We start from the raw sequence: 547,497 nt of genomic DNA, 5'->3' as shown, positions 1-547,497 counted from the left end.
AAAAAGCAAAGCATCCGCACATGGAAAAAAATCTCAAAAAAATATTATAACATAAATCAGAAAACTGAAAGCAAACTTAGCTCAAAATAAAAATTCAATAGAAAAGTCATGAGCCAAAGATGAGATATACGAATAAATAATCAAAAATCAAAATCAAATTACTAATAATCCCCATATCAAATAACCAAATAAATGGGAAACGAAAAAACACAAAAAAAAAAAATCACACCAAAGCATAAATCAAATGAAAAGCAAATTTAGCACAAAACAAAAAATTCAATAAAAGAGACATGAGGGAAAGATCACAAATCAAAATAAATTATCAAAAATCAAAGTCAAATTATGACTATTTCCCAAACTAGAAAACCGGATAAAAGCACAAACCAAAAAAAAATCCTTCCACATGAAAATAATTTAGACCAAAAAAATGAAAACATATATCAATAAATAAAAACAAAACATGAAAATTGGAAATCAAAATTAAACTCCAAATAAATGACTATAAATCAAATACACAAACATAAATGATCCCAAAAAAAACCATAAAATAATAATAAATCCTGCCCATGTGGAAAAAACATCCCACCAAAAAACAGAAAACAGAAATCAATTAAAATATATATTTATATATGAAAATCGTAAAGCAAAATTAGCTCCAATAAAAATTCAATAGATAAGCCATCAAAGAAAGATAAAAAAAATCCAAATAATGATCAAAAATAAAATAAAAAAATAAAGGGCAAAAGAAAACCCGCAAACAGAAAACAAAAAGGAAAAAAAAAAAAACCCTTTCACACATGATAACATAAATCAATAGACATTAAAAACATGAAAGCAGAAAGCAAAATTAGCACAATATTTTTCAATAGAAAAGCCTTGAGGGGGAAGATCAGATATCCAAATCAATAATCAAAAATCAAAGTCCAATTATAAATAATCCCCAAATAAAAAAAATCAAATAAAAGGGTAAAAAGCAAAACCAGAGAACATAAATGAATGAATAAAAAAACATGAAAACCGAAAAGCAAAAAGAAAAATTAGTTCAAAATAAAATTTTAACAGAAATCTGAAAACTGAAAAAAAACAAAAAAAAAAAAAAATCAATAAAAAGACATGGGGGAAAGATCATAAATCCAAATAAATTATCAAAAATCAAAGACAAATTATCAATATCTCCCAAACCAGAAAACCAAATAAAAGGTGCAAGTGTGAAACTAAAACCCAGAAACAAAAAAAAAATTCCTTCCCCTATGGAAATTATTCAAACCAAAAACTGAAAACATAAATCAATAAATAAAAACAAAACATGAAAAACCGAAAAGCAGAATTTGCTCAAAATAAAATTCCAACAGAAAAGGCCATAAACAAATACCACAAATCCAAACAAATGACTAAAAATAAAATTCACAAACATTAAAATGATGGGGAAAAGAAAATCCCACAAACGAAAAAACCATTAAATAATAATAATAAATCATGCGCACATGGAAAAATATCCCACCAAAACACATGAGAACAGAAATCAATAAAAAAAATAAAATATGAAAATCGTAAAGCAAAATTAGCTCAAATAAAAAGGGAAAGATCCAAAAATCCAAATTAATGATCAAAAATCAAATTCAAAATTATGAATGATCCCAAAAACAAAAAAAACAAATAAAGGGGAAAAGAAAATCAGCAAACCAAAAACAAAGGAAAAAAATCCCACCACAACATGAAAACATAAATCAATAAATAAAAAGGAAACAAAAACTGAAAATCCAAATTAGCTCAACATAAAAATACAAGAGAAAAGCCAAGAAAAAAATCACATCAAAACAGAGAAACATAAATCACTAAATTGATTAAAAAAAATGAAAAGCAAAATTAGCTCAATATTGTTCAATGGAAAAGCCATGAGGGGAAAGAACAGAAATCCAAATAAATTATCAAAAATAAAGTTGAAATTACAAATAATCCCCAAATCAAAAATCAAATAAAGGGGAAAAAGCAAAACCAGACAGTCCTTCCCGCATGGAAAAATTCAAACCAAAACATGAAAACATAAATGAATGAATAAAAAAAACATGAAAACCGAAAAGCAAAAAAAGAAAAATTAGCTCAAAATAAAAGTTCAACAGAAATCTGAAAACTGAAAAAAAAAATTAGCTCAAAATAAATTTTAACAAAACTCAATAAAAAAGACATGAGGTAAAGAACAGAAATCCAAATAAATTTTCAAAAATCAACGTCAAATTATGAATATCTCCCAACTCAGAAAACCAAATAAAAGGTGAAACTAAAACCCATAAACCAAAAAAAAATTCCTTTCCCTATGGAATTAATTCACAACAAAAACTGAAAACAAAAAATCAATAAATAAAAACAAAACACGAAAAACCAAAAAGCAGACTAAAAATCCCACAAACAAATGACTAAAAATCCAAATTTACAAACATTAATGATGGGGAAAAGAAAATCCCACAAACGAAAAAACCATAAAATAATAATAAAAAATCCAGCCCACATGAAAAAAAATCCCACCAAAAAACATGAAAACAGAAATCAATAAAAAAATAAAATATGAAAATCGTAAAGCAAAATTAGCTCAAATAAAAAGGGAAAGATCAAAAATCCAAATTAATGATCAAAATCAAATTCAAAATTATGAATACAAAATCAAAAAACCAAATAAAGGGGAAAAGACAATCAGCAAACCAAAAACAAAGGAGAAAACAAAAAATCCTTCACACATGAAAACATAAATCAATAAATTAATGAAAACATGAAAACAAAAAGCAAAATTAGCAATTAGCACAATATTTTTCAATAGAAAAGCCATGAGGGGAAATATCAGAAATCCCAATAAATAATCAAAAATCAAAGTCCAATTATGAATAATCCCCAAATCAAAAACTCCAACAAAAAACTTCCCACATGGAAAAAATTGACACAAAAACATGAAAACATAAATCAATGAATAAGAGAAATGAAAATCGAAAAGCAAAATTAGCTAAAATAAAAACTTAATAGAAAAGCAATAAAGGAAAGATCAGAAATCAAAATAAATGAACAAAAATCAAAGTCAAATTAAGAATTATCCCCAAATCAAAAAACCAAATAAAGGGGGGGAACTCACAAACCAAAACAAAAAAAAAATCCACACGGAAAAAAATCAAAACATAAATGAAAAAATAAAAAATTGAAAAGCAAAATTAGCTCAAAATAAAAAAAATCAATAGAAAAGCCATGAGGGAAAGATATATATATCCAAATAAACAATCAAAAATCAAAGTCAAGTTACGAATAATTCCCAAACCAAAAAACCAAATAAAAGGGGAAAGCTAAAACCCCAGAAACCAAACACCAAACAAAGAAATCATTCCCATATGGAAAAAATTCACATCAAAACATGAAAACATAAATTAATGAATAAAAAGGCTGAAAACCGAAAAGCAAAATTAGCTCAAAATAAAAATTCAATAAAAAGCCACAAGGGAATGATCTAAAATCCAAATAACCAATCAAAAATCAAAGTCAAATTATGAATAATCCTCAAATCAGAAGACCAAATAAAGTGAGCAAGAAAAAAAATCACACCAAAATATGAAAACATAAATCAATAAATAAAAACCAAACATGAAGAAATGCAAAATTAGCCCGAAATAAAATTCAATAGAAAGTGCATGAGGGAATTAATCCCAAATTAGAAAATCAAATAAAGGGGAAAAAGTATATCTCTCCAAGCAAAAAATATAATTTTAAAAAAAAAAAAAATCTTCCCACTGTGGAAAAAATCACTTTTTTGTATAAGTAATGGAAAAAATTCCTACCAAAACATGAAAACATAAATCAATAAATAAAAAGGAAACATGAAAACTGAAAAATCAAAGTTAGCTCAACATAAAAATCCAAAAGAAAAGCCAATGAGGGAAAGGTCATAAATCTAAAAAAAAGATCAAAAATCAAAGTAAAATTATGAATAAAGCCAAATGAAAAAAAGCCAAATAAAGGGGGAAAAGGAAAATCCACAGTACAAAATCCTACCCACTGAGAAAGAAATCATACCCGGACATGAATACACTGATTAGTATTTAGTAATATAAAAAGTCTGAAAAGCAAAATTATCTCAGAATAAGATATACTCAAGAATGCATGAAGAAGAAATCCACAATACCAGAAATCTTTTGCTCGGCCATTTGAAATTAACACAAAAATGAAGTATGCATCTCACTTGTGCTCTTCCAAGTTAAATCAACACAAAAATCCAAAGCCACATGACAAACTTTACACATTATATGATCGTACATGTTGCAGTCAGCTTCAAGTATAGCATATGTTAAGACTTCTGAGGAGTTTTATGCATTAATGCAAAACAAAGACTTACCTAGAAGTGAATAGAGAAAGAGTCTAGATTACAGCGTAAACAGATAAATCAAAAAGTATGGGTACTTAGAATTTAGAAACCATTCATACAGACCACACTAGTAATGTTATACAAATATATATGAAAAAAAAATCCAATATGTTGAGACCATCTATTAGATTCAATATTTGTAACAAAGCACTAAATAAAAATTTCTACCTACATATTGTGAAAGGAGACAAGTGACGACTACTGACCAGATTTCATCGAACATACTTTGTCATTGAAAAAGATGCACAAGAAAATAACAAATTCCCGTTTAGTGATTTTACTCAAGAATAAACCCTGATAAATTGATAGAGGTAAATAGAAAACAAATTAAACAATAAATCATCATTGATGACCATTCAAAATTCATTGGCTACAAAACTGTAAACTTGTTCAGCTATAGACAACCAATATGGAAAATTTCTGTACCTCGTGCTTTTTCCCCCTTCTTAGCTAGTCTTTACACAAAATTTAGGATGATTAAAAGGTTTTGCATAAATTTTTTCAGTAATTTAACATCGAGACAAGTTCACATAATCAGAAAATATTTGCACTTTATATGTTGTTGTCCATGGCCCCATAACACAAGATGGAAATCTTAATCAAAATTGATAGATAATGCTGAAAGTCTTCCTACCCTAAAATGGCCAACTAAATGCACTAAAAAAGTTATTTCAGAAAAAGGACGTCAAAACTCAAATTTAAAAACTTCTCTCATTTAAATTTTATCCTCGAGTGCTTCAGAAAACAACCTAATATCCACTCTTGCTCTTGAAACTAATTTGGTAATCAATTGGATAGGCCTCAAAATCCAAATAATGAAACTTTTAGCATTAAAGACCAATAGCAATGCCTGAATCGAGCAAAACCTATGGCAATTTGTACAAACCGCAAAATCAGTTCAATTCATTCACATAAGCCAATCAACCATCACAATTATCACGATCAAACAGAGAAAACATCATCAGCTAACGGATTAGACTCCAGGATGAACTCAATGAAGCTCACTAAACCCCAAAATTCCATTCAATTGGCACACAAGAACCTCAGGAAAAAGAAGCATCTCAACAAAACAGGGCATAAACACCCCCCAAGCAACAGAAAAGGCAAAAGCTCAGAAACGGTGGGAAAATACGACAGTAATTTATGATTCCTCAAAATATCAATCATCCAAAGCAATTCGATTAAATCAAAGAGCGTCCGAAAAATCTCTTCGGTTCCAAGAAAGGCAGAAAAAGCAGTGAATCCAAAAATCATTCTCGATTTCGAACATGCAAACATCCTTATATATCGATTATTTTCAAAATAGAGTCCTTGAATTTGAAAGAGAAGGCATAAAGTAGGATTAAAGAAATAATTGAAGAGAGAGCCGTTAGAATAATTTTGAAAATAGAGCCGTTGATTTTGAAAGAGGAAACACATAGTCAGATTAGAGATACTTTTTGTATTACTTTAAAAACAGATTGGATAGAGAAAAAAAAAGTGAACTGTGGATTTTCTTAGAAATTACCGCCGCTTGTGGAGGGCAACAACAACAATGGCTGTTTGGATTTCAAAATTCAGTAGAAGCAGTAAGTACGTACCTCCCAAACACCACCGACGTAAAACGAGAATCGTGCCCTAAAAGTTGAAGAAAATCATGAGGAATTCCATGAATTCTAATCTTCAGACCTTCGATTTCTCTTCATCGTGTCCTTTTCCCAACTGGAATGGAAGAAGAGGAACGAGAAATTGAGAAATATAAAATCCCGAAGAGAAGAATCACGAACTCCATAGCAGTATTGTGGCACCGTGAAAAGATCTCCAATTTCAGAGCTTTTCAATCCATCTGACCCCTACTCTCCTATTTGGGTTTTGTAGGTTTGGAATTTTCTGGAGTCTCGTGGTCATCGAGTCGGAATAAATAGGTAGGGACCACAGAGTGTGGCATTCAAAATTCAAATCCTTACGCGTGAGTGTTACGATTGAGGCCAACGGAAATTTCTGACCCACTTCTATTGTTCCGTTAAGATTACACGTGGAGATCTTTTTGCTTATTTCGGTGATTTTAAGGTCAATTAAACCCACTTGTATTTTGTACCGTTAAGATTACAAATGGAAATCTTTTTGCTTATTTCAGTGATTTTAAGGTCAATTAAATAAATTAATCATTTTACTTTTTTTGAAAAAATATGTCTGCTACCGTCAAAAAAATTAGACAATCTGTCATTGTAAATTAATCTTTTTGGCATATTGCGACTTGTGAACTCAAATAAAAAATATATATATTTAAGACAAACCAACCTTGAAACAAGCAATTGAATAAAAGTACAGTTCTAATACATTAAGAATTTCATCAATCACCAATTGAATGCCATAATTTAATCAAGAAAGCACAATCACCAATCAATAGACTGCAACATGCCACTGCTTGTTCTTTTTCAGTTGTGAAAGCTTTTGTTCCCAGGTCTCTCCTCTCTCTTCTGCAACTCTCTTCAATGTTTCTTGGATTCCAAGCATCATACCCTTGAGTTCACAGGAATATATAAATATGAGCCCCATTGTCCAAAAGTCTAAAGATTTCATCACTGTATTCCTCAATTTTGTCTTGAACGTAGATCTTGCCTTCGCTCTTGTTCTTTTCTTCTCTGTTGAGTGCTCTGTCGTATCGGAAGTGATCTGGATAGTCCTTAAGATACTGGGTCAACTCATCGTCATAGAGGCGACTATCCGTATTGGCTACCCCGAGGAAAAGTCATGCAAGGCCACTGAACTTGAATGGGGGTACAGACTCCATGAACATACGTCAAAGATAACCTCTATAAGGAGCAACGCCGGTGCCAGTCGCAATCATAATGTGTGTGGCATTTGGGTTATCTTCAGGTAGAAACATTATCTTGCCAGAGGGGCCCGCCAATGAAATTCTAGTTTAGTTAGTTAGACAGCAAAGAACCATCCTTGACCAAGAATCAGAATGCTAAGTCTAGAGCTTAAGATGCTAACAAGAACGATTGAACAACCCAAAATAAAATAGCATAATAATAATGACTAAACCAAGCATTTGAGTAAACATGTAAAATGTCATAACGAAGAATCAAGGGCAACAAAATCACCTTGTAGCCATAACAGTAACAAGTAAAATTATCCATCAATGACTGAAACACCATCCCTAAAAAGGTATTTCCCGTGTACAAGAAAGCTGGAGGGCTTCGAATCGAAGAACCCATGGAACCATAATTAACCTTCCAGACAGAAAAAAGGACAAACATGTAATGAATTGGACAAGAGAACAATGGTCATTCCAGAAATTTACCTTTTGAGAATGTTTCGGTTCTCATCCTCCTCTGTCCATAACGGTCAAAGTTGACTTTTTAGTGTGTAAGACTTTACCCTTCCGACTAGAGACTACAGATAATACAGATAATGAATTGGACAGTAAAACTTTACCCTTCTATCCAATTTTCATTCCTCCTTACATCATAATCTTCAAAGGTTGTAGTTTCCTAGCGACTAGCATGCAATTAGAAAATTTAGCAGGTTTCACTTTCTACCAACCAAACTATCCTCGTCAATTAACTTCAATTGCCTTAAGGCTTTAAGAATAAAAACTTCAACATGCAAATACCAAATATAAACCTGTCAAACTAGCCAAATTTATATGGACTTCCACATCTTCTTGTCAGACTACACTTATAAAATTTCTTCCATTAAGCAATTTCCAATTCAATAATGTCCTTGTCTATATGGTGCTGAATACATACGACGCAAACAAGTGAATATCTCAATAAGCATCAACAGGTTTTACACATTTTGGTCAATTGTACTAGAACCTAACATGAAGAAAACAGAAAAAAGATGCACACTCTAACAAATCAGTAGGACTATACCTGTGGTCTTAACTTTATCTCCAGGCCTCGAGTTGCAAAGGAAATTGCTGCATATACCACCCTTTGAGGAATCCTCTTTTCCAGTCTCAGGGTCATACTAGACAGCACGGCAAACACACAAACTAGCAGTCTTGCTATCAAAATTGTCTCCATATCTGGTTGACGCAATTGAATAAAAGTGAACGTTGTCCGGAGCCCCTGGCTTTTTCAGGTTCTCACCCTGCAATACAAGTGAAAATTGATTGGACAACTCTTCTTGAGAATTCAGTAGACTTTAATCACCAATAGCACATAAAACTTCAAGAAAAGACCAAAGAATTCATGCAACATTAGGCTAGTCATTGGAGCTCTTGTTTGATGGGGCTGGGCACCAAGTAGATTACAATGAATTCAATCACCATCATGCATACATTAAGCAACACACTACGCCAATACAGCAAGGGACAAAAGGCCCTGCTTACTTAAGAGCATAGCCTGCTCTGCATATAAGCCTCATCCATCAAAAGGAGGCAGAAATTAAGAGACAAGCAAAATAGAAAAATTGAAATCGCGAGATTTAGTGTCTCTAGGCAAATGATGACTTACAGGAGGAATTACACCATAGCTTTGTCCTTCCCAGTAGGGAACATTCCCACCATGATCAATCACAATGTGCAAGTCTCTCCAAGAGCTTTTGGCCTTACAAGTCTCTCAACAGAAACAATGGTTGCAGTGTACGGTTCCTTAGGCTTGTATGTGTTCAAAGGGGCTCTTTTGCATCTACCAATTCTAAAGGTGAGACCAAAAACTTAGATCTGCCGAATTGTTGAACTGACATGCAGACTACATGCCATTTTTTCAAGGAAACATTCCTTAGTTTCATGTCTAAAGTAAAAGTCAAGGCCCATGATTTGTCTATGAAGCCTAAACTATATGTCTGCAACAAAATTAAGAGCAACAGTTTGTAGAACACAAGTAGCACATGCGAGCATGTAAGGAAGATCAAATGAAAATGCAAATGCACCGAGCAAGTTTCACTAGCATAATGTTTTTGGTTCTGAATGTAATAAAAGAAATCTTGAACAAAAACAGTTAACAACCAACAACAATACATGTGAAGCTGGAAATAAATATGTATCTGAAAGTTGTGAACATGAGTGTTACAAGTGAAATACTCAATCAGATACTTTTACCTTCATAACGTATACTACTTAAACAATGTACCACATTGGTTTGACTGCTACAAAAACTCCCTCTACTACCATAGCGGGGTGATAAGCCCGTATGAGGGAAGAGAGTTGGGCTTGGTTGGCAAAACCTACAACATAAATCCTAAGAAGAGAAGAGAGAGGCTGAAAAATAATTGGATAAATAATAATAATAGGGACGCTATAAGAATTATGGAGAGGGTAGGTGCCAGACTACATTGAATGGCGAAAGATAACCTACTTATCAGACTTGATTCATGTAGCAGACAACAAATATTTGGGAGAAAGACTTGATGACCAAGATGAGTTAACCAGTACAACAAGATGAAATTAAGTAATCAAGCAGCAAGCTAGCAAAGAAATTAAAAGAGCATGAACTATTGATCATTTTATTTGCCATTCGAGAGTTTTGATTAATATCTACATTTACCAACATTTGTACACGGGTAGCAACCAACAAAGTAACATGGCTTGAAATGCAAAGGAAATGGAAATTCTAAGTGCAAAAATACATGTGGGAAGAAGGGTTAAGAAATACAAAAACTGGAAATGCACAATATCCAATTCACAAAGCATATTAAATTATTAAAGTATTCCAACATATATTGGAGGAAAAGAAAATGCCAGTAGATGAAAAGAACACTAGCAATAACACTTCACCTCTCCAAACACAAACACAAACACATGGAGAAGAGGCGACGGTGGAGGATAGGAGGATCAAAGGTCCTTTAAGAGAAAACACGAAGAGGTACATATTCACATAAAACTACAAGGACTATCATTAAAGAATCACTGCTCAATATAAATTAGACTCCAACATAATGGACATTTCTGCAGAAAATGTATGAAACATTTGTCCCCACAATGTGTGTGACCCAATCAACTTTCAAACTAGAATATCAACAGTTGAAAAGCCATAAAAACTGGCCAGTCCAAGAGCCTATCACTAAAGGCAAACCAAAATAGTAGAAACCAATGATTCGCAAAACCTTTCACAACTAAAAGTGGCTAATAATTTTTGAGACAAATTAGCATTAGAGTATCAGACCTATGCAATCTTTCCGTGGTCCCTTCAAAGCATTGGTCCACATACGGACATACCTACAAACATCAGTCCTTTAAGAAGTAAAATTGGAAGATAATGGGTCGTACAACCAAAGGCATAGCAACTCTCACTCAATCTCATCATAAATTGGTATAAATATGGCGATCCCAAGTATCATTCATGGAGCAACGGGGATCTTCTTAGGGAAGAAGAATCGCTCCCAACAGGAACAGCCATAGAAGCCTGCCCAATAAAGAAAATGTCAAAAAATCGATCTTTTAATAAAAAATGGGCTGAAAGTTGAAATTCCCCACTGGGTTTTGGTTGGATGATACAAATAAATAAATAAAAAATTGCAAGAACAGAAATTTCCAACATTAAATTGGATTTTTTTGTCGAAAACCAAACAAATGGTTAATCAGCGATTGGGAATAACCTGAGAGACGGAGAGAGGAATGGAGTGATGAAAGCCAATTTGGGTTTCCCCTCCTCCTCCGAAGAGAGTGATTCTTATAGGGAGGTAATTGGATCCCTTGGAGACTGGCAAAGGCCGAGTTGGCTTCTCAGTACCCCTATCGTCTGGTTTTCTCATACCGATACATGATTTCTTCTTCTTTCTTAACGCCTTCTGAGCAACTCCAATGGCAAACTTGTTTTAAGCACTCCAAAAATTTTGAAATTTGTGCACCATGGAAGTATTATGTGTGGACTCTATAATGATAACCATATTTGAAACTTCAAAAATTATTCATTTTCCTTCCTCTTCTCTCTATCTCTCTCATGATTCATAAATGAATTTGAATTATTCTATCATGTGAATAGCACATTACAAGTATTTATTGGATGTGTGGCTTACTATTCATTTACTAAAAGTCTCTCCAAAACTCAAGTAGAACTAAATATACTTGTTAATATCTAAGTGTGAAAAATGCTCCATTTAACTATGTAAAACTTGAAACATAAGTTTCAAATACTTGAAAAATGAATTTCAATTGTAGCATTGAAGATGCTTTTTACGTTGTTGGGATTTTTGGAGGTCGGTATATTAGATTGTAATTAATTGTAAAAATATGCAATCACTAAAACATCATTTTAAAAAAGTACACTAGACACCAGCTTTTACCAAAATAACCTCAAACTTGATTTTCTCTCTTTACGAACTGCGATACAATAGTGATACTTTTAAACAAAAGATCAAATTTAGTGTTCAATTTATATCTTTTGCACATAAAATGATGATACAAATATTGGAATGTAAATTTGATTGCATTACATGTCTTTCTTGTTAAATTGTATCATTTTAGTGGATTTTTGCTGTTTGTGACACTATAGTGATACATCTCTGCAGCTATAAATGTTTTTCCAGAACCAGCAAAAGAGGTACAAACCAAGAAAAGAAAACCAAGAAAAAAAAAGTAACTAGGAAGAGGAAGTATGCATACTGGTTCAATTGTATCATTTTAGTGGATTTTTGATGTTAATGATACTATAGTGATACATATCTGCAACTGTAAATGTTTTTATAGAACGAGCAACAGAGGTACAAACTAGGCAGAGCCAGGAAGGAGAGAAGAGAGAACGAAGCACAACTCATATTGAGCAACGAAGCATGGTCCAGATCTGCCAAAAACGGAGACAAGAGCAACTCGACGCAGTTCAGATCGAGCAACGAAGAATAAGCCGAAGAAGAGAGGAGAAGTTCGACAAAAAACAGAGAAGAAGGCAACGAAGAACAATTTAGATCGGGAACCAGAAGAAGAAGAAGAAGAAGGAGAAGGAGAGAAAGAAGGAGATAACTTTTAGTAGAGAAGAACAAAAGAAAAAGGGGACACACTGGAGTTGGATAGTTGGAGGGAGAAGAAGGGTACTGTAGGTATAAACAAAAAAATGTTTTAAACCAGATGACCAAATTACCCTTAAATTACACTTTTTTACAATTTTAAAAAAACACATGACCTTTTTACTATTAAGTTATCCAAAGTGTTCTTAGTGTTAATTGTCTGTAACTTTTAAACAAGTTAATGGCTATTTACTCTCCACATATAAAAAGCCATGTAAGGCAAAACGATGTCGTCAACAGAAACAAAAGCGGGCAGCCCATCACCTTCAATCTAGGCCACTCATCTTGTGGACCCAAAATTTTTCTGGCCTAGATTTTTTGCCCTCACTCACACTTCACAGGTCAGCTGCCCGGGCCCCGTCTCACTTCTATTATTAAGGTGTTACTTTAATGTGTTACCGTTCTCATGGTTAAGGCCTTGAGCTCTTCGTAGATTTTAGTTACAAGAGTTGCAACGAATAAATGCGAAAGACACGTGGTCGACAAAAAGAGCTCACGTCAGCTTTAATGGACACGCACACAGGGTGTCATACTCTAACTACAAGTCGTTCGCAACAGAAGGGGCAAAACAGAGAAAAAAAAACATTGACGGAAGAATGTGACGGGAAAGTGCGGATAGTTTGTCTGGTTACACATTTCCGTCCAAATGGAAACAGAGTTTTAAACAGAGGATTTTGAAGAGGACGACGAGAGAATCGGAGGCAGTGATTAAATTGACACATCTTTCTGTTTCAGGTAATTTTCGGAGCTCGAAATTCGAAACCCAAGTTAATTCCCTCCCAGTTTTCCCAATTTGTTTGTTAGTGCTGGATTTGTAGGGGAAGTATCAGATATATAACGATGTTTGCAATGTTCGAAATCGAAAATGATTTTTGCATTTTCTGTTGCTTCGACGGCATTGATGCCCTGTTTTGTTGGGATGCCCCTTTTTCCCGTGGTTCTTGTGTGCCAATTGAATGGAATTTTCTGGTTTAGTTAGCTTCATTGAGTTCATCCTGGAGTCTAATTCAGTCAGCTGATGGCCTGTTCTCTGTTTGATCGTGATAATTGTGCTGGTTTATTGGTTTATGTGAATGAATTGAATTGATTTCAAGGGTTTGTATAAATTGCCGCATTTTTAGTATGGTTTTGCTCGATTCAGGCATTGCTATTGGTCTTTAATGCTAAAAGTTTCATTATTTGGATTTTGAGGCCTATCCAATTGATTACCAAATTAGTTTCAAGAGCAAGAGCGGATATAATAGGTTGTGTTCTAAAGCACTCGGAGGATAAAATTTAATTGAGAGTAAAGTTTATAAATATGAGTTTTGACTCTTCTTTTCCTTTTTTTTTTTTAAATAACTTTTATAGTGCATTGCCTTTTTAGGGTAGGAAGACTTTTAACATTATCTATCAATATTGATTAAGATTTCGATGTTGTGTAGTTGTGCCATGGGCAATGATGAGTTTGTGTCAAAAATGTTTCGTCATTGCTTCCTGTAGTTGTAAAAACTGTATTGTTTATGGAAGCTTATAATTTCACGATTCTAATTTATTCGCAGTGTTTGTCATTTACTTTGGTGTCTTATTGCTTGAAGTTGTATTCTTTGTCTCTTAAAAAAAAGTTTTCTGTCAAATTTAATATGTTCTGTACTGTTTTTGGTACTTATGCCTGTCATGGTAAGAATAATCTTTGTTCTATTGGTATGTTGAACTTGATTTTGTTCGTTGCTGACAGATTGAGTTCGTGGTTCTATGTGCATAACGTCCTTATGACTTCGTCTGTGGATGATCTTTCTGGTATATTTCTTCAAAAAATCTAGGTCAATTTTTTTGACACATCTCAATCATGTGCTTTTGGTCCTAATGAATACTCAATATTGTATTTGCTGTTACTAGTCATGTTGGCATCACATATTCATATGTGGCATCATCTTATTATCTGTATGTTCCAGTTTCAATCGGGTTGTATATGTAGATTAAAACGCAGTGGAGATGGTTTCATGCAGTTTAGGATGTATTTTGTTCTTCCAGGATTTCAATAATTTAGTAGGTTAAATTATTTTGAGTTACCCTGCTTCATTTCTATCTATCATCTTAACAATTCCTACTTCTGCTCCTTATATTAGGATATGGTTTCTGTTGGAGTGCTAAATCAAACTCTTTGAGCCCACCATTGATTTCTTACATTTGTGTTTTAGGTGGCATTTGGGTCATGATGGGAATGGGAATGGGAGTGGGAGTGGGAGTGGGAGTGGGAGTGGTTATGTTTGGTTAGCAAAATGAATATGAACATGAATGGAATGGGAATGGGAGTGCTGACAATGAATTTTGTTTTTTTTTTTTACCTAACGCTTGGTGTTTTGTGTTAACTATTCTTATTAGTTTATACATAATAATGGTTTTGCAGAGAATAGTGAAACTGACGAGCAACAAAAACACTCAGAAACTCAGATTGAGTCTTCATCCCCGACAAATGGACTAGTGCACCCTGAAATCGCAAACACAAATGTTCAGTATGCAACAATTCCACAACTTGGAGCAGAACAGCCTATGGTACTGTTTCTTGCTGAAATGTTTTCATTCGATACAATACTTTTCTTAGATTTTTTTTCTTGCTTCTGTGTGGTCTTCTGCATCGTACTCTAGTAGTTTCATTCTTAGGTGGTTTAAGTTAGGACAATGCTAGAGACCCCCAAAATATCACCCCCAAAAGTCCCCCAAATCTATGTGTCATCAAAATAGCCATTGATTAAAAACACACATGTAGGGCCCACTTCACATCCAACATTTCACATTAAATGGGGGTCTTTTGGGGGTAACTTTTTGGGGGTCTCAAGCATTATTCTTTAAGTTATCTTCTGCCTAGACCCCCTGTTCTAATGAACTTTTAATTATCAAATGTAAGTGGTTAGCGTAAGTAGTTGTTTGTTGATCGGATGCTGTATGGAGATTTAATTAGCAAACAGTAATAGTACTGTTCGGAGTGCAACCCTTTAGGATGAGAATTAAGTCTACACCTTTTGTTCTGAGTGGAGTTGTATGTTTGCGCACTTGGAGGAATTGCTGTATCTTTTGTATTGTGCAAACATTTTTTTCTTCTGAAGTTCAATTTAATGGTGACCTTTGACTGCTATTAGACAACAAGATATAAAGCATTACTTGATGCATCAAGTTATGAACTATTAACATATCATAAAACTAAGCCAACTTCATTTAATATCAAGGTATCATAATTCAAAATTTCAAAATGGCAATTAAAATGACCATTAGTGAATAAGTTGAAACTTACATAGTTTTGAAAATAATCTCTGCATTTGTTGACTAAGAAATTAGAGAACTACCTTGACATGATGAGAGTGGATTTCGAAAGGAACAGAAACATTTGCTAATTACCCCCATATTTAGTGCAGTGTTCTCTGTTATTGATTATACCAGTACCAAATGGTAACAATGGACATGATAGGCATGGACATATGGATAAGGTGAATAGATTAAATAGAGTTGTATGAATAGAATGAGGTTAACGAAATAGAGGCGAGTTTAGGCTATGTATTGGCATTGGTTTTTGAGGTTGGGACTTCAATTTAGAGCAATAATTCCTTGAATGGCTCATTGTGGTTTATCTTAATGGATCGAGAATTAATTGTGGAGCACGAAGGTTTAATAGACGAGAGGCCAGCCACTGAATGGCTTGTTGTTAAAGTATCGCTGTTGCCAATATGTGGTGGCAATGGCATTTTAACTGTCAATAAAGCAGTGGCCATCATGCCACTTGGTCAAGTAATTGGGATGGTTATGTGCTGAAAATGGACTGGACCTGTTGTTGGTGGTTGTAGCGGTTACAGAGTGCTGAAGATGGTGTAGGGTGTTCATTTGTATTATCACCCATAGTTTTGGCTGTCTCGTCTGACATAAGCGGTAATTCCTTTATGTCAAATTAACTGTAAACTGAGTTAATATAAATTTTGAATTTTTTTCTTTTGTTTTTGTTGTTTATCAGATTTGATGAAAAACTCTGTGTGATCACACCCCATAAAAGATTTAGGATACGCCCAAAATTGAAAGGCGAATGAAAAATAAAGACAGCTTATTATAATATCATTCCTCTCTTCTGTGTTTTTGTGCCATGTTGATTTGAACGTGGATATTTGATATAATGAAATGGATTAAATGATGTGAATGCGAGTTGGGAGTTGGAACCAGCAATTTCTTCTTTACATTTTTTCCCTGAGCTGAGTTTCCAATTTTTCTACTTTGTTTTGTCAACTACTATACTCAGCAAATAAAGATTAGTAATTTTTATATGCCCTCTAACTCTGGTGCTTTGCTTATGCATTCAAAGGCACCAACCACTTATCCGTATCCAGATCCCTACTACAGAAGCATATTTGCACCCTATGATTCGCAGCCATCATATCCTCTGCAGTCTTATGGTGTACAACCAATGGTATGTCGCTATTATTTTTTATTCCATACACTGATAGCATGTTTTATTGAAATTGATAGTGGTTCCTTTTCTCTTTCTCTTTTGAAGATGTAATTTATCCTTTTATATCAAGGTTCCTGATTATTTCGTTGTTAAATTAGTTATTTGTTATAAAGAAAACAAGTGTATTTGTTAAAAATATTTCAGGTTCACTTTCAGTTAATGGGAATTCAGCAGGCCGGAGTTCCGTTGCCGTCAGATGCTGTTGAGGAGCCTGTATTTGTAAATGCAAAGCAATATCATGGTATCTTGAGGCGTCGACAATCACGCGCAAAAGCTGAGTCAGAAAATAAAGTTATCAAGTCTCGTAAGGTAAGTTAACGTGATTGTTTAGAGTCAGAAAATAAAACCTGGTTAGCTTGTATATGGCTTTGATTTTTTAATGTCCTTGCTCTTCTACTGATTGAACCTTATTGTGTTATGTTCCATTTCCTTCCTATTGTACACCCTAAAAAAGAAATGAATGGAAAGCATTCATTCTGTTCTCATAGCTACTGTGCATTCGTTGTATACACTATTTTGTAGATATAGCGGTAGAATTGATGAAATAATACATTTAATAGTGCGGTAGGTGTTCAAAAGCTTGTGCAGTTATATTGGGTTTTTTTTTTCAGTTATCCCTTCAATTTTTAAAATCCTCGCCTAAATCGCTCGACATTATCTTTGACCCTCTTGCAATTTCACTTTAGCAACTCGTTTCTGTTACATTAGCCTTTTCAACTCAACAATCTTGCAGCGGTACTTGCATGAATCTCGACATTTGCATGCTCTAAAAAGAGCTAGAGGATGTGGTGGTCGGTTCCTCAATTCAAAGAAGTCTGACGACCAACAAACGGAGACAGTGTCAGGTGACAATATCAACCTCAACTCCGAGAAAAGTGCTCTTGCTTCTTCAGATGCCACATCTTGATAGATCGTGACACGGTAAAGCAAAATCAAAGCAGTGGTCTGCAAAATAGTTATTAAAAGTTGCTACCGAGGAAGCCAAGTTCTTTATATCAACTTCAGTAGTCTTAGTCTGCTTCTCGATGGCTAGAGCTTACAGTTCAGTCTTGTGCATATTTATTGATTAGGTGGTCTGGATGAAAATTGCTAAAGATGAAATAGGCAATGACATTACAGCCCAGTCACATCATGTTCGTCTTGGTGGGCCGTTGTAGCAATGTCCTCATTTCGATATTGCGGCTGAGCTGTTGAGGTTAAAGAATTTTTAGGGCTATATTGTAGTCAAATTTGTAACCTTATAAATTGGTGGAGGGTGTCACTTTTCTTTAGCCATAGACTAGATATGTTGTTGCTATGTAGCATAAGTTCCTTTATTACCTATTACTCTCCGAGTCTCGACTTATCCAATAAATTTTTTTTTAGTTATATAGGTGTAAAGTGTAATAGTAACTTGTGCTTTGATGAAATGGTATCCTGAAGATGAATGGGAATTGGGAACAACCACGATGTATCAGAATTAACATTTATGTGCATTTGCCTGGGGTTTTAACTAGTATGAGACACTGAAGGAAACAACAGGTTGTGAGTAGCAAATCTCTTGGCAATATATGTTAGAAGCCAGCGAGTAGGAGTTACTATAGTAAGCTTTTTTGCTCTATTTTTATTGTTTTTGTTGGAGCAAGAATAGCATATGAAGCGATTCCTTCCTCGTCGAATTTGTACTCGGTATTCATATATCACAAGTTTTCTTTTGGGTGTAATCAGAGAACCATGCTCGACTTTTGACAAAAGGAAGGATTGCGATCGATCGGATGAGCTAAACCTGAAAAACCCACGGCTTCCCTAAAACAGAGACCAACTTATTTTCCAGCTTCTTTGGTGGCAAGAAGACTTGTAGTCCCACATTGAATTGATATAATTCAATCGATCGAGTGATGTATAATCAAAGTTTCAACTCACCTCACACTAATGATAGGTATAAAAAGCTTAAGGTCCAAGAGTCAAAAGTAGCCAAGTGACCAAAGATGATAGTATCACTCGTTGGGCCTAGCGCAACCGTTGTGCCATTCCGATTCCCCCAGGTGGGTCTAGTGCAGCCGCTGTGCTAATTGACGTTTTTTGAGTCTAAGTACTTGGATACCTCTTATGAGAATAAATTCGTAGTCTTTGGCTTAAAGCGGACAATATCAACTAGACGTGTTTGGACTAGATTTTCTATCTATTTTTGATTACTTTACACTTCACAGATCAATATTTGCTGATTATACACACGTTGTAGACCATGTCTGCATGAGTTGCCTTTGCTTCCATTAATTCATTAAAGACTCAATTTGACGTGAACACGAATGATGATTACCCAGAACCAATCAAATACTGATTTTTGCAACTCAGCTGTGTTCACATTTGGATCTAAGTTTATGAAAACGTGCTTAGTTTGAACAACTAGACAAAAGAATCACAACTCTTTTTTTTTACAAAAAGAATTATTAGAATTCAAATTCCAATCTGATGCTGATTCAAAAGGTTCGATTTCATCATATGTTGGTTCGACTTTTAGGATATACTGGCCTGTATTAAATTCAATCTCACGTTGCATGTTGTGCTAATTAAACATTATATATATAGTGCTGGACACACCATGCATGAAAAGAAAGAATTTGATATATACTTATACATATATATACTCACGAGATTTATCTAAAAAATATATATATACTCACGAGTCAAACACATGCATGCAACAGAATAATTGGAATAATCGAAAGAATCGTTAAAGACTTGTCTTGAGATTTGATCTCACAAATCACAATTATATATATATATATATATATATATATATATATATATATGTATGTATGTATATACCCACATTTTTCAACTTTTTTTGGTTTTCTTCGTGGTCATTATTATTAGTGTTATTATTTAAAAATTGCATGGATACCAGCACACACAATAATGCAACTTTTTATTTACGTAGTAGAAAGTATTCCCTCTTTAAATCTACTTTATCTAAAAGTATATATTTTGTATGTATTTTGGAGTATGTGATCGATGGGACTTTCTCATGTTTGATTCTTATGGTCTCACACGTGAAAAATCCTGAATCAAAATCAAACCCAAATCCACCTAGCGATCGAATTCCAACATTGATAACATAGTCAGAGATGAATCTATCATGAATCTCTCCACATATTAAAAAAATTCACATTTTAATGTTACTATACGTAAGCATTAATAGTTTTATCGAGTATATCTATATATGCATACATTTCAACTTTCTTTTCTTTCTCTAGTTTATTCTAATATATACATATACTATATCTGGTTCTATTTAGTGATGTATATATATATATATATACACACACACATACACACACATATATTTCTCCCACTATTATGCTATATATGTTTTCTAATTAGTGTGAAAGGAAATTAAAATTGATTTATCTAAAAAAAAAGGAGGAGAATTATGAGTTTCATGAAAGTAATTGTTGACCAGTGTCAATTATTTGTATATAGTAATTAATCGGTCACTGAAACAAATAAGAATAATTGGTGGAATCAAAAAATTCAACATGCATGTATGTTTATTACCTTATCTTCTTATAATATATATATATGAATCCCAATTTTTGTAACAGTTAATCATTCTGATTTTGGTTGGATTTAACTTTAATTGTCGCTAATTAATCATTGTAGGACATATATAGCAATTGCTGTTCTTGCTTTTGTAATTTTATTCACGTTATTCAAAACCCCACATAATCATAATATCTCACTTTGAAGTTTGAACTCAGAACTTTATTTTACATATTATTCAGCCTATTATTGAAGGAGCGCCTTGTGATCCTCTTAGCTAGTTAGTTATGGTCATTTTCGACAAAACTATGTGTGTGTGATGCTGATGAACAAGATTATAGGAAATTAATAAGCACCACAATGTTGTATTCATGCATCCAAATTAATTATTAAACACATATTATAATTGTACTCACATATGGATATTTAGAGAGTAGCGGTCGCGTCCAAACGGATCGAGTCTTTACTTTGATACCATGTTGAAAAATCCAGCTTAATATTTATAAACCAATATTGTTTACTTTGGACCAAAGACTCGCAAGATATTATTTTTTTTGGCCGTCTCCATTGATTTTTAGGTCTAGAAAACACATTGATTGTGTGAGAGAGACTTAACTTTTACTTTTATATATATATATATCACTCGGTTGGACTATGCCAACCCAATGTGAGATAAAGTCTTAACAAAGTTTGTGAATTATCATATATATAAGCCACAATCCTACAAAACATAAAAATGCTGTCAAATTCCTTGCAATAAGGTCACTTTCTTTTTTGTTGAAAAAACCAAGTCAAGTATTGCATTATGATATCTTTCTCTAACCAATTAAAGTAACTCGATGATCCATCGACACAAATTAACGAGGATATCCTAATTTGGTAACTTGTTAATTCTGGTTGTTTTCAAGGTTGCTGGAACAACTTGAGACACAGAAATTAATAACACCAACAAGTACCATCCATAACTAGAAGTCTAGAAACAAAAAAAGAGAAGAGAATTAATTAACCAGTAATGAACATCAAGTACATTGAGTGGCAAGCTATTAATTAATTAATACATGTATAGTAAAAGGCTAATCATAAACCTTATAAAAGCACATGAAAACATGTCCATTAACGTATGCTTTGGAAAAAAGTATACATTATATATATATATGCATGAGAATAAGAGAAATGCATGGCTTGAATACACATACATCTATCTATCTTGTCATGAAAGATCTTCTCTTGCTTTATTGATGATAATCTATTCTTCTGTTCTTAGTGTTTCGGCAAATCTTATTCATATATACTTTAATGCCACTCCTAATTAATCATAACACGCATTATATATTAGTACAAATATTAGATAATCAAAAAGAATTTTCAGCCTATCAAAATTGGAACCTTTCCCCTCCATCCATGTCTGCCTTTACACCTCTTAATTATCATGCATTTTCATGGATCCACCTCACACACACTCTACCCACAAGTGAGAAATGTAAGATTGAAGCAAAGCAAATTAAAGGCACACAATGATATAGCTATATATATATATATATATATACACACACACATATTCTCTCTCGAGATGTTGTAGTGCATTATAGTGCAGACACACCCTTTTGGTGCATGAAAAAAGATGGGGTCACCCCCAAATTAAGCCCTTTGTGGCCTCTAGAAAATGACTCCCACCTTTGTTAATTTTTGCAAAATCACGCAATGTGAAGAGGAGAAAAAAAAATTAAACATACATGCCTCCTAAAAGAAAGAGTTAGAAAGATAAAAAGATAAGAAAAAGAAAAAGAAAAGAGAAGGCATGATAACTATAGTGTATATTCAAGGAGACAAGAAAACATCAAAACACCAAGTGAGTTTGTGTAGTTGTGGTAGTACCCATTGACTCCTCCCCATCATAAGCCATTAATTCCAAAACATATGCACAGAGAGAGATAGAGAGAGGGAGGAAAGTAATTGACTTTTTGGGTTCACAAGGTTGACATTTGTTCACAAAGTGTCCAAATTTTCATATCTTTCAAAGCATCCAAAGCCCTATATGCAAAACAAACAATGCACTTTCCCTCTCCCTCTCCCCCTCCCTCCCTCCCTCCCTCCCTCCCTCTCTCTCTCTCCCCCAAAGGTCTCTCTCTTCCAAAGTTGTGTTGGATTCTTGTGACCGAAGGGATGGACAGACACATTCTCCATTGTCACAATAAAAGGTGGATGGTTGGTACATGTCTCCACCTTATCATACAACCCACAAAAGTGTACGTTAGATGGATATGGTATTTCTAATGACCGGCAAATCTTTAGGGTTTGAATTTTTGTACATATAACTTGGTTTTGGAGGATTTAGATTAGATTATATTTTATCGGATCGTAATCACGTTTTTGATTTCGCATAAACTTTTCCTAATTCCTAATGTAATTAACCGTCGAAAAGTTTTCAATTGGGAGAATTCATACCTAACGTCGATACTAATACCATTCCGTATTCTTTATCACTTAGATTATCATAAAACTAGGTATTAGTAATAAATTTTAATGTATATAACTCTTCAACAATGTAGAATGTACTATATTTTTTGTTTGGGAGTGAAATGATCATGAGATCGATGAGAACACTTATCATTAAAAAAGAAAATTAGACATAAAACCTCAAGGTTTTGCAAACTAATGGTGACTATGTAACAATTTAGCTCAAAATGAGTTGGCAAAAATCAAAATTCATATGAAAGGACAAAGCAACCAGGCAAACTTAAGAATATTTGTCAACTTCAAAATTTAATTACATAAAAAAGATTTAAAAAGGTCAAAGAGAAATACATAATGGGCCTATACACATGAGCCTAGGCCCATCCCCAAATAACAAAATAACAAGGCAACTTCCCTCTCTCTTCACGCCCTTCATGCGCATCCATGGCTGCTCACGGACTCCTGCATATTCACATACATAGATAGATACATAATACATAAAGTACCCATACATACATCATCCAATACAAAAAATGCTGTAGAGAGAGAAAGTGATGCAGCTGCTGCACACTACTACAGTGCTGCTTTTCATAATTCACAGACCCTACATGGCTACATAGAAAGTAAATCCTCTTCCCATGCGTCCAAAATTTTGAGAAACGTCTCTGCTTTTGTCAGTTTCCACGCATTCAAAGCTCTCCCCCCTCTGCACTATTCTGCATCTGCTGCTGCTTCTCATTCATTCTTCTTTTATTATTTTTTTTAAATTTTTTTTTTCAAATTATGATTATGGGCCTCTAAGCAGCAATACCCACCTGTCCTTTTTTACTGTTGTGTTGTGCTTTCCTCCATACCCAACATGAAGTAAAAAACTCTCTCCAAATTCATCTCTTTCTGTTGGTGGTTTTCTTTTGTTTTTGTTTTTGTTTTTTGTTTTTTTTTTTCTGTTTCTCTCTCTATTTGTCTTGAAATCTCGAGAGTAAGATAAAAGACCACAATAGAACCCAATCTCTAGTTCTTTCTAAATTGGGTCCTCGAGAAAAAGAGAAGCGAAACTCACTATCAATCTAATGAAAGAGAGAGTAGGCTCTCTTGGTGGAGAGAGCCTGCCAGAGACCAACTCCATCAAAATTCTAAACCATTTCTAATAAGGAAGAAGATCAAGAGCCTACACCTAATCGACAACCCTTCTAATCCCAAATAGTTATTCTGGTCCCTTTGATTTCTGTAGTCGTTTTTTTGGGTTGTTCTGTCCTTCTTTTGTTGCTTTGGTGCATTTTGTGACCCAAAAACACTATCTTGGCACTTTCATTGTTTTTGTTTAATCTTTGTCATGTCTATGGCGCTTGTTATGCACAACAAAGAGGCATTGAATAAGCAACAGATGGATTCAAGCAAGTATGTGAGATATACACCCGAGCAAGTAGAGGCTTTGGAGAGGGTGTACGCAGAATGTCCAAAGCCTAGTTCTTTGAGAAGGCAGCAGCTCATCAGGGAATGCCCTATCCTCTCTAACATTGAGCCCAAGCAGATCAAAGTCTGGTTTCAAAACCGCAGGTAAATACATTTTAATAATTTTGCGAGTTTGTCTGCTTGTGCAAGTAAATTTAAAATAGATTACAAGTTTGGGTTTGTTTTTCTTTAATGCTCAGATTGGGAGCTTTTGCTTCTCTTCTCCAACTGTAATTTCTATTTGGTTTGCTTTTCCTGCGTCAGAATCAATGTCTTAACTTCATTCTTGTATTTACTGCCTGATCTATACAAGAAAAACGAGTGATGGGACAAAATTGTTTCAGTTCTTAATTTTGTGTATGTAAGGGAAGAATGGAGCTTGTCAAAACACTGTATGGTTGATTCCTTTGCCATTTTGTCTGTGTTTACCTGATTTTGTTATGGCTTTTTCACTTTGGGAGTCATTTCTTTCGAAGATCACCTGAACTACTAAGAAAATTATTTCCTCATATCATTATTGATTGTTTAATTATTATCTCTTGCAATTCATTTGATTAGGGGTTTCTTGTCAGTTCCTTGACAAACTGTTTATGGCACCTTTATCTGTCTGAGAAGGTCTATTCCATTTTGGTATTGTAGAAATGCAACGGAAAGACAGAACAGCTAGTCAATTAGCTTTTAATGGCTGCCTCTTTTGTTTTGTTCTGCAGTTTATTTACTTGTTTCGTTTTGGGGGGTTTTGTCTTTTTGATATTTATGTTTTTTAAGGAAAATTTTGGAAGCTAAACATACATCTTCTTCTTCTTTTTTTCTGTAAAGCAATTATTGCGACTCAATCGTGAAGAGCATTTGAGACTTCTTGTTGTTTATTTGTTTGTTTGCTTTTTTGCTAATTATTCTCTGTTGATGCAGTTTGTTTCTGTACCTTCTGAGAAACAAGAGATTAATCATATGCGCATTTATATAGTAGATAAAAAAGATAAACAACTTCTGCGCACAAATCTCTGTAGTGTGGGAGGTCGGGGACATGCATGTTCTACACCAAAGTTAGCTCACATAATATGTGGAGATATTTTGACTTCTAGGTTGCATCCCTGTATAATAGGTCATGTATATTAGTAGGCTGCATATTTAAATCAGAACTCATAGCAGGCAACGTCTTGCTGTATTTCGACTTAGATTGACGTTCTGGCCAAATGGGTATTGATGTCCTTGAAGGTGAAAACGTCTCTTTAGTGCCATGTATGATGTATGTTGTATGTTACGCTGTCTAGCAATTCTTATGATACATTTGAGTAGTTCGGGGTTTTTTAAGAGATTTGGTTTTTACAAGGGAGAGAATGATGCGGCAGATTGCCCAATGCTTGGTGTTTTTTTTTAAAAAAAAAAAATCTTTTATGTTATTTGGAGGCTTAGAGCATTGTGTTTGACAGGATTTTAGGATGGGATTGTTGCTTTATGGCCATCCATAACGAGTTCATTTTTTCCTAATCACCTGAAGAAATATTTTCCCTTAAGTTGTTGCATTCTCTCTTGTTGCCATGATGAGTATCCGCCTGGTGTGGTGGTCCCTCTAAAAGTAATAAAAACATACTCAAATTCTGCCCTAAATTATCACTGAGATTTGCTGTTAAGGGCTTCTTAATCACAAGACTGCGTTGGTAAGCGCTCTTGTACATGGCATAATCTTGTCAAGATCTGATATTTTCACAAAAATGATAATGTCCTTGATTTTGTGAGATCTCAACTTCGGAGGACTCTAGTTCTTAAGATTTCCCTTTCTTGTGTTTACTTGGGTTTTTACCTAGTGCCGGGATGTCTTTCTTTGTTGTTTTGTTTGAGGGTAGTGAGGTATTGCCCCGATAAAGTGTTTTAAGCTTGTATTTCACACCTTGACTATTTCTCTCAGATGCCGTGAAAAGCAGAGGAAGGAAGCTTCCCGTCTTCAGACTGTTAACAGAAAGCTGACTGCAATGAACAAGCTGTTGATGGAGGAGAATGATCGATTGCAGAAGCAGGTGTCACATCTGGTTTATGAGAATGGATACATGCAACAACAGCTGCACACTGTAACTCCCTCCATCTTGCCGAGCATTTTTTTTTTTTGGGTTTTATGCATTCTGAGATCAATTCTTAAGTTTCAAGAACAGACTATCTCACATTCTTCCCCATAGTTACTGTATTTATGCTCCATCTAGTGTTTTTTTTTTCCTTTGAAGCATATTATTCTATAATATATTAATATGGGTTGATCCTTGAGCTTCGTTAGACTTATTTTGTTTTAAGGTTGAAACCCAGTACCTATTATGTTATTCTCAAGGATATATTACTGATGAACTCCTCAGTCTGGAATTTTACATTATTTCATGGGCTTCCTTCAGACTTTTCCAAACATGTATTCATATATTTATGGTAATATATTCTAGTTTAATTCTGATTTGTGAACAGGCTTCTGCAACGACCACAGACAATAGCTGTGAGTCTGTGGTCATGAGTGGTCAACAACAGCAAAACCCAACACCTCGGTGTCCTCAAAAGGATGCTAACAACCCAGCTGGGTAAGTAAATCAGTCAGCTCACCCAGCTCAATTGGGATGCTTGGATTCTTTAATGTAATCTTACTAGCTCATGAACATTGGATTGCTTTGTAGTCTTCTCGCGATCGCTGAGGAGACCCTGGCAGAGTTCCTTTCCAAGGCTACTGGAACCGCTGTCGACTGGGTCCAGATGATTGGGATGAAGGTATGACTTTTTAAGGAATTATTTATGCTCGTGTCTACTAATATGAAAATATTCATGTGTTGTCTTTGAATATTTTGTCATTGCATGGCTTTGATTTTTGTAATTAAATCTGAATCGCATCTCTCCTATTGATAATGATGGTAGCCTGGTCCGGATTCTATGGGAATCGTTGCTGTTTCCCGCAACTGTAGCGGTGTAGCAGCACGAGCCTGCGGCCTTGTGAGTCTAGAGCCCACAAAGGTACTTGCTTCCTCATTTTGTTTCTTACTTTTTAGCTCAATTTATTGTTTGTTTCAGCTATAAAAGATATTGAGAATTTCATTAGGTTGCTGAAATCCTCAAAGATCGTCCATCTTGGTTCCGTGATTGCCGATGCGTGGATGTGTTGAGTTCAATTCCTACGGGAAATGGTGGGACAATTGAGCTCATGTACATGCAGGTCTGTAATTTTTGAAAACCAAAGATTAACTGTTATCAGATACTCTGAACATATATGCACTTGCCTAGCAAGAGGAAAATTCTTTTGGACCTTTTCTCCCCTTTCTTTGGCACATTGCTTTTTCCAATTTCTAATTGAGTCTTCTATCCAGACTTATGCACCGACAACATTGGCTGCTGCACGTGACTTTTGGACACTGAGATATACTACTAGTTTAGAAGATGGGAGTCTTGTGGTAAGCTATGTCGGTTTTTATTTTATTTATTCATTCTAGCTATTCAATGGTCTCTCATTTGGATATTCGTAATCTATTCAAGCCACTGCTCATCTTGAATTTATCGTTTAAAATTAGGCCTGTCATTTTGTTTTTTTCCTGGATTGCGTGCTGCTCTTATTTGCTTGAGGAATTGTGATTTCTAGAGAGAATGAATTTTATGCAGATATGCGAGAGGTCATTAACTAATTCTACTGGTGGGCCAACTGGGCCTCCCACCTCGGGGTTTGTTAGAGCTGAAATGCTTCCTAGTGGCTATCTGGTCCGACCTTGTGAGGGTGGAGGCTCCATCATTCACATTGTTGATCATGTTGATTTAAATGTAAGGATGGTTAATTAATATTCTATGTTTTGTAAATTTAGACATATGCATTTTTTTGGTATTATTTCTTAATATCTGCTTGTGTCAGGTTTGGAGTGTTCCCGAGGTTCTCAGGCCCCTCTATGAGTCATCAAAGATGATTGCCCAGAAAATGACAATGGCTGTAAGAACCATTTCTCAAGTGAGATATATCCTCTTATTTAGTCATAACTGTTCTGCAGGTTCAAGTTGGACTTTGTTGTGCAGGCCTTGAGGCACATTCGACAAATTGCTCAGGAGACCAGTGGAGAAATTCAGTATGGTGGGGGTCGACAGCCTGCTGTTTTGAGGACATTTAGTCAGAGGCTCTGCAGGTAGGGCTTTCAACTTAGCATAATCGTTCAGTACATAATTTTTTAATGTCAAGCCAACACAACTCCCACTGCAAAAATATTTGTAAATTTTCCATCTTATTAAAAGCTTATGCTGCTCTAGTGATTTGTAAGTTCGTCTATCCATTCTTCTTTCTTTGGCAAACTAGCTGTTAAATCACCTCATTTTTCATAGGGGCTTCAATGATGCTATCAATGGCTTCCTGGATGATGGTTGGTCACTTATGGGTAGTGATGGTGTGGAAGACGTGACCATTATGATAAATTCAACACCAAACAAATTTCTTGGGTCTCAGTATAATGCATCAATGTTCTCATTTGGAGGGGGTGTGCTCTGTGCCAAGGCATCAATGCTGCTGCAGGTACTTACCTAGAAGCCAAAATGGCTAGTGTTGATTGTCTTTGACTAGCTTGTTGTAAATGTCAGTTTTAATTTTTTGTTACATGCTATGTTACCCTGATAAAGATCGTTCTACGGTGTACAGGATGTTCCTCCTGCTTTGCTTGTTCGTTTTCTAAGGGAACATCGTTCAGAGTGGGCTGACTATGGGGTTGATGCCTTTGCTGCAGCATGTCTTAAGTCTAGTCCTTATGCAGTTCCATGTGCAAGGCTGGGTGGCTTCCCCAGTAGCCAGGTCATTTTACCTCTTGCCCATACCGTGGAGCACGAGGAGGTAACTACTTTTCACCTTAATTTGTTGGGTCTTATTTTTTTTTTAACTGCTATGATCATATAAAGTTAATTCCCTATGCTAACTTCTGCATAAATTTCTCCCTCATGAAGTTCCTGGAGGTAGTTCGGCTAGAGGGTCATGCTTTCTCCCCTGAAGATGTAGCATTGGCACGTGATATGTACTTATTGCAGGTGTGTTAATCTTATTAGTATTTGCTTACCTCACTGCGTTCATACATGCACGAATCCTTCAATTGGTTATGGAGATTTTTGTAAATGACATTTATTTTCCTTTAATCCTACTTTGGCAGCTGTGCAGTGGAGTTGATGAGAATGCTGTTGGTGCCAGTGCTCAGCTTGTTTTCGCTCCCATTGATGAATCTTTTGCTGATGATGCTCCTTTGCTGCCATCTGGCTTCCGTGTCATTCCGCTGGACCCGAAAACAGTTGGGTGACATCTTCTCTCTTACTGAGCTAATTATTATCTAAAATTTTCCATTCATTGGAATGTCATGAGAAATCTCGTGACGGCTGTTACTTGTAGTGCACTTAATTGTGGATGGACCGATTCTTAATTTTTATTTATCAATATTTCTTAATTGGTAGGGCTTAATTGGTTTGTCCGTACAATAAACTTAATTGTTGTATCCTAGATGTGGATGCAATGGAAAAACTTGCGGTTTAACACCACCCAAGAAATGAAGAAATGAACTGAACATATTTCACTTTTGATACCAAAATTTTTGGACATGATTATAAACAGTTTGTACTCATTTTCTAATATTAACTATTCCTTGAATATGTTATTGTTTTATTTGAAACATAGGACGGGCCTGCTGCATCTCGGACATTGGATTTGGCATCTACGCTTGAAGTTGGACCTGGGGGTGTCCGTCCAGCGGGCGAAGCTGATCTGAGCAATTACAACCTTAGGTCGGTCCTCACTATTGCATTCCAATTTACTTTTGAGAGCCACTTGAGAGACAATGTTGCTGCTATGGCTCGTCACTACGTACGAAGTGTGGTGGGGTCTGTCCAGAGGGTTGCAATAGCTATTGCTCCTTCCCGGCTGGACTCAAATATTGGGACCAAGTCTCTTCCTGGTCCTCCTGAGGCTGTTACATTGGCACAGTGGGTTTGCGGAAGTTACAGGTTGGCTTTTCGTGTCTTTCTCACCTTATGCTTTTGGTACATATGCATAAAAGAACCGAGAACAGATTTATTCGTTTTTTTTCAAATGAAAAGCATTTGTATAATTTATAGCATATACTAGCTAGGATTTTGGCATCTTCCAGTTAATGATTCTGATTGGCATAATTTAATTAGTAACGTGTTATGTTTCAGGATTCACACTGGGGGAGAACTGTTTCGTGTCGACTGCGAAGCTGATGATGCATTGTTGAAGCAACTCTGGAATCATTCGGATGCGATCATGTGCTGCTCCCTAAAGACAAATGTAAATCTACTAATCTAATTCTTCTGATTATGCATTTTAAGTGAAATTCTCAACATTATGGTTCATGGAAAAAGTAAACTGTTATTTTGAACAATAAATGCAGGCATCTCCCGTTTTTACCTTCGCGAACCAGGCTGGTCTTGATATGTTAGAGACTACTATGGTTGCACTTCAAGATATTATGCTCGACAAGATTCTCGATGAAGCTGGTCGGAAGATCCTCTGTTCCGAGTTCTCTAAAATCATGCAGCAGGTAATATTTGCAATAAGTGACTGAACAATTCAAGATCTCTCTTTGTAACACCAATTCACATGAGACTATATATTCCTTGACAAAACGTTGACAAGAATGCCTAAATTTGCAGGGTTTTGCGTATCTGCCAGCAGGGATCTGTGTGTCGAGCATGGGGAGGCCGGTGTCGTATGAGCAGGCGGTTGCTTGGAAAGTTCTGAACGACGAGGATTCAAACCATTGCCTTGCCTTCATGTTCATCAACTGGTCCTTTGCTGATGATGAACAAAGATAATTTGAAACCGACTTTCCTATCTATTTAAGTTATATTTGCTTTACCTTAGACCCTTAAAAATGCCATGGCATTTCGTTGATGTTATCGTGGGAGGATATAATGTATTATGTGTATGGCTACACTCTGGTTTCTGTGGTCTTGGAAGACATGTTGAAACTTGAAACTCCAACGCATATTCATAGTGTGCAACGCTCGGTGGACATGCATTAGTTAGCTGTTAGAACCTGCATTGCATTTGGGGCTTATAAATAATAACAGTATAACCGACTGAAAATAATTATCAATCGATTGGTTAAATTTATGTAAAAAAAAGATGGTTTACGCCATTGCTGATGGGCTGGTAATTTCACATATGCACACTCTGCAACGCAACGCAGGAAGGACATGCATTTAGTTGCTGTTATACCTAGAAGCTGCATTGCATTTAGGGCTCAAATAATGACCGTAACGAATCGATGATGGAATTGATTTGTCGGTTATACTTTACAGCATGGCTGTTGGGTTTGAATAATTGGTTGGGATGAGAAGTGTTGGATTCGTTTATAATTCTGATCAGCGGTTGTAGGCCGCGTATCACTAGCAGTTTAAGCCATGCATAGTTTTTTGATGATAAGAAATTATATGGTGTAGGCATATCTATCTATATTTTAAGCAGTACCCTACTTGACAGCTTTGACATAGATTATAGATTAGATGCAGTCATACAGATGACTTACATATTCATTAATGTATCAACGGCGCAAAGCCATTATCACAAATCACATCATGATCCGATCTGTATTTTGTAGTTAGTGTAGGGGACCGTCAAAAAACCCCCCATTCAAGGGTCAAATCGGACGGTTGCAGACACAGACATGCACAGTTCATCTCCAGAGGTGCAGTACTGGATTATGATTAACCATGAGTTGACCCACACGGGTGCTAGTTCCGCTGGTTATCATTCGTGTATATTTGTCCGGTGTGTAGGATTTCACCTCTACGGATAGTTTGTTCCGTGTATTTGTGTGAGTGTGAGTGTGTGTGGTGAGGCTACATGAGTGTTGTAAGTGTGTGATATCATTTATTATTATTTTATCTTTAATTATGGAATGATCTCATTTTTAAAAAGAATATATATATATATATATATATATATATATATAAATTTTGCTCTTAAATATAATTTGATAAAACGCTTCATTTATGTATTTTGATTCATTTTTGTTGAGTCTTTTTGTCCAAAAGTCAGCAAAAGAGTTGAAGGAAAGCCCAATCAGCCACACAGTTCCAACTAGGACCAAAGAGATGGAGGGGAAATCGGTTATTTCAGTTGTCAGAGATACAGAGTGGGCCCAAATGAACCACGTCATTCCACGTTAGCAATATATTCAGTCAATGGAGAGTGATGGCATGCCCATGTCACCATCATTCATCCATTCCCTTCCCCAAAATATAGAAACATGCATCAAAAGCCGTGCCTTTTTCCTACTATCTCTCGTGTTTAATTGGTCCCCCTTGTAGCTGCACGTCGTCGTTTTAAATGCATTTAGAGCATCCAAAATGGGATATTTTGGAGTACTTGAGATGATACTTTCTTGATAAGTTAAGTGCTAGATGTTCACAATGGGTATAATGGAGTGTATTTCAAGTACTTGAAATGTTATTTTTTTAATAAGTATAGCGCTACATACACACAATAGATGAAAAATGACACTTGAAAATTTAGTTGTGGAAAAATGATACTTGAGAGTTTGAGTATATATATAGTTGATGAAAAGGAAGAGAGATGTGATGAAAAGGAAGAGAGAGAATATTAAAAGGAAGAGAGAGGTGATGGAAAGAAAGAGAAAATAGAGAAAATGAATGTAGAGTGTTGGAATGTATGAGTGTTGATGAATAGTATTCATTGTGGGATCCACTCACCCAATTAAATTGTGCCACATAGGAAAGAGGAGAAGAAAGAAAATGATTTTAAAGTGCTGGATATTTAGTTTACTACTGTGGATGCTCTTACCATGCACTATGCAGACAGACGCATATACTAGGGATGACAACGGGTCGGATATCCTTTCAATTAGTGAATACTTAAACCGTTTCCATTTAAGATACCTAATAGCAAAACCGTTTAAAAAGCTATTTAAAATTTCAAAATCGGAACCATTCCATAACCTTTTACCATTGGGTACTTGTTTACCATTTAACTTTTAACTTTTTTATTTTTCTATAAATGTATAATTCAATTTCTTAAAAAATAATTTGACTTATCATGTTGTTATAGTTTACATGTAAATCTATAATTCTATTATATTATTTTATTTAATATGCCTCATCATATTAAAATTTAGCATCCAAATAATATACCTTTATATAGATTATTTATAATGTTATTACTATAACTCACTTTTTTAATTAAACAGTTAGGGTACGCTAAACCCGACGTCAAAAACCAAACCCAACCCTAAATCATAATGGGTTCGAAAATCAAAACCAAAACCATTTTCAAATCCTATAGGATCTGTTTTTGGGTTTTAAAATGGATCGGGTATCCTATGGATAGTGTTCGGATCGGTTTTTTTTACCATTTCTAACAGATACAGACCAATTCCTTGAGAGAGAAGGAAAGTACGAAATTACCCTTGGAGACAATATCCATAATCTATGGCCATGGGTGCAGTACATGTCACGGAAGGTAGAGAACATATACACGTATCTCAAGGGCCTCACTATTCCAGTTGGTTTAGAGCAAATCACAATAGTGATTTTTTTTTTGGAGACAACAAAATATATTAGAAAAAGTATTTTATTGATGTGATTGGGCTAACAAGATATATTGTTATAATGATGTAAATTTATTGAGTTTACTTTTTATGTAATAGAGATGTGACCCAATATTGATTTTTATGTAAAAATGTCAGGGTGTTTAGTGGTGGAATCTACATGAAGAGCAAACATATGGACAAACCAATGTCATTTCCTCTCCCCATGCCACAACAAGAATAAACCAACAAAATCTTATTGTTATATCCACCAATTCATTCATACCCCATCAAATGTGACTTTTTAAGCATATATGCCCCTTAAAATACTATCATTACGTACAAGACAGAGTAAGACAAACAACTAACCAAATAACACCAAAAAGCCAACCGTACTTGTATGCATGTACATATTTCTATGTGTATGTCGGTATGTAATACAACATGCATGCATACATACATACATACATGTGAAATATATGTCTGCGTCAGCAGGGGTTGAAAATCGAGGCAATCTATGCCACAATTTCGAGCCTCGTGCCGTGCATGCTCTTGTAATTCTTTTTGGGTAAAAATCAGTATATATATATATATATATATGTAACATGTGGCACGTCGTTGATCTTTTTGGGTAAAAATTAAAAATAACTGTTACCCGCGTGGAGGGGACCTAACCTTCCTCACTATAGCTTTCCAGTTTTGTCGATGGTGCAGAGGACTTTCTTTTTTATTGTCTTTTTAGATCCTTTTCATGGCTTTGTGTTTACTTCTGTAGCTGCTGTTGCTTACAATTTGTGCAGAACCTATTAATTAAAGCAATCGATTAACTAAAGTGTTCAAGGATCTGTGTGTGACTTGTCAGAAACCAAGAAACAGTAAAGACCACAGGATTACTTAATTAAAGTGTTTTGTTTTTTGTTAGTGTGTCTGCTGCACTATAAGCAGAAAGAAGCGAAGCAATCTTTTTAGGGTCTCAGATGGGAGATTTAGTAGACTATCATGGTCTGAGACACTTATTAGTACTACTACTACTATTTAATAGCTGACAAAATTAGGGTCTGATTAATTAGGGTTTGACTGGGGCTTGGAGTTTGCTTGTTTTGTGAATGCAAATGCCTGTTGTACTTGCTAACACGCTACTAATGAAGTCTGTTTTTGTGCATGGAAGAGTGATGATGTGTTTTTGTATTATTTAATGCATTTGTTCGGCCATGTAAGTAAGTAGGAGGCCCATCGTACTACTGACGATTGACGAAGAAAGAAGTTTGCGACTTTGTCTCAGTTGGGTTTATGGGCTTCTATTATGGGCCTGGTCCACCGTGTTTCTATTTGCAGGCCTTCCTTGAAATATCCAACAAACACAGCCCATTTTTGGGCCCAGGGAAGTAGGCCCATTCTGAACCAGTAATGAACTAATGATTAATGGAGGAGTATTTGAACTGAATTATGGCGTGAAAAGCCATGCTTTATCTTCTCTGTGATCGAAGATGGAGCAGAAGGAGACAGAGTTGATCAATGCGGCGTCGCGAGAAGTGTCTGGCGAGTTCAAAACACTAATTAACGACAACGATTTGGACTCCCTCAAGCAATCGCAGAACCTCATGTAATCCTCCCTTGCCCTTTTTGCTAGTGCTTAATTTTCCGTTTGTGTTTGAAATTTTGGATTGTTCAATTGCTCTATGTGGTTATATGATCTCGAATTGAAGCTTAAAATCTCGTCTTGGAACAAATCATGCTGTGTTTTTGGATTACGTGTGTCCATGTTGGAGTAATTCAATAAGATTTCGTGTATAATAAATGCTCTAAGTTGAAAATTACTCTTAGTCGAAGTAATTCAATAGGGATTTACAATTTAAGTTGGTACACAGTATAAGAATGTGGGCCAATGCTAAAGTTATAGGGGGTGCAAGATAGAGATCACAGCGCTGCCTACATTCTGCCTATATCCGACTCCTCCCACTGCACAATGGAGTTGTTTACCTTTTCTACAGAACCTTAAATTTCCAGTTGTTGTGTTTGAGATGAAATTTGGCTGTGTGACACTTAGATGTGCCTTTTTTTTTAAAACTAAGTTTCCCCATTTCAGTATTTTGGCTTCTCACATATTTTGAATCTCGGGGAAATGACAAGTCTGCATTTCACTGCTCTTATCTACCTTAGGATCAGAGCTGATGTTAAATGAGGGATATCTCTAGATTTCGGTTGGCATGGAACTAATCAGCTCGTCTGGATAATTAAGAAAGGTTTACTCATGGTACAATCTATACCGTTCAATCACATGCTTGCTACTGCGTATGTAGCAGCAAGTGAGCTAAGCAAATACGGATAGATACAAGGGATTATGGTTTTACACTTTTACTGGAATCTCTGCAGACGTGTTCTTAATCCCTTGTTGCAGTTTCAGATTCTGCGTCACTGATGCTATGGTTGGGTGAGATAAATCTGGCACTGTAGTGGAAAAAGAAAGAAAGAGTCATATTGTGTTGAATTCACAATATTTTATTGTCATTGCTGCTCATTTGTGTTCGAAATGGTATCAAACACCCAAATATAGAAGAATCAGATCAGTTTTGTTGATGAGCATTGGCCATTCTGTGGAATATTTCAGTGTTTTTGCTAGGGAATCTAAAATTCGTTGACTTCTCTGGAGATTAAAATCTCAAGCATCTGTTAAATTTTCAATTGAATTTTGCAGCTCTTTACATAATTTTTCCATGTCAAATTTTATGAGATCATTAGGATTTAGCAGAACCTTTTTTTATGAAGTTGTGTCATTCTTAATCTGTAGACGTGACCCTGATCATATGGTGTCTGTCCTGTTAAACACCTTGTACTGAAAAAGAACCTGCCTTGCTAACCCCTTTGCTACCATAAGTTGATGCAGACGTGATGCCAGTGTTAAGGGCCATATATTTTCACCTTGGTGGGCTTTTTTCCCCTTTGCTGATTCCTTGATTGATGGCAAAAATATTCTTGATGCCCATGCTCTATTCTTGCCTCAGACTTACTTTACCCAGTTGGACTAACTTGTGTAAGTTATTTGCAACTGCTTATGCCGAATGTGATTGGGGTGCATGTGGTGTGGGTTTCTGAAGGTTCACCACACAAATGTTTTATATTCTTCTCCATGTCTTTTTTTTGCTCAAGTCAGTATGGCAGCTGGTGATTACATCTATTCTCTGCTTCTTTGTTTTCTCCAAACCAAACTACAGATTGGGAAGATTACAAGACAGTAATGCTGTCCTATCTCATTTCAACGAGTATTCAGAGCATTGCTTTGCTGAGGTTTCTGGCGATTTTTTAAGAAATACGCGTATATTAAAGTCTATGAAGTCAGACCTTGATTATATTTTTCAGAAGCTAAGGTACAGTCAAACTATGCTTTGGTCCTTGAATAGCAAACTCTAAATTTACGTTTTTAGTATCTGACTTTATTTTCCTTGTTCTTTTTCTCTCTTTCGCCTTTCATTCCCCCATTTATAAGGTTCCCTTAGCTTTTCATCTAAATTATTTCGTTTACATAGAAAAAGGAGGATAAAAAAGAATGTTGTTTCCTTCCTGAAAGTAAGAGAAAAGTTGTTCTCACCTTTTGTCTCAAAGCTGCTTAATCATATCTTTGCTTATCAGGATATTTGGATTGTGAATTATTTAAGGGTTTTAGACTTTTAGTACAAGAATTGTAGAAGTTCAATGCACCTATATGCTCAGTTCATAATTTCATTTTGAGCCAACTCATGTCTTTCTCCTCACTCTCTTTATTTTCTCTTTGAACTCATAGAAAGCTCATCTTTAAGTTTCTTACGTACACATCGAGTGATAGAGTTTTGTGGTCAACTTATGATTAGGTGTTAGGACTCTTTATTGTTGTTTCCCAAGTTGTTAATTGATGAGAGCAATTTTGTATTGCAGTTCTTTATTTTGTGTTTTTCTGCGGGTACTGTAATATATATATACCTACATCTTCTTGAGACGCAGAAACTCTTCATGCCTTGTTTGCTGTGGCATGCGGTTGTGTTGTGTCTATACTTTCTAATTCAGCTGACCTCACATCTATTGGGATTTATGATTTTGACTTGAATCCCCCCCTCCTTTGCAGGAGCATGAAGGCTAAAATTCTGGCGACCTATCCAGATGCATTGCCTGATGAATCAACAATAGAAGTACTCGACGGAAGACCAGATCTTGAAATGCCTCAATAGAATTATTACAACATGTCAACATGTTTTCATGCTTATATCATTCGGTGTTGTGGAATACAAATGCGTGATAAACATGTTGTGGAATTGTTTTGCTTCTTTTTATTGTTGAACAATTTCTTACCGATATGGAATGAGGTTTTTGTAGATGTACTGTACAAAGCATCTGCATTTAACCTGATTACATCTATAGAGAACCGGGAAATGAAAACTGGAAAATGGAAAAACTGACAGCAGAAGCTTGAAATATCTCTATGTTGGAGCTTGTTTTCTGAAGTAGTAATTGGAATTAGCTTGATGCTACATAAATGAAAGCCAAAAGAAATGACGCTTGGCATTAATCCTATGCAGATTCTTGATCCTATTAGATAGAGCTTGTTTTGGACTGAATGTGCAACCTTCTCACCTTGCCACTAGAAAGTCGTCTTCTCCGCTGTAAGATGATCCAGATGCTTAGCAGGATTTTGGGAGCTAAGCTTGTTCCTTGCTCGTCTTTGTTGACTCTGGAGGATCAAAATTTTTAATTTACCAGTTCTGCTGCCAACATAATTTGCACCTCAATAGAAATCTTTTAAAGATAATTTTCTCTCCTTTTAACTTTGCATTTAAAGAAGACAAAGTGCAACAAAAAAAAAGGGATGGAAAGTGAAGATTAAAGAACCATGTTATTGCAGCTTATTGATCTATGAATTCTCTGCCATAGCTTGTACTTGCTAGTTCTGCTATGATTTTTTTACAATTTTGTTTACGGCTTAGTGTTTAATCATTAACGTTGATTTAGTTACCAACTTGAAAGGAAGAGAACTGGAACTCTGAAGAAAAAACAGAAAGAACCCTGTGTAGATTTATGTTAATTTACATGGTTTCAAAATTAAATATCCAAATTGAAATGATTCATCTTTATTCAACACCATAAGTGGACACAGGAATGGCCTGGCGAGTATGTTACTGGCATATGTATGATCTTCCATTTACTGCTGTGGGCGGGTGGTAACTTCATTCAGTAAGCTAGAAAATGTTTAATACTAGTACCTGACAATAAAATAACCGAGTGTTTATGATTATTATTATAGGCCAAGAAACATAAAACTATAGAAAATGGGTCCATAGAGATTTTTCCATAAACTTATATAATCTATGTGGCTTGATAACTAAGAATGTCATGTTGAAAAAAAATCCCCTCTCAACTCTATTTTATTGGGACACAAATAACCGCCATCTTTTCTCTCAATCTCTCCTCATCCGGCTCACCACTAACCACATGATATATTTGTCGTCCAACCACCATTCGTGATGCAGTTGGTACCGAAAGAACCACAAAGAGATGATGAACAAAACCCAACAAACCCTATTGAGTTTCGTACCATAGTTGTCAAAATCATGCTTGGAAGTCCATGGCCATCACGAGAAAAATCGTTCGATTTGAACAATCCGACCACCTTGAAGGAAACCGACACCATAAATGGACTCATCTCGATGAGGAGTATCTAACCCACCCTTTGTCTGGCCGAAAATGTCACTGGAATCCGACGACCCATGTAGAACCTGAATGTGTCAATTTGGGACAGTGTAATTAGGCACTATGTCCAATTTGGGATAGTGCACCACTGTTGGGAATAATCAGCTTAAAATCTCATAAAATAAGTATATGGAAAACAAGTATTTATGCTGTTTTGAAATTTGAATTTAGTGTAAAGGTGGTAGATAGTGTAATAAGATACTGTGTCCATTAGTGAGATAAAAAATGTTAGGGATCCTAGTCATCACAGTAATCAATCTTGACCATTAATTGATGTAAGTGTAGGGGTCTGCAAAACTTGATATACATCAATCAAAGGACATGATTGATTACTGGGATGATTGAGATCCTATTTACTGGGATCTCTATCACTTCTGGAGTGAGATTACAACCCATGAAACCCTTGGGCCCAATTAATTAAATCGAATCCCAAAACGGATGGCAAAGAAGTAAGAAAGGCCCAACCCATAACTTGAAAGGAAGCAAAGGCATAATCGCAGGGAAGTGCAAGTATTAATCGGTAGCATTTAAGTGCAACCCATAAACTTGCTTTTTTGAAGGGTTAATATCACTTTTGCACATCGAAAGATAGTTAGTGTTTCAATTTACACACCTTTGTTTAAAATGTTTTAATTTTGTCACCCAATGATAAAATTTTTTCTCGGACATATTTTTTCACTTTTGGACAGTCAAACTGCATATATGGCAATCAATATTTGGACAGTCAACGTACTACATGTGTAGTTTGACTGTCCTAAAGTGAGAAAATCTGTCCGAGAGACTAAGTTGAAACAATTTTATCATTGGTTAATCAAATTGAAATATTTTAAACAACAGTGTGTAAATTGAAACACGACTATTTTTCGATGTATAAAATGATAGTAACACCTTTGTGGGGTAAACTTGATTGTGGGTATTTATTGTTGTCTAAACCATGGGCCAATTCATAGCTCTTGGTATATGAGAGAGTAGCCGCTATTGACCCCGAGTCAGTCAACACCAACCACTATAAATTTTCTTTGTCTGGAGTGATTGACGGTTTAAGGTCTTCATTGGTTAGGAATATTGAATATTGAATATTGAATATTGAATATTGAAGCCATTATTGTGCTTACCTTGCCTTGACCTTGCTATTCTTTTATATATATATATAGTTATCACCTCAGTTTATCTACATATATTCTGCTTGACATATATAATTTTTATTCATGGAGAGTATTCTTTTCCATTTGGTTGCAGTATTGCTGTTGGTTCAGTTCATGGTGATTAGTACAGCGACAAACATCACCACTGATCAATATGCTCTTCTTGATTTCAAAGCTCATATAACCTCTGACATCTTATCACAAAACTGGTCCAGCTCCACTCCCATGTGTCGATGGGTTGGCATCTCTTGTGGTGCACGCCATGGAAGGGTCACTGCCTTAAATCTCCCAAACATGAAACTCCAAGGAACCATCTCTCCACACCTTGGAAATCTCTCATTCCTAATCTCTCTAAGCATCTCATTCAACAATTTCCATGGCCCTCTACCAAAGGAGCTAGGAAAGCTGCCCCGACTTAAGCGACTTCTTGTTTATAATAATAGCTTCTCTGGTGTCATCCCTCATACCCTGTTCAACATGTCAAAGCTGAAGATTATGGATTTAGGAGATAACCTTATTGAAGGGAGCATCCCATTTGAGAAAGGCCAGCTTCCCAGCCTGAAAGCACTATCTGTGGAAAACAACCTGCTTTCCGGTGCTTTATCAGATGATATGGGTGAATGTCTTCCAAAAGTTGAGGTTTTGTCATTTGCAAATAACACGTTTGTTGGAATCATACCACGGAGTATTGGAAACTTGACTAAACTCAAGGAGTTATATCTAAGTTTCAACAATTTCGAAGGTATGACTTCTGACTTGGTCATCCCAAAGCTTATTATTTTAATTTGTTGTAAGATAACCCCCCACTCTCCCAAAAAATAATTTTTACTATATTCATGTTCATAAAAATTAAAGGTCACATTCCGCAAGAATTGGGTAATCTTATTGAATTGGAGATACTTCGCATGAGGAATGTTGGAGTTGAAGTCGGAGGTCCAATTCCATTTTCGCTCTTCAACATCTCTTCTCTAAAAGGGATCCATTTGCATGGAAATCAGTTGGTTGGGAGTCTTCCAGTGGATATATGCCACCATCTTCCTCTACTTAAGCGGCTTGATCTTAGTGGCAATAAGTTCACAGGAGGGATATCCAAAAATATTGGAAATTGTACTCTACTTGAGGAGTTATGGCTCGATCATAATTACTTGAGAGGTAACCTCGTACTTTTTTTTATCAAGTTCTATAACAGTTTTAATACTTCCCTGCACTATCCATACATGTCAATAGGGTAAATTTTTTTGTCTATGGTAAACTTGATAGAACGATGGCTCTACCTTGTGAAACATTATTAGGTTTATAAATTTGTTAATTAGAGTCTCCAAGATCAAATCATATATACTTTTTCAAGAATCATGTGTTAAAATTTTGTGTATGAATGGGCAAGGATTAATTCACATCGATCTGTGACAGGTACAATCCCCCTAGAGGTTGGGCACCTACAAAATCTAGAGAAACTAAGTGTGGGTTCCAACAACCTCACCAGCAATATTCCATCTAGTATTTTCAACATTTCAACACTAAAAATCTTTTCACTGTCGGACAACCAACTCACAGGAAATCTTCCATCAAGCATAGGCCACACTCTTCCAAATCTTGAGGAAATTTATCTATGGCACAATCAACTTAGCGGTCCAATCCCAAGCTCTATCTCAAATGCTTCCAAACTCACTATACTAGCATTGTCAAATAACTCCTTTACTGGAAATATTTCCACCAATCTCGGTAACTTGAGATCCCTTCAGTGGCTTAGCCTTGCATTCAATGACTTGACTAGTGAATCATCTCCTAACGAACTAACATTTCTCTCTTCTTTGACGAATTGCTTGAATTTAAGACTTCTTGACTTATCATACAATCCATTGCATGGTGTTCTTCCAAGTTTTATTGGCAATTTCTCTTCGGCACTTGAGAGCATACTTCTAGCACATTGTGGACTTACGGGAAACATTCCCATGGAAATTGGTAACTTGAGCAACATATTTCTTATGGACCTTCAACAAAATAAACTAACTGGGTTAGTTCCAATTGCAATCGACAGATTACAGAATCTCCAGGGGTTGTATTTGAATAGTAATAAATTACAAGGACATATTCCAACAGAGCTTTGTCGATTACAGAAGTCTGACACATGGACGTTTCGTGACAATATGCTAAATGGATCAATACCTGCATGTATTGGCAATCTATCCAGTCTGAGTTTTCTCGACTTGAGCTCCAATAGGCTCAGTTCTGCAATCCCAGCAACCTTTTGGAGCCTTACTTATATCTTGGAGGTTCACCTATATTCAAACTCTTTGAGTGGCACACTCTCTTCAGAAATTGAAAGTTTAAAGGTCCTCCTCGCAATTGATTTGTCGGAAAATCAGTTGTCAGGTAATATCCCCAGTAGCATTGGAGTCCTAAAAGATCTAATGTATCTCTTACTTGCAGAAAATGGTTTTGAAGGTCCAATTCCAGAATCGTTTGGTGGCTTGACAAGCTTGGAGATTTTGGTTCTCTCAAGTAATAATCTCTCTGGAGTGATTCCAAAGTCATTGGAAAAACTTTCATATCTTAACGATTTTAATGTCTCTTTCAATAAGTTACAAGGAGAAATTCCAAAGTCTGGACCGTTTGCAAACTTCTCGGCTCAATCGTTTTTATCCAACAATGGACTTTGTGGCTTACCTCGATTTCAAGTTCCACCATGCCAAGCCATCAGAATAGAAAGATCCAAGTCATTTTTATTGAAATACATTTTACCTGCAATTTTTGCATTTGCAATATTGGTGGTTATTGTTATTATAATTCCTGTAAGACGCGGAAAGAGGAAACCAAATTTGCCAACACAAGACAACCTAATACCTCGTGCAACATGGAGAAGAATTTCATATCTGGAACTTCAACGGGCAACAAATGGATTTAGTGATGACAACTTGCTTGGAATTGGAAGTTTTGGTTCTGTATACAAGGGAATACTTTCGGATGAAAAGGAAATTGCGATAAAGGTGTTCAATTTGCAATTAGCTGGAGGTTTTAGAAACTTTGAAGCCGAGTGTGAAGTGGTGCGTAACGTTCGACATCGAAATCTTGTAAAGATTATTAGCAGTTGCACAAACAACATGGATTTCAAAGCTTTGGTATTGGAGCTCATGCCTAATGGAAGCTTGGAAAAATGGTTGTATTCTCACAACTATTTCTTGGATGTAGTTCAAAGGCTAAACATAATGGAAGATGTTGCCTCTGCATTGGAATATCTACACCAAGGCTATTCAACACCAATCGTTCATTGTGATCTAAAACCCAGCAACATACTACTGGATGAAGATATGGTGGCACATGTAGGTGACTTCGGCATTTCCAAACTCTTGGGTGAAGGAGAGACTATGAGACAAACAATGACATTGGCAACAATTGGATATATGGCTCCAGGTGATAATACTCAACAAATTCATCATTTAGGTGGAGTTTAGCATGGCTTATTTTTAGTTTCATCTAAATTTATGTAACTTGATTCCTTCCTTATAGAGTATTGTGGTATAATCTTGAGATGACTAACAATTTCAATATTTTCAGAATATGGATCGGAGGGAATTGTTTCTACAAGATGTGATGTCTATGCTTTTGGTATCCTACTGATGGAGACCTTCACGAGAAAGAAGCCTACTGATGAAATGTTTGTGGCGGAAATGAATTTGAAAAGTTGGGTGAGAGTATCATTAGCACATGCACTAACTGAAGTTGTTGATGCCAATTTGTTGAAGAGAGAGGATATACATTTTGTTGCTAAATCGAATTGTATTTCATCTATTATGGAATTGGCTTTGGCTTGCACAGAAGATTCACCAAAAGATCGGATAAACATGAGCGATGCTTTGGTTATGCTCAAAAAGATCAAGAAAAAGATGTTGAAGGATATCGGATCAAAACATAACATAAGATGTGAGGTTCATTTTCTTTAATTTTCTTCTTCTTAGATATGCAACTTCTAATTACAATCATATATGATGACACGATAATTATATTGCTTTTCCATGATTCCACTGTCATGGAATGACTGCATCTTTAGTTTTTGTGGGAGAAGGGATATTCTAACCGTGATTCCGCCGTTGCATGCAGCTAGAATGAGGAGGCAATCATATTAGCATCTTCACATTGCGTAGTGAAGATGTAAGAGAAGGAAGGAGAGTACGGATCCAGGACTGTCCAACGCCTGGTGTAGTAACTATGCATCCGTGTTATTAGTCGTAATTTGAGTTCAATTTTTGAATCTCATAGTTATTAAGATTTTCAAATCAATATTAGTACTTTTACTATGGTCTTAAATTTTTAGGATTAACAAGTCTGGGACACGGTCTTGAAAACTATGACACTGAGAGTAATGGTTGCTCGAGTAAAAGGCATAAATAACTATGTCAAGCTATTATGCAAGACCTATGGAGTTCATAAATACACAATTCCCTTTGATATACACAATTCCGCCAAAAACATTACAAGAGTCAAAAAGAAACAGAGTATTGAGTTGGATCATATGTTCCTATACAAAAAAAAAGGAGTTGGACCAAATTTGTGATCTTTCTTTTAAATGACTTATGTTCCTTTCTTCATTCACCGCGATACATAGCAGCCCTGTTCAGCCCATGATGAGGTTAGAAACCCATAACTGGGAGTGGGAAGGATGCATAACAGTGCGATATATGCAGAGAATCACTGAATAGCATTAGTTTTAAATTTAGTAACTCATATTTTGATGAAATGCCTTTGTAACTTGGTTGTGGCTATTTATTGTTCTTCACATGTTTGATTAAATGCCTCTAAAACGAAAGAAATGACAAAGTAATGATGAGGCCATTGAAGCGCTGCCTGAGAAGTTGAAAGAAGCGGCCTTTAGTTCTAGATCTGTTGCCGTTCTTCGCCAATAGGTTTATGGCAACGTTGATGCCACCGATTGAAGGGTATATTGAGAAGGTGATGGAAGCGGCTAGGAAGAGCATTGGGAAGGAGAAGCTCAGATGACTGAGGGTTAGTAGTCATTGAGCTTTTCCTCTTGTTTGTTGATCTTCCTTAGTTCCATAAAACTGGTTGTGTTAATTTTGTAGATTAAGGTAGTCGAATTGAACATTATATGATAGATGATTGTTTTTTTAATTTCAGTCTGCTGAAATAAAAACTGGATAGGTTTCTGTATGAGTTGTTTGTCTATTTTCCTTGCTACTAGCATGAAATATACCCGAAGGCAGGAGACACCTCTTCGGCTCTTCTAATTTGGCTTCTCGTTGGAGCAATATAAATCTTTTCTTTTTGGTAAGTAAAATATAAATATCTAATGTGCACTTTGAAGTAGGTTTGACTTGGACATTTTGCTTGTAATATTACTTTTCCTTTTCACGACTGATGGCATTGAAACTTTTCTGAGGGTGAGTTCTATATATACATTGCATTACAGTAAATTATCAATCTCATAAATCTGGCGTAATGCTTCACAAAGTTATGCTTGGAGCCCTATACGATACTAAGTACTGCTGAATCTTGCCTCTTGTTTGTCTTCCTGTAATCTACAATTAAATGCCATATAGTTCCATCGTTTTGGTCGTCTCAGACATCGAGTCGTACTGATGGGTACATCACTTATGGTCATCAATTCTTGTGAAAATAATACAAGACGATGATTGTCTTTTGACAGAGTAGTAAATTCCTGGGGCATGCTTTTCTATGGTATCTGGAGGCATGCCAAAACTAGTTCAAATGTCCAAGGAATTATGTGCTGCGCATTCAGTGGTGGTGGTGACCTAAGTTGGGACATTTACCATGTACTTCCACTTCCCTTCATTTAGGGAAATTTATGATGTAATTCTTACATTATTTTAAAATCAAACTTCCATTTCCCTTCATTTAGTTGGGAAATTTACGATGTAATTCTTATGTTATTTTAAAATCAAAGAACAATTATATAAAATCTGCAACTACAACCGAAAGAGAGAAAAAAAAATCTTTGCTCCTCCTTATGTTCTGCATCTTTGACATACTGATTGCACATATTTACTTACGGTTTTTTTGCTTTTCTGCCATTTTTCTTGTGTCCTTGCTTGTTCTTGTGATGTTTCTGGTTGCTTTAATGGCTTTCCTCCTGCAGTTGTCTTCTTCTTCTCATTTTTGGCTCTATCTTTCACACGTAATATGCTGCCTGTAACATTGACTTGCTGTAATGATGGTTCAGCATATTCTTCTCCTTTGGCCTTCTGTACTGGATCTTGGACATACTGATTGCACAAATTTACCTCTAGCTTTTGGCTTTTCTGCCATTTTTCTTGTTTACTTGCTTGTAGTCGTGATGTTTCTAGTTGCTTCAATAGCTTTTCCTCCTGCAGTTGTCCTTTTCTTCTCATTTTCGGCTCCTATTTCTCTTACACATAAGCAGGTGTAGCTCCCTACAAATGTTTATAACATGCATTATATTTTCCAAAATCTCTTATTCTCTTCCTTTTTCTTTGACTGGCAAGCAAATTTTACTGCACAAATGAAGGAGACGATGGAAGGGGAGGTTTGCTAACCTTGGGATCCTGTCGACTGTTGTTAGCGGCATGTGTTCAGCCAACAGTGGTAAGTCACAGCCACAGCTTCTCTTCAGTATCCCTGATATGTATAACACCAGTACACTTTCTTTCAGGTAGAGCATTCCTTTCTATTTGATTTATTTGGTTGCGCTTTTGTTGGATCAGTGCATGGTGGTTAGTCCAGTAAAGTTTCTGACCAACTTCAGCACATATGAATCTGCTCTCCTTGATTCATAATCTTATGATGTAATGTTCCTTTCTTGATTCACTTGGATATATGGTATCTCTGTTACTGCCCATGATAACCTCAGGCCCAACTAATTAAATTCAAGCCCAAAGTGGATGGCAAAGAAGTAAGAAACCCAACCCATAACTTCAAAGGAAGCAAAGACAGCATCACAGGGAAGTGTATGTAACTGTGTAAGTATTAATCGGTAGCATTTAAGTGCAAAGCTATAATTAATTGGTTTTGTTGACAAGTAGAGTTGCGAGGGTGACGGTTCTTTGTCTGGAGTGATTGACGGTTTAAGGTCTTCATTGTTTAGGATTAAGCCAAATATCAATATACAATGACTATAAAGTTTCCATTGATGGTTTAAGGTCTTCATGGGTTAGGATTAAGTAAAATATATATATATAAACATCAGATGGAAAGGAAAACTCACAAAGTACGATAACCTTTAGTGAGTACCGCCTGGACGTGTCTACCACTGCAAATATTGGAGGCATTATTATGCTTACCTTGGCTTTACCCAACATAATTTGCACCTCAATAGAAATCTTTTAAAGAGAATTTTCTCTCCTTTTAACTTTGCATTTAAAGAAGACAAAGTGCAACCAAAAAAAAAGAAGGGATGGCATGTGAAGATTAAAGAACCATGTTATTGCAGATTATTGATCTATGAATTCTCTGCCATAGCTTGTACTCTCTAGTTCTGCTACGATTTTTTACAATTTTGTTTAGGGCCTAGTGTTTAATCATTAACGTTGATTTAGTTGCCAACTTGAAAGGAAGAGAACTGGAACTCTGAAGAAAAAAAAAAAAAAAGAACCCTGTGTAGATTTATGTTAATTTACATGATTTCAAAATTAAATATCCAAATTGAAATGATTCATCTTTATTCAACACCATAAGTGGACACAGGAATGGCCTGGCAAGTATGTTACTGCCATATGTATGATCTTCCATTTACAGCTGTAGGCGGGTGGTAACTTCATTAGCAACACAGAAAATGTTCACTTCCAGTACCTGACAATAAAATAACCGTGTTTATGATTATTATTGTAGGCCAAGAAACATAAAACTATAGAAAACGCGTCCATAGAGATTTCTTCCATAAGCTTACATAATCTATGTGGTTTGGTGACTAAGAATGTCATGTTGAAAAAAATCTTCTTTCAACTCTATTTTATTGGGACACAAATAACCTCCATCTTTTCTCTCAATCTCTCTTCTCATCCGAGCTCACCACTAAACACATGACATATTTGTCGTCCAGTCACCATTCGTCCGATTCGAACAATCCGATCACCTTTGAAGGAAACCGACACCACCAATGGACTCATTTCGACGAGGAGTATGTAACTCGCCTTTTGTCTAGCTGAAAATGTTGCTGGAATCCGACGACCCATGTAGAACCTGAATGTGTCCATTTGGGACAGTGTAATTAGGCACTGTGTCCAATTTGAGATAGTGCACGACTGTTGGGAATAATCAGCATAAAATCTCATAAGTATATGGAAAACAAATATTTATGTTATTTTGAAATTTGAATTTAGTGTGAAGGTGACAGACAATGTAATAAGACATTGGGTAATTTTATCTACAAAAAAGACATGTAGCCCATCAATTTGGTAACCCATGGGAGCCCACCAAGTTTATTCCATTGATTTAATCAATGAAATAGTTTTATTTCCACTATTTTATCCCATAATTCATTGTCCAAAATTTATTGTTTTAACATAGATTCTATTGTTTTTAAAGCACAATTATAATTCATTGTTTTAGTTATGAATTCATTATTTTTGAAAATTTCATTGAAAAAAAGAATGGAATTAAGAAATTTCATTGGAAAAAACAATGAAATTAAGATTTATCCGATAAAACTCATTGACAATGGATTTTTTTAGAAAGAGCTTTATGCGTCGATTTTGAATATGTAATTTTTTTTAAAAATTTAACATGTATTTTGAGAGTTAAAACGTTTTAAAATACTTGGACTTCCATGGGCCATAGGCTACCTAACATTACTTTTTTTATCTATACACCACTAATCTACTATCTTTTACACCATTTTTTAATTTTGTATAGTTTACATAAATATCATTGTATACAATAACATATTAACCCATAATCAAAAAATTTAAAATAAATAAATTTTACATATTTTATTAGAGATTACTAAGTTTATTCCCAGAATTCTAAAAAAAATGGGGTTAGTTTACTTTGTATGACGAATCACCACCACGCACCTTCGACTTTTGATGCACATACACTTTTAGCCCTTCTGAAGCCTCAAAATTGAAAGAGAACATGGGGGAAAAGCACGTCGCAAAGAAATAACGATTAACGAAGGTGTCATGTCTGCTTCCAATCATCACCAGCATAAACTGCTTGATCCCCAAGCTCTTCTTCAATTCGAAGTAACTGCAAGAAACTTTGAACCATTAGCTTCGTATCTTCCACTGAACTTTAACACAAATAGCCTTGCTCTTGAGTTTGTGATAACTTATGCAGTAAATGTGGTTGGATTCAATTCCTAGAATGACCACCCTTGAATAAAAATCTTTCTATGTCGGAAATCGACGTCGAATCCGGAATGTATTATCGGTAGGGGCAAACGTGAGGATGTGAAGAAACGGTAAGGGCCACCGTCTAATTGTAATGAGAATGGTAAGAGAGGAGAGATTGAATTGTGGGTTAAATGTGTGTGAACTTAACATTAATATTCTTAATATTTTATAAAAATAAGAGTAATTTGGTCTTTTCATTACAATTTTGTGTGTAGACTTATAACTATTTGGTGTAAACTTATCGTGTTGAAAAAGTGGTGTAAAATTTCTCCAAAATACTGTGTCCATTAGTGAGATTACAACCCATGAAACCCTTGGGCCCAATTAATTAAATCGAAGCCCAAAACGGATGGCAAAGAAGTAAGAAAGGCCCAACCCATAACTTGAAAGGAAGCAAAGGCAGAATCGCATGGAAGTGCAAGTATTAGGTGCAACCTATAAGCTCCAAGAGCGATAAGGTTGGTTTTGTTGACAACTAGTGTTGCTTTGTGGGGTAAACTTGATTGTGGGTATTTGTTGTTGTCCACATATTTGTTGCCTAAACCATGGGGCAATTCATAGCTCTTGGTATATGAGAGAGTAGATGCATTTAGCCGCTATTGACCCCGAGTCAGTCAACACTGTACTATAAATTTTCTTTGTCTGGAGTGATTGACGGTTTAAGGTCTTCATTGGTTAGGATTAGGTCAAATATCACTATATTTCATTAATTTGTGTAAACGTGTGATGGATAACACACACAGAGTACGATAACCTTTAGTGAGTATATCACGTGGATGTGTCTATCACTGCAAATATTGAAGCCATTATTGTGCTTACCTTGCCTTGACCTTGCTATTCTTTTATATATATAGTTATCACCTCAGCATGTCTACATGTATTGTGGTTGACATATATAATTTTCATTCATGGAGAGTATTCTTTTCCATGTGGTTGCAGTACTGCTGTTGGTTCAGTTCATGGTGATTAGTACAACTAAGGTTGTGACTAACATCACCACTGATCAATATGCTCTTCTTGATTTCAAAGCTCATATTACCTCTGATATCTTAGCTCAAAATTGGTCTACCTCCACTCCCATATGTCAATGGGTTGGTGTCTCTTGCAGTGCACGCCATGGAAGGGTCACTGCCTTGAATCTTTCAAACATGACACTCCAAGGAACCATCTCTCCACATCTTGGAAATCTCTCATTCCTAATCTCTCTAAACCTCTCGATCAACAATTTCGATGGATCTCTACCAAATGAGCTGGGAAAGCTTCCCCAACTTAAGTGGATTGATGTTTCTCATAATAGCTTCTCTGGCATCATCCCTCATTCCATGTTCAACATGTCAAAGCTGGAAATTATGAATTTAAGCTACAACCTTATTGAAGGGAGCATCCCAATTGAGGAAGGCCAGCTTCCCAGTCTGAAAGTATTATACGCGCATAACAATAGGCTTTCAGGCTCTTTACCAGATGATATGTGTAAATGTTTTCCAAAAGTTGAGAAGTTAGCATTATCAAATAACACGTTTGTTGGAACCATACCAAGGAGTATCGGAAACCTGACTAAGCTCAAGAAGTTATATCTAAGTGTCAACAATTTAAGAGGTGTGTATGACTCCTGACTTGGTCACCTCAAAGCATATTTATTTTTATTTAAAATAAAATAGCATGAGCAATAGCCTCACTCTTCTAAAAAATAAAACTTACATTCATGTTCATAAATATTAAAGGTGACATTCCGCAAGAACTGGGAAATCTTGTTGAATTGGAGATACTTAGCATGGCGAATATGGGACTCGGAGGTTCAATTCCATTTTTCATCTTCAACATGTCTTCTTTAAAAATGATCTATTTGTATGGCAATCGGTTTGTTGGGAGTCTTCCAGTGGATATATGCCACCATCTTCCTCTACTTAAGGAGCTTCATCTAGGTGAAAATAAGCTTATAGGAAGGATACCCAAAAGTATTGGAAATTGTACTCTACTTGAACGGTTATGGCTCGATTATAATTACTTGGGAGGTAACCACGTTCTTTTTTTATCAAGTTCTATAACAATTTTAATACTTCCCTGCACTATCTATACATGTCAATAGAGTAAATATTTTGTATGTGGTAAACTTGATAGGACGATGGCTCTACCTTGTGAAACATTATTAGGTTTACAAGTTTGTTAATTAGAGTCTCCAAGATCTAATCATATATACTTTTTAAAGAATCATGTGTTAAAATTTTGTGTATGAATGGGCAAGGATTGATTCATATTTGTGACAGGTACAATCCCCCTCGAGGTTGGGCACCTACAAAATCTGGAGACACTAGATGTGGGTTCCAACAACCTCACCAGCAATATTCCATCTAGTATTTTCAACATTTCAACACTAAAAATCCTCTCATTGTGGAACAACCAACTCACAGGAAATCTTCCATCAAGCATAGGCGACACTCTTCCAAATCTTGAGGAAATTTATCTGTGGAACAATCAACTTAGCGGACCAATCCCAAGCTCTATCTCGAATGCTTCTAAACTAGTAACGCTATCGTTGCAAAAAAACTCATTCACTGGAAATATATTCCCCAGTCTCGGTAACTTGAGATCCCTCCAGTGGCTTAGCCTTGGGGAAAATGACTTCGCTGGTGAATCATCTTCCCAAGAGCTCACATATCTCTCTTCTCTAACAAATTGCCTGAATTTAAGATTTCTTGATTTATGGGACAATCCATTGAATGGTATTCTTCCGAGTTCTATTGGCAATTTCTCTTCGGCACTTGAAAATGTTTATCTAGAATATTGTGGACTTAAAGGGGGCATTCCCATGGAAATTGGTAACTGGAGCAACGTAATACTTATAAACCTTTCTGCGAATGAACTAACTGGATTAGTTCCAATTGCAATTGGCAGATTACATAATCTCCAAGGGTTGTTTCTTTATGATAATAAATTACAAGGACAGATTCCAACAGAGCTTTGTCAACTACATAGGTCTGACACTTTATCATTGGGTGACAATATGCTAAATGGATCAATACCTGCATGTATTGGCAATCTGTCTAGTCTGAGATATCTCGACTTGAGCTCTAACAGGCTCAGTTCTGCTATTCCAACAACCTTGTGGAGCCTTACCTATATCTTGAAGGTTTACCTAACTTCAAACTCTTTAACTGGTTCCCTTTCTTCAGAAATTGGAAGTTTGAAGGTCATAATCGAAGTTGATTTGTCAGGAAATAAACTATCAGGTAATATCCCCAGTAGCATTGGGGAACTAAAAGATCTCACTTTCCTCTCACTTGCGGATAATGCTTTTGATGGCCAAATTCCAAAATCATTTGATGGCTTGATAAGCTTGGAGAGGTTGGACCTCTCTAACAATGAAGTCTCTGGAGTGATACCAAAGTCGTTGGAGAAACTTTCATACCTCAGATATTTCAATGTCTCTTTCAATAGGTTACAAGGAGAAATTCCAAATGGAGGACCATTTGTTAACTTCTCAGCTCAATTATTTTTGTCCAATGAGGGACTCTGTGGCTCGCCTCGATTGCAAGTCCCGCCATGCAAAACTACCAAGGCAAGACGATCCAATCCAACTTTTGTGCTTCTATTGAAATACGTTTTGCCTGCAATTGCATCTACAATATTGTTGGTGTCTCTTATCATTATTCATACAAGAGCCCGCAAAAGAAAAGCCAACTTGCCGGTACAAGACATTCTGACACCCCTTTCCATGTTGAAAAGAATTTCATATCAAGAGCTTCAACGGGCAACGAATGGATTTAGTGAAGGCAACTTGCTTGGCACTGGAAGTTTTGGTTCTGTATACAGAGGAACACTTTCGGATTCAGATAAAACCCAAATTGCAGTAAAGGTATTCGACTTGCAGTTAGAGGGTGCATTTACAAACTTTGAGGTTGAATGTGAGGTATTGCGTTGCATTCGACATCGGAATCTTGTCAAGATTATCAGCAGTTGCAATAACAACACTGATTTTAAAGCCTTGGTATTGAAGCTCATGCCTAATGGGAGCCTAGAAAGATGGTTGTACTCTCACAACTACTTTTTGGATGTATTCCAAAGGTTGAACATAATGGAAGATGTTGCCATGGCATTGGAATATCTGCATCAGGGCCTTTCAACACCAATCGTCCATTGTGATCTGAAACCTGGTAACATCTTGCTAGATGAGGATATGGTGGCACATGTTAGTGACTTTGGAATCGCCAAACTCTTGGGTGAAGGAGAAGCTATGAGACGAACAATGACACTGGCCACTATTGGATACATGGCTCCAGGTGATGTTCAACAAACTCATCTTTTTAGTTCTATTGATTTTTATCCCTAATTTTTCTGAAACATGTTTCCTTCTATATAGAGTACTACTAGATTCTTTTATAATCGCTTAACAATTTTATTTTCAGAGCATGGATTGGCAGGAATTGTTTCTACAAAATGCGATGTCTATGCTTTTGGTATCCTAGTGTTGGAAACTTTCACAAGAAAGAAGCCTACAGATGCAATGTTTGTGGGGGAAATGAACTTGAAAAGTTGGGTGAAAGAGTCGTTAACATATGCACTAAGTGAAGTTGTTGATGACAATTTGTTGAACAAAGAAGAGAGACATCTTGATGATAAAATGAATTGTATTTCATCAATTATGCAATTGGCTTTGTCTTGCACAGAAGACTCACCAGTAGATCGAATAAACATGAGTGATGCCTTGGTTGCACTCAAAAAGATCAAGAAAAAGCTGTTGAAGGATATCGAATCCGAGTGTAAAACAAGATGTGAGTTTCCTTTTCTTCTTTTCTTAGATGTCAAACTTTCAGTTACAATCACAAGGCATGATCACTAGAATAACATGTTTTCCCTTAACTGCCGTGGAATGGTTGCATCTTTCTTTTTCTTTTAAAGAGAAAATAAATGTATTCTAACCTTTGATTCTTCGCTTGACAGTGCTTGCGAAGGTGTAAGAGAAGGTGGAGTATGGATCCAAGATTCTGCAAAGCTTGGTGAGTTCACCGTAGCCAATTTAATTAGTTTGGCAGTTTCTTTATGTTTGATTAAATGCCTCAATGAACTCCATCAGCTCAGCTCTGAAATTAGTTATGTTTTGAGTATAATATATACGGTGTGTGAACTATGGCATCAGCCTTCTTCCGTCGACAAGAATGAATAATATTGTTTTCCTCTTTAACTGTCATGGAATGGCTGCATCTTTACTTTTTTTTTTGTAGGAAAAAATGATATTCTAACCATGATTCTACTGTTGCATGCAGCTAGAATGAGGACTGAGGAGGCAATCATATTAGTGTCTTTGCAGTTCCTAGTGAAGAAGGAGAAGAAGAGTACATATCCAAGATTGTCCAAGGCCTGTGTATAAAGTTTTAAGCTATTAATAAAAGTCTTGAGAACCATGACCCTGTGAATAATGGTTTCTCGAGTAAAAAAACCGTTATGCAACTTCTGATACAAATAATTACACATGGAATGGCAATGCCTATGTAGAGTTCATAAACACACAATCCCCCTTTGATACACACATGACTCCCCTAGTATTTCGTTGGATCACAGGGTGTAGACCAAATTTGTAGTCTTTCTTTTCAATCACACATGTTCCTTTCTTCATTCACCGTGATACATACTAGCCCTGTTCAGTCCATGATGAGGTATTGAGGTTAGAAACCCATATCTGGGAAGGAAGCATAGCAGCGCAACATATGACGTATAATTTGGTTGTGGCTATTTATTGTTCTTCACATGTTTGATTAAATGCCTCTAAAAGGAGAGAACCACCTCATTGACAAAGGAATGATGAAAACCATCTACAGCAGAGAGAGGGGGAAACAAGGTTTTTAGCAAACCTATTTAAGAAATTTGGATACCAAAAAAATCATTGCCAGGAGTGATTACGAAGAAAGATGGCAAGGCGGCCATGGCTGTCCCCGAGGAGCCCATGATTATCGGGACTCCTGAATTGGACCTCATTAGTCATTACGGTGGGCCGGTTTATGCGGAGAAGATACCTAACTGCGAGCTAACTGTGGAGGACGGCAGAAGGTTCGCTAAGGAGTATACTCGAGTGCTTAACTAGGCAGGCGGCAGAGACCGAATTTCTGAATTTGAAGGAGGCCATTGAAACGCCGCCCGAGAAGTTGAATGCAACTGCTTTGGTTCCAGATCTGTCGCCGTTCCCCGCCAATAGGTTTATGGCAACGTTCTTTACACCGCCGATTGAAGGGTATATTGAGAAATTGATGGAAGCGGGCAGGAGAGCGTTGGGAAGGAGAATCTCAGATGATTGAGGGTTAGTAGTCATTGAGCTTTTCCTCTTGTTCGTTACTCTTCTTTACTTCCATAAAGACTGCTGTTAAGTTAATTTTTTAGATAAAGGTTGTTGAATTGAACATCATTTGATAGATTATTGTTTTTGAATTTTAGTCTATTGAAATAAGAGAGGCCATTCCAGAATCTGGAGAGGCTTTCTGTATGATTTGTTTGTCTATTTTCCTGCTACTAGAATGAAATAAACCCCAAGGCAGGAGGCAGCTCCTCTAGTTTGCCTTCTCGTTGGAGGAATATTATAAATCTTCTATATTGTGCACTCTGAAGTAGGTTTGCCTTAGACATTTTGCTTGTAATATTGCTTTTCCTTCTCGCAACTGATGGCATTGAAACTTTTCTGAGGGTTAGATCTAGATGTACATACCATTGCAGTAAATTATCAATCTCATAAATCTGGCTTAATGCTTGACACACTTATGCTTGGAGCCCTGTACGATACTAACGGCTGAATCTTTCCTTTTGTTTGTCTTCCTGTGATCTACGATTCAATGCCATCAAGTTCCATTGTTTTGGTCAGATACAGATTCATACTGATGGGTATATCACTTATGGTCATCAATTCTTGCTAAAATAATACAAGACAATGATTTTCTTTTGACAGAGTAGTAAATTCCTGGGGCATGCTTTTCTATAGTATCTGGAGGCATGCCAAGACTAGTTCAAATGTCCAAGAATTATGTGCTGCACATTCAGTGGTGGTGGTGGCCTTAGTTGGGAAATTTACCATGTACTTCCACTTCCCTTCATTTAGTTGGGAAATATATGATGTAATTCTTATATTATTTTAAAATCAAACTTCCATTTCCCTTCACTTAGGGCATCTCCAACAAGAATATGTAAAATGGGGATGCATAATTGTACTTTGCATACTCTAAAAGCCATTTACATACCCTTTTACATATTTTAACAAATACTCACTCCAACAACAAAGTATAAAATGAGTTCCTATATAATTTATCTATATATTTTAATGCGTGGCATATGACTATATTAATCTGGCCCATTACTATAACCCTTGGCCCATAACATTTGTAGTTTAATAATTTGATTAATCTCAGCATACCCTAGCAATTCCACTTCAGAGTTCAGACAGCAGCCGCCAGAGTGAAGATGGGTTTGAGTCTTTGGCGTGTCTCTCTGCCGTTGTCAAATATTGACACCGAAGCTGATGATGAAGATGCTAACTGATATGAAGGAGATGGGTTTGTTTAGACAAAAAATTATTGGGTTCGTGAAGATCTTTGTTGTATATATAATCTGTGATTTTCAGAAAATGGTGGAGACGAAGATCTGGATTTGTGACGGTCTCCAACAACCGACTCCCTCCATAACCTCAACGGTTATGAACTCCCGCTGTTTTTTGCGACTCCATCCTCTCTCCTCTCCGAGTTCGTAATTTTGGGAACCAAAACTGAGTTCGTAAATTTCCGACCCCACTTGCGAACTCTGTTGGCTTGCCAAAATCTCTGAAATAGATATGCATATCAACGGTTATAGAAATGCATACCCATTTACGACCTCTGTTGGAGTTGCCCTTAGTTGGGAAATTTACGATGTAATTCTTATGTTATTTTAAAATCAAAGACCAATTATATAAAATCTGCAACTACAACCGAAAGAGAGACAAAAATCTTGACTTTTCTCCTTATGTTCTGCATCTTTGACATACTGATTGCACATATTTACTTATAGTTTTTTGCTTTTCTGCCATTTTTCTTGTGTCCTTGCTTGTTCTTGTGATGTTTCTGGTTGCTTCAATGGCTTTTCCTCCTGCAGTTGTCTTCTTCTTCTTCTTCTCATTTTTGGCTCTATCTTTCACAAGTAATATGCTGCCTGTAACATTGACTTGCTGTAATGATGGTTCAGCATATTCTTCTCCCTTGGCCTTCTGTACTGGATCTTGGACATACTGATTGCACAAATTTACCTCTAGCTTTTGGCTTTTCTCCCATTTTTCTTGTTTACTTGCTTGTAGTCGTCATGTTTCTGGTTGCTTCAATAGCTTTTCCTCCTGCAGTTGTCTTTTTCTTCTCATTTTCGGCTCTTATTTGTCTTACACATAAGCAGGTGTAGCTCCCTACAAATGTTTATAACATGCATTATATTTTCCAAAATCTCTTATTCTCTTCCTTTTCTTTGACTGGCAAGCAAATTTTACTGCACAAATGAAGGACACGATGAAAGGGGAGATTTGCTAAGCTTGGGATCCTGTCGACTGTCGTTAGTGATGGATCGTACTTAACACAAGGGGATGAATTGTGTCCCCAAATTCCGATAGGAATATCTTTTTATAATTTAAAAGGAAATCAATGTCAATTAACAATTAGCACACAAATTTGAACTCTAATAATTATCCTAATCAATATTCATTTCAATGCAAGATGTGATACAATATGGTGAATGATCAATTATCAAATAATCAAGGAATTGCAAAAACAGATTTTTTCAAACAACACACTGCGCACAGATTTTACAACTCAAATTTCACCTAGCAAATCAAGTCAGAATTCAATGAAATTTGGTATGCAGTATCACAACACCCTAATGAATACTATATCAAAAATTCAGATTAAAATTCAAAGTTTAGCTATGTGAACAGTGCACGGACAGACTAGTGGTTCAGAAAATTCTGCAATCAAAACACTTAATCAATCAACAAGCAAGCAATGCAATCAAGAAAGTCCACACAGCAATTTATAGTAGGACTCTTCTCCTACATCTACTACCTAGGTTCACCAACCTAGGATTTTCCAACCTCCACTAAGGATGTGGTTTTCTCAAGAGCTCTACAAAATTCACAAGGGTTTTTAGGTCACCCTTAAAACTGAAGATTTCAAGACAATCTTCAAACTTTACAACCAAGGGTTTCAAGCACTCCCTTAAACTCAACCTCAACAAGGTTTTTGCCCAACGAAGGGACTTTTACAAGTGTTCGGTATAAATGGTTCACTCAAGGTTTCCACTAAGCAAATGGGGTTGAGGAACACTCAAGAATCACAATATCACCTCACGGGTTGGATAGAAAATAAAGAATAATGAGGATTTTCGAATCTGAAAATAAGAAGCCAAATGAGAAGCACTCCCTCTTTGCAAAAGCAAAACAGTGAGGAAGCCTTTAGAGTGGCTTGGGTAGAAGCTTGGATTCAATGGCACAAACTAGCTTGGAAGCTTTGAGAACAAGAATTTCTTCAATGTAATTTTGGCTTCTCCAAGTTGGAATGAGGAAGAACCCCTCTTTATAATTTACCAAGCTCTTGTGATTTCCACCATTGGATCTTTTTCCATCTTCAAATCTCGACCTTCAATTACATGTGCAAATCTTGGCCATTTAATGAATAGATCATTAAATCTTGACCTTACAATATGTAGCCGTTGCACTTGCATTATTTTCCAAGTCTAGCTTTCCAAGATTTGAGTTGTCATGTGCACTTGCCGCCATCTTTGACAATTTGATCAAACTTGCACCAAATCTTGACCTTGGTATCTCCAACAATTTTGTCAACTTTGACCATTTGATCAAACTTACACCAAATCTTGGCCTTGGGATATGCAATGATTTCCTACAAAATGTGTAGCAACATGCAACCATCTTTGACTCCAAAAATCAAGTAAGATCTTCTTTTAAGTCAAAAATTGCAAGCAAGAATATGGTCTTATGCACAACCATTGGATTCACCTTTTAAATGGTCATCTTAACCCTTCAAGTCTTGTTGTAATCTGATCCATTCATAATTCAAAACAATTCAATCTCAGCCATAGATTAGTGTACCATTGGAGCTTGTAGTCTTCAAGAATATCTTCATAATCTAAGTCTTGTCTAGTTGCAAAATATACTTTCTCATCTCTTACAAATTTCAACCATTGCATTTGTCCTTTAGCTTCATCAATTGTCTTCTCACAAAAATATGATCATTGACCTCAATAAAGGAAGCATGTGCAAGATCTTGTTTGATGAAGATAAGAGATCCTTCACGTGACCAAACATGTCCCTCCAATCTTGACTTTAAACTCTGAATTTGGCAGCACCAATATATCCATATTATACAGCCCTAAGGTTAATTCCAATCATCAATCAAAATGTCTTAGTGGAAGGTTGATGAATATAGGTTTTTCTTGGTTTTCTAGAGATCCAAGCTCATACTTGAAAACCGGACTTCAATTCACTTGAGCAAACTGAATTCTGAGTGATATAACATCCTCATGATGATTAACCTACAAAGAAATATGAGGTAGAACTCCCCAATTGCATGTAAGCTCAAAGAGCTTCATATAGAGCGCATAGGTTAATTACATTAGAAAAACAACCCAGAAAATTCATATTACTGCATGATAAATCATTTTATATATATTAGAATGTCCATATAAAATTTCATAACAATCGGAAATCGTTTGGTCACTCAACCAAGCAATTAGATCACTAATAGTGAAACCGATAAATTCTAAGTGTAAATTCAAAGTCATTTTGCAAACTCAGTGTAAATGACCTTTTCTCTTGAACTTTACTAAATAAAATATGTTCATAGTGATGAAACTAAGATGCACACGAAATTTCATTTAAATCGGAGTTCATTTGGTTCACCACGTTCACAAAGAACACATATGCACAAAATTAGGTAAAACCTAGTTTTGGCGGAATTTAAGCATATGACCAAATATATATGTGATGCACTTAATTTATCATGATTATAGTCCTAGAACATATATTAGACCTTCATGTGCATGTGGTTCAAGTTTCAAGTCATTTGGACCTAAGTAAGATAAATTATGATCATTAGAAGATTAATGCCCTAACTTAGTCCATGTATGTTTGTTTCCAAAACTTAATTTCCAGCACTATCTCAAAAATATATAGATACCAAATTCACATAGAGATATACATAAGCCTTCATTTGTATATGCACAATTAAGATATTAAACAATTAACCAAGTAACCATTTAAGAATGTTTTCTAGCATTTTGAGATATGTTCAAGTCAAGCATACTCACACACATTTTAGTATACAATCATACACAATCATCAAAAACACAATGTTGACCTAGACACTAAGTCTTGGTCCAACACTTCCTTCATATTCCATTCGTATAAATATTCAAAAGTAAGAATCAGCATAAACCAATATCTTCCTCAAGAAATCTTCAAGGATGGATACTCCTAACTCTCCACCTGCAAAAAGGTCTAGAACTGATGAAGGTTCTACTTCTAAAGAAGAAGAAGGTGGAGATGATCCCAGATTCAACCTCTCCCCTATAAGGGAAGACGTATACGAGGACGATCCCCAGAAAACCATCGAATCTCTACAAGAAGCTTTGATGGAAACCAAAAGGAGACTTAAAAAAGCAACCGACAAAGTTCAAGACTACAAAAGGCAACTTATGGTTTCAAGGTATGCCATACAAGGTGTTCGATATATGTCATGGGGCAGACAAGCAAGTACTCATGACCCAGATAAATTGCACGAAACAATCACTGAGATCACAGTACAACTTGGATCTGTTGCAGATGGAATAGACAGTGTTCTTTATACCCTAGAATAAAATTCCTGTCCAACAATGGTCAAAGATGACAAAATTGTTGGAGATACCAAGGTCAAGATTTGGTGCAAGTTTGATCAAATTTACACCAAATCTTGGCCTTGGTATCTCCAATGATTTCCTACAAAATGTGTAGCAACTTGCAACCATCTTTGACTCCAAAAATCAAGTAAGATATTCTTTTAAGTCAAAAATTGCAAGCAAGAATATGGTCTTATGCACAACCATTGGATTCACCTTTTAAATGGTCATCTTAACCCTTCAAGTCTTGTTGTAATCTGATCCATTCATTATTCTAAATTGATATACTTTCATGCGATATTTAGTATTCGAGCTTTTATTGACGAAACATATTTATCTTGTATCAAGCATGGTGCATCCTTAAACTAGTACTTGAACTGACATATGAAATGGTTTATAGACCAAAGTTTAAGGGGGAGTGCATTTGCCATGTTTTGGTGAGAAGTATGTATGCTACTATGCTTGAAGTGAGGGGGAGCTAATATGAACATTACTTTGTACTCGATATATAGCTCACTTCATTTGCATGATTGGAAACAATTAAGAATTTGAGTATAAAATGAGAATTTCAATTAAACCTTAAGATCTTTTTGATAATTACAAAAAGGGGGAGAAAGAATATAGTTTTTGGATAAAGATTATAGTTCTTGGAAAAAATGGTACATCTTTAGAAAACTACATTGCACATTTTGGAATCATCAAAAAGGGGGAGATTGTTGGACAGGAATTTTATTCTAGGGTATAAAGAACACTGTCTATTCCATCTGCAACAGATCCAAGTTGTACTGTGATCTCAGTGATTGCTTCGTGCAATTTATCTGGGTCATGAGTACTTGCTTGTCTGCCCCATGACATATATCGAACACCTTGTATGGCATACCTTGAAACCATAAGTTACCTTTTGTAGTCTTGAACTTTGTCGGTTGCTTTTTTAAGTCTCCTTTTGGTTTCCATCAAAGCTTCTTGTAGAGATTCGATGGTTTTCTGGGGATCGTCCTCGTATACGTCTTCCCTTATAGGGGAGAGGTTGAATCTGGGATCATCTCCACCTTCTTCTTCTTTAGAAGTAGAACCTTCATCAGTTCTAGACCTTTTTGCAGGTGGAGAGTTAGGAGTATCCATCCTTGAAGATTTCTTGAGGAAGATATTGGTTTATGCTGATTCTTACTTTTGAATATTTATACGAATGGAATATGAAGGAAGTGTTGGACCAAGACTTAGTGTCTAGGTCAACATTGTGTTTTTGATGATTGTGTATGATTGTATACTAAAATGTGTGTGAGCATGCTTGACTTGAACATATCCTAAAATGCTAGAAAACATGCTTAAATGGTTACTTGGTTAATCTCTTTCATATCTCTCTTAGTAGGTGTGGACTTGACCATATTTCCGGATGTACAAATGCAAAGCAAGTTTGGGAAATGATGGAAAGAAAGTATGAAAGGTCAAATGGCGATGTGTGCCTAGTGACCAAAGTGGAGGAGACCTCTAGTGATAAAGAGGAAGAAATCAAGGCCAACCTTTGCTTGGTGGCAAAGGAAGAAGAGTTATCATCCATTCCGGATGATATGGTAAATGATTCTACACTACCCACTTATGATGAATTGAGTAATGTGTATGATGAATTATGTGATGCTCATGGTGACTTAATTTCTAAATACAAGCATGCTACAAAAGAAATATCTAGGCTTGTGAAAATTGAGAAATCACATGTGGATGAGATTAATGACTTGAATGATAAGTATGTTGATCTAAATGCAAAAGGTACTGTGATCTAAAGAACACTGTCTATTCCATCTGCAACAGATCCAAGTTGTACTGTGATCTCAGTGATTGCTTCGTGCAATTTATCTGGGTCATGAGTACTTGGATCTGTTGCAGAAGGAATAGACAGTGTTCTTTATACCCTAGAATAAAATTCCTGTCCAACAGTTAGCTGCGTGTGTTCAGCCAACAGTGGTAAGTCACAGCCTCAGCTTCTCTTCATTATCCCTGATATGCATAACACCAGTACACTTTCTTTCTTTCAGGTAGAGCATTCCTTTCTATCTGATTTATTTGGTTGGGCTTTTGTTGGATCAGTGCATGGTGGTTGGTTCAGTAAAGTTTCTGACCAACTTCAACACAGATGAATCTGCTCTCCTTGATTTATGATCTTATTATGTAATGTTCCTTCTTCATTCAATTGGATATATGGTAGGGAACCAATATTTACACACGAGGTTGATCTCAATGCGCACATGTTTTCTTTAAATATTTTAATTTATTAAATTATTCTTAAATGAAATTACTATAAAACCTTTTTACCTTTTGCATACATAATTTTTACTCAATATAATCAAATAAAATTTAACTTTCTAACTCAAATATTTTAATTAAATTTTTATGCAAAACATCATTCCCTTTTCACCTCCGATCTCCTCTTAATTTTCCATCTATTCTCAATATTGGATATTCATGGATTACAAAAACAATATTATGACAGAATTCAATGTTTTTGCCAAGAAATAATTTTTTTTTAAAAAAGCTGAAAATCATGAAAAAACAACACTACAAATCAACAATCAGCAAGGATTTCTTGCTGTATTAACTTCCACTCTTGGTCTTCGACAAAATTAGGGCGGATTTGGACTTTGGAGAACATGATTCGGTTTGTGAAGTCATCAATGGAGGTTTTTTTTTTTTTTTTTTTGATCTTTTTTGTCCTCTATTGCTAACTTCACGAACTGGAGCTATTCGAATCAATTGTGGTCTATATAATAGAAAAATGGAGGACAAGAAATCTTGCCTCTGCAATAGAAAAATGGCTGCATCAATTGTGCTAAGAAGAGCCAACCCCTTGAGCTTTTTGTCCAAGCTTAGCAACATTGTTTGTTCTGTTTCTCCCTATACCTGTCCTTCAATGTCAACTTTCAGAGGACCACTTCGACGATGGTGACCGCCTCTGCTCATCCTCATCCTCTGTCTGTTTCTATTTTTAAATTTTTATTTTTAACAAAGTATTTATATACCAGACAAATGCAGTCAATTTATTTATGATATAGATTTTCTCAAAAAAATTGCTTCTAATCAAGAGGAATTGATTTTGAAATAAATATTAAATATCTTTTAGTGGTTATCAAAGGAAGTTGAGATATATATAGATGGGGAAGGGTAGTTTAGAATCTTAAATGTTATATAATTAATATGTATGAAAGGGTTTTTTAGGAAATTCTATGTGTGTATCAAAAAATAAGTATGAGTGTATTAAGTAATTGTGTGTATTGAGTCGAAGCTCGTGTGCAAATATCGGCTCCCTATATGGTATCTCTGTTACTTCCCATGATAACCTCAGGCCCAATTAATTAAATTCAAGCCCAAAGTGGATGGCAAAGAAGTAAGAAACCCAACCCCTAACTTGAAAGGAAGCAAAGGCAGCATCGCTGGGAAGTGTATGTAACTGTGTAAGTATTAATCGGTAGCATTTAAGTGCATGCTATAATTAATTGGTTTTGTTGACAAGTAGTGTTGCGTGGGTGACGGTTCATCTATTGGACTATAAAGTTTCTTTGTCTGGAGTGATTGACGGTTTAAGGTCTTCATTGTTTAGGATTAAGCCAAATATCAATATACAATGACTATAAAGTTTCCATTGATGGTTTAAGGTCTTCATTGTTTAGGATTAAGCCAACTATCAATATACAATGACGATAAAGTTTCCATTGATGGTTTAAGGTCTTCATTGTTTAGGACTAAGCCAAATATCAATATACAATGACTATAAAGTTTCCATTGATCGTTTAAGGTCTTCATGGGTTAGGATTAAGTAAAATATATATATATATAAACATCAGATGGAATGGAAAACTCACAAAGTACGATAACCTTTAGTGAGTGCCGCCTGGACGTGTCTACCACTGCAAATATTGGAGGCATTATTATGCTTACCTTGGCTTTACCCATGGAGAGTATTCTTTTCTATTTGGTTGCAGTTGCACTGCTGTTGGCTCAGTTCATGGTGATTAGTACAGCTAAGGTTGTGACTAACATCACCACTGATCAATATGCTCTTCTTGATTTCAAAGCTCATATAACCTCTAACATCTTATCACAAAACTGGTCCAGCTCCACTCCCATGTGTCGATGGGTTGGCATCTCTTGTGGTGCACGCCATGGAAGGGTCACTGCCTTAAATCTCCCAAACATGAAACTCCAAGGAACCATCTCTCCACACCTTGGAAATCTCTCATTCCTAATCTCTCTAAGCATCTCATTCAACAATTTCCATGGCCCTCTACCAAAGGAGCTAGGAAAGCTGCCCCGACTTAAGCGACTTCTTGTTTATAATAATAGCTTCTCTGGTGTCATCCCTCATACCCTGTTCAACATGTCAAAGCTGAAGATTATGGATTTAGGGGATAACCTTATTGAAGGGAGCATCCCATTTGAGAAAGGCCAGCTTCCCAGCCTGAAAGCACTATCTGTGGAAAACAACCTGCTTTCCGGTGCTTTATCAGATGATATGGGTGAATGTCTTCCAAAAGTTGAGGTTTTGTCATTATTTAATAACACGTTTGTCATACCTAGGAGTATTGGGAACCTGACTAAGCTCAAGGAGTTATATATAGGTCTCAACAATTTCACTGGTATGACTCCTTAACTTGGACATCTCAAAGCATATTTATTTGTTGTTATGTGGCAATTTAAAATAAAATAGCCACTCTCCCAAAAAATAATACCTATTATATTGATATTCATATAAAAAAAATTAAAGGTGACATTCCGCAAGAATTGGAGAATCTTGTTGAATTGGAGATACTTGACATGTGGAGCATGGGAGTCGGAGGTCCAATTCCATTTTTTATCTTCAACATGTCTTCTCTAAAAAAAGATTGATTTGCGTGGCAATGGCTTAGTTGGGAGTCTTCCAGTGGATATATGCCACCATCTTCCTCTACTTCAGTTGCTTTTTCTTAAAGACAATAAGCTTACAGGAGGAATACCCAAAAGTATCGGAAATTGTACTCTACTTGAGGAGTTATGGTTCGAGGATAATGACTTGAAAGGTAACCTTGTACTTTTTTTTAATCAAGTTCTATATTTTTCTAAAAGTTTTAATATATCCTTGCACTATATAGACATGTCAATAGAGTAAATTTTTTCCTTTGTGGCAAAGTTTATAGAAGAAGGAAGGTTCTACCTTGTGAAAAGTTACTAGGTTTATAAGTTTGTTATTTAGAGTCTCCAAGATCTAATCATATAAACTTTTTCAAGAACCATGTGTTAAAATTTTGTGGATTAATGGAGAAGTATCGATTCACATATGTGGCAGGTACAATTCCCTTTGAGGTTGGGCACCTACGAAACCCGAAGGTACTAAGTGTGGCATCCAACAACCTCACGGGCAACATTCCATCTATTATTTTCAACATTTCAACACTAAAAATCTTTTCACTGTCGGACAACCAACTCACAGGAAATCTTCCATCAAGCATAGGCCACACTCTTCCAAATCTTGAGGAAATTTATCTATCGCACAATCAACTTACCGGACCAATCCCAAGCTCTATCTCAAATGCTTCTAAGCTCGCAATAGTAGAGTTGTCAAATAACGCCTTCACTGGAAATATTCCCAGCAGTCTCGGCAACTTGAGATCTCTCCAGTGGCTTAACATTGCATACAATGACTTGGATGGTGAATCATCTTCCCAAGAATTGACGTTTCTCTCATCCTTGACGAATTGCCTGAATTTAGGAGTTATTGAGTTATCAAACAATCCATTAAATGGTATTCTTCCTAGTTCTATTGGCAATTTCTCTTTGACACTTGAAAGCATTAGTCTAAAACATTGTGGACTTAAAGGGGGCATTCCCATGACAATTGGTAACTTGAGCAACGTATTTCTTATAGACCTTTCGCACAATGAACTAATTGGGTCAGTTCCAATTGCAATCGACAGATTACAGAATCTTCAGGGGTTGTTTTTGCATAATAATAAATTACAAGGACAAATTCCAACAGAGCTTTGTCAATTACAGAGGTCCGACACTTTGTCATTTCATGACAATATGCTAAATGGATCAATACCTGCATGTATTGGCAATCTGTCTAGTCTGAGATATCTCGACTTGAGCTCTAACAGGCTTAGTTTCGCTATACCAACAACCTTGTGGAGTCTTAGTTATATCTTGAAGCTTTACCTAAATTCGAACTCTTTGACTGGTTCCGTTTCTTCAGAAATCGGAAGTTTGAAGGTCATCATCGAAGTTGGCTTGTCGAAAAATCAACTGTCAGGTAATATCCCCAGTAGCATTGGGGGACTAAAAGATCTCACTTCCCTCTCACTTGCAGATAATGCTTTGGATGGTCAAATTCCAAAATCATTTGATGGCTTGATAAGCTTGGAGACTTTGGACCTCTCTAATAATAAAGTCTCTGAAGCGATACCAAAGTCGTTGGAGAAACTTTCACACCTCAGATATTTCAATGTCTCTTTCAATAGGTTACAAGGAGAAATTCCAAATGGAGGACCATTTGTGAACTTCTCAGCTCAATCATTTTTGTCCAATGAGGGACTCTGTGGCTCGCCTCGATTGCAGGTCCCGCCATGCAAAACTATCAGAGCAGGACGATCCAAGCCAACTTTTGCGCTTCTATTGAAATATGTTTTGCCTGCAATTGCATCTACAATATTGTTGGTCTCTCTTATCATTATTCTTGTAACGAGCCGCAAAAGAAAAGCAAACTTGCCAGTACAAGACAATCTGACACCCCTTTCCATGTTGAAAAGAATTTCATATCAGGAGCTTCAACGGGCAACGAATGGATTTAGTGAGGGAAACTTGCTTGGCACTGGAAGTTTTGGCTCTGTATACAAAGGAACACTTTCAGATTCAGACAGAACCCAAATTGCAGTAAAGGTATTCGATTTGCAGTTAGAGCGTGCATTTACAAACTTTGAGGTTGAATGTGAGGTATTACGTTGCATCCGACATCGGAATCTTATCAAGGTTATCAGCAGTTGCAGTAACAACATTGATTTTAAAGCCTTGGTATTGAAATTCATGCCTAATGGGAGCCTAGAAAGATGGTTGTACTCTCACAACTATTTTTTGGATATATTCCATAGGCTAAACATAATGGAAGATGTTGCCATGGCATTGGAATATCTACATCAGGGCAATTCAACACCAGTCGTCCATTGTGATCTGAAACCTGGTAACATCCTGCTAGATGAGGATATGGTGGCACATGTAAGTGACTTTGGAATCGCCAAACTCTTGGGTGAAGGAGAAGCTATGAGACGAACAATGACACTGGCCACTATTGGATACATGGCTCCAGGTGATGTTCAACAAACTCATCTTTTTAGTTTTATTGATTTTTATGCTTAATATTTTTGAAACATGTTTCCTTCTATATAGAGTACTGTTAGATTCTTTTATAATCGCTTAACAATTTTATTTTCAGAGTATGGAATGGCAGGAATTGTTTCTACAAGATGCGATGTCTATGCTTTTGGTATCCTACTGTTGGAAACTTTCACAAGAAAGAAGCCTACAGATGCAATGTTTGTGGGGGAAATGAACTTGAAGAGTTGGGTGAAAGAGTCGTTAGCATATGCACTAAGTGAAGTTGTTGATGACAATTTGTTGAAGAAAGAAGACAGACATTTTGTTGATAAAATGAATTGTATTTCATCAATTATGGAATTGGCTTTGGCTTGCACAGAAGACTCACCAGAAGATCGAATAAACATGAGTGATGCCTTAGTTGCACTCAAAAAGATCAAGAAAAAGCTGTTGAAGGATACCAGAGCAGAGCGTAATGCAAGATGTAAGTTTTTTCCATTTTATCTTTTTTTAATTAAGGGAAGATTAATGTATTCTAACCTTTGATTCTACTATTCCATGCAGCTAGAATGAGGAGGCAGTGATATTAACATCTTCACAGTGCCTTGTAATGGTGTAGGAGAAGGTGAAGTATGGATCCAAGATTCTGCAAATCCTGGTGAATTCACCATAGCCAATTTTATTAGCTTGACAGTTTCTTTATGCTGGAAGTGTTATGGTATGGTATTCTCTCAGGTCCTAGTTCAGTCGTGCATGCCATGGCCTGCATTAGCTTTAAGTTGCTTGTTGTTTATTAGTTTTTGTTTTTGGATTGTGATTTCAGTTGTGGAGTATGGATTTTGAAGTTTAAGTATAACTTGTTGGTTCTGTGTAGTGGGGTTTTATTGGAATTGACCAAGTAAACTCGATTGTGGTCCTTTTTGTTTTTGTTCATAGCATGTTTGATTAAATGCCTCAATGAACTCCGTCAGCTCTGAAATTCTGAAATTAGTTGTGTTTGAGACTATAATATTATTGTGTTTGAACGATGGCATCAAGCTTCTTCCGTCGACAAGTAAGAAAACTAAATTGCGAGAATAGAATCTAATTCATTAAGAACCATACAAAATTCAGATTTTGTCCTGTTTCTGAGTTTAAGGCATTGATCTGCCGAATGTGCGTCATGTTGAAATATAGGAATACAACAAAAAATTCAATCGTGGAGATGAGGCATCTAGCCACTATTGACCCTGGTCATGACTCATGAATGATTATACAAGTCACTCTCCCACCAATGTTATAGTGAAAGGGATTTATTAGACTTTAGAAGATTTCAACAACTAAGTGCTAAAATACAATGTCCAACGTTGGAAAGTTGTGAGAAACTAAAGTGTTTTATAAGTTAGGATTCAATTCCTCTCCAATTCCTTTCAATTGCAGATAGCTCTTTTACGGACAGAACCGTGCGAGTCATTGTAGATGACCCTTTTAAGAATAAAATTGTGCGGGCCTTGAGGCTAAAATCGAACAATATTTCTACAAGTTGTTTGGGTTGAACTTTCTTTCATGGTATCGGAACATGATTCAACTATGACATCGGATTCAGTTATTTTCTTGTTTGACCCTCAGATTGACCAACCCACATGTTCATTATTTGATGGGTCCACGGGTTGATCAACCCAAAAACATGATTCCACTTAATGGGCTTTCAAATTGTCCAGCACATAAACAAGGGGTGTTAAGAAATTTAAGATGAAATGTCCTACATCAAAAAGGAGGGAGAAAAATATATTTTCCTATTTTAGAAAACAAGTTTTCGAAACTTCAAGCCAAACATGAAACAGAGGGATTGGATTGAGTTTCCACGGCATTGGGAGTTCCAATTTTGTGTTCTTCCTTTAATGGCTTATCAATTATGCAAGAAGCTTTGTTGAAGGCCATGACAATATGAGGGCCAAACCCAATAAATTAAATTGAAGCCCAAAGAGGCCCAACCCATAAACGGGAAGGAAGCAAAACAATATGACATGTATGCAAAGCATTGTAGAGAGATTAGGGGGCTCCGTAATTAATTTCAAATTATAGAGTCTACAATTGAAATCCAATGGCTTGAGAAATGTGCCACATCACATCACATTTTTGTTTTTTCATTTTTAAAATTTGTATGACTTTTTCTTCACCATTGAATATGAATTATAGACTCTAAGGAATTGCGGAGCCCCCAAATCCATCGTGGAGAAGGGCTACCTCTATGTTTGATTAAATGCCTCTATGAAGTATAATTTGGAATTTTTTCTGAACTAAGATACATGTGAAGTTTGATTAATGTAAATGGTGAAGTATTGAAGCACCGGTGCAAGTTTTCTTCTCTATTCCTCCCCTCCACTCCCCCCAACCCCAAATATATATATATATATATATATATATATATTAGAACTACTTTTCTGATTCAACTGGTTTAGAAAGTTACTAGTTTCTGCAAAGACGTCATTAAGTACGTAGTTTCCAACCTCTCTTGGAGAATAAGACTCGTCATGAACGTCATTTAGTATGTAATTTAGTGGACTTATGTGAAAAAGGTAATTTAATAGTAATTTGTTTACCAAAAATTCAAAAGCAAGCCTTGTCTTTTTTTTTAAAAATAATTATAATTATGTTATAAATAATAAAAATAATGATAATAAAACATGACATTTCAAAAAGAATAAGACATTGTCAAGTTATTAAATACAACTTTGAATTCATCAACGACTTCTAATATCAACAGCTTATTGTGATACAGTTTCGTGCTATAGGAGTCCAAAATGGTTCGTAATAATTTTGACTTGTCGAGCAGTTTTGTTTGGTTAAACTTGATTGGCTATTTCCTGTCCATCACCTTAGCTTGTCTATATATAGTGTGCTTGACATATATAATTTTCACTCATGGAGAGTATTGTTTTCCCTTTAGTTGCTCTGCTGTTTGTTCGGTTCATGGTGATTAGTACAGCATCGGTTGTGACTAACATCACCACCGATCAATATGCTCTTCTTGATTTCAAAGCTCATATAACCTCTGACATCTTAGCTCAAAATTGGTCGACCACCACTCCCATATGTCAATGGGTTGGCATCTCTTGTGATGCACGTCATGGAAGGGTCATTGTCTTGAATCTCCCAAACATGACACTCCAAGGAACCATCTCTCCGCACCTTGGAAATCTCTCATTCCTAATCTCTCTAAACATCTCATTCAACAATTTCCATGGGCCTTTACCAAAAGAGTTGGGAAAGCTACCTCGACTCAAGCGAATTGATGTTTATAATAATAGCTTTTCTGGTATCATCCCTCATTCCTTGTTCAACATGTCAAAGCTGGAGATTCTGAATTTAGGCTACAATCTTATTGAAGGGAGCATCCCATTTGAGGAAGGCCAACTTCCCAGTCTGAAAGTATTATATGTGCATAACAACAGGCTTTCAGGCTCTTTGCCAAATGGTATGAGTAAATGTCTCCCAAAACTAGAGAAGTTAGCATTATCAAATAACACGTTTGTTGGAAACATACCAAGGAGTATCGGGAATCTAACTAAGCTCAAGGAGTTATATCTAAGTTTCAACAGCTTAACAGGTATGACCACTGATCACTTGGTCTTCTCAAAGCATATTTAAGCCCCACACACCCAAAAAATAATACCTACTATGTACATTCATGTTCATAAAAATTAAAGGTGACATTCCGCAAGAACTGGGTAATCTTGTTGAATTGGAGACACTTTTCATGGGGAGGATAGGAGTCGCATGTCCAGTTCCGTTTTTCATCTTCAACATGTCTTCTCTAAAAAAGATTGATATGCGTGAAAATGGCTTAGTTGGGAGTCTTCCGGTGGATATATGCTACCATCTTCCTCTACTTCAGTGGCTTTTTCTTAATGAAAATAAGCTTATAGGATGGATACCCAAAAGTATTGGAAATTGTACTCTACTTGAGGAGTTATGGCTCGGGGATAATTATTTGAAAGGTAACCACATACTGTACTTTTTTTTATCAAGTTCTATATTTTTCTCAAAGTTTTAATACATCCCTGCACTATATATATATATACATGTCAATATAGTAATTTTTATTTTTTTGTTTGTGGTAAAGTTGATCCAAGGATGGCTCTGCCATGTGAAACATTATTAGATTTATAAGTTTGTTAATCATAGGGACTTTTTCAAGAATCATGTATCATATCGATTAACATTTGTGACAGGTACAATCCCCCTTGAGGTTGGGCACCTGCAACACCTGGAGAAACTAGATATGATGTCCAACAACCTTGCCAGCATCATTCCATCTAGTATTTTCAACATTTCAATTCTAAAAATTCTCTCATTGTCAGACAACCAACTCACAGGAAATCTTCCATCAAGCATAGGCCATACACTTCCAAATATTGAGGAAATTTATCTATCGGACAATCAACTTAGCGGACCAATCCCAAGTTCTATCTCCAATGCTTCCAAACTCACAACGATAGACTTGTCAAATAACTCCTTCACTGAAATTATTCCCACCAATCTTGGTAACTTGAGATCCCTTCAGTGGATTAGCCTTGCATTCAATCTCTTGGATGGTGCATCATCTTCCCAAGAATTGATGTTTCTCTCTTCCTTGACAAATTGCCAGAATTTAAGATTTCTTGACTTACAAGACAATCCATTGAATGGCATTCTTCCAAGTTCTATTGGAAATTTCTCTTCGGCACTTGAAAACGTTTATCTAGGACATTGCAGACTTAAAGGGGGCATTCCCATAGAAATTGGTAACTTAAGCTCCATAATACTTATAACCCTTTCAGAAAATGAACTAACTGGATTAGTTCCACTGGCAATCGGTAGATTACAAAAGCTCCAAATATTGAATCTTTATGGTAATAAGTTACAAGGATGGATTCCATCAGAGCTTTGTCAATTACAAAATGCTTACTCTTTGGCACTTCATGACAATATGCTAAATGGATCAATACCTGCATGTATTGGCAATCTATCTAGTATGAGATATCTTAACTTGAGCTCCAACAGGCTCAGTTCTGCAATCCCAGCAACCTTGTGGAGCCTTACTGATATCTTGCAAGTTTACCTAAATTCAAACTCTTTGAGTGGCTCCCTTTCTCTAGAAATTAAAAGTTTGAAGGTCCTCTTCGAACTTGATTTGTCGAGAAATCAACTGTCGGGTAATATTCCCAATGGCATTGGGGAACTAAAAGATCTAAAGAAACTATTACTTGCAGAAAATAGTTTTGAAGGTAATATTCCAGAATCAATTGATGGATTGATAAGCTTGGAGAGTTTGGATCTCTCTAGTAATAACCTCTTCGGAGTGATTCCAAAGTCCTTGGAGAAACTATCATATCTTAACTATTTCAATGTCTCTTTCAACAAGTTACAAGGAGAAATTCCAAAATCTGGACCGTTTGTAAACTTTTTGGCTCAATCATTTGTGTCCAACAATGGGCTTTGTGGCTTACCCCGATTTCAAGTCTCACCATGCAAAGCTATCAGAACAGTAAGATCCAAGCCAATTTTATTGAAATACATTTTGCCTGCGGTATTTGCATTTGCAATATTGGTGGTGCTTGTTATAATTATTTTTCTAAGATGCCGAAAAATGAAACAAAATTTGCCAGTAAAAGACAATCTAATACCTCTGGCAACTTGGAGAAGACTTTCATATCTGGAACTTCAACAGGCAACAAATGGATTTAGTGAGGCCAATTTGCTTGGCAATGGAAGTTTTGGCTCTGTGTACATGGGAATAAAGGATGGAAAGAAAATTGCAATAAAGGTGTTCAATTTGCAATTAGAGGGAATTTTTAAGAACTTTGAAACCGAGTGTGAAGTGATGCGTAACATTCGACATCGAAATCTTGTGAAGATTATTAGCACTTGTACGAACAACATGGATTTCAAAGCCTTGATATTGGAACTCATGCCTAATGGAAGCCTACAAAGATGGTTGTATTCTCACAACTATTTCTTGGATGTAGTCCAAAGACTAAACATAATGGAAGATGTTGCCTCCGCATTGGAATATCTTCACGAAGGCTATTCAACACCAATCATTCATTGTGATCTAAAACCCAGCAACATCCTACTGGATGAAGATATGGTGGCACATGTAGGTGACTTAGGCATTGCCAAACTCTTGGGTGAAGGAGAAGCTATGAGACAAACAATGACATTGGCAACCATTGGATACATGGCTCCAGGTGACAATATTGAACAAATTTCATCATTTAGGTTCAATTTGGCATAGATTATTCTTAATTTATTTTATTTTATGTAACTTGATTCCTTCCTTTTAGAGTAATATTGTGGTATAATCTTGAGATGACTTACAATTTCAATATTTTCAGAGTATGGATCGGAGGGAATTGTTTCTACAAGATGCGATGTTTATGCTTTTGGTATCCTATTGATGGAGACTTTAACGAGAAAGAAGCCTACTGATGAAATGTTTGATGGGGAAATGAATATGAAAAGTTGGGTGAAACAGTCATTAGCACATGGTCTAACTGAAGTTGTTGATGCCAATTTGTTGAAGAGAGAGGATAGACATTTTGTTGCTAAATTTAATTGTATTTACTCTGTTATGGAATTGGCTTTGGCTTGCACAGAAAATTCGCCAGAAGATCGGATAAACATGAGCAATGCTTTGGTTATGCTAAAAAAGATCAACAAAAAGATGTTGCAGGATATTGGAGCGGAACGTAACACAAGATGTGAGGTTCTTTTTCTTAAATTTTCTTCTTCTTAGATATCCATCTTTTAGTTACGGTCATCTTTTACTTTTTGGGGAAAAGGGATATTCTAACCATTATTCTACTATTTTATGCAGTTAGAATGAGGAGGCAGTCATAGCTTCTGAGAAATAGGCATTGGGTGGACTTAGACTCTTTAAGTTAATAAGTCATAGTTTCTGAGAAATGGGCTCTCCTTCAACTAGTGTAGAGATGTACGTTCTTTTCGGGAGTTGTTTCTTCGGCCAAAGTACTGTTGATGTTATGTAAACTGAACTTGATTGTGGGCTTTTTTGTTTTGTTTTGTTCATGGCATGTTTGATTAAAGCAAATTAACCCTTCTCATGTAATTGATTAGTAATAACAATTGCAATTTGTTATTACTAATCAAATTCTTAACTAAAATTAGAATTGTTGACTGTTAGACTTAACGTTTGACCTTGACAGAAGGGGGTGTTTGTTACACTCCCGCTAATTTGGAGCTGTCAATGTCATTAGGGGGCACTTGCCACCCAAGCATAACTTGACGGGCCTCTTAACACTAACCATGTTTCTCTCGATCTATTTTTCAAATCCACAACTACAATTACGTGTATATTGTCGCAACCGGGGTCACGACGCGGACCGGCGTTTGAGGATGAAAAATGTTTAGAGTCGCCACCAATTGATTTAAGGTGCAATTGGACACCGAAAAGACCTGCGAACCAGAGAAAAGGGTACGGGGATCGATTGAGTGTGGGGAAGGTGTTAGGCACCCCACAACTCCCATTTGAAAACGGTTACCCGGATTAATCTAATGGCTATCTTATGGAAACTTGCTCTTTGCAAGGTGTAATTGTTAAAGTTTGAATTATTACTTTCAACACACTTATCAACTTATGATAGTGTTTGAAAAAAAGCTTGGAATATTACTATCAATTTATGATGATTTTTATTTGGAAATAGGTTTGAAATAACACTATCAACTTATGATAGTTTTGGGAAAAGATTTGTAAGAATACTATCAACTTATGATAGCATTAAAAAAAAAATTGTAATATTACTAAAACTTATGATAGTTTTTATTTGGAGCCACACTACCAACTTTTGGTAGATTTAATTTTAAACACCAACTTATGGTGTTAATTATAAAATGTCCTACCAACTTTTGGTAGGTTTAATTTTAAACACCAACTTATGGTGTAAATGATAAAATGTCCTACCAACTTTTGGTAGGTTTAATTTTAAACACCAACTTATGGTGTTAATGATAAAATGTCCTACCAACTTTTGGTAGGTTTTTTTTAGATACCAACTTATGGTTTATTTAATAAAATGTCCTACCAACTTTTGGTAGGTTTAATTTTAAACACCAACTTATAGTATAAATGATTATTTGGAAAAGTGTCATCTATCAACTTAATCTATTATTGCCAACTTATGGCAAATTAATAAATGAAATCAAATAAGGTCCATAATTCGAATAAAGGGAATCAATTCATGATTTTCTTAATTGAAATGACCTATATTAAACTCATATACTTATAATAAATAAATAAAAATCCAAATAATTAATGTCCAAGTTATACATGTTAATGGGGGTGATATACTCAACATAAGGGCCAAATATACATACTTAAACAAAGAATAAAGAATATCTTAAGCAAAATCCTAAAATTATTCAAGTTCTCCTTGATCCCGGCCCAAATAATGTTCAACTCAATCCAAACCCAACAAATAAACACAAAAATGGGGGTCAATATGGGTATTCAAATATAATATCAAACCAAACACATACTTAAAGATTTACATATACATATAAACATATATACAATATATGCATATACACACATCCAAACCATGTATAAATACACACATACCGTACACATATAAACATAAATCTCTAAAAAAACCTATACAACTTATTCCTAATGTTGCCGGGTTTTGAACAAAAAAACATATATACAAAACATCAATTATACTCAAACCGGACATCAAAATATACTCAAACAAACAACAAATATATTCAGTATATTAGCATGCCATATTGACTGATTATGAATGAGTCAAATCCAAATCCAGTATTGCAAAACCAAGTCCAAATCCCGTACCAATACCACCGATTATCATTCTATATAGAACTTGAAAATTACAAGACCAAATCCGGCACAAAAACCAGCAAATCTATTACAACTAGCAGGGTAAAAACAAGGAATAACCTTAGTCAATCATCATCAATATCGAACAAAACAAAAACCCACATCATGAACCAGATCTATGAGCAAAAGGTTTGAACAATGACGTAAACATATTGGCAACGAGTCCGAACAAACACATAGAATAAAACCAAATTTGAATCAAGGAATTTGAGTCATTACCTTCTCAAGGAGACAAAGAAAACCAAACTTCTTCTCTTCTTTTGCTCGGTTGCTTCTCCAAATCTCCTCCTTTCTTCTTTCTCTTCTTTTTTGTTTTTGCTTCACCAAAAAACCAAAGTCTCCTCCTTTCTTCCTCTCTCTCACGCCTCCTCTCTTCCTCTCTTCTTTTTTTGTTTTTTCTCCCCTCCCCAAAGTCTCTTCTCCCCTCTTCTTATTCTTTTTCTTTCCCCAATTTGTGCCACATTTCTCTCTTTGTCTCCTTCTTTTTATTCTTTTTCTTTCCCCAATTTGTGCCACATTTCTCTCTTTGTCTCTTTCTTTTTATTCTTTTTCTTTCCCTAATTTGTGCCACATTTCTCTCTTTGTCTCTTTCTTTTTATTCTTTCCCCAATTTGTGCCACATTTCTCTCTTTGTCTCCTTCTTTTTATTCTTGGCTTTTTCTTTCTTATTTTTTACTTTTCCATTCTTCTAGCAAAAACAATAAAAAGATTAAAACAATTCTCTTATTTTTAGATATTTTCTAAGATTTGATCTTATTGGGTCAAGATTTGAGTATTTAAGGATCCAAGAAAGGGATTATGAATATCTATGTGCTTATAGGTCAAAGAAATGAGCTTTTGCATTTTTTGTGTTCTTTTCCTATTTTTTTCTTTTTCGGATCGGACGAAATCCGGTTACTACAGCTGCCCCCCTTTGTATGTCCTTTATGAAATAAAAGGCAAACAAAGGCGTAGTCAACCGAGTTTCGTACGAGAATTGAAATACACGGGATCACTATGGCCATTCCTGGTTTGGCCAAATGTTTGTTCAAGAAAATAAAGGGGCACGGGATCACAAGGCCATTCCCGGCTTGGCCAACTGTTTGTGCAAGAAAATAAAGGGGCACGGGATCACGAGGCCATTCCCGGCTTGGCCAAATGTTGGTGCAGAAAAATAAAGGGCACGGGATCACGAGGCCATTCCCGGCTTGGCCAAATGTTTGTGCAGAAAAATAAAGGGCACGGGATCACGAGGCCATTCCCGGCTTGGCCAAATGTTGGTGCAGAAAAATAAAGGGCACGGGATCACGAGGCCATTCCCGGCTTGGCCAAATGTTTGTGCAGAAAAATAAAGGGCACGGGATCACGAGGCCATTCCCGGCTTGGCCAAATGTTGGTGCAGAAAAATAAAGGGCACGGGATCACGAGGCCATTCCCGGCTTGGCCAAATGTTTGTGCAGAAAAATAAAGGGCACGGGATCACGAGGCCATTCCCGGCTTGGCCAAATGTTGGTGCAGAAAAATAAAGGGCACGGGATCACGAGGCCATTCCCGGCTTGGCCAAATGTTGGTGGTAGAAAAATAAAGGGCACGGGATCACGAGGCCATTCCCGGCTTGGCCAAATGTTGGAGCAGAAAAATAAAGGGCACGGGATCATGAGGCCATTCCCGGCTTGGCCAAATGTTTGTGTGAACTTTATGCAAGAAAATATCCATGAGTGTATGAATGTATGAAGAGAAATTGTATTTTATTTTTTTCATTTTGAAAATTCGACTTCGGTTAATTGTCGTCAGCACCATCACCCCTATCATCCTGCCATTATCCCTCATGAGAAGACTGCATCTTTTGATTCCATCCTATCTTCAATCTGCCATGTTACCCTTATTCTTGTATCTTTCATTCTCTTTTGTCTGATCTTCCCATCGATTTACTGTTTACATCTGATTTCCATCAAATCCGACGTATCTTTAATGCTAAACAAAATCTCCCTGGCCTCCACTAATGCCTTTTAACGCCATTTAATTTCTTTTAGCCCTCCTAGAGTTAAGAACACCACAATCTCTCCGACTCCCCCATGCCTTTTAGCGTCATTTAATTTCCTTTAGCTCCGTCATAGCCAAGAACACCAAAATCTTTCAAGTCCCTGTGAAGAACAATATCCTAATGCACTTGTCATAATTCTTTTATTACTTTACTCAATTTCAAATAAATTCAATAGCATGGCGATGCTTGTACTATATGAGAATTTTGCGCAAGCAATCAAAATTTTGATGAAAACAATCAATGAATTAGGAACTCAGAAATGAATGACCTCAGAGCATTTTATTAAAATGGATAGATAACAAGAGAAACTGACGAGGTACGTATATGATTCCAGAAGGTTAGAAACAAAGGAAATAGCAGAAATCTTTGCAAGATATGAATGAAATAATTCCGATTCCGCACAAAACTGCCCCAGTTTTGTGTGCCCCCATTTTGCAATTATTGAATCTGACTACTTCCATATCACTCGTCTCCTTCGCAGCCTCATCATGCATACCCCTGAACATAGCCAATTCACCTGTGTACAGCCTCGCCATCTGTCATTCATTGTATTTCCTTATATTCATCTCAAATCCTCGAAAGGCCTCTGCCTCATTCCCCTTAGTTGCTTTCACCACACCCTTCTGATCTCAATATTATTTGAAGCTCCCATGAAGGGTTTTCACTATAGTAGAGACTTTTCTTCTTTCCCTAATTTTTGCCTGAAGCGTCCACGGGGGATTTTCACTCCAGCGGAATTTTTATTGCTCTAATTTTTGCCTAGACCGCCCTTTCGGGTTTTCAATCTAGCGAGCTTTTTACTCTAATTTTTGCCTAGATCGCCCTTTCGGGTTTTCAATCTAGCGAGTTTTTTTTTTTTTTTTTTTTTTTTTTTTTTTTTTTTTTTTTGCTAGGGGTAATACTTTTTGATGGCGTCTGCATTCACCGGATTAGGCAATTCTTCTCCATCCATTCTTGTCAATATTAATGCTCCTCCTTCAAAAGCTTTTTTCACCACATATGGTCCCTCATAATTCGGTGTCCACTTCCCTCGGTGATCCTTTTGAGGTGGCAAAATCATCTTCAACACTAACTCTCCCCCCCTGAAGCTGCGAGGCCGAACTTTCTTATTATGTGCTTTCATCAATCTTCTTTGATACAATTGCCCTTTGCAAATTGCTCTTAATCTTCGTTCTTCTATCAAATTCAACTGCTCATATCTCGTTCGAGTCCATTCTGATTCTTCCAAACCTGCCTCCAGAACTACTCGAAGGGATGGAATCTCCACTTCGATAGGCAAAACTGCTTCCATACCATACACCAAAGAGAAAGGAGTCTCCCCGGTAGATGTGCGTATTGATGTCCGATAACCATATAGAGCAAAAGGGAGCTTCTCATGCCAATCTTTGTAATTCTCTGTCATCTTCCTGATGATCTTCTTGATATTCTTATTCGCCGCCTCAACAGCCCCATTCATCTTTGGTCGGTATGGCGTCGAATTATGATGACGAATTTTGAACTGGTCACAAAAACCTTTCACCATTTTGCTATTGAAATTCGTGCCATTATCAGTAATAATTCTTTCCGGGACTCCATATCGACAAACAATCTCTTTCCTCAAAAACCGAACAACCACGCTACTCGTCACATTAGAATATGAAGCAGCCTCCACCCATTTGGTAAAATAATCAATGGCAACCAAAATGAAACGATGCCCATTAGAAGCCTTTGGCTCAATTGAACCGATGACATCTAATCCCCACATAGAGAAAGGCCATGGTGACGTCAACACATGTAATGGATTAACGGGAACATGTGTCCTGTCTGCATTAATCTGACACTTGTGGCATCTATTTGCATAACTTATACAATCCCTCTCCATGGTTAACCAATAATACCCTGCACGTATAATCTTCCTTGCCATTGCATATCCACTAGAATGAGTCCCACATATCCCTTCATGAATTTCCTCCATGATTTGCTTAGCCTCAGCAATATCAACACATCGTAAGAAAACTATCCCATCATTCCTTTTATAAAGAACATTTCCACTCAAGAAGAAAGATCCCGCCAATCTCCTGATGGTACGCTTATCATTTTCTGATGCTCCTGATGGATATTCCTTCTTCTCAATGTACTGTTGAATATCATGATACCACGGTTTACCATCAGGCTCTCCCTCCAAATTTAAACAGTAACCTCGAACTTCTCGTTTCTCGATTTTAATCACCTGCACTTCCCCTTTTGGGTCTACATCAAACATTGCTGCCAGAGTTGCCAGAGCATCTGCTATTTGATTTTCTCCCCTTGGGATATAATCCAGCTCCACCCAATCAAAAAACTTGATTAATTTTTTGATATGCTGGTAGTATGGAATAAGCTTGTCATCTTTGGTTTCCCATTCGTCATTCAATTGCCTAATCACCAACTGTGAATCACCATAGACCTGTAGCCTCCTAATCCCCATATCAATGGCAGCTTGAATTCCCATCGTACATGCTTCATACTCAGCCACATTGTTGGTACATTCGAAATACAACTTAGCTGTAAACGGTATAACCTTCTCTTCAGGTGATATTAACACTGCACCAATTCCGCATCCTATAATATTAGAAGCGCCATCAAACAACATAGTCCATTTTGCCAAATTCTTTTGATTCTCTTCTTCTATCGACACAGTCATGACATCAATATCTGGAAATTTCAAATCCATAGTTTGAGTATCATCAATCGCTCCCTCTGCCAAATAATCTGCTATTGCACTCCCCTTGGTTGCCTTCTGTGTGACATATAAAATATCATATTCTGATAATAACATTTGCCATTTAGCTATCCTCCCTGAAAGAGAAGGTTTCTCAAAAATGTACTTGATAGGATCCATCCTGGAAATCAACCATGTAGTGTGATAAAGCATGTATTGTCTAAGTCGATGCGCAGCCCAAACCAACGAGCAACAAGTCTTCTCTAACATCGAATAATTTGCTTCACAACTGGTAAACTTTTTGCTTAAGTAATAAATGGCATGCTCTATCCTTCCTGATGAGTCATGTTGTCCGAGCACACATCCCATCGAACTATCTGAGACAGTCAAATAGAGAATAAGCGGCCTGCCAGCCACAGGAGGCATCAACACTGGAGGACTTTTCAAGTATTGCTTGATCTTTTCGAAGGCTACCTGACAATCTTTATTCCACTCAGTAGAGTTACTTTTACGCAACAATTTAAAGATAGGTTCACAAGTAGCCGTCAACTGTGAAATGAATCTGGCAATGTAATTCAATCTTCCCAAGAAACCCCTAACCTCCTTTTCTGTCCGAGGGGGTGACATCTCCAAGATCGCCTTCACTTTATCAGGATCTACTTCGATTCCTTTCCTGCTTACAATGAAACCTAACAACTTCCCCGAGGTTGCCCCAAATGTGCACTTAGCTGGATTCAACTTCAATTGATGCTTCCTTAATCGATCAAACAACTTCTGGAGATTCACAATATGATCTTCACCTTCTTTGGATTTTGCTATCATATCATCGACATATACTTCAACTTCTTTATGCATCATATCATGAAACAAAGTGACCATGGCCCTTTGATAAGTGGCACCGGCATTCTTCAAACCAAAAGGCATGACTTTATAACAGAAGGTTCCCCATAGAGTAATAAAAGTTGTTTTCTCGCGATCTTCTGGTGCCATCTTGATCTGATTGTAACCCGAAAATCCATCCATGAAAGAGAAGGTAGAATGTCTGGCTGTATTATCCACTAAAACATCAATGTGAGGAAGAGGGAAGTTATCCTTTGGGCTTGCACGATTAAGGTCTCTATAGTCGACACACATCCGAACTTTGCCATCTTTTTTGGGGACAGGTACAATATTCGCCACCCATTTTGGATATCGAGCCACTGCCAAGAAACCAGCATCAAACTGCTTCTTCACTTCATCTCTTATCTTCAACAACATGTCTACTTTCATTCTCCTCAATTTTTGTTTCACAGGGGTACATTCTGGAATTAATGGCAACTTATGAACAACAATGTTTGTATCAAGACCCGGCATGTCCTGATAAGACCATGCAAAGACATCCTGGTAACTATGCAATAAATCTATCAACTTCTTTTTGCTTTCTCCTTCAAAGGCAGCTCCTATCTTGACTTCCTTTTTCTCCGTTTCAGTTCCCAAATTCACGACTTCAGTTAACTCTTGATGCGGCTGTATTATTTTCTCTTCTTGATTGACTTGTCTTAATATCTCAGGAAAAATCTCCATTTCTTCGTCTATTTCATAGTCAGATTCAACATTGCTAATGGGTGCATCAAAATCTGGGTCATTAAGTTCGTCCTCTTTATTATCATCATTTTCAATCCTGTTAAAGAAATGAATGAAAGTGGTTTTGAGAATGGAGAATAACACTTGAATGGAAATGAAGAAACATGAATATGGATGACTATCAAGAGATTTTCATTTCATGGAAAAGGAAATGTGAACAAAGATAGAACATGCAATCGCCATACTATAAAATCTATTGAAAGCAAAGTAAAGCATGCTCATTACAAAAGATCCAAACGAAAGCCGTGAGCTAGGCCCACGATGGTAGTGCACTCGGGATTACTCTTGCAGGTTCTTGAGAGATACTGGGAGCTCCAAACTGGTCCAGTTGCTAAGTTTGAAATTTGAAGGACGCGAGATGACAAAGCAAGGTCTAGCAGCTGAACTCTGTTCCCCTTCCACCACAGCAACTTGGAATTTTTCAAAATGATCACATATATTTGCCAAAATCGCCCTAGTTACACCAGTCGAGCTTTGAAATGACAGTTTTCCAAAAACTGCCCCAGTGTCAGTCAAACTTATCTTGTTTTGCATCCCTCCATACACAAAACTGTCATAAAGCCAGGGAATCGGTTTCTTTTCAACTTCCAATTCCTTTCCTTCCAAACGGGCAAGCCTCTTCGCCTGTTTTTCTGCTTGCACACGATTTCTGTCAACCCTAGTTGGCTTATAACCCAAACCCCAGCGTTCTGGATGTTTCACCATTTCTACTGGCTTCTTAATTCCCTGTCGATTCTTACCGAGTCCTTCTCCTGGGCGAAACCCCTTTTTCAACATAAATTTTGCTACATTCTTCGTAACCTTTGATATTTGTGGCTTTAGGGGAGAAAGTCCTTCCTTCCCGTAGCTAGCACTAGCAATTTCAAAAGATTGGAATGAACTCTGAATCCCCTCTGTCGGAGCATCAATAGGAGAACTATTAGACAAGCTGGCAACCATCCATTCTGACTGACCCTTTACTATGTAAACCCTTTCATCATAAACAAATTTGAGCATTTGGTGCAACGATGATGGAACAGCTCCCGCAGAGTGAATCCAAGGGCGTCCCAACAGGCAACTATAGGTTGGTGAGATATCCATTACCACAAACGGCACATTGAACATTACACTTGCAACCTGTAAAGGTATTTCAATTTCTCCCATAATCTCTCTACGTGTTCCGTCGAATGCTCTCACTACCATTGGTACTTGTCTTAGATAAGATCTGTCAATTGGTAGCTTCTCAAAAGTCTCCTTTGGTAAAATATTGAGGGATGACCCATTGTCCACCAGGATACTTACTAATTCCTTTCCACGGCACATGGCTGAAATATGCAAAGCTTTGTTGTGCCCCATCCCTTCAGGCGGAATATCATCTTCAGTAAAGGACAGCAAATGGGAGGCCAACACATTTCCTACAATGCCATTGAAAGAGTCTGTAGGAATCTTGTCTGATACATATGCCTGGTTTAACATTCTCATCAAGACTTGTCGATGTGGTTCAGAGCTCATTATCAACTCCAAGATCGAAATTTTTGCAGGGGTTTTCTTCAATTGATCCACCACCATGTACTCACTCTGCCGAATAATTTTCAGGAACTCCTGAACTTCCACGTCAGTTACCACTTTCTTTTTCTCTTCTGGGCGTACAAAAAGACCTTCTTCTGGAATAAAACCTGACTTTTCAACTTCAGGTATTGCTTTCCCTTTCCTTTTACGCTCTGCTTCAAGGTCCACCATTAGATTCCCTTCTGTCTCATTTCTCGTGTAACATCTTCCACTCCGGGTAACTCCACCGACGCCAGAAATATTATCTACCACTTCTCCTTGCTTTCCACTAGCTCCTGCTTCATAATTCCATGGCACAGCCTTGTCATTCTTGTACAAAGGATCTATTTTTGGAGTCACAGTCATTGGCTTGTCCTCTGTAGAGTATTGTAGAACAAAAGGTTTCACACAATTCGGCCTTGGTCCTTGGTAGTAACCCCCTAAGACATTGATATGGCCCTCTCGACTTTCTCCTTCTTCAAAAATAATTCTCCTCAAATCCATCAACTCTTGTACGTTCTCTCGAAAATCATTGCATTCTTCAATAGTATGACCTTCCATTCCACTGTGAAATTTGCAAGTCTTAATTGTGTCAAGTTGATTACTTTGGCGGAAAGAACTCATCATTTCAATCATCCCTTGCTCCTTTAAGATGTCAAATAACTGGCTCAATGGCATCGTAATCTCTGACACCCATCTCTTGATAACACGAGACTCACCAACACAATTCACATCCTCATTTCCATGGTTTGGCAGCGGATTGTTGTTAACATTTGGTTTGTCCACAGCATCCAAGTTGAGCCATTTTGCTTCAATCATCCCCTGAATTAACCTCTTGAAAGTCAAACATGCTTCAGTTGAATGTCCGGGTGCGCCCCCATGGTAAAGACATGTAGAATTTGGATCATACCAGGTAGGATATGGAGGCTGGTGAACTCTTCCAGGTATTGGTACTACCGCCCCTTGGGCTTGTAGCTTAGTGAAACACTCCGTATATGTCATAGGTATAGGGTCAAAACGTTCCACCGGCCTTCTGGGTCTTGGATTTTGGAAATTTGGACGAGGGTTTTGGTAGGTATTTGGGTTCTGAAAGTTTGGGTAAGTGTTTGGGTTTTGCGAGTACTGATTGGGTAGCGGTGTATTGAATCGGGGTGGGTAAGGATTTCGGATGTGGTGTTGGTTATAGTAGACTTCTGGGTTTGACATCCTTGGGGCATTGCTTCTAGGGCGATAGTCTGAAGTAAGCGCACCATAAACAGCGGGATCAAAATTTACAGAATGCACTTCAGTCTTTTTGCCTTTACTTCCTTTAGCTGGGTCCGGTTTATCAAGGGTGGGATAATGCAGAGTACCTCTCTTCATACATCGTTCAACTCGCTCTCCTGCCTGTATCATATCAGCTAGGTTATTGTGGCCACCTCCTGCCAAATTGGAAGTATAAGGTTCCTGGAGAGCATCAATAAAAGCATTCAACAAATCCTTCTCTGACAGTGGTGGAATTATCTGGGCTGCCAAATCCCTCCATCGATGAGCAAACTCCCTGAAGCTTTCCCCACTCTTCATTGTTGTATTCTGCAGATCATAAATGGTAGGGATCTTCTCTTCATTGTGCTTATATTGCTTCATAAACACTTCAGCCAAATCCTCCCACGAAGCTACTGATGAGGGATTAAGGGTATTGAACCACCTTTGAGCTGCCCCAATCAGACTATCTTGGAAATAATGCATCAACACTTTCTCATTGCTTGCATATGGCTGCATACGTCGACAATACATCGTTAGATGATCCAATGGAACTCCAGTGCCATCAAACAAACTAAATTTTGGTAGTACAAAATCATGCGGAATATTCAGATTCTTCACAAGGCACAAATTGGCCGGATTCAACATCCCTGAAACATTAAAACCCTCCATGGCTCTTAATCTCTTTTCCAACTTCTTAATGGCAACTATTGAGTTATTTTCTTCATTCTGAACTTCCTCATTCACTACTCTGGCGGTTACAGCTTCCGCAATATTAGCGTTGACTGGGAAGGGATTATCATGCACATGGGTCTCAGCTGAATGAATATATGTCGGGTTCTGAGTGGTTGCCTGTTGGGAAACATACTGATGCTGATGCAAACCAGGCAAAGGCTGATTACGAATAGGAGTAAACCCGGGTGGGTAAGTTGGTATTTCCTGGTGCAGATGATTCTCAGGAATCTCTAGTATTTCAGAATTTTCAGCTACTCTCTTTCCTTTCATCAGCAACGCCATATTCTTCATCAATAAGGCCATCTGTTCTTTGATTTCAACTATATCCTGATTCTGATTATGCTCACCCATTTCCTGCTCCATATTCTCAATAATTCTTGATTGTAGGCGAGTCTGATAGGGGTGACGATGTTGCTTCTTGAAAGCTATGATTAATGATGCACTAAAATCCCAATTAAGAATGTGTACAACAAAACATCAGCCGCAAATGAATAAATCACACAAAATAAAACATGGCATTACATGGGGTAACCTAAATTTCTAGAGGTTTCGGCCATGGATCTAGGGCTTTATAAAGTGCATGGGTAAGTTTATCTAACTACTCCGCGAGGTCCCAGATCATGTTACTTTTAAAATCCCAACTATTGGGACAAAAGCTCCTCCCTTAACTTTTAAGAGAAGTCGATCCGGTGAGGATATCTTCCACTATCCATGCGGAGACGGAATCTCACGAGAATAGTGGTCAACCCTCTCTAATACTAAAGGTAGAGCCGGGTGGTAGGCTACAGTGAGTGTAAATGTATGAGATGACAAATACTTTACCACAACAAAATAAATCAACATCTCTAACATATAAAGGAAACAAACAATTAATCATACAAAAAGAAGTAACCGTAGCCAATCAATTTAATCATATGGGCTTGACCCTTTTAGGTTTAAAAAACCTGGTGTCCCCAGCAGAGTCGCCAGTTGTCGCAACCGGGGTCACGACGCGGACCGGCGTTTGAGGATGAAAAATGTTTAGAGTCGCCACCAATTGATTTAAGGTGCAATTGGACACCGAAAAGACCTGCGAACCAGAGAAAAGGGTACGGGGATCGATTGAGTGTGGGGAAGGTGTTAGGCACCCCACAACTCCCATTTGAAAACGGTTACCCGGATTAATCTAATGGCTATCTTATGGAAACTTGCTCTTTGCAAGGTGTAATTGTTAAAGTTTGAATTATTACTTTCAACACACTTATCAACTTATGATAGTGTTTGAAAAAAAGCTTGGAATATTACTATCAATTTATGATGATTTTTATTTGGAAATAGGTTTGAAATAACACTATCAACTTATGATAGTTTTGGGAAAAGATTTGTAAGAATACTATCAACTTATGATAGCATTAAAAAAAAAATTGTAATATTACTAAAACTTATGATAGTTTTTATTTGGAGCCACACTACCAACTTTTGGTAGATTTAATTTTAAACACCAACTTATGGTGTTAATTATAAAATGTCCTACCAACTTTTGGTAGGTTTAATTTTAAACACCAACTTATGGTGTAAATGATAAAATGTCCTACCAACTTTTGGTAGGTTTAATTTTAAACACCAACTTATGGTGTTAATGATAAAATGTCCTACCAACTTTTGGTAGGTTTTTTTTAGATACCAACTTATGGTTTATTTAATAAAATGTCCTACCAACTTTTGGTAGGTTTAATTTTAAACACCAACTTATAGTATAAATGATTATTTGGAAAAGTGTCATCTATCAACTTAATCTATTATTGCCAACTTATGGCAAATTAATAAATGAAATCAAATAAGGTCCATAATTCGAATAAAGGGAATCAATTCATGATTTTCTTAATTGAAATGACCTATATTAAACTCATATACTTATAATAAATAAATAAAAATCCAAATAATTAATGTCCAAGTTATACATGTTAATGGGGGTGATATACTCAACATAAGGGCCAAATATACATACTTAAACAAAGAATAAAGAATATCTTAAGCAAAATCCTAAAATTATTCAAGTTCTCCTTGATCCCGGCCCAAATAATGTTCAACTCAATCCAAACCCAACAAATAAACACAAAAATGGGGGTCAATATGGGTATTCAAATATAATATCAAACCAAACACATACTTAAAGATTTACATATACATATAAACATATATACAATATATGCATATACACACATCCAAACCATGTATAAATACACACATACCGTACACATATAAACATAAATCTCTAAAAAAACCTATACAACTTATTCCTAATGTTGCCGGGTTTTGAACAAAAAAACATATATACAAAACATCAATTATACTCAAACCGGACATCAAAATATACTCAAACAAACAACAAATATATTCAGTATATTAGCATGCCATATTGACTGATTATGAATGAGTCAAATCCAAATCCAGTATTGCAAAACCAAGTCCAAATCCCGTACCAATACCACCGATTATCATTCTATATAGAACTTGAAAATTACAAGACCAAATCCGGCACAAAAACCAGCAAATCTATTACAACTAGCAGGGTAAAAACAAGGAATAACCTTAGTCAATCATCATCAATATCGAACAAAACAAAAACCCACATCATGAACCAGATCTATGAGCAAAAGGTTTGAACAATGACGTAAACATATTGGCAACGAGTCCGAACAAACACATAGAATAAAACCAAATTTGAATCAAGGAATTTGAGTCATTACCTTCTCAAGGAGACAAAGAAAACCAAACTTCTTCTCTTCTTTTGCTCGGTTGCTTCTCCAAATCTCCTCCTTTCTTCTTTCTCTTCTTTTTTGTTTTTGCTTCACCAAAAAACCAAAGTCTCCTCCTTTCTTCCTCTCTCTCACGCCTCCTCTCTTCCTCTCTTCTTTTTTTGTTTTTTCTCCCCTCCCCAAAGTCTCTTCTCCCCTCTTCTTATTCTTTTTCTTTCCCCAATTTGTGCCACATTTCTCTCTTTGTCTCCTTCTTTTTATTCTTTTTCTTTCCCCAATTTGTGCCACATTTCTCTCTTTGTCTCTTTCTTTTTATTCTTTTTCTTTCCCTAATTTGTGCCACATTTCTCTCTTTGTCTCTTTCTTTTTATTCTTTCCCCAATTTGTGCCACATTTCTCTCTTTGTCTCCTTCTTTTTATTCTTGGCTTTTTCTTTCTTATTTTTTACTTTTCCATTCTTCTAGCAAAAACAATAAAAAGATTAAAACAATTCTCTTATTTTTAGATATTTTCTAAGATTTGATCTTATTGGGTCAAGATTTGAGTATTTAAGGATCCAAGAAAGGGATTAGGAATATCTATGTGCTTATAGGTCAAAGAAATGAGCTTTTGCATTTTTTGTGTTCTTTTCCTATTTTTTTCTTTTTCGGATCGGACGAAATCCGGTTACTACATATATATATATATATATATTTTCCATTTGTAATATAATAGTGATATGAAATGGTTTTAAACTTTTACTAGAACTAATAATGTAATTAAATCGAATATATATTAAAAATAAATAAATATCAATATTTAGCCCATTGAAATCAAATTTGACACAAAAATATTTTTGTAGTTTTGTACACTTTGTTGTTATGGCTTCTTACGTTTTATTTCAATAACGTGTTTGATTGCGTTTATTTAGTGAGTACCACGCGGATGTGTCTACCACTGCAAATATTGGAGCCACTATTGTGCTTGGCCGGCTTGACCTTGCTATTCTTTTATATATATATACACACACACAGTTATCATCTCAGCTTATCTACACATACATATTGTGGTTGATATATATAATTTTCATTCATGGAGAGTACTATTTTCCATTTGGTTTCACTGGTGTTGGTTCAGTTCATGGTGGTTAGTACATCTAAGGTTGTGACTAACATCATCACTGATCAATATGCTCTTCTTGATTTCAAAGCTCATAGAACAATTCTGACATCATAGCACAAAATTGGTCGACCTCCACCCCAATGTGTCAATGGGTTGGTGTCTCTTGCAGTGCGCGCCATGGAAGGGTCACTGCCTTGAATCTTTCGAACATGAGACTCCAAGGAATCATATCTCCACACCTCGAAAATCTCTCATTCCTAATTTCTCTAAACATCTCATTCAACAATTTTCATGGCCCTCTACCAAAGGAGTTGGGAAAGCTGCCCCGACTTAAGCGAATTACTGTTTATCATAATAGCTTCTCTGGTATCATCCCTCATTCCTTGTTCAACATGTCAAAGCTGGAGATTATGGATTTAGGAGATAACCTTATTGAAGGGAGCGTCCCATTTGAGGGAGGCCAGCTTCCCAGCTTGAAACAACTATCTGTTGAATACAACAGGCTTTCAGGCTCTTTACCAAATGTTATGTGCAAATGTCTTCAAAAGGTTGAGACATTATCATTTGTAAATAACACGTTTGTTGGAACCATACCTAGGTGTATCGGGAGCTTGACTAAGCTTAAGGACTTATATCTAAGTTCCAACAATTTAACAGGTATGACTACTGACTTGGTCATCTCAAAGCATATTTATTTTTATTTAAAATAAATTAGCATGAGCAATAGCCCCACTCTTCCAAAAAATAATACCAACTACATTCATGTTCATAAAAATTAAAGGTGATCACATTCCGCAAGAACTGGGTAATCTTGTTGAATTGGAGATACTCGTCATGATGAAAATGGGAGTCGGAGGTCCAATTCCGTTTTCGATCTTCAACATCTCTTCTCTAAAAATTATCAAATTGCATGGAAATAACTTAGTTGGGAGTCTTCCAGTGGATATATGCTACCATCTTCCTCTACTTCAGGGGATTTATCTTGGTGAAAATAAGCTTACAGGAGGGATACCTAAAAGTATTGAAAATTGTACTATGCTCGAGGACTTAGATCTCCATGACAATTAGTTGAAAGGTAACCACGTACTTTCTTTTTTTATTTTATCAAGTTCTATATATTTCTAACAGTTTTAATACATCCTTGCTCTATATATACATGTTAATAGAGTAAAAAGTTTTTTTTCCTAAAGTTGACAGAAAAGGAATGATCTACCTTGTGAAAAGTTACTTACGTTTATAAGTTTGACTTTTTCAAGAATCATGTGTCAAATTTTTTTGGAAGAACAGAGAAGTAACGATTCACTTCTTTGACAGGTAAAATCCCCTCGGAAGTTGGGCACCTGCAAAACATGGAGGCACTAGTATTGGTGTCAAACAACCTCACCAACAACATTCCATCTAGTATTTTCAACATTTCAACACTAAAAGCCCTCTCACTATCGGAAAACCAACTTACAGGAAATCTTCCATCAAGCATAGGTCATACTCTTTCAAATCTTGAGGAAATTTATCTATCGAATAATCAACTTAGCGGCCCAATCCCAGGCTCCATCTCCAATGCTTTCAAACTCAGCTTGATAGACTTTGGAGAAAACTCCTTCACTGGAATTATTCCCACCAATCTCGGCAACTTGAGATCCCTTGAGTGGCTTAGCCTTGGATCCAATGACTTGGCTGGTGAATCATCTTCCCAAGAATTGACGTTTCTCTCTTCCTTGACGAATTGCTGGAATTTAAGACTTCTTCAGTTAGCATACAATCCATTGAATGGTACTCTTCCTAGTTCTATTGGCAATTTCTCTTCGGCACTTGAAATCATTAATCTAATACATTGATAACTTAAAGGGAGCATTCCCACGGAAATTGGTAACTTAAGCAACGTAATATTTATAAGCCTTGAAGATAATGAACTAACTGGACTAGTTCCACCTGCAATCGGTAGATCACAGAAGCTCCAGGAGTTGCTTTTGTCTAAAAATAAATTACAAGGAAAGATTCCGACAGAACTTTGTCAATTACAGAAGTCTTACACTTTGGCATTTGATGACAATATGTTAAATGGATCAATACCTGCATGTATTGGCAATCTATCAAGTTTGAGATATCTCAATTTGAGCTCAAATAGGCTCAATTCCGCTATTCCAACAACCTTATGGAGCCTTACTTATATCTTGGGGATTTACCTAAATTCAAACTCTTTGAGTGGCTCCCTTTCTTCAGAAATTGGAAGTTTAAAGGTACTCATCGAAGTTGATTTGTCGAGAAATCAACTGTCAGGAAATATTCCCAATGGCATTGGGGCCGGGACTAAAAGATCTAAAGCAACTCTTGCTTGCAAAAAATACTTTTGAAGGTACTATTTCAGAATCATTTGATGGTTTGGTAAGTTTGGAGAGTTTGGATCTCTCTAATAATAACCTCTCAGGAGTGATTCTGAAGTCATTGGAGAAACTTTCATATCTGAAGTATTTTAATGTCTCTTTCAACAAGTTACAAGGAGAAATTCCAAAGTCTGGACCGTTTGCAAACTTCTCAACTCAATCATTTGTGTCCAACAATGGGCTTTGTGGCCTACCCCGATTTCAACTCCCACCATGCAAAGATACTAGAACAGAAAGATCCAAACTAGTTTTATTGAAATACATTTTGCCTCCAATATTTGCATTTGCAATATTGGTGGTGCTTGTTATAGTTATTCTTTTAAGATGCCAAACAAGTAAACCAAATTTGGCAACACAAGATAATCTAATACCTCTTGCAACGTGGAGAAGAATTTCCTATCTGGAACTTGAACAGGCAACAAAAGGATTTAGTGAAGACAACTTGCTTGGGAGTGGAAGTTTTGGTTATGTATAGAAGGGAATACTTTTGGATGGAAAGAAAATTGCGATAAAGGTCTTCAATTTGCAATTAGTGGGAGCTTTTAGAAATTTTGAAGCCGAGTGTGAAGTGATGCGCAACGTTCGACATCGTAATCTTGTGAAGATTATTAGCAGTTGCACAAACAACATGGATTTCAAAGGCTTGGTATTGGAGCTCATCCTAATGGAAGCCTACAAAAATGATTGTATTCTCACAACTATTTCTTGGATGTAGTCCAAAGGCTAAACATAATGGAAGATGTTGCCTCTACATTGGAATATCTACACTAAGGCTATTCAACACCAGTTGTTCATTGTGATCTAAAACCTAGCAACATCCTCCTGGATGAAGATATGGTTGCACGTGTTGGTGACTTTGGCATTGCCAAACTCTTGGGTGAAGGAAAAGTTATGAGACAAACAATGACATTGGCAACCATTGGATACATGGCTCTAGGTGACAATATTCAACAAGTTTCATCATTTATTCTTAGTGCATTTAATTTTATGTGACTTGATTCATTCCTTATTTTATAGAGTATTGTGGTATAATCTTTTGATGACTACCAATTTGAATATTTTTAGAGTATGGATCGGAGGACATTGTTTCTACAAGATGCGATGTCTATGATTTTGGTATCCTACCGATGGAAACCTTCACAAGAAAGAAACCTACTGATGAAATGTTTGTTGGAGAACTGAATTTGAAACTTTGGGTGAAAGAGTCATTAGCACATGCGCTAATTGGAGTGGTGGATGCCAATTTGCTGAAGAGAGAAGACAAACACTTTGATGCTAAATTGACTTGTATGTCCTCTCTTATGGAATTGGCTTTGGCTTGCACAGAAGATTCACCAGAAGATCGGATAAACATGAGCGATGTCTTGACCATGCTCAAAAAGATCAAGAAAAAGTTGTTGTAGGATATTAGAGTATATCGTAACAAAAGATATGAGGTTCGCTTTCTTTCTTTTATTGTCTTCTAAATTAACTATGCCACTTTCAATTACAGTCATACATGGTGACACTCGAATAATATATTATATTCCCTTTAACTGCCATGGAAATTGGATTAATGGCTGCATATATTAATTAACATGATTCTACTATTGCATGCAGATGCAGGTAGAATGAGGAGGCAATCGTATTAGCGTTTCACATTGCGTACGTAGTGAAGATGAAAGAGAAGGCCTGGTGTAGTAACTATATATGCATCTGTGTTATATATAATAGTTGTCATTTATTTGACTTGAGTTTCGATCTCATATTTACTAAGATTTTTGAATTGATATTACTACTTTTACTGTGGCTTGATTTCCGTTTTCAGGATTAGTAAGTCTTGAAAACTCTGATACTGAGAATAATGCTTAATCTCCTTCTCTCTCTGTCTCCTTTCTTATCTTCTACTATCTTGATCTTCATGCTCTAACCTGCAAATCCAAGACACATAAATTATTTCACTTATGCAGAGTTGCAGTAGCAGGAGAGTATTAACGTTGCTATAGTGCATATTCAATGTTGCTTGCAATTACCTTGGTCCGTCAAAGTGGAAATCTTTTTCTCTTTTGTAGTTCCTTGAATTCCCTTATCTCCGTCGTCCCTCTCTCCTTTTCTTTGCAGGCAGCAGTTTGTGTTGCAATTACCTTGTTATGTATTTTAACAATAAAATAAAGAGGGAGCAAATGAAGGTTTGAGACTGATATATTTGCAAAGGCTGCATGTCCCACATCGTGAAAACATAGAAAAACACAAAGAAACAAAGTCATAAAACCATGAAGAAGCCCATTGTTACTCATTTATTTAATTTTAGTGTGTATTTTAACCGGGTTATCGGTTCCTGGGATACGACCCCGAAAATTACCATATTCCACACAAAAAGCCTAACAGATTCCATTCAAAAGTTTGGATTTTAATCACACTATTACATTGTAGTTCCAAAGTTGTGAATTCAGCCCAATCATGTACACTAAATTATTCCTTTCCAAGTTCCGATGAAGATTCTAAAAAAAAGTTGCCACATGCTCCCAGAAAAAACTTGATAAAGCCTATCAACGAGTTAGGTTTCCCATCATCCAATTCCATATCATTTGGAAAGCCACTTTTGGTCTATCCATTGGAACCATGTGACCAGCTTTATAAACCTGTAATATAAAAAGAGTTATTGAGTTAACTTGGATTGAATACTAGATTAAGACATTTCCATATTCAGATACAAAATGACAAACCTTGATAAAAGTGAGAGGTCCATAGTTTCTCAGAAGTCCTGCGTCTACATCATCAACAACGAATGAAACATTTGAAACTTTTTCAAATTCTTCTTTTCCATACCATTTCATTTCAGACACCCACTTGAGATTTCCTATTCAAACAAAAACACCCTAAGAATATACATGTGGTGCAAGAGTACACTCATAAATACTATATATATATATATATATATAATTTTTTTTTTATTGAAATATGCACGAGGCATACCAACCCAGTTGCATATTAGATCCTGATCTCCGGCGTAGATAAGCACCTTGATTCCATCCAATAGTAGAGTAGGAATTCCAACATCATAATTCTTCGCCAAATCTCCAATCAATGCGTCATATATCGCTTTGTTACATAAGATAAATGGTTTGTTCCAAACACGTAGAGCATCCTTTACTGATTGATTATTCAAAAATTTCTCAACGTTCGAGAAGTCATAGTTTAGAGCACCCTTACTCTTCTTTCTAATATCATAGTACTGTATATCAAAAAGACATTAAAGTTAGCGACATGTGATTTTCTAAAATATACATATACAATCATTATTACTTACATTTATATCCCACCCGACAACGTCAAGGATCTCTTTAATTATCAGATCACAGTCTTTATGCGCCGTAATACAAGCACTTTCGTTACCCGCGACTGAGGAGAAACCAAAATAGATCAAGTACATTTTGAGATTTGGCAACTCTTAATTGTTTCAGTAAATCATAAAAATCCTTCCACAAATTGTATACAATATAACACGATCTAACGATATTTTAAAATAAAGAAAAATATTGTTAATTATAAGGAAAAAAAATACCACTCACCGCAATCTTCTATAGATGATTCACATTGTGGAACCAATTTCATTATACGTGAGTAATTTGATTCTTCAATTAGACTTTCTTGCAAAGCATAACCCGGTAATTCTTTGTATTGAATTTTAAGATTTGTCATTCCATTACCAATAGCAAGTCCCTGTAAAAATATTGAGTTAACGAAACTAACTAAAACAATGACATTCCAAGTTGTAGATTAAGAAAAGAAAATACCTTAAGATTTATATGAATTCCTTGTCTTTCTTTATTTCCTTGGCAGATTCGAGAAGCTAGAGCTGGAGCATAATGTCCAGCATAAGATTGTCCAGTTATAAAGAAATCATTTTGAACAAACTGAGGATGTGCCATAAAAAATTCCTAGCATTGCAGAAAAAAAAATATACAACATCAAGTATAAACTTTAACTCAAGCATTAGGGAATGGGTTTAGAAAAGGAATAAACCTGTAAGAAGTTATACAGATCATTAGTGACATCAATTAGATTATGACGTATATCATTATGATCATCAATTGTGTAGCTAAAACCTGTTCCTGTAGGCTGGTCAACATAAATAATATTTGATGTCTGCAAAACAAAAAATTGATATGTTTACAAAAAAGACTATGTAAGAAAATTCTGCCTAAACAACTTGTAAAGGTGTTGTCTGCTTTAGGACTTAAGCCATCAACTTGTGGGCTTAGTTATATGAGGCCAATAAATACACTATACGGGTTAGGGTTCTTGTGGTACCCTTCACCTTGTGGATGGTCTATCCAGAAGGATATCCGAAAGGTCCAACAAGTGACCCAGACAAGGGAGGTAAGTGAATCCGATATCGTAGTTTGGTCATGCTCCAATACCATGCAAGAAAATTTTGACCCAAACAACTTGTAGATGTATTGTTTGTTTTGACACTTAGGCCCTCATAGTTTTGTTCTTTAAATGGCCATTTACCATTGAGAGATGTTAGATCTTAACTTATAAAACAATTTGATTTAACTCAACTTTTCAATTTGTGACATTTTATCTTAACACTATAGTCTAATCAACATGAATTCAACAATGCATAATGATGTTGGTAAAAACAAGAACTGTGTCAAAGTTTACTAAGTCAGTTCATAACACAGTGAGACAATATCAAAAGATGCATACAAATAGTACCTTATCCCAACCATAATCATTCCATTTTAGAGAAAGGTCGTCTTTGATATGAAAAGGACCATTTTCGTAAAATAATGCAATGGCACAACTGGATCCAGGTCCTCCGCTTAACCATATCACAACTGGGTCACCCTCGCTATTTCGTGATTCAAAGAAATAGTAGAACATCCTACAAAATCAACAAGTGATGAAGTAGCAAATTTAGGGTTAAGTAGATTTTTGGTAGCTGAAAGATACTCAAAATTTCATTTTGGTCATCCAAAGATCAAACGTTTCAAGTTGGTCACCGAAAGATTTTTTTTTGCTACCCTTTCATCACTTGGATAGGTTTTAACCCTTTTCGGACAGTCAAAGAACCATGTGGCATCTAAAATTCAAAAAATTAATTTCTTCTAAAAAAATGTGATTATGTGTAATTCTTTTAGAAAAATTACATTTAATAAATAATTCAAAACTCCACCTCATCTTCTCCTCCATCTAAAAAAAACCCTAAATTCACCACATCACCCACCACCTACCTCTGCAGGCTGCAGCCACCGCCTCTGCACTCAGAGTTTATCTTTCTTCCCATTAATCCTAACTCCTAAGCAACAGTCAGAGCTCACCTTCAACTTCTTTTATTCATTCTCCTCCTGCCCCTCTCCCACCAACGCCGCCGCTCCCTCTCCATAACCAGTAACCACCACGACGCCATGTCCGATCTTGCAGCCAAACACCCCCCAAATCTCCAAGGACACCACACTCACTTTTCTCGACTCCTATGACCCAATGAAGCTCCATATCTACGAGGACACCACCAAGATCTCCAATGAAGCTCCAGATTTAACAATAACCATATTTGGATTTTTGGATTTAACAAGAGTAGATAAAGGTGTTGGCATCTCCTCTTGCATAGTCGGGTCAGTTTTGATATGTAGATATGGTGAACCTATTTTGCCATTTGGATAATATATATTTATTTTTCATTTTCATTTCCAACTTGGCAAGCTACATAAGCAAAAAAGAGTTGGATTTAATGGTCAATGTGACGCCTCAACAGGTTTGACTGCCCATAACCCCCATTATCTACCCGAATGGCTAAATTGTAGCAAAAAAAATTTTTTGGTAACTGACTTGGAACGTTTTATCTTTAAGTGACTAAAATGAAATCTTTAGTATCTTTCATTGATCAAAAAATTTACTTAACCCAGCAAATTTATATTACTTGTCACAATTGAAGAACAAACACATTTGACATTTATTTGAGAAACAAGAATAAAAAAAAAAATAATATATATATATATGGTCATTCAATTACCTTGCGCCCATCGTATGTGGAAGTGAGTAATAACCAGCATAATGACCAAGATCCTCAACAGAAGGGTCAAGAGTAAAAAGAAGAGGAAAATCTAATTTCTTCTCAACTAATCTTGGAACATCATGAACTAAAGAGTTATCCTTGACAATGCTACCATTATCCTTAGAAAAAAAGTCGGGTGATGTTTTGAGCATTTCTGCTTTTTGAGTGGGTGAAATGGTAGTTGTCGATGAAAGAAAGAGGCGCTTACTGAATGAGGTAAAGAAGAAATTAAAAAGAAGAAGAGAAAGAAGAATGCTAATAAAAGTTGTAGTCATTATAGTTAATTTTTCTACTCATGAATGAATATAATTGCCCAAATTTTGGGTATTTATAGGGTTCTCATTGATGACAACTAATTAATGTGATAAGAGTCGGATTAATTAGTATGTTAAATTGTAACAATTTATTTACATAATCCATGTAGCTTTTTATTTTTTTCCTCTTATCTTATTAATCTTGCGACCCTAGTTAACGGCTCCAATAGACGGCAAAAAGCGTCTTCTATCTTATAATTGCAATGTGTAGGGTAGGACGGACGAATCGAAAATTCATATATATAGTTTTTAGAGACAATTATGGAATTTATGTTAGTAGACAATATATACTCCCTCCTTCCCATTTTAATTGTCCTCTATTCCTTTTTGGAATATCCCAAAATGCATGCCCATTTCAATTAAATTTCATCCATTTTTTTCGTCTTACCCTTATTTACCCTTAAAATGAAAAGCTAATGGAGTGAATTCATTGTCCTCTATAAATGAAAGCATAAATGTCAAATTGAAGGGGAATAATGTAATTTCTTAAACTGTGTGTAAAATTGAAGGGAACAATTAAAATGAGACGAAGGGAGTACTTTATCATGTGTTAATAGTTTCCATTTACGGCTTCTATTTTGTTTTTTATAATCTCCATTGGTGGCTTAACACACTCTATACACATGCTTAAGGGCTTTTGTTCATTATTTCCATGTGTTATTACCTCCATTGGCGGCTTTCATTTTGTTTTTTTTTAATCTCCATTGGTGGCTTAATTAACACTCCAATACACATGATTAAGTGCTTTTATTTATTGATTCCAAATATGCTTTATTATATCCATTAGCGGCTTTTATTTTTTATTTTTTATCTCCATTGGTGGCTTCACACTCCAATACACATAATTAAGGGCTTTTTCTTATTTAAATTGGTGGCTTAACACTCCAATACACATGATTATGGCCCTTAATTTGTTCATTATTTCCATGTATTATTATATCCATTGGCGGCTTTTATTATTATTACTTTTTTTATCTCCATTGGTGGCTTAACATGTACGCTAAGGTTGAAATTAAACTACGTGGTCATATCCTAGCCCTCGATTTAATACTCAAGTTATAGACTAGCCAGAAATTAATTGGTTTCTCCAAAAGTGATGCACGAAAAATAGTTCAGTAACACTGCGAGAGGAGAGGAAAGGATGGTGGGTGGTGTTCTATTGGCAAAGTAATTATATGCTGAAATGATTTGAAAATATTCATAAATTTTAAATCCTAATCTCTAAATTATTTTTTTGGTGTTGAGGGTACCCAGTTTCCCACCAAAAACACAGTACATTGGACTCCACCCCAATGGTAAACTCTAAACACTAATTTTTATTTTTTTTTGGATAAGTCCGTAAACACTAATTCCTAACTTCTAAACTCTAATATATTATTTTCAAAAAAAAAAATGATTTTGGGAGGAGAATAGTAACTACAATTGTAGCAAAAAATTGGAGTCCCTCCAAACTCATGTCATGCTTGATGTACAATGGAGTGAAAACACGAATTACAAGATGATTCTATTCCAACTTTTAATTCGCATTATTACATTCTAGTTCTAATGTTGTCAAGAAAGCCCAAGCAATCATGTTTAGTAATTTATTCCCTTCACATTTAAATTGATAAAACAAAGATGTGAAAAAAAAACCAAAAAACTTAATAGAGGTTGTTAATGAATAAGGTTTCCTGTCATCCAATTTTGGATCATTTGAAGCGCAATTTTTGGTTGATCCATTGGAACCAAATGACCAGCTTTATAAACCTATAGTATAAAAAGAGTCATCAAATTCATATTGAATACTGGATCAAAAACATTTACAAATTCACATAGAGAACGATTGTCAAACCTTGATGAAAGTGAGAGGTCCGTAGTTTCTCAATAGTCCTGCTTCCTCACCATCAACAACAAATGAAACACGTGAAACTTTCTCAAACTCTTCTCTTCCATGCCATTTCATTTTAGATACCCACCTAAGATTCCCTATTCAAACAAAAACACCCTAAGAATATATATAGATGTGGTGCAAGTAGAATTGTTTGTATTGAAACATGCATGAGGGCATGCATACCAACCCAGTTGCACATTAGATCCTGATCTCCTGCGTAGATAAGGACCTTGATTCCACCCGAAAGTAGCTTAGGAATTCCAACGGCAATGATCTCATTTAGTATCCTATCACAAGCAACATACGCAGCAATACAAGGATCTTCTCTACCCGTGATGACTGACAAGAAACCAAAATATATAAACTAAGAACAAAGTACATTTGAAATTTGACAACTCTCAATTATTTCAGTAAATCATGAAAATCGTTCCGTGAATTGTATACGATATTAACGACATGATTTAACAAAATTTTAAAATAAAGAAAAAGATTTTTAGTTAGAAGGTAAAAAATACTACTACACACCACAAGCATCGATAGATGATTCACATTCTGGAACCAATTCCTTTATACGTATGTAATCTGATTCTTCAATTAAACTTTCTTGTTTATAAGCATATTCCGGTAATTCTTGGTATTGAATTTTAAGATTTGTCAATCCATTGCCGATAGCAAGTCCCTGTAAAAATATTGAGTCAATGAAATTAACTAAAACAATAACATTCCAAATTGTAGATTGAGATAAAGAAATACCTTAAGATTTATGAATATCTTGTCCTTTTTTATTTCCTTGGCAGATTCGAGAAGCTAGAGCTGGAGCATAATATTCAGCATAAGATTGTTCTGTTATAAAGAAATCATTTTGAACAAACTGAGGACGTGCCTTAAAAAATTCCTATCGTTTGTGGAAAAAATTATACAACATCAAGTATAAACTTTAAATCAAGCATTAAGGAATAGGATTAGAGAAGGAATAGACCTGTAAGAAGTAATACAAATCATTACTGACATCAATTAGATTGTGACGTATATCTTTCTGATAATTAGTTGTGTAGCTGAAACCTGTTCCAGTAGGCTGGTCAACATATATAATATTTGATGCCTGTAACAAAAAAAATAATTAAATTTTGATTGCTTTAAAGAAAAACACCAATGGAATTGGAAGACTGCTCATGTTGATGACCAAAGAATATTTGCTCTGTGTTTGGCCATTAATTTATAACAACAAATTTGGTTAATTAGAATCTAGAAAAACAATAATCTTCTCAAAGTTCTAGCTACTAGAGTCCAAAAGACTATGAGATAATATCAAAACATATATACGAATAATACCTTTTCCCAACCATAATCATTCCATTTGAGAGAAAGGTCGTCTTTGATATGAAAAGGACTGTTTTCATAAAATAATGCAATAGCACAAATGACTCCAGGTCCTCCGCTTAACCATATCACAACTGGGTCATTCTTGCTATTTCGTGATTGAAAGAAGAAGTAGAACATTCTGCGAAAGCAACAATTGATGAAGTTGCAAATTGATATTATACATCACACTTGAAGAACCAATTGACATTTATTTTAGAAACAAGAATATATGGATCAGTCAAATTACCTTGCACCTACCGTATGCGGAAGCGAGTAATAACCAGCATAATCACCAAGATCTTCAATACAATGGTCGTCATAAAGAAGAGGAAATTTTAATTTCTTCTCAACTAGTCTTGGAACGTCATGGACTAAAGGGTTATCCTTGATAATGTTACTATTATCCTTAGAGAACAAGTTGGGTGATGTTATGAGCATTTCTGCTTTTTGGGTGGGTGAAATGGTAGTTGTCGATGAAAGAAAGTGGCGGTTACCATATGCAAATGATGAGGTAAAGAAGAAATCAAAAAGAAAAAGAGAAAGAAGAATGTTTACAAAAGTAGTACTCATTATAGTTTTTCTATTGAATGAGTACTACTTTTTGGGGTATTTATGGGGTTTAATTGAGGACAACTAATGTTATAATTATAAGCGTCAGATTAATTAGTTTATAAAAAAAAATTTTGACAATTAATTGGTCTACATGATAGCTTCTTTATGGGATAATGCAACTTTTAGTCTTTAAAAGAATTGATGGTCAGGTTCAACTCGTCACCGAATGTTTAAACTTTTCAACTTGAGAACCTAAAGTCGAATATTGTTTTAATATGCACACTCGGATAAATTTTCAACTATTCGGCCAGTCAATCTGTTGATATGACATAAAAATCAATATAAAGAATTTGATCGAATAATGAGAAATCAACCCAAGTGTGCATATTGAAACAGTTTTCAATTTTGGGTTCTCAAGTTAAACGTGTGAATATCCGGTGATTGGGTTGGAAATTAGCAACTCTTTTGGGGACCAAAAATTGCATTGCCCCGTTTTTTTTTTTTTTTTTAATAAATATTTTCTTCTATTATCTTATAAGCCTAGTAACCCTAGTTTAGGGCTCCAATATATGCCATAATTAACACACCTTCCATTTTATAATTTAAATGTGTAGGACAGACCTTCTATTTAGTTTTTAGAGACACTTGGTAGCATATATAGCTGTATCACATTTAAATGTTAGCATAGCTGTATAAATATACCAATACCATAACATAGTGACATTAGCTGTAACGTCTTAGCTTTAATTAAACCTTTAACTTCCTTTGTTCTGTATGTATCTTAGCTGTGGACACAACTTTAAAGTCTTATCGTTGTTGGGATCCCATTTCCAACCATCTTCGTATTTCTCGTCATATATAAAGTGGCGTTTACTGAAGAATTTGGCATATGCAAATGATAAGGTAAAGACCATCGTCGTATTTCTCGTCATGTATAAAATGGCGCTTACTGAATTTGGCATATGCAAATGATGAGGTAAAGAAGAAATCAAAAAGAAGAAGAGAAAGAAGAATGTTGAGAAAAGTTGTAGTCATTATATATAGTTTTTCTATGAATCAATATAAATATTGGGTATTTATAGGGTTCTCATTGAGGACAACTAATATTTTGTTTTTCTTTTTTTGTAATTCCATTGGTGGCTTAACACTCAATACAAAATGATTAAGGGCTTTTATTTATTATTCCCATGTATTATTATATCCATTGCCGGCTTTTATTTTGTTTTTCTAATCTCCATTGGTGGCTTAGCAATAATAAACTTTGGACAATATCCTGTAGTGACACTAGATACACATGATCATTTAACAGCTTTTATTTATCATCTTCATTGCCGGCTTTGTTGTTGGGATCCCCTTTCCAACCGTCTTCTCGTATTTCTCGTCATGTTGTCTTCTGGAAGATCAAATATTTACGATTTTTTTTTATCGGATATAAAATAGAACACAATGGTTATCATTGTTGGGATATCATTTTCAAAAATGTTAGGGATCTTAATAAAAACATCTTAGTTATCCTAATAATAGATATTGTCCCTTGATTGATATAAGGGTAGGGGTCCACAAAATCTGATAATTGAATTAGAGAATGACACATCCACTACTGGGATGACTGAAATGCTTTTTACTGGGATCCCTATCGCTTCTGTATCATTTTCAACCGTCTTCGTATTTCTCGTCACTTTCTCTTTTGGAAGACGCAATGTTTATGTTGTTTTCTCAGTTATGAAATAAAACACAAGGTTAACATTGTTGGGATTCTATTTCTAACCGTCTTCATATTTCTCGTCACGTTGACTCCTGGAAGACTATGTTTTGTCTCCAAAGTTCTGTATGACCTCCTCTTCCCCTCCTTTTTTTTTACTAATCCATCTTGTGAATGTTTACCATCCACCATAGATTCTGATCATCCTATCTCTCCCTCACGGACTTTCTCTACACTGCCTATTTCTGTCAAGTTTTAAGATTTACCGACTTCGCCTGACGTGCCTATCCTTATTTGTCCCGCTCTTGTCACTGATCCTGCTTCTAACCCTGCCTCCTAGCTACCTCTTCTGAGGATGATCCTATTAGTTGCACCACTCGGATAAGGACTATTCCTTCTCACTTGCATGATTTTCAATATTTTTCTGCTATTGTGTCTCTTCATGAACCCCAATTTTACTGTGAGGCAAGGTGTAATGGCTTCTTAAGTTGTTGGAGATCCTTAATTATATGCTATAGTTCTTAAGAAATATTTGAAGTATATCATGCTTGGATCATTGTAACGTGAATGAATTCTATGATAAAGATTACATCTAGGTAACAAGAATATATATGAGATGATTCCATTTAAGCTTTTGCACAAATTTGTCAATAAAGGCTCGATCTTGTCATACATTTATTCACATCCTACTTTAACTAAGATTAAAAAAAAAACAACAACAACTAATAAAATTCTATGAAGATTTTTTTAAAAAAAAGAAAAATTGTGAAGGCTATCATTTGAAGTGATGGCCAGTCATATATAAAGTAGTTTTTGGTTGATCCATCGAAATCATGTGACCAGTTTGAAAAACCTGACATATAATAAAAGTCATCGAATGAAGGTTAAATTATAAGTTCTCTGCATATACACATAAAGTTAATATAACAAACCTTAATGAAAGTGAGGGGCCCATATTTGGTCAATAATTCTACTAGTTCATCATCAACGATAAATTGAATAACTGAATTTCTTGTAAATCCTTCCTTGCCAGACCAATTCAACTCTAAAACCCACCTAAAATTTCCTGTTCAAATAGGAACAACCAAAAATGCAGATTAAGAGCTTAATTGAGATTTCTTCATGCATTGGAGTATTCTGACACTAACCGATCCAGTCGCACATTAGATCTTCATCTCCCACATAGATTAAGAGTTTGATTCCCTTATCAAGTAAAGCAGGAATTCCTTCATCAGAATTCTTCGCACAGTCCCCTTTCAATGCCTCGTATACCGGGTGGCTGAAAGATGCAAATGACTTCTCCACGCCCAGAGCATCCTTTACTGATTGCATATTTAGAAATGTCTCAATATTTGAGAAGTCATAGGTAAGGACTCCCTCTCGTTCTTTTCTAATATCATCATAAACAATAATAACCATTAGATTCAATTCCTTATCACAGACAAACATAAAAATTGTCTGGCAATTTCTTACATTTATATTCTCATCAATGTCAAGGATCTCTGTAAGTATGCTATTACAATCATCATGCGCATCGACACAAGCATCTTCACCATCCCTTACTAGCAAGAAATATTACATTATTTGATCTAAGCTAGTACGTTTTATAAGTTAACTGTATGTCATGAAAAGGAAAAGCACAATTAGAAAGACAAAAATAGTATGTCCCACAAGCATCTACAGACGATTCACATTCTGCAACCGTTTCCATTATGCGCAAGAGATTCGATTTGTTTATTAAATTGTTGAACAGAGCATAGTCTGGTAATGCTCGAAATTGAATTCTAGGATTTGTAAATCCATTACCTATAGTGACACCGTAAAATTTCAAAAAAAAAATCAAATGAGGCAATAGCATAAAAAGTTATGAATGGGAGAATGATATACCTTAAGATTTATATGAAAGCCCTCTCCTTTTTCGTTTCCTTGCTTAATTCGAGAAGCTAGATTAGGAGCATAATGTCCAGCATAAGATTGACCGGTAATGAAGAAATCGTTTTTAGCAAGCCGGGGAGATGCCGTAAAAAATTCCTGCTGTTGCAGAGAAAGTCAGACAACGCATCAAAGCACCTGCAAATTGAATTCACTCATTAACTCATTAACTCGAATAATATATTATATTCCCTTTAACTGCCATGGAAATTGGATTAATGACTGCATATATTAATTAACATGATTCTACTATTGCATGCAGATGCAGGTAGAATGAGGAGGCAATCGTATTAGCGTTTCACATTGCGTACGTAGTGAAGATGTAAGAGAAGGCCTGGTGTAGTAACTATATATGCATCTGTGTTATATATAATAGTTGTCGTTTATTTGACTTGAGTTTCGATCTCATATTTACTAAGATTTTTGAATTGATGTTATTACTTTTACTGTGGCTTGATTTCCGTTTTCAGGATTAGTAAGTCTTGAAAACTCTGACACTGAGAATAATGGTTGCTCAAGTAGAAAGCCTTGAATAACATTGTCAAGCTATTAGTCTAATACATACAACTTTTAAGTTCACCAAGAAGCAAAACTTTTGATCCAAATAAACATATATGCACACATGAAATGGGGCGAGGCTAGAGGCCTATGATGATGAGAGAATAATAATAGAGGGATTGAATTGAGTTTTGAGTTTTGAGATGTTTGTGGTTTCCACAGCACTAGGATTAGGAGGAGTTCCAATTTTGTGTGCTTGTATATCATCAGCTCGTGATGTGCATTCAGTGATGCTGACCTTAGTTCGGAACTTTTCTAGGTAGGTTAGCCATGAAAATACCAATTACATTTCTACCCTTACTATATACCAATTCATGTTACTGTTTCAAATTGTAATATGAAAGACTAAGTCTCAAATTCAAACGATTTCGATGACGGTTCGCTACACCACCATCGTCGTTGGACTCCCCTCACTGAGGTGCATGACACCCAGCCAAATTCCTTCCAAGACAGTCATTGGAAAGAAATACTCGAAGTTGGACGCATTTTTTCGCGTAATGTAATGGAGGAGAGATTTCTTAGACCTAGGTATTCTTACGTCTATGCTTATTGAAGAAGAATGACAAATATGAGAATATGAATGACCCGCCCAGTAATTCTATTAAGGAGTTTCTGGGTTTCGGGTCGCCGGGTTACCAGGTAAGAGATGCATCAGAGAAATCAGTTGTTTCGTACACGGATTCAATAGTAGTACAGATTGTTACATTTGAATCTTTTATTTATTTCTTTTATGAGGTCATCAAGTTATGACCGTTAAGATCATCTCTGTACATATATAAGCCAAGTAGGCCGTTGTGCCTGAATGAATTAATTCGATTTAGCTCTCTCCTTCTCTCTCTGTCTCCTTTCTTATCTTCTTCTTCTCTTCTACTATCTTGATCTTCACGCTCTAACCTGCAAATCCAAGACACGTAAATTATTTCACTTATGCAGAGTTGCAGTAGCAGGAGAGTATTAACTTTGCCATAGTGCATATTCAATGTTGCTTGCAATTACCTTGGTCCGTCAAAGTGGAAATCTTTCTCTTCTGTAGTTCCTTGAATTCCCTCATCTCTGTCGTCCCTCTCTCCTTTTCTTTGCAGGCAGCAGTTTGTGTTGCAATTACCTTGTTATGTGTTTTAACAATAAAAATAAAGAGGGAGCCAATGCAGGTTTGAGACGGATATATTTGCTAAGGCTTCATGTCCCACGTCGTGAAAACATAGAAAAACACAAAGAAACAAAGTTATAAAAACATGAAGAAGCCCATTGTCACTCGTATATTTAATTTAATTTTAATGTGTTTTTTAACCGGGTTAACGGGTCCCGGGACCCGACCCCGGAAAAAGTTACCATATTCCACACAAAAACCCCAACAGATTCCATTCAAAAGTTTGGATTTTAATCACACTATTACATTGTAGTTCCAAAGTTGTCAATTAAGCCCAATCATGTACACTAAATTATTCCTTTCCAATTTCAAACGAAGATTCTAAAAAAAAGTTGCCACATGCTTTTAGAAAAAACTTAATAAAGCCTATCAACGAGTTAGGTTTCCCATCATCCAATTCCGTATCATTTGGAAAGCCACTTTTGGTTTATCCATAGGAACCATGTGACCAGCTTTATAAACCTACAGTGTAGAAAAAGTTATCGAATTAACTCGGATTGAATACTAGATTAAGACATTTGCAATTCATATTCAGATAAAGAATGACAAACCTTGATGAAAGTGAGAGGTCCATAATTTCTCAACAGTCCTGCGTCTACATCATCGACAACAAATGAAACATTTGAAACTTTTTCAAACTCTTCTTTTCCATACCATTTCATTTCAGACACCCACTTGAGATTTCCTATTCAAACAAAAACACCCTAAGAATATACATGTGGTACAAGAGTACACAAATAAATACAATATATATTTTCATTGAAATATGCACGAGACATACCAACCCAGTTGCATATTAGATCTTGATCTCCGGCATAGATAAGCACCTTGATTCCATCCAAGAGTAGAGTAGGAATTCCAACATCATAATTCTTCACCCACTCTCCAATCAATGCGTCATATATCACGATGTTCCATAAGATAAATGGTTTGTTCCAAACACCTAGAGCATCCTTTACTGATTGATTATTCAAAAATTTCTCGACGTTCGAGAAGTCATAGTTTAGAGCACCCTTCCTCTTCTTTCTAATATCATAATACTGTATATCAAAAAGACATTAAAGTTAGCGAAATGTGATTTTCTAAACTATACATATACAATCATTATTACTTACATTTATATCCCTGACAACGTCAAGGATCTCATTAATTATCATTTCACAATCTTTATATGCCGTAATACAAGCATTTTCATTACCCGCGACTGAGAAGAAACCAAAATAGATCAAGTACATTTTGAGATTTAACAGCTCTTAATTATTTCAATAAATCATAAAAATAGTTCCAAGAATTGTATACACAATATAACATGATCTAACATTATTTTAAAATAAAGAAAAATATTGTTAATTATAAGGAAAAAAATACCACACACCGCAATCTTCTATAGATGATTCACATTGTGGGACCAATTTCATTATACGTGAGTAATTTGATTCTTCAATTAGACTTTCTTGCAAAGCATAACCCGGTAATTCTTTGTATTGAATTTTAAGATTTGTCATTCCATTACCAATAGCAAGTCCCTGTAAAAATATTGAGTTAACCAAATTAACTAAAACAATAACATTCCAAATTGTAGATTGAGGAAAGAAAATACCTTAAGATTTATATGAATTCCTTGTCTTTCTTTATTTCCTTGGCAGATTCGAGAAGCTAGAGCTGGAGCATAATGTCCAGCATAAGATTGTCCGGTAATAAAGAAATCATTTTGAACAAACTGAGGATGTGCCATAAAAAATTCCTAGCGTTGTAGAAAAAAAAAATAGACAACATCAAGTATAAACTTTAACTCAAGCATTAAGGAATAGGTTTAGAAAAGGAATAAACCTGCAAGAAGTTATACAGATCATTGGTGACATCAATTAGATTATGACGTATATCATTATGATCATCGATTGTGTAGCTAAAACCTGTTCCTATAGGCTGATCAACGTAAATAATATTTGATGTCTGCAAAAAAAAAATTGATATGTTTAAAAAAAAAAAGACTACATGTAAGAAAATTCTGCCCAAACAACTTGTAAATGTGTTGTCTGCTTTGGGACTTAAGCCATCAACTTATGGGATTGGGCCAATAAATGTATTATACGGGTTAGGATCCTTGTGGTACCCTTTACCTTGTGGATGGTCTATCCAAAAGGATATCCGAAAGGCCCAATAGGTGACCCAGACAAGAGAGGTAAGTGAATCCGATATCGTAGTTGGGTCCTGCTCCAATACCATGCAAGAAAATTTGATCCAAACAACTTGTAGAGGTATTGTTTGTTTTGATACTTAGGCCCTCACAGTTTTGTTATTTAAATGGCCATTTACTGTTGAGAGATGTTAGATCTTAACTTATAAAATAATTTGCTTTAACTCAACCTTTTGATTTGTGACATTTTATCTTAACACTATAGTCTAATCAACATGAATTCAACAATGCATAATGGTGTTGGTAAAAACAAGAACTGTCTCAAAGTTTACTAAGTCGTTCATAACACAGTGAGACAATATCAAAACATGCATACAAATAGTACCTTATCCCAACCATAATTATTCCATTTTAGAGAAAGGTTGTCTTTGATATGAAAAGGACCATTTTCGTAAAATAATGCAATGGCACAACTAGATCCAGGTCCTCCGCTTAACCATATCACAACTGGGTCACCCTCGCTATTTCGTGATTCAAAGAAATAGTAGAACATCCTACAAAATCAACAAATGATGAAGTAGCAAATTTATATTATTTGTCACAATTGAAGAACAAACACATTTGACATTTATTTGAGAAACAAGAAAATACATATATATATATATATATATATATATATACACACACACACATATACATATACATATATATATATATATATATATATATATATATATATATATATGGTCATTCAATTACCTTGCACCCATCGTATGCGGAAGTGAGTAATAACCAACATAATGACCAAGGTCTTTAACAGAAGGGTCAGGAGTAAAAAGAAGAGGAAAATCTAATTTCTTCTCAACTAGTCTTGGAACATCGTGAACTAAAGAGTTATCCTTGACAATGCTACTATTATCCTTAGAGAAAAAGTTGGGTGATGTTTTGAGCATTTCTGCTTTTTGAGTGGGTGAAATGGTAGTTGTCGATGAAAGAAAGAGCCGCTTACTGAATGAGGTAAAGAAGAAATTAAAAAGAAGAAGCGAAAGAAGAATGCTAATAAAAGTTGTAGTCATTATAGTTTTTCTACTCATGAATGAATATAATTGCCCAAATTTTGGGTATTTATAGGGTTCTCATTGATGACAACTAATTAATGTGATAAGAGTCGGATTAATTATTATGTTAAATTGTAACAATTTATTTACATGATCTATGTAGCTTTTTATTTTTTCTCTCTTATCTTATTAATCTTGCGACCCTAGTTAACGGCTCCAATTGACGGCAAAAAGCGTTTTCTATCTTATAATTTCAATGTGTAGGACAGACGAATTAGCTTTTTATTTTTTTCCTCTTATCTTATTAATCTTGCGATCCTAGTTAACGGCTCCAATAGACGGCAAAAAGCGTCTTCTATCTTATAATTTCAATGTGTAGGACGGACGAATTGAAAATTCACATTCATATATATAGTTTTTAGAGACAATTATTGAATTTATGTTAGTAGACAACATATACCGCATCATGTGTTAATAGTTTGCATACATATTTTCATTTCAATGCCAAATTAATTACGTCAAAACCAATGACCTAAATAGGGATTAAAAAAAACCCTTAAGACACGATAAATTTTTAACCAACATTAATGTACAAAGCCCCTGCAGTGAGCAGAGTTGGCAAGATGTATGCACATCTTACCTCTATTTTATCACCAAATATAAACAACATCCTATGGTTACACCCAATACTCATGATCAATTAAGGGCTTTTATTTATTCTCTCCATTGACGGCCTTTATTTTGTTTTTTTTAATCTCCATTGGTGGCTTAACACACTCTATACACATGCTTAAGGGCTCTTGTTCATTATTTCCATGTATTATTATCTCCATTGGCGGCTTTTATTTTGTTTTTTTTAATCTCCATTGGTGGCTTAACACTCCAATACACATGATTAAGTGCTTTTATTTATTGATTCCAAATATGTTTTATTATATCCATTGGCGGCTTTTATTTTTTATTTTTATCTCCATTGGTGGCTTAACACTCCAATACACATAATTAAGGGCTTTTTCTTATTTACATGGGATTTTTGTAGGCCGGTACACTACATGGGATTTTTGTAAGCCAGTACACTAGATTGTACTTAATTGTAAAAAGGTGCAATCACTAAAACATCATTTTAAAAAAGTACACTGGAACCAGTTTTTACCAAAATAACCTCAAATTTGATTTTCTCTTTCCACGAATTGCGATACAATAGTGATACTTTTAGACAGAAAGTCCAATATAGTGTTCAGTTTATATCTTTTCCTCATAAAATGATGATACAAATGTTGGAATGTAAATTTGATTGCATTACATGTCTTTCTGGTTCAATTATATCATTTTAATGGATTTTTAATAACCTCAAATTTGATTTTCTCTCTCCACGAACTGCGATACAATAGTGATACTTTTAATCAGAAAATCCAATTTAGTGTTCAATTTATATCTTTTCCCCACAAAATGATGATACAAACGTTGGAATGTAAATTTGATTGCATTACATGTCTTTCTGGATCAATTGTATCATTTTAGTGGATTTTTAATAACCTCAAATTTGATTTTCTCTCTCCACGAACTGCGATACAATAGTGATACTTTTAATCAGAAGATACAATTTAGTGTTCAATTTATATTTTTTCCTCATAAAATGATGATACAAATGTTGGAATGTAAATTTGATTGCATTACATGTCTTTCTAGTTCAATTGTATTATTTTAGTGGATTTTTGGTGTTAGTGATACTATAGTGATACATCTCTGCAGCTGTAAATGTTTTTCCAGAACAAGTAAGAGAGGTACAAACCAAGAATTTCTATGAATCATACCGCAATATTTATCGACGTGCTCTTCATACTTGTTGTACAAAGCAGGAATTGTGATGGATAAGATGGTTCCTGTGACAGTATCAATGACAAAGCTTCATAAAAAGCTAAATGGAATTTGAGAGGAGAGAAAAAGAAGAGAGGAGAAAAGAAGAAGAAGAAGATAGGAGAAAAGAAGAAGAAGAATAAGAGAGGAGAGAAGAAGAAGAGTATTGTAGGTATAAATCAAAAATTGTCTTAAGCCAGATGACCAAATTACTCTTAAATAACATTTTTTTATAATTTTAAAAAAGCTCACGACATTTTTACAATTAAGTTGTCCAAAGTGCCCCTAGTGTCAATTGTCTGTACTTAACATTGGTGGCTTAAAACTCCAATACACATGATTAAGGGCTTTAATTTGTTCATTATTTCCATGTATTATTATATCCATTGGCGGCTTTTATTATTATTATTATTTTTTATCTCCGTTGGTGGCTTAACATTTACGCTAAGGTTGAAATTAAACTACGTGGTCATATCCTAGCCCTCAATTTAATATTCGAGTTATAGACTAGCCAGAAATTAATTGGTTTCTCCAAAAGTGATACACGAGAAATAGTTCAGTAACACTGCGAGAGGAAAGGATGTTGGGTGGTGTTCTATCGGCGAAGTAATTATATGCTGAAATGATTTGAAAATATTCATAAACTCTAAATCCTAAACTCTAAATTTTTTTTTTGGTGTCGAGGGTACCCACCAAAAACACATCCCTCTGGACTCCACCCCAATGGTAAACTCTAAACATTAATTTTAATTTTTTTTGGATAAGTCCCTAAACACTAATTCCTAACTTCTAAACTTTAATATGTTATTTTCAAACCAAAAAAAAAAATGATTTTGGGAGAAGAATAGTAACTACACTTGTAGCAAAAAATTGGAGCACCTCCAAACTCATATCATGCTTGATGTATAATGGAGTGAAAACACGAATTACAAGATGATTCTATTCCAACTTTTAATTCACATTATTACATTCTAGTTCCAATGTTGTCAAGAAAGCCCAAGCAATTAATCATGTTTAGTAATTTATTCCCTTCACATTTAAATTGATAAAACAAAGATGTGAAAAAAAAGGAAGAACTTAATAGAGGTTATTAATGAATAAGGTTTCCTGTCATCCAATTTTGGATCATTCGGAGCGCAATTTTTGGTTGATCCATTGGAACCAAGTGACCAGCTTTATAAACCTATAGTATAAGAAGAGTCATCAAATTCTTATTGAATACTGAACTAAAAACATTTGTAAATTCACATAGAGAACGATTGTCAAACCTTGATGAAAGTGAGAGGTCCGTAGTTTCTCACTAGTCCTGCTTCCTCACCATCAACAACAAATGAAACACGTGAAACTTTCTCAAACTCTTCTCTTCCATACCATTTCATTTTAGATACCCACCGAAGATTTCCTATTCAAACAAAAACACCCTAAGAATATATATAGATGTGGTGCAAGTAGAATTGTTTGTATTGAAACATGCATGAGGGCATACCAACCCAATTGCACATTAGATCCTGATCTCCTGCGTAGATAAGGACCTTGATTCCATCCGAAAGTAGCTTAGGAATTCCAACGGCAAAATTCTTTGCCCACTCTCTAATCAATGCGTCAAATACCATGGTGTTCGATAAGACAAATGATATATCTCCAACTCCTAAAGCTTCCTTTACTGATTGCATATTCAAAAAATTCTCCAGGTTTGAGAAGTCATAGTTAAGAGAACCCACACTCTTCTTTCTAATATCATAATACTACATAAGTATATATATATATAAAGACATAGAAGTTAGTAACTTGTGATTTTATGAAAATATATATAAACAAATATTGCGTACATTTATATTCCCAGCAGCGGCAATGATCTCATTTAGTATCCTATCACAAGCAACATACGCAGCAATACAAGGATCTTCTCTACCCGTGATGACTGACAAGAAACCAAAATATATAAACTAAGAACAAGTACATTTGAGATTTGACAACTCTCAATTATTTCAGTAAATCATGAAAATCGTTCCGTGAATTGTATACGATATTAACGGATTCGGGAGCTCTAAAATTCGATAGGAATTTTAGAGTCTCAAATTTCATCCAATGGTCCAGCCAAATGCCACATAGTTGTTTATTATTCAGAGTTCTAAGCCATGGAAAGTAGATCCCTGGCTTGGACGGAAATTCTATACTATCAAGAAAACGATTCCTTCCATCAATGAGTGTGCTTGCTAAATTAAAAGCACTCCAATAAGCCTAACATAAAAAAAATCTTCCAATCCCTAACAGATCTTTCACAGATTTAAGAAATAATCTCTGAAATTTGAAATCCAAAAATACCCAAATTCTAAATCTTTCGAGTCTTCAAGGGAGAGGGCGGACTGTTCCGGCAGGCAGCTAGGAGATGTCCAGCGGTGATAGAGAGTGGCTGAGGACTACAGTGGTGGGGTGGTGATCGGTGATATATAGGTGGTGGCATACTTAGAGGAATTGTAAAATTGATGGCCATATGGACAAGAGGGAGAGAGAAAAAGCATGAGTTTATGGCCCTTGGATGAAAATTGGTGATGGATGATGTGTAATGTGGTTTCACCCTTGGATGTCAAATTTGAGACTCTAGAATTCCTAGCCAATTTGAGAGCCCCAAATCCCAATATGACATGATTTAACAAAATTTTAAAATAAAGAAAAAGATTTTTAGTTAGAAGGTAAAAAATACTACTACACACCACAAGCATCGATAGATGATTCACATTTTGGAACCAATTCCTTTATACGTATGTAATCTGATTCTTCAATTAAACTTTCTTGTTTATAAGCATATTCCGGTAATTCTTGGTATTGAATTTTAAGATTTGTCAATCCATTGCCGATAGCAAGTCCCTGTAAAAATATTGAGTCAATGAAATTAACTAAAACAATAACATTCCAAATTGTAGATTGAGATAAAGAAATACCTTAAGATTTATATGAATATCTTGTCCTTTTTTATTTCCTTGGCAGATTCGAGAAGCCAGTGCTGGAGCATAATGTCCAGCGTAAGATTGTCCGGTTATAAAGAAATCATTTTGAACAAACTGAGGATGTGCCATAAAAAATTCCTATCGTTTGTGGAAAAAAATTATACAACATCAGGTATAAACTTTAAATCAAGCATTAAGGAATAGGATTGGAGAAGGAATAGACCTGTAAGAAGTAATACAAATCATTACTGACACCAATTAGATTGTGACGTATATCTTTCTGATAATCAGTTGTGTAGCTGAAACCTGTTCCAGTAGGTTGATCAACATATATAATATTTGATGCCTGTAACAAAAAAAAAATTAAATTTTGATTGCTTTAAAGAAAAACACCAATGGAATTGGAAGACTGCTCATGTTGATGACCAAAGAATATTTGCTCTGTGTTTGGCCATTAATTTATAACAACAAATTTGGTTAATTAGAATCTAGAAAAACAATAATCTTCTCAAAGTTCTAGCTACTAGAGTCCAAAAGACTATGAGATAATATCAAAACATATATACAAATAATACCTTTTCCCAACCATAATCATTCCATTTGAGAGAAATGTTGTCTTTGATATGAAAAGGACCATTTTCATAAAATAATGCAATAGCACAACTGGCTCCAGGTCCTCCACTTAACCATATCACAACTGGGTCATTCTCGCTATTTCGTGATTCAAAGAAGAAGTAGAACATTCTGCGAAAGCAACAATTGATGAAGTTGCAAATTGATATTATACATCACACTTGAAGAACCATTTGACATTTATTTTAGAAACAAGAATGTATGGATCAGTCAAATTACCTCGCACCTACCGTATGCGGAAGCGAGTAATAACCAGCATAATCACCAAGATCTTCAATAGAAGGGTCGTCATAAAGAAGAGGAAATTTTAATTTCTTCTCAACTAGTCTTGGAACATCATGGACTAAAGGGTTATCCTTGATAATGCTACTATTATCCTTAGAGAACAAGTTGGGTGATGTTATGAGCATTTCTGCTTTTTGGGTGGGTGAAATGGTGGTTGTCGATGAAAGAAAGTGGCGGTTACTATATGCAAATGATGAGGTAAAGAAGAAATCAAAGAGAGAGAGAGAGAGAAGAATGTTAACAAAAGTAGTACTCATTATAGTTTTTCTACTGAATGAATTTATATATTGTGCAATTTTTTGGGTATTTATAGGGTTTTAATTGAGGACAACTGATGTGATTATTATAAGCGTCAGATTAATTAGTTTATAAAAAAAAATTTGACAATTAATTGGTTTACATGATAGCTTCTTTATGGGGTAATGCAACATTTAGTCATTGAAAGAATTGATGGTCAGGTTCAACTCGTCACCGAATGTTTAAACTTTTCAACTTAAAAACCTAAAGTTGAATATTGTTTTAATATGCACACTCGGATAAATTTTTCAACTATTCGGCCAGTCAATCTGTTGATATGACATAAAAATCAATATAAAGAATTTCCTCCAATAGTGAAAAATCAGCCCATATGTGCATATTGAAACAGTTTTCAACTTTGGGTTTTCAAATTGAACGTGTGAACATCCAATGACTGGGTTGAAAATTAGCAACTTTTTTGGGACCAAAAATTGCATTGTTTTTTTTATTTTATTTTATATTTTCTTCTATTATCTTATAAGCCTTGTAACCCTAGTGAGGGGCTCCAATATATGCCATAATTAACACACCTTCAATTTTATAATTTAAATGTGTAGGACAGACCTTCTATCTATTTTTTAGACACACTTGTTAGCATATAGAGCTGTATCACATTTAAATGTTAGCATAGCTGGATAGATACCATAGCATAGTAACATTCATTAGCTGTGACGTCTTAGCTTTAATTAAGCCTTCAACTTCCTTTGTTCTGTATGTATCTTAGCTGTGGACACAACTTTAGTCTTATCGTTGTTGGGATCCCATTTCCAACCATCTTCGTATTTCTCGTCATATATAAAGTGGCGCTTACTGAAGAATTTGGCATATGCAAATGATGAGGTAAAGACCATCTTCGTATTTCTCGTCATGAGGTAAAGACCATCTTCGTATTTCTCGTCATGTATAAATTGACGCTTATTGAATTTGGCATATGCAAATGATGAGGTAAAGAAGAAATCAAAAGGGACAAGTAACGATAAAGCCCCTATATTTTTAAAAATGGGTCAATTAAGCCCCTCAATTTTCTTTCGTGTCAAAGAAGCCCTTCAACTTTGGATAGTGGACCACGTTAGCCCTTTCGTCTCATTTTCCATCAAAACATGCTGACATTGTAGTTAGTGAATGCCATGCAAATTTTTTTTTATTTTTTTTTATTTTTTGATATTCCACGTGTATTCCAGCATGTCATTGGAGCCCTTATACTTTCATAAATGGGGCAAATAAGCCCTTATAGTTTTTATATTTTTCTATTTTAAGAAAAAGAAAACAATTTAGAAGAAATTGTTTAGAAAAAACCAAAGAAGATAATAGATTTAGAGAGAGAAAGTTGTGAGCTCCAAAGAGAGATACTGGATATATGTATTGTAGACATACATTTTTGTGTTTATTTGTTTGTTTCTAATTTTTGTAAAAAATGTTCAATTTTACACCTATTTTCGATTTTTACTTAAACTAAAGTCATGTTAGCAAATTAGATCCATATCAGCATGTTTTGACGGAAAATGGGATGAAAGGGCTAACGTGATCTACTATCCAAAGTTGAAGGGCTTATTTGACATAAAAAAAAGTTGAGAGGCTTAGTTAACCGATTTTTTAAAGTACAGAGACTTTATTGTTAAAAAGAAGAAGAGAAAGAAGAATGTTGAGAAAAGTCGTAGTCATTATGTATGGTTTTTCTGTGAATCAATATAAATATTTGGTATTTATAGGGTTCTCATTGAGGACAACTAATATTTTGTTTTTCTTTTTTTGTAATTCCATTGGTGGCTTAACACTCAATACAAAATGATTAACACTCAATACAAAATGATTAAGGGCTTTTATTTATTATTTCCATGTATTATTATATCCATTGCCGGCTTTTATTTTGTTTTTTTAATCTCCATTGGTGGCTTAGCAATAATAAACTTTGGACAATATCCTGTAGTGACACTAGATACACATGATCATTTAACAGCTTTTATTTATCATCTCTTTGTTTTATCATCTTCATTGCCGGCTTTTGTTGTTGGGATCCCATTTCCAACCGTCTTCTCGTATTTCTCGTCATGTTGTCTTCTGGAAGACAAAATGTTTATGATTTTTTTTTATCGGATATACAATATAACACAATGGTTATCATTGTTGGGATATCATTTTCAAAAATGTTAACCCAATCAAGAACGGAGCTACTAAGGGTCTCAGGGGGGCACATGCCCCCTGGATTTTGATAAAAAATTTACTATATATACATATAAGTTTATAAGTATGCGAAAGAATGTTGTGTGGCGTAGTGGTTATGCACTTGATCTTATTGTTCAAGACCCGAATTCCATTCTCAAGGGTTGACCATATTTTTCTAACTTATTTTGTCTCATTTTGTTTTTGTTTCTTCATTTACTGTTTTTATTTTGTCTCTTCATTTACGTTCTTCAATTTTGTGTTTTTTTTTAATTTAATTTAATTTATTTTTATTTTGCCTATTTTGTCTCTTCATTTATGTTACTCAAGAATTAGTGTTGTCCCTACTTCTTTCTCTCCCTTTTTTTTTTCATTTTGCTTATTTTAATCTTTGAGTCACTCATTAAAAACTAATGATTATAAAATATATTTTATTTTTCTTGTTATTTGTTAATTTCTAGTAATATAAAATAATATATATAATTCTATAATCTTACCGTTCAAGTTAATTTATTGGACTGAATATTAACAAACGACATATAAATAGTCTAAAAAAATTTCTGGGGCACTATCCCCCTCTCTCTGCCAATCCTGGTTATGTTCATGATCCCAATTTTACAGTGAGGCAAGGTGTAATGGCTTATTAAGTTGTTGGAGATCCTTAATTATATGATATATTTCTTAAATATTTGAAGTATATCATGCTTGCATCGTAGTAACGTCAATGAATTCTATGACAAAGATTACATGTAGGTAACAAGAAAATATATGAGATGATTCCATTTAAGCTTTTGCACAAATTTGTCAATAAAGGCTCGATCTTGTCGTACATTTATTTACATCCTACTTTAACTAAGATCAACAAAAAAAATAAATCTATGAAGCTTTTTATAAAATAAAATAAAAAATTCTATGAAGCTTTTTATAAAAAAAAATTGAGAAATTATGAAGGCCATCATTTGAAGTGATGGTCAGTCAAAGTCCCTAACAATCCAACTTTGTATCATATGTAAAGCAGCTTTTGGTTGATCCATCGGAGCCATGTGATCAGCTCGAAAAACCTACCGTATAATAAAAGTCATTGAATGAAGGTTAAATTATAAATTCGCTGCATATACTGATATACACATAAATTTAATTTAATATAACAAACCTTCATGAAAGTGAGGGGTCCATATTTGGTCAATAATCCTACTAGTTCATCATCAACGATAAATTGAATAACTAAACTTCTTGCAAATCCTTCCTTGCCAGACCAATTCAACTCTAAAACCCACCTAAAATTTCCTGTTCAAATAGGAACAAGCAAAAATGCAGATTAAGAGCTTAATTGAGATTTGTTCATGCATTGGAGTATTGTGACGCTAACCGATCCAGTCGCACATTAGATCTTCATCTCCCACATAGATTAAGAGTTTGATTCCCGCATCAAGTAAAGCAGGATTTCCTTCATCAGAATTCTTCACACAGTCCCCTTTCAATGCCTCGTATACCGGGTGGCTGAAAGATGCAAATGACTTCTCCGCGCCCAGAACATCCTTTACTGATTGCATATTTAGAAATGTCTCAATATTTGACAAGTCATAGGTAAGGACTCCCTCTTGTTCTTTTCTAATAGCATCATAAACAATAATAACCATTAGATTCAATTCCTTATCAGAGACAAACATACAAATTGTCTAGCAATTTCTTACATTTATATCCTCATCAATGTCAAGGATCTCTGTAAGTATGCTATTACAATCATCATGTGCATTGACACAAGCATCTTCACCATCCCTTACTAGCAAGAAATATTACATTATTTGATCTAAGCTAGTACGTTTTATAAGTTAAACTGTATGTCATGAAAAGGAAAAGCACAATTAGAAAGACAAAAATAGTATGTACCACAAGCATCTATAGACGATTCACATTCTGCAACCGTTTCCATTATGCTCAAGTGATCCGATTTGTTTATTAAATTGTTGAACAGAACATAGTCTGGTAATGCTCGAAATTGAATTCTAGGATTTGTAAATCCATTACCTATAGCGAAGCCCTGTGGCACCGTAAAATTAAAAAAAAAAAATCAAATGAGGCAATAGCATAAAAAGTTATGAATGGGAGAATGATATACCTTAAGATTTATATGAAAGCCCTCTCCTTTTTCGTTTCCTTGCTTAATTCGAGAAGCTAGATTAGGAGCATAATGCCCAGCATAAGATTGACCGGTAATGAAGAAATCGTTTTTAGCAAGCCAGGGACGTGCCATAAAAAATTCCTACTGTTGCAGAGAAAGTCAGACAACGCATCAAAGCACCAAATTGAATTCACTCATTAAGTAATAGGATGAGAGAAGAATAAACCTGCAAGAAGTTATGCAAATCATTGCTAATGTCAATTTGATTATCTCTTAAATCAGTACCATCCGTTGCATAGCTGAAACCTGTACCAATAGGTTGGTCAACATATAGAATGTTTAACACCTACATCAACAAATAATTCTAATTATGACATATTTTAAGAAAAATACCACCAGGAGGATTGAAAGAATGCACTACAGATAGGAATATTTAGGGGCCAACAAATATCGTACGAAATATAATATATTTTAAGTATGTTATTATGTTAACTTCTAATTAAGAAAAAATTACAAATCATGGACATAGATTATTACATAAATAAAAATATAACAAAAAAATAAAGGAAAATATATGAAGACACTGAGAAAAATTATAAAGATAAATCATGTGAAGAAATAACTTGATTCAAGGTTGTCAACTTTCAAAAGAGGAAAAATAAGAAGTCTCAAAATTTTATTTTATGGCCTCTATTACCTGTGATTGAAAATTGACATCCCATTCTGCTATCCATGTAAATGATTATCCTATGTAGTTCAATTGCTATAAACACATAAGAATATGTATAACGATCAAATTTAATTTAATTTTGCATCTCTCTTTCTCATTAAACTACTTATAATCTATGATCAATTATTTTGCTTGAAGTTTTTATTTTTTATGGTGCGCTTGGTACAGGGGTAATGGGGTGTAATGGTTACAAGGGTAATTAAATTTTAAGTTTACTTGTGTTTGTTATGTCAGTATAACTTTTACTCCTGTAATAAATTTAGTAATTGAGCTTATTTTTTACACATAAAGTTTACTAATGGGGGGACCTGGGTAATAAAAAGTAATGAGAAGTTTTACTCCAACCTATTACCCCTTTAAATAAAAAATTCTAAAAGCCCATAAGTTATATATACATATATATATACATATACACACACACACACACACATATATATATATGCACTGTCTGTGTGTATATATATATATATATATATATATATACACACACATATATACACACACACATGCATTGTCTGTGTATATATATACATATATATATATGTATGTGTATTATATATATATATATATACACACACACACAGATAGTGCGACACTGCATGTCTGCATATTTTATATATATACACACACTGTCTGTGTATATGTATATATATATGCATTGTCTGTGTATATATATACATATATATATATATGTATGTATATTATATATATATATATATATAAAAATAAATATTATATATATTATATATATATATAGTATACATATATACATATACACAGATAGTGCATGCATTGTCTGTGTATGTGTGTGTATTATATATATATATATATATAAATAAATAATGTCGGGCATGGGTCGGGCTCGGGCATGGCCAAAATTGGCCCGAGGTGTCGGGCTTCGGGTCTGGCTGACCCAAAAAATGGAGTCCATGCCCGCCCAAGTGGTCGGGCAGGGTCGGGCTCGGTCCTAGGCCCGCGAGCCAAATGGTGACCCCTACTCTTGTGTTACGTCTTTGTCATGAATTTGAATGTTATCAGATTATTTTGTTGAAATTGTTAACAATTGTTGTTATATATATATATATATATGTCTGGCTGTGTGTGTGTGTATATATATGCATATGTATCTATATTTTTAAAATTTTGGTACATGATAGTCGTAACAATAAAAAACACAATCTCACTTTTTTCTAGTTTGGTTCATTACAATAATAACAAACAAAGGTAATGGTATTACACCAGTAATGTATAGTCGTAACAAACAAGAGTAATGAATACTTGGGTAAATTTTACCCTTCTTTACCAAACAAGGGTAACACTTATTCTCCATAATTGTTATTACCCTTGTAACATTTACATGGGTAACAAATTATACCCCTAAATTCTTACCCCCATACCAAACGCACCCTATGTAATAATCTATGTCCTATGTAATTCATATTTTCATGTATGAAGAACATATTTTCCTCAAAATTCCAAATTAACCATATCGAAAGTTCAGTCACCACAATATCAATGAAAACTTTATTTGTAGATAAAAAAAAATTTTGTGAACTAGCCGTAGCTAGATGTAATATTCGATTCTTTCTCTCTCATTAAAATGAAGAACATATTTCTATTACTTTTATGCCAATATAATGAGCTATCTAGCCGCCACTAAACTCCAAGAACTCATTATAAATAGTCAATAATAGTAATACAGCATGATACAAAACTTACAGGTTGGTTGGGGAGTTTCTAGACGTATATTAAGATGGATTGGTACAAATGCATTCCTTTGGCAAGGGATATTTGGCCTTTTGTTCACAAATCCCCTTTCCTTGCCAATCTCTTTCACAGTTTTCTTTGCAAGCTTTAGAAATCCACATCTGAAATTTGGATGTTTTCTGAGTAAAATTAATTGACAGGTGCTTTTTCCTATCTGATTATAAAAAAATAAAAAAAAATCTTATAAAAAAAGTGAGAGTGAAACTGAAGACTGAAGAGTAGCTAGTCACTCACCACGTCGTCGAGCTCAATCCCAGAACGAAAACACAGATCCTCCAACTCTGCTTGAGCTGCAAGCCTACAATTTAACATGAAATACTCAATTGACACTGAAAATGCGTTCTCTTTACACAATAATCGACTGAAATAAAATGTAAGAGATAGGAAGAGAGGATATTACCATAAGTTTTTCCAAGCGCAGTGAAGATTCGATCCCTGCCCTCACTCACTGTAGGCATGGTGGCGTTTCTCGAGCAACGAAGAGTGGTTCTTCGTAGGCTCGTAAATTTGGACTCTCCAGGTTGTTCGACTCAGGATTTGGTAACTTTTCTCGCTGCGACGAGCGCAGAGCAGGTGTTGCGGTCGTTCTGTCATCTATGCCGTGTTTTTTTAATACCCTAAGCCAGAAGAGGCCCAACCAATTGCACCTGCGGCCCATTTATCCATTAAGTGGGCTAGTCCTTTATGCTCGACAGGCTAGACAGGGCCACTTTGTTGGGGTCAAAGAGACCATATCGTAATTGCAACATTCGATTACAAATTTACAATAAAGTCACAAATAATCTCAAATTTGCAAATACCGTTTGAATAAGTTGGCATGATAGTTATTTATCATAATAAGTTAAGGACACAATTGTGCCTAGTTGTCAAATGTACCCATTTACAACTACAAAACACCAAGTCTCATGCTTAGTCATGACCCACATAGTAAAGGTTACATGATCATTCTACAAAAGTATTTTGTCTCAACAAATCATTTTCAAAATCAAATTATTATATTTTTTTAATTTCCATTCAGTATTTTGAGAAAATTTATTAGAAGGATGGAATTCTTTTTATACATTGGACGGAGGAGGGGATTGAACCCTAGACTTAATGTCTAGGTGTGAGAATGAGAATGCATTACCAGTTAAGTTGGGGGTCGTTACCCTCACACCCTATTGTTGAAATTCTTTTTTAATTTTAATGATGATAGATTTTTGGTCAGACTTAAAATTTGTAGGATTTTTTTATAATGTTTATTATAAATAAAAATATTAACATAATTGGTAATTCTGCAAAGGCAAAAAAGACACATTTAATGTCTCAGCCTGCAGCAATCCTCCTCCCAACTTTATTGGAAGAGAACTTTAGATTATATAAAATCGATCACACAAATCCCAATTTATAAATTATAGTAATATAATAAATAAAATTTAAAAAATACAGAAAACAGAACTTTCCAATTGTGATATGAATCAAAAACTTAATTTTAATTTTAATATTTTTCGTATATACTATTTTCTTCTTTTGTTCGCATCTCTAAATTGGCAAATCATCTATGAACTGGCAAATTCTCTCGCTGCCGCGATTACAGGTGCTCTTGCTCTCTCTCTCTAAACTCTCTTGCGCTCGATGCTACCGAAATCAATCTTTGTGCTTCTATGGTTTTTGTGATTCTTTGATTGGTCTCTTTGTAGTGTTTTGGCTTGGTGTTGTTCTTGGCGAATCGGCGATTGTTTGGGCGCTAGGGTTCCTAGGCTGATAGATCTGATTCGGGGGTTCGTTGTTGGAGGCTAAATTTGCAGCGGAATTCAAGATGTTTTGGCGTATGGCAGGATTGTCCACTGCGTCACCGGTGAGTTATCTTACTTGAATTGCTGGCAATAAATTATATCACACTACATAATATGTATATACGCAAGCACGTACGCGTGTATGTTATGGATTGTTGCCATTACCTTTTACGGCTTTGAATTTTCGGTTCTCTTTCATTTTCTGCCTCCTGTTGGGGAATGATTGGAGTAAATATTTTGAATTTCAAGACTTGCACAAAATTGGATCAGGATTCTTATTTGGATTTTTATCTGGTTCAGTTAATGCATAGTTGATTAATGGTTGATCCACTTTGTAAATTCATGTAGTTCTATAAGTTTTGAACAAACGTGAATCTCATTATCTCATCTTATTGAAATTCTTAATCTCACATTTCATCTTACTTGAAGTGAAATTAAAATGTAAATGTGATTGGGAATGATATTGAGCCGCATCTCTTCTCTGTTTCTTGTAGTTAATTTTTTTTTTGGTGGCTTTTCGTGAAAGAAAAATTAGTTTCAATTTAATTAAAGTACCACGAGGTTAGCAGCTAAATTTTTTTTGGATAACTCATGGGGTTTTGTTATTAACTTTTTGATAGAGGGCAAATCGAACTTTGCACCCCATGCAAGTGATATTGAGTTTACTCGCTAATTGCAAATGCAAGGCTTTCAATTTTGACCCTTTAATGGAGTGGAGAAAATATTTTAATAATTATTTATATACATCCTGTATATGATCACAATCTTTAGCTTGGGTTGAATATCTGAAGTTATTCTCTAGCTAATTCTAGTATGTAACCATCCATTCCAAGAAGCTTTAGCACCTTGTTCAATCAAGATCCTTGTAGGTTCTAGAATATAGCTTTTGGAATGCCCATTTTGGCAATCAACTGTCTGAGCCTTGAACTACACAGTTTTTTTAGCCCTTTAATAAGTGTATTTTGGTTGTCTCCTGTACTGAGTTTTAGATTGTTAGACACCATATTCCAGTAAAAGTCACATTATAAAACTACTAAATAATTAATACCTTCAAAATTAACATCGGCAGGGGCTTGATCTTACTATTGTAGGAATGTTGTTTTATATAAATCATGGAGCGGGTATGCAGCTTGATTGCCTTTCATACTATTCGGTGCCGTGTTGCAAGTGTAATACTTGTTGTTAAGATTAGTTACTTTGTCATTTAACCCAGTAAGTTAACTTGTTGAGTTGGGGCATTTCACATTAGTTATACATATTCTAACACTTCCCCTCACGTGCGGGCTAGGCAATCCAAGGAACACATGCACAAAAAACGAGGCCCAACCTAGGGATACTCTCACAGAGGGCCCTCACTTGGGCAACAATAAACACACACAAAGGCCTACATTTGGGGCAACAACAAATGGGGGTTTAAATTGTGAAGGCTAAGGTTTGAACCTTAGACCTTAGCTCTGATACCATGTTAAGATTAGTTACTTAGTCATTGAACCCAATAAGTTAACTTGTTGGGTTGGGGTATTTCGCATCAATTATACATATTCTATCACTTGTGCATACATTTATGTTTATACACTACAGTCTGTATGGGCATAGGTATATACTGGTAAGATTAGAATGTCTTATTCCAATTTGTTTGTGCTTTAGTGAACGATAAACAGTTGCAGCTTCAGCGCTCCTGTTGGTTACCTATCAAATGGCATTTGTTTCTCTGTGTTTTTTATCTGCAACTTGATAAAGTTTATGTTTGTGTTATGATATGGGATGCATTTGTATTGGAAATTCATTTTTTTCCCTATGCATATATTTGATTGTTGGAAACATCTTTTGAAAATTTATGTTTCTTCTACTCTTCTCTTCCCCCCCCCCCCTTTTCTTCTTCTTCCTCTTCTTTTATTTTTTTTCTTTTATATGTTTTCTTTTTGTTTCATAGCTCTGGCCTCCTCTGGGTGACTCTTTGTTTAGTGCTTCATATGGGTTTGTTCCAATTCTCATTCATATTTCAACTGCAGGTGGAGACGATTTTAGATAAGGACAATTTTACATTGGACGAGCTTTTGGATGAGGATGAAATAATTCAAGAATGCAAAGCTCTTAATGGACGCCTTATCAATTTGTAATGCTCTTCTATTTTGTTATTTGATCACCTACTTGTCAACGTATATGTGATGTTTTCATCTGTTCTTCAAGGGTCAAATATTGATTCTTTCATGGTAATTTAATGCTAATTGGACTTGAAGGTGTTAGTTAAACGGAATCTGTTAATATTAGGTGTGACTATTCATTAGGGAGTGGAGACGTAAGGGATAAGCAAAGACATAAAGGTTACTTTTGTTACACAGGATTTCATCATTAATCTTTTTGCATTTGAAGAGGAGTGGACCCTCATTTAATTTAGTTGGTTCCTTTTTTACTATAATTGTATTTTGCAGCTGAGTTAATATTTCTCCCTAAATTCATTATTTTTCGTGGTGATAATGTTTTATTTTCTCAGTTTACGAGAAAAGCCTCAGGTTGAACAACTTATCCGATATATTGTGGAAGAAGCTCCTGAGGATGCTGAAAAGAGGCGAACTTTCAAGTAGGCTTCTCTGTGTGAATCCATGTGAATCATTCAGTGCCCTGTCTACCGTAGTTAATATTGCCGTGTTATTGTTTATCTAGGTTTCCTTTTATTGCTTGTGAGATATTTACTTGTGAAGTTGATGTCATACTCAAAGCCTTGGTAGAGGATGAGGAGGTAGGAATTTTTCGCCTCTTTATACAATTGAAGCCTTTGCAAATGTTAGTTGCTGAATTGTTTGATTGTGGCCTGTTTGCAGTTGATGGATATGCTATTTTCCTTTTTGCAACCAAAAAACTCCCATAGTACACTGCTGGCTGGGTACTTCAGCAAGGTATTGCAAATTGGAGTTCCAAGGTTTTGCATTTTAATGGAAGAAAAATCACAGTTATGCCTTTTATGTCTTATATTTTCCTTTCGATAGGAATTATGTAATTGGTATTGATACTTCCTACTTTTTTCTTGCTAGGTGGTTGTATGCCTATTGTTGCGGAAGACAGTTCTTTTTATGAATTATATTAAAGTAAGTGAATAATAATATTCTTTTTTCTTTTATTGCATAAGGTTTTTTCTGTGCATATTATTTTCTTATATTGGTTCTGTATTTGTGGGAAGGCAGTTAGATTCGAATTAAAGGCTGGTCCTTTAGGTTTTGTTTTGGTCTATGCTTTTCCTTTCATTAGATTCGAGAACTCTTCCTCTATTAATGGAATTAATGCAGATTTTTGTTAAACTCCCACTTTTGGTATGATGTGAGACAAATTTAGAATTATTTTCGTATGAGTGTTTTCGGATTATCTAGGGTTTGAAAATTGAGGACATAAGGTTCAATGTCGAAATAGTGGCGGCAATCCATGTTTAAGATTGCTGGAAAACAAATCCCCCACCATTTAAATAAAGCCTGGCAGCTTGAAATTGGATGTTGAAGGCCTGGGAGGAATAGGGATGTCCAAGCAAATATAAGGAAATTCTATCAAAAGAAAGTTCAGATGTGAACAGTAACCAGAGGTTACTCTAGCAGAAAGAAAGAAAATAGGAGAAAAGGGGAGAGAAAAAATGAAGAAGCTTGTTGCAGCAACGATATCAGTATCGAATAATGCATTAAAGAACAAAGTACCAAATAATACACGCGAGGTAAATGTAACTGGATTTTCTTGCTGAAATCTGATATCAAGTGGTTTTTAAAATTTGCCTTACTTTGCGGTTTTTCGCTCACATAATCATTTGTCACAGTTCTTGATTAAATATTCATGACTTTATGAAATGCCAACATTCTTGGCATGCATTTACGTGGGAATTACCTTATGAGGCGAGACTGTTTTAAGGTGGTTGATGATTAGGTGTCCGAAGATAACCTGTTTAATGACTAATGGCAGAGGAAATTGTAAAATATGGTGATACCGACAGCAATATAGTTCCTTCTGGAATGATGATATTCCCTGAAAGCTTAATCATTTTACCTTTTATTAATTTGATGGAGACCTTTTTTGCTAGATTTTATGTGTTTTTCACTATCCTAATGTTCATTATGGTATAAAGTTGTTTTTTTCTCCCATAATAAACGCCCAAATGCTTCAGGTTGTTTTATTACTGATTGTTTCTGTGTGGTTTCCAGGCACATCAGGAAATTCTTACGCAACTAGTTGGCCTGATTGGTATAACATCCATTATGGAGGCAAGTTTCTGGTCGTGCTTGTTTCTCGTTCTTGGCAATTGAATTTCTTGCTAAAGTTGTGCCTTGGGTTAGAATCTGTTTGTAATTGGCACCACCATCTGTCACTGCATATCATTTTGTGGTGTTGTTGCTCTTTAAATATCTGTTACCATCAAACTAGTTATTCTTGATTGCCAATCTACTATTAAGCACATAGAAATCCTTGTTTTGCAGGTCCTAATACGGTTGATTGGTGCTGATGAACATATTTATACAAATCATATGGAAGCAATGCAGTGGATAGAGGATACGGATCTGCTGGATATGATTGTGGACAAATTTAGCTCTTCGGTAAGCTTTATTGATTGTGGGACTACTAATGGCTTCCACTTTTGAGCACTTTGTCATTATGTGATTGTTGCTTTATCGTTTCTTGTGCTTGTGGGTGATCTAGAATTTGTTCTCTCATGCAGTGCATACATGATGTATGTTTGCTTATCTGACCTTTGATTACCATATTCTTTTTTGGACTCTCTGTTGGACCTTTTAATTTAGCAGTAAAAGAATGTCAAAAACAATCTCTGATGGTTCTCTGTCTTTTGGATTTGAGCTTCTTATGTTGAATTCGCATTGCAGTCCATTACTGAAGTCTTGACCTGCGTAGCCAAGTTCGTCAGATTTTTGCTTCCTAGGCTTTTATGCATATGTGAATATCAATGTTTTATGCTTTGATTAAGCCTGGGATCTCTAGATTACTGGACTATGTAAGTGTCAGATTGATTTATACTGTTCAAGCCTTCAGATAGAATTGTCCTTTCAGGGGAACTCCTTTAATATAGTAGTCCAGTTAGAAATGCCACCTTATTCCCCCGAAAGGGAATAATCCTGTGGGTGCTCAACAATTAAATAAAGTATCAAATGCTGTTCCATTTGGGATTTCCAAACACTATATTCCCATGCCACCCTCTTATGCAAATTAGTTATAATAATTCGAACTACTCATAGAGTCCAACTCGAAGTCCTGCAATCTCTGGCAAACTAAGGGGTTCCAACACAATTTCCTCCTGCGAATGCTAGACGATTTGCTGCCAGAGCGACCTTGACTTCTGTAGAGGAAAGACTTGGAATCATCTCCTTTAGAGGCCATTTATAACGTGGAGCACCATATTGTAATTCCCCCTTCACAGCATGGTAATATTGATATCTTGTATGAGTCTTCCACTGGCTTTGCACTCTCACAGTCCAATCTTATGGGATCCTTTAACCTTATTCGATGCTTTTGTGTTCTCTTACCTTCACACTTTGCCCCTATGAGAAGTTACCGCTTTTTCTTTCCAAAGCAAATTATTGTAACCACTCCTCTAAGGCTCTAACATAGCCTGGTTAAACATTAGACTTTATCATACCTTAGCACCTGAGCTGTTTAGGACGGTATGAATAATTAAGTATCTACTCTATCTTGCACATTATTCAAATCTTGTGTAAGGAATTTCACATGGAAATTACATTTGCTGTAGGACAAGATTTAGTATTTTCTTTAATTATTAGGATTTATTCATATTTACGTAATAGGAACTTTATTTTTGGTGGGTATTTGGAATTCTAGCAAATTAGGTTGGTATTAGCATTTTTATTTTTGTTATTAGTATTTTTGGAAGTCTATGTTTTCTAGGGATTTATAGTTTTAGTATTTATAGGATTGTAAGATCTTTGGCAAAAAAAACTTTTGATGACAAATTAATAATATTTTTGAGGTTTCTCTCAATTTTCTTGGTGGATTTCAAGTTTTATTGGCTTAGTCGTGAACTTTCCCATCGATACACTTCCGCTTTTCGTAAACATTGCTGAATAATGCTCTATGTAATAACATTGCATTTCTTTCTCCTTTTGCTATTGGATCTAATTATGCCAAAATGTTGACCATTGTCATTTAATTGCAGTTTTTCGTGTAGTATGGGTGTTAACAATTTATCGATTTGGTTTCCAATCAAAAACAATTTATCTATTTGGTGTTTCAGATAATTGATATTCAGTATATGCTTGTTGAAAACTTTGCAGGATTGCCCCGAGGTTCATTCTAATGCGGCTGAAATACTCTGTGCTATAACACGATTTGCTCCCCCTGGTCTTGGTGCTAAGATCTCCAGCCCAAGGTAATGTTTGTTGTCTCCTTCCTTCGTGTAGCTGGACATCTGCTTATGTTCAGTCTAACATTGTACCTGAATCATCGGGGCTTTTTTTTTTTTTTTTTTGTGTTTTTGTGCAGCTTTATTGGAAGATTATTTCGTCATGCTTTGGAAGACTCACGCCCAAAGTCTGTTCTGGTTAACTCATTGTCTGTATGCATATCTCTGTTAGACCCTAAAAGGCACTCGTTGGGTGCATTTCATGCACACAACCGCCAGTTTGCTCATGGATCCACAATAACTGCTAGCCCTGAGACAGTTGAAGGCATGCTGGAGGGCGTAGGTATTTTTATTCCCTCAAAATAATGACACCTACTTTTTTACTTTTTGGCATAATGGTGTCTTTCCTAGATATATTTATGTCAAAAAAATTCCCCTACACAGACAAATGGGCATTAGATTGCCTTAGAGAAATGCTCAAAAGGCATAATTAGCAGAAGCTTCATAAAAGATATGTCTGTTGGGCAGGAATTGAAAATTGGAAATTGAAAAGTAATCCTACATATTAAGACAAAGATCTAATGAAACATATTAAGACAAAGATCTAATGAATTTGAAATGATAAGGAATATTTTCTAGAAGGAGATATCCAACAAGAAAGTGAAGGAACAAAGTGGGCTTTCTTTTGGATGGATTTATCACTTATCTGAAATTAAATGGAAAGGATACTCTGGATTTTTTTATGATTTGTCCCAAGTGTTTTTTTTTTCTTGTTTTGATGACTTGAGAAAGAGTGTGGGAGTAGTATTCAATGCCACTGCTCTTTCAGTGAGTTTTTCATTTATATTAAATGTCATTTCATATCCCTGCAGTTGTTTGCATTTAGCATTCTTCCGTATGTTGGAGAGGACAAATCTTCTGATTCAAAACAGACAAGTTCAGTGCATAGACTCGTGGAAACCTGGAGTGTCTTTTATACTGAACTTTGTTCCTTAAGAATTAAACTATTTGTCGGATGATTGATTATCAGTTTTTTCATTGTTTTTGTTTGCGTCTTTCTTCACACTTAATAGTTAATTTAATGAGTTGCTGCATACTAAATGCGGTTGTCACCCAAAAGTAGGGTGAGAAACATGCTTTCTTGGATGATGTAACTTCTTTTTTTATCAAAGAGATTTTCTTATCATTTTATTTTTTGGTTTGTTTTTTTTTTTTTTGCAGACGGTTTATTAAAGCTTTTCGATGTTTCATCTGCAAATTATGTCCTGCTAACTACATATGGCAAATTGCAGCCACCTCTTGGAAAGCATCGTTTAAAGGTATCTTCCTTGTGATCTTTATTCCTTTCCAATGTATTGGTAGGACTGAATTCTTCATACTAAATCTTCAATTCATCTTATGAAATTGTGAAGATTGATGTTTGAGTGAAACTTTGAAGAAAATTCATGGGAATTTTATGTTGATTATCACCTAACTTTTTTTTTTTTTTTTCAGATTGTAGAATTTATTTCCGTACTACTGACAGTGAGTAGCGAAGCTGCAGAGAATGTATTGATTCGTCTTGGAGCAGTACGGAGGATTTTGGACTTATTCTTTGAGTGAGTATACAGTTTTTGGTTATGCCAGCTAGACTTGTTAGGTTGTAGGCTTCATTTATCTGTTTATTTGTGACTGTAGGTACCCATACAATAATTTTATGCATCATCATGTAGAGAATATAATTTCAACATGTTTGGAGAGCAAGAATGCTTCACTTATTGAACATCTTCTTCAAGAGTGTAATCTTATTGGAAAAATACTTGAAGCAGAGAAGAATTTCACATTAGTGGCTCATCCGAGTAAGGTAAGATTTAGTCATGTATAGAGGCAATCGTCGGATTTTTTGATAATTTGTTCTTGGTGATAACTTTGTTGGATTTTTCTTTTTATAATCAATGTTTCTTTGGACTATTCTGATGTCAAAGTGGCGCTTTGTGGTAGAACTTGACTGACACTTGTTTTCTATTCTTGTTGCAGCCCACGGTTCCTGCTGAGGGTAGGTCGCCACCCAGGATAGGGAATATTGGACACTTGACACATATATCTAACAAACTTGCTCAGGTTGGGAGTAACAATTCTGAAATTCAAGCCTATCTGCAGGTTGGTATAAACTCTAAACATTTGTTTATGTTGACATTATTGATCTGAATGTGGGACGTAATGTTCAGACGTTTGTCTAGCATGTGGATTTGTTAGTTAAGAGTTTTGACTACTAAGAGGCTTCAATAGAGGAATTGGACAAGTAATAATGTAACATATCATTTCCATTCAAAAAAATATGGATCATGCACAAAGTCTTACACACAGGGCAACTTACTACTGATATCCAGGTCTTTCTTGTCTTGATGTTTTGGTTCTCTTTTTTTTTATTTGTACCTTTTCCTTTGTTGTTTTGTGCTAGCTGTACACGCCTCAAGGTGCTTATGAATCCCAAATTTCTGGAATAATTTCACCTCTTTATTGTCTTTTATCGACAAATTACTTATTTGTGTGGTTTCTTTTCCTGGCAGGAAAGTAGTGAATGGAATGATTGGCAGACAAATGTCTTATCTAAGCGTAATGCAGTAGAAAATGTCTACCAGTGGGCCTGCGGGTATGTAATATTCCTGGAAAATGCTGTTACCATCTATCTGAATCTGATATCCAGACTGATTTGCATTTACATGTTGTACATGAAGCTCTACAGAACGAAATAATTTGCTTGTAAATTAAATAGTTCTTGTACCTATTGGGTCAGAAAAGGTTTAAAGCTTTGTTAATGATTTCATGTAATAGGGAGAAACAGGTGTTTTTCCTCATTTATTGCATCCTGTGGAATTTCAAGAAGTTGTTCTTGTTGGTAAGAAAACAGTATCTTCTGCTGTTCTGAATAACGTATCATTTAGAATGGGATTACAAATTCTTTGAGAAAGAGCTGTTGTATCTACCTGATAGCTGGTTAAGGTTGATGAAAATATTTCACAAATAAAAAAAGAAATGCTTAAGAGTTGTTGTTGGGCTAACCAAGAATCAATGAGAAAATAACCAATGAACTTTTTTACTATTATTCTATATGGGCATCGCAAGATAATCTGATTCTGGGGATCATTACATTTTGTTTTGAAGGATTTGAATGGGCTTGATTTCGTAACATGTGCTTAGTTGAGAAAGAAATGGTAAGAAACCTTAAATTTTACTGCGACTGTCAGACTGTCAAGTTGATGCCGCTTGTTACTTTAATGAGGCTTCTTTATCAGCTTTTCTTACCCTTGGCAGGAGCCATGGCCTGCAAATTTTATGATCCTGTCTGCATTAACAGTGGAGATAAAATATCCTCTACTATTTGAGTGACACCTCTCTTTATTTTTTTTTTTTTGTCATTCACAATATATTTGGAGAATTCATGATAAAATGGGTTATCACCAGCTTTATATAAAAATATATGTTGTCTTTTTAAGCTCTATGACTCTTATCATGTTGTAACAGGAGGCCAACAGGATTACAAGACAGGACTCGAGATAGTGACGAGGATGATTACCGAGATAGAGACTATGATGTTGCAGCTTTAGCAAATAACTTAAGCCAGGCTTTCCGATATGGTATCTACAATAATGATGATACTGACGAGGTACATTTTACTGCTTTTTGTGTTTTCCACTTTCAGCTTATTATTATGTATTGTTCATATAATCATATGAAAGATACATATGGAAGAAGAGTTGATGTTAGTATTATGTCGGAGTTTAAATGCTAACGTTAGGTTTAGACCAGATGTCTTGGATACCACAATCAGTGATCTTTTTCTTTCTCTGCCTTTGTCGCTCCTGTCACCCAGCCAAATTAAATTGCACTAGATTTTTTGGAAGTTGGGACACTTTAATGGATGCAATTTTAGATCTACAACCATTGTTTCTTAGAGTTTTTCTTCTGTCTTGACTGAATTTTATAATCTTTGGTTTTCTCTCGACCTAAATATCACTTTTTAGCCAGTGTATTTTCATGCAATAAGATACAAAGATATAAGCACACAGTTCATAGTTATCAAGTATTCTGACTCTTTTTTCCTTATGTGCTGCAGGCCCATGGTTCACTTGAACGAGACGATGAGGTATGGATGCGCAGTACATGGATCCATTTAAAAATAAAATGAATGGACAGATACAAAGAGATGTGACCACCTCATACATATTTTATACTCTCTCCAATAAAAAACTTAGGAAGATTACTTGCTTGAACCACTCGGAAGATTTTGTTTTCCTTTTTGTTTTTTTCCCTTGCTTTCTCCTTTTTCCTTTTCCATGTTCTGAAAATCTTTTTTGAGTTGGACAGCTGCCTTCTGAGTTTTTTACCTGCCATCCAGCCACCACAACCAGTATATGTTTCCTTTGGTTCTAATCGAAAGTTATTGGTTTTTTTTCAAGAGACCCTTTCTAGATGGTCCATGCATTAATCTCCCATTCCTATATATTGAGTTCATCATCTGTGCTCTTTCATTTGCCTTGTATTTTTATTTCATAAAAATAATGCGAACTATTGGCAAAGATTCTTACGTAGGGAATTGCAGGATGTTTACTTTGATGATGAATCTGCTGAAGTAGTTATATCTTCTTTGCGTTTGGGGGATGACCAGGAAAGGTAGAGGAAATCCTTTCTTGATATTCCTTTGTGTATACTTATTTGGAAGTTGATTTTTCTAATTATATACACTCGGACTAAAGCATCCCTCTCTATGTTTTCCATGCAATGGGTGGAATAATCTCTCTTTTCTTATGGTACATAGAAAGAAAGAAAAGATCCATCTCTGATCGTCCCCTTTTTTTGGATTCAAATAGAGAGTTTGTCATGGTCTTCAACACGCCAGTCTTTCTAGGGAAAAATGAATTTTAATTTGAAATTAATGAGTGCCTGTTAGCTTGCGAAATGGAAGTTATGAATTTAGAAAATCTTCATATAGTGAGACTAAATCTTTTGGAATTCATTTTGGCTGGTCAAAACTGGTCTGCTGATGGTAGTGTTGGTTTAAATTGGTTTGAGAATTTACTGGCATCAATGATTTGTGGCCTGTTTTCAGGGAGACCATGAGCTCTGAAATTACCTATTGTGCCTTCAAAGTGCTCTTTATTTTATTATTATTGTCTTTTGAAGTTCTGTTCCCAATTTCGTGGCCTAACTACTGTGCATTTGCTCTGGTGTTTGCAGTGGCTCTCTTTTTACAAATTCCAATTGGTTTGCTTTTGAGGATGACAGAATTGCTAATGAGCGTTCATCTGGTGCACTTGTGTCATCGTCACCTAATACTGAGGCTGCTGGTGTTATTAATGGTGTTGGCAATGAGGAGGTTACTGTTGGTGAGGATGAGGAGTTAGATGATGCGGCAACATCCTCTTTGGTTGATGAAGCAAAAGTAGAAGATTTGGAGGAAGTAGGACCCGGTGGGGCTGATAAACCATCTGTTTGGGTTGAATGGAGAGAGACTCCAGACTCCAGCGGTTCAATTAATGTAGATGAAAATCATCCCAGCCGAAATGGTGAGCTGCAAGTGGAATCAGAAGATCAGCGTGTTGATCAGCATCCAGACGCTACTGAATCATGTCCATCATCCTCTGATGCATTAGTAAATGAAAATAATGCTGGCGATGGAGTGGTACCCCAGTTAGCAGAGGACAGCCCTCCTCCGAGATCTTCTAAGGCTTCAGAAACAAGTGATGGAATTAATGATTCGAACTCCATTCCCTTAGCAGATGTGAAGATAGCAGGAGGCACTAACGATGCTCCCGAGCAAAAGGATCAGAGAGATGCAACAAAAGCGGAGCAGTGAATTTACATTGGGAGAACCTGGCTAACTCGTTACCAGATTATTGATCAGGTGGAAAGATGATTACCGGCACTTGCATTTGATTGACTACTGGTCATACAGATGGTTACCCTTAGTTGGTGGTACGTCTAGAGCCTAATGTACATCATATAAACCGGGGGATCTGATAAAATGGTGGTTTGTTGTTTAGTAGGGTTGATCATTCTTTCCAACACCTTTCAAGAAGCCTGTTCTCTCTCTCTCTCTCTCTCTCTCTCTCTCTCTCTCTCTAAGTTGAGGAAGTGGGAGAAGGGTTCTAATTTATTATTGCGAGCCAAACGGTTGAAATTATTTAATCTGCAGTCGAGCTAGGCTATTGTTTTCCAAAATTGACATGAATATTTTGCACAAGAACTTTGTATATTACAGTTGCTTTGTTCCTATCCTCCAATGTGAACCTTTTGGTTACAAAATTTTTATCATGGGATTTCTTTATGCTGTGCCTCCCAATCAGAATATCAAGCTCTCCAATGTTCTATTAAGTGTTGATTTGGAAGAATGTTTTCTAAACGTTAAGGTTCTAAGCAGAGATTTTAACAGTAAACTGTAAATTCAACAGGAGTGACCAAACCTACAAATGAGTGAGGATTCTATAATAACAGCCAAACACCATGTCAAAGCGTAAAGAAAAGATCTAACCATGGCGGATTCAAATATCATCATTGAAGATTGTTACACTTATGGACGGGCTCCATAGGACATCCGGGCAAAAATGAACCAGTCTTAGCGACAGTGAACTCAGATATACCAGCTGAATATCAGCACATCCTAACCACAAAAGGAGCAGCTTTAGAGTACATCACAGTCCATGGGTCAAACTCGCCTTTTTCTCATCTCTTTGGACTTACAACCCCAGTATCCTTTTTGTAACACAAAGAACCCTATGTTTCCCTTCTACCACAAATCTTCACTCCTAATCCAATGTCATAATCACTGACCAATATCAACCAAAGGAGAGGTCAATTACTAAATCAATCATTATGTAAAAGTGGCGTTGTATTGAAGTGTTTCCTTTAGGACATATGATCTCATATTACTGACGAACTTGACCACATCAGGTTATATAACATCAATAATATGCACAAGGAAAATCATGTAAATCATACACTTCTGATAAAGAAAAAGGAACAACAAAAGGTGTACACCTGAAATTTTACAATCTCGTATTTATCTATCACATAGGGCAAAAAAGGGAAGAGTTATGAGGCATAAAAGATCACTCATGATTCCCAGGACCAAATTCGACTCCTAACTAATAGCAGTGTTGTCGAGTTTGTTTTAGATTATAAGATGGCATCTGCTAATAATCAGTAGCGTGGCTAGCATCCCCTTCTAAGCCTCCCTCTTCTTCTTTCCTTCCCCATGCCTAGACCGCCTTGGTGCCTCATCTTCACTGTCACTTTCATCATTTCTAAAGCTATTTCCAGCACCAAATTGATCATCCTGGGAAGCCCGTGATCCTTCTCGCTGATACTGTGTCTCATCGTCTAGCCCTCCAGTTGGAGCCCTGCCTTGATCTGACCCTCCGCTATATCTGTCACTCCTATCATTAACGGGTACCCTTTGATCCCTTCTAATGCCTCGGCCGGCATTTTGTGTAGGTGGTAGCTGCGGTGGGAACACTGGTGGCATACCCACAGGCCTGCCTCCTCGAATCGCATTCGGAGCCACAGGGCCCATCCCTCCCATAAAGGGTGGACGTCCGGGACCCATCATCATCCCAAGTCCTCCAGCTGGGAATACAGCTCCAGGTTGGGAAGGTCGCCCATGGAACATGGGGCCTGTAAAATCGCCAGGAAACCTTGGACCATATGGAGCAAAAGGGCGAGCACCAACACCAAACAAGTCAGGTATCGCAAAACCATCTGGTGTAACAGGTCCATAAGGAAACGCATCAGCACCCATCATTGGAGGGGGAAAACCTCGCATACCAGGGAAAGGTCTGGCCCCACGTGCAAGGGGCATGTGAGGAGGCCACATGATTCCTCTGCCCCTACCCCTCCCTTGAGCTCCTGCTCCAAGAGCCTGACGATAGTTTTCCTCCTCCTCTTCACTTTCTTCCTCTTCCTCTTCCTCCTCCTCGTTATCTTCAAACGGAACAATGTCTGGGTTTTCACCTCCATTGTCAGTGGTGACTCCCTTTGCTTTTTCTTCTTCTCGTTTAGACTCTGCTGCAAGTGAGATTGCCTGTAAACAAGAAAAAAGAACACACGTTCAGAACCAAGAATTAAAATCACCCAAGCAGCAAAGTTTATTGAATTTGTTATTGGACAGGGAGAATCAACAAGACCTAGAAGTTACTAACGGATGCATCACATACCAATTGCAAAGGAAGTTTATGTGTTCAAGAAAGGTCATCGAAAAGCTTCGAGGATGTCATAGGATGAACAAAACATAGCTCATTTCTCAACTTTTAACTGACAAAACAAGTAAATAGGCTACCAAATAAATGTATCAATTTTTAGGGTGCCAAGAAGCAGCCCAGTTGTTCCAATCGTTACCACTGCTAGTCCCCCTTATGAAATGTTTATCTGTGTATTCACATTGGTAAGCGTTGTATGAAAAAAACCAATTCTGAAAATTCCATAACATGAATAGCACATTGACTGAGGCACAACTTAAGTATCACAAATGCACTTTTGTACATGAGCTCTGAAAATAATAAAACAGAATATCAAAACTTAAACTGCCACTCATAAAGAAGAGGGGGGGGGGGGGGGGGCCACATACCATCAGTTCACTATCTGGCTCGAGATAAAGCAAGGAAGCTAACTGCTCACCAACTGAGGGTTCTAGCTCTTGACAATCTCTACTTATCTGCAATTATACAAGGTCCGACAACAGACAGAAGCTAGTGTTTGCAAATTGATATAACGCACTAATGCCAATGGAAAGAAAGAAAGGAAAAAAAAAAAATTTGTTACAAAAGACATCAAACGCGTCATCATGCTCATAGAACCCACCGAATATGAAAGAAACCAACAATATGGCCCACCCCACCCACACAAAATACACACAAACAACCCAAAAAAATAATGGAGGCCCCTCCTGAAGAGAGAAAGAGGAAGGGGAAGAGAAGTGTGTGTAATTCTGTTGTATTTTCATTGACATTGTTTTTGTTAATCTGGATGGTTTTCAAATTATTTAGATTAAAGCCTTTATCTTTCACCTCCATGCTATTATGCGAATATTTAGTTTAGTTGAATCTAAAAAGTGACATTTCTTTATTTCTTATTTGTCCAACAGGGGGATCCGGATGACGAGCTTCACCGCTTGAACTAACAGCACTCCTCGACTCTTACAAGCAACTTAAAATTTACCATAACTCATCTGTGTCCTCGTTCTTTCTAACAGTAGATCTAATTCTCTGTATAACGTCTGTAAATATTCGCAGAACTTAGATACAAAACAATCTCGGGCTAAGCAATCCATCTAATTGAGTTTTATAATAAATATCCATATTCTCATACCGTTACATATAGATAAATTTGTTTCTTCTTTTTCTTAATGGCCGAGAAAATGAAATTTATTAGAGAGGTAACAGAATTGAGATGGACTGAGATTCCCTCCTCTTCAAACCCCTCTAACTTTTCATCCTACTTCAAACTAGTGGTCTTAAAATACCACGAGTGAATATCAAACTGAAATAAAGGAGGGAAAATGAAGATTTAAAAAGTTATAGTTACTAGTTTGGGCCATGGTAATTGGTTGCCCAACAGATCAGTCATATCCAACAGACAAATTGAGGCCAACCAATTGTGCTTGAGATTGGCTCAGTCTAAAGCTGTCACCATAACCATCCTCCCTCACGTCTATGACTCCACAAAATAGAAAGAAATTACAGCTTTCAAGATAACCTAACCAGCCCTTGGAAAATCCTAAAACTATTATACACAGCCTTCTAAACTTGAACAGTCTCATGCAAACAAACATCTTCACTGCAGAATCTGTCAAAGAAAATTTTAAATGACACTTCTGGCCCTAAACTTAACATGGATCACATTTCTGATGCCCTTTAGAAAACATTCAGATGTATTCTTGCAGACTAGCAAACTAATCCTGGCATACATAGGATGAGTGGAAAATTCCGTAAGCTCGCCTCAAGGTGATATTGCATTTATCAGGACAAAGAAGAATAGGATAAGGATATTCCTGGAAAAGGGGGCAAAAACACTAAGACAGCAAGAAGTAATAATGGCCCAAGCTATTACCTTCACTGGTAAGTTCTCATTGTATGGGTTCCTCAGATGACGAGTTTTATTAAAGGATAGTTCACATAACTGCAAAGACAAAAAGTGCAATAAGCCACAAAGAAATAAATATATGACAAACAAATTTTTCATAACCATGTTTACACGTAGCTTGTTCTCTGTCTTGTTTATTATCTATTTAAAGTCTTAAATGGTACCATGTATATACATATGACATCCGACATCAGATACACTGAGCACCAAAAAAGTAAAGCCAGTGTCCTTTCAAGATTCAATCATTCAACAAGGATTAACAAAACAAGGACAAATTTTTAGAGAATCGGAACAATTGTACCTTTAACCATTTAACAGAAAAATTCCGCCCATAATGTGCAGTTCCATGCGCGTATTTCCAGTTTCCCCCACCAACAAAACCGCCAATTTTCGTTGTCATCTTTGCACATCCCTAATTGAACCAAAGTCAGTTCCAAGTTAGATTTTTTGAAAGGAAAAGAATTTTATTCAGAGGCACCAAGAAAGTGCACCAAATTACAAGGAGGCAATACAAATAGCCTCAAGAAGGCTGTTGCAGGAAAACCAAAGCTTTAAGTAGAAGAAATAGATTCAGTAATAACATTAACAGAAGATTCCATATTGTCAAAGGTCCTCCTATTCCTTTCATTCCATAAGCACCAAAGAATGGCCATAGGAACCAGCTGCAAATTCTTCTTCTTTGTAATAAGGGTGGACAGATTGCTCCAAGCTAGATGCCCAGAAAAACAGATAAATCACACTTGACGGAATTTAAAAGGCCATGAGGAATGATCACATTCCTAATATACCAAAGTCTTTGCAAGTTTGATGGCCCAAGGAAAGCAGATAATTTTAATTAGTTGATGGAATTTTAAAAACACAGCAGAATGGCAGGAACCCAAAATTTTCTTTTTAGCTGAGGTAATATATTGGAACTGCAAATTGAACAGCTTGCAGAGCATTACCTCCCGAACTCACCTGAAAGTTTCGAGTTCTGTTGACTGAGAAGATCAAAATCACATTTTCTGCTGAGTCAAAAGCTTCATTCAGTTTAGATTCATTGCTCCTTTGAGTAGCCCAGACTCCTTGCTGCACAGACAATTCCAGATTCTCACGGTTGCAACTCTTAACAATAAAGTACCTATGTTCCACATTTCAAAATAACATGACATGAGTACATCCAAACTCATAAAAACAACTTCTAACCTAGTGGGAGTAATAGATAATTTTATCATATACATACATATATATATATACCAAAAATTATTTGTACACAATTATGGATAGATCGCTATAAAGAGTTCAGAATTTAACAACTTGACGTGGCATTCATTTTTCAAATCCATATGCATCCCACACCACATGACTATAATCATGAACTCTGGCACAGGCAGTCCATGGTCATTTGGCCATGTAGCATAGAGAAATTAATTACCCTAGCAAGGCACAAACCCTCCCAGCTAAAACCAGATGAATCCAACATACTACAAAACTAAAACCAACAATATGCCTTAATATCATATACTTTAAGTGGGCTACACAAATCCTACTCAAAAGTAATTGACATCCAACAGGTATTCTCTCTAGCTACTCCATTCTATCTAGGCTACTCTCTCCACTAATCTTTCCACATTCATCTGTTGGAGTTCGGCTGTTTCCTTTATGTTATAGTTTCCTAGTTCCTTTATGTTATAGTTTCATAGTTTCCTTTTATGTCTTAAGTGATGGGTTATATGTGTATGGGTTTTAGACCTAAGGGTTTTAAGCTGAAGAGAATAAAACTTCTAGTTCTGTCTTCTTCTCTACGCCTCTTTCTCCTTTACGTCTCACTGTTTGGACTCAACCATAACTCTTCATATCACTTCCATCAATGTCTTTTTCAACGTTTTGGCCTTGTAAATCTTAAAATTTTCAGTTTTTCAGAATAGAGCACTTGCATCCTTATATTGTACATGTCCAAACCATGTTAGACAATGTCGTTTAGATTTAATAAGAGTGACCTCTACCTTTATTTAAATACCTTCCATTCATATTTTATGTATTCTTCTGTTGCCACACATCCAGATCAACATCCTCAACTGTGCTGCTTTCATTTTTTTAACATGTAGCCACTTCTCAACCCAGCATTCTACAACACAGATCATAGCAGGACAAAGAAAGGCCTATCTATTTACCTTCAACGGGGTGAAATAAATCAAACAACCTTTAATTCTACAACATCATATTCAATGTCACCATCAGTTTGAATTATGTACCTAAGAAAACTTAAATCCCCATTACCATATCTCTTGACTCTTGCCCCTCCATTTTCCTTTAGTATCATTAGGAATGTGAACATTAATTAGCAAAACGAAGATATATGGTATTGGTTATTAACTCAGATTAAAATTCTCTTTTTTTATACAATATTACTAACAAGAAAAAGAAAGGAAAACAGTAATGAATAATGATATTATTGATTAGTATATGAATGTACATAAGAACCTAAGTGGTTGACATGTAATCATTTAGAAACATGCTCAATTACATGGTCGGAAAATCCAGTTCTACATAGTGCCTGCCAGCTCTATACTTCAATTTGTTCTTCTGAAACTTTTGACTCATATCATAACATTACTTCTTACTGACACAACCACTGTTTCTATTAGAGTTGGACTACAGCCACCAAAATGTAGAGATAAATCTGGCTAGCAAGTGACCTCTGCCCCCAAAGTCAAGACAACAACAGCCTAGTAATCCTCAATACAAGCCCTTTTTTCGAAGAGCAACCATACTCATTGTTTTTAGCTTAGCACTCATGAAAAGATGAAATATCCATCAGTAAGAAGAAATTAATAACACTTTTGATATACATGCCTGTCAAGCTACATTATAAATTTAGGTGAACTATTCAACTCTTATTCCAAACAATGTTGGAGTCGGCAACATGGTTGCATTTAACTGCTTCGTCATTGTCTGGTATGTTGCCTTGAACCTAATGGGAATCAGCTGGATTTCATGTTCCAGCATTGCAAGTGGCTTCAGGCTTGATGGAGTCTCAGTAAGGACAAGACTAAGAGGAAAATCATCCAACTTCTTCCCATGCCTATCATCTGGATGATATGGAAAGAGAGGAGCAATAGAATTTTCAATTCGAAGGATACTAATTTTGACGCTTTTATTGATAGATGGTTTAGCAACTTTAAACTGTGGTGTACCTTTCTATGTAACAACGTATTAGATGCTCTAATATTGGAATCCTCGTAGCCTCTGTTTGCACCTCCTTGGTGCATCTTAATAAAACATTTCCATTCAAAAAAACATCATATTCTATATGAAGAATATATGAGAATCCATCACAAGAACTCTCTTTTGCTGTTCAATCCTATCAAAAGCTAAACTCACAATCCTTTCTCACTTCTAGTTCAATCTTTACAATGGTTTTGAATCAACTAGCAACCAAACTTTTGCTATTTATCAAAAAGGTTCTTAAATGAGAAGGCAATGAAACATTTCATCATCTAAAAAACATCACAGTAGAAATTTGAGATCCAAAATGAGTTTTGAATCTAGGAACATAGGATAGATTTTTTTATTTGAACGCAAAAAAAAAAACACATAAGATGGATTTAAAAGAACGAAAAAACTAAGATGAACATTATTTGCACCCCATTTTTTACAAATTGCACCCCATTCTAGTGTGTTTTTAAATGGTTAATGGGGTGTACTTAGTAAAAAATGAGGTGTAAATAATGTTCTTCAAAACTAACGGTCTAATGGATGATGCATGGGTTGGCGAAAGAGTGAGTGAGAAATGAAGCATATCATGTAGGTGATCTATGACAAATATAATGCATATTTTGTACCACAATCTATGAAAAATGTATTTAGATTATTCGTCCTTTGAAAGCCACACCTGGACACATATTGTCAGGCACGAATAAGACCAAGAGTCAAGGCATACTCCTTAAAGTTTGTAAGCCTAAAGCTCTCTAGAACCTAACTACTAAACACGATATAACCAACCAGTGAAGACTGTCAGATTTCAAAGACTATAAAAGAGGAATAGCATAAGAACAGGGTAAGAAAGTGAAAGGGGAAGAGCAAAAGGATCACCATTTAGAACCCCATTTGCCATGCCTATAAATTCAAATGGCATCAAACACCTGTTATAGTGTTATATTTTTTAAAAAGGACCAAACAAAGAAACAGAAGCATTTGTTATGTTCTTTTAAAATGAGTAAACAAAGAAACAGAAGGAGACACTTTTCCTTTTCAAGCCCATGATAGCAAGATTCAGATTGGAAGCCTAACAGGAGATGGAAAACTTGAATTCCACTTTAAAAGCAAAGAACAATTAGCGTGGCGTTGGGGCAACAGGAATCTCAAAATGAAAAAAAAAATCCATATATCAAAATATTTTAAAAAATATATAATAATAATAATAACAGCAGCAGAACATAAGCAAGCAACAAATTAGAGAGTTTTTTCTTTCTCTATATATAAACTTTGAGCATGCTAATTACAGCTGATTGACGAATATGGGAATGATCATCAGTTTAATAATATAATCCTTATCACAACTCCAAAGATTATACAAAACATTATTTACATAGCCCAATTAAAGACTACGGGACTCTGAACACACCTAGATATTCCTTGAGGCAGAGGCAATGCAGTTCTGCTCAATTGATTAGGTTGACCACTGGTTAGATTTTGCATCTGGGTCTGATTGCTCTGCTGTTGGGACAGTTGAACAAGCTGCTGCTGCTGTTGCTGCTGCTGCACATTGGCAGGTTCAGTTGGTGAAGGTTTTACAACTTGACCTTGATTGATGATATTAAGGCCTTGTGAAAATTGAGATTTGTCAGACTGTTGGGCATTACCAGCATTCCTCTGATGGAAAAACCTGTTTGAGGTTCCATAACTGTAAGAATTTAATTGCTGAATCTTCTGAAGGACTTCTTCCACAGAGGGTGGAGGCCCAGGCAGCTTTGCATGCCTATACCGGCAGTCAGGACCATTCGGACAAAAACCCAGCTTGTACCTACAACCATAGCATTTCCTTGAATAAAAATCTCAAATTTGACGACTTAAATGAAGTAAAAACAAGTCAGCACATTCATCCCGGAAAAGAAGACAAAAGAGGAGTGGGGAAGAAAGACACTGTAAGCATTTAAAGAAGATGGTGTGGGTGGGGAGGATATCATCTTAACATATTTAAACCAGAAAGACAAAGGTGAAAAATGAAGGTGCATTGGAACCAAGCCTGTCTTTCATGACTAGCATGACCACAAATTTTCTTGTACTTCTCCTTGCACCTTCTCCATGCTTCAATAAATTTACATTCTCCAAAAACATTTTAAATTAATACTCCAAGCATTGATAATTGCTAATATCCATCAAAAACTACCTAGTATTCTGCCAGGAAAAAAAACTTGCAAAAAACCACACAACAGTCGGGTACCACCATCACTGCCAACTTTATCAAGCAGACATCCAAACCAATGGACCAACCAGTTACTGATTCAATAAGTGGTGAAATTCTAAAGAAAATTCTTTCGACATCCAGCAATTCCAAAGTATCAAATCATCCGTAAACAAAAAGAAAAGGGCAAAAGAGAAAACAGAACAACATACATGTTGCATTCTTTGATATCCTCGTTGGTGTGCTTGTACACGCAGTCCTGCTCGCGACACTCTCCATAGAGGCGGAAGAACCTACAGACAGGCATGCGGGACTTGTCGTACTGGTGGAGGAAACCGCAGGCGTCACCTTTCATACAGAGGCTGCGGAGCCAGTGCCGGCACACCGTCTGCCGAAAGCTCCGTCGGGGTCCGTAGTTGGCTCCGACTGCCGCCGCCCCTGGCTCCACTCCCCCGGCAGAGTGGGCCACGTAGTTGTTGTTGTTGGCAGCAGCAGCTGCAGCGGGATTATCGGGCTGGACGACGGGCATTGAGGAGGTAGGATTAGTGGGACCCGTGTCGAGCCCGCCCTCGAAGTCGAAACTGAGGACTCCCTCTGCGTCCTCCATTGCCGGTAGTATTCTCAATTCTGTTTTTGATTAGTCCCGAATTAGGGTTTTTCAGAGAAGACGAGTCAGTATCGTAAATTTGGACCGCGGCGTAACCAGACACTGTTTCAAGAATTGGATCAGTCAAAGTCAAACCCTTTTTATTTGCCATTGTGTTTCTCTTTTTACCGACAATATCCAAAACTTTAAAAAAAAAAAAAAAAAAAAAACAAGATTTTATGTTTCCATCCAATGGTCTGCGTTTGGCTGAGTCATCTAACGGCTCCAAAAGTGACTGCACAAGAACTCGATAAGAAGGACGGTACCGGAGTCCAACCCAAATTTTGTCATTTAACTTTTGTTTACCACGTCAAGCCACGGGATCAAACACGATTGGTAGTCAAATGGACGTACGATAACCGTCAACCGTGAATTTAAATCGAATTTCGACTTTATTCAGTCATCGTTGCGTGATCCCCCAGCTATTATCGAACATTGCTCTCAGCATCAAAATAGATTAGAGCAGATCATCCATTACCAGATCAGACATCCTCGAGGCTTGTGATCCTTAATGGCCGGCGGAGTGAGTGAAAGGCATCTCATGAAGATCGCGGAGGCTTTCAAGGAGCTCGCGGCGGCTGTTAATTCACAGACTGCCGACATAGAAGTGGCACCCTTCTCTAAGGCATGCTCTCTGGTTTCGCCTCTCTTTGGCTGTTTGGGGATTGCCTTCAAGTTCGCCGAGATGGACTACGTCGCCAAGGTATGTACTTTATTCTCTTGTTCTGTTTCCGGAGACAATTGAAGGTAAGAAGATGACTCTTTTCTTAGTTTGAAGCCATTAATCGATTGGTTAGACCACTTAACACGAGAGAGAAATGGAGTTCAATTTATCTGTGCGTGTTATTTCATTGTTGTAGAATTTGGAGAGCATAGAGCAAAAAAATAAATAAATGAGATTGCGATTATGTGCATGTATATGTTTCCTTTTAGATGAAAATTTTGTTTGGGTGATTGAACATTGCAGGTTGATGATATTGGAAGAGCGTCGAGTTCAATTTTTACATTACCAGCTATGCTTGATAAAGATATAAAAGAGAACAATTTGAGGAAAGCTGGTAGTCATTCAAGAAACTTGTTAAGAGTGAAGCGTGGGCTTGACATGGTCAGGGTGCTGTTTGAGAAAATTCTAGCTACAGAGTGAGTATATTGACTAACAACATTAACTTGTTCATTTTTGTAAAGGTGTAAGCTTATGCCCCAGTAGTTTTACAAGGTAACAGGAATTTTTGTTCAGCTCTTTAGAGGGATTGATGATCTGTTACTACAGTATGATTGTGTTTCTTGCAAATTGAATTGCCTTTAGTATTCTCCTATATTTGATGATGTGTTGCTGTTGGATGTTGGGAATATTTTTGCTAAATGCTGCCTTTAGCAATTGGTGTTGCTAGATGTGTTATTGAATCTTATTCAGGTTATGTTGATTTGATTTTAAAGAAAAGCAATTTGGGTAGAATCCAAAGGATGTATCCAGTTGCTTTGAGCCTTCCCTACTTTTGCCAAGTAAACACTGATTTTGCTGGGTCAAGTAATGTGCTTCAGTGCAATGTTTTGTTTGACATTTACTTTGCCTTGATTATGGTTGACAATGTAAAGATTTCCTGATCTTAGTATGACGCAGGATTTAACCGATGGTTAGGATATTGATTGAATCCATGGTTTTTGGATGTCCTTTTAGTTTTTTTTTTTTTTTCCATATCAATTTACACCCTGCTTGACAAACAAATTGTTGAATTCAGATGCCTTTTTCATACTCATTCTTTTGAGCAACATAGCCTTTCATACCCATAGCTGTTTCATTCTTTAGTAACTATATGATATTGCACCTGCAACTGACTCCACTTCTGCTTAATTTCTTGGATCCACATTGTCTTCACGAATAGTGACTCATTCAACATTTAATCCATGCTATCAGGTCCCATGTTTTCTATAATATTGCATGTGGGTTTTCAGAGCCCTATCTTAATTTCTTTTATGATTTCCTTGAATTCTGGTTGTCCTCATGAATAGTGAATCGTTCAACTCTTTAAAACCTATTATAGTCCCTGGGAACAGTTAGGTCCATTGATTTGAAAAGGAATTGATACCTTATTCATTTTAAAAGGGAAACAACACGTGGTGCATAGCGCTCCCAAATTGGGATTAGGTCCTAAAAGAGAAGATGTTCATAGTCTTTCGCAGGCATCACAGGGAGGTGATTTCTGTGGACAATATAAGTGAAATTATTTGTTATTTTGTTGCCTTATGTAATTTTTTGCAGAACCAGCATGTTGCGAATCATAGCCTAAATGTCGATGGCATTGTCTTCTGATTTTGCTTGCAATTAATTCTATTGGTGAAATAATCATCAGAATTAGCATGAACGTGACTGACTTGCTGTACTACAGATCGTCAAAAATTAATGCATTTTAAGGAAACTGATTTCTTGGTAGTGATGTACTCCTTTTGTTAACATCAAGTCAAGTGTGCAGATGGCTATTGTCGATAGAGTTGATAGAATTTTGATGTTACCTGATTGAATAGGTACTCTCAGTTTCATGGTTTGCATGTTTCTCTATACTTTTACAGATGGGCTGTCATAACACCCCCTTTTTTAAAAATATTGCGGCTGTCAATGTATTGAACCCCACACCTAAAAGAATAAACAAATAGGATCAGAGAAAACAGAGGACCCTTTTAAGGATTTCATTTCTGGTTTAATCAGATATATTTTGATATCTAAATTGACACTATGCTTGGTATAGCTAACAGTCTTGATGTCTTTGTGGCAGGGGAACTTCCCTGAAGGATCCAGCTTCCACGGCTTATGCCCAGGTCTTTGCGCCCCACCATGGATGGGTCATCAGGAAAGCGGTTGCTGCAGGAATGTATGCCCTTCCTACGAGAGCTCAACTAATGAAGGAGCTCAATGAAGATGGTGAGTGTTTACAACATGGTAACACTTGTTTTCATGTGTATATTGTTATTTGTCACTACCCGCTCATTGGACAAAATGTGGTAATTGTGTGGATCTCCCAATAAATTTAGTTGTAATGTGTGACAGTCGATGTAGTTGGTGAGGTATTCGAATCTCTATCTTAATTGGGTAATTATTGTACTTCATGTAGGCTGTAGCTGTAAGTTAGTGTCAGATATTTGGTATGAAATAAATCTGCTACCTCTGCTGTGTTGGAGAATTTATTCAACGACGTTCTCATTTAGCTGAATAATATGCATCATTAGGGCCCAAGCTTATAAAACTTATAATTGGGATAGGTTTACTCATTGAACAGCTTCGACTTTTGGATTTCGGGTTTGCTTTTTCGCTGGTGTTGTGTAACCTTATTATGAATTAAAATATGACATATTTGATTTTTTACTCGTATTAATGGTTGATTCTGCCACTGTTTTCCAGAGGACTCCGCCAGGATTGAAATGGAAACTTACATCATTACTTCTGCTCCGGTCATCACATACATTGACAAACTCTTCCTCGCAAGAGAATTGGGTATAGATTGGTGATTCATGAACCACCTTGTAGTCATAAGTATTTATCGCCTCTAAGAATGCTTACACCATAGATTTTGTTTTGTAATCAGTGTTTTGAATGTGACTGTCCTGAGCATGATCAATAGGCACAAGAAATGATTGTGGAAAAAGCTCTTTGACAATCAATATGCTGTTTGAAAAAGCTTTTGCATTTCCACAGAATTTGTTCATAGAGACATTTAATCAATCATAACTAATAATTGTTACTACCTTTAGTCCATATGTATAAATGTATCAATTGCTGGTGCCGTGATTTTTGAGTATTGAAGCAAACGATAATCAAGTATTCTTCTGTGATATTGGTACAAACCTAATTGTCGTAATGACAATATAGCCCTTGTCTTGTATTGCTGCCATTCTCTGGCTGCCATTTGCATTCTGGCTAATTTCGTAATAACACTTATCAAATGCCCGTTAACCTTCTTGTCATAATGTCATTACATCCCAACGGTCGAAATTTTCAAAATCACACCAGTTCTTGCACTCCCTCCTCATGTTTAGTGGCTGACGCCTGACGAGAGAAAGAGAGAAGTCCCCAACAAGAGTGTTGCGGCAATTCAAGTGAAGAAACCATCTGCCGTTGATTCCTAGGCCTCCGGATACGTCACGGCCACCGAAATTGCTCCAAATACAGACGAAGAAATCTTGATCGTGAGTCAACAGGTCCCAACATCAGCAGATTGCGCCTTCAAATCCACTCAAGACGTTCCTCGGGTAAGCTCTCTGTCTTAGATCTAGCGTTCGATAGCATCGTTTTTCTTTATCGTGCGGATGGGCTATTAATTAATTGATTTTTCCTGAAAAATTTCTGATGTATTTGATGTTAATTTTAGATTTTATATGTACCTAGTATTGGTTCTTGATTCCAACAAGAAGTCGCTCTGTGCGACCCTTTTTGGTTAAAATTGCCGCATAGACTGTAGGGATTTGGGGATCTTTGATGGTTCTTGTTATGTTATTTCACGTCAACAAACAGTATCTCGCTTGGTGGTTGAGATTGTCTACGAGATACCTAAAGATACGTGACTTTATTAATATGTTACAATTTGGCTTCTTGCACACAGTTGCTTGCATATTTGCACTATGGTTTGTTAGCCTGACAAGCATAGATCTAAGAGCTTTCTTAACATTGCAAATCCATGATTATGGTGTTGCCTGTAATGGTGACCTTACATAGTCATATTTCTGTACACTATTCAAGGTCAGAAAATAAAAACTTCATATTTTTTTGAAGAAGGCTTGCTGTTGTGTTGGCACAAATTTTAACATGCAAGAGTACCAATCTTTTGCCTGTAACATGCTTGCTCCTGTAGTTCTGGAGATGATCATCTTTGTCCTTTATGAATATAGAAGTCAAATAGTTTTATTGAATGATGTTTTGATATTTCTCTCTTTCCCCCTTCCATTCCATGTGTTGTGTTCCGTGAGGAACCGTTTATCTGTGGCTCGCAAAGGGTGCATTGTTGCCAAAATATGAATGCCTTTATAAGGTTCATGAACCCCAGTTCTCTTCCTAATATGAAGGATTGTTTCAACCTTTTATTGCTCTGGCATCAATTTTGACATCGTATGATATCTTTGTTCCTCAAAAATTTGTTAATGATGACTAGGTAGGTAACTGTTTCGTACTGAACTTCTTGGGAGAGAGAGAGAGAGAATGTCGTGTGGGCTCTGTTGGATCAGAGTCTAGTGGGTGCAGAGTCTAGTGGGTGCAGAGTCTAGAGAAGGAGAAAGGTGTCTTTGGATTTAGAAGATGTGACCGTTGGGTTAATATGGGTGTTATTTTGAAATGGGAGAAGTATAAAAATGGCCCATGTACTTTATTTTTTGGTTCAAAAAAGCCCTTCAACTTTCTTTTGGATCAAAAAAACCCTTGTACTTACAAGAAACAAAAACGTTAGCCCTTCTATTAAGATTTTGTTAAAATATGCTGATTTGGCATTTAAATGATTTTTTCTTTATTTTTCAACAAATGAAATAGCACTAATTGTAAATTTTTATTTCTGACGTGGTATATATGTGGACATCACCAATCAAAATGTGACACATGGCAATTGTGATTAAAACTAAAAACTAAAATTGATTATTAAAAAAAATCTGATCAAATAAAACCCTCCATCTCCGGTGACCCACGACCATCTCCGTCGATAATACTCCTCCTCCGGCGAAACCCCATGAGAAACCAAACCCAAAAATCAAATCAAAATCCCAAAAGCAAATACTCCTTCCCTCACAAAGCCTCACCGTTTCATGATATGGTCCTCACCACAGGCTCTCGATCTTGCGACACCCACGAGCCTATTAGGATTCGACTAGCTGGAGACGTTAACATAGAGATCGAAACCCATAATCGGCACAGCTACGTGAGGCCATGAGACAGTAATAAATGGGTCCACTGTTCAAACCCATCACCCCATGAGCACCATTAAATCTCAGAGAGCTCATTTCTAGAATTGAAGGCATACAAGGCGCAAGGGGATATTGAATTGCAGGATAATGGAGATTTTTTGTACTTAAAGAGAGAGAGTTTCGGAGATCAGTTTGGAAAGGGAACCAATAGAGCTTATGGTGTCACAACTGAACCTTGAAATTGGTAGGTGAACACAGAAGACGGAGGGGGGAGGAGGAGAGAGAGGGGGAAGAAAATATTTAGGTTTTTACGTTTTAATTTAAGATTTTTTAATTTGACATGATTTTTTTATTTTAAATTTTTTTGCCATGTCATAATTACTATTTGTATTTTAACATGCCATGCCAGATAATTTGCGCCACATCAACGATTTTTAACGGATTCTTGACAGAAGGATTAACGTTTATCATTTTTGTAAGTACGAGGGCTTTTTTGATCCAAAACAAAGTTAAGGGGCTTTTTTGAACCAAAGAGCAAAGTACAGGGGCCGTTTTCATACTTATCCCTTTTGAAATTAAACTGGAAAATAACGCCAACGGTCAAAATATTATGGACGGCCGATTTCTCTCGTGGTCAAGGTATTGACAATCCGCTCCTTGTCAAACGAGTTTTGAAAGATGGTTTTATAAATTCTTCTTTGATATTAATATAATATTTACATAAAATGAGTTTTGAAAGAGTGTTTTTAAACGGGGAAGGGGATTCGAATCCTGATCACCAAGGTGATAATACACACCATCCTTACCATTCTAACTAGTAATTTGGGTGTGAAAGAGTATAGATATGCACTCAATTTGAACTATCATATTATATATTTTCTTTTTATGACACATATTGTGTGTGCCTGAATATATGTTGGGCGATAGGGATGACTGACTATGAATGGTTTTGTGATGATTGTCGATGAACAAGTGGTTTGATGATCTGAATATTAGGTTTTTGTATTAAACGATGTTACTGACCAAAAAAGAAAAGTAATAAACGATGGAATCTTTGATTAAGAAGAAAGATAAAAGAAAGAAGAACCAACGGGCCAACCCACTTCCATACTGATTAGGCCTAAATCTGGGCCACGCCCATCAGCATCCTTAGAGGGGCCCATACACTAAATTTTTATTTATGGGCTTTATCCCTCTTTCTGCCACTAACGATGGCTTCAGAGCTGCTTTCCGCGACAATAATATTTTCTTGTTAAAATCGCGATATCCTTCTCTACTTCTTCTCCTCCTTCTCCTTCTTCGGTTCAAAGATCGTTCCGCTTTGCGTCCTGAAGCTTCCATTACCCGTCCTACAAAAGAGTACTTCTCTTCCATAAGGCTCTAACTGGCTAAAGGTCTAAACGAGCGTAAGGAGCATGCCGGGACTTAGAGTACTATCTTGGATAGCTTTTCTCCTAGCGAACAGCAGAGATTGTGATTCCATTTAAGGAGTTAACTATTTCAAGGTTTGTTGCTACCCTCTATCTATTCCTTTTTATTGTCCCCGTGTGAGTAGTATGCCGCATGAGTAGTCCCTTCCCCATTGTAGGAGGGGAGGAGGATTCATTCACAGATTAGAGCGTCTAGGGTTGGGCCAGTTTGCTCAAAACCCTAATCTCTTTTCTTCCAGAAACTTCTACTCTGAAGGCCCTTTTTAACTCGACAAACTAAAACGTCCAATTTTCACTTCTTGAAAATCTGAAATTCTCTCAAGAACCTAACGGAATCGGAGTGGCAGAGGATTTGCTTATCGAAGTTGAAAGAGGAGCCGTTTGTGCTAAAGGAAAGAAATTTAACTCTAACTGCTCATATGGTTGAAACTTCGACTCCGATTTCTCATAAACGGAATACTCTCACAGGGAACTCCTTTGCAGAATCTTCTCTTACGCCTTTGTACCAACAAGCACACCAGCCTTTGAACTCGTACAATAACCCATCTTTTGTTATTTTTTTCCATTGTGTTTATGGCCTCAAAACTTATTAATGTTGAATCCTACCAAGCTGAGAATAAAATTGAAAGCTCCCTCAGGCGAGCTTTTGAGCTTTTGGAACCCAAACTAAGACCCCCATTCCCCTTATCGATCCCAAACCTGGAAGAGTATGCCGAGCTCAATCGAGCCATTCTTTATGGGGTTTTGTGTGAACCTAATTTTACCAAGACCCATCTCAAGCATTTACACGCCATTGTCACTGATGGGTATAGCTTTTTCGTGAGTTTGCTTGTCAATATTGTTCGGGAAGTTTATAACAAACTTGTAGATTCAGCGAAAAAACAGTTGGTCTGGGTTGCCAGAGAGATGGTTGATGTGTTAGGTGTGGGATTTGATGAATTGTTGGTGTGCTTGTTGAGGCAAATTGTGGGCGGAGATTTTACGAAGGGGAATTTGTGGTTATGTTTTGAAGTGGTGAAGATTTTTTTGGACAAATGGGATTGCTTACTTGAAGAAGAACCATTAGTTTTGACTAGTGCCTTGTATACATTTCTTCGATTATTAGCGGATCATTGTAGGTTATCAAGTAATGGAGAGGTAGAGATGTTGAAGCAGTTGGAGATTCAGTTTTGTGTTAAGATGTTGAGGGAACAATTTTCTTTGTGTATGAGGATTGGCAGGGATCTTATTAGATTGCTACTAGATTTGGTTCACTTACCTGAGTTCCGAGTCATCTGGAGGGATTTAGCATTGAACCCAGGGGAGTTTACAACTCCACAATTTTCGGATATTTCTGAATTGTACCGCTTAAGGACTTCAAGTCGGTACTCCTTGCTTCGGATCACACCGGAAATGGAAACTCAATTGCGGTTCTTGCTCACACATGTTAAATTGGGGAGTCAGAGGCGTTATCAGGAGTGGTTTGCTAAGAAATTTCTATTTGCACCTGAGAGAGAGACTCTGATAGTAGACATTGTGCGGTTCATTTGCTGTGCGCACCACCCATCTAATGACATCATACAGTCTGATGTCCTTCCGAGATGGGCTGCTATGGGTTGGCTGCTAAAATCCTGTACAAAATCTTATGTTGAAGCCAATGTGAAGTTGGCTATGTTTTATGATTGGCTTTTTTTCAATGAGAGAGCTGACAATATTATGAATATAGAGCCTGCAATGCTGTTGATGGTGTATTCAATACCGAAGTATATTGATGTGACCCACTCTCTTCTTGAATTTTTGTTCCTTCTTGTGGATAACTTTGACATGAATCACAATGATCTAATGAGAACTGGTGTGCTATCGGCTTTCACTGTGCTAGTCCAGAAAGGAGTGGTTCGCTCACTGGATGTTTTAACCTCATGCGATTCACTTTCTCCCATTCTGAAAGAGAGGCTTAGGAGGTTATTTTCAGCTTCAGAAGCAATTGTCCATAAGGATTTGCAACCTGCTCATCTTCCTCATCAATCTATACCATCCTTGGTTGGCCCAGAAACTCCAACAATGATTACAGCTGGTGTGTCTTCCTTGTCTTTTCCATACAAAAGGAAGTCGTCACTTGCTAATATGCAGGAAGTTTGAATCAACTTCGGGGACATGCTTCATTTGACCCTTATGTGAAGGTACTAAATTACTAGTTCCACCCCCCCCCCCTTCTATTTCTTTCTGGGGTTTTGTATTATTCTCTTTTATTTTTATTCTTTTTGATAAAACTTGTCCGTTGCTAATATGCAGGAAGTTTGATGCAAATCCGAGATACGCTTGCCATATGATCCTTACTTAAAGGTACTGTTTTCAGCTGTACAATCTTTTGTTTATTTTTATTTTCCCCCTAATTTTTGTTTGTTTTCCCAGCTTGTTTCAACCTTGCTGGATTGCTGCATGCATGTAAATATCAAATAGATTCCCAATTGCATGCGGTCATCTTTTGGATTCTGTCACTTGTGTGTAGACTGTCTAGACTCTAGAGCATCCTGCGATTCTATTTATTGGTTGACATAAGGAAGTTCAGCTAAAGGTCTAATGTGATTTTTTCCGTAGTAGTTTATGTCATTTGGTTCTAAAAGATGAATGCATAAATTTGTCTTACTTTTTTTCAGTGTGTCGCAAATGAACTGGTGAAAGGACACCGTGAAGATGTCAAAGAGAGAGAGATACAAGTCTACAACTGTAAACTGAAAACAAAACAGCACAGAGCCCGAATGTCTCGAAGATTGGCAGGAAAACCCAGTTGTATATGAAATAATTCAAACCATTTTCATTGTTTTGAAGATTCTGCTATTCCTTTCTGACCAAACTAGCCAAAAAGTTGTTGGTGGAAGACTCTGATTAACCTTCCTTCTGGTTATATCTTTGCAAAGTGAGTCCTAGACGTTTCAACCCAGAAGTCAGAAGGCGAAGCTACTACCCCCGTCATGATGAAAATAAATTCCAAATGCTAGCCAAAATATGCCGGGTCCTACTACCATGAAGAAATATGTCAGTTTCTTCTTCAGCTTTGCATAGTGCAGACCTAATTGTTAGATACAGACCCCTTCTTTGTAAATTGTCAATGGTGATAATTTAATTCCAAACGGCTGCCCACATGAACAAAGAGTTCCAGGGACTAGGCAGGAATCTTTGCCTCTCTTCTCTGCTTCTGGGGGAAGAATTTTTCCACTCCATTCTGCTCAAGTCTTTGTAGCTCACCGTGGTAAGATCTAGTACCGTAGACAATATTTCTTTCTTAGACATAGAGCAACAACTCTATCATCCTGATCAGATTTGATGTTCTGTTTATAAACCAGATTCCAGAATTCAAGCTAGGACTCTACTTACCAATCATGAGCATCTGTAAGTTACATTGACATTGCTTTTTTTTTTGTATGGGATTCACTTTATAATTTTGAAAGGGGAAATGATTATTTTCAGGAACTTTTTGGTGTTAATCGTACGTCTCCCCAATATGAAGTTTGTTCTATGTATGTTTTGCAATTGTCATTACTCCTTGACTATTTAGGGAACCAAATAAATTGATGACTTAAAAGCTCAAAATTAACGTACTGATAATGACAGGATAATACCTGTAAATGCGTCAAACATTCAAAACTAATCACACAAGAACATACAAGTAAACGAACAAATAGGAATAGATGGCATGCATGGTAATGGAGGCAATGTGACCTTTGGGAGAGTGGGCATGTTGGGCAAGCTAGGAAGCGTAGCGAGGGTTGAGTTGGCAAGGTTGGTAATGTGGGTTGTGGTAAATTTGATATTGTGGATAATGGTGGCAGTGTTGCCAATTGGGACATCTGTAGAAGATGACAAGCTGCAAGACTGATATCTATGCTTGGAAATTCAAAGCGACAGGGAGCCAGCAGTTGCTGCAGGCCATTGATGAACAAAGTGCAAAAGCTGACGGGATTTTTACTCCAACGAATTCTTTGGGGGTTTGGATGGTTAAACTTGGACTTGTATGGGAGGTTTATATGGGAAAACAAACATGAGAAAGAAAAAAAAATGAACCGTCAAGGTAAACATAAAAATTACTTTCCCCCGCTTAAAGTTTTAAAGAACAATAGAACCTTCACAATCAACAAGCACAACTTATTTTCATTATATAAACAAACGCCAACAACACAACAACTGATGGAGGCAACTAATTTGTACCATGATTGCCATTGTTCACTCCTGTTGTGGCAGATTGAGAAGACACAGCTCCCTCTTCTATCTTCTTCCACCCATTCCCATCTTTGGTTGCTTCTTTGAACTCCATGGCCGTGTCATAAGATGCGTGTAATCCGAATAGGAAATAGTATACCAACAATACAACAGTCCACACAGCAAACCTCCCGAACGATGCCCCATCGATGGACCCTAAAAGGAAAATGTTGATAAAAATTGAAACAGATGGTAGCCAAGGCACCAGAGGCACACCCCATAGTTTAGGATTTCTTGCTTGTGGAACAAAGATACAGAGTCCTGCAGTTCCCGAGAACCAAATTGGTACGGTAATCACATACCCTATCCAACCCTTTTCACTGAGACCCCAATAAGCAGCAGTGGCAATTGAAGATCCAAGGATTAGCACAACGCACCCAATTAGCTTGTTCCGATTTGCTACTGTTGTCTCACCGCTGACATAGTAGCGACGAACCAGAAGTGCAACTGCTACCATCATGAAGATGAACAATGTAGCTATGGACAACAGATTTGAGAGAATACCAAGCTTGGTGAAGAATGCAATGATTCCTGTGGCGGACATCATGACAATCGTAGCATTAATAGGCGTTCCGGTTCTTGAATTCACATGAGCTAACCACGGTGGCATCATGTGAGTACGCGCAATGTGAGTGAGGTAACGGGCTTGTCCAACTGCGCCAACGAGCAGTACTGTGGTCATACCTTTCAATGCACCGGCAGCGACGATGTATTTAGCCCAGTTCCAGCCTACAGCCTCAAACGCGACTGAAAATGGTGCGTCTTCGTTGATCTGTTTATAAGGCTGCATTAAGGTTAGTGTTATTGCTAGCAAACAATAACACACTGTTGTTATAACCATTGAGCCCACTAATCCAATTGGTATATCTCGTGCAGGATTCTTGGTTTCTTCAGCCATTGTTGAAACTGCATCAAAGCCAACATAAGCAAAGAAAAGTACTGCTGATGCTTTGAAGATACCGCGGGTGCCATAGGGAGTAAAGTCCCTGTAATTCTTGGTGTCGGCTTTGGTGAGGCCAGCGATAATGATGAATAGAATGACTGCAATGTGGAAAATTGAGGCAATGTAGTTGAATCTAGAAGAGCCTTTTGTGCTAAGCACTGCAAGGACGGCAATGATGCTGGCGACACCAACTGCGATAGGGTCGAGATGACCGTAGTCTTCAGGGAGGCTGTGTGCTATAATGCGGAAATCGTCAGGTTGGTGGTTGCATAGTGTGGCGAAGTAGGATGTCCAGGAGCGTGCCACGGCTGCACCGCCAATGACGTATTCTAGGAGGATGTTTCCGGCGGCAATGAATGCCACAAAGTCCCCCATTTCCACCCTCAAATAGGCAAATGAGCCACCTACATTCAATGATTATTAATCATGATTTCCTTGAAATATAGCATGTAAATACAAGGCAAAGTAATCAGTTACATCTCCCATAGAGCTGACAAATTCATATATCTTGAAATAACAGAGAACAGGAAGGAAAAAAAAAAGGATCTTAATCTGAAAATTACAAGATAAATTAAATGAAATTTTCAAGAATTATGATTCCAGTCGACAGAAAACAAAGCATTTGAAAATTCAAATTTGTACGAAGTCATAAATTACAACTGCATATTCATCATGAGACAAAAGATTCCCTGGAACACTCTTTGACTTCAACTATCTTTATCTTCCGCTGAAATTCAAAACCACAACCACCCAACCAAACAATTTCGACAAGACCAATTGTTTTGACTTACACTACATATATTAAGTACCAAGACCAATAATACATCAAATAAATAAACAAATCAACTATAAATATATATTATATCCGAGTCATTAGTTGGAGTGGTAAAAATGACATACATCTTGGTGATTATGGTTTGAAACCCTCTTCTCGTTTCAAAAAATATATATATATATAAAAGTATATATTTATAATCCAGTGCATGCGAATGTACCTGCAACCGGAATCTCGACTGCGAACTCTGTGTAACAGAAGACAGAAAGCATGGCGGAGACACCAGAAACCACGTAGGACAACACGACGGCGGGGCCGGCATCATCTCTGGCTTCGAGTCCGGTGAGTACGAAGATTCCGGCTCCAATGACGGCTCCGATGCCAAACCACATGAGGTCCCACCAATTGAGTGTCTTCTTCATCTCGTGCTCGCTGCGAGCCTTCATCTCGTGGAGCTCCGTATTGTCCATGGATCGGGTCAGGACCCGGTTCTTGAACCTCTTCGGAGTCTCCTTAATGGCGTTTACGTAATTTCCCCAGCTCTTGAAGGACTCTTCTGGAAGAAAATCGTTTTTGCTGCAGGCACATCCTCTTCTCCTGATGGTTCCTCCATCATCTCCACTTCCCTCACTAACCCCTCCCATTCTGAGAAACAAAAATAAATTCCATCAAATTTTCTCCGTAACCAAACAGAAAGTTGCGAGAGAAAAATCTACAACTTTATACCTTTCTAAGATGGACACTGATTTTAAAATCCTCTATATATCGCCAAAAAAACAGAGCATCCAATGCTAAATATAGACTTTTTACATACATTAAATCAAATTTTCTCAGCAACCAAACAGAAAGTTATGAGAGAAAACCAAGAACTTCATAACTTTTTAATGAACACTGCTTTGTGAACTCCTCTGTCACACACATAAAAACAGAGAATGCGATGAAAACTATAAATGGTCGCACAGACTTATATTCTTCACGAGGAACATACAAATAAGATTAAAATATTGTTCAGGCCAAACCGAAGTAGATCAGCAAAAGCTGTCATGATTTATTGATGTTTAAATAAAAACATAAAGAAAGATGAAATCGGAACCAATACGAAAATTTGTTAGTGACAGAAAGCGATTGATTCAACTATTAACAGCCAACATATATGTGGATTTAAGCCACCGATTGTTCAGATATGGATCTTGCTTCAATTTTTTAAAGAAAAAAAGAACATTAATATTGGTCGGCAGATTATGTAGAAGACAAACAAGAAGCCAAAAAAAAAATACCTTATATAAGTTAGAGGATTTACAGTGGCCGGAACTATATTTTCCGGTGAGTGACAGCAGAGTTTAGAGAAGAAGAAGAAGAGTGGATGAGAAGCGACAGGGCAGAGACTATAGACTTATAGAGAGTGCCAAGGCGCGGGAAACGCATGATACGGTGGGAGGAATTAACGTGGAAAAGGAATCTATTAGAATCTGCGACCGGCTATTACCAGTTCAGTCAACGGCTTTACATCATTGTCAGAATAAATGGATTCCAGGGAAATGACAGATGGCGGTGGAATTTTTCCCTGTACATGAACAGTACTGCTGGCAGTATCTTTTTATATTTGTTTATAATTTAATAATTTTCGATTTCTGTTAAAATTAAGACTTTTGGACATTTTAGTATGAGGAACGGCAATTAAGGGGGATGATATGATATTCCTGTGATCCTGAATGTTTCCATAAAAATGGAGATGCAGTTCCATCCACACGTCACTTTAAGACAAAAAGAGTAAAGTTGATGACGTGGCCTTTGAGGGAAAAAAATCTCTCCAACAAAATTTTGATGGAACATATATATTTGTTTTTATTATTAAAATTTTGTAAATTTTGAACTTGCTCTAAGATGCACATACAAAATAATGTATATTTAATATATTTTTTTTTAAAATACCACAAAGAATTATTTTTACGGTTGGAATCGAACATTAGGCACACACATATTTAACTCAATCAATTGTCAACCAAGCTATATGTATTTTTTTTTTTGACAAGTCGTATATGTAATATGTTGACTTGGAAGAGTATGGATATAGGTATAAAACATGGTACAATCAATGTAGGAAAGTCAAATCCGAGTATTATTAATACATAATAGTCAATACATTAATCGATATTATTTATGAAGAAAAAATAATAGTGTGAATGTGTGATGTACGTGTGATAGATCGCTCTATTAAGGTATATCTATATATTTGCTAATCATCAAGGAATACTTATAGCTCATAAATTTGTTTTATATTTTTTGATACCTACTACAAATAGTTTAATATGGTTTTGGAAGGTGACGTTACGTAGTATGCATTTTCGCCACACATAAAAGACTTCTTGTTATGATATTTATATTCTTTTTTTTTTGGAACAAGAGAGGGGATACGAATTCTGGTCAACAGAATGATACACATCATTCTTATCACTCCGATTAGTGGCTCAGGTGTTATGATATATATCTTGATTTCAGTTTAATACCATAGATAACATTGCATGAGTCATTTGTGTTATAGGAACGTGTCGTTTTCTTTCAAAATGTTAAAACCCATATTGATTAAAATTAAAGACAATACCCTAAACAGAAAGGAAGTAAACAGTAAACAAGTTAATATGGGTCTCTGTCAAACATATTAATATATATAGATAGGAGGGGGAGATGGGAGAGAAGGATAAAAGGTCAAGTAGAAAAATAATTATCGATGGCAATAATATTAGGGAAATGCTATCTTCAATGCCCTTGATGTTAAGTTGTTAAGTTTAATATGTTTTCAATAAGCCCTATTTGTTAGGGATCTGTTAGTTTGTATTAATAGGGTTTGACTTAGTCATTAAGTTGAACTCGTCTTAGTATTATCCCATGTACTTAGGGTTGTTAAGTCATGGGGGTATAGAAGTTAAGGTTTTCTGTTAAGATCATGGGATTGATGTAAGGCTATATATAGCCAAAATTTTATTTCAATAATACGTGAATCATTCCCACAATTTCCAAAATCTGTTTTATCAATACTTAATGTATTAAATAATGACATGAGGTGCTTCTGAGTATAAAAAACTCTATTTAGATATGTATTTTAATTTGAGAGTGTCCACGCATGGTATGATATGATGAATCTTTATTAATCATTGTCATTAGGACACTAGTTATCAAAATTTGTAATATTATGCGTCACGGAAACCAATGAGTATGTAGTAGATTGATTATGTAACATTAACGGTACTGGACCATGTTCATCAACTTATTAAAAAAAAAAAAAAGGTTTCTTAACTATCTATGTACACAGTGGGACAAAAAAAAAACAACCCTATCTATACAATGTAGTATAAAGTATTGTATATGTACATCGACTTCTTTTAAAATAAAATATGTATATATATACATATATGGATAGGATACGATTCAGAATACATTTATTGGCTGGCTGAGCTGGATAGGGTAGAATGAAAGCTGCTGGCACATGATGGAACGGTAAAGCTGCTTTAGAGCTAAGTAATGAAATGACTAATTGAATTGGAAGGATTTGTTTGTGTGACGACTTTACTTAAACGACTGGCAAAAGTCTTTGCATGCACAAGTCGTTGCTTTTGGATGGTACCATAGTTTCCACACTCCCGAACGAAAATAATTATTAAGTAATAAAATATTATATTTTTTCAGAGTTTTCTTTTAAAAAATCTCTCCATAAATTTATCTAGCCAAAATAAATCATATACATAATTATTGTTTCAACGATGAGCATGATTTTTTACAAGAAAAGCCGAGGTCTAAATTGAAAATTCAAAAAAAAAATTATATAAATTACCATATAGTTAGGGTCATTAAAAAAATTTGAGAGGTATAACGCAAGTTCGTCCATGTTCCCTGACAAATCCTCTAAGAATGGGCTCGAATACCACCATAGACAGGGGCAGATGCAGCTAAGGCCTCAAGCCCACCTCAAATTTTGAGAAAAAATTACCATATATGCTTCTAAATACCCAAATCTTAAATTAAATTCACTTATTTAGATTTATTTAATAACCATATATATGTATGGTTAATTTAATAATTATTGATTGATACATGCACACTCATATAAGAGAACAAATATTGATTGCTACACATCGTACATGATAGAAGATTTCCACTCATTGAAAAATCATCTAGCACAATTTAAACGATACTTTATTCCCAATCATTGTTCAATATATAGATTTTGATGTGTAATTTGATGACTATATAAATATTTACTTAATGTAATAACTACATAGATATTTGCTTATCTCCAGTCACTTTTCAGTAAATGTTCTATAATTTTTTTGGGGAAATGGGGTTAATTACAATATGCTCATCGAAAGATAGGGATGTTTTCATTTCACTCACCCAAAGATGTTCGCTTACAATTCACTCATGCAAAGATTCAAACGTTTACGATTTCCTCACTCCATCAACGGAACTGTTAGTAAATTGACGGTCAACGCTGACTTGGCCACGCTGACTTGGCCGTTAAATGTATATATGGACTATTATTTGATGACGTGGCACTTCTTTGCAAAGAAATTTTAAAAACTGATGTGGAATTTCTATTTCATTAATCACTTTAACACTGCAAATCAACCATATCCAAGATTTCTAGCATATTTTCTAGCACATTGTAACATTATTCGTCATTAAAAAATTTCAAGTATATTGTATTAAACCTAATAAATACAAATAAAAAATAGACTTACACAGATTCATCATTAAATGATTAGAAAATTAAGAAGTTTGATACAGCCACCAAACCCATGACTAAGATAGACTTAGAAACTAAAATAGAGTAGCCCGAAAAACATATCACCCATGACAGCCATCAAACATCTCTTTAACCATTAACAGACTCTTGTGTCTGAAACTATGGAAGAAGACCTTGAACTTCCTCTCCCTCTTCCCCGACCACTTCCCCTTCCCCTTACCCTTCCTCAATTGTTTATAGTGCCTCTGTTTCTAGCAGCATTGGCTTGAGCCTAAAAAAAAGAATTAGAACAACATCATTACATACTTGAAAGATTCCCATATTGAACACTATATCAAAAATAAAAAAGGATGTGAATAGTTACCATAGATTGATGCCTCTCACAAGTCCTAGCATTATGCCCAACCTGTTTGCATTTGCTGCACCTTACAATAGGCCAGGGTATGTTCTTCTAATTTTACCATTCGTGGGAGGCTCATTTTCCTCCCTTCTTCTTTTTTGCTTAGGTCTCCCCCTAGCTTTCCTTGGAGGTGGTGGCAATATTGCTTCAGCCCCAGTGTTGACCCACAGCTTTAGACCATTGATTGGATGTATAATCTGTGCATATGCCTTAAGATATCTCTCTCTCTGGTAGTAAGGACTAACAAATGACTCCACTGGTAAACCATTCCAATTTATTGATGCCAGTGCATGGACACAAGGAATTCCTGTGAGATCCCAAACTCTGCATGAACAACTTCCCTCCTTCAAGTTGACAATGAACTTGATGGTTGTTTGAAAACTTCAAAAAGGGAATGATTATCATCTCTGGCCCATGTAGCATTCCACATTCCACATTCTTCCCTTTCTTTCTCCAACTTGTCTCTCACAATAGGCACAAGAAATCCTTGTTTCATATCCATTTCCAATCTACATTTCGCAAGCCTTTTCATCGACTTTGTTCGAAGTTCTTCCAATAGAGTGATGATTGGCTTAGCCCTGTGTCTTAGTATCTTAGAGTTGTAGCTCTCACAGAGATTATTTAATGCACAATCATTCTTTGACAATGTGTTGAACTTCGCCTTGCTCCATTTCTTGTCTGCCCGCTCATCTAACCACTTCCAGCCACCTGCATCCAAAGTTTTCATATTCAACATCTCTCCCTGAAATTCTTGCACTGTAGTGGCCTTAACAATCTTGTAGAATTGATGCTCAAGCTGAACACCCTTGAATTTTTTGCTGAAATTTGCATACAAGTGTCTTGAACATAACCTATGCTCATATTCACTCAGATCATGCTCAAACACATGTACCAAACCCTACCATTGAAAAACAAAACTTGGGTTTATGAACAGATATGTATTTATATAATAATACTAAGAGAGATGAATATATTTATATCTTACCTTCTGCTGATCTGATATAAAGGTCCAAGGACCAACTCCAATATCTTGAAGCAACCTAAACAAAAACCAATCCCAATTTTCTGTATTCTCTACATTCACCACTGCCCATGCAATTGGAAATATTCCCTGGTTACCATCATGGGCCACAGCTATAAGAAGCTGGCCCCCATAAACCCCCTTTAAAAAACAGCCATCCAACCCAATAAATGGCCTACAACCCTCCAAAAATCCTCTCTTTAATGCATCCAAACATATATACAACCTCCAAAAAACAGGCTTATCATTAGCATCCCTATTTACCTGCACCTGACATGTACTGCCAACATTTGTCTTCCTAACTTCTGCCATGTACTCCCTCAATCTTGCATACTGAACCTTTGCATTTCCATTAATCCTTTCCACTGCTAACTTCTTTGCCCTATATGCACGCATATAAGGAATATCTAGCACAACATGCTCCCTTATCCAGGGAATAAGATCAGTAACCTTAATCTCCATATCTTCTCTGATCTTGTTTTCAATTTTTTTAGATAACCACTTTGCAGTGGCTAGGCAATTGTGGAAGTCTTCCACATTCATGCTCAGCTTCTAATGTCTTTATTTGAAATGTTATTTCTCCACAAGTCTTCGAGCACCAACACTTCCACTTGCACTGTCCAATATGGTTTTTCCCAATGCATACCCCATGACACCTCATCCTATCATGCACCTTGAATTGCAATTGATAACCTCCATAAACAGCATAATCCCTCACTGCTCTTTTAAACTGTTTAATACTACAAAATTGCATTCCAACATGTAATTTCACATCTTTCATTGAGATTTTAGGATCATTTATAGGCCCTCTATGTACCCTTGACCTATTCCTTCCATTTTCTTCATAGTCATCATCTTCACCATAATCTGGTCTATGCAAGTCTGCTATATCATCTTCCTGATAATGTTCATGGATTTCAACATTATCAACATCATCCACCCCAATTTCACCCAACTCTATCTCTGAAACTTCACTATCACTACTATCATCATCACCAATTACACCCCCTGCAGCATTCTCTGCCTCAACTTCATTGTCACTAAATTCTGGCTCATCAACATTAGGATTAGGAGTAGCATGATTGCTCATTGACCTATAATAAAGACTAACATACCAATAAAGTCATGACAAGTTGAAGTAGGACCTAGCTAGTTTCATATTATATTCAACAGGTTGAATTAATTCACGACATGTTCAAATAAAGAAGAAAAAAAAGAATAAACAACTCACAAATATCCCAATAAAGTAGGACCTCTGTCAATGTTTTACAGGTTGAAATAGAGCCTAGTTTCGTATTTTATTCAACAATTCTTGATTGCCATGTAGTACAATCAACAAACAAAAATTTGCGTTGAGAACAGAAACATCAACACAAGTTCAACCCACAAATATGCCAATAATCTAGTCTATGCCAATAAAAGACTCTGAAACATGTAAATAAAAGGAATAAACAACTCTTTATGGGACCACATGTCGACCATTAACACAACACAATCAGTTCATTGAAAATCACATATCGATAAACAAACTCACCCGACACCAGTAGGTTGATCTTGAGGACATGACATCTCCAAGTATTGAATCACAAAGTCTGAACAACAAATTTGGATGGGTCGAGCAAAATCGAAGGATAAAATAGGCTAGTGAGATTTGGTTATCAATTTGGTGTAGTAGTGCCTAGTGAAAAGGATAATGAAGGCTAGGGTAATCACAAATGTTGTCTTCCTCTTTTAGTCTTAGATGTTTTTTTAGGGTTTTAGATTTTATAATATAATAAAATATTTTAATATAAGTAATATCAAATACGTATATAATTTAAAAAGAAGTGTCACTTCAACAAATAATAGTCCATATATACATTTAACGGCCATATCAGCGTTGACCGTCAATTGACTAACGGTTCCGTTGACGGAGTGAGGAAATCGCAAACGTTTGAATCTTTGCACGAGTGAATTGTAAACGAACATCTTTGTGTGAGTGAAATGAAAACACCCCTATCTTTCGATAAGCATATTGTAATTAACCCCATAGAAATGGATGAGAGGATGCTGGAAGTTATAGAGAGCTATTCTATAGATTAAAACATACTATCTAGAAGCCTTTTATAACATCATTTAGGAGAAGCCTTTTATATGCTTCTCTAGAAGACTATATATATAGGCACAACAATAAAATACACATAGACAGTATGCCCAAACCTTACAACACAACAGTTGATAGAAGCTTACTGATTTGTACCATGATTGCCCTTATTCACACTTATTGTAGATTGAGAAGACATAGCTCCCTCTTCTATCTTCTTCCACCCATGACCAACCTTATTTGCTTCTTCCGACTCCATGGCCGTGTCATAAGATGCGTGCAATCCAAGTAGGAAATAGTATACCAGCAATACAACAGTCCACACAGCAAACCTCACAAACGATGCCCCGTCGATCGACCCTAAAAGGAAAATATTGATCAAAATCGAAACAGATGGTAGCCATGGCACCAGAGGCACACCCCATAGTTTAGGACTTCTTGCTTGTGGAACAAAGAAACTGAGTGCTGCAGTTGCCAAGAACCAAAGTGGTATGGTAATCACATACCCTATCCAACCCTTTTCACTTAGACCCCAATAAGCAGCAGTAGCAATTGAAGATCCAATGATTAGCACAATGCACCCAATTAGCTTGTTACGATTTGCTGCTGTCGTCTCACCACTAACATAGTAGCGACGAACCAGGAGTGCAACTGCTACCATGGTGAAGATGAACAATGTAGATATGGACAACAAGTTTGAGAGAATATGAAGCTTGGTGAAGAATGCAATGATTCCAGTGCCGGCCATCATGACAATCGTAGCATTAATAGGCGTTCCGGTTCTTGAATTCACATGAGCTAACCACGGTGGCATCATGTGAGTACGCGCAATGTGAGTGAGGTAACGGGCTTGTCCAACTGCGCCAACGAGCAGTACTGTGGTCATACCTTTCAATGCACCGGCAGCGACGATGTATTTAGCCCAGTTCCAGCCTACAGCCTCAAACGCGACTGAAAATGGAGCGTCTGTGTTGATTTCCGTATAAGGCTGCATTAAGCATAGTGTTATTGCTAGCAAACAATAACACACTGTGGTTATAACCATTGAGCCAACTAATCCAATCGGTATATCTCGTCCAGGATTCTTGGTTTCTTCAGCCATTGTTGAAACCCCATCGAAGCCAAGATAAGCAAAGAAAAGTACTGCTGATGCGTGGAAGATGCCACGGGCTCCAAAGGGAGTGAAAGAGCTGTAATTCTTGATGTCGGCCTTGGTGAGACCTGCGATGATTATGAAGAGAATGATTGCAACGTGGACAATTGAGGCAATGTAGTTGAATCTAGAGGAGCCTTTTGTGCTAAGCACGGCAACGACAGTAATGATGCCGATGACACCAACTGCAATGGGGTCGAGATGGCCGTAGTCATCAGGAAGGCTGTGTGCTATGATGCGGAAATCATCAGGCCGGTGGTCACACAGTGTGGCGAAGTAGGATGTCCAGGAGCGTGCCACGGCTGCACCGCCGATGAAGCTCTCTAGGAGGATGTTTCCGGCAGCAATGAAGGCCACAAAGTCCCCCATTTCCACCCTCAAGTAGGCAAATGAGCCACCTACAATCAGTGAACATGAATAGTGATTTCCTTGGATTATAGTATGTAAATTCAAATTCATATACCTTGAAATAACAGGAAGAAAAACACAAGGATCTTAATCTGAAAATGGCACGGACTTTACAATTCTAGAATCTAAATCAGAAATATTTAATTTGTAGTCATTTAAATCACATATACATATTGAAGGCCTATGCCACCGCACCCACATTCCTTGCAAATTTGCATCCATTGTGCATTGATTGATACATAACATTATAAAATATATATGTATCAAATATCAATCAATATTAATTACAAGATAAATACCATAAATGTTTTAATTAGAAATTTAATTAATATTCAAGTGGAATAATGCTTGATTGAGACCTTCAAAATATGATCCTAATTTTACCCCTAATCAATGTGAAGTATTAGATGTTAAATAAGCCCTACATATGTTTATAATCAACGTCTATTTCACATTTATTTTTTTCACATACCATATGGATAAAATGAATGTCATATTTTGGGGTCGGTAGCTTCTTTTGAAGGAATATTCGAATCTTAATCACTAAGATGATACACATTATTTACTTCAACTAGTGACTCAGGTGTGGGGCCGATAACATTACTCAAACAAGTATTAAATTATGATTCCAGTCCACAAAAAACAAAGCAGTTGAAAATTCAATTTTGTAGACGCAAGATTCCAGGAACACTCTGTAACTTGTACCACAACTACCTTATCTTTCCTTAAAAGTCAAAACCACAACCACACCTGTTTCAACAATTTCAACCAAGAGCTATAGTAAATAATCCAAATGTCATGGACACCTCCATGATTGCGTAGATTTTGGGAAATTTCAACCAAGAGCTATAGTAAATAATCCAAAGTCATGGACACCTCTAAGATTGCGTAGATTTTGGGAAATTGCGAAAATTTTGGGTATTTTAGTAAATAAAAGTTTTTTTCAATTTTATTAAGTTGAAATGACACCAATTATCATTCACCATTGGTCAAATGACTCTCAAAACGACCCGTTGGTCAAATGACTCTCAAAACAATGGGTGCATATAAAAATGACTCTAACTACGTGAGTGTCCATGATATTTGGCTTATTAAATACCCAACTCAATAATACATCGAATAAACAAACAAATCAACTATCAGTACAATGGTTTTTTTTTAAAAAAAATCAATCAACTATAAGTATATATTTTTAATCCAGTGCATGCGAGTGTACCTGCAACCGGAATCTCGACTGCGAACTCTGTGTAACAAAAGACAGCAAGCATGGCGGAGACACCAGAAACCACGTAGGACAACACGACGGCGGGGCCGGCGTGCTCTCTGGCTTCGAGTCCGGTGAGCACGAAGATTCCGGCTCCAATGACGGCTCCGATGCCAAACCACATGAGGTCCCACCAATTGAGTGTCTTCTTCATCTCGTGCTCGCTGCGAGCCTTCACCTCGTGGAGCTCCGTATTGTCCATGGATCGGTTTAGGACACGGTTCTTGAGCCTCATCGGAGTCTCCTTAAGAGCGTTTACGTAATTTCCCCAGCTCCTGAAGGACTGTTCTGGAAGAAAATCGTTTTTGCTGCAGGCACATCCTCTTCTCCTGATGATCCCTCCATCATCTCCACTTCCTTCACTAACCCCTCCCATTCTGAAAAACAAGAAGTAAATTCTATCAAATTTTCTCGGTAACCAAACAGAAAGTTACGAGAGGAAAATCTACAACTTAATACCTGTCATAAAAAAACAGAGCATCCAATGCTAAATATATAATTTTAACATTAATTAAATCAAATTTTCTCTGCAACCAAACAGAAAGGTATGAGAGAAACAGAAAGCTATTGTATCCCAAAATGGAGTACCTAAACCCAAAGCACCATTAGAGGAGTGAGGAACGGATTTCGAAGGTGGATCCGAGAGAAAATCGAACCCAGAGCAAAGAGAAAATCAAAGCAAGGAGGATAGGCCACACAATGGCAATACTAGGAGACTAGGAGTATGATTTTGATGAAACCTTGCAGGAAGCAGCAGGGACGGACAACGACCCACCAAGCATGTGGCCCCATGACTGCTATCCAATGTTGACAAATTGTAAAATATAAGTGATAGGGATCTCAGTTAAAAAACATCTCAGTTATCCTAGTAGTAGATGTGTCTCTCTAGTTCAATTACAAGATGTTGTAGGTTTCTAGACTTACATTAATTAAAGGACAAGATCCATTACTGAGATAACTGATGAAATACTTTTTACTAAAATCCCTACCATTTTTTATTGCAAAGTTAGAGTGACGACCGAATAATACCTTATCTTCCATTTCAAGTCCTCTTTCAGGTTTCAAAGCCTGAGTCTGTATTTCCTCTAGCCTTTGCAACTTATTTTTCTCCCCGCCGCTATCTCTACTCCCGCCCGACTGTGCTGCTACCTTTGTTTTTTTATGGGGACGAGTTGCACCCCATAATAATTAGTTAAGGACACCTTACAAAATAAAAAAATAAAAAACTAAAAAACTTTAATCTAATAACATCCCAACGGATCCTACCACTTTTCATTTCGTTCCTTTTTCCTTCTTTCTTTCACTCTCCAGTCTCCATCATCCCTTACAATGCTAGGTCCATTACTCATCAAGACGACGAAGTGTTAGACAGAGCGTTCAACGGAGTAATGCGGATGTCATAAGGAGATGGTTCTCGAGGTCGTGATCTGACAAGCCATTGAAGCTGTGGAGGCGGCCGAATTCGAAGAAATATATGTGTGTATATATGTTCTACATGTATATACATATCACACATAAATCTTTTCTCCATGTAATTGGAAATGGTCTAACTTATGCGTGCAACTCTGAAATTTAACAGTACCCTTAAACATCATGTAATTGGAAATGGTCTAACTTATGCATGCAACTCTGAAATTTAACAGTACCCTTAAACATCAAATACAATTTCGATTTGGCTCTTGAATGTCCCATTTGACATCTCTATATATCTACATATATATACATATAGTTCATGACATTTGTAATGCATTAACATTATATTTAAAACAATTAAAAAAAGTGAAAGAGTATATCCAAAAAAAAATAAAAAAAAATAGTCAAGGCCCAATGCCGGGGCCGGACCCTAAGGCATGGGTCTGGGCTGGGCATGGGCTGCATTTTCTCAATCAGACCAGGCCCAAAGCCCGATGATCAATATCGAGATTGGGCCCAGGTCGGGCTTGGGACTGAAAAAGTCGGGCTGACCCGGCTTGATGTCGAACTCTTTATGCATATATGATCCTCGATTCTTGCTATCACAACGTTCTTAATCTGACAAGCCAGTGAAGCAACCAAACGCCCAGACAAGTGAAGCAACCAAACTGCCTTGACAAGCCCAAGCAAGTGGGTTCTCCTTCTTGTCCTCTATCATTCCTCTCTCCCAAACACCCACTTGAGAATTTAGGGTTTAGATGAAGAAGATGAATTGTGTAATTTTATTTTGTTTTATTTTAATTTTCTTTAATCTCAGCCGTTGGTGAGGTCCAACGGTTGAAATTATGGGGTGTAAATTGTTAAATTTGAAAAAAGATTGAAATTGAGGTGTACTCATAAATGTTATGTTTTGTTTTTGATTGGAGTTTATTTAAAATAGGATGTGGTTAATTAAGTAAGGTGTGCAAATAGTCCTCATCTTGTTTTTTTGCCCTTGGTAGTGATATTTTTTTATTTTGATATTGTGTTTTTCCAACTACTGCCTTTGCCAATGATGGTGTTGATGTAACTGGATCTGTCACCTCAATTGGTTTTGAACAAGGGGTGAAACCGATGTCCCTAAGCTCTAAACTTTGACACACATATGCCTAGCTTGTTCGATTGTCAATCGAATCACTCGTTGGTGCACCCGTCCTACTTAATGATACAAGGATTTGGCAGAAATATGTAAAATTAAATCCTTCCAAAAACACTGGAAAAAAAAAAAAAAAACTATTTACATGTGCCCATAAATTAAATGCACCCATATTTTTACTCTTAATACCGCATAGGTGAAAAGCGGGGTAAAAAAAAAAGAATGTAAATTAAGTTACCAAAAAGAAGGGAGGGGAGGGGTGAAGCTAAAGATTAAAGAATATGAACAATGTGCGAATGCTGACACCTAGGTGAAGAGAATTACAACCTCTCTTCGATATCCTCTCACAATCAACAGCCTTTGTACATTTTCTACCAAGAGATCCATGTACTCCATGTAAAAAGTATGATGGATGATTCACGGGTGGCGGTGGTAGGCTCACAAGCACAACTGCAGCCATTCTTGAATATTTAAGTACTGTTGAATTCAGCTTTAAAGTTGTATAAAGAAACTTCTCCACCTGTTGCTCATTCACCACCAGAGGCTCCCATCAGCCATCAATGGAGTGCCATCTCTCTTTGCTGCCTCCTTCATGTCAGCTAAGTAATCAGCAATCCGTTATGAGCAGCGCTGAATCATCCGGTAGAGATCCACCCTCAGCTTGAACTTGAACATCCCATGATTTCATTGTTACAACAATTACTTCAGCCTGCATCCTAAGGTTGTACAGAAACTTCTTCACGTCAGCCTTGAGCCCCTCCACATCTGAATCCTCCTCTGCAATGCATAACACTTGAATCTTACTACTCTTAAAACTCTCCTTGGTAAGAAGGAGCTGTGAAAGGAGAAGCATAAGACCACCGTCTCTCACAATCCAGTACAAATCAATGGTCCCATACTGTCTTTGATACTCATTGGGCCATTCGTCAAGTCCCTTGACGATCACAACAGCCTTGTTTGCAATTATATTGACAAAGGAGGCTGGAATTTCAGTTAAATTTTCACGCCGCCATATTTCTGGATAACGCATCACCACAATGTTAGGCTTGAGATTGCCCAGGCACATGGTCTGAACAATACCACAGAAGCCTTCAGACATATTAGGGGCTACTACCTACTATTTCTGCTACACCTTCACAACGCTTATAGTCAATGTAGGTGCTGAGCTGCTTGTAGGCTGTCTTGGCATCTTCAGCAAGTTCGTGGTAGTCTCCATCAAGTATAGAGACAATTATGGACATTCCACGACCTTTTTTCTTCATACAGTTAGCAAAATCGGCAAGTTTTGGGTGGCATGGAACATTTTCTGGCAGCTTTCCCCATGGCCGACAGAATACAAGGGGGATCGGATACCAATTCTTTGGGTTTACTTGATTTGCTGCACATAAGATGAGAGGTCAACTACAAGTACGACTTACATAAAACCGTACTTCATCCAGTTAAGACATATATATATACTTCATAGCATACACAGTAGGAACACAACTTAAACAGGCAAAAGAAAAAAAAAAAACTAGAAAACGTATAGAGCCATTAGGTGAATCAAAGAGACACTACAATAGCACACGCATGAAAACACAGTCTCAAACTTACACAGATAAAGAAGAAGCAGTGTAGAATGCTTTTCTTCACGTGAAAGAATTTTCAGAGAGAGAGCATTAAAAAAAGCAAATGGTCATTCAATGTGGTCTCTTTATGACAAGTACATACCTCCCAAGGATCAAAGACTGCGAAGGGCTAGTTGAAAGTATGCACTCTTGAACCTATCGCCCCAGTCCCCAGCCTTTCCTTTGATGCTCACATAATAGTAGATTAGGCTTGCAAGGGCCAGAGACACAACAGTGAATGACCACGAGATCAAGAACATGATCACTGCAGGCAAACAGCAGCAGGTAAAAATACGATCCTCAAAAGAATGTCCCACCCAGAACCGGAAGCATGGGCGTCCACATGTACTAGGGCAAAAATCATATGGGACATCCCACCAACATGCCTCAATTACGTTGCCCGAAATATATGGGTATTTATGATTCATTCTTCATAGCAATATGTATCATTGGCCCTGCAAATAAATTTATCAACATGTTGCACTTTGATGTGTGCCACCTAGGCTAACGGTCTTGTGGATCAGTTAGTAAGAAATTTCAAGGCATAAAAAGCAGCCTTTTTTTCCCTTGTGCATGCAACTTGACTGAATAAAAAATTGAAACAAACTGATTTTATATACATGTTCAAGGTACATGTTTCATTAAAAACTTCCCCTAAGGACATTCTCTAACAGCACCCAAAAAATAAAAAATTAAATTTTCAACATGCATTATCTCAATCATGTGTGGTTAACAAAATTGTATCAGATGATTTTACTAGCACTACAAGGATGTATGTTTCATAGTGACTGTAAATGAATTCCCTTTTTGTTGTGTATTTGATTCTATAATGCACCTGAATTTAGAAGAAAACAAAGAGCACAACCCAGTGATATCTCAAATTATAGAGCTGCTCTCCAATTTAATTGATAAGTTAACTATACAACATTGATAGAAAAAACGTGACACAGGTTTCCGCCTTAAGTTGCACCATTAGGGGGAATTTCACCAGATATAGAGGAGAGATTAGCACACACTCTTTCTGCCACATGGACAAAAACCTTGAAAGAACTACTTTGAACACATTTAGTACAGGAATCTATTCTACAACTTGTAGTTTTCCTAGTTGGAAAAGTGGTACAATGTAAAGAAATTATACCTATACAAAGTGATGCTCCAAGAAGAGAGAGGCTCCAGTGGTGAAACTTCCAGCGAGGACGCCAACTGGGAGCATTGAGAAGATCCAGAAGGAAGCAAGACAAGTTCACACTCGCATAACATAAAAGGATGAACATTGTTATAGTTGGTGTGATGAGATCTAGATTTTCCCAATAATGACACACCCAATACAGATCAACGAAGTAAACATGGTAGCAATATATGGCTCATTCCCATCTGCAACTTTGAAAAAAGATTGAGTGTAAGGCTTGTATGGAACAATATCTCTCAATCATCTACCAAGTATGATTCGAGCCAAACCCCATTCTTACATCACCACAATAGCTAAGCTCCCGTGTATTTACCAAACTTCCCCATTTGATTAAATCATCAAAACAATCCCAAAAGGTCCAAATTAAATGGATGCAGTTCCAGAAAGCTTTCTACTGATATAAATAATATTAGCGTTCAACACATAACCAAGTAGCTCCCATCTCATTATTAGGCAGTAGCCCTAAAAGTCACCTACCCAACTTATAACTTTTTATGAAAAGAAAAAATAATTTTATTCAAGCACCAAGGGGGTACAAACTTATAAACAAGAAAAGTAAACATCAGGCATATCAGGAGTTACCAAGAAAATCATATATAATATATGATTCTCATTAGTTCTGCAAGCATGGGACAAATACACCCATCATTGTTCCCAGTTTGAGATGATTACCCTGCATGATATATTCACACGGAACGAATAGAAAAGCATCAGAAAGGTAGAGTACCAGGAATTTTCAATATTTACATATGCTATAGCTATGTCCATTATGGATAAGAAACTGAGTCTTAAAAACTCTGGTCAGTCGCTTTGAATCTGGTGGGTATCACAACTACGAGTCATGCCCAACTATGGAGAAGGAATTTGTAGCCTGAAGCAACCTGAGCAGTAAGAGCTAACGAGAATGGAGAAGAATCTTTCAGATGATTTGTATGTTCAATTGTTCATTATTTGGATGATCTGGAGGGAGAATGCACTTTGTGTGATAATACTGTCATTTTGAAAAAGCGTTGTACCTTCATGTCTTCATCACTATTTGACATTTTGATGTAAAAAAAAATCTTATAGGACATCCTTATTACTTATGGATTATTATGAATTTTAAAACAATTGTATATCTCAAGTTTATGTGATAATAAATGAAAATATTTGTTACGTATCTCAATTTGTGGAGAATTTTTTTTCCAAGATTTTCTTCAAAATCAGTTTTTTGAATGTAGCAAACACACTGGAAGTACATATTGCAAGACATAATCAAGTTCGGATTATATTATGTGTTTCACAAATGACAAATACATATTTTATTATAAAATCGGTCCTTAAAACACATTATAGGATTTGAAATTCATATTAAAAACACTATTTAGTCCTTGAACATTAGTATTATTCAATGAATTCCAATGAAGCACATACCTCTTGAGACCAAGAATGTTGACAAGAGAATCGAAGCCAAATAGCTCCAACTTGGACTCTCTATGCGGGCCATTAGCTCCTGCATTAGGAGGAGCAGAGCCTTCTCTTGCATCAGGATCAATGTTTGCTGGCCCACTTACTTTTATTTTCCTGCCATGATAACATAGCATTTCATTACAATAACAATCTCTCCATTAGACTGACTCTGATTTGAAGTATCTAACCCCTGTTCCCCACAAATGTGTATGATTCAAAATTCCAACAGGGAAATGGGATGTCCGATGTCATATGAACATTAATGTTATTCCTATTGCATCCCATTAAGATTGGCATAGTTTTTGCTATAAGCTTCCATCTAGAAGCATATACTCACGTAAAAACATCCAATACAGCAGACTAACAGTAAAATCAGCGATAGCATGTATATACACAACAACTACCTGCAACTGAAATCATTTTTTGAAGTGAACTAGTTTCATAAGTCCATTCTTTCATGCAGTTCATAACTCATAAGGACAGATTTTTATTACGTATTTCTTCATCCTCTATTTGCAGAAAAATATATATATCTCAACAGTATTCATTCATCCGCATTACAACTTTTTCCCACATTCGCAGAGAAACTTCCACCTTCATTGCACTTTCTCGACATTTAAACTCCACAACGGCAAACTGCTAAAAAAACACTACCCACGCCAGAAGAAAGTACCACCCTCCAAAATCAAAGGCAATAGAGAGGAGGATGAGAAAGAGATGGTTACTTGATAGAAGTTTGATGAATCTCTGAGGAGGATGATCCAGGATCGATCGAGGACATCTCAAGGACGGCGCGGTCATTGGCCACCACTGGCCGGTATTTGAGACCACCTGGCACCCTCGACTGGAATTCGTCATCTCCGCCTTCAATATCCCCATTGTCCATTCTCGGATTTCAAGAGCACAAACTAACAGTTCCAATCTCTCACAAAAGCGTTCCGTAGATTTAGATAAGTATCTATATATGTGTTAAATCTAAAGATCACACCAAGATTTTGTTTGCTATGAAATGCAAAAATTGAATTGATAAAGAGGAGAGAAACGTCTTTGAAGATGAAAACCATGTTCCGGAGAAAATTTTGAGTTTGCAGAGGCGATGCGCGTCTGTTTCACATGTTTACACGCGCGTCTTAAACGCGCGCAAAGAGGTTACACTATTTTTTTTAATTTATTTATATATCTGAAATGATTTGCTCTTTATTGAAAAGAAATATTAAATACATATTCACATATTGAATTATAAATTTACACATTAATTCTTTCAAAAATTAGAGATTGTGACAGAATAAAACAATGGAGATTTGTACTCGGAGTAAAAAAAAGAAACTTCTTTTGAGGGGAATTCAAATCGAACGTGATGTCGATTTGATAAGTGAGTTCAATAGTGAACATATTAGAAAATGTATAAATTTAACACTTTGTTAATCACAATTTTATAAGTGAAGGGTAATTTAGGATAAATTTATAGAGTTAAAATAGATATATAAACTTGGTCATTTATGTGGTGTAACTAAAATATTTCCTTCGAGTAAATGTAATGTAAGTTTTGGATTTTTTTAATTTATGGAAAATATATAAATTTTAGAGTTGTTAAATTAGTATTATTCTGATAATGTATTGAATTTGTTAACAAATTAAATTGATTCAATATATCCATTGAGCCACCAATTTTGAGAAATTAACTTACCATGAGAAAATTGTATTAAATTGAATCCTACTTATTTGTTATTTAAAAGATGCAGCACTAGCAATATTTTTGTAATTCTGAAAAATATAATTGACAATTACCCGATTTTCTTTTTCTCAATTTCAACATCTTCATCTTAAACCCTCCTGCAATAACACAATCAACATGCCATGAATCCCATTTAATTTGTAATAAAGCAATTGCAGTTCCTTTTAAATCAGATCAGACCAGAAAATAAAAGAAATGTTTGCCTCAAAACTAGAAGAATGAAGGAGAGTCCTTTAACAGTTTAACCTTTTACAAGAGAACACCAATTACACTTTCTTGTTCTTCCATCTACAGTTTACAAGATTGATACAATGAAAACAATGAAAAAAAAAAAAAAAGTCTTCTGAGACACAGAAACAGTGGAATCTGAAAACTAGAAGTTGGAACTATAGATAAATGAAGCAAAGAGGAGGAGAAATAATAAGATGTTAGCCATCTACAGATCAGTTTCTCTTCTGCTTGGCCTTTTCAATCTTACCACTGTTACTATTCTGGTTGCTGACAGACCCCTCTTGAGCACTGCACATTTGAGACTTTAACTTGAACCCGAATTTTTTCGCCCAGGTGTTAGAACCCTTTGTTTGACCCAACTTCTCGATTTCCTGCCTCATGTCTGAGCACTCTTTCTCGAGCTCAGAGACCCGCATCCTCATGTTATCCATTCCCACCTTCAGAACCTGATTCTCCCTTACTGCTGTCGCCCAGCCTCCCTCAGAAGATGCAGCAATACCACTTCTCAACGGTCTTGATCCGTCCAGATTGTCGGATACAAGGAAGCAGCCAGCAATTGAAGTCCTAAGCTGAAGCTGCTCAAAGAAGAGGACTTGGACTATTATTCGTAATGGTAGTCTCTCGTTCTGTGCAGCATGAGTGCAGGCTTCCAAAGAGAGCTTCTGGCAGTCCATCAGCCTACAGAGTTGTTCTCTGTCGGACTCCGCCAACCATGGGTGTGACTGCAGATTTGAATATCACAAGAAATTGATAAGATCGATCAAACAAGGAATATTATGCCTAATCAGAGAGTTTCAATCTTCTTGGCTATATTTAAATCCTCCACTCAAAGCTCTACAATGAAGTTTGAGAATATTGCAGTACTTGTACCAACATGGTACAGAAAAAGCCCAAGTTTGTCCATGCAGAGAAAATGATCAAAACTGGGGATTGCCAAGTAGGATACAGGTCTGGATTGGCGCATTGTTCAGAATAAAACCAATACCATGAGCTGGTGATATTCAGCGGGTTTTAAACAACAGCAGTTGCTTAGGCTTATGCACATGGGGTGAAGTCCCGAAAGCAAAAACACAAAACAAACCTAGACATGGCCATCTAAACTGTATCGTTAACCGACTAATGTTTGTGGGCAGGTGGGGGTTAGGCACATCCTTACAAGGGCATGTGTCCATAATGGCACGAAACTAATTTCAGCCCATAACCACAAAATGACACAAGTTGGAAACAAGAGCATTGTCTTTAGCATTGGGCGAGAATAGCTTAACAAACATAAACTTAAAGTTTTACCAAGACATAAAAAGTACGAAAAAGGTCAAATGCGACTGAATTTAGAAGCGCACAGAATTTTCTCTCGAGTATGAGGTGGCTACTACCTTTAAGTATATGTCTATTGCACGATAAAGACCGTCATCCAGGGGTCTGGCGTACTCAGGAACAGCAGCAGCAAGAGCCTGGAATTTCGGGAGCTTCAGATTTACATCAGGGGCAACTTCTGCTAAGTACCCATCAATTAACTTGGCTACCATTGTGACAGGTGTTAACGAAGGGGACCCGATGATCTGGTGGCTATCATCAACTAAACATGGCGAGGCCCCACCTGTAATCTGGTCCATGGCAAGGAAATGCTCGAGGATCCGCTGCACACAGTCAACATTGTAAAGTGTTTTCATGGAGTATGAAAAGTTGGGCATTAGGAGATCCTCCAAAGTTGCTTGATCAAGCTGCATTCCAATTCTTTTTTCCAAGTTCGACATGCATGAGTTGCTGGCTTTCAGAATCATGGCTGTGCGCAGCAGACCAAATAAAAAATTTGTTGGAACTAGTCCCTTTTGAAATGGAAGAAACCGGTCAATATCTTCCAGTAATAGCTTCTGATCTTCTTCCGATGGTGGAGACCCCAAGACTGCGGTAGTCAGACGGGTGGAAGACTCACTAGTGCTCTTGCGTCGGTTCAGCCCAGGTAGGTACTTCTTTGCATAATAAGTAAGAGATCCAGCAACAATATCCTGTCTGATACCCCGAGATTCCATGACCGAAATCAACATCTTGTATAAAGGTAAACTCAAAGCTGATACATCATCAAACCACCAATCTGAATTTACATTTTTGGGTCTGGCACCTGTGCTTATCCCATTCCACAAGACACTCCCACCTGGGCTCTGCATGGGGCCACCATGATCCATGACGGGCCACCCAAACAGATTTGGGTCAGTTGATGCCTTCATGGCTAGCGACTCGATGCATCTCTTTGTGATATTGAGTTCTTCAGCATAGTTAAGAATATCCTCACATGTTTGAAGTGCCCTTAGGGAGTCTTTCCAGTTTCGGAGGACTACTTGATTGAAAAAGGTTTCAGTCTGTGTAATAAGATTACCCTCCCCATATTCTTCAGTCATTTCAAGATGCTCAGCAGCACACCGCAGGTACACAACATTTGAGGCAGTAAGTTCAATTTTTACACCATAGCAAAACTTGGCAACAAGTTCGAATGTTTTGGCACCACCTGGTATATCTGGAAGATTTATTGCACATTTTTCCTCTCCTTCATCTGATGCTTCTGCAATCAACCTTTCCATAACTCCACTTCTAGATAGCAGCGGAAACTGCATCATGATACAATGAGTATGAAATTACAAATGCCGCAGACTCTGGTAACAAAAATTCTAAAAAAACTGAATAATTCCATTCATCGGCATTACAAGTAAAACTACTAACTTGTGCTCATAAGCAGATATAAAAATTTTCAATGCGTATTTTCTCCAACAAACCTGCCTTCCACCATCACACGTCAATAGTTCACCACAACTTATAAGAAGCAGAAAACAAATTATTTGGCATCAATTTGTTACATTTTGCACAAAAAAGATAGACAAGCCAGAAGGTTCAGGGATCTAAATTTACTCCAAATACCATGACAAGGAAAAGAGTACATTAATAAGCAGGCCCACATTTACTTTATCCATTTAACTACAGAAAATCATGAAAGTTAAATATTTTTTGAGGGACGAGAAAAAGATTAGCATGATACTACTATATTCTCAGGCTCAGCCAGAACTACCCTCTCATGCACAAAGGACGTAAAGAAATTAAAAGAGATAAACATATCCATAGAGAAAGGTTACCTTGTGGAGATGAAAGGACATTTCCCCAACTTCAACAACGATATCACTAGGAAGCCCGGTCGTGCAGAACCTACATGTGTTAAAGAAATTAAAAGTCAAATACAGGAAGAGGTATGATATTGTTGTTATTATTATTAACAATAATGCTTAAGATTATTCCCTTATCCCAACTCTTACACCAATGCTTGAGTAGCAGTAACTTTGAATCAAACCTATGTTACCTATCGTAGTAATCTATCCACGTTACTTTAACGATAAACGTTTCCACAGGCTGATAGAAAATTTATTATCCCAGAAGAGTAACTTTCCGATCATATATGATCACAGACCAACAAAATAAATTTGTAACGTGAAGGAACCGTGCATTATATTAGTTTTGTTTCAAGAGTTTAATGAAATAGTTTGGAAGGCCATCGACCATGAGCAAACAGTCGTGGAGCAACCACAGACATCAATTAGCTTCAGGAACAACAAAATCATGCACAACCATGAGCAAAAACACTGCCAGGAGGGCCATCATCCTCAATTAGTTGAAATACTTCCCGAGCCATGACATTTTAACACCTCACGGACAAAATAATTGCATTACCATCCACAATAATTTAGTATATAAAGCCATACCTCCTCGGTATGCATACGCTATCAAGAGTAAATTCATGGATAACAGTGAAGCTTAGGTGTCAACTAAAAGTTATTACTCCATTTGGATCACTGTAAGAGCATGCAGATAACACTCTTGAGTGGATAGACTATAAGAACCACACGCATAGGTAGATCTCCAACTTTCACTAAAAACTTAATGGCCGTGTACTACAGTTTTAAATTTTAATTACAATAGCGAAAAGAAAGTTGAAGAAAAAAATTAGAACAAACTGTTATATATCAATTGAAACAATTCTAAGAAACTATAAATCTAGACTGAAGAGAACTCAAATACAAACAACAGAGCACGTACCAGGCCTGTCCTTGTCGTTGGAATGCATCAGTCTTAGATCCCAGTTTCACGCAAGCCATCTTTCTCGCAAAAACCGTCAAGAACCGAGCTTCACACACAGAACTTATTCAAAGACAAGTACCACAAACCCTCCTGGAAGCCCACCAAAAACCCTAATCCACTTCAAAGTAAACCTAGTAAACAGTACTACAACACAAAACGCCCAAAAACAGTTACATTCAAAGCAAAAACCCAGTTGATTTTTTGCCGTCGAGAGCCTAAATCGAAAATCCAGAGTGCACCTCCGCAACTAAGATTTTTTGCCAATTGAGGCAAAACTTCTATCAGCAGATTCAATAATTCTAACCCTGTTCTAAACCCATCACAAGTAACGCTAAATCTACTCCAATACAAAATACCCACTTCTGCCTAAACCCACAAAATTCCCTGATCAACAACCAAGTTTTTAGGTCAACTCCCCCAATACTCTACAAAAGAAAACCACTATTACTATCTTTTGCTCAACCACCAAGTAGATTCCAAAACTAAAACTAGTGTGGCAATTGGGGATGGTACTCCAAAGGGACGAAAACCACTCATACCCTGTAGAGAAAAAGAGCAGAGGGAGCACTGTGCGTGCTCTTACAAACTTTTGATTCTATACCCACGAAAACCAATGTCTCCAAGGCCATGATAAAAAATGCCAAAAAGAATTGAAAAGCTCAACATGTGTATTAATGGCAGCCGAGAAGACAGGCCATCCATGTGGGGTCTCTTGTCTTAGAACATACTCATTGCAGTTTAAGAAATTTTATGCAGAGAGAGAATCTCACTCGAATTCTTTAAATAAAAATTGACACCATTGTTATTGCTAACCCCTTGAAGTTTACAGCTATCACTTTTGTCCAGCTATGCCATGTGAGGGATGCGTTCTTATGCATTAATGGAAATTAAATCATTATAAATAATTATATTAAATAGAGACAATAAGCTTCTAGTAAACATTTTAATTGGAAAATAAAATGTTATTTGTGAGTATATTAATTATTAAGAGAGTGTATGCTGCCATAGGGGACCAATAAGGGTGGCAAAACTTTGCCTCATTCATATGACTAAATTTGTCCGACTAGGATTAAATCAAGTTTGGATATAAGTTATATGTCCGAAATTTGGGTCCAAACGTAAAATGTTTGACCTGTTTAAAATTGGGTATGCGTTCAAACACATCAATTTTATCTGATTTACTTATCCAGACCCTAACTCGGATTAGATTATTGTCTGATTTATTTATCTGAATAAACCAATCCGGGTTTGATCAATTAAGTACGTTGAAAATCCAATCTGGGTTAGAGTCCAAACATGTAAATATTTCGTAAATACATGAGAACCAATTTTTTGCCACCCCTAGGGACTAGGGTTGTTATGGATGGTAACGATAATCGTTACCAATCACGGAATACCGCTACCATACCAATCCCTTCTGTAACTCAAAAAATGTTACTGTTATCGGTGGACTCGATATACTGATCGATCGATAACAGTAGAATGATAATTGATAAATTTACCAATTCTCAAAACCTTTTACAATATACATAATATACCATCTAAACTTCATACAATCCATCATTATTAAACTCAATATTTGTAATCTCTGATATATCCATCAAAACTTGCTGATAATCATTGCAAGCAATGTTGAATGCCCACAATAATCACTCCCCAAAAACACAATTGATCATTCCCTTTCTGTAGATCACATCATTAAAAAATAACTCATCACCTCTTGGAATCTCTAAGTTAAACTTGATCATCGGCTCGACAAGTGTACAACATAAACTTATGATGATCCAGAAACCATTCCTCTATCATCACACATAACACGCAACCTGAACAAGTTGGAGTGATAGTGAAAGTACCCTAGGTACCGTATAAATTGGCCTTCATAGCAGGTAGATCAATGATTTTCATGCTAAAAGCATGGTATAAATAACATTTATAACCAGCCCTAGAAGATGGTTCAACTTCAACACCATTATGGAAATTTATAATCAAATAAACTTAAAACTAAAAATAATATTAATATATATATTTAGTATATATCACTATATATCGGTAATTCAAAATTTTATCGATTTTGAACTTTGTTTACCGTTACCGGTATCGAATTCAACAATAAATTTATTATATCGAAGTATTGGTAATGATATACCAGTATTATGTGATTTTCAATAATCAATGTATCGGTAACGGTATATTAATGAATAGTTTACCGCTATTATAACAGCCTAGAAGGAACCAGTCCCTCCTATAAGGGTCAGTTATGAGAATATGGAGGAAATGTAAGGGTACATTTAGAATTTCCTGTTTTATGAAAGAGCAATTGTACAACTAATTGATCGCTTTTTGTCTGAAGGATGAGTGTGTGGGAGGGTAAATGATTCGACTTGTGGAATTACTTTTACTTTTTTGATCCTTCCCACTTACGTCAATAAAAGATGTCCAATGAAGACAAAATTATACTTAAAAGAAATTTTGGGACGTGATTATTAATTTAGAATCAATAGTGTAGTGGTTTTTTTTTTTTATATAAACACTATATAAATATGTCCAGTGGAGGACCCAAGAATTTTGATCACTGGAGCCACACAAAAGTGGTGTAGGGCGAAATTTTTTTTGGGTTATTTAATGGATTTATGAATATAGATTATAAACAAAAAAACATATGTAATAATTAAAAATAATAAGAAAATACATTGTAATTTATCATAATTGTTCTTCACGAGTTTTCATATTTTGAAAACGTTATATTACAATATCAACAATGGTTCAAAGCAACTCTTTTTCTATATAATATACAACCAATCACTCAAAAATTGATAATCACTCATTCGGTTGTAAGGTAAAGGGCAGTTGGGCTTGACAATGTAAAAGGCACACAATAGAGTTTGGTTAGAGATTGAGGGGCTTGAGTAATTGGGCTTGGCAAGGTAAAGGGAACATAACACAATTGATTGGGGCCTATATATCAAATCGTCAAGAACATATGTATATTGTATACTTAGTGCAAATCTCCGGAAGTCACTAGGGGCACGTGCCCCCTATGCACAAAGCATAAGTCCACCTCTGAATATGTCCTTTCAACATTGATATGGGACAAAACTCGGGCTTAAGGACAAAATTATCCACTTAACTACATTATAAGTTCTGAAGTGCTAGTCGTCCTAGCAATTGGGATCCCAATGATCTCAGTTGTTAAGATGTATATATGGACAACATTTAAAGTGTATGTGGAGCTCATTATATGTATTTTAATTTTGGTCCATACACTTCAACAATTAGGATTACTGGGAAGAATATCTTTTTCATTATAAGTTGGGTTAAAATTTAACACGTGTCAATAGTATTGCTCTCATTGGAATATTAGCCTTATTTTATTCTATGTAGAACTCAGAAGAGTAGTACAAATAAATTAGTTGGTATTTTTTGGTCACATTTGTTTAGAACAGTGGAGTATCCAATTGAAATAATTTTGTGGGTTTTCTTAATTGGTTTTTTGGTCCTTTCTTAGAGATGCAAACATAAGTATTAGAAGCATATTCTTCTGCATTCTCAATCAATAAAAAGACAATATCTCATTGTTTCCAGTGATGCAGACATTTTAGTTTCTTTATTTGTATGTATATATATATAGACACACACGTATGAATGAAAGCATAAATACAAAAAATCGGTGTCTGCTTTCTTCTTGTAATTTTATGACCCTTTGTTTTTTCTGTTTCTCATGGAAGACTCGTTCATACGTACGCTAGTCCCACGGATGGCCTCAACGGCAAAGGTCCTCGCACAAGTTTCTGAATTCGATTAAGCTAGAAATGTAGATCTTGGGGAGCCCACGTTATGACTTAATATATCATATCGGTAGGGAAAATCCCAACCAATGGGTTAATAAGTCAAGTTCACCCTTTTAACACAATAACAAGGCTCCATAATAAGGATAAATCTGTGAGGGTAATCATCTAATGTATCCATAGTGAATCAGAATCTTAGAGCGGACAATATTATTGTGTGATGTGGCCCAATCTCCAATCTCGAGTTGGGCTTTGACCTATAGTATTTGGGCTTAGTCGGTGAATTGGGTTTCGGCCTATAATAAGTGGGTTTCGACATGTAGTAGTGGGGATAAAGTGAAACAAAGTTATGCGAACTTGATGTATCAATGAGAAAAAGATAGCCCATGTTGCTAGGCCTAAACTTGGGTTGTAAACCATGGCTTATAAACTTGGGTACAAGCACTACTTGTTTTATAAGTCACTTAACTTCTTTGTATCTTTTCAACGTGAGATTCTTGTGTGGGTCTCCAACACTCATTATTTAGTTAATAACAGTGTATTCGTTACATATGACATATTGTAATATATATGCTACATATAGTCAATCCTTGATAATATAGATGGAACAATATTGCGTAGATATTAAAAAAATATTAAAAGAAGTGTGGGGGAAACAAAGAGGATTAAAATAAAATAAAAAAAAAAAGTTTGGAGAGTCATAAGTATGAAGTACTTACTGTCTTTGCTTGGATTTTAAGGAAGAACTGCCTCACGTTGGAAGTGAATAGGAATAAACAACGCCTCCAATCATGATGGCCTGTTTGGTGTGTTCACGCATGTCAGCCGATAAAGTTATTATTGTCAGCTTGAGCCGCCTGGTTGTGATTACTTAATGTTCAACAAGAGTTTTTGATAACCACCTCGTATAAGAGTAGTTTAGACCATATTTGGGTGTGAAGTTTGCAGGAGTTGGGAGGGAGAGGTTCGAGAACGTTTCAATAGAGTATAACCATAAACTAGTTTAGTGGTGAATTTTTTTGGGATCAAACCGTATGATCTCTGGTGATTTTAAGTTCAATTCTCATACAAAGCAATATTTTTGTGACATGCATTCGGTCTTGACCCAACTTACTCTATTGTTAGATGAAAAATTTATGCGCACGTGAATCTGATGACCCTAGTTTAAGCCCATATCAAAAGTTTAAAGTGCAAATTTGTATGGTGGTAAAAAAAGAGAGATTACAGCAATACCCAACAAGTATACTAATAGCTTGCACCAAAAAAAAGTAAATCAAATGATTATTTGTTGTAAACCCTTTGAGGACTTGATTTGAGGATTGAGTTTCTCAAAACTACTTCTTTTTTTGTATTTTTCAAAGGAACATGAAGAAATCAACAAAACACAGGCCGGTCATTATGAAGAAAGAGGGGGGGGGGGGGGAGCCCACATGCTAAGGCCCAAACACAGAGTGGGGGCACTGGGGGTCAAAAGGCCAAAACCCGACCCAACTCGTATGATTTAATATTGCAAATTTGCTAGTAATTTGACATTTAAACCTTACTCCTTAAGGTGTAAGATTTATGCTGCTAGAAAGATTAAAAGGAGAGTGATATGACCAAGTGTCTGAAAATACAAAGACCAAATCCATTAAGAAAGAAAAAGAGCCTTTTGTTTAAAGTGCTTTTTTATAAAGTTAAAAAGACTTTAAAAGGCCCTGTGGGAAGCTGCTTTGGGCATTGAAGTTCCACTATTTTATCTCTGTTTAAGACCCATCACGTCTCTTCTTTTGCTAATGCAGCAGGAATGGAATACGCATGACAATTTTTTACAGAATTTTTGTTAATTTGAATATTCTGCTTCTGAATTAAGTAACGTACTGGAGGGATCATACATAGTTGATTGCCCAAATAGGAGTAGTTTATGATCTTGTGATCCATATAAAATTGCTTAATGTCATGCCTCTTTTTGTATAAAAATCATTTGGTGCTCCACCCTTCGTTCTAAAAGAACACCCAAATGGGTCTAGCAATTAATATGAGGAGTCCAATTTAAATTCTTTAATGGGAACAATTGGACCATAAGCTGATTGGTTATCTCTCAGAACTTAAAGATTAAAGATGCTTAAAATCGAGAATTCAGGGTTTACTGGTTCCGTGAGCCTTGTAGCCCACTTATAGAGGTTTCGGCCCATTTATCCGCGAGGGTTTTGACCCGATCCAAAACACATGTCATCATGGTGTTGAATGTGACCCATGATTATTGGGCTCATTTTGGTATTCATTTTATTTTTCAAATGAAAAAAGATTCATTTTTTTACCCAATTTGAGTTGCCAGTGATCAAAATTTGTCCTTTTTCTTGCATAGAAAATGCTCAGAACTGAAGGATTTATTCAAAAAATGACAAAGCTCATGCCAACATGCACAACCTTAATTCATCACAGTTATTAATGAACAGTATAGGTAGTAGCTCTTGTGACGTGGTAGTATAAATATAATATAATCATGTTATCCATTGTTTTAGCAGGCTTTGTCGCTTTGAAACAAAAAAGCTTCATTCGACTCAACACAGTACACAGGTGTACGCTAGAATGCGCCTTTCTGCCTTGGATGCTTCTCATCATGTCTTGGGTATCGTGCCGACCCCCAATCACTGGTCACTGAGGCTCTCTATTGATGTTATCTCTTAACAAAGCAAAGCAAGAGCACACCTTTAACTTGAGAGACCCGGATTGTTGATTTCTTGAAGACATTTAGATTGGTAAATATTTTTACTTCATATGCTGGCATTTGTCTAAAGACGAAATCTTTTGCTGTTAATGTTCTTTTCTTTCTTTCTTTTTTCTTTTTTTTTTCCAGCCAAAGAACACTTGGTATACTCTCTGTCTCTTTCAGTTTCCATGTCAGTGCCATTGTTTTCCTGTCGTCTTCTCCTTTCTTTTTCAGTTTCTTTTTCTTTGAGGATTTAGTTTAAACCCATTTGGATTTCTTTTTATTCAGTTTAATTAATTTTCTTCCCTTTCATTATTTTATGTTTCGTGCAGGTTTTTTTTTTTTTTTTAATTGTTGAGCTTTGGAGGGTTTTTTGCTTGGGTGGATGTTCAATGCAATTTTTTGTCTTTTTTGAAGCTCAACATATAGAAATAAAAGTAACACGAGAATGGAGGAAAAGTCACGATTCCAGGATGTGGGTTTCGTCCATGATACTGTGAAGCACTCTTCTTGGTCTATGGAGAACTAGTAAACTAACCACAGAGGTCCTGAATCATCTTTTGCTGCTTAGCAGGTATGTATTAGGCAAAAAAGGTTGCGGGAGTTTTGTTACTTATTTCTTTGCCTTGACCTTCTTTTTGAAGCTTTTGGACTGACGAGCAAGGTAATAGAGATTTACATTGATTTGGGGTTTCGCTTGTCTATTTGGCTGGTTGAACTTGAAGGTTGCCAAAAGAAAGCATACATTGGGAATTTCTGTTAAAATTTTCTTTTTTCCTGAGATGGGGAGAACCAGATGTTTGTCAAGAAAAAGGATATGTTGGGAATTTCTGTTAGAATTTTGTTTGTTCCTGAGACGTGGAGAATCTGATGCCGGGCGTTGTTTTTAGTCCTCCCTAGGGTCGTTGAGTGGCAGGACCAGAAAGTCGTTAGTCTAAGAGCTGCAAACTTCGGATGTAAAATGTGTTGGTTTTTTTTTTGTCTATAATCACCAGTGGTTGAGGGAAAAAACCACCAAAATTAATCTGCTCGAGGAATTTGCAAGGATGCACTTCCTTTACTGCTGATCTTGTTGACCTTTCTTGTATGGTTTTTCATCCTATTGGTTCTGAATTGGGGTGTTCGGTTTTCAAGTTAGGATATACACGAAACTGCCGTTACTGGCTCCTATACATATTTTGGAGAAATGGGCTGTGTAGCATCAAGTATTGATAAAGAAGAGAGAGTGCAGATTTGCAAGGAGAGAAAGAGACTGATGAAACAACTTCTAGTTTTAAGAGGAGAATTCGCAATTTCCCAATTGGCTTATTTGAGATCACTGAAGAATACCGGTGTAACCCTTCGCCAATTTACAGAATCAGAATCACTAGAGCTTGAACTTACCACATGTAACAGGGTCTTACCACCCTCACCACCCCCTCTTTTGCCTCCTTCCCCTCCTCCGCCACCTTCTTTCAGCCCTGAATTAAGGAAGACTAATATCAATCCCCATGAAGTGGCTGAGGAAGAAAGCATATCGATTGATGATGACAATGAAAGTTCAACCCCACCACCTCCCCCAATTCTAAGGTCTTCTTTTGATTATTGGGACCCTTTTCGAAGTTATTCTCCCCCTCATCAGAAGAGTGAGACTGTGGAACCAGCTGAGGAGGAGAACTGGGCAGAAGCTAAGACAGAATTTGAAGAAGAAGATCGAGAAGAGGAGGTTGTCAGTAATGCAGCTTCTAGTCCACGTCCTGGAAAGCATCAGGCCGTTGAACTGGCTGACGATAACTCATCAATGATGAGCTGGCACACAAAAGATACCACAGATATGGAGATGGTAGTTTGGAGGAACAAGAAGTCACTAGAGGGTATTGTGAAGGAGTTGGATGATTATTTTCTGAAAGCATCAGCCGGTGGAAATCAAATAGCAATTCTTTTGGGCATCACCCGAGGGGATATTTCTCTTCCACTGAGCTTCAAAGAAAACAAAAGTAATTACTACTGCAGCAATTCACCTTCTTTTTTTTTTTATGTTCTTTGTTTATGGATCCAAATACACACCTCCCCGATAATTTAGTGTGATCATTGCTACTTACAAATAATTTGCATTCATGACATTGCTTTCTTTTTTTTATCAAAAATTTTCATGGACATTTTTATCATATCTTCTGCATAATGGCTTTGTTTTGATCTTATCGCTGTCGGTTTGGTTAATTTAACTGTGCTAGAATGAATGGATTTTCATCTGCAAGGATATTGTACCTTATGCTGCCTATGATACCTAATTTTGTTGGAGGATTATTTTTGCAAAAACAACCTACTTACTGTTGTATTATTCTAGTACTTCGTTTGTGGACAGCTAAAGGTTAAATGTATTAAAATGACTATTCCGTCGTTGCAGTGAATTCACCTTTTAGTGCTTCACTTGTTTTTTACTAGGAATTTTCCTGAGGCTTCCTGGAAATTTGAGTTTGAGTTTAATTAGTGTGATATATGAAATATTGCGGATTTATTTTTTGTTGAGGCATTGCACTTGTGCTGCACCTTCTCTACTGACACTTGGATGCTTCCTTAAATCTAGGGATGGCAAAAAAAACCGATCCGAGCACTATCCGTAGGTATCCGATCCGTTTAAAATCCGAAAACCGATCCTATAGGTTTTGGAAACGGTTTTGGTTTTGGTTTTCAAACCCGTCATGGTTTAGGGTCGGGTTTGGTTTTTGATGCAGGGTTTAGGGTACCCGAACCGTTTAATAAAAATATTCATTATAGTAATAATATTATAAATCATGTATAAAGGTATACTATTAGGATACTAAATTATAACGTGATAAAGCATATTAAAACGTATATATTTATAGAAGCATACTAATAAAACTATAAATTAGACTAATTTGAATTATAAAATCATAATTAATATAAATCACACTCAATATTAATTTATATTAATATAATCATCAAAGAAAAAATAAAAATATTAAAAGTTAAATGGTAAATGGGTACCCGATGGTAAACGGTTATGGAACGATTTCGGGTTTGGAAATTTAAATGGTTTTTTAAATGGTTTTGGAACGGTTTTGGTATAGAGTATCTTAAATGGAAACGGTTTTGGTATTTCCTAATTGGAAGGGTACCCGACCCGTTGCCATCCCTACTTAAATCCCATCGTTCCAACTTCTGTATTATGAAACAAAACTGAGCCAATTTTTGAGCCCTTATGGTTAGGATCCCTTCTGGGTTCAAGGAAATCTCCAAGCATGAATGCTGGAAACTTTGATTGGCTTGAGTTTCGTCCATATTGCACTTACATCTTTTTCCAAGATGTGCGGTTTGATTAACAGGTTCATAGATGTTAACTGAATCCATTACTGTAAAGATCTTTTTCCAATTTTTAATTTGAATATATACTTATGGCTTTGGATGTGTGGTTCAATTTCTAGCCTTCATGTTTTCCTTAGGTCTACACGTTAGTAGCTGAGTGCTTGCAAGAGGAGGCAACTAAAATTTGTTCTTAATTCAATCATATAAGAGGTGTGTGTAACTGTGTATGCTGTGTAGTTATATCAATTATTGGACACACAGGACCGTGATATCTGCCACAGTTGGGTGAAACCAGGAGTGTTTAAATTTTATTATAATTGGCACGTGGTCATCTTGTACCATCTTCAACTTTGCATATGCCGGCATTAGCTGATTAGATGTGCATGGTCTCTGAAACCAGTAGATGCTCCCTCACATCCTGGGATCCACCCACCTGTCATCTTCCCCACCTTTTCCTATATTAATGTTTTATTGACCAAGAATGTATGGTTGATATAATGATAATTACATCGTATAGTTGACATCTAATGCATAAATCCTGAATGATTTGCTGTAGCCTATAGTCTCTTTATTGTATATGTATATATCAGGTTTATCCCCTTCTTGTACATAGATGATAAAGCTGCTGATTCATTTCACTACCATTGACATAATAGTATCTTCGAAAATTACAACTGCTGTAGTTTACAGGGAAGAGGTATAATTCTGCAAAAGTCTTCAGTGCATTGTCATGGAGCTGGTCTTCTAGGTCACTTCAGTATACCAGACATGCTGCCGAGTTTTGTGGATCCACTGAACCTTGTAGGCCAGGAGCTCATTGGATGACACTCGACAAACTCTACACAGCAGAGCAGAAACTTTACAAGGAAGTAAAGGTAAGATTGTTGACATGAATTTTATCTAGCCGTAGATATAGTAATAAATAACATGTGGTATAACATTTATGTGTCATTGGATGACCTTTAGTGAAATCCCAACATTCTTTGTAGAAATCCAATTAGCCAAGGGCCCAAGGCAAAACCGTTTATAAAGCAAGAGATGCAGATAATAGCGATGAGAAGGATAGCTTCTAATCATCATCATCATCATAATCTGAGTCTTTATCCTAAAAGTTGGGGGTCAATTACATGAGTTCATGAGGAAATCGACTGGAATCCACTATGTGTATTCGTTATTGTAATTCATTTCTATCTAGGATCATACTTTCTTCAACTCCTATTGAATCATACCCTTTCTTACCATTTTAAGCCATGTCTTTTTAGGTCCCTCTTGGCGTCCTACTCTCTCCTATACAAATTCTTTCGTTTCCTACTTCAAGAGAAGGATAACTTTTGATGGAAACATAAAAAGGGCTTGGGGATTCAAAGGCCAGGAGCTATTTTAAGAGCTTAAAAAGGAAATATTAGGATTTTGGTGATGAAAACCTTAGCTCCAACTAAGGTTACCTGCTGGACCACAGCCTGGAATGGAATCATAGGGTATTGAGTTTGCTGTGTAGTATTGAAAAAAACTAAATTCTATAACTCACTTTTCTGGTTCCGTGGGGGGTACTGGAGACTGAAAGTAACGTAAGGGAGGTAGTGCTTGGTTTGTTAGAAAGTTTGTGTTCTGAGTGCCACCTTCTTGGTGCTGAAGCAATAAAATTCTCTCTTCCATTCAAAAGAAAATATGGAATCATCTAAGCTTGCTGGAAACTTAACCTCTAAATTGTATGGACTTGTTCAGATAACTCATTGTTTGTCACAAGTTGTTTCAAATTTGGATGTGGACTTGAAAAGCAACATAGCATGATATACAACTCTGACCAGCATTATCCAATACCCTGTTAAATGTCATAATGAAATCATATCTAAAATTAATGGCTCTTTTGGTTCACGAGTTCCAGGTGATGAAAAATGTTACTGTATTATCAATTTCCTTGAATAGTAATTTGTATTTGATGATTCACTGATTTCCTTTAGGATTAGTATTGTTTCCATAGCTACTTTTGGCTTTTTTTTCCTTTTATTGTATACTTTATTTGTCGAAGATATGACTATTGTTATATTGTAGGAGGAAGAAATTACCAAGTTAGAGCACGAGAGGAAATCGATATTATTGCTTAAACAAGAAGAAGAAAATCATGACTGGATGAGGATTGAGAAAACTCGATCGATCGTTGAGAGTTTGGAGACTGACAAAAACCGTTTACAAGATTCAATAAACAATACTTGCTCGACTATTTTGACACTCATTGATGAGGAGCTGTATCCTCAGCTGGATACATTAATTTCTGGGTAAATTTTGTTGAAACTCATGTCGGATAATGAACTCTTTCTTTCTATCATCACTTATTTTTTTCCTGGGTACTGCATTCACGTGGGATGGGAACTCCATAACACCTGCCACAACCTCAGTATGCATAGAATTAACTTCATTATGATGCTTATTAGCCTATTCTCTACAATGAGGAAAGTTGATCTTTTTTCTCGATGGTAAAAATGCATTCATATTTAATGATGTCATATTTTCTAATGAATATGATCATATTCCTCTCATTAAGTGTCATGAACTCTTTCGTTGTGATCAATTTTGTAAGGTAAAGTGTCCTAAGCGTTCACAGTGATTTCATTACCCTTATTTCCAAACCAGGCGGTGAAACTTCGAAAAAAATTCTCTTTCCCTTTTGATTTCTTTCTTGTGACCCCGAAAGAGAAGAAAATAGGTTGTGGAAGAGAGAGATCAACTCTCAGATTTTCGTTCCTTTTTCTGAGCTGTCGTGAAATGAAGATTTTAACAGTCCCTAGGTTGCCAGTTGCATTTCTTTGTCACTCAGTGAACGCCTTTAACATTTTCTGCATCTTTGAGTGGATATGGGGCGGAAATTATAGCTGTGTTTGTTTTTTGAATCTTCATAGGCTTATGCATATGTGGAGAACAATGTACGAATGTCATCAAGTTCAGAACCATATCTCCCAGCAATTAAATCATCTTAGCGATAATCAGCATACAGACATGACTTCTGAACATCATCGCCAGGCAACAGCTCAGCTTGAAACTGAGGTCTTTTCCTGGTACAACAGCTTCATCAAACTTATAACATCTCAACGAGGATATGTGAAGACCCTTTCCAAGTGGATTCAGCTTACTGACTACTGCATTGTGGATGGCCCTCAACAGAGCAGTTGCTCATCAGTGGTTCATCGGATCAGTGAAGAATGGCAGCGCATATTTGACAGATTACCTGATAAGGTCATTTTTATTACACTTGCTTGCAGTTACCTTGGGTTTTTTTTTTTCCCTGATCAGCTCTAGCTTTGAGTAGTTCTGTAGGGTATTTGGGTCACTATCTAATCCCTTCAGCTACTTTGATCCTAAACATTAAAAAAAGGTTCAATCTTGTCTTTCTCTAACACTTGAGCTGTTCATGTTGTCGTTAAAAAATGGTTTCGTTAAAGAAATTCGTCTACTTCAATATTTTAAGCAGGGGGAAGTAATCCTCCTTTATGTTGTTGAATTAACAGATAGCCTCAGAAGCCATTAAGAGCCTTTTATCAGCAATCCAAGCGATCATCCAGCAGCAGGCAGAGGAACGCTCGTTGCATAAAAAATCTGATAAACTTGAGAAAAGGTTGCAAAAGGAGCTAGTCTCACTAAATGAGATGGAAAGAAGGCTGGAGGGGAGCTTTGCAGCTGTAGATGCTCCCCCCAATTTGAGCCTCCAACATCCATTATCTGTTAAACTTGCCAAAACTGAAGCATTGAAGCAGCGAGCGGAAACTGAGAAGGCAAAGTATTTAAACTCGGTCCAGGTTACTCGGGGCATGATTTTGAACAACCTGAAAACAAGCCTCCCCAATGTATTTCAGGCATTAATGAGCTTCTCAAATGCTTCTTTCCAAGCCTTTGAGGCTATCCACAGCCATACCAAACTGACCATTGCTTGTGATCCATCAGATAATTCAGCAAGCTGAACTCACTAATCTATTGGGTCAACAACACAAAGGCTCATGATGGATAGTTTTGTTTGTGGTAGGGGATATACTGCCTTGATCACACTTTGTTATTTGACAGTAATGTCAATATAGGGATATTTGTGTTTGAGATTAAATATGAGCTGAAGTTAATGAAATTCTCTTTATTTATTTATTTTTTTTAAATTTCAGTTTATACTGTAAGTCTTGTTTATTTCTATGTCAGTCAGATACAATTGTTCTCACAGCACCTCCTATCATCTTTCTCCTTACTGTATATCTAAATTGTTGAAGTTTTACTAAATTTATTTTTATTGCTAGTAGGCGTTTGGATAAATTGCATATCCTTTGCTTTTTTTTTTTTGGATGAGCAATATTTCCATTTCTTCACCTACACTTCAAGGCACATTAATAATCCACAAGAGATTAGGAAATTAGTTCCTTAAAAATAGTTACATGGCAAATCCCATATTTTTTCTGTTTCCTAATTGTTCGGGTTAAATACTAAAAATCTACCTAATTCTAATAACATTCGTACTCAAGGGGCTAGCACTATATATATGGCCAACCCATGGTTCTAATGAGCCATAACATAAACAAATTAAAGCAAAAGTTGAAGAAGATGAAGACAAGCTTGGTGAAGGTTCAACAGTGCGCAGAGGCAGACGCAAAGTTTTTGTTGAGAAGGATGAACACTGATAATAGTAATATTAGTGTCGATGAGAGTGGAAGGAAGAGCATGTTTTGTGATCCTGAGTCCTTCAATAAGGAAAAAGACCCTAGTTGTTGTTTACATGAAGAAGAGTCTTTTGCATGGAGTAGGCAGAGGTACCTGAGAAGCTACCCTTTCTGCAAGAAGGAGACACTCATTGACAAGACCAAAAAATTGTTCAAGAAGAAATAACGCAGAAAAAAGACGCACAATTGGACTGGTTCTTTTGTTAATTCTTCTGTAAAGAATTGAATATTAATTAGATATTCATGTGTTCAGATCAATTTAGGGTTTGATATTGTAAAAAGCAATGCATGTATTTGCATAAATAATGTAAGAGGTTTTCTTGTATAATTTTGTCACAAGCTTTGATTTACTTACAGTCACAAGCTTTATATTACATGCATCTCTAAATTAGTTATTTTGAGATTGATGGTTGTAGTACATAATAGCCAGTATATGTTATTAAATAGGTTATTACATACAAACTTTTGTAAAAGCAGAACTGTGCATGATAACTGTAGCAGAATCTCAATAGCTGTACAATTGGGAAATACCTGGGTGGAAGAATACCACCACCAGTTTTGCAATCTTTTTCAATTTTCAACATTGTCCCAGTCCAGGACACTCTCCTCAAAATCATGTTCTGACTGTTGATCTCTGTTTTGAGCTAACCTGCTCATTACAGCTAGACCTGAAAAGAAAATTGAAGTTTCTTGTTCAGAAAGTGCAAATAGAAAATGACTAATGTTGTGACATAACTAAGCTAATGCTATGAGGGCAATAAGGATGTATCAAAACCCGAGAAGAAATGCATAAAGTATGTTTGATTACATTGATGGATGTGGTGAGAATAGATTTCAATGAATGCAGAAGCATCACTGTATCACATCTGTACCTTCAATTATTCGGTAGACAGCTGACCACCATCCCTCTCTTGGAACTTGATGCTCATGTAATGTATCGTCTATGGCTTTGTCATGCTTCCCCTCAAGGACTCCCTGAAGAGTTATAACTGCATCTTTTGTTTTCTGGAGGATATTGTTTTCGTCTTCCACGTTTTGAAGGTCATTCTGCAACGAAGTGAGGCTAACAGCTAGTGCAAACTGGGCAGCAGTAGCCCATCGGGAAGACGCCAGCCACCTCCTTTGGGTGTCCTGCCTCTCGGTTTCTTTGCTGTGTTTGTTCTCTTTGCATCCAAATACTAGGCTACAGAGGTACTGAGCATTTGCTTGCCCCGTACTTTGCACCATCCTAGAGAATGCACTGCCTTCATTTAATAACAGTTTCTCTGGGGTATCGTATTCTAGAACCTGGAAGAAAGTATGAACCACCTTATGAGCTCGTGAACTTAACTACACAGAGAAGTACGGGATGTATCATATGTGTAGGCTATACTATTCGGTGCCTGACAAACCACGCCTTTTAGTAAACTTTGTTTATGGACAATATCAGTGAGTCCTAAAATGTTTCTAGATGCAGTGAAGGACATAAAGAAAGGGTAAAAACAGACAAGTTTCCAAGACAGATAGAACTTGAGAACGTACCTGACCAGCATCAACCAAAAGAATTCGGTCGCAATCAATGATGGTATTTAGTCTGTGAGCAATAATTAGCATTGTACATGATCTGAATTCTTCTCTTATGGTTTTCTGGATAAGAGCATCAGTTCTAACATCAACAGCTGCAGTTGCTTCATCTAGAACAAGAATCTTTGATCTTCGTAGCAATGCGCGAGCAAGACTCAATAGTTGCCTCTGTCCAACACTAAAATTCTCACCTCCCTCCCATACCTTCGCAGATGTTGAAAAATGATTTGTTTGTTATTTTCATGTTAGTCTAAATCATAACTAAGTACACATTTGAGCATGTTAAGTGTCTTTCAATGAAAAAACTATTTAATTTCACATGATAATCAAAGCAAAAAAGCCTACAAATCTTCAGTACAGTGTAAAATTGATAAATCCACTGTTAATGTTTGACAATCACAGTAAATTAGATCCCATATTGGAAGAACTTGGAAAGCATATCAAATTTAGAGAAACTATTATAGTAGCTTCAATATAACTTGGGTGCTTAAACAATGGATCTGAGCCAATGTTACTCCTAATCGAAGAATCTACAAGTACTGGCAAACATCCCAGAAGATTCCAAAAGAAGGCTTGCATGTTGGTAGAACTATTAAAGCGTTTCCTAAAACTATTACTAGTATTTCCAAAAGATCTTAAATGATGAAGGGTGAGATATAGAACCACAATTTCACTTATCAGAAAGGCAAAAATTACGGTGGAATTCTTTCATGATAATTTGTATGTATTTTAACAGCAATAAGTCCAAATATCTCCAATAATAACGGCTAAATGAAAATATTCAAGGCAAATACCTCAGCATCCAGGCCAAAAGGATTCTTACTGATGACATCTTTCAGATGTGCCCGCTCCAGAGCCTCCCAAAGGTCAGCGTCATTGTGCTCACCAAAAGGGTCTATATTAAATCGCACGGTTCCTGTGAAAATAATAATTATCATTAGAATGAAAATTTCAGAACCTAGGCAAGAACCATTCTGCCAAGAACATGTAGATAGAAAAGTATATGACAATGGTTTTCTGATTATTATGAGAGGGTTTTAAAATCTGCAGCATACAAACAAATTACTTTCACTTCGCAAAAAGTACTTTTGGGAAGTTCATGATATAATGAACATAAAATCCAAATGCACATTTAGTTAATAATAGGAAATCATAGATAGAAAGTAGAAGTGATAGCTCAACGAGAGTCTTCAACAATAACTATTATGTGAAGGGTAAGCAACTTTTTTATACTAAAAAACAAATAAAAAACAAAAATAGGAAATGAATGGACTGCTAATTATACTCCAGACTGTCTAACAAAATCTATCTTCTGGGTTACTACCTGAAAAAAGTACTGGTGACTGGGGTATAATACTTAGAACTTTTCGTAAATCCCTCAGCCCAAGCTTCGCAGTGTCACAGTTGTCAATCAGGATTTTTCCATTTTCCAGCTCTACAATTCGAAACAATGCATTGAGCATGCTTGACTTTCCAGCACCAGTCCTTCCGACTATCCCAACCTTGTCACCAGGGAATATTGTAAATGAAATTCGATGTAGGACAGGAGGAAGTTCCCTCCTATAACGTAGGACCACGTCTTCAAATTGAATTGATCCTGATGAGGGCCAACCAGGCGGCGGCCGATTGCTTTCAATAATAGCTGGAGCTTCAGAATTCAAATCTATGTATGTGCCAACACGCTCTACAGCATTTAAACTATTCTCAGCCCTGCTTGCTTGTCTTAAAACACCACTCAAAAGAGAGGTGATATTTAAGGTATAACTGAGAAGTAGACCCATTGTGGATGCAAATGCCACTTGGTTTTCGGCACTTCCATTCTGCAAGACCGCAAATGTTGCTGTCAACCAAATCATTAGTCCTCCTAACATTTCTAACCTAATGACGAGCCAACGATTGGAACTAATATTGACGAGAGTGAATCTGATATTATTATCCATGGACTTCCCATTAACATTAGCCATCCGATCATATGCTTTGTATGCACGAATGGTTGACAAGCCGTTTAGTGCTTCTCCAAATTGTGCATAGACCGGAGATCTGGTAATAGAATCCAAACGTTTTACTTCACGGGATGTACTCTGTAAATTGCACATAAAAGTTGTTATCGTAACTTGAACAAAATGGACCACGGAATTGAAGGCTAAAATAACCAAGATAAAAAATGTTCATATTAACATTTATAATTTTATATTTATACAAAAAGAAAACAACGAGAGAGAAAATTTTCAGAAGCAAACATGCATATGAAGAACATATGAAATCATCCCCTCCCCACTGAACACCACAGAATATTCAAGTTTATGCAGAGTTACCACAAGAGTTGATAACTTAATATCCCTTCTGCTTGGGAATTCTTAACATGAACTACAGTGAATAGAATAAAGAAAATATCTTAAGGGCTGGCATTACACTGGACACAGATCATGCTTAGTGACTAATATCATCCAAACTTCGCATATATGAAATATGAGGATATAATTCAAGGTCTCTCAAGAAGAGTCCCATTAATGCCATTAGGGAGCAATGGTTACTCTGCTAAATATTTTTTCAGAAATATTTAAATATATATATATAGAAGACAGGAAATACAATTTATGACGTGAAAACTGAAAAGTGAAAAGATGAGCCATATATATATCAAAACCTACCTGATAATATAAATAGGCAGAGTAAAATAAGATGAGGAGTGGCATTATTGCCCATAATGATATCGTGCTGACAATTCCTATCAGCACAAAAGTTGAAAGAAGCTGCCACACTTGGCTCAGAAACATACTCATCATGTTAGCAATGCTGCGGTCTATATCACCTAGGTCCTTTGCAAACCTATTGATTATTCTTCCTGTTGGGTTTGTGTGGAAGAATAGCATTGGAGCCCTCAGTATTGAATTCAGCATCGCATCGTGCAGTGTTTTGGAAGCACGAAGACTTGAAATGATCAAACAGTAAGAGTTTGCTAGTGTTACAGTTACCTGAATACAGTGAAGACAGAAACATTCAGATTAGACTGATTAGTGGACAGTGACATATATTTCGATTTTTCTTGCTATGTTTTTCTTTTAATATAATTTCTCTTGTGCATAAAGTATAGCTTTGATAGAAAAGAATTCATAGCATTTAGTTTATATCATTCTGTTTTACTACATTTAAACTACACTATAAAGATATAATTTCCCGTTTTACAAAGAGGAATTTTTTATTTCCAGGACCACTGAAAGGTTAATGAATACGTTCCCAAGGGGATAAGTAGACTTTGTTACCCCTTTTCTGATGCTAACTATATATTGGCTGCAAACAAACCTGACCAAGTGCCAGAACTGCGTAAATGAGAATGTAGAATCCGGGCTTATAATTCTCAGAAGTGCTTTGGTCTGTCCAAAAACTTAACCAAGTACTGCTTGAAACTCGAAGAACTTCAATTAATAAATAGCATATAAAGAGTATTGTGACCACCCAAAAGCCACCTAATGCATTTTTGTACCTGCAAGTTGAAGCAATATAAAAAGACCAATAAATCCTCACATGCGTTTATGTATGATTATCAAAAGCAGCGTAGCTGCATGCTCTGCCAAAAGGAGTTGATTTTTCTTTAGTCATAGATCAGCATATTCACAAGATATTGCATTCTCAAACATTCTAATTTATCATTTCCGACCAATTCAACAATGGAAAAAAGAAAAGAACATAAAAAAACATCAATAACTCAACAAATAAGAGAGAGAGAATCGTTAATATTTCAATTCAAGGTAATCTAGTAAATTTTCATTGTGCTCACTTAGTTTGAATGGCAAATGCCCTAAATTTACAGACACTCACTAGCATGCATCGTACTACAACATATAAGAGAGTAATACATGAAGCAATATCCTGACAATAGTTATCTCCTAAGATTTCATGTTTGACCCATAACTTTGCTAGTAAGGAACTAAGAATCAGTACAATAACTACATAAAAGATCTAAAAATCACAGCAGTTATCAGTTACAAAATTACTAACAATGGCCAACTGTGACGCAAAATGTGAAAACAGTTCTTCAGCATACACTTGGGAATTCAATGCATGTTGTAAAGGTTCTAAAATGATCAGCAAATTTGTAGAGGTATACCCAAGTCCAAAGGAATCAGAGAAGTTTCCAACAGATTGGGAGCCATGGAATTTTCCTAATCTGGTATGCCAATCTAGTATCAACTACAGTTCCTTTATGCAAAACAAATGGTGCGACATTTTTTTTTCTATAATATATCTTCGATATAAACACAGCTCTTGTCAAAGTATATACTACTAATTGAACAGTGAAATGAAAGAATGTTCTCTAGAAAATTTAAAACTCATCTTTGCGCGCAAAAATTACTGATATTAACAAGAAGGTACGTGAAGCACTGGTTCATATGCCAATTTTCATCCTTAGCTGTGTTTTACCAAACAAACATCCTGGAATGCAGGTTCACTTTATGGAGCATGACACTCGAAAGAATACGTACACTTACCTCATCAGTACATTCCAACTGACAACACCTGTTTCTCGTTCTTCTGCTTTGATAAGTACAGATTTCCGTCCTTTCACTTTCTTTATGTTTGTTGCATCTTGGGGGAACTCGTTAACCACGACCTTTCCATTGGCAGCTGGCAAAGAAAGTTTCTGGTCAAGCTTTCCGTTCCCTTCCTTTCCTTCCATCTGTTCTTCTGTTTCTTCCATTTTCCCCGCGTTTTCCATCAATTTCTGGAATAGCTTGCCATTTTTGGAGAGCTCATCAAAGGTGCCTTCTTCTTTAATCATGCCTTCAGAAACTAGAATAATTCTATCCACCTGGGGAAGAAAATGCAGCTGATTTGTGACAAGCACCCTGGTTTTTCCACGCAACTCTTCCTTGATGCAGGTGTTAAAAACCTGTGATTGATTTCACTGACATCAATTAAAAAAAAAAACGACAAGCATAAATAGTTCAACTAGAATTCTATTACAATAAATATAGTAAGGGAATATACTTAATAATGTTTAAATATAATCAGCACTTAAAAATATTTTAAAAGGAATAGTTCCATTAGAGTTATATTACTCAAAATAACACAACATATATAATTATGATCTTTGACACTTAATAAAAAGGAAATAATAATAATAATTCAATTAGAATTATTTTACTAGAACTATAATGATAGACTGTTTTAATAATAATTCAATTCAAACTCTAACCATTACTAATAATAAAGGAAAAAACCTCTATTTTACAACGAGCTATAAAAAAACTTTAAAATTAATAGTAGGATTTGAAAAAAAAGAAGCTAAAACTCATCATGAAAACTATAGGGTTAATTATACTTTTCATCACCGAAAGATAGAGATTGTTCATTTTTAACACCGGAAGATTTTTTGTTACAAAGTCGTCACCCATTGTTCTAAAATGAGACAAACAACTCATCCGGGCAGATTTCACACTACCCGGTCAAACTTTTTGCTTATGTGGCACTTAGTCAACAAATTTTGCTTATTTGGCATTTTGACATATGATGTGAAAATTCCATCTAAGTTTTCTATAAAAACAAATTAATGACATGTGACTAAAAAATTTTTTTTAAAAAAAACCTGATATTCTATCTTCCTCTCTGCCATCAATTCTCTCTCCCTAAAAGGCTAAAACTTCATTTTCTCTTTCTTACCTCTCCTCTCTCTAACCGTCGACATGGCCATAACTTAGACCAACCTCCAATAATTACGCCGCCGACTTCCTCCCCACACCAAAATCCACGCCTCCAACGACTACTTCGTCACCGTCATATTCGAGGGGGAAGATTGGGTTCATTGTCCGCATCTTACCCTCCATTGCCAAAGCTTCAAAGCTTGAAGACTAAAAGTCATAAAATTGAACTGCTTTATCAATGATTTCTATACAAAATCACACCCATTATTAAAAAAGAAATAGAGAAGGAAGCTAATTCTGGATCCGGAGAATAGGACGAATGAAGCTAATTTTCGACCTTGAAAATCCTTTGCTAATTCGTAGATTTGTATGTGAGGCTTTGCGTCGAGCTTTTATGGTCTTCATTATTAGAGAGAGAAAGGAGAGATTGAGAGTTGCAGAGAAGTAGAGAGTTACTGATAAGAGAGAGAAAAGTATTAGAGAGAGAAAGAAGAGAGAAGGGAGGTGGAGAGTTGCAGAGAAGAGTTTTTTTTAATGTTGCAATAGTTGACCATATGCCAAATCAGCTTTGACCCTGCCCAGTACTGTAGCAATTCTGACCGAATCCCTTAAATGTCTCATTTTGAATTAATGAGTGACGACTTTGTAACAAAAAGTCTTTCGGTGTTAAAAGTGAACGACGCTTATCTTTCAATGACGAAAAATATAATTAACCCAAAACTATATTTGTTGAAATTCCCACGTGTTGTGTGGGTATCGACTAGAGAAATTTTCCAATACGATTAATTTCTTGGGTTGTTCAATAAAAATATTATTTGGTATAATAATCCCATGCATTGCACGGGGACAGGCCTAATTAGATAAAATTTATTGTTGGATATTTGCACATGCCATCAGCAGAAAAAGATTTTTTCAGAAAACTCAATGCCTGTTAATCTGTTATAATATTGACATCTAGCAGGCTGTAAAGTGTAATGAACATAGCAAAAGAAATCAGAGTAACTTTGATGAGGCCTTCTCCTGGTAGCATAAACGATACATCGATACCTGTCGAGCAACATGAGCGTCCAGAGCACTTAGGGGGTCATCAAATATGTATACATCTGAATCGGAGTACACAGCCCTGGCCATTGAAACTCTCTGCTTCTGTCCACCACTAATATTTACCCCTCTTTCACCAATCTCTGTGAGATCACAACCCTACAAAATAGGTGTTGGGGTTCAGCATAAGCATTTATAAATAAAGCATGGTCGATAGAGAAATCTGCAGCAAAAAAGCATCTAAATTACAAGAAAACTACAGAACAGGCCACCTAAAATCCAAGTTCCAAACTATAGCTGCTTTAGCAATCCTGTTGTCCTACCCATGGAGTACAGCCCTAACCTATTGAACACAGCCTTACTACTTTGATAATCCTAAATCTAGGAATATGACATATTCAACGAGTTTCTAAGCCAAAAATTTTTTGGACAAGACAATTTTTTTTATTTCTATCATGAGTATATACAAACATACAATATACAATCCATAGAATTACCTAAAACACAACCTTTCTAATGATTATCAAGTAAACATAAATTAGAGACATATTAGAACAATTCTTGAGAGAGAATGGCATGGACATTCCAGATCTACAGAAGTAAGTGTAAAAGAATAAGTTTGCCAGTCCACTTAACAGGAAGAGAGTCAAGATCATGCAGTAATGCGGTCACATCAATTGCCCTCCAATAACGTGCAGATTCATAATCCGATCCAAACAATATGTTGTCACGCACCTGTAAGAATTAATTTTGAAGGTCAGAATTGTATATTGCGGGAGAATGTGACTGTCAGCCTCACTGAAAGTCAAAGAAGATTGGCAGTAGCAGATTACAAATGCAACTCACAGAAGCATTGTAAATCCAGGAAACTTGAGGAACATATGCAACAGTTCCTCTAACGACAACACTTGCATCTGCTACAGGAGGCAGCTCCCCAAGCATTGCAGATATGAGTGATGTCTTTCCTTCACCAGTTCCGCCAACAACTGCTACAAGGCTGCCCACAGGTATATCTAAGTTGATATCTGCTAATGTGGGCTTCTCCGCCTGCAAAAGAGATTAATGTTTAGGTTTACATGTATTAGGAATTAATGTAGCTAGAAGGATACTTTAGACCTGTGAAACACCATTTGTTCCCAAACTTAAGGTTATCTAAAACTGAAAGTGTGAATCTTATTATTTACCTATTACCCTAACACTCCCCTTATGCGTGGGTTGTACTTGAGTATTCTTTTTTCATGTAAGGGGTTGAACTCAAGTACTCAATCTTTAATTTGGAAGGCCCAACACATGGAACTTTTAGAAAGCTTAAGGCTATGATACCATGTGTTCCATTTCATCCCTTGAAACTTTCTTTGACTATTTTGGTCCTTACAAAGGTATATATTTAGGTATCACTGACTTTAAAAAAAAAGAGCTGTTTAACATAAAATGGCATCAAAATCAAACTTAAGTTGGAAAGAATATGAGCCAATGACCAAAAGTAATATACAACTCAGTAATGGAAAATAAACATCAAAATATGACCTTTGAATCCCATGAGAAGTAACCATCCTTAATTGAGATGGCTGGAAGCCTCTGTTCAAGAGGAGGATTTGGTGTGAGAATTCTCTCTTCTGCTAAGAACAGTTCCTCCAAACGCTGCAATGATACATTTGCATTTACAACCTGCAAAACTAGTCTAGTGTTAGATACTTAATGAAACAACCCAATGACAGCATTACTACTGATATCGGCCAACTTTATTTTTAAGTGCCTATCAACATGAAACATAACTTCTATTTTAAGTGCCTAGTAAAACAAAGTACACAAAGAAATAAGGCCTACGTAAATCATGAGCGCAACTCAAATTTTTTTGCTCTTACTAGTCTTTTTAACATATAGACCATTTTAAATAAGTATCCCATTCCATATGTGAGGTTCTACTGAACCGGTCATGCAAATTTATTTATCAGTTGTGATTAGTATTTCGCATTCTTTAGGTTCCCAAAAATATAACTTTGGGTCTAATTGGTGTCAAAGATCTCCATTTGGGGAGTTCCGAAACACAGAAAAATCCTCAACTAAATATCGTACCAAAGGCCATAAAAGCATTGAAGCAGACTTGGGTGTATATTTTTCAAAATCATTGGTAGCGCAATCAAAATTCATAAATCCAGTGCCGCACTTGTGCATAAAATTTCTTTGAGAAAAAAAGGTACTAGTTGAAGGCTTATTTTTCTTTGCCAGAAAATGAATGTATATTTAATCTTCTAAGCACAAGTAAGAAAATAAACGTGATAGAGTTGAAAAATGGTCTAACCTGGCTCAACAAATTTGGGAGCATGTTCAAAGGAAATCGTAACACCGCAAACAGGGAAAGTGATGTAAATGCCTTGGCAGGTGTCAGATCACCACCAAGCAAAGTGAACATCCCAAATGAAACCACTGTCACAACAACTGGGATGCTGTTCAGGATAAAACCGTTTAACTGCAAGATAAAGGCTGTTTCTTAAACTGCTAAGCAGATGATGAGACACTGAGTCTTAAATATTTCCAAAATAACAGTATGTGAGACTTCTAATACTTAATATTTTTTATGATTTTCCAAAGCAAACACTTGATACTAGCAATTGATATCCAACACTTATACACAACAGGATAATTAAAACAGATTATAAAGTGTACACAAATAATGCTATAAATTTTACGAATTTTGATCAATAACTAGGCACTAGATGAATGTAACAGGATCATAGATAAGAATGCAAATTGGAGGGGACTTGTATAGAAGATGATAAGTGCTTATCTGCTAAAATGTTTATATGCACAAACTACTGTATTCTCAAGCACTGAGGTAGTAGAACAAAGGCCAATAAAAATAATGTTAGGAATGGATGCTATCAAAGGTGGTCTTCTGATTCAACCTTCTAATGAAGCCTGAAGTGGAATGAAGGGTGACCACAATTTCATCACAATAACTATATTGATGTCTAAGCATTTTCAGTAGGAACACATTTCAACTTACAGTGAAACACTCCTCTTTTTTTTTTTGTCATGCAATCACACACATCTATAAAATACACAACTCATTTCAATCACAGAAATACAGTTCCTTAAATAAATAATAGAACATCAAATACCGATGAGTATATCACCAGGCTTAAGGAATTGCTAAATTAAACTGAATCAAATAAATAATTTTCAAAATTGTCTCCATACATACAGTAAATAGTAATAGTGCTCTGCGAAACCAGGATAGCTCATCATTCCGTATACTTTGAATTCTAGATTGGAAACTCTCCTCCCATGCATAACATCTGAAAAATTCATTTGAACACTGTCAGACCAATCACTTGAGCAGTGCAAGATTTCCAAAAATATAAGGCAGATTCTTTGGAAAGCATACTTCACGGTGTCCATGGCTGCCAAAACTTCATTCACAAGGCCGACTCTCTTGTCAGTCCTTTGCAGTGCTTCCTTGGTCAATTTCCGCATCTTGCTAATGACAAAAGTCTGTTCTTGCAAAGCAATTCAAAATAAATGAGAAATACTGTACTGGAGAAAATCAATCAAATATGATACAAGTTAATTTATTTCACCAAAGACTTAGAAATATAAGATAAATGAGAAATAAATGTTCGCACAACTACTACGTATTAAACAATGAATAGAATAGAAGATTATAAAACACCTGTGTTGAGATGCAGAAATTTCTTACCTGTATGGGAACCATGAGAACTAGTATTAATGATCCAAGAAGTGAAGCAACACCTAACTGCTGGTAAAGAAGAACCATAGATATGACAATACGAAACGGAGCTGACCATAGCACGTGAAGTTGTTGGCATATTTGCTGAAAAGGTGATGATGACATACTAACAAGTTAGTTTCAACCATCAACCTCCCTAAAACCCAAAATAATGGAAGAAAAAAAAAGACTCCAATGCCTCAATGGAGATAAGATCAAAATGCTTGATAATCAAGATGCTAGAATAACAAAAATATTAGATATTACACTTCATATCAAAACTCAGACTGCAAGGATTACATGAAATATTTAATTCAGATTCTGGATTAAGTTGACAGAATAAACAGTTCAAACTAAACTCATACTATTATATCCTGTAAAGTGCTGTTGATTCTAGTCCGCTCATTTCATTTAAGACACCAAATTGGAATTCTTTTCATTTTGTTTCTTCAATCATTCACAAGAATTAAGAAGTCAAGTTTCATTCAAATCTATCAATTCGACTTAGACTGATTTTTTTTATGTATATTATAATTTATAAGTAAAAGGCAGTAGTAACTAGAATGAAACCAATAACAAAAAAATGCAAGAATATATACTTCCATAATCGTCTCACCATTTATTTGATTTTTTCTTCACTTGGCAATAACTTGGAAATGGAATTTAGTCCCAGAATTATAATAAATCTTCCAGCTTAAAGTCAATATTATGAATAACAATATCTGAACATTCAAATCGATTCATTGCCAATTATAAAATATGATTTTTTATCCATACCACATCAAAAATTTATTTGCTTTAATTTTTTCTTTTTTATTGATCACTTTTTCCATTCTTTCTTTTCTCTAAACGACTGCTTTCTCATCTGATGAAGTCTCATCAGACTGCACGGCTTCTTGTACCAATTTCACTTGAAAAATTACTGATTTGCGTGGCGTAGATTGACTTCTTGTTCATAGACCAGCAAGAGTATTGCGTTGATAGATCTCATTAATTTACCCTTGATGTATAGAATACCTGAAGCGAATTTGCATCTGTAGTTATCATATTTGTTATTTTCCCAGATGGGAAATTCTGGCGACTCTCGTGAGTTAGCCTCAATGATTTACGAAATATAGCAGCCACCTACATTAGAAACATTCAAACATGGAAATGATATACATTTAAGATTTTCTCTGATTCAAGAATCTCAAAATTGGAATCCAATTAAGCAACTCGGCCAAATAGGGAAAAAAAACTGAGGCAAATGAGGAAAAAAAGTAGAGCATAAGCTTTACCAAAGTTGACCTCAGCCTGAAACCGACCCGCATAACATTCTGAAAATACTGGGATTCACATAGCACGCCAAATGACTGAGCAAAGAGAGTTCCAAGAGTCAATAAAAGAATCAACAAGCTATCATGTTTGCTAAATTATCAGCTTATTAGACTAAATTCATAAGATTTTAAAATGAAAGTGATTGAGGAAGCAACAACTTATATTCTACGGATAAACAAAAAAATTCAGCAAATTCATTGTGTTAGATGACTAGATCTTTTTTTTTTGGTATAAATTATACCAGTTCAAAAGATGTGAACTTCAGCTATACTTCTTTAGGCAGGAAATCAAATTGAATCTAACTAAGAACCATGCTTGTAAAGGAAGGGATATCAACCATATACAACAGCACATGGAACCTATCAAAATATACAATTCCTCCATTTTTATGTATCCATGGAAGAGCTGTAAGAACTGAGTAGAGGAAGAGAATATGGATAAAAGGAATTAACGTGAATCAAAGGCCACAAATTGTTTTTTAGGATATGTTATTTTTTTCTTTTTTCCTTTCCCTTTTGATACGCAGGTTATATAGTAACTAATAAAAAAAAGTAGGTTATATAGTATTCCACAGATGAAGAAGCATCAGACAGGATTCATACCACCCCAAGAAAAATTGAGAAGGCATAGATGTAGCCAGTCCAAGCTGGATCACCTCGTTGCATCGACTGCAAGCAGTTTAAAAATTTTTACGATCTTGACAAAATGCATAAACTCTATCGAGCTAGTTCATGCTATACCTAAAGCATAGTTGAATGTTGATATGTTAAATAAGTTTCAAGCTATGCTTCATAAAACAGTTTTCAATTAAGATTTTGATCAACCAACAAAAATTTGAATTCATTGTCGTTGCAATTGCCACTTGAAGGTATCAACGTAAGCAGGTAGGGTTAAAAACCACTGCATCAATTCATCATATGAATCCTTCTAGGGCTTAGCTTCCAGAGCTAGTAATGGACCATGTTAAGGTTGTAAGTGAGGCTACTTATTTACATGATTTAAACTACTTAGAATATTTTATTATTCTTGCTTGACCATTTTCCTGAAATCTTAAATTCAAAAAGATTAGGCAATGATCCCAGTCAAATACATATTCATAGAAAATGTTCTTAGGCATATCAACCCATAAAGAACTTCATAAGAAAGATGATAAACAGATAATCTTTTTAAGGGCATGTCATGTTTGGTATGAGATTTAATTGGATGCAGAAAACATAGTGAAGACAGAAACTTGGATCCTAGGCCCTAAAAAAAATCAGAGCCATTTCACATACCTATTGAGGTTTTGCAGTAACGAAACTGACCTGTAAGAGATGGCTCAAAATAACAGGGCCCACAAACTGAGAAAGATCAGTCCCAACCTACAAGTATTAGAACCAGAATCATTAACTCACCAAATAGGGAAGAACAATAAATCATAACCCGCATTTAAGAACTTTCTTTTCCAGATATAATATGATGAGAAACAGCAGCAGCGCGCATAAACTAATTTCAAATAATAGAAATAGCCCATTCTAGTTGAAATCAAGTTCACCCAACTTAGGAGAATGAATAATTAAGACAGAACATAGGAAATACTTCACTACCTTAAAAAGACCTCCTAACCAAAACCTGCAAAATACATTCAGATGGAAGTCAAGGGAATAATAAGAATTTGGCCACAAAAAATGACCCCAAAAGTATCTGTTTGTAGTCCAAACTCCAGATGAAACTTCTTTTTATAGATATGAATTGTAAATGAAATTGATAGGATGCAAAAGTAGTGAAAAACGCTGGTCAACCGATACCTTCCTCCAAAGCTATTATTCAATGCTCTTAATAGCCAAGGCTTGGGCCTTTCCAATTCCTCATCCCAACATCGTTTGAACCTGAAAAATTTAAATGTAAACACGTAATATGAAGTTTTTTCAGCTCACATGAAAGAAAAAGAAAGACATTTGCACAATACAGACTTCTTAATCAGTGTCTCAGTCTGATCCCATGAGTCTAATTTCCAGACATCCTTTTCAGTGATAGGTTTCCTATACCCTTGTTGCATAAGAGGAGTTATCCATCCAAAAGAAAATCCTACAAAAGGGCAATAGTTGCATGAAAATATCAGGTTGGAACATAAGAGTCCTTTTAAATACTTTTACAGAAAAACTTTACAGTTACGGAAGGTCATCATGAAAATCTACTGGACACTGCCCCAGTGCCCCTCCTATACATCATCAACCCCAGTTTCAGGCCCTATTGGCCAGCTGTTCCTACCATAGCTAGTATGCAGTTTCTACTTCAACTGTTCACCACATACTCAGCAAATGAAGTCACAAAAAAATTACTCAACAAGTGATTTCATTTACTTAGCCTGGAATCCAATGCCCAAAGGCCTCAGAAATTACGTACTGGAAAAGATATCAGCATGTCTCTCAGGGCATATTTGCTCTCCTCCAGGAAGGGCTTCATATTCTCCATTGTCTGAAGATTCAACTTGTATCATTGTGTAACCCGGATGAGGATCCAAATTAGGAACAAAAACAAGAAGTAGAATCCCAAATGAAACCTACAAGAAGAGAAGTAGCCAAATTGACAATGTGATTGCTTGACCGACAACAACATTAATAAAATCCTGACAAGGGTTTATGACTTTTCTCTAGAATTTGCCATCACATATTAGCCTTAAAAGTAAAATTGGCATTGCTGCCAGGCACCTATCTGGCACTGAGACCACAATCTTGTACCAAGTAATTTTTAATGCACAGGTGGCAGTGGCATATTAGAACTAATGTAGGACTTCTCCAAACTAGGAGATCCTCCAGCCAAGACAATTTCCAGCCTTAACAGAAATTATCTAAAAGTATAACGTTACAACTTAGATAATGGATAACAAATATGTCAATAGCTAATAGATCCCATGATGTCACACAAAAAGACGAGAATGAAATGGAACCTGGCAGAAAATGTTGCTGAGGAACAAATAGAGTGCAGATCTGCATAAGCAAAAATTTTCTATGAATAGGTCTATCCCTTCAGCAAAGAAAAATGAAAGAAAAGCTGTCAAAGGTGTACGTCTTTGTTTTCAAAAACCTATGCAGATCATATGAAAAGAAGTCCATCTACTCTCACAACAAAGAACATGCATAACACACTTCTCTAGCCTGACCACAAAGGAGTTCAAATGGTTCATCATTACTAATATAAAAAAAAATAAAAAAATAAAAACCTTCACTGTTGCTAATGGAGGTCTTAGATTTCAAGAACTAGTCCACCAAATGCATAGTCAGCAAGTTCAATGAAATTGAATATCAATCATAGAGTAGCCATGCCATGCAATGGTCCTCCCAAGTCCAAATTTTCCATCCAAGCACAAAAGATTTAGCCATCATAGTGCTTACGCAGGGTAACACAGGTTAATCTGGCAATTTCAGAAGCCATCACTCTTTAGAAATGTCTAGACTTAGTAATCAACACCACTTTTAGTCAAAATTCTTGAAGATCAACCAAAATGGAACAAGAGTAGGCACTTTCTTCTCAACATCATTGCCTAGTGATACCAATTTCTGTTAATATTTCAAGAGAAAGGATATTATCAGAACAATATTTAGCTGACAAGTACTTTCTGGATCTCTCTCTTATATTGGCGGGCTCAAGGTTACAAGCATTAGTTCTTCAAAGAAGATTAAGGATACAAATCCTGTAGTCCTGCCCAGAAATCGCTAATTTATATGGGAGAATTTGCGCCTACTCTAATTTCCAGGGGCATGCAAAAGATGATAATAAATCTCATCGTTAATAAATAAATATCAATAATAACAATAATAAATAAATAAATGTGTGAATAACGGGAATTGAACCCGCGCATGGTGTATCCACCAGGAAAATACCTACATTGTGGTCTGAAAATTTAGATTGCATTATCCAACAAATATATGACAGGCTTCCGAAATCTGAGCACTATTGGCATTGCATTGGGTTGTAGGTGTATCAGTTTCAGCATGTGTTCAACCTACTACTTTTGATTCTTAAAAAATTTCTTCATCTATTTTGTCAATCCTTGATCAATTTTTTTCATTTGACACTGTGAGATGGGGGAGGGAGGGAGTAAACAGCTCTATGGTCATGGATAGTTTTTTTTTTACACTGTCATAATAAAATAAGTAAATGACCTAGAATTTACATAATAATAAGTATAGAGAATGCAAACTAACCTACTGCAGTGTTCCCTCATCGGAAGAATGAGATTGAAAATGACAGCATTGCCTATCAAAACATAGATAACTCCAAATCGAACATACCATCGGAACTCTCTGATATAAACTTTAGTTTCCAAACCAATCATGATAAGCATGAAGAACCAAGCAAGAGCCTCGATGATCAAAGAAACAATCTGCAATACAAGTAGTAAGTAACTTGGAGCATAGACTTCAACATAAAGTGCTTCTAGAAAAATAACATAGTTACACTAGATGTAAATGACTACCTCAAAGGGAGGGAGGCCTGTCTGCCCATCCAGATTAAAGATTGAAATGCCCATAATCAACCTCAGCAGAGGTTCAGCAATACAGTAAGCAGTGATTAGCCCCAACATGTAGTTGTAGTAATTTGTCCTCAAGCGAAACCTCTTCGCTTTATGATTCCTCTTAATCAACCACATACGGTTCAAGCACAATAGAAGAAGGACCAAATATGAAATGGAGATCACTAGGGAGTCAATTGCACAAGGAGTGTATGTGCCCAAAAAACTATCTACGTCTTTCGCCCAAAACCTCATTGCTACTGGTCGACAATACCAATCCAATGGCTGAAAAGCCATCTTTGGTCTACAGCCTACCAAGCAATCACAACTAAGCTCATATTACTGGCTCACATCATACTATTATTTACATTGTTCAAAAAACTTCGCCTTGCAATACTTACTTTATGAATCACCTCTCAAGTGCTTCAATGATGATTGAGGAAAATAAACTGTCTGCAATAAACCAAAAAAGAGGAGGAAAATCCTTTCACCAATCTAATCTCTGCCAAAACAAAATAATAATCAGTTTAAACGATTGATAGAATACAAATGACGAAAAATTCACATCTGATAGAATGAAAAATCTCCAAACAATTGTATTAGTCACATCTGATAAGGAAATCACGTTATTTTCCAGAAATTAACTGGGTTCCCTTAGAATTTAGGTGAGCTATTTAAATTTTTTTTTCTGACTAGAAATGTATTTCTTATAGAATTATTAGGAGATTTAGTGTTAATAGGAATTCTATAGTGTTTTAGATTTGGTGAGTTTCTTTGCGATTGTTCCTCGTTTACTCCGAATTCTATTTCCTATTTATTAAGGATTATAGTCTCCCATCAAATTCATTCAACAATTAATAAAAATAGTTTTGAGAGTGATTTTCTCCCCCCGGTTGATTCCGTAATTTGTTTTCTTGGCTTGAACGTTGGTTTACTCTCAATTTTTCGTTTTTCGACTGCGTCATTAAATCAATCAGAAATCTAAGACCCTTAGAAACACCAATCGCTCCTCCTTGCTTCCCAACATTGTCTACGCAACCAAAGCGGAACAAGACCAAGAAAAAAGAAGGGAGAAACAAGAGAGAGAGCGAGAAGAGTACCTCCAAGAAATTTGAGTTCAGTCAGTCTGTCGCAGGGGGTTTTTGTCTTTTGAGTAGAAGTAGAAGCATTGGTTTAGGTAGTTATTAATTTTGCAAAAAATAGAGTGAATGAGTAGGATTGCAAGCAAGCGTCATGGCTTACGACGAACCCCTGCCCTCCTCTCACTTCAAAACAAAACTCTTTTTGGCTGCTTCTGCGCACACGCCATTATCAGCCCTTTTCTTCTCTCCAATTGTTGAATGATCAACACTCTTTTCCAAGAAAAGTACACGTTTCAGTTATGTTGGACTCGGAGCCACACATTTGACTTTTCTTTGACCTTTTTAGTCACATGTCGAATGAATGACATGAGTCATGACGTTAGGCCACTGGCCCACAGTAAACTTTTTCCCGTGACACGTAAAACCGAGCTCTTGGCTGAAGTATCCTGCATCACCGACCAAGGTGAAACTGAAGACACCAGTCGAGGAGAAGACACCCGAAGAGTTAATATAAAGCGGAGCATCTCGGCGAGATTGAGACACCGACTAAGCATGATACTAAGCATCTCTACTCGGTAACCCTTTGGTGACCACAAACCACAAGAATCAAGAGTCTAAAGACCGACCGACAAGATTTGGGAAAGGAATCAACCTTTCTATAAATCCGCCTAATATCATATAGAGAGATTTATTCCTATCAAAACTTGGAACTCAACCAATTCATACAACAAGGCCCCCGCCACAGATAAAACTAATTTTGAACGTCATCAAATCAATTAAATCTATTTACTTAGATCAGACATCACAAGGTTCCTCTTTCATCCGGAAGTGGTAATTATGGGTTAAAATTTAAGTTTCCTATAGTAGATACAGTAGGACTTTTAATTTACAGATTAAGATTTCATATATCAATTGTTTCGCAAAACATTTTAATGATGTAAAAAATCCATTACAATAACGGGGATAACAAACACAATCTTGTAAAGTTTCGACAACAAACTGGATAGTCTACAAAAAAAAGGTTTCTTTCCAAAATCAATCCTGCTCAAAACTATTAAAATCCCCCTTCGTTTTAAGTAAAATCCAACTCTTGAAAGATTCATGAGAAAATAGTTAGTTTTTCAACACGTCTTATGAACAATACGTGAAGGAAAACCTCTTGAATCAAATAAAGAAAAATGGCGAGTTTTTCTCAAAATCAAAACAAACAGAGCATTAGTAGTACTTGTATTCATGAGACATGAAATTCCAGCAACCAACACCACGAGGAAAGCTGGCAAATGATGGAAAGGAGGGCACAAAATTACGTAGTTGTTACTATCACATCCTATCTACATAGAAAATTGATTGAAACAATGAGATATCTCTTCAAAAGAAGAAACAGAGGGGCAAGGGGGAATCATGTCTTACGTAAGAGCCTAAAAATACAAAGCAGTACATGGAAAACTGACATTGTCGCGTGCATGGGAAAAAAAAAATTCTTAATCAGTCTCTTGAGCTTCTTTTAGGCTCCCCTCCATTAGGAGCTTTTATTTTTGACTAATTATAATCACTTAAATTATTCAATTCTATTGAAATGCACAAACTTTAAGGGCATGTTTCTAATTGGGGGGGGGGGGGGGGGGGTGTGGTTCAAAACTCATGCAAGTCAGATGTAAAAAAATCCTGCCACTAAAATCACCCCAACCGTCTGGAGCTTTTAGTACAAACTCCAGAACTTACTTTGCAATTACATAGCAGCCGCTGCTACTATGAAGTATGAAACAAATTTCAGTCAGGTGGTGCTCCCTATGTGTCAATATGATCCCAGTCAATTGATTTGTCTTCAAAACCAAAGCCTGATGGGCGAGGCCTGTTACCGGCTAATCTGCTCATCATTGCAAGACCTGGATGCATCCCAAAAAAAAAAATTCATATAAGCAAGATAATCAAAAAAAAGCTTGAAGGACAAAATATTTTCACACTTCTCTGGCAGTTTAAAAACACATCTAATCATTATCATTCCAAGCCTTTTTGCAGAGGAAATCAGAAACACCATTAACCTGATGGTTTTTCCTAAACCTTGATGTAAAAACAAATGCATAGATATTAAGGTGTCATATGTTGAGGAACTCTAACACGACACGTAAAAGGCGATACAAACCAAGAGATGAAAAAAAAGCAAAAAATATTTAGTCATAAATATATTGATACATGCAAGCCGAAAATAAAAACAGGGTATGTAGTAATGGATGTTATGCATCTGGGTAATCAATTTGTACCTTCGACCATTCTGTAAAGAGAAGACCACCATCCATCTCTAGAAATTTGGTATTGGTTTAGTGACTCGTCAATTACTTTGTCATGTTTCCCTTCAAGAACTCCTTGTAGAGTTATGACTGCATCCTTTGTTTTCTTGAGGATACTGTACTCATCTTCAATTTCCAAGCGTTGAAGGTCATTCTGTGACGACGTGAGGCTAACAGCAAGTGCATACTGGGTAGCAGCAGCCCATCGAGAAGAGGCCAACCATTTACGCTTTCTATCTAACTGCTTATTTTCTTCCCTGTCAAATTTGTTCTCTCCTTCTCCACCTTGTACCAAACTGCGCAAGTACTGAGCATTTGCAGCCCCAGTGCTCTGAACCATCTTAGAGAAGGCACTATCTTCATTTGAAAGAAGTTCCTCTGGAGTATCATATTCTAGAACCTGAAGGAACAGAAATTGACACTTTAATAAAAGGAACAAGAAAGTACATTGAATGTAAAGATTAAGCATATGGCTTTTATGTAGTCAGAAAATTTTGGTCATGGATGCCCTAGTTTTGACACCTTAAAACCACTTCAGCTACCATCTTTACTGACATAATTGAGCTCTCCCTACATATTCCTCCCCAATACAGAAATAATGATGACATTAGATCTGGAATAACATTAAAAAGCATAAAATTGAAGTGATACCCGGCCAGAATCGAGCAGAAGGATCCTGTCACAGTCAATAATGGTATTGAGCCGGTGAGCAATAATTAGCATTGTACAAGATCTGAATTCTTCTCGGATAGTTTTCTGGATAAGAGCATCAGTTCTGACATCAACGGCTGCAGTGGCCTCATCCAGAACAAGTATCTTTGATCTACGCAATAATGCACGAGCAAGACTTAGGAGTTGCCTCTGTCCAACACTGAAGTTTTCACCAGCCTCTGAAACCTGCGACAAAACAAAATTAGTTTACCTTACAGTTCTCAATTAATACAACTTTAAGGAAACTCCAAGAGAACAGCTTTAAGGAAAATCCAAGAGAAAAACTCCCATACGTTAGGCAATACCTGCACATAGAGATATGCCACATATTTGCACAGAGTTTGGCATGCAAAAAATGAAATTTCAATTCAGTTTATGTTTCTTATGACACATAACTCAATCAAAATATTTTGTCGTTCAGTCAGCGGTACTGATTTGGATTTTGGAGGAAAGAAATGTTCCTTACAACACAGGGTTCGTCTCTTGTGCACTATATTTTCCTGAACCTAATCAAACTCCAATGCTACATTTGAGAAGCACCAGAAATAGAAACGTGAATGAAATGATCATATTTGGTAGGGCTAGTAATGGGAGTGGGAATGACAGTTGAAAAATCATTTAAGTTGACATACAGATTATTGAGCCAATTCTCATACGTCTTAAACATTTGAATAATATTTGGAAAATTAGAAGTCGCTAATTCTTATATCCTATGGTTACTTTTGAAATATCATTTAATTAATTCTTCCTTCTTCTTAGAGACCAAATGCACTAGTCCAGTACATATAAAGAATGCATACCAAACAAAAGAATCAAAATGCCAAAAAGGAATACCGCAATTGTTCCCTCTACGGAATGGCTTCCAAATGTAGCATAAGAAGTCAAAAGTATTTTTATTTTTATTTTTTTGAAAAAAGTCGCTATTAGTTTGAGGAATCAGCAAGCACTAATTAGTTTTTCCAAAACAACAATTAGGACACAAATACCAAGCATAAACTAAGAGATAAGATAACGCAGAACAGGAAACACAGGTACGCTGTCCTTTACCAACCATGAGACTCATTCTAAAAGAAAATTTTTCAATTTACCTCAGCATCTAGACCCAAAGAATTCCTCCTAATGACATCCTTCAAATGTGCCCTTTCTAAGGCCTCCCAAAGGTCAGCGTCATTATGTTCATTAAAAGGATCAAGATTAAACCGCACAGTTCCTGTACAAATGAAGGGAGTTGGTAAGCTAGTATCAGATAGAACAGCAGCAGTTTACATGCATAAACCACAAAGGAACAAACATCTAGCTAGAAAGACATACAGAATCTTTATTTAGTTTTCAAACTAAAGAACTCATGGAATCTTACCCTTTTTTCTGATTATTTACTAATGGAATCTTACCTTTTTTTCACCTTTTTATCATCCATCCAATCCATCATTCCAATCGTCACTTGAGATGTTTTTCAACTTTAATTACAGAAATGATCAAGAAAAAATTTCAACCTCAAATGCCAAAAAACTGCTCAGCTTGTCAATGGATAGAGAACAAAGCTAACAGACAGAAAATTGCTTTCTGCGAAAGTTAGCAAGCCAGAAAATGATCGGTCTACCTAAAGAAAAAAAAATCTCTAATCAAGTTGATGATCTCAACTGATTTAAGAGTTTCATTTTCACCAAACATTTGCTCATTTCACTGTTAAATAAATATCAAACCACTAAACAATACATCCATTCAACCCTTCATAATCGAAGTAGTCAAATTCATTTCACAAGGATTGACACTACGAAGACCAGCACAAATATATGTACACTTACCATGCATGTGCACGTCATTTTTGTGATATGAACATGGCACCAATGGACCAACCTGACTCTTGCCAGGCTCACCCTAAATCATAAAAGAGTAATGCTATAGACCCCCAAAATATGACCCCTATTGTACCCCCAAATCTATGTGGCATGTGAAAGAGCTATTGATTAGAAACATACATGTAGGGCCCACTTAACATCCAACACTTCACATTGATAGGGGGTGAAATGGGGGTCATATTTTGGGGGTCTCAAAAATTATTCATTATCAAATTAGTGAATTGGAAAACTTATCAATATCTGGACACAACTCTCTAAGCATTGAAAACACATTCACAAATAAAGAGTTCCAAGACTCAACTAACTAAGCAATTGTGTAAGAAATCTAAAATAAAATTGTAAGGTAGGGATTGGCTCACCTAAATCTTTAACAAAAATTAACAATTTTAATAGATTAGAAAATATAAAAGTAATAAGACTTAATGATGTTGAATCCTGTCAGATGGTACCAGCAAGAAATGCCAATCCAAGGTATTCGAATATGCCACCGCATATTTCATTAGAGAACCAATAAATAAAGAGTTGGAATGGTTTTAGAATAATCATCGCATTTAAAAACGACAAAAGAATTTTGAAATGTTGATCGACTTTACCCATATGGTTCCAAGAGATTACAAGAATTAATAAAATAAAAAACCCAAAGGTCCCAAAAAAAAACATCAAATCTGTCAAGTAACATATCATATGTTTTATGCCAATATGTCACACTGCAGAATGCCTTGTCATCCATAGAGCCTAATCATACTTCACTGCGTACCGATTTTCCATAAATTTGAAATATGTACACAGTTCAGATTAGTTACTTTGTCATTCAATCCAATAAGTTAACTTGTCGGGTTGGGACATTTCACATCTTTTATATATATATATATATTCGAATACTCTCTTTCACGTGTGGGCTGGACAATCCGATGGGCCAACACATGCACAAAAACGTGACCCAACACTAGAGCTACTCACACAAGGCCCTCACTTGGGGCAACAACGAATATACACAAAGGCCCACACTTTGAGCAACAACAAATAGGGGTTTCAATTGTGAAAGTTGAGATTTGACCTCAAGACATCTTGCTCTGATACCATGTTAAGACTAGTTACTTTGTCATTCAACCCAATAAGTTAACTTGTTGGGTTGAGGCATTTCACATCTATTATATATATTCTAACAACAAAAAATCGCTCCTTGCGGTGTGAATTATCATCAACTCGCTTAGGAACGAGGTTGCTTATGTACATGTGATGCAATCCATTTCCGAGGCACTAGTTCAAATGGTTTCCATAGATGACATGAAGGAGAAAATAGGATAATAAGTAAAATAGAGCCATATACTAAGATGTGGAGGGTGAAATCACTAAACAAGTTAATTTGAGCAGGGCACAGCATTACCAGAGATATATTGTCATCAGTATATTCTTTAAATTAAATGGAGGAGAGAACACAGCACCATAAACCTTCTAAATTACATGATACCTGATTGTCTTATAGATGTAATCATGACTACCCAGAATCTCTAGTAAAATTCCCACAGATTAATGTTTAATAAAAAAAATTAAGGAAAAAAAGAAACCAGTTTCGGCTCAGTGGCACCATAGAAGCCACAAGGATCTCTGGATGCTAAAAACATGGGTATGAAATTAGAAACTCAGAACCTAGAATTGACTGCAACATCAAATTGGTCAGTCTGAATGTCAGTCTGAATAGTAACCTAAAGACGAGTATTCAATATGAGTAGAAAATTATGTATCTTGATTAGTTTCCCGACAAAGCACAGAGAGAAAATATGTTACATCTCCAATGGAAATGTGCATGCAAATTCAATGCACAGCCGCAAACAACAAGAAATCTATAGCTTCAGGGACAAATAGAGATAAGGTCAACAACAGCTAGATCGCAGAATGTAATAACTTCCAAGAAAATGTTTTAAGCATTAAAGCACATGATTCCCAAATTCCCATAATAAACATTCAGATATAGATGTATAAGTATTAGCACTGACAAACTTGGATCCAGGATAACCTTCATGCAGGAATTACAAGTCACTGATTCTGGCAGGCTGTCTAGAGATGCGAAGGTGACAAATTTGACTCAAAACCTTTAGATAAAAATCGTAGTGTAACAATGGAAGACAAATAGAACTGGAAGGATGAATAGGTTAAATTCACTCGGGACCTAAGAATTAACTATATACACTAAGCTATTATACCGACTACATAAGGATTGTTGAGAGAGGGTACCTGAGAAAAGAACCGGTGACTGTGGTATGATACCAAGTACTTTGCGGAGATCCATTAGACCAAACTTCGCAATATCGCACCCGTCGATCAAGATCCTTCCTCTTTCTAGCTCTACAATTCGAAATAAAGCATTGAGCATGCTAGACTTTCCAGCTCCAGTCCTACCAACTATGCCGACCTTGTCACTGGGAGATATTGTGAAAGACAGTCCATGCAGGACTGGAGGAAGTTCTGGCCGGTAACGTAGGACAACATCCTCGAACTTGATGGATCCTGAAGATGGCCACCCAGGAGGAGGTCGGTTGCTCTCAATAATTGCTGGACCCTCTGAAGGTAGATCTATGTATGTCCCAATTCGCTCAACAGCATTGAAACTATTTTCAGCAAGGCTTGCCAGTCTAAGTACGCCAGTCAATAAGCCAGTAATGTTTAAAGCATAGCTGAGAAGCAAACCCATTGTAGATGCGAAAGCTTGCTGGTTTTCTGCACTTCCATTCTGCATGACAGCAAAGGTAGCTGTAAACCAAATCATGAGGCCTCCCAGCGTTTCCAAACGAATTCCAAGCCAGCGGTTGGAACTCATGTTCACAAGAGTGAATCTTATATTATTGTCCATAGACCTCCCATTGATGTCAGCCATCCGATCATAAGCTTTGTATGCACGGATAGTGGAGAGGCCATTTAATGCTTCCCCAAATTGTGCATAGACTGGTGATCTCGTTATGGAATCCAAACGCTTCACTTCACGAGCAGTGCTCTATGGGACAGCAAGGACAAGTTTATCAGTAGAAAGGGGATCCACAGCCCACAAATATGCATGTAATGCTGATGATAAATCCAAAATCCCACAGATAACATAGAAACTTATTAATATAAATTAATTTAAATAAAACTCCAAATGAATAATACACAAGTGCATGTCAATAAAAGCATAAAAAGCCCATCATATGATATTTTACAGTCTTTTCCATATTATGTAAAAATATTTCATGTAAACAATAGTTGGTGAATTTCAAAGTACAACATACATATAAATAAGATAGTGAATTTAAATGATGGCGGTAATCAGGACACTGAGAGAAGAAAATAAAAGAGAGTAACAGATACCACTACCAAAAGTGGTGAGGTGGCAACCGTTCTTGCTCCTCTTGCATAATGATGGGTCCAAAATCCGACATCCACACTATTGAGGTTGGAAATTAGCATCAAGTTGTATTAAAAAAAAAAGCAAGAAAGAAAGGGATAGACGAGAATACATGCATTTTTCCATTATTCGATACACCACTGCTGAACGACAAGAAGAGAGAGTGTTGCTAAGTTCAGTCAGCAATTCACACAGAAGAATTTGCTTAGCTTGAAGCCTTGTAGGAAAAAGGCAGACCAGAAGGATGTGACCGGAGGTAGGAGCACAATTATAAAATCCATCCATACAGCCTCTAACATAAAATGAAAAAGATTTTTCAATTCCTATAATCACTATGTGCCTACCAAGTTCATGTCCAAAGTCTTTCTGCATAGTCTTAAAAGGTAACATCTTAAATGGGGGACTCTACAAAAGTCCTTCTGTAGTGTAGAAGGAACAAATCAATGCACTGCAGTATGGCGTCCCTAGAGTTAAACCATCCTGCCATTCAATTGAAGACAGTGATGACATATCACACAGTATCTCCATTATAAATCTCTTTGCATAAATGTTTCAAACTATTTGAAAACTCATATAAAAGATTCACACAGTATCTTAAAGACTGCAAATCATCCCAACAAATTTCAGCTATTAATACAGCAACTGAAAAAAATTTGTGACGGTCACCAGGAAGTAGCAACTAGATTAGAAGATGAAGAATATCAGGAGATATATCAGTCAAATTCCAAGAATTAATGAAAGTTGTTTACTTCTCACAATAGAGCATGACACATACCTGATAATAAAGATAGGCTCCATAAAACAGAACCAATAGTGGCATTATAGCCCACAAGGACATCGTGCTCACAATCCCTATCAGAACAAAAGTAGAAAGAAGCTGCGACACTTGGCCCAGAAACATGTTCATAAACACGGCAACATTCCTATCGATGTCACCAAGATCCTTTGCAAACCTATTGATAATACGTCCAAGTGGACTTGTGTGGAAGAAGACCATTGGAGCTCTTAACATGGAAGTCAGCATAAGATCATGCAACGTTTTGGCCGCATATAGACTTGAAATGATCAACCAATATGAATTAAGTAGTGTTACCAAAACCTGAAAAAGCGTTATAAAGTAGAAAGAATTAGGAAACTTAGAATTTAAATTGGGAAAAAGAAAAACTAAAAATTATCTACTTCAATACACTCTAATTGATTACAAAATATTCAAAAGACTGAATACATAGAAAAATCTACAGTGACGCCTGAAGCCAATTATAACAAAGCCGAATATACCTGACCAAAGGACAAAAGTGCATAGACCAAATTGTAGTAACCTGGTCCATGTCTCACTGAAGCACCTTGATCTGTCCAATTACTCAACCATGTGCTACTAGAAACTCGTAAAACTTCCGTTAAGAAGTAGCACATAAATAGTATCATCACCACCCATAGCCCTCCCAATGCATTCTTGTACCTGAGCAAGAAATACCAATCTTTAAATATGCCGTAGTTGGAATAAAATTTCATCAGAATTAACAGCTAAGGTGAATTTAGAAACCCGAGACAGGTAAAAGGTAAACAAATCCCGTGTACAAGGCTCCCGCACTGGGCAAGTTGGGGACAAACAGGATATATGTAGACCTTACCCTCACATAGTATGTGTAGAGGCTGTTTTCAAGAACTGAACTTGTGACCTCTAGGCAACTCCAGAAGTCGAGATAGAGGGGTAGAGTGGGGTCAAGTGACCCCACTCAATTTTTTTTTAAAAAAAATTAATATATGTAATACTGTAATTTCTTTGTTATTTGTCAAATTGTAATATGTTTGTTTTTATGATTATTTGGGTTACTTTAACTAATATTATTTTGTCCGCTTAGTATATTATTTTGGTATGTAATTGTTTATCATTATAGAAAATGTGACCCCGGTGACAATGCATCCCAACTCCGCCACTAGGCAACTCTACCACTGGGCAAGAAAGATATATGAACTAAGGAGGATATTCCGCCAACTGCGATATATCTCCTGTTTGCTTTGTGTGCTTGACAGCCATATAATAAAGCATGTTGCATACATTGCAATCAATAAACAAGTTGGAAGTTCTGCAATGGGAAGTTTTCCAACATCCATGGTTGATGGAAGAAATTGTTAAATCAACAGTGTAGCATGGATACCATGTTAAGTACAGTAATTACAGCAAGACAAGTTTCCCAGTCACTGCCAAATAGCAAGACGACTATAATATAAAGAGGCAAAATTCCAATCTAGTTAATCAGAAACTGAAAGAGACACGGGCACCTTAAGGATGTTTGAATGGCTACATAAATCGTAAGTTTATGAAGTTCACTAAGTACGAGCTAAAAGGGTGCAGAGTAACTCATCAGCATCATCATGAAAGCTTTTGAGAATAAAACATAACTTTTATCAATTTAACATCCAGTCAAGCCGCCTAGGGCTCAAGCAAGAGGTCCAACACAGACTGGTGTATAAAATATCCTATCAGACCTGGCCAAACATCAAAATAAAAACAAAAAATGCTCGTCTTTCTGAACTAAGACATGGGAATAAATTCAAAAAGTATTACCTCTCCAAGACTTTCCAACTGACAACACCTGTCTCTCGTTCTTCCTGCTTGATAAGAATAGATTTGTTTTCTTTCTTTTTGATTGTTTGCCTGGAATTCATTTCCAAATCATTTGCAACCCCATTAGAAACAACAGTTGAAGAGGTTTTATTATCAAAGGCTTCACCAACTTCCTTCTCTTCAACATATTCTTCCACTTTTCCTGCGTTTTCCATTAGCTTTTGGAACAGCACACCATTATCAGAGAGATATTCAAAGGTTCCCTCCTCTTTCACCATACCCTCATGGACAAGAATGATTCTATCAACTTGTGATAGGAAATGAAGCTGGTTTGTGACAAGAACTCGAGTTTTCCCACTCAATTCTCCTTTGATACATTTATCAAAAACCTGAAGATTGTAAAAATCAGATTGCATAACGTGGAAAAATGCACATGTGAATCAGAAATAACAGGAGAGCCTTACCAATGGACATGAGAAAAACTATTGCTAAAACAAATGAGTCGCAAGATAACAAGAGAACAGAATGAGTATAAGATTCAGCACAGCATATTTCCGAATAGAAAATGGAGAGAAGAAAAGGAGAAGAAATTAATTTTTCTTCAAAACATGTTTTTCAAAGTGTTGAGCTCTTAATAAGATTAAGACTGTAAAAGACCAGACAAATAACTTTACTTGTAAAGTTGCTTCAATACATGTGTGCCAAGCATCACACAGGCACGAACTCACACAAAAAACACAGAAACATAAACACAATCTGGTGCGTGCCAAACTACATTTATTTCAAATCATCTTGTTTCCATCAAGTCAATTACACAATTTGATCCTGATGACATAATTGGAAGTTGACTTAGAATATGCATTCAATAATAATAACATTGGTAGAATACAAACAAGAGGCCTTATGATTATACCGGCTGTCATTCTTTGCGCTGGTGGTAATTAGCAGAAACCACCGTAGCCTCAACATAGAAATGTTTACACAGCTTAAAGGAAAGTTATTTACCTGTCGACCTACATGAGCATCAAGAGCACTTAGGGGATCATCAAAAATGTATACATCGGAACTAGAATACACTGCCCTAGCCATGGAAACTCTTTGCTTTTGTCCACCACTAATATTCACTCCTCTTTCACCAATCTCAGTAAGATCGCCACCCTGATAATCAACATGTGTGAAGTCACTCAAGATACTCATGACCATGAGACATTTAACCGTAATTAATTCTAGAACATTTCTATAATCTGCGAGTAAAAGATTTCTGGAAATAACTTACAGGCAGCAAGTCAAGGTCATGCTGCAATGCAGTCACATCTATTGCCCTCTCATATCTTGCTGATTGAAAGGAGGATCCAAATAAAATGTTATCACGAACCTGCAATGAATTTTTTGGGAGGTTACCAACTAGCAATGAGAACAAAGAAGTTTTTCCAATAGTGGAATGCATGTAACAATCAATCATCAAGACAAGCTGAATTAAAGAGTGTCTACTATAAGCAAAATAGCAAATTACGGCAGATTTTTTAATCACATTGAATAGTTTGTAGCATTAAAAAAGGTTATCAAAGGAGAATCTCCAAATAAAGAGCATAATGCTTTGGACTTAAGATATGAACGTGGTTCATTCTTGCAATCCTTCCATGGCCTTCTAATATTGTTGCCTAATGCTATACTCTTCCATTGGCAGCCTTCCAGAGTCAAGAGTTTTGTTTTATCTATAGTCCATAAGATCGATATTGTTGAGATTAGTTACTTTGTCATTCAATCCAATAAGTTAACTTGTTGGGTTGGGCAATTTCACATCATTTACACATATTCTAATACTATCTCTCACGTATGGGTTGGGCAATCCGACGGCTCAACACGAGCACAACTCACACAAGATCCTCATTTGGGACAACAAAAAACATATACAAAGGCCCATACTTGGGGGCAAAATGGGGGTTTAAATTGCAAAATTCAAGGTTTGAATGTGAGACTTACTGCTCCGATATATTGTTAAGATTAGTTACTTTTGTCATTCAATCCAATAAGTTAACTTGTTGAGTGGGGGCATTTCACATCGTTTTTAGATATTCTAACATATACCATCAACTAAAACAGGGAAGGGGTATAAAGAGACCAATGGGGTTGTATCCTAATTCCTATGGTATCAGAGATGTAAGCCTTATAATTACCTCTTTATCGCTTCATATCCTGGGCAAAGGAATATACCCTTCTAAGGCTTCACTGAGTAATGGGTTTCCCCAAAAAAAATTGGAAGGTATTTCACTTATTTATTTTAAGAGCTTTTGAAAGGAATAGAAAGGTAAAGCCGTTGCAGCGGTGAAGAAGATATAGACTGATTTAGTGAATTTTATTAAAATGCTTGAGGAGCATTAAAGCTTATTCTTAGCTAAAATCTCGTGGATCGGAAAGAAATTCTGAATCAAATTTGTCCCTTTTCTTTTATATATGCAAGTTTTAGGACATAATGCCTTATCCTTCCAACTTTTAGGACACTATGCTTTATCATTTTGTCAAGGAAATGAAGAAAGAACATAAGAATTTTTTAACTTACAGTTGCATTGAAAATCCATGAAACTTGAGGAACGTAAGCAACAGTTCCTCTAACAGTTACACTTGCATCTGACCTAGCAGGAAGCTCTCCAAGCATAGCAGAAATAAGAGACGTTTTTCCTTCCCCGGTACTGCCAACAATTGCAATTAGGCTACCGACTGGTACATCCAAATTGATGTTTGATAAAGTCATCCTCTCAGCCTGCAAAAATATACAAAAGTTCAACATGCAATGATTGGAAATCAAGCTCGAAAAGTTTCCAAGGCAACAAAAAAGAATTAAAGCGGAATGCACTGAGAACAGCAGATTGTAACACCAATCAAGAGTTAGAGACAACTCCTGGTATGATGTCTGCGATACAGTATAAGAAAAAACTATCAACGTCAACCTCCAGAAACAAGATTGCCGAATCATCTCAAAGATGATATGCCACAAATTCAAGAACCCTAGTAGTAACAAACAATACCATTTCAGCAAAACAGATATCAATATTCAACATATAACATGGATCAAACAGAAATGAAAATCTTAGGCCTCTCCCATTGCTCTGCATGAGAAACATACATTTCAAAGCAATACTTAAGCGTAGAGTACATTTTCCTTCTCAGTAATTTGACTATAAATCTATGTTGAATAAATCTTAACAATACACCAATCCTCAGCACCCCTTAAAAACAGAATCCCAAGAAAAATTCCGAAGAATGAACTCAAAAGCAAGTAGTTCTTACAATTAATCCAATATGTATAACGACTTCTCATCAAATTGCATTAAAGATCATTTATTACTTGAATGCAGAAGCCTTTACTCTTCATTCTGCTTTCGCTTCCATGTTAACCGTTACACCTCACAAGAAATTCGTGATAAAGGTGAAGTCAAGTTAGGCAACCAAATATGGCTTTGCCCAATGGGAAAGGAATTTCACACTGGCTTACTCTATCCAAGTAAAGATTTCTTAGTTAGCAAAGAAAAACCCACCTTCCAGACAGTCATGAAACTACAATTAAGCATTTTCATTAACCAGTTCCTTATTAGGATAACAACTTGATAACAAATGAATATCTCGATGCACATTGCTCAAAATATATTATTGATAACCAAATACTTTCTCCAAACAATAGGAAACATTAAAAGTTGAGAATTATCTCCTTTGCCCAGGCCCTGATAGGTTGACTTATCAACTTTATAGAAGATTTCAGAAGCAAATATTAGGCAGCAAGGAATGAATTGTGCAGAGGAATCTCCTTGAAGATTTCTATTTCTGCAACATACTCCATTCAGGCTCATTTGAATTAATTTCGCAGAGGAAACTGCTCCAAGCTTGCTAGAGCTTCAAATAGTAGATATAATGGATGCAAGGATTTTCAAGAGCGAACTCATGATGCATAGGATGACGTGTTAATTAGTTACTTTGTCATTCAACCCAATAAGTTAGCTTGTTGGGTTGAGGCTTTTCACGTCATTTATATATATATTCTAACACTCCTACTCACGTGTGGGCTGGACAAATATGATGGCCCAACAAGTGCACAACAAATGAGGCCCAACACTAGGGCAACAACAAATACACAAAGGCCCACACTTGGGGCAATAATAAATGAAGGTTTATATTGCGGAGGCAAAGATTTTATTACTTTGTCATTCAACCCAATAAGTTAAGTAGTTAACTTGTTGGGTTGAGGCTTTTCACATCATTTATATATATTCTAACGGGACGCAACCACCATGATGACCTATTGTACTGATCTATGAAGCATAATAATGTATCCAAATGTAAACAATTGGTGCATAACCTAAGGAGCTTATTAAATAACATCGGCAGCATGCAAGTGGTTATTTGTTATTTATTTGAGATGTTATGAGTTTCCAATAGCAATGAAACCGGTCACGAAACCAGCATGGGTAAGCATAAATTGCATAGGTTCTAGTGATTATTTGTTATTGATGTTCAGGCAATACAAGTTCCTACTACTGCTACTACCTATGAAAGAGGTAAGAATGTAAGATACTAAGACCATTAAACTTGCATTATCTAAAATATCTAGATTACTAGAACTGTAACCATTATGAGTGTGTAAAAACTGTATAGAACCTCACATTCCATACAGACCAAGTTCACACTCCTAAACAATTTTTCGAACAAGAAGAAATCATGACAAAACTGAGAAACTTCATTCCGGCTAGTTTCTTCATCCTACCAGGAACTTGTATCTAAAATAGTAAAATCTTCAAACAACCCACGTTGATTAAAAAATATTAAAAAATGAATTTATGGCACACAAATGACATATGAGAAGGTATTTCGGATACTAGTAACCAACTTGGACACAGTGCACATGGAAGCGGTGCTAGATCTGAAGTGTAACAAAGATGATCAAATTTGACTGGTGTATTTTCTAGCAGGCAATTTGTCTCAACTCTTAAGTGGAAAAAATCAATGAACTAGATATTAGATAAGAGCCCCATTGATCTGGACTCTCATGTTAGTGTAACAGTGATCATAACAGAAATTTGAAAAAATCCAGAAAAAAAAGTTTGACCATCAAGAAGTTTCATTAAAAGCATACATGTGTGTGCATCCACATTTCTCTGAAAGTTAATTGTACTCTTGAAACTCGCACACAACAAGCATATGTCTAGACAACAATCAACGAATGGAAGCTCACAAGCACAAGCAGCCAAACCCACACTCCCATGCACACAAGCATAAAATTCAAATGCTCTAGTAGATTATACCTTCGAATCCCAAGAGAAGTATCCATTTCTAATTGAGATGGCAGGTAGCTGAGGATCAAGAGGAGGGTTTGGTAGAAGGATTCTCTCTTCAGCTAAAAATAGATCCTCCAAACGCTTCAAGGACACATTTGCATTTACCACCTGTCAGATCACAACAATATTATAAACCAGGAAAAGAGAACTCCTTTCAGGGTACCCCAATGCAAAAGCCCAGGCACAAACAATTGTGATTAAAACATACTGAAGGAGCTGAAAAGATGCTTTGGTCTGAGAAAAAAAAATAACATTCTCAGTAAAATTAGGCAATACACACACAGCAAACCAAATTATTTTACAGCTGCTATCTTGGTACCTAAATTCATTGCTACAAGGTAAAGATATAAGAAAAGGGGGGGAGGGGAGAGATCGTAGGAAAGAACAATGGCCATTTTATCCCTTCAAGCAGTATTGTTACAAAGAATATCTAAACAAAAAGTGGGACCACAGGAGATATTAAAAAAGGCAAAGAATACAAAACCTGAGTAATTATATTAGGAAGCATGAACAGTGGAAAGCGGAGCACAGCAAACAAGGAAAGAGATGTGAATGCCCTTGCAGGTGTCAGGTTTCCTCCAAGCAATGTGAAGAGACCAAATGAAACAACCGTTACAACCACCGGAATGCTGTTCAATATAAAACTATTACCCTGCAAAAATATGCAATCAATCAGAAACAAAGAAAACCAAAACAGTTATACTGTTACCATAGTGAATTTCTATATCAAAATGGATGGCTACACATAAATATAAATGATGTGATCTAGCCAATAGGCAACATACAAAATATGGACGCCATAACTAAATCCTGTAAACGTATTACAGCCGGTTTATACAAGATAAAATCAATCCTTTAGCATAAAAAATGACCAGCCTATGTATATGTCTGGAGTCACCATATCTGAAGTTCTGAAAGATCAATTCATCACTGCCAGCATGTGGAGTAACAACGATACTCTTATTTAGCATTCCTTGCCTTCTAATTGTCATAAATACTTGTAAATATCTTAGGCACCTACCCAATACCCATATATTCCCTGTGGCCCTAAAGCATTATCTAATATGTCCATGTCATTGCTGGAAAGAAATATATATGCATGTTTCCAGGATGAATTTAATTGATGTGTGCAAACAGCAAAGGAGCTTAACGCAATGACAAAATTACCAACAAGCATTCATTCCATATTTTTCCACAGGAAACATGTTTTCCAATGTACTGATAGATAAACGTTTATATCCAAAAAGGAATTCCACATCCTTAAAATAGAATATGCAAAATCATAAAGCATGCGTTAAAAGCCATACCGCTCCTAGAAGTGATGCTTTCCGGAACCACGACAATTCATCATTCCGCACATTTTGAACTTTAGACTGAAAACTATTCTCCCATGCATAACATCTGAACCATTTAACATAGAATCAAAAAAAAATGTTCAACAGAAAACCCCTTACAAAAAAACAAAAAACAAAAAAAAAAACACTATTATTCAACGTGTCATACTTCACAGTGTCCATTGCAGCCAAAATTTCATTCATAAGGCCAATTCTTTTATCTGTACGCTGCAAACCCTCCTTGGAATACTTTTGCATCCTGCTAATAATAAGTGTCTGTTTTCCCCGAGTCAGTTACAAAGATTAAATACTATCCAGAAAGGGATTAACACAAAGTAACGAGCCACAACATTGAACAAGACCTCGAAAATTTCAAAGAAATAGAATACTACATTACATTTTAGAAGAATATATTTTCCAGAAAGTAAATTCAGATTAAAAGTATTGTTCATACAAGATGCACAAAGTTCCCGTTACCACTAAAAGGTCTAGCAGGGGCATACGGCCATAATCTGCAGTGCGAAGCGGTTATTTGTGTGGTTTGAACCTAACAACTAATTTGCAGCAAAGTAACTTTATTGATATGCCAAGGTTCCCTCTCAAGAATATGATAATAGATATTCACTAAAAACATACAAGAAAATAATCTTTCCTCCAGTTGCTCTATGGCTTCAAATTGAAAAAGCACCTCATCGATGAGCCAAAAAGACGTCCTCTGTTTCCGTGAAATGCATATTTAACATACTAAATGACAGCATTGACTTGTAACAGAATATATCTGCAATGGAAATTATTGTTTCTTTTTCTTCTAGGAGGTTACACATTGTGTCAAAGAGTTTGCATACATAGAGGATAATATCCACTTAATCTGCTAGAAAATGTAGCAAGTTTTAAGAAAACAACTTTACACACCAACTTCTCTTAAAGTCAACTTCCTAGAGTAAGGCTATAATCTAGGGTAAAACTGTAAAAGTATTTAACACCCCCTGCCAAGAAAATAAAGAAATAAGATATGAACCATATTCAACTTGAAAATGAAACTCTTCAAAGTAATACAGTGAGCAAAGTTGTTGTTGATGATGATGATGATAACTCGCGAACCTGAATGGGAAACAGAAAAAGCAGCATCAATGCACCAAGAAGGGAAGCAACACCAAGTTCCTGATAAAGAAGGACTAATGCAACAGTGATCCGGAATGGAGCTGACCAAAGAGCGTGAAGTGATTGGCATATTTGCTGTCAAACCAAATGAAGAGATGGTCATGATACTGAATTTTCTATCGACTAAACCCTTAATGCAACAGTAGGAAAGCTACTGTTATCTCCTTCAAAGTAAACATCACATTTGTTTTCGCTTTTCGGTGACATTTTAGGACAGCCCAATGTCTCTTAAACAGGTCCACCATATGGAAGTGAACCCTCCAAAAATAGGCGTATGCTGCTGTTTGCGGCATGCACACAATATTCTTTAATAACCATCTATTACTCCTTAAGCAATCATCTTTCAAATCAATACAGAAACACTCCTCTCCAAACCCAACTGCAACAATAGTGTGTTTGTCTGAGTGTCTATGTTGAGAGACACAGACAAACATATAAGCATATGCCCGCCACTTTATACATATGTATGTGATAGAAAGATAAGTAGATGGCTGTATTAACATTATACATAGAGCAGCAGAGCACTACATATTATTTTGAGGAAGAAAACAGCCAAGGTCCCTGAATTTGGTTACAGGGTCTTGTATCATCATAATCCTTTATCCTAACAGTTTGGAATCGACTTCACAAATCCATAAGAGAAATCAATTGAGTGGATTCTCTTTCGTAATTTGTTCTATCTAACGTTTCACTATTTAATAATCCTATAAAGCCCATATCCTTTCCTACTACTTCCATCCGTATCTTTTCTGCTCTCCCTCTACTATTTTCAATATCTCCTACTTGAAATTTTATTAGTTCTTCTCACAGCCACGCCACTATGTCTACGTTGTACAAACACAAACCATCTTAAATAGTTTTCTTGAATCTTATCTCCAAGAGCCACTGCCGCTACCCTACAACGGATACTATAATTGAGTGATGTATATTACTGCAAATTCATACATTCTACATTTCAGCAGAAAACAAAGATATCATTTCCTACAGCCTAAAATCAAGTACCATGTGAAGTCAAACCTCTAGTACTGGCAGAGAAGTGACAGAAAAGCATGTGTAAGGCAAAGAGCTATGTGATATATCGTGTATCAATATTTAAATGGTGATGAAAGAACATGCCTGAAGTGCTTCAGCATCAGTAGTCATCAAATTGGTGATTTTTCCAGATGCAAACTTCTGACGACCCTCATGGGTTAGCTTCAGACTTTTGCGGAATACAGCAGCAATCTACAAAATACAAGTCTCCTAGAATTATATCATAACAAACCTACTTAAACTGCTTCTCTCAACTCAAAAACATATATATTTAACAAGAATTAGATACAGTTTTTTTTCTTCTTTATTTTGGTTAACATTTCAACCTTTGCAAAAACAAAAAAAATGAGAAACAGAGGCATACAACAATGAGCATACATTTTTGAAAATTACATACGGCTCTTAAGTTGATCAATCCAGGGAAAAAAATTAAAAGAGATGGTAACATCTGAAAAATGCAAAATTAAAGGGTTTTTTTTAAAAAAATTTAAGATTTAAGTTTTCCATGCACATAAAAAATTCTAAACTGGTGAATGCTTCAAAACAGGATAAATATGACTGGAGCTATCAGAGCCACATTTTTAACAAGTGAAACTTTTTGGAAACACATTCCGTTCTTTGTATATGTTCAAAAATCATGCTACTCTCTATTCCTGTTCATTGACAAGGAACACAGCTAGCCCAGTGTAAGCTACCCAAACCAAGTTTACTAAATATTATGTGAGCCAAATGCAAAGGAAGGCATAGCAAAAATAGATATAACATTCATGTACCCCCCCCCCCCCCTCCTCAAGCAACTTCCTCACCCTGGCGCCAGGGCATAAGTTGACAACAGGACTGTCTGTTTTTATGTTAACAATATCTGAATATAATAAATAAATATATTGAGATAAATAATAAGCAGCAACTTCATGAAATAAAAAAATGGTGAGTTAAGATAACAGTACCAAAGTTGATCTCAGACGAAAACCGACACGCATCACATTCTGAAAATATTGAGCTTCACATAGAACCCCAAATACCTGGATCAAGTTACAGTGAATCAGAAATTCTGAGCTTAAATTATTAACTATACTAATTTCCCAATTATAAACCTAGTAATCAAATGAACTATTCCACCGTAAAGAAAACACTAGGAAGTTAGCCCATGACTTAATATTGGTGTTGGAATTGTTATATAAAGAGATTTTCCTTTCCTTTTCTGTCTAAGTGAGGCTGTATGTATAGGCAATATATGTATGGGTGAGACTTAGGTTTTGACTAAGCGAGTGAATATCGTTAGAATATATATATATATATATATATATATATGATGTGAAATGCTCCAAACCACCAAGTTAACTTAAGCTGTTTACATTCTTGTGGTATGATAATAAGATCCACAAGAATATCAACAGCTCTCTCAGGTTCATGTAATTCTGATTTCTGAGTACTTAAGGTGGGGATGAAAGAAAGATAGAGGAGGGGATTTTATTATCATACCACTCCAAGAAAAATTGAGAAGGCATAGACGTAACCAATCCAAGCTGGATCCCCTCGTTGCATGGACTGCAGAATTCATTTGAAATGCATCAGTCATACTTAAGGAAAACAAGAACTAAACACTACTTCCCATTTAGAATTACTCAAAGACTTGAGTCTGTTAACGGAAGCATCTTTTTATGAAAGAACTGAAGATAAAATAAACATGACAGCCCAGCATTTGTTATGCATGCATCCTTGATCCCCATGCAAAGATAGCAATGGTCCTCCCATTCAATGAATGAACAACTTTCTTTTAATATGTTTTGGTAGCCATAAGATCTTGTACAACAACAAAAAACACCATCTATGGAAATATAAAATCCTGATAATGCCACAAACAAAAAGAAAAAGAAGGGGCATGCACTAAACTCTTTTTTTTTTTTAATGGCGAAAAATTTAGTCTGCGGGACACCAAATGGGTGCCGCTAAAGGGTATGCAGAAATTTTAATTCTGATGATAAAAGAAGCAAAATCTAATAGTATAAAACCAAATATCTAGAACAAGCCCCAAAATAGACCACTTGAACGGATTAAAGCTTGTACAAAACCAGAGAGCATGAAAGAGCTACTCGAACTAAAGATCAATCAACCAGTTCTGAAGCGCACAAAACAATAGACCTCAAATTGGCTATCTATTCGCCATCTATGGAATTTTTTGCGTATCTCCATCCAAGCAGATTATTTTGGCTTGTCCATCTAGTCGGTCACCATTCAGCCAGTCTACCGAAAAATCATACAAAGTTGTTGCAAGACAGTTACAAAAACCAAGAAAGCTAGGGCTTTGGAGAATTGTTGCTTACCATTTTTAGTCTGCAAAGCTTGTTGTCAGTGGAGAAACACGTTAAAAGCATGGATGCTTTGAGCTATAGACGGTGATTAAGTTTTTCTATCAATTTCTTGTTGCTCCTTTGTCGATCCGTCCACAAAGTTGAAAAGTTTGGTGGAAGACGAAGAGTCTACTAAGGAGGTTGTGAATGAGTGAATCGCAGTTGACAAAAAAGATGAAGGTCGGTCTTGCAACTATAATGTGGGGATCGATGATCAAGATCGTTTCACGTGGTGGGCAAAGGGGGAAGGGAGGCTAGTGGCATGGAGATGGATGATCAAGTTGGTGTGACTTTGGCAATGGTTGGAGGTAGTGGTGAGGATTCCAGTGAGAAGTTGGTGCGGTCATGATACCTCCAACACTTTGTTATTATATCGAACATTAAGACATACATTCAAAATTGATGATTGGTTTATCAAGTTTCATCGGGAAAAAGATGATTATATGATAGAAGTAGCCTTTTGTACATTTAAAAAAAGTGACTCATAAGAACAACAATAATAAGGAACATCAATTAAGTAAACTGACATAAAAAAAGACAACTAACCTGCAACAGCTGGTTCAGTATAAGTGGCCCTACAAATTGGGAAACATCATTGCCAATCTACAAATAGGTTCAAACAATACAGGTACATCAATTGAGAGAAATGTGAAACTTATTACCGGTAATTAGTATGCTTATATTAAAAACCCACCCAAATCTTCAAGCAGTGAAAGAAATTCATAGAAAGCAAAAGAAGTATCAGACTTCATAAAGTACCATGCAAAGTAGAAAATATGATTATCAAATTCCTATCAAGGTAAAAGAAATATCTAAGAAGACCTATTTCAAGCTATCAAAAGCTTAAGCGCCATGAGAACACAAGGTCAACCAGATGATTAGACAGAGCATAGTGCATGTAAGACTTCCGTGCCTCCAATTCAAAGGAGGATCATGGAAAGAAACAACAAAACTTAAGAATAGCAAGATGAGAACTATATTCATGCAGCATAGAACATAAGAAGCATAAAAGCATTACTTTGTAATGCTTCTTTGTAAAACTCCTTTATATTCAATCTGCGGGTACAGCATTATACAAAATGCTTCAATGTTTAGACATGACATTTGCCATATCAAAATTCACATCTACTGGAAACCCTAATCATGCATAAGGCCCAAATAAAAGGTGATAATTCAGCACAGAAACCAATACCACGATGCCATTATAGTTAACAAACAGTACATATTTTCTGATAATAGAGTGATAATGGGGAATGCCCAAACAACTAGCCATGAGATCACATGCAGGTTGACATCAAACTTCTGAGTTTTAAAACCAAATATTTAAATAACAGAAAATGAGATTATCACCTTCCAGAAGCCTCCCCACCAAAACCTACAAGCAGAAGGAGGAAATGAGTTAGACGCACATACATGCAATAAGACAGTAACTATTAGTATAAAGGAGTTTTAGACTTTTTCCCGCCTATAGTTAACAAGGATTCCTACAGCTTTTCATGACAGTATTACTACTTCTATTTCCTTTTTATAACTCACATAATTGCCACACTTGATGATCTTTCTCAATATTCCTTGACCGCTCCTGATGTTCTTTTCCATTACCCCTCATCCTCTCTCTTTTTTTTGACTTGTTAGGAATGGGAATTAAAGCATATCTAACCTAGTTTTCAATCAAATTTAAAATTATATTTAGATTTGAAGTTCTTCAAGCAATAGTTTACTTTCACTGTTAGAAGTATTCAGAAATCAAGTAATACACATTGAACGACACTTCATGCTTCTCTCCATTTACAGAACAATGGGAAAACGGAAGTTTTCAGTAACAAACAGCGCAAACAATCGTGAATCATATACCAAAAGAACGCACAAATAAGCTGGCTTTACCTTCCTCCAAGGCTATTATTCAATGCTCTTAAAAGCCAAGGTTTTGGCTTTTGTGATTCCTTAGACCAACATTTCTGAAACCTATAGATTCAACATCATTCATCAAAAACTTTACCACAAGTCGATTATTGTAAGAATCAGTATAATTTAGACATTCACGCACATGCTGTTTAGGGTTTCAGTCCGGTCCCAAGTGTCTAGTTTCCAGATATCCTTGTCCGTAAGGGGTCTTTTATAGCCTAGTTTCATGAGAGGATTCACCCATGCAAAAGTAATTTCTAGCAAAGAACACGAACAAAGAAGAATGTTAGAAAGCCAACCGTCATTACAGATATGACTACCTGCATGCATAACAATAGTTAGCACAGAACTATGCCAGGATAAATGAGTGGGGAAGAAAGGTGAGGGAAAGAAAGATACGATGATTTTTAAAAATCCAGAACCTAACGGATAAGGAAAAAAAAAAGTAAAATATTTACAAAGAAAATTTTATTTTATTTATTCATGCACAAACCTTTAGTGTTGAAATAACCTCTTTGTGACATAAGGATAAATGCAACTTATAATATGTAATGTATGAACCCCAGAAGGGGGGCGTATCAAATTTGCCACAAGCAAACTTATAATAGTCCAGCTGATGTATTCTATGAACTCTTTATTATCATAAAAAACCTAGGAACAACAACATTCAAGGCCTCCTTAAAGAATTAAATTCTAGACATTGAGGAGGCATGATGAGAATATACATACTCGAAAATATGTTGACATGTCTCTCAGGACATATCTGCTCTTCTCCTGGAAGTTCTTCATATTCAGAACCATCAACGGATTCAGTGCGTAATGGAGTGTAACCGGGATAAGGTTCCAAATCAGGAAGATACACAAGGAGAAGGATTCCAAACAAACCCTAAATTAAAATCAGCAACACATATTAAGATTGAGGTTGAGTGCCTTATGATGCAGTAAATAAACGGGAGGAGAAGCATCTTAGACATGGAGGCCCATCAAACTGTCCTTGAGTTGGCAGTCCCACTTGCACTGTAAGGGCCAAAGGGGCCAGATAAGCCTTGATCAAACAAACTAATTACACAACTAAAACCTTCCTAATACTAGACAATATAACAGTACTATTGGGAAGCTATATTTGCCTGGAAGCTCAAAAAGAGCCGCACTTGTAGGGCATGGCTCACTTGCTTAGTAAGCAGAGCTTGAGCCCCACTAAGAGACTGTTTACAAAACTAGTCCAAGCTAGCTTATTAAAGTTCGCCTCACGAGATGACAAACATACATTGGCTAAACACATTAATTAATAAAGTTCAAACTCGAGCTCGAAAGAGGCTTCAGCTCATGTCGGTCTCAAGCATCAATTATTACCTAAACAGATCTCCAAGAGTCCTTTACGTTCATCTCGAGCTTAAGCCAGAAGAAATATTGTGTGGCATGAGTGAAGCTAAAAACCCCAAGATTTGGCCCGTTGACTCCCCAAAATCTAGTCTGATTTTTAATAAATATGTAGCTTTAAGAGCAAAGAGACAGCTTCATGAAAGCATAGTAAACTTTGGGGCTAGGAAAATGAATAAAAGAGCAACAAACCTGAAAGAAGACCTCACTAACGTACAAATACCATACATTGCTGCAGAAAAGACATATAAACATGAGTTTTGCTTTGTCCACAACTTGTTTTGTAAAAGAAATATGAAACAAAATGCAACCAGGAAAGAAAGAGGGAAATATAAATTTAAAAAAAAGAAGAGATAAACAGAAGCCATATCACATTGAATGAAGCACCACAATACCACATCAAAGTAAGGGTCAGGAAAAACAGAAGGACCTGTTGTAAAACTTCTTCACCGAAAGAATGACATTGAGCAACACGGCATCTCCAATCAAAGTGTAAAATACTCCAAATCTAACAAACCATCGGAACTCACGGATGTAAACTTTGGTTTCCATGCCAATCATGACCAGCATTGAGCACCAAGTAAAAGACTCAATAATTAGAGAAACCATCTGCAACCGCATAGAGCATCAACAAAACATCACAAAAAGGAAATGTGAATAAAGAAAGCCAATGTTACATGTGAATTCCGTGAACTCTTTAAGCCTTCAGAAAATCAAAAGCAGATAATTACAGGTTGATTAACAAAAGTCAAGTATATTTATTCACTGCTAATTCATCAAAACATAAAATAAAATACTTCTTCTCTCGGGCATAGATACACATGCAAAAGCAGCGACTTATCACATGCAACTTAAATTAGCAGTGGTCAAATTGATTGGATTAAGCGTGGCTTATTTTGGCACGTTGTAGCCCTTGCTAGAATTAATCATGCAAAATGAATGTCAAGATAAAGAAGCGTGCACAGTGTCATTACAACAGGAAACTTTTAGAAAGATGCATACATTCGACCTGTAAGAGAAAAAGAAATCAATAGCCAACCTCATAGGGAGCAAGACTCGTCTGTCCGTCCAAATTCAGCACTGAATAGCCCATAATCAATCGAAATAAAGGCTCCGCAGTACAATAGATAGCCAATAAACCCAGCATATAGTTATACAACTTTGACTTCAAGCAAAACCGCTGAACTTTGAAATCCTTCTTGAGTAGCCAAATTCGGTACAAGCACAGAGCCAAGAGAACCAAATGAGTAAGGGTAAGCACCAGAGAGTCAGTAGCACAGGGAGTGTACGAGCCAAAGGCATTTTCCACTGCTCGGGTCCACACCCCATTAGCCACCGGCCGACAATACCAAACCAAAGGCTGAAAAGCCATTTTATCACAACTTAATAAGCCACTCCAGACTCCTCTTCACTTAAAGATTCATCCTGTACTGTTTCTTTTCTTAGATTCCTGCCATGGGCAATAAGATTATATTCACCAACTGCATAACACTAAAAAAATTTAGGGGGAAAAAAATCTATCCCAACTTCCACACATACTCTTTAGCTGACAAACTTTCCCCAGAAAAATTTACTAATTGCACACACATGAATTACTCAGATCAGACAAAACCAATGCAATAACCAATAAAGTTAATCTTGCTTCATTTGCACACTTGAACAGAGGTATGTATATTCTTATGAAGGTGAATAAAAAAGAAAATTAATCATTTATTTACCCAATTTTCCTAGAGCAAGACCTTGAAGAAACAATCCTAAAAGGAGCAAAACGGACACCTGGTACAGAGCTACAAACTTCAATTTCCTTCAAGAAACAAAATCAATCATACTAGTTTACAAACCACAAAAGGTGAAATAAAAAGTAGCGATGTCTGGTACCGAAAAGAAGAACCAGGAAAAGTCCGTCCAGAAAAGATGGAAAAACAAAAGGTCAAAAGGAGTTTTTTTTTTTTAACAAAAAAAAGAGAGAGAGAGAGAGAGAATCGTTTCACCTCTTCCTCCAGAGCTGGTGCCTGCGAATATGGCTAACGAGGATTTGATTATTCCGATTCTGCTGAAACAAAGACCAGATGAACTTTTGTGTTTAAAACCAAAACATTATGCGTCACCGCTGACGATCTGACGCTATAATTTAAGAGGGCGATCGATGCCGATGGTGGGGTATTATTGTACCGCCGTTTGATTTTTGTGCACTGAAAGTAGACTCCTTCACCACAGCTTTGGGATTTTGCAATGGTAAAAAACCAGCTGCCTTTTTGGACGCAATCGTGCTGAAGGCCAGTATTGTCTTTTCAGGTGTGGAATATTCCCATTGACAAATATGGTACAAAAGGGACAATAACCCCTGAAGTTTGAAGAATTAGCGAGGATACCCCTATTCCTTTCAAATCCGAATCGTTGTCCTTCAATGATTCTGCTGCACATCTACAAGCACAACCCTCGTCCCCAAAATGCGATTGCCAAAAAAAATACATGATAAGAGACTGGGGAGTAGAGTCTTTCTCTCCCGAGGCCAACAATGGCTACGCAAACGAACTCATCCAAGAGCCCAGAAGATATAATCTTTGCTACAAAGTTTCTCTACCCTCATCAATTTCGTTTTTTTTTTTTTTTTGTTTGAAAGATTGAGAGGAAATAGTTGAGCCGAATCTCAAAATCGTATACGCAGCAGTTGAATTTTCATTATAAGTTTTCTAAAAAATAAACGAAATGAAGAAACATCCATTGATGTCGTCCTCTATGCTTATTCGCTCTATGCGATTGTCAACTCTGGAACCTGACGACCTAAACCCCAATTAGGGAAGCCCTAGAAGACACAACCCTAACACGATTAGGATTAGGGTTTTGGTATCATGGAATGGAATGGATATGTTTTGAATTAAATGAGAGAGATGTTTTATTTTTGGGAACCCAACGGCTAGTTTTAGCGGGTAAGCTAACGGAAGAAATTCACTTGCACAAGAATGCGGATTTTTTGGGGACTCCAAGGGACAAAGGGGTTTACACGTAAAGTCCTCAAACTTCAGTGGTCTCTTTGCTATTTACTTCAAATATTGATATAAAACTCCAAATAGTTTTTTGTGGTTGTTGAGAATCGGTCCTAAAATTCGTGGGGGACCTACCCACAGTCTTAAATTTGAACCACCGATTTAACGGTAATAACACTAATACCCATTCATAACAATTATATTTTACTTTTTTGGATTTGTTATTCTACAATTGTCAGAAAGTCAAAAATATGCAATTATATGTTATATTTATATCGTATCAAAAAGAAACATTATTTTCGGATTATCAACTTTTTTCTTAATACAGAGGAAATTAATGGGGAGATTCGAATTCGAATTCGATTTCGAAATCTTTATGAGATATTAATACCACACACATAAGTGTTATCTGAGTTATTTGTGGTTCTCTTTTCGATTATCAACTTAATACATAAATGGTACATAATTTTATAAACATTATTATCATTCCATGATAACAAAATATTTTTTAAAAAAAACTATGAATATGACTTGTAAAATTAAAAAGGAAAATATAATCGCAAGTCAAAATATAAAAATACAATTTGATTTGATGTGATAGATACTTTTGACCTTAACACTTTTGATTGGTTGTTCATTATTGTGATTGATTCGCTGGATTATGTTTTTTTATATAAGGTAGATTTGCTCGATTTAGTTTTTTCCTACACCTACTCCATTCTTTATTTATATATATATATATATTGGTGTGGTTTAACAATGTGTTTGTGTTGCGTCTAGGTGCATCTCACGTCACAGCATCACAATTTTTTGTGACTCGTCAAAGGCTTTTTATCAGCAGAACTCACCTCACAGCACCACAGCTTTTTACCTCGTAGCACCTCACCTCACAGCACTCCCAAACAGACACATTTATGTTGAATTGTCCCACATAATTAACTTAAGTCAATTATTTTATTTTTGATTAATGTACAATGTAAACGTTATGTGATTTTATATTAATATTATTAGTCATCTAATATAATTGTAATTTAGATATGTCAAACGCACCTCACAGCATCACACCACAGTTTTAAAAATGATGCGCCAAAGAGCTTGGGGTTTGAACTAACCTCATAGCACCACAGTTTTAGACCTCACAGCACCGCATAGCAATTCATAGCACTTCCAAACAACACCATTAAAACAAAAACAAAACTCTGTCTGATTGTGAATTTGATTCCTATCGAGATTGTACATTAAATCATCACGTATTTATCTAGCATGCGTGATTATCGATTATTAGACGGGACCATGAATTTACCAAGTGCACGCCACTTTTGAGTATTCTAAAGAAATTAGCAAATTCTTGCAATGTCATGCCCAATGCAAGAGCTCATGGCGAGAAAAGGTTTATTATTCAAGAAGCACTGTTGGAAGAGATAATACTTATGCAATTCATCAAAACAAACATTTGATTGATATTTATGTGTGTGATCACATTCTGTTGTAAATTCACACTCCCATACACGCCAATAATATTATGCGTTTTGGGTTGTCCGGTTCCCGTAGATACATTGGGCTGACACGACTTTGTTTCTCTTTAAGCCCAAACAAGTGGGTTCGACCCAACTCACTCAAACCTAGGAAAAGGCATTGGTATAGTGTTAGGGGTGGGCTTGTCCTTATAAATAAGGAATCAATCCCTACATCTTTCGATGTGGGATACTTACACAGTCAAAACTTGTTTGATCTTGATGACGTATTAGTCGATATAATTAATGTCAGAAGTTATTTTCAGGTGCTGATGAGGATGGCCTGTATAGGATAACACGTGAGCTAAGGGGGCCCAACGGTGTGCTCAGGAGATCAATCTAGCACTCAAGTCAGTCACTATCAAACAAGACTGCCCGATGTTCGGAGCTCTCTCTCAAGTAGCCAATAAAATACAAGAGTGCAAAAGTCGTAGATTGTTTACCTGTAGTAGAGAGTCCCCTTTCATATGAGTCAGAACTATATAATAGGAGATTTCCTCTTCCTAATCTTAGACGGATTTACAGGAAGATGAATCTTATGGAGTTGGTGTCCTTTTGGACTCTTGGTTTCTTTATGGGGTATTGTCACCATTGGTTACCGATAAGTTATGCTTGGAATTGTACTGACGGGGGCCTCTCGGCATCGCTTGAGATGCTATCTCCTCAGATACTGCGCCTTATGTGACCTCTTCAAATGTCTCTTCTTCGGTCGATGTCATCGGTTCTACCTTCATCGATAGCCAAAGAGGCAACTTGTTAGACTTAGCGGGAATCTGGCTTTGCATGCCACATGTCAAAACTCATAGTGGAGGTCAATAGATCATTTTGATATTATCAATGTGTTTTTATCCTAGGATTCGTGAAGCTCTAACTTGCTCAAGATGAGATAGCCAATATCATATCATATTTTGACTAGACTTCTCGGGGTTGGTAGTTGGTAGTTGGTACAGTATCCCTCGTCAACTTTTCTTAAATGATCAAATTTTTATATAGTCTCGGCTAAATTTTATCGATTAATCAATTAACTTTGAATTGAACAAGAAATAGTAAAGGAAATAAACTAATCACAGAAGAGAGGAGTTTTTTTTTTTGCAAATTTGTGGATTCTGCCCTCGCTGACAAAGACACCAAAAACAAATGTTTAGCTTATCACGATGGGTAAGTGATAAAAATATATTATATACTCTATTATTGCACAAGTGGTTCTTAGTTTTCCACAGAAAAATGGCATATATAAAGAACATTTTGAGTTTTTTACCGTACGGGTGTTCTGCACAATTTTAAATACCACAATAAGTATTCCAAACAAATATTTACCAATAAACCATTTGACTCTATTGAGGATAGCGTTATTAACGATGACGTTGTTAGTAATAACGTCGTTATCTTTAAAGTTTTATAAAACACAATGACGTTGTTTCACACAACGTCATTCAATATTTTTAAAATAATAATTATTTTTCTTTAGAAAAATAATGTTCTTCACCCAATTTCCTAACAAGACGAACCCTGCATCAACTCGAACCGAAATTAGATCGTAGCGTGCATCAACTTGAAGCAAAATCCGGAGTAACTTAGTTTGAGTAAAATGATTGTAGACTCTCTCTCACTTTCCCCATATCTATGAATTTAAATCATTTCTCTACAAGGAAACCCAGATTTCATATTCTCTATACTTTCAATGAAGAACAACGAAGAAGGTTTGGATTTGGGACCATCTCCCCCACAATTGGTCCTCCTTCATCGAAAACTTATGGGCTACTGTGGTCCTTCTCTCCCACAATTGGTCCTCCTCCATCGGAAACTTGTGGGCTGTCGTGGTCCACAATGGCCAAGACAACGGAACACCATACAAGTCATCGTTTTCGAGTCTACAGAGACACTCCATTAAGATCAAAGGGTAGGCGGAGATCCACCAAGTGATGGGTGAAACGTGGCGCAAGAAGAGTTCGTCAGATTCGAGGTGATTTAGATTCACTAGTGTTGAAAGGGTCGATCAATAGATTCAATGAATTATTTCTATGATTTTTTTGATAAAAATCCAAAATATGAATGATGCAGTCTGAGATAGTGTTATTAGGCAAAACAATTTTCAATTCGCAATGACACTGTGCGCAACAGCGTGATTAGTGATGTTAAAAATATGAGTCAGTAACATTGTTTTATATATTTTTTTTTTGAAAGGCCCACAAGCCACCCACTAAGCTATACCCGAGGGGTATGAAGGTCATCACAACGGATGAAAAACTACACAAATCCCAAAACTCCCTGATGAGAATGAAACCTTGGACCTCAAGGTCCTGGGCAGGCAACCTGACCAATCAGGCTACCTCCTATTCTCATAATGACGTTGTTTCAAACTGCGTCAAATGCCATATTGGTAAATATTTCTTAGGGAGGCTTATTGTGGTATTTAAAATTGTGCAAAAGACCCGGACAATAAAAAACTCGAACATTTTTTTAGTATTAGGGTTTTGGATTCTACATATAGGTGTACATGGGGACAAGGCTAGATTCTCTCCTCTTTCAAAACATTGATAATATAAATCTATGTGTTATTTAAACAGAGAGGTCGGGCTTTTGGAATATTAGACTATTTTTTGGAGTTTGGAATAGGATGTGTTTGTTGCAGTTTATCACGTTGTTATTCAGGTAGACCAATATCTAAAAATAAGTAAATGATCTGAAGTCACCTTGTAATATATATATGTTTTTATTAGCACATTCTAGTGCGTAATGATCTTCTTCGTTATAAATGTAATACTTATATTTATTTTCTTTTTATTAGGTTGAAAGTTTTTCTTTCTCCTAACATATTTTCTTAATTTGTTCATTTTTTTTTTTAATTTTCCTCTAAGATTTCCATTTAAATCGTTTCTTAAATTCCTTTCTAGACTTTTCTCGTCTAGATCCAACTTTCCGGTTTTCTTAAATATCAAGTGATGGTGCTCTAGTGATCAGTCTCGTTATATTTCTAAAGCCATAATAATTTTGAAAGGATAATGCTTGAGACCCTAAAAAATATTTCCAGAAGACCCCTATTTAATGTAGAGTATTAGATGTAAAGTGCGTCCTATATGTATGTTTTTAATCAATGGGTCCATTTTGAAAGGTGCATAAGTTCATGATATAAACCCTCAACCACTCTTTTTTTCATTTGAGGAGGTGAGACTAGGGATGAGTGATTAATTAATATAAGGCATAATTTGATTAAATATCTTATTATTCTTTCATCAAGATCTCACTACTAGTTAGAGTAATAAAAAGAGTAATAAAAATGGTGTGTTGAGCGCCCTAGTGATCATGGTTCGAATCACTCCTCCTCAATTCAATATTTTTAAGCAAAAGAAGGATGCTTGTTAACTTAGATTGGCAATGCAAACTACAAGAGTATTATGAGAAATATATAAACACAAGAGATGGATGGATGGATGGATAACTTGGTAGAAAAATGAGATATTTAGAGAACACCAGTGTTTTTAAGGCCAAGAACAACCCCAACACCAATAATGTGACCAACAGAACCACAAGCCAAAGTATCTGCAAGTGTGAAACCAGCAGGGTCTCCAGTCTGTAATCCAGAGTCCCTCACTTCAAGCTTCAGTCCTGCTGTGGATTTCTTGTTTGCAGATGGTGCCAACCCAAACCTTCCAGCAAACAACATCAATGTTGTGCTTGTCACCATAATCTATATACCTCAAAATTAAAAACCCATAATTAATATTTTCTATCACTAGCTATAATTGTATCTGAGACAAGAAATAAGAAGGAATGAAGGTGAAATTGTGACCAGATTAGTTGGCGAACCAATGAAGTCACAGCGAGTAACCAATCCTCCATTTCTTCTATGCCTTATTGGTTTCACAGCAGCCTGTGTAATACAAATATTCCACTTGAGCATATAGAGAATAACACTAACAAGTGCAAAATTGAAGGGGAAGGGAAAACCAACCATGGTCTGCACTGGTGCTGCTGTTGTTGGGAATTTGGGTCTGAGACCGTTGAATTGTGGGAGAGTGGTCATCACATTGGCTGCCATTGTTTTCTCAAAGACAACGATGCAGAGATGTTGCCAAGTCTATAGATAATTTGGAAGAGAGAGAGAGAGATGAGATAGAAGGAGGCAGAAGGGTGCAATGCATCAGAGCCACATGAGAAGTTTGTGGCTTTGGGTGATAGATTTGGATACATGTTAGATACTTGTTGCAGAGGTGGAAACATGTTATTGGTCATACTTATTTGGATAAGGTTTTGGGTGTTCTCGAGTCTTTTCTTCTTTCATTTGAATAGCTCAGCCTGGACCTTGACAAGCTGTCTATGGAGTATGGACAGCATGAGCAGTTCGGCCCATTTACGCCACCTTTTTGGTCAGAAGGCGTGCCTTAAGGCTTAAACGAGAGACTCTGGGCTCAAATGTCATTCTCTAAAGCAAAGGCAGGGCTGGACTTAAAAGGTCCCATTCTTACTATGCAGAAAGCTGAAAATAACACACTGCCCCAAAAGGGGCAAAACCAATACCAAATGAAAAAGATACAGTTATGAGTCTTATGACTCTTATTCGATTATTCCTACTATTGAGTTATATGCACGAGATTATAAGTACATAATGTGAGACATGCGTAGCCCACGAATTCACTTAAATCTTTTATATCCGACTCAATTGTTGGGATAACTTGGATATCCCTTATGCGTTTTTTGATTAATTATTTTAACTCCCATTTCAAAATCCTAAGCAAGGTTTCCACCAAAAATTAATTAAGTTTCAATTGAAACACTATTTTGGGTGATAAAGATACTGTTAAATTACACAAGATATGAAAACAAAATAAGCAGCACGAAAATTTCAAGTAGATAAATTACATGCCAGATTCCTAACTGAGCAACAAAGCTAGGAATAACTTGGCAATTACAAAATGCTAATGATGATTAAAGCAGCAGCAGGGCAGCATCTAGAGATGTCTTACTACCCTAACCATGTATAAATCTTCTTTCTTTTCATTCCCATATCACCAAGTAATCTAGTGTAGCCAATTTAGCTTCAAACTCAATTCTAACACACATTCATAAGCTTCTCCAGTACAAAAGCAGTAACACTGCAGCAAATTTCCACCAAATGAAGCTCCGCGAAATCGGCGCTGCTGAAGAGGCCACAGATCTGAACAAAATTCAGGGAAGAGTGTCTGTTAATTAAGATACATGGTTGCATAATAAGCACACAAACAAATATTAAGTTAATGCAGGCACAAATGGAAACATACCCAGATGCTGCTGAGTAGAGACATTTTCCATAACCTGCACACCATTATACCAATTTTTTTAAGTCATCAGTACATGTTTTGCACATTCAAAGTAAAGCAAGATTATGCTCTTAACTGCCACATGAAATGCTTACTAGGATCGTTTTGAACTAGAGTCGCGGTTCCTCCAAAATTGCAAGCGATATCAGAATTGCCATTCTGTTGGTAGTAATTGTTGAAAGCATAAGAAGCATGAGACACAAGGGTGTCCGGATCATAGCAGTGTCCTCCCTTTTGAATGGGAGTGCAGTCTGCCATTCCCAATCCACAAGCCCAGTCTAAAGCATTCTGCAAATCAATTTGAGAGACACCTGCAAGTGCCACACACCATGTTGTGCCATCCAAGAAACTAGTGTTGCCTTCCGGAGGTGATAGCGTTGTGACTGGAATTGCTGCATCTGCCTTCTCTTGCACCACTATTCCACTTCCTGCAACTCAGCACCAAGAAATCAAACTTTACAAGACCACAAACAAGAAACCAAAAACGAAATACAAAAGAGAAAGAATAGTTGCAACAATAAAAAAATAACATACCCAGATAACATTCCAGCAATAATAGGCAGAAGAGAACCAACATATGCGTTTTCATGGTGATCACCCTTCACTCCCAACCAAAGCTTATATTATTTGGCTTAAAAGATTCACTAACTAAATGCCAGTGCCATTTAACTACTTCTTTCTCTTCCTTACAAAAACATACACATTACACAGACAAACCTCTCTCTCTCTCTCTCTCTCTGATACCAAAACACAATCACAGGGTCCGCAGACCACAGCACACTGGAGTAATTGAGTTAAATCTTGGAAGTAGTTAAAGGGGGGGTGTGGGATATATGATGAGAGTGATGGGTCTCATTAATGCAAAAGAATAGAGTTTTGAGGAATCATCAGTTTTCTTCAAGGGTAATTATCTACTTTCGTTCTCTTTTTTATGGCTTTTCATAGATTGACAGAGGAACAACAGTTGAGATTAGAAGTAGCTTGTAGTACCACTTGCTTTTACTGGTAAAGAAACGGTGCCTTCTTACTTGATTTCTTTTGAAATTAAAAAACAACACAGGCAATATATATCATATATGTACTTCCTGATGGTACTAGATACTACCCCAAATCTCATATAGCAATTTATCGTGAAATATTGTCCCCATATTCTCTTAACTTTCCAAACTGAATCCATCAAAATTTGCAACAAGATCCCCTAAAATTTGGTCCCCTTTATGGGTTAACTTTTAAGAATGTAAACGGTTTGTTTTGAAGGTACTCGATCTACAATTGTTGAAAAGTCAAAGTGGGCCACCAATAGCCATACTTGAGACAGATAGTGGGCATGCTTTCGTATAGTCTATGGGTGGTCATATTGGACTAGTAACATGTTCATAAAGAGCGAGCCTTGGGCCCAATAAGTTAAAAGAGTTGATTGGGCTTTTTTGGCCGATAAAGGTTTTTTGACAAGAAATTAATCAACCGATCGATCAATCAGTTATTTCGGTTATTCGATCGATTTTTGGTCGGTTTTCATTAAATTTTTTTAAAAGTAACCAACATTTGGTCGGTTAACCGTTTGGTTCAGTTTTTCTTTTTGGTGCCCTATTAATTTTATCTGTTGCAATGGTGTAAATGCAACAAGATAAAATTTCAAGAGGTCTAAAATTCATTCTTTTGCCTCCTCGTAAAATTTCACAATTCATTTACTCTCCACTACTCTATTTTTTGAGTCCACAAGAACCGAAGAACCACTACAAACAGCACAAGAACCAACGTATGTAGGAAATTACAAACTTTTTGCAATATGAAGTTTGATTTGTATTGTTAAAATCACAAACCGGTCTGGGCTTTGTTCTTCTTCGAATACGTTATGGTATGGGCTAGGGCTCGTATTCTAGGCCCATGAACACAAGTGTAGAAAATTGAAGCCCAAAATATGAGTCCAACATACTTTTTTTAATGGGCCCAGTTTTCTGAGACCCACATTAGATTGGAGCAGGTCTCAAATTTCTCTCAGTAAGATTTGAAGTAGCCTACCGCCAACTTATAGTGCCCACTTTTTTATGTTGCTTTAATTAACTCTTTATGTCAAAAAATCGTATCAAATCGAATCGATCGTTTGGTCGATTATTGTCTAGTGACTAATTGAAAAATCAAAAAAATCAATCAAACCGTCAATGACCAACTGAAAGGTCGGCCAATTTTATGTCAAAAAAACAGATAAAAACTTATCAAAATCGACCAAAGACACCCCTATCTTTAATTAAATCTTCGAGAATTGGCTGGGATAGCATGCTCAAATTCAACTCTTCACGTACACACCTTACAAGTTAATAAGAATATTTGGGAAACTTTGGAGAGAGATGTTGGGCATCATTTGACAAATATATGTAGCCTAAGTTAAGCTACTAAGTACATTTTAAAATTGAAATAAGTGCCTAAATAATATATAATATAGTAGTTAAGTTCTAGACTACATCTTTAAATGCAAATTAACCCATAATAATACAGTATTAATCTGCTGTTTTTTCTGACATTGTGTATGTTATATGTCCCAAAACTGCCTATAGATCCAGGTAATCTGTTCATAAATAATTGACTGACTGGATTTTCACCACACTACAGTGACTACAAAACCCTACAGATTCTCTTACGTACATACAACAAATAATTAAGAATGTATTTGATAATTTTGATGTTGGGGGATCTAGAACTTAGATATGCAATCCACAAATTAATTTATTCGTCTTAAGACAAGATCAAGCAGACAGAGAAAACAATCGCAACAGCTTCACCAACATAGTTTATTGTACCAAGAAACATAGACTTTGATTCCTAACTTGGATATGCCACCTTTTTCTTAAATTTTCTTTATTTGTACTTGACGTAATCATTTCATTAGTCTTAATCTTTGTTTAATACACCCATTAATATTATATTACTGTGTGTAGGGTACATGATATTTTCAACTAACCCAATATATATATATTGTTTGATATATATATATTGACATATATGCATGAATATAAGTTGAAGTGAAAGTTTTGTGACATATTTTGTCCGTTTGTCGGCCTATCAAAACAGCGGGAATATTGGTTGGGTGTTTTCACTGTCTTTTCTGATCTTATTTAAACTTTAAATATATTTTAAATCATTTTTCTTGTGCCCTAATTGTTTAAATTCAATACTTCAAAATTTTAAGGAAAAAAAAAAAAGATAATACTTAATTAGGATCATTTGATGGAGTGGTTACTGTTGACTGAGACTCATAATTAATAATTTGGTGTGATTACCGAAAACTATCGAATTAAAATTTTATTGACAATTGTGTGACGGTGTAATTAACTGATCACAACATCAAGTAGTTTTTAGTTTCTGCTATTTTTTTTTTAAGTGTTATTATAACTGATTTGTGTATCGATCCATGAGCATGTATTTTAAAAGGGGTCATGTTTTTGAAACGTTCAACAGATTGATTCGAAGGATAAAAAAATTCAATCAATTGGCCCGAATGGTTCAATTGAGTTAGTTGAGTGATTATGTGCAAATGCTTAAAGGGTGAATATCAAAACCGGCCCGACGTTACTGGAAAATGTCGATTGAACCAGTCTGACCAGTCGGTTATTATAACACTTGTGAAAATATTTTATATTCCCCAAGACATTAAGCAAATCACAAGATGTCATTATCGATTGGCCAATTCCATCAAACGAGATTGCGTTTAATAAGATGATGGTGTGAATAGTAGTTAAACCAGATTCTGTTTAAGATCATAGTGTGAATATTAATTAATTAACAAATCTAATCCTACATCAAATGTCAAAAAAATTTCACTGATTACCATGCCCCTACATAGCTGTCTTGTACTTTTCTAGTAAACCAAGATTATTGGCTTTAATTATACTATCTTTTAAGGAGATCAATAATTCAACTTATATATATATATATATATATATATATATATATATATATGTATATACTGATGATGTCCCCATGAGATATGTGAAGGAAGCATCATAGAAATTAAAGCATATCTTATAAAGATTCTGTAATTAATCTCAACTGTTTACTTAGGATTTAAGGGTTAGTGTTTGATTTCTGTCTCTAATTATTTTTCATCCAACACATACAAAGAAAGAATCAGAAAACATGACGTGATGCCAAACATATACCAAAAGAAGCAAATAATGGACAAAACAAATTAAAGCTGGTAATCTTTTTGGCCCACGAAATCTGCTAATAATTAAGATTAGTAGGTGTTTTGATTTAACATAACATGCTTTATTGTTACTTTATCACCCGTATTAGTGGGTATAGGATTCCGAGCCCCCTAAACATCATTTAAATTTATTTTTGAGACATTCGATATGGATCTAAACTCTGATAGTCATACACACGCTCACAACAACCTAACCATACGTTAAGTTGGGTCAAATCTTGATGCATTATAACAAAAATAATGATATCTCAAGACATTCCGAGTAAATACGATTTGACTGAAATTCAGTAACAAATAATTCCATTGAATGCCACTCTAGCTGGATCATCTTGTCTACCCCACATAGTACGATGAGAGCAGAATAATTGGTTTCTTTTCCTCTCTCTTTTTTTAATCATGAATATCACATGTGACATGATTGGCCCTTGTAATTGGGTCACTTGCTATATGAGCTGGCTTATAATTTATTCTACATTCCTTTATGTTTTTTTTTTGAATGATTTTGCTCTCAATATTGATTGTATTTCTTGCTTCTTCATTTAAGTGTGATCAACTTTACATGTCTATGGAACTTCTCTCCAAGCCATGATAAATTTTAAACTTAATTAAAATGTCATATCTAAATTTTCAATAAATTGTGATATATTCCGCGTAATACCAAAAAAAAATTAGAATGATTATCACTCGTAAATTTTTTTTAACTAACCGATAATGATATATTATAAATTTGTCTTTTAGATATATGATATAGGCCTAAATTCAGACAGTCATTGTCCTTGCAAAGAAAACATATATATTCACCTGACGGTAAGATAAATTGAACCAAAACCCAATGTCATCCATGTCCAACTACCTCAATAAACATATGTGATTTAATACTAGACAATTTGGTACAACTAAAATGCAACGAATTGAACTTCTTCACTTACCCTCAATGGCTTCCTATAAATACTGATCATGTCTCTAAATAGTAAAGCTAATCCTTCAATGACTGTTTGACACCACACAACAAACAAAGTCTCTTAAAAATGGGTGTATGGCTTCTCTTTTTGGAGGAAATATCATGATTCTATTGATTGCACAACACAAATTGGCAAATTGCCGCTTGTTGCACTTTTTGTTCGACTTTTCCAAAACACCCATTCTCATCAGAACCCCTCATGGGTCCCTTTGGGCATACACACACCCTCTCTCTCTCTCTCTCTCTCTCTATATATATATATATATACACACTCCCTTCCAAAAGTGTGAAAATTGAGTACACAATAATACAAAACCCTATTTAATTAGTCACTTGAAGACTTGTTGTCTTCATGGGTTGCATGGGTCCCTCCCCCCCTCCATCTCCTCTCTCTAACTACTTCACCATAGTCGTTGTGTTTCCTATCTTTCTGACATGCCATGCATGCATTGTTTTTTTAAAAAATTTAATTTGGTTATGTTGATTTAAATTGAAATCCATCTGAACTGTCCCATTTTCTTGCTCAATTCCAGCAAATTAAGTTCACGTCATGGTAGCTAAAGTTATACACTAACTAGCTAGTTCTGTGTGAAGATGGCATATGACATGGAAATTCGATGATGGGTCGAATGTGATTAACATTGTACATACATTATATGCTTTTATTGTGTTGATTTTGTATAATATAGAACAACCATCTAATCAACTACTTTAATGGACTGTGTCTAGGAGATCAATTATATGGTGAATAGGGCCCCTCTTGTATTATAGCCATTGTCTTTTTCTGAATATCCTTAGCTTCTATATGCCTTTTACGATCTTACGGTGTGGATAGGTAAAAGTTCTATGCTTAGTCGACACGATAGGTGACAAGGGAATAGGAAGAAATCAAGAAACTTCCTTGCCTTAATCCAGGAGGACTCAAATTTAAAGGGATTCAAAATCAAAGGATTCAAACCAGCCTTCAGATGAGTACAAATCATCATAGTGCAACAACCTCAACCATCTCAATGTCGAGATCAAATCACAACTCATTTCAACATACCTAACAATTAGGGATATGAAAATCCCAACAGGCGACTTAGAGCGCATATAGAAGGGACGATGAAACTCATATTGAGGTATGCATGCAATATGAATTACAACATATATAAGATACTTTAATTGATTTTTGAGAAAGACACTAACTTAAGCGTTAGAGTATTCTCGAACCACGAAGAACTGCCTATTCTTGTTCTTGCAAGTATCGAGAGGTTCGCCATCGACGTCACCCCTTGCCTTCAAGAATAGATGTTTAAGGTCGTGCATATTTTTCCATCGACAGTATAAATCAACCATCAAATTTAACTACTGTAATGTACCGTGTCTAGGAGATAAATTATGGTGAATAGGGCCCCTGTTGTATTGTAGCTCATGTCTTCTAATTTTCTGAATATTCCTAGCTTCTATATGCCTATTACGATCTCGCAGCTAAACTTATGTTTTAAAGACAAGCTACTTTTAAAGTAACCAAATTTATACTCTAAAATCAAGTTATCCTCTAACTTTAGGAGAGAGCCTGTCTTCTAAAGAAATTTACATTACATACACTGGATTTTCTTTTCGAAACCATGTAATTATACGTTAGTAAACTGCCTGATTTTCATTAAGTTGAGTTCAATTAGAGATGACTGATCAAACCTGAATTTCCTTCCAAAAATGTTATGGAACTCAGTAATCCCAATAATTCATCTTGTTCCTTAATTGATGTAAGTGTAGGGGCTTATAAAACTTGATGATTGAATCAGAGAGTGATATGTTAATCACTGAGATGACTGAGATCCCATTTACTGGGATCATTTCCTTCTTCCAACTTGACCAATAGTTGACATTGGTAAGTTTTTTTAACTTTGAAGAACTTTTTTACTGCCAAATAAAAAAGTGTGTGAAATGGCAATTTCATCAAGCAAAAGATACTGCAAAAAGCAAATTCCAAAGCTTGGCTTCAAAAATGAAAAGCAACCCATGCCACGTGATACCCAACCAAACGACCATTCAATCACGTGCCGCAACCCCACGTCATCAAACGGTAAAAAGAGAGTTAACCAGGGTTAAACCCAAAACCTCACTGTATAATCTCCCCTCCGTACAATCCCAGCATAAATACCCCCAACCACCCCCCACTTTTCAACCGTCTCAGTATCTCACTCTCCCTCTCCCTCTCCCTCTCCCTCTCCCTCTCTAACCAGTCCCCCTCTCTCCGTCTTTTTGAGTTTTTTTTTGTTTCTTCTGGGTACGGACTGATCAAACCCTTTTTTTTGTTCCCAGAAAAGCCTGCTAAATCCGAAGAGTGCATTCAAAGCTTCTCCTTCTGATTTATGAATCTCTTTCTCTCTTTATATTGAAGCAGCAAATCAAAGCTAGTTTCACTACTTTTTCCCTTGATGTCTGCACCTTTTTTCACCAGATTCTGATTCCATCACCAAAACCCACCTTCTACAAAAAGTGTTTCAAATTCAGACTCTCTAACCATATTTGCTAACGAATTCTTCGGCACCTGAACTTTTGTTTTTTTATCAGATTTTGATTCTGATTCCTTTACCTTTTGGCCTAATTTTAGGCCTCCGCGTATAGATACAGTTCTCTCTAGCAAGAGAGATGTTAAATTGTGGCCGTCGCGACTCCGACGGTGATACGAGTTTGGAGACCGCAAATTCCGGAAGTAGCCATAGTTCAATGAGCAGTGAGAGCTGTAGCAGTTTCAGCCGCATCTCCTTCGACCTCCCGACTTGCCGGTCCTCGCCGGAGAATCTCACGATCAAGCCTCACCGCTCCTCCGACTTCGCATACTCCGCCATCCGCTCCGCCACTTTCGGCCGGAAGTCTGGCCTCAGCTTCCGTGACTTCCGTCTTCTCCGCCGCATCGGGTCCGGCGACATTGGAACGGTCTACCTCTGCCGGTTGTCAAATGATCATGGATGTGACGGAGGAAGAGTGGATGACCGGTGTTCCTACGCGATGAAGGTTGTGGATAAAGAGGTTCTGGCGGTGAAAAAGAAGGTGCATAGAGCGGAGATGGAGAGGAAGATTTTGAAAATGTTGGATCATCCATTTTTGCCTACTTTGTACGCGGAGTTCGAGGCTTCACATTTCTCGTGTATTGTCATGGAATACTGTTGCGGCGGCGATTTGCATTCTTTGAGACATCGACAGCCTCGCAAACGCTTCTCTTTGTACTCTGCAAGGTACATTCATTTTGGCCGATTTTTCGTCACTGATTTTTTTTTCCAATTTCTAGATAATGTGAAAATATTTTTTAAAAATTAAAATGTCAAAAAAGCTCCAAACTTTTTTTTGAAGTTTTCAATAATTACCAGAAAAACTCAATGAAAAACGACCTTCAATTCTGTTTTTTCTTCTGCAAGTATATTTGATTTATCTGGTGTTTTGTTTTCTAGTCTTAACAAGGTAGGATGATGAGTTCTTATCTTGTCTGCTTTAGCAGTTCTGTCAAGTCTTATTCAATCAGGGGCAGTGGTAATTTTTTATGGATATATGTTTACGACAATTAATCGAAAAATCACTTTCAATTTGGCCGCAAAATTTTAATCTTTTCAAATCTCCCATTATTTGGGTAACGGAATAAACTTATTTTGGTTACTTTCTGCGATCAAATTTCCAGATCAGGCATTGTTCTTTACCTTGTCATGCACGAAAAAAATCACATCACATCTTTGCTTTTAAAAGTTTTCTTTTTCTTCCTTACTCTACTTTTGTCTGTTTGGTTTCTGGGAAACTTTAGAAGTTTGAAGAGTCTGTCTGTACAGTTTTTGGTTAAAGAGAAACTAAAAATGGTATGAACATTTTGGCCAGGTTTTACGCTGCAGAGGTTCTTGTAGCGTTAGAGTACCTTCACATGCTGGGAATCATCTACAGAGATTTAAAGCCGGAAAACGTGTTAGTAAGATCAGACGGCCACATCATGCTCTCTGATTTTGATCTGTCGCTCTGCTCAGACGCAATCCCAGCCGTAGAATCATCCGCGTCGTCACCGGATCCAGCCTCCCCTTCGAACTTAACCTACAACCGACCGCACGGTACCGCAAGCAGGTTTTCTCGCCTCCGTAACAGGCTGTTCCCGTCTAAGAAAGTCCAGAACGTGACCCCCAACAGACTCTTCGTGGCCGAGCCGGTTGCAGCGAAGTCTTCCTCCTTCGTTGGGACCCACGAGTATGTGTCCCCAGAAGTCGCCTCCGGTGGGTCCCACGGAAATGCCGTTGACTGGTGGTCTCTGGGGATTTTCATGTATGAATTGATCTACGGCGGGACACCGTTTGCGGCTGCATCGAACGAGATGACGCTGCGTAACATCGTGAAGAAACCCTTGACTTTTCCTACTCACGCACCGTCGTCAGCGCTCGAGTCCCACGCGCGAGACTTGATATCGGGATTGTTGAACAAGGATCCGAATATCCGACTCGGGTCGAAGCGCGGATCCGCTGAGGTTAAAACCCACCCGTTTTTTAAAGGGCTTAACTTTGCTCTAATACGGATGGTTACTCCCCCAGAAATCCCAGGTTTGAGTTTAAAAAAGCAAACGACGAGTTTTTACCACGGTAACGGTAAGGGACAATCAACAGCGTTCGATTACTTTTAGGAGTTGACCTACGCCTGGGTTGACGCCACGTGTCGGTCGTTACAGACGTGAATATTCGAGATGTCCTTAGGGTTTTTTTTTTTTTCACTGTTTTATGTTTAGGTAACATATGGTGGTTAAATATCTTGAATATAATATCTTAATGTGAAACATATGATACAATATTCTTTGATCACATATGTTAGCACCAAAAAAAAAAAGAAAAAAAAAGAGAAATATTAATCACATATTCACTTAGGAATCACAAATATCAGAGTTCATAATCTACGAACATGTTTTTTACTGGTGCTCATTTTAAATATTGTCTATACATCTCATCAATTGAAATTATTGGGATGTTTAGCACTTCTGTGATTTTTATATTCAGAGTCATGTAATATAAACTAAGCTTGTATACAAACAATGAGTAATTTCCATGTATATACGTGGTGGGTGGAATGCTACGTGTCTCTTTCTAGATTCACCATATCAGGTGTTCTAGAAGACTAGCAACTTAATTAGTCAAATACTTTGTTTATTTAATCACCTAAAAAAAAAAATCAAGAGAAGACAATAATGATATGTACCATGTGGGGGGGGGGGGGGGGGGGGGGGGGGGGGGGCCAACACAAGACGAAGCCTTGACATCCACGGTTTAGATTCTGTTTTTTCAACTTTTTTTTTGGTAGGGTGTCATGATTAGTTTTTAAATCATTGGATGATAATAATTTGGTTGAAAGTTGAAACCGGAAAAGACGTAAAAAAAATTGGGTTCTTTTTTCCATAGATCGAGGTTGTAACAATAATGATAAAAGATGTAAAGAAAATTGGTATTCAAGTTCTCTTGAGTTAGACGCACATAAAATTCAAGTAAAGAAAATCATTAGATGATAATAATTTGGTTGAAAGTTGAAACTAGAAAAGAAATAAACAAACTTTGGTTCTTTTGGATAGATCGAGGTTGAAACGATAAAGATAAAGATATTGGCGTTGCATTCCAATTTTTTTAATTATTGAATTAGACGTACATAATCCAAATAAATTTACAAACTCCATTAGTCTCACGTGATACATATAAATCATGTGTAACTAATTTAATCGTTAGGATAATTAGGATACCAATTGTTTATGATCTTTGTTATCACCGAGGTTGTAAAGACTGGAGCAGATTGATTAGATAATTGACGCGCCTATGCAAGCTGTGTAAACACCCAATATAATTCCACTCCCAGCGGTGGCGCGTAACCACACACGTCACCGGCTGGTCAGATATTATATGAAAAAGACCAGTGAGAAGCTTTGGTTTGACAACACATGAGAATTTGTCCATGTGACCCCCTGCCAACCAGGCAGCCCCACCAGGTCTCTTAAAGGCAATGTCTCCTCCTCCCTACCCCACACACCAATACATATCTGTTCCACCAACGACCAATATAATTCTTCCACGTGGCTTGTAGGTTATCTTCCACGTGGCTCTCCCTCCACGCACCCATGAACCTCTCTCCCAATGGGGGCAATGACTTCATGTGTTCCGATCATGGACATGTTGGTTTGCGCCCAAAAGATTGAAATGAAATGAAAGGAAATCAATGATTTACAAAAAGAGACATGAAAAGATTGGATAATCATAGTGGTCGTTATGAGTATATGAAACCATAGATGATGGGTAGTAGGGTTGGATGCCAAATTATAAATCATACTAATAAAAGACAAAAATATTTATTGAGATTCATCTAATTAATTGAGATTTTTCCTTGATTGGGAATGAGAATTGAGGGTATTAAAATTTTATTATTTATGGGAATTAAAGAGAGAGTTGGAGATGACTTTGTTAGGGTTAGGCAGATATAAATATGTGTTGTTCGGGATGTCCTCAGTCGATTTCGATCTTGTTTTTGACATAAAAATAACCGATCAATCAGTCGGTTATTGATAGTTCTTACGATTTTTTTTTAATTTTCCCGTCAGTTTTCTCTAACATATCTTTGATAGTTTTCTTTATTTTGTCAATAATCGACCAATTGATTTGGTTCAATCGAGCGGTTAATTTGGACAATCCTATATATTGCTTTGAAGAGAGAGAGAATACAATGGAAATGGAGAAATGGAGGATGAGATATGATTGTCCATTATAATAAAGTTATGTACTTCCTCAACTCTTAAATGGCATTTGGGCTCATTTATTAAAGTGCATAAAATAAAAGTAAAGTTCCTCACTTTAGACATGGAGCATACTCACCTAACATTCATTGAATTGAGGTGCACTAATGTTGGTCCTTGGATAATCAAGTTGGTGATAGTGACTACTATTGTCTATGAATTGGTTCGGACGATCTTTTGCAATTAATTAGGATATTCAAGATCATCTTTTAGCGATGAATCAATTCCTACTCTAATTGCCAAACTCATACATAGATATATAAATATAATTTTGATCCAAAAGTCCCTAATCTCAATTTTATGATGAGTCAACAAAAAAATGAGAATTTGACGTATTTTACTGTTGGAAAAATCATTAATTTTCATGTGTGATCGGTAAAATTAGGGGTGGCTAAAAATCAATTATGGGTCGGACAACAGCACGCGTTTACGAAATATTTACATGTTCGGACTTTAATCCAAATTATATTTTAAACGTATTTAATTGACTAAACCTAGATTGATTTAAATATGGATAAATAAATAAGATAATAACCTAATCTGATTATTATTTTGTATTTAGACCCGAAATCTTGGACATATAAATTTTATTCAAATTTGATTTATTCCTGACAAAAAAAATTCTATTATCCGAACCGAATATTCGATTTTCCGAATCGAACCGAGTTTTACTACCCCTAAATAAAACTACAGTTGTGAATTTTCCTTTGCGGAGGAGCAAGAATCAGCGACTGTGATAAAAACAAGCGTCACCGGCCAGTGCGGCTCTAAATGTCAATGTAGTAGTGTTGCAGTATAATGATGAGTCAAGTCAACAATAGCATAGCCCGGTCAGATGTCGGTCTTCTTTTACAATTAGCATCACCCATTATTGCATGTGTCAGTCAACACAAGTTACACTCCTATTGGATGCTCTGATTCCACCAAAACGACGTCGCATGCCAGCCAATAATAATTTATCGCTTAACTATGGTTAACAGTAGAGAGTAGTATATTTAACCAGAAAGGTGTGGGTCACGTGAGATGTGCATGCTGCATGCACCGTAACTTGTGCCTGTAGGAGTCTAAATGGGCTTAGCCCTGACGTGGCCTGTGTTTGAAAAAGATCGAAATGTACGTATAGGCCTGCCAAAACAACAGGCTACGTTCGTGGGGTCTTGAAGAACCACTTACTTTGCAGTCAATAAGGCTGCACGGCAGGGAGCAGACCCATAATATATTGCTATTTACAATTAAATACCTGGAGGGCAATTTGGTCATTTAAGTTCATCCATGATCGCTCGCTTCCTTGTGTTTCGAATGTGCGGAATGTGAATGATAAAAGGGTTTTTGTGGTCGCCGATGAATGATAATGCCGAGATTGGGCTTCTGGGCCGATTTTGATATGGGATTTTGGGTTTCATTGGTTTCGTTGAATATCCAAGAAAATAAAATCATATGGCCCACCCATAGGTAAAACTCTCGTTCTCTGACCTCCTTCGAGAAATCAAAGACGCCAATGATGACGTTGGCCAAATGATAGAGATCATGGCACTCATATTTTTCTATCAGGTTTCAATCCTCTCTCCGGAGGCATGATCCCACACTTAAATTTTTCATGGATTTGTCTTACATTCGTAATTTGTACGCATTGTTTGATAAACTTAGTCAATGCACACCAAACTCCAAAAGACAATAAAATTTATTAGAATATTATGGCACCATCGACATGACTAGCACGTGACAACTATATATATGTAGTCATAATAACCCATAATGTCATTAACTTTTGGTCTAACAACTATATATATATATATATATATATATGTCTTAATGTCTAAGTTTTTTTTTTTTTTTTTTTTTGAGAAAAAAACAACTTCATTAAGAAGAAACAGAAATACAATCAATAGCCAAAACCGACCCTATGAAGTGCGGAGGATCTCCGACCCATTGTCTAGTCCCGAAACTCAAGGCCTGTTTGGCTAAAATATCAGCTGCGCGATTTGCATCACGCTTGACATGATGAGGGAGCACATTACAGAATAAAGGAAACAATTCCTTGGCCCTACTAATACATAAACCAGATTCAGATAGATCACTAACTTGGCTATTTAAGCCTGAAATGGCTAGCAAAGAGTCACCCTCCAGGATGATAGACTGGTAGTTGAAGTCCTGCGCAAGAATGAGAGCTTCCTTGGCAGCTAGACATTCCGCGAAAAGGGGGTTTGAAGGACCTGCTATACACTTGGAACGAGAGACAATATGAGATCCAGACTCATCCCTTGCTATTAGGCCCACGCCTATCTTGGAATCCTTAAGAGCTGCGTCAAAATTAATTTTTATAAATGAATGAGGGGGTGAACTCCAATGAGTTGGGCTGGCAGTCCTTCCAGGATCTGGGTCTAGCTCAACACCCTGAGCTTCTTTGTATTCAGCTAAGATCGCGTCCGCTCTCTTGGTCACTTCCCGCGGGTCCCCTTGAGAATTATGATGAAGGATTTGGTTCCTCATTCGCCACACCTGCCATAAACAAACTAGGAGCCTTGAGCTGTCATCTTTGTTGGGATGATGGACAATATAATCCATCCACTGCAAAATAGATTGCCCCTGGAAAAGTTTAGGCAAATGGCCTAACCCAGCTTCTCTAAGAGCCCGATGCACCCACCTGCAATTTAACAAAAAATGATGTACTGATTCAACCTCCTTTCCACATAGAAGGCAGTCAGCAAAAACATTAATGGTCCGCTTTTGGAGGTTGAGAAAAGTGGGGATATAATTGTTGCATAGCCTCCAGATGAATGTCTTAATTTTGGGTGGGACCTCTAGCTTCCACAGATGATGCCATAAAGCACAATTAGAAGAATCACTTGATCCAGCGTGATCTTTAGAAGATATGAGCCAATTTTCAAAGTTGTTGTATCCACTCTTCACCGAATACTGGCCTTTGGGATCAAAGAACCATCGTCGTTCATCCACAGCTCTAACATCACCCAATGGAATTTCCAAAATAGCCTCAACATCAATTGGGAAAAAAATCTCCCTAATTAAGGCCTCATTCCAGCAACCTTTGGTGGCATCTATAAGTTGATTAACTCTCCAGTGCCCGATGTTGGGTTTAAAAGGAGTACACAGATTGAATTTCCAAGGTCTAGGAATCCACTTGTCAAACCAAATAGAGATATCACATCCGTTCCCCACCCTCCACAACAGCCCCTTATCCAACAACTCCCTGCCTGCACAAATACTCCTCCAGGACCAAGAAGGGTTGGACCCAAGGCAGGCTCGAAGGAAATCACAGTTAGGGAAATACTTAGCTTTAAGAACCCTAAAACAAAGGGAATGCTCATTCTTTAACAATCGCCAACCCTGTTTAGCAAGCAAAGCAAGATTGAAAGAATCAAAGCTTCGGAAACCAAGACCACCCATAGCTTTGGGCTTGCACATAGACTTCCATTGGGTCCAGCAGATTCCTTTATCACCCTTGTTCTTCCACCAAAACTTGTTTAGAGCAACCATGATCTCTTCAAAAAAAGATTTTGGAAGCCGAAAAACACTCATTGCATAGGTGGGAATAGATTGAGCAATGGCTTTGATGAGAATTTCTTTCCCCGCCTGAGATAGTAGCTTTTCCTTCCACCCACGGATGCAAGACATGATTCTTTCTTTGAGATGGTTAAAAGATCGTTTCTTCGCCCTTCCAATAATCGCTGGCAGCCCTAGATATCTTTCAGGGGAAGTAATATGTCTCACCCCTAACCGATCCAGGATAGTATGTTTATCATCTTCTCGCGTATTGGCACTAAAGTAGGCCCCTGATTTATCAAAATTAATTTTTTGGCCAGCCTCTTGTTCATAAATATCCAGAATAGATTGGATGGTATTGCATTCTTGAGATGAAGTTTTGCAGAACAATAAGCTATCATCCGCAAAAAAGAGATGTGTAACCCGCGGACCAAATCTACTAGCAGCAACTCCACTTAACAGTTTATTTCTTTCCGCATCTAGAATGAGAGCCGAGAGGCCTTCTGCACAAATGAGGAACAAGAATGGGGATAAGGGATCTCCCTGGCGGAGACCTCTACCCGGTCTGAACAACCCATGAGCCTGGCCATTGATCATAACCGAAAACCGCACAGATGAAATACATTTCATAACCAAAGACACCCAGTTTTGATGGAAGCCCAGTTTAATCATCATACCCTTCAAGAAACTCCAATCAACTCTGTCATAGGCCTTACTCATGTCTAGCTTTAGAGCACAAAAACCATTAGCTCCGGATCTTCTATTTTTCAAGGAATGAAGAAGCTCATAGGCCACCAGAATGTTGTCAGAGATAAGGCGATTAGGCACAAAGGCACTTTGGGTCTCCGAGATGATTAGAGGAAAAATGCACCGCAAACGATTAGATATAGCCTTAGCTATGATCTTATAGACAACATTACAGAGACTTATAGGCCTAAATTTTGTCATGTCATCTGAATTCTTCACCTTCGGAATAAGGACTAAGTTAGTGAAGTTGACAGCATTTAAATCTCGGTCTCCATTAAGAACTTCTAGACAGAATTCAGTAACATCCTGCTTCACAATGTCCCAGTGCTTTTGGTAAAACAAGGCATTAAGACCATCAGGACCTGGAGCCTTTAAAGGATGCATCTGGAACAGGCTCTTCTCAACTTCAGCTCCAGAAAAAGGCTTTAACAGATCTGTATTCATAGAATCAGTCACCCGAGTGGAAACTAGGTTAGTGATTCGACTCCCCACTAGCCCCTCCGTACAAGAAAAAAGCCCCTGAAAATAATCTATGGCAACCTTAGCAATATCCCCTTCCTCTTTAATCCACTCGCCTCTGCAATTTTTGATTTGCTTGATATGATTCTTTTTACGGCGTTCACTGGCTGACTTGTGGAAATAAGAAGTATTCTTGTCCCCCAACTTTAACCACTCCACTCTAGATCTTTGCCTCCAAGCCATTTCCTCGCGTAAACTAATATCATTAATCATCTTTTTAAGCTCACGCTCTTTGGAACTAGCCTCAACAGCGTTGGTGTCCGTCTGAACATGCATTAACTCTGAGTGCAGATCATTAACCTTGCGCTTAATGTCTAAGTTAGTTCAACTGAAAACCAATCAAAATTGAAGGAGGTAATCTTAAATACTAGCATGCACTGGTTTCCTTGGACTCCAATGGAACTAACTCTTTTTATATATAGTGTGTGTAAGGAAGTCAAAAGGCCAAAAACAACCAATGAAAAATTCTCAAGTCTCGCCAACAATTACGCATTACTAATACAACCATGTCCAACCATTCTCACACTAATTGACAACAACAACATATACAATTAAACAAACCAAACCCAGACAAAAAATTCCAGATTGAGAGGAGGAGGAGGAGGAGGAGAAGAGAGTGTTGGACAAAGCAATATTCTCTCTCTCTTTGGATCTCTCAATACAATCAATCATATCTTAATTTGATGAAATCAAGGACACCCAGCTAGTCCTTGATTTCATTGTATACTAATCTTGTGCAAATCAATTGTCACAGATGGCTGAGGAGGGTATGAGCAGGGTTCGCGCATTTTCGTCCCCAGAATTAGTTCGTTCTTCTACAACTGCATCGGATCATCAAAGGCCTGAAGATTATAGCTTAGAAGGTAGTTCAGATGCCCCTATTTGTTTTTGTTTTCTTTCTTCAATTTATATGTTTTTGGTGCTTAGGACACATATATGTATGTATAGATCCATGATACATTGCTGCGTACATTCCATGATTGATTGATTTATTGGATCAGGAATTGCTACAAATATTAAGTTGCTGTTAAAACTAGTCCAAGATCATTCTGACGCCTCTACCAGAAGCAATGACGATCGAAAACTGCAAAGGGTAGCTGGAATGATGACCATTCTAGATGATGTGAAATCGCGAGTCGAGAAATATCAGACGTTTAACACCAGAAGAAGGGCTGCATTTCGACGATGCAACACAGAGCTTAGGCCTAACCATCCCATGAATGACAAAAAGCCAACTGACTTGATTACAGATGAGAAGGAAAAATTGAGGAAACATCTCAGTGCAAGCTTAGCCGCACGAAAGAGCCTAGAAATGATGATTTCAGGCTTGGGGAAGGAGAAAAAGATTATGGCATCGGAGCTCGCCAGGAAAGTAAGCGAACTGAATGAGATGGAGGAACTTATCAGCGACCTTAAATCGCAAAACGAGAACTTGTTGGGAAAGTTGCAATCTTGTGTTAAACAGCACAAGGAGAAGAAGTCGTCTGGCGGTGGCGATGTTCAAGGGAATGCAGCTCTCCAGGAACGTAACAAGGCACTCTCGGAGCAACTTATGAGGTCTCTTGACGGGTATCGATATTTAAAGAGGAAATACAAAGATCTGAAAGAGGAAAATGTAGCACTTCACGCGACGATGGAGGAAATGGGGGCGGAAGTAATGTCTGGACTTGACCGAGTGCATAGATTGAAGCAAAGGGTGGGGAAGGGGAATGATCAAGCTGTTGATATTGATGGGGAGATTTCAGAATTAGTGCATATGTTCAAAGGCTTCAGCATGAAGATCTCGAAAGATGTGTAGAAGAAGACAACTGAATGAGCTATCCAAAATAGAAACGATATAGAGGTTTTTTGCACCAGCAATTCATATGTGATTAACTAGTTCTTCAGTTTTCTAGCTCAAGTCTGCTGAATCCAAACAGTTATATGTATTGTATCCTCACTACCTAATATTGCTAAGTTACAGCCTGTTTTCACTCAGTTTTTCGACGCAGAGACCCTATGTAATTGTTGATCTTTGCTTCCCAGTTCCCACTTGAGATTACATGCTCTGTTCACTGGACTTTTACAAAGAAACAACTGCATCTCTGCTTGCACTTCCAGAGCTTTAAATATGCCTGAGCTTATTATAGATGTCAAGTGTTTCTTTACACCCTCTTTGATCATTGTGCTCCTCACTTCTTGCACCTCTTCTTTCCATCGCGGCTCAGATGCATAGAGATTGGAGAGTAGCACATAATCTCCACTATATTTTGGCTCCAATTGTAGAAGTTGCCCTCTCGCGGATTTAGTAGTGCATTAATAGCATGCAAGTTCTCGCTTAAACCTACCTTTAACATATACACATGGACCTTCCTGTCCAAGGCCAATGCACCTAGCTCAGCGCAAGCAGACAACAAACTGACCATAGATAATCCATCAGGTTCAAGTGTTCAACACCTTAATTCCAAAGCCATGTAATATGAGTCAGAGCCTCCGTGGGCCTAAACTAAGAACAAACCCATTAATTACAGAATTCCAAGCCACGAGATCTCTAACAATCATTAAATCAAACACCTTGTATGCACTCTTTACATACCCACAAGCAGAAGAAAAAAAGGTACCAAGCTGTTTTGAACAAATAACAATGAATCAAACCCATTTCTACTAACAGTAGTGCCATGTACATTTTCACAAGTCTAACATCAGCCAACTTAGCTATGGCCTCCAAAAGAAAAGTGTCAGGGCCAATGGATTCCACATGTATTTTGCGATACAAATCAACAGCACTATCCAAGTTTTGGGAGTTGGGAAGAAGATGTGAACCCACAACCTCTTGGTTATGGAGGATGGGGTGCTGATAAGGACCCCTCCATACCAAACCCCACCCTAACAGTCCAATAGGCTCAGCCCGCATCCATGGGTGCACTCATCCATGGACCGACTGTAATCCAATAGGACTCCACAATATTAATGTTTCATGGGCTCTTATGAAAACCTATTAGACATGTTAAGGACTGGCATTTGCCCTCCTTATAAACAGGACTTAACTCCCCTATTTTTCCGATGTGGGAGTTTCTATCAGGTGCATAACATCGATCTTAACTGGGTTAGTACTATCCATCCATGTGTCAATAGAGTTCAGTGTTTGAAAATAAAACAAAAACAACGAAGATTAACAAAGATAAGAGGAACTACAATCCGTTGATGTTTTTCAAATGAGATTTATGTTGAAGAACAATGAAAAAAGAAGAAGGGTGAAACTTATGCTAAAGAAACTACAATTGGACTTCTCACATCATGGTCACCATTAATCCAAGTGTACCACCCAAAGGCATAATTTTCTCTGTGATGCTCCTTCGCAATGTCACTTGGAGTCACTCGAATGGTGAAATTCTTGTTTTGGCCAATGTGATCAAAGTACAAAACATCAGGAAAGGTCCACAGAGATTCCATATGGCGGTTCAACCGTGAAGTAATAAACACAACGTGGATTTCCAACATTAGTGCATTCCTTGAAACTGTTACCTTGCCTTTAATATTGGGAAGTGCCAGTGATGGGTAATTGAGATTGTATTGATAGTCACAGAACACGATTGTGATGAACATTCTATAAAAGATTAAAATCTTTCTACAACATTGTTTAGTATATGATGTAACAACAAAACAAGAAAACACATATGAAAGCTAGAAACCTGGTTCTTTAGACATAAGGCGAAGAGAGGAATATTAAGAATGAGAGAGAAAATAAAAATCAACTTCATAGTTAGTATTGACACAATATACGATAATATTCCTGAATTTATTACATCAGAGGCAGCATTAGGTAGATCTTGAAAATATCAATAACATTGTTCTTTGTATTTTGGAGCTTTTCAAAATAGCATCTTTTGTAATTCTATTTTACTTTATGTTTATCGCCATCAACGTTTTGCTTAAATACAAATTAATCTTAAAATTAATAAACATCAAATAATAAAAAGGATAATGCTTGAGACCCCCAAAAAGTGATCCCAAAATATCTCCATTTAATGTGGAGTGTTCGATGTGAAATGAACCCTACATATTTATTTTTAATCAATGGCTATATATTTTAATGTCACATAGATTTGTTTGGGGTCATATTTTGGGGTCTCTAGCATTATCCTAATAAAAAGTGTAATTAATCTATTTTATTTTCTACGTAACAAGGCTATTTTTATTTTCAAAATAATGACGTTATTGCGACCAGCTTCATTATAAAAAAATCCTCTCAAAATGCTCTTAGTAACAATGTCAAGTGCTATTGCTTTGATATTTAAATATGAAGATGATGTTATTTTGAAAAAAAAGTATTTTTTTGGGATCTTGAAAACATCAATGCCGTTGTTCTTGTATTTTAGTTTTTTTAAATCAGAAGATGACAAATTATTGTAAAAAAAAAATTGCGCACAAATAAACTAAAAAAAAAAATGAGATCCCCTCTCTATTTTGATGGGATGTGAAACAAAAGAAATAACAAGATGACAAATTATTGTATAAAAATTTCCGCACAATTAAACTATATATATATATAAAAGCATCCCCTCTCTATTTTGATGGGATGTGAGACAAAAGAAATAACAAGAACAAGAAAAAACAATGTAACCCACTAACACCGGAAGAACCAAACAAGACTAAAAATCATGATTAAATGTTTACGTCTGTGAGAAATTCAGAGCCTTAATAGCCTTAGGCCCACAACAAATTATAACACTTACGAGACAATCTTAGCCATTCATGCTTTGAATAAACTGGGCCTCTTGGGCTGGGCCGTTACAACTTTTTAATATGTAGAGTCCGTTTCTATAGCCTTTTGGGCACGTCAATTGCATAAACATACTATTGTTTTATTAGTGAATTTGTAGGTAATTGGACAAACAAGATTATTTTGAGTTTAAATTCCAGATTTGACGTACTCCTATTCAAATGACCATGACCATTGCTACAGAGGCCCGATTGCAGTGATTCCAGTGGCGTTAGAAACTAGACTTCTCAAGCTTTACGGTGACGACAAGTTTGCTAAATTCGAACCACAGATGAAGAAATTACAGGCATACAAAGTGTACTGTGAAATCTGTTCCAGTGCAAATTTCCAGCTTCTTATTTGATTTCGGCTTTAATTTAAGGCCCTTTCAGAGTCGACTTAATCCAGCCCATGTTAGGGCCATTCTTGAAATATAGCAGATTTATTGGTGACCTAAAAGAAGTCAAACAAGGGGAGACAAGGACACAGCAGCCGAAGAAGTGCACAAGGAAGATAAAATTAAAAAGGAAAGAAAAGATTTGAAAGAAATTAGGAAACATAGTTTGAATAGGAGAGAGGGCAGCACCGTGGAGAAGAAGTGAAGAAATTTACTTGTTTCCATCTCAACTCCTTCAAAAGATCATAACTATGTCTTCTATCCTTAGTTTGCTGTATTTAATTACTATGTCTAGCTAAACTTTTTGTCAAAAGTTAGGAGGATGCCTTAATCTTGTTTTGTCATGTATGGATTCTAAATTTATAAGTGTTTGAGATTGATTACAAATTCTCGGTTTCTATATACTTATTGAATTCTTGTGTTTATTCTTGTGATTGACAACCACTAGGATTGCATATGAATTATTTGATGGAGTCATGTAGACAATAAGATGTTGTATGATTCAATGCGTCTTGAAATCTTGAATTGTAAATTTACATGATTCTTTGATTAGGTTGTGTGTTTGTATGATTCCTATTTCAACAAAACTTAATGAATTCCTAATGTTTAATTTATGCCAATAAGATGGAGAAAGGACATCTAGGAACATCCGACCTATACCAATAAAATGGTAGTAATCGAGTTTAGGGAAATTCGACTTAAGTGCACTAAAACCGATTTAGGTACGAGATCTTTATAATTTACTTGACACTTATTCGTTCGATTTATATTATATGGTTAAACAGATTAATGATTGAATCCGAAACCTTGGTATTTTTCTCCATGCTTTCAAAATATCTTTTAATTGCTTTTCATTGTCCTAGTTGCTCAGTAACAAGTTTCTTTGAAGCATATAACTAGATTACGTCAAATAGATATCTAGACATATTCCTGAAGAGTTCCAAGTGTTTTCTTGCCAAGCAAAGCATTAGTAGCATGCAAGTTCTCGTTTAAACGTACCTTCAACATATACACAAGGACCGTCCTGTCAAAGGCCAATGCACCCTGCCCAGCGCAGGCGGACGACAAACTGACCATAGTGAACCCATCAGGCTCAACACCTTCCAAAGTCATGTCCCTAATAAGAGTCAGAGTCTCCATTGACCTTCCGTTAAGGACAACCCCATTAATTACAGAAGTCCAAGCCACGTGATCTCTTTCAATCATTAAATCAAACACCTTGTATGCACTCTTTACATACACACAGGCAGAGAAAAAAAAGGTTATTTTGAACAAGCAACAATGATTTGCCTATGTAGGGTGGTTGTGAAGCTGAGGTTGACGAGAAAGAAATGTGCAAAAGAGGTGGACAAGACTAACAAATTTCAAGATCTCTAACAACATAATCTATACATAAAAAGTTTGGACAAACCTCAAAACACCTAATAATCTCCCGGCACTTATTAAGTACACTTGTGGAGGGTTTGTCACAAGTACACGAGCATTGTACCCCACTTATGCTGAGCTATAGCTACAGTGGAATGAATATGAAGAACAAGAAATGAAGGATTGATCTGATCAATCAAAAAACTCCCACTGGGGTACTGTGGTTGGTGAAGGATCAAAGGTCTCCCACTTGGTGGTGACAACAACTGCCTTTACTCTCGCATTCGATATCTTCAACACATCAAGAGTTTCTACACACTTCTGCACTCTCTTACCCTGCAAAGCAAGCAACCATGCATATAAATATCAATTCAAGACTGTTGGGTTCTAAAAATTCAACGTATATAGATACTTGATCCAATTAAGGTTGTATGTACCTGCAAAGTTTTCAGAGAAGAAGCTTCTCCTTCCGCAGAAATGGAGTCCAGCTTGATTGCTTGTCTCATTAACATCTCAATTAATGTGGTGATTTGAACTTCTGGTACCTTAACTCCATTTGAGATTGATTTTTCAATAGCAGAAACCTGTGAAAAAAAATTGAAAATGATTGCCATTCAATAAATAAACATAAGAGGACGAGCGAAAAAACCACCCTGAATTCGGAGTTTACATTGGCCAAAGGTTCATGTCATAAAAAAAAAACCCTAATATTGAATCAACGAGTTTACTGAATGATTTATTCGGCATAAGACAGTACCCAAAAATGCTACAACTAATCAAATCATGGTTTAGCGTAACATAAACACCGAAACGTTATGGAGTAGGAAGGTCCCGGTTCAATTTGAGCTATATTTTTGTGGCAACGCGCTAGGCTTTGACATAATTTATAAATTTTTGTGGGCACGAGCTGATGGCTCGAGTTTAGTCGCATATCGGGTGTTCAAAGGATAAATTTTTATGGGGTGATTCTAGTTAAAAAAAAAAAGTCACATAAGTGCAACAAGAACCAGCATTTCCCATAACTCATGTAATTGTTGAGTAGGTTGAAAATGAATACTTGTAATTAGAATCCAATTTTGACTAAAATTAAACTTTACAGACTAATATTCTATGATTAATGAACATGAAAATGAATTAATTAACAGAGCTCGTTCGAATGAGATACTAACCTGCTCTATGAGCTTATCGATGTCAATGGTCAAGTCTGAGATGGCACGATGGGCGCTCTGAATCTTGGAGTTCCTACGCATCTCGATACATCTCCTCTCGATGCTTGCTGGGTCCTCAATTAGTGTCAGCTTCGTTCGGTCCTTGACCCCACACATGTCCAGGTACTCCCCATTTTCCCTCTCTTTCCCTCGGTACACAATCCGTTGATCACCGGCCTGCAAGCCTGTCTCCGCCGTCAGAAGCTTCTTCACCTCCCCTGCAAAGTCAACAACCAACCCGGAAATTACCACCCTACCCTCCAAATAAATTATAAAAATGCAGTAGAAATTCAGATCTAACTAAAAGTCGTCGCTTACCAAAAGTTGCTTGAGAGTTCACGAAGATCTCGTACCGGAGCGCGCCGTACGCGACCCGAATCCGAAACTTCGGACCCGGAATTTCTGTTTTATTATCGCTTCTTTTCTGAACAAGCATTCCTCCAGGTCTCATCTCCCACTCTACATCTTCTTCAATTGACGCTGACGACGTGGTATTAGTTGCGGCCTCGCTCATTCTGCCGCGTGCATTGGACCTCTTCTTCATCATTTTCGCCCAACTAATTAACCAAACTTCATCGAAGCCTAGATTTTCTCGAGAAAGTGAGGGAAAATATCTCGAAACACCACCGGCTACACAGACAGGGCTGTGTATTTGTAATGTTGGGGAGCAGAGAGTGATTGGACGAATAGAAAGCTGCCACGTGTCGGGGCTGCCAGGTTGTGTACTTGTGTGCAGTGACAGCTAAGCTGGGAAATATCGTTGTTGCCGACAGTTCTAAGGAAGCATCCAAGTAGAGTGGAAATTAAATTAAAGTGTTAATTAAAGTTGGTTTGCTACTTTATTTAGTGATGGAGAATTGGACACGTGGAGATATGTGATTGCCTGATGTGTGATTTCTCTAGTGAAGACTCGTTTTCTATTGTTGGTTGGATTGTTTGGGTGAATCTTGAGCTGTAATTAATTAATAATCCAATAAATGAAAATAATTAGGTTATCCAAATGAAGTAAGAAAGGGGCCCAATGGCCAATGTGGGGTTTATGTAATACAAACATATTGTCATATCGACATTCATTACAATTCAAAAGTCGGTGATATCTCGCAACCTGATTATTGCTTAAAGACAGTTAAGGATTAACCACTTACAGTAAGTTTAACGGTAATTAACGAGAGGGGTTGGGGGTTGTGGGTAGGAGATGGAATTCACCAATAATAAATACATATAGAGGAAGTACGCAGGCAGGTAAAACAACTCCAATGGGAGTAATTTGGAGTGCTTTAAATGGTGCTTTCTTGATACATCAAGCGTACGTAATAAATTTAGCTCATACTTCATATTTGAAGTAACTCTCAGAAAGAGAAAAGTGGATTTTACGAGATCCACATAATTAAAATTAATAGGGGAAGAGAGAAGATGGAGAAAATGAGTAAGTTTACGTGTATTCACTATGAGAGTATCGAATGCAACACTTGTTAAATGAATAATTATACAAGAATTGAGGTGTTTGAAGTGTGTGCATAAATGTAGGCTGATTGCTCCACCGTCCATTTTGACAGTAAAAAGAGCTACCAGACTCGTATCTATCGAGTATTAATGGCTTTGCCTCATAAGAACCATACGAACCATGACCCATGAGTAGGCCATGATACTACATGGATTTTGGTCATGGAGCCCAATGATTAGATGCCAGGGCCCAGGGCCCGTGCCAAGCAAAAGAACCGACACATCATAACAATCCACCAACCATGACACCATGTAGTGATCGACAATCATGCATTATCACAAACAAAAGCCTGGCTCGGGACTAAATCACATGTGAGGAGAGGAGGCCCAACAGCATGTTCTTGCGCTTAAAAGTTGGGCCGGGTAGAGGGCGACTGCCTGTCTGGTTTGTCTCCAAAAATGCCCATATCATGCGCTTAATTTACATGACCGCCCCTTCGTCTTCTCCCAGGCTCCCAGCTCCCGTTACTCCTCTTCCACGCCGTATTTTGCGATTTGGCAGAATCAATCCGTGCGATTCTCTTTTTCAACTCTCGCTTACCAGGTACTCTCTATATCTCCCCGTGTGGCTATATGTGTATAACTATTATACGCTTACTGGTTTTGTTGATTTTGGTTTTCATGGTGTTGGGGGTTTCGGGAAAATTATTTCTTTAACTTTGAGAGTTTTGGACCCAAAAAGCTAATTGGAAGCGATGCAATATCAAGTCTTCTTTTGATTTGACGAATTTTGAAGTATGTAATCACACAAATTGAGCTGGGAAGGTTGGGGCTATGTGTTTTGTAGGGTTTAAAGACATAGCTCCAATCTCTCCCAAATTAAAGCTTGAATTTTGTTCTTTGAAAATTTTGGTTTGTGTGTCTGGCTTATAGAGACGCCTTGCATACTATGGTTTAGATGCTTCGGCTTCACTGTTTATATCAGAGCTTCACTTGGGAAGAATATCTCGTGGAGTTTAAATGCAGTGGAATAGAAAATGGAGCATACTGTACCTTTGATCATGAAATGATCACTTGGAAGTGTCTTTTGCAAGGCAAATGCTCAAACACGTATACTTTTGTTCTAATTTGAATGCCTGGCTTTCTTTTACTTGCAAGTAGCACCTGAAGCATTGGTTTTTTGGATTTACTTATGTGTTAGTGAATTACCATTAAGAGGTTCTAATGTACCTGCTACCTAATATTGTGGAAAAGGTCAAAATGACAATGCAGTTTGTATTTGCTATTGTTTATCAGATTTCATGATGTTGTTGAAACTAAATCAACAATACAGTGTTTAGGACTTGATATGGAAACTGGAAAGGAGATTGGCTAATGGGCTGAAGTGGTGGTCAACGCCAACGGTGAAACACTTACCAAAAGAACTTCTATTTATCTACTTAATTTTGGTCTGTACTTTATAAAAATGTGTATTTGAGAGATGTTGATGGGAGGAGCTTCATTTGGTGAATTTTGAAGAGAGGGGGGGGGGGGGGGTGGGCATTTTCTGTTTAGAGGAGTGGACAACGGACATGATGTTATAAAATTTGAGAGTTAGGAGTGGACGAGACCTTAAGAAAATTGGGAATCTAATTTAGCCACCTTGTGTTTGGACCTATTTGGAGTTTGGACCAGTATGACCACTTGGTTTGTATACTGAATCTTTGTCTAATTTCTAACGACTGGGAGCTAGATTTTGCGGCAAATCAGCTAGCACATATTTATGAGATTTTCCTAGATTCATGGAGCTATTTAGTTAAACAGTTACACTGGACAACGGGAATATTGTTCCCCTGCTGACCCTTTCTCTTCTTTTTACCATGAGGTGTTTGGAAGCAAGCAATTAAGATATGAACCTCGGATGCCACCTGATAGCAAATGGATTTATGGGAGTGAAGAGGGAACATATCTTTCCTTTCTATTGCACAGCAATTACATGTTAGTTGTGCAGTACTTGTTTTCTGCTAGAATGCTGAGAGGCCAATGTTGTCGTTTAAATAGCACAGGAATTCTCCGTCCTTAAATGAGACACTATCAGGATGATACTTCATTTGTTTTTGTATTAACCAGCCGCTGCAGGCAGTGGAAATTTCACTTTTATGTAATATGATCGTGTCGATTTTATATGCATTGTATACCTGTATATCCTACTTATTTTAGTTTCTCATTCGATTGCTCTTGGTTTTTAGGCGATCGAGAACGGTTATTTGAATTTAAAAGCGCAGGCGAGGTCCCAAGTTGTATTGCTCGCTCAAGTTCGAGCAACAGTGAATGCAGATGCAAAATTTCGGGCCAGCATTGAGAATTGCGCTGTAGGTACCCTTTCTACTTGGGACGCCTGCGCTGCAGGTACGCTCTCTATGGAGTCTTGTAGAGAGCCTTGAAACAAAAACATAAACGAAGTCAAGTCTCTGAATAGAGTAAAAGGCATGCTCCATGGCAACTGTCCATTTTATTTCCCATAAGTGATTTTATTGCTCATCAGCAAGAAAGTCTTTGATCATGTAGCCTTTCCTTCTGAATTCATTAGGGTGTAATGGATTCAGTTGTTCCATAACTGATGATAAAGTAGCCTTGTTGGGTTTGTAATCAAATTCAAGTGAACCCATTTTGGTAAAGAGATATTGAGAAAATGTTCAAGGGAGAGTGGTTAGAGAAGAGACTGAAGGGAAAGTGTGCAAGTAAAACAAACCATGTAGAACTATTTATTGTTGAACTAGGATTCATGTTGAAGAATAATGAAAAAAAAAAGAAAAAGGGTCAAACTTGTGCCAAAGAAACTACAATTGGACTTCTTACATCATGATCAACATTAATCCAAGCGTACCATCCAAAGGCATAATTGTGTTTGTGATGCTTCTTAGCAATCTCATTTGGAGTGATTCGAATAGTGAATTTCTTTGTTTGGCCAATTTGATCAAAGTCCAAAATATCAGGAAAGGCTTCCACAGATATTCCATATGGCTGTTCGACCTTGAAGTAATAAACACAAGGTGGATTTCCAACATTAGTGACACTTCTAGAAATTGTTACCATGCCTTTAATATTGGGAAGTGCCAGTGATGGGTAATTGAGATTGTATGGTGGGATATCGTCTTTGGGACATTTGAATGTTGGGTCAAAACTACTCAACCCGTTGATATGTTTGAACCCTCCACTACAAAGATAGCTAAGATAATCTGTGTAGGAACAGTCGTATATTAAACCTGGATCTACAGCTTTTATTGGTGAGACGTGGCCAGAGCCAAGTGCAAAGGGAGTCGCAGCAACACCATTAGAATCAAGTATGAAAGAATCCTCGTTGTTTTTCATTGACGCTGCAATTGTGAAACAACAACAGACATGCATTAGAACATACAAGACAAGTGTTTTTTGATTAGCTAGGCCAAGACATAAATCAAAGAAACATGCACTCATCTATTACATGTAGTCATGATAGCAGATTTTATAGCCGCATTACTCCATTTAGGATGAATTGCTTTCAAAAGAGAAGCAATGGCAGCCACATGAGGAGCGGCCATAGAAGTACCATAAAAAATATTATACTTGACTCTTCGATGATCGTTTAGTAACCTGGTAGGAGATGATTTCTCACTCCATGCTGCCAATATATTCAAACCTGGAGCCACTAAGTCAGGCTATAGAAAGAAGCAAACTTTAGACATAATTATTACAGTAGCTAGCAAATTGAAGAAAATTAAATAGAAAAAAAAAAAAAGGAATACAATCACCTTAAGAATATGAGGATCAACCATACTTGGACCCCTACTACTGAAGCCCGCAATTGTTGGTGCTGGCTTATTGTGTAACACCGTCTTTGCTACTCCAATGGTTGCCGTTGCATTCTCAATGAACTTGCTGTACTTGCGGACTATCATCGCATCAGAAACCGTTAATGCAATGGTCGGAAGAAGATGAGTTTCAACCACTAACTCTGAACCCATTGTTGGATTATTCTCATAGATGAAACCAACACCCCCAGCTCTTTTCACTTCAGCGCATTTTTCCACTGTCGAACCTCGTAATCCTGATCGATTACCACACAATACTATTTTTCCTGTAACTTTTTCTGGTAAAAGAGTACCATCAAGGCATTGTCTGCAATGGAAATTAAAATAATGTATCTTATTGTAATTAAATTATTTGAACAGAAGTAAAACCTCTACATCAATATGAGTATATGAAAATATATTACCCCTTTTCATGCTGGGCAACACCGATATCTTCAGCATCTCCTGCGTATACTAATGGATACATTTCTTCTAACGTGTATGGTGTTACTGTTTGCCCCTAATATATATAATATTAAATGAGTCATTGCCTAATGTATATAGATATATATATATATATATATTAATGAAGGACTATATTTCACTGAGTAAATCCAATCTCACCATTAATTTCAATCCATTTCCTAACGTAAGAGGACCTAGGAATTTTCGATCTATGCTACTAGCACCTACAGTGATAATCCAAGGTGCCATATTCACCACTGATCCTGGGATAGGGCCTGAGTTCCCAGCAGCAGACACCACTAGAATGTTATTTTGTATGGCGTGAAGTGCACCAATTGCAATACCATCTTCATCATAATGATCATGTACAGGCATGCCAATAGAAATGCTCAACACGTGGACACCATTTGCAATGGCATCATCAATGCCTGCTAGTATGTCGGCTGAAAAACATGTGAACTTCCGAGCTTTTGGTTGATTAGGCATAGTCCAACATACTTTGTATACTGCAAGACGCGCCTTTGGAGCTCCACCAGATGCAGTCCCAAGACCAAATCCACCCAATGCCGCTGCACCTCTAACACTTCGCCCAACTGCGATTGAGGCTGTATGAGTTCCATGCAAGGTAGTTAAAATCGCGATTTTGATCGTAAAATCGTACGATTTTACGATCATACCTATAGAAACCTAGTTAAATAGCAATGGAATCGTAAGGGTTGTAAAATCGCACAAAATCACATAAAATCGCGAGTAAAATCGTTAAAATCGGTAAAATCGCGAGTAAAATCGTTAAAATCTGTTGCAATTGTTTGTATTTCTTTTTTCCTTTTTTTAATTTTAATATAGTTTTAGATACATATTTGGGTGTAAAAGGAGTGTAAAGGGACCCTGTCGGACCAAAATAAAACAAAAATATGGTTCAGAAATATATCCAATAAATTTTATGTTATTTTTGGAACATTATTGAGAATTATTCTTAATGTTACAAGGTATGTAAAATCTTACGATTTTACGATTCGAGTTTACGATTCCGATTTTACACCCCTTCTCCGATTCCGATTCGATTTTACGATTTAACTACCTTGGTTCCATGCCCATCCAAGTCACGCGGTGACCGACTGTCCTCTGAGTCATTTAGTTGGCCGTGATATCGTTCGAAGTTTTCAATGTAGTACCTTGCTCCAATGATTTTCCTAATAATGTGTCATATATATATATATATATGTATATGTATGTATGTATGTATGTATGTATGTATATTAATTACGAATTTCAAAAACTAGATGCCAAACTCACCTATTACAATGTGAGGAGTTAAAATCTTCTCCAACCATCGAACAATCTCCCTTCCATGATTCTGGAATAGGTCTCATCCCCTTATCACTAAAACTCTTTGATTCTGGCCATACACCTTTTTCGTTAAAGTTGAAAGTATCATTTGATAATTGGTTTACTCATCACCATTGCTACTAAATTTTAAAGAGAAGACTAGTAGAATCACATGGAAACATAAGACAATCTACATTACCGCTATCTATGATCCCAACAATAACATCCTCGCCGTATTTAGCTTTTGATAGCAATTCTCTTGCAGAGGTAATTAGTTTATTCCAATCATACATATTTTCATCTTCCAATCCATCTAACCCTAAGAAACTCCATGATCTTGTTGTCTGCAGCGAGTACTTGTTTGCGCGACTTTGAAAAACGGACACAACTTCATCTAACTCTGTAGTAAAACATCGATCAATATCCAATAATATTGTTAGAAAAGTGAGAGAGAAAACTCAATGGAACCTTGTGCGTTGTGTTTACAAACCAGATAGTTTTGAGGCTTCATCTGGTGTAAGTAATGCAGCAAAGCCATTGATGCTATGCTTATAGCTATAAACAAGAGAAATTCTTGCTTCTTCTTCTGTTTCCTTCACGGACGAAAGATATAAGAGATGTGTCTCTTCTATTTCATGCAATGTTTTGTCTCCTGATCTGTGTGCACCAAAGTACACTATGTATACCTGCATTAATGATATATATATAGTCACAAAACAAGATTGTGATCAGCATTCTATGAAACCTTTCTACAGCTAGCTAGCGTTGTTAAGTATGTGATGTAACAACAAAACCTGGTTCTTTACTGATGAGGCTAAGAGAGGAAGGAGAATGAGGAAGAAGATAAAAACTAACGTCATAGTTTAATGTTGATGCAATATATGATAATATTCCTGAATTTATTACATAAGAGAGAGCATCAGATGGACCGTCATTGTTTGGATTCTCATGAAAAAAGAAAAGAAAGTTAATATGCCCTGTAAATCTTGCAATCATCAGTGAAATTGTTGTTGTATTTTGATTTTTATATCATAACATTACAAATTATTGTTAATTTTTTTAGAAGTTTAGTGTCATTTATTGAATTTTTCTATATATTTTATTAAAAGCATGATTAAACCTCAAAAAAACATGGCATCCTTTTTTTTTGACGGCTCGTTCAACAAAATAAACAACAAGAACAAGAAAAAAACAACATAACACACTACCCACCAGGTGCTACCAAACAGACAAGACCATCAGGATTAAATGTTAGTATACAAAAATGAAAATGACATGTACTCCAACAGTTTGGTAGTTCAAGAGAGTCCAACAGATTTATTCAATTGATTAAATCAATGAAATATATCTTTATTTCACTCTTTTATCCCGGAATTCATTGTCCAAAATTTATTGTTTTAATATAAATTCTATTATTTTTTAAAGTACAGTTTAAAATTCATTGTTTTAGTTATGAATCCGTTATTTTTAAAATTCTATTGAAAAAAAACAATGGAATTAAGATCCAACTGATAAAACTCATAGATAATGGATATTGTTTGAAAGAATTTTATGCGTTGATTCCGAATATGTAATTTTTTTTTAAAAAATCTAACATGTATTTTGAGAATTAAAACGTTTTAAAATTTTGTTTAAAAGATTGTGCTATCACTATATGAATTACCTAATACTACCGAGAAAATTGAAAACTTTAGAGAATCTTTTATAGTCGTAGGCCCATAACAAATTATAGACAGTTACGCCACAATCTTTATAGCCTTAGCCATTCATGTTTGCACTAAATTGGGTCATCTGGGTTGGGCCTCTACAACTATTATAGCCTTAAACTATTTGGGCACGTCATAAAGATACATAGTGACCAACATATATTAGTGTCTTGTTTTTTTTTTGTTAATACCAATTTTTAGTAGTTTATTTTGTTAAATTTTTATAAATTAGGCAAAGAATATTACGTGGTATATTGCTATGATGATTCTATCGGAATGTGTTTTTTTTTTCTTTCCATTTCTTCTCGAACAATCACACACTTTTTTTTTTATTATGAATCTATAACCACAAATTCACTGCATAATATTAACATTCAATGTGTATTCCTGAATAATTTCATTTTTCAACTCTTCAACCATTTAAATATTACATGGTATATTGCTATCATGATTCTATAAGAATGTTTTCTTTTTCTTTTCTTTTTTTAAATAACATTCAAAATCAATATATATCTCAAAGAAAACTCTCATGCCTCAAGCTATAAATCTCCACCAATTACACCAACGAGAGGTGGCTTGGTTGACAATTGACTGGGTTAGGCATATGTGTCTCCAGAGTTCAATTTCAACTGCAAACATAATTCTCTACGGTATTTCAAAAAAAAAATCTCCACAAATGACATCTATTTACTTCTAGCTATTATAACTATGTAATTATCATTGCATAGTTATTTTATTTTATTTTATTTGGGTGGCAAGTTTCCTCTTATAGTTACAATTAGTCACAAATCTAAAAGCTCAGAGATTCAAATCCAACATTTAATTATCTTTTAACATTCTAGAAAATGGTATGCTACAAAAAAAAATTTAATTCGATGAAAATATGAAAAATAAAATAATTGTTTCATTTGGTACCATTCTTATCCAAAAAAAAAATTTGAAAATTATTCTTCACAAATATTGAAAAACTATTGTCGTGTATACTTCAACAATTAAGGCAACCCCCTTAATTAGCACTGTATCTAGACAGATATCCTTATTCAGACATTTCAGATTCTCTTTACAATAAATCCACCAACATATCTCTCTGTATCTTTAATATCACATCCTTACCATCAACATATACCCTCCTCTATTGCATATAAATGTATGTGTGTATATATATATATACACACACACACATACTCCCTCACCTTCTACCATCACAATACTCAAAAATGGAGATCATTTCTTCTCAAGTCTCAGCAAACTTACCAAGTGAGCTAATTTTTGAGATTTTCGTTAGACTTCCTGTGAAGTCTATTGCAAAATTCAAGTGCGTCTCCAAGCCAATGTACGCGTTCCTGAGCGATCTGAGATTTATTAAGAAACATCTGAGTATTACAGTCCTTAAGAATCCAAATCTCTGTCTCAAGCTTGATTTTAGGCTTTTCCTTGTCAATGAAGGAGAGGGATGGCGTAGAGCAAGAAGACTCGTCGTACCATTTGCGTATTCACTCGAAAGGATGGAAATTTCGGGCTCATGTAACGGCTTGCTTTGTCTGTCTGATCATATCCGCGACGAGGATATCTATCTCTATAACCCCAGCACTGGCGTTTACCGGCTTCTTCCATCGCCACAATTCGACATTCCTACAAACGAAAACTCATGTTTCACTTCATTAGGATTTGGCTACAATCCTTCTGATGATGATTATAAGGTGGTAAGGTGCCTATATCACTATGACAAGCCTTTCATTGACATTGACTCCTATCAATGTGAATCTCACATCTACTCACTAAACACTAATCGATGGAAAAAGATTGGTGGGATTCCATTGCATATTAGTTCTAGATCCGCGGTGTGGCTTGAGAATGACATACTTGTTTGGAAAGCTACTCGAGGGATCGGAAGAACGAAGCAAGTGTTGATAGTTTCTTTCGGTATGGACAGAGAAGAGTTCCTGGAGATTCCACAGCCGGATTGTATTTACCCTGATAATATTCACTACGATATTGGTGTGCTTAATGGGTTTTTCTGTATGTTCTATCAGGCAAGAGATGATTATTGTGAAATTTGGATGATGATGGAGTTTGGGAAGAGAGATTCATGGACAAGAACATTTGCGATAAGGCGGCCTGAGATAGTGAAAGACTATTACATGTATTTAAGGCCTTTGAAGATGTTGACAACAGGGGAGATCTTGATTGAGGTTGGAGGTCAAGCAATTGTTGTTTATAGTCCTAAAGATGGAGGGTTTAGAGGTGTAAATCTTCATGGAGCTCCAAATCAGTTCATTGTGATTCCTTATGTGGAAAGCTTCATTTCCCCATTCACAGGCTAACAATGGAAGAAGAGCTAGGAGCCATAGCATGTAATGTAATTTTAATGATGGTTGATAGTAAGAAATAATTACCTACACTCTCATTCAGTCACTAACTTGATGCCCAGGTCGTCGTCCCCAGCTACCAGAGTAGGCTGATTCTGGTCTTGGACGATTCCCAACACTGCCAACCTGCGCAAGAAAATCCTAGTAAGATAGACTAGTAGTGATTATGGAGGTATCGACAAGCGCGTACGCTGATATGAACAAAGTCATGAAATTTATGATCAGAAAGCAGGATTGGTATTATCATGGATTTTGATTAATATCATAAAATCGATCCCGAATATTGGAGCAAAACAGAGCAGGAAAAATTCTTCCATCTTCATTCAACATTCATGCACAATCATAATGTACCATAAAAACATTCACAAGCTTCGTTACAGACTGTTCACAAAAATCTAAGATATGAAATACTATACAGCCCACTACAAACCAACAACGTGATTGCTAAGAACTATGAACAAAAACAACCTAGAATCAAAGGAGAGCAGTTGAATTACAGCAAACAACAGAGGTTTAGTGAATATAAACTCATGCCATCGATCCAGTTCTCGAAACTTGGGATAACGCGTCTTCGAACTGGTCATCGTCGATCTTATCAGAGCTCAAGCTTGCTGGGATGAAAGATCTGAAGATATTTTCCATATTTGGAGTTTCCTTCAATTCGCGGGAAGCAACTTCAAGAGCTGTGGTAGCGAAAGATCTGTAGAATTTCTTGGAACACACATAGGCATAGAGCAAGGACAGTATGGGGAGTGGAATAAGGATTGGAGCATAGAAGAATTTCTTCGCGCCAAAGAAACCAAACATGGTGACTTGATACAACAACAAAGCAGTGACAACGCGGGCATGCATGTGAGGCCACATCTTTCCATAGCTCTCAAATGATGGGAGGTAAACATTAAGTGCCTGTAAAATGAGATTATTTAGGCATGCTGCTAATTGACATAGACATTCCATGTACACGACGTATACAACTTGGAAAATTCAACAAGAGCAAATTAGGTTACCTGGTTTCGTAGAAGAAGCCATCCTAAGCCAAAGTACACTACTCCAAATGGGATGATCAGAGGAGCTATGACAGAGTAGCAAATAACTATTGTGAAAATAAGCATGTCACCAGGAAATCTAGTTGCATATCCCAAATCTCCAGGCAACCAAGCTGCTTTCAAATCCGCTTCTGTTTTGCAAAGATACTTTCTCTTCAGATGAAATATGATTAGAGGAACAATTCGAGAAAGCTCGAGTCCATAGCCAACAAAGAACCTGGGAGCCACCAATAGTATCGTCAGATCAAAAGCTTATATTACAGGTTTAAAAATGAATAAATGCAAAAGAAAGAAGAAAGAAGAAATAGTATGATTTAAATGAATCTTACTTCAGGGCAACAAAGGTCACGAAAAATGTTGCATTTCCAGGGAGACTGTTTGCTAGTAAGGTAAAGATTGAATTAGGATGCTTCTCAAGAGTCTTGAATGTAGCAAATAAGGTTCCACCAACTGTAACTCCAATGAAAACATTCAAAACCGTGAAGTAAAAGTATTTCCCAGCAGCAGCCCTTACTATATGGCTCTGAGAAGGAATCCCCTCAATCGTGGAGAGAAACAAAAGGAATTTGGGCAACAAAGCCAAAAACAAAATAAGTGCAATTTGTGGGAGGTAAGCTTCCAACACGGTCTTGATCGCATCTATATTGACAACTGGCTTTAAGAAGGGTAGATATTTTTTAAGATTGTCCAGGGTAGTGAAAGCAGAAATCAGCCCAATTGGAATCATGAAAAATGTTATGGTCAGAGCCACAATAATATAAACAAGATATTGTCGTGTTACTCTCTCAAAAAACTTGATTTTGAGATTAGACCATATTAATTGACGAGGTTCAGGTGCATCTGTGACTGTCCATGTATCAACCATTTGCGCATGCAAACTCTGAGCTGCATTAGCTGCAGTTACCCTGCTGGTGAAGAAGACGATAGCGGAAGGTAGCTGCTTCTCTCGCAGAGTGGCCTTTTGTTCAGCTTCCAATTTAGGGATTAGCTCCTTAATTTTCTCATTGCAGTAATCTATGGTATCTACTTTCTTACCAACAAGACCAAGGAAGCCAATTTTGTTGGTTGGTCTTGTTCCTTCAGTGCTGCCTGATTTTTTGGAATCTGCATATATTGCTTCTGCACGTGCAAGCTTCTTCTTATACCCTTCCAACTCTTCCCAAATTTTGTTAACCTGGTAAAATGAAAAATATGAAGCTTCAAGTTAGCAAAAGAAAAGCAAACCGCGTGCGGTCCAAAAGTAAAAACGGTTCTGCTAAAAAATTTTAAGAAGTATTACAGGAAGTAAATTATTGCCATACCTCTTTGATGTCTGTGACCACCATTGATCTGTAAAATGTATCAGGATAAATACTTCTAAAATATGAATCAACCTGTTCCTTTATGGTTTGGCCATCAGAGACCGGCGGCAAATCTCTAACAACAACAGCAAATTGCTCCGGTTTAACATCCGGAGACATCAGAGCCTCGGCTCTCAAAGCTGAAACATGGTTATATGCCTTCCATAACAAGTAATAAGCAACAAATGAAACCCAGTAGGTGGCTATCAGAAATGCCCACAACCTTGGGCTCTTCTCCTGTACATACAATAAGAAGCAGACTTATAAACATTGCTCCACACAGAGGGTTCCGACAAAACAATATAATTAATCAGCACAACAGAAGCTAATAAATTTTGGCAAGTTCTATGAAACTTACATTAATGTTGCCCATAGATAACTTGTCAAGGTCACTGAAAGTCTCATTCTTGGCCTTTGCTGTTTTTGCCAAGCTATCGTCAGTTATAGCAACTGGCAGAAGAGCCGGTAGCAGCATAACGCCAGATAAAACCAGGATTCCCATCACTGGCACAATAATGAGAACGTTAGAATGTTTGAAAACTTTGATTCCACATGTTAGTATAAGATTATCTATAAGCTACAAACATTTAACAGAAAAGAAAAGGAAATACAAGAAAGGTTTGTCTTAATGCCAGAGAATCATGCCAATAAACTTCTGGGAGTTATGTTTCAACATCGCAAATTTCTAGTTCAGGCTGGAACTATAGAAAAGCTTTCCAAATACTCTTTGTAATGCAATGCTTCCCTCCTTATATCTATTAGTGAAGAATCATATTCTAATGCTACTTTCTCATAAATCATAATGAAGTTGCCTTACAATCAATAGACTTTAGACTAATGCCATTTATAAATCAATCATTGTAATCTTCTCCTTTTCTCCACAGTGAAAACTGGCCACCTCTATCTATCCCAGTAGATTAGCAATTAAAGTCACCACCAACATACAACAAATGTCTCTTCCTTGAGCACCTAAAACTGCCACAACTTTTGAGTTTATTTTTCATTGGCTATTTACGTAATCAAAGTTTTGACGCCCCTTCTCCTTTGTGAAATTCCATAAAATCCTTCTACTTAAGTTTTAATGATTTCCGTTTATAAGAAGGAAATATAATCTCTCATACTTTGTTCGCTAGAATAGGACACTAGCTACAAATGCTTTGATTAGCTTAAGTTTCCATTGAAATCATTAAATTAATATAAACACGACATACTTGCAGTGGCAAGAAATACTAATAATTGTCATCATCACATCCATTAGAGACAAGCTCTGTATAATATTACACACACTTGTCTATTGAACAATAATAATTTATTAAGTAAGGAAGTAGACCCACCCAACCACCCCTCCATCACACAGGTCAAAAAAAGATTTGAGTTAAGCCTAAGTAAAGGCAAATTGATACTTCAAATCATCATACCACTGACCCAGAAAAAGGTTTGACAACTAATTACAAATTATTGCATACCATTCACCCCCCAAAAAAAAATCCCAGAAACATATTCAAAGAAAAATTAGAAAATTCAAAGAATACCCCAAATCTCCAGTGGAAATTATTAACTTTTATCCAAATAATAATAGTAATGGTCTCCAATTGAACAAATCATCAGAATCACAGTAAAATTAGAAGGGAAAGTGCGAGAGAGAGGAAGCAGACCAGTAGCCAAGAACACAAAGTAGACAGCAGTGTCAATCCCAGACATGGAGATAACGTCCCGCTCAGTAGAAGCCATGGCCTCCCGGATCCAGGCCAACGGGTTCCGGGTCCTGGACCCACCACCCTCCCATGGCTCCAAACCCTTGAGGATCCGATTCGGATAATAAACCACAGTATTCCCAGGCTTCCTGGAAAGCCAAGTGAAGAGCAGCATCAACACAAGGAAAATAAGGAACGACGTCCCTAGAGACGTCACGAACGAAGAGAAATCCATCTTGGTGGAGAACTCTGTCTCTCTCTCGCTCTAAAAGCTCAGGTTCTTCAGCGTCTCTCTAGGGATGCGAAATAATGTGGGATTGTATTGAAAGAGAGAAATAGCCGTTAATAAGAGAGAAAGAGGAAAGTAACGGTTGGTTTGGGTGGGGCAGGTCACATTAAAGAGGAAACGTCAGTGTTGAATGGTGAAGAGAAAGAAAAAGACATCATCTTTGTGTTTCCAGGGCAACTGGGCAAGTCTGGATCGAATCAGAGAAGAGAGATGGATATATAAATATCTGATTCGAGTCCTGTGGATCCTTGCGTTTGTGATTCGTGTTGTTTTCGCGTATTGATTCTTTTAATACACGGACAGAGAGAGACAGAGGCAGAGAGAAAAGTTGGTTTGCGGATTTTGTGGCCAGTGGCAAATGCAGGGGAGTTAAGAGTGGAGCTGAATTGCAAAAATGGACATGTAACTAACTGCTTTTATCTCTGACCAAAGAAATTACCTTTGACTTGCTTACTTTACTTAATTGTATTTGCCTTACAAAATTGTAATAGTTCATATTAGATTTAGAACAATGTGGCTATAATTTCAATATCTAATATATATATATATAGTTAGTGAATCTCACATGCAGACTTCACTGCTTCACACAAATCAATGGCAACGTAAAAATTAAGAATTAGATCCCATTTCGAGACTCATTGTGTTTCAATCATTGATTGGGAACGTTCGTAACTATCGTAGTATAAATTCACAATCACTATCTTTTAATGTGCATCAGATTAATCTATTGGTTGTAATTATAATATCTGGCAAACTATCCTTGTCAAATAAGTATATGAAAATTATATACATACACACTCATGTGGAAATCCAACGTATAACCTAAGAGATGGGTAGATAGGAACTGAATTTACAATCTATAAAGAGGGTTGACTTTCTCGTACGAGTTAGATTACAAATCTGACTGATTTCATTGGGGGCCTTCACAAAAGTCAAATGTTCCCATATTTACATGGTGTCTGTCAAAATGATATTGTGTTGTATATACAAATATATATACAGATATGTAAAAATCCAAAAATTATTCTTTGTGATGCAAATATATGAAATATTTATGTACGATTACGAAATTTTTTTTTTTAAATATGACTGAGAAATATGTTTCATATTAGAATTAAATTTTGAATATATATATGTCTAATCCAATTGATTGTCAATCGAGTCTCCTCTCGTTGGTGGTAAGATAACGAACGTGATAGAAATAAAATTCATAAATTTTATGAAAATATATGGAGAAATGGGCACCTTATCCAATAATATATGGGATTGCAATGAACACCAACCTCACTCCCCTCAAATCCATTGTTGTCGGTAACGGACAAACAATCATTTCTCCATCACACGGCTTACACGTATCACGAGACAAAAATAAGTAGTGTCGTGTCATCAAATCAGTGAATCACCCTTCCTTACTCACAGAGGAAACCATCGTTCGTCTCCCCTCATCAGTGGGCCACAACAACGATTGGACTCCAAATCTTTATCCGCATATGACACGTGGCGCTCCCTTAGGCTGCCGACAGAGAACAAAAGATATTTGACGGCTTTGCTTCTGCCGTGTAGATGGCCGGTATGCGCTGTACGAGTGGGCTCCTCCATCTTCTTTTCTTTTGTTTGATTTCTATGTCACATGAGTGCCACATGGGAGGGGGTCTCTAATTTTGTGTTCTCATATGTGTGCGTCACTGTGTGTACAGCAATGAATTAAAAGTATGAATTTATTTTTCAATTATAGATATGATAAGTCTCACTGTAAATATGTAACCCCACTTTTATTATGATTTATTACGATCATTTAATTTCGTATTCACGTTTCTAATTTACATGAAAGTGAAAGGTGTGAAGGCTACTAGGACCCAATTGAATATAATTATTATCCAAGTAATCCAATGTGTGATGGCGCCACATCTCATTATTATATCCCAACTTGGTCCCTCTCAATCATGTTTTTGCTGAAATTTATCCAAGTTTGGCCGAGTGAGGATCATTGGTGAACAAGTGCCCAAGCTATTATGGGCCTATATAACCTAAGACAAGTGATCTGTATTGGGCTTGGGCTTAGAATGATTTTGGAATCAGTAGAACTTAATACTCATCAAAAGGGCCTAAAACATGCACAAAAGCACAGGATGTAGATTATTGCTAATGGGCCTAACTATGTGAGCCCATCATCGACCGCATTCCCTTCTTCTTTCTTGATATATATACCACGTGTGAGCGAATCTCAACTACCCATTGACAGAAATAACTGTTCCTTCTAAAAACCCTTTTAATTGGCGCCTGAGCGCCTCTCCTCTCTCTCTCTCTCTCTGATTCTCTGTCAGTCTCTCTCTCTGTTCACTTCACTCTGATCTTGGATTATCTTGCTCTTCCCCAATTTTTGAATCAAAATGGATCGGAAGCACCAGACTGGAATCAAGGAATTGAAACAGAAGATACTCCAATTGAGGAAGCTTCAATGCAGTTTTGAAAAAACCCGGGAACAATTTGACTTCACTCAGAAGAAAATCGAAATTCTTCAGAAAGAATTGGAGAACTTGAAGAGAAGACTCAATGAGGCCACGATCATCAGATTGTCTACACTTCTTGATGAACCTCAGTTTTTCACTGGAGATTCTGGATTTGCAAGAAAAGGCAGAATCTTGAAGAAGAAGAAGAAGGATGATCAAGAATTCAACAAATTGAAGCTCGGGAATGAAGAAATCGATGATTCCAGAACTGGGTTTTACGAATTCAATGATCCTGATCTTGGAATGTGGACAAACATCGAGGGTTTGGGAGAAAAGATGCATGAATTGATGAATGAAAATCAAGAAGAGATGCAGAGCGATCATCCCATTGTACGGGAGCGTTTGATAAAATGGATTCAAGCTTCTGATGATTCTGATGAAGAATTGGAGGCTTTGCAATCAATTAAGTCTAAAGCAATCGATCTTGGGACCAAGCTCTCTCACATGCTGGTTGATTTTGTTTTTTCAATCTCAATGACCGCAAAACAACTAGTACAAAAGATTCAATCTTGTCTCGGGTGTTGCGAAGGTAACGATTATTCTCTGGTTATCAGCAGGATTTCAATGCTCCTGGAAATGACAGTTGGAGAAATATCACAAGCGACTACTAATAAATCAGTTGAAGAGAACTTTTTGGAGATTGAAGAGAACGAAATCGATCGAATCATTCATGAATTGGTCCACCAAATTATTCGTCTGCGGTATATTATTATCGAGCTTGAAGGTCTGTCAGAATCCTGGTTTTCAAAGAGAGAAGTGTTGGCATTACTAGAGGCTGTTATCAAGCAATGCAAGGAAAAATTGGAGGAGATGGAGTTGGAAGGTATCGGCTTCGTTCATGTTAGTTTGAATGATTCTGATCATAGACAGTCACAGACACAGGTGGTTGATTCTTCAAGCTCTGATGCAGTTAAGTCAGAGATATATCAATTGTGGAAACGATTCTGGTTGTCTGAGGATGCAAATCATTCAAGCTGAGTTTGGTGGGAAACTAGTGATGTTAAGTGAGCCAAACTGTGATAAATTTGTCTGACTTCATGATAATTTTCACAGCTGAATCTGTAATGTATGATACTATTCTTAGGATACTGTTTCCCTTGTAATGTGTAATTTCTCTCTTTGGGCCTGGAGAATAAAGGGATAGCGTATGATGGGCCTAGATGACTTAGAGCAAGTAATTGGGCTGTCAATGATATCAAGTTGAAGCACTCTAAACTAGGGCTAGGCATCGGCCCGGCCCGGCCCGACTTTTATAGGCCCAGACCTTGTTTTGATCTTCGGGCCTCGGGCTGGGCCGGATTGAGAATATGAGGCCCAGGCCCTACCCGGTCCCATAAAACTCGGGCTTGGGCCTCGGGCCGGGCTACCGGCTTCTGCCCTCGGGCCTTGACTTTTTTTTAAAAAATACATATTACTTACAATTGATTAATGTCATAATTGTACTTTAATTTTTATACAATTGAACAATATTTTATAGAGGGTGAAATATGTACATATTATATATATATATACACATACATTGCAATAATATATATACACACACATATATATTATATATTATATATACATATACACAGACAGTGCACACTGCACTGTCTGTGTGTGTATATGTGTGTATATATATATATATAATATGTAAATATATACATATTATATATATATATAAATAAATAATATCGGGCTTGGGTCGGGTCAAAATTGACCCGAGATGTCAGGTTTCTGGTCGGGCCCGGTCCCAAAAATGGAGTCCAAGCCCGATCTACTTTTGAGCCGGGCCTAGGCCAGTGGGCCAAATGGTGACCCCTACTCTAAAGGACCTCAAAGAAAGGCCCAACTTAAATAACGGCACATACCGACATACGGACATACAGCTTCCATTAGTATTAATGGGCCTAACCATTTTAGCCTATAAACTTGTAAGCCCATTTAACAACCAATTACCAGAATTAATGTTGTTCCTAAAACGGATTAATATCACATTTAGTCACCAAAAGATAATCGGTGTCAATTTAGTAACTTAGGCTCCGTTTGGTACGCCGGATAAGGCTCCGTATAGTATTAAATTATCCTTTAATAAAGTTATCGGGTGTTTGGATATTTTTTAAAAATCTCTGGATAGTATAATTTTATACAAAAGTGGCTCTTATACGATGCAGGCCGTATAATATTAAAACGCCTCCAACTCATTTTTATTTTATACGGAGCGCTTAATATAAGAGATAACATGTCAAATGACAAAAAAGACTTTCACCCTCACTATACATACCAACGTTGGTGAAGAGCTATCATAGCCGATCAGCAAAGAGAGGTAATTTCTTGACTTGTCAAAGAGCTTACAACTTTTCAAACCACTAGAGATAATGATTGTGGTCTCTTAATATTGACTTGTTCTTGTTTCCCAATCTTTTACTACTGGATGCACAAACACATGCTACAAGTTGTTGAAAGACTCAAGATATTGCAAGGCCAGTTTCCTCATCCGGGAGAGGTATGGACTTGTGTAGCACATGTATGCTTTTTAACATTTTTTAATACTCAAATTAATTAGTCTTTGTTTGTTCATTTTGTTGTAGTCTCAATTTTATACAATATTGTGTATTATTTCCAAGTTAGTGTATACTAAAAGCATTTCATCGATGTTTGGCAAAATCTCTTAATAAAAAATTATTATTTTAATTGGGGGTAATGTAGACAAAATAGCATAAATCTTATACTATCATTTTGTCTAACAACAGATCAAACACCATATTGTATAATAATTATACTATACAGGGTTAATATCAGATTTTTTCCAAACATTGGATATGATTAAATTATACATCAACTTATCCAAGGATTAAATTATAAATTGAATAGTAATATTATACTATCTTATACGGCCTACCAAACGAAGCCTTAAAGTTCAAATTTATTCTAAATAAATAACTCGAGAAGATTTTCACTATTTTGGGCAGTCAACCCGCCTATGTCGAGTAATAGCCGGACGATATCATTCATGAATTCTTTGAAGAGATTATTCGTATGCAGCTCATTCCGGATCAAAAAGATCTCCCAGAATCCAGGTTTCTTTAAGGGGAAAGTAATAGCCGGACTAGAGGCTGGTATCAAGCAATGTGATGGAAAATTGGTGGAGATAGAAATGGAAGCCGTCGGATTCGTTCATGTTGATTTCTGGGAATCAGAGATGGTTCATTCTCAAAGCGAAGAAGTTTAGTCAGAGATAGATAAGTGTGGAAAGGATTTTGCCTGTCAGAGGATGAAGCTGATTTTGTAGGTTTGATACATGTTTTTCCTTTTTTGCCTATTTTTCTTTAAATAAATACATGGCAAGTTAGCTGTATATGTTTCTTGCTTTCTGCTGATGTCAGAAGTATGGAGTTTTTTGAGTTTTTTGTCAATCAGTGATTGTATATGCTGACAGCCTTATCAATGCAGATGATTCAAGAAACAGTCTTTATTTCAAACATCTAAGCTTGCTAGAAAAACTCAAGTTTTCTTGATGAACTCCATGACATCAAATCCTTGATTATGAGTTGGGAATGCTCTTGTTTGAGCAAACCCTGCAGCTTTAGCGAGCACATCGAATTCAGATGTCGTTCGCTCTTTACCCCCGAGAGTTAGAACCATCATCGCAAGATCCATAAATGTTTTGTGTCTTGATACAGTAAAGTCTTCAGAGACTAAAAATTTCCACAACTATGACCATGCCATTTTCTGGTAATGCCTTCCAACAATTTCTCAATATCTTAATGGCCCGATCGTCTTCCCAATCATGGAGTACCCACTGCATCATTCAAAAACATAATCGTATTGATCATTGATTCGTAATGTTTTTATAGAACACATTAGTCCTAACCTTTAAGAAGATTGTTTCTGCATTAGGCAATGAATCAAACATATCTCCAGCAATATGCTCCACACCTACATTTGCATCAATAAAACATCAAAAGCAAAGCTATATACGTATAACGTATTTTTGCTCAACGAAAATTGCTAATTTGCATTAATACCTACAATGTTGGGAGCATCAGCAATGACATGAGGCAAATCCATGTTAATGCCATGAATATGTGGATGAGCAGAGATGATCATCTCCAGTGAAGTCCCGATTCCGCCTCAACTCCTTCACCTCTTCAAATCCTCTATAAACGTTCAACACTTGCCCCAACATTACTTTTGTGCTAACTGACATATAGTCATTGAACAGTTTGTTTAGTCCAGGTTTCTTTTCCAAAGACTCAAAGAAGTTCTCACCATTAGCTTTGTTATAACCCTTGTAGGATGCTTCAAGCACAGCATCCTTCAATGTGAAGAATGAGTCCACAATCTCTCTTTCAGACCCGAAAAGCAAAGCTGAGGCCAAAGAAACTCCTCCATCGTTAGCTGCTAAGCACCGGCTCTTCTTAGTCAGGCCATACACCTTTTCCGGCCTTTTTCCAATCGATAAAAAGGAATGAGAAGCAAGTACATTGAGTATTTTCTCCAGAGCTAAAGCTGCATTAGGATTTGTTGTGGGGATTTTAGAGACGATTTCTTCCACAGTTGTGCTTCTGGGCCAGAATTAGCGATGATAGTGAAGACATTGAGCTCAACTGCAGCTCTAAGAGCCAGCTGAACTGCGATCATTCTTGTCATCCCGAATCCAGATAGAAAATCATCCTCCTCTGGGCTCCCCATGTCTCTGATAAGAGGTTTTAGAAGGTTATACTGGAAGAATTAATAGATAGTGATGAAGGTTAGGACAAATTTGTGGTATTGGACTTTTATGTGATTGTGCTGCTGATTGGAGTTTTTGTTGCAACTAATTTTAGTTTGTTAGTGTAAACGTGATTATCACGTGCTAGTCAGATAAGGTAAAATAATTCCAAAGGAACTAATAAACTACTTCTTGGGAAGAAAAATTACCAGGACAAAAACTTTTTTTAGGGATGAGGGAACCATTGAAAACACAATCCACCTAACTTCATCCAATGATAAATTTACGGGTCACATGCAATACCTGTAAATCACATGAGCCGACGGTTAAGTTTTAAGTTGAAACTCAAAACGAAAATAACGTCAAATCGCACCAGAGTGGATGTTAAAACCCGCGACTCCCACGCATATTGTTAAGAGGTTCAAACAATTAACTTAACCATTTCAACCAACGCTTTTTATTTAGTACGACAAAGAAGCAAAAATTGAAAACCAGACTACATAAGTATGTGGCCAAATGGAACATGTACTGCTTCTCTGCTGCCGCTGCTTTTTTTTTTCTTTTTTTTTTTTCTACCCTGCAATTTATCTTAGTTGGATTAAGCCCATTAGTTGAACTCTCAGTCTTCAAGAAGACCCAAGTCAACTTAAGCTTTTAGAGGAAAGATAAAGCCCAAATTGAGGTTGCAGCCCATTTAACATTGGCCCACCACAACTCCTTCCTTCCTACTCGCCTCCTCCTCCCACTCTCTCTCTCAATAGAAAATTGTTGTTTAATTAGTGCATATAGCACACACCCATGATGGCCCACATAATTATTAGTGCTGTTTTTGATTGCTCAGATTATGGAAGGTGGTAGGAAAAAAAGGTCCTTAATTTAAGATTCCCATGCAAAGTGGAATACTAAACGGAGCTTAAAATTTCTATTATCTTATGTAAGCAGATTAGTGATTACCCTTTTTATTATTCTTTTTTAGAATTTAGGCATGGAATTGCCTTTTTGAGCTAGTGACTTCCAGAATCCGGGTTCATAATTATTAATTTATTGTGTTAATTTTTGTATGCATTCAAACTTGACACCCATAATTGTCCCATACCCCCCCCCCATCTAGCTTAATTTATTCATCTCTACCCTACACTATCTATCTCATAAATCTGCCAGATCTTCAAAGCTCTCTCTCTTTCTCTCTCTATACATGTATTTTAAACTGTTTAGTGGCTGCAAATCCTTCTCTTTTTCTCTCCTTAACTTCCAAGTGATGGAAGATTTTAGACCCCACAGAATCACCCTAAGTGCTTATCTTTGACAAATACAATTAATCCAACCCAATTAAAAAAGTTGGGAAAAAAGAAACAAGAATTGTCAGCAATGTAACAAATTCATTAAATTAAGTTGGTACATATATATACACATATATTATGCTAATTGAGTGTTTGGTTCATGTTAGAGACTATTTTGTCACCCAAAACAAACATGAATCAAAAAACAGCTGCTGCCTTTGCTTTATTGCTTTGCCCCTCCAAAGCAAAAAAAAAAAAAAAAAGAGACATGGTCAACCATGTTTGATTATGTGATTTTTGTGTCTAACAAACATTGTTATGTCCTTCTTGGATGTGTTCAATTCAATTAAGAAAGTGTGATCCTTTTAATCATCATTAATTAGCGACAATGTGGTTCCTTTCTTTGTCATCCAATTTAGCTATTGTTATCACTAGACACTAACATAATCAACAAACATGGGCTCCACCCTTAAACCTTGTATTAGTATCCTGTCCCATTTTTCATAAACTTGACTTCAAAAAAAATATAAAGAAGATCATGATTTGTTGCACAATTAGGGTACCGTACCTAAAACAGAACTTCCAAGTGTGGCTTTCAATGTTGGGATTAAGGATGTCTGATAATTAATTATTAATCATCACTACTATTAATAATCATGCTTGCCTCAATATTAGTAACAAAATCTAATTAATCAGAAGTGTCTACGCATTCGCATGCATGTTGATTTGCTTGGTACGTAATCAGAGCACACCAACAATATTTTTTGGAAATCATTAATTTAGTTTAATTAAATTTTAGGTACAACCTTTTGCCTATGTTTTCAAATATAAACCCCAATACTCATTGAAAAATGGAAAAAAAAAATTGAATAAATTATTAAAAGAAAAACACACAGACACACACACAGAGCTAACTAGCTAGGACTATATAGCTAGATAAGTAGCTTGGCCGGTGCCTCCTAGGTTTCCACGAAAAAATCTTTGTCATAATCACTTGTGTCTGCACTATGCATTTCTTGTTCATTAGCGTAAGAGTCCAACACATATTTGCTTTAAAATTTGGAAATTAATAATAACAAAAAAGATAGCCGCAAATATTGATATACACACACCTATATATACCAAACTAAAATGTAAAAGTTTAAAAAAAAGAGAATCTTTGAAAGAAAACAAAATGTACACACACGTCGCACTTCTGCTCGAAAAAAGACTGGTGAAAGTGCAAAGCTGAAAAAGAAGACAAGATATCTTATATTTATATATGCACATTTTACACACGCAAGCATACTTTTCTGAATTTTTTTGCCCCTTGTTTTGATATTCAACGTTAACCCACTCCAATTAATAGCATGTTGCCCGAATACAAAAAGATGAGCTAATCTGCTTTGATTGAATGATAAACAATTTAGTGATCGAGTCGTTCAAGATTGAGGAGCTCTTTAACCCTCTTGATACACAAACAAGTGATATATAGTTGGTTTAAAATAAGTTGATTCAATCATATATGTCTATGGATGACTCTATGAACAGGCATGCACGTACGATATGAGTAGCATACATATTTTCGATAAAGATTATATATATACACATCGAGTTAGGGACAATTTATTTTTCCTTGTTTTCCTCAAGAGCCACTCTCCTTTAAGTTTAGCTAGAATACATATTTGAAAAAGTAATAATAGGGGTGGTTATGGAGCAAGCACGTACATATGATCTACGGGTGTAAATGATCAGTTACGATCGTTTTTTTACATGAATTTAATGACAAATCGATCAGTTATCGACAATTATTCAATTATTTCGGTTGGTTTTAAGGTTTTTTTTTCAAAAATTACCGACCAATTGGTTGGTTCAGTTTTCTGGGATTTTTTAACATCCCTAATGTGACATTTAAAAAAAATCAATTCTTTAACTTTTTAATATCATTTTGGCTCGTTGACGGACTGGAAAAGGATCAAAATATGCATGAATTGCTAAAATGAAATAAAGCTTTAATTTTAGATTATTAACTTGAAACGTTTCAACATTCGTTACAAAAATGATGAATGCGCACGGTGATTTTTCATTGAGATATAAATATTAACCTTTAGGTTATTAGTAGAATTAATATTTTCTTTTTGGGTTCAATTTGATAAGTTTAATTAAGGTTGGTTTTTTTCAAGCACTCCAAATGCAATAATTGTTTAGGGTTTTGAATGCTAGCCACAATGGTAAAACTTAAAAGTATGCAAGAGTGGGGCATAGGCAGCTAATGTGTGAGTGGAGAATGTGTTGACGTCGGTATCAAAAAAAAAAAAGGAGGAGGGGACGACCAAATCCAAGAGGAGGAATTGCGTAGGCCCCATAAATCTTAGAGGTGAGCTGTTGCTTTTGTGACATCTTAACACTTTTTCTCCACTCCCTCCTCTCTCTCTCTCCTCTCTTTCTCTCTCTATATAATATGTATAGTTTTATGTATGTATTTATTCATATCACAGTCACTCATGCACAGATAGATATATAAAGAATGAGACACAAAACCAATGTTATATTCATAGAACTGGATACATCTGGAATAAGGATTCAGGTAATTGCTGTATGAGATAAGACTTTGCTGTCAACTCAAAAATTCAGTGTTTGGTAAGATGCCAAGTATTGGGACAACATTATTGCTTCACTTGCATGAATCTTATGTTCATGCCAGCTTCACATTAATATATATATATATTATCTATCATCTTTTTATGCGTTTCCTCTCGATTAATACAGAGATCCTAGCCTTTTTCCCTTTAGGTAACATATATAAATTCCTCAATTTGACTATGAATTATATGGAATTAAAAAGATACATAAATTAATTAACAATTCAGTCAGTCACAATTAATGAAGTAGAAACAACTTAAAGAGGTTGATTGAGGGAGAGTTTTAATTAATTAATTCATATATGTATGATTTAAAATAACTTGTAAATGACGTTATTTAGATGCATGGATTGATTAATACAGGAGAATGGGAACCCCACTCCACATAGAGTTAATGAAGATATTTTTTTTCTTTCCAGGATTGATAGATACCTTGAAGATTGAAATATATGTGTCACCTGATGAACTATACATGGTGGACCTTTCTTGTTTCCCTTATCTTTAGAACACTTGCATATGATCTTCCACAGAAGAAATCAATAATTAATATTAGAAAGGAATGTTTATATCTGAAGATTCCAAACAGTAAACACCATGTTAACATTGTCTGCTTGTGTCGGCAAACGCTATTGTTTTTACTTTTTATTGTTCAAAAGTTTAATGAAAATCTTTCCAACATATTTTACTATTACAAAAATTTGTGGATACTATGTGTTTGTTGAAATATGTGAATTGGAGACAAAGCTACAGATCCCAACCTCAATGGCTGAATCTATTCACTATATATATATATATATTTTGTATTTTCAATTTTTTTAGAGTAATATTGGCCAATTATTTTTGAGATATGAATATTTTTTAAAAAAAAATTATAAAAATAATAATAGAAAGTATGTAAGATTTTGACCATTAGATCATATTCAACTATAGGATCTTAAGAAAATGATAACTTATTGCACACTTTGCAACAAACGGTTTAGAACCGCTCAAGTTTTTCACACATATTCTTTAATTAATTTGAATTTTTATTCAACAAAAATACGATATTAGACCCAAAATCATCGATATTTATCATTTTTTTTGAAAATTTTTTAAAAAATTATTGATATCAAAAGTAAAGAAGATGAGTGTTATTATTATTATTATTATTTACAATAGCACTATAGCAGCGTATACCACAATTCCAATATTATATGGTCAACAATTAATGAATTTCGATCATGGCTTTTTCTATATTTAAGATACTTCCACGTATACTTTATATATATATATATGCTAAAGAAGATTTGTGGCACCATGAATATTTAGGAACTTTAGAATCTTGAAACTTTGGATTTTGTTCTTCTCTAGGTCATATATACGTGTATGTATATATATAACTAAACATATATATGCACTCAAATAGTCAATATTATCGAAGATATTGTGTATCTATGAGAATATTACACAATCTCTTTGTAATATTAGAATGTAAACCAAAATCTTTCACTGCCCGAAAGCTCCACGACCTTTCGCATCTCACAATGATTTTTTTTAATACAACCACGACAATTTAGTAGGGTAATCTACCAAAAAAATAAAATAAATAAAAGGTTAGGTTGAAGTTTATGCTTGAAATTAAGTTACATTTTTAAAAAAAAAAAACTTATTTGTCACTTGAAACCAAATCAATGGAGCAGTTGAATGTCGTATAAGTAATCAAACAAACAAACTAGCCAATTGAGAGACATGTTTATTGGAGATTGGAGAAGATGCATGTACATGTTGTTTTTGGATTCATAAATTCTCCCCCACTATTACCATATTTACATGAGACAATAGCTTATGTTTTTAACCAAAGTACTTGGCATGATGTGATGTAGATTTAAAAGGCATCTCTTATATATATATATATATCCCTCCATGAAGAAACTACTCACATGAATGACACATTGTGTTTTGATTCAATTCTTATGTGTACTTCATGCATGCACGAGTGTACTAGACTTTGCTTTAATCCGTATCACAAATAGTTATGATGAGTTGACTCTTTTTATCGTTATTATTTTGTCTTAATGTGTTATATTCGCCATAGAATTATATATATATATATATATTCTACACCCAATACATATGTTTTATGGTACTAAATTGAACATGGGAGGGACCATTTTCCGTTCTTTGTCAAATGTTTGGTGACATGCGCATACTCCGCGGATGAATATTAGGGTTCTAAAGTTTAACTTGGATAAAGTAAAGTTGCTGTATAATAATTATTTTGTTAAAGCCGCTTAACTAGTAATATTTCTTGATATTTTTCAACTAAATCAAGTTTTCTAATGAGCAGTTTTAATTTATTGTTCATTATTATAATTAACAAGAGTTTAAAGTAATGCCGCTACCATTTGGTGTGCAACTAGATAAACCATCGAGCTTACATAATGACCCACAAACCACACAAATAAGACACGCACATAGAAAATTCATATGTGAGTTAACGCCTCTAGTGGAATTTGAATCCGGGTAGAAGGGAGCCTTACCAAAAACAATGATTTTCTATTTTAATTTTGGATTGAACTTGGGAAAACAAAAAATCTCAATAACAAGTAGAAGTCGGTAGCATTTGACAAAAAAAAAACTAGCGTCATTGTCAATAAAGCAATGCAACCAAATGCAATAAAATTCAAAATCCTGAGATATTACCCACATGTTCAATTTGTTGTTCAAGGATAATATGTGAACATGCATATGGTTAAAATGGAAAATAATTAGCCATTGTAATACATGCAACCAATGGAAAATAAAGGCGCACCCAATTGAGAACTATGAATAATTCAGATGACGTTAATATGTGTTAATATATGTGATATTTCATAAAGATTTCGAGTTTGAGACTGCATCACCAACTTACCGGCTTGCCATATATTTAAAAAAAAATGCGCACCCGGCTCAAGATAGCGTTGATTAATGACTCTTTCACAATTTAGTTTTCCTATTTACGTATCTGCCACTCCCACAGTAGAGTACTGAAAGGGGATTGATTTTATTTGCGTGTACCGTCTCTGTCCACCGTACGTTCTGACAACAACCAATGAAAAGCGAGTGGAGCAGTTCAATTTCGTGTCCCATCACAGGGAAGGGACCCACCTACGTTGAAGACCAAGTTCATTACTTTGTTTTATTTTTACCTTCTCCTGCAGTCGGTTGTACGTTAGCATATCTGCCCACCGTCCGTCCGTGTGATCTCCAGAATCAATGAGACACGTCATAGAATTTTATCTCGAACTGCAGAAGCGTCCCTCAAGAAGTGCGTAATGACAAGATTGCACCAATTGAGTTTGTGATTTTCCGATTCACACCCACCCACATCTTCAAAGAATCAAAGTTCAGAGTTTAGACCTCTAGCAAAATTTATGCCCTCCTAGTCCATCACCATTAGATATAATTTTTTTGTGTGTGTGTTTTTGTTGTCTAGGTTTAGGTAAATTAAAAAAAAAGAAAAAAGAAGAAGAATATTTCCTTTCAATTGAATGATAGATTTCCTCTCTCTCTAAATGATAGATTTGATCTTTGAAAGCTCACAATATTTTAGAGAGACTCATGATAATACCATGTACGGATTTGATGGAAATCAAAACCACGACGTCGAACGAGAGAATGCCCCCTCGTAACTATTAGGTTAGGAGTTGATTATTGTTTACTTAGACAGTAGACTATACTTATTTTGATTGTAACAACGGTACTTAGTAACTCGTATTGATGTGTTTGAAGATATACATGCGATCGATCTAAATATCTAATGAATTATTTGAAGTCAATCAATCACTTACATTATTACAAAGCACAGTTCTAAAATTGATTATTTTTTGAAAAACTCGAATATTATTTAGGCATGCGACCTGAATCAATTGTGTTTGTTTCCTTGATAGAAGGAAAATCCACTAATTATTCCAAACTCCTCGTATTTAAATTAATGTCATGCTTTAATCATAGCTAATTATAAAAAAAAACTTCCTGAAATAAAACCTTAATTACCAATAATGATCATTCAAGTCTTTAAGAAAACGTTAAATCTTAATACTTTAGCATACTTGAATGCAAAATCCACACAAATCTGTGGATCATAAAATAAAGATTGTGTATTTCATTAAAAAGTTTCACCAAAAATGTTCAGAGATGCATGCCTTTGATTGAAGGGCTGTGAATCATCATCTATCTACATCAATCTTCGTTGCGCCCATGAGTTGGATCGATATCCAAGTCCATATCATTTACCCCTTGGTCTGATATCTCTTATTAAGTGGTGATTACTCTCTTAATTTTTCAACGTGGGACTTTATGTTTCTCATTGTACTGGAGAGGTTACAAGTAAACAAGTTAAATAAAGTAACAAATAAAATGATTGAATATTACATTAACAAATATATTTTTTTACTACGGATGAAGGGGATGAGAATGCTCGAACTCGAGATTTTTATGAGATATCACACACTCGAGTGTTATATGAGCTACTCGTGGTTATCAATTAAATTAACATATTTGTTTTATTCTTAATTATTATTTAAGATACATCAGCATAAAGTGAAATTGGGATTGCTAAGGATTAGAGGTACTTGTTATGATTGATTAACCACATCACTCGGATTGAAATAGGTTTGTTGGTTTCGATATTGAAAGTGAGTCTATTCATCAACATTTTCTTAACTAAATTCCTTTGAATTATTGGAAATAGTTCATTCAAGGATGGGGATGCACAGCATCAATAGCTAGCCCTAACCCAACTAGGCTCCTCAAGCTAAATAGCTAAGAAGCTATGTTCTTTTTGTTTTGTAAGACTATAAGTATTATGGCTAAAAGTAAAATTACAATACACCAACATAACCATCAAAATAAAAACTTTCGAATATAAATCAGAATTTTAAATCTAACAAAAATTCAAAAACAAAAACAAATTGAAAATACATCTCACAAGGAATGCGACCTTTTACCCTACTAAGAGACTGGTTGGATCCGGCTGAGAACCAATATAGAGGATTAGATGGACTTAGGTTGGCTTGGAGAACATCGTTTCGCAAAAAGAACGACCAGACACATGCTAAGATGTACATGTACAGACCAAACAAAATCAAAAGCTCTAGTTAAATCCCAACTCCATAAACCAGCAACACAAACAATAACAACATATCTCAACAATAAAAGATAATCCATAGAGAAAGCCCTACAAAACAACATATATAAAGAAGAACAAAACCAAATCGTAAGACGTCCGCAAAAACAGGTTGGCAATCAACCAAGATCCATGCATAATAGTCATAGTGACGGTCTATTATTTAAAGAAAAGTACTCATATGCTCTTGATTACATTTATGTACGACCTATTCATCATAACTAAATAAAGAAATGATGCCAAAGTAAGGTTTTGATCAATTCTCAAGTTTTAAATGAGATGGACCCTTCCTCTAGTCCTCTATTACAACTCTTAACAAGCTCATTTTCAATAACAGTACTCTACACAAACACCCAACAGTAAGATTGGTGGACCTAACTATAGAAAAATTTTGGAATGCTAGATCCATCAATAATCGACCACCCTATCATATTATTTATTATTATAAAGTTTTTGCATCCACAAATTCCTCTCTCTCTCTCTGGTTTGTTCTTTTAATTCTTAATTGTTTTTCTTTATTTATCTTTATCAAGTCCATAATAACAGTTTCAAAGTCAATATCATAATGTAATGTAAGGTACTCCCACTCTCTCATTCTTCAATGGGATCAATATCCCGGTCCATAATAGTATCTTTCTGTTTTATAATATGGCAATCAAACCATCCAAAGTAACATAAATTTAAGGAGGAGTTGGGTTTCAAGTGGGTTTGTGATGGAAAACAATTGGACCATATCAGGATGCCTGGTACAGTGCCGTCTAATCATTCCTTCCATCAATGTTTTTGTAAATTTTGCAAAAGCTTGATGCTTTGTCCTTTTAATCAATGGAGGTCACCTGTGTCAATTTCTCACTTAAAAAACAGTGTTTGAGAATTGAGATGAACAAAAGTCACAATTTTTGAAGAAAGGGAAACAAGGAATGAAAACTCTCTCCCACTCTCTCTCTAATCTACTGCCATAAAAATCTCACTCTCTCTTATGCAGATAGAGTGATAGACACTCTCTTTCCTCCAGTCTTTGCTTCACTTTTTTCACTGTTGATATAAAAAAAGGCAACCAATAATAATGGCGGTTGTGTGTTTATTTCTTTCATTCAGCGAATAGAGAGAGACGGAGAGGGGAAAAAGGTAAAAGTTGCAGTAGTTGTAGTTGTACGAGTAGCAGGTCCGCCACCACAACCACCAGTATTTCTTCCTCCACTGAAAACAATAGCCCAAACCCATAAATACCCACCTCAATTTTATGTGTATAAACATGCAATGATTCTGTGTCAGAGGTTTAAAATCCCTTAGAGCAGTTATCGATTCCATGCCCATTTAGCTTCAATATAGTTTTCAAAGTAATTAATACGCGAGTCTCCAAATCTAAGTACTTGTACGTTTGCACTGTTTAGTGGTGGTGTTGGGTTTCTAGCTTGCGATCTACTCCTCTGTTTTTTTTTGTTTGGCAGTCTCTGCTACTTCCGAGCTGAGATCTACTACTCTTCTACAGTTCTACCCGATTTTGGCTTGATTGCGTTATTGGGTTTCTCCTTTTGCTGCTTAATTTGTTGACTGTGAAACCCCCAGTTACAAGTAATTTGGGTCTGTAGAACTAAATGTGGAGGTCCACTTGGTGAGGGTTTTGTGGAACAAAGATTTCTGGTTGTAGATTGGTATACTGCAGGTGCTTGGGTGGGGGTCATGATAATTGGGCGCTCATGAGATTAAAACCAATCGTCTTTTGTAGCAAAACCGGATTCGGTTGAGGATTTGCCCCGGGTTTCATACTTCTCTTTGTTGTTTGTACCTGAATCTCCGTGACGTATCTATCACATGCTAAAGTTGGTTTCCTTTCTATTTTCCCTTTGATGGGTATGTGAGAGAAATTCTCAATTGGGTTTGGTTGTCGAAGGGGAGTGGTGGAGTCATGGTCTTCTGGGGAGTAGAAGAAACAAAAATAGGGGTTGCCAAGGGGTAAGTTCGTTGTATTATGGTGCCTGCTTGAAAAAGTGGGTTTTGGGATTTATTCATTTGTGGGTTTCCACTTAGGATTTGGAAGTAATCTTGTACTAATCTCTTCAAAATGAGGCTGTCATCAGCAGGTTTTAACCCACAACCCGAGGAAGGTATGCTAATGTTAATTGCAGCTTTTTGTTTCAGTCTGGCTCTCTCTGAGATATAGAATTTAGTAACCTCTCCTTGATTATTGAAATGATGAGCAAAAACAAAATTTTCCTTATTAGTTTGCCTTTTTGATTAAAGTTTTTAAAATTGCAAAAAATACTATGAACTTTAAAAGTTTCGCCTAAATTATGAAATTTCTATTCTTGCTTTTACTTGTCCATAATTGGTGATCCTAATAACTTTTGAAACCTGAAATATGGAAATTTTCGCTTCTTGGCGCAATTAAATTTTGCAGGGGAGAAAAGGGTTTTGAACTCTGAACTATGGCATGCTTGTGCTGGTCCTCTTGTTTCTCTTCCTGCTCTTGGTGGCCGTGTTGTTTACTTCCCACAAGGTCACAGTGAGCAGGTCAGTTTATCTTTTTTATTTGGAATATAAGTACACAGTTTACCAATTAAGTGCGATAACTGATAACTGCTTCTACTTTCCAATCAGTTATCAGCATCATCTAGCTTTGCACCCATGTGAAGGCCTTATGTGTTCGGAAAATTGAACTTATTTGCCTTTTTTTCGCCAGTAGAGCTTAATAAGATCTTGTTGCTTTTCTGGCGATAGATTGTATTGCTATTTAGTATATTGATTGTGCAACTTTGCATTTGAATAATTAAGAATTGCTGTATGTCAAGAATGTTGCTTGTCGATTGTTTTTGGAGCTTCAAGTATATCTCTGGTGGCTTTGCTTCATTCTTCAAGATCTTCCATTGTTGGCTTGAAACACACTTATGCATTATGTTAAGATACGATCATTTGCAACCTTCATTCCCTTTCTTAAGAACAACTTATTACTCTGTTTAGGTTGCTGCCACGACCAACAAGGAAGTGGATGCTCACATCCCTAACTACCCAAGCTTACCTCCACAACTTATATGCCAGCTTCATGATATTACAATGCATGTAAGGGTGGTTTTAATAATTTTATATTATTGAATTCTGGTTTTGAACCTTTTTATTTTCTTGAGAACTTATTTAAAAGCTAAAAAGATACCAACTTCAGGCCGATGTTGAAACAGACGAAGTATATGCACAGATGACGTTGCAACCACTGAGTCAGGTATGGCACATATTGTCGACTCACATTTGGTATCTGTCTCTTTAACCTTGTGTGGTAGCTTGTTAAAGATTCTTAAATTGACCTGCTGCAGCAAGAGCAGAAGGAAGCCTACCTTCCAGCAGAGTTGGGTATTCCCAGCAAACAGCCAACAAATTATTTTTGTAAAACTTTGACTGCCAGTGATACCAGTACTCATGGAGGATTCTCTGTCCCTCGTCGGGCAGCTGAAAAAGTTTTTCCTCCTTTGGTTAGTGTGCACCGTGGTTTGGGAATTCGATCATTAGTTTTGTTCAGTGTTTACAGGAAAATCTCTAACATCATAATTCTTGACATACAGGATTTCTCTCAGCAGCCTCCAGCTCAAGAATTGATTGCCAGGGATCTTCATGATAATGAGTGGAAATTCCGGCACATTTTCCGTGGTGAGTTTTTAAAGGAAATAGTTCTGAAATGCAAGCTCTTTCTAGGTATCCGTTGGAAAATTTTGACTTTAACTTTCATGATCTTTGCTGTTATGAACTACAACTGCGAAAGTATTGGTTCTCTTTTGACTTGATTAATGAGAATTATTCATCATTGTCACATTAGCCCTATCCTTGATGGCATCGTTGATGCTATCGAGACATGCATTCAATTGACTGTTATTCTCGGATATGGTTGTATGCAGAATGGAGTTTTTAAGTGATTCGGTTTAGGATATATGAGATTAATTTTAAAAGCTTTGTATTTGTTTCTATAACTATCAAAGCTACCATGTGCAGAATGTGTAGTTAATTTCTATTGTTTACTATAAGAAATTTTAAGCTACTTAGATCTGCTATTGTTTCATTACTTCTCTATATTGCTCTTTTTCAACAGGAAAATTAAACTAAGATTACTCCTTTGTTGCTTCTATTCTATTAATTGAGGAATCGTATATATCTGTGCTTTAAGTCTGCTCTAAAAATAACTTATTGATCATTGAACTTCAGATTAAAACTTTCCATGCAGTAAAATCCATGTTATTATCTTACAAATGTTTGAAGGAGTATGCAGTTCATTACAGCAACCATTAGTTATTTATCTTTCGTTCTTTATGTAGGCCAACCCAAAAGGCACCTTCTCACAACAGGTTGGAGTGTGTTTGTAAGTGCCAAAAGACTTGTTACTGGTGATTCCGTGATCTTTATCTGGTGGGTATTCACTAGTCCTTTGTACGTTCCTTCACATTGTATCTTGTGTAGTCTTTATTTGAGCTTTGATCAGTTTAAGACATCTTACTTTCTGTGCGTAATCTTTTTGAGAAATTGTATTTCCGTGGTCTAAAAATTTTATAGTTCCAACTATCCCATGTTATGGGACTTGAATCCTAGATACTTTGGGAAAGATATGCCAATGGATTTTTGATGAATTTTGTAATGTTGAGTGTGTTTGTTTTGGCTGCATACTTTATCGTAAGTTTCAGGAAAGAACACTTTGATTTGTCCTTTCTTGACTCATTTGCTTTATGTTATTGTAGTGACACTCTCATAGTTTTCCCATTTGAACATCTTGGTTCTCTGACGTATTTGAATATGTCTCTAAGTTATGCGTTTCTTCACAAATATTTTGGCGGAAAGTCTGATACTTATTTCTTTTGTTAGGAATGAAAAGAATCAATTACTTCTTGGCATTCGACGTGCTAATCGTCCACAAACTGTAATGCCTTCGTCAGTCTTATCAAGCGATAGTATGCACTTAGGGCTTCTTGCTGCTGCAGCTCATGCAGCTACAACAAATAGCCGCTTCACCATATTTTTTAACCCAAGGTATAATTTTGTTCATTTGGGCAAATATTAGAAATATACACCGTCTTACTCTTTCAGACTGACATTATTTCTTATTCAGGGCTAGCCCATCAGAATTTGTCATACCGTTGGCAAAGTATGTTAAAGCGGTCTATCATACCCGTGTCTCCGTTGGCATGCGCTTTAGGATGCTTTTTGAAACAGAAGAATCGAGTGTTCGTCGGTGGGTTTGCTACCCTTCATTTTACTCGTCACTGACTATAATTGCTGTGACTACCATGTACAGAATTTTTGGAATTCATCATTATGAGGTAGTATAGAGAGGAAATTTGATCTCTCAGGCATGCTGTAATGTAGCGGTAAGGGGAAAGTTATCCCTGGTAACTGGTATATGGGGCAAAGAAATTGTAAGAAAATTATGTGACCATCTCGTGGGTGTTTCGTCATGATGGTAGGCTGTTACAGTGATGTCCCATCTGATCACCGTGAGATTATCTAAATGCCTCAATTATATATCTATTGCTTCCTTCTGTTCATATAATTTTTTGGTAATCTGTATGACATATTCATCTGACAAGTGTGTATTTTTCAGCTACATGGGCACTGTAACTGGTATAGGTGACTTGGATCCTACTCGCTGGCCAAGCTCACACTGGCGTTCAGTCAAGGTTCGTCAAGAACAACTTGATTAAGTTGTGTTGTTTTGAAATATTGCTCCATGTATTCTTGCTTTGTCAAGATTAACTTCCATAAAATTCCGTTGCTTGGTGTTTTGCGTTGCGTCTGTGTGTGTCTGCCATTTGTGCAAGTTTTGATGGATTTTTTACTAATAAATGAAGGTTGGCTGGGATGAGTCCACGGCAGGGGAAAGGCAGCCAAGAGTTTCACTATGGGAGATTGAACCACTAACAACTTTCCCGATGTATCCATCTCCATTTTCTGTTAGGTTTAAACGTCCATGGCCACCAGGACTACCCTCATTTAGTGGTATGTTTGAATGCTGATACTTCTGCCTGTTTTAATTCTATGCATACTTTTGTCTTCTATCATCTTAAATTCTGAATGTGGGAGTAAGTCTTAAGTAATATATCAGGATAACCTTTCACGTGTTACATTCTCTCTTAATTTGGTTACTTTTCTTTGTTAGGCATCAAGGATGATGATCTAGGAATGAATTCTCCACTTATGTGGGTCAGAGGAGATGGAGATCTTGGAATCCCATCTATGAGCTTCCAGGGAATCGGAATGTCACCATGGATGCAGCCTAGGCTTGATGCTTCCATGCTTGGTCTGCAACCTGACATGTACCAAGCTATGGCTGCCGCTGCACTACAAGAGATGAGGTCTGTAGATCATGCAAAACTGACACCTGCATCCCTTCTGCAATTCCAGCAGCCACATAATCTTTCTGGGAGGAATGCGGCTTTGATTCAGCCCCAAGTGCAGCAGCCTCAGCCTCAGCCTCAACAAGTCTACCTTCAACATGTACCGGAGAATCAGCAGCCTTTCTCTCAGTCTGAAGTTCAAATTCAGTCACAAATCCTCCATCAACAAGCACAGCATCAGCGTGTGCTGAGTAGTCGGCAGCAACAGCAACTGCCTCTATCACTACCCCAGCAACAGCAACTGCCTCTATCACTACCCCAGCAACAGCAACTGCCTCTGTCACTACCCCAGCAACAGCAACTGGCTGACCATTCACAGATTTCGAATACTGTCTCTGCAATTTCTCAGTTTCCTTCTCAATCCCAGTCACCAGCATTGCAAGTTATCTCTTCACTTTCTCAACAGCGGAGTTTCTCTGGTTCAACAGGGAACCTTGTGACTAGCTCTAATGTTTCTCCGCTGCAAAGTCTATTGGGTTCATTTCCGCAGGATGTATCATCTCACATGCTCAACATGCCTAGAACAAACCCACTGATAGCTTCTGGTACCTGGCCATCAAAGAGAGCTGCGATTGAACCTATTATTTCTTCTGGAGCTTCTTCATGTAATATGCCCCGGGTGGAAGAGTTGGGGCCACTCCAGACGAATGTCTCTCAGAACTCTGTTACACTGCCTCCTTTTCCTGACAGGGAGTGTTTGATAGACCAAAATGGGAGCACTGATCCACAGAGCCATCTTTTATTTGGTGTCAATATTGAGCATTCATCTCTCTTGATGCAGAATGAATTGGCAAGCCTTCGTGGAGCTGGCAACGATAATGACGCCGCAACTATACCCTTTGCTTCTAATTATATGAGTAATGCAGGCCTTGATTTTTCTCTCAACGCAGCAATGACTCCTTCAAGTTGCATTGTTGAATCAGGTGCCCTGCAGTCCCCAGACAATGTTGGTCAAGAGAATTCACAAAGTAATACCTTTGTCAAGGTGAGTTTTTCCTTGTTGGCATTCTAATACTAATTTATGTTGACTGGGGCCCTAGAAGTTTTCTCTTGTGATTGTGGTGCAATAGTGATGCATGCAATTTCTTCACTACTGACATGGCTATATTTTTATTTACAGGTTTATATGTCGGGGTCCTTTGGAAGGTCACTGGATATCACCAAATTCAGCAGCTACCATGAGCTGCGTGGTGAGCTTGCGCGTATGTTTGGCCTTGAAGGCCTGTTGGAGGACCCCCTGAGATCAGGCTGGCAGCTTGTATTTGTTGACCGGGAGAATGATGTTCTTCTCCTTGGTGATGACCCTTGGCAGTGAGTGCTCATCTTTTACTGTTTATTCTCGAATGATTTGGTTAAATTTACTACCTCGGATAGTGCAGAAGAAATGATACTAAAGTAAATGAGGGATTGTCTTGGTCATTTAATATTCCAAACGTAATGATTTTCACATATATAAATTCCTAGAATCAAAGTGACTATGGTCAAAGAAGATTTAGAATTTTTTTTTTTCTTGTTTTGGATGGTCTTCAGAGTCATATTCCCTTACCTCTCTGCACCCTTGTTGGGTGTTCTACATTTTAAGAAACTACTAGCCATTCTCAGTTCGTTCCCAAGCCTGTTATTACATATTATTCTATGGTTAGTGTTTATTTGAATCCATGATTCTCTTCTGTCCATCATTTGCTTCGAATACTTGTATTGATATGAATGCAAAAAACTGCTCTTGATATTTCCTCTGGACTTGGTGATTTGCTCACTCTTGTTCCGTTAATGGTACAGGGAGTTTGTGAACAGTGTGTGGTGTATCAAGATACTTTCACCGCAAGAAGTGCAGCAAATGGGCAAGCATGGCTTAGAGTTTCTGAAATCTGCCCCAATGCAACGGCTCTCTAATGGCATATGCGATAATTACATGAGCAGTCAAGATTCTAGAAATCTAAACTCTGGTATAACTTCTGTGGGGTCTGTAGAATACTGAAAAAACTTGAGCAGTTTAGCAACCCATATGCTCTCTTTTGTAATATTGGTGGCTCTTCTTCAAACTGCTTTATAGGTAAGAAGGGCTACTCAGTTGGTACTTATTATAATGTATACTCGCCTACAGTAATTACATAATCTCTCTTTGTTATATCTACGCTACTGAAACACATGTCACCCCTATTTTGTTAGGATTCCAAGTTTTCTAGACATAGTCGCTCGTTTTCACTTATTGTTCTGTCAAATTAATGATGAACTGAAACCCAAAAATCAACTTGGTTTTATGCCGAGACGATCCTGCATGGAGGGGGTATTTTATTAAGGGGATCTGTGGATAAAACATCTTCATTTAATATTTAATACTTGAAGAAGGCATATGATGGGGTGCTTAAGGAAAGTTATATAGATCATTTATATGAGATATGTATGGTTTAGAGTGTTGCCTATTAAGAGATCAAGATATCCAAAATACGCATGTAGTATACATGTGAATGTTTCATTGGATGCATGGTCACGCTTAGATCTAAGGTTGGAGTAACACTATTCAAGATAAGTTGCGAGAAAATCTCTTAAAATGATATGTGTTGTAGCTTACCCCAAATTTATCCCAAACTTTGGGGACAAAGATTTGGATGATGATTGATAATCTTGATAGATTTTATTGAAATGAATAGTAAAATGGTTTCAAGAGATGGTATGGATATATTAAGACATTTTGGAGATCCAATCGCAGTTGATGGGTTTTTATTGGAGCTAGGAATGGAAAACTTCTTCACACTCTTTAGATTAGACAGATTTTTTCTCTTTTTCTCAAAGTTTCCTTTTGTTTTTTTCCCTTCTTATTTTCAAGAATCAACAAGGGCTCTTCTTTGTGGAGTCTGGGGTGTCAATTAGCACCCAATAAGTGTGGGGGTGCCCTGATTAATCAGCAGAACCATTGTTGTGGACAAATATGGTCCTTACAACACTCTGAAGACAGTTCTACATGAGAGAGAGAGACCATGGAAGAGAGTGAGTTGTTCAGGTGAGACAGGCTTCCCACTGTATAAAGTTGGAATTGAAAGCTAATGTTTTCTGGGTGCTAAGTTGTGGATCCTGTGACTTGGTGAGTACAAAGAACTACCCTTTTTTCTTTTTTACTTTTGAGATGGATATGGAATAGTGACAAGGTAGGGCCCTATCAAATATCAATTATTAAAAGGGTGGGGTTCCCTATTCAACAACCACCCAAAAATGCCCCTCAAAAAATCCAAATTTGATTGAGAGGACCACCACAACTCCAAATGGAGGGATGGGATAAGACAAAAGGATGGAAACGAGTTGGCTAGGTGATAAGTTGTCGGGATTCACTCTTGCGAAAGATAAGAGAGTCTCGGTTCAACTCTCAAGTCCAGAAAATTTTTTTGGAGTCCTTCCCACGAATCAAAGGCCCTGTAATTGATTTGGTGCACGTGGAATGGGAGATCTTACGTGCTTGAGGTTTTTCATATAGGACGAAGATCAATATGACCATGTGAACCTTTGAACGTGTTCCCTCTTGCATTTTTTTTCTTCACTCTTTAACAACCAGTGGTAGTCTTCTTTCCTTTCTCCAGTCCAGTGTCTACTCTTTTCCCCTTTCTCGGGCCCCAATCCCAATTTCAACCAGGCCTGGCTTTTTTAGACCGATCTGGCCCACATCATAAACCCACGGGCCAATTAAAGTGGTAAGACCCACACATTTAACCGGGCTAGCCCATTAAGCTTTTAGTACCCGTCCAATTCAGATCCTTCAGGATACGAATGGGCCTATTAAGAATGAAGGGCCCATTAAATACAAATGCTTCTTTTGTAGTGCAAATATTCTATCAGATGGCAAAATCATCTTCTAAAAAAACCATCAAATCTTGTTACAAAAAATCTTATCGTGGTAATTAATATGTAGAATAACCAAAAAATTAAATGATTATTAATTATTAGTTTATATTCTGCACCGCACTAATGTGAGGGGTTCCATTGACAATCGATTAGGTTAGGCATATTTGTGTCCAATGTTCAATTCCAATGAGAATCTTATTTCTCAACAGTATTTTAAAAAAAAATAATTTCTGCACTGCATGTTCCGTCATAATAAAGATCAACATTCCACACGGAATACAGCTATTATATTATGTAGACATGGTAATCTTTTATTAATACAAGCATGTATCATGAAGATCCATGCTTGAGAATTAAAACCAAGAAAAGAAAGAAATGAAATTTATTCAGAATTATTTCACATCAACCTTACAATCAATCCTGCGTTGAACTACCTCTAATATGCAAACCAATCTGTGTCTCACAATCATCTGCTAAGATTGAATGGGAGCAGAAACTGTAAAGCCAAAAACAGGAGGCACATCATCTGGTAGCAGATCATCGGATGATGAGAAGACAAAACTCCATAGATTCGTGGAGGTACTGCGCAGGGATCTTGGGTTTAACGCCATGATAGAAATGGTATATGGTTATGTGCTAAACAGTGAAAACTGCGATAAAAGCTGCCCCATTTGCATGGTAAACTATGTGAAAGGGATATCCTGCAGAGTACTTCCAGAATGCAGGCATGTCTTCCACCTCCCTTGTATTAACAATTGGTTGATACACAATCCAATCTGTCCTTTGTGTCGCAAACCCATTTAAGAACGACGTTCTTAACCCAACTCCCGTGCCGCTTTAATGGGCGAACAACCCAACACTTGAAACATACTACAACCCTAATCCCTAGGTGGCGAAGAGTCGACATCGAGGTGCCAAACGTCCTCCATGTGTGTTTGTGTGTATATGTAGTCTAGCTTAACATGTAAATATTAGTATTTAGGTGATGAAGCAAGAAAAGGGTCATTGACCTGATAGGATGTGATCACTTATGCCAATGATGATTACAGGTAAATCACTCCAAAAATTATACGCCAAACAAAGTCTATGTAATGATACGCTTTGGTTCAATGAGTTTATGAGTTCTTTTCTTTAAATTCAAGGCTTCTGGGTTCTCAAGATAGCCAACCACAGCACAAGTAAGGGGTTGATGGAATCCTGCCTGTTTGGCGGATATATTCGGCTTGTGCTACAGTTTTTTCTGCCTCTTGGTTTTTCCTGACTTCTGCGGTAGCTCGTTTTTCTTCTGATCTTTGCCTTGCCATTGCAATCTTCTTCACCATTTTCGCGCTAGCTTGGGCTCTCATTTGCTCTACCTGTGCCTGTATGAAGTTTACATTTTCATTACAACCAGCAAAAATTCTATGTACGGAAAATCTAATATAGTATAACTGCATGTTCAAGGAGAAGTTTTTGGAGATAATGATGAGGTTCATATGCATTTAACTGGCTTAATTAAGAAGAACGGTAACCAATGACTTTTTAAGTGCACTAACGAGTGACCAGAAACATCATGCAGGCAGGCACTCCACATAGTTTGCAAGTCCAATTTCCAAAGCCAAATGCTACGTAAACAGTGATTCAAACTTGATATATTATTACAGAATAAAAATTTCTGGTCGATATACTCTTTAGTTTTTTCCTCTCACAGTTCAGACCCCTTCAAGATGTCAATCTCAAAGCTATTCAAAAGAAATACAAGCAGCATTTTCAACCAGTATCTTTTGATGTTAAAAATTGAGAAAAAAATATCAAACAATTACCTCTATCCTCCTCATTTCCGCTTCCAGCTTTGCATTCTGCTGGCTTTCCCATGCTTGGATTTTGATTTCTTCACGCTTATATCTAAAAATATCAAACACTGTTAGTCAAGTTGGAACAATCAAACACAGATCATGATAGGCTAAAATGCTATGAGACGAGTAGATAAAAACCTCGCCAAGTGTCTAGATTTTTCAGCTTCCTCCCATGCAGCTGCACGTTTTTCAAATTCAACCCGTCCAAGCTCTTCCATATGAGCTGCGTCAACAGAAGACGCATTCTTCTCCAGCTCATTTTTACTTGCCCAATTAGCAATATTCGTCTTGCCAAGCTGGACACCAAGGGCTACAATCTCTCTTCTTGTCTTTATCTTCAATTCTTGCTCTGACAATTCTTTTTTGCTAGGTTCAATTGGATGCTGTGTTTCCTCATCAGTGGTTGGAGTGGGTGCTGGTGCCCCTCTTCGAGGAGTAGATGGGATAGAAGAAGTTGGGCTACGAAATGGAGTGGTTGCCTCAACAGGGGTAGCAGTTCTTGAAGGCTCTTGACTGGGAAGAGGGGTCATCTCTGTACCCATGTCTCTCATACAAACTGCCCTTATAGGAGGAACAGCTGCATTGTAAATTCATCAAATCATTCAACCATTAAATCAGATATTGGAAATAAAAGGCCATTACTTGGTCACATATTCTGACTAGAGCAGAAATTCTTCTAGAATATAATATGGTACACAAAGCCTATCCTTCCCCAGTCTCCCACCCCAACGAAGAAATAGAGCGGCAACAGAACTCGGCAGATTGTGACCATGTAATGGTCTTGGTAATGCATGTTAACATTTCACAACCATAGGTTATTTAAAGCTGTAAAAGGCTAGTGAACCTCGCCAGGACTGATTAATAAGTACAAGAACTTCTAGGAAACTGAATCAGTTAATACGCATATCGTTTTGCTTCATTTTCCATATAAACAACTTCACACCATCCGTTTGCATTTCTACAAAAATAAAGCCATTACATGAGTCCATTGCTAAAAGGTGGCAATCTAGGTGCAGTCCCAACTCCAAGATTGTGTGAACTTACGGAAATTTATTAACACGACCATAGATTATTTAAAGCAAGTCACGTCACAAGAGACTTCCATCAATCAGGATTTTATTTTGCCTCAGTAAAAATGCAGAAAGCTGAAATGATAAGAGAAGAAACATATGCTGCTCAGCATACAACTATAAATTGTAATTACCTAACTGCTGAAATATTTTCATTCAAATATAGTGAAGATACAGTTAAAGAGAGCATATTCTCCAAATGGTCCAAATTAGATGTCATGTCTTCCTACATTGATTCCACACTAGATTTGCAACAGAAAATCTACTAAGCCACAACATTTTCAGAAGACAGCACTGGGAATGAGAAGATTTACCTGTTGCATCTTCTGCTGAGCTTTTTGTACAAGGTAACTCCATGTGACCCACTTCCTTCAAGTCCTTATTCAGAGGACCCAAATCACCACATGCACTTCCCCCAGATGCTTGGCCCGAAATGGGATGACTTCCAGGAGGAACAAAAGAGAACTTCTCCAATGGCATTTGAGTCACAGGTTGGCAAAAATCTACCCGCTTAGTATCTGCTACCCTGCTATTTGCTGACTTATGATCACAGTACGCCCCCTCCGGAGCAACTCTGACCATATTTGATACTGGTAACCGATTTGTTTGGTTGTATAGAGCATTCCTCTTAGGATAATTAGGTTGTACAATATGCCTGTTTATGATCCATTTTTCGGCATCATTCCATTTAGATGGCACCGGTCTAGAGAACTTTCTTGAAAACTGATTGTGAGATGATCTTTCCCCTTTATCAAATTCAAAGCTGGAAGAACTAGCATTGCTGTCATAATCAAGACTTTCATCTTCTAGTATTCTCAACGGATGAACTGCACTCGAGCTAGCTGTATCACCCTTCGAGTATTGCTGCATCTTAACATGGCCAGCATTGACATTTTCTCTTGGCAATGTCTCCTTTGGCTGGCAAGAAATTGGATCAGCTGGAGCGGTCTCTGATGCCGCCTCACCGGATACTTGCACGGAGGAGACTTCCAAGCTAGTAGCTGCAACTGTAAGACATATGTCTAATTCAGTACAGAGCCTTAGATTTAAATGCTATGCTTAGTGCATAAAACTACCCAAATTAGTATCAAAAGACGACTGAAAATGTTCTAGTTGAATCAAATCAGGTCTAGTTTCTTGATGGAAAACACCACCAACATATGGTTTATTATCAAAATCAAGATGAAGGTAAGTTACTGGCCTTCCTCGTCAAAATCTCCACTGTTGGAAGCTAACAAGCTGTTTTTGACAAACTCAGCATCCTCAAGCTTGGTAGGCGAGGTCCTTGAAGAGTTGGAGTTTGATCCATCCTTTTTTCTATGATGGTTTGGCCCCATAAGCATCATCCTGAGCTTACTTGGAGATATTATACCAGTCTGCAATTATTCAGTCGAAGGAAAAACAATTAGCTTATATCAGACTTTGAATCCACAACCTTTCTTCTATCAAATGACAAAGTAAATTCAACACTAAACACAGAATTTCAAGTTATTTAATCCCAAATCAAATATTTTAGTATATTTTCTTTGGCAAATATACAGTAAAAAGTGACCATATTGGCCAACCCAAATACATCTGCAGTCATGATTGATGAGAGTTAATAGTTAATCAATCATCAGAAAAGAGAAAAACAGATACTAAAATCAATGATCAAGTTTTCACTCACAATGAACCAAGTAAGACAAAGAGCACAATCATTCAGAAGAAATCACTGAAATGAGCCCAAAAAAAACACCCAAAAACTCCATTAACCAGAAAACATCGCTTAAGAAAAAAAAAACACCTGAAACCTTCAAAACCAACAAAAACTAAGAAATGGGTGTCCTTTGAAATTTCTGTTCAAATCTTCGACTGGGTCAAACCCAAAACTACATATGGAGAATTGAAAACCGTACCTGTGGTTTGTGTATCCTCCCGTAATCCATTAGATCTCTCTCTGTCTCTCTCACTAGTCTCTACTTCCTCTCTAACTGCTGCAAAATTCCAGCACCAACAGCAGAGGAAAATTCAAGCACCCCTGTCTCTCTCTCTCTCTCTCTGCGTGTCTCTGTTGTTCATAACCCGTCTCTCTGCTTGTCTCAGAGAGCTTTGTAGGCACGGAAATGTGATGTGGACCACAGCAGTCGACGAAGACCCACTTTGAATCAATCGGGAGTGCTGAACATCATTAATAAACCCCTGAAAAACTCCCCATTTAGCCACTTCACCATGTGGGGCCCACAAATGACAAAACAACGGTCCCACCAAGATTTGGTCGGCGATGTTAATTAACACCGATTAATTTAATTATAAGACCAACTGAGAGAGATGATCAAACCACATAGATATATATATATATATATATATAAGAGTATTAAGACTGTTGAAGCCATCCATCAATCAAAAAAGTGAAAAAGAGATTTTATTTGCCATAATAAAATGTTTGATTTTCTCCAGTTCTGTGTCGGTTCTGGGTTTTAATTCGGTCAAATTGGTTGGGCTTTCACTATTAGTAATTACTATACCATTGATCTTTTGACTGATTGCTTTGACTGTGACTGGGTCTGGGTCCCCCCCTGTTTTGACCGCTTTGTTATAAAATCTAAAAAAAAATGCTCTGTTCTGATGAAAATTCAACATGATCATTTTTACAATATAATTACCAAATGTGAAGAGACTACAATTCTGTTTAGAGGATCAAAGTTGTTAACATGAAGTCACGGGTGTGGCTGGATTTGGAGATAAATCCATTAATTCACAAAAATATATGACCAATTTTAGTGAGAGAGAGAGAGAGAGTGGTGAGGTCATATGTCCATTAGTCAAAGATGGTCAAGTAGCAGAACAGAGGAGGGGGGTGTTTCTTTCTTTTGTATTTAGTGTAAGAATAGGCGTACAGGTCCAGAATTTTATAATCTCCCCCTCCTCTCTTTTAAATTCTCCCTTTTTTTTTTTCTCTTTCTTTTATATGGTTATGTTCCAGGATGAATGAATCTTTGTCATCCAAGAATTATAAGTTCCACACTGTGCTGGAATCCTAGGTCATTTGTTCTTTTGTTCTTTTGTGAGATGTGCTTTTATGGTTATACATACATACATATATAACCCTCAAATGCTTTTAGGGTGACAATTGACAAACCCCAATGCTCTCTTAGCATTTTTTTTTCTTTTATAGGTATAATGCTCTCCTAGTCTCTGCACATTAACAATATAATAGGCAAATCAATAATATTAACCTTATCTATTAATATAATCCTATTCAAGTAACTCAAAGTCCTAGGAAAGTTAAAGCATAAAGGGGTCTCAATTACCATGTTTTACTTGTTGGTATAGTTTGTAAAACTAATATCTAAGGGTCACAATCATGTTCTGATAAAGTTAAAGCATTGTACTACCATTAATTTTGTTACTACTCTGAAGTATTTACACTAACGAATAGTTTAAGTTGAAAGATATTATTCTCTATGCATAATTCTATCAATTGGAGAGGTTACTTAGTTTTTTACAAACTAAGTGGGGGATTGTTGGTATAGTTTGTAAAACTAATATCTAAGGGTCACAATCATGTTCTGATAAAAGTAGGAAGGCAGTTGAATAACTGTCATCTGAAAACTCACGTTGTTTTGAAACATCATATTGCTTCAGAGAAGTCACGTTACTTCAGAAGAGTCATATTGGTTCTTAAATTCTTCTTATAAAAGAGTTTGACTCTGATCAGAATATGGATATATGAAATACTCTACTCTTTCACAAAAAATAACAAACCTCTCTGTATTCTTCTGAAACGTTCTTGAGGAGAGATTTTCCGGAACTGCTGCCGGTAAATTTCTGGGTGCTTGGAATTAATCCTGGGGACGATTTGCCAATTACCGTGCAGCAAAATAGTGGGGGCAAATTTCGTTTTGTAGAATATCTACATGTTTCTGGGCATATTTTTTCTTTTCTCAAATATCATCTATTTCTCTCAACATTACTTAGCATAAACATTCTTTCTAAAAAGAAATGTTATGTAATGATTCATTAAACAAAGGTGGCGGGCACTGTGGATGATGGGCATTATAAGCCCATCCTCACGTGAAGTGTTTGTTCCCTTTGTCACTACACTACATAGACATTCTTCTTAATTAAGACGTGACATATATATACATACACACATGTATATCAGTATATCAATTGGTCAAGGTTTGACCACTTGGACTGTTTATATGTACGTGTGCGTATAACGTGTATGAACCAATTCACACAAAGCCTCAATATTTGACCGTTCACATTTTCTACGTGGCACTACAGCGGGGCTCCACCTGCAAAACGCAAACCGACCCAAGTATTCAAAATTTTCGCAAACCCAAAATGCAAGAGTAGTTGTATTGGGGGAAATATTGAGTTTACACAAGTCTTTCATGCGCACTCGTGTGCATATGAGCTAACATACATGTTTAGAATTAGGGATGTAAACGGTTGATTTCGATATGTTATTTTATATGTTTTTTGACAATCATTCGGTTTTCATTAAATATTTTTTAAAAATAACCGATCATTTGGTTCGGTTCGATTGTCAAGTAATTTATTACAATCACTTGTGAATTCTCAAGCCTGTTGTGTTTTTTTGACAAGTAATACCTGTTGTTAATTTGACGGCAGAATTTATTATTTTTTTTAAAAAAACCATCTAGAAAAAACTAGAAAGCAGGTCTCGAGAAAAAAAGAAAAAAGAAAAGAAGCTGGAGCAACTCATCAACCACTCCTCTCTTTTCTGTCTTGATGTCGATTCTCCCGCGCGAAAGAAACATTTAAAAATGAAAACCCTTCTCAAGTTTCTTAGAATTAATTATGTTTCATAGACCCAAAGAACAAAAACTCGAGCTTGATATATAAGTATATCTAACAGAACATGATATATATATATATATATATATATATATATTATAACTAGCTTTTGGGTTTGATCATGCAGTACTGCAGTGTAATCACGCATGAATCATGCCTTGTTTGCCTTTTCTTTTTTTTCCCTCCTAATCCATGCACTAGAAAATTCAAAGATTTCAACTTTATGCAACTACTTCCCAGTGTTGCAAAACAGCTACTTTCAATCTGCTATGATTACTGAAAATAAAGCTAATCAAAGTGTGGACCATCTCGAAAGGAAAAGAAGAATATATATATATATATATCAGGTAGTTGGGACTCAAATATTCAACAAAAATGGGGTTTGACTATTGATGATATTGTAATATTTAGGCTTTTCTTGTACATGGGGGGTCCCTTGGCCTATCAAGTTCCCTTCCAATTTTTGGATTCACTTCGTTCAAAGTTTCAAACAATAGTGGAGGCCGGCCGGATGCAATTGAATTTGTTTCATATATGGTCAATGATGGTTACCAAACCTTTGATCATCCCCAACATGAGGTAAGAGATTGCATTAAATTTAATTAGGTGCATGATACCTTCAAAGAGGGGGCGATTCATGTTGATCGTATGGCATATACATATCAATGAATGTGGGACGTATGATTGAGAAAGTTAATTGGCAAGATGTGTTGAGAAATTGGACAAAAGGCCAAGAGCAAAAGATACACAATCCATTTATAATTTGGATTTTATGCGGTTGCCTTCTTATCTACCTGTAATCATAAATTGCCCATTCAATATGGTTTGTGCATTCTCTAATTGGGTTTTTATGCATCTCCTTTTCTTTTAGGAGGACCCAATTATGTGATATGTCCATGTCTAATTTTCCACTCAAAAAAAGTTCCAAATTTTATTTGCCAAAAAAAGGGGCCAAAGCCAAACCTTCCCACAGCTCGTCTCAGGCTGTAGCTGAACCAGTCATGTGATCAATGGGAGCAATCAATACTGGGTTTGTTTAGCTTAAAACAGGAATACTTCCAAACACTCATAGCATTGATAAAAAAAATACAATCATAAAATGACACCAAGATATCATACTGTCAGGTCAATATCAGAAGACTAAAAGATACTAACGCAATTGCAACAATCATTGAAACCCAAGTTGCTATCTCCATGTAAAAAATGTATGAACCGTCCAATCAGAGTCGCTACTGTGATAAATTCCTCCCGCAAATGTGAATGACAACTGCGTGTGGTTCTCGCGATTGATTCAGGGTTTAAACATTGCCTGCATACACATATCACAGATAGAAGAACAAGACAACAGCTAATTACGCCACGATCCAACGCTAGTTACACTACAATCTCGCACTCATAAACTCAAGTTTAACATGATCCGTGAGGACATAGCTGTATTATTGTAGCTTGGCCTGGTTACGCGGGCTTCATGTGTGATGACTTCGAATTGATAAGAAATTGAGATATGCCTAAATTGGAGTTTCTACGTTATCTCAGGATAACAAGCAAGTTTCAAGGATGCCAACTTACCTCATCACAAGTCTATACTGATCCTCAAACCATCACGAGCAAGCTGCACTGGGATTCCTTCCCTAAGAAAAACAACAGAAACAACATCAAATTTTGGCTATTAATAGCATTGACAGGTCAACAATAAGAAATAAACTTCAAATCAACAGCTGAATCATGTGAATTGTGGCTTTCATGCAACAGTAACACCATGATCATCTATATAAAGGAAGTTGGACTTAACACCTTTTAGACCATTCAGTCAGAAAATCATTGTCCTTGTGGTGATCAAACTCATGAGTCATCCCAATTAACAGAGCTCGCTTTGGACATAGCTTCTTCACTGCTTCTAGAGTTTGTGGTAAGCAAAAGTGGACATTATGAGATCTACTCTTGTATAGTGTGTCCAGGATAAGAAGATCCAGCTGTCCAGCCCCGGTTTTAGATAACACTGAAATCCAGAAAGTCTTATGAAACTACAGTCTAGAAAGACATTCTCAGGAATCTTCAATGAAAAGGTAAACATTCTCCATGGTTGAAAAATACTAAATAGATGAAAAAAAGATTGCTGTCATATGGACATGTGCACTTACAAGCAAACGAGGAACGTAATCAGTCTAGAAAAAAAATATGTGCAGACATACTTTTACAAGCGAGATCAACCCAATTAAGACTCACCATATTCTGTAGTAGAAGGAATACGCGAGACATCAGATATATAAGCTACTCTGCTTTTTTCACCAAAAAGAAAACCCAAACAGATATAGTCTTTGCCATGCATAACCTGGATTGAACTAACAAGCATAAAAAACACTGACAGAAGGAACAAAAAATACATAAAAAGATTTTAGAGAGATTTTTAGAGAAAGTAACTGGTAACGGAACGAAGTGTAGGCCTGAAGCAACAAACGGTTTATCACAGTGTTCTTCAATTATCTTCCAGTCAAGCTGTGCCACCCGTCTAACTTCTTGGCCTTCCTTTAGTTTTTTCTGTACCAAGTATGGAAATTTTGTTGAAATGCTGCAGCAAGGAACAACACAAGAAAATCAAGGAACTGTAGAAATGGAGTCCCAATTGATTTAGATAAAGATCAACAGAAAAAAAATAAAGGAAGAAGAAGAGAGAGAACACTTCCATTACATGATCAGGGATTTTATGCAGATGTATCTCCCCTCCTCCCAACCCCTTCTATTACCTATAAATTTATTTTGTTTATTAACTAACAGTTAATATTTATGATAACGTTTGTTGAGTAACTTGATATCAGAGGCAAATCATGGATTTGAATTCTGACACAATCATGATTTGACTTTAAAAGAAAAAGGTAGTTTGTATGAGTTCAGTTATCAGATTATTTTTCTGTGTTCACTTTCATGTTCAATTTCAAATCTACATGAAAAGCCCACTTTGGTGTCTGTGGAGAGTATGTGGCGGCGAGCGTGTTACAATGTCCGTGGTGTTTGTGTGTGCAAATTGCATGCATGCATATAAAAATAACATTGCACACAGAAACACACACAAGCAAAAGAATTGAACTAACAAAAACACTAAAACAACCATCAACCTATACTTGCAATATTCTATTATCCATTAAACTGTCAACCCCAAGATTATAACTTCAGGTGCCATTATAAACTCCATTAACTTCAATATATGCGTATCATGGTAATAAAGTAGTACTTTAGATAGTACCTATTCATTGCATGCTGAGAAAGGTAAATAGGAGTTGGATCAATATCATTTATAGGACTATATGGTTGCACGGCTCGTATATCATCCAGACCAAGAACTGCATCAGCATGTTCGTGGGTCAAAAGAATCTGCAGGCCATGTAACATTAGTTCTAAAACCCCCAAAAATGTGGAGTTCAGGTATCAAAAACAGAGACATATGACTAGTTCTAACTTCTAAGCAGAGGCATGCATTACAAATGCAGAACTACATTAAAGATCAATTGAAGTGCTGGCACTTTAAATTGTAAATATTTCCAAACTATAAATAAATATATGCAGCTTATTTTATTCTTCAAGTAGAAGCATGCATCATAAATGCAGAACTACATTAGAGATAAAATGAAGTGCTAGTGCCCTAAGCTATAAAAGTTTCACAAGTACATAGAAATACATGCAGCTTGTTTTATGTAAGTTTTCATAATCCTCCCCTGAACTTATGTTCAAAATTTTGAAAGACTTGAGCATGCCCAACAAACTACAGCACCGGCAAAATGACTCCAGCACTTTATAATTCTTCCGACACCCAAGTCAGATATTGTTGTCAAATAATTACTGTTGCAAGCTACAACATTCTATCTATGAATAACAGTTGACCAGATATCTGGAAATTGGGAGCTCATTCAGTTATTTCTTTAATGATCATGCAGTGAATGAACCAAGTGAACTCATCAATCACCTCACATCCAACCCACCCCTGCAGAAGGAAATGCCATTTGGCTCCAAGGATTTTAGCTGAATATTTCAAGCCTTCTCGTTAGAGCTGTTACTTTGTTCCACCTATCTGCTCAATGTACTCATTTATGGTTGCTGTATGACCACCAATGGTTGCAAGCTCTTTAATACTTACATACGCGCGCACACACAAGATATACACATGAGCCACTGCAAAACTTTTTATAGTGTACTATCTCAATTCTGAGATTTGGTTCAATCACAGCTACCAAAAACAGGCTACATGGATCCTCTTCTTACATAGGCGCGAACACACAAGATATACACATGGGCCGGTGCACAATTTGCACACACAATCTAGTAAACTTTTTAAAGTGTACTATCTCAATTCTGAGATTTGGTTCAATCCCAGCTACCAAAAACAGGCTACATGGATCCTCTTCTTACATAGGCGCGAACACACAAGATATACATATGGGCCAGTGCACGATTGCACACACAATCTAGTAAACTTTTTAAAGCATACTATCTCAATTCTGAGATTTGGTTCAATCCCAGCTACCAAAAACAGGCTACATGGATCCTCTTCTTACATAGGCGTGAACACACAAGATATACACATGGGCTAGTGCACGATTACACACACAATCTAGTATACTTTTTAAAGTGTACTATCTCAATTCTGAGATTTGGTTCAATCCCAGCTACCAAAAACAGGCTACATGGATCCTCTTCTTACATAGGCGCGAACACGCAAGATATACACATGGGCCAGTGCACGATTGCACACACAATCTAGTAAACTTTTTAAAGTGTACTATCTCAATTCTGAGATTTGGTTCAATCACAGCTACCAAAAACAGGCTACATGGATCCTCTTGCAACTATCTACAGCATCAGTGGCATATACATGATAAATTATGACCCCTCCTGTTCGCTTTCTTGGATCAACCACGCTCTTGTTGACCTTCTCTCGTTTATGTATTCACTTGGATCATCAAATTTATGAGACTATTAACAATGTAAAAGAAAGATAATTACATAACCTTCTGAAGTCACCACTAAGTGGCAATGAGTGGCTTTGTCTGCCGCATTGCAGGGTACGCCATTTGTAAAGGGTTTTAAAGTTATAAAAGGGAAGGACTCTTTTGCCTTTCCCCGATCTCTTCAAACTATTAAGAGACACTGAGACAGTACTGACACACGTGCAAGATTTATCTCATGTCTTAGAAGGATATATAAGGCAAGGATTAAGATGCCTATGAAGTACACAAGATCGATTGAAGACATACAGTATTCATTAAAAGAACCAACAGTTACTTGAATCTGGAAAAGTAGTTACACTTTCTAAATGGTAAAAACCATAAGATCTAAAAAGGATATAAAGGATTCTAACTTGAGAAAAGTAAATGCCAAGAAAACTCACAGAATCTACTTGAGGGATCTTATGGAACGTAAACCACCGAAGCACCTGTTCCCTAAATGTCTTCCCAGCATCAATCAATAAATAGCTGTGTTTACCATCACTCTGACAATAATCAATCAGAAGAGATGTGTTGCACCTGTATATCCACAATTCAAAAGTATCGAAACTCATAAATTTAAGGCCATTGCAGAAAGCATCTTACAAACCTTTGTTGTTATGCAAATTCCTTTGATGTCAATTTAGGTAAGCAACACATTAACATGCAAGTAGTGCCCAACAAGAAGCAAGGACCCTTGAAGCCCCAAGATTACGTCATACATATGTGCTAAGTATATATATAATTCAGCTATGCTTAAGTTCCATCAGATTATCTACTAAGTATGAGCAATGCTATAGACCCCAAAAATTGTCCCCCATTTTAACCCCCAATCCATGTGGCACGTGAGATATCCATTGATTATAAACACATATGTAGGATCCCCTAATCATCTAACATTCTATATGGATAGAGTCAGATGTAGAGCCCCTAAACATCGAACTGGCCAGCTGAATGGGGTTTAAAATGAAGGTAAGAAATTGGGGGACAAAACATTTCCATAATATTAAATGAAGCATCCAAAGCCGTAGCAACATGATTTACTCAACAAACTAGGTTTCACTCAGATAAGACTATAATGAATTACGTCAACGGTATTGTTAAAATTCAAGCCAACTTTACTGCTTCAGCTAATATGATATTCGAAATTTTCATAGCAAGAACAGAATGAACAAAAACTAATTGGACAAGAACATATACCTATACGCTCCAAAATCAATCCAGAAATACCAGAACACATTGAAACATAAGATCACAACCCTGAAGGATTTGAGACACGAAAGTAGACCTGTAGTTAGGGTTAAGCTCGGGCGGAACAGAGAGCGCCTGATGGCAGACGGCACAGGGAGGATCGGAGGGTCGGAGAAGGCACAATGCGTTAGGGACGGAGCCCGAACACCCGGTCCCCAGGAAGATGAGAGCAGATCCATCGTTCCGGTGATGATCGGGAATTGACAGAGCGCAATCGGACACGCTGCCGTTTCGGAGGGGAATCTGGGCCTCCATTCTTCTCTGCTTACTTTTCTCGATTCCCTGTTTTTAAAGAGGCGTACTAAACGTGGAAGCGGAGGGAATTCTGCAGAGATATCACGCCCCGCGAAGGGCAACGGTTTTGGCGGTTGGCGCCTAATCACTGGTGCGTGTAGAACACGTGAACGACCATTGTCGAGAGAGAATCTTCCATTGGCCGACCAAAGAAACGTGTATTTTGTGCGTGAAGATTCCGCAATCTCACTTTTCCCCATACTAGTAACAAATTACTTTTCCCAAACGCTTGGCAACGTGAGCACCTTTGCCAAAAAAGCCCAAAGTTTTGGGTTGGGTTTAGAACATTAAAATTGGTGCAGGTACGGCCCAACCGGCCCGTCATAATCATATTGGATCAAATTGTTTTCGTTACAAGCCCGCCGTAGATTCGGTCTAAAATATTTGGAGAGCTCGAAGCCGAAAGGTTAATAAGTTAATTTGATCTGCTGAACTCCCTCCAGCGGTTGAAGAAAGTCAAGAAACCCTCCTCCTCCGATACACTAGCGACAAAGAAGTACTAATTACTATCCACTACAGTCCTTCCCGGAGTAGGCGGTGATAGCAAGAGACTACTGTATGAGCTTATAATTCCCTTTTCTGAATCTCTTAGGACTTGCTTGAGTTACAATGCTGTTTATTTCAAATTGCTATTCTACAGTAAACCTCTTGAGTTCTCGATTCCTTTCTCTTGGTACTTTTATTCAGGTAGGTTGATGTAGTACTAGCCTACTAGGAAAGACATTTTTTTTCCTTACACCCGTTTTAGGATTAACGCACATTCTCCTCATCATCAATAAATCTTAACTTTGATTGTCAATTAAGCCCTAATTGTCGAACCCATTCTACGGTAAATGTTGAATTTGATTACGACGACAATGGGTCTGGTAGAGTTGGACAAACTAGCTTAAGTGCTTCTGGTGCTTCTGGTTCCTTTGGTAATGATAAAGGTGAATGTCAGGAGGCTCAGAGTCATAGTTTTGATAGTTCTGAATGGCAAGGTCTTTAAAACATATATAAGTGGACGTGTGCAAGACGGACAAGTTTTTTATGGCGATGAGAGGCAATACTGGTGAGTGAGAACTAAATGAGGGTAAGGCTGTAATTCTGAAAATGCCATCTACTACAACTATGGGAAAGTTGATTAGTTGGGAGGTAAATGTTTTTGAAATCCTTGTATATCCATTGATCCAGTAGACAATTTATCTACTGCTTTTCTCATTATTTGGCTTAGAGGATGCAACCTGGGTTCCTTAGTTCTGTACGCTGAGTATTTAACCCTGTAGGATGGAACCATTTTTTAAAGGGAAAAAAAGTGGAAAATATTTCGCAAACTTATCTGTTCTTTTTAATGCACTGATACACTGCATAGTAGAATCGAGGTAACATAAGCTACATGATAATCAATTTTAATACCTTTGGCGTTGAACAGAACATAGACATTGGACTCATTTTGATCACATGTGAAGTGGTTTTTGCTTCAAAGCAACTCAGTTGTCAACATTATATTTATGCTACTTGAAAGAATTTTTAGATGTGCCTCATGTCATTCAAAGCTTTTTTTGTCAAAGCTACTTGTTATTTTGTCAAATCTTAACTATATGTTGGTGTTTGGATAAGACAATCTGTGTGCTTAATCATAATTGAGAATATATTTTGATGCTTGAACACTGTAGACCTGATACTGATAGTGAGCTAATTGGGAATAATATATAGCCTTAGAGGTTTATAGAACATGTATTTGCAGGATATGGTCTTTCTAATTTTTACTGTTCACTGACATTGAAATTTATCAAATAGCTAAAGTTGAAATTCATTATCCTGCAAATATACAAATATGCTATCTCGTCTGGTGAAAACATTTTCCAATTTCTAATGGCTGCTTCCATTTCAAAGTGCAAGCTGCTTTATTATTGTTGGACATGATCACTAAGTTTCTCTCGACTCTTGAGTGAATATTTTTGTGAAACTGTGGAATGAGTGTGAGTTATGGGTCTAGTACGACAGAACTAATCTGGATTTTGCAGTTGGAGTATCAATGTCATCGTTCTTTGTGACAATGTAAAGGTATTGCTGATAGTTGCAAGAGCAGGTTGTGTGAGCGCATGATACAACTTATCAGATTTACCTCCATTGTCATGTTTCTGTAAATTATTGTCAGTTAAGCATTCCAGTTATATTATGGTTTGTGATACCTTTTTTTTTTTTGTGAAGTGGTTCCTTGGAAAAGTAGATGGATGCCGTCTTTTCTGGTGGCTAAGCTTGACGCGAAGACACCATATAGAACATCCTTACTTGTATGCAACAGAGCAGCGAATCCACTGGCCAAAAAAAATGCAGTTATGTTCTGTACTTCTTCTCTCTTCAATATTGCTGGTTAGTTTATACCTTTAAGCCCATTGTCTCGGACAAAGCTTCGACGATGATGAAGAAAAAGACTATTCCTACTCAAACTGTGAAAAATGCAAGGAAGACAATTCTTTTTCTTTTTGTTCTACTGTATACAGAATGTTCTCCTCATTGTAACAGTAAGTACGGATAAAACACAAAGACATTCATTGTGCAGATCTCCATTATTGGAAGAATTTATTACAGACAAATCTCTTTCATCCACTTAAGTGATTCTTCCTCAAATAATGCAGTTATGACATGATATGTTGTGCATGAGACTTGTATGTTTGTATTTTATTCAATCATGCCGCATGACATTCTATAGAACTCACTCCCCCGCCATACCCAGTCAATCTTGGCCCCTGTGCTTTGGTTTATCAGGGTTGTCGATTTTGAGTCTGATTATCATGACATGCCCCACAGTCCTTGATTGAATGAACCTTGATAAGGTTCTTGCAGGATGCACCATTCCCCACCAACTTATCCCTACTTTCTATCGTCAAGTTTTTCTTTTAACACTTGTGCGTTGTTTCTAACAAACGTCGAAAAATTATGAATTTCTTCATGGTATGATTTCTCTTCATGGTGTGTGTTCGGGTTTAGCGATAAATCAAAGAACGGGTCGTTGGCTAGGATGATGAACTTGAGTGGGAATTTTTAATGTAAGTGGGAGGTCTAGAGTTCAAGTATCATGAGTGTTTTCATTAATCACAATTTGCGAGATGAGTTGTTGCTTAACCCAACGTGTGCGAATGTGATCTTGCGTTATCTTTCCATAGTGAGTCTCAGCCCAGGTCTCAACTGGTCCATAGGGATTGCGGGGCCTTCCATGTGACCCGGGATTTACCATCAATGATCCTATGGACAGCTAGTGGATTCCACGTTACCAAAAAAAACAAGAAACACACATATCCAAACCAATTGTATATGTTTTGAATAAAATTTCCATACAATCCCAAAACAAAAGCTACGTATATCTTTCTTTTTTTTGATGGAAAAGCTACGTATCTTTCTATTCATCAATAATGCGTTGCATGTGATGAATTTTCAGCAACGACAGTCCATAAATGTTGGATGCAATGCACATAGAGTAGAAGTCGTTCAATAATTTACATGTAGGCGCGCAATTTTAATTTTGTCAGATTGTCTTTGGCTTCCTATGCAAGTATTTGATACTCAATTATATATATATATATATATAATATCATGCATTCATGAATCCTTTTCAAAATAATTCAATTCAAGGAATCTATCATATTGTCCATATTCAGCACAAAACGAAGGAATCTATCAAATTATCACTTACCGGCCTATATATAGATATATAGATATTGCTATGATAGTGCTATTGTAACTAGCTAGTTGTTACATATATATATATATAGCTTTCATTGGATGAAAATATCATAATTTCATCGAACACCTTGTCACTGTATTGTAGCTAGTGTGTGGTGCTTTGTTTAGCTGTCCAAGGCATGAGAGGATATTTCTATCAATCAATCATATCAACATAAAGTTCAGTACTATAATAAACTGTACCTAGAAACCTAGCTAGCTAGCTAGTCATAGATACAGTGGCATCGACATATATTCAATTATTACCGACATTTGATGCATATGATCCCTAGCGTTTGGTACGAGGAATTAATGTTGTCACCTACTTTAAGTCACTGATAGAATCATGCAAATGAGTGCTTTGATTGGTCAAAATGTTTAGGAACAATAATGTCTGTTCCTATAGTGTATCTACATTTACTAATCGACGATGACTATCAAATATAAGTTGTTGGTTTAGTATTGCAAGTTCTTGGTTGTCTGGGAGGAAAAGTGATTGTCCTGATATTGTCGTTAAACTCAGGCAAGGCATGTAAATAAGCAAGTAAGATGCCAAGTGTGAGATGAAATGCAGAGAAAGTTGAAGGCTAGGTTAGGGAAAGTGAAGGCTGAAAGTGTATAGGCTGTTTGAGTGAGTGAAAATTGGTCATGACACCCCTTCTAGGAAAGGAATGAGTATTTATATATAGTAAGGTTGTGGGCGATAATGAGGTGACGTGAGCCACGTCAACTCTAATCGCACAGTGTGTCTGAACAAGCAGTGTAGTGTCAGATAGTGATTGCAGGTTCTACCCGTTTTGGCGTGCGAGGTACACAGATTGTGTTTGGTTGATCGTGGGATCAGACAAACGATTGGAGGGGGAAGATCACTTGCATGCACGAATATGATCAACAATAGTAAAATTAAGTTGAGCGTTTATACTTGAAGCATGTATAGTTCATACCCGTTAGTCGCCTCTGAACTATACTTGAAGTGTGTATAGTTTAGACCCTGACCAATAAAAATTCATTCGGGTCAGCCCGATAATCACTAGGTCGGGCCGAGTTTCACCATTCAGTGGACACCCCTAATTTTGACTAGATGTGCTAACTGGATTTCATATTGATTACAAAAATGGAACAGGCCAGTTTTTTGCCACTGCACTAAATAACTTACAAATGTAGGATTATAAATGGGGTTTGTCGTTTAAAACTCTCTTTCACGCTAGTTGTTAACTTGTAATGACAATCTTACAAGGAATTGTTGGCTTTAGATTATCACATTTGGGGGATTAAATGTGATTTGACTACACATGTGATAGAGTCCTGAATCCTGATACTTAGTTGTTATCACAGTGGCCCCCTCAAACGCCACTCATACATATAAATCATATGCACAAAATAATCTACAAAGCGGAATTTAAGGGTGTTTAGAATAGGTGGAGAAATTCGGCAATTCGATACTTTTAAATTCATATCTAACGGTTCAGAAATAATCTAACAGAATGATGTGGAGCAGACAAAAGCTGATAAAGCAATGTGACACACCTCTTAAACCGTTGGATGTGAATTCCACTTTTGGGAATTGCATACCCAACTCTACCAGGCTGCACTTTACCATGCATCCCTCTACTTCTCTCTCTCTCCAGGTGAGGCAGTTGATGAGCGGGAGAGTACATGCATGGTTGCCTAGTTAGCTCCGGAGACCATATGAGCGAGGTTGTTGGCTTGTTGCTGCAAATCCAATACCATCTCGTTTGTAATGATGTGGCCCAACTTTACAAAATAATATTGTATGTATATGTTTCCGACGTATTGAATATTACAATTTTGTACTCAAAATTTAAGGTCAAATCAAGCCGTGTATCTTGGAACTTGTCTAGGGTTTAACGTTTTAGGCAGCTCAAAATATGACAATGCATATATATATATATATATATATATATATATATATATACACTGTAGATATTGATATTGTAAGAGTCGTCCTTGTCCCTTGTCATTATTATAATAAGTACTTTTGCAAAACACATGTGATTAGAGTCCTAAATCGATTAAGTATGAGAATATTAAATGGTTAAAGTAGATCGCTAGTCTCAAATTTTATACATTTTGGATTAGTAATTAGTATATATATGTACCTCGCGTACACGTTGCGACCGACATGATCAGTTACCCAGTAGGTAGGGGACTGCTTCAAACATTTTATATCCTGACTTCCTCATTTAGGCAGCCTGAGAAACAAAGTGTAGTGTTTTTAATGATGATGTAGGACTAGCCGCACATTATTATCAAGAAAATCGGCTAGTAGAATTGAAATGTCACATTGTCATAATTGCGTGAAATTTGACCGGGAAATTTGTTTCGATGTGGTGATCAAGTCTAGTCGTTATGCCACTAGCTCCACCTTATTTTGGGGGCAAATTCCACTGTTTAGGATTTCAAATGAGCCTTTTAATATTTTAGGGATTTTTTTCCCTCGTAATTTCGTATTTTTTGTGTTGTTATCTATTTTAGGGTTGTAATCAGTCCTAGTGTTGATTAACTTTTGATTTTGAAGAAATATATTGAAAAACTACTAGTTTCTCTCAAATTTGGTGGATAGTGTTTATATTATGTTTTGGAGTTTGGACCACTTAGGTGCTAAATGAGGCAATCCAAAATTTTAATCTTTATCTAGTGTGTTTTGATTAGTGTTATTGTCAATTAATAATCATCTTTTGGCATAACTCACAATATCCTTTTTCTCTTACTTGGGATAATTAGTGTTGTATTAATATTCTTTGCTTAATTGAAAGAGGAATAATGATGATGATTGATGGGTTTTTGGGGTTGAAAAGTAAAAGGAGGAGTGTGTGTGTGTGGGTGTATGTGTATGTGTTTGTGTGGTGGCATAAAAAAGTTTTGGTGACAATCAAGTTAGGGCATGCATTGTCCCCTTTTGAGGTATCAACCTTCCTTTCCCTCACCTGGCCTATTGCTCATCTTTATCATCCCATTACAGCTATTACTTAAAAAAAATCCCTTCCTCTCTTTCTTCCACTTGTTATTCACAAAAATATCTACAATAATTGGCAACTCATCATGTTTATTTTCCTTTAGTTTCTTTCTCAATAATACCAACACATTATGAGCTTGGCCTTAATTATGCTGTATTTATAGATCAAACCCTATTCCCTTCTTAAATCATATGAAAAGAGAAGTAAAAAGCAAAGTCAAGATTATCAACCACACTAAAACAACCATTTTGAATTTATCCCATCTCATTTCCCCTTTTATTTTTAGCTAATTGTTAGTATTGACCTATTACAAAGCATGAGTCGATCGAACTTCAATCATTCGATATTGGAATAATTCATTCTCAACCAATTCGACCATCTCAATTGTTGTGCTCTTCATCTTGACCAAAACAATAGAAAAAAGAACCCACAAATCCAATAAACATTTTAGAAATGAAGAAAGTCATATTAAACCAAAAGAAAGAAAGATAGCAAAGTGACACTAAAGAGTGGGGACTAAGAAATCAGCATCCATTAAATTATAAGGAAAACAAGAATGCATCAAAATTTACAGGTAAGCATATGTGTATGCCATCTCACTCACCCCATCATCATTTCTTTGTATTCACTCATCATTATCATATTCACAATTTCATTATTAATTTTTTTCTTTATAAAAAAAAAAAAAAAACCAAACAACTTTTAAAAGTGGTGGAAAGTAAATAAAGAACACAAAGTTGATTTTTATCAATGTTCATAACCCCCAATTTATACCCCATTTTACCTCAATTATATGTCATAGATATGATAGTTATTAATTATACATATACGTATAAATGTATAAGATCTATTTAAAATCTAACACTTCGTGTGAGAGAAAAAATAGGGATCATAAATTGGATCTCAATAATTTTCTTCTATTTTTTTTAAAATATCATAGAGAAATATATTTACAGTTAAAATCCAATTTTAAATATTCATATATCTAACTCAATCCATAATGAACGGAGTTACATTTCCTTTTCTTTCATTTTTTCTTCTTTCTTCAAATCTCTTTTAACACATATATAAGGAGCCAAACCCACACAGTCACACTACATACAGAAGTGTCTCTAGCAAGTAATAGAGTGTGAATTGTATCCTGTACGACGTAGTTTTAGGGGAAATTGTGTTTGATGGACGAGTCCTGGCGAATGAGAATGGGAATGGCGGACCTCCCTCGCAGGCGCTCAACGGAGGAGGCTTCAAGCAGATCTGTCACCGAAACATTTCTCGACGCAGACGAATTCTCCGACGTGTTCGGCGGGCCGCCCCGGAGCGTGCTCACCCGCAAGTTCTCCGTAGATTTTTGCGCGAGATCAACATCGTCGTCGTCCGGGAAATCGTTCTACGAGGATGTTTTCCGGCATCCGGAGTCTGACTCCAAGAGCGGACGGAGGTTGCCTGCGTTCAGAATCCCGTCGAGGAACGAGGGGTTCTACAGAGACGTTTTTCGGTGGGACGATGACCAGAAAAGGTCCAGGGAGCGGTACCGGTCGGATTCGAAGCCGAAGTCGAAGTCGAATTCGTCGTCGGTATTGAGCTCGGAGGAGCTTAGCCCTCTCCGGCCTGTGCTTGGAGACGACGTGGCATTGAACTCTTTTGCTTCAAAGCTCAGGTACAGTGTGGATCCGGATTTTACTGTCCGACTGAGAAACAGTTTCAGATTTCTTGTTGTGATGCTTTTACCTCTATGCCCTTGCCGTCCATTAATTTTGCTTAATGTCTACTGTCCATTGTGAATTGTGTAGGGGTAGTGAAGGAAAATGAATCTTTTTTATTTATTTTTGTTGAAAATTCAACATTATACAGTAAGATATATGATCTAAACTAGATTTTTTAAAAGGAAATCCTTTAGAATTTGTGGTTTTTTTTGTGGAAATTGAAGAATCGAATTGACCTAATTGAACCAAATTATGCCCTATCTTTCGCTACCCTGTCAAAATATACTTCAGTTTCTTTGTTAGTTTTCTTCTCAGTTGAATTGTTACTGAATTTTTAATTAGTAATAATAGAAATCCCAGCAGTTGGAATCCCAGTTCTCAGCCGCTAAGTTGTAAGCACAAGATTTCAAGTGTATCATGTAGGACATGTGAAGCTCGCAAATTCACTTAATTCACTTAGATCTTATGCGTCCAATTCAACAATTGACATAACTGGGATATTAACTGCTTGGATTTTTATCATTTTCGTTTCCCAATTGTGAAACTTAGTTGATGTCTTTTTTTCTGCGGCACAGGCCAATTAATGTCCCAGGTAGATGGAACACAGCAACAAAGATGCCAGAGGATAGACCAAACAAACAAGCAATGCCAGTTTATCAATGCAATCCTCTTTCAACCATGGAAAACCAATACATGGAGAGTGAAGCCAACTTCTTTAGGAGTTCCTATTATGGGTTTTCGCGAAGAAATTCTTCCCCCGAAACCATTAGTATTGAACCCAATTCATATCGAAGCTTCAAAGTATCTGGGGATGATGTAGAACTCAACTCCCCTGCATCACCTGTCTCTTCACTCTGTCAAGAAACAGAGGCTACAGGAGTGTGTTATGATAATTGTGCAATGCCAGCACAGGAAATGGACCAAGAGGAAGATGAAGTTATGAGTTCTTATGTGATTGAGATTAATTCCGACCATAGAGAGACAACCAGTGAGGCAGTATCTGTGGACGAAGCGATTGCATGGGCCAAGGAAAGATTTCAGAGACATTGTACTGAAAGACAAGAAGGAAAAGATCAATCAACTGAACTAGGAGGTAATGCATTAACTTTCTTATCATTTGATGTCAAAAGTTTCCTAATCATAGATTATGAAAATGATATTTTTTAAAATATTGCAGAAAAGCTTGGTGCAAATGGATGTTTAGACCAAGAAATGAATGGACATGAAATGGTGCATTCTTTGGTGGTAATTTACTATTTCCAGATAGCTGTTTATGGTGACTTACTGCTTCAATTTCAGATTAGGCATTAGGCTTACTATTTCTCTTGAATTTTTTGCAGGAAGAACAAAAGAAATGGACAACCAATGAAGAAAAAGAACAATCAGATAAAGATGTAAGATCCTCGTTTGAGTTCAAATGTTTCAAGTATCTGTTTGAATCATGGATGTGTTGCTATGCACATATAGGAAGTTTTAGTATATAGCCAACTCATGTAGTAGGACAACCGTACATCCCAGCAATATACATCATGTCACCTAAAGCAGTCTCAATTAGCAGAAATGATGAAATTTTTTCCAAATTATCACGTTGATGGTTAGTTTCACTTTATACATATAGAATCGAACATATATAAAAAGACAACTAGATACTAGATTGATTGATTACTATACTTCACCTATGTTGTTTTTTTTTTCCTTTCTGTTTGCCCCTATTTTTAAGGTTAATCATTTGAACTTTTGTATATATCATTTACAGCAACTACAGATGGAAATGGATCTACTTGATGAAGATGTAAGGTTGTGGTCAGCTGGCAAGGAAACCAATATACAGTCGCTACTTTCAACACTACATCATGTAAGAAATCTGATAGAACTAATGTATGTGTTTGATGGCTTTGCTATGACAGTATCAATGGCTTGCTAATGAATGCTCTTATATTTGGTTTGCAATAATGGCAGATTCTATGGCCGAACAGCGGATGGTATCCGATAAATTTTACAAGCCTTACAGAAAGCACACATGTGAAGAAGGCATATCAAAGAGCAAGGCTGTGTCTTCACCCAGACAAACTGCAACAAAGAGGAGCAACACTCCAACAAAAATATGTTGCCGAGAAGGCCTTCTCCATCCTTCAGGTATATATCCCCTCTTGCCTTCTTGCGGATTGGTTAAACGCAGATTAACAAAGCAAAAAACTACAAGCTTTGTCAAATTTCATTGTTTACTTTCAAGGGGATCAATAAATTATGGTGTGATTGAAGCCAAGGCTAATTCTGGTTCATGATGCGATGTGGTTTAGGATGCATGGGCTACATTCATCTCCCAAGATGTCTTCTTTAAACCACACGCAGAGGCTTGGGGTTTATCTGGAGTTCAGTTTTGACTAGCAACAGCAGTCTGGATACTCAGGACGATATCTAGAGGTGTTTTGTTGAAGAATTAAGGAAATGCGCCTATGCAGTAACTGGAATGCAGAGCTGGGTAATTTTCACTTGGGTGTTTACAGGATATGCTTACATCTCCTTCCCTCTGTATAATTAGACCAAAGTATATTCAACGCAAGATGGGTATCTTAGTGTAGCATTCTCCACATCCTGTATAAATGAGCAAGCATTTGTTGGCACAACTTCCCATCCTAAGCTTCCACAGAAGTGACGGGTTTCAATGTTTTGTACAAATTTTAACATCTTGTAAAGAATAAATCAGTTGCACAGACTTCATCTTTGTAAGAGTTCAAGAAAACCATACGCAGCTTCGCAGATAATTGAATTATTATGGTGCGTCCCTAACCGCCTGTAACTGTGCTATACAAAGATAGAATATGGTAAACAGTATAGGTCAAAAAAATAGAACTAGTGTAACAAAAATTAATGAACCACGAGGGAGCTTGACCCTCACCTTGCAGGACTAATGATAAAAGGGAAAAAAAATTTAACAGGTTAAAATGTGTTGATGCGAATTTAGGCCTCTGTTATTTGTTCCTTGAGATAACTCTTTCTGTGAGATCAACAAGTGCCCTCCTCGACTTTCTAACGTCGTCATCATCTGTTACTGGTAGAGATTCAATCGCTTCAGCAGCAAGGTTAGCATGCTTCATTGCTAGCTCCCTTGTCCTATGGATTCCCCGACTTTTTCCAAGATACTCCAGAGCCTGTATTTTACAGATATAGATAAACTCAATACAGAAAAACAGGGGCAACTGTGAAAGTCACAAGATTACAATTCTAACAGATTTAAAAACTTCAAAAAAAAAAATGGTCACAAGTCGAAAACCTAAACTTGGTTACCTGCACATTAAGCATCAACTATAACATAAGCACACAAAATATGTACAAATCACATTCACATCCCAGTATCCCCCATTAAAACAATTTGGATACGTCGTCAATAAACCTCAAGGAGAAACAGTTTGGACAACACTAAACTGAAAGTGGTTTTAAAAGGGGTAAAAGGCAAAACTAAACTTGTAAAAGCAGAGTTCCAGAAGGATAAGTTATCTGCAGTAATCCAGTAATATGACTTTGCAGCCAATTGAAAAAACACACGCAATAACTTTAATATGAAAACTTACTATATCAACATTCTCAGGGTTGTCAAAGCCGCGGTCCACGACTGCACGCAATTGAGGAAACTCTTCCATGGCAAACAATATGGGGGCCGTTATGATACCCTAAAAGAAAACAAGGGAGCAAAATAATTCTATGTGCATGGTTATGACAAACAACTGATTGTGTCATCGCTATATGGCAGTTCAAGTAGATTACAACAGAAGTACGTTCAGCCATGTCCCATATAGACTAGTCATCTGGTTATCTTTTGAATGCAGATATAGTAGCCATCAGGTGAACTATTATCTTATGAATGCGGAGCAATGGCCATCTGATGAACAATCATCACACAGCTAAGAAACTAGCAAAACAAGAAGAATGGTGACAAGTTGGCTTTGACACCCAAAATTGAACAGACAAGCCTTAAAAACTATCAACAATCCTTTCAAACATCATCTGTTTATAATAATCAACTAGGGACATAAGCTGTCTTCCCAAGAATCCATTTAGAAGATCCACCACAATAGTAATAGGAACCAAGGAAGGTGTCTCCATTACCAACATTCTCATTGAGGAACATTGGAATTTTTAAGAGCAAGCCAGAGAAAAGAAGTGTTGAAATAATATATCTTTCATCCTAATATCATCTACTGAAAAGGGGGCACTCTTGATCAGTTGTGGCTTTTGCGTCTGATGATGTGTATGCTTGTGCTTGTGCATGTGTATATGTAAATACATGGCCATTGGGGGTGGTTGAGCACAACTCTTGTGGATTAGACAACAATTGCATGATTTTGGACTTGTCTTAAATGAAGTTCCTATATAGCAAGTTAGACATCTAAGAATAATAAATGGAGTACAACAATCCCCTTTGATGGAATTGCTCAAGTCAACTCTCTCCTTCGACGAACTTTTATTTTATTTGTCCAATTTTGAACAGAACTAGGTCTTTGGGAGTTATTTTGATATGAAACGTTATATGGAGACTAAACTAGCAAGTTAGACATCTAAGAATAATACAAGTGTCATTAACCATTCTAAGAATCTGGTACATCATTCTAAGACTAAACACATTGACATTAGGAATCATTTATTAGGGATCCTGTAACTCAAGGAACTATTAAGATTGGGTACGTGGACACAATGTATCAATTAGCAAATGTACTCACTAAACTCCTAAACCAAGATAGGTTTGAGTTTCTTAGAGGGAATCTTGGCATAAGAGTTACTCCATGATGTCTGCAAATATCTCATGGATTGTTTTATTGAGTGCTCTATATGCATTGTTCTACTTAAAAATTCTTTTAGATGCATTTACAAAATAAAGGGAGAGAGAATGTTACGCAACTTGAATATAAATGGGGAGAGGATGTTAACGGGGAGGGAATGGTATGCAAAGAAAAAAAGAAGAAGTCTTCTAAAAAAGACGTCGTTGTGGTGGCATAACATAATAATGAGACAAGAAAAAGGGGGACATAGCAAAATTGGTAAAGGCTATAGACTTCATTGGATTGAGCCTATGTTGTTTTGAAGGGAATCTATATGATCCGATCTATTGCGTAAAGCACGCAAAAGATAGTTATTCAACAAACTAGAGAATAGAGATTCAGGCAACTAATATATCTGAGTTGCACCCTCCTATGGTCGGGTAAGAGAGAATACGGTAATTTAAAAACTGAGCCTTAGGCTATCATGTAAAAAACCATAAAATTATTAATCTTTCTTGTAAAAATACAAAGCAGAGATTTACTATCCCAATGAAACAACAAAAAACACAACCAAAAGATTTCTTCTAAAGTGAAATCTCTGTGGCCCAATACATGTTGTATAAAAATTAAGTAAAAGTAAATAAATATAAACAAAAATCCCAGTCTTGGCCAGGTTATGAGTAGTTTTGACAGAGGCAAGGAAATTTTTTTTTGGAAAGGTGTGCAGTTTTTCGTTACCATCTGCTTAAAGCAGTAGACTTGAGTAAATGAAACCATTAAAATATATTGAAGCTTTTAGCATTCTGAATCTGAAGATATGTACCAAATTCATTTTTGCTAAACTAGAAATAATCTTCATAAACGAAAAAAAAAAATAACGCACTTGTTAATTTATATTATCCAAGTCATATGATTACTACATTTATATTTTCTTAACAAATTAGAAGAAAATTGCTCAAAAATTTTCACTTGTAATAAAGATAATGCACTTGTTCAGACCATCTAATATGGTCATGAATCTTTATTACATGTGAAAATTTTTGAGCAATTTTCTTCTAATTTATTAAGAAAAAGAACCTTTTCCAAGAGAAAGATAATGCACTAAGGATGGAGGTATTACATGGCGAATGTCAGACAAAGAACCTTTTCCAAGAGAAGTTGATGTGCCAGTGAAATCAAGTACATCATCAATCAACTGAAATGCCAATCCCTGGAAAAGAGACAGGTGGGGAAGGAAAAGAAAATAAGAAAGTTGGCGAAGCAAAACACACATATGCATTCAAAAAAACCTTGTATTCAAAACATAAATATTTACAACTTTACAGAAACCAAGATTTTAACACTTCAAAACACCCTGTGAGGGAGAAAATTCAGCTAGGCTCATTATACTTCAAAACAAGGTCTATAAGAACTCATTTAATCTGCCATATAATTGCTTAATAAATATAATTAGCGGAGATTTTTTAAAATAAGAATATGATTGCACATCTTGATGCACTGCAAATAGAGCAAAACCCATCTAGTCATCCGCTACAGACTTTTTGAACATGAAGAAAAGTAGGTTAAGCAGGACAGAATAACATCCCACAAAAACAACTTATTTTCACAAATCACAATCACCCTTTTACAGAGGGCCCCCATAATTTCCTATTACATGCTTGGTTCTAAAGATTTTTTTCAGACAGCTCATTCCACATTCCTCTTCCACTCTAGAAATTTCCAACTGGGTCAAATGGACTATAAACATAAAATGAGGTAGCATTTTGATGCTTATTATTAATGAAAAAATAACTATCAAGTAAAAAGTTACAAACCAGATTTTTTCCATACTCAAAAGCCGTTGTTGCAACTTCTGCTGTGTGCCCAGCAAGAAGGGCAATCGCCTTGCAGCTATTTGAAATCAGTGATGCAGTCTTGTAGTATGTCTTTTGCATATAATAATCCATGCTGCCATTACAAACAGGGATTTTCGCATCATTAACCACAGAAAAGATAACTAGAGCTGTGAATCAGGACATCAGAATAGGACTACTGTGAAATCACATGTGCTTGCACAATCATTGACTAAAATCAAGGTGCAAAAAGATGCACAAAATGTCCACCTACATATGTGATCTACTCTAGGGCATGCCCTCTTCAGTGTTACCATACCCACTTCAATGCACCTATCTGATATATTAACTGACAGACGGCCAGTTGGATGTCAAAGAAGGCAGTAATGGGATTTAAGAATGCCAATACCGCACTTTAAGGGAGAACAAAGTACAACAATATATAACTTAACTGCGTACATTGCGTACGCTGCAAGAAACAAACAAATCATCCATACATACAAACATGTTATAGCAGCACACCTATAACGTTGCTCAGATGTTGTCGTCATTTGCATAGTCTCCCCTGTCACGAGATGTTCTACAACTGTTGCTAGTAATGTTACAACCTACAGACACACAAGACAGCACGGTACATGAGCTATGCGGACATTGTCAAGTTTAATCAATCAATGACGATTCCCATAGAGAAACTATATAAACCATCAGATATCAAGATAAAGTTACAAGGAACTTCAAGTGCTTAAGAGAAGTAGATTCATCGCTCCCTTTCTGTCAAGGCCCAGTTTATGGGGCATAACCTTAAAGTAGACTTAAGCTAGCAGATTATCAGGCAGTGAAAACAAAGCAAGTGGTTAATCCAAATTTCAAAAGTGGATAATTGTCAATGGTGACAAGAAAAGTGGCCAATTCAGCTTCAGGCTAAAATTAAACAATCCACCACATGGAAAAATTAAAACCTTAAAGAAATTACAGAAAGCACTGCTACCATGCAATAATGCCTATTATTGCGCAATCAAGAATTACACTGTTAAAAGTATGTATAATATATCCATGCCTCAAAATTTTCACATTGAAACATACCTCTGTGTTTTTCAAAGAAGCAAGTGCCACGCAAGCTCGGGAAAGAAGAAAATCCCCTGCTAATACTGCTAACTGCATAATTAAGTGAAGAAAAACAAATCAACCACAAGAATCCTTCAAGAACTTGTCAGAAAACTTAAAATAAATATCAGGCAAAAAGAAATATGCAACCTTCATATTTCTTCTGAATATGACTAAAGGATCCTTTAACAACTTGTCAGACAACTTCAAATAGATATCAGGCAAAAAAGAAATATGCCACCTTCATGTAGGCCACATTTCAGCCACCAAACAAGAGCAAATGAAGTTTAAATGTCACGAAAGAGATGTCTAAAACGAACTTTCATAAGTATCAAGTTCAACAAATAAAACATCATTGTACCATTTCCTTTTCTAGTTTTTACCATGAGATAATGAAGAACTGCACCCAATAACTATTCCTCCTAACCAAAAAAACCAAAAAATTGTTAACAACATAAAACTGAGCGTGGAAGGCTATAGGCAACAGGCTAAAGGCTGTGTAAATGGACCAGAAACTAGAAAGCCCATACATACAGATATGTGTTCCATTTGCAACACACTTCCTATCAATTGCAGTTATGATACCAATATATTGCCAGAACTTTACCATGGATCAAGATAGGTTTATCAGAAAGAATCGAAGTAAATGTAGAGTTTGAGTAAAATAGGATGATTTTATCATCCTTATTCAAGAGTTCAAGAATGACAGAAGATAAATACCTTATTACCCATTACACAATTCAATGAAGAAATACCACGCCTTGTATCTGCATCATCCAACACATCGTCGTGAAGGAGGCTCGCCACCTAAGACAATGAGATAGTTGCATCAGTGTAGATTGTAGTTAAGGGAAAAAAAAAAAAGGGGGTGTCTTAGGCATTAATCAAACAACAATTGACTCACAAAAGAAAGTATGGAATAAAAAATCTCAAATATGTGAGAATACTTACGTGAATCATTTCCGTGATCTCAGCTATACACTGCTGTCTTGTACGTAATTCTGTAGTCGGTGCATTTCCTACCCCATTAAATGGTGGTTCAGGTAACCGTACATTCAAAGCTGTTGCCATCAACAGTAAGACCTGTGCAGAACATGGCTATAATTCCGCATTATAAATAAAAAATGCGGGAACACAAAATTAAGCGGTTTCCCTGAAAATGTGACATATAGTCCCCTTATTTTAAAAATAATAGCTGGGACAGTGAATTTTACCTCTCATAAGATGGAGTGAGCTACCAAATTTTACAGACTTCATGGATTTGAATGGAACTAAAGTAAAAGGGCATACACAATTTCAAACCGAAAATTATGCACAAGTTTGGGTACACTAAGGTCCTAAACTTTTCATAACGCATATATTTCACCGATTAAAATTTTAAAATTACGAAGACATAAGGATAACATTAAGCCAAATGGGGTTTTTGATTCAGACTGGGAGGAATATATACTTCAAATACATGGGAAATACTTAAGAAACTTGGACTCAAGGCAAGTAGGCAACTAGCCTCAGGTCACTGAACATTATGCATTCAAATGAGTTCCAGCATAAGAACTATTAGAAAATCATCCTTTCACATCAAGGAGCACACATGCTGAGCAGTCAATTTGTTTTCCATGATCAAAATACCGAAATAAATAGCTTCCAGGAAAGAGTAAACAAAATAGAATACAGCAGTCATTGTTACTACCGTGGGACGAAACCGCTTTCCTTCCACCCCCAGCTTGAAGAAGTACTCAGCAGCTGAGGCAAGCTTAGGTACCTGAAAGAAATTATAATCCAGCTGTGATCACTTCACATCATGGTTAACCTTTTTGTCAAGACAGTAAAGCATATTTACTATTCGCTCAAGCGCACATATATCCCACAACACAGCCAAAACATAATAAAATGAACAATTAGATACCTCAGCGATTACCATCGACCGCAACCTGTTAGCGAGAAGCGATAATTCATCAGCAACAAGTGAAAACGGGTCAAGTTGTTCCTGAAAACAATAATCAACTACCTCAATATAAAAACAATAGACTGGACATTTAAAAATATTAAGTTATGTGAAATGAGAGTGTAACTGTTCTCCACAAAAACACTTTCCTGTCACTGCAAATTGTCATGAAAAATATCAATAAGCAGCCAAAAACACCACACAAGACAATAGCTCAATTTTTTCAGCTTGCCCCAAATACCCCACACCCAAAGATTTTGATTACTGATAAGCTATGTTGCAGAGACTCCAAACAACTCCAAACAATGGGAAAATCAGCAATGCATAACAGCCGCCTATACACATTTCCAAGTCCAAGCAACAGAATATCAACTCTCAAGTTCGTATTTCTCTTACAAGGTGCAACGTGGAAGGAAAGTATGTATTATATAGACTGAGTAATGAATTCTCAAACTTTTTCTGGAACCTTATTGCCACACAGAAAAACCGATTCATACCAATCATAGTCACATTTAGAGAAGCACGGAACATAAAATGAAATGTAAACCTGACCTCAACTAAGGGGCTGCTTTGATGATGAATTCCACGTCTAATGCCATGCAAGACAGGCGAATTCCAGGAATAAGTTTCTTTGTAATTGAAGACCTACTAATCACCAGAAAAAATAACAAGCACGGGCATAAGTGGTCACTGAAAAATAACAAGCACAGGCAAACAGAAATCCAAAAGGTATTTAGTCCACCACTCCGGCAAACAGGAAAGGCGCCTCCAATCTCTCACAATATCAGCCCAATACTCGAAACTAATTCCAGTACCCAACTATAAAATCGATAACCTCCGTTGTCCTTAAACCAATACCAGAAAAATCGATCACTGACTTAAACCTTAATTCCAAATAACACTTAAAGCCTAATAAATCAACTAACCACAGAAAATGAGATAACGAAGAAGAAAAATAGAACACTCGCGGTATTGAAATTTCAATTTCTTCCAAATCTTATTTCTATTACCTTTGTAGAGTAGTCGGCGGCTGAATGAGAGTCATTGGAAGGTAATAATTTATGGATAGGGTCCTGCCGATGAGAAAGAGACCAAACGCATCGTACGAAGCTGTGGCTTCTTTGAGTCCTGGAAATCCGAGAAAATCCCCGAGAAATCAACATCCTCCTCTTCCTCCTCCTGAAGCTCAAGCGAGACACAGAGAGTTTCAAGAGGACGCTTGTTTGCGAGTGGAGGCGGTCAAACAGAACAAACGCAGCCACCAATTTTTCTGGTTTTGTGAATATACATACCGTCGATCCACGTAGCTGTTTAAAGTTAAACCCATTCAAAAACTATAAAACCCTCTTCATTTTTACCTTTTATGAATAAACCCTCCTTTGATTTAACGTCGCATTATCTGTCTGACATTGCGTTACTTACTGTTCTCCAAAAAGTTGAAAAATAAAAAGCTATAATTAATTATATTAATTTCAATTCATAATTTATATTGTCACATCATTACTATTGTTAAAATATTTAAAATTATGCAAATTATTCCTCTCGCCACTCAATAACTCGTCTAGCACTATCTACCACTACCTAAGATGAGACTAATTAGATTTGTCGCTCCGTCATCTCGAGCCGGATAGTCATATATAAGTAATGAAAATTGTTTAACATATTTGGTTGTAGATCGCACATTTGCAGTCCAAAGTGAACTTACGATTTGAGGCAGATCTGATTAGCAAATAAATAAAAGGTTAGCAAATAAACTCTGCACATTGTGTTTACAGGTTTAAAACAGCCACCATAATCATCCACACTCTTGCCTTATCAGATCCATAAACTCTTCATCACTGCTTCTAAGCATCAATGGCAGAGGAACCTTAACTCCTCTCTGCACAACCTCTATGTGCCTAGGCTTAATCCTCTTCTCCAAACTGAGAGAAAAAATATTGTGGAAACTCCATGAGCTCTTCCAGATCTCCCTTCATGTTCTTGACAAAGTACTCAAATTTGGGATTCAAATTGTTCTCAACACTGAAAGTAAACAGAGCTGGACACCACAACACCATATGCACAACATCTTTTGAAAGCCCAATACTCTTCAGATCCACAAGCTCAGGGACATGATAAGCCAATGCTTCCAAATCCCAAAACCTGATATTAGCAATCTTGGGCACTTGTTGATGACCCTCCTAAAGTTATGGTCTGGGACTTTTAGGTCCAGTGACAGAAAGTAGAAAACTGGGTGAAGATCAGTTCTGATGTTAAGAGGTTTAAGATTTGGGGGCACACGCCAACAATTCTAGGCATGTCCTTTTGGAGAATTCCTTTGGATTGGAGGACGAAGAAGATGCATTGAATTGAGTAAAGTGAGGCAGAGTGCAGAGATGGGTTTTGGGAGAGTGTTTTTGCCTGAGTCAATACCCTTCATTTACCTGTAAGAAGAGGTTTGTTTGTGGGGTTGTGTGGTGTGGGTGCTGATGGAGGCTGCTGCTGCTGGGTTTGGCTGTCAAATGAATGGTTCATTGGTGGGTTGGGGTTGGTTTCTGGGAAGAGATACAGAGGGAAGATTGAAGTGCTGCAGCTGCCATTCTCATGGCTATGGTGGTCTACTGGTTGATCAGTTTGTGCCTGTATGTAGGATACGTTTATTCCAAAAAGATGATGACACTTTGCATTTCTCTTGATGAAATATCATGCTCATAATTAATCCTAAATGAAGTTCTGGTGGTCAATGACTCAACTGAGAAAGGATAGGGCGTAGGACTCTCCAGTGGTCAATGGCATGCATATAAGCAACTAAAATGGATATGTATGTACAGAAAACACAGAGAAAGACCAGAATTTCCAACGATGTTTCTCTTGGAAAAAGTACCGACGTTTTTTTGCGTCTACAGGCATTATTATCTGTCTACTATCAGCTTCTGATTGCTAGAGAGAGAGCAACAAAATTACTAAACCACAAGTTCGGAATCTTACAATGAATATGTAACACTATAAGTTAATCAGTACAATAGTTCTAGTTCTATTAGGAAAAGCAAACTAGAGCTGCAGCAAGGATAAAATTTATCCGTCCTTGGCAATTTCTGTACTCTCATCACTGAGTGAAAAGTATTACTTGTAATTTTATGTTACTAAACAAGAAGTCCCTCAAAAAACATTAAAAAAATCAAGTATGTTGATGCTGAAGGGTAGCACGTCTAAATTTCAATGATGACATAATTTACCTCGACATTAAATAGTTAAAAAGCGGACAGGAGTTTAAAAGGCGAAAAGTGAGCCACAACTTCCACCAAGAGCAGTTCTCATAACAAAGAAGAACCATCTCGCAATGTGCTCTAAAGATTGATTTCCTTTTGATCCTGCACAATGTTGGCGTAAACCCCAATTATAATTACTCGCAAGTACAACATTTGGAGCATAGGCACCATCAAGGGAACAAGTTGGCAAGCCACATGGAAGTAAACTCTTGTACATTGGAAAAGAAAAATAAAAAATTCTTCTATGTACTAAGAAGAAGACAAATTCAAAGCCGTGATTTACTTGGACCAATGATGAAAGAACTAGGGCCAGTGACACTAGTCTGCGTCAGAAATTTGTCAGGATAGAAATGAAGAACTCAAAACTACTAGAAAAAACTAAAAAGAAATTTGAAAATACAAGAAAAAAGAGTAAAAAAGAACTCCCTGAACCACATCCCAAATTCCTGACTGCACAGGAACCCACAAGATTCTGTTACCGCAACAAAATTGTTAAAAAATGTTGCTATAATATTGTATTTTATGTAGACTCTTCATAAACCTTCTATGGAGTATGCACTATGACAACCATATAGAAAAAAGGGTTTCATACCATGTTGAGCAGGCAATATCCTAAATATTTTGAAGCAAACACATTTGACACATGTATCTAAGTGAGACTCAAGTATCACACACCAACTCTGTAGTGGACAGCACCCAGAAGAATAAAGGGCCTAAAACTACCTAAACATGTCAAAAAAATGATTGGGTTACACACTAAACCTAGTAAGCTGTGAACCCTAACTTAAGAACCAGCACCATTTCTTTTCGTGGGCAAGTTATTGGGGGAGGCAGGAGGTTTGAACTTTGAACCCGTGACCTCACGTCACGGGGGTTGGGTGGCTGCCAATTACCTAGGGTGGAAACCCTAACTTAAGGACCAGCACATACCATAGTAAATCAATGTGAATATGTGATTGTAATAAAGAGTTAAAAGCACTTGCATGGAGAAATCACATTCGCATGATGATGACTTGCAGAAGAGGAAGACAGAAACCTTTTTTAAAAAGCAGCATGCGCTTTCCTTTTACTATGGCAGAAGAATATCTTGAAAAAATATGCATATCCTCCCTTTGCAAAGTTAATAAAGTCATTTTGCCAATTATTGCAAGTACCTTCTATTGAGCTTGAATATTAATTATGTCCGTCGCTTTTTCTCATGGAGTGCTGTCATCAACTGTGTTTCTGATGAGGAGGCCTGTGGTCATCCTGCAAAAGGAAATCATGCAGATAAAAATAAAATGAGGAAATTAAAAGGACCTAAGGTGAACATCCTGTAAAAAGAAACTCATGCTGATCTACATAAAACGAAGAAAAGAAGGGGACATCATAACTTTGGATGATTGCAACAAAAAATTATGGATGGTAATAACTTTTTAAACATATAATCCATCATTCAAAAGCTGGGCAGGAAGGATGGCACTTTTTGTTTCAGCATTGGTACGTGTTAAGCATTGATCTAGACATATCAAACGAGATCCAAAATGTAAGAAACTAGCCACATGATTCCATCGAAACTACCATGATATAGGCTTGTTTGGCAGTGTGTGTGTATGTGTGTGTGTTTTTTTTTTTTGGGTACGAGGCAAGAATTTTTATTAAAAAGAAGCCATAACTGGTTGGATAATACCATGAGTCATGACAAAGCAATGACCTCTAAAATCATACAATATTAATAAACATAGACCTATCACCAAAAGCTTCGATATGTACCCTGAACAACTACAACGATAATGTTCAAGGATTAACAAAGACAACAATCCGAATAATTCACACTGTCATCAGAAATCAATCACGAGATTAGTAGCCAATACCTGATAAGGATCATCAGTTGTACAAATTTAGTAACTGCCATCAAGTTGTGATTTCTCAACTTAATAATGAATCAAGATATGCATACAAAATGCTACAATGATTTAACAGATGATATTCATTTGATATCCAACAAAAGAGAACTAGACAAGGAAAGAGCTGCTCAGAAAGCAAGACGAGGAAAACCAAGGTTACTATACAGGACATTAATAGAAGATATCTGGTTAATAGGGACAACAAACCTTGTACAAGGATGCAGCTGACTCAGATAGTACTGTCATAACTGGGATATGCCCTAGGGATCTCAAGGAATCCAGTGCATCCAAGGTCAGTTGCCATCCACAAAGTGCAACAGCATCAGTGCTGGGAACAGAGTTGCTGCAGCCAGCAGCAGCAACATTTCCATTCACCCAGGGGCAGAACTGGTTGTGATGGACAATTGGATCAAATTCTACAGGTTCTTCATAATTGCTTTCCCCTTTTGGTGGCCCTGTTTCATCCAATAATGTTTATAACATGTCAAAATAATGTATCAGAAGTAGGATATATAGATAACACTCATTTATAGTGCTTAGAATATTACGTGCCAATGGTTAAAAATGAAAACTACATGGAAGATGTTTTTCGTTTTCTTTTTTATGCCATTGGGAGAAGCAGAGATATGGGTCAAGAGGGCATGCAGATCTCTTCACTCTTCATGAGAGAGACTTAAACAAAAAATGGGGCAATGTCCTGCATAAACGCAAGGAACACAATGCACGATTATTTCATGCAGACCACCACTAAGCTGAACTGGTTCACCATCAGGCTAATATTACAGACATATTGAAATTCACAGAACACAATGTGTGATGCAAAGTTGATATGCATGCATACTAAAATTAAATGAATTACTGAATAGGAGAATCTTGTTACCCATTAAGAGGGAAGCATCAAAAAAGTGAAAATTTGAATGGGCAAAGTAATCAGTAAACTATGTCTTGAAGACTCCAATACCATATAAACACCATTTTTTTTTTCTGAAGCTTAAGCTAAAAAGAAGGTGAATCTTTCACCATTTTTTATGAGGCTTAAGCTTACTAGAGGTGAAACTTTCATTATTGGATTAATACTCCAACAATCATAACATTAGAGCAGCCAAACGGGTAAAATAAACTACCTCCATTTGCAGCTGCGTATTCTGATTGTAGGTATCCACAGTTATTGGTGGATGATGATTTTCCAGCTTTTGTAACCTCTTTGTTGGTTGTTTCATAACCAGAGTCAACCATGGCATTGCAGGAAAGAGAAGGATGAGCACTATTATCAAGGCCTAGCTTGCAGCTTTGACTTATCTTTTCACCACTCTCAACAGACTCTGCCTTGGCAAAACCATCAATATTAGAGCCACTATCAGCCCTTCTAACAGAACGAGACAACATTTCCTGGCTGTCGCCATGGGGATCTTCTTGGTTTGTTTCATCGGGAACAATTTCATCTATTAACCAAGGATCTGTCTGACCCTGATTTTCAGCATCATCCACTCTGGGTTCCAGATCACCAACAACACTATGTGCTCTATGCACAGAAGCATCAGCCCCATGAATTTCAGCTTCATGGCTAGCGCACATTCCAACACTTCCTCCACTGATTCCAAAACTAATCCCTTCTCTTCCTTGAGCCATCACAGTTCCAGCATTGAAAACTTCTTCACCGTCATTTGTACTACTAACACCCATTTCCCCAGGAACTAATTCAACAGGTGATCGAAAATCAGTGCTCTGCATAGCTTGGTTACTATAATTCAATTCTGATGTCTCATACACGTCCAGATTCCTATATGTACTGGAGGAAGGAAATTGAACATCAGCAACATCCCCAGGATAATTTTCAACACTATCCAAAGAGTCATCATTTTCACCATGATAGACTGTATCCATTGCAATAACAGAAGATGCCCGTGTAGAATCTCTTGCTGATGGGACTCCTATCAGATGGTCATTTCCCTGTCGGCTTGAACCAGCTTTGTTTCCATCTATATAAGTTCCAATACCCACCGAATGGCTAGGACCCGCGACAGAAGAGTCTCTTGCATATGCCGAACAGTAGGTATCAAAAATGTCAGATTCACGAGCACGTTTTGATGGCCCCGCTGGATACTGTCTGCCATCTGTAACTTCATCTCCATCACGATCAATTACAGTTCCTTCAACACTATCAGCCTGTTGCATCCTCAAATGTGGCCTATCATCCGAGCTGCCACCAATTTCAAGGCTTCGCTTACGGGAGCTGGGACCCCGAGACTCGTAGGAAGCTGCACGATTACCAACCCCACTGCCGGCAGGCTGGCCAATAATTAGGTACCTTCCCATGTGCACATCATCAGCATTCATGTCTGTTGCGGTCCTGTCAACCTGAGTAAAAGGTAGACACCCAGCCATTGTAAGATTTAAATCGACTGAGTTCTGCAACAATCTGCCCTCATATGTTGTTGCAACTTCATCACGGTCTTCAGTCTGTTCTTTGTCTGTAGTATCAGCATCAACCCAACCACTAATCCCACTGGCTGCACTTGCTCCACGTGTCAATCCCATTTTTTTGCTCGTCTCAGGAATATCAATATTGCTCGGAGCACAACGAGCGGGCCGAGGAACAGTTAAGAAATCCAATATTCTCACAGTAGCCCCACATAAACTACAGTCTAAAAGAGGCGATCTCTGTTCACATCTAGACTCCACAGCTAGTATTTTATTCTTTCCAGTGTCCTTTTTGGCTGAAGCAGACAGTGCATTCTTGCTTGATCCAGGATCCTGTGAAATACCAACCCGGACCAGGGTGGGGCCAACAGAACATCCATTTCTAGCAGACTGAGCAGAATGCTCTTCACAGTCTTGAACATTTGGAAGCCATCTTGGTTCCCATCCACACAGACTTATAAGTTTCTGGGCCTGCCAAAATGAATATATAAATGGCAAAATCCATTATCAGAAAGCACCTAAGCAGAATGATGAACCAATATGGCAATTAACAGATAGAACAAGCAAATAAATATATCTTACACATAAATAAATATAGAATGGGCCATCTCGACAGGTCTCCAGTTCTGACATGCCATTGGTTTTAAAATCAACTTCTCCAGTCTGAGACAGAAAGCGCTCCATCTGAGAGTCCTGTAAAACTCGCATCTGCTCAATTGCAGATGCAGCTATAATAGGAAGACATGGAAACTGTAGAAGTCCATCACATCTATCCTTATATCCCCCAATCAGTGCAGACTGAGGTGTTGGTGGGAATTGCACCAAGCTTTCAGGACAACTATTTCCTCTCCAAGGGCAGGTGACTTTATGCCCACAATCCAGCTGCTTGGCAAAGGCTTCACTGGCATTTTCAACTTTAACCAAGGACACAATTAATAAACTAAAGTAGTACGAGAAGGAAAAAAATGCTGAACCTTCACAGAAAGATTATGAACATATATCATCAAGACAAGCACAAATTTGGGGCAAATTAGCAATGATTTAAAACCAAACCAGAAGGGTCTGTTGAAAAGGGTAATAGGAAACTGAGTAGCTCCATTGGCCTGGCTCTTGATTGATCTAGGACTTGTTAAAATCATTGACACGGGAAAAAAAAGTAACTCAACTCTACATACTAGCTTATCAACTTGATATTGTTTCATTAATTTGAAATAATTGCCAAAATGGAGCAAATAACCTATTATTTTGACACTTTTCCTATTTTCTCTAATTTGTCATTGAATACCGTGATCATGATGTCATGAGGAAATCAATGGCTTAATCACTGTCGACTAAAATGTAAAAAACTAACAAGCTCCCAGTTTGCAGACTGCTCCAATCCTCCAAACATCACAAAATGGTAATAACACATGCATATCACGACCAGTGGTAGAATCAGTATCGGCATCCAGAAGATAAGCCTAAGTGCCTTCAATGCAACCAATGCTTGTTACATCACGCTCAATCTAGGTATTTTATTCAATTGAAAGCTTGATTGCGCTCTGTAACTCAAAGATGCAATGCAATGCAATGAACTCTAAACGTATGACATCTAGTGTTAGCCAATGGTACAACTAAACAATAAACAAATCTTCAAGCGAAAAAGACAATCAAGAAGTATTTGACAAGATGGTAACACACTAACACACTGAAACGGTTCTCAAAGAAAACAAATCACTTCATATTTTAGGCAACAACTGTGTCATAAAATTAAAGAACTGTTTAAACCAGATATACAAAGTTGACACCCCTCTCCCCCCTTCCAACTCATATACAATTATTTAATAACCAATCCAATATAATTAAGTCTATATTGCAAAGACCTGATTCTAAGATGCAAAATTAATAATTCTCATATTCGATACGTAGTACTCTCCTAAACATCATACTTCAGTTACCATCGAAACCAAAGATAGAACTACATCGATGTATATTCAACAAAAGTTTACTATTATAGTGTTCAATTACTTCTGTCAATTAAACTAACAGTTTTTTTTCTTAATTTAAATAACTACGAATAGGCGAGATTTGAAAATTTTAGAATTTAATAATTTTACGCTTCTTACCCATACCAAAAGAAAATTTCAGATGTTAACCTCTTTGCTACATGCAAAAGACAATAGACATGTAACAGAGGCACAATCTGAAGTTGCTATTCACATACACACACAAATAGTTTCCCTTATTTTACATTCCCTCCTCCCACGTATTTTATTGTTCTTTCATTTCTTTCATGTAGTATTGTAGTGTACTTAACAACAAATCCCAACAGTACCAATTCCTTTTTTCCAGGGTACACATCCTCATAGGCCATAGCTTTAGTCTACAGGTCTTTCATCACTTCCCTTAATCAAAATCACTTCACTGCTAGCTATGGAGTCAACAGTACAAAATTCTAGAAGCTCTCAGAGAGAGGGGTGAGATTAATGGACTCTGGTTAAAATTGCTAACCTTCAGCAAGGGTCCAGGATGGCAACAGAACAAAACTCAAATGTGCACCACATGATTCACAAGCAATTTTATCAGCATCCACATTCACCCAACCTATCTGAGCACAAGCCAATGAGCTGACAACCTGAAACAAAAAATAGCAATTACATGACTTCAACTAACTTGAGCTTATTGTGTTGGTATAAGTACAAGGTAAAACATTATGATAACACCATAACAGCATCAATCTAGTTCAAACTGGAACTGTTTGCTTAAAGGATACCAGTTATTTACCAATTCCTTGCTGGAGCATATTCCTACTAAACATGTTCGAGAGCATCACACTATGAAAGAACATGAGAAAACTTGCATCACCAAAACAACAAATTGCTTAATCTGCATCTTTTTATTTACTTTAATCCCCGCATTACACAATTCACTGAATTCAGCATTGTTTTTGGGATAGGAGGATATGGAACTAAAAGAATAGAGAATTGGCGAGTTGAAAATTTTCTTCTTGCTCATGACAATGTAGCAAAAGAAACAGCAACTTTCATGCCCTGACCAACAGCTGAAGCAGAATCCAAAGCAACGTAGCATGTGTTTGGGGATTCAGACTTGCCCAAGTGGAAAGCTCGCCAGATTGCCCTTACTCTCTCATCTATGACCAATATATCTAATATTACTTAATAAATGGATGTTCTCATGTCCGTGTCTTTGTTTTCTTTGCAGCTCATTTATTACTATTTGTTTTTCTTTCCAACAAACTAGTATTTCATTTACTTTCTGGAAAATTAGTAATTACTAATTTGACATATACTTTTTAGCATTTTTAGTTAATTCTTGTCAAATTTTGGAAATTTTGTTTTTAATATTATTTAGCTGTCATGGTCTCACCAGTCTTAACAGATGATCCCAACCAACATTGAATTGGTGACCCTGGGTCCAATCAGCCTTTTGGTTCACAGAGCAGTGCCAGATTCAGACAGTTCAGAAGAGGCTGGTTAAGGCTTCAGCATCTAGACAAGAACAACAAATGTGCAAAATACACCACAAACATCTACGGTCACGGACATAGTTCATTTCACAACAGAAAAGAATCCCTGATAAATTTAGCAAGCAAATAAAATTCTGTACCTGATCAATTTAGCTATGTATTACGACTCAATGAGTAAAATCATTTGATTTGAAACTGTATTATTTATAATTCCCAAAAGGAAAGAGAATCTCACACAATGAAGATGTATATTTTTTTCCACAGCAATCACAATATATAAATTACCAACACATAGTACACGGAAAGCAAATAAAATTCCGTACCTTTGGCTTTCCAAACCAATTCAAAGGCTTGAAGGTGGACAAACGCCTCAACAGATCCCCTCTTTCCCAGGGCCTGCAGGAAGGTCTTGATGATCCAAGTGCAGAACCACCAACGCTTGTGCTCCTGGAAGTCCATGGTGGTTGAGAACCAACACAAGAGAAAGAGGTTGCCTTAGAGGTATGTCCATGACCAGACCAATCTATACTGCCAATATTTGTAGGGAGAGCAGGTGAGGATGCCCCAGCAGAACTGATAATAAACAACACATGCAAAAGATTACTTCTTTTTTTCTTTTTTTTTTTGCAATGAAAGTATGAAACACAGGCAAAGCATTACAATCCAAAATTACTCTTGAAGTAGAAGAAAAATATTTCTTTGAGAATTCAGATATTTCCATCGAGTATATCAATTAACCAAAGTTCCTAAGACAATGTACTTATTTGCTTAGCATAAAGCTTCTATTATGTTTTCAAATACATACATAACATTGCCCGTCCTCAAGCTCAAATAAAGAGGAGGGTCATGGTCAGCAACCAAGGTAAATCTTTGACAAAACTTATCAAATGAATACATTAGAAAACATATTTTTCTTATGGATTCATGTCTAATGAATTCATGTAACTAGTCCAAACAGTTCGAGACAAAATCTTACGTGACGATGATGATTTTCAAGTAGGTACACAACATAAAACCTTCTAAATGCAATTGAATTCACCCATTTCAAATCTAATGGATTTACACCAATTTAATCTCAAGGATCACTTCTCCTGTTTCACAAGATTCAATTGGAAATAGTTTTCAATTGTCAATTACAATTCAGCACTCGTGAATTGATTGTCAATGCAAGCATTTCAACTTGAAGCTCAAAACATCAGTGTGAACAGCTAATAATATGAAAGAAAGCTAAAGCAAAGACAACATGAGACTTCAAACAGTTGCAAATTATCTTTTTGTGCCGCCTAGGGATCACATGTTCAATTGCTGAAACATTCTTTCCCCATATTTAACAGATGGGACTAAAATAAAGCTCTAATGTATGTTACAGGTCCTTCATAATCAAAAAATTGATACTTCCAAATCCAGACCCTCTTAAAGAAACATGTCTGACCACCAAAACTAAACTGAACTAGAAAGATCCAAATTCATCCCATTAACCAAAGAACCCGAGTCTGCTATGAATAAATTATGATCGAAAAAAGAAAAGAGGGAAGCAAAAACTCTTTGCCACAATTTTAGCAACCAAATACTTTGTGCATGCAAGTTTGAAAATACAAAAGTAGCGGCTCAACTAAGTCCTTCAAAGAAATAAAAGTCAAATTCAATTTTAATATCTATAGTGAATTTTGCCTATGATATCCCAGAAAGAAATATCCTACTACGTGAGGTACTAGTACACAGAGCTGACTCCCAGCTCTCTCCCTCCACAATTTAAAAAGCTATCAAAAGCACATCAATGTCATATACCAAACACCCAAAACCCCACCTTAACACCCAAAATTCCAAACGACCCGACAAAATACTAATGTAAAACCCTAGTTTCAACACATCCACGATAAGCGACCATTACAATCCTAAATTGAGATCAATAACGATAATAGGTGTGAGAAACAAGGGTGGTTTGGTACCTCGCAGCCGGGGTAGGATCCAAGGTCCCGCCAGAGCTGATGACTTCTTCTCTCATGTTCTTCAATGAGTGAAGATTTCGAGGAGGAAAAGAAACGGGCGTGTGTACCACGTAGTTTTGATTTTATTGCGAGTGCGCATAACATTGGGTAAAAAACACGCTTGTTTTTAATTTTCTTGTCTGGTGCGGTTGACAACTTGACATAATTGGATATGGGATTCTGGGTCAAGGACCCGGTTCGCTAGATGCTGGAATATCCGATCCGATCCGACAAGGGTTTGAAATTATTAAGTTTAGAGTATTGAAAAAGTGTGTCTTAAAAGCACTTCTTAAAGATTCACTATAGCGAATCATAGTATGTCATATGAGATTAACGTTATTTGACTTAATTTTTTAAACTTAAGATACATATCCTTTTTAGATTTCAATACACTTTTTTCATCCTTATCTAGTGTCCTAAGGGCATACATTATCAAAATTTCTGAGATTGATAAAAACTTGAGAAGGGATCTCACTTTTGTACAATATAAATATACTCATGGTAGTTAAGAGATTGACATATTGTCACATTGAATCCCATTCCACATGGTAAACCTCAAATACGCGATATAATCTGCCACGACATGTAAAACACAGCTTCCCTTGACTTAGTTTGGCCCTAACAAAGGCCTAATTTGGTGTGATACTTGTTTTTATCAAAACACTTGGGGTAATTATTAGAAGGAGAAAAAAAAAGGCATTCGGGTAATTGTTAAGAGGACTAGAGGAGAAAGAAAAAGAAGAAACTTGGAATTAAAACAGCACAGAGACAGAGGGGGAAAGAGAGCTAGCCGTCACAAATGACTTCCAAACTGGAGAACAAATCAATGAAATGTAAATGTAAATCTTTGTTGTCAAATGGTATTAAGTTATAAACCTTTTTCACAAGAAAATGTAACCAATGAAAACAAACCCAAGTCACCTCCCATGAAAAAGGAAAACAAAATAAAATCCAAGCTACATATGAAGAAGATGAAAAAGCAACTAAGAACCTTTATCCAATATGTTACATAACAATCAAGATACAACACGCGGGCTCGATAACAATCTTTTGGATATGTGAATGTGATCATGTTTGAGGATGCTCCAAAAAGCCCCAATGCGAATTATGCAGCTGTACCTGTCAACCAAAAGGACAACGAATAATGTTCTGATGCCCCCTATTACAACGCCCACAAACGTAAAAAGGGTAAACCCCCATAAGGCCCTACAGTGGGTAGGATCGGGGACATGATGTACCTAATGATCAATCCCAATCGTTCTGCAAATTAGTAAAATGATCAATCCCAAAAGTCAGATTGATTTAAAACACTCCATGGAAAAGAAATCTAGAAGCCATTAATTGTATAACTAGCAAAGATACATAAATGTAAGTGCCACTATAATGACGAGATATATTTTTCTCATCAGATCAAAAATGACGAAAGAACAAAACTATTACAATATCCCTAACGGCAAAGTCATGATATGGTTTGAAAATTCATTTGCTGGTCTACTACCGCATATTAAGGTATTTGTTTGAATAAAAAAGTTTTTCATTGAAAGGAAACCATTAAACAAATAGCATTTACTACTAAAAAAATATAGATGTACTTGGTAATGAACACTAACCATCCTTGCCACATTATTCTTTTGTTTCATCGGCTGATTTCCAAACAATATCCTTCAGCCCCGTTGAGAGGTTACTGTAGAACTGTAATCCAACAGTTCAAATCTTAGAGGACCATACAGGGAAAAAAAAAAAACTAATAAAAAACAAAACATTCGGTTACGGGAAATAATTCAAGGATCATCCATGATTGCTAGACCGAAAGCATATAAAGTACTTTGGTCAAACTCCTGAGCCCCTAAGCTGAATCCAGAAAGCAGAACAAACTAGGCTTCACCCAACCCCCAAGTCGTTTATTTACCAAACCCCAAAACACCAAGTATATAAATTGTCTCTTTGAAGAAGAAAATTCATTAGGGAGCACCAAAATGGTGCAGCCCGAGCAAAGAGACCAAATTTTTTTTTTTTAAAAAGACCACAACAAGTCAGCTAGGCTGAAAATTAGAATACCCCTTGTCTCGTATACGAGCATCTATCCAATGAAGGACAGGGAGATGGAGACTTAGTCGCACAGGAAAGAATTTCATACCTTAAAAAACTTAAATGCCACTTACCTTGTGAAATTCCAGTGTATCTCCTGCAGACTTGCGAAGCTCAACCATGTAAAGGGAAGGGGCCACCTGAAAAATCTGCAAGGAAAGGAATTATGTTGAAACATAGTTCAATTCTTCAAAATAACCCACATCCACTTTCTTTTACATTGTTTATGGATTTCATAAGACAAAGGTGAAGAGAACATACTTCTGTTGCAACTGATAAATGACCTTTACGTCCAGTTTTCTCCCCCTGAAGCTTCATCTAATAAGATTGACAAGACAGGCAGTTTTATTATACATGGAAGAGTAACTTGAGATTTGATTACTAGCCATATACTTGGGATTACTCGTATATGCATACGCAATCAGGAACCATTTCAATTATGAGAGCAATAAACGAAAATAGGTTATCCCAGAAATCTTTTCATTTCAGTAGGTAAGCAACAAGAGGAAAGAAATAAAAATATCAAAAGTTGTGAGCACAAAAAGACTAAATTCTTCGCATAGCATCATTCCTTTTGGTCTTAAATTAAGTTTCTAACAACTAACAAGAATATATTCCTTTAATCCATCAACAAGGTACTAGAAGAAAAAAGGCCAAAAAACAGTGAATCTAAGATGGATAGAGAGAGAGATTGTGGTGAACCTTGAAGTTGTTTTTCTTTACATCAAAGCCCAAAGGCACTGCAGCTTCCTCAATTTTTGAGATTATTTCATTTGCAGGACGTTTGGATGTGAATCTTGTCTCCCGTTTAACAAGTCCCTATTTAGAAATGCAAATGTCAACCATAAGTTTCATGCCAATAAAAGTGTCGTATATAGAGAAGTGGGTGCTAAAACTATAAAATTTGTAAGTTTAAAGAGAATATCTCAAACACTGTGATTCAAAAAAATATCAGGTTCTAAGGTTAAAGTTCAAAACTCCTTTTCATCAATGAGTAGAATTAACATAGCATGCAATACCAACAATGCAACTTGAATGTATTGTGCGCTAGAGCTGAATGGCTAAAAATATTCATGGAGCCAATTGACCAGATTCTGACAAAATAACGATATTTGCTTGGCAGAGATAATGAGAACAATACACACCATTTGCTTCTCAAATAGACTACTGAGGTTGAGGCCCTGAGATGTGGAGATGAGCTCAAAGGCATTCATAGTCACAGGGGCAATGGGGCCTATAGGCCCTTCTTCTCGCCTTTCTACAACAAGGTTTCCAGAGTCCTGTTAACCAAGATGGACATCAGATATAAACCCACAACTTGGTGTACAACCACAAGTATCAAAATTGGGTTGCAATCATAATAAAAATCAGACACAATAATCTTACTCCTGATTCATTGAAGATAGCATTCACATCATCGAGACTAACATCTGCTTGTTCAAAAGTAGGTGGTTTATATCCTTTCTTAAACCACTCATTCTCTATAACCTCCGCAATTGTAATCCGCTATTTCATACATCAGTAAATATGGTAAATTCACAAGAAATAGAAGTACTCAAAAAAAATACTCATCATCTTTTCAGTGAAGGAAAATGCATACTGTCACTGGATTAGGGTCCAAAATTCTTTTGATTAGTTTCTTTGCGCTTGATGAGAGCCAAGGAGGACATGTGAAGTCGGCCTTATTTATCTGCAAGGGTGCAACCACATAATATATATTGCAGATGTGAGCACTTTATCTTTCAGAATGGTATCTTAACCAACATCTTTAGACGGGAAAAGAAAAGAAACAATCAGTTGATTGCTTTTCTTTTCTTTACTGTTATTTAGTGAACGAATAAATTAATAAACAAAAATGCAAAAACACGGTGAAGCCTTAAAGAGGGGAGACTTCAGGATGGCCACTCAATTCTGTCAACAAAAAATATGTTGACCAAGTAGGCAAGTCCTTATTGTAAAAAATATACTGACCAACTAGGCATGTTCTTATTTGAAAAAAATATATTCGTTTCATTTTTCTAAGGATAATTATTTTTGGCAGAGAAAAAAACAACGGTAACAGTAAATAAATCATGCGTGCATAAAGAAGTTGCAAATTACTTGGCAAAATTAAAATACCGACAGAAGGAAAGATACTATTACCTTTTTATATAACGCCATGAGATTATTGTCTTCAAAAGGCAAGTAACCTGCCATTAGGACATAAAGAATCACCCCGCATGACCACAGATCTGCCTTGGCTCCATCATAGCCTTTATTGTTTATCACCTTGAAAGTTATAAACATTGTAAGAGAAGGACAGGTAAAGAATTTACTGGTAAAGGAACAGTTTTCTTAATCAAAAGTTAATATACCTCAGGAGCAACATAATTTGGCGTTCCACATGTTGTATGAAGTAGTCCATCTTCCTAGATATGAAGATAATAAATCATGAAGCCTTAATAACCAAGTTATGTGTATCAGCCTGGTAATTCACCAAAGCAGTGCAGTAGGTGAAGAGCAAAACAGAAGTGGGTGATAGGCATTTAAAGTTTTATCTATTTTCACTAGATTATTTAATATTATAACATAACTAAATCTTGGCTTGTTGGAGTATACTCACTCGAACTTGCTGAGGTAGTGCACTCAACCCAAAATCTGAGACTTTAAGAACTTCGTTAGCATCCAGTAGCAAATTTTCTGGCTGTAATTCATAAACCAATCCACAACAATACTTCACTTTAACAAACGGATAAGAAGTATTCCATCAGCTTTACTGGTATCATTCATTATAAGCAAAGGAATTAGAAGAAAAGTAGTAAATGTTACACCTTCAAGTCCCTATGGAATACACCTCTGCTATGGCAATAATCAACAGCACAAATAAGCTGCTGAAAATACTTTCTTGCTTCATCTTCTTTCAACCTCCCTTTACTTGCCTAGCCCCAGAAACACAGTACAAAACTCAGCAGAAGATATGGCTCCATTAAGTGATCAAGCACAATAATTTAGACATAGGAATTCCCATTTAGATATAGCAATTCCAGACAATAACTTGATTCAACTTACAATTTTGTCAAAAAGTTCCCCACCAGTCACAAATTCAAGAACAATGTATATTTTTGTCTTGCTGGCCATCACCTGCACCAAGAAAGCTGCTGGAAGTCACTGAAAATGTAGAAGTAACCCCAAAAGTGTTTATTGATATTTATTCTTTCGGGCCACGCAAAAGAAATGAAATTTAGAGCCACCACAATGCAAAGAAATAGCAGCAATCAACAATGGCCTTCTAACCTCATACATGCGAATGACATTTGGATGCCTAATCAGTTTCATGGTTGAAATCTCACGTTTAATCTGCAAAGGGCCAAAGAAAATAACAATAGGACATTCAGTGAAGTGAAAATGCTAAGCCTTTTAATGTCGATCACGAATGAAGTAAATTTTATAAAAATTTAAATATAAACAGTAAAATAAAGATGATCCAAATACAAAGAAAACAAAATCAAGTAAACTAAATATTATGTGATTCCAGTTGACCGAAACAAATAATAGTGTGCAAATAAATTCAGTCAAGTCCTTAAATTATTTAACCTACCTTTCCTTGAAAGACAAACCACACCCTATTTTCCCAAAGCAACCAAACAGCATGACATCAATTACATAGAACTTTAACTTCAAATAGAATCATTGTACACTTAGTGGAAAAGCATCTAGTTCAAAAACACTAATCACAAAACATATTGATCAGTATATTCTTAGTTCCAATAAAAGGCGAATTACAAGGAAAATCACAATTCAAATTTGTTTTTATTCTTATTCCCTCGACGAAATTAAAAGCTCTCCTGATCATTCAAAATTTTCTGAATCGCTAATAAAGCGATTAGAGTCATCAAACAGCGAATTACCTGAGCGATCATCTTGTGCTTGAGGAGTTTCTCTTTATCGAGAATCTTAATTGCGACATGCTCTCCGGTATTGCAGTTGCGAGCGAATTTGACCTTAGCGAAGGTCCCTTCTCCCAGTGTCTTTCCCAGCTCGTACTTCCCCACCCTTGTCCTGCTCCCTGTGTTATTGCTCGAACGAGACGCCATTACTGATCAATTCCTCTCAAATCTTCGCTTTATTATATCTGTTATTTGCAATCCCTATCTATCAAGACCTCTTCTTCTTGCACGGCTGCCATACCTGTGACTTGGTTACCCTCATCTTCACAACCAAAATTCCGTTCCAACTTCCAAACTTATACAAATCAAGAGCTTCTACCAAAAATTAGGAAACAAAATCAAGATTGGTCGATTAAAGGACACTCCGCGTGCGACGACCGAGCGATCTTGACCGTCGACTCACAAAAGCACCCCATAAAGTCGGAGAAACCAATGGACGCGAAATCTGCGATGAAAATGGAAAGTTTTTTGTCGTATAAATATTAGTAATTGACTTTAGGGTTTCCTTTTTCTTTCTTTCTTTCTTAAAGTGCAGAGATCTCGATTGAGATTAGATTCGTTCGAGAGAAGCAGAAGCAGAAGGAGATCTGGAGATTTGTGTTCCTTATGATTAAATTTTGAAGAGTTTTATAACCCTGAGGACTCCAATCACATGGGACATGATTAGTTGGTAACACATTTTTTAAATGATTTTCTGTTATTTACACTCTCTTTTTTGTTTTGGACGGCGAAAACATGAATAGTCTCCAAATACGATGCATGTGGTGACGTGTTGTGCACGTGTTTTATAATTTTATTACTTTGAGGTTTGTAACCTGAAAAGTTTGAAAATAGAAATTTCAATGGTTTGGACCCAGCTATGATTTTGTGGTTTGGATTTAATTAGGTTCATAGTGCACCGGACCAACGATATTTTTCTTTTATGCCCGTGTTAATCCTTGTTCATGTATCGTAACACCCGAGTTTCAATGCAACGCTTTGCACGTAATGAGAATGGGAGGTAGCCTCAATGAATTTATCATTTTAATTCATATTCATAGGTTTGGTAAGATTTTAAACTACTTGTCGACCTAGCACAATTATCTTCTTTTTATCTGAATTTTGGATTGAGTTACATGTATTTCTATCTATGTTTGCTTGTTGAAATTAAAATCACATGATTATCTCATCAAAAATACCCTTTTTGTATTAAAAAAAACCTCTATATGAGCTAGGTCTTCATTTATTTGCAATTTGTCCAATCACTTGGGTGAAACCTATGGCAATGTTTTTTGTTTAGGATGGTTAAGATAAATAATTAGTATACATAATTTATATGTGCAATAGTGTATTGACAAAGTAGGTAGTTGATATCAAGAAAGGCAATATAACCTAAAAATGGTGTTAGCCCTTTAAAATATTTATTGAGCAAAGACTAAGAGAAATGACTTTTGAATGTGTGATATTATTATATATCCCTAAACAATAAAAAAATTTCAATTATTGGCACTTGAAAAACAAGTAGGTTGTTAAATTATGCCAAATAAATAATTGCAATAAAACAATTTAACAGATGAATTTTAATTAACATATAAGTTCGCAATTCTTTGCCTTCTCGTGTATCATTCTCTAAGGAACGGTTGGGAAAGATTTGTCTTGATTTGAATTTGATTTGACTCGATTTGGATTCGAAATCAATTTAACTTGAATCAAATTTAATGCTACTTTGATTCGAAGTGTATTTGATCTCTGTTTAAAGACGTTAACTTGAACTTTATATCGAAGAGGCATCAATCTGATTTGATGCCTTAGAAGCGTTGATTTGATTTAGCGTTTTAAAAGTGTTAGCTTTGTCTTTTTGCTTTTGATTTGACCTAGCACCTTGAAGATTTTGATTTGATCTGTATGTTTTTTATTTGATCTAGACACCGCCAACTTAATTTGAAAGGCTGATTGAGACTTCATACAGATTTGACTTAGGAGGCTACAGAGACTTTATGCCTATTTGATTTGGGAAGCTACAAAGACTTCCTTTTATATTTGATTTGGAGACTGCGGGACTTCACTGACCATATGGAATAAACTTATTCGAAGATAGTTTATTACTTCTTGACCAAATGGAAGGAACTTGCTTCAATAGAATTTATTACTTGACGACGGCTACTCTTTGGGGCGACTTCTTGGCGGAAGCCTCCCACTTAGCTACAACTCCTCCTTCTTGGTGGCCTCCTCGGAGGCGGTTATTCATTGGCGATGACTCCTGCTGGGCAGCAGCTCCTTCTGCTTGGTGGCGGCATCTGCTCTTTGGCAGCTCTAAGAACTTGAGAGAAAACTTGAGGCCATTTAGAGAAATTTACTGGAGTTCATTGTTTGTGGCTACAAAATAACTGCAGAACCTGATAAATTTACAGCATGCGGGCTTGGCCTCATATTAGAAGCCCGAGGTCCTGGATCGAATGAAAGATTTAGCCCAATATGAAAATTGGTTCAAAACCAAAGTGAAGGCCCAAGGAATCTTGGGTTTCCAGCTCGGCCCACTTTCTTTCTCCCTCTCCGAATTCAAAACCCTGGCTTAGGAGAGAGCAGCACTGAAGCATACAGTGAGAGGAGAGAAGAAGGAGAAAGCCATTTTTGCCATGGATGAGCAGCCCTGCCGACGTAGACCAACTCGAGGAACGCCCTCTTCATATCATCCCTTACCTTGATCCCAGGTACCGGACTCGATCCCTCTGAAACGTATGCTAAGTCTTCTTCTGTGTGTACACATTTTTGTGGAGCATTCCAGTATGCTATTTTGAATTGAATTTCTTCGTTCTACGTGAATTTAGGGATTGTGTGATAAATTTTACCGCTGTAATGTTCGGAATATTGTAATGAGAGAGTGGAGGACTAGTCCAGGTTCAGTATGGAATTGGATTAGAGATTTAGGGGTATGTATGAACTCGGATTGCTGAAATTCAGCTAAATTTCGATATGTATGCTCTAAGGTTAATGGAACTTTAATCAAACCAGGAACAAAAAGGGAAACTTTAAAGGAAAAAAGGTTGTTCTGTGGGGGATCGGGGTTCGCTGCTATTTTATAAAAACCCCCAAAAATACAAATTTATGAGCCTACAATCTGAACAATTCAAATGTATGCTTGTGCCATGCCTTCTTTTTCAGAATACTAACATTCACTCTGAAGAACGGATTTTCTTTTTCAGAATGGTTCATCATCCTTTTGAAATCTAGGTTTAATGTACGCCTTTCAATATACTACACGAATGTTAGAAGAAATTTTCTTTTTGTATAGTGAACTTATCTATAATAGAAGAAAACAGCTAGAGCTTAAAAACATGTTGGCTGCTAAAAGAACTCACTGCTCAGAATTATCTCCGCATTGGATTCTTCAGAATCACCCAATCCTCCATAGTGCTCATTTCAGTTGTTTAATATACAAGACAGACTTAATGGTGAAATATGGCAATGCTAAATAGCCAACTTTCAATTTATTGGTTTAGTACATATTTTTTTTGAAGGATTATTGGCTTAGTACATATGCATGAGATAACATCATACTCTCTCCTTCCATCTCTCAGTTTCCTGCACAAAAACCTTTTACAGACTCGCTGAAAAACTGGAAAAAAAAAAGAGAGAGGAGAAAGTACAACAAAAAACAGAACTGCTGCATCTTAGATATATATGCTGGTCTGGAGGAGGCTACTCAATTTCCTGAGTTGGAATTCGCAACTCAAGGGCAGGGCTTTTAGCTTGCAAAGATGAAGAAGGAAGTTTGAACGTCTTTGAAGAAGTGCCTGGAGTGGCTTGCATCAGCAGCAGCATCATCTACAATGGAAGTAATAGTAGGAGTACTAGCACTGACAGATGAGGAAGGAGAAAGGGAAGAAGGTGATTTAGGAGATGAAGCCAGGCTATCATTTCCGTAAGTACCAACATCTCTGTCCTCCTCATTGATTGTATCTAACACCTTAGAGGCCCTGCTCCTCATCACAGTAACATATTGTGGTGGTGCGACCTCTGTAATGAACCTTGCTATGCGCGAAGTCGCCATTTTACTCTTTCCTTGTTAATTTTTTAGAAAAAATGTTAAAAAACAGAAGGAACCCCAAGAAGTAGAAAGGCTTTGTAAAGTTCCGAGTAGAGACTGATGGATTATGGATGAACACAAGCTACGAGCACTATTTATAAGGGGACGGTTCGGTGTAGATTGAGTGATTAGTGGTAATCAAAGTCAAATACTCGCTTTTGGTATTAATTGCGCAGGCTTGATGGGTCCAATATGATTTTGGCATGTGTCATAGCTTCTGTGGAAAAAATAAGATCTTTATCTCGATTTGGTTTTTGTCTCGTTCCATCTATAGCTTCCATTTTTGCACTTTTGGTAGCCTAATACGGCCTAACCAGGAGAAGCCCATGTAGATGTTGGATGCAAATGCTGTTGTCTGACTTGCTAGTTACCTTGTTTACAGGGTACTCTTAAAAGTGTTTGGTCTGAAGCAACAGTGATGCTTAGCTAATGAGAAATTTCTTCACAGCAAAAGATAACTAAAGTTTGGGAGTAGTCGTAATGTAAAGTTGTCTGTGTGCAAACTTGTAGCCTCTTATCCAAGGCATGAACAGTTGCAGTAGACGTAGTCATAATGTAAACAAGGTCCACACTGATCAGTTCGTTGCAAGTTCTAGTATTTCAAATCAATTTGAAATCTTCTTTTCACAGAAAATGGGAATTTTCTTTGTTGTTAATGGCTTTATGCTTTAATTTTCCACATGGGGAGCCATCAGCCGACGATACGTCGTGGGTTTTCTGTATTTGGATAAATATTGTGAGCATTCACATAACATGTTCCGTGTCAATTAGGACGCAGAAGCAGAACAGGTTGCCTAAATTAGGTTTGAGACCTTTTTTTTTCACAAGTCAAGTCACCTTTAATTAGCAAATAGAGTTGACAGTCCAAGAAATGACAAAGCAAAAAGGAAAAAGCATCATCTGTCACTGCCGTGGGGATGGATTGTAGGAATATTGAGACATGAGAGTAGAGCAGGGGCATTATAGTGGCTCCAAATCCTGCATTTAATTCATAAAGGGCACTACAGCTCATCTCATGTAATGTCATCATTTTCATTTTCTACCACCCTATCAACTTTCAATACTAATCTTACACCCAAGCATTTGCTAACCAAGTTTTTGCTATTCAAGGGACGTCTCTCATTTAGGCCCAGTAACTTTGTTAATGTGAGAGTGTAGGTTTTGATTATAAGTCACATAATCCCAATCCACAGATCGGTGTGGGATTATAATGATGAGATGCCATATCGATTAAGAAATGAAAGAGAGGTTAGTAAATAAAGAGTTTCAACAACTTAATCTAATAAGATTGATTTTTTTTGAATTAAGCGAGGACGTTGGGCCTAAAGGAATAAATTTGTGCGGGTCTTGATCCATAGCGGACAATATCTTAATGTGTTTGGCTTGTGGATGCTGCAAATCTATCCAGAGTCTAACCCAACTTCTCCAAAGGTGAAAGGTCTTTATCATACCGTCTTCACACACCCCCGTACTTGTAGGTTGGGTTATGTCAGATCCAATAAGTAGAGTAGAGGGCATGTCCAAGTGGATCAAGAGTTAACTCCTTGAAATCCGAGCCCAACACACCAATGATATTGTACTCTTTGGGTTGATCGGATCACTATGGATACATCGAGCCAGCAAGATTTTGATCTTCATGGGTAGTCTCTCCACGGTACTTAGGCCCAAAAACGCTTTTCTTAATGTGAGAGAGTCCAAACTTTGCTTATAAGGCACTCGATTGAGTTATACCATATTGATGTGAGATTATAGGCTTGAGATATACCATATTGATGTGAGATTATAGGCTTGAGAAAGTTATTGACATGTTTGGGAGAAGGTTGAATTAGTTAGCGAGTGTTTAGGTTGCCAAATTAGCAAATACTAGCACACAATCAATCTAAATGACACATTCTTAAATGGGCCGCATTAGTAGTTATATTGGGCTATCATGTACTGTAGAGTCCATACTCCTATTGGGCCACAATCATGTGTGATGCTTCAGTAACACCTTCCTGATCGGCCCATTCAGGATAAAGATTGTTCCGTTTTTCTTGTATGCCGTTCCATGCCATTTGCCCATTTTCAGTGAATCATACGGTTTAGGTGTTTACTTGTATGCCGTTGGAGTCAAACAACAAGATTGTTAGCTGTTTTTTGCTTTTTCTAATCTTTAGACTAGACTAATTCAAATGTCTCATGTTGGCCTATTTGTCTGCCTTTGATTGTTCAGCAGGTGCCAACCCATTCCTTACCATTTTTTTTCTATTCATAACTATTTGTCCATGTATAAAACTCTCTGCATCTTGTCATTCTCAAGAACCCAAATCAGCTACCAAATTAAACACCAAGCTCATACTCTTCCTCTTCTGCTACATTTCTTCTTCAATCACAGGGACCCTAATTGTGAACAGTGGAGAATATATATATATATATACATATATCATGAGATACATGACAATTTGTGCAGAAGTTGCACCTCCACAAGTCATATCCTACAAGAGATGCTCAAGCTCACCCAAGTTGGAGACCATTGTTGAAGAAGCAGCACCTGATCAAAACCTTAATCATCAGCTTGTTCTGACTTCTAAGAGGGCGGTGTTCTTGTTTCCTGTTTTGTTTTCTTTCGTCTCTTATCTTCTATTGTGTAGATTTGCTCCTTGATGCATTCCTACACTACTTTATTTCCTCCATAACAATTCTCTTGTATTTATCTCCCATGAAATCAAATTTCTTTTCAGATTTGTAAATTAACCTTCAATGCCACATTCTTTCTTAAATTATAAATAATATGACCCTTTGAATTATGGAAGAATTAGTTTTTGATGACTTGATTATTCTAACTAAAGAATTGAAATCATAACTAGTAGCAATGGTGTTTCATGGAGTTATCTAGTCAAATTGAGCATGTATATAAAGATTTCTAATAACACCTTCCCCTGAAAGAAAATAAACCACAACCTTGCAACAAATGAGGGATAAGGTATCTTCCTATTTTCAACTTTTGACCAATAATTGTTTATGATTCTTCAAAACAATTAAGAGCTTAAAAACTATGGCAGGAGATAAGAAATTTGGCAATTCACTTTCATCTTCAACAATGATTGTTCCATAAAGAAGAAAGAAAGACAGAAATATTTGATTGTAGTATATAATGTACAAAAATCAATGTGTCTCAAAAGATGTATAATCAAAATCCTCTTGCATGTTGACATGTACTCCTCCTCCCATAAATATTAAATACAAGGGCTGAACCAATTTTGGTATTATCTTGAGCAGGTCCATTCAAATCTTCTGATATGAACAAAAGCTTCTGATATTGCAATATATACAAATCTCAGGCCAAATCTTTGAATGTCAAGAAATACAATAACAAAGACAAGACACAAGGCAGAAGATACAACACCCTCTTTGGCACAACAACTTCATCATTGCTTTCACATCCTTCCTCAAAAATGGTCTCCAACTTCGGAAATCTTGAAGATCTTTGGTGAGATATGAGAAGGGTTGGTGCAAATGAATTCATCATGTGATCACTTGATGAAACTACTCTTTGCGTTTGCCTTGGCCTTACAGGTCTCTCCATAATAAAGCTCCCCTGAAAAAAATGGGTTTTAGGAGAGGAAGATATCTATGCAAGAAGATTGGGGAATGGGAGAGGCTTAATGGGTTGGAGAGAAACAAAAGGTAAACATGTATATATATATAGAGTTGGTTTGAGATAGGTTTGACTGCAGCAAATATGGGGAAAAAAAAGAAAAGAAAAGAAAAGAAAGTTCTTGGAAGTTAGTTGGTAATCTCATACAAGTTGAATTCCAAGATTAGTCCAATTGATGGAAGGTTCTATGAAAACTTATTTTAAGACAGAAATGTTAGGGATCTAGATGGCTACAGCCGCCATGCCCCTGTCATTCTTTGAAATTTCTCATCTTATAGTTTAGATATATTGTTGCCATGTCAGCCGTAAAATTTCAAAGAATAACAGAGGATCCTGATCCGTAGTGCAAGGTCGCACGAGCATATCAAATACAAGAACAGCAAAATTACACCTCTTGAGCTGATCTGTTTCACAATAAGAATCGACCATGCAATCTTTGGAGAAGACAGATTCTCTCCTAAGAGTTGATGGGTACTACATAAAATTTCACTAGGAAAAAATGGATATGGTTTAATAATAATTTATTAGGCTACCAAATGGGCCAAGCTATGGATATGTAACATCTAATTTGCCTAAGTAGGAGGTAACATAGGTGCTTCTATGCCACAAAGGTCAGTGGTCTATCCATGATCTTGAATTGGGACTCAGAACTCTGGATAGTATTAGGAAAGCAAAAGTGGGGCAGAAATATGATTCCGCTTTAGAGGTTTCAAAGTGGGTGTAAAGAAAATGCAAAGAAAGTCCAGCTCAAATGGAGTCTAGTCGTTCTTCAGAGGAGGACCCTCAGTCAACCACTACATGATGGCTATAGTCATACACCAGGCTTTTATGGTTTGTTTTTTCTAATCTACAAGTAACAAGAACAACAAATTACACTATATCTGGTGGAGCTGCATTCAATGTCAGTATCACATTCTCTTCCTAACTAACAATGTCAGTAAGGAACGGTTCCACCACCCACCTCTTTATCTCTTCCATAACATGGAAATTCTACAGAGTAAGGTCACCTTTTCAACTAGGAAAGCTTTTCATGTTCCAGGATAAATAGCTTGTATCCCCATAAGGACTGCAAACTTATTCCCAAATTTTTTCTTAGAGTAACAATTTTTTTTCCCAGTAATGAGAGGGTGAAAATTTCCATCTCGAAGAAAGCATACAGTCAAAGCTAGTGAGTTAACTAAACTGTCAAAATTTTCCGTTCCTCAGATTTAAATTTCAAGACTTTTTCTCTTGAAGCATCATGTCTCTGCAAGAAAGCAGATTACAGAGCCTTAAACCGAAGTAAAACACAATGCTAGTGTTCATGCTTTTAACATCTTTTGTCGCATTTCCTCGAGTACCAAACGGACAATTCAAATCACAAAGAGAAGAAAATAAAAATACCAGCAACAGCACTGAATTCGCATCCAGAATTACAAAGAAAGCAAAATACAGTCATCGAAGATCGAAGCTACAACAAGCGAGAGGGGTAATTCATGTATATAATTACCTTGATATCGAAGAAAGGATCGATCGGCAAAAGAATGGAACTGTTAGGGCTTTAGAAGCTTCTGAAATTGCAATCGAAACTGTAGAATTTAAGTCGGCCTGATTCAAGTCAGTTGGGCCGAACAAGGCCTGGATATTCTGGCAAGCCGTTTTATTAATTGGGCTTGATTTCTTTCCCTGGCTCGGATCCATTCCTAATCTTCGTCTGAAAACCTGTTGTGCAAAGGTGTTGGATTTAGTCGTCGTCTCGAGTGTTCAACAGTGCGGAATGTTTTAATGGCAGTTTGATTTTCTTTTCCTAACTGTGGATGGATATGGATTCGATGTTAGTTTAACAAACAATAAACCTCGAATTGAGGAGATCGTCCAGTCAAACACTCCATGCCAGAAAGCGAGAATCCCAAGATGGAGCAAGAAGAAGAAGAGAAACAACCTAATTCTTCTTCTCCTCCTCCTCCTACTTCCGCTGATGATCCTCCATCTGAGCAACCATCAACACAAACCAATGCTCCTCCTTTTGATCCCAGTCGAAGTAACTCTCTGAATTATATATTTTTTTTAATTATTTCTAAAGAATTTCATTCTTTATGCCTGTGTAGTGGTCGATGCTGCCTAGTTAGGTCTAGCAATTTGAGAATATATGACTAGTTTCTGTGCCTATTGTGTTCTTAGACCATCACTCTCAGGAATTTAGAGCTGTTAATTGATATGATGATATGTGGGTTTGCGTTATTTGAGGGGATTTCTATATGATTATGGATTTGCTGGAGTGGTTGTGTTGTTGTAGATGGTTCAATAATTGAACTCTTCAATGGTTAAAACTGGATTAGCCCAATTAACTGTTATACCTTAGGTGTTGGTTACTTTCAATATCTATGTTAATGGAACAATTAGAAGAATCCATGTTTGCTTTTCAAGGTTTAGGTGAATAGATTTCTTTATGAATGGCTACTGGAACTTGGCGATGCTTATTGTTTTTGAGACATGCATTGAGGTCTGTAACTTGAATATTTTGTATCCTACATGTGTCATTTTCCTCACACTTTAAACTATTAGCAATTTATATGGCTTGTGGCCTTGTGGGACTGGTGTGCATAGTTGAAGACACTAATAATTTCAAAATTCTTTCATCTTAATACTATACTAATATTATGCGTTGATGAGATGTTTGGTTGAGGTCGTGCTGTGAATATTTGAGGATTATTGTGTTTTCTTTGACACAAAAACTTTGTTCTATGTTCATGTTTCCCATATTTTGCTCTGAAGTGATCGGTATCATCAAGAGGAAGGCATTGATAAAAGAGTTAGCTGCTGTCTATCATGCACAGTGCCTCTCGTACTGTCAGGAACTTTTGGAACTTCAAAAGAAATGGGAAGAGGTTAGTCGCCACACTCATATTGCATGGGCATTTATTTGAAAAGAAGGAAAATGCATGTGCGTTTGTTTATTGTCATATTTTCTCCAATCTCATGTAACTTTACAACATTTAGAGTTCAATGTTCAGAATTTCAGTCATGAAGTTGGTTTTTTAACTGCCACGCAAATTTTAGGCCTTGCTTGGCGGATCATATATGGACTTTGATATGATATGACAGAATAAAGTGAGGAACAGAAAAGGATTCTGGGTTCATGACAGGTTTAAAAGGAAGACAGAAACTGACAATATACTGAAGTTGTGTTCATATTGTCATCCAACTTTTGTCTGCTGCACCTAAAGTCCCATCCTTTAGGATTAGATATGCAATATTTAGTTGCGCATCCTAGCCATAGGGTGCGCTAAATAAGGGGTAGTATAACTTTTATCCAATCTTGTCTCTTAATGGCATCACAGTCGAGGCCTAAATGCAACATGGTTTAGAACATAATTTTCATTGGTGTCATCCGAATGAAGTTAGAAGTAACTAAGCTAGAAGTATATTTAACTGAAGATAAGATGAAGTAAGATTGTCCAAGTGTATGGCCATATACACTTATGTGGAAAGTTAAGTAGGCAGAGACGCTGGTAATGATAGTAAGGGTATGGATGAGGGAGTTTTAGCTGAGAGTATAGCATTGAATAAGATTGAGGGGTGAAACGTGAATCCATGCAGTTGACAGCAAGTGGTTTCAAAATCAAGGATTCATGTACTTGATCCCTGATATTTGGGGCTTGTTGTACGCTTGTAGCAGGATGAGATCAGTGAAGCCCAAGATTTGTATTTTTCCTGGACCAAGGTTGAAGAGAAAGATATGGTGGATGAAGCAAGAGCATTAGGAGAAGAATGATCGTGGAGACATTGAAAATATGTCCAAGAGATAAAGAATCATTAGGCAATTTAAGCTCCAGTGTTCAAAAGAATCATTCAGGCTATTCAGCAGTTTAAGCTCATTAAGCTCAAGTGTTCATCTATAATGTGCATGTGTATTTCTGCATCCATCCATCGTTATAGGTATCGAATAGGATCTGTAGAGCATAACATATGCTTTAGTCCCTTCCCCTCCACCCTCAAACCTGAGCACACGTAGTTATGCAATTATTTTCGTGCTTTATTTTGCAGTTTTGAATTCTTGTGCAACCAACTTTTGTCTTTCTATTGTTAAAATGTCCTTGAATGTGCTTGTAAAGGCTTTTCTTTTTTCCTTTTTTTTTTAATGAAATTAGAAATTGGTGGTCATAACGATGAAGTCATTTGAAAGCTTTACCTATTTGAAGCAAAACATAGCATTATTTCTGCACTTGTAATGATGTTTTTTATTTTCAGTTTCTTACTTCAGACAACTTGGTACTTTCTTGCAGCCATTTGTGGATACCAAAACTCCTGATGATTCCAGAAAAGAGACGACGAGGCGCTCAAAACGTGTAAAGAAGTCGCGCTAAGCCCATCTTAATATATTTGCATCCTGCTTTAGCTCACAGTAATTATTGTAGGTTCCTTGCACTGGTCTGACTATATTGAATTTTTAGTTTGTGGGGGTCACAACTCATACGTGTGTATTGCCCCTTTTTTCCATGACATCAGAATTCGCAAATTCCCTTCAATCAAATATGAAATCCTGCAATATTTTGATAATTTCCTGCAATATTAAAATTTCCCCCAATATATGTTTATTTTCCTGCAATATTTCTCAAATTTACATTTGCAAATACATTTATTTTCGGCATACATTTTGATTCCCTGCAATACATTTATTTTGCAGGCAATATGTTCATTATTCCCTGCAATTCATTTTGTCTCTTACTTTCCTGGCAATTCCCTCCAATACATTTTGCAATTCATTTTGATTCGCTGCAATAAATTTATTTTGCCTGCAATATGTTGTTCATTATTTCCTGCAATTCCCTGCAAATATATTCAGGGTTTCGTCCTATATATATGCAATTTCCTGTGATACATTTGATTATTTCCTGCAATTCATTTTGATCCCGTGCTATATATAAGTTGTAAAAGGGTCCTCTTCGAGTCTTGACAATCAAACATCCAACAAAAGAAAAGAACTCACAAATGATTTTTCTATGCAACAAAACATACAGAAGAAATAAACTCAAATGAAAGTTAAAACTAAATACCCGTCCTCTTGAACGAAGGGTTTGAGATGAACTCTTACATCCATAAAAGAAAATTTGGTTCAACTTTCATGGAGAACTTTCAATACACGATTCTGTCAAATCCCCATCTCCCAAGTTTTTCCAAAACAAAACGTAGGCGACATTGAAAACATGAGGCAATGAATTCCATGCATATTAATATTGTACAATATCTGAGCAATATTTATTTATTTTTTGTTTTGCTCTTATTTATTGATAATACAAACTGCAGTTTCCTGTACTATTTCTTCAGACTTCTTCAGAGTATTGTATGGCTACTTAAAAGTCGAAGCTCCTCATAAGTCGGTCAATGTTATCTGCATAAATAAAAACAGTGGATGAGCAACATAAAAGACTAAGATGTTATAGAGCCGGCAATTACCAACCTTGTGACAATAGATGCCCATATTCTCTTCCAAAGGCTAATTTGAGATATAGGTGACGGAGTCTGGTCTTCCGCGATTGCTTCAGCTGTAGGTCCCATTTCATGTGCAATTTTGATTGATTCCGAAAGCCGATTGAGTAGATTTGTCAGGGCAATTACTTCATTCCGATGCAACTGCAGATGAAGGCCAGAGCCACTTCAAAGCAGAACATAATGTATACCAATAACAAGTAAATCGTCATCAATGGCTTCCCAAAACTGGGAAAGAAAAATCAAACAGAACCGATTTCAGAATTGACATCATTCACGTGCTTGTCCAAATAGCTACAAATGGTGGACCAAAACAGATCAGCTACGCTGGCATCTCAGTAGAAGAAAAGGGTTTCTAGTTCTACCTAGAAGCCTTCAACTATCTATGTTTCCAAATTGCCCCCAAATTCTTGTGTGCATCAACGTGACAATAGGAACTCATTCAACCAACACGAACACAAGTTCACAGCATTACTGAACTTGTCTATGGAAATTCTATGAATTTTTCTCCATAATTATGTTCTATCAGCCACTAAGGTTGAGGTAAATAACTCTCATGCACAAGGCTCTTTGTTTATATGCAATACACTAAGAAGAAAATTGAAATTGAGAAGTAAACCAACTTCAGGAATGATACTTACAGTCTGACCCGGCTGTCCACCATTATCAGAGAATAGGATTTCCAATGCAGTTCCAAGACCAAGAACCTGAAGCTTTCCCCATAGTCGACACTTCTCACAGCCCACACAGTCCATCAATGCACTGTAATGACAATACGTAGTTATTCTATTGACACAGATAGTCCAGTTGAAGAATTTGTCATAGGAAAGCAATAAGTTAATATTTTAACAGTTTCTCAAGCAATGTATGCCACAGTAAAGACTAAAAAAAACTGTAAATGCCAAAGTCAATATCTTTTACATATGATGCCAAAAACAATTGAACTTTTGAATCTGTTTTGTCCTTTTAGGAGGATAAATTTATTTTTCCTTTCCCCCTCATAAAAGTTAAAACTTCAATGTAAATCAAGAGCAAGCAACTGCATGAGGAATCCCATGATTGTGGGGTTTGGGAGCGCAAATGTGCGCCCTCTGATTTTCACGTTACTAGAGTGCTGTTTACTAAGTTTGAGGCCATCATGCCAAGGTTGCAATACAGCACCAGGATTGATGCACAAGATAAAGAACAAAGGCTAAACTCAAAATGAGTCAAGAGGATTTCAAGAAAAAACCTAATGTTTCTGAATTGTCCTTGAATTTTTTGTTTGAGTTCAGGACCACTTTGGCCTTTCCACAACTTAGCTTCATCAAATGGGAGGGGGCATGCTGCTTGCAGCTTTGGATTATAGAGAAGCTGTCTTATCAACGAGTGTGTCTTCAGATCCTCAATAGGGTTACCAGTCTCATATTCAGCTTGTTCCAAGTAATTTGCTGCCTGAAAATATCATCAGAGAAAAGGTTTCTTTAAACCCCTTTCATTATGGCCTATATGAGCATATATTTGGTTTTAGATCAATGTAAAATGCTTACCTTTGTCACAGCTCGAAGAACAAAAAGGAATGTAAAATACATGTTTCTGACACGATCGGGGTATCTCAGGACTCGATCATACATCAATGATAGATTTTGGCCCCACTGAAATTGAAACAACAAGAAGAGAAAAGGGTTATATCTTCCTATTCATCTCTTTTTTAAGTTTATGTTGGCTGATTCTGACATCCATTAATTTATCACATACATGTCATAAATTCTATAAAGTTGAAAAGGTCTCATGCCAGAAATGAAGGAAGTCGCAAGCTCAATCATGCACGTCTGGTAACCGAATCCAACTATATGACATTTGGTGGCTAAAAGTTTGAATAAAAACTAACAAAGTTTTCGCTGCTATTGGCCGAATATGGCCAAGTCCACAAGTTCATAACATATATGAGCAATACAGACAAAGGAAGCAGCATATGAAGTAATGACTTACTGATGTCATAACATCAAGCAAGAAGTGTTAAAGGCATGAAATATTTAAATTTCTTTGCCTCTGTTGATAAGTAAAGCATGAGTGGAAACTTTTACCTTATTTGTAGCTTCATCAAGTAGGTAATCAGCAGCTAAATGGATTGAAATGGAGGAGTGAAGGCCAGATATCAATTTGTACAATATTCTTTCTTCTTGGCATAACTCTTCAGAGGGATCTATGCATTGGGATGGAATATACACAGAGCAGTAGAAATTAGTAACCAACTAGGATTTTTAAATCAAAAGTGACAGAAGTTCATAAAAGTACTTCAAAGTTTCTCACACTTGGGACAGTTCTCTGAGTAAACAGCATCCCATATCCTTCTAGCTGATGGACCAGTATAGCCCGTGTAGCGTTCAGGGTTCAATTGGAGATTTACATATGTCATCTCAGCTGAAAACAAAATTTCGCATCAGCTGCTAAACCAAAGAATAAATAATCATGTCCAAAGTCTTAAAATATAATTGAGAAATAAGCATGATAAAACAAGGACTGCTATTAACTGTGCTCCTCATAGTCATTACTACACCAGATATCAAATTTGATATTTTCTTTCGGAGAACAAAAAGTAGCTACATTGTGCAATTTAAATTCACCAGGAAAACCCAATAAATAACTGCAGGAACAGAAAGGAGACATACCATTGTCAGTCTCGTCATCATTTGTCCATGGATTATCTGTTTCTGTCCACCCTTTAAAAGCTCTACTATCTAGTGTACGGTCCACAGCACCCTTAGGATTTCCTTCCTGACACACAAGATCATCTGATGGAAGCCCATGATGGGCAGGCTTCTTAAAAGATTCAGGGAACTCATTTTCAGGGCACTCACAAACACTGCAATCTCGCAAACGGCACATTCCATCATCGGGCCAGAAAGGGCAATCACACCACAGCTTGACCTTCAAGAAGATGGAAAGCCAAGCTTTAGGGAGAATGGAAGGTAGATGCACATGAGCTTAAGTAAGTTTGAAATCCACCAAGAAGTGATGAAAAATTGAAGAGATAGACGCATTGTACAACTACGGTGAAAAGGTTATTTTCTTAAAATTGAACAAATGCAACCTCCAATTAATATATCTCAAGTCATTCTATATCCTCACTTTGAATGCAGCATTGTAGCTTAAACATATCATTTTCAAGCACAAAAGCAAGATAAAGTTCTTTTTTTTTAACTCTTCTAATCAATACTTCAAACAATGCGGCAAGAAAAACTATCAAGTTCATTTAAAATTTATTTCATTATCGTACTTGAAGAATGATCCATGATCAATACCCACTCAGTTGCTAAATATCATTTTGTTTCATGACATAGATTATTTTTTCACAAGTTTAAGTTATGCAGTTTTCACAATTCAAAAAGTGTGACATGAGGAGGAAAAAAAGGTAAATATATCCTATGTTTTCCCACATTCTATAGCTTTAACATAAAAAATATAAGGGAAACAAGTGGAAGTGGAACTTTTCATACTGTCAAAAGGTTAAAACATCAATAAACACAAAAACTGAGACATGAAAAGACAAAGTTCCATGATGACACAGATGCATTTGAGGCTTCCATTCACACATCGATAAAGTGAAAAGTATAAGGCGTTTGCCAATATTCAAGGGCATCCGTGGCATTTCATCTGAACATATAGCAATGGGAAACGCATCCCGTTTATAATTTAAAACGAATTTTGAGCTTTTACAAAGTCCTAAATGCATAGTCAATGTTATGACCAAAGAGTTAAGACCACAAATACATGGAAATTTCTTTTTCCTCAAGATATCATTATAGAAAATGGCACAGCTAAAGTACACAGGAAGCATCCTGAGGAGCACCAGGAAAAATCTACAAAAAGATAATGAGGAAAAAACTATCAAAATCATCACAGACACAAATATGGTAGAAATGGCCTGAAATTTTTGAAGACTGCATGTGTAGTCTTAATTCCATCTGCATTAATTTTTTGAGTCCCATAATCTTTCTTTCTTCCTTTCATTTTTAAATTTGCTATATTTGTGGAAGAGTACTAAACCTATTATCAGCAATAGAATACTTCATATGCATCATTCAAAGTTCATCACCAATTAAAAAGATTAAGTTTACATCATGTGAAGTACACATTAGCACTTCATAGCTAGTATATAACCAAAACCTCTTGCACGGCATGAAGCAAAATTTTCAAGATTTCTAAAACATTGCTGTGCACAAACAAATCAAAAAGATCCTATATGACCAAAATGACTAAGCAACATTTTTCTTTCAAGTCATAGGATCACCATACGCTCTCAAACCGGTATCAAACTATCAATATGTGTCAGGATATTAGGAAAAGAAAAAACTTTTAGTATTGAAATTTTCCCTTGTAAGATTGCTTTTTATGTTTCATCTGGAATCCGAGTTTGACTCAAAACGATGGTCACTTAATACATCACAATTTTGGTCAGTAGATTATAGGAGTAAAAAGCAAACCTTGAAATATCTGAAGAAAGGTGTCTTCACAAGCTCTTGGAGCAATGGATGTAATGCTTCCTCATTGACACGATTCACAGTCTCATAGTCACAACAACAGTCTTCCACCATTCCACTATACTTATGCTTATCCTGTAAAAAGATGAAACCCAGCCTAGTTCAGCAAAATTAAGTCCTCGTTCATTTCCCAATATAAACAACATAACCAATAAAGAACAGAATATATTTAAAGTAAAAGAATTCCAAATTATGAATTGTAAAATGCACTAAACTGAAAAGAAACGAAATTGATAACCGAAAATTGTAACGATCAACAGTGGAGAAGTGGAGGTGTGGCATGGTACACCATCGAAGTACTCAAATTGAGGTTATTTGGGGAAAAAATAAAGAATTTTAAAAGAAAATACCTGACCACAGTGACAGAGCTTATTAGCTTGTTCAAAGAGAGACAAATTAGGAGCAGTCGTTGAAGCCACGGCTACAGCCACCGCAAGAATCAACACAATCAATGCACCGACTACCCATCGGCTCAATTTCTTGGGTTCTTTAACCTCTGAGTTCTCTGTCACCATAATCAAATCAAAAAGCCAACAGCTAACGTCAGTTCGAAACCCTAAACCTCCAAACCCGACTCCTGTTTGGTTGACACGAAAATAAGGGGAGAGAAAGTTAAGCTAATGAGCTATGTGCCTCAGTTTTCCAGCAGTTGTATTTCAGGCGATGGAAACTGAAAATGCAAGAGAGATCAGAAGCGTCGGGATCTATAAAGAGCGATGAAGATCATTCTTTGATAACGTTGTAAATGTGAAAAGAAATGGAAAACCATGAGCGACGTGCCGACGTTTTCTATGTTCTTAGAAATTTCAGAAGCATTGAAGCCGCAACGATGGTCCAATACAACGGTTCAGCACAACGGCTCCCGAAATCTGACGGCAGCAAAACAAAAACACAAATTGGGCCGCTTGAAAAGATATTGGGTTAATGGGCCTAATGGCCTCCCGTAGCAGCCCAACTCAAACACTCTCCGTGGGCTGTTTCATTCGTCAGATTGGCTCATGCTCATTAATCAATAATCATTATTGTTTTCAATTTGCATGACAAGATAACCATGGGCCTTTAGCCCACAGAAAGTTGGGATACTTAAATCTATTGTTTGTGTCAGTGTGTGTGAAGCCAATGATTAAGTAGTGTTTTTTTTTAACCGATAACAATACCATAAAAGTTTCAAAAATATTAGAGATCTCAGTAAAAAGCATCACAGTCTTCCTAATAGTGGATCTTATCCCTTGATTGATGTAAGTATTGGGGCTCACAAAACCTTGTGATTGAACCAGAGAGTAACACATCCACTATTGGGATGATTATGATGTTTTTTACTGTGATCCCTATCACTTCTGTAAAAGTTTACCCTTTTCGACATGTAATATGAATCTAAACTCAGGATATTGGGCCTGCAAACACATAAGTTTCTCATCTTACAACAAGTATTGGATCAAAGTTCAGAACGTGGCCATAAATGGTTGATTAAGTGGTTACACTGATGAGCCCGTCTGACTCCTGAAACTTGGTTAGTGCCCAGAGTTATTGGGATGTATTTCTATCATTTTGCATGTTAAAAGGACACACTACACCATAGATGGTCGTTGAAAACTTGAAGGCCCTTTTGTGTGTGCCTCCCTATTATAGGACAACAGTACCTGATAGTGATATCACCATATATCAACGGCTGTGCTAACAAACCAGTCAAAGATGACGAGAGGCACTGATTCTATTGAAGATCTCACAGGAATAGTAATTCTGTTAGTGGAAATCGGAAAATCATGGTCAAAAATTTTTCATATCTTTCAAGAAAACGACGGAATCACACACCTCGTAATAATTTCTTGCAATCCTACTCTGCCATATCTTTCCTACAAGCTCCTCAAACAATTAATACAGAGATTAATTAATGAAAGTAATGCTTTATAACCTTTTGTCTTCAACGAATTCATTAGTGATTAAGACTTGTTTCATAAAGTTAATGGTAATTAATAAGTAAAATAAATAGTTAAGTACTAACTCAGAAATGGATTGTTGTCTACTTGCCTTCATAAAAATTTGCATGGGAACATTACCTGCATATGCATGCATGCCACTTCATATATAGAAAAGTGAGGAACCCAACAAATTAACGAAGGAGTTACCATAATCGACCATCTATCTACAGTAACTTTAATTTAATTTGCATCTCTAGACGAACTAATTAACGATCAGAGACAGAGAGCACCATCTAGACGAACTAATTAACTATCAGAGCCAGAGAGCACCAGCATCCTTGAGGAGAGGAACCAAAGTGCCGTTGATGTGGCAAGCCATCAGAGTCTCAATACTCCCCAGAAACTTTCCCCCAACAAAGATAGCCGGAGTGGGCTGTTGTCCATTTGCAGCAAGCTGGAAGAGTACGGCATGGATATCATGGCCCAACTCATGACGGTCCACCTCCACTATGGCTGGGCCGACTCCAAGCCCAAAGAGAAGCCGCTTGGCTACGGTGCACATACAGCAACCGCTCATGCTGAAAACCACCACAGCATTGGTTGATGCCACCTCCCGCACTATCTCGTACGGGTTGACGACGTCCATCAGATTCTTCATCGTTGATGCATCTCCTCCTCCACCCATCGGAATCCTTGATTTCTTCGCCACCTGCATCCTTTTCTTTCCAAACCAAACAGATTTTTGAAAATGAAATTAAGATTACACGACGACTAACAAACACAGAGCATACGTAGAAGAAACAGAGAAGAGAAGGTGGTACTCTTACCCCGGCCGGCAAACACTGACTGTTTTATGCTCCCTCTCGATCTTCTGCACCTCCAAATCTGTACGGATACAAAGAGACTCTGTCTCCCTAGTGATATATAGTATTAGTTTTCTTTTTTCTTTGACGTGCAATATGTATATATATAGAAACATAAGGGAGGAAGGCGCATGCAGAAAAGATATGAAGGTGGGGACCACTAAAAATGGCATAACAGAAAAAGGCATTCGCATTCTCATGGGAAGTTAAGAATCGCATGGGATGGCCGATGACCTACGCCTCTACTTGTACGGTAATCTTCAACGGGCAAAAGCCTTTCAAAAACGAATAATACAAACCAGCAAGTTTCCTGTTTTGTTTGTTTTCTGGGGTTTAGGAGGGAGGGAAAGAGAGAGATGGGCATGAAATGGAGTACTGTAATCCGACAAGCCGACAGGAATCACCTGAACGCCGTCGTTTGACAGTGTCATTGGGACTGATACGCCGTCAGATTGCCAAATATGCGATGTTCTACTACTCTACATTCATGATTATTCGAGTCAAAGATACCACTGTTTCTTGTTTCTTGAACAAAATTACGAGTTTACCTTTGTTTTCATATCATCTGAAACGTCTCTGGTTTTCTTGCTAGTTAAAATTGATTTATAATGGTCACATGGCACGAACCGGTTTAAATTGTACTAGAAAATTTACGTCTCTGGTTCACATGACTATCATTCATTCGAGTACCAATTATACAGCAATGCTGTGTTGAGTGTTGACCACTTTATTTATTGATTACTAATCTGAACTCGTAAACATATAACCAGATCCAATAATTTCGAATCCATAACTATTTATGGATCCAAGCCCATGTCAATTTCGACATTGTGGGCCCAAATTTTGCGCTCGAAACCTCTGTTGGCCCAACTTCTTTGCGGTCCGTAAATGATCGTAGTCTAGTCTCCTCTGGTGTATGGACTTCTTACATGAATACTTTTGTTAAAAAAACGGCTGGGCTGGGCTGGGCTGGGCTTGGCATGGAAAAAGAGGTTGGCCCGAGCTAATGGACCTACCCTGCCCCGGCAGGCCGGCATTTGATCACCTCTTGCTCTCTAGAACCATTTGCCTGCCATGCTCTGCTCAATCAAAAACAAAAACAATGAAGTCTTGTTGTTGCTTATAACCTTATAAGCTACCAAGGACTAAGGAGCATGCAATGTACTTGTTAATCCACGAACAAAAGAAGGTAAATTCTCAAGTCGTCTCAGCCTTGCAATGGCGTGTGTGAATTGAACCCTCAATTCTATAGTAGTTTTCACCAAGTCCATGTAGCATGTACAGCTGAGATGGGATGATCTATTAGGGTTAGTTAATCAGCTAGGCACCTCACATCTTGAAGATACTCAAACATTGATTTGGCCCCCTTTTGACACCGACAGAGCTGAGATTTGAGTTGCAAGACTCGGGATCTTGACGCATTTGCATATAGCTTATGCACTTTATATATAGTTTATTCCATGCCCCAACACTGGTTTTGGATCCAAACTGTACTTCGAGTATAAAGAGAAAAAAAAAAATTATGCCAACTCTAACAAAATAGACTCCCAAGTAGTTCTTCTTTTTTTACTTTTAGATGGTCAACATGTATATTTGCTTTCATGACCACATATTCTTAATTTGATCTTTTAGTTGTGTTTAGGTGAATGAAAGGGGCATTACTTTAGACTTTAGATGCATTATTTTAATCGGTAGATCTTTTTTTTTTTTATTAATAAAGTTGAGCAATTAAAAATGAGTAAGAACACAAACAATCAGTCAATGACTCATTTAATTATCACACTTGTTCTTACCCTAGATTTTTCTAGTGTTTATACTTGATAGATACAGGTCAATATGTATAGTGATTGAATTGTTGACTCATTCATTTCCTTTGTTTCGGCTCTAGATTTTTTCCCTTTTTTTAGGGTAATTTATTAGTAAATTCAAGTCAAATCAACTATCATAAATGCCTAATGACTCATCGATATCTAAATTAATCATCAACTGATCTTCAGTCATCCCCCATGAGAAGGACCCAGATTGCATTTTCTTTTTCAACAATTAATAGTCAAGAAAACTACGTGTACAGGTATATTATATATGATATAATACAATATGATACTCTTTTATGTAATTTGACAAATAAAAAAAAAAACTAGCAAAAGCAAGATGAACCAAACATTCGCAACATATATGATAACATGTAACTCAATTTAGTACATATATATGCTCTGCATTTTCACATCATACATGATCTAAGAAAAATGTTGGAACCAAACGGAAATGAGCTGGCTACTCTATTTTTGACTAGAGATGACAAAATTCTGTCTAATCAGGATTATCGAATTTGTTAAATTATGATTAAATCAAGTTTGGACATAAATTATATGTCTGAAATTTGGGTCTAAATACAAATTTTTTGTACAGTTTAAAACTGGGTCTGAGTCTAAACACATAAATCTTGTATGATTTACTTGTCCGGATCCTAATCAGATTAGGTTTACTTGTCTGGATTTAAACTAATTCGGATTTAATCAATTAAGTAAGTCAGAAATCTAATCCAAGTTATGGTCAAAACATGTAAATATTTCATAAACACGTACTGTTATCCAACTCCAAACCATTTTTTTTTGCCACCCCTACTTTCGACAATACCAAAAATAAATAAATAAATTGGTGAAAAATATATGTAAATAGGGTGAAAGTGAAGTTAAAAAAGAAAAAAGAAAAACCAAAACATGGTAGAAAAAGGAAAATGATAGGAAGGGAAGAAGACCATGACACGTGCTGTGGTCTGGTCATCGAGAAATCAGCCAGCGCATTCATAGATTACACCACGACACGTGCCCCTGCCTCCCCACCTGCTTCCCCTCTCGAGTGTGTCACAAGCTCTGCCACTTTTCTCACACACTCACACACTTTGCTTCGAACAACTCAAAACACAATAAAATCTACTTTTCTCTTAAATTTCTCATTTATATAAATAAATAATATAATTAACTCATACTTATTTTTCTCACCTTTCTGCGAATCGCATGCGTATACGGTGCACACTGGTGGTGGATTTGCTGTAGTTAATTATCTTTCTTTGCGGTACGAATTAATCCTTAATTAGTCAATTAATTAATCTGTCAACAGATAAGAGTGATGGGGTTTAGGATAGTGATTAGAGTAGTTTAGTTTAGTTAATTGTTGGCTTCTTTTTAACCGGCAAGTGATTGAGCATGGAATTGCGTGAACACTCCATCACTTGCCTCCTTAGATTTTCAAAGGAGACAGGCATTTAATATTAATAATAATAATAATAATAATAATGTCTTAATTTCTCAACTTTGCTTAAATATATCACCTAGCTACCTACTAAACTTTAAGAAATGAAGATCATAATTTATAAAGGCAAAATATCATTCATTCATTCTTTTTGTTTTTTTACATTCTAGTACTTTCTATGTTTGTGGGATTTCTTGTCCTTGTAATAATTTTTTTGTTACATGCATGTAACAAGGGGGTGACAACGGTGATTACTTTTCTTAACGAGGTAATCATCTGTTTTTAATTTCCGGGTGTTTGAATCACAATTAGTTTTCTAAATTTCATGACAAGTTGTAAAGTAATAATGTGGTGAATCAAATTTGAGTTTTTTAAATTAAAATATATTCCAATCCAACTCAACCATAATATGAAGGCGACCCAATAAAAACCCCAACCATTTGGATGGTAGTCTTGTTAATGATTTTCTCTAGAGCCAAATCATTTGGACTCAATAGATATTGAGTTCAATTCTCACTGAGAATAATATCTTTGTGGTTACACTATAAATTTTGAACCAATTTATTCTGACATCAAGTGATAAATTTTTATGCGTCTGATCTGATTACTTGAGTTTAGGCACATATTGGATGTCAAAAGACAAATTTATATAGTGTTATTTTTGGTTAAAATTTTTTAAAAAATCCAATAAAACTCCTAAAATTAAGAAAAGGTGCCTCGTCACATTAAACAAAAGATACGAGTGTTTAAACAAATGGGTCTCCCCTGCTGTCAATTTGTTTGCCAGCAAAGGGACCATAGTGGGTTTATGTTGCTTCCATGGCCCATCTTCTGTACCTTATAATAATTAACATTGTAATAATTAACTATTATAAATAAGGATGGGATGTAAAGAGACACATGATTACTTGTACGAACCATTAGCTAGTTTTTATTACATTAATTAATTAAATAAGTGCCCATCAAATCTTTGCATTGAATATGTCTTAAAATTAACTTTCTACAAAGTTTGTGATTAGTTGAGGGACTTTAGTGTTCTCCGTTCTAGCCACTAGCCTTTTCCACTTGAGACATTGCCAAGCACATTTTTTAAGACTTATTTTGATTAAGATTTCAAGCACTATTTATTTTTTCCATCTAACACAAGTATTCTAGACTTTGCCTCTTTGCGCATGGATTCGGGGCTTCATAATTCCTGTAAAATTATAGAGTCCACAATTTAAATTCAAGAATTTGGGAGGTGTGTCACTTCAGACAACATTTTGTTTTCAAAATTTTATAATTTGTCTAACTTTTTCTTTATCTTTATATGTAAATATAGTTTTTAAAGAATTGCGGAGCTTCCGAATCGTTTGTGCATGAGATAGAGCATGGATTGTTTCATGTATTCCATGCAACGGATAATTATCAGGCCCATGGGCTTTGATGAATGGCCCAGAGGAAGAAAAAGAGCACACACTTTAAAATGACTTATCTATTACATTCAAGTATTATATCCGTACAATCTGTAGTCCACAAATCATGCTTTGCGTATGATGGATTACAATGCATATATAGAAAATATATATAAATATAAATATGTGAATTGGATCCAAGATATTTGTCCCTTGAAGTAGTATATACTACTTGAAGTAGCATTATGCACAAGTTGCATTGATGATAAGCATGCATGTGGTTGGTCATACTTGACTAAGATCCCTTTATGTATCTATAAAGCCTCTTGTGTAGTACGAATTTACAGAGTGTTTGGTTTTGTGTGTGCCTATGCGACTATATCACAATTTGTATAGTTGTCGAATTATTGATCCATTGCATGTGGCTCTATAATAATTCAGATTTAGCCCAAGAACACTTGAAGGATCAAAAGCCACACAATTTTGTCCTTTAAAAGATCTCTCAAGTGGGTTTGTCCTTATAAACCACATGAATTGATACTTTCCGAGCGATGTGAGACATTCTATGTCCATACATTTTTTTAAGGCGACCGGGAAGGCCACAGCCCAATGGGTACTTCGTAACTCCTGAGCTAGTTTTAAACTCGAGATGGTCATCCCGTGGGCACAGCGAGCCACCAATTTAGTCTTGAGTCGAAACCCAATGCACAAGTAAGACTAGGGTGAGGCCCATAATAGGGCTCGTAACCCCTCCCATGAAGCATGTCCGTGCCATTGGCCCTCAGTCCACGAAAACCAAGAAACCTCATAGAATTATGTGCCACTGATTCAAATTCCCAACCTGAGGGATTTTTCACCTCTAAACCCGAAGATATAACCACTACGCTAATCCCAAGTTGTTTTCTATGTCTATACACTATACTTCATCCAAGTCAATACGCTAGGTTTTTTTTCTTCTTCTTTTGGTCATACAATATAATTTGATATCGCAAATTATATTTTAGATCAGTTACCCATTTTTTCTCCTTCCGACCTTTTTGTTAATTGTTGTGGAATCATAATAGTTAGCTCCCAATTTAGCCAAAATCGCTTATTGTTGATGATATATAGATAAGTCGTGCTCACGAGGTGAGGTACTAATATGATGAGTTGAACGTAAATCCACTAGTTAGCTTCATCGATAATCTTACAGACTTACAGTCTTGCCTAAATATCTTACTGTAGTGACCAAAATCCGTGTAGGTTCACTAACCTTCGAACATGGGCCCAAGCCCCATATTCTTACAGTTATCCAGGTCCACAAAACATCCAAGTCCATAGCTCATATGGCGTTAGGCGCACGATCCAACAAGCACCGATAACAAACGTCATCCTTTATGTCATTCTTGACACCCACAAATGGGTATCACATTGGACATCATATCGTCTGCACACTGACAGTAGAACATCACAGTCTGACACAATCCAACTACCACTTGACTGTCATCAGCGTTACACCAATCAGCAACCCACTAGCCTGCCAAACACTTGGCGCCAACTCAAATCGCATTGTGTCTTCACTCACAGACCGACTACAAAGCAATCTGTACATCAGTAGCCTTGCTTGGGAGGTAAGACATTGTCAAGTATGATTACTTTCCTATATAATGTTAGATAAAACATACTTACACGTTTCCCATAAAGCTCTATCTTCCTCTCTCGTCGGTTTTCATCCATAGTCATCTTCTTCATTTATCTCACTAATTTGATCATCGGAGTCTCTACGATCAACACTCGCTTCTATCGACTCTGTTCTTTGTGAAGCGTTACATGAATCAAGGTTACAGACGATCCCATGCCATTAATATTTGGCCATTCAACAATTGTGGCTTTCAGCTCGTACACTTATTATTTTGAGAGAATCATTGACAAATGAAAGACTAGTCTAGTTTGATATCTTGATTACCTTCCTAAACCATGCTTAAAGTACTTAAAGTCTTGAAGTTTTGACTTGACATCTAAAGTAAAGACAACAGAAGGTAGTGGCAAATATGCGAATAGAAGCAAAGTAAGATGCAAAAGTAAGAAAAAGAAATGATATGTAAAATAATATTAAAAGGTGTGGGAACGGCGGAGTAGCCTATCTGTCCTTTTCCGATAAGCCCGTTGATTTGCTGGAATGGAGCAGAAGCCGCCCACTTCCCTTCCCTTCACTTCACTCACTCTCTTCTTCTCTTTTCCTCTGTGACTTGGCTTTGAATATCATGTCTCTCCCTAATTATTTTCTTTAACCCCCGCCCCCCATATCTTCGGATTTGATTTTCCTTTTCTCCTTTTTTTTTTCACTTTCTCGCTCTCCAAACACTCCAACCCTAACAAACACTAGTATTCTTGTGAGCGTCGATCTTGCTACAAATTCGCCATCGGTTCTGCGATTTTGAGAGGAAAGCAGAAAAAGAAAGTGAGAGATAAAGCGCTGGATGATAAGGAAATCTCGAAATTCGGGACTTGAGAAAGTAATGTGAAGAAGGTTGTTCTTGTCTCCATTTGTTGAAACTCGTTTGATCTCCATCAATGGAGTTTGTTGCTAAATTTCGCAGACATTTTTTTCTCAGTTTTTATTGGCTGATCCAAGGAGCTCATGCTCCTCGATGACCTAATTGTCCTCTTTCTTTTCTTAATAAGTTGGAGTCATATTATCATAAATTTAATGTGTAATTATGTGATACATATCAATATACAATCATAAGATGCGTAGAAGATATTTACAAAACAAGAATCTCTGCTATATAATCTGTGGTTCTGCTATATAAGTAACTGATCGACCTGTGAAGCTATTGCAGATCTGCGACTACCAGTATCGGGTGCTTGAACACTGAAGATCTGTGTCATCTCATAACTTGACACCTGTAACATTAGCAGGCGCTGTTCAAAGTAAGCTTCAATTGTTTTGTTTTTTTAAAAATGGTTATTGGTTGTTGTTGGTAATCTTGAAACACTGTTTTTAATTTAATTAATGAGCGACTTGTCATTTATTGTTCTTTTAAGCTTAACAATGTCTGCCATTTTTAGTAGAGTCAGCTCAGCGAGAGCCTTAAATGCTGAATATATTTGCAGCCCGTACACAGCTACTGTTGCTTATCTTTTAGCTTATTTTCGTAGGAATTTTCTTGGTTATTTCAACTTTTCTGAAAGCATGACATCTTTAATCCTAAATCTTTCTAGGTTTAAGCTGATAAAAGCATCAGCTAAACCTAAAGCTGCTCGTATGGCAACTTGCCATAGCAACTATGGTGAGCAGGAACAGCATCGGCAGTCATGTCCAGATCTTAGCTGACTGTTATATATTTATGCATCTGATGCTTTTTAAAGGTTTTAATTTTTTTAAGAATTTTGTGGGTGATTGCAGGGCTCAGGCTGCTATTTCAGGCTTAATTTGCTTTCGCAAGCACCCTCTGCAACTGCAAAGAGCTTAAACAAGAGCCTCCTGACTTGGACCGTGATATATCGAAGAGTAAAAACAAGGCGGTATTATCACCACTCAGCCAAAGTACTCTCTGTAATATCGTCATCAATGCATAGGGCACAGTAACCCCACCTCACCAACACCATCACATCTTTCTCCCTCTAGATACCTGTACCCACTTCTCTCTTCTATCTACAAGTACAAAAAGAAGGCAAAGTGGGGTTCTTGGTGCTTGGCGTTCTTGTTTGAGAAAGGCATGAAAGTGCCATGGAGGTGGGGGAGATTCAGATGCAAGCCTGTAAGTTCTCCAGGGTCGGTAATGGCAGAAATGACTCTATCAAGATAGCACAGAGAGGCGGTGAACACTACCCCGACGATGAACAAGATGAAAAGCTGAAGAGGACCAATAGTAACGCCAGTGGAGGCGGCGGTGACCTTGGTACTAATCGTCTTCGTGGGTGGCACCATTCGTCACGGATCATTAGGGTTTCTCGTGCCTCCGGTGGCAAAGATCGGCACAGCAAGGTTTGGACTTCCAAAGGGCCGAGAGACCGGAGGGTCCGGTTATCGGTCTCAACTGCTATTCAATTCTATGATCTCCAAGATAGGCTGGGATACGATCAACCAAGCAAAGCCGTAGAGTGGCTAATTAAAGCTGCTGCTGATTCAATCAACGAGCTACCTTCACTGAACAGTTCTTTGTCCGAAACCCCACCCAAGCAATTAAGCGATGACAAGAGAGTTAGCGAGGTTACGGACCAAGGGTTTGATTCGCCTGAATTGGAGTTGGAAGGACCTAATTTCAACCAAGACCCTAACCAGCATCTCTCTTTGTCCAAATCTGCTAGTAGCAACTCGGAGACTAGCAAAGGTTCTGGCTTGTCCCTCGCGAGATCCGAAATTAGGGTCAATCGCGTCAAAGCCCGTGAGCGGGCTAGGGAGAGAGCTAAGAAGGAGAAAGATAACGATTCACATCAGCAGAATGTGAATCCCATCTCCCAAAACTCCACATTCACTGAGCTACTTACCGGTGGAATGAACAGTAGTGTTGGTAACAACGGCACCAGTCCTACAGGCAACTCTAATGGGAGGCAGTGGGCCTCAAGTCCAATGGATTACTTCAATACGGGGCTACTTGGACCATCCTCGTCTCGAGCTGGTCATCATCCGTCTGGGTTTCCGGGACAAATTCAATTAGGGAACTCCATCCCTCAGGCATTGCCAATCCCACCATTCAGCGTATCTGGGCAGAACCATCCGGAGCTGCAGCATTTTCAGTTCGCCACCGTCGATCATCTTATCCCTGTGGCGGCGACCACCCAGCAGGGACACGGGGGAGATTACAATCTTAACTTTAGTATCTCTTCCGGTCTAGCTGGCATTAATAGGGGGACCCTTCAGTCCAATTCACCGTCTATCATGCCTCACGTCCAGAGGTTTTCATCACCTATAGACGGGGCAAATGTACCTTTCTTCATTGGTACACCACCTGTCGAGAATCATCACCACCACCACCAGTTCCCACCTGGCTTGCGGCTCTGCTATAATGACGGAAGCAGACGCCCAGACCAAAAGGGAAAAGGGAAGAACTGATTCATTTCAGTCCTCTTTGCCCATCTTCTTCTGGTAAGCCAAAACATTTCTCTCTTCCTCTCCTTCAATTTTTTTCTTATTAAGAATTATTTATTTTGGCATCCAGTTCGGTTATATTTTGGTTATCTGCTTTGCTGTTACTGTGCTTGTTTTGATTGTTGTTCTCCGATGATTTTATTTTTCCCTCTGTTGCTTGTAATTTAGGTTTTTTAACAGCATTTTGGATTACGTGCAATGCTTATTACCATGAATTGTTTTGCTTTCTTGAAAACAATAAAGTAGTTAACTACTGGGTGGGTCTACTTTTTTAATTAGGCTGTGTGTTATATTGTCTTTTTCATTGATTCCTTGCATGGATTGCTGTGAATTGCGATCGGCTGGTTGTCCCCCTGTTTGTTCTCTTTCTGGTTCCCTTCTTCCTAACGTCTGTAAATCACGCCAGGTGTTAGCATCTGCATGGCCAGACCATACTTCAGTGAAATTACTTCACTTTTCAGTAACTTAGGAAGAAACCTTAATTTACTTTCCTATCAAGTTTTTCAGTCTCCAGAACAATACCACATGGACATGGATCGGCGCATTGTCTGAAATCTAAAAGGCGGTTCTCTATGGTATTCAAGTATTCAACACTTGAGCTGGAGGCGAATATATAGGTGGGAGGACCAAACTCATATGAATCTAAGGACCATGTCGCAAGTGTATTAGGCTCTGTTGGAAACCACAAATAATAATTTAGGAGCTAATGTACATTAAAAATAAGATATTTTCTGGTAGAAGGTTTTCTTTTAGAGTTTTTGCCTTGCTGGTAAGTAGGCTTGATATTTAATACTATATTACCATGTTAAACAAGAAAAACTTGTTGATGCGACTGCATGTAAAAAAAGCAAACTCTAGATGTATTATGTATAAACTGTTTTCAGTTCCTATTTGGAATATGTAGAAGTAGAACCCCACAAATGCTAGCAAACACCTGCAAGCCACTAGTAATGATAAAATTCAAGCTGATCCCAAGTCCTCTTTCCTTGCTGTTAGACTACCTTTGTTAAGGTATAAAAGGCATTATTTCTAATTTAACCATTAACGAGGTTATGACGGATTTGGATGCTTCGTAATTCCCTAGAGTCTATAATTCACATTCAATGGTGGAGAAAAAGTAAGACAAATTTTATGAATGAAAAAATAAAAATTTGGTGTAATGTGACACACTTTTCAAACCATTGAATTTAAAATGTAGACTTTTTACAATTTTTGACGAATCCTTTCATTTGTTATTAGCTGAAGAGAAGAGGCTCATGATGTTATTTGTGGTATCCAAATGTTATACTATGCTCCCAACATAATGGGATCACCACCTAGTTGAGTATGCCCCACCATTTGGGTTATAAGTATAACGATTCAATTCTACCAATCTACCCTATCCCTAAAATATTTACCTAGGGAAAATGCTAGCAACATTATGAAGGAACAATAGAATGAAAGGTAGAACTCTTTAAATTCTTCATAAAACTGGTATGAGTAGCCATTGCATTAGGGCAAGTCATGAATAATTTCTTGACTAGCATCATAATTAATCAGTACTCTTTTATCATAAAGTCTTATAATATGGGAATATTCTCTAATGCTCATTGGTAAATAAGAACCATCATTTTTACAATAATTTTCATTCTTCCCTGATTTTTGTTGCCTTTTTTGATAATGGAGCTCCCCTTTCATCATTTCGGCTTTTTTTCTTCCCTTACAAAAGTTTATACAATTCTATATTTTTCTTCTCTTTTTTACCATGAGAGCATTTCTTCGTGTATAAGAGGATACTCTTATCCTGTGGAAACATAGCATCCTATATATATATTTTTTTTTGTAGTCGAAAGAGTGAATTTTGTCATCCACCTCCCACTATTATCACAATTCCATTTTCGGGTATCTTCTCCTGTACTTCATACTGCTTAGAATCTTACATGCATGTTGCCTAAGAAGGCATCAATTACTTTTCGTAAATTTCTTTTTTGCCAAGTTTTAACAATTTTCCAATATTTTTTTCTTGGTGTGTTACGACAATAAACCAGTTTACTACTGATTTACAGGACATACTACAAATCTGAATTTCACCTTTTCTCCTATAAATTGGTGGTATGAATATGATAGTTCTCCATTCATTAGGCATTCTATGAGAACTTTAATTTAGTCAAAGGGGATTTGTTAATTGCACCGTATTCTCAATAGAAATGAATGACAAAAGTATTTAAATAGTGAATTCTCATTGATTTTTTTTTCATAAACTCATGTTAGCCGATCCTTGGGATAGAGGCTCGAATAATTATGATGACCGTGTATCTTCTCACTCGGTATTTACATACTTCAATCATTCCAGTAATGCCTCTAGAAATTTTACTTTCGGGTCGATTTGAGCTGTACTAGTTTAGTTCTTCTAGGTTTCATTATAGAAGTTCTAATAACAGACATCAGTTTCTTTGTGTTCTGCTTCAATACAATTAGCTTTCATGGCTCTATTTTTTATTTCCTGCGTTTTTGTGAGTTTAAAGTATCGCCTTGACCCAACTTTTTTTTTTTAATCTATTTTGCTATGTACTTGTATCTAGCCTCTTCGGCAATCTTCTTAACTACTTTCTTTACTAGAACGCATTTCATATAATTTTCATTGTTTCTACAATTATGCAGCTTTTTTAGTTTTATGGCATTCTCATTTACGTCTCAACTTTTGTCTAGTGTCTTTTAGGACTTGATTAGAATGATGAGAGAGTGATGTAGAGTTGTTAGAAATCTTGTTTTGGAGAATAGGATCTAGAGTGGCAAATGTTTAAGAAAACTTCTCAACCTTTTAAATTGGGATGTCTGAAAAAAAAACCTTATAGGGGTTGTTTGGCGGTTTAAATTCTTCTATACATCATAATTTTTCAAAGCATGATTTCATCTGTAACCCCTACCTCCAAGCCCCTCATACCTCCACGAGGCCCCTAAAAATACAAGAGTACTCTCCTTAAATACTTTTGTTATACAAGCTGTGGTTCATCCTCAATTGAATTTGTCTTATTAAATGAGTACCACCAATTTTTCCTGAACAATTTTATCTCAAAAATTCTATCTCTCCCATTTCAAATTCCACCTTATAGTTCTTGAGTCAAAATTGATGTAGCCGACCCCAAAATTTTGAAATAAAGGTTTTGATAATGATGATGATGATTTCTTGACTCTGAAGTTACATTACTATTTAGTTTAATTTCCTAGTATAAGTATCTAGACCAATTAATACTTATCTTAAATATTTGAAAGCAGTCTTGTTGTTATGTTGTTTTGTATGAGTCAAAGTTCTCTCTAGAAATACTTTCTCTTAGCTCTCCCCGGATATGCTTCTTTCATTCTTACCATGATACTTCGATTGGTGAAGTTAGAGAAACAAACTCCCAATATTTTGAGCTGCGAAAAAACTAATTGCCTTTATTTAGTGTCCAATATCTTAATATCTTTCATTACAAATCCATTATTTCTCAAGCACTTGGTCGATTAGTTATTATACTTGAAAAACAATATATTCGAACATATGCTTTGTCCTCAGCTACTGTCAATATCTCGTATACATATTAAATCCCTTTCTTCACTTGGACACACTTTTTGAGGACAATCACTCAATCAGCATGAGAAATGTGAAAACTATGATTTCCTCTTTAAGAAAACTACTTGACGGGAAATTTGTTATCTAGCATATACATCTCTCTCATAACCTTCCCCATCCACATAAAGATTAGCACTTCGCTGGCTGAAAAGTGTTGGTACTTTCTGAACATTGAAGTTTATCCTTACTGATTAACTGCTTAAGCTTTTAGGATCAGATGGGTTTTCAAAGTCTCTCAGATGTCATATAAACGAACGGAATTGGCATACAATCTATTATTTGATAGATATGATGTTTATAGTTTCACATTGTCGCAACTTGAATGTAAAATTGAACTGATGGCATGCAGTTTGACATTATCATTGTCTTTCCTGATTTCTATGGTAGACATTGAGAATAATAACTCCCTGGTAATGCAACGCAGGAAAAATGGAGATGGAGAAATGGCAGCTGGGCTGAAGAGTAAATGCAAAACTTCCTTGCGTGGCTGGCCAGTTATTATTATGCTTCGTAAACTGTTGGTATTAATGCTTGATCCATTCTGAGGTCATTGAGCTTCATATAAGAGGATGTGTTTTTGTCTCTGCATGCATGCATGCATGCTGTTGTGTGTTTTGAAGATGTATGATGAAATATTCGATTGAAGTTATTTGTTTCAACATATAGTTTCAGACTGTTAACACTAGTTAGTTAAAGCTAAGCAGCACTTTAAAAGAACTGATCCGTGCAGCTTGTGCACTCTCAAAACCTACTAGCCAGCACAACCTTCCCTAGTCGCTACCCTTATTTTAGTTTTGAACCATTATTCTTTCGCATTACAAAAGGTTCAGTCAGTAAGGGACTCTTTACGTATGTGTCCACTTGGTACTGAATAGTGAATAGTGATGACTAACCTCGTGACCATATCATTTTGGAATAGAAGTTGAAGGCTTCTTGAGAATGTGAAGTATTCATGGTCTGCCTTTTCTGATTTGCTAGTGACAGATTATAGAATGTGCATGATGTCGGTCTATCATCTGTTTTTTTGTATACAACCTGCAGTTTCTGGATAAACTTCTCACTAAGAATCTAAATCAAAGAAGAGTTTAGGTGATAAGGATATAATCTAGAAGGTGACCTGGCTTTTGTCGCTTGGGCTACTAGGGGTAGCTAGGTCAAATTTAAAGTGAACTTATGTTAAAGGGTTTATATAATAAAGGCAAGAGAAGCCCTGACTAGTTTCTCATTGTATGATCTCCTAGATGGAAAGTTTCTTAGAAACAATTGCTTCTAACGGTCGAAAGCGGGCAAGATTGTTTGGAATCCAAATTGAAGACGAAGAACTGTTAACTGCTCAAAACAGTGAAAGACAAAACGACCTCCCGTTTGCGTTAAGAGTTACCGCGGTCAAGTTCATCATCTTAGTCAATGACCCGTTGTTTAAATTGTAAATCCTAAACTTTTTTGGGTGTCCCTAAACTTTTTTTTTTTCGTAATTGAGAAGGCAGCTCAACAACCACTCTTGGTTGTTGAGTCAATTTTAAACTAGGTCCTGACACAGCTCACACCATGATGACAGGCGCTTTAGATCGGGCTGAAGTTCATGCAGGTAAGTGGCTGTCTAAACCCTAATGTCTGACTCCTAAATTCTAATATGTTATTTTCAGAAAAAAAAATCATAATTAACATAATTTGAGGGAAGAATTGTAGCAAAAAATTGGAGCCATTACCTCATTTGCATGATTGTAGGATGAAGTAGTAAGCAAAAATGATCAAATACACAATTTTTTTTTTCAAAAATTAAACAAATCAAGCAATTTCTTTATTTTTTTTTATGGAAAATACACATAGGAAAGGTGGTCAGGCTTTTGCCGATTGGGCTATTAGAGGTAGGTCCAATTTCAAGTGAACTTTTTTTTGTTATAAAGGTAGGAGAAACCCTAATTAGTTTCTCATTGTTTCATTGTGTGATCTCCTAGATGGAAAATTTCTCAGAAAAAGCTGCTTCTAGCAGCCAGAAGCGAGCATGATTGTTTGGAAACCAAAGCGAAGATGAAGAACAAGAAGAACTGTTAACCTCCCCAAAACAGTGAAAAACAAAGCAAATATGCTGAAGATCTTAAACCGTACTTAAGCGCCCAAAATAGTGAAAGAGAGCAAATTTGGTGAAAAACCTAAATCGTACTCCAACGTCCCAGACAGTGAAAGAGAATACGAATATGGTGAAGAACCTGAATCGTCAAATGCTCGTCACGAAAGCAATACCAACGGTTCCATGATTATTTCCTTGACCGAACCTAATGTTCTTGATTGTTATATCTGCTATGAGCCCTTGACTACTCCTGTCTTTCAAGTCTCTATTTCACTTTTCTTGATTTTAATAAATTTATTTTTCGTTGATTCTTATTTTGTTCCATTGAAAAATTTTGATCTTTAATTTTGACATGCACATTGCATATCGGCTCTATCCATTGCCGGGCAATCGAAAGAATTATGGAGTCGATCAAAGTATCATGTCAAAACATGTCAAAACGCTTCCTATGGATGCAATGAAACATCAATGTCGTATAACCAGAAACAACACACGAGACAACTTACGTCTACTCTCCAAGTCCATGCCCATTTGCGAATTGCGACTACCAGAGTTCAGCCAAGCAGTTACCTCTACACTTGAAAGAGAAACGTCCGAATAACTTGAGGTATTCATTCAAGTACGACTGCACATTCTCAATCAAATTAGACCGGAGTGTCGAATGCATTGTCATAGGGGTGCTTCTCGTGGATTGTTGGCATGTAAAATCGATCCCTCATGTGAATAGCCCCATGACAAAGATAGAATCCATTCAAGAATGATTTCCTGTCAACACCACATGATTTCCTGTCAACACCACAAGCCCATTACTCCATTACTTAGTTTTTCTTACGAGCTAAGAGAGTTTTTCTGAGATAAAAATTATAATCCATACAAAAAGCTTCCATGTCAAATCAACGGGAACTCAATTGGACAGACAGAATGTCCTACACCAATGTTTGAAACCAAACCATGCAAACTGTATGTTGCAGAAAAGGCCAAAAAGTACAGCAGGTTAGAGGTACGTACTCTTGTTTTTCTTCTCTGATGTATTGGATTTAGCAATTTATCAGTCGTCTGGGAAACCTAAAAATCTGTCTATATGATCCATGGCTGGTGTGGCATCACCCTTATGGTATGGGAGGAGGGACTCCAAATCCATGCTTGCTATTGTCTGACGAAGTGTTTTGAGGACGAGCACAATACAAATGCTTCCTATCTGCTAGTTCTTGGGCGAGCTCACTTTGACGATTGTCCATCAAATCTTCATTGACAACCACAATTAGAGGTTTGCCAAGCCGCAATGTCTCAAATATGCTTCCTGACCCTGAAATACAACCATAAACATTTTTTAAGTCAAACGTGTCAAATAACTAAAATATGTAAGTCTGATGCGTTATTCCCGTGACTAAGATTAGGCAAAAAAAATCCACCAAATGCTACCCCATTATGCTAAGAAATATGCCACAAATGTTAACAACCACACTAAATCTTTCTTAGGATATTTAACAGAAAATTGAGTCATTTTCTCTCCAGGTGTGTTCAAATAGCAACCGACAACTATCATCCAACAAATACATTGAAGGTACAGAGAATCGTCATTTTACACAATCCTTCAATATAATTAGAAGACAATTGACAAGGTTGAGCAAAAGTTACAGTAGTATTCTAAAGGAATTGAAGATCCCCGAGGGGGAAAAACAGAGGAAAGGAGAAAGGAATAATACAAGGCAATATCAAGAGCATACCATCATGGCTAACTACAAAAGATTCTGATCTCAGATAGTCAGCAATGCTTGATGATAAAGTGAAGTAGTCGACAGTCAGAGAACCATCTCCTCCCACAGACTGCAATTAAATAACTTAAGGGTATAAAATGAAAGTAGACTACTTTTTCACAAAAGAAACAATGAATAATTGATTTAGATGGAACATTTTACAAAAAAAGGAAAGGCTTAAAAGGAAAATTTCATTTGTTGAATAAACAAGGGAACCTAGACAAAAGTTCAGACCCCCAACACTAAATTTATGCTATATACAAATGAATACTATTTAGTTGACTATAAGGCTTATTTCTTTAATCCATGAGAAAAATTAGTCAAGCATAAGAACAATTCACCAGGAACAAATGCAATTTATTTTCCCTCATTACAAACTTGCAACGATAGAGCAGGTTTCAAGACTGCAATAGAAACCAGTAACAAAGATTCTCAGGTTACTTAGTCAAACATAGAATTACCTTAGAAGGAGTATGGGTTCCTCAACCCATTTGAATGAAAAGGTGTGTCTATCCTCTCCTCAACAGCTCATCTTTAAGTCTTTAACCTCCTTAGAATCCGGCACTCCAACGAGCGCATCAAAACATGCGGTGCCCACTGTTACAAAAACAGTCTTCTTGGATTTCTCACTATCCTCAGCATTGTCCATCAAAGATTTGAGTATAGGCCTCCCCAATTACTCTGTTTGAGAAGTGCATAGAATTCAATAGAAACTGGTTCTGATTAAACTTACTTGCTGGAAATAAAATTGACAGTAAACAACAACAAGAAAGGAATTAACGATAATCATGAAAAGTGCAATATAAAAAGGATCTCATTCTGGCTACGTTAATCATTCATCTCCTTTAATCTCTGTATTCGTTTTCTAATTCTGGCTACAGAAGCCTGAAATATAACATCAACTCTTAAACATAATTCTTAGACCGGAAAGAACCGTCAATGGGAGAGAGTAGAGGAGTTGATCTGTAGTTGCTGGCATTGACGTCAAGGGCACAGAACCCCCAAAAAAAGAGAGAAGAAACTAATAAAAAAAATTAATACAAGAATAACGGAAACCGCCTCTTACCGGCTTCACTTCACTTTAGAAGAGACGATGCGACGAAGTACAGCACTCTAGGGTTTTTGGTGCGCAGGGCGGTAGTGTTTGATATAAATTATCAAGAAGTAGTTAAGAATGAATTTTCTACTTTGGGGGTTATTGACTATTGGTGGGCCTCATGGGCCTTCCCTTTGGACTCTTAATTTTCTGATGGTGTTTGGCCACTATGAATTACCGAGGAGGCGAGGAGGTATGCTTTTTTTTTTTTTTTTTGTCAGGACGAGGAGGTATGCTTGGTCGTGTACCGAGATGCTCTATCCACGATCATCGTGCCTTGAGTTGGCTTTTTGGGGGATTGGGGGGTGGTCCGGTACAAGTACCGGACTATCGTCTTGCGCAATACATCTGCCGTTCGATTGACATTTCTCGATTCTACCTTAGTCGACGACTGCGGGTACTCTTTTTTGGCTTCTTGGTGCCACACATCCAAATTCTAGTTGGGTGGGGGTTATTTTGATACTATAATGTTCATATATGCAGCGACTAAAATTTGGACAGTTCCCTTCCACTGCAAAAAAAATTCCCTAATCAAGATGGGACAATTATTATTACAGGTCATCATATCATAATCATCAACATAATCAATGAACAGACAGCTAATATCAGATATGTTCTCCAACAACCTTACAAGTTGCATCTCCTTTTTTGATACTCAATTACTCATGTTGGATGTTAGATGGACCACCAATATCCATCGGTAGTGGGCAACTGGGCATCTTTCATCTGAATCATTGAATCCATGCCAAATAAAGAATACTCCCAACACCAAATCCTTCTTGGCCATAAAAATAAAAATTATTCCCAAAACCCATTACCACCACTTTTCACATTTAACTCTACCTCCACACCTCTTTAATGAAATCTACAACTACCCTCATCACTTGAGTTGTATTACAGGTCACAACAGATAATCCACTCTAGTTTGCTATGCTATAGGTAACCACACCTCCCCCCCCTCCCCCCCCAGGTCTGTGTCAACTCCTCAGAAGTTCTCCATAAGCAATTACAACACCACCGAGACAAAAAAAAGAAAAAGAAAAAAGAAGCATTCAAGCCTCTTGCGGTTTCGATATGAGCAAAATTTTACTTTCCAATGAGTCTAAAGGTGACAAAAGAAAATATCTGAAGGTTAATGTAAACTTCATTACAACTTTTCAGAAGTATAAGTATAACACAAGCTCAACATATTCATACCTACAATATACATACGTAACCAAGTAACAATTAAAAGTAAAGGACTACATTCTGTCTGAAAGCTCTTGTAACATCAATCTAGTTGCAATTTGTGCACTTAAGCATATGCCTCAATTAAAACAAGCAGCAGATGCAGTTTCAAAGTACAAAAGGTAAAAGCTTTGGCTAGTATACTAAGGATGGTTGCTTTGGGGGCAGTCCAGAGCATCATTCAGCTTCATAAGGCACTGCACTAGGTTCAGTCTGCATTTTACAAAATTGGCCTCCCAATCTCCGCTTTGAAAACGCATGCATATCCTCTTCCCTCGAGCGGTCGAGCTATCACTGAAAAGCCCATTCAAACTACATAAATTAAACTATATGTGCAAATCATCGATAAGGAAACTTCAATCTGTGTCACTATCAGACAGACTAAAACAACACAAAACTAGTTAGCCAATAGCATCATCATATCTAACCCCCCATTAGTCAGAATCTCCACCTTGCCTTGTGTTGCCTTTTGGTGATGCGTAATTCAACCCACAAAGATTATCCAAAAAAATCCAAATTCCCATTCTTCTTCGACCATTGAGAATGAGACCAACTCATCATGAAAACAACCACAGAACATCAAGTGCTAATAAAACAACCACATCATATCATCTGCTAATAATGATTAACATGATAAATACCCTCATCATTTCATCATAAAAAACATGATCCCTACCGTTACGTTATAATTTACTACGCATAACATGCATGCATCTTGCGGAGATTTCGAGCAATTTACTAACTCTAATAAACCTGGCGCATATAGCAGGCAAATGAAAAGAGCTACAACACATTATAAGCCAATAACTACAAACACATTAGTTATGCCTTCATTCTAACAAAATACAATCCTATTTTTCCTGAATTATTATTTACTATGCATAACATTATCTTCGGCAGATTTTTATGTTGTACACAATTTCAATAAAAAAACATATTACGAACAATCAGCAAATTTACCTTCTCTCCTCGTAACTCTCATTCAAAATGAGTTCATCTCCAAACAGTAAGTCCTTCTCTTCACCAGCATCTTTGCCGCAGTCCCATAGGGCTCTTCAAATGCAGTAGATACCCAAGACCCATCAGATACTTCTTTCTTTGCCACGGATTGCTCACTAGGACTAATGGCAACCAAAGTAGCTCCTTTCAACACAGTCCCATCAGGCAATTCCAAGTGTGGCGCATACCAAAGCCGCATGTTCAGAGCAGGCACTAGTGTCCTCTTTGAAGCAGAAGAAGCGGACAGGGGTTTGACCCTCAATTCCTCAAGTTGCTCCCTATTCATGCACAGAACTCCTTGCCCATCAGCGTCTGTCAAAACCAAGCTATCAAGCGTCTTATGCTCAGAAATTATGGGCTGCAACAGATAATGCCTGGCGGAGGCAGCTATCAACGAGCTTATCGTCCAAACCACCCGCAGTTTCAGGCCACCATTGGTGTAGAACGACTCTGGTATGCTTCCGTAATCGTCAGCTGGGGCACCATTAACTCCATTGCTGTTGACACACAACCCATCAGACACATTGTCAATAGAGTTATTGTTCTTGGCGGGTCCATTGTTGACGACAGATGCAGCACCAAGAATCACGCAATTATCAAGGGTGGATCCAAAATCAGCCCTCCATTTCAATAAAACCCCGTCATCAATCCCCAATTCCCCACTGGGTAGCTCGATGCGCAAGAACCGAATCTCATTGAAATTCTTCAAAACCTGTGTGGGAGAGTGATGGGTCACCCCGCCCTGATCCATGTCCCCGTCGTCCTCACTTACGACCGCCAAAGACGAAGATGGAGACCCAGAGTTCGAGGAGACAATCGCACGCTTGGGACCAAGGAACTGTCCGAGCGCCTGCAGAGGCTTCACAATACCGCCAAGTAGGAGGCGGACAATGGATGAGAAGGGACCAGACGAGGCAGTGTTGCGGGACTTGTCCGCTGAGGAGGAGGTAGATGAGGAATCGTCGTCAGAAATAACACAATCCACTCTCACAACCACGTTGTCTACCTGAGGAACAAGGGAGTGGAATCGATGAGAAACAACGCAGCAGCGTCCAAGAGCCTTGACATCCCCGATCTTGTTGAAGACGAGGAGTAAAACGGAGTCCGGTAACCTATCGAAGTGATCGATTGGCTCCGGATTGATTCGGAATGTCGGATCTGACCGCTGAAAAGACATCTTATACCTCCTCCACAGAAATAACACAAGATTCTAAAAAGAAACTAATGGATCAGAAAACAAATCCGTACCAGAGGTGTAAAAACTTATGAGGTGAAAGGAATCGGTAGATCTCCAGTTGGTAAGGAGAATTGGAGAGGATTTGCTGTGGTGGTGGTGGTGGTGGTGTAGTTGCGGAGGAGAAGAAGAGGAATTGTTGAGGCTGTTATAGAGAGACGGAGGAAAAGAAAAGATGGGAGGAGGAGATAGATCCACGGTTTTGTCTCATCTGCTAGAGAGAGGTGCGATCCTGCACATCTCACTCTTACTATACTGAAAAGTGGGAGAGAGACATAAAAAAAAAATCCCCAGAAAATTAATATTACAAAAAAGGAAATAAATTTGAGAAAAAAAAGATAGCTTAGGCAAGAAGAAAAGTGTAGTAAATTAAATTCTCGAGAATCACAAATCACAACTACTTCAGATAACCCTCATGCGTGTGATATCTCATAGAGTCTCGAGTTTGAGCCTCCCATCTATTGTATTCAAAAAAAAAAATGGTAATAAATTCTCATAAATTAAAAGGAAGTTGATTCTTAATTTAGAAAAATTACAAAATATTCTCAAAAATCGAAAAATGAAAGAGAGAACTCTTTCTATCTATCACCTACAGTTTTTAACGACGACTTAATGAGAGGTGGCTCGATTGATAATCGATTAATGATCAAAGTTCGATTTGAACCGCAAACATATTTTCTAGGTATTTAAAAAAAAATCTATCACTTTTTTGCGTCATGAATTCCGTTTAAGCTACATTTAATTTGGTGGGATTTTAATTGGCTTTTAAGGTAATGAAAGCAAAGCAGATAGCCAGATACGCGTTTAATTGGTTCTTAAGGTAGGGGATTAACTAGTTGGTGTAGGAATAGGTAGGGCATCAACTCATGACTTGATATTTGGCTCGTGGGGCATCCCTAACCGAAGTTGGTTTCTCTTTTGAGCCATTGTTTATCGTGGGCTTGACCCAATACACAGGCCCAATGTGTCTCGTCTAGCCCAATTATTTCGCCCATTTGAAATGATATAAGGTAAACACTAATTGCATCCCCTTTTTAACTACGTACACCCATTTGAAATGATAAATGTGTGTGGGAAAGATCTTGTGTGCTGTGTATTTGGCGTGATTTATTATAGAATTGGATCTTCAACCAATGTTTACGTAAGTATGCTTAAGAACAAAGTAAGCTACTTTGTGAATAGTGAGCAGGATCTAACTCGATAGTATAATTTTAAACATCGTACCGTGCTACTAGTTGGACCGTCAAAACTGTGAATTGATTGTCACAACGATTTTTTGTTTACAAAATATCGTTTAAGCTACACGATACGATTTTGAAAACTACATTTCATGAGGCTTTTTTCTCTCAATTTGCATAAGACCAAACATTTGCTTAAAAAGTAGGTTTTGTCCACCTTACATCAACCGTATATATTAACAAACAAACGAGAGAGAGACATGTGAGCAGCAAATCTAGGCAACTAAGTGAAGTACAGTAATTAAAGATGCTGAATTCCAAGAGAGAATACTTGACATAAAAGTAATCATATAATACAACAGCTAAAGCTTCTCAAAGTTGGTGGCATTCCATTATAAAAATCCAGCTACAATCCAAAGCTTTCCGTAGCTAGAGGGAACATGAAACTGTTTTTCAAGCTAAACTGCTAAAAAGTTTTCGGGGTTTAGCTTGTGGAGGTGGTGTAGAATGATAGAAAACCTGCCTGATTACTTTGCATTATGGAGATTATAATATCTAGAAGGGATTTAACTAAAGTCTGCCAATTATAATAATTATTATACATGACACAGAAGAAACTCATAAGACACTTTTGCCAGTGAAAGTTGCATATTGTCACTCCACCTCCATCAGTCTATTGATATTGATTTTCTTTCAAGGACAATCTTGTTTTGAGAGGAGAAAAACTTTCCATGTATAAATGCAATGCAATAAGAGAGCTCCCACCTATGTTATTGCACTGAATGACGAAATGCATATTTGTAGATCTTTATGAGGAGCCGTACAAGTTCCTCCCACATCGGTCACATACAGAAGAATCAGCTTTGGAGACTTTCTCAGGCTTGGCCTTCTGCAGTTTTGGCAGATCAATATCCAGAACATCATGAAGTGCCTTTGATGCGACTTGGAGCTCGTCTGTGCTGAAAGTAACACATCAATTCAAACATCATAAGATGAATGATCTATTATGATTTACAAGCATCAGAGACATCATTTGACTGGAAGACATAAGATTCAAAAACATTATGATATATAATATTCAAAAACATTTAGTTTTTTCAACTAAACTCAGTAACATGAGGAAAGAGCATATTTACCTCATGGACAGTGGAGGAGTCAACCGAACAATATTATCATGGGTTGGTTTTGCTAGAATCCCTCTCTCCTTCAGTTTTAAACAGATGTCATATGCTGAAACAGGGAACAAGCTCTCGCCATTGAACTCCACAGCATTGAACAGACCTCTTCCCCGAACTTCATTAATGTATTTTGGAAATTGGTGCTGAATTTCAACTAGCTGGTGTCGGAGCTCGAGGCCTAATTTGGCAGATCTGCAAAAAAAGAGAATGCCAGGTAACATAATGAGAACAACAATGTTTTGGAAAGAAATACATATAGGAGGGAGAAATGGAAAAGTAAGCATACTTCTACCAGTAATATCAATTTTATATAAAAAAATTGCTCCAGCAGCAGCATCATGGATGAATTTGGTGTAAGAATTAAATGAACCATACAAATAATGTTTAGAAGTACCAAACAAATGAATGCAACAGGTATCATGCAAAACATGACCAGTTGGTATCTGCTCAACTAGAATGATCATCAAATGGAGTTAACAGAAGACTATGAAGATGGATCACAGTTGCTCCTGAAGATTTTTTGATGCAGGTTAGTCAAATTTATAGACAGGAATTTCTCTCCACTTTAGCAGAGAACAAAGCTTCTGATAACTTATACATAGGAGAAGATCTCAAATGTATGAAAATAGCATTTACTAATCTCCCAATGATTAATATCATATGTTAACAGCAAAGCAAGATGAAATAGATTTGTTACCTCTCATCAAGTCCCTCATTTCTGATCACATCTAGTGAGGCAATGGCCACAGCACTAGCCAAAGGATTCCCCCCAAAGGTGCTGAGAAAATAACAATTTACAAACAAAATAACGATGAGCTCATGAAAGACAAATTCATGCAGCAACTCAATGGAGTTAGCAGAACGATGATCATGTAACTACGGACAAGACATGGAATAAGGGGATAATGAAACTGAAATGAGTTAAATGTAAAAACGAAAAGAAAAAAGAATAAGCAAATAGATATTATTTGTCAAGGTTCAGAAACAGTGACTGCAAGTCATCTCTCTCGCTCTCTCTCTCTCTCTCTCTCTCCAAAAATTCCTCTAGGTTCTGGTGCCCAGTGGCGAAGTAACAGCTCAAAAAGATAGACAGGTAGCTATAAAAATGAAGGGTGGGAAGCAGCTCTTTCTGAGTAGATCCCATTTAAAGCATATCAAACCCAACCTGCCTTAACCGACATCTCGGCTATTCATTTATTGTAAGTCCAGTATTTAACTACGACTATTATGGCGCAAAATCCCAAAACAAGTTCATTCCAAATGCAGAACCAGAATCCAAAATGTTTGTAATCGCCCAATTTCTGCCATAAAAAAGTTTTAAATGATAAAATCAAGTCATAGCTCATGATAACAGGTACCAAAATCAACTATGCTCCAACCGTCAGAAAAATGATAATACCTTCCTAAAAAACTGGACAAACGTTAGTAATTGATTGCTGAGGCTCAACTTGACAAGTCGCATTCTTATCTAACAACAGTAAGGAAAATTAAAGATTGAAAGAACAGTAACCAAAATTGCAAACCTTCCATGCTCTCCAGGTCGAATACAAAGCATGACATCTTTGTCTGCAAGTACGGCACTTACAGGTATAACTCCTCCACCCAATGCTTTTCCGAGTATCTGAATAAGCCAATAACAAAAAAGTTGCTCAACAAATGGAATAATATGAAAGAGAAACCTATAGAATGAGTTAATAAAGATGAATTCCCTCCCAATTTTAGGTGAAATAATACCAATTATTACAGGCAAAAGCTGCAAAAACCAATTAAAATAATACATCCTTCATGCAGTGCATAAAATTGATTCAAACAGCATAGGTTGCTAGCTCTCCATTATATTTAAAAAATTTCTCTCCAGGGAAGAGAATAAAGTATGTCCTTGGGACAACATTTACATATATTCTCCACAATCACTCAGGAAAATGGTCCATGTATTAGCGCTTTTTGTTGTCTGAAAGAATCTAGGATTATAATCACAGATTAAATTTACAACAAGCTAATGAAAAAAGAAATTAAGAAATTAGAAAAGCTTTTAGAGATATCAAACAATAAAGAAAATTAACCATCAAAGAAAAAAATCATTGAAAATCAAATAGAAGAGAATGAAAAAAATCTAACGCAATTAAGGATCTAATGGCAAACGTATTCACAGAGATACTCGGTGTCAAACATTGAAACTTTCCTCTGGCTTGGCCTCTTAATTTACAAAACCTTTAAAATTATCCATGCATACAAGTTTGCTATGAGGGAAATTCCACTGCATACTTATATATTGCTGGCCAATGTCTTCAGAACGGCAGAAGTGAACAGATGAGAGTCACGTCCTCATGATCCACCATTATTTTATGGACTAATTTAGGAAAAGAACATGTGGGGCAGATTTTAGTGAGCTGGGTCGACAAGCCATGTTGTCGTACCAGCTCGTGTTGAAGAAAGAGACACAATAAGTGATATGTCCACAAAACCATTAGGTGGGTAGACTCGTCAGAATCGTAAAAGAAGAAAAGATGCCTTACCACTACATCTGGGCGAACTTCTTCCCAATCGCAAGCTAGCATTCTTCCTGTCCTTGCTAAGCCAGTTTGTATTTCATCAGCAATCATTAAGATGTTATACCTAGTGCAAAGATCTCTGACAGCTTTTAAATAACCATCTGGAGGAATTATAACCTATCAACAGAGAAGCGCAGAAAAAGAATAGTTCTTGGTGAAAAGGAGAGAAGGGAATATTAACATACCATTCAACTCCAAAACATACATACCCCAGCCTCCCCTTGAATGGGTTCAAAAAGGAATCCAGCTATTCGATCTCCATTATCTGTGCTCCACGGCAAACAAAAACTGCATTTTGTTAAAAAAAAGCCCTGGCGTCGACATTTTACATGTGAATAATAAGAAGAGTTTATGTAACTCCAACCAAAAAGGCCTCGAGCAATTTTGAGCACAAGGTAAAGAAGTGCCATAAGAATTAAACGTATGATAAAACTAAACATCTCTTGTGCATAAGGCTCTTGCAGTGGAGAGGCTGTTTCCATGAATTGAACCTCTAACCTTTAGGTTGCACTCCAACAACTCTACCACTGTTTCCAAGAATTAAACGTAAGATAAAACGTAAATATTTGTATACGCAAACCTTTAAAAATTTTCTCAAGAGAGGCTTTGTCACCAAAATCAACTTTAAGATGGCCAGGCAACAATGGGCCAAAACCACGAGTAGCATCATTGTCACAGCTCATAGAGATGACAGCCAATGTACGACCATGGAAGCAGCCACAACAAGAGACAATAATGGCCTGCACAAGGATTAGTTAAGTAGTGTACATGTCTAAACAAATCAACTTAGCTAGTCCCTAAAACATAAAGATGAATGCTGGAGAAGGCAAGAAATAAAAAATTATCATAATCCGTTATACTCCTGAGCTAGAAATAAAGTAAAATATTTTATAATAACAAGCGAAAAATCCCACCGAGGTGGTTTAATAGACTGTATAGAAGACAAGAACATAAATATAGCAAGAATATAATTCTGGTTAAGGCTAACCACCGATAAGCGCAAGGCAATGAATTAAAATAATGTTTCCACTCCTTGCAATATTACCATATCACATGTGTCTTAGACATCTTCAAGGGAAGTGATCATATTAATTCTCATTTGCACAAACTCAATAGCAGCGAAAAAAAATTCTTGAAATTCTTCATTATCCTAAACTTCAACTGTTTGATTCCTCGTTCATATTACTTGATGGGGACATGTATCATATCAACCCTAAACTTATGATCAATTCATAAAACCCACGTGGACACAATGAAACAAGGGCAATCAAGGATGGCATCACACTTGGCAACCTCAATTGTAAACTGCTCCAGACAATATAATTGGAAGAAAGCAAACAAAGTCAGAATGTATTTCTCACATCAGGCATCATTCTCCAAGGATTATACCTCGTCTTTGGGAATCTTTTTCTTCTCATAACCCCATTTCCTTGCCAACTTCAGAGCAGTTTCCACACCCTCTGCACCAGTGTTCATAGGTAGAACCATATCATAACCAAACATACTCGTTATACGCTCTGCAAATATTGGAAATCTATCGTTAAAGAAGGCCCTAGAGCTGAGAGTGAGCCTCTCTGTCTGCTCTTGGAGTGCTTTCATGATCTCTGGATGACAATGACCCTACAGTGGGAATATTTGAAGTTAGACTGATGTCCAAGTCAAATTCAACATATCTTTAAGTGCTTTATCCAGTTCAATAAGAAGTCCACTAAAATGGACCACATTAATTTCCAGAAGAGGCACAATGGGAATGGCTTTTGGCAATAGAAAATTATCTCACTTGGCAAAGGTACGTTATATCTTCTGAAAACCCATGGGGGAGGGAAGGTATATGCAATAATATACTGTTGCTACCAAGGAAAATTACCTGATTAACTGCTGAATAAGCTGAGAGAAAATCCAGATATTTGTTGCCCTCTGGATCCCATATAGATGATCCTTTGGCTTGAGAAAATACAACGGGAACAGGGTGGTAACTGCATTTGATCAGAAATACATCTTAAAGAATATAATCAGCAAGAATTACACAATGAATGAAAAAAGCTTGCACATAGAAATGACCTTCATATCATGCTTTCACAGTGTCTAACAAAAGCCAAAAAGGAAGAGCCTCAAGTGTAAAAAAATTGTGCATGTTAATAGCAGATTGTGTAAGAAATGATCCTCCATTCCACATCATTCTTCTTTGATTAATTATCGGTCTATCAAACTTTGGCCTTCATCAAATTATCAAAGTAAACGACTGGCAAGCAAAATTGAAAATGACTACCAGATCAAATTTGATCGTAGTATAGCAATCAAAATTCACGCATTGAACTACTACGGCGCAGGGCCTCAAAACCTCCCCCTATCCACGCAACACGACACCACACAGGGATAGATGTCAAATTGAATATGGCTATCTAAGAGGAGCCATGTCTGGAACCATTAGAAGAAATGAAAAGCAGAAACCAAAAAACACGAAGATGAAATTCGGTGTTGATATGGAAAAAGAATTCTCGAATAAGAAACAATCATCTGAGAGAGAAAGAGAAGAGGAAGCTGACTTGTGGGCGCTGTACTCGTGCTCCAAGTTGATGAGTTGTTGAGAAGAAGAAGGGGCACTTCCTTCAGGAAGAGCACCATAACTCCTCCTGCTTTCCCTGCAGACTCTCTTCATCAAACATTCCAAACTCCTCATCGTGGTCGCCATGAACAGATGGATTGCTTTTTGATTGAAGATCAGTAAAAATAGTAATTATGATGATTCAATTATCGAATTCAATACAACAAAATGATCTTCACTCCTGAATCCGGTTCTCATAAAGTTTCTCTCTCTCTAAGCTATCGTCTGATATTTTCCTACATCTATCGATACGAAATCAGCGTCGAATGAGGCACGCAACCCAGAGCAAATCCAAATCCCAATAACTGCGTTGCGCAATTCCACATTTGGCCCTCCACTACCTCCATAATCACGTTGAAGCTTTTCTCTTACAGCAAAAATTATATTTTAATTGACGGTCAAAAGCGAAGCAGCCGTTAATGAAGTTTCTTTTTTTTTGCGCATTATCATAGTTGGCTAGAGGAAGTGGAAGTTTAGTTGAGTACACGCCAGACACCATCAAGAAAAGAAAACACGGCGACCCACTTCCGACTTTGAATATTAAACCAGAAAAAAGAAAACGAAACAAAAAGTCGAGACCCGACCTGCCTATCCTAACAAATACTCTGTTCTTCCATCTCATATCAATTTATGAGTATGAGCAACAGATATAATTAAATCGGTTACTGATACGATTATCATATTCGACAACTAGATCCAGACAAGAACTTCCAAGCTACCATTGGACAATTTTGAAGAAATTAAGTACAGAAAAATCAATGAAAAGCATCCAAAGATGAAAGAACATATTCAGGCTTCCATAGCACAGAACCACGAATTTTCACCTTCCACTACACATTTTCGACAATGCTTACAAGGGGGTTCTTTTTCATCAATCAGATTTAAGGTAAAATACACGTAAAAGTTCAAAAACATACATGCCCTGTAAAGGCATAATCATCAGCTTAGACATGAGAAATATATTGCAGCAAAACATTCTTTGCTCATTTACATGTACATCAACAAATGCATTACCGTATTCATAAAACTGTTCCGCCTCTACTGCATATCAATACTGCAATGATATAAATCAACTATTCGCCCATAAAAGAAGAAAACTTTTCATCAGACCCATCGCCATTGGGACTCAGATGCGCGGACAAGTCATGGGTGAGAATCAGAGAGTGAAAGGGAAGGATATGCATTCCTATATCGTATTCTGTGAAGGCATAGTTAAGATAGATGAAAAGACCAGATACCATACTTACTGAAAGGCTCCCTTCATCAGGAAAAGTCATCAGTCTATGTTCAGCAGAGCTTGCTTAGTAAGATCATGTGTACATTATTGTGAAAGATTTATACGACGATCCACAAATAGACAGGCAACCAGAACTTTCAATAAGTCAAGCATTGCAGTATTGACCATTACTTGCTTCGGAATACATTTTTTGAGGCAGGAATAAATAAGAGGGTTTCAGATTAGAAATAGTTGAACTCTACAATAGCAAAAAGAACTATACTGTCTCGAAATTTACCCGTTTTGTGGTGCCATAAGGTATATAGCAAAAAGAGTGAATTTGAATTCGGTTTTGGGCTGAGGGAAGTGAACATTGATGAAGATAACAAAGAGAATATTGACAATGCTGGGAAAACAAAACTGGAAGGGCAGCTGTTACTGATTTTGATAAACCTAAAAAAGGGCATAGGGATATTTCATTCAAAAGAGATCGTGTCTCGGAATATAAGCTGTGTTGATGTTTGCTGGATGGACCATATGACCATTTCAACTAAGAACATAGAAGACAAAAACTGAGTTTCATAGAACATTAGGAAACAACTTATAACAAGAGATGAAAAAAGTGATTTCATCTCAACATTATCAGTTAGTACTATAGAGGAAGGACCAGATAATAAAAAGCGACGTCACTGCATCAAGTCCTTTCACGAACAAATGTAACGTATCAAAAAATGAGGTAAGATGAATTTCTACGAGTCCTTTCACTAAATCAAGTCCTTTCGGAAGAGCATAGGATTGATCGGAGGCAAGATAAATTTATACACACATTAAACAGGGTATTCCCAACCCTATGCTAGGAGAACTTCTACCTATATCATCATCTTCTGTCCAGGAAGAGCAAGGAAACCATCCAAAGACCTGAAGCAATAGCCAACTTGCACAATAAGAATCCAGGAAGTCTTATGTGGGGACTGGAAAAGTACTATCATGTCCTACAATAATAAATATAAATCATGGCAATTTTGGGCATACACCAAACAGTGTTAATTTCATAAGATGCATGATGTGAGTCCAGAGTAACAAACATCAATAAGGGCCTTGAAGTTTGAAAATCGAGTAGTGTTTTAAGATAAGGGGATTAATGCCCTTTATAAACTCGGGAAAAAAATAACCGAGTTACAAGAGAGAAGATGATGAAAATGCCTTCCACAGAGAGTATGTACTTTTTATCTCCTGAAGTGAATGCATTGTTTTAAGCTATATTAATGCAAATGAGGAATGAGGAAGAAAATATTGTTAACAAGCATCTCACTTTCACCATCGATAGAAAATATCCTTCAGACAGGAGGATGAGATGAGAAAAATGATCACATGAGCAGAGAAGTTATCACACAAAACTCATGAAGTTGACCATTATGGTAACCAAGAAGTAATTCCTGGTGCGATAACCAAGTTTAAAGAGCATAACAATGCTGGAAACAAGATGAAAGCGTACAAAGTAAAAGAGAAGACCAGATATAACAAGATGCAGGGAGAACGACCCTACAAAGATCTAGGATACCACAGTTGGAGAAGAATGATGGAAACCTACAACACACCACTATAAACCAGCAGTGAACCTTCCAGCCTGATCACCGGGTATATTGTTAGGAAAGGAAACAAGAGTCCATTTGAAGAAGCCTAGATAACAAAGTCCTCTCTAGAATAAATCTAAAGAAACCATGGAGAGGAAATGTTTGAGGGAAACAATTCCAAGATTCTAACTAACACCTTCACCTTCAGATATCAGGAACTGTCTTTAGCACTCAGGTGGCCATTATAAGTGCCTGAATCATATTCTCAGCGGTCCGCTTCTGCTCAGGTGTGCCAGATATAAGAGCAATTCGATCACCCCAAGCAGATTTGGTTTCAGAAAGCTCTATCATTGCTCCAGATAACTGCATGGAAACAGGCAAGCAGGAAATGGTATTTCAGAGGGGGAATTCTGTAAAAACTATTCAATCAAATGCTAAACATTCTAACAAACTGCAAAAGATTAAAAAAAACTATCAAGAATTCAAGATAACAAAACCAGACATTTCATTCCATGAAATAACGAGAGTGAAGATGAACCACCTTTCTAATGTTGCCTATATTTGCTCCTCCTTTACCCAGTACTTTGCCCACTGCATTAGCAGGGACCAGCATCTCAAGCGCCGAAGGTGTAGGCAAACTACATGGCAGTATGATCCAAAAAAAAAGTTAAGATTGGAGATATAGAAGGCAAATAAATCATATATCAAAGAAGTTATAAATCGATTCAATCTACTAACCCTCCATACAGTTTGGATGAATATGAAGACACAGAACCATAGCCTTTTTCTCCCACCTGGTAAAAGAAAGAATAGTGACACATGTGTTGCATACAATTAGCATCCAACATACAATATTCAAGTCTTGTATCAAATACCAAAGGCAAACGAGTGTTAAAAAAGCAGCATCGTGATTTAGTCAAGCACCATAAACACAGAACTTAAAACTTAAAAGTTAAAACTAATGGCAATGGCAAGGATGCAGATGCAGGTTATGATGGCGGTTGATTTAGTGGTCACTAGTATTAACATACCGATGACAAAGATCCATATCCATAGAAGTTGCTCGAAGAAAGCAGTCCCAATCCACTTCCAAATTCAGCCCTCTGATCATAACCCAATGGTGCAACTGGTGGAACAGAGGACAAAAGAGATGGCATTGAAATACCAGTACCACCAGAAGATAGAGAATCAGCAGCAATAGAAGAATTACGGTGCCCATCCTTATCCTTCAGCACATCATCTCTGAGCCTCAAAATAATCTGGATAAGTGCATCCCTAACACTAGCCACCTCCCCAACCACCTAATAAGGTAAGGTATATGGTCAACCACAAAAAAAAGAAAGTAAGAGAAGGTATAAAAGTTTGTCAATATTTATCAAACCTACCTCAACAAGTTCATCATTGATGTCAGCACGCTTAGGCTTATTTCCTTTTGATATGCGAATATCAGCTTTAGTTCTCTTGCGAATTTCATTTATAACTGAACCACTTTTTCCAATAATACACCCAATAACTTTAGATGGAACAAGAAGCCGCATAGTAACAGTAGAATCATCTTCGTCATTTATCTTCCCTTGAAGCAACAGCACAGCTTCAACTGCCATCGATCTCAAATCATCGGGCGACTGCCAAACGATAGACATTGCATGATCAACATATAGGTTACATAAGAAGAAAACCAAGATCGAGCATATCAGCAGAACAATAGTAAATGATCTGTCAACCACTAAATTCCCACAAAGTGAGGTGAAAAAATTTAAATGCCACCACAGATAGGAACATCCTATGTTTCTTAATGCAGTTTACTTTAGCACTAAAATAATTGGAATGTATTTTCTACATTTAAAAAAGAAAAAAAGAGGGGGGTTGGGGGAGCCTTCTTTTTTTCTCAACCCCACAGCCATGTGGTCAGATATAACTACTTTCACAACCGAGAATAGAAGGGAATATAACCAGTAATATGCTGTCAACACCCCAACATCCAACTCCTCTACTTTCCACTCCAAGAACCACTCAACCGGGCAAAATCTATTCTAATAAGTTGCATCCTCTTGTACACCCCGACACCACTGAGGGCAATCATATTGAGGTGTCCATTAATCCATTATAAAAATGTTTCTAGGTTTTGTGGAGTTAGGAAAAAGAGGAGGAAACAAGAAGGTCATTCAAAAATATCATTTACCCTAATGATAAAAGGAGTGTTTCTTATTCATGGAATCATGGGAACCTAACAGAATCACTGGCACTAGATTAATGAAGACTTAAGTCCTGCAATTCTTGAAAGAGATAACAAAAGGGGACCAAAGAGAGAGTTCAAAAGAATATGGATACCAGTAACAGCTTTGGCCCATCTAATGAAGAGCGTAGCCCTCTGCAACGAGTCAAGAAATGGAAAGGATATATAATCAGGAATAGATAGAACCTAAAGAATTGGAGGATAAAACAAAGGGCTTTTTAATTTCTAAGGTCCGGGGTTAACAGTGTAAAATTATCTTAAAGGACTGGTCTTCCATTACAATTGAATAGAATGGACAGCTTTAAATCTTACCTAGCAGATTGTAAAATTGTGACTCCAGGGAAATCTTGTTCACCAAAAATATAAATAGTCCAAATAATATTAACAGAAGACCAAGAAAAAAAAATTCAACACATACGCGAGAGAACCCATATAGCAGTAAAGTACTAAAGCCACTTGTCCCTCATTGCAGCTATCACAATAAACTATTGACACCTAGGAAAAAACGTCTTTCTAAACTCTCTCCCTACAATGACCATTAGAAAGACGAAACTTCTCATGAAGGCATCATACTATAAGCCCCATGTTGCGTAAACTATGAGATGTCATGAACCTATAGAGAAAAAAACAGAAGAAAAAAGCACAGAAAACTTTAAACCGAATAGATTCATATTAAAATTAGCAAACACCAAAGAATACTGCACAATTATGTGTGTCTCTACAATCAGATCTTTCTGTTTACCACTGAGGGGGAGACGGAAAAAAAAATGGAAAGGGACGGAAATACCTCCGTTGCAGTGATGGTAATGACACACTCATCTCGATCATGTTTAGTATCGTCGACCTCAACATGCGCACCACTATCCTGCCTTATACTTTTAATGGTACCCCCTCCCTTGCCAATGACACGCCCAATCTTGTCAAAGGGGCACAAAACTCTTATAATTAACTCCTCAGATCGCGAGGGACCACCAAAACCAGGGGCAACGGGCAGGGCAGATGAATAAACAGGCCAGGTATTCCCTGTGTCCCCAAAACCCTGAAGATCAGGAACATGTGTGGCACCTAAAATCGAAGAAAGTGGTCTAGAAGAAATCAGAGAATCTGTATTAGGATACAACCCAGATGGAGGATAAATAGGGACATCTGAGGGTATAATAATGCTGGGAGGGGCATCTGGTATGGTCGTCAGCAGAGAAATCTCTTCCCTTGGTGAGAACTTATACATGATTGCAGAAACTGCAAATAATGCCTTCTTCACAGCCTCTGAATCACCACTTATCTATTTACACGGAGGAAAACCTAACTTTAGAATCCACAAAAAATTGCCAATAAACAACAAAAAAGGAAATTAAAATACAACGAACTTATGGAAGACAATCAAAGGAAAAAAATTAAATACAGCCCAGAAAAGTCAAGTCCAGCAAACAAGGGTAACCATGAAAAGTGATAAAATTTATCAAAGAACTGGTATACAAATTGTGTTGCATAAAAAATTATACCAATCAAGAAAGACACTGTATATGGCAATTGAGGGCATATTTACTAGTTAACATACGTGATATACATTGGCTATCAATCCGCTTAAGAGGCAAAACACTTTGAATGATATACTTCACATGTAAATATTATTCTGATATCATTTACCCCATCCTTACAAAAGAAAAGAAAACCCTAACAAGAAAACCCTTAAACTGGCCAGAAATAAGGATTCCAGGATGGCAGAACGAATGTACAAAGTACAAACTAGTATTAACATATTATGCCATGCCAGTGAAGCCTCATTCAGTAAAGAACTAAAGATTTCAACCCCAGGCAAGACCCGATGTTAATTGAAGAACCACAAGAACCATTCAACAATAACTTCCAAAGTTTCAGTTCTACCACCAGCAGAACATAACTGCAGAAGTAATCTAGTGAAACAACAGATACTTACATGAAGGAAGTTATCAAAGTCCATTGCACATGCATGAGTTGGGTCATTAGTGTCCTTGGCTGTAACCTTGATGCTAGTTCTGGTCTTGCTTCTCAACTTTTTTATTGTTGCCCCCGCCTTTCCAATGATATTTGCAGACTGACTTGATGGCACGAGAATCTGGCATTCCTCCTTGTCTCTGTGTTTCTTGTCAGCTTCCCTAGCAGTATAAACTGCATTAGAAATGGCAGCATGAACCCCAAGAAGCGCATCCTGAGCAGAGCATAATGGCTCTTTGTCATTGAATTCATCATCAACATCGACATCTTCCTTCTCCTTAACATAGCAGTAGATTGTTATAACCCTATCCTTGGCACCCGGAAATTGATCCACCACCTTAATTTTTGCTCCCGTCTCTTGTCTTATGGAATTGATCACCTTTCCACTTTTACCAATTACACTTCCTATAACATTAGCTGGACATAGGATTCTATAAACAACCAATTCGTCATTTCCTTTTTCATTTTTGTCATTAAACCGTCTCTTCTGATTCTTACTGTCGCCATCATAATCCCTCTGGTTACGATATCGTTTCCCACTTTCCCCCATTGCTGCAATACAGATTGCCTCCTAGAAGCACAATAGAAAAATTCGAATCTCAGAGAAACATAAGGCAACAAATTAACTATGGTCATTATTAGCAGAACAGTTAATGAGAAATTCCATTGCAAAACAGTATATATGGAAGCATGGTTGCAAAAATAGCTAGTCGGCCGCTAGGCGGTTCGCGGGGATTAATCGGATTAATCATTTTGAGTTTTTTTAATTAAAATATATATATATATATATATATATATATATATATATATATATGCAATACATATTATATATATGTGTAAAAACACAATATAAATGAAAATATTTTTCAGGAAAATATTTTTATATTAAAAATATGTAAATATAATATATTTATATTTATATTTATATTAAAAATAATTCTACATGTGAAATATATGTATGTTCAAGTAAAATAAATTTATGGTACTAAAATAGTATTGATTTCTCTCCAAAATGGCAACATCAGTCGTTTAACTAGACATTTTAGTCGTTTAACTAGACGTTAGACATTGACCTGATTTGACAAATAACGAAAAGATTATCTGATTTACAAAACTTGAGTCATTAGTAATAGATATTGTAATGGGCCAGGAGAAATCATTAGAGAGGTCCAAAGCAAGGCCCAAAGGAGAGGCCTCATAGACTTCAAGCCTTAGTAGGGCTCTAAAGACTGGAAGCTCCTCCAAAAAAACTCTGAAGTGCGGCGGAGAAACCAAAGATGGAGGAGATGGCTGAAGACGACAGACGACAGAAAGATCTAAAGAGACTTCTTCTTGTTCTCGTTGGTCGGAGTCTCACCTGTAGTGCTGAGAAACCAACCAAGAATGAGATGAAGGGTGTCTTTGTCTTGGAGAATGACCTGCAATGGTCTCCGTTTGGAGACTCGGAGTTTGTCGCAGTTCTCAGGTGGATGGAACTCTGTCAAAAACAAACGACTAGGCCGACTAGTTGGGATTTAATCGGGTCACCGATTAAGTGACCCGATTACCCTCTAGTCGAAGCGGTAAGCCTCGACTAGCGACTAGTCGGCCGACTAGAAGGATTTTTGCAACATTGTATGGAAGGTGTATTATAGTAGAAAATTCTAGTCAAGGAGTATCAAGCAGTCAAGCTGGACAGTGTTTCGAATCCCTACCTCGCTGAACAATTAAAAAAACAAAATTATACTTGTCTATGAACAATTAAAGAGCATTGAAATATCAGATACCAGGCCAAACTATACAACATATTTCAGAAATACTAAGACATCTGGCACAAAGTCATGATATTATAGACTCAAAATACCTCAATGTATAACATGATAAGAACAAAACAAATAAGTAACCAGTCATTGATAAAGGAAATTTGGGAGAAAATGGAAAAAAAAATGATATTAGTTTATTTTGGGCACAAACTCCAGTGAAATTATCCATGGAATCAATCAAATCAAAGAATTCAAAACATAAGAATACCCACAAGTAATATCAATGGTGCTGCGAAAGATACCTCTTCTTTTCAATCAAAATAAAATATATTGCTGCAAAAGATAAGAAGAATCGAATAGGAAAAGAATACACGAACTATAACTCAGGGTTCAATGATCATAAAGAAATAACAAAAAAAAAGGACACATACCAAACAAAACTGTAATCAAATAACTTAAAGCTCTGCATATAGCAACCAAAACTCTAAGCTAGACCTGGTTTGGGTGACGATACCAACCAAAATCTTTGGTAGAATCGTAACAGAATAGTAGCAAAGCAAAACCCTAGACGCACATAGACTAGAGGGAGAGATGTACCTTCGCGAGCGAGGGCTCTCCAGATTCGCAGTGAGAGTCGTCAAATTCCTGCGCCCGAGTTTTCAACTGTCTGACGAGGAGCAAGGTCCCGTAATTTTTTTGTTGTACCCTAACACCAGGGTTCGCTCTGCGTTTTATATGAGGTGTGGGCTCTTTTTAAAAAAAATACTACTAGTAGTCGTAGATTGTTTTATTAACATTTGTTCAAATCCTTGTCGTCCTGATGAGTCGTGACACAAACCATTTACTATAAATGTTCTGCCCACGAAGCAGTAATAGTTAAGTATGGGTCAACTATTAACCCCGGAGTAGAGGTTGCTGATTTATCAATGAATGAATGTTCAATGCTGAAGCACGCTTTCATAATGCATAACAGTCCTCTATGTTTAGGTATATTTTTATCTTTTATTTAAAAGATGTGGGAGAATATTGGTGTATTTTCAATTAAATAAAAAAATATATGTTATTGTTATTAAAGTATTAAATGTGTTAACTCAAATTCAATTTAACACCCACCCAGGAGCTATTACCATTAAAAACGAGTGAGGAAACTTAAAAAAAAAATTATGCTACACAACCGGATGCAATACTTAGTTCGTACAACAATTTCCTTCAACTCAATGTATCAACTGAAGATTGAAAAATCGTGTTTTCTTGTGAAACAATAATTTTTAACAAAATGGAAACAAAATTACACATAATAATTGTTCAATTCAAATCCACAACTCGATACAAAATTACAAAAATTTGCAAAACATGGAAACCATGACATCCACCAAACACATTAAGCATAACATTATGAGGAGAAAATTATCAGATTAAGTAGGTCTGATAAAATTCCTGGAAACTCAACTTGAACAAACCACAACTTAAAAAAAGTACAGAAAATGAATAACAGAAGTCCAGCAGCAGCCGCAGAAGAACAAAAGGAAGAAAGCAGTTAATAATATCTAATAAGGTTCCTAATGAAAAAAATCCACTCTTCATATTCTTCCAACATCAGCCTTTTCAAAAAGCTCATTCCATATGCAAAAAAAAAAAAGAAGAAGAAGAAAAAGAAGGTAGCACAATACATTATCCAGAGCACAAAGTAAAACGTCAAATGCTAGCAATTGCATCATAGAAGAAAGTTTGAAACATTAATTTTATACTAACCATCCAAGAAGTTTTGTCCTTACCAAGAGAGGTGTGGATTTGTGATGGGTAGGAGAAGGAGAGCATGCTCTCATTGAGTCAACCTAGGCAAAAAGCGAAAACATTAAAGGCATAGATGCGAAAATTTTGATGGTGTTAACATATAATGTCAAGTTCTTAGTGCCTGCAATTTTATGCCTTGACTATGAATCAATGGGAGACCAAAGGGTCAAACCAATCATTGTGAAATATTCAGTTTGACAAAGATGAAATCAGGGAATCTAACTTGACCATTAATAAGCTTGTAAATCTAACATGTACAAATGACTTCATTTCTTAGTCTCCTATCCTACGATTGTAAATCATATGTAGGTATATATCGAAGCCTCATTTGATTACTACATTATGTGTGCGCAATAAATTTTGACCAAGGCAAAAGGGCATCAACAATCTCAAGCACAAATAAAATATTTGATTGCATTTATAAATCAAGCTGAATAACCATAAGGAACTGTCAAAAAATCACAGATAAAAAAAGTGAGCACACATGACAATAAAAGGCTGGCACGGAAGGATTTTGTGCTAACAACACACCATAAATGAGGATGAAAATGGGAGAATCTACGAACGCACGAGGACCGACGAACACGGGAGGACAGACGTATGAGTGAGTATCAACGAACTTACATCCATGCTCTACACTTTTATTATTTGATGTCCAACACCACCTTGGCAAGATTAAGGTAGAAGAAGGAGGATTTCTTGCTGTTAGAGACTTGACTTCGGCTTCGGCTTCGGCTCTTCTTATGAACTACATGAACCCCATATAAGTAACCTCACCCTTTTTCCTACATAAACAAAGAAATACAGTTGTGGGTTTAAGTATTTACCTTACGTAATGTTGTTGGCATGGAAATGTCACTGAACCAGAAATTGTGTTCACCCCTAATGACCCTCATCTCAAATTTGTAGCCTCATCCATCTCTGGTAGAGAAGCCTGGCAGAGAAGCAAAGATGAAAAAGCTACATAGATAGATATTTGAACAGAAGTGAAGATTTCATGCAAGAGCAAAGAATCACAATAGCTATTTGGACCCTAGAGCACACACAAATACAAACCAATTATTTTTGGTCAATGGACGGTTGTAATTTACATGAAATTAAATAGAAAATCAAATGAAGCCTTCAGCATCAAAGCTGAGAGTAAGGCTCAGTTGAAAGCCCATATAAGAACCTCCCTAATTAAGATGTCCACACATAGCAGATTCAAATTCGTAGCCCATTGAATTATATTTCAGCATATTATAAAGACATACCAATGACACGAGCGCACCAGAGACATCTAGCAAAATGGCATCGTTGCGCTCAGCATATTCGCTAACCTATGCAAGGAGGTCAAAAAGACACAACATAATGCTTTCATTTAGCCAAAGTGAAAAATTAAAGGAAAAGAAAACCTGATTTGAGTCACATTTTTTTCATTATGCATTCTGAAAACAACACCACCCACAGGAACAATAACAATTGTTACATAAGATTTCAAAAGTAGGTAAAGCTATGAAACACTCCAAAATTTACCACCGAATCATCCATGAAACGTTGGTCCGGTCCAGGTATATCAATTAGCTTTAGCGGAAGTATTGGGAAAAAAATCATATCAGATGACAATGCGAAATGCACAACGAAAAAAATCACATTTCAATTGCTCAAGTTTTCCACGAAAATGATGAGAAAATCAAGTTTAACTAAAATGTTCAAGAACTTGAAGACTGTCATTCATGAACGAACCTATGCTTGTACGAAGCTTCAAATGTATTTCATCTCGGCTTTGATTGTGCCACCCTTACTTAGCTTATCCTAACTAAAATGTTCAAGAACTTGCAGACTGTCCATTCATGAACAAACCTATGCTTGTACGAAGCTTCAAATATATTTCATCTTCGCCACCCTTACTTAGCCTATCCTGTAAGGAATGCCATAAAGCACCTGCACCACAACATTAAAACTTAAAAGTAGCACATCAAAAGAATCAGGATCTGTATTGAGAGCATAGCACATTGTCTTAAAGTAGCTTAACAAACCATTCCACGTATCGTAGCTTACCCCTTCCCATAATATTTTATCTGAAAAAAACGACATTCTCCACATAATAGACACTCTTCTTAACAAGATCTCTTCCTTTACTTAGCCTAAAATTCTGACTGAGCTTCTCTCTGATGAAACTTTTAAAAAGCTTAGGCCTGATTACACTTAAAATAAACAAATGTATAAAAGGAAATTTTTAAACCATGGGTAGGGCTACTTACCAAGAACTGGGATCCATTTAAATCACTCCAAAATGTCCTTCTTTTGCTCCAAATTTTCTTCTTCTAACCCCCACCCAATCAAGAATGGATGCTCCCTCAACAGTCTTTAACCAGTATTGGTATTTGTTAACAGTATTTAAGTAGTTTGTTTGTTTCATTTAATATTTATAATCAATTTCAACTATTTGGCAGTTACAAAGTTTAAAGTTACCATAATTTCAATACTATTCACAATCAAGTGCCACAATATATCAAAATAACATTCATGTAAATATGCAATCAATCACAACACGCACACATTTTTGGCATAATGAAATTCCCAGTGTTACTCAGGTAGGGAAGCCTAGTCTAAACCAAGCCGAGCACACCACATCACACAAAGTTTAACCTAAACCGAATTATCAAAATTGAAAAAAAGGAGAGAGAAGTCAGAGAACATAAAAACACAAACAACATTATTTATTTTGTGACAATGACGTTGTATGATTTTTTTCAGAATGGAATTCTCAGTTCTATTCATGCAAGGAATCACCCTTGTCTAAACTAAGGCAAGCCATTCTCAGTTTTATTCATTCAAGGAACCACCATTGTCTAAACCAAGTCAAGTCATTTTCAATTTTATTCATGCAAGGAACCATCATAACTTGAACCAAACCAAGCAAAGCAGAGCCTATCTCAAAACAAAATCTCCAACTTAACTACTTTCAATATCATAAACTTTTTTTCAAATCACAATTTTTAAAAATAAAAAAGAAACCTCAAACTCGCAAAATTTTTTAAAAAAAGTCAAACCCAATTATCAAAATTCCAAAAGCAAAAAAAGAAGACACAAAAACCCAAACAGCTTTACTTGTTGGCGAAATCAAACTCTCAGTTTTATTCAGGCAAGAAACCACCCTTGTCTAAACCAAGTCAAGCCATTCGCGGTCTTATTCATGCAAGGAACCACCCTTGTCTAAAACCAAGCCAAGACATGCTTAGTTTATTGCAAGGAATCACCCTTCTCTAAACCAAGCCAAGCCATTCTTAGTTTTATTGCAAGGAACCACCATTGTCTCAATCAAGCCAAGCCATTCTTAGTTTTATTCATGCAAGGAACCACCCTTGTCTAAACCAAGTCAAGCCATTCGCGGTCTTATTCACACAAGGAACCACCCTTGTCTAAACCAAGCCAAGTCATGCTTAGGATTATTGCAAGGAACCACCCCTGTCTAAACCAAGCCAAGCCATTCTTAGTTTTACTGCAAGGAACCACCCTTGCCTCAACCAAGCCAAGCCATTCTTAGTTTTATTCATGCAAGGAACCACCATTGTCTAAACCAAGCCACAATGAACCAAACCAAGCGAAGTTGAACCAAATCAACCAATCTTAAAACCAAAAAAAACCTCAGACTTTACAATTTAAACTTTCAATATTCTAAACTGACAATCAAGACTAAAAAAAAGAGAGAGAATAAAAATTTAAAAAAAAAAACCCTAAAGCCAAACCCTACTAAACCCAATTATCAAAATTCCAAAAGCAAAAAACACCCACTTTTTTGTTGGTTGGTGGAAGAAATTCTCAGTTTCATTCATGCAAGAAATCACCCTTGCCTAAACCAAGTCAAGCCATTCTTAGTTTTATTGCAAAGAACCACCCTTGCCTCAACCAAGCCAAGCCATTCTTAGGTTTATTCATGCAGGGAATCACCCTTGTCTAAACCAAGTCACACCGAACCAAACCAAGTGAAGTTGAACCAATCTTCAAACAAAAAAACTTCAACTTTACAATTTAAACTTTCAATATCATAAACTGACTGTCGAGAAATAAAAATCAAAAAGAATAAAAAGAGAGAATTAAAAAGAAAAAACCTAAAGCCAAACGATACTAAGCCCAATTATCAAAATTCCAAAACCCAAAAAAAAACCCAAAAACCCAAACAATTTTATTGGTTGGCAGAATGGAACTCTCAGTTCTGTTCATGCAAGGAATCACCCTTGCCTAAACTAAGCCAAGTCACGTCAAACCAACCCAAACAAAATTTATGAATAAAGATAACAAATCAAAATAAATCATCAAATCAAGAATAATGATCAAATCAAATCCACAATTATGAAAAATCCCCAAATCAAAAAATCAAAAGGGGGAAAAGAAAATTCCACACACCCAAAAAAAACACAAATCCTTCCCAGGAAAAAAAAAACACCAGAACATGAAAATATAAATTAACAAAACAAAATCGAAACCCAAAAGCAAAATCATCTCAAAATAAGTTGTATGACGAAATCCCTAATTAACTAAAAAAAGAGCTATAGTTCCAGACAATACCATGCATCCCCACATTCAAACAGGCAATTCGAAACCACTTGGGTGTCATCACAATGGACAACACTAACCATTGACATATGCACAGAGAGAGTGGCAATGAACAGGAAAAACTATGGATATCATTACTCAAATAAACAACATTATGGTTTCAAACTTAGATGAATTCAGATTTTAGATTCAACTGTTGATAGTGAAACAGGCTGAAGTATCAAATCGGGAAGATATACACATACCCATCCAATTTCAAACGAAAAACACAGATAGTATCCACTCAAAAGAAATTAAAGATAAGCAATACAATCGACACTTAGTATCAAAATCAAAACAAATTAACACGTATCACCATCCTAATTACAAATAAAAACCAAATATAGCATTCACTGAGAGTATTCAAGGCAAGCATCAAAAGAAGGTAGAAGAAGACAACAGAATACGTAAATAAGAGGATGCCAGAAACCCTAATTTTTTTAGAAGAAGAAAGAACGCAGAGAGAACTTAAGAGAGAAATTCTCTGAGCGAGCCGTTAGAATTGTTTCAAAAAACATAGCCATTGAATTTGAAGGAGGAGGCACAGAGTAGGATTAGAAAAACTACTTTAGAGACTCGTTAGAATTATTTTACAAATAGAATCCTTAAATCTGAAATAGGAGACACAGAGTAGGATTTAGAGATAATTTTAGAGAGAGCCGTTAGAATTTTTTAAGGAAAACAAAATAGGACCGTTGAATTTGAAAAAGGAGCCACAGACTATTTATATTATTTTCAAAAATGGAGCCGTTAGACAAATAAAAAAGTGAAATTGTGAATTTTTATTTTTCTGAAAAAAAAAGAAGGTCAGGGAAGGGGAACAACAGTGGTTGTTTAGGGTTTTAGGGGAACAAAATTTGAAAATCGATAGAGGCAAAGCAAGAACATTATGCAATACAACTCCAAGAAAATCACGAAAAAAAGTCAGTTGACGGAGGGGAACGGTAGTGGTTGTTCTAGTGGTCAGGGGAACAAATTTTGAAAATCTGTAGAATCAGACCTGAATGAACGAACGAACTCCATGATTTCAGTCTTCAGATCTTCGATTTCTCTCTTCGTCATCTCCTTTTCCCCAAGTCGAATCAGAGAACAGGAAGTGATAAATCGAGAATTGAAGATACAGTAGAAAATACTCATAAGGTCCACAGCAGTATCGGCACCCTGCGATCATCAACTCCACGACATCATTGTCACCGCTCTCGCGAACACAGTGCTCTGCAACTTCAAACCCTACTCTTTATTTAGGATTCCATTCCAACCTCAGAGTTTCCAAGTTGTCGATTTAACCCAATAGATATGGGCCTGCTCAAAAGAAGGTCCAATGGGCCCATTGTAGAAAACAAATTACAGGCCCAGAGCGGCAGAGCGAATTCCCTATTAACATTAATTTAATAAAAAATATATTTACAAAAAAGATATTAATAATGTTGCCAACGAAGTAGTCCTACTAAAAAAAACACCACGTCATCTTACAAAGAACACCACGTCAGACAATCTCTCTGACCCACGCGCGTTGAGTGAACGTGCCTAGCACGTCTCGCGAATCCAAAGAGTTGGCGCATGTTAACTAACCACACGTGGGAAGGAAGAGAGCGGTTAATAAAATCTTAACTGGCATTTGCTAAAGATCAGCACATGTGAGCAGCTTCATAAACCTTCCCGTATCGTTGGTGTTTTTTTTTTTTTTTTTTTTTTAAATCTTTTGTTCTTACCCATCAATTGTTTTTGGAAAAAATAACGTAATATCTTCGTAATCATGTGTGGTTAGGAATCTGTGCGTGGAGTAATTTGACGAAAAGGGCAAAAAAAAACCAAAAAAAAGACAAGCCTCGAGAGTGTTGAGGTGGGATTGATATTATAGTTAACAGAATGCTCTCCACACAAAAATCTCAAATTTCCATGAAACAGATTTAGCTTCAAATGCTCACCTTGAAAACCCAATCCAAACCCACTTCTCTCTTTTTTATTTTATTTTTCTCTAATTTGATCCCCACTCTTTTTGGATTTACTCTCAACAGTTCTCTGCCTATATACAAGCATTTGTTTTCTTTCCACTCTTGCAAGTGTGTTGAGAGTTCTCTCTCTAACATTATCTCCACCCTGTGTTTCAGAGCTCCAATAATTCATTTCCTTTTATCTCCTATTGGTGTGGACGAGAGAGCAGGGTACGTTCTCTTTCCACTTCGTTTTAAAATTCAATCTCTGCCTCTTTTTTGTAATAGTGGGTTGTCACTAAGTGTGTAATATGTACGTTATTATATTTGTTGTGCTGAATTTCAATCTCTGTGGTCTTCACTTCGTTTATATATTGATTTATTGGAGTTTCTTCGATCTGTTGTATGTGTTTCTGTCTGGAGTGACAGCTTTTTCGTTTATCTTTCACTAATTGTATGGCGGGTTTTGAATGCATGCAAGATGTTTGTGAATATGTTAAGAGGGTCTACTCAAAACTTAGTTTTAAAATTCTGTTCAGAAATCATGAAATTTTGCCATTCATGCCGTTGCAATCGATGAAAGCAGGGCATGTTGAACCTTGTTTGTTTATTTGTTCTCTCTGTAGATGTATTGCACGGTTATGTTTTATTTGTCTGAATTTGTGTAATATGTTAAAGAGCTTTGTGTACTGATCAAAGGATTTTGATTGATTCAATCTGAACTTTTATTGTGAATGTTCAGGTAAAGGGTCCAAGTAATCCATCGGAAATATGGAGATAACCAATGTTACTGAGTATCAAGCGATTGCAAAGCAGAAATTGCCAAAGATGGTGTATGACTACTATGCATCTGGGGCAGAGGATGAATGGACCCTTCAGGAGAACAGGAATGCCTTCTCTAGAATTCTGTAAGCATCGATTACTAGTTGTTAATCATCAATAGTTCGATTACATAGTTGGTCTTCTTGGTTATTGGATGGCATCTTTATTGAATTATAGCGTTCTTTTCATGTTGTCTGAGTATGCCGTATTTTGCGGACTTCGAGTTTAGTGTTGGGGAATCGTTCTGAAAGCTGTCTTTTCATAAAAAATTAGGTTTCGACCACGAATTCTTATTGATGTAAGCAAGATTGACATGACCACATCTGTCCTGGGCTTTAAGATTTCCATGCCAATCATGATTGCCCCGACAGCGTTCCAAAAGATGGCTCACCCTGAAGGTACATACCCCACGCTTTCATATCTTATGCTCGTTTAGTGAAATTGATTGAGTTGTGTGTTTTGAATATGCACTTACATGCTTGAATGTGTGTTCATGCAGGAGAGTATGCAACAGCAAGAGCAGCTTCTGCAGCTGGCACAATTATGGTTTCATTCTTACAATTTTCTTTCATTTTCTTTGATCTGAATATGCAGCCCGTTAATGATAGTATCCAACAAGTTTCCTTCATTGTCAAATGTAATCGGAACAAAACTTGATTTCTTCCTCATTCAACCTATATGTACTGTTTGTTATTTCAGACACTATCCTCATGGGCTACTTCCAGTGTTGAGGAGGTTGCTTCAACTGGACCTGGCATTCGCTTCTTCCAACTCTATGTGAGTTTGAGATGTCAATTTTGATCTCGACTACTTTTTTTTTGCCTTGGCCTTGAGAATAATAATATGATTGCTTACATTTGAAGATGACAGTGATTGTGCATAAACTTGATGACTCGTAACTAGATTGTGTAATGTGACTCCTGATAATATGCAGATTTAAACTAATGCATACAATTTCTTGTTCATTAATTTATGAATACCATGAAATCAGTAGGAAGAAATAAGAAAATTTCCTCTGCCTTCCCTCTTTTCTTTCTTTCTGTTGATCTTGACGGATTCTTTGTCCAATTTTTGTTGGAGGCTTGGGAAGTTGCATTGCAATCTAGAAATGACAATATGCTTAGTAGTCAAAAAAGAAAGAACCGTGTCTACTATTACAGACTTTACAGTCTTTCTATTCTAAATTTTCTTCATACCCTCAATATCTCAGACCATTCATCTGTGCAAGTACTTTCCGGATCATGTATTACTATATCATCTGTAGAGGCATAAATATGTCTCAATTTTTAATCAATGGTTCCACTGCTTATTTTTAGGTGTACAAAGACAGAAAGGTGGTTGCACAGCTTGTGAGAAGAGCTGAAAGGGCCGGTTTCAAAGCAATTGCCCTCACTGTAGATACACCAAGGCTTGGTCGCAGGGAGGCTGATATCAAGAACAGGTGAAACATTGATTCACATCAAAATTGAAGACAGTAATAAGATCCAAAAGTAATCATTCCTTTTAAATATAGATTTTAGTCATCTCACTACTTGAATAATTTAGTCTAATCTTTCACTGAGATTTGTGCACAGGAGTTTTTTTTTCCTTCGCTGAGGTTTGTGACAAAAAAGCAAATCTAATGCAAATTTCTGTTCCAAATTTCGTCATGAGTATGTGATTCTATAGTGCTTTCTTTACAGATTTACTCTGCCACCGTTTTTGACTTTGAAGAATTTTGAGGGCTTAGACCTTGGAACGATGAACAAGGTGAGTGAACTGTGTTGGCTAAATATAAAATTTCGGTTTGATAGCTAGTCTGGTCTGCCATGTAGCATTTTTGTTTTTGATGATATCGAGTATTGCAGACCGATGACTCTGGACTTGCATCATATGTTGCTGGCCAAATTGACCGATCACTTAGCTGGAAGGTAAGATCTGTTGTATTTTTAACTTACTGTCTATGTTCATAGATATTCACAGTTAGATTGACTTCTGTCATTCTGGCATTTGTACAGGATGTGAAGTGGCTCCAAACAATCACCCAACTGCCAATTCTAGTGAAGGGTGTAATTACTGCTGAGGACGGTAAGCAAATAACCTCCAATCTTTGCCCTGTTTCAACTAATCATATTCATTTGCAATCGTATATTGTTTTGTTATTGTTGTAATTTATATTTCTATGATATAATGCTATTATTTGTGCTGACAATGCAGCTAGGCTAGCCGTACAATATGGAGCTGCCGGAATTATTGTATCCAACCATGGAGCTCGGCAGCTTGATTATGTACCTGCAACTATTATGGCTTTGGAAGAGGTATAATTATTTTCGTTGATGGTACATTTCTGATTGCCCAAACGAAATTCCCAGCATTCTAAATTTCTTGAACCCACAATCACTATCAAGAACTCTGATATACATTGTTGTCATGCTGGTTTTCAAACTCATATGCTAGTCATTGCATCAAATGTGTTACCCCATGGCCCTCCCTCCCTTTTTAGTCTAATCACTGTATATGGTATACTGACTCCTCAAGTGATCGGTTAACTTCATTGATCTAATCCAATAGGTTGTAAAAGGTGCACAAGGGCGAGTTCCGGTTTTTCTTGATGGTGGAGTCCGGCGTGGAACAGACGTCTTCAAAGCATTGGCCCTCGGTGCATCTGGAATATTTGTAAGTACACAAGTTAAGGTTTCTCAAAGTTCCAAAGGCATAATTATAACCATTGGATCCTATGTGCATCACAGATTGGAAGGCCAGTGGTGTTCTCATTGGCTGCTGAAGGTGAGGCAGGAGTTCGTAAAGTCCTTCAGATGCTTCGAGATGAATTTGAGCTGACAATGGCACTAAGTGGTTGCCGCTCGCTCAAGGAGATAACCCGTGATCACATTATGACTGATTGGGACCATCCTCGTGCTGTTGCCAGGTTGTGAGCCCTGATGCTATTGCTATGATTCGCTTTGCATTGAAATTTGAAACTGAATATGAAAGCTTTAATAGTCTGTAACTCTTGTATGCTGTTAAACATTACTCAACTTATATTCGACGGACATGGACGGATACATATATATTGGGAAGAATTTAAGCCTGTGTAATGAAAGGAACATTATTTGGCCACACCTACTTGGTCTCTGATATTCTACTATTGGGCATAGGTTTTGTTATGGATGCTGGTCATGGTGTTCCTGGATTGAAGTCCTGACTTTTATTTCTTGTAATGAAAAAGAGAGCAAATATAAACCATAAGGCATAAACTGCAATGGACTGCAAGTACATTGAGCCCATTCGGGTCCTTTTAACTCCGCCCAATGTGGGCTCGATCGGACGGATCCAAGGATTTATGTTATATATTGGTGTTGTGTTTTATGAACAAGGTTTTTGGAGATTTTAGGGTAACGCCCCTGAAAAATAATTTTTAGACCTATTTATATGTGGTTCGTCACCTGTCTGATAATATCTGAGCCTTACACTCATCAGTAGCCAACAATCCACTATTAGTAACATTAGGGTTTAGGTTTGCACATGCTACATATATAGTAATACCATAAGATTTGGGATTCTCTTATGGGATTTAGGTTCATAGAATTTTCAATGAATTATTCAAACATCACTTCACTTTTGACACAAATGATATTAAATATTTGGGTGAAAATCTAGGTTTAAGCTTTTGTTCTTTTATATTTAATCTAAAATACCTTTGATCAATTTGTTGGGGGCATTTAGCCATTTAGTTTCTGTTTTATGTTTTTGTTTGTGTGTTAAACTTGAGTGGATGTGCTTATATTGGTTTGGATTGGATTTTATGATGAGCTAGCTCCGTCCCTGTGTTACACTATAAATATTTTTAAGAAAAAATGATTTTTTTTTAAAATATCATTGAAAATTATGTTTATGGATGGAATTGGGAAAAAAATTTCATTTTGTTGGGTTATATAAGAACGATGACAATAGTTTTTGTGTTTTTTTTCTTCGTGTTTTGTAGAAACAAAAGCATACAAACGTTATACTATAATTTATTTTAAAAAAAAAAATTTGGTTCTATGCCATCATGATTCATGCCATGCCAAAAACAAGTTAAAAAGACAAAATACATTGTTTTAAGCAATTGATATAGACATTAATACCCTTTTTAACAAGAAATCAACATATATATATATATATAATGTCAATCAAGAAATTAATGTATTGTACATATCCTAAGAAGAACAAAGAAAAAAGGGGGGGAAATCCTCAAAGGACAAAAGAAGGTAATAAATGTAATTTACAAAGCCCAATACATGTCCTCTAGTTTAAAGCAAATGCAATAGCAGATTTTTGCTGAGCCAACAAAAATCTCATATTTATTATACAAAAAGTCAAGCTAAACATGTATCCCAATACAGTCATATCAGCAAAACATAAATTCATATACATTATCCCTTCCCACCCAACATAGAGGCCAACAACATTCCATGTCTCCATGTTGTCCCTAACAAAGCTACACCAAAACACAAAATCTCAATAGAGTCACATCAACAAAACACGTCTCCCAATACAGTCACATCCAAGAATGAAAGATCAGTACTCAAAATGATAATTTGTATACATTAATTAATGCCTCCCAAATCATGATTAATAATTAATTAACAGTGTATGGGGATTTTGACTGGATCCGGTTCTTTCTTTTCTGGAGGAAGCGTTGGAGCGATCTGTTCATTGAAAGATTACTTGGCGTGGTAGACAGTTGAGAAGAAGATGACACTGGTACCGTTGATGATGAAGTTGGAGTTTTCCTTGTTTCTTCCACTTCTCTTGCTGCCAAAGATAATATCGCTCTAGCCTGTAATAATATATGCACTGAACATTAATGATCCAAAATCTATCTTACATAGAAAATAACGAAAACGATAAATATCTCACTAATTTGGTATCCCGGTTATCTCCGCTATTGATCTTAGAAGTTCTATAACGGGGATATCAGCTGCTCAGTACTGGGAAAAGAAAGATAAATAAAACAATGGCAGGCAAGCAGGCATACCTGAAGCTCAGTAACATCAGAAACGCAGACTCTTCCATTGTAAAGAATGGTAAGCTGTTGTTGTTGTTCATGATCTCCATGGCTTGTTCTACTACTAAACTCTTCTTCTTGATCTTCCATGTGAGAAGGAAGGAGTCGGAGTTCAAGATTGCACTTCATTGCTCTCATCTTGTCTGTAAGAGATTAGAATTTTTTTGTGAGAGAAAATTGAACTGAATTGAATGGAGAGAAGAGATAGAGTTGGGAGACTTTAAATTATAGTTTTTTAAGCACGTGGGTGGGTGGGTGAGTGTCTTGATGGTTGTGATGGTGGTGGTGGTGGCCACCGCCGAAGTCCTTTTTGACAAAAAAAAATGTGTACAGTTTGAACAACACGTAACGCACAAACACCAAACACCCTTAAAACGACGGGCGGGAGGACAGCTACATGTTTAAGCCCCCGCAACGTTGTTTTTTATTTGTGCACGTGATAAATGTTTTTTTTTTTAAGTTGGTATTAATTTTCTTGGGGTTACCCAAAAATTGCGTGATCTTTTACAACTTTGGACTGTTTTTGGTATTTGAATTTTACACGTGTCTTCTAGTCGGCTGGACTTTATTTTCTTTGTTTTATTTAATTTTCTAGTTTTAGACAGCTAACTAAATACAACTGGTCTACGTTGACGGTTTTGTGCTGCATTTGTTTGTTCTGGTGAAGATGTACGACACTGTCAATACTAAATGTGTGTTGGATTTTTGATAAAAAAAATTGAGTGTTAAAGACGGAAGGTAACTGCCAGAGGAGCATATGGGAGAGGAGAATATTGTCCGTTTCAAATTTTTCGATTCCCGTTGATATTTTGGGCTCGCACAACTTTATCTTCTCAGGAGGTCACTTATCCCAATAGTGCTCTCACATAAACATGTTTAGATGCGGAATTACCACGGGATGTTGTCCTCGAGGAAAACGCGTTGTTGATATTTAGGAATTAGAATTATCTATATATGGTAACAAATAGTAGACGCGGACGATAGAGATATGTTGACGGACATAAGTGTATTTATCCGGACAGTTGACGGAAAGCTTCAGTACGTGGACGGGAGTTTTGTGCTACAAATAGTCCATGTTTTAACGAATTTCGTTTTTCAAATTGAACTCTAGTTATGAAGGTGATTGCTATCATATTTGTCACCGGAAACATCTTGTGCAGGGACTGCTAAGTAGGATTAAACTCAATGACTTTGTTCTATAAATACTAGTGTTTCAAGAGTGTTTTGGTAGAGAAACAAAAGGCTAAGTGTTGTGAGTGCTGAAAGAGAATAAGAGGATTTTGCTTGGGTTTCTTGATGATAGAAAATTAAGTGTGTGGCTATACAAATTTTGTACATAGTGAATGTTCTCTGATTGTCTATTGCTAACACATGTGGTTTTCTCCGATTTTAGAGTTTTTCATGTATATTCTTGTGTTGAGATTGTGTTGCCATTCTCTATTGTCGTTTGATATTTCTATTAAGTAGGGTCATGATAAAATTACCCAACAGAGTGTGCATGTGTGTGTGTATATATATATTAGGATAGTTTGGTTGATAATTTGTTGGGTTAGGTATATATGTGTCCAATATTCGATTCCAATGAGAAACATATTTCTCAGTAGTATTTCTTCACAGGGCTTCCGTCCAATCAGGCCTGTCGCATAATAGAGGTGCGGCTCGAGGTTTGGATCTTGTCTAGAGGTCTCAAAGTGGTCATGGTGCTGGAGATTTCCTATGTTGTCAAAAAAACTTATTATTATTTTTTTGAAAGGAAAGTCTTTATATTATTAAGCAATAGTAGGTAGCAAATCTGCCAATACAACTTCCTGGAGCCAACGAGGCTCATTCGATTCGTTCCAAATGTGTGGAACTGAACAAGTCAAAGAGAACTTAGCAATACTATGTGCTACATTGTTACAATTTCTCGAGTAGTAGGATACCCTACAGTATTGCAACTCCTCCCGTAGCATCCGAATCTCACCAATAACGCTGCCATCTTCATTCAACCTGGAATCCTGCGCATTGATCTTGGCCACAGCTCCCTTAGAGTCGCTGGCAATTGTAACATGCTCCAAGCCAACCTCAATTGCAAGCTTGATACCCTCCCTAATAGCATATAGTTATGCACTTTCAAAAAAACTTATTATTAAACTTTAAATGACATTGCAATTCGCATGCACTGAAAAATGTCATGATAAGCGTTGATTCATTTATCGTATATTCTTTGCCTGGGGAGAAAAACAGTCGAGCTAACTATTCAATATATATATATATATATATCTCCTCTTTAGCATGTTTTGTTCCAAAAGGCAAAAACAACGTATATATATTTGAAAACAAAGTGTTACTAAATTAGTCATTCTACATTCATGAGACAACTTTCTCTTTCACTTTCTTTTTCTTTTTTAAATAAAAAAACATGCCACAGACGTAGCGAGGACGTTGTTTTTGCCTTTTGGAACAAAACATGCTAAAGAGGAGATTATCACCAAGTCCAAAAACTCTTTATTGAACAAACAAGGAGTATTTTAACATTTAAATAAATGAATTTTTTTATTTTTTTTACAACATGTTTGGAAAAAAAAATCCCAAAATCTTCCACTTTTCCTGCTCTGGTCAATTTAATTGCTTTTTTATTTTCTTTCTCTAAGTTGAGTTCTTGGAAAATTTTCTTTTTTCCACCGTCATAAATCATAATGTATATGTACCTACAGACAAATAAAGAAGTGTGGCATTGACTAAACTCAAAGTGGTCTCTTTCGATCTGCTTTCAAATGCCGAAATTTAGGGTTTGACAGATGAGAAATCCAATTGAAATCTCAGGCATATACATATATACCAGCTCATCACTCAATAATCAAACTCCACAAGTTCAAATTTTTTTTTTTTTTTTGGTCCTTGAGTAGATGATTCATTCATGTATTGGTGGGTTATTTCTCTTCTGGAATGCCTATGTGGCTAAAAGGTGGAATTACAGGATTACACCCTACAATCACATTTTAGTGATGTTTATGACCAAACAGCACGCAGTCTCATTCCAGGAAAAGAAAAGAAAAGAAAAATAGTCGGCCACCAAGGTTTGCCTGTTTTTGACAAGAAAGCTAAGGACGAGCACAAGATGGGTAGCTGACTTGTATAGTATGGAGTCATTATCAATCAACTTGGCATATTAGCTAGCTAATTGCTTCAGTTGAACTAATAATCAAATGTTAAACACGTTTTTGTTGTTAAGAGTATCCCTCATTTTCAAGCAACTGCCTCTCACATTTTATTTCTACTCTTCAGTTTCCGTTTGCTTTATTTTCTATTTTCAAGTGATTTTTTTTATTTCCCATGTTTTCTAAAATAGATAACCAAGTGTATTTTTTGGATTGTTTTCTGTTTTTCAAAAATAAGAACAGAAAATACATGAAAAACATGTATACCAAACATATTTTTTTTTAGGTATCCATGATTTTAAGGGATCCGGGGGCTCTCAAATTCGAACTTAATTTGAGAGTCTAAATTTTCGCAATCCAAACCGTTCTTTTGATCCAATGATAGATAATCAGCCATGTGTCCACTTTAATTTTAGGATTTTTATCTTCATGATAATTTCAAAAAGTGTTTGGGTTTTACAGAACTTCTCTCTTCCCTTCCTCTCTATTCGATGACGCTCTGCGTAATGTCACCGATAATATTTCTGATCGACGACCATCATCTTTTTCAACTGTTCTATCAATCTTTACACAACCGGCGACAGTCAAATTTGGTTGATTGGTTACTATTTCAAAGTCGGTGGCCTCCCTAGATGATAAACAACTGCAAACAATGAGTGAAGGCTTATCACTGTTGAAAGGTCAATATGACAAACTCTCCGAGGAGATTCGCCGACCCAAAGCCTCCTCAGAGAGTCACACTCGGTAGCTGCCCACCCTGCCCTCGATCACAACCAGCAACCCAAAAAACCAGATCTGCCTGATAACACATCTCCCTTTGGTAAAGAGAGACACTTTCAAAACTAATTGATTTGTGACCCTAAGATTATAACACGTGGCATAATTTAGAATCATTAGATTGGAATTGGAGAGTCTCAAATTCTTAAGGAATTTGAGAGCCCCCAAATCCGATTTTAAGATTGCATAAATTTTAGGCATATTAATATTTTTATTAATATACAATATTTCGTTTTCTAGAAAATCTTTCCATATTTTCTAAACCACTGAGATGGGTTTACATAATTAACCCATTTAATATCTGCACTGTGCAAAGACAGGTGTCGTCCTTTCCTAAGCTTTTGTCACGGAGTCCCTGTTAAATATGGATAGCCTTGGGGACAAGTCAAGTTTCAGACTTTCAGTATGCCTTAATGGTTATGAAAATTGACTTTGTTTGGCTGTATGCTAAAACTACACACAAAAGTTTATCAAAAGTCGAGAGAGTTGGGACCCACTTTGTTTGGCTATTTACGCCATTCTTCAGTGCCCTAACGAAACTGCAGTTGCATGAGCTTCCATAAATTCCAAACCCAACTCTTTATTCTATTGCAGGATTGACTTGCAAACAACTCATAATCTAAACGTGCGATAAATTACCTTACAGGGATGACACAGTGACTTGAAATTGTCAGGAAATAATATTGTACGATCCTGGTATCATCATCAACTCTTTTATTTCAAAATTTTGAGGTCAACTACATAAGTTTACGAGAATATTAATGAGAATCTGCCACGTGTGCCAATCCGGGGATGTATAATTATAGATAGCTTACCCCGTCAAGCTTTCTAGATTAGAGAACTGCAAATACTTGGTCAACAGAAGTAAAATGAATGCATTCTTTACACAATTGCATTTTCAGAAGAGGCTTATTTCAGATAACTTGGTCTCTTGTTCAAAGAATAATATCTGATTAACGAATTATATGTCAAAAGACAGATGCTTTGTTCAATCCAGTGAATGTAAACAAGTACCGGAGCCAGTAGTATGGCCTAGAATGTGCCCTTCTTGTGAATACCAATGGGAGGTAAGATGAGCTGGCCCCAAATGTGGAAGATACGATCAATCCTTCCCAATTTGATTGTTGTATTGTGATAACAAAGTTGTTTGCCGGCATAGATTTTACCTCTTCTGCAAACAAGGAAACAAGCATGTCAAAACAGATGCAAGGCAAACCACCAGATTTTCAGTAATTTTGATATGGTATATATTTAAAATCAGCAGAGGGCCAGAGGCAGACAATAGATTTAAAATCAGCAAAAGAGTAATCAATACCCTTAGTCCCGCTGATCTAAGAATGTAAGCAGTTTCGCTGAGAAGAAATTTGAAAAACGTCAAGGATATAAGAAAAGTAGATCCGTCCGCTGTGCCATTTTGTGTGTGCTGGGGAAATGTTATTTTCAGGAAATTTACTGTTTCTTTTGAAACTTATGTCTACAGTTCCTGCATATTTTCTGAGGGAACAGATAAAGAGTTATCACCATACAGTCAAATGGAAAAACATCAACGAGACAACGACCCATAGTCCCATAATTTAGCTTGATATAGGGTGTAGTTAGAAAACATGTTTGCCGATGACAAATCTTAAATACGAGTGCATGCAAGACACTAGACAAGTGGAAAACACGGTTAGCAAAAATATGCTATAGCAAGAGATCTTCTTGTGGAACCAGGCTCTTCAAACAAAACCCAAAAAAATTAAAAAAAAAAAAGCCGCCATAATGTAAGTTCAGTTTGTATCTAACAAATGAGGAAGTTCGATTCAACGGTAAGAAGTATTCCGGTAATATCTAAAGAAAATAAATTCATAATAATCTCAAATAAGTGAACAAGCCAAAGACACATAAATCTGTAGAGGCTTACCCTAGGAATTCAACACCATGGTCAATTGGCGTCTCTCCATTTGAACTGGCGATTCCAAACAGTACCATCAGCCAGTTAGCCAGTATCACATTTAGCTTGTAGGCGTTGATCTTTGTCCCCAGTAAATGCCTGACACATTTAAGGTCTCTATCATGTGCAAAAGCTTCCTCCCTATAGGCAGTGTTGGTATACCTTGGGTGTTGGATAAATGGAACATTTTTCCATCACAGCGTAAAAGCCTAGACATAATTGAGAAGAATGAAAAGCTTAAAACGTATTTCAAAGCATCTTAAAGATATTGCATTATGATTTTACAGGAGAACATGTAGAGATGAAGTTATCGGTGATTGATAGGGTTGTATATTAAGTCACAACACTTTACCGAACAAAAAAAACGAGAACGAAACCTTACATTCCACTCACAGCCTCACATGCCAATATATCCACAAAGCAACCTTACGAGGCATCAGGAAGAAGAAAATGGTATGGTCAGATGTCAAAGACTAGGGGACTCTTTTCGCTTTCAGCGTAGCCACAAAAAAGTCACCAAGGCTGGGGTGTTGAACTGAGATCGACACAAATAGATTATATCCAGGAGCATTGGCTCTCAGTCTCTAACTCCCATGCATATCCTGCAATTCAATAGCAGAGGAGAACCAGAGAAGAAAATGAGTACGCCTTAAGTTGAAGTACTCACAGCTTAGCAATCACCATTCTCGTATATCTTGATATAGCCTACAGTTTTAAGAAACACATCAAATCATCTCGAACTCAAAAAGGATTCTATATTATTTAAGATTTTAGCACAGTACTTCAGATATTAATCATATGAACAGATTAAGTAGTATGAAGATGACATGAATTCTATTGTAGGTTTAACATGAAAGGAAGAAACCAAGAGCAAAGAAAGTACAAGATGTCAAGAACATACCATGTGAGGACTGACATGTACTGATTTGGCCACTAAATCTGAGTCTGGAATCCGGATCAAAAAGAAATGTGACTCTCTCATCCCATGGTGTATTAGTCACCTGAACTAAGTACCAGACCATCAGAAGAAAACTCATTCACATGTAGTTCATCAATAAGATTTTGATACAAAATCAAGATGCAATTATGAGCAATGCAATAAGATCATTCTATCAAAAATTTACATATACTGATGGAACACACTAAGACAAGACATATTATATGTAAGTCAGGAGAATGTAAATTTTTTTCAGGGACACCATTTGCATAACTTATCACTTCTTCCATTCCTTGCAATTAAATATTTGAAAAAGTTGGAATATAGGTTCACTTCCTTTTAGACATAGAGCCAATATCCAGTTGCATATGATAGGTTCATAGCCTTTTTTACATAACAAAATGTTTACCCAGTTAGTTAGGCCAACCATCAGGTCAAATGAAGATGAGCATTATAGAAATGATTATTTAAGTTAACAGTTGAGAGACTTTAAGCTTCCAAATATTGATATTGATGTAGCCCGAGGGTGTGTTTCTCTCAATTGAACTTGAACTGAAGAAAATCACAACCCACTAAAAACATTTGATTTATCAGCTCATGTTCAATCTTGATGCCTTACAGTTGGCAAATACTTCCATGACAACTTACCTCAGCAATGCACTTTTTTAAAGGCCGAATTGAGCCTTCCACATTGTAGCAGTAATACAAACTCAGAGGGTTTTGCTCATACCCCAAACTAGGAGGTATTGTCAGGACTTAGGAGAAGGCTGTGCAAAGGAAATAAGCAATACATGAATTTGGTGAGGGTATCAAAATATTTATTTCATGGTATGGTGTGGAAAATGAGAAGAATGATTGTGTGTTTGTCAGTGAAGCATGTTGAAGGGAGAAAAGGAAATAAGCAATACATGAATTTGGTGAGGGTATCAAAATATTTATATCATGGTATGCTGTGGAAAATGAGAAGAATGATTGTGTGTTTGTCAGTGAAGCATGTTGAAGGGAGAAAAGGAAATAAGCAATACATGAATTTGGTGAGGGTATCAAAATATTTATATCATGGTATGCTGTGGAAAATGAGAAGAATGATTGTGTGTTTGTCAGTGAAGCATGTTGAAGGGAGAAAAGGAAATAAACGCTCGGAAAGCAACAAAATGTTAAATTCAGTTAGAAAAATCACAAATAAGATACAAGACACAGTCCTCCTACCCAAACTCCATGACAAATTCTCTGATTACATATAAAAGGTGGTGTTTGGGTATCAGAAAACAAAATTTAGAAGGGAAAATAAACATTTGAGAAAGAAGCGGTCATGTTTGAAAGAAACCATTTTTCCCCCTTTTGACAAAGGCAACGAACCAAATACCACATTTAATAAAAAAAAAGGTTCAAAACATTCAAGTGATGAAAATTTGCATTAAGTTTGTGAAGTTCAGCAATCTCTTCCGGTAGTGCATAATGAATAGCATAAGGTATCCTAGAATCTTCGAACATCACTAGCTCGGGGACCTAAGAAGCAGCTATATTATTTCATAAAACAGATTAAGCTTGTAACATTTAGAACGTTTGTCATTCATCAGTAAGTGTATTTGTGAAGCAAATTCAGAGCACTGCAAACACTTATCTAAACTACACTATATATCTCTGCCTAACATAATCATCAAGTGACCCAAAAAGCCTTTTTAATGGATACATTATTTTGAACTTAGAAGTGCATAGAAACCAAAAATAAGGACAATTGAGTAGCTACAAGACTACAGGAAAGATGAATGAAATATTTTGCAGAAGAAAACCAATCATACTTTGATGCATAAGTTCATTTGTATAAAGTCAGTCCCCAAACTTTAAGATAAATCCGCCACCAAACGAAGATATCAGACAATTTTCCACATTAATCTACTATTGCACTCAGTTCAACAAAAACTAAAAACAAATCAAAGACAACAATTAAAATTGGGAGCGAAGTAGCTACACTGGCTCAGAGGTGTCCGCCATCGGGCGAGTGTCTTCAGCGGAGAGGTGATCGGGTGGCACATTGAAAGCGCGAGCAAGGTCGAAGAGCGCGCATCGGACGGCGTACCTGAATGAGTGCCGGACGTTACTCCATCAACATTAACGAGCTGCCTGTTAGGGTTGGTCCAGGTAGGTCACCAACGAATCCACCATCACGCACTGCTCACGTGACTCTCAATAAACATGCGACTCCGCTCCATAAACATCCTTGGAGCTTCTACACTTCTACCCAATCAGCCTTTCAGTTCATGACACAAGGTGGATAAAAAGGTAATTCAATTTGAAAGGCATTATAGGAAATGTCAACACTACCCCTAAATATAAGACGTGGCAATCGGGCTGGGCCATGATACCCAGAACTACAGCGCAGATGATTAAAACCTCATTGTCGGGATCGGCGATGTATACTATGTGGCCGGGGTCTGAAATAAATCGCCCAACGCCAAATCAACCAAGAAATCCCAAACCAGTCCCCTCAGTTTCTCCGCCAACCGTGACTCCGTTTTTCATATAAGTTTACACCTGCTTCTCTCTCTTTCATTGTTCACCTTCACTTTTTTTTCTCTCTCCTTCTACGCTCTGCATTTTCTGGCAGATCTAAATGGCTTCGATTTTCCAGGGATTGGGGGCTTCGACGGCTCTTACGCCCTCCAATTCATTGGAATCCAAGAAATTTCTTCTGCCGTCGCGCAGGCCCTTCTCAGGTTCGTTGATTGGTTTGATTCATCTTGTGAAAGGGAAAAAGACAGAGTTCTATGGTATCTGAAGTCTATGGTTTTTTTTCCTGAATCTTTTGGGCAGGGAAGAAAGGGGTCGTTTTTACGGTTAGATCAGAGGGGAGCGTGAACTTGAACCTGGGTTTGAACACGAAAGTTAGCAGAGCGGAGCATTTGATTACCAATGCAGTTGCAGTTAATAAATCTCCCTTGTTTTCTAGTTTTGGTTTTTCTTTATTAGTTTATAATAATCTGTTGTGTTCTGTCACTAAATGTGATTCTTTGTATGTGTTATTAGACAAAGGCTGATAGTTCTGCTGCTTCCACGACATCTAAACCTGGGTATGTTGCTTTCTTTTTAATTTATGGCTGTTTAGTACAGTATCAAGTCTCAATTCTGCTCCTCTTTAGTCATATTTCCTTTTTCTCAACATGGAATTACTGGTTTTCGTTTATTTCCTTGGAACAGTAAGCCTCTTAAAATGTGATGTTTTAACTGCTGCCAAATTATAGGAGGTTTAATACTGTTTGAATACAAAGCATTGCCTATAGAAGGTTTGATTGCTGTCCAATGAAAAAGTAACATTCCATGATTAATCGTCCCTAAATTTTAAACTTTCTTCATTGGCTGTTGCCCATGGAAGGAAAAGTGGGTATATCACTAGATGATCAAAAACGTTCATTATTACTTTTATTACCTGAGAAGCTTTGCTGACTATTTTTCAATATATGGAATCACAGTGAAAATACTAGTAAGTTTTGTGCGCAACAGACTTTTTATTATGCATTGTTCTTTTGTTTCTAAATTGTGGTTCACATTTTGGGTACTTCAAATGATGCCTTTTGCTTTGTGATTGAGATGCTCATATCATTAAATAAATTGGAAAAGGATACCAGTACTTAGATAGGAGTTGGTTCATACAGCATTGGACTTGCTTATAGACCTGAAAAACTTAAAAATGTTTTTTTATTCTAGCTTGATCTAATCTCATTGAGAAATGAAAGTAATAAAAAATTCACAAACTTATATGTATATATTTATAAGATTATCACTTCTGATAGAATGCTAAATTGAGATGCACTTAATCTTAAAGTTGTTAGCAAGAGCATATTATCTTGATGGAAAGAAGTAATGGTTGCACTTAATTATAAAATGTAAAAGATGCGTGGTTTTTTGTTTTCTTTTTTCTCTCTCCCCTCCCTCACCTTTCTTTCCTTTTCTTTTCTTCGGTATTTTTGTTGGGAAAAGGGCTGAGATGAATGTTCTATTTCAATTTAAATGCATGCCTGTTGAGAAGTTGAAAGTTTGATTAATAATAGTTACTTCCTTTATTCCTTATGATCACACCCAAGCAAGGTAGTTAAAATCGCGATTTTGATCGTAAAATCGTACGATTTTACGATCATACCTATAGAAACCTAGTTAAATAGCAGTGGAATCGTAAGGGTTGTAAAATCGCACAAAATCACATAAAATCGCGAGTAAAATCGTTAAAATCGGTAAAATCGCGAGTAAAATCGTTAAAATCTGTTGCAATTGTTTGTATTTCTTTTTTCCTTTTTTTAATTTTAATGTAGTTTTAGATACATATTTGGGTGTAAAAGGAGTGTAAAGGGACCCTGTCGGACCAAAATAAAACAAAAATATGGTTCAGAAATATATCCAATAAATTTTATGTTATTTTTGGAACATTATTGAGAATTATTCTTAATGTTACAAGGTATGTAAAATCTTACGATTTTACGATTCGAGTTTACGATTCCGATTTTACACCCCTTCTCCGATTCCGATTCGATTTTACGATTTAACTACCTTGACCCAAGGCATAAGCCTATTCTAAGGCTTGTTGAATTGCTAGTTCGTTTGTGCCATAGCTTTACAGTTTCCATTGAACATTTTATGTTATGTATTAGCTTTGCTGTTAGCCTATACTTGTCTCTTTGGAATAGTTGTGGCCCTGGCCTTTGTTGTAACTTGTAAGAAATGTGTTATTAGTTGTTAGTGACTCCATCTCTTCTCTTTTGCAATAGTATAGAACCCCTTAGTGCTTTTCTTCCATAAAATGTATTTTAAACATTTCATAAAGGATGAAAATAGGCGAGCATGTGGTGTAGTGGTAGAGTTGCAGTGGTGCAACTTAGATGTCACATGATCAATTCCTAGAAACATTCTCTCCACATATTATATGGAGGTAAGATCTGCAGACATTCTGCTTGTCTCCGGCTTTGCCCATTGTGGGAGCCTTGTGAACAAGAGTTATTTACCATAAAGGATGAAAATCATACAATCGCAAGTGCATGCTATATCTGTGGTTTTGGTCATAAGAATTTTCTGATTGGAAATGTGGAATATCATTAAATCTGTTCTCTCTAAATTACAACCTTGATGGAAATAACATGATTCTGCTATCTTTCAGTCATCAACTTTTACTTGCATAACTATCCGTGCCACAGTTCCGATATATAGATGAAATATTAATTTGTCCTGTGTTCTCTCCTCAGTCATCAACTCTTACTTTTTGAGGCCCTACGTGAAGGCTTGGAAGAAGAAATGGACAGAGATCCTAGCGTGTGTGTGATGGGTGAAGATGTGGGTCACTATGGAGGCTCATACAAAGTGACCAAAGGCCTGGCTACAAAGTATGGGGATCTCAGGGTTCTTGACACTCCTATAGCTGAGAACTCCTTCACGGGGATGGGCATTGGAGCTGCAATGACTGGTCTGAGGCCAATTGTCGAGGGCATGAACATGGGATTTCTCCTTTTGGCTTTCAACCAGATCTCCAACAACTGTGGCATGCTTCATTATACATCTGGTGGCCAATTTACCATACCAATAGTTATCCGTGGACCTGGTGGAGTTGGTCGGCAACTGGGGGCTGAGCACTCTCAACGTCTTGAATCATATTTTCAATCAATCCCTGGAATCCAAATGGTGGCATGCTCTACCCCTTACAATGCCAAAGGCTTGATGAAGGCTGCAATCCGTAGCGAGAACCCAGTTATACTTTTCGAGCACGTTTTGCTTTACAACCTCAAGGAGAGCATTCCAGATGAAGAGTATATATGCAATCTTGAGGAAGCTGAGATGGTTAGGCCCGGGGAGCATGTTACCATTTTGACCTACTCACGGATGAGGTATCATGTCATGCAGGCTGCCAAAACTTTAGTGAACAAGGGATACGATCCTGAGGTTATTGATATCCGGTCCTTGAAACCATTCGATCTTCACACGATTGGAAATTCAGTCAAGAAGACACATCGGGTGCTGATTGTGGAGGAATGCATGCGGACTGGAGGAATTGGTGCCAGTTTAACTGCAGCTATCAATGAAAATTTCAATGATTATTTGGACGCTCCAATCGTTTGCTTGTCGTCACAAGATGTACCAACACCATATGCCGGGAGTTTGGAAGAATGGACTGTCGTTCAGCCTGCTCAGATTGTGACAGCAGTGGAGCAGCTCTGCCAGTAGTTGCAATACACCACAAACCAATTGTGTGTAAGCTTCTGTCTGATAGCATTTTCATGTTCCTTTTAAGCAAAACTTCCCCTTACCTTGGTCTATCTCTTGAGTTGTTTTTCTTTTTCAATTTCAGATTTTGTTAGCAATTCTTGTGTTATTATGACTGAAACTTAAACTCAAGATGGCTTTGGTTGCTAAGTTGAGGGTTAGCAACTGTCATGTATTTGGAAATGTTGTTTTTTCATAGTTTTAAACTTTGAACTTTCTTTCTAGTATATGATTATAAATCTCTCTTTTTTAATGTTGTAATGACTTTGCTGTCTTATCGGACTATGCCAGCTTGCTTTTAGTTGGGCTGGGCTGCTGTAGAGTACTTGTTAACAGACTACAGGTAATTATAAATTCAATATCTCGAGCCCAAGCCCACTTGTTGTAATATTGGTTGTCTGGCCTGGGCTGGGCTGCTGCATAGTATATGTAAAGGGCTACACAACACAAACTAGGAATTCAAAAGCTTGTTGAAAGGTCGTCTAGTCCATCTGCTGGGATGGGCTGGGTGGGCTTCGGCAGGGTATATGTTAAGGACAACTCAAAACTATAAATTCAATAGTTCGAACCCGAGCCCAAGCCCACTTGTGGTAAAGGTTGCATATTGCATTAGCCGTAGATTCAACCATCATAGTGATTTTTAGACTCTACAATTATTGACGAATTGTAGAGCCCCCAATGACCAAATCGTAACTTATCAAGGGCCCTCTTATATTGTCTCTGTCCCGACGGATTAATATATATATATATATATATGAGAAATTTTCATATAAGGGTATAATGTAAAGGTGTAAAATAAGAGTATGTTTACACCATTGATTTAAAACATGTGGGACCTAAAGTAGTGAACCCCACTTGTCACTCACTCATCCACACCATTAAACATAGACCCTTATTTTACATTTTTACATTACACCCTATGTGAAAATTCCTCATATATATATATATATATATATATATATATGTTTCTAATAACTACCACGGACAATCAAATAAACCATGTGTTTTCAGTTTTCTGTTTTTTGTCCTGAACATGAATAAACATGTCTGCTCTAAAAGGTTGGTGATGCATGTGAGGTGCATCTTTGAGTGCAGATATGGGCCCCCCCTTTTGCATGTTGCAATTACAATAACTAGTTGTCCAACCTAATTAATTTTCAAAGAAATAATTTATTTGTTTTTCTGAATTGATCATATGCGGAATCAAATCATCGAAATCTTGCCTTTCTAACGAGGAATATTGGTTTGGTTGAAATTCAATTCATATACATTGAACATAATTTTATTCAGATCCAACACCAAATAATCAGGATTCAAGCAGTCATATCGACTAATGTTCACCCTAATTACCAAAGTGATACATGTCATCTTTATCACTACAACTAATGGCTCGAGTGTGAAGAATTGATTTATAATGATGGAGAAGGATGATCATATATATATAAATTTAGTAGCACCAACTAAAAGACATTAAGGAAGATGTACCCTTCCTTTCCCCACACATAGAACCACCAAATTAGGGTTTTTTTTTTCTTCATCTACAATACATGTTGGCTACGAAAGTGTGTGAAAGGAGGACCAATGTGCATTAATTGGATGTGAAAACTATTTTCATATCACTACTTCCATTCTTGCCAAGAAAACAAAATTATATATGATTACTAGATTCCATATATGAAGTTAATTATCATTCTAATGAAAAAATTAACGTTCCAATGAAGGTGTTAAATGCATTTTTCATATAATATAATATGGGTAACTGTCTTCATCATTACTACTAAAGAACAATTCATAATTAAAGATTTAGAAAATGTAAGAAACAAGCCAACCCGTTAAAAATATTTCCAAACATACATGAGTGGGTCATAAATAACATACTATGAGTCATAATATGTTGTGAAATGGATTATATATTGAGTATTAAGTAGCACTAGACTTTGAATATGTGACACTTTTCGCCCCAACTTCATTTGACTAGATAAGTTAATTAATTACTAACACTTTCTTTTTCCGGAGCTAAATTATGTCCTCCCATTGATCAAGACATTAAAAAATGACTATGAAAAGGCCAATTTACACTTTTAATTCATTGGAATATTAATAGCTAATTAGCTATTAATATGCTTTGATTACATCGTTAAACAATTAATCATAATAATTAATTAATATGCTTTGATTTCTCATCTCCCGTGTTCTTAGCACTTGAAGCCCACACAACGAAAAAAAAAAATTGTTGCCCATTTTAGTTGGATATATATAGTATTGAATTTATTAATACTTGACCGACCACGGACATGATTATTTTCTGTAATTATATTAACTAATGCCAATGTCCACTAATCAAGGACATAAATGGTTCTAAGTAATACTATTAGTTAAGGTTTGTTGTTGCTGCTCTTATCTTTTAGGACACAATGGAAACTAATTTATTGGCATCTATTTATCCAATCAAATTAAGTGGTGGAACCAAGAGTGGCCACTCCCCACCTCCATAGCTAAAATTACTCAAAATTAAGTATTATTTTTTCAATTATTAAAGGGATAAGAACACTAACAATAAGACACCACTTTTTCTAAGAAAAGAATATTTTATCTTGAATGTATTACTCCAAACAATAATCTTTTGTGAGTACGTGTCCGGCTACTACAACCTCGTAAAGTTGAAGCTCCGATACCAAATGTAACATCAGTCGTCAGTAATTAAACATTACTTAGCATGAGTGTTCGCGAATGTTTTGGAAAGTTGATTAAAAAAAAGTACGTAAATAGTTATTGAAATGTTTCCAAACTCTTGTTCTCTTCCTATCCAACATATATAATATTATTTTAGATCTCAAGCTTTTAGAAATCAAAGAATTAACTAATCTTTGTGACTTGAAATTGTTTGGTGAGTGTGAACAAGATTAGTCGGAAAAGTGAAGAAGAATAAACTATGATTGAGTTATTAGACTATAATATTTTAATGAGAGTTTGTTCAATTTTATATAAAAAAAGAATTCCAATAAAGTTGATCAAAATGTACGTATTATTACAAGATTTTACATCATTGAGTTCGTCATTCTCCACAGATTTCAGGAACCAGATGATGCATTATCACACACACACACACTCTCTCTCTTCCCACCTTGATTGAGAGCTTGAAGATTGGAAGCTAACGTGTACGTTCTCCACTTTCTTACAACAATATTATTATATATATCTAATAATATATATATGATGCATGGGAAGCGGGGACGTGTGCGCCGCTGTTGCACAGCCACGCACATTATTGTTTTAGAAAACACATGTATTATGTATTTAGTGTATATACACATGCAATGCGTGTATACAAGTATATATGAAGATATATACAATCCGAGCGCCCAAATAAAAATAGAAAAGAAAAAGAAAAACTCATAGCTGGTATTTCGGCGGTTTGTCAGGCCTGAAGACACTTGGCCTAACAGTGACGGCCGTTGTCGGATTCCGACACAAAGCATCACTGCATGCGTAGCTTTTGACTAGGTGAGTATTCCCATGGAATTTTAGGGTTCTAGTTTGTTGCTTGAAAACCACACCATCGACTTTGCCTTGATTTGGACATAAACTCGGTTAAATAGGCCTCCTAAACTATATACCGACAGATAAATTAGGGTCGAGATCCAACACAAAACCAAATGAAGATAGATCTTATTGGGATGGAATCACAGGAACTCCACAAGCATATGCCTTTCACCCGAGCCGGTAACCAACTTGGATTTCCCGTGAACTTCATATGTATTATTCAAGTGGAGCACATTAATGTCTGTAGTTTTTTTTTTTTTTTAAATTTTGTTGGTTCTTTCAGTTTCAAACTTATTTGTTTCTATTGTGAGAGTGGAGGGAGAGAATAATTTTAAATCTAATAACGTCCAAATATGTATGACTATGAATAAATCATTTCAATTCCAAAATCTAAATTCCACTCTTCAATTCTTCATATACCCTCAAAATTTTCAATATATGTAAAGAATGGAGATAATCTAAATATCTGAGAATTAGGGTGTATGTCGTCTGAGGTCGGGAGTTCGAACCAAGTAGCTGCGATATTTCTTTATGAAATCCTTATTCCGTGGACTTATCCCACTTCCGGACCCCTATCCATATGGGTTTTGGCCTAGTCTTACTTAATGCCAATGTGGTACGGACTATTCTAATGACTAGAGATTTACTCTCACTCAATTGTTCGAAGAGTATGTTAGGCTGAGTGATTCCTCGGTTAAAAAAAATAGTAATATCCAAAATTTACAATAACTACGGGATGATGTTAGAATTGTATAGTTCATGCGTGATTTAATCAGAAGATGCCAAACTTGCTGAATTTGATAACAATTGACAAGCCCTAGAAGTAATTAATAGCAGTCTTGGTTGATTCTAAATTGCGCAATTTGTCAATGTCCGACTTGAGGCGCAAACAAACACAGACAAACAAAACCTAGTTGTCTTCATTAATAAGATCGAATTTAACCTTCTGCAAAAGAAAAATGTGGATTAATTGAAGAGAGAGAGAGAGAGAGAGAGAAGAGAAACAAATGGAGTAGTGAGTAAGCAAGTCAAAATATGTGGTCGAGGTTTTACAAAGGGCAATGAAAGTTGGACTCCATCTCTCTCTCTCATGGGGAAGAGAAAAATTAAACTGAGAACATTGTCCTAAATGTAAATACTATTCCATCGATACTCTTTTCTTTGGGTGGTGGGAGAGTTTCCAACCGGACGTATACCCAGAGAGAAGCAAAGTCATACTCGTACATATATATCTTCAACCTTAATTAAAGTCTATCTTTCTTGTTTTTGTTGGAAATTCAAATCCAAACACATCAAGTGTATTGTTCGCGTTGGACCACGAATTTGTGTGAATTTGTTTTTTGTGAGTTGTCATCAATAATTCTTAGACTCATAAAACACGTCACTTATGTGAGAGATACGATGATTTTACTTATGTATCACTCGGTTGCTTATGTGTGGGATATTAATCATAACTAATATTACCAAAATATCTCTACCAATAAAAGTTGGACACATGACACATATGTGACAACTATGTCAAGATCAGTTAGCAGCCGAAGTTCCTACTTCGGTATGACCGAAGTGCATACCGAAGTGGCCACTTTGGTATGATCAAGAAGAGGCCGAGCTACAGTATTGGAGGCACTACTTCGGTCGTTCATCAAAGTAAGATGTCTGGACCGCGTGGTAGGAAGGTCATGGCCAACCTTCCTAGTACACTCCTTCCAACCAAGGTGGTTCGTCCCATCTGACCTAGGTAGTAAGGTTCGACCATACCTTGCTAAGGTTAGATCTACCAAGGAAGAGTCCGAACATGACATTAACTCCCAAGTAGAGTCCTACTCCCCTTTGGAGAGGGATACAAAGGGAATTCGCCCTTCAAATAATCCTCTAGCAAACTAATGAGAGAGACTCCGACTCCTACTACAATTCAAACTGCTCAGGCACATATAAATAGGGGACCTCCACTCTCAAGTGAGCATTCTAACTTTTGCACTCTTAATTACTTACTAAGCAAGCACCGCTCGAAGCAACGAGTCATCCTCCCAAGTTTAGTATCGTACTGACTTGAGTGTCGGAGAGACCCCCGAGCACACCCTCGGGGCCTTACCGTGGCTTACGTTTACTCCCTGTGTAGGAAGGAAGGAAGCGCGCACTCACCAGGAAGGAAAGAATTCAGTTATTCCAGCTCGATCTGACTTGACTGATTTGCCAGATAGGAGAGATCTATTTTGGACATCATCAATAACATATTAAAATGTTGAAGGTGAGAATGAAAAATTCACACACTTATACAAAGCTAACGACAAAAGATTTTCTCCATTAAAAGACACGCATATTATATATATACACACCACCGTAATGTTTATGTAACTAGCCAAGCAAATATAATAATCTGTACTAAGCTCGAACTAATTGACAGCAAAGATGACAAGTAGGGCTTTGGAGATCAATTAACGTGGTTATATCTGGACCAAAATTAATGACAAACGTGGGATTGTCTTTTTATTTTGGTAATAAAGCAGACAAAACGAAATAATGTATGGTCGGTTTTTGTCCTTCATATATGACAAACATTTAATCTCAATCCCTTCAGCTCTCAATTCTCCAATAATTAATAATCGTATTAATTAATTTTTAATATTTATGGATGTCGGAGGTCCACATACATTAAAGGACAAAACTAAAACTAAATCCTTTTCGCTGTATGTTATGTTCTTAATTAAGACATAGATTCTTCACTGCAGTTACTTAAAATAGTTAAGCTAGTAATTAACATTTCATCCTGATCCATGTTTTTGTGGTGGACCAGCAGAGATTATTGGTTGGTGGCGCTGTCTCCAAAGACATTGACCTACTCCGATTGCTTGCATGAAATTAATAGTGGACTAGTTTCATAGAAATTAATCATTCTATTGGAAGGATTCCAATCCTAGCCTCCATAAAACCCCTCCTTCCCATTTTGATTCTCATTCATTCTATTTTGAGCTGTCCCAAAACTAGTCATTTTTCTTCATTAATTAACAATTTTGTTATTGTATTTCAACATTACTCTTGTTACTTTATAAATTACCCTTGTTTCAATGGAAAAAAAAGTATTTTCATTAGTAAGGATAAATATGAAATAACATGGTTATTTTGTATGGTTGAATTATATTAAGATGACAGACAAATTAGAACGAAGGAATATATTTATATCCTATAATTTCTCAAAATATGTAGCGAGAATAAATAATTTGAGAAATTGGTTTACAATGCATGCCCTATTTATATTTTTTATAAAATTATAATGGGATTGCATAGATATTATCATTGTTGAATATAAATATAATCCCACCACTTTGTTTTATATATATAAAAAAAAAAACATTGTTGAATATGGTGTGGTTATTTCATTTAATATATATAATATATAGTTGGCCAGTTGGGTATTTCTAGATTAATTATTAGTTAGGTTGCATTTCCAGATATGTATATGTGATGTGAGAGTTGTTCTTTCTTGCTCAAAATTTCTTGGTGATTTACGAAATCTGTATAGAATCTACTGATTGTTTTGTCATAGAGAAAACGTGTAATGAAAGTCGGTGGAAAAATTGAAAATGGAAATATTCCTTGTCTTGTAAAAGTAAAAGTAAGAAAAGAATGGCCTGTGGTTTTGGAAGTCATTTTTTAATTTGGACAAAACCTACGATAAAGGTCAAGTGGGACTATTCGTCAGCTTTCCCGGCCCCACTGCGTATTGGTCAATACTTTGCTTTCTATCTAAAAGTTGCAACTGTCATGGTTTTTTCAAAAAGTTATGGCCAATATTGTTTCGCCGGCAATATATATATATATATATATATATATATATGAAATTAAATATTTCTTATTATTATTTCGTTTTAATAACTTAATTAACTGGAGTGGTGTGACTCAGAGCATCCGCAGTAGATGCTATATTTGACATTATTAGTAACACTTTTTGAATAAATATAGTATTACAACATCATAATGGGTATAATGGATTATATTTCAAGTACTTGAAATGTTATTTTTTTGATAAGTTAAGTACTATATGCATATGATGGATGAAAAATGACACTTGAAAACTTAACAAAATTTGTCCATGCTACATCTTTGAAGTGTATATAAATTGATGAATAGTGAAGAGAGATGATGAAAAAGAAGAGAGATGATGAAAATCCCCATTACATTGCAATTAATGGCTCTTCATGTCTTGGTGTCATGCTAGCATGCTACTATGTGGAGAAAATTCCCATTCATTGCAATTAATGGCTCTTCATTTGATGAATATTATTGTGTGAAAACAAGGGGTGGGAAATGCACATGCCTATTCATTTGCAATTAATAGTAATATAATTTTTATGGGTTTTGAAATAAAATATTTGGTGTCTTTTTCAAAGAAAAAAAAACATATTTTGCATGCCAGTGCATAGTAATTAGCAAAGGAAAAGTAGCGCGAAATTAATCATTTGGATGATAGTCTAATTGATGAATTTTTACGAGACTAAATTGTATGGACTCTGAATATTCTAAACTTCAATTTCCACTTGAAACAATACATATGTGAGGCTCAACTTACCTCATTGTTTTGTAAGAGATTTTTGTGCTTACCCATATCAATTGTCCAGAGCGCAAACCTGTATGGTGTCATAATATGTACACACCAATGTTTGTCCAATAACATTGCACAGGATGGTGACGTGGCGGGCTAACAATCCAGTTATGCAATCGGGCCTATTCATGAGAGCGCTTACCAGGTTTGACCCTTTTTGATTGGTTGTTGTGGTGCTCCGCGAACCGTTGTTGGGTATTACGGGTTGGAACCTGGAATCACAACCTTGGGCCAAATTTTTATCGGAAAATAAGGTTTTTGGAAAATAAACCTTGGACGATATTAATGTCCAAAATATAAATAGACTATTATGAGCCTCATTTCCTCCCTCAAAATAATGCAAAAAGGTACCGTTTGTACGTGCTCATTAGCCATGTTTTTAAGTGCGTAGTTAATTCAAAAGTCAAAAAGAAAAAAAATTCAGAAACAGAATTGACATGATTTTGACATCTAGATTTGAATTAACACACATTATTATGACCATTGCCCCCCCCCCCCCCCAATCTGCCATCACTTCCGGTTCTATTTTTCTGGGTTTATTAAATATTAACAAATGCAGAAATCAATTCTCACACCAGAAATGAGCCAAAGATGTTTAATTTTCACAAAGAAGAAAATACACAGTGGAAAAAGGGAAAAAAAAAAGGAAAAAGAAAGCAGAAACAGAAACCAGCTGAGCTCGATTTCTATCTACTGTCCAAAAGAGCTACAAACTGGTTCCCTTTAGAAAAAAGACAACAAATTCAAGGCAGTGGCACTGCTACTGATCCACCTAACAAAAAGACAAAAAAAAGGATGATGTTGGCCTTTAATGCCCAGGAGAATCCGGGGACCTGTCCTCAATAAGGCTCCCTCAGGTAAATTCTCCTCACTAGGGCAGTAACTTTTGCTCCAATTTTACTTTTTAACCACTATTCTGTGCTTGATTCGCCAAGTCTTTGGCATCTATAAAGGTGCCGTGAAAACCGTAAGGCACCCTTGAAGGTAATTTAACCGAGGCTTCTAACTGTAAATTCACGGCGTTTGCTATCTGGAGCTCCGATTTCCCTGTCTTTTCATCATGTACAAACGCGAGAATGTAACCATCGTCTTCGTTACCTTCTTCACTATTCGGGTCTCGCGGCAAGAAAAATGGCTCGCCGCCATATCTCTGATCGCCGTAGAAATACTTCTTTATCTCTCCGGTTGAAAGATCCACTTTAGCGAATCCCGATACCTTGGGCCACGGCTCAGCAATGGCAAGATAAGCGAATCGGGTTTTCCTGCCTAACAGGTTCCGGTTTACCATACCCGCCTCCAGGTTTACTTGCTCCGACTCAGAAATTATCTGGCGGCAGGTGGACAATCCGGTTTTCAAATTCAACCGGATTTCGGATAGTACACTCTCTAGACATTCATCGGATTCGTTGAAAATTGAATCCGGTGGAGTCATGCAAGAACCGATAACTACTACCTCGTCCGATTCCGGCTCCTCCCAAGCGTTCCATAGATGGAAACAGAACGTGTCCGGTGACTCAATCCATATCATGTCATTAGCATCAGTGGCATTCTTTCTAAGAATCCCAAACCGAGACTTCTTGTTGTCGTCGTATATGACAGGAGAGCCCCCTCTGATCATTTCCTGAAGCTTGAAAACTACTTGCTGGTCCGGAATCACAACAAAATTCTCTGTAATTGCGAAGTCGTGCATCATCGTTGGCACAGGAAGGGGGATTTCAACGTCTGGTGATTTCTCACCATCGGAAGAAAACTTGAAGAATTTCAAGTATGGCTTTTGAACAACATCGTAGCTCAAAGCGAAGAGCTCTTTAGATACAGGATCGACCTTCGGGTGGGCGATCATTGTAGATTTCAATTGATCATCAAAATTGTATCTGCAAACAGTTTCGAGATCACCTGATTGAGTGATACGGACTTGGTAAGGAAGATCATCCTCCGACATAGCGAGTAATCGGTCATTGAAATAGACCAAGCCAGCGTTCGCGGCACCAATGCCCTTTTTGTGGTCCACTAGACCGCACAGTCCTCTCGCGTAGAAAAGAAGAAGACGAGCGATACCAGAATGACCGTGTAGTTCGCCAATTGCTTTTGGGAAAATTGGGCGACCTAGCGCTCTCTCTTGTACAAGTCTCTGCGTCTCGGTTAGGCGGCAAGCGTAACTTGCGGAGCCGTCATCAATAGAGACAGCGTGGATCATGCCGTCACCGTCAAATAAGTGGTGACCGGCTACCGGCTCAAACAATGGATTCGCACCGTTACGAAGATAAACTCCATTGATGCATTCAGGGATTGTGCCAGTAACCGGGAGTTTGTGCCGCACGGGCTGCTCCGGTACCGGAGAAAAGTTTCCGGCGATTTGAATTTTAGGATCGGCCGTCTTGGGTAGCGGATGTTGTCGCTCGCGTGATACCAACGCGCCCTCGGCCATATCCAAGGCGACAGCGGCAGCTTTCTGGAGGAGATTCCAGTGCGGTGGGTGAATTTTGGTGTCTACGGTGGTGGTGGTGGTGGTGGTGTCCTCTCTGGGAATTAAAGCGTTTGGGAAGGTTTGTTTTGGGAAATGAAGCACGGAAGGAGAGTGTAGAGCGCAGTGAATAAGATTGGTTTTACTGTTGGGTTTCTTCTTCTTCAAAGATATGAACTTGGATGAGAAGCTCAAATCTACTGAAGTAGAAAAAGGGTGTTTGATAATCTGGGTTTTGGCCCAACTACCGGAGTAGTTTGGATTTAGTGCTGTTGTAGAAGCAGCCATGGTGATGTTTTCGTGACTTTCGTGAGAGAGAGAGAGAGTATGTTTGCTTGGTCTGTTTTCCTGTTTTCAGTATTCAAGAGAGAGAGGGGAGGGGAGGGGAGTTTGGGAGAGAAAGGGAGAGTGATGAAGAGGTATAAATAGAGGGGGAAGAGTTGAATAGAAGTGGTGGGTGCGTAAGGAGGTCCACCTCAGACATGCAAAGGAAGACCACGTGGTCGATCTGTGGAAAGGGCACTTGGGGACCGCAAAGGAAATGGCAATTAATAGAAGCTTAGTAATAACAAAGAATTTGCACTCGATTTGTAAAGAGATATGGCTCGATTTATAATCGATTAGATTAGGTAAATATGTCTCAATAATGAAAAATATATTTTTCAATAGTATTTCAAAAAAAAATAACAAAGAATTTGCTTATTATGCCACAAACCAATGTTGGAGGTAGAGAGAGAAGCACAGAAAGTGGAGGAGGAGGAAGAGGAGGCGCCTAACATCATGGACTAATTATAGAGTGAGAAAGGTGAATAAAAATCGACTGTTTCTTTTTTTGAATTTTTATTTATAAATCTATATCCATATTAAATACCAAAATGATATATGTCCATAATTTTGATGTCCATAAGTGTCCATAATCTAGGTGGCATGAGGAGAAGTGTGGGGGACCATGTTGTATTAAATGGTCCCCACACTTCTCCTCATGCCACCTAGATTATGGATACTTATGGACACCAAAATTATGGACATGTAGTGCTTCCGTATTAAATATTTGTTATACTTTTGTGACAAGTAGTGTTTGAATACCTATCTATTTGACACGTGTCCCTAAATTAATAATATTTAATTAAATATTATAAATTAAATTTATAGAAAAAGTTAAAAATTCTAATTTAATTAAAATTGTTTTTTAATGGCATACAAATTTACTGAGAATCTATTTCCTTATTTATCTTGATTTTTCTAATTTCAAATAATTAAAAGCCAATAAAACGCAATAGGGGATAAACTTTATGAATATTCCAAATCTATTTAACTCTTCTTTTCTTGGAAATGGAGGAAGGGGGATTTGAATTTGGTCACCAGCACAATACACATCATGTTTACCACTTCAACTAGTGACTCGAGTGTCTATTTAACTCCATTATTGGCATATGTGTATTTCATTTACACGTTCAAATAAATAATTTAATTAAAAATTAAATTGTTTGGGGGAAAAAATGTTTAGTGGGAATGTGGGATATGTGTATTTCATTTACACGTTTAAAGAAATAATTTAATTATTTGGAAAGAAAAAAATGTCGTTAATCCCCCATGCTCACTTGTGTAACTATAAACTGACACCGCGTTGCTCCCTCTACATGAAGCGCGTATGTTGAACCTACACACGAGGCAGGTTTCAAAAACCACGAAATCATGGTCACAGTCCACTGCCCCCACAACCACACTCTCTCACACAAACTCTCTCTCACGTTGACACGTGATCCCAGCAGTGGGATTATATAATTAATAAAAATAAATAAAAAGTGGCTTCTTCTCTATCGACATCCATGACCCCATTTGTTTGCGACAACCACATTCAAAAATCCAATCGATCAATTATTTTATCTAATCAAGAAAAATAAATTATTTTATCTCTTAATTTCTTTGGCTAACAATATTACTATTTATTAAATAACATTTAGTCAGTCCAAGTACAATTCCTAAGCACCTCAATAGTTCCTCCTTTGAAAAATCCAAAGTCTAGAAACTTCTCTTCGTGTTGGATTTGTCTACTCAAAATGTTGTTTATGTGAAGACTAATATCTCATATTAGATTTGACATTACTCAATCGTGTGGTATATAAATAAAAGGTTTTCACATCTCATACAACGATAAGTGCCTAAGAATCAATAGTCATGAAGACCCATGAAAAACACATCCGTGTGGGACCATTATCTAGATCGAACAATATCCTTAATGTGTTTGGATATGAATTTCCAACCTTTTATACAATAAGACCGACCTTAACGGGTCTGCAAGTTAATAACATAATATCTAAATTTAATTATAAATCTACAAAAAAAAGAAATTGAAGGAGAAAGAGTAATGAGTTGAATCTAATGGTTGAGATTGGCCTCCCAAAAAATGGATGATATTGATGCATGCCGTGCATGCAAAGTTGGCTGATTTTGTACATTCGTTTGCCTTTTTTTGTTTTTTGGGTCCGTGAACAATCGCAAGACATTGTCGGGGGGACACTGGATTTAGAAAGCATGAAAACGATATATATAATATGGCCTCTATAATTAAGTTGATTTATAGGAAACCTAATTTCAATGTAATTCATATGCAAAAGATGGCTATTGTCTTTTTGTTTTTATATATATGAGTGAGGATGTATGCCCTTAATATTAGTAATTTGTTCAAATCCAATGGCTTAAAAGTAAACATCAGTAAGTTCTATAAAATAAAGATGTACTTACTGACAAATTCTTGTGTATATATATATATGGATTGTCTGATTAACTCATATATATATACATGTGGACTATTATGGATATCTTATTAATGATTTAATTACTTTGTAGAGGGGGCAACTGAAAGTTAGGTGTCCTTATTATACACAGCATTTGCATGCCCATCTGGTCATTTGTCATTTCTCGAAAGCAAATCTCTTGTATACAGATTTTTATCTCTTCTAAACAGCACAACACAACACAACAAATCTCTCTCTCTCCCCGTTAGTTAGTTAATGATAAGGGACTACTTACGATATCCAATCACCAACTTACACATTTGTCCACCGTTTGTACTTTTATATATTTTAAATATTTGATTATTATAGAAAAAAGCTTGCTAACCCAAGCTAGTGTCATCCATGACTCTAAATCAACAGCAAGTGCGGATTTTTATTAATTATTTATCGTATCAATTATACTACTAATTAAACTGTTTGAATGAAGAACCTTGTCCTTGTATTTTGTTTGGTACATTCTAATATTTATTAATTCAGCAGCCACATGCCCATTAATATATATATATACCCACATATATCCCTAGCTATAGCTAGTGTGGTTTTCGGCGATAATGTTGAGCATAATATATCAAACTTCAACTTATAGTGGAGCACCTTCATTCAATTATTTAGATTTTACCATTAATTGGGAATTTGTAGGTGAACATATATATATATAGTGAGTTAATTAAAATTTTAATATAGGTAGTTAAAAGTTAGTTATTAATATAAAGATTCTTATTCAACACCTAAAATGCCTTTTTCTATAGAGACTAAGGGCATGTTTGGTTACAGTTTTCAAAACTATTTTCTGTTTTTAAAAATTCAAATGGGATTTAAAAATCATTTGGGTAAGTGTTTTTAGAAATTATTCTGTAAAATTGAAAACCATTTTTGGTTTTCAAAAACCAAAACTAATATTTGATGTTTTCTAACATTCTTTTCTCTTTCCTCTTTCTCCGTACAAAATCCTCTGTCAAACGAATTTTGTTTTCATCATTATTTTTTAAAATTGTTTTCAAAATCTAAACTTAAAATAAATTTTTGGAAACAAAAAAAAAAAAGCATTTCCAAACACACCCTAAGACTCTTGACTGACTTAAAACCTGTACACTAAAGTTGTACAAGTGCTCTCTCGGGGTGCATTAAATGTGGTGATTAGTATATCAGTATAGCACAACAACTTGCTTGACTTGACCAGTGACCACTTGGGTGACGAGTCTGTCTTTAGTACCAAATCGTATGGACTTGAGAAGTCCTGAGTTTAATCTCAGAGCAATATTCTTGTGATCACACATTGGGTTTTGACCCTTTATCCTATCGTCAGGTAGGAAACTTCTGTGTGTGTAAGTCGGATAACTTGAGTTTAGGCTCACATCGGATACTTAAAGGGTAAACTTGTATATTGTCGTTTTCAGTAAAAAAAAAGACTTGTTTAACTTGATTGTAACTATAGCTTCAATAATGCATATATATAGCCACTAATCTTCAAGTTTATATGAGTATAATTACGTAACTATTTATGCTTCCGGTTCCAGCCCTTGATCCATATACATATCCTGTTGTTCGTAGTGAAACTTTGAACGTGGAGAGCTTGATGTGATTGATCATTGATGGACAGTCTTTCACATGTTCGGTTTTACTGCATGAGAGTTTCCGAGAAAATTCCATCTAAGAGGAAAGAATTTCCAATCATAGACAGGGACAAGACTATAACGAACGAATTGATGAATAATAATAAAGAAAATACCTTCTTCTTTTTTCGTAAGTTAATTATTAATAGTCAATTTTGGAATGCATGTAACAATGTTAGTTATTACTTCAACCAATTTGGTGATAGCTTAATTGGTGAATTTTTATGGAGTCAAACAAATATGAACTAAGTTAGCTTTTTATTGGGAGCAATATTATTATGGCCACGCGCTGAGTTTTGACCCAACTTATCATGTCTTTAGATGAGAAAGATCTATACACGCGGCCTAACGACTTGAGTTTAGGCTCATATCGGATGTTCAAAGGGTAAACTTGTATGAAAGAAGTGAACATCTATCTCTCTTAATTGCTGTTGCTGCCGATGTCTCCAGCACCTCTCGACACCACCTTCGCCGCAGCTCCTAATTCAACCTCCCATAGGAGCAAATCAAAAGCTCCTCTGCACTGCCATCCCTGTCCTTATTTACCGTGATTGCGTCACGGCCACTACAACCGCATATAGAAAGGGTAGTCATAAGGGCATTCTCGTCTCTTCAATTAATGTCTTGGACAAAAGTGAAAAATGGTTGATTTTTTTTTTTGAGAATTGTCCATTTATGAACCATTTTGAAAGGATCATATTATGGTTCCAAAATTGCCTCCATTTTTACACCCGAAAATTGTTGTTTGATAGACCAAGACAATATATTTTGTCTCAAAATTGTGTCAGTACAATATATTGTCCCTCAAAAAGTGTCAGCCAAAGAGGCACGTACTAATTAATTGAAAACAGTTGGACTAGTTATAAACTAGAAAAGCTGCTTTTTTGAGTGCCATTTACTGCCATTGCAAGCTGCACTGAGTTGGTCGCATTATGTGGAGTACAAACTGATGATCGACTAATCAAATCCAGCATAAGAAAGTGAAACATTTATTTCCGGAAATACAAAACATGCATGGGTCCGCACCCATATATATATATATCAGTTGACAGACTGTGCAGGTGTGTGTACGTACTTTACTTAGTGGCATTCATAGCTCAACTAGGTTATACAACTTGCAATACAATTTGGTTCTCTGGTCTCTACTTGTTCATCAATTCGATCAACAACAACAACAACATCGAAAGCATTAAAGGCCTCTGGAGAGCACTACTAGCTAGACATGTTAAATCACACAATCCAACTTGTAAGAAAAAAATGAAGAGACTATTCATAATTGAGGGGCCATTTGTATGGGATTGATGTTCTCACACAGTGTGCGACAATGACAAACCACCAAGTTGCTCCATATAGGCATATACATATACTTGGTTGCAATAACCCTAAATCCTCATATGATGGTTGCTTGGTGCCCAGATGTTCGATTTTGAATTTAAATTATGAGAGGATGGTTTGGATGCTGTTTTGTGAATGTTGGCATAGTAGGGTCCCTTGCGTCCTCTGAAAGACTGAAACTGACCTCCTCAGTCCTTTGGAAACTCGTACCACAAAAAATAAAATAATTAGGGTGTATTTTGGCTTACTCAAGATTAATTAGAACATTCTTAATTTCGATACATATACATATATGTGTGTGTGTGACGAAATGAAATTTAATAACTAAAGGTGATCTCACATGGTTGCCACTCAATTATGTTTGGTTTGGAAGCAGTATGGGGCCGCCGATCATGGTCAGCACATGAACTATTTATGATATATGCACTGAAGATTTAGTTGTTAATCATGGAGTGGTAGTTGGTTTGCCATTAATTAGCAAAGTCAGAATCGGTTGTTAATCATGATTAATGTTGTTATGTTAGAGCTTTTAATAGTATTTATTCTCAAATAGTGTCTTTGAATTAACGAGAACCACGAGTAGCTCAGATGACACTCATGTGTGTGATATCTCATAAAGGTATCGAGTTCGAGCCTCCCATCCACTTCCCTGTAGGTCTGTATTCAAAAAAGTATCTTTGACTAAATTTATTCACTAAACACGAGAATTAACAACTTAAGCTAATAGAACTGCCGTTAAGAAAAAGCAGCAGAAAGTATATGATCCTCGACAACATCACATGTTCGGCAGTTAGATACAGTTGGTTTCAATCCCTCCAATAATATATACACACCAACAGTATTTGTTCTGTCAATATCAGAACCTAATTACTTGCTTCACATTTATTACACATCATACTTAATCCGGCCGATATATACGGTATCTTCACCAGTGTCATGGCTTCTCTAATGTACTTGAATCTTTCCCTTCTGTCGTGTCTTTCTCTTCTCCAGTGTTAGTGCTTTTTTTGTTAAGGTTATTGGTGGTTGTAAGAGGAGATGAGTTGTTGTCCCATGTAATTTCTATTCTTTCTAATAAATTCTGATTTATCAAAAAAAAATAAAATACAGTATCTTCACTAAACAGATCCATGCTTAATTAGTTTGGCATTGTTGAATTAAAAAAGACTCACCGATCGAGTAGCTAGCTACTCATTATGCACCTCACGTGCATGGAAAATTAATCGGCTTAATTGAAGAATTTCATTGGTCTATACTCCCACGTGGACACATGGTTGCACAGGTGTACAACCACATGTATGGTCCCTGCTGGGTAGAAAACCAACCAAATATACATCTCACTACAGCTGAACAATTATGTTTGTGTGCATACGGGTCTAACGGCTCGAGTTTACGTCTGTATCAGATATTCTAAAGATAAATTTGTATGATATATTTCACGGGTCATAAAAAAAATTTTTTTAACCTATTTGATGTAGATGTGAATACAAAAGCCAAATGCAGGTTAGATATCATATCAAGCAGCGAAGTTTATTGGAGAAAGAAAATAAATAAATAATTATTTAATTCATTTGGACGGTGAGGTATGATAATGTGGCTTACACGGTTCAAACAAAAAGAAAAAGAAAAGTTGGATCATTTTGACTAGAAAGGTTAGCTAGCTAGTCAGGTAAGATACATATCAAAGCAAATCTAAATTCACAAGCACTGTGGTTATATCCTAACCCTAACCCTAACCTTAGTTAATTAATCAAACTTACCTTTACTATTCTTAAAATTAAAGGAGCCTAACATGCACTATAGAGCTCTCCCAAGTGACTAACGTTTGTAAAATGGGATGCAAATCACGTGGTCCACTCTCGATCCACACACACACACACACACACACACACATATATATATATATATGTGTGTGTGTGTGTATATGTATATATTATAGTCAAAGAAATTCAATATATAAAATAAAATATGTTAGGAAACGGTGCGTTTTGTTTGTTTCTCAACGACGTCGTTTCCTCCTTCCTTCTTCTTCTTGTTTCAGACCGTTGTATGATAAGACTTGTACTGTGTTCATTCAAACCTAGATGACCGTTGGTCATCAGTCTTTCTCTTTCTGTATTTAACACAGTCTTGCTTGACTGTGTTTGATTATGCAATTGTATTACGAATGTTTTTATGCGCTCTCAATAACATCAGATTTCTTTCTTCAAAACCTTTGCTGTTCAGTTTATTTCATGGTATCGAAGCATATGGAGCTTCCAATAGTTCCACCTAACTCTTCGATCCTTGGCACTCCTTCAATTCTTGGTCCTCATGGTAAGTCCAGAGGCTTGGGAGTTCAAAACCAAAATCATTCTTCCCAAATTTTCAATATGCAGTCAGGGAATCATTCACAAAATCCTTTCAGAAACCCCTATTTTTTAACTCATTCTGATTTTAACTCCAGTTTGATTGCTATGACTCTTACTGGGGGCAATTACCATCTTTGGAGCAATCAGATGAGCACAGCCTTGAAGGCAAGGAACAAGATGGTGTTTGCTGATGGAACACTTGTAAAACCAGAGGAAGATGATCCGGCTTCTCAGGACTGGGAGCAATGCGACAGTCTTGTGAAGACTTGGATTACCAATTGTCTTTCTACCGATATCCTTATGAGTGTGTCAACATCAACAACATCATGTGAGCTGTGGAATGACCTGAAGAATCGTTACTCTTCTGCTAATCCTACGAGGGATTTTGAATTAGTAAGAGCTATATCCAACATTAAGCAAGGGGACTCCACTGTAACTGAGTACTATGCTAGGATAAAGACTTTATGGGATGAGCTGTACCAGTACAAGGTAGTACCTGCTTGCAAATGTGGAAAGTGTATTTGCAGTGTAGGGAGCACAGCTCTTGCACAGCAAAACAAAGAAAAGTTGTTACAGTTTCTAATGGGTCTTAATGACTCATTTGAACATGTAACCAACCAAATTCTGTTGATGGATCCACTGCCAGAAGTAAACAAAGCATTTGCTCAGGTGGGACAAGTTGAGAGAAAGCTCACAGTGAATCAAAATGTCAAGAAACAGCCAGCTGTCCAGAAAGAAGTTAATTCACAGGAGAGCATGGTGATGCAGGTTTCTGGCAAGAATACTCATAATTCAGGCAGGGATTTCAAAACTGGGAAAAGAAATGAGAAAGAGAAGTTTTTTTGCAAATATTGCAAGAAAACAAATCATAATGTGGACAAGTGCTGGAAGCTGGTGGGTTTTCCAGCAGATTATGAGCCAAGTAAGAGACCAAGGCAAGGCACAGGTGCAACTGGTTTTGGTGAAAAGAGGAGCATAAATCAGGTTGAATCAAATGTTCAAGCTCCTAACTTGCAGTTTTCAGGGGATCAGTGTCAACAATTACTGGCATATTTAAAGGCAAACATTTCTGGAACAGATTCTGCCAACTACACTGGTTCTGTATCTGCAGTAGGAGGTAATCTTTCATCTAATCATAACTGGATAATTGACACAGGGGCTACAGATCATATTGTGTGCATGCATCATTATTATCATACATATAGAAAGTTGAACAATGCATTCATAACATTACCTGATGGTAGGAGAATTCAAGTAGATTATATTGGAGAGGTTAAACTCAAAAATAATATTATGTTGACAGAAGTTTTATGTGTCAAAGGATTTCATTTTAACTTGATTTCTGCAAGTAAGTTAATGAAGAACAAGCATTATGCACTGATTTTTACCCAGGATTCATGTCAAATGCAGGATACAACCACATTGAGGAAGAATGGGATAGGAATCGTGCATAATGGATTGTACTTCTTACTTGAAGAATTAAAACCAGAAAAGAAAGATTTTGTGATGGTCAACTCTGTACAGAAGGAACCAATTTGGCATAGAAGATTAGGACACCCTTCTTCTAGAATCTCAGAGATGTTAGGATCTAATTTTGCTGAAGATTGTAAAAATTGTTCTGTTTGTGTCTTAGCCAAGATGAAAAGAAAATCCTTCTGTATTAGTGAAACTAAGAGTTTATCTACTTTTGATTTATTACATATTGACATTTGGGGTCCAAATAGTGTCTCTTCCATAGAAGGTTTCAAATATTTCTTGACTCTTGTGGATGACTTTTCTAGAGCTGTTTGGATTATCTTAATGAAAAGTAAATCTGAAGTAAGGAAACATATTGAGTATTTCAATACTTATGTTAAGACTCAATTTAACAAAAAGATTAAGGTCATCAGGAGTGATAATGGTTTGGAGTTCAATATGAATGATTTTTATAACATGGAAGGGATAATACATCAAACTACATGTCCTTACACACCCCAACAAAATGGAGTGGTAGAAAGAAAACATCAACATATCCTAAATGTAAGTAGAGCATTAAGAATTCAATCTGGAATTTCTGAATGTTACTGGAGTATTTGTGTTGTCACTGCTGCTTACTTGATCAACAGATTACCTTCTAGAGTTTTAGATAAAAGAAGTCCATATGAAATACTGTATGAAAATAAGCCAGATTACAATAACTTTAAGGTTTTTGGTTGTTTGTGTTATGCTAAGATCCTAAAACATCAGGAATCTAAATTTGATGATAGAGCCAGAAGGTGTGTTTTCATAGGCTATCCTTCAAACACAAAAGGATATAAATTAATGGATCTTGAGTCAAGAGAAACTTTTATGTCTAGAGATGTCATATTTCATGAAGATAGTTTTCCTTTTAAGGATATTGATATAGAAAGTACTCACACAGAAATGGAAAGAAATGATGAAGATATTGAGAATGATCTCAATTCAGAGAAAGAAATTCAAGGAAACAAAAGACAGAGAAAGACTCCTTCATATCTTAATGATTATGAATGTCATGTAGTGATTAATTCTGATAAATTGAATATGGCTGCTGATAATGCTGTTAATTCTGTTATTACTAGTACTGATAATCTATCTGTTAATGTACCTTATTCTGATGATCATAATCATTTTCTAGCTACTATAATATCTAACCAGGAACCTAAGAATTATCTAGAAGCCTCCAAATCAGTTCACTGGTGTGAGGCAATGGATAAAGAGATAAAGGCTTTAAATGAAAACAATACATGGACAATTGTCCAGCTGCCAAAAGACAGAAAGGCCATAGGTTCCAAATGGGTTTTTAAAACTAAATATAACCCTGATGGCTCTATTGAGAGACATAAAGCCAGACTTGTGGCTCAGGGTTACAGTCAAACCCTTGGGTTTGATTATCAGGAGACATTTTCTCCAGTAGTAAAGATGGTCACTGTAAGAATATTCTTAGCTTTGGCAGCTGCAAACAAATGGTTTGTTCATCATTTGGATGTGCATAATGCATTCCTTAATGGTGATTTACATGAAACTGTTTACATGAATATGCCTCCTGGATATGAAACTCATGGAAAAGGATATGTATGTAGGTTAAACAAATCTTTGTATGGTTTGAAACAAGCTTCTAGGCAATGGAACATAAAATGCAAAGATGCCTTATTGAAGTTTGGTTTTAAACAATCTAAATGTGATTATTCCTTGTTTATTTACACTAAGAATGGTTTTAAAGTTTTGTTGTTACTTTATGTGGATGATATGGCAATTGGTGGTGATAATATTACCTTGATTGAAGAAGTAAAGACATATATAGGAACATGTTTTAAAATTAAAGACTTAGGAAATCTAAAATATTTCTTAGGATTAGAAGTGGATTATACTAACTCTGGTATGACACTATGTCAAAAGAAATATATTTTGGATTTGTTTTGTGATGCAAATTTCAGGGACTGCAAACCTGTAAACTCTCCTATGGATATCAACACCAAGATAACCAGAACACAAGGAGAAGTCCTTGAAGATCCAATGATATATAGAAGGTTGATTGGCAAGCTAATGTACCTTACTCTTACAAGACCAGACATCAACTACACTGTCAACACTCTTAGCCAATTCATGAGGAGTCCCACAGACCAGCATTTAAAGGCAGCACATCGTGTTCTAAGATACCTCAAAGGGACAATGGATCAAGCCTTATATTTCTCTTCTACTCCAGATAGCAACATTCATGCCTTCTGTGATGCAGACTGGGGAGCTTGTGCAGATTCCAGAAGATCTGTTACAGGTTACAGTGTCATGCTTGGAAAAGCACTGGTTGCCTGGAAATCAAAGAAGCAACAAACTGTATCAAGGTCTTCTGCAGAGGCTGAATACAGGGCAATTGCCTCTGTCACTAGTGAATTAGTCTGGATCAATGCTCTTCTGAATGAGATGAAGATTAACAGAACCAGGCCCATTGCTCTTTTCTGTGACAGTAAATCAGCTATACATATTGCAACTAATCCTGTTTTTCATGAGAGAACCAAGCACATAGAGATAGACTTGCATTTTGTTCGAGAGAAGGTGGAGAAGAAATTGATTAATCTTCATCATGTTCGAACTACTCAACAAACTGCAGATATGTTTACAAAGCCAATGACAGTGGCACAATTGAGGTTCTTCATGGGCAAGCTTAACATGGTTTCTACTGATGTTAAGCTTGAAGGGGAGTGTTAGGAAACGGTGCGTTTTGTTTGTTTCTCAACGACGTCGTTTCCTCCTTCCTTCTTCTTCTTGTTTCAGACCGTTGTATGATAAGACTTGTACTGTGTTCATTCAAACCTAGATGACCGTTGGTCATCAGTCTTTCTCTTTCTGTATTTAACACAGTCTTGCTTGACTGTGTTTGATTATGCAATTGTATTACGAATGTTTTTATGCGCTCTCAATAACATCAGATTTCTTTCTTCAAAACCTTTGCTGTTCAGTTTATTTCAAAATATATTTTAGCTAGGTTGCCTAAATAACTGTCCCGACTCCTGACCCCCCTGGAAATAAAATATCAACTGTCAATTCCCACCTAACGCTCTCTAAGCCAGTTATGTTGCTGCTAGTGCTAATCCTGTTTTTGCATTACTTTTAAAAATCTTCAAGATTATTATTAGCTCGTGAAATCAAAATTGGCCCAATAATTGAGTTTGGTTACACATATATATGTTTGGTCTCGCACCTCTCCTTAGCTATGTCAATGTGCATGCACTCTAGCAAGAAGAGGTCTAAATCTTCTAGAAAATCTATTGTATTCTTGCCTAAGAAAGGTACAATAATTAGGTATAAAGGGTAGTGGTTCTTCTAACTAGACAAAAATGAAAAACTCATAAAGCCAGAGACTTTATTAAAGAAGGCGACAATGAAGAAGACAAATGTCTAAATGGGATATTATTATTATTATTTGTGTTACATTGTTGGCACATGACGTGCACATATAATTGTGTAAAGTAAAGGAGGAGAATACGAGGTGGTCGGATCGTTTGATCTCAACACATACACACACACATTGCACCTTTCACGTATAGGATATAAGGAAATCAATATATATATATATATATAGTACTATTATTGGGTCCTTAGAAGGAAAAAACTATTTGTACCATGGAATTGGAGTGTCTACAAAGTGGTGGTTATTTGTTTTAATTGCAAAACTAGGATTCCCACTAATTGTGGGAATATTTGGGTGCATTATGTGAATTTGATACAAGCACGCATTGATGTACATTTTGAGAGAGTTGTGCACGTTATTCCCTAGCACATACCCAAAAAAATCTTACACGCCTTTTTTTGTTTTTCTATTTCTTTGTTAAATAAGCACACATATACGTATGACTATTGAATACGTGTCCAAGTTCATGAACCAAATCAGTAAGTCGTCGTTATTGGGAAACATGTTGGTGGATTTTTCATATTGGCTTTTTCTTAAAAGTGATCATTGATACTCCAGTTAAAGTTAGGTCATTAGTTAAAATCAAACCCATTTGTGACTTCAGGTTCTCGAAATATTAAATACCAAATTATCTCACGTTTTCCCTCCTTTTTCCCATGAAAATTCAGCATTTTGTGGCTCAATAAGATGTTATCATATAAAAAAAAACTACTTTATGGGCTAAGCGCAAATGGTTACTATAGAGTACCCAAATTAGCAATAATATCAATTAAACTCTATCAATCCGATAATTATTGGAGCAAGCCTAGTTGGGAAATCCCTATTTTTGTCAACCTGATTAGTTAAGGTTATTCAATCACATATATAATTGTACCAAATCCACATATTAGAAACACTTCCTTCTACGAGGGGGAAAAATGTGTCATATGCATGGCCCATGCACCTAATACCTAATGTCACTCGATATATGCGATTGGAACGTATGTGACGATTTAAATGGTTTACAATTTCGACCGATCATATTGAGATCCAATTGGACGCGAGATTTCTGGAACAAGCCGGTTTGCACCAAATTCTTTTGTGTGTGCCAATTCATGCATCATTGCATCCACGTCAATAGATATATATGTATACATGTAACTTCATTGGCTTGCACATAATTTGGTAGGCGCGATCGAGACTTAGTCACAAACCACTAAAAACCCCACTTAAATTATAATATGCCAATGTAACCACCACCCGACGTGAGAGATGTCAAAATTTTGAGGCTTTAATGGTGATTGAAACTTATGTATCTACATCTATATATGTGTGTATACGTGCTCCATCTATGGAAGAAAATAGTGGTTTGGATGTGACTATGGTAATGTTATTCAAAATTTTCATGAGTCCCATCACACAAACTAAGCACAAGTTGGTGCTTACCTTTTTTCATTGCATTTGAAACCAATTAAACCATTGTCAAAGCCCACTACTACTTGTTTCTTGTCAACGGTTAGAAATTGATGAATTATTATCAATCACACATAATGAGAGAGGTTTTTTCTTTTTGTCTTGGTCTCGTTCAAATTTCAATTTGACTTTTGAGATTAAGTCCATAATTGGATATTAGAAAGTGATAGTGTACCCGCAAATTATGGTCACACACTCACACAGGTCCGATGGCTCTAACATTGGAAGTGATAGGAATCACAGTCATCCCAATGACTGACATGTCACTCTCTAGTTCAATCACTAGATTTTGTGAGCTCCTACATTTACATCAGGGCCTTTTATCTGCTGGGTATGTCTAGAAAAATAAAAGGCCCAATCCAGATCGTGACAGCCCACTATATTCCTCCAAGCCCGCTCTCAAGAGTGGACAAAGCTTGTCAGAATAAACCTTTGTCAGAATATGGTTTAGAAAAATGGATCGAAAAAGCATCTTAAAAGGTTCCAAAAGAGTCTCCAGGCCGGTTGTTCGCCGATTGAGCCGACTGTTGTGGTGGTTTAACTGTTGGACATTGTATGCATATTAGGTTTATTTTTTCTGAGTTATTGTATACAGATTAGGTTTAAACAATTAAACCACGAAATTGTAGCATTTGCTGGGTCCCCAGGTTGATAGGGGGCCATGACTCCTGAGACCAATGAATGGCTTGAACAGTTTAAACATCACTATTGCTTGCAGCTTGATTGTTAGACTTCCTTTGTGAGAAAAGAAAATGGTTAGGCCAACCCTATTGTCGCAGCCAACTAATATGAATTATACATCTAAAAGTACTGTTCCATAGTCTACTTCAGTAGTTTAGTCTGGTATGATACGTTTGTAATACTAACAAGATAAACTTTAGATAAATATAATAATATGAAAAATCTCGCCAACTGGCCTATTAGCTCAGCTGGTTAGAGCGTCGTGCTAATAACGCGAAGGTCGCAGGTTCGAGACCTGCATGGGCCATTTGATAACTTTTTTTATTTCATGGGCCTGGACCCTTAGCAACATGGGCCAGCCTGCAAACAGATCATCTAGGAGTCCAATTTGAATTCCGATGCACAATGACAATACCTGTACTTTTCATGGGCCTGGACTCTTAACAACATGGGCCAGCCTGCAAACAGATCATCTAGGTGTCCAATTTGAATTCCGATGCCCAATAACAATACCTGTAGGCTGGTGTCCAATTTGAATTCCGAGGCCCAATAACAGTACCTGTAGGGCCGTAGGCTGAGTGGCGAACTAAGTTCAGATTTCAGAAATCCGTTGAAGACCTGCATGGGCAATTTACTCTTTTTTTATTTTATGGGCCTTGGACCCTTAGCAACATGCGCCTGCCTGCAAACCCATAATCTAGGTGTCCAATTTGAAATCCTAGGCCCAATGACAATACCTGTAGCTAAAACTAAGTTCAGAAGTCCGTTGGAAGTGCTACAAAATGTTAAAACAAAATCAACATCATTGTAAACAAATTTAATCAATAAAATGTCTTAACAAAATCAACAACATATCTTCTCGGATTTACATTCCCATTTTTATGCTTTAAAACTAATGGTGCGGTGCGTAGGTAGTAGTGGAACGACTTCATTAGTACATCAGAATAAGCTGGTGCAGCAGGTTCATTTGCAAAGCAACTCATTGCTCAATTATACAACACCAGATGAAGCGTCCAATATGCTGCACACAGTTCACTGATCCAGCAAAACTTAAGAACTGTGAGCTCCTACTGTACATAAATCTGACAGGAACCTCCACCTCTTTTAGGGGCCTGAAGTTTTCTGTGGTTTCTACAAGGAAAGATTTAAGGTGAGAAGACTATGCTAAGTAATTGTATATTTGAGGGTTGTTCTTGTCCCGCTCTAGGTACTCCCTGTCGATAAGGCTTTCGATTCTTTTCTTCAAATCAGCTGGCTTTATAGGAAATTTGAGCTGTAAATTACATACAACATTTACATTAGTTAGCTCCAAATTACACACAATTTTAATCATGGTATACGGTCACATTCCTTGTCTTCATATAATCATTAACACTATCCATACACAAGGCGCATAGAAATTAAAATAATACTATTAAATTAGAACGGTTAGCACTAAGAATGAGAATGAGAATGAAAGAGTGAGAATCAAAATAAGAAAAATGTGAAAATAACCACATTATCCATATTTCCAAAATGAGGTTTGTCCTAAAGACACTTACCCCCTCTTGTTTTAAAAAGCCATTCACATCCCTCCAAGTTTAATATAATGTACAGGTACGGAGGTACCTCCCTCTTCAGGTTTTTTTAAAAACATAACACCTAAACTTTTTTCTTCTCTTCCCTTCTATCTCCCTCTCCCCACTCTTGTCCTCTTTCTACCTTTGTTGATAACATTTGCTTTGAAATTCCTTATCCTTGAAAGCTAGAAATGGCATTCCAAGGACAAGAATGTAGCCAGTCAATCAGCTTGGAACGATGCCCTGATGCTAGGCAACTAATATTGTGTGGGTAATGGATGGAATTTTCACTTTCTCCCACATATGAACAAGGCTAAACTTCGAAAATACGAAGAAAAAATTTTGAAAAGTTGAAGCATCGTCTCCAATGTCAAGAGTCTACGAAGTAGTCCATTCATGAAGTTGCTTCCATGACAACACAATCGACTTAGCATAAAAAATGACGGGTAATGAATTCTCACCTGCTGAAAGAGTTCAGTTATCAGAAGGGTGTGACTTAGCACTTTCCTTGTCTTCATTATGCGAACAATGGCAGCATCAACCTGAAATATAGAAGCTATAAAACAGATCCCTTCCAAAAGCAACTCAAGGTTTGGTCATTAATCAGCTGCACTATTTCGAACAGGAAATAAATAGTTGTAAACCTGGTATTGACGGTCCTGAAATACTCTTTCAGTAGTGCTCGTGTTTTCCTCTACTGTTTCTTTCATCTGAATTGCATTTACCTGCTTCCCAAAGAAATTTGAATTGAAGCTAAAACATGATAATAACCAAAGTAGAATGCAGGACCACCTAAAAATGAAAGGTCATGAGTCACAGAAGTGCTCTACTTTCATTTCACTTTCAGAGAATGTCAGCTTTGTGCAATTCAATGACGACCTGAACATGCAGCTACCAAAGAAACGGATAGATTTACCTTTATACGAAAGAGTTGAGCAGTAAACCCTTCATTGAACACAAACGAATCGTCATCCTCGACATCCCTCCCTTTGGGCAACTGCAAGACATATAATTCAGGTAAAGGAGATGGGGGATTTCTTTTTCTATTTCTATTTCCTCTCTCTTTGGGAAGGGGAGAGGGGAAATTGAAAAGGAACATCATATGATCAAAACACAACAAACCTTTTGCAGGACACGAACTTTTCCACATGCAAGGGACTGCAGGGTCCTCCTCAATTCCTTGTCTTCTATACCTGTAGCATCCTTAATATCTTGAAAGCTAAGCTTTTGTGCATCATTAAAGAGCATCAAGACAACAGTCTGGGGTATGCCATATAAAAGCACACATGAATATTAGGGCTCTGCTTGTGAAGCCGACATCAAAGAAAAAAAAGACAAAAACCAAAAAAATAGGAGGGATCCAAATGAGACCCACCTGAAATAGGGAAACTGCCAGCTCCTTTTTATCCTTGGGAAACTCTGCTTTCAATACACAGTGACCTAATGAATTTTGCCACATCAAGCGCCTCCCACTGTACTTGCTTAAGTAGAATTCCTTGAAAATGTCCTGTTGCAACAGCAAAAGTGAAGCATTAGACAATCGATATTGAATATTTCTCACCCAGATAATCTCCAACACTCATCATGTATTTTACGCCAAACCTGATAGACATTCAGCTCATGAGGAAGCCTCACATCCATGGGTGGATACGTCGGCCAGTACCTACAGCCAGCCAATCGAATCAAATATGAATTTCATAAAAATGCAATTGATCAGCCTGGGTTACGGTAGTGTACTGTCTAAACTCTAAACCTACCCTGTTGTCAAGACATGTACACTCATCTCAATCCCTGAGGGAAGCTTTGTCCTGGCCTGAGATGATTGTTTGAATGATTCATTTATTTCCTTTGACAATTCAATATCCTGTAGAAGTGCCATAAGAGAATTGCAAAATATATCGTTAAAACTGGTGACTTGAAAGTCACCATGAACATTCACCAACTAGAACAAGTTCCATAGAGAGATCACAAATACGAAGAGCTGAGAGACAAGGCTCAACAAGAGCTCTAGAGGTGAGACAAGGCTCAACAAGAGCTCTAACTCTACTCAACCCAAACAAGGAAGTCAATGCAGGAGACCCAATTGATGATGAAAAGTTTCTTTTGCTGTTTTCATTTTTCATGAAGATGAAAAGCAAAGCAAACAGCCATCATATTCCATATAGCAGTTATCAATGGTTTAGAAATAAAAGACCGGATGCAAAAAGCATCAAAAACAATTCCAATACAGCAAATTTGCTCAAGAGGGATAGAAATCCTGACCTTAAACATTCCTTCAAGTTTGTTTGTAAACTGACTGCCACACTCGGTCTTCAGCTGCATCAACAATTGAAACTCATTAATAACATTGCCAGGCAACTTAGCCAATATAACTACCATGAATTTTTTCTGATACTAAACCTTGGAAATCATAGATTTCTCTGCATCTATAGATGCACTCTTTCCCAACAATAGCCTTTTCGCAAGATCCTTCTTATAGAAGGCTTCAAATACATCTTTGCCCTTTATTAACAAGAAAATTACAAAAGAACATTACTTAGCATCGTACTGTTGAAAGAGCCAGAGGAAAAAAACATTAACACAGTAATTAACAGCATATATGGCACTGAAACAGCTATCCACACAACATCAAACTTATTACCTGGATAAACCTGAATAAAACCAAAACCTTGTCAAGTGTGCCCTCCAATTCCTCTTCAGAAGTACCCTTATTCCCAGCACGAAGCTTCTCATCCAAAAACTTTGCAATCAACTCAGCAGGCTTGTTCTATTAAAGGAAGAACAAGGTTGGTCTATCAGTCGCAAAGCTTGAAGAAGTATTTTCTTTTTAATGAAAAACAAAGATTATTATATGAACAGTCATGGCTGACAGAAAGAGTGACTGTAATATTAAAAATAAATATAAAATAGTATTGACCAATCATAAATGCTAAATGTGGAGGAGAATTTTTCAGCCTTTTAAATAAGCACACAGAAAATGTTATCTTTCTTGGAATAGTTGATAAAATACTGGAATGATGGTTTTGAACCTCTAAAGTGGCTATGTTAACTGGCTACAATAATGTTGCTACGCTGTACTTTTTCCATCTACTATTCTTCTTGTTCAGGTCCAAATACTAGGTTATTTCTTGAGTTCAAAGGATATATTTATTAGTTTGGTTTCCATTTCATGAGGCTAAACAATAAGCCACTGCTTTGCAGCAAAAACATTTTTGGGGTTTCGGGGTAGGGGATGGGAGAAGAGGTTCTCAGTTTGGTGAAAGGCAACAAGATTTACAAGCATAACCAATCGCATGTCTCAAACAACATTAAATTTAGTGCCCCTGTTTCATGAAACATATGCCTCCACCGAAACAGAAGGAGAAAATGAGTATCCAATATCGAGCTATTCCCATAATCAGTTTGAAAAAACGGCATCTCACTTTGTAATCCCATTGTTCTTGCCCATGCAATCACATTGACATTTTTTCGTAGAAGCAGTCATGCTAACATAAATGGTTACTATTCAAAGTTCTAGTACTAAAGCCATCCATTCCAAAGAGAAATGACAAGTATTTGCCTATCTATTACCACTTGCACAATGCACAGCATCTCCGGCAGATGAATCCTCAAAAAAAAATTTCAACTTTGAAACTCCAGTAGTATAACTGTATCAACCTCCAGACAATTCCCCCACCCATTTGTTTTCCAAATATGATACAATTGCCTTAAAGAATTTTCTACCCTTCAATTTAATTATTGACATTCTCAATAAGAAAATTCAATACAAGTCAGCAAGGCGATTCTAGATTTGTCTCTTTGCTTGAGGTGTGGAAAAATAAATATTACATATTTGATGGAACTTCTTCGCCAGACGAGAAGGAAAACTTGAAATTCCTAGAAACAGAGTTGTCTATAAGGGAATGCAGCCACCTAATCGTTTTATAAGTCCAAGTGCATAAGATTACAGTATCTTATTTAAGAGCACATTAAAATAAAGATTTTCATGTAAATCTATAGGGTCCCAATTTTACAAAATATAAAGAGATAGAAACAAGATAAAAACAAACTGACCTGGCGAACATTAATTAGATGCTCAAATGCATCTTTACAGGTGTTACAAAATGCTTCATTCTTAGAAAAGCTTTCTTCCCATATTGTGTCAAGAGAGACCTTGAATTCCAATAGAGACGAAACCATATCCTTGTCTTTTTCTCCATCCATGACGATGCCCTGACCAGCTCTTCGAATGTATGAACTAAGGGCCTGCCTCAAAGTTTCAAGGGCATTGACCCTAGAGAACAGTGAATACATCCTCTGAAGGTCCTCAATTCGATGCCCATCCATCAGTGCCATGAACCCCTAGATAAGCAAAGTCATTATTAAAGAAAGCAACCCAAGTACTGGCAGACATATAGATACGGCAAGGACCCTTACCTTATCTAGAATGGCAAATATATGGCGTTCAAGAAGCTGCCTTTCACCAGTTGCTATAAGCGGCTTCCTCGTACTTGAGTCCAGGTAGAGTAAGCTTCTTTCATGTTCTTCATGCAACCTTACCTGCAAGTGTCGTTCATCCGAAAATATTGCCAAAGTAAATGAATGTAACAAAGACGAGTGGACCAACTCAATTAACATTGGGATTAAGAAGATGAAACGTTGAAATACAACAAAAGGTGACAAAAATACATCAGCGTTGATAACCAACTCCAAGAAAAGAGAAGACAAATGCACCTCCACATGTTTCAAGTAGTCCGGTACATCAGCTTGCTGCATGTATTTCATGCCTTCAGCAGCATAAAATTCAGATGTGCACTCAAGGAAAGGCTTCTCAAAGCTTTCTGAGTAAATTCCTAGAGCAGTAAACATCTTCAAAAGATGATTCAAGAGTGTTCTATCAACTGCTTCACCTAATCTGAAACACCAAAAACAGAATAATGTGAACTCCAAGATGAAAAGTGAGCCCACCGATGGAGCAGAAAGATCCCATCAGAAAGACAATGGACTGTAGAAATGGAAGTTTTTATTGACGACAAACACGCAGGGATTTGAAAATGAATTTGTTAACAATTACAAGCAAAGAGCGGTGCCATGAAGCATAAGAATCAACAGCTTGAATTGATAAAGATGGTAAACTGAATTACCAGACATAAAATTATGGAAGATTTTTTTTCGACCCTAAAAAATAGGGAAGATGATAGGAGGGAAGATGATAGGTGCGAATGATGGAAACCAAGCTAAATGGCATGATTAGCAGGCATAATAAAAACCTAAATACCAGAATGGAGACCTGATGCAAGAACATTCCAACACCTCCATTTTTAAACAGATGAGTCATGCGACACGGTTGTCTTTTATAAAACTAGATAGATTATTTATTTCCTTCATTTCAGATGAATGGCCAGGATTGTATGGTTAGAAAAAGAGCATATGACCTTTTTTTAGTACTGCAGCAGTTTCTATTCTTCTCACTTATGAAAAATTCTAGAGTTCGGTTCTAGTTTAGGCATATGATGATTGAGTATTTGTCACAAACTTTATAAGATCTTCGGCAAGACAGCATATTCCTGTATGGAGGTAGTGGGAGGTAGTATGTCAAGAGGTTATGTTTCTAGGTGGTGTTGTGTCAGGAGAAGTCTACAAATGGACCTAAGAAGTTGTCGCAAATCAGAGTGGCCAGTGCCACAATTCACTGGCAATGTTCATGGTTTGTCCATTGGAGAAACAAGTATATGCTGTTCCTAGTGGCATAAAACAGCTAGCAAGCACCTGCATTGCTAAAGGTGGGTTGGAGAACAATGACCCTACGATATATGATGAGATAGCCAAGGTTTTCTCACAAAGTCAAGCTTCTCCAACCAGGTGGTATTGGAGGAGCATTATAACATGTTTACTAGTTGTTTTCTTCAGTGTTTTTTCCTTTGTTTTCATTTTCTTAATCTCTTCTTGCCGCGGACAAGGGTTGATAGAGTCGCGCCCATACACGCTCAGCACCCAAGGCCCAACCGATACCCACCCATATGGGCCGGCTGTACCCAAAGCCTCCCAGCCCATACTAGAAAACCTTGGGTACTAAGGGAGGCCCATACCTCCCCCCTATAAACAACACCTTAGCTCCCACATCTTTCGATGTGGGACCCCCAAGTTGAAGGCACAACAGGATCATGCTCCGATACCATTGATAGAGTCGCGCCCATACACGCTCAGCACCCAAGGCCCAACTGATACCCACCCATATGGGCCGGCTGTACCCAAAGCCTCCCAGCCCATACTAGAAAACCTTGGGTACTAAGGGAGGCCCATACCTCCCCCCTATAAACAACACCTTAGCTCCCACATCTTTCGATGTGGGACAATCCTATCAAGGGTATTCAAACCGTAACATAATGACAAGATGGTGACACTATTTTGTTTTCATTTTCTTAATCTCTTCTTGCCACGGACAAGGGGATTCAAACCCTAACATAATGACAAGATGGTGAAGAGCATCACCACTGAACCAGCAGCACTACAAACTACTCACTACTCAGTATGGTATACATAGAATCATAAGTTCCCTAAATCTAATAAGAGTACGAATCTTCATTCTAATTAACAAAGATTCTCACTAGAATAACTAACTAAACACCACAATAGCACTAGATAATACTCAAGCTAAGATCTAACAAACATAACAAGTACCCAATTGATTAAAGTAGAGCCCATTTCAACAAACATAGAAAATTACATGTCTACCTCAGTCATACAAATACAAAACAATTAAATTAATAAAATAGACATGGAATTTTAGGATTTTTCCATTCCGCATCACAAAAGCAACAGAGAAATTCAGATACTTATGCTTAATTGAAGTTGAAATACTATAGGATTACCTTTCACTCTCAATCATTCTTAAAAGTCCAGTTACAGTTTTGTGCTCGACTTCAGAAGACAAAGAAAGATGTTTCCGGAAAAGTTGCAAGCCCATGTCCCACAACGATCGCACATTTGGGGTTTGTTTCACATATGTTCTATCCAGATACAAGGCTATACCACGAATCATCAATATCTGATCGCATACATCCTGCCAACATCTCTCAACAAGAGATAAGAAGACCACTAAATCAGGACTTTGACCAACCAAAGACTGCAGAGCAACAAAAATATGGGCTTCACACTCCTTTTCTATTCGTTGATAAAGATTTCCCCCCATCTTGTGCAGGCAAAGATTGTTGACAGCCTAAGAACAAAACAATAGGTTCATCATGAGTGTAGCAAGAAAGAGTTCACATTGAAAAGCAACCAAATTTGAGAGAGAGAGATAGTATGATCTACCTGATAAAGCTTCTCCAAGTCACAAGAATTTGGTTGCTTCAAAAATATAGCTTCAATAGCAGCCTTCAGCTTCGCCCAAGTATCCTCCTCGAAGTTGGTGGGCAGCGATGGTTTGCCTTCACGTGAAAATATTGAACAATTAATGATGGAGTTTACCTCTAACCTTTTCAGTGGGAATCATACCAAAAAACTTTGACCATTCAGAACTTTAATAATGCTAATACTTTTACACTTTGTTGAAAGCTGAAACCTTTATAGTTGTACACTATGCATTGGTATGACACTCGTATATCAAGAATACTCGATTTCCTGGTTGATATAAGTAAGGCACCATTAATTATCAATTCGAATCAGGGTCATGGACCCCAGCATTTTTTAAGTTGTTAATCTTCTTTTTTTTTTTTTAAATAACCAGGGATTTATGTACCTGCACATTACCAATACATCATTAAAGACTTCAACATAACATTTGAAAAGAACCTACACAAGAACTACAGGCCAGTTGTTTTCAGTGCAGGCATACTAATCAATTATCAAAAAATACACTACATACTCACTTCAGAATAACCTGTATATGAACCACAGGAAATAGTCGCCACCAAAGGCATACTAAAGAATTTTTTAAAAATTTTTAAAAAAAAAATACACACAACCCTCAGAAAGAACCACAACCCAGCGTTAAGGAAAAAAATAGTAAAGAGACAATCATGGATAATAGGTGCATCCAAAGACCATAATAACCATGTAAAACTTAACACTTACCTTTTCAGAATGGAACTTGAGAATTACCATTAATAGTATTAGTAGATAAACTAAAGAATAGTGCTATGAGAATAAAGCCCTTGCTTTGCAAAACGAAGAACTAAGCTCAAATTAAACTGCGAGTGCTATGAGACTAAAGCACTTGCAAAAGTGGCTTCAATAATAACAAACATATCAACATCCAAAATGAAATGAATTGCATAGAATTCTTATGAAATGAATGCATCCCAAGCCCAATCAATTACTCAATTTACCGTATGAACTAGTGAATTCAATCAGTACACATATCGAAAACACAAACAATTCTAAGCTTCACTCAATTAATTAAACCAAACGCACTGGATATCCAGCTTCCTTACATCGTCCCGGGAGTGACAAAACCCTCAATTCCTAAATACGCAACAACGACCTCCAAATTCTCCATTCCACACGACTCCACAAAGAAATAACGAAAAAAAAATAAAAACCAAATAAGAAGAGCAAAATTAAACCTTTAAGGAGCTTAATAACGAGCTTCTTGACAGGCTGAGGAGGCGTGGCCTTTTTGCGGGAGAGATTGGCAGCGGGAGGATGGACACGATCGTCGAGCTTGAGATCGTCGTCAATGGCCATAGAAGAGGTGTCGAAGACGACTTCATCATCTGCGGAAGCGTGGTGGTGGAGGCCGTTCCTGTTGGAGGAGTCGAGGGAGCAGGCCACCGCCTGGGACTTGGCCTTCTTCATAGGGGCAAAATGGGAGGTTGAGCTGCTAGTGGTGGTGCTGTGGGCAGGGCGTTTGGTGGGGAGAGACATGAAAGTGATGAAGGATCAGGAGAACATTGTGAGTGAGAAGAAAAGCCTGAAAAATATAATCGAGGTTGATGAATGTTGGGGCAGAATACAAAGAAAGAAAACAAATAGTAATTATTTTCAATCTTTTTCAGCTTTTATTTATTTATTTTAGAAACCAAAGTATTTATTTATACTCCGAATATATGTTTTTTCTTCCCTCTAAGCCTATATAATATACATTTTCTCAATTTAAAAATAAACCGTCTATATTGTATGATAAACGAACAAGGGTGCAAGCGAACGAGTTACCCTTTTGTCGCACATACTGATAAGCAATCACCGTTAACATGTGCATTAACTCTTAAACCATGTAAATTCTGTGATAAACGGGCGAGAGCATGAGATACCGAAGTCTCCTCTCGTCACACATGTTTGACAAATTCTGTGATAAACGGGCAAGAGCATGAGATACCGAAGTCTCCTCTCGTCACACATGTTTGGCATGTTGAATGAAGTTTCTCATAAGCAATTTGTCATACTTCTTGCTTGTTAAGGGCATAATTTTCTTGATTGAGTCTTCCTCCGATCCAAAATTCGACACACCTTTATCTATTGTAACATGAAGGGTCCTCGTAATGGCAATCAGTTCACATACTAATAGCTCCACAGAGCCTGCTTTACTCTCAGCCATGACCATTCCAACCGTGTTTTACTCTTAGCCATGACCATTCCAACCTCTAGGCAAGCATTCTTAAACACTACCCCTACTTCCATAACATTACACTCCTTAAACAAAAGTCCCATCAACATTCAATTTCAAGCAACCATCTACTGGTGTCCATACAACAAACCGACATATCTAGTAACATAGAAAACAATTGCATAGTCGAGCGAGTTACCGCCATTGCGTCGGAGTACTCATCGGTTAGCCCATTGCACAATTACGCTTGAATTAAGTCCAATCCTAACATGTAGAACGGAGTTACCGTTACCTTAGCAAATATAATATCATGGACAATGCTAGAGACCCCCAAAAGTTCTCCAAATCTATGTGACATTAAAATAGTCATTGATTAAAAACACACATGTAGAGCCCACTTCAAATCCAACACTCCATATTAAATTGGAGTCTTTTGGGGGTCTCAAGCATTATCCTAAAAACATATATAGTTGCGCCTTAAGCTGTCTCAAATATCATGATGCAAGTGCCTCGCAATCTTAAAACAAGTCGCTCTAGGCACGAGAGGTATAAGCATATCAGCATATGATTAATCTTTTATGTGTTTGTCCAGACTGCGTGATTTGTTGGTTATTGTGTAATCCCGATCGTTGAGGAAAAAAAGAGGAAGATCTGGTCAAGACAACCTAAGGGCACTTGCAATGGTAAGGGCAAATGCAATGGTGGGTTTTTTGGCAAGAATGGATAGGTTAAATGGATCTTTAATGGGAAATGGAGAGGTACAATCCATACAATGGTAGGCTTTTTGGCAATCAAAGTTACTGGACCAATTTGGGGAACAAAGACTTCTATTGGGGCATCAACTTGCCTAATTAGTGTGGGCCCGCACATAGCACCAACTGCATTTACATTTTTTTTTAAATTTTTTTCTTCCATCATTTACTCTTTTTTTTTAAATATTGTATTTATTTGGTGTAAAATTTTATTAATTAAAATAAGTATTATGGTTAATGTAATTTAATAGAAAATCATTTTGAGGAGTATATATATTGTTGTATGTTATTTAAACATTTACCATCAAAATTAACTAACTCATACCAATATCTATTTAACACCATTGTATAATGACAAGAGACAATACATTTTCATTCCTATCCACATCAGCAAAACACATTTCCCAATACAGTTTACTATCCCCATTATCCACCAACCATTGCATTTGCCCTAAACTGTTGTTGGGCCAACAAAGTTGTTATCTTTTGTTGATGTGGTTGTATTGAAAATGTGTTTTGTTGATATGTCTGTATTGAGAGACGTGTTTTGCTGATGTGGTCGTATTGAGATTGTGTGTTTTGGTGTAGTTTTGTTGGAGACAACATGGAGGCATGAAATGTTGTTGGGTGGGAAGAGATAATTTATAGAAATTTGTGTTTTGTTGATGTAGATGTATTGGAAGACGTGGTTGGCTTGATTTTTTGTGTAATAGAGGTGAGACTGGGTTAACATTTTTGTTGACCCAATAAATAGAACACCATTGAAGTTGTCCTAAAAGGCTAATACTCTAGTAGACTAATATGATGTTGTTGGGCCTAGTGGGCTTTTTTTTCCCCCAACCGTATCAGGAGTAATAAACCAATAACCCAGAGGCCTCATATGCATAACCATGGGCTTTTGCCATGCAATTCCAAGTTGTCAGCTTTGACCAAACACGAAAGTACGTCCATCAAACCCAAAGCCAATCATACAGAAGTAGCAGAGAAATGGTCTGGACTAACAGTTGATCAAAGTCTCCTTCGACTGCTTACCAAACTGTTGCCGTACGTACGGATTCCACTCTTGTTGACTCTGTCTTGTCACTTACCTCTCTATATAACCCGATACTCTCACTTCAGACTGAATCCAAAAAAGCTTCGCAAAATTAATTAATCAAGCGGCCGAAACTGTATACAGATTGATTCAGCGATGGCTCGTGAAGAGGTGAAGGTGGTATTTATTGATACCCAGTACGTTCAAACTGACCCTGTGAACTTCAAATCAGTGGTTCAGAGGCTTACGGGCAAGGACTCAGCTGGCTCCTCCAATGTCGACGCCAAATTAAATTCATCGCTGCCAACCACCCATTACGGCCCCCCGACAGGCCATACTGGTGGTGTTAGCATGCCGTTTTACGGTAATTCAATGCTAGAGGTGTCTCCTGTGGAATATTTCTGGTATCATAACTTGTTGGGATGACTATAATATTATTTTCATTTTAATTTTTTCGCTTATGCTATATATTTTTTAAAATATCATCGAGAAATATGTTTTTCATCGGAATCGAATCTTAGACACATATACTTAACCTAATCGATTGTCAATCGAACCATCTCTCGTTTGTATGAATATGATATATGTTAATATGAGTTATAGTTGTGTGATTTATCTATTTTTCATTCATTTTTTAGTCATTATATCTGGTGATTATGTATTGTCGGTCGAAGAAAAAAAGGAATGATTGGTGATAATACGGTAAGCTTGATCTTTTGTGGTCATAAATGGGGACAAGTAGCAGCTGTTTAGTTCGCAGAAAGAAAGAGAGCCAACACTTGCACAAAATGTGTAATATTTACAATATTTATCAAATAAAACTGAGAAATTATTATCTTCTCAATTATCACTCATATATCTTTCTCAAACAAATTGCTCATAGTATAAATTTTTCAAGGAGGATTAGCACAATTATATATTGAACTATATGTATATATATTGCCAAGTCAAGGCTTATTTAGTATAAATAATTAAACAATAAAATCTGTTAATTATGTGGATCACTTAATATGTTGGTGTGTGAAATTGAAGCCAAAATGTGTTGCTGATTATTATACTCAAACTTAATTGAAGGCCAACAAGATTAGAATTCCTAATTTGTTGCCATATTGAATACCACTTTAAAGAATTCAAGATAGCATTATAATTGTCTAAAAAATACGTTCATGAACACTACAAGAAAAGAACTTCTTGAATCTGCACACTACAAGAAAAGAACTTCTTTGCAACAGAATTTTGAGACGGAAATAATTTCATCGCTAAAACCTAAAATTAGAAACTAAATTTCGTAAATTTTCCATCACAAAAGTTAACAAAAATTAAACCTATTTGCAATGGAATATTGGCGCTAATTCACGCCTCATTCAGCGACGGATATCAACAACGAATTAGCGACGCAAATTTCCTGTTTTCTTGTAGTGCTGCTAATAAAATGATGGTTTAATTAACTCCTTTTGTGCTGAATTGCAACAACAAAATATTGTAGGAGTTTTTTTTTTTTTTTTGATCTTTTGAACATCTGATATGAGTCTAAACTCGGATCATTAGGTCCAAACGCACACAAATTTCCCACCTGACGACATAATAATTAATTGGGTCAAATTAAATATAACCCATACCATGCACAGAGCCATCAAAAGAATTGAAATGTATACTTAGAAAGGGGAAAAAAAAAAATTGAAGTATACACCGACGCTCAACATAAGCATACCTCCTCAAATCTATCATATTCTCAAGGATAACACAGAGCCAATTAGCCAAAGCAATACGGTTTTACCTCTCTTAGACAAGAAAGAATATAATACCTGCATAACATCATGATGAAAACAAGCATTTATGAAAATAGTAATACAAATACACCATATATCAAACATAGCTTAATATCTTTATCAGAATAATATCCTTAATCATCCATAGAAATTAAGATAAACTTTGAAATAAAAACCTTCAAATATATAGTCATAAAGCAAATGAAATTACTTATATGTATATAACCATCCATCATATGAGCTATAAGTCTCATTCCATGTCAGTCTCTGCCTCAGCTTCACTGCTGGCGATCATCGGAAGGGGTATATGATGCCAAAAGTTGATCCAGTTCTTCAATGGTACTCAAGTCGGAGAAAGAAGGCAACGATGTTGTCAGTAGTGAAGTATCGATGGGCATGAAAGGCGGTGGTGATGGCGGAGCAGAAACATTGGCAGATGGCGGTGCAGCTTGATCAGTGTTTGAGGTTGTTGGGTTCCTTCCAGGTCTTGAAGTAGTAGAAGAAGCCAAATTTTTTTCAAGGCGAAGGAAATGTTTTTGCGCATGACTAGCAACTTGAGTTGGAGTCTTGCTTATGACACAATTTCTGGAAATGCTCCGCCAGTCTCCTTTTCCATACTTTTCCAGTCCTTCCAAGAACAACCTGAATCAAGAAAAAAGTTGCACGAGCAAGTGGTAATGTTTATCTAAAAATCTTAGGCTAAGTTTGAGAGGAATGTTCGCGATGGTTGTAGAGGAAAAGATTTGTGAGAGTTCTACAAATTTTCTTTCGAAATCCTTGCAAACTCGCCTCTTCCCAACCACTACGAACCTTCATTAATCCAAGTTTAACCATAAATGTTTGTCTTGCTTGAAAACAATTGAAATTTTTAGGTAAACTTTTTATATGAAATGAAATACCAAATTTGAAGTACAGAAGGAAGATAATAAAGGCGATAATGGAGTTAGAGATTTTGATTATTTTCTTATTATTGTCATCATAAAGGAAAGTAGGGGGAAAATAGAGTATCCAACTTAGATTTGTGCATTGCTTCATCATTTTTACTTTTAAAATACTATAAATTTTAATGTCACCATAATAAAAACTGGTTTTTGACATAGTCTCCTCGGTATATATGCTATTTTCATGCATTTTCTGTTTTCATTTTTTAAAAACAGAAAACAACCCAGAAAACACGTTTGATTATTCATTTTGGAAAACACAGGAAACAAAAAAATAGCTAAATTCACTGACAATAGAAAATTAAAATTAAAATAGACATTTTTTTGTTTTCTAAAAAAACAAAAACTAACCGAACGGACAATAAGAGAGTAACAATATGGTTTTAGTGTTTTCAGTTTTCCATCTCCATAATATTAGAAAATGTCAATCAACATGTGTTTGGTCTTTTCCAAATTGTTTTTCTAGAAAATAAAGATGTTGTCTCTTAAAAAAATAAGAAAACAATGTACCCTCAAGAATCAAGATTTTCACTATTTTCTTTGAAAATCACAGTGCTCACTTTATTCGAATCTAACTAAATACATTTTCGATAAACTAGAAACCGAAATGAAAACAATTTCTAGAAAATGAAAACACAAAAAACTATCTTCAAAATCAAACAGCCTCAAGTAATTGAAATTAGCCTATTATTTTATTTCAGATCATAAGACCATAAGTAATTCTAGCAATCGATTCGTCTATTTCAAATTATTTTTCATCATTAAGAAAAGGTAACAAGGATAAAATACGAGCTTGTTTGATAGCAATAGTAATTAATCATTATTTTTTAAGGTCGATCGATTTACCCGTCTAGATAATATTTATTCTTATTCACTAATAAATCAGCTAATTAATTAAACTCATATTTCTATAAAAAATTCGATCCCCCGATTTGATCGGGGGAAAACACCTATTACAATAGACACAAATTAAGTGATTGCTAAAATAATGTGAGAGAAAAATACTTCTACGTATATTCGGAGGATTCATGTAAAAGTATTGAAAAAGATGAAATAATTCCTTCACTTCTCTTCTGCCTGCCCCGATCCGGTAACTTTTTCCCCAATATAAACACTAATAGTGCAAGATATATACAAACATATTTAAATTGGAATTATGTTACCCTTCTAACATATATATCATCCCCTTATCTCATAAACAAGCAAACCCTAACCAATACATAAATGAGTGAAATAACACTTACTTATGTTCTTCTGGCGTCCATGGATTTGGTTTCCTTCGTTGGTTCTGGTTATTGGCTTGGCATCCGACCCCAGGAGCAGAAGATAAATTAACTCTAGCGTTGCTTTCCTCATAGTTGGGTAGAGGAACAAAACCAGCCTCAATCATTTCAACATCATAGACTAAGTTTTCATAATGTTGTTTGATCTGATCGATCGTTTTTCCGGGCAGTCGACAAGCTATCTTTTCAAACAAATCCGGAAAGACATGATCAAATTCAGTAAGTGCATTTTCAAACAGTTTATTCTCCTCGAACGTCCAGTACTGTGTTTGCGTTTGGAGAGGAGGAACTGGTGAAGAAGATATGGGATCCATTATAGCTGGGAATACAAAATTGAGTAGAGGAATGTAACTAACCTACCATTTTTCCTAATCATATATATGATTCCTAACCCTATTAAGAACTTACCAAAACTGAGCATGCATTTAGAGTAAAGAATGCAAATACAAATTCCAGAGAAACACAGCTGTAGTTCCCATAAGATGACAATAAAAATGATATATTTGGTAAGTTAATTCCTTCTTTGTATTAACTGTCTTCACATTTTTTTTCACACATGCACAATAAATTGTCATTTTTGGATGGATTCATACGTTATAGGCAAATAAGAGACAAACAAAAAAAACTAAAACTCTTAATTACTTATCTTGATAAATATTAATTAGTTCAATATTGAAGGTCAATATAAAATACTTATTAATTTTACAAAAATAATTATGTTTATTAATTCACCTGAATAACTTGACCACTTTGATCAATGAATTACTACTATCTTATCTTAAGAAAATAATAATAATAATGACGATTAATGAAGTCCACGTCTTTCATAAAGTATACAATGAATCACCATATATAGGTTTGATTAAGATTGGATTATGAGTATTTAACATTTTAGTAATGTGGAACTCGCCTAGTTGTTCACCGGACGCAAGTGACTGTTAAACTCCAAACTATATGGAAGACCCTGCAATCTCTGTAGACCAGGTGAGAACTCGATCGACCCAGGGCGGGAAGATAATGCAGGGCGACATTCGCACACACTGGGCTAAGCAAGGGCCATCTTACAAATTGTGATAAAGAAAACACTTATGCAACTTGAACTCACGACCTCCGTTTGCGCTAAGAGTTACCATGGTGAAGTTCAGTATCTCAATCCAGATTTTTATTCAAATTGAATTCTGACAACAATCCAGATTTTTATGCAACTTGAACTCACGACCTCCGTTTGCGCTAAGAGTTACCATGGTGAAGTTCAGTATCTCAATCCAGATTTTTATTCAAATTGAATTCTGACAACAATCAATCTATTTTTGATGCTGTATTTTCACATGAAAATGGTTTATTCAATTCCATCATAGACGCTCCAGGTTCATGATTTGTACAATAGATATATAAGATGCGACTCAAATTACATTCAAAAGGCTTGTCACTCAAAATTTCCCGACTTAATTACATTTCAAACAGCCTCTAACCAAGGCCAATACGATCAAGAGATCGACCAATAATATTCCAATATGCAAAAGAGACAAGTTGCACCCCATCTATTGTATTTCCTTTTTATCTTTTGCAAGATAACTTGCATCACACTGCCCCTACATGCAATGATCTAAATAGTAAAACAGATAGAAAGGGCAAAACTCACCTTAAAAAGATATATATATGTCAAAAGCATTATTAATTAAAGACACAAGATTTAGTTATTTTTTGAACATCATGACTTCCCCTCCACTCCCCCTTCTTTTTTATCCTCAAATCTTAGCAATGAAAAACAATGGAGACCACCATATATACATCCATTGTTAGCTGGCCAATGTCATCTTATTTTTTATATTTATCCAAAAGGATTTGTGTATGAGAGAGAGAGAGTTATATGACAAGGAAGATTGTAAAGAGAGATGTGCTTTTGCAAAAGGCATTTTAGTCTTAAAGAAAATTAAAGGGTGATGCAAGAAAGAAGAATGGAAATTGTTTGTGGAGGTACATGCAATGCATGAAAGATTGATAAACAGTAGTTTCCATGTGTGTATGTTTGCTCAAAAAAACATGGCTTCTTTTCATTCCAAGGATATTCTAACAAGCTCTTTTGGTTGGTTTCAAAATGTATGTAAGCAAGTGTCATTGCCCAATCCACTAACGATTATCCTTGTCGGGAACTAATGCAAACTAAAGTCACAAAGTTCAAGAAAACAAAAAAGACTGTCTGAATTTAATTTCCATCATTTGCAACAAAGGTTATCATGATATATATGATAGGCCAGGCCACTATAGAATTAAATGAAAAGCAAGATGATCGATATCAAGTTTTAAACTTAAGAAGGCATTTCCATACCATATTGGTCACTATTAATGTATGTTACATGAGTAAATCAAATTATATAGATCGATGGTTGAGTTGGTTGCTAATGAATCTTTCTAACTATGGAACACAAAGTTCAACTCTTTACGTCAACATCCTATGACAGTGTAACTTGTCGGGTATTTCAGGAGAGTAAGACAATCCAAATATCCGGAGCTAATTAATAGTATTTAAAATCTTTTCTTCAAAACCATGGAATATATATTGATGTATTTACGAATTTAAGCATGTGTGGAAATACAAATCATACTGATGACTAGGTATAAGTGCATAAAGATCATATATACACAAAAATGGGTCCCAATGAATTTTGTGGTTTTATGCGTCATGAAAGTGTTAAAAAGAGCAGGCTTAAGATAAGGACACCTACGTCTCACCCAATCACCATTATACCATTCCCACGTAATCCCTTATCCACTTACCAAACATATAATGTATAATAATAGTATTTACTCTTTTTTTTCTTTCTAATTTCCACTTTTATTTGGCCAAACTACGTACGTCTGTATGTTTATCTTTGGAATTTTCCACCATTTCTATCCATCTCTTTGCGCACTTTGTTTGTCTACTTACTCAAAAACTAGTCTCACAACTTTATTCCACTTGACTAATATATATATTTGAAATTTTATCTTTGGAATTGACTAGAAATTGTTCAGTAGGACTCAACGAATTGCTGGCAAAACAATTAGAGAGAATTGTTCTATATGCATATTAAATCTTTTCAACAACTTAATTTAATTGGCATCGAAAAATACTTGAGAAATCTGTATCGTTGGATCTAAGCTCAAAATTTGTCCTGCCTTTTTTATTTGCATACAATTTTTGTTCATAATAAAAAATATATCGTTAGATAAGTTATACACAATATTGTTTGTCCTTTTTTTTTTAAAATATGTGGTCCAAAATTGACAAAACAGTTGTTGTGCATCGAACCCTAATTTATACTCGAAATTGTTTTCGTGGCACTTACTGTAGGTGGCATAGTAATTAATTAGTGAGAATTATTATCTAATCTAAGGAGTAATATTCATAGTAGTGTGAAATTCATTATTGTATTTTCCTCAAATAAATTGAACATTCCATTAATTTTATGACCAAATTAATTTTTCTACTAATTAATAAATAATAAACATAACCGACAAGCAAAAGAGAGTCGAAGATTCGAGAGGGGTTGGCAACTTGGCATGCAACATTTAGGGTAAAATGTGACTCTCCCTCCTTTATCCATTTTGAGTTTTGTCTTCGAGGAAAGAAGATGGGGGAAGTGGGGAAAAAAAGCCTCAAAAAGAAAACATGAAAGTACTATTAGTGTCAACAAAGCACACATTCATAGACAATTAACACAAAAGCATGCATGTTAGTGAAAGTATTAAGAGAAATTAAAAGTGGAATCTCTTATATATCATTGCAAATTAACTAAAATTAACACCCACCAACAAATTGTGGGATCACCCATTTGCTTGCCCTCCCATATTTAACCAATTAGTGGGATTTCCCTTTGCTTTTCTCTGAAGAAAGAGTCCGGGGCATTTTCGTCAATTCATTAAAAATACAGCCAGTCCAAATTTGAAGCCACCAAGGTTAAGAACATTATATATGAGACGCCAGAACCATATAAATACCAGTTTTAAGTCCCGAATGCATCATATCATATCCAAGGCAAGCTAACCCAAGAGAAATTTATTCAAACAAGCAAAGAAAGGAATTCATAGCTTCCCCTGCACCTCTATATCACTTCTCTTTCATTCTCAGTTTGGAATTCTTAAACCACCTTCTCTCTCTCTCTCTCTCTCTGAACATGGCATCATGGTGTATCAGAACAGGCTTGATCCATGTTTTCCTTCTATTCTCAATCACCTTTTCAGGTACTGCATTTTTAGTTTCTGATTCCTTTTTCTTTGATTTTTGATTAATTATGTGCATATTTTTTATGTTTGAGTTAAATTTTTGCTTTGCAGATTATGGTTTGATACAAGGAGTGGATTCTCTTGGTATCAATTATGGCCAAATTGGTAACAATTTGCCGTCGCCGGACAAGGTTCTTAATCTCTTAAGCTCCCTTAAGCTTACAAAAGTTAGAATCTATGACACCAACCCACAAATTCTGACAGCATTTGCAAAGTCCAATGTTGAGCTTATTGTCACAGTTGAAAACCAAATGTTGTCAACTTTAATGGACCCTCAACAAGCCCTTCAATGGGTTAATACCCACATCAGGCCTTACGTTCCTGCAACAAAAATCACCGGAATCGATGTTGGCAACGAGGTTTTCACCGGCGACGACACGACACTGATACAGAATCTTGTTCCTGCTATGGTCAGCATTCATGCTGCTCTGGTTCAATTAGGCTTAGGAAACTACATTAAAGTCTCTTCACCACATTCACTTGCTGTATTAGCCAATTCATTCCCTCCTTCTGCTGGTAGTTTCAAGAGTGAAGTTTCAGGGGTCATGATACAATTCTTGCAATTCTTGTTAAGCACAAATTCACCATTTTGGATCAATGCCTATCCTTATTTTGCATACAAGGATGATCCCAATAGAATCTCTCTGGATTACGTTCTCTTCAATCGTAATCCTGGGATGATTGATCCCATCACAAAATTACACTACGACAACATGCTTTATGCACAAGTAGATGCAGTTCTATTTGCCATGGCAAGGTTGGGTTTCAATAGGATTGAAGTTAGAGTCTCTGAGACCGGGTGGCCATCGAAAGGCGACGCGAATGAAGTCGGTGCCACCGTACAGAATGCAGCGGCATACAATAGGAATATACTGAGAAGACAATTAGCTAATGAAGGTACTCCTCTGAGGCCTACCATGAGGCTTGAAACGTATCTGTTTGCTCTGTTCAATGAGGATATGAAGCCCGGACCGACATCGGAGAGGAACTATGGTCTTTTTCAACCAGACGAATCCATGGTTTACAATGTTGGTCTCACTGCCTTGATCTCACATCCTTCATCAACATCATCTGCCACCATTTCTCTTACTTCCTCTGCTACTAAGGTAATAAAACCATAGGTTTCTCCTCTTCTAATTTCTGTTAAAATTGACAAGTGGACCTTAGGCTAAAAGTGTAATTGTGGCTCATAGATATGTATATGTATATATATATGTATGTATTTTTTTATATAACAATAAAATGGGTTTTTGTTGTTGTTGATGATGATGAAGGATGATCTAATTTTCTCTTCTTCTTTTTTTTATTGGCTTGTCTGTTTTGTTCTCCTTAAATGGGACTTATTGTGAAACAGGCTGCAAACAAGGAATATCAAAGCTGGTCGATGTTTGTGATTTTGCTGACCCTCCAAGTTTTTATGAGAAGACCATATTAAGCAAAAATGGAATCCCTACGTGTAAATATATTGCCTTATCTTCTGGTACGTAAGAAAAAAATTGATCATTGCTCTCCTCTTTGCATTTTCAAACTTGAAGAAGGAGGAGAAAACACCCATTAGCCTACCTGACACATACTCCATAGGTTCTATTTAGGGAAATATACAACTAGACACTTTGAAATTTAGTCGGATTGCATAAGAACAGGCTACCCACAATATATATTAAATTTATGCAATCAGACTAAATTTCAGGGATCTGGCTGGTTGGATATGACCTGAGTTGATCGAATGAGAATATTTCATTGACAGTAGTAACCCCACAACGAATCTCAACCGTCAATCTAGGAGTCTCATCAGTCCGAAGAAGATTAGCATTATTTTTTTTTTCTTGTTTGGAAGCCACTATTATATATATGTTGTAGAGGCATTGTTTTATGATCTTTTCTTTATTGTTACTTTTATGAAATGATAGAACAAATTTATGTAAACATTGTCTGTCCAAGAGAGCTAGAATAGTGAAAGAATGCATGAGATCTCTCTCCCTCATTGGTTACAATGAAAGCTGTGGTCAACTTTTGGACGTGGAATCCATAACTGTTCTTAGATTATAAAAAGATTCTCTCTCTCTCTCTCTATATATATATATATATATATTTATCCACCATATATAATATAAATACAAGATAATGAAGAAGAAAAGTGTAAAAAGGTGGGGCTTTGTTTGGTTCCTTTTCTTTATTATCCTGAAATCTGCAATTGGGCAGCCCAGCAGCTTTATTCCCCTCACCATATATATATTAACCGTCAGCACTCAGCATTGTCATGGACGATATTTTTTTTTTTTGCAAAGCAAAGCAAAGCTTTTTATGGTCTCTGACTCTCTTCTTTCCTTTTTCTCTATACACAACAAAAGAGCCAGGGAGACCATCTAAGCTCAGCTGGCCTTGGTTAGACTCTCATGGGTTTGGTTTGGTCTACTCATCTCACATCACCTAACGTGCTGCTGCACATGCATGCAACCCAACAATTTTAAAAAGCACACAACTCTAATTTTTGGTACCAAAAAAAGAAAAATCGATTCGAGAGAGAGAGAGAGAGACAGTACCCCACAAAGAATCTGGAGATCTTCATGTCTGAACGATATTGATTACTTTGGAGTTTGGACATTCTACTTGAAACAAAAAAATATTTTTATTTTATTAAAATTTGAGGTGCTTGTTGCAACTTTTGGGTTAATGACACGTGTGATAGTGGAATGCTTGAGTATGGTAAGGGTCCCATGAACACGTATACAAGCATGTGCTTTTGAGAGATGTTGATTGTAAATCCATAAGATGAATTGCATCATACTTTTCAATATCTATAAGGTTTTTTGTTGAGTTGTTCAAAATCTTTATTGGCTTTCAATCTTGCTACATGTCTCTTCTTAATTGCCAATTCATCGTCCAATGACTACTTCAATCAATCATGCATGTGTCCTGATGTGTCCATCCACATTTTTTTTTACCAAAATACTTTTTTTTTGGATATCCGATATATACCTAAATTATAGTTTTCAGGTGCGTACGTGCAGAAATTCTTGTCTTACAATCGAGTAAGTTATGTCAAAACTCAATACATGACTACAAGAATATTACTTCAAGAAAGAATCAAAGTCCATAAAATTTAGACTCGGAAAGATATTGCATTTTGTGAGTATAACCTACAAAGTCAAAAAGATCAAACCTAAAACAAATGCTAAAGATAAACAAAATGATTTGCTTCGGCGCGCAATGCGCAATGACGTGACAAAGAATCAATATTGCTGGATATATGAAGTATATATATACATATATATACATATACATATACATATACATATACATATATATATATATATATATATATATATATATATATACATATATGTTTCAACAACTTGAACCAGTCATATGTCTGTGTTGCCACATCAGCAAAAGGTTCAAAACTGAGAGGGATTGATTATTCAAAATGAGAATCACTTTCGGTTTTATGTTTTTGATTTAGACTACATATGGTTTGAGTGCTCAATCTATAATAATATATACTTTTGGGATCAAATTAATTTCTTCATCTAATTTATATTTTTATTCTAGTGCTAGGGCTGCTTTTGGTCCGTCAGATTGAAATAATGTGTGTATCACAGGTCATATATACCGGACATATGTATGTACGAAGTATTTTTTAGGCAAGTGGAGGTGGAGAGACTATAACCCATCATGACGTCATGGTTAATCTCTAGCTAATTTTATAAAACTGCCCTTTGCAATTGATTAAGAGATCAAAATATGATTATTAAGAGATTGATTGCCCTCTCACCATGTGATGATTAGGATTGTCACTTTAAAGTTACCTTTTAATTTGCATAATTTGAGGAAGAATCTTCCACAAAGTGCAATCCACTTTTACATTGAAAAAGGGATCTACCCTTACATGGAAGCCACCGAACAAGGGTGTGAATCTCTCACATCCCAATGCACCTTCAGTTATGAGCTCTACAGTTATACGCAATTTACATTCGGAAATGATATATATCCTATATGGATAACCATCATTAATAATCATGTGACAATTACATTATTTTAACACAATTTATTATTATATTGTTTTTGATTATCACAGTATCTTATTACATTATTTTGATTAACACGGTATCTTATTACATTATTTTTGACTAACAGAGTCTCTTATTACACCTTTTTGTACGAAATTACATTGTTCTAAGTGTCGTAAATTTTTATACACTATTTTAAAAATAATGTAATTAAGAACGTTTATGTTAAACCTATCAACAATGAGTTTTTTTTTTGAAAAAAGTTTTATATACTTAATCCGAATATGTAATTTATTTATTTTTAAAAATTTAACATGTATTTTAAGTGATAAAATATTTTGAAATTTCATTTAAAAATAAAAAAGTAATAATCTGTGATGCAGTTTTGTTTAGTAAATATTACATTTTGGCACTTTGTGTTTGTGGAGGGTTGGGAAACTTGCTTCGGCAGCAATCACGTTAGGTCCACTGGAACGGAATATGGGCCCAGAAAATGGGCCCAAATGAAAGTCCAACATAATGACATTCTATTTCGCTCACGAGAGGTACGACGTGTCTGCAGACAATTGGTTCTAGCAAGCAATACTCTGGAACCTTCTCAGGAAAAAACCTAGATAAGTAATAACTCCACACGTAAAATTCAAAAATATTCAAATCCCATTTTTCCCCTCCAGTTCCCTGAAGCAGGTTCTAGCATCTCCGCAAGAGTCTCTGTTTGGTTTGCGTGTTCTTTTCTACAACAATCGTATAGAAAAAGGTTTTTCTGGAAAGCTCGGATTCCTCCATCACTCTTCGTTTGTGGTGAGTTGTGACTGTCAGAAGTGTGTTGATCGTGAAAATAGAATGGCGGACGAGTTGGCGCTTGACTTGGAGGAGCTGAGGCAGCTGCAGAGCATAGCCAAGAGGCCTCGAGTCGTCTCTCTAATCTCCTCTGAAATTCGCAATTTGGAAAAGGTATTTTTGTTTTTCGTTTCTTCTTCACAGCTTCTTTTGTCCTTGGTTTGAAATTTGAATAGTTTTCCTTAGAAATGCCTCTCTGATGTTTCCTTTCTTGTTTAATTCTCTAGAACAGTTGCTATGAGGTTTTTAATGTTTGTGATTTGATCTACATATTTGGCATGCTCTGGGTATGACCTTGCTACTGGGAGCTAAATTATGTTCTCAGATATATTTTATTTGGAAGAGAAAGTGTCTCATTGCTTATTGTTTGTTTCGATGTATAGAAATTTGTTTGATTAGCAACTTAAAAATCAAGTAGCAAGTGAGTAGCGATTTTTCTACCTGATACCACTGGGCTTGCTTAGCCATGAAAATATTCTGAGCCTATGCCCTGCCTACTACTTATTCACGAGTGATTTTCCATGTGCAGTTGTCAAAGGATGCTGTTCCTGCACCTGTTTCACATTCATCAAATCTGCTTCCAACTGCAGTGAAGCCTGTTGCTCCTGCACTGAAATATATCACACTTGCATCATTCAGCTGGGATCAGGATAATGACAAACTCAAGGTAAATGATTCAATACGCTTTTGAATTTCATAAGAAGCTAGTTGAATAGTTGAATACCTTGATACAAGATGGTTTTGACGCATAGATAACACTAACAATGTTGTTACTGGAATTTAATAATAATGAATTTATGACCATCATCAACTCATGCACCCCTGAATATGTCAGGATCGTTTCTCTTATGGCAAAGCTGTTCGATGTCTCAAAAATTATATATCTACTTGTGCACTTGTCGGTATCTTATTTTTTAGGTTTCTTCTGGCAATCTAATTGAGTACTCAAATCTTGTTCACTCTACTTGTCTTTATCCTGCAGATATTCATCTCTCTGGAGGGAGTCGTCCAGGAGAAAGAGGAGGCTGAATTTAAGCCAATGTCTTTTGATATCAAATTTCATGATGTTCAAGGAAAGAACTATCGATGTGCCATACCTAACTGAACAAAGAGATAGTACCAGAGAAATGTAAGGTTGTAGTTAAACCTACACGGGTGATTGTCACATTGTTCAAAGCTTCAAAAGGAAACTGGTTGGACATACACTACAAAGAGGATAAGGTAAATTGAAATGTAATGAAAAAAAGGCAGTTGATCTTGTACTTCTGTTAATTAATACAACTTTTGGTTTTATTTAATTCTTCTTTTAATATATTACAGCTAAAGCCGAATCTAGATAAAGAACGAGATCCAATGGCTGGAATTATGGACGTAATGAAGGTAGTGTCTTCTACCCTTGATTGCATGTAGATGTGCCTAATGTAGTTATGCCTAGAGCATCATTGATATAAATGTTGCATGCTTATTTTATGAAATGTTCATTGTACTTAGGAGTGAACGTCCAATGTGCACTGTGAGGAGGATTTTATTTTCTTGATAATTATATTGTAAATTGCAGAATATGTACGATGATGGAGATGATGAAATGAAACGAACAATTGCAAAAGCCTGGACCGATGCCAGATCTGGAAAAGCTACAGACCCTCTAAAAGGGTATAGCTGAATCAATATGGACGGTGATCATGCCCTAGAGTTTGGATGATTGTTGTTGCAGACTCTCAGTGGTGCTTGTTCTTGAGTGAAGTTATTTTTCTTAGTTATGGTGACAAATCTTTGAGCCGACTTTTGACGTCATTCCAAGTTTTCATCCTTGTTTATAAACATTTAATTTCCTTTATTTTTGTATCCCGTCATGAGTTGGGAGGAGCACCAATTATTTGTTACAATTGTAGCTATAATTCTCCCCCAAAATATCATATTTTTTTTGAAAATAACATATTAGAGTTTAGGAATTAGGGTTTAGGGTAGGGTTTAGGGTTGGAATTACTTTAGTTGCAATTAGAATTATTTTAGCAGTAATTATAGTCCCAAATCACTCCAAATGATTTTTTAAAATTTTTTTGTGTTATTAGGATATAGGAGTTATGATGTGGTATTTAGGGTGTAGTATTTTTTTGAAAAATAATCTATATTCAACATTATAATGATCAAAATATTAAAAAAAACACATAATTTAAGGGGAATTATGGGGTTAATTACAAGTAAAATAATTACAGCTCCTATCATTTAGGATTTTAGGTTTAAGATTTAAGGTTTATATTTTAGTTTTTAGGGTTTACGGTTTAACATTTAGGGTTTTCAATTTAGCAATAAATTGGAGCTCTCCGCCTCTCCCTTTCCCCTGTCATGCATTGTTTCACTTTTATCTACGAGTATTTTGCATCTACAGCCACTGATGATGAGTGGAATGTCATACGGGGCTCACCGCCCACCTGAATGGGGTTTGAAGATTCGAATGTGAGATTGTGAGTTGTCTTGTAAGCCGAATACCGGCTGAAAACAAGTATCCTGTTGCACGCTTTTGCTGGAAGAGTTCATTACCGGTAATCTCATTACCATTCCATTTTAATTGAAAAGTGTACGAAACTGGTAATGTAATGTGAATCCAATTCCCATTGCAATTACCAATTCAACCAATCAGGCCTTAAATACAGTGATCTAAATCTAGTCTAGATAATCGAAAAACACCTACATAGAGAGAGTACGACCACTGGAAACGAAGAAGTGCATTATCAAATACAAATGGATACCTTAAGCTGTGTACCTTCACTCAAGTATTTGACTACCGTAATCATCATTGAACTTTTCATAACGATGGGCATGGAGATGAGCAGAGGGTCTAGTGTTCTTCAAAGCAGCTTCTATATCTTCATATCTAATGGGCCCAACCTTTGGCAACTCTGCAAGTCAATATGGAAATTAATTTTGCAGGTAAAAGAAATAAAGAACAAAAAGAAAATGTTCTCCAAATGTTAAAAGAAAACTTCTGTATGACGGACATCTCTTCATCTATCCATGATAGGGCGACAGTGGAACTTGTTCAGAAATGAAATGCAAATCGTTGGTTCAATCAACAGCTAGTTATTTTTTGAGTGGAAAAAATAACTAGCTGTAGATTGAACCAATCATTTGCACAGTAGAAACTAAAAATAAGAGAGGCTATGATACATAGTAGAAATTTGTTACATACCATCGTCGGGCACCACATCTTGTCTGGTTTCAAGGACTGCCATCAAGCGTCTAAGGGGCTGCATCGCAGTCTCTTTGCACAGAAGCCTAATATCTGAACCTGAATAACCTTCTGTCCTTTCCACCAATAAATCATATGGAAGCTCATCCTCATCTGGCTGTGAAGGCAAAAGTTCCCCAAACATGGCTCTTCTTGCTTCTGGTTCAGGAAGCGGTACAAGGATCTTAATTATTAATGAAAGGACAACTAATTGATTGATGAGAAGCATGGATGGCAATTGGTAAGTGTTCTCCAGCTTTGTAGGTTTATGCTATCAGAGAGAAATAGCACATCTAGCTGAATAACGATGAGAAAAAAAGTTTTCCCCAGCTTAGTTACACTTTACCGAATTGGGTATGACCCCGTTCAGATTCTTCTGACTTTTGACTACATTAAACTAAACTTAACTTGATAGTAAGCAGCAAACCAACTAATAAGCATGAAATATATATCAATGACCTGCATTTCATCCATGATCCAAACGCTACTATTGCATTAGCAAGTCGAGGAACTGATCATATGCACATAATAAATCATACGCCCTAATTGTGAGCAAAAGTCATTGCAACATTTCAAGGATGATTAGGAAAATCCTAGTACCCAACACAACGACCACAGTTAGGGCTTCACATTTGGTAATAATAACTAGAGCTAAGAGCCAAAATCATTTAGACTTTCATTTGGGTAACTTGGAATTTGAGGAATAATATTCAGTTCATAAAATGAGCGTAAAGGAAATTGAAAAGGATACTCGTTTCTCAAGACGCCTGAGCATGGCTGCATCCAGTTCCCAAGGGAGATTAGTTGCCGCCAGTACGAAAACAAGTTCTTCTGTCCGCATCAAACCATCCATCTGCAATCCAATCTGAGCAATCAATCTCGGGGATATTTTAGTTTAATCCACAAACTTCAAAATGCTGCAGTGACATGTCAGACCAAGAATAACTTGGAAAACATATATCACGGGGAAAAAAACTGATAAAATTGCTGCTCTAGGACAAGATCACATGCATGAGGAAATTTAAAAAGTAATTTTTCCTTGCAACGGACATGAGCTTTTTTTTTTTTTGAGGATGTAAAATTTTATTGAAGCACCAAGATGGTGCGCAACAAACATTAATGAAAAAAGAGGTCTTTGACTGCCTCTTTTACATCAGTCACGATCAATTTTGCCACTAAACCAGACCAAGAATAAAACAACCCAGGATCTTTCTAAAGTAGGAAAGTCAGATTCTTCTCCTTGGAAAATTCTTTTATTCCTTTCCAACCAGAATATCCAGCAAGCGACTAGCGGCACTATAAAGACTTGGATATTCAATATTCAAAGGTCTCTCACCACACCACACATCTTCCCAGAATTTTAATCTCCTGCCATCACCAATTTTGAAGCAGATAAATTTAAATTATTCGGTCCATTCCTCTCCCTCCAAATAACTGAACCATGCACTCCTTACAACAGAGACAAGTATTAGACACGAAGAAAAAGTAAATTCCAGCCAGGTAAACAAATACTTGGCAGGTTAGAGATATGAAGTGATATTTCCCAAAACTGCATAATCATCTAAAAAAGGGCTGCACAAAATTTGAAAGAAGAAAATTCAAATGCACTATGGTGACAATGCCTCTCAAGTTAAATGTCAAGGATGGAGAAAAAAAGCATCTGCAATTGTGTGGACATAGCTATAAGTATATCGTGTAAGTAACATGTATATGCTGATCTATTAAGTATGAAGTTAGCACATTAAATCTAAAAAAGATGTATTTAAACCAATACACTAGAAGAAACAAGCATCACCTGTATGAGTAGCTCAGTTTTCAAACGCCTACTGGCTTCATGCTCACTGCGAGCTTCACCACGCTGACTTATGATCGCATCAATTTCATCAAGAAATATTGTTGATGGTGCATGGTGTCTAGCAAGCTCAAACAACACCTTCACCAACTTCTCTGAATCACCTGCAAATGTCTAGAAGGTTCAAAACTATGTAGGAACAGAGCATTTTGCTTAAAAACTAATAACTAATCATCATTTACTTTGGTTTTCAACACTCTTAATGAGCAACACTAAAAGACAACAAACATTGACTCTTGCGTGCTGTAGTAAACTATGTTCCAAAGGAAAGACAAAATGTTAGATGATCCATCTCCAAGCAAACCGAAGATTGTATTGTGTTTCTAGGCATATATTCTGTAACCAGAAAAAACATCAAACAATGTGAACCCTAATAAGTTGCTTGACTTCAACATACCACGCCACTTGCTGACGACTGATGATGCTGAAATATTGAAAAATGTGGTATTGCACTCAGTCGCGACTGCCTTTGCAAGCATTGTCTGCAACAACAATAAAAAGAAAACTGAGATTGAGAACCAACAGGTTAACACAGTTCTCCAGCATAAGAAAGAAGGGAGGTTCTGTAGTGTATGACAGCAACAACGACTCAGTAGTGCTATGACGTCCTGATTAGTAATTTTCACACCCCAAAATCATTGAACACCATTGCGCTTAATTAATGCATAAAGGGAGGTAGACAAAACAGAGATCATACAGACAAAGGCTGATATAACGCAGGGGCTTCTAAGCAACTGTTAAGGCTTATGTAGATGCTACAGTACTCATTTTCCTATTTGAATTTTTTTCATTTTTTTTCTTAGTTCTATTGCTTTATTTCAGCCAATGGGTTATACTCATTAGTTATTTTTTAAAGAAACCATGTGACTAGAATGTGACTTTTGAAAAGCTTGAATGGCTAGGATTTCTTAAGTTTTTTTATAGACTCAATGGTAGAAATTAAAACAGTTGCTGTAAATCTACTATAATAGTCTTTTAACATTCTTTATAAGCAACCGTTTCATTAATTCTCAAATAGTATGACTTTTTGATACTTCTTCTCGTGCACTGGCAACAGCATTCAAGTAATACTCAATATAGAATTTTGGCAGTTTAAAACCCTAGAGACTTCGTAGAGTCTACTTAGCCCTTGTTTTGCTGCTGTTAATCAAATGCAACCAGCCTCAGAAACCACCTCACGCCAAAAAATGAACACATACAGGTTTCTGATTGTATATATATATGTCTGCATATAACTTCATGAATATCCAGCGAGAAGTATATAAAAGTATAAAACAGTGTCTAGCAACTCAATAGCATTCACGTAGGATAATAGAAAGAAAGGTGTCTACAACACGACTAGCTTTTGACCTTTTGCCTAAAAAGAAACTGAAAAAAGAGAAGACCCAGCAAACTTTACAAACCTTTCCTGTACCGGGAGGCCCGAAAAGGAGAATACCTTTCCATGGTGATAGAAGACCTGTAAAGTATCTACAAGCAAAAAAAACAAAGGAAGGGGGAGAAGATCAGCTTTGTTTTGGAGTGAAAGAGAACAACCCAATAAAGAAATAAGTATTTCATACTTCTAGGTTATAAAGATTCTTCATATGCTCATATTAAAATAGAGTAAATACCAGTCATTAGAAAGGTTGTAACCAAAAATATTGAGGAATTATGACATATATATGATCACTCAGTATTATGACTGCAAAAAAGTTTTCGGCAAAGATACCAGGAGTATGAATAGAAAATGTTATAACATCCCATTTTCTCTCATCCACAAATTCAACGATCAAAAATGGGATATCATAAACTGTGAAAGGAAAAAGTGTTAATAAAAAGGAAAAGACATAGAGCACATGTCGAACAACTAATTTAATAGATCTATGTCCTACTAATTAACAAATCCATATATCTCCAACTTCACGACATAAGCTAGAATGATTAATAGCAAATAAGAAGGAAAATAAAACAAGACCTATGTTCTCCACTGATGTGTTTCACTAACAAAACCTACTTAGGATATTTTATCGGCATGACGACAGCTTCTTTAAGTAAGCGTTTGGCATTCTCCAAACCCTTGATGCTTTCCCACTTAACATCCGGACTGCCACGAATGATATCCCTGCACAAGATATATTGTAAGACAAAAAATGAAGTGGGAGGGGCATCAAGTAGAAACCAAGTAATTTTGGTCACGGAAAGCGACTATTGTGCAAACTATTCCATCATGCGCCAAGTCCTTGAGGTTAGCATATACCTACTTAAACTCTCCGCTAAATTACGCATCTCCACAGATTCAAAAGGAGGAAGCAAAGACTTCTGCCTGTAAAAGGGTGAACGAGAAAATCAGCAAATTCCAGAGCACATATTCACCTTTGAAAGGCAATTTCATGAATTTAGAGAGGAAGGATTTAATGTCTTTGGAAGTAACAGAGTTTATTCAGAGAAAATCACAAGATCATCAAAGTAGTTCGACCAATAAAGAAATTTCCATTGTTTATGTTTCCTGGAAAAGTATTACTGGTTGAAAACTACGAAAAGAAAATATTTGAAGAACAAGAATATGATTTTCGAACTGTTACAGGTTATAGCGATCAACTGTAAGTAAACAATGCCAAAAAATACTGAAAAACAAACAATAACAATTTAGCGATTCTGCACAGGTAAAGTACAATGCTCAAAAAGGCTTAAGAGATTATGGATCTTCTATTAGAATTTCACTTTTAAATCAGGAAACTAAACATAATCCACTCATAAGAAGAATAATTCAAAGGAATGGTGTAACTAGTGTTCATCACTTCCACACCAACTTTCAATTCCAATGGATTGAGCTAACGATTAGATAGTCGTCTCTATGCCCTTCAATAAAGTAATATTCACATTTTCTGCATGTAATTGAGATTACAATTTCTCCTTAAATGATTATACACAAAGAAACAAACATAACCATTCAACTGATATATCATATGGGCCATGCAAACATGCATAAAAAGCTTCTCACTCTAAGACTACCACAGGAAAGTTATTACACAAGATCCTACTACTAAAGCAATGAACAACTGAACCATACGGTTTCTCCTCAGATCCATTAGATAAAACTCCATTTGAGTGAGTGGAGCTCCGGTCCTGCATACAAGCAATAATTATTTATCAGCCAATAAAGCATCGATTCACCCTAGCATCACACCATATTAGAGATTAACCTGGTTTCTGTACTGCTCGTATATGGCCATGGCTGGTCTGTCCGTCACATATCCATTCCCATTTGCAGTCATGCCAGAAGAACTCCCATTCGACACTGCTGTATGAGGGACTTCACCATTTTCCGACTGTGGAGCCTTCTTTCTCCCAAACTTGGCATCATAAAACATTTTAAAATCCTAAAAACACACATCTTAGCTCAAAATAAAGCACAACGAAAACGAAATGCTGCTTGCACAATTTCCGATCCACACTCATAAACGAAATCACGATTCACGTGCAGGAATCACAAATATTAATCAGATATTAACCATGCCGCCTTCCTATCATAATTCGAATTCTCCAATCCTTCGCACAGACCGAAAAAATGATAACTAAATAATTATAAAACTCGACCGTATCTCCGTTCTCAAATGCAGCGAAGCTTAGAATCCGCCCGAAATTCAATTATTCTGTAGAATAATCTCGGAAACAACAGAGAGAAGAAGATGAATCAGTACCTGAAAGGACCAGCGAGTCGATAATGGTTCATCCGTCATTTCTGGAAACCTACTGAGAAAAAAATAAAGAAAGAGAGGGAAGCAAAAGAGAGACTTGGCACAATTACACTCTCTTGCTCTCTCTGGCCGGTCCTATCTGGCTTTCGCGACCTGGATCGTTACTCGGTAGGGCAACTCTGTCTACTGTACAGTGCATAAATTTGTGGAAGCAAGCAAGCATGTGCTCGCCAGATAAAAAAAAAACACAGGTGCTCAATTTTTCAAAAAAAAAAATACTGCTGAGCTGTCACCGAGAAACAGTTAAGGAAAAAATAATTCAGGTAAGAGCATTGATAAGAGCAACTCCAATGACACTTAAAAAACAATTTTTGAAGCATTAATATATAAATTTGAAGTGTTATTTTATGACCATGGGAGAAAAATAACTTTTATGCAGTTCTTGAGATTTTGTACATATTTGATATCTCAAGTGTATATTGAATTTCATATTTGGATCCACATAATCAATAAACACAAAAAATGCTACAAATTCTCCCTATTTTTTCTCTTTCCACTCCACTTTTTATATGTTAATATTATTGTCGGTACTGTGGTTGTGCCTGAGCTGTAATGTGGGACCCGCTATAACTCTGACTCACTGGGCTACGCAGCCCAAATTTGAGCCCACATCTACCTTACAGAATTGAATGGACAACACCCATGAAAGCCCACTAGACCTCAATGTTGCAGCGGCCCATTGCGCCATTAAGTCGGCCCAGACACTACAATCAACTTCATAGTCTGAGTCTCAGTAATATAGCACCATCAATATTATTCCAAGTTGCAATCAAGTGCCACTGACTGACTCCACTCGGCACTCTGTGTAGCTAATCTGTCTGGCGGGTCACAGGGGCATTCTCTGAATGATTGGTCAAGACATGGACAGTAATGTGTCAAATTTATTCTTCTTTTTGCCATTATGCATAAAAACACATGCACAACGCGGGTGGTATATAAGCCGGACGCTTGTACATCCATAACACAGCAAATTGGATCCAAATTTGATTCTCTTGCTCCGATCGATACCTAACAAACATAGTGGTCCTAAAGAATAATATATACGGACCACACCCATCAACAAACCCTGCCCCAGTCCATCTGGATCAAACCCCTCCTTGTCAACTTCATTATTAATTACTACTTTTTATTCTTTTATTCCACATCTTTCTTTCTTTTTTGTGTTAAGAGAGAAATCATAAGTGTGACTTTGAAAAAGCTTTAATTAGCTATGGTTAGATCATGAATACATTATATATGTGTATCTATGTGCGCATGGAATCAATTTTTAGGGTTCAATGAATCGGGGGAGAATTAAATGCATGCAATGTCCAAGTGAGAGTGACACCCAATAACCATGTAAAGTCTACTTTGGTTCTCAATCAATACGACTAATGGAACTTGATAAAGCATAAGTAGTCCATGTCATTAAAATTCAATTATGCCAAGTCATTTTCACCTTTAATTCCATTTGTGTATGTATACTAAGAATGTCAATTTCCTTGTGGTCATGACTTGTTGGGTTTTGACCCAATTTATATATTATGTCGTTCGGTGAGAAATTTATGTGCGAGTGGGCTTGACGTCATGAGTTTAAGCACATAAAGAATTAATGTCTAGAAAGCAAACTTGTATAGTGTTGTTATTGTTATCGGGTATATTGTTTGAATTAATAATGTTAATAGAAAACTTTACTAGTAGATTCTATAGGGAAATTGTATGGGCCAAAATATGTCGACAAGAAACTCTACAGGTCCGACACATTGGCTCACGAGATTCATTGTCGAGTACAACTGACACTTTGGTCATCGAGAGCCATGTTTGAGCCCATCCGACACGTTGGTCTATGAGAGCTATGATCGAGCTCATCTGACATGTTGTCCCACGAGAGCCATTGTCTACTCCATCCGACACATTGGCCCACAAGAGCCATGGTCGAGCCCCTCCAACACGTTGACCCACGAGGGTCATGGTTCAGCCCCTTCGACACGATGGCCCACAAGAGCCATGGTCCAACCCATCTGACACGTTAGCCCACGAGAGTCATGGTCGAGCCCATCACTTCTCTCTCTTTCTCTAAAGTCTTTCACTTCTCTCACTACATATTCCCCTTATCATCAATTGACTTGACCGTCAGAGCTTCTCCGACCGACACCACAGCAGTGTCAAGCTTCACGATCGACCTAGTATGTTATTTTGCAGGATTGTCATATGTCTCGCTTGACATTTCTTTGATTGCGGATCGTCAAGTCTACAGAAAGCCGTAAATCTAGCAAAGATTTTCTTTTTGTGAAAAACATTGACCGTCCGTTGAGAACACACACATATATGTACAAATGGCGCAATCTCTTGCGTAACCACCAACCAATAGAAAACTAACCAAACCAGTGGGACGGATACCATACCATACATAGGTCTCTGTCTCATTTCCTGCTTTGAAAACGATGGGCATCGAAACTTCCTCCTTTGATATGACGTTTTTTTAGAATGTCATTTATCTTGTGCTTTCTTTATTCCTTGTTCCTGAATGAAAACGACTCTTTTTTCTTCAGGGATTCAGATTTCTAGAATATTATAACATACATAGAATATACCAAATTAAGGGACAATGCTAAAATAGTTTAAGACCCATCATATTAATAAGTGAAAATTATTTTAAGACCTAAAATATTAACCATGAAATGGAGAAAATTGAGTGGATCTTTTCTCTATAATTTGAGGTAAATCTTTTTGTGGGCAAACATGGATTGTTTTGTTGGATTGGTACCATGCAAGTAATAATGATCATTAAAATTGAAGATAATGCATGTTCATTAAAAAAAAAATTAGTGGTAATTTCTCAAACCACTCGACGTATTCGAACCTATTCAACGTTTGAAAACGTAGCAACGAGTGGTAAGCTACTCCTTTTAAATTTAAAGTTAGGTCGAGAACATTTGAATATCCTCTCACGTTAATGATAATTATAGCGAATATTGTTGTGTTAAAATTGACATACACAAAGCACACAAGTATAGACTAAACTAATAACAAGATCAAGATCAAAGCAAATCAGACATATAGAATCAAATCAAAAGAGTAAAAGAGACGAGATTTACATGGTTTGGCGATAGCTTACTTCCACGGACAACAGAGATGACGATTCACTATGTTGGAGAAGATTATAAGGAGTGAAATGCACACTTTAGAAGAGGATCAATGTTTCAATGTTTCTCTCTCAATGAACGATCTCTCACTCTTTATTTTTCTCTATCGCAGTTATAAACTGTTACAAAAAAGTTATTAAAGCTTCTTTTTATAGGAGACCTAGAATTTACATCAATTACATTTTTCTCAACTTATTTTTTAGCAAATTTTCACAAATCTCCATCTTGGTGAAAAAAATGAGCCAACATATACATCGCTCCAAACAATCTCCACCTCAGTGAGAATACGAGAAACAAAACATATGAGACGTCAACAAAAAATAATCAATTCCAACTAACAAACCAAATTAGTTGCCTCCACTATGGCACCACAGTACCAAGCACCCGAAGGTGCTCAAATTTGCATCGAAGGGATCAAGTCCAAATAGTATTGGAACTTGACCCCAGTCACCACCTTAGTCAACATACCTGCAAGGTTATCAGCAGCATCAATCTTCACAACACAAATGTTTCCTTCATCCAAATTCCTCATGGATAAAGTAAAAGTGAACATCAATATGATTCGAACGAATGTTGCCTCCTCAATTTACTAACTGCAATTGAATTTGTTTGTTGCCGTGGAGGGATGTCAGAATCATCATCTTCATCTGACATATCAATAATATAATCTGGCTTGTATTCAATTGGAGAAGAATCTTACTCCTCCGATTTAGAAATATTACATTTTCCAACAATAACATGTTGTTTCTATGACATCATATCAAACTCATCAAACGTCACATCTCTACGCAGAATAATTTTCTTTGATTCTAGAGACTAAAGACATAATTCCTTAACATAATTCCGCAAGCCCAAGAATATTACTTTCTTCGCTCTAGGATCCAAACCGGTTTCCCTTACATGAAAAAAAAAGAAGGCATCACAACTAAAAATACGTAAGAAATCATAATCAATAACAAGTTTACCGGTCCATACATTCATAGGTGTCCTATTTATATGATGTATAAATTAACATGCATTGTTGCAACTAAATATACACATATTTGATTTAGATGTTGGGTTCTATTTGGTCCCTTCAATTTGAGGAAGGAGAACGAAAATGACATCCCAACATTGAGTCAACATGGTCCTCAATGAGTTATTGATATATATGTTTCCATCAAAACTAGGGGGTCCTTATTTATTACAATATTATTCATTGACGTAATGGTTACCAAATGAAATTGCTGGCGTTCCGTATATAACTAATTAAGCTTCAACATTTTTTAATAGTTGGTGGAAGACAACCTTAGTGTACTTAGGACTAATCAAAGTAACATCAATTGAAATTTGAGATAGGAAGAGTCTTAATGTGATCAAGGACAAGGGTTGAATGAAAACATATATATCTTGGTTGGTAGAGGTGAAAAAAAAAAAAGAGTAAAAGTAATAGTAAAGAAGGATTCGAGAGAACACCATATATATTTTGGTATATGAGTTTGGGTCAAACTTGGACACAAATTGGAGCTTCTCCATTCAAGATGTGCACGCATGTGTTGTTGCCACTAAAACAATTCTTGTTTGACTTGATATTTTCCAACTTTTGCTTGCTGTCCTGAAGTTTGACGACTTTTGTGCGTCATTACCGGCTCAATTCGGCTATGTTAATATATATATATATATCCCTGTTGTAATGTAAGAATAATCAAATTCTATCATAGTCTTCCACATGACGGATCCCAAATAGGACCTGTAGTCTTAATCAAGTGACAGAAAGACAGAAATTTTCTTTTCTTTTTTTTGCTGAAAAAGAAAGACAGATAAAATTGCTAGAAAAATAATGTTAATTGAACAAGTATTCACATGAAGATGCTCCCCATTTTCTAAATGGGTGATGTTTGTCAATTTAAAATAATGTTAATTGAACAAGTATTCAGTATTCACATGAAGATCCTCCCCATTTTCTAAATGGGTGATGTTTAGCAAGATTAAAAATTCACATCAATCTAATCAAGGACGGATACAGAAATTTATGTCTGTAGGGTGGGCAAAGCCAAATGGGGTCTGGGGATAGTGCCTCTGGAAATTTTTTTGAGGCCTAAAAACCATTGGCTTGTGGCTCAAAGTAGACAATATCTTCAATGTGTTTGGACGTACAATTATAACACAGTACAAATCAAAGTCTCGAACAGACCTCTATCTCTTCACTTATTGGATCTGACAAAACCCAACCCACAAGTACGGAGAAATTTCAAAACTAAAAATTTTACATCGATCTTACATAAAAACTAATGACAACGGACAACGAAGAACAAATTCAAATGAACGAGTGGACAATATCTTAAATGTGTGTGGCTTGATAATTTCAACAAAGTTTGTTTTCTTAAATGCAAGAAATTTTAAAAAGAAATCGAATCCAAAACTTCAAGAAAAAAAAAAGGATTCTCTTCTAACGCTTAGGTACTGAAGAACTGATCAATCTTTTTATATTGTCCTTAAAGCACTAGTTAAAAAGACCAAGAAAAGTTGACAAGAAAGGGCGGACGGTGGCTAAAGATACATGGGTTCGGTGACGAAATGGTGTGTCAGAAAAGGATCTGATTGGGAAAGTGAAAGAAGGCTGGCTACTTTTGATGGTCAATGCAGATCACTCTCACTGTGTGTTGAGAGGGACTTGTGCTGCTTTTAGGCCAGTTAAACACATTATATCTCACAGAATCTTCCAAGCACCAGCTCTTCCTTATTTGTTGCTTGGGGGTTGGCGAAGGGTAGGGTAGGGACCTTCCCTAGAGACTAAAAAAAGCTATCCATCACTTCCCAACTCTCCCATTCTTCAGTGTTGAAACAACCTTTTCCATTCATGGTCCTGATTTGATGGTGATATTTTTCTAATTATACAATCAATGACCAGTCACAATTATTTGAAAATCCTACCATAAAATATTAACTTGTGTGGATAAGATTTTCATATGTACACATATGGTGACATCTTGATGATAAACTTTGCATTAATGTGGAGGGGGCATGGAGGTTACATTTAAACAAAGATGACCAAAAGAAAAAAAAAAGGAAGAGCAAACCTATTGGTTTTCCATATATGGCATGTTGAAAGTCAACACTTTTCAAACCCTATGTTTTCAGCTTTGACTCTAAGACCCTATTCCCTATTATATATATATATATATAACCTGTTGGGGGGACACGTCAATGGATTGTGGAGGTGGTTTTCTCAAAGAGTCCGAGCCTGTAATCAGCCAACCTTGACTTGTAAGCAGAGTTTTTGTATTCAGACCATGTGAATTCCTTGTATAAACTCTCTCCTTCTCTTTGTTCCATTAGTGAAGGTAAAGGTGCTATCTTTTCATTTAGAGGTGGAGCTCCAAAGTAAATCATTGAAATCCTTGAACTCTTTGTGTCAGTCAGTACTCTGTGCTTTACACTCCGTAGCCTTCCATTAGTCATCACCTGCATAAATTTCACTAAATATCAAAAAAAAACTCTGCCGAGAACCAGTAAATCCTAAAAAAATGGTCTTCTTTGGATGGTTTCTTTTTTCTTTTTTACTTTAAAATATTAATTATAAAAAAAAGTTGCATGGAATTTTGGTACCAAACGTTACAAAACTTAGGAAAGGCATCCTCTTTCATCGTCGGATAGAGAGTCGGTTAAAACGCAAAAAGAAGAGAACCAAAAAACAGACGAACTTGAGAAACAGAGCAAGAAGAACCTCTAATGGTAAAATGGGATAATTTATGTATAGTTGGGAGGGTGTTGTATAGAGAGTACCTGGAGGGAGTCACCAATATTGATGAAAAAGGACGAGTGATCAGATGGGACTGAAACCCAGGACCCGTCTCTGAGACAGATTTGCAGGCCTGATGTCGTGTTGGATCTTAATACAGATATTATTTGCGGGTCCGTGTGCTCCCCGAATCCAATCAAATTACGACCACTCAATGCTTGCAGTTCTGGACATGGTGGATAATGGTTTAGCCGGAAACACGAGTCACTCTTCTCGTCCTTCAATAGCCTACTCAACGCATTCCTTGGCTTAATCCCCAACCCATCTGCGATCAATTCCAATACCTCACACGCCACGCTTTTCACAGCTAATATGTAGTCTTCGACTGCAGAACTGTCACAAATTCAATTCAGAAGAAAAAAAAAATCAGTCAATTCTGTTTCACCTAAAACAGAGTAACGGAAAAGAACACATTTGGGGGGGCAAAAACAGGGGAGATTGGATTATTCTCTTTTACCGGAAAACTTCTGGGTTTTCGCGGAAGATCGCGAGGGTTTTGTGGGAATTGATATGGGGATTGGTGTTGAGGAGGAGATACTCAATCCAACCAACATCGCCGTTAGGACCAATTCTCTTGCTGCCATAACCGAAAGGATCAGGAGGGCCAGCCTTGTCTTTCTCAAACTGGGAGAGGCTAAAGAAATTCAAAGCTCGGTCTTCTAATCTGGTCATGAAATTTAAAGGGACGCCATGATTGACAAGCTTGAAGAAGCCGAACTCTTCACAGGCCTTGACTATTAGAGTCTTGGCTTCAGGGTCTTTGAGGTCTATTTCTGGAATTCCATTGAAAACACTTGTGGGTTTGCATGTTTTGATTATGGATAACGGGTCTAGTACTGCAGGTTGCGATAGAACAACCATGGTAATTGGTTTTGATGAACAGAGAAATTGAGAGAAAAAACCAAGAACAAGAACAAGAAGAAGGTAGATTTGGATGTGAAGATTGTTGTGAAGACGAGACGATGAGTGATGGTATTTAAATGTGCATATGGTAGTGGGGGCTACTGCGAGAGAGAGAGAGAGAGAGAGAGAGGCGTTACGATTTACAAACTATAATGAGGTGGCATATGTCTCTCTCTGTCTGCCTGGCATTTATGCTATCAAGGGAAGGGGACTTTAATTTTCAGTTTTCTTTACTAAAAAATATTTTATTTTTTTAAAAATTAAAAATGGAAAAATAATTCACCAAATATCTTTTTTTAAAATATTTTCCATTTTAGATTCTCAACTACCTATATTAGAAATTAAAGGATCCCAGTATCGGATTTTTTCTCCATTAATGGTAAAAATAAATTTATAAAATTTAACTGTCATGCATGAATGTTGCCTGGCATTTATGAATGGTAAAAATAAATTTATGATATTTAACTGTCATGCATGAATGTGTATATATAATGTTCTTATTAATTCATATTTCCATTCTAATAAGAATGGTGGATTCCTTCCAATTGAGAAATTCTCCTCTTTTTTTTTTCCTTCTTTGGATTTAGAATTTCGAGAACCCTCATTTATTTTTTAAATAAATATATAAAAATACCCTTTTTAAAAAACATAATTTCAAAAATATCTTTTTTATAACCGAACATGATCAAAGAAATCAATGATGCTAAAAAAGTAACAGAACAATGTGATTCAAACATTGACAAAATATCTTTCATGGCATTCCCTTTTCATTTTCATTTCCAAATCTGCGAATCAAACCATACCTAATTGCGTATCCTATTAATGAATAGATGGAAGAGATAAAGTGTCATTGAATGTCAAATACATTTTCTGTATATTTACAGTGCATCCGATTTGATTTTGATCTTTGACTGTAGAACACTTTGTCCCACGCCTACTTTGGGTAGCCACTAGCCCCATAATTTTCAAAAGGAGTGTTATTGAATATGTTGTGTATAACATATATTTTATAGAGAAATGGCTACGTTCAATGACTTTTCTTTTAATTAAGGGCCCATATCTTCTTCTTTTTTTATTTACTACTGTGTTGGAGAATGCCAGGGTTCCACGTCGCATGAACTGTTGATCAAACAATGTAGGCCCTATAATCACAATTAGGGAGACTTTTTTTTAATAGAAAATAATTATAATTAGACATATTATAAATGTGTTTCAACTCATGACACCTTTTTGGTCACGAAAGTCATATTCTTTATGCGGTTTTTTCGAAATACGAAAACATTATACATCTATAAAATAAATATTCATAAATTTATATAAATATGTGATATGTTTATGTAGCTTCTTTAATAAAGGTTTTTTTTTAATCTATGTGACATACCTACCTGACTTGTCACTTAGATTATGTAAGTTTATGGATGAGAAAATTATGGATATATATCATTTTAGTTGAAAATAATCTTAGGAAACATATGCAATGTTTAACCGAAAATGATATCATATAAATTTATTCTTTGAACATTTGATTCGAATCCAAACATTTTTATCTTAGAGAGATTCACCATTAAAATATTAATTTAATGGTTTATTGTTAATCTTTCTCTCAACACTTAACTTACAAGGGTAAAAACAATAGTAAAGTGGAGAATTTAATGTTGTACGATAATTAGGTTGTGTTAAAGATAAGCATTATCTTCTTTTCTTCTTCTTCTTCTTATTTTTTCTCATTAAAGATAAGTATTAGCTTTATCTTCCTATGAAAGCATGATGTTTTGGTTATCCAATTTTTTGGGGCAAATCTAATGAGATCTTGGGAAAATATCCGTTCACATTGAGTTATCTCTTCTAGTTTGAACTTTTAAGAATACCCATTTATGATGTGCACGTGCTTTTCAGCAATTTACAATAAAGTGATGATGAACGTTATTTGTACCTTACATTTTATTAAGTAAACCTCATTAACGTGATAAAAAACACTCTTTTAATACCCTTTAACCATACCACTTTCAATCCCAAATTTTTCTATCTTCTTCCTTCCCACCACTTTTGGTCCCAAATCATTCCATCGTCTTCTTCCCCACCACTTTCAACCCTAAATCTTTTCATCTTCTTTTGACAGTGACTTACTCCAAACCTTCGACGGAGACCCACCGACATCCTTGCTGTCATCAATGTGAACTTCAAAGACAAGGTGCAAGAAATCATTGTGGAACTTGGGAGGAGAGCAAGAGAGGCTTTACACCAAGATGATGAGGGAGAGAGAGGAATTAAGATTTTAGGAGTGTAGATTGTGTTTTTTAGAAAAAACACAAAATTGGGTGAATTCATAATTTTTATATTTTTAACTGTGATTTATTTAGAGTGGGGTGTCCTTAGTAAATGATGAGGTACCAATAATATTCATCTAAAGTGATTGATTGGAAATGAAAAAAAAAACCAATATTTTTTTAAAAATTTCCTCTTGTGCCGACTATCAAATAGTATTCCTATTAATTTTAATATTTACTCTTTGTCATATCTTGCGTTCACATTGTATATATGTGCATTTGTATCTATTATGTCTTTTTTATGGTCGAAAAGGTTCTAAATTGATAATTTTACTATAGTAAAAGACTACTCTTTTTCCTATCACTCCCTTCAATTCCCTTTTTCTTTGGCTCCTCCCACTTTGTTGTCTCCCTCTTTGTTGTTCACTTTGTAACCATCCATAATATTGTCTCTATCGATATGATTAAGTTCATACAGCTCAAACAAATTATTTAAAAGATGGTTTATCCATCCTCTTTGCTAATATCACACAATGCTACTAATTGATTAACTATTCCAAAAAGGATCTAAATTGATTATTGCATGATAATTAATGCACTAATTATTATTTTTTTCATTAATTAAGAGTTAAAAGAATGGCTTGATGGGGATTATTACAAGCTGGAAAAAAAAAATGGAGACTGACCTATCTAAGGAAAAAAGCATCGAAATGATGGTCGATTAATTGTCATGTCAACAAAGACAAAATGGTCAACAAACAAAATGATGTGTACAAAGGACGAAGATACTTTAATTGTGCGATTATTACATAGTACTACCACCTTTCAAGTTCTTGGAATTGGCATCCGATTTTAACTTTAATTTGTTTGATCCTTCTAGAATTATTCTTCTTTCTTGATATGATTATTTCAATGAGGCCCTTATTTACAATGGATGAATAAAACAAATTGTTGTGAATTTAACCAAACAAAACTCGAATTTATGGAAATAAAAGAGAGAAAGAATATACAAGATTTGACGAGATTTGACACAACTTACTTACGTCATCGGGTGAAAAACAACGAAGAATTTCACTAAACCCAAATCCCTCTCTCTCGTTCTAGACAACACTCTTCTAATGTTTACAATCCAAAACAACTCTCTCAAGTAAGTTCGAACAAAAAATCCTATAAATAAAACCTATTTATAAGGATTATCAAGTGCAGATATGCGACAGGTCGAGGAGCTGTCAGGACGGATACTAATATGTCTCTCAAAAGTGGACCTTTTGCCTGGACAGCTCGAGGAGTTGTCTGGACAGCTTCACCTGACACCAGCTCGGTAAGAGCCAATACTCCACAGATTAACTCAATAAAAATCCTACCTAATTATATACTTATCATCGAAATTAATTAGTATGGTGATTGCAACATGTTTCACACTTAACTTTGTAAATGAACGCATGACGAGGGGATTAATGGTGATCAATAAACAATTTTTTTTGTTATTGTACACGGTTATGATTTATAAAACGAAGAAGCTTCAAGGACTATTATTTAAAGAAATAAGTGTTATATATATATATATATGTTTCGTATGCATAGGGAGAACTAGCTAGTAGCTAGTGGTTTAGATAAGATTAACGACACAACTGTTCAAGATAAGATTGATGAGACAAAATGATATTAATATTAATGCAGTACTAAAAGATAATTAAGGGGATTGCAAAAGCATAAATGTTGCTAGATATGTTTGTTTTACGCATGAGCAAAACAACAGTAAAAGAACAAATGTTAGAAAGACAGACGACCAATTTATAACCCACATCCTATTCTCAATGTGTAATGTGGAATGATCATTGATTATAACTTGCGGGTCTCAACAAATTTTCATGTTGAAAATATGCTCACAATTGATGGAGACATATAGTAATTATTTCAGTATGGAGAAATAAGGGAAATATTCTGGATTAATTAATTTCAGAGATGTTATAGTTATGTAAATGTACTGGGTTAAATCTAGGGACAATGCTAGAGACCCCCAAAAAATCACCCCCAAAATTCCCCCAAATCTATGTGACATTAAAATAACCATTGATTAAAAACACACATGTATGACCCACTTTACATCCAACACTCCACATTAAATGGGGTCTTTTGGGGGTCATTTTTGGGGGTCTCAAGCATTATTCTAAATCTATGGACGACAATGGATCAGGTACCCTTTCAATAAGAGAATATCAAAATCGTTTTCATTTAAGATAATTTATACCGAAACTTTTCTAAAATTGTTTTAAAACCATTTAAATTTTCAAAATCAGAATCGTTTACCACCGGATACCCTTTTACAATTTAACTTTTAATATTTTTATTTTTTTTCATAAATGGTCAGATAATCGTTCCAAGCCTGCAATTACGAACCCTAACCCTCCCTCCAAAACTCAAATTAACTCGAAACTTGAATCATGCATTAAAAATATAATAAAATTACAAAATCAGTAATTAAGTATGATTTATCATTCTATTAATACTAAGTATGATTTATCTTGCAATCGTTAGTACAATTCAAATGATATAGTATAACTTATAATGTTACTAGCATGATTCAATTTTTTTTGATATAATATAATTTATTGTGTTATTATAGTATAAATGTATAACTTATCATTCTATTATATTATTTTATTTAATATGATTTATCATGTTATATTTTAACATTCTAGTAGTATATTATATATATAGATGATTTATAATGTTATTATTAAAATTCATTTTTTTAAAATAAATGGTTCAGGTACCTTAAATCATGCATAAAAAACCCAACCCTATCCGAAACTGTAATGTTTTTGAAAAGCAAAACCAACACTGATTCTATAAGTTTGAAAATGGTTTTCGGATTTTCAATATATCAGATAGTATGCGGGTAATGTCCGGATCTTTTCCTTGTCCTCCCTAATTAGATTCTTCAAGAGGGTGGTTTGTACTAGATCTTGCTGCATATTGAAGCATAATCATTCAGAGGTGACCGAGTTAGCTGATGCAGAATCTTTGTAATTGGGAGACACAAGTTAATACGCTAGATATTTCTAAGTACGTACTTTCATGGCATGTTCCGCATTAGAAGGCACTAATTGGGTGCCTCCTTTAGTGTTATTGTGCATGTGAGATGCTGAAGGAAAGGATATATATATATATATATATATATATATATATATTTATGTATGTATGTATGTATATGTATATGTAACAGCGTAGCGAGAGTGAGGGATCAGTAGTTAGTACTAAAAGTACCTCATCTTCTGCCCCCCTCCAGAAGATAAGGATATCCCAGACTCTTTGACACGTTTGATCAGAGAGTGAAAATAATTGCATGGTAAGTGGTCATCACTACAAACTCTCTCTCTCTCTCACTGACTCTGAAGTAGACCTCTCGGGGTGGTTTCTGCAAACACACAGTGGCTTTGTTATCTGTTGCAGAAGTGGTGGTGGTGCAACTTACAACTGACATTTTTGAGTTGTGATGTGAGTAGCTACTAGGAAATGCCAGACTAAGATATGCGGTTCTGGAAAAAAAAAAAAGAAAAAAAAAAGGTTGTTCCCATAAATACTTCCTAAGAAAAAAGAAAAAAGAAAAAACCTAACCGCGTGCAAGAAATCCGAGATGGCACACTTGAGAGAAGCGGGATGGGTAAAGTTTAAGGCATGGTTCATAGTTCATACGGATTTCAGCTTGATCTTTACTGTTCAAGGTTAGAGTTGATCTAGTTATTCTGTAAGAATGTTAAGTCAGAGAATTCTCGATCATCAAAAAAGTTTACGACATGGTTTATGGTTAAAATTTAGAGTTTAATATTATTATTTTTTTCGAAATCAATTTTATTCAAACATTATAATCAACGAAATACTCGATAACAAAAGAAAAAAAAAACATGACATAACATGATTTTGAGGAGATTTAGGTGTAATTGTACCTTCAATAATTGTAGTCCCTAACCCAAGAAAAGCAAGATACCAGTATGACACGTGGAAGAATAGGGTGCATGAAATTTTAGAAGGTGACGTGGAGACGTCTCTTTCATTACTTTTTCAAGTTGTCGGAGAAACATAAATGTCAGGGATTACGATATGCAATCCAGGTTAGATTTGTAGTACGTAATTAGTAGTAGGATAGATAACTTTATAGTTTATAGTATATACCATCCTCCCAATTTTCAGCTTTCAATATGACGACGGCTAGTCGGCAAAGTTACGGTTTGGTCATTCACACGGCCCCACCACCGCCTATACTTCCCTTAGGTCAGATTGCGGCCCCTCCCCCACCACCATCATAAGCATTTGATTTGATGACAACACACAACCCATTCACAGCCACAAAAGTTTGGGTCGGGCCTAAATAAGAATGACCATTACTTTACTAGAGGGTAACGCGTGCCTTGTCACGAGCGAACTACTTTTAGCCACCAAACCAAACTTCACAATAGATCAAAAAAGACATGAGGGTCGTGGGCGACGAAAAAACACATCTAAATGGGACAAAACTACAATTTAAACCAACGATTTTTTTTGGTTATACTCGTGTGAACGTCGTATAAATTCAATCGAAACAAATCGAAGAGCTTTTGTCTGCTTTGGACCTGAGATCACATATCGGTCTAAAGCCAATTCGTTTGTTGACAAACAAGCATATGTAAGTGGTCAAAAATTGGGTTGTCCCACTTTTATAGTCAACACGCGGAATCTAGTCAGCACATCTGGTCAAAAACAAATCCAAGAAATCGAATACTGGGCCACCAACTGTCATAACTCGACATGCGGCGACCACGCGATATAAGCCCCATGATCCTCCCCCACGATCTTCCTTCTTTGACTCGCCTAACCTATGGTGTTAGGTACCATAAGAAATTGTCGAGACTCTGACCTCGACCAACCAAATATGATCCTTGTACCTCGCACGCCAAAACAGATAGAACCTGAAACCACTACCTAACATGATGCCACCTGTGTTGGTACGATCTTCCCTTCAACCAATCATGTTAGGCCATGTCTCCTGACAAGCGCTTGACGTCCAAAACCACTTTCCCACTACTTTCCCCTTGACCCAAATCTTCAATTGAGTTCTTTGCATTTCATCTCGTCTCATACCTTGCATCTTACTTAATTGCTCATATTTGCCTGAGTTTCTTCTTATTACTAACTTGATCGTCATAGTTTTTTTGGCAAGCACACTGGTAACCAAGTCTTTTCTACCCTCAACCCTTCTTTGTTTCTGAAGATTAAGTGATTAACTGTAGGTGACTCGCGACAAATTAAGTTGACTATCCAACAATTGTAGACTCGGGCATCTTCTTGTAACATCAATGCCCATATGATTTGGTTCATTTTTACTGCTATTATTATTATTATTATCCATTTCTCTCACTACATCCTAGAATTAGACTCTATATGAATAATTTGGAAGGGGTAAAATATTATATGGTGTTATCCATATATGGATCAGCTGCTTCTTAGGATATTACGTGCTAAAGAAGTGTGATAAGACTAGTGGTAAAGAAGGAATGACATAGCCAAAGCATGCGGAAATAAAGTTGTATATAGCTAGATAGATATAGATCTAGATTTAGAAAAATCAATCTCACAAGATCCTGAATATCTTATTGACAATGTCTTCCAATGCATAATATTCTCCTAATCTCCTCTATAATTTCCAAGGCTTCATCATGGTGCTAGCTAATGCCTAGAAAATCTGTTGATTTCAACCCAAAATCGACTACAATCAAAGTAACAACCTAGAAAAAAAGAAAGAAAGTAACGACCCACATTTTTGTAGATAATAATTGAATGAATAATCTTTTATCTACAATCATAATCATTGACAATATCTTTTTGACTCGTTAAAATCATAAAAGCGACTACCACTAGAACAATCATTATTCATTATATATTCATTGACAAGCATATGACATCGTACTTGACACCCTCATGCTCATGCATGTTTTGAACAACCCAAAACAATACCTCACACAAAATATCATAATTGTAAAAAATCATGCTCATAATGTGATAATTATTACTTATTATATTTTATATTTCCTAAGGTATAATAGATAACTAAAAATTGAAAATTCCAAAGGTGCTATTCTTGGACTCCCGCTTAGCTTTGCCCATCTTAACATATAAATCTTTTGTTCGTCCCCGCGATTCCCCCCATAAAAAGTCCTCGTTTCGCTCTATAAGAAAATCACAACACTCTCTCAAACCATAGAGAAAATACTTAATTCTTCTAGAACACCACCTCACTAGCTTGGTGTTATAGAATTTATAATATATATTGTCAGTATATTATTGTTGAAAATTTGAGTTCTACTCATATCAAAGATATTGTTAGCTTTAGGTTTATCGGTTCTCATGGATACATCAGACTCTCGCGACTTTCTCTTTTTTCAAATTATTTGCCAATGGCATTGATCGTGAACGTGTTGCACTAGTTCCGCCACGACAGGAAGAAAAATCGGAACACGTGTACTTGTATTAGGGTGACGAATTGCAAAGTTTCTGACACAAATATAAGACTTCCCTTCCAAACATTTTAGCCATGTGAAGAGAGGATCACTGATTTTGTCCTCGAGAAGCCCTGAAACTTAGGGTTCCAACTGCCACCCTATTTCAAGCACACAAATGTTTGGATTTTTCTCTCTTCACTGGTGAATTTTCTCCTCGATCGAGAAGCCCTGAAACTCAGGGTTTCAACTAGCAAAGATACGATTAATATAGCCCAAAATAAAACCCACAAGGAGGGGTGTGAGCCTGTGAGGGGGTCGGGTGAGCTCAGCACGTGCAACTTCCCGACCGTGGCTCGTCTACTTGGTGCCACGGCATGTTATAATGCTATGACATGGACGCCCTAATGTGTAGTCTCTCAACACTCAACATTCTAATTCAAAGAAAATCCAATACAAGACGCTGATATTATTATTCCAAGAAACTTCGGTTGGTGCAATGAGCACGTGACATCATTTTTTTTAATATATATATGTGTGTGTGATTTAAGTTTTTGTATTTATATGTTATGAATAAGTTTTTGTATCCGTACGTTATCCTTATGGCCACATATTGAACTTTGGTTCAACTTACATTATCTTCATATGAAAAATTTCTATGTATGCTCGATTGTTTTTACCTATTATTTGCATTTGTTAATGATAAATGTAGTAATTGTGACCAGTTTTGTAGAACTATAATCATATCAAATGTACAGTATACAAATAAAGATATTTACAAATTATAATTGTTTGTGACGATTTTTCATTTTGTAGAAGTGTTGTATAATATCTTCATCATCGACAATTCGACATCATAAAACACTTTTTTCTCAATATACACAATCAAATAAGCTACTCAAGCCTATCATTGAGCTCTTGATGTTGCATATCTAGACCAATGTAAATTGGTTATTTATTGTCCTTCACGTCGTGATATTCCTCCAACTAGATAGGACTCTTTCATGGTTGGAAGTTTGGAACATGTGATGAGTATCCCACATAGAAAAAATAGGGCTACCAACGCTAGTTTATAAGGATCCAAGGCACCCTCACCTAGTAAGCCGGTTTTCTGGGTTGTAGTTCTACCTTGGGCCTTATGGGCCGGTGTGGGTATTCATCATTGGTGCTTTCATTGAGAGAGTCGCGTTTGCGGAGAGGGCTGCCGTCCGGGAAAGGGCTGCCGTCTGAAGGGCGAGTGGAGCCGCCAGGCGAGCGTAGCCGCCGTGGACGTCGGCTGTCCAAGGGGGGTGGTTTGATGAGTATCCCACATAGAAAAAATAGGGCTACCAACTCTAGTTTATAAGGATCCAAGGCACCCTCACCTAGTAAGCCGGTTTTCTGGGTTGTAATTCTACCTTGGGTCTTATGGGCCGGGGTGGGTTTTCATCAACATGCACCGACACCATGTTGACTACAAAAGGATGAAAGTTTTATCAATAAAGGAGTCTCATTCATCAGGATAAAAAGGGTGTCGCAATGGACTTTTTTTTTTCAATGTTAAAAGGCTAGTTCAATTAAAACTCTTGCGCTTTTGGATTGAGAAATTTTTGGGGGGGGGGGGGGGACGTGTATGTGTGACTCGGTCCATGAATGCATGTCAATATGTCATCTCATAGCAAATGGTCAAAAACGACAGCGTACTTGGAGACCTATAAAATGGGCGCCCAATGTGTCGGCCCAAAGTTTTAAGGCAATTTTGGGCCTTGTGGGTTCGGCCCCAAACTGAGTTTTGGTGCACTTTCTTTAACCGGGGATTTAACTATTACATGGGCCAATTTGGGCTACTCCGACAAATTCGGATCCGGCTACAAGCATATCTGGAAGGCGGAAGCTGTATTTATAACATTTTTTTTTAAAAATTGAAAAGCAAAAAGTCTCATGTAAAATTACTGTTTGGACTTTATATTTTTGCACAAATATGTACAACTGATTTTATAACATTTGCAGTACTTCAAAAATCATCAGTGTACAACTTAAAAGTTTATCCTCATAGATTGAGGAGCAAAAGGAGAAATCCGTCCGAGGAGAGGCTCGCGTCTCATAAGTTAGTTGATGAGACAATAGTTTATCGAGACGATGATCATAGTTTATCCGAGACAAAGATCAGCCATATTAGGACTGAGACACGGCCAGACTCTTAGAGCAGGCAACGCTAGGGAATTTTTCGCAATTGGGCGAAAGCCTGAAGAAGCAATTATGAACTCTAAAATGCATTTTTTGACGGAGTATTTACTTTTGCCTTTAGATTCTTTTTTTTTTTACTCTTTTAATACCAACAATTCCATTTCCTAATGTAAAACTATGGTTATTATAACAGTTGAAGTATTAATGATTAATCACATTGGAGGGCTGCTAACTAGTATCAAATCCTTCTCCAACAGTCTCAAAATATTCTTTCCACCATTTCTTTGCTTCATCCTTAAGGTCCCTAACATCTCTTGTTGAAGGTTTGGAAGGCAATTTGAAAGTAGATTCCTTCAATGGCTTAAATTCACTTGATGCCGAGTTTGTGGCGAGTTCCAACAATGCATTACTTTAGTGCATACTTTCTCCCTAAATATTGTATAGGTGCTACATTTCTTGGGGATTTTGTAAACATTTCTCTAGGACCTGCAATGGCCATTGGCTTCAAGCTGCAACTGCAACTGCAACTGAAGACTCCAATAGCACAAGCCAAAACCAACGACGCGCCAACGGCCCCTCTAAGAATTTTGCCACCGCCCTTGTCATCTAAGGAAGGACTTGCAGATTTATCAACAGCTCGAATTACAAGACACACTGGCTTTGTAAGCAGAAGACGTGGAAGGGATTGAAAAGGTTTCATAGTTAGGTGTCCATAGGTGGTGCAAAGCGCGTAATCGAATGGCCTTCTTTCGGCTTTTAGAGGATTTGGAATAGAATATTTGATTTAGGGTATCTTCACTTTTGCTTATTAAAGATAATGTTTGGTATGAAGGAAAGCATCTTGGTATTGCTTGATGTGGAAGTAGACTAACTTTAGCAGTAAGGCATCAATGTTTTTTTTTATATATATATTTTTTGCACTGAATGTTTCTTTACCCACATAACAAGATTGAAATCAGAACAATTGATTTGCTTTATGAGGCTTTTAGAACCAGATCTCCAGACTTCAATTCCAATATCTAGCCCTTAAGAAACCTAATCTCCATCAATATTGCATTGACAACATACCTGTTTTTTGTCATGTTCTTTACCAGGAGTGATATAGGAGCACTTAATATGAGTGACTACTTTAAGAATTTCACAGTAAAGACCAAGTATGGAGCAGTGGCAGCCACAGCAACTCCAATTGTAATCTTTGCAGGTATTTACGTCGCATGGGCTTACATTCGCCAGGGATGGAAACGAAGAGCTATGGATCGTCGGGTTTTTTCAAGGTCCATGTCATTCGGAGCCATTCGCGGGGGCAATTTGGCTTTGAAGAGATTGCTTGGCTATCATAAGGCACGAGCTGATCCAAAAACTCTCGAAGATGCAGAAAAGGAGTTAAGGAACCTAATCTCCCAAGACCAACCTGATTTCAAAAAGCTGCAGGTGTGCATGGCATTATTTCTCTCTCTCTCTTTTTTAGCATTACATTATACCATTTTCATTGTATTGGATCTTATAAACTTCATTACTTTCATGTTTGAAGAAAACTATTGCAAAGCTTGAAATGAGTGGGAAAGAAGACATTGCAATATCAGTGCTTGAAAAGGCACTGAACAAGGCCATCAAAGAAAAACAGCCACAAGAAGCTTACGAGATCGAAATGATGCTCGTGGAAATGAACATTTACAAGGTTATTAGGCAGTCTAATCAAAGCATATATATTCATAATTACTTCTTGAAGAAATTAAATTCATGATATGTAAACGAATTCCTTTGATGTTTGGTATGCCTTCCTTTAGGGCGATTTCTCGAAGGCTCCGGACTACAAATGCTTGAAGGAAAAAAACATGTCAGATGGTCGTCGACCCCTGTACAAGGTAAGAAATCCTATAATGTCAGATGGACTAACCGAGAGAAACTAGCTAGTCCAACATGTCCTTCGCATGGCTGAGTGGACATAAAGATCGGGCTGTTAGAACAGCCTGCACTACACTAGCGACATGTAAGATTAGTCCAAAGCCCATGTGGATAGAGTCTCGAAAATGAGACAAGCCCACAAAGGTTGGTTCCAACTCTCGACCTCGGGCACCGTAAGCCATAAGGTTGGAGAGATAACCAACTAGATCATTTCCAAGTGATTCGGAAAATTTGATACTTGACCACATTTGTACTACTTTTGGAATGATTCACAGGCTATCCTTTATGTGATGAGAAAGGACAAGGACGAGGACGAGGACTTAGAAGAAGCCAAAAAGTACTGGAAAGAGTTCAAAGAGCTTAGAACAAACTACTATTGGCCACCAGGAATGCAAGAGGATAAACTCTATAAGGTCATTACGGATTTCGAGGAATTCAAGGAGGTTGTCGAGGTTCTTAAGAAGGATATCAAAGAAGTGCACAAGCAGGGGACCAACAAAGTGTAAGAGAAGAGAATTGTTCACTAATGTATACAATGTATGTTGATTGTTGTATCCGATGTGTGTTGGACTACTACTAGTCTTAAGTGTTTCCATTGTCTATTGTATTACCACTTGTCATTGAAGATGAAATTAGAAAAAGACTTGGACTTGGAATCTTGATTTTCTTATATCAGATTGATCGAATAATTCATGAACATGGTAGCAAACAATTAGTGGAATAGATTGATTCATTATATATGAATCACTTGCCATGCTTAAATATGATTCAACTTGGATAAGACAAATTGACAAACATGATGATAAATTATGAATCGCTTCCAATTAAATATGATTCTTTCAAGATTTGTAGTTCCGCGTCAGATTAGGATAATATAACTGAGTGGTATACAAAGAAAGGTTCAACTTCTCTCACACATGTGACACGTTTTCTAAATCTAAGTATTATGAAGACGATCCAAGATAATAAATTCGTGTGAGACTTTGACCTAGAATGAACAATACTACATTAATGTATTTTGGATTGGATTTTCTAACGGATTTATATTGGGGTTGGCATTGGCATAGACCAATAAACAAAAAAAGAAACCTAAGAATCCTAGTCGGCTAGTGGCTACCTAACCCATAAAATCATAGTTATTATAATAAAAAAAATCACTTAGGGCTTGCCCGTTTAGGGTGTTGGGTTGGGAAGTGTTGGGAAGTGTTTGTATCAATGGTCCCGAACGCCTCAAACAATCAATGGTTGGGAGGTGTTTGGGACGAACCCAACCCTCCCCAACACCTCCCAACACCCTAAACGGGCAGGCCCTTAAAAACTCATATCATGAACGCGAGTGCATACTAGCATTTCTCATGGGGCCACCAGGAAAAAAGGGATAGAAGTGACAACATTAATCAAATAGGTGCGGAAATTAATGGAAATCACTTTGATGGGGAAAGCAAACTCAAACAAACCACTCATCTTCCAATCAAAGCTCCTCTGTTTCTCTCTGTTCTACCTCTTCACAACTCTCTTTCTAGCTCTCTACAATTCTCTTTCTTCCACCAAATGCCTCTTCAGATCATCTCCATTTGAGCCAATCCCAACCCCTCTCTTCCTCTACCCTCCCTCCTATGGAGAGCACAAGTATGCTATCCCCACACATCGCTCTTCTTGCTCCTCCCCTGTCTACTTCTCTGGTGTGTGCCTTATTCTCTCTAATTTCAACCTACCTCAATTGTTCAATTTTTGTCTTTATTTTTCCTTTTGTGGAGTTGAGATGATGGGTTTTGGTTTTTTTGGTCAGATTATTGGATGGTTTTCCATGAGATCCAAGATTTCCGTCACAATTCTTCGGTTTCTTCAAGGAGTTTGATGTATATCCAGGGGAAGAGCGATAGTTTCGGTGGGAATTTCTCTACCCAGAAGAGATTTTCCTATTTTGATCATGAGGACAATGAGAATGTGGAGATTCCCTGTGGATTTCTCACAAATTTTCCGATCAGAAATTCTGGTTTGTTGAATTAAAATTTTTTTGTCTCTCATTGTTGTTTTTGTTTGATTGAATTGCATAGAACCAAGTTCACTCGGTCAATTCAAATAAATTGATTTTGTCATTTTAATTTGGTAAATTTTTGGTGGTATTTTCTTTTTTTATGTTTTTTCAGATCGGATTGCAATGGAAAGCTGTAATGGGGTTGTTGTAGTCTCTGCAATCTTCAATGACCATGACAAAATTAGACAACCAAGAGGACTTGGGTCTAAAACCCTAGATGTTGTGTGTTTCTTCATGTTTGTAGACGATGCTACCATAAATGGTCTTGACTATCACCAATTAATTTCTCGAAAATCGGGCGAATATAAGATCGGAGCATGGAGAATTGTTAGAGTTTCAAGCAAGAATTTGTATCAAAATCCAGCAATGAATGGAGTGATACCCAAGTACTTAGTTCATAGACTATTCCCAAACTCAAAATTCAGCATCTGGGTAGATGCAAAGTTGCAGTTAACAGTTGATCCTTTATTGTTGATTCATAGTCTTGTTATATCAGAAAATGTAGACATGGCGATATCGAAACATCCCTACTACGTTCATACAATGGAGGAAGCAATGGCAACTGCTAGGTGGAAGAAATGGTGGGATGTTGATGGGTTGAAGATGCAAATGGAGACTTACTGTGAAAATGGGCTGCAACCATGGACACCCAATAAACCCTATCCATCAGGTATGAACTTTCTTCTTGAAAATCACCTAAAATGTTTGATTTAAACAGCAGCTTCTGCATATGATGCATTGTTATATGACTGTGACTTCATTTGACTATCATTGTTTTTTTTTTTTGGCTCATTTATAGGGAGAAACAAACTACAACAGGCCAAAACACATTTGACTATTATTTGTAGTGGTTTTATAAGAAATGTTTAAAATTTTTGACCTAGTTGAACTTGCAAATGGTCTTAAATTATGCGTACAATGACTTCTTGTGGGCTGGCAGAATAATCTGTGAAATCCTTCAATATGTTGGTTGTCCTTTTTTGTCCAGAATATAATAAAGAAAAAAAAATGATAATAGGAAGCTTCGCATCAAGTGTAAGATGGAAGACCATATATTTACACTTTCATTTTGGTCATTAGTGATGTGAATACTGAATAGTAAAAAGCCCTTGGATGGTAGCCTAGTTGTTGAATCTCTCTCAGGTCAAATTGTATGGAGTCGGGAGGTTCTGAGTTTGATTCTCATTGAGAGTAATACCCTTGTGATCACGCGGCGGGTTTTTGCCCAACTTATACCGTCATCAAATAGGAAACTTCTATGCGAGGAAGTTTGACGGTCCGAATTTAGACCTATATTGAAATGCCCAAAAAACAAACTTGTATGGTGTACATCTCGATTAAAAAAATGTGAATACAAAAGTAGATATGTTTATTATGGTTTTTTTTGTGTGTGTTGGCAGATGTGCCAGATAGTGCACTGATCTTAAGGAGGCATGGAGTGGGAAGCAATCTGTTGTCATGCCTGATTTTCAATGAGTTGGAAGCATTCAACCCAAGAGACCAACTGGCATTTGCTTATGTGAGGGATCATATGAAGCCAAAGGTGAAGATGAACATGTTTGAGGTTGAAGTATTTGAACAGGTTGCAGTAGAGTACAGGCACAACCTTAAAAAAACAAAAGCAGCAGCAGCAGCAGCTGCTGGGACCAGGACTGCACCGAAGAGGACCAAAAGGGCAACTCATGATTTGTTTGTTAATAGCAGTTGTTGTAGCAGCTGCCATACATATTTATTGGAAATGTGGGGGTGAATCCCATAATTTATTTTGTGTGTAATTAATACGATTAAAGATAGAATTCCCACAAAAAAAAAATAGAATAAATAAATTTTGCTGCCAAAAGTTCATGAGCAAACAACCTCCTTTCACCGAGAAAAGCTTACAACCAATAACAGGGTGTCAGGGCATATTCATAAATCTCTCACACACACATATATATATACATATATATGTTTTTTTTCCATATGTTGGTGGGGGCCGAGTTATCTTGATCACGGGACCAAGGATGGTTATTTAAATATATATATATATATAATTTATATATAATTTTTTTAGTACTTATTATAGTTGTTCATTCACATTCACGCTATCCATGGAAAAAGAAAGAAGGCAAGAAACTCATGCCATAATATTAATTATTGCTATTACAACTCAACAATATTGTTACTTTCTTTAAAGAATATTGTTATTCACTCTTCTCACTTTTTGTGGGAATATTGTTATTCATTCACTTTTTTTAAAATTAATAATGATGACATACAAGTTTATCTTTTAAACATCCGATATGAATTTAAATCATAGATAAATAAGTTTCTCACATGACACAGGTTAAAACTCAATACGTGACCATAATGATATTGCTCTCCGTAGAAATCGAATTGAAGACCTCCCGAATCCATATGAATTTGACTCAAAGAGATTCACCAATTAAATTGTAGTTTCCAATTCATTTCACAAAAACAAATTTTATTTTAAAAAAAAGAAGAGAATCTTGGCATCACATTTCACATGACAAGAGGTACACGCTAATCCGGCTGGGGTGCAGAAACACACTATATTTGCTTCGAAGAATCCACACAATTCTTACTCACTCCCTGAATTCGCCAAATTATCCGTTCACCATCGTTTCCTTTCCCAATAAAAAGCATTCATAAGTATTCGGATTAGCAGATATTGTAAGCTCCTGCTCGTTCAATAATGGCATCTCAACAGATTGCGACTCACAGGGAGGACGCCGAGATCTTCAAGGGCGACGAGTCGCTCTGCAAGCTGAAGTCGTTGGAGCTCCTCGACGAGATCCACATGCCACGTGGCCTTCTCCCACTGGAGGGACTGGAAGAGGTGGGCTACAACCGTACTACGGGGTTTGTGTGGCTGAGGCAGAAGAAGAGGAAGGACCACTTTTTCCGTGCGATCAGGCGCAACGTGTCGTACGAGAAGGAGGTCACGGCGTTCGTTGAGGATCACAGGATGAAGAGACTCACTGGAGTCAAGAGCAAGGAGTTCTTCATCTGGGTTACCATTTCCGATATCTACATCGATGAGCGAGACCTGACTAAAATCACCTTCGCCAATCCTACCGGAATTTCCAGGACTTTTCCGGTCTCGGCATTTGAGGAGGACCATTCTAGTACCAAGAACTGATCATATCTGGATTGTGAAATTGGGGTTTTTAGTCTAGGGTTTGTTTGTGTCTCAGAGCTCTCCTAGCGTTGTTTGAGATTGAATAATTTATATGGTTTAAATTGGAATCTGCCTTCTCTTTTGTTGTTGTGATTTTGTTTGGATTGTGATTAATTGAATGATCATATGGTTTCGGGATCCAACTGTTTGTTTCCTGAGAAACGGGACGACAATATATTTGAAGAATTCAGAGTTTGGAGTATGCAACTGATAAAACCATCGGAGACTGTTTACGAGTTACGACTCTTTCTTCTGCTTAACCAGCCAAGCCAAAGACCACGATTTGATCTGGGGTAAAAGTCGGAAATATTGAGAAACCGTTTTTGTATTGGGCTTGGGCTCTACAAATTCTTCTATTGGGCTACAAAATAGCCCGTTTGTCATCCGATACATTCCTACAAGGTGCCCAGGAGCTGGGTGTAATTAAAATTACAGCAGCCCACTATAGTCATGTAGTGTTCATGCTAACGAATTCAATAGTAACTGATCTTGTTTAGTGTGAATTAGAGTAGTGTTGTTTTGAATATAGGGGAGGGGATGTGGATGTTCGAACTCGAGACCGGGATGGGGAGGCTCGAACTCGAGACCTCTTTAAGTTACCACACACAAGTGTCCTATAAGCTACTCGTGATTCTCATTAGAGTAGTGTTGTTTGTGTTTGTGTTTTTCAATTTTTTTTCTTTTTGTTTAATCCTCTTGATTGTACTTTATCTATATAGTGACACTAATGCGTACGAGACTCAATTCCCTAATTTGTTGGGTAACTTAATACAATCAGCCTTATGACCTTTTTCAAAAAATAAAATAATGAAAAAGAACTATTGGTCTTAATAGTGGTTAGCAATTCACTGGAAATTCAATTTATTCGAATAGGAAATTAAAGAGGTGGCAAAACCAAAATCTCAAGGTTTTGATAATACGTGGTAGGCTTCTTGACCTACTACATTGGATCTTCAGCAAATTCTCTTGCGTTGACATATATTATTTTCTACATGACAAAACATGATTTAAATTAAAATGATTATCAATTTATAGAGTATCACTAATCCTCTTGGCAATACCAAGTACGTGTCACATGTTATTGGTATTATTGTTGTTTTATATTAACCTAAAGTAGGATTAGATAAGTTTACCGTGGATTTGTGTAGAAGGCTAACACTTTTGAATACAGGGGATGGGATGAAAAGACTCGAACTTGAGACCTCTATGAAATACACCACACATGAGTGTCATCTGAGCTACTCGTAATTCTCTAGAAGGCTAACACTTTATGGCATATCGATACACAAATTTTAAGTATACCAAGTATCAATGGAGTATAAATTAAAGGAAATTTTGTGTAAATCATGAAACTAAGAGTTTTTGCAAACGATGCAAATTCACATGATTTTGACCAAAACTTTAGGGCATCATACCCGCAAAAGAAACATATATTGAACAATTCTCACAGATCTTTATACATTTAATATTTAATGTTCAAAACAACAAACATCTTTTTAGCCAGTCGCCCTTCTCAATGTACAGAAGGAGTAATAATTAAATTAAAATGCATGCATGGGAAACTGGGAGTAGTGAAGTGTAACTGAGATTTGCTCTGTAAATAGAAAGTAAATCTGAAGGTGGAAAATTTCTCTTCACGCGAATCAAACGATCATATCATTCACAAAATGAGAGGATCTTAAAATTCTGTTATAGATGATAATTTTTTGTGCGTCGTGAGTTTAGATTCATATTAAATGATAATACGATAAATTTTCAACAATCTTTTCTGTCAAAATCTTACACATGTAATGGATAAATTTTTATTGCTGTTGCTCTCACCTTGTCATATGATTAGTCAAACTCAATCACTCATGTCACCTTTTGTCCACTAATATGACACTCACACACACAAAATAGAAAAGAGAAAGAAACTATTGCTGAAATACTATTTATGATCTTGAAATACCAAACAAGGCGTGTACGATTGAGTTCTTATTCTTCATTGTAACAGAATGAACAAGAGTACTGTGTTTCCACAAGAATTAAAGCCAGATCTTCATTGGCCTTAAAGAAGACAAAAACGTAATAAAGAAACTAAAATGAATCACCAAGAGGATTCTTCCAAAGAAAGTACACAAGAAACTGAAGCCAAGAAGCATCGAACCACACATCTTGATGATGATAATGACGATGACCCCCGTCTTCTTTTAGGGTTTCTTGTTATTAGCGGTCGAGAGATCGCAATAGAAGGTGAAAGCAGAGTTGGGTTTCCGATTATGACACGGAGTACCAGAACCTGAAGGAGGAACAAAACCCTTCGGAAGCATAGCAGAGATAGTACTGGTTTTGAATTCCTTCATCGTGTTTCTGTCTCTCTTACTCTTC

General features: G+C 36.5%; 61 protein-coding genes, 4 long non-coding RNA genes, 1 other non-coding gene and 7 pseudogenes across 104 annotated transcripts; 32 read left to right on the top strand and 41 right to left on the bottom strand.

Moving 5' to 3' along the window:
• Positions 1 to 6,778: 6,778 nt before the first annotated feature.
• Positions 6,779 to 11,274, bottom strand: LOC120014671 (annotated as a pseudogene).
• A 1,637-nt stretch (positions 11,275 to 12,911) lies between these two features.
• On the top strand, positions 12,912 to 18,245 carry LOC120015253 (nuclear transcription factor Y subunit A-7-like). Of its 2 annotated transcripts, none has more exons than XM_038867584.1 (6): positions 12,912 to 13,066; positions 14,049 to 14,110; positions 14,721 to 14,866; positions 16,656 to 16,760; positions 16,959 to 17,111; positions 17,536 to 18,245. In XM_038867584.1, the coding sequence occupies exons 2-6, from the start codon at positions 14,083 to 14,085 to the stop codon at positions 17,707 to 17,709; spliced, it is 606 nt and encodes a 201-aa protein (XP_038723512.1). In that variant the 5' UTR covers positions 12,912 to 13,066; positions 14,049 to 14,082; the 3' UTR covers positions 17,710 to 18,245. The 2 variants fall into 2 exon arrangements, with proteins under 2 accessions (XP_038723512.1, XP_038723511.1); XM_038867583.1 differs by having other exon boundaries at positions 12,913 to 13,066; positions 16,947 to 17,111.
• A 5,866-nt stretch (positions 18,246 to 24,111) lies between these two features.
• Positions 24,112 to 31,207, top strand: LOC120015251 (homeobox-leucine zipper protein ATHB-14-like). Its single transcript, XM_038867582.1, has 18 exons — positions 24,112 to 24,335; positions 26,140 to 26,299; positions 26,679 to 26,788; positions 26,882 to 26,972; positions 27,117 to 27,212; positions 27,298 to 27,411; positions 27,563 to 27,646; positions 27,852 to 28,007; positions 28,096 to 28,170; positions 28,254 to 28,360; positions 28,554 to 28,740; positions 28,864 to 29,052; positions 29,163 to 29,243; positions 29,363 to 29,497; positions 29,878 to 30,203; positions 30,396 to 30,507; positions 30,611 to 30,760; positions 30,873 to 31,207. Exons 1-18 carry the CDS (start codon positions 24,112 to 24,114, stop codon positions 31,032 to 31,034), a joined length of 2,559 nt encoding a protein of 852 aa, XP_038723510.1. The 3' UTR covers positions 31,035 to 31,207.
• A 4,009-nt stretch (positions 31,208 to 35,216) lies between these two features.
• Positions 35,217 to 38,153, top strand: LOC120015465 (kxDL motif-containing protein 1-like). The gene is made up of 3 exons (XM_038867910.1): positions 35,217 to 35,372; positions 36,982 to 37,134; positions 37,866 to 38,153. The coding sequence occupies exons 1-3, from the start codon at positions 35,257 to 35,259 to the stop codon at positions 37,966 to 37,968; spliced, it is 372 nt and encodes a 123-aa protein (XP_038723838.1). The 5' UTR covers positions 35,217 to 35,256; the 3' UTR covers positions 37,969 to 38,153.
• Positions 38,154 to 40,692: 2,539 nt separating this feature from the next.
• Positions 40,693 to 44,570, top strand: LOC120014106 (probable LRR receptor-like serine/threonine-protein kinase At3g47570). Its single transcript, XM_038866027.1, has 4 exons — positions 40,693 to 41,371; positions 41,485 to 41,781; positions 42,040 to 44,040; positions 44,185 to 44,570. Exons 1-4 carry the CDS (start codon positions 40,693 to 40,695, stop codon positions 44,568 to 44,570), a joined length of 3,363 nt encoding a protein of 1,120 aa, XP_038721955.1.
• Positions 44,571 to 50,863: 6,293 nt separating this feature from the next.
• Positions 50,864 to 54,792, top strand: LOC120014105 (probable LRR receptor-like serine/threonine-protein kinase At3g47570). The gene is made up of 4 exons (XM_038866026.1): positions 50,864 to 51,551; positions 51,677 to 51,967; positions 52,220 to 54,232; positions 54,359 to 54,792. Exons 1-4 carry the CDS (start codon positions 50,864 to 50,866, stop codon positions 54,790 to 54,792), a joined length of 3,426 nt encoding a protein of 1,141 aa, XP_038721954.1.
• LOC120014741 lies at positions 54,791 to 58,507 on the top strand. Of its 2 annotated transcripts, none has more exons than XR_005471621.1 (3): positions 54,791 to 54,949; positions 55,217 to 57,009; positions 58,431 to 58,507. It is a non-coding gene; the product is annotated as an uncharacterized LOC120014741 (long non-coding RNA). The 2 variants fall into 2 exon arrangements; XR_005471622.1 differs by lacking the exon at positions 58,431 to 58,507 and having other exon boundaries at positions 55,217 to 56,244; positions 56,884 to 57,092.
• Positions 58,508 to 65,583: 7,076 nt separating this feature from the next.
• On the top strand, positions 65,584 to 70,354 carry LOC120014800 (receptor kinase-like protein Xa21). Its single transcript, XM_038866868.1, has 5 exons — positions 65,584 to 66,460; positions 66,589 to 66,880; positions 67,147 to 69,159; positions 69,286 to 69,651; positions 69,732 to 70,354. The coding sequence occupies exons 3-5, from the start codon at positions 67,689 to 67,691 to the stop codon at positions 69,749 to 69,751; spliced, it is 1,857 nt and encodes a 618-aa protein (XP_038722796.1). The 5' UTR covers positions 65,584 to 66,460; positions 66,589 to 66,880; positions 67,147 to 67,688; the 3' UTR covers positions 69,752 to 70,354.
• Positions 65,674 to 66,474, top strand: LOC120014103 (putative receptor-like protein kinase At3g47110). Its single transcript, XM_038866025.1, has one exon. The coding sequence runs from the start codon at positions 65,674 to 65,676 to the stop codon at positions 66,472 to 66,474; it is 801 nt and encodes a 266-aa protein (XP_038721953.1).
• Positions 70,355 to 72,056: 1,702 nt separating the features above from the next.
• Positions 72,057 to 76,231, top strand: LOC120014784 (putative receptor-like protein kinase At3g47110). Its single transcript, XM_038866842.1, has 5 exons — positions 72,057 to 72,756; positions 72,857 to 73,147; positions 73,382 to 75,379; positions 75,527 to 75,892; positions 76,009 to 76,231. Exons 1-5 carry the CDS (start codon positions 72,072 to 72,074, stop codon positions 76,029 to 76,031), a joined length of 3,363 nt encoding a protein of 1,120 aa, XP_038722770.1. The 5' UTR covers positions 72,057 to 72,071; the 3' UTR covers positions 76,032 to 76,231.
• Positions 76,232 to 91,857: 15,626 nt separating this feature from the next.
• Positions 91,858 to 93,552, top strand: LOC120014102 (LRR receptor-like serine/threonine-protein kinase FLS2). The gene is made up of 3 exons (XM_038866024.1): positions 91,858 to 92,374; positions 92,499 to 92,735; positions 93,032 to 93,552. Exons 1-3 carry the CDS (start codon positions 91,858 to 91,860, stop codon positions 93,550 to 93,552), a joined length of 1,275 nt encoding a protein of 424 aa, XP_038721952.1.
• Positions 93,553 to 94,006: 454 nt separating this feature from the next.
• On the top strand, positions 94,007 to 95,501 carry LOC120014101 (annotated as a pseudogene).
• A 1,125-nt stretch (positions 95,502 to 96,626) lies between these two features.
• On the bottom strand, positions 96,627 to 100,293 carry LOC120014100 (serine carboxypeptidase-like). Its single transcript, XM_038866023.1, has 9 exons — positions 100,100 to 100,293; positions 98,803 to 98,971; positions 98,104 to 98,226; positions 97,875 to 98,018; positions 97,650 to 97,800; positions 97,388 to 97,479; positions 97,054 to 97,312; positions 96,804 to 96,937; positions 96,627 to 96,719 (listed from the first exon to the last, which is right to left on the bottom strand). Exons 1-9 carry the CDS (start codon positions 100,291 to 100,293, stop codon positions 96,627 to 96,629), a joined length of 1,359 nt encoding a protein of 452 aa, XP_038721951.1.
• A 1,815-nt stretch (positions 100,294 to 102,108) lies between these two features.
• LOC120014099 lies at positions 102,109 to 104,125 on the bottom strand (annotated as a pseudogene).
• A 2,591-nt stretch (positions 104,126 to 106,716) lies between these two features.
• Positions 106,717 to 107,360, bottom strand: LOC120014098 (serine carboxypeptidase-like). Its single transcript, XM_038866022.1, has 3 exons — positions 107,090 to 107,360; positions 106,874 to 107,007; positions 106,717 to 106,794 (listed from the first exon to the last, which is right to left on the bottom strand). The coding sequence occupies exons 1-3, from the start codon at positions 107,358 to 107,360 to the stop codon at positions 106,717 to 106,719; spliced, it is 483 nt and encodes a 160-aa protein (XP_038721950.1).
• Positions 107,361 to 109,950: 2,590 nt separating this feature from the next.
• LOC120014097 (serine carboxypeptidase-like 48) lies at positions 109,951 to 112,671 on the bottom strand. Its single transcript, XM_038866021.1, has 9 exons — positions 112,478 to 112,671; positions 112,104 to 112,272; positions 111,412 to 111,534; positions 111,182 to 111,325; positions 110,957 to 111,107; positions 110,697 to 110,785; positions 110,363 to 110,621; positions 110,133 to 110,266; positions 109,951 to 110,043 (listed from the first exon to the last, which is right to left on the bottom strand). The coding sequence occupies exons 1-9, from the start codon at positions 112,669 to 112,671 to the stop codon at positions 109,951 to 109,953; spliced, it is 1,356 nt and encodes a 451-aa protein (XP_038721949.1).
• Positions 112,672 to 115,723: 3,052 nt separating this feature from the next.
• Positions 115,724 to 118,756, bottom strand: LOC120014096 (serine carboxypeptidase-like). The gene is made up of 9 exons (XM_038866019.1): positions 118,434 to 118,756; positions 118,157 to 118,325; positions 117,805 to 117,927; positions 117,576 to 117,719; positions 117,348 to 117,501; positions 116,463 to 116,554; positions 116,120 to 116,378; positions 115,902 to 116,035; positions 115,724 to 115,816 (listed from the first exon to the last, which is right to left on the bottom strand). Exons 1-9 carry the CDS (start codon positions 118,754 to 118,756, stop codon positions 115,724 to 115,726), a joined length of 1,491 nt encoding a protein of 496 aa, XP_038721947.1.
• Positions 118,757 to 121,746: 2,990 nt separating this feature from the next.
• Positions 121,747 to 126,170, bottom strand: LOC120014668 (serine carboxypeptidase-like). Of its 2 annotated transcripts, XR_005471601.1 has the most exons (5): positions 125,976 to 126,170; positions 125,810 to 125,873; positions 123,305 to 123,424; positions 122,110 to 122,499; positions 121,747 to 122,017 (listed from the first exon to the last, which is right to left on the bottom strand). XR_005471601.1 is itself a non-coding variant. In XM_038866688.1 (3 exons), the coding sequence occupies exons 1-3, from the start codon at positions 122,507 to 122,509 to the stop codon at positions 121,928 to 121,930; spliced, it is 408 nt and encodes a 135-aa protein (XP_038722616.1). In that variant the 5' UTR covers positions 122,510 to 122,563; the 3' UTR covers positions 121,747 to 121,927. The 2 variants fall into 2 exon arrangements, 1 of the variants encoding a protein (XP_038722616.1); XM_038866688.1 differs by lacking the exons at positions 123,305 to 123,424; positions 125,810 to 125,873; positions 125,976 to 126,170 and having other exon boundaries at positions 122,110 to 122,243; positions 122,326 to 122,563.
• Positions 126,171 to 126,991: 821 nt separating this feature from the next.
• On the top strand, positions 126,992 to 140,000 carry LOC120015180 (serine/threonine-protein phosphatase 6 regulatory subunit 3-like). The gene is made up of 20 exons (XM_038867428.1): positions 126,992 to 127,151; positions 127,255 to 127,412; positions 129,363 to 129,466; positions 129,845 to 129,931; positions 130,015 to 130,090; positions 130,173 to 130,247; positions 130,383 to 130,436; positions 131,529 to 131,588; positions 131,802 to 131,918; positions 133,626 to 133,720; positions 133,834 to 134,036; positions 134,915 to 135,012; positions 135,188 to 135,291; positions 135,371 to 135,536; positions 135,710 to 135,832; positions 136,243 to 136,325; positions 137,198 to 137,339; positions 137,790 to 137,819; positions 138,276 to 138,346; positions 138,911 to 140,000. Exons 2-20 carry the CDS (start codon positions 127,374 to 127,376, stop codon positions 139,527 to 139,529), a joined length of 2,346 nt encoding a protein of 781 aa, XP_038723356.1. The 5' UTR covers positions 126,992 to 127,151; positions 127,255 to 127,373; the 3' UTR covers positions 139,530 to 140,000.
• Positions 140,001 to 140,624: 624 nt separating this feature from the next.
• On the bottom strand, positions 140,625 to 149,900 carry LOC120015004 (30-kDa cleavage and polyadenylation specificity factor 30-like). The gene is made up of 7 exons (XM_038867176.1): positions 149,408 to 149,900; positions 148,416 to 148,814; positions 144,767 to 144,929; positions 144,111 to 144,221; positions 143,777 to 143,845; positions 142,296 to 142,382; positions 140,625 to 141,752 (listed from the first exon to the last, which is right to left on the bottom strand). The coding sequence occupies exons 1-7, from the start codon at positions 149,800 to 149,802 to the stop codon at positions 140,898 to 140,900; spliced, it is 2,079 nt and encodes a 692-aa protein (XP_038723104.1). The 5' UTR covers positions 149,803 to 149,900; the 3' UTR covers positions 140,625 to 140,897.
• Positions 149,901 to 150,207: 307 nt separating this feature from the next.
• LOC120014746 (accelerated cell death 11-like) lies at positions 150,208 to 153,584 on the top strand. Of its 2 annotated transcripts, none has more exons than XM_038866786.1 (4): positions 150,208 to 150,544; positions 150,809 to 150,981; positions 152,610 to 152,758; positions 153,236 to 153,584. In XM_038866786.1, exons 1-4 carry the CDS (start codon positions 150,353 to 150,355, stop codon positions 153,340 to 153,342), a joined length of 621 nt encoding a protein of 206 aa, XP_038722714.1. In that variant the 5' UTR covers positions 150,208 to 150,352; the 3' UTR covers positions 153,343 to 153,584. The 2 variants fall into 2 exon arrangements, with proteins under 2 accessions (XP_038722714.1, XP_038722715.1); XM_038866787.1 differs by having other exon boundaries at positions 150,210 to 150,544; positions 152,613 to 152,758.
• A 1,497-nt stretch (positions 153,585 to 155,081) lies between these two features.
• Positions 155,082 to 160,612, top strand: LOC120014744 (integrator complex subunit 3). 3 transcript variants are annotated; one of them, XM_038866783.1, is made up of 4 exons: positions 155,082 to 159,307; positions 159,420 to 159,470; positions 159,785 to 160,377; positions 160,472 to 160,612. In XM_038866783.1, exon 1 carries the CDS (start codon positions 157,722 to 157,724, stop codon positions 159,264 to 159,266), a length of 1,545 nt encoding a protein of 514 aa, XP_038722711.1. In that variant the 5' UTR covers positions 155,082 to 157,721; the 3' UTR covers positions 159,267 to 159,307; positions 159,420 to 159,470; positions 159,785 to 160,377; positions 160,472 to 160,612. The 3 variants fall into 3 exon arrangements, with proteins under 3 accessions (XP_038722711.1, XP_038722712.1, XP_038722713.1); XM_038866784.1 differs by having other exon boundaries at positions 160,447 to 160,612; XM_038866785.1 differs by lacking the exons at positions 159,785 to 160,377; positions 160,472 to 160,612 and adding an exon at positions 159,540 to 159,778.
• A 583-nt stretch (positions 160,613 to 161,195) lies between these two features.
• Positions 161,196 to 164,516, bottom strand: LOC120014743 (cationic amino acid transporter 1-like). The gene is made up of 3 exons (XM_038866782.1): positions 164,380 to 164,516; positions 163,323 to 163,747; positions 161,196 to 162,731 (listed from the first exon to the last, which is right to left on the bottom strand). The coding sequence occupies exons 2-3, from the start codon at positions 163,744 to 163,746 to the stop codon at positions 161,323 to 161,325; spliced, it is 1,833 nt and encodes a 610-aa protein (XP_038722710.1). The 5' UTR covers position 163,747; positions 164,380 to 164,516; the 3' UTR covers positions 161,196 to 161,322.
• Positions 164,517 to 168,334: 3,818 nt separating this feature from the next.
• LOC120015591 lies at positions 168,335 to 169,784 on the bottom strand. Its single transcript, XM_038868078.1, has 2 exons — positions 169,229 to 169,784; positions 168,335 to 169,141 (listed from the first exon to the last, which is right to left on the bottom strand). The coding sequence occupies exons 1-2, from the start codon at positions 169,724 to 169,726 to the stop codon at positions 168,590 to 168,592; spliced, it is 1,050 nt and encodes a 349-aa protein (XP_038724006.1). The 5' UTR covers positions 169,727 to 169,784; the 3' UTR covers positions 168,335 to 168,589.
• Positions 169,785 to 171,338: 1,554 nt separating this feature from the next.
• LOC120015383 (cationic amino acid transporter 1-like) lies at positions 171,339 to 174,949 on the bottom strand. 2 transcript variants are annotated; one of them, XM_038867788.1, is made up of 3 exons: positions 174,737 to 174,949; positions 174,125 to 174,549; positions 171,339 to 172,898 (listed from the first exon to the last, which is right to left on the bottom strand). In XM_038867788.1, exons 2-3 carry the CDS (start codon positions 174,546 to 174,548, stop codon positions 171,490 to 171,492), a joined length of 1,833 nt encoding a protein of 610 aa, XP_038723716.1. In that variant the 5' UTR covers position 174,549; positions 174,737 to 174,949; the 3' UTR covers positions 171,339 to 171,489. The 2 variants fall into 2 exon arrangements, with proteins under 2 accessions (XP_038723716.1, XP_038723715.1); XM_038867787.1 differs by having other exon boundaries at positions 174,761 to 174,948.
• Positions 174,950 to 176,885: 1,936 nt separating this feature from the next.
• Positions 176,886 to 182,070, bottom strand: LOC120014095 (annotated as a pseudogene).
• Positions 182,071 to 182,887: 817 nt separating this feature from the next.
• LOC120015183 (BTB/POZ domain-containing protein At1g30440-like) lies at positions 182,888 to 187,839 on the bottom strand. The gene is made up of 4 exons (XM_038867430.1): positions 187,009 to 187,839; positions 186,054 to 186,123; positions 184,305 to 185,534; positions 182,888 to 183,653 (listed from the first exon to the last, which is right to left on the bottom strand). The coding sequence occupies exons 1-4, from the start codon at positions 187,065 to 187,067 to the stop codon at positions 183,144 to 183,146; spliced, it is 1,869 nt and encodes a 622-aa protein (XP_038723358.1). The 5' UTR covers positions 187,068 to 187,839; the 3' UTR covers positions 182,888 to 183,143.
• Positions 187,840 to 193,355: 5,516 nt separating this feature from the next.
• LOC120015356 (protein ALTERED PHOSPHATE STARVATION RESPONSE 1) lies at positions 193,356 to 201,115 on the top strand. 3 transcript variants are annotated; one of them, XM_038867758.1, is made up of 7 exons: positions 193,356 to 193,576; positions 193,675 to 193,688; positions 193,945 to 195,503; positions 197,524 to 197,708; positions 198,886 to 199,109; positions 199,731 to 200,064; positions 200,337 to 200,957. In XM_038867758.1, exons 3-7 carry the CDS (start codon positions 194,714 to 194,716, stop codon positions 200,784 to 200,786), a joined length of 1,983 nt encoding a protein of 660 aa, XP_038723686.1. In that variant the 5' UTR covers positions 193,356 to 193,576; positions 193,675 to 193,688; positions 193,945 to 194,713; the 3' UTR covers positions 200,787 to 200,957. The 3 variants fall into 3 exon arrangements, with proteins under 3 accessions (XP_038723686.1, XP_038723685.1, XP_038723687.1); XM_038867757.1 differs by lacking the exon at positions 193,675 to 193,688; XM_038867759.1 differs by lacking the exons at positions 193,356 to 193,576; positions 193,675 to 193,688 and having other exon boundaries at positions 193,868 to 194,101; positions 194,662 to 195,503; positions 200,337 to 201,115.
• On the bottom strand, positions 197,536 to 220,622 carry LOC120015353 (ABC transporter C family member 12-like). Of its 14 annotated transcripts, none has more exons than XM_038867741.1 (30): positions 220,413 to 220,622; positions 219,714 to 219,814; positions 219,277 to 219,623; positions 219,005 to 219,183; positions 217,747 to 217,786; positions 217,203 to 217,359; positions 216,770 to 216,884; positions 216,605 to 216,685; positions 216,404 to 216,500; positions 216,122 to 216,178; positions 215,420 to 215,485; positions 214,778 to 214,852; positions 214,518 to 214,625; positions 213,471 to 213,605; positions 213,159 to 213,265; positions 212,976 to 213,069; positions 212,073 to 212,240; positions 211,298 to 211,438; positions 210,617 to 210,817; positions 210,407 to 210,505; positions 209,777 to 209,929; positions 207,578 to 207,978; positions 206,391 to 206,571; positions 205,739 to 206,062; positions 204,412 to 205,168; positions 203,882 to 204,003; positions 203,046 to 203,291; positions 202,397 to 202,811; positions 202,056 to 202,192; positions 197,536 to 197,671 (listed from the first exon to the last, which is right to left on the bottom strand). In XM_038867741.1, the coding sequence occupies exons 3-29, from the start codon at positions 219,607 to 219,609 to the stop codon at positions 202,095 to 202,097; spliced, it is 4,950 nt and encodes a 1,649-aa protein (XP_038723669.1). In that variant the 5' UTR covers positions 219,610 to 219,623; positions 219,714 to 219,814; positions 220,413 to 220,622; the 3' UTR covers positions 197,536 to 197,671; positions 202,056 to 202,094. The 14 variants fall into 14 exon arrangements, with proteins under 14 accessions (XP_038723669.1, XP_038723670.1, XP_038723667.1 ...); XM_038867742.1 differs by lacking the exon at positions 197,536 to 197,671 and adding an exon at positions 201,276 to 201,635; XM_038867739.1 differs by lacking the exon at positions 197,536 to 197,671 and having other exon boundaries at positions 201,828 to 202,192; positions 219,277 to 219,640; positions 220,413 to 220,621.
• Positions 220,623 to 221,708: 1,086 nt separating this feature from the next.
• LOC120015355 (ABC transporter C family member 2-like) lies at positions 221,709 to 247,923 on the bottom strand. Of its 4 annotated transcripts, none has more exons than XM_038867755.1 (29): positions 247,682 to 247,917; positions 247,409 to 247,494; positions 246,730 to 247,140; positions 246,121 to 246,299; positions 245,883 to 245,922; positions 245,040 to 245,196; positions 244,453 to 244,567; positions 244,290 to 244,370; positions 243,756 to 243,780; positions 242,952 to 243,008; positions 241,537 to 241,602; positions 241,002 to 241,076; positions 240,139 to 240,246; positions 238,963 to 239,097; positions 238,031 to 238,137; positions 237,835 to 237,928; positions 237,012 to 237,179; positions 236,495 to 236,635; positions 233,761 to 233,961; positions 232,477 to 232,575; positions 232,206 to 232,358; positions 231,201 to 231,589; positions 229,910 to 230,090; positions 229,407 to 229,730; positions 227,488 to 228,244; positions 224,482 to 224,603; positions 223,334 to 223,579; positions 222,656 to 223,082; positions 221,709 to 222,280 (listed from the first exon to the last, which is right to left on the bottom strand). In XM_038867755.1, the coding sequence occupies exons 3-29, from the start codon at positions 247,060 to 247,062 to the stop codon at positions 222,183 to 222,185; spliced, it is 4,878 nt and encodes a 1,625-aa protein (XP_038723683.1). In that variant the 5' UTR covers positions 247,063 to 247,140; positions 247,409 to 247,494; positions 247,682 to 247,917; the 3' UTR covers positions 221,709 to 222,182. The 4 variants fall into 4 exon arrangements, with proteins under 4 accessions (XP_038723683.1, XP_038723682.1, XP_038723681.1 ...); XM_038867754.1 differs by having other exon boundaries at positions 247,409 to 247,466; XM_038867753.1 differs by lacking the exon at positions 247,409 to 247,494.
• Positions 247,924 to 253,593: 5,670 nt separating this feature from the next.
• On the bottom strand, positions 253,594 to 254,338 carry LOC120015573 (photosystem I reaction center subunit psaK, chloroplastic-like). Its single transcript, XM_038868060.1, has 3 exons — positions 254,144 to 254,338; positions 253,982 to 254,062; positions 253,594 to 253,879 (listed from the first exon to the last, which is right to left on the bottom strand). Exons 1-3 carry the CDS (start codon positions 254,228 to 254,230, stop codon positions 253,652 to 253,654), a joined length of 396 nt encoding a protein of 131 aa, XP_038723988.1. The 5' UTR covers positions 254,231 to 254,338; the 3' UTR covers positions 253,594 to 253,651.
• Positions 254,339 to 254,984: 646 nt separating this feature from the next.
• Positions 254,985 to 256,402, bottom strand: LOC120015744 (glucan endo-1,3-beta-glucosidase 13-like). The gene is made up of 4 exons (XM_038868291.1): positions 256,023 to 256,402; positions 255,584 to 255,916; positions 255,450 to 255,483; positions 254,985 to 255,346 (listed from the first exon to the last, which is right to left on the bottom strand). The coding sequence occupies exons 1-4, from the start codon at positions 256,075 to 256,077 to the stop codon at positions 255,253 to 255,255; spliced, it is 516 nt and encodes a 171-aa protein (XP_038724219.1). The 5' UTR covers positions 256,078 to 256,402; the 3' UTR covers positions 254,985 to 255,252.
• A 6,458-nt stretch (positions 256,403 to 262,860) lies between these two features.
• LOC120014771 (protein kinase PINOID) lies at positions 262,861 to 265,427 on the top strand. The gene is made up of 2 exons (XM_038866826.1): positions 262,861 to 263,877; positions 264,506 to 265,427. Exons 1-2 carry the CDS (start codon positions 263,291 to 263,293, stop codon positions 265,287 to 265,289), a joined length of 1,371 nt encoding a protein of 456 aa, XP_038722754.1. The 5' UTR covers positions 262,861 to 263,290; the 3' UTR covers positions 265,290 to 265,427.
• Positions 265,428 to 272,669: 7,242 nt separating this feature from the next.
• Positions 272,670 to 274,168, top strand: LOC120015408. Its single transcript, XM_038867830.1, has 2 exons — positions 272,670 to 273,058; positions 273,197 to 274,168. The coding sequence occupies exons 1-2, from the start codon at positions 272,950 to 272,952 to the stop codon at positions 273,991 to 273,993; spliced, it is 906 nt and encodes a 301-aa protein (XP_038723758.1). The 5' UTR covers positions 272,670 to 272,949; the 3' UTR covers positions 273,994 to 274,168.
• Positions 274,169 to 278,667: 4,499 nt separating this feature from the next.
• On the bottom strand, positions 278,668 to 280,546 carry LOC120014573 (BAG family molecular chaperone regulator 3-like). The gene is made up of 4 exons (XM_038866557.1): positions 280,225 to 280,546; positions 279,868 to 280,124; positions 279,136 to 279,282; positions 278,668 to 279,034 (listed from the first exon to the last, which is right to left on the bottom strand). Exons 1-4 carry the CDS (start codon positions 280,451 to 280,453, stop codon positions 278,891 to 278,893), a joined length of 777 nt encoding a protein of 258 aa, XP_038722485.1. The 5' UTR covers positions 280,454 to 280,546; the 3' UTR covers positions 278,668 to 278,890.
• A 1,225-nt stretch (positions 280,547 to 281,771) lies between these two features.
• Positions 281,772 to 283,759, top strand: LOC120014596. Its single transcript, XR_005471590.1, has 2 exons — positions 281,772 to 281,953; positions 283,578 to 283,759. It is a non-coding gene; the product is annotated as an uncharacterized LOC120014596 (long non-coding RNA).
• A 111-nt stretch (positions 283,760 to 283,870) lies between these two features.
• On the bottom strand, positions 283,871 to 287,812 carry LOC120014595 (subtilisin-like protease SBT5.6). Its single transcript, XM_038866586.1, has 10 exons — positions 287,747 to 287,812; positions 287,443 to 287,638; positions 287,152 to 287,352; positions 286,920 to 287,034; positions 286,718 to 286,816; positions 285,783 to 286,245; positions 285,584 to 285,678; positions 285,120 to 285,486; positions 284,813 to 285,026; positions 283,871 to 284,705 (listed from the first exon to the last, which is right to left on the bottom strand). Exons 1-10 carry the CDS (start codon positions 287,810 to 287,812, stop codon positions 284,149 to 284,151), a joined length of 2,373 nt encoding a protein of 790 aa, XP_038722514.1. The 3' UTR covers positions 283,871 to 284,148.
• Positions 287,813 to 289,550: 1,738 nt separating this feature from the next.
• Positions 289,551 to 291,187, top strand: LOC120014922 (F-box protein CPR1-like). The gene has a single exon (XM_038867047.1). It carries the CDS (start codon positions 289,804 to 289,806, stop codon positions 290,980 to 290,982), a length of 1,179 nt encoding a protein of 392 aa, XP_038722975.1. The 5' UTR covers positions 289,551 to 289,803; the 3' UTR covers positions 290,983 to 291,187.
• A 137-nt stretch (positions 291,188 to 291,324) lies between these two features.
• Positions 291,325 to 295,685, bottom strand: LOC120014921 (CSC1-like protein ERD4). The gene is made up of 6 exons (XM_038867046.1): positions 295,069 to 295,685; positions 293,772 to 293,917; positions 293,375 to 293,650; positions 292,403 to 293,247; positions 292,035 to 292,290; positions 291,325 to 291,933 (listed from the first exon to the last, which is right to left on the bottom strand). Exons 1-6 carry the CDS (start codon positions 295,340 to 295,342, stop codon positions 291,556 to 291,558), a joined length of 2,175 nt encoding a protein of 724 aa, XP_038722974.1. The 5' UTR covers positions 295,343 to 295,685; the 3' UTR covers positions 291,325 to 291,555.
• A 6,275-nt stretch (positions 295,686 to 301,960) lies between these two features.
• Positions 301,961 to 309,751, bottom strand: LOC120014094 ((S)-scoulerine 9-O-methyltransferase-like). The gene is made up of 4 exons (XM_038866018.1): positions 309,671 to 309,751; positions 309,540 to 309,560; positions 302,435 to 302,613; positions 301,961 to 302,336 (listed from the first exon to the last, which is right to left on the bottom strand). The coding sequence occupies exons 1-4, from the start codon at positions 309,749 to 309,751 to the stop codon at positions 301,961 to 301,963; spliced, it is 657 nt and encodes a 218-aa protein (XP_038721946.1).
• A 2,637-nt stretch (positions 309,752 to 312,388) lies between these two features.
• LOC120014871 (auxin response factor 6-like) lies at positions 312,389 to 320,204 on the top strand. Its single transcript, XM_038866975.1, has 14 exons — positions 312,389 to 313,757; positions 314,051 to 314,163; positions 314,611 to 314,709; positions 314,810 to 314,866; positions 314,958 to 315,113; positions 315,204 to 315,288; positions 315,948 to 316,038; positions 316,489 to 316,653; positions 316,733 to 316,855; positions 317,225 to 317,300; positions 317,472 to 317,619; positions 317,780 to 319,002; positions 319,138 to 319,328; positions 319,797 to 320,204. Exons 1-14 carry the CDS (start codon positions 313,715 to 313,717, stop codon positions 319,993 to 319,995), a joined length of 2,769 nt encoding a protein of 922 aa, XP_038722903.1. The 5' UTR covers positions 312,389 to 313,714; the 3' UTR covers positions 319,996 to 320,204.
• A 2,630-nt stretch (positions 320,205 to 322,834) lies between these two features.
• On the bottom strand, positions 322,835 to 326,903 carry LOC120015675. The gene is made up of 6 exons (XM_038868201.1): positions 326,652 to 326,903; positions 325,958 to 326,132; positions 325,071 to 325,763; positions 323,825 to 324,263; positions 323,654 to 323,735; positions 322,835 to 323,212 (listed from the first exon to the last, which is right to left on the bottom strand). The coding sequence occupies exons 1-6, from the start codon at positions 326,679 to 326,681 to the stop codon at positions 323,006 to 323,008; spliced, it is 1,626 nt and encodes a 541-aa protein (XP_038724129.1). The 5' UTR covers positions 326,682 to 326,903; the 3' UTR covers positions 322,835 to 323,005.
• A 3,563-nt stretch (positions 326,904 to 330,466) lies between these two features.
• LOC120015642 (putative hydrolase C777.06c) lies at positions 330,467 to 336,243 on the bottom strand. 3 transcript variants are annotated; one of them, XM_038868149.1, is made up of 8 exons: positions 335,739 to 336,243; positions 334,943 to 335,078; positions 332,804 to 332,931; positions 331,984 to 332,131; positions 331,789 to 331,894; positions 331,357 to 331,561; positions 331,132 to 331,193; positions 330,467 to 330,887 (listed from the first exon to the last, which is right to left on the bottom strand). In XM_038868149.1, the coding sequence occupies exons 1-7, from the start codon at positions 335,966 to 335,968 to the stop codon at positions 331,136 to 331,138; spliced, it is 1,011 nt and encodes a 336-aa protein (XP_038724077.1). In that variant the 5' UTR covers positions 335,969 to 336,243; the 3' UTR covers positions 330,467 to 330,887; positions 331,132 to 331,135. The 3 variants fall into 3 exon arrangements, with proteins under 3 accessions (XP_038724077.1, XP_038724076.1, XP_038724078.1); XM_038868148.1 differs by having other exon boundaries at positions 330,467 to 330,871; XM_038868150.1 differs by having other exon boundaries at positions 330,467 to 330,871; positions 335,827 to 336,241.
• Positions 336,244 to 343,793: 7,550 nt separating this feature from the next.
• On the top strand, positions 343,794 to 347,190 carry LOC120015107. The gene is made up of 7 exons (XM_038867332.1): positions 343,794 to 344,423; positions 345,045 to 345,562; positions 345,647 to 345,714; positions 345,810 to 345,863; positions 346,226 to 346,324; positions 346,429 to 346,605; positions 346,770 to 347,190. Exons 1-7 carry the CDS (start codon positions 343,942 to 343,944, stop codon positions 346,851 to 346,853), a joined length of 1,482 nt encoding a protein of 493 aa, XP_038723260.1. The 5' UTR covers positions 343,794 to 343,941; the 3' UTR covers positions 346,854 to 347,190.
• Positions 347,191 to 347,202: 12 nt separating this feature from the next.
• Positions 347,203 to 355,436, bottom strand: LOC120015109 (solanesyl diphosphate synthase 3, chloroplastic/mitochondrial-like). Of its 2 annotated transcripts, none has more exons than XM_038867334.1 (12): positions 355,118 to 355,436; positions 354,660 to 354,752; positions 354,069 to 354,149; positions 353,853 to 353,924; positions 353,114 to 353,245; positions 352,883 to 352,969; positions 352,142 to 352,213; positions 351,581 to 351,666; positions 351,041 to 351,173; positions 350,347 to 350,436; positions 348,042 to 348,140; positions 347,203 to 347,621 (listed from the first exon to the last, which is right to left on the bottom strand). In XM_038867334.1, exons 1-12 carry the CDS (start codon positions 355,268 to 355,270, stop codon positions 347,442 to 347,444), a joined length of 1,278 nt encoding a protein of 425 aa, XP_038723262.1. In that variant the 5' UTR covers positions 355,271 to 355,436; the 3' UTR covers positions 347,203 to 347,441. The 2 variants fall into 2 exon arrangements, with proteins under 2 accessions (XP_038723262.1, XP_038723261.1); XM_038867333.1 differs by having other exon boundaries at positions 354,660 to 354,755; positions 355,118 to 355,259.
• Positions 355,437 to 355,796: 360 nt separating this feature from the next.
• On the bottom strand, positions 355,797 to 356,996 carry LOC120014093 (annotated as a pseudogene).
• A 50-nt stretch (positions 356,997 to 357,046) lies between these two features.
• LOC120014092 lies at positions 357,047 to 373,756 on the bottom strand. Its single transcript, XM_038866017.1, has 22 exons — positions 373,092 to 373,756; positions 372,478 to 372,540; positions 372,253 to 372,324; positions 372,015 to 372,122; positions 371,807 to 371,887; positions 371,559 to 371,612; positions 371,347 to 371,472; positions 370,805 to 370,894; positions 370,591 to 370,710; positions 370,350 to 370,484; positions 369,907 to 370,023; positions 369,466 to 369,522; positions 369,279 to 369,353; positions 368,743 to 368,808; positions 368,236 to 368,354; positions 365,452 to 365,701; positions 364,153 to 364,276; positions 362,245 to 362,576; positions 360,366 to 362,133; positions 359,449 to 359,696; positions 358,510 to 358,603; positions 357,047 to 357,457 (listed from the first exon to the last, which is right to left on the bottom strand). Exons 1-21 carry the CDS (start codon positions 373,275 to 373,277, stop codon positions 358,568 to 358,570), a joined length of 4,227 nt encoding a protein of 1,408 aa, XP_038721945.1. The 5' UTR covers positions 373,278 to 373,756; the 3' UTR covers positions 357,047 to 357,457; positions 358,510 to 358,567.
• Positions 373,757 to 376,496: 2,740 nt separating this feature from the next.
• LOC120014820 lies at positions 376,497 to 377,538 on the bottom strand. Its single transcript, XM_038866894.1, has one exon. The coding sequence runs from the start codon at positions 377,158 to 377,160 to the stop codon at positions 376,855 to 376,857; it is 306 nt and encodes a 101-aa protein (XP_038722822.1). The 5' UTR covers positions 377,161 to 377,538; the 3' UTR covers positions 376,497 to 376,854.
• Positions 377,539 to 380,306: 2,768 nt separating this feature from the next.
• On the bottom strand, positions 380,307 to 382,421 carry LOC120014821. The gene is made up of 2 exons (XR_005471638.1): positions 382,323 to 382,421; positions 380,307 to 380,773 (listed from the first exon to the last, which is right to left on the bottom strand). It is a non-coding gene; the product is annotated as an uncharacterized LOC120014821 (long non-coding RNA).
• A 132-nt stretch (positions 382,422 to 382,553) lies between these two features.
• LOC120014819 lies at positions 382,554 to 385,402 on the top strand. Its single transcript, XM_038866893.1, has 3 exons — positions 382,554 to 382,853; positions 383,588 to 383,700; positions 385,099 to 385,402. Exons 1-3 carry the CDS (start codon positions 382,703 to 382,705, stop codon positions 385,177 to 385,179), a joined length of 345 nt encoding a protein of 114 aa, XP_038722821.1. The 5' UTR covers positions 382,554 to 382,702; the 3' UTR covers positions 385,180 to 385,402.
• A 453-nt stretch (positions 385,403 to 385,855) lies between these two features.
• On the bottom strand, positions 385,856 to 391,621 carry LOC120014817 (endoplasmic reticulum oxidoreductin-1-like). The gene is made up of 10 exons (XM_038866892.1): positions 391,176 to 391,621; positions 390,769 to 390,900; positions 388,954 to 389,212; positions 388,595 to 388,705; positions 388,369 to 388,487; positions 387,832 to 387,936; positions 387,534 to 387,736; positions 386,944 to 387,064; positions 386,274 to 386,446; positions 385,856 to 386,204 (listed from the first exon to the last, which is right to left on the bottom strand). The coding sequence occupies exons 1-10, from the start codon at positions 391,338 to 391,340 to the stop codon at positions 386,201 to 386,203; spliced, it is 1,392 nt and encodes a 463-aa protein (XP_038722820.1). The 5' UTR covers positions 391,341 to 391,621; the 3' UTR covers positions 385,856 to 386,200.
• Positions 391,622 to 393,057: 1,436 nt separating this feature from the next.
• Positions 393,058 to 393,455, bottom strand: LOC120014665 (glutaredoxin-C9-like). Its single transcript, XM_038866684.1, has one exon. It carries the CDS (start codon positions 393,427 to 393,429, stop codon positions 393,058 to 393,060), a length of 372 nt encoding a protein of 123 aa, XP_038722612.1. The 5' UTR covers positions 393,430 to 393,455.
• Positions 393,456 to 400,411: 6,956 nt separating this feature from the next.
• LOC120014690 (transcription factor TCP2-like) lies at positions 400,412 to 407,636 on the top strand. 5 transcript variants are annotated; one of them, XM_038866716.1, is made up of 5 exons: positions 400,415 to 400,762; positions 401,076 to 401,166; positions 401,458 to 401,525; positions 401,642 to 403,324; positions 407,344 to 407,636. In XM_038866716.1, exon 4 carries the CDS (start codon positions 401,966 to 401,968, stop codon positions 403,289 to 403,291), a length of 1,326 nt encoding a protein of 441 aa, XP_038722644.1. In that variant the 5' UTR covers positions 400,415 to 400,762; positions 401,076 to 401,166; positions 401,458 to 401,525; positions 401,642 to 401,965; the 3' UTR covers positions 403,292 to 403,324; positions 407,344 to 407,636. The 5 variants fall into 5 exon arrangements, with proteins under 5 accessions (XP_038722645.1, XP_038722647.1, XP_038722646.1 ...); XM_038866717.1 differs by lacking the exon at positions 401,458 to 401,525 and having other exon boundaries at positions 400,412 to 400,762; positions 401,642 to 403,328; positions 407,361 to 407,636; XM_038866719.1 differs by lacking the exons at positions 401,458 to 401,525; positions 407,344 to 407,636 and adding an exon at positions 403,835 to 404,079 and having other exon boundaries at positions 400,412 to 400,762.
• Positions 407,637 to 409,537: 1,901 nt separating this feature from the next.
• LOC120015119 lies at positions 409,538 to 411,961 on the bottom strand. Of its 2 annotated transcripts, XR_005471679.1 has the most exons (4): positions 411,814 to 411,961; positions 411,209 to 411,428; positions 409,999 to 410,296; positions 409,538 to 409,755 (listed from the first exon to the last, which is right to left on the bottom strand). It is a non-coding gene; the product is annotated as an uncharacterized LOC120015119 (long non-coding RNA). The 2 variants fall into 2 exon arrangements; XR_005471678.1 differs by lacking the exon at positions 409,538 to 409,755 and having other exon boundaries at positions 409,809 to 410,296.
• Positions 411,962 to 412,312: 351 nt separating this feature from the next.
• Positions 412,313 to 415,561, bottom strand: LOC120015118 (F-box protein At5g46170-like). 2 transcript variants are annotated; one of them, XM_038867346.1, is made up of 3 exons: positions 414,031 to 415,561; positions 412,665 to 412,666; positions 412,313 to 412,354 (listed from the first exon to the last, which is right to left on the bottom strand). In XM_038867346.1, exon 1 carries the CDS (start codon positions 415,244 to 415,246, stop codon positions 414,053 to 414,055), a length of 1,194 nt encoding a protein of 397 aa, XP_038723274.1. In that variant the 5' UTR covers positions 415,247 to 415,561; the 3' UTR covers positions 412,313 to 412,354; positions 412,665 to 412,666; positions 414,031 to 414,052. The 2 variants fall into 2 exon arrangements, with proteins under 2 accessions (XP_038723274.1, XP_038723273.1); XM_038867345.1 differs by lacking the exons at positions 412,313 to 412,354; positions 412,665 to 412,666 and adding an exon at positions 412,953 to 413,364 and having other exon boundaries at positions 414,031 to 415,559.
• A 1,251-nt stretch (positions 415,562 to 416,812) lies between these two features.
• Positions 416,813 to 423,299, bottom strand: LOC120014449 (ornithine aminotransferase, mitochondrial-like). The gene is made up of 10 exons (XM_038866408.1): positions 422,758 to 423,299; positions 422,079 to 422,187; positions 421,601 to 421,831; positions 420,792 to 420,951; positions 420,421 to 420,476; positions 420,176 to 420,328; positions 419,183 to 419,280; positions 418,357 to 418,437; positions 417,618 to 417,851; positions 416,813 to 417,440 (listed from the first exon to the last, which is right to left on the bottom strand). The coding sequence occupies exons 1-10, from the start codon at positions 422,901 to 422,903 to the stop codon at positions 417,290 to 417,292; spliced, it is 1,419 nt and encodes a 472-aa protein (XP_038722336.1). The 5' UTR covers positions 422,904 to 423,299; the 3' UTR covers positions 416,813 to 417,289.
• On the bottom strand, positions 422,079 to 432,312 carry LOC120014448 (KH domain-containing protein At4g18375-like). Of its 4 annotated transcripts, none has more exons than XM_038866406.1 (9): positions 432,156 to 432,312; positions 429,779 to 430,387; positions 428,630 to 429,124; positions 426,992 to 427,231; positions 426,638 to 426,907; positions 426,345 to 426,400; positions 426,148 to 426,244; positions 425,809 to 425,969; positions 422,079 to 422,187 (listed from the first exon to the last, which is right to left on the bottom strand). In XM_038866406.1, the coding sequence occupies exons 2-8, from the start codon at positions 430,364 to 430,366 to the stop codon at positions 425,838 to 425,840; spliced, it is 1,878 nt and encodes a 625-aa protein (XP_038722334.1). In that variant the 5' UTR covers positions 430,367 to 430,387; positions 432,156 to 432,312; the 3' UTR covers positions 422,079 to 422,187; positions 425,809 to 425,837. The 4 variants fall into 4 exon arrangements, with proteins under 4 accessions (XP_038722334.1, XP_038722333.1, XP_038722332.1 ...); XM_038866405.1 differs by lacking the exon at positions 422,079 to 422,187 and adding an exon at positions 423,612 to 424,950; XM_038866404.1 differs by lacking the exon at positions 422,079 to 422,187 and having other exon boundaries at positions 425,324 to 425,969.
• Positions 432,313 to 439,924: 7,612 nt separating this feature from the next.
• On the top strand, positions 439,925 to 443,800 carry LOC120014684 (peroxisomal (S)-2-hydroxy-acid oxidase-like). Its single transcript, XM_038866706.1, has 12 exons — positions 439,925 to 440,095; positions 440,607 to 440,772; positions 440,960 to 441,084; positions 441,186 to 441,232; positions 441,386 to 441,463; positions 442,003 to 442,127; positions 442,369 to 442,435; positions 442,534 to 442,596; positions 442,684 to 442,753; positions 442,883 to 442,983; positions 443,237 to 443,341; positions 443,416 to 443,800. Exons 2-12 carry the CDS (start codon positions 440,636 to 440,638, stop codon positions 443,599 to 443,601), a joined length of 1,104 nt encoding a protein of 367 aa, XP_038722634.1. The 5' UTR covers positions 439,925 to 440,095; positions 440,607 to 440,635; the 3' UTR covers positions 443,602 to 443,800.
• A 1,104-nt stretch (positions 443,801 to 444,904) lies between these two features.
• On the bottom strand, positions 444,905 to 445,935 carry LOC120014727 (protein TIFY 5A-like). Its single transcript, XM_038866766.1, has 2 exons — positions 445,686 to 445,935; positions 444,905 to 445,487 (listed from the first exon to the last, which is right to left on the bottom strand). The coding sequence occupies exons 1-2, from the start codon at positions 445,851 to 445,853 to the stop codon at positions 445,287 to 445,289; spliced, it is 369 nt and encodes a 122-aa protein (XP_038722694.1). The 5' UTR covers positions 445,854 to 445,935; the 3' UTR covers positions 444,905 to 445,286.
• A 5,857-nt stretch (positions 445,936 to 451,792) lies between these two features.
• LOC120014091 lies at positions 451,793 to 455,025 on the bottom strand (annotated as a pseudogene).
• LOC120015063 (pyruvate dehydrogenase E1 component subunit beta-3, chloroplastic-like) lies at positions 454,929 to 458,958 on the top strand. The gene is made up of 4 exons (XM_038867270.1): positions 454,929 to 455,219; positions 455,317 to 455,426; positions 455,530 to 455,573; positions 457,734 to 458,958. Exons 1-4 carry the CDS (start codon positions 455,117 to 455,119, stop codon positions 458,704 to 458,706), a joined length of 1,230 nt encoding a protein of 409 aa, XP_038723198.1. The 5' UTR covers positions 454,929 to 455,116; the 3' UTR covers positions 458,707 to 458,958.
• An 8,499-nt stretch (positions 458,959 to 467,457) lies between these two features.
• Positions 467,458 to 469,866, bottom strand: LOC120014446 (9-cis-epoxycarotenoid dioxygenase NCED2, chloroplastic-like). The gene has a single exon (XM_038866401.1). The coding sequence runs from the start codon at positions 469,638 to 469,640 to the stop codon at positions 467,793 to 467,795; it is 1,848 nt and encodes a 615-aa protein (XP_038722329.1). The 5' UTR covers positions 469,641 to 469,866; the 3' UTR covers positions 467,458 to 467,792.
• Positions 469,867 to 484,721: 14,855 nt separating this feature from the next.
• Positions 484,722 to 484,795, top strand: TRNAI-AAU. The gene has a single exon. It is a non-coding gene; the product is annotated as a tRNA-Ile (tRNA).
• A 478-nt stretch (positions 484,796 to 485,273) lies between these two features.
• LOC120015725 (cullin-4-like) lies at positions 485,274 to 494,993 on the bottom strand. Its single transcript, XM_038868264.1, has 17 exons — positions 494,594 to 494,993; positions 493,341 to 493,456; positions 492,899 to 493,245; positions 490,761 to 490,941; positions 490,464 to 490,586; positions 490,101 to 490,388; positions 488,689 to 488,814; positions 488,448 to 488,549; positions 488,310 to 488,363; positions 487,805 to 487,911; positions 487,650 to 487,710; positions 487,423 to 487,554; positions 487,170 to 487,307; positions 486,964 to 487,044; positions 486,692 to 486,772; positions 486,509 to 486,589; positions 485,274 to 485,761 (listed from the first exon to the last, which is right to left on the bottom strand). Exons 1-17 carry the CDS (start codon positions 494,892 to 494,894, stop codon positions 485,648 to 485,650), a joined length of 2,433 nt encoding a protein of 810 aa, XP_038724192.1. The 5' UTR covers positions 494,895 to 494,993; the 3' UTR covers positions 485,274 to 485,647.
• Positions 494,994 to 497,442: 2,449 nt separating this feature from the next.
• On the top strand, positions 497,443 to 497,868 carry LOC120014054. Its single transcript, XM_038865979.1, has one exon. The coding sequence runs from the start codon at positions 497,515 to 497,517 to the stop codon at positions 497,782 to 497,784; it is 270 nt and encodes an 89-aa protein (XP_038721907.1). The 5' UTR covers positions 497,443 to 497,514; the 3' UTR covers positions 497,785 to 497,868.
• A 1,537-nt stretch (positions 497,869 to 499,405) lies between these two features.
• On the bottom strand, positions 499,406 to 501,665 carry LOC120014090 (transcription factor DIVARICATA-like). The gene is made up of 2 exons (XM_038866015.1): positions 501,313 to 501,665; positions 499,406 to 499,769 (listed from the first exon to the last, which is right to left on the bottom strand). The coding sequence occupies exons 1-2, from the start codon at positions 501,663 to 501,665 to the stop codon at positions 499,406 to 499,408; spliced, it is 717 nt and encodes a 238-aa protein (XP_038721943.1).
• A 3,695-nt stretch (positions 501,666 to 505,360) lies between these two features.
• Positions 505,361 to 507,646, top strand: LOC120014814 (glucan endo-1,3-beta-glucosidase 14-like). Its single transcript, XM_038866889.1, has 3 exons — positions 505,361 to 505,575; positions 505,669 to 506,723; positions 506,972 to 507,646. Exons 1-3 carry the CDS (start codon positions 505,509 to 505,511, stop codon positions 507,050 to 507,052), a joined length of 1,203 nt encoding a protein of 400 aa, XP_038722817.1. The 5' UTR covers positions 505,361 to 505,508; the 3' UTR covers positions 507,053 to 507,646.
• Positions 507,647 to 510,262: 2,616 nt separating this feature from the next.
• On the top strand, positions 510,263 to 512,362 carry LOC120015497 (annotated as a pseudogene).
• A 642-nt stretch (positions 512,363 to 513,004) lies between these two features.
• On the bottom strand, positions 513,005 to 519,427 carry LOC120014396 (katanin p60 ATPase-containing subunit A-like 2). 2 transcript variants are annotated; one of them, XM_038866340.1, is made up of 11 exons: positions 519,232 to 519,427; positions 518,734 to 518,883; positions 518,601 to 518,656; positions 517,788 to 517,853; positions 517,545 to 517,652; positions 516,952 to 517,018; positions 515,946 to 516,030; positions 515,492 to 515,652; positions 514,448 to 514,549; positions 513,658 to 513,880; positions 513,005 to 513,367 (listed from the first exon to the last, which is right to left on the bottom strand). In XM_038866340.1, the coding sequence occupies exons 1-11, from the start codon at positions 519,268 to 519,270 to the stop codon at positions 513,234 to 513,236; spliced, it is 1,191 nt and encodes a 396-aa protein (XP_038722268.1). In that variant the 5' UTR covers positions 519,271 to 519,427; the 3' UTR covers positions 513,005 to 513,233. The 2 variants fall into 2 exon arrangements, with proteins under 2 accessions (XP_038722268.1, XP_038722267.1); XM_038866339.1 differs by having other exon boundaries at positions 518,734 to 518,910; positions 519,232 to 519,426.
• A 5,882-nt stretch (positions 519,428 to 525,309) lies between these two features.
• Positions 525,310 to 527,178, bottom strand: LOC120014625 (gibberellin 2-beta-dioxygenase-like). Its single transcript, XM_038866632.1, has 3 exons — positions 526,652 to 527,178; positions 526,179 to 526,527; positions 525,310 to 525,857 (listed from the first exon to the last, which is right to left on the bottom strand). Exons 1-3 carry the CDS (start codon positions 527,053 to 527,055, stop codon positions 525,597 to 525,599), a joined length of 1,014 nt encoding a protein of 337 aa, XP_038722560.1. The 5' UTR covers positions 527,056 to 527,178; the 3' UTR covers positions 525,310 to 525,596.
• Positions 527,179 to 538,955: 11,777 nt separating this feature from the next.
• LOC120015589 lies at positions 538,956 to 540,573 on the top strand. Its single transcript, XM_038868076.1, has 4 exons — positions 538,956 to 539,437; positions 539,538 to 539,684; positions 539,794 to 539,871; positions 540,187 to 540,573. The coding sequence occupies exons 1-4, from the start codon at positions 539,087 to 539,089 to the stop codon at positions 540,415 to 540,417; spliced, it is 807 nt and encodes a 268-aa protein (XP_038724004.1). The 5' UTR covers positions 538,956 to 539,086; the 3' UTR covers positions 540,418 to 540,573.
• Positions 540,574 to 541,324: 751 nt separating this feature from the next.
• On the top strand, positions 541,325 to 543,802 carry LOC120015379. Its single transcript, XM_038867782.1, has 4 exons — positions 541,325 to 541,593; positions 541,701 to 541,907; positions 542,062 to 542,619; positions 543,350 to 543,802. Exons 1-4 carry the CDS (start codon positions 541,329 to 541,331, stop codon positions 543,697 to 543,699), a joined length of 1,380 nt encoding a protein of 459 aa, XP_038723710.1. The 5' UTR covers positions 541,325 to 541,328; the 3' UTR covers positions 543,700 to 543,802.
• Positions 543,803 to 544,515: 713 nt separating this feature from the next.
• Positions 544,516 to 545,273, top strand: LOC120015315. The gene has a single exon (XM_038867687.1). It carries the CDS (start codon positions 544,645 to 544,647, stop codon positions 545,089 to 545,091), a length of 447 nt encoding a protein of 148 aa, XP_038723615.1. The 5' UTR covers positions 544,516 to 544,644; the 3' UTR covers positions 545,092 to 545,273.
• Positions 545,274 to 547,497: the final 2,224 nt, after the last annotated feature.

Source organism: Tripterygium wilfordii, chromosome 14 (genome assembly GCF_013401445.1).
Source record: "Tripterygium wilfordii isolate XIE 37 chromosome 14, ASM1340144v1, whole genome shotgun sequence".
Classification (NCBI taxonomy): Eukaryota; Viridiplantae; Streptophyta; class Magnoliopsida; order Celastrales; family Celastraceae; genus Tripterygium; species Tripterygium wilfordii.
This window is presented reverse-complemented; position numbering and strand designations above follow the sequence as displayed.

Bases quoted from the DNA above. Each gene is read 5' to 3' on its own strand.
- LOC120015253 (XM_038867583.1), top strand. From the start codon at position 14,083: ATGACTTCGTCTGTGGATGATCTTTCTG. The intron at 14,111-14,720 runs GTATATTTCTTC...ATGGTTTTGCAG, and splicing joins GTCTGTGGATGATCTTTCTG to AGAATAGTGAAACTGACGAG. The intron at 16,761-16,946 runs GTATGTCGCTAT...AAAATATTTCAG, and splicing joins CTTATGGTGTACAACCAATG to GTTCACTTTCAGTTAATGGG.
- LOC120015251 (XM_038867582.1), top strand. From the start codon at position 24,112: ATGTCTATGGCGCTTGTTATGCACAACAAAGAGGCATTGAATAAGCAA. The intron at 29,244-29,362 runs GTGTGTTAATCT...CTACTTTGGCAG, and splicing joins GTGATATGTACTTATTGCAG to CTGTGCAGTGGAGTTGATGA. The intron at 30,508-30,610 runs GTAAATCTACTA...CAATAAATGCAG, and splicing joins GCTGCTCCCTAAAGACAAAT to GCATCTCCCGTTTTTACCTT.
- LOC120015465 (XM_038867910.1), top strand. From the start codon at position 35,257: ATGGAGCAGAAGGAGACAGAGTTGATCAATGCGGCGTCGCGAGAAGTG. The intron at 35,373-36,981 runs GTAATCCTCCCT...ACCAAACTACAG, and splicing joins AAGCAATCGCAGAACCTCAT to ATTGGGAAGATTACAAGACA. The intron at 37,135-37,865 runs GTACAGTCAAAC...CCTCCTTTGCAG, and splicing joins TATATTTTTCAGAAGCTAAG to GAGCATGAAGGCTAAAATTC.
- LOC120014106 (XM_038866027.1), top strand. From the start codon at position 40,693: ATGGAGAGTATTCTTTTCCATTTGGTTGCAGTATTGCTGTTGGTTCAG. The intron at 41,372-41,484 runs GTATGACTTCTG...TAAAAATTAAAG, and splicing joins AAGTTTCAACAATTTCGAAG to GTCACATTCCGCAAGAATTG. The intron at 41,782-42,039 runs GTAACCTCGTAC...GATCTGTGACAG, and splicing joins CGATCATAATTACTTGAGAG to GTACAATCCCCCTAGAGGTT.
- LOC120014105 (XM_038866026.1), top strand. From the start codon at position 50,864: ATGGAGAGTATTCTTTTCCATGTGGTTGCAGTACTGCTGTTGGTTCAG. The intron at 51,552-51,676 runs GTGTGTATGACT...TAAATATTAAAG, and splicing joins AAGTGTCAACAATTTAAGAG to GTGACATTCCGCAAGAACTG. The intron at 51,968-52,219 runs GTAACCACGTTC...TATTTGTGACAG, and splicing joins CGATTATAATTACTTGGGAG to GTACAATCCCCCTCGAGGTT.
- LOC120014103 (XM_038866025.1), top strand. From the start codon at position 65,674: ATGGAAAACTCACAAAGTACGATAACCTTTAGTGAGTGCCGCCTGGAC.
- LOC120014800 (XM_038866868.1), top strand. From the start codon at position 67,689: ATGACAATTGGTAACTTGAGCAACGTATTTCTTATAGACCTTTCGCAC. The intron at 69,160-69,285 runs GTGATGTTCAAC...TTTTATTTTCAG, and splicing joins TATTGGATACATGGCTCCAG to AGTATGGAATGGCAGGAATT. The intron at 69,652-69,731 runs GTAAGTTTTTTC...TATTCCATGCAG, and splicing joins AGCAGAGCGTAATGCAAGAT to CTAGAATGAGGAGGCAGTGA.
- LOC120014784 (XM_038866842.1), top strand. From the start codon at position 72,072: ATGGAGAGTATTGTTTTCCCTTTAGTTGCTCTGCTGTTTGTTCGGTTC. The intron at 72,757-72,856 runs GTATGACCACTG...TAAAAATTAAAG, and splicing joins AAGTTTCAACAGCTTAACAG to GTGACATTCCGCAAGAACTG. The intron at 73,148-73,381 runs GTAACCACATAC...CATTTGTGACAG, and splicing joins CGGGGATAATTATTTGAAAG to GTACAATCCCCCTTGAGGTT.
- LOC120014102 (XM_038866024.1), top strand. From the start codon at position 91,858: ATGTGTCAATGGGTTGGTGTCTCTTGCAGTGCGCGCCATGGAAGGGTC. The intron at 92,375-92,498 runs GTATGACTACTG...TAAAAATTAAAG, and splicing joins AAGTTCCAACAATTTAACAG to GTGATCACATTCCGCAAGAA. The intron at 92,736-93,031 runs GTATTGAAAATT...CTTCTTTGACAG, and splicing joins TACAGGAGGGATACCTAAAA to GTAAAATCCCCTCGGAAGTT.
- LOC120014100 (XM_038866023.1), bottom strand. From the start codon at position 100,293: ATGCTCAAAACATCACCCGACTTTTTTTCTAAGGATAATGGTAGCATT. The intron at 97,313-97,387 runs GTAAGTAATAAT...TTTGATATACAG, and splicing joins TTGTCGGGTGGGATATAAAT to TACTATGATATTAGAAAGAA. The intron at 96,938-97,053 runs GTATGCCTCGTG...TTGTTTGAATAG, and splicing joins TCTAATATGCAACTGGGTTG to GAAATCTCAAGTGGGTGTCT.
- LOC120014098 (XM_038866022.1), bottom strand. From the start codon at position 107,360: ATGGTTATTATTGTTTATGATGATATTAGAAAAGAACGAGAGGGAGTC. The intron at 107,008-107,089 runs GTTAGTGTCAGA...CTATTTGAACAG, and splicing joins TCTAATGTGCGACTGGATCG to GAAATTTTAGGTGGGTTTTA. The intron at 106,795-106,873 runs GTTTGTTATATT...ATTATATGTCAG, and splicing joins GGCCCCTCACTTTCATTAAG to GTTTTTCAAACTGGTCACAT.
- LOC120014097 (XM_038866021.1), bottom strand. From the start codon at position 112,671: ATGCTCAAAACATCACCCAACTTTTTCTCTAAGGATAATAGTAGCATT. The intron at 111,326-111,411 runs GTTTATTCCTTT...CTACAACGCTAG, and splicing joins ATCTGTATAACTTCTTGCAG to GAATTTTTTATGGCACATCC. The intron at 110,267-110,362 runs GTATGTCTCGTG...TTGTTTGAATAG, and splicing joins TCTAATATGCAACTGGGTTG to GAAATCTCAAGTGGGTGTCT.
- LOC120014096 (XM_038866019.1), bottom strand. From the start codon at position 118,756: ATGAGTACTACTTTTGTTAACATTCTTCTCTCTCTCTCTCTCTTTGAT. The intron at 118,326-118,433 runs GTAATTTGACTG...TTGCTTTCGCAG, and splicing joins CCGCATACGGTAGGTGCGAG to AATGTTCTACTTCTTCTTTG. The intron at 116,379-116,462 runs GTACGCAATATT...ATACTTATGTAG, and splicing joins CCGCTGCTGGGAATATAAAT to TATTATGATATTAGAAAGAA.
- LOC120014668 (XM_038866688.1), bottom strand. From the start codon at position 122,509: ATGCAATCAGTAAAGGATGTTCTGGGCGCGGAGAAGTCATTTGCATCT. The intron at 122,244-122,325 runs GTTAGCGTCACA...CTATTTGAACAG, and splicing joins TCTAATGTGCGACTGGATCG to GAAATTTTAGGTGGGTTTTA. The intron at 122,018-122,109 runs GTTTGTTATATT...ATTATACGGTAG, and splicing joins GACCCCTCACTTTCATGAAG to GTTTTTCGAGCTGATCACAT.
- LOC120015180 (XM_038867428.1), top strand. From the start codon at position 127,374: ATGTTTTGGCGTATGGCAGGATTGTCCACTGCGTCACCG. The intron at 129,932-130,014 runs GTAGGCTTCTCT...TTGTTTATCTAG, and splicing joins GAAAAGAGGCGAACTTTCAA to GTTTCCTTTTATTGCTTGTG. The intron at 130,091-130,172 runs GTAGGAATTTTT...GCCTGTTTGCAG, and splicing joins CCTTGGTAGAGGATGAGGAG to TTGATGGATATGCTATTTTC.
- LOC120015004 (XM_038867176.1), bottom strand. From the start codon at position 149,802: ATGGAGGACGCAGAGGGAGTCCTCAGTTTCGACTTCGAGGGCGGGCTC. The intron at 148,815-149,407 runs GTATGTTGTTCT...CTATGGTTGTAG, and splicing joins GATATCAAAGAATGCAACAT to GTACAAGCTGGGTTTTTGTC. The intron at 142,383-143,776 runs GTAATAGCTTGG...GTATAATTGCAG, and splicing joins ATGAGAACTTACCAGTGAAG to ATAAGTAGAGATTGTCAAGA.
- LOC120014746 (XM_038866786.1), top strand. From the start codon at position 150,353: ATGGCCGGCGGAGTGAGTGAAAGGCATCTCATGAAGATCGCGGAGGCT. The intron at 150,545-150,808 runs GTATGTACTTTA...TGAACATTGCAG, and splicing joins AGATGGACTACGTCGCCAAG to GTTGATGATATTGGAAGAGC. The intron at 152,759-153,235 runs GTGAGTGTTTAC...ACTGTTTTCCAG, and splicing joins GAAGGAGCTCAATGAAGATG to AGGACTCCGCCAGGATTGAA.
- LOC120014744 (XM_038866783.1), top strand. From the start codon at position 157,722: ATGGCCTCAAAACTTATTAATGTTGAATCCTACCAAGCTGAGAATAAA.
- LOC120014743 (XM_038866782.1), bottom strand. From the start codon at position 163,746: ATGGGAGGGGTTAGTGAGGGAAGTGGAGATGATGGAGGAACCATCAGG. The intron at 162,732-163,322 runs GTACATTCGCAT...CATTGAATGTAG, and splicing joins AGTCGAGATTCCGGTTGCAG to GTGGCTCATTTGCCTATTTG.
- LOC120015591 (XM_038868078.1), bottom strand. From the start codon at position 169,726: ATGGAGATTAAGGTTACTGATCTTATTCCCTGGATAAGGGAGCATGTT. The intron at 169,142-169,228 runs GTAAGATATAAA...TTTCAATGGTAG, and splicing joins TTATATCAGATCAGCAGAAG to GGTTTGGTACATGTGTTTGA.
- LOC120015383 (XM_038867788.1), bottom strand. From the start codon at position 174,548: ATGGGAGGGGTTAGTGAAGGAAGTGGAGATGATGGAGGGATCATCAGG. The intron at 172,899-174,124 runs GTACACTCGCAT...CACTGATTGTAG, and splicing joins AGTCGAGATTCCGGTTGCAG to GTGGCTCATTTGCCTACTTG.
- LOC120015183 (XM_038867430.1), bottom strand. From the start codon at position 187,067: ATGGCTTGCGTGAAACTGGGATCTAAGACTGATGCATTCCAACGACAA. The intron at 186,124-187,008 runs GTACGTGCTCTG...TAACACATGTAG, and splicing joins CAACGACAAGGACAGGCCTG to GTTCTGCACGACCGGGCTTC. The intron at 185,535-186,053 runs GTAACCTTTCTC...ATCATGATGCAG, and splicing joins TGTCCTTTCATCTCCACAAG to TTTCCGCTGCTATCTAGAAG.
- LOC120015356 (XM_038867759.1), top strand. From the start codon at position 194,714: ATGGGCTGTGTAGCATCAAGTATTGATAAAGAAGAGAGAGTGCAGATT. The intron at 195,504-197,523 runs GTAATTACTACT...TGTAGTTTACAG, and splicing joins GAGCTTCAAAGAAAACAAAA to GGAAGAGGTATAATTCTGCA. The intron at 197,709-198,885 runs GTAAGATTGTTG...GTTATATTGTAG, and splicing joins AACTTTACAAGGAAGTAAAG to GAGGAAGAAATTACCAAGTT.
- LOC120015353 (XM_038867741.1), bottom strand. From the start codon at position 219,609: ATGGCTTTTCAGCCATTGGATTGGTATTGTCGACCAGTAGCAATGAGG. The intron at 209,930-210,406 runs GTTAAGTGGACT...CCTATTTTGTAG, and splicing joins ATGATCTTGACTCTCTTCCT to GGTTGTGATCTCACAGAGAT. The intron at 202,812-203,045 runs GTACGTTCTCAA...ACTTTCTTCCAG, and splicing joins TTTTGGTTGATGCTGGTCAG to GTTCTAGAATACGATACCCC.
- LOC120015355 (XM_038867755.1), bottom strand. From the start codon at position 247,062: ATGGCTTTTCAGCCTTTGGTTTGGTATTGTCGGCCGGTGGCTAATGGG. The intron at 245,197-245,882 runs GTTTGTTGCTCT...ATTTTAATTTAG, and splicing joins TTAGTGAGGTCTTCTTTCAG to GGTTTGTTTGGAATCCTTCT. The intron at 232,576-233,760 runs GTAAGTTAAAAA...AATTCATTGCAG, and splicing joins CATGGATTTTCAATGCAACT to GTTCGTGATAACATTTTATT.
- LOC120015573 (XM_038868060.1), bottom strand. From the start codon at position 254,230: ATGGCAGCCAATGTGATGACCACTCTCCCACAATTCAACGGTCTCAGA. The intron at 254,063-254,143 runs GTTGGTTTTCCC...TGTATTACACAG, and splicing joins CAGCACCAGTGCAGACCATG to GCTGCTGTGAAACCAATAAG. The intron at 253,880-253,981 runs GTCACAATTTCA...TGAGGTATATAG, and splicing joins TTGGTTCGCCAACTAATCTG to ATTATGGTGACAAGCACAAC.
- LOC120015744 (XM_038868291.1), bottom strand. From the start codon at position 256,077: ATGAAAACGCATATGTTGGTTCTCTTCTGCCTATTATTGCTGGAATGT. The intron at 255,917-256,022 runs GTATGTTATTTT...GCTGAGTTGCAG, and splicing joins ATTGCTGGAATGTTATCTGG to GAAGTGGAATAGTGGTGCAA. The intron at 255,484-255,583 runs GTAAGCATTTCA...AATGGTGTGCAG, and splicing joins TCTAGTTCAAAACGATCCTA to GTTATGGAAAATGTCTCTAC.
- LOC120014771 (XM_038866826.1), top strand. From the start codon at position 263,291: ATGTTAAATTGTGGCCGTCGCGACTCCGACGGTGATACGAGTTTGGAG. The intron at 263,878-264,505 runs GTACATTCATTT...CATTTTGGCCAG, and splicing joins TTCTCTTTGTACTCTGCAAG to GTTTTACGCTGCAGAGGTTC.
- LOC120015408 (XM_038867830.1), top strand. From the start codon at position 272,950: ATGGCTGAGGAGGGTATGAGCAGGGTTCGCGCATTTTCGTCCCCAGAA. The intron at 273,059-273,196 runs GTAGTTCAGATG...TTATTGGATCAG, and splicing joins TGAAGATTATAGCTTAGAAG to GAATTGCTACAAATATTAAG.
- LOC120014573 (XM_038866557.1), bottom strand. From the start codon at position 280,453: ATGATGAAGAAGAGGTCCAATGCACGCGGCAGAATGAGCGAGGCCGCA. The intron at 280,125-280,224 runs GTAAGCGACGAC...TTGACTTTGCAG, and splicing joins GAACTCTCAAGCAACTTTTG to GGGAGGTGAAGAAGCTTCTG. The intron at 279,283-279,867 runs GTTAGTATCTCA...TTTTTTTCACAG, and splicing joins TCGATAAGCTCATAGAGCAG to GTTTCTGCTATTGAAAAATC.
- LOC120014595 (XM_038866586.1), bottom strand. From the start codon at position 287,812: ATGACGTTAGTTTTTATCTTCTTCCTCATTCTCCTTCCTCTCTTAGCC. The intron at 287,035-287,151 runs GTAATGTAGATT...TTAACGAAAAAG, and splicing joins TGTTGGGATCATAGATAGCG to GTGTATGGCCAGAATCAAAG. The intron at 285,679-285,782 runs GTGAGATTGGAT...TATATATATTAG, and splicing joins GAAATGGATTGAAATTAATG to GGGCAAACAGTAACACCATA.
- LOC120014922 (XM_038867047.1), top strand. From the start codon at position 289,804: ATGTATGTGTGTATATATATATATACACACACACACATACTCCCTCAC.
- LOC120014921 (XM_038867046.1), bottom strand. From the start codon at position 295,342: ATGGATTTCTCTTCGTTCGTGACGTCTCTAGGGACGTCGTTCCTTATT. The intron at 293,248-293,374 runs GTATGGCAATAA...TCATTTTACCAG, and splicing joins TGGTCACAGACATCAAAGAG to GTTAACAAAATTTGGGAAGA. The intron at 291,934-292,034 runs GTAACCTAATTT...CTCATTTTACAG, and splicing joins GGCTTCTTCTACGAAACCAG to GCACTTAATGTTTACCTCCC.
- LOC120014094 (XM_038866018.1), bottom strand. From the start codon at position 309,751: ATGACGTGTCTCATTGATTCTGGAGATCACACGGACGGACGGTGGGCA. The intron at 302,614-309,539 runs GTACACGCAAAT...TAATTCTTCCAG, and splicing joins ACGTACGGTGGACAGAGACG to TATAACCTTCTAAAACCTCT. The intron at 302,337-302,434 runs GTCTCTAAAATC...GATTGGAAAAAG, and splicing joins GCACAACTGTGGAAGAAATC to GCCGGAAAAGGTGTATGGCC.
- LOC120014871 (XM_038866975.1), top strand. From the start codon at position 313,715: ATGAGGCTGTCATCAGCAGGTTTTAACCCACAACCCGAGGAAG. The intron at 317,301-317,471 runs GTTCGTCAAGAA...TAATAAATGAAG, and splicing joins CACACTGGCGTTCAGTCAAG to GTTGGCTGGGATGAGTCCAC. The intron at 319,329-319,796 runs GTGAGTGCTCAT...TTAATGGTACAG, and splicing joins CTTGGTGATGACCCTTGGCA to GGAGTTTGTGAACAGTGTGT.
- LOC120015675 (XM_038868201.1), bottom strand. From the start codon at position 326,681: ATGGATTACGGGAGGATACACAAACCACAG. The intron at 326,133-326,651 runs GTACGGTTTTCA...GAATAATTGCAG, and splicing joins GGAGGATACACAAACCACAG to ACTGGTATAATATCTCCAAG. The intron at 325,764-325,957 runs GCCAGTAACTTA...TATGTCTTACAG, and splicing joins TGGAGATTTTGACGAGGAAG to TTGCAGCTACTAGCTTGGAA.
- LOC120015642 (XM_038868149.1), bottom strand. From the start codon at position 335,968: ATGGATCTGCTCTCATCTTCCTGGGGACCGGGTGTTCGGGCTCCGTCC. The intron at 335,079-335,738 runs GTATATGTTCTT...GTGGATATACAG, and splicing joins ATTGATTTTGGAGCGTATAG to GTGCAACACATCTCTTCTGA. The intron at 331,194-331,356 runs GTGTTAAGTCCA...TGTTTTTCTTAG, and splicing joins CTGACTGAATGGTCTAAAAG to GGAAGGAATCCCAGTGCAGC.
- LOC120015107 (XM_038867332.1), top strand. From the start codon at position 343,942: ATGGACGAGTCCTGGCGAATGAGAATGGGAATGGCGGACCTCCCTCGC. The intron at 344,424-345,044 runs GTACAGTGTGGA...TCTGCGGCACAG, and splicing joins TCTTTTGCTTCAAAGCTCAG to GCCAATTAATGTCCCAGGTA. The intron at 346,606-346,769 runs GTATATATCCCC...GATGTGGTTTAG, and splicing joins AGGCCTTCTCCATCCTTCAG to GATGCATGGGCTACATTCAT.
- LOC120015109 (XM_038867334.1), bottom strand. From the start codon at position 355,270: ATGTTGATTTCTCGGGGATTTTCTCGGATTTCCAGGACTCAAAGAAGC. The intron at 353,925-354,068 runs GTATCTAATTGT...AATTTCTTTCAG, and splicing joins GGTCGATGGTAATCGCTGAG to GTACCTAAGCTTGCCTCAGC. The intron at 348,141-350,346 runs GTAATACCTCCA...GTTTTCTTTTAG, and splicing joins CTTTGTCTGACATTCGCCAT to GGTATCATAACGGCCCCCAT.
- LOC120014092 (XM_038866017.1), bottom strand. From the start codon at position 373,277: ATGGCGTCTCGTTCGAGCAATAACACAGGGAGCAGGACAAGGGTGGGG. The intron at 370,895-371,346 runs GTAATAGTATCT...GCACCCTTGCAG, and splicing joins TCATGGCGTTATATAAAAAG to ATAAATAAGGCCGACTTCAC. The intron at 368,809-369,278 runs GTAAGTGGCATT...GTTGGATTACAG, and splicing joins ATACACTGGAATTTCACAAG to TTCTACAGTAACCTCTCAAC.
- LOC120014820 (XM_038866894.1), bottom strand. From the start codon at position 377,160: ATGGCGACTTCGCGCATAGCAAGGTTCATTACAGAGGTCGCACCACCA.
- LOC120014819 (XM_038866893.1), top strand. From the start codon at position 382,703: ATGCCAGAAAGCGAGAATCCCAAGATGGAGCAAGAAGAAGAAGAGAAA. The intron at 382,854-383,587 runs GTAACTCTCTGA...TTTGCTCTGAAG, and splicing joins TCCTTTTGATCCCAGTCGAA to TGATCGGTATCATCAAGAGG. The intron at 383,701-385,098 runs GTTAGTCGCCAC...ACTTTCTTGCAG, and splicing joins TTCAAAAGAAATGGGAAGAG to CCATTTGTGGATACCAAAAC.
- LOC120014817 (XM_038866892.1), bottom strand. From the start codon at position 391,340: ATGGTGACAGAGAACTCAGAGGTTAAAGAACCCAAGAAATTGAGCCGA. The intron at 388,706-388,953 runs GTATGTCTCCTT...TTTTGTTTTCAG, and splicing joins TGATGACGAGACTGACAATG to CTGAGATGACATATGTAAAT. The intron at 387,737-387,831 runs GTAAGCATTTTA...TGATATTTTCAG, and splicing joins TTCTTCGAGCTGTGACAAAG to GCAGCAAATTACTTGGAACA.
- LOC120014665 (XM_038866684.1), bottom strand. From the start codon at position 393,429: ATGGGTGGAGGAGGAGATGCATCAACGATGAAGAATCTGATGGACGTC.
- LOC120014690 (XM_038866717.1), top strand. From the start codon at position 401,966: ATGGAGGTGGGGGAGATTCAGATGCAAGCCTGTAAGTTCTCCAGGGTC.
- LOC120015118 (XM_038867346.1), bottom strand. From the start codon at position 415,246: ATGTCTTTTCAGCGGTCAGATCCGACATTCCGAATCAATCCGGAGCCA.
- LOC120014449 (XM_038866408.1), bottom strand. From the start codon at position 422,903: ATGGCGACCACGATGAGGAGTTTGGAATGTTTGATGAAGAGAGTCTGC. The intron at 422,188-422,757 runs GTCAGCTTCCTC...GATCAAATGCAG, and splicing joins CACGAGTACAGCGCCCACAA to TTACCACCCTGTTCCCGTTG. The intron at 418,438-419,182 runs GTTTGCAATTTT...TTATTTTCTCAG, and splicing joins CGACCTGGAGAGCATGGAAG to CACCTTTGGGGGGAATCCTT.
- LOC120014448 (XM_038866406.1), bottom strand. From the start codon at position 430,366: ATGGGGGAAAGTGGGAAACGATATCGTAACCAGAGGGATTATGATGGC. The intron at 429,125-429,778 runs GTAAGTATCTGT...CCGTGTAAATAG, and splicing joins ACTTTGATAACTTCCTTCAT to ATAAGTGGTGATTCAGAGGC. The intron at 426,245-426,344 runs GTTAGTAGATTG...ACTGCCATGTAG, and splicing joins TCATCCAAACTGTATGGAGG to TTTGCCTACACCTTCGGCGC.
- LOC120014684 (XM_038866706.1), top strand. From the start codon at position 440,636: ATGGAGATAACCAATGTTACTGAGTATCAAGCGATTGCAAAGCAGAAA. The intron at 440,773-440,959 runs GTAAGCATCGAT...ATAAAAAATTAG, and splicing joins AATGCCTTCTCTAGAATTCT to GTTTCGACCACGAATTCTTA. The intron at 441,233-441,385 runs GTTTCATTCTTA...TTGTTATTTCAG, and splicing joins CTGCAGCTGGCACAATTATG to ACACTATCCTCATGGGCTAC.
- LOC120014727 (XM_038866766.1), bottom strand. From the start codon at position 445,853: ATGAGAGCAATGAAGTGCAATCTTGAACTCCGACTCCTTCCTTCTCAC. The intron at 445,488-445,685 runs GTATGCCTGCTT...ATATTATTACAG, and splicing joins CTGATGTTACTGAGCTTCAG to GCTAGAGCGATATTATCTTT.
- LOC120015063 (XM_038867270.1), top strand. From the start codon at position 455,117: ATGGCTTCGATTTTCCAGGGATTGGGGGCTTCGACGGCTCTTACGCCC. The intron at 455,220-455,316 runs GTTCGTTGATTG...TCTTTTGGGCAG, and splicing joins GTCGCGCAGGCCCTTCTCAG to GGAAGAAAGGGGTCGTTTTT. The intron at 455,427-455,529 runs GTTAATAAATCT...ATGTGTTATTAG, and splicing joins TGATTACCAATGCAGTTGCA to ACAAAGGCTGATAGTTCTGC.
- LOC120014446 (XM_038866401.1), bottom strand. From the start codon at position 469,640: ATGGCTGCTTCTACAACAGCACTAAATCCAAACTACTCCGGTAGTTGG.
- LOC120015725 (XM_038868264.1), bottom strand. From the start codon at position 494,894: ATGTCTCTCCCCACCAAACGCCCTGCCCACAGCACCACCACTAGCAGC. The intron at 486,773-486,963 runs GTAAATCTATCC...TTTGGGAAGCAG, and splicing joins CTCAACTCTTTCGTATAAAG to GTAAATGCAATTCAGATGAA. The intron at 486,590-486,691 runs GTTTACAACTAT...TCTATATTTCAG, and splicing joins TTCAGGACCGTCAATACCAG to GTTGATGCTGCCATTGTTCG.
- LOC120014054 (XM_038865979.1), top strand. From the start codon at position 497,515: ATGGCTCGTGAAGAGGTGAAGGTGGTATTTATTGATACCCAGTACGTT.
- LOC120014090 (XM_038866015.1), bottom strand. From the start codon at position 501,665: ATGGATCCCATATCTTCTTCACCAGTTCCTCCTCTCCAAACGCAAACA. The intron at 499,770-501,312 runs GTAAGTGTTATT...TTCTTGATTCAG, and splicing joins TGGACGCCAGAAGAACATAA to GTTGTTCTTGGAAGGACTGG.
- LOC120014814 (XM_038866889.1), top strand. From the start codon at position 505,509: ATGGCATCATGGTGTATCAGAACAGGCTTGATCCATGTTTTCCTTCTA. The intron at 505,576-505,668 runs GTACTGCATTTT...TTTGCTTTGCAG, and splicing joins ATTCTCAATCACCTTTTCAG to ATTATGGTTTGATACAAGGA. The intron at 506,724-506,971 runs GTAATAAAACCA...ATTGTGAAACAG, and splicing joins TTACTTCCTCTGCTACTAAG to GCTGCAAACAAGGAATATCA.
- LOC120014396 (XM_038866339.1), bottom strand. From the start codon at position 519,270: ATGACGGATGAACCATTATCGACTCGCTGGTCCTTTCAG. The intron at 518,911-519,231 runs GTACTGATTCAT...GTGTGTTTTTAG, and splicing joins CGACTCGCTGGTCCTTTCAG to GATTTTAAAATGTTTTATGA. The intron at 516,031-516,951 runs GTTTGTAAAGTT...TTGTTGTTGCAG, and splicing joins GGCCTCCCGGTACAGGAAAG to ACAATGCTTGCAAAGGCAGT.
- LOC120014625 (XM_038866632.1), bottom strand. From the start codon at position 527,055: ATGGTTGTTCTATCGCAACCTGCAGTACTAGACCCGTTATCCATAATC. The intron at 526,528-526,651 runs GTAAAAGAGAAT...AATTTGTGACAG, and splicing joins GAAAACCCAGAAGTTTTCCG to TTCTGCAGTCGAAGACTACA. The intron at 525,858-526,178 runs GTACTCTCTATA...AAATTTATGCAG, and splicing joins ATATTGGTGACTCCCTCCAG to GTGATGACTAATGGAAGGCT.
- LOC120015589 (XM_038868076.1), top strand. From the start codon at position 539,087: ATGTTCTTTACCAGGAGTGATATAGGAGCACTTAATATGAGTGACTAC. The intron at 539,438-539,537 runs GTGTGCATGGCA...TCATGTTTGAAG, and splicing joins CTGATTTCAAAAAGCTGCAG to AAAACTATTGCAAAGCTTGA. The intron at 539,685-539,793 runs GTTATTAGGCAG...GCCTTCCTTTAG, and splicing joins TGGAAATGAACATTTACAAG to GGCGATTTCTCGAAGGCTCC.
- LOC120015379 (XM_038867782.1), top strand. From the start codon at position 541,329: ATGGAAATCACTTTGATGGGGAAAGCAAACTCAAACAAACCACTCATC. The intron at 541,594-541,700 runs GTGTGTGCCTTA...TTTTTTGGTCAG, and splicing joins CTCCCCTGTCTACTTCTCTG to ATTATTGGATGGTTTTCCAT. The intron at 541,908-542,061 runs GTTTGTTGAATT...ATGTTTTTTCAG, and splicing joins TTTTCCGATCAGAAATTCTG to ATCGGATTGCAATGGAAAGC.
- LOC120015315 (XM_038867687.1), top strand. From the start codon at position 544,645: ATGGCATCTCAACAGATTGCGACTCACAGGGAGGACGCCGAGATCTTC.